The sequence below is a fragment of the Rhinichthys klamathensis genome, unplaced genomic scaffold (assembly GCF_029890125.1).
Source record: "Rhinichthys klamathensis goyatoka isolate OS25496 unplaced genomic scaffold, OSU_Roscu_1.1 h1tg000055l_1, whole genome shotgun sequence".
In the NCBI taxonomy this organism is placed as follows: domain Eukaryota; kingdom Metazoa; phylum Chordata; class Actinopteri; order Cypriniformes; family Leuciscidae; genus Rhinichthys; species Rhinichthys klamathensis.
In genome coordinates, this window is record NW_026606600.1 from 755,713 (window position 1) to 1,304,562 (window position 548,850).

Sequence of the window (548,850 nt, forward strand, 5' to 3'; positions counted from 1 at the left end):
TGTGAACAGGCAAACTGCAAGAACACACAATAATTGACCTGGACGAGCCATCCTTCAGCTGACATTAAAACAGCAGCAGAGGGTTCATGATCAAAACCCAGAGCCAATGAGAACTCAGGACTATACTGCAATGATGAAACCAGTCTATAATGCCAGATGGCAGTACAGTGTTTTTCAACATTTATTCCCTTAGTTCATCCTTCATGTCTTTACTTTTTTTTGTTTAGGTGACACATAATTAGCATGGAAAGCTTTCAGAGAGCCCAGTCATGATCCATGATTTAGTGCAAAGACTATGAGTCATAAAGCAATTTTAAAAAGTGTTCTTTTCACAGCTAAGGAGACACATATGGGGAAAATGTGTACCGGTATTTGTAAAAAATGTGTCCTTCATCTTTTAAAAAACTTCATCTAGTAAAAGTCTGTACACTGTCTTATAAGTAATTTAGACCTTTGGTAAAACATCAAGCAACACTAATCAGAAACAAATGCCCACAGGGTGTTATTTAAAACCGCACTATTGAAACGGATAAAAAATAAATCACGATTTAAAAGAAATTCTCAAAGAAGATGGTAATGTAATGTGCACAGAAAAGGTTTTGGTGAAGCATAATAAAATGTCAGAATATTCACTTTTATCTAGTTGACTACTGATAATCCAGTTGTTAAGTCTGACGTTACTGCTTCCGGGTCCAAACGCTCCTTTAGATCCCAAAACTAAACAACAGACGGTGCTAATATACACTCACGGTGAGCCGTAGTTCTACTGAAAAATCATGATCCTAACCTTCTATCTCCACACTGAAATCCCAGTTGACCAGACAGTAGGGATGTAACGATTCACTCATCTCACGATGCGATACGATTCACGATACTGGATTCACGATACGATTTTCTCACGAATTTTTTAACAAATGAGATTTAAGACAAAGTGTCCCTTTTATTATTTCTCAGACAAAATGCTGCACATTTCTTTTTAATTTAAAATATACACTCACCGGCCACTTTATTAGGTACACCTGTCCAACTGCTCGTTAACACTTAATTTCTAAGCAGCCAATCACATGGCGGCAACTCAGTGCATTTAGGCATGTAGACATGGTCAAGACAATCTCCTGCAGTTCAAACCGAGCATCAGTATGGGGAAGAAAGGTGATTTGAGTGACTTTGAACGTGGCATGATTGTTGGTGCCAGAAGGGCTGGTCTGAGTATTTCAGAAACTGCTAATCTACTGGGATTTTCACGCACAACCATCTCTAGGGTTTACAGAGAATGGTCCGAAAAAGAAAAAACATCCAGTGAGCGGCAGTTCTGTGGGCGGAAATGCCTTGTTGATGCCAGAGGTCAGAGGAGAATGGCCAGACTGGTTCGAGCTGATAGAAGGGCAACAGTGACTGAAATAACCACTCGTTACAACCGAGGTATGCAGCAAAGCATTTGTGAAGCCACAACACGCACAACCTTGAGGCGGATGGGCTACAACAGCAGAAGACTCCACCGGGTACCACTCATCTCCACTACAAATAGGAAAAAGAGGCTACAATTTGCAAGAGCTCACCAAAATTGAACAGTTGAAGACTGGAAAAATGTTGCCTGGTCTGATGAGTCTCGATTTCTGTTGAGACATTCAGATGTTAGAGTCAGAATTTGGCGTAAACAGAATGAGAACATGGAACCATCATGCCTTGTTACCACTGTGCAGGCTGGTGGTGGTGGTGTAATGGTGTGGGGGATGTTTTCCTGGCACACTTTAGGCCCCTTAGTGCCAATTGGGCATCGTTTAAATGCCACGGCCTACCTGAGCATTGTTTCTGACCATGTCCATCCCTTTATGGCCACCATGTACCCATCCTCTGATGGCTACTTCCACCATGTCACAAAGCTCTAATCATTTCAAATTGGTTTCTTGAACATGACAATGAGTTCACTGTACTAAAATGGCCTCCACAGTCACCAGATCTCAACCCAATAGAGCATCTTTGGGATGTGGTGGAACGGGAGATTCGCATCATGGATGTGCAGCCGACAAATCTGCGGCAACTGTGTGATGCCATCATGTCAATATGCACCAAACTCCCTGAGGAATGCTTCCAGCACCTTGTTGAATCTATGCCACGAAGAATTGAGGCAGTTCTGAAGGCAAAAGGGGGTCCAACCCGTTACTAGCATGGGGTACCTAATAAAGTGGCCGGTGAGTGTATATGTCAAATAATAAAACTACATTAAAAAAATTCCCTTCAAGGTTGTTTCAACTCAGTCTTTCTGTCTGTTTGGTCTAGAGCCTGGACACTGGTACCTTCACACACTATGTAAAAGACTGTAAAATTACCAGATTGACAGGGGTTTTACATTGTAATAAAGGCAAGATTCTAATTTTGTTATAATTTGTATAATTACACTAGTAAGAGTTAAAAAAACACACATTTAGAGAAAGAGATAGTAAAATAAATACAACACCTGGTTGCCACGGAAACACTGATGCACCTTGTGATCTCCGTGACTCTCGCAATTGTCGTATTAATGACTTTTACATGAAAACGGAGGTAACTGGTGCTTCTCACGGTGGTGATTTATTATTAGTCTACGGAAAGTCAAAATGCCGCCACACCTCCGATTTGAATGAGTCAACGTCAACATCTACGCTTGCCGTCGCCACTACTGTTTGACGGCGCGTGCACACCACGGCGCGAGCGGAGCAAACCGAGCGTTTTCAGTTCATTCCTATGGAAGTTGAGCTTGGCTCACACAAGATCAAGTTCCATGAATGAAGTGAAAGGATGAACACTCGCTAGCTTCACGCCAGTGTGTGCTCGCTGCTATTGTGCCTGTAAAGCGAGGTTCACAACTTCACAGTAGGCTATACAGTAAACACGCCCTGCTGTTTAAAACGTGTTTCGCGATCATAGACGTGTATCACGATTCGTTTAACATTTCAACCGACTTGAATCGTCACACATTTTTTATCGATTTTCAACCGGTTGCGAGTGAATCGTTACATCCCTACCAGACAGTGATTCATCTGTATCGTTAAAATATTGGCGTCCGTGACACTGTGAGCTTAGAAACTGTATAGTGTACACCAGGGGCGGATCTACAGGGGGGCAAGGGGGGGCAGGTGCCCCCCCACTCTAGAGCCTTGCCCCCCCAGCTGCCCCCCTAACTTTGATGATCCAAAAACTGTATTTGTAAAAACAACCTGCCACTATGTCCACAAGCTTCGCAAAACAATGAACTAAAAAAATACATTTACCAAAAGTGAACAATTTAATTTTAAATATATTATTAGCCCCTCCCCCCTGCGTCCCTGATTCAAACGTGCAGAGCGGGCGGCGTTGGCGGCTCACACACACACAGCGAGTCTGCTGCGGTAAGGTGGCCCTACAACCCGACTGGAGAGAGTGAGCTTCCCCAGAGCCTCTGAAGGTGAAGTGAGTTTCCCCAGGTGTAGTGTAAACACACACGTTTAACTTAAAGTTACATTTGTAATGAATGTATTGTATACTAAAGACGATTCAGCATCAGCAAAAACAGCGCGTCTATTACATTAGCCAAAATCAGCGGTCAATTCGCTCCCTCGTGATTTGTAAGAGCACTCTTCCCTTTGATTAGCCTAATTTTGATTTTAGTAAAGACAAGAACAGCTTAAGGCGAGACACAAAAACATCGGGTTTTTTTTCACTGGTTAATTTTAAGATTTTGGGCTATTTGTCTTCAATAACATGTCTTCTTTCAGACTTGTGGTGAAAAAAATTCCAAAAAAACACATTTAGGACTTTATTTTACTACACTTTGTCTATTTGCGTCAGTAGATTTCTCCTAAATTCAACAAAAGTTGTCGTTCTAAATCAACATGCTGCTCCGCGATCGCTGCATGTCAATGTCATCACATACATCTCCGTTGGAAAGCTCTCTCTCTCCTGTACATTGTTGCCGTATCCAAATATGGTAATTTCCTTTTAATCAGCAACCAATCGTGAAAGTACAATGGGCATTTAACTCTAAAACCAAAATCTCATTGGCTGATGTCAATTTCTGACAACGTGATTCGTTCAGATGCATCACGTGACGTGCTCTGACATTTAGATATGCGTTTTTGACTGTTTTTCTGTTCAGTTGAAGCCCATAAATGCTGTGATTTAGGTGGTTTGTATTGTTGCTAATGATTTGATAAGATATTGTGTCTGTAAATAGTTGTTTCCACTAAAAAAAGTATGATTTTTTACATTACAAATCTTTAAATGCTGTTTTCTCAAAATTAGTTTTTTGTCATTCTCCAGTACAAACATCTCAGCTTGTGTAGCACATATGTACACCAAACTTTCCAGTTATACACTTAGCAGTATTCTGAAGATATTTTCAGAGGGATTTGTTAATAAATCATTCCTAAAAACCTTTGTAGTGTGTAAGGGCATGATTAAACAATAACATTAATCATTTAATAATGATTAAAAGTGTTTTTGTGTTTGTTTTGTTAAAGCAATTCACATATAGGGATTCCCATGTACCGTCTACCCCTGCCACCCTGCCAAGACCTCTTGCCACCCCTTTGCCCCCCCATGTAAAATTTTCTAGATCCGCCACTGGTGTACACTGTAGGTTTTTAAAAAGCTTAGCTTAAATGTGAATAAATAGTGCTCAAAAATGAGTATTCAGTATTCTTCAAGAGTACAGGCTTTAACCCAGAAGCAGTATTCAATACGTCACAATTTAACAAGTAGATTATATTTCTAAATAACTTTTGTCATTATGCTAGGATGGCCTATTTTCTCCATATATGTGACAGCTTCTCAAAAACCGTGACCTATCAAATTCCTTCAAAGTGAACTAATGACTATGTCAGTACTACTGACCTACAAAGGCAAAACGCAGTAACTTCACATAATTCAGAGAAAGTACCAATACCAAATCAATCAAAAACTTTAAAGCCATTTTCTCATTCTCACTCAAGTGTAGGTGTAGTTACTGTGTTTTGTCTTTATATGGCAGAATAGCTTTTAAATACTTGATTAAAACAACCTCATTCGATCTTTCAATGCTTATATACACTATTTACTTAAAAAACGCAGCTAAATGTCACTAATGTGGCAGGGACAGACAGCAGAGTGTGACATACCCTGTAAGCCACCGGTTCAGTTAATACTGAAGGATGCTTCTTTTAAAGCTGCCTGCCTCAAAGTACTTCATAAATACACTTCTGAATAAAAGTGTAAATAATGGAGATAATTATTGTAGCTCCACTGATTCCCAACACTGATACACATACAAAATGACCTTTTTGATCAATACTCAAGAAAAAATTTGATTCAAGTGGACTAAATTAGAGATGCAATCAATACCTCACCAAAAACACGTTTATCACATGGAAATTGTGTGTGAAAACCAGGAATTGATGATTGAGGAAGGAAGGCTGAATCAAAACTGCATCAACATTTGGATCCACAGTCAATGGGATTGAGCCGGCTCTGAAGTCATCACGTTCAAAATACTGGTGGACGTGAGTGGTATTAAACAACAGAAATCCAAAGAATGCATTGTAAGATGACTTCCTCCCGGAATGGAAGACACAACACTGTGATTGGCTGAAATGCACAAACTGTACAATGGAGCTGCAGTGGCTGTTGGAGTAACAGGGTGTGATAGGTCCAGTACAGTAGATTGTAGGTCAGAGTGAAAACAACGATGACTGGACACGCACACAAACCCTCATTCACTGTGGACAATAATGCAGGGACCTCCACATGGAGGCAGTGTTGTCACAAAGGAGCCGTGTTGTCTGAACGTGGTGGGTGTGGGTTCTAGGTGTTCCTCAGGGCCAAGGCCTGCTCCAGCTCCTGCCTCCTCTGCTGAATCTTTAGAAGGGGAAAGTAGATTAGGAAGACATAGAGCCAGTCAGTTTTTGCAGGCAGTGCAGATGCCTGACAAACCTCACAAAAGATACTGACATCCAGCCCTTTACATCCTGTTTTCTAGTAGACGAGCAGAAGGTTCACACAAGTAATCATATATTTTTACGCGCTTACCTTGCAGTAGAAGTAACGGCTGACAGCCTCCTGAGACCAAGGCTGATGATAAAACTCTGCTCTCCTCTCTTCCTCTGGGTTCCCAACAACATCTGTCATCAGCTACAAACAATCAAAAGGTGATAACAGTAAGAAAAGCAGGACAATGACAGGACAAACATGATGCAGGACATTGTTTACAGAGACGCATACACTACACTAAAAGTTTGGAGTCGGTTAGTTTCATTAATGTTTTTGAAAGAAGTCTATTATGCTCTTTATCAAAAATACAGTAAAAACAACATTATGAAATATAGCTGCAAGCAGCAATTATCGGGGCCAAGCGCAAGACGACGACGCAAGAGATGCCAACATGGCTGGGAGTGTCAGACCAACTGCAGTAAGGAGCAATTACAGACATTTTAAGAGGATTTTGGGCAAATGGCTGAAAAATCATATACAATAACATATAAGATGATTTAATGGTTTATCACTTTCGACCAATAGGTGGCGCAGTTACGAAATCGATGTGATGTGGTCAGAGTGAAGTGACAATGACACATACAAAGTTTGGTGTTATTATGTCAAGGCATTGCAGAAATAAAGCCTGAAGTGTCAATTTGGCATCATGCCTCAACTTTGCTCCTGCGGCATATGAAAATGGTTTCGTCTATCGACACGAAATCCATAACTTTTACTCGGCACGGTCTGGAGATGATACGGTTCGATTTTGGTGAAAATCGGACAAACGAAGAAAATAAAGATGGCGGACAGGAAGTTTGGCTGACTATGGCAAAATTAGTATCTGTTTTCGGCATAACCCAAGGAATCTATTAAGACCAGTGTCATTATAATAGGCATATTTATTCAAAAGTTATTAGCATTTTTGGAAATTTAATTATAACTTTTGACCAAAAGGTGGCGCTGTCTCAATTTTTTGAGAACCTTCAGGGCATGGTGCTGATGGCACATAGTGAGTTTCGTAATGTTACAGCAATGAATTCGTTAAGTATAGCATTTTACATCACAATACTATATTGAAGTCAATGGCAATTTCATGTTTTGTTCTATTATAACGCCAACAAGTGGCACAATCCCACTAATTTTTTTATGTGTCCTTAGAGTGAGCCCATGTGTGTCAAATTTGGTGAAAATATCTCATTTTGTTTTGGAGTTATAGACATTTATATGCATAAACACATAAAAAATGACCCACACCTGACTTTGTTTGAATTTTCTTGCCACCTACTATTAATATTTTGACATTTGGGCATTAACATATACCCAACGACCTATGTTTCCAAACTTCTGACGGTGGTTTCGTCTCGATCGGTCAAACGGTTTCGAAGATATCGGCAAATGTTTTTTTAAGCGCTAAATCACAACGCTACACAAACCGTAAGGCAAAACCTAGCATGTTTGGTATTGTTGGACTCGGAAAGGATTCAGGAACTTAAGTGAACTACACCCAGTATTATAAGCATTTGAAAATTTAATTTTACCACTAGGTGGAGCTGGTTTGAAACTTCTCAGGCTCCTTCAAGGCATCGTACTGATGACCCATACCAAGTTTTCCGTCATGAAAATTCGTCCGCCATTTTGAATTTTTCTAACTCCTCCTAGGCCGTTGCTCCGATTTTCACGAAAATTTAATCAGATCATCTTCAGACCATGCCGACAAAAAGCTATGGAATTCATGTCGATTCGTCAAACCATTCTCGAATACCACGCAAACGATTTTACATAGCGCTTTCAAAAACAGACGTAAGGCTGTATCTCCGCGACGCTTTATCGTATTAAGACCAAACTTGGTACATGTCATCACAAGCATGACCTGAGGCTACATGCTGCATTTCGGCACAGCGCCACCTACTGGTCCGGAGATATGAAAAGTGACTATATTTGCTTATAACTTCACAACGATTTATCCAAAAATCATAAAAGTGGTCTCGTTAGATTTAGGGCATCATGCCGAGTCGACTGATATCCAATTTATCCATATCGACCATTTTAGGCGTCGGCCATTTTGAATTTTGTACCAAAATGCTGTATTTTATGAACGCAGGATCGTATCATTACAAAATTAGAATTTTGTTTATAGCCCTTAGGCCATATGTCCACCAAAGTGTTTTTTCATGCGTCTGGGTTATTTTTTCAATTGTTTTCAATGGGAGCGCCGCGTTTTTAGAACGCCATGAGCGTAACGAGGCGCTGAGCGTTTTTTTCACGCTGAAGCGCTGAGCACTCTGTTTTTTACAGGTCGTCGAGAGTTGAAGAATGTTCAACTTTGGGTAAAACGCCGCGCTCATCACTGTCACTTTTTACCCAATCGTCCAATCACAGTGGAGGAGGGGTGGGACTAGTACCACACCGACCAACCGCCACATTCTACTTGTACAACGTCAACAGATGACAACAAGCAGCATAATAACGGAACAAAATAATTTAAAACAAAAGAACCAGAGAAAATACATTACATTGTATCGACATTTTAATATAGAATCAACACAGAAACAAAATATGTGTGAAATTAGATACTAGTAAGTTGTAGTAACACTTTCGCGGATATTCCGTATCATAACAAGCAAAGTGTCTCAACTGAAAAAAAATGCTGCGCTTCCAAAACGCTCTCAAGTGCCCATAGCTAGGCGTTTTCAGAAAGGCGTCCAGCGTTGTCAGCTGACTAAAAACGCTTTGGTGGACACGCGGCCTTATGGTTCAAAAGTTATTAGCATAAACATGAGTACAACTTTGGACAGTTGGTGGCGCTAGAGGGATTGAGTTAGAGACTCCAAATTTGCTATGTTGACAGTTCAGACTGTCCTCTATCAGTGTGCCAAATTTCATAACTTTACCGCAAGCGGTTCTATGCCACAGACTTCCAGAGCGGAAGAAGAAGGAAGAATAATAATAAGAATGCCAACAGATAAAATAGGTGCCTCCGCACCTTCGGTGCTTGGCCCCTAAATATTACTATTACAATTTAAAATACCCTTTCTATTCTAATATATTTTAAAATGCAATTTATTCCTGTGATGACAGCTGAATTTTCAGCATCATTACTCCAATCTTCAGTGTCACATGATCCTTCAGAAATCATTCATATATGCCGATTTGGTGCTCAAGAAATATTTTTGATTATCATCAATGTAAAAAACAGTTGTGCTGATTAATAGTTTTGTGGAAACAGTGATACTTTTTTCAGGATTCTTTTTTAAAAAAGTAAAAAAACAGAATACACCGTAGTGTATGAGAGCTAATAAAGCTTTGGTTTTTTACTGGTTGACACTACTGACTATGAAGCAAATATATTCTAGAAGCTTCTGTAAATCTGTCTCAAAGTGTGTAATTTCTGTATCATTAACAGCAGCAAACACAACTGCAAAATGTATTTCCAGAGAGGTTTACCAAACACTCCTACAGCCCCTTCTGACCTGTTCCAAACAGGTTATCCCGCCCCAAACTCATGCCATTGGTTGAGCCAGAAGTTGGCATATCAGACCACTCAAACAAACTGAGCAATGTTTTGAAATCGGCACAGAGCCACTATGTCTACACTTTTTGAGACCTCAGCCTACAAATGGCTTTCATGCATCTGTCTCAGCACATTAAACTGACATAGGAGAACATACTGTAAAACTGAGAACACACTTCATCTTCAAAAATATACATTATATAAATATCAAGAGTCATGTATAGAAGAAAGAAAGCTGATGCAGACCTTCAGATCTCTGCTCTGGGATTTGAGCCAGTCCTGAATGTAGCCTTTGGGATCTCTGGAGAAGCTGAGCATGAAATCTCTCTGAATCTTCAGCTGATTAATGGACTCAATAGTCTCATGGATCTGCAGATCATTTAGAACCAGATTGAAAAATCAAGGGTGTATTCACAGACATGGCAGCACTGCAAAACTGGTTAAGTCCTGATTATTATCCTTCTGTCAGTCGAAATCAGAGACCCTATAATTCAGAATAAAATGTCCAGAAGTTCAATTATCTGCTCTATTTTTGCACTAACCTTGTTGTCCAAAGAGGCGATCTCTTGCTGATTGGCTGTGGAGAGCAGGAAGCTGCTCATTTGTGCTTTAAGGGGATCTTCCACCTCTACATCAATGTCATAGCAGGCTGTCTTTTTTTGATCATTAGGGTCGACACTGTACAAAAATAACCTCAATGACACTCCTGCATGTTTTGTGTTCTTCAGAAAATTAATAAGAGCAGATAGAAAATACAAACAAGGCATAAAGACCAAACCAAAATAATATACTTTAAAATGTAATTTATTCCTGTGATGTCAAAAATGAATTTTCAGCATCATTACTCCAGTCTTCAGTGTCACATGATCCTTCAGAAATCATTCTAATATGCTGATTTGCTGCTCAAGATTTGCTTGCTGTATAAAAGATTAATTTCTTTAAAAAAATCTTATTGACTACTGTATTTTGGTAGATATCTGCAATAAATGTGACACATTCGTACGAACAAAATCACATAAATACCTAATGATGTGGTTGATGACAATAGGGTCTGGGGGCAGTAGAAGGTTGGTGAGCCGCTGTGGAATTTCAGAGAACTTCAGGCGTGGACAGTCAAAGATCTGTGAGAGGAGATGAGGTCAGAAACAAAAAGTTCTCGATTAAAATATTGCATACGGTCTTTACATAATAATTCCAACATGTTTCTGTGAATTTTGGCAGTCTCATTTTAATTATCAAATACATTTTAAGGGTTTAAGTGAAGCTGATTCATTCAATAATTACAGATTGTGACAAATGTTAATCAATGCTTCTTATCAAGCGTACCTGTTGGAAGTACTTGTCACAGTTGATGTACTCCTTGTCATGCGAGTCCTGCAGTTTGTTGGTTTTGACATACTGCCAGAGGGCCTGTATGATACTGGAGCGAGTCTGTGTGTGTATCCCAAGTAGACGAGCCAGACGCGGATCAAGCTTAAACTGAGGCGGCTGCACACAGGACACAAGAGTATTATGCTTACATTTAATACACTTTTCAGTCATTTAATACATTATTAAGTTCAATTAACTTAAGTTTTAATTTTAAAAAGAAGGCCAAATAGAAGAATATTAAATAATCTATTTTGGAATAAACTCGCGATTTTTTTGAAAACTGTGACTGGGTAACGTACTCGGTTACCTAACGTAACCTCGGTTCTCTCTAGAGAGGGAACGAGTATTGCGGAACCGGCCGTGCTCGCGCCACGAGCGATTTTCGCTTCAGATGATGAAAACCAGGGAAGCAGCCTCCGAGCCCTGCTTTTATACGCTAAGCCACACCCACTTGAGCGGGCTGTGATGCGTAGTGGGCGCGAAATGTCACCATTGGGCGTGACGTCACGCCAGGCTCACTGGTAGGCTGCTGCAGTTGCCGTAGAGCAGCCAATGAACACGCTAGACAGCCTGCTCTAGGTCTGCAGCTGCTGCACTGCGTTGACAAAGTTTACAAAATTAAGGATAATTTTGGCTTCAGTATCTCGAGAAAAAATTAACTTTACCCGTAGCGTAAGCTAAACTTACGCAATACGAGAGAACCTCTCATAAGAGAAATGCACTTTTTTATTTCACAAAATAAAGCATTACAAAATGATTAATAAGTAAACCTGCTGCTCACAGAGTTCCTGTTATGTTGTAATATATATGTGATATTCACCCTTCACTATTATGTTCACTATGTCATCAACTTATTATTTCAATGAAACTTCCTGGTAAACTCAAAGCTTTGAGGTCTGAAAGAAATTTACAATCAAAAAGCAAATCACACAAGTTCTTGTTCTATAATTTGAAATGACAAATGATACAGTTTAATCTTGCAGGTCATGATCAATAGCCTTCAGCTGATATACATTAGGGATGTGCATCTCCATAGCTGAGGCCGATGCGATACGCATCTCGATGCATAGCCAATGATACGATACATTAAAGATACATATAAGCAGCTACCGATGCGATGCAATACGATTCACTACTCTTACGATGCGGTGCGATCCGATTCAACGCGATGTGATTCAATGTAATACGATGCAATGGAGAAAAATATGATGCTATGCAATTCAATATGGTATAGATACTTATTCCATGGTATAGATATGGTATAGATAGAAAACTTTTATTTCTTTTATTCAGACATACAGCAAAAGTAGCTTAAGTGCCATCTGACTTTTAACGCATATTCTTACATATTTCTTCACAAAACCAAAAGATTAAATAAAAGCAGGTGCTGTTTTAACAAAGAATAAACATAAATAAATAAAAAACTTTCACAAACATGTCTTTCATAACTGTATTCAGATGTAAAAATATACATCTATGGGAAAAACTATTATTTGCAGTCACAGGCTTCTGTCCAGATTAACTTAATGTTCTACTTTAAGGTTTAAAGGTGACTCTCAGGACACGCCTCGCACTCCGTAGTGTTGTGATCCGTCATATTCCCGTAGCAGCGCAGCAGTGGTGATGAGAGAACGCGCTTGAGCAACAGTTCAGAAAGGAGAAATCGATCTAGTCGAACTGGACGCGCGAATGAGGCGAAATCGTGTCCATCGCACCGCGCTAAACGCGTCTCGCGCCGCAGGACCTCCAGACCCGCGTCAACGCGTCTTTACAATGACTTAACATGGAAATCTCTCGCTACAGACGCTCTATCCGCGTTCGGTGTGAACGCAGCAGTTACATAATAAAATATTGGTCACAAATGATTGGTCACTTTCTAAATAGTAAAAGTATAGCGCATCTACTAATAATTATATATGAATAAATCGTTTTTTACCGATGCAGATGTTAGAAACGATGCATCGCGATACAAATGCCAACTTGTATCCGATGCACACTTATTTAATTCGATGCATCGCATCGTTAGCTTTTATGCCGATGCACCGATGCGAATCGGTGAATCTTACCATCCCTAATATACATGTAAATGCCACTGGATGCATTTTGTTGTCTTTACCTGGTAATCCAGCATTAACAGCAGGGTGCAGCGCACGTTAACATCTCCAGGCCTCTTCACCTGGAAACCGTCTGTCTCCTGAGTGGTTCCGGTACGATGCCACTGTGCAAGACAAGAGAAATCAACATCATTTCACAGAGTCATTAAGGAAAACAAAAACACAGATTTGCAGAAACTGAAAAGAAAAATAACTTAAATGACAGTATCACCACACATCTTTAATAAACAAAGTGCTATATGGCATGTTTGTATGTCCTATAATGAAACATACTGTAGGACATAAATAATAATATAATACATAAATAAATATAATATATTTATAATGGTTTTAGCTCTTGGTTATAGGAATCGCCAATATTAATACATTTTCATTTAGGGTGATAAGCAGAAAATCAAACACCAACCTCAACCAAATGGTTATCAGGGCCGTAAAGGTCTTTGTCAAGCTCAATCACCAGACTCTTGAAGAATGAGGAGAACTTCCTCTTCATCTTAGCAGGCTGTGAATGAAAGCATGAATAGTTTTTCAGAGTGTGCCACTGAGCAAACTATCCAGTTTCAAGTATAAAGACATTTTTGTAAAACAAGAACCCTACACAACATCATAAACTTTCCGGGTAGACTTTCTATGGAAGAGTACAGCCTAAATGTTCAAATGAAATGTGGCATACTGGTGGATGATGTGCTGTGCGGGACAACATTCCATTCAGCCAAGAGACGGCATGAGTCCTTCAAGCTATCGTCAATAAGTACTAGTTTCATTTCTTTCTGCATGGAAAAGCATGCCTCAAGAGTATTAGCTAAACGGGTCTTGGTTAGAGACCGAACCAAGAGGCTGAATTTATGCTGCATTGCGTAAACCTTTAAGAATTTAGTCCTTGTGCTTCAGGGGCCGTATTCACAAAGATTTTTATCTTACCACTAGGAGTACTCCTAAATCGCACTAAAATATTTTAGCTAGGAGTTTTCTCTTAAAAGTTATTCACAACGCCTTTCAGACCTACTCTTAGTAAGGAAAAATGACGACTCCTAAACTAAGAGTGAGTCTTCGTTGCTATGGATGACGTCAATTCTCATGCACGAGCTTCCTCGCAATGATCACGGTGATTGGTTGTTAGATGACAGGGCCATCATGCGGAACATAACACAGACGCAACAAATCATGGAATTACGACATCTAAATATGTCTGTGTCCTACACAAAATAATAATAGTAATGTCATCGAAATGCATATGTTTGTGCATACCCCAGTGAAGTGTAATTCTAAAAAGGCAGAGAGAGAGAAAAAAAGTCGTGAATTAAATTAAATTAAATCAAGGTAGCCTACCCTAATAAAAAAACAGCCACTTGCCTAATAATGAAAAACGACACTTGCATTAACACTTTAATTGACATCCTATTAGCCTAAATAGACTAAGGAAATGTTGCTCCTATTGAAGTAGCCTAATGTAATAGTTGGATGACGGTGGATTATGAACTCGCCAAAACGGAAAAGAAAGCCCAACTGGACGCAGGATCAGTGTGTTCACACCGAACGCGAATAGAGCGTCAAATACGCGTCTATCGCGTCTAGTTAGACGCTTGAACATTCGCTCGAGTTCAAATTTTTCAACTTGCGCGGAAGACATTCGCGGCAAACGCATCGCCCAATTCGCGTCAATCGCAACGCCCGGCGCGAATGATACGTCTATTCGCGTCTTTGCATTGACTTTGTATGTAATCTACTCGCGCAAATAATTAAATTCGCGTTCGGTGTAAACACACCATTACTGCTGCTGGCTCAGTTGTGTTTAAAAAAAAAAAAGATAAATGGAAAATTCGCCACTGGGATATCAAGCAAAACACACAGGAAATTTGTTTGCAGATCAATGCAGCATTCCCGCTTGTGTCGCGGACCCCGGACGACTGCGAGAGGCGGTGGTATGCGCTACAATCCTTGGTCTTAGTGAGTTAGGAGTCCTCTCGACTTCTTTTAAGCTGTCCCAGACTTAGGTGCTACTTTTAGGGCTAAAATGCTTCGTGAATTACTCTTAGTGAAACAAATTAGGAGTCCTAAAGTTAGGTGACACGCCCCTTATTTTTAGGAGTTGCTCCTAAATTCGCCAGTTAGGAGCTACTTTTAGCCTTAAAATTCTTTGTGAATACGGCCCCAGTTCATTATCTTCAAAACTCTTACAGTATATATATAACTGTAAACCAGATGTACTGATGGGCTGCAATCACATGAATCAAACCAGTACATTAGCACGTTTGTCAGATCATAAACCAAAATATGCTTTCAACAAAGAAAACAGCAACATTCAATATTATCATATAAACCTATATTTGCACTGAATGCTGAATATTATTTATTCTGCTATCTTTACAAAGGTAATTGGTATCGTTACATAGATATGAAGGTCATGAATGTAAAAGTTTTTTTCTTTCACTTGCACAGATCAGAAACGTTTTGCAGCCATGGCTCCAGTGCTTTTGTGGCCGTAGGTGAAGGGGACAGGCATGAGCAAAAACAAATGTGCGATGAGCCTCAGCTTTGTCAATAAAAACATAAAATATACTTATGTAATGCTGAATTACAGATAGAAGGTAAGTTACCCAAATCTACTTTTAAAGAGGCAAAACTATTTCTGGTAACTTCTAGTTATTCGTTACAAATGTAATGGGTGGAGTTTGCTCCATATAAACAGCACTTCATGAATAGTTATGTCATGTCACTTCCTGGTATCTCACAGTGATACGATGCAAAAGCAACAGGGTTTTATTTTTTAACTGATCATGACATGATTTTAAAGATTCAAACCAGTCTAATGCTAACATGTATAATATTCATGTTTTATGTCTATACATTTCAGTAATGCTGCACATGCCGGCTAGACTGCCAATGTAACTGTATTACAGGAATGATGCTTTTTAGGTTGAAATTTCTTTCTGACAATAAAAGCATGCCACAAATCCTGTTGATAGAGCTTCAGATGTCATTAACCGAGAATTTTCCTTTAAGATAAGCATTGTTGGCTAAAAGTTAAAAACAGTCCAAGTCAATGGACCCACAGAACTTTCTGGCATGTATGTTTGGATGGAGGCTGGGAAGTGATCTCACTGGTAAGTGAGGCACATGTCTGTGGTCAAGACTCTGAGCCTGGAAGAGTAAATTTAACCTCACTAATTCAAAAGGCACATAGCTGCCATTCACAAGTCATGATGTCAGAGACAAACATTGATCAAACATTGCAGACAGTTTATATGTGATATTTCTTACCAATAAAAGCACCAAACAACAGCACCTCAGTGTTTTATAGTAAAAGATTTAAAATAGCTGTATTGTGCAATTATTGATTAAAGTGCAATTAACTCACATCATCCAGCAGTTTGCCCTCCACACGAAGCTCCCAAGATGCAATGCTGCCTTCAGAGTCCTCTGCATCAGGCTTGGCAGGGTTAAACGTGTTGGAGATGTAGAGACGCAGTTTTCGCTTTTGCTTGAAATAGAAAAAAAGAGTTTATCTAAATATTTATCTTCATCCAATCCTCAAGATGATATTAGTATGCTCACAAAAATACAGAAGCATTATGCAGGGAAAAATGCTTTTAAGCTGATAATTGGTAAAATATTAGAAGTTAGACACTCTGAATAATGACACCAGCCTCATTTTATGCTCATTTAAGTTGTTTTGTGTCTTATCCTGTTGATTTATGCAAGCAATATTTAAAATGGTTCAGTAAGAAATGAAAATTCTTGTCCCAAGGTTCCTTCTGCTGTGTTTTAAAAGGTCTGATATATAGGTTAACAAAAGTGCTAAGGCATATATATTTTTAATTGGCTAGATAAAACAGATCTTTTCTAAAACATGAAATTAAAAAGAATATGGACTATCATGGGGATGAGAAATACCTTCATGGGTCTCTTAAGTGCCTCTTGGATGTCCACCCGTTTGCGCATTATGGTCTGGTCTAATTTGCGCTCGAATGCCAACAGATCCATATACGCCTGTGACTCCGGAACAAGCTCACGAATCTGAAAAAAGAATTCAATAAAACCTCATTTTGTAAATGGCAGCACTGGTAAAGAAATCCAAACAATCCTAGTTATTTTCCCCTCTTGTTCTGTGGACGATAGACTGAGGGTTTTGTCAATGACTAATGCGTCTGGCATCTCCACTGGAGCTGTATCTATCTATATTGCCTGATAACACACACGCATAGTGCCGATTATCTTATCTAACACAACCAAATCACAGTGACTATAAAAAACTAAGAACAGAATCATCCTTAACAATAACATTAAAACCCCATTTAAATTTTTTAAATATAAATAATAGATTTCAACCAACAGCCATCACCATGAACCCACAGCAGTAATGCTGTCATATATGTTAAGATTATTTATTATATATTGCAATATTGTCTAGAATACATATTTAAAGAAAAACTCATATCTGGATATTCTTTGTGATATATATATATATTTTAAAGGCCTGCTGTCAGTATGTATTGTCTGGTTATGGCGACAATTACTGAATGCAAAAGCCCTCCAAAACATTCTGTCCATCGTATCGCTTGGTTGGTAGAGGATTCCGCCCCTCTAAAAGGCCGAGATAGAGAACAGACATGCACGCCAGAGCATTTTCATCATTACACATTTGCACACACACACACAAAAAAACCCAGTCAAACCAATGAAAGCAATGAAAAGGCTCAGATCTCTTACTCACCCTTTGTGGAAGGATCTTATCAGCCATCTTCCTCCTCTTGGCACTGCAGAAAGAGGGAGAAAGGGGAAACAGAGAGGAAAGGCAGAAAAAAACCCAAAGATGTTACTATGGAGACTGACAGTGGAGCACCCGGGACATCTGCTAAAATTCTGGGGCTGGTCCAGGATGCGGGAAAACCGGTGTGGGAGTGTGTGTGTGTGCCTCGCCAGCCCAGATGGTGCTGGCAACCATTGGCACAGAGGACGTTACTAGAATCGTTACTGCTTAAACTTGCACAAGTTGAAGCTTGGAAAGCAGCAGAGGTCCACAGGACCAGCTCATGTTGTGCAGACAGGTGTGTTGTATGCTCATAAGTATATTTGTGCTCATATACTGTATGATTTATTTGAACACAAACGATAATGTTGTTTTGTACACTCAGAAGCAGGATCCGTACAGGTAACAATCACCAAAACAAAACCCAAAAGTGCAAACACTGTGAGCAGATCAGGGAAACGATCACCATGTACAATTTTTGTTATTCCACAATGAATCTCTGGGTAGAACTCACTAGCTTATGAGTTTTTTTAGTAAAAATAAAATAAAAAATATATAATAAAGATGAAATAAAATCAAATATTAGCACACTTTTGCTTTTTTCCACCAGCGATATATTTATCCCATCAACTAAAAGATGCACAACTCAGTCGGCCTGACTCATTAATAATACATATTTAGTTTTTTGTTAAAACATTTAGAGATGACACTTTGCATTGAAGTGTAAAACAAGCTCTCACATATTACATCTGCCATCATGCCATGCAACAGGACATGCAAGCACATCCATGCCAAATTCAGCAAAAATTTTAATAACGTTAAATCTTCAATATTTTTCAGTGACTTAAATGCCAGGTTAGATCAAATAGACTGACATCAACTGATCTACAACTGAATTAAAACATTGCTGTATGAATAATCTTCGATAATAACCATCAAACATCAAGGTTGTGGTAAATCAGAAGTGAGGGGGGAAATCCTTGTTAGGGATATGTCTCTAGAGACAAGATGTGCCAGGGGGTAAAGGGGTCAAGGCTCGGGGCAAGGGTGGGATCAAAACGTGTGAATCCATCATGCAGCAGAATAAACTCCTACTTTGATCCGAGTGTGGGATCTGATTGGGCCTCTCTCATGTCCATCTGCCTCCCTGGCATCTCATTTGGTCCAGGAAATCCCACAGGCTTCCTGATGGCATTTGAAGGGTCCTTCATTAGAGGGTACTGAGTGTGTTTGTGTGCAAGTTAAGAATTGCTGAATATTTTGACGGCACATCACAAAAAGCTGAATAGACAAAACAGACAACATGGGAGTTGCACAAAAACCAGCAGAACTAGAGGACAAATGATCTGATAAGCCATGTGTGGTTATTACACACACACACACATACAACTATTGCATTGATTAGTCTGATGTAAGACAGGAGGGTTGTAGTAGCAATGCAAGATAATGTTACACTAATGTGTCAGACAAGGTCGACAGACAGAATGAGCAAGTATGCGAATCAATGGAGCTGAGTCAGAGAAGACACAACAGAGAGAGAGAGAGAGAGAGAGATCCAGAAAAAAACAAAGAAACAAGTATTATATAAAATATTTCTCAGTGAGTGGCCCCTTTCTGTCACAACAGCGCAGACAGTGGTTGGCCAGCAGACTGAAGACTCTACAGATCAGATTAACTGCAACTAAACACTGCCCAAACTAAGACATATGTCACAAAGATTTGTGATACAAGACCATAGAGTGGCCCCATTTAAAACATTTGGGAATTTCCAGAGATTTACAAGAAAGGAGTTTGGGCCATGTCGGATCAATCCTCTGATAAAAAAAACAGCAAACAAATGGCACCCAAGAACAAACAGTGCAACTGAAATTAGAAGAAATAAACATCCTAATAAGAAAGATGCAAAATAAGAGTGATGAGAATAACACAATGTCCTAAACAGTTTCCAGCAACAAGTGATTTATTTCATCACAGTCAAGTGAAACTGTTCAGCAACATGATGCAATTAAAGAGAAACAGAAGATATGTTGATGTCTAATGTACAGCTACTCTGTATGGAGCAAAATTTTTGACCAATGAGATTTCACTGTGGACGGGTGAATATTAATATTCCTTCCTATAATACTGTTTTTGGGTTGAGGCCTCTACTCAGTTTCAACTGAGAATACCATTTCAAAAGCCGTTTATGAGCACTGTTCTTTTATGGCACACATTTAAAGGTCCCGTTCTTTGCGATTCCATTTTTCAAACTTTAGTTAGTGTGTAATGTTGCTGTTAGAGCATAAATAATACCTGTAAAATTATAACGCTCAAAGTTCAATGCCTAGCGAGATATTTTATTTACAGAAGTCCCCTTTCAAAGCCTACAGCGAACGGCCGGTTTGGACTACATCCCTCTACTTCCTTTTTTAATGACGTAACTAGAACAGTTTTTTGACTACTTAGTTCTCCGCCCACAGGAATACACAAAAAAAGGGGGCGTGGTCTTGTTGCGCTCCCACGGAGAAGAGGAAGAGTTTTGTTTGTAGAGTGTGTTTGTCGCCATGTCGTCGAGACGCTGTTATTTGAACAGGTTCTAATCGATTCTCTTCATCTATGTTCTCCGGGTCTGACTCCGGCTCAAATTGATAAGGTAATATGTTTGACATTTTAACAATAACAATCAGCACATGCATCGCCAATTTATGGTAAGAGGCGTGACCTTTCCGGGCAACGTGCGATAAGCTGCTGTCGAATCACAACACAGGAACCGCTGGCCCAATCAGAACTCGTTACGTATTTCTGAAGGAGGGACTTCATAGAACAAGGAAGTCATCGGGCCGTGTTTTGGACAGTGAAAACAGCGGTATACAGATAAGTAAATTGTGTGAAAAATACTGTGTTTTTTTACACACGAAACATGAACACATGTTATATTGCACACTGTAAACACAATCAAAGCTTCAAAAAAACATGAATAACGGGACCTTTAAGCAAAGCTTTTAAAAACCTTCACTGTGTGCACTACAGTTTCTGGGCTCACAGTGTCCTGGACGCCAGTATTTTAACGATTCAAAAAAGTTGAATCACTGTCTGGCCAACTGGGATTTCGATGTGGAGATTAAGGCTAGGATTAGGGCTGTTGAAACGAATTCCGAAATGCGAATATAATTCGAATATTAAAAAAATCAATACTATTCGAATGCTGAAGTTACTATTCGAATATTGTTTTTTTATGTATATTTTAATTTTTTTATATAAACAGGAAAGAGGCCGCACTATGCATAAATTGTTTTATTTGCACAAACGCGTTTCAAGAAAGCACGCGCCGAAACGCGTTTGTGCAAATAAAACAATTTATGCATAGTGCGGCCTCTTTCCTGTTTAACGTTATATATTCTAATCATCAGGCCAGCATTCTTAAAGTTTAAGTTTAATCATTGAGTGAAGCCTGCTCCTATTCCCATTCATTAATTTTTTTTATATGGAATCTTAGGCTACTCGCCACCTTGACTTACACACATGTGAAAATGAAATGCTTTTGTTTCGTCTGATGAACAATAAAGTTTATGAATTGTAACACAATTGTGCACGTTATCCACGCTGTATCATCATAACAATACTGTCAAAAATGGTAAATGTTTAACAACGTAAAAAAGCGCCCGTGAAGCGCAAATATCTTGGTGAAAACTCAACGGATTCGGCGAGCACCAAACTCGTTGGAACCGTCTAGTCGAACTGAAAAGAACGATATAAGTTTCAGACTTTTTGGTGGTGTTTTAGCGGAGATATTAGCCAAAAACCATCGGTAGCGCTTCAACCATATTCAGCACGAATAAAATGTTTATTGTAATGTTAGATATCCCTCTAGTGGACAGAACGTGTAACAACAACCACATGCTATAGTGGCATTGGCGATCCATAAGCCTAAATAATGTCGTAAATATTAATAATAGGATGAATTTGAGCATTTAATATTCGAATATTATTCGAATATTAAATAAAATAAAGAATGGAATTCGAATAGTATTATAGAGGAAGATTGACAGCCCTAGCTAGGATTATGATTTTTCAGTAGTACTACAGTGTATATTAGCACTGTTTACAGCGTTTGGGTCTAGAAGCCGGATAGACCGAATAGAAATCAAGTAAGAGACAACATGCCTGTTGCTCGTTGTGGTCAGTTAGGACAAAAACTTTACATGAAAAATAAACTTTTTTTAAATCACTTTGCACCTGGTTAGTAGGATATAGTGTAAGGCTAAGAAAAACATCATGAAATCTACACTACATCAATACAGTCATAACCATTTCATTGTGAAGAGCTGTTTGCTATATTTTTGTAAATGTAAATTCTTTTGTTTCCCGTTAAGCTGCATGTACAGAATCAAACCTCATGCCAGCAAAGATCAAGCCATTCTGTTGAAACAGATTATTTGACAAGAATGGTTCTTGTCAAAGGAAAAAACACATCTTCCCATCCAACCATCAATGCAAAAGAGGCAATTGACATAATCAACTCAGCTGAAGTCATTCAGCTCTGACTGTATTGAACACTTCAGTTCCACTGTGTCCGTACTATAGATTGTAGGAATACAGTGACAGTGTAAGTCCTCAGGGGTTTATACAAAAGTGTTGTCTAGTATTAAAGACCTTCCAATCTCAAGGCAATGACACACTTTCACTGTCTTTTTTCCATGCTAATCTTGACCCTATGGTTACAGTGATTTTTAACAAAATAAATGAACAATCATCATTATTTACTCACCCTCATGTTCACCCAATCCTGTATGACTTTCTTCTGAGAAGATATTTAGTCAATTGTCAAAGAATTTGTCAATGGTCACCAAAATGTTTGATTCCCAACAGTCCCAACAAAATGTTCTTTTATGGTCTACAGAAGAAAGAAAGTCTTACAGGTTTGGAACGGCATGAGGGAGAATAAACCATAACAGAATATTTGGGTGAACTATCCCTTAAAGTAGCATTTCACATTTGTATTGTTGAAAAGGGGTGAGTGCTTCTTTTAACCGTGGATTACTGCTGCAAAATGGGGTTACTATTGCTTTTGCCAGGATAACCCAGAATGATGTTAACCCAGGATTAAAAATTAATGGAATAATGATTTTTATCTTTATTGATATGATAGTGGAGGGGGAGTTTGCACTCAAACCTGTCAGTTCTTATATGTTATGAACACACCACATCGCTGCTTCAACAGGGTTCACAATTTCAAAAGCCTACATAAGTCTACAACCTACATTAGGTTCCTGTTCTGATATCATCCTGTCATTTTTTTGTGGGTTCCTGATCATTAGTATATGTCATATAATACTCACTTCCTGTTTCGACTCTGTACGGCCTGCTGCTGCATCTGCTGCTGTGAAGGAGCGGGCCGTTTGCGACTGGCCTCCATGTTCTGATTGGTAAGTCCAGGCCGGACAGCGGTGTTTCCTACATATGGTGGCCCTGGAGGCCCCATTGGGGCCCCCTGATGAGGCATTCGTGCTCCTGATGGCATGCCAGGCCGCTGAAAAAAGGGTGACAACCAAAAGATGGACATAAGAAACTAAGTGAGGTGGAGAAAATGTATACGATTAACACACTCTGAAACAATAGTTTACAGATACAGTATAGAGTGAATCAGTATAATGATGATTTTTAAACATACATATAAATAACTGACAATCAATTGAGAAAAATAAATACTTTTTTTTTTAGATGAAAATGAAAAGTTTGAACAATGGATATAATATGTGCACCTGTGTTTATTTAAAGTTTAAGGTGAGGTGAATATTTAAATATCTATCACTATAGTCTGTTAAACCTACTAAATTGACTAGTTCAGAAGCAGCTGTTGTCTGCCATAACAGCAGGAGCAACTGCACACACAATTCATTCACAACCTACTCAACACTTGTGACACCAGAGACAACAGGTCATACGTACAAGAGCTCAGGACAATGAACAAATGTCTCCGAAAGAGTAAACCCATAGTCTTCTTGTCACACATAAATCTTTCCCCTGAGAACAGATGGTGTGTTTAAACTTTTTCTAATACAAACTCATGGTATTTTATCTTTTAGCTGCAATGTATTGCATTAGTTAAGTTGTTACTCTAATTACATTAGAATGAGGCATGGAAATGGTTTTAATTATGGTAAAATAACATTGAAACAACTTAAAGTAACAACAGGTAACTTTTCAGCCTTCATAATATATTTCCAAGTCTCTTGTGATGGTACATCGACTTACAATAGGTTGAATGACACGTCTGCCATAGCCTGACGGGGTCTGTAGCGTTTTTAATCGTACTTTTAAACTTCGGGTTTCGGGTAGTAACCGGCGAACAAAGAGAACTACAAAATTCGACTGCTTTACGGCATCTGTCACTTCCACCACCACCCCCACTTCCTTAAAATCGGACTTGCGAGCCAAATGTTATAGTCATGGGCGAAGCAGCACAGAAAAACAAGAAAGCAAAGGTTTTATCGGAGCAAAGCAAAAAGAGAAAAAGAGAAAGTGATCGCGTTAAAGGCAGAACGAGGATCAACATTGCAGAGCTGCCAACTCACGCATTGGCCGTGAGACACCCGCATTTGATTGGTTTCACACGCTCACACGTACGGCACACCCCCGGTTTCTCACGCTAAATTGTCAACCCGGTCGGTCAAATCCCTGAAAGATGAGTTTATCTATAGATCTACCTGTTGAGCCACTCGTGATCGACAAGTTATACCGCAAATTAGTTCAAATCTCCCGGAATCTAGAGCGAGCGCGCACGCGAGACAGAGACTGTGCTCCAACGCGCGCGGACGGCAGAGAGAGAAAGCGAGCGAGAGACCTTGCGTGTGCAGGGAGCATCAAACCCCCCATCGAAAAAAGAATGCCTCTCTCTAACCTCTCTAATTCGCTAGAGTAGTAGCGAATTATCAATCTGGTAGCTAGTAAACGATATTCTAGTTTTTGATGGTTAGCTATCGCTAGTATTCTCGTTCTGATTTGAACTTTGCAATCGATGAAATGCAAATAGCAAATGTTTGACCTAAAAAGTGTAGTCTACTCAACATTTACAAAGAAAGGAGGAAGATTATTAATAAAATCATATTTTAGGATACCTAACATGTCTGTGATATTTGTTTATTTGTCTTGCCTCAAGCTATAATGCAAATCGATTTGTAAAATTTGCAGATTCATTTATGGTAGCTTGATATTATAATATTGACGATATATGGTTATTATCAACCACTCAAACATTGCATTGAAGTATCATATAGATCCAGTAAAACGGTAACCAATAGACTAGGCTACTATAATGACGCTGGCTTGTAAACGTGAGCATCGCGATCATTTGTCGTTAAAAAAAATAAAACCCATGTAATTATATTCATATGACATGCTGAAATATATGCCACTGTACCTGGGATGAAGACATTTCACACGCGACGCAAGCAGAACACCTGCATGTGACCTCCTCCTACAGTGTTCAGGGCTATCATGGTTGTCAACAATTGCACGTGCATGTAGGATGACAGAGTTTACGACAGTAGTAGAGGACAATACTGTTTCCCAACTGTAGGGGGAGCCCGAGAGCAAAAAACTCCCAGTTGTTACTTTAAAGTAACACTATGTAGTTTTTCAACCTTCAATATTTCCAAGACCCTTGTGATGGTACATCGACTTAAAATAAGTTAAATGACACGTCTGCCATAGCCTGACGTGGTCTGTATCGCTTTTACTGGCACTATGTAACTTCGGGTTTCGGGTAGGAACCCGTGCACAAAAAGAACTACAAAATTCGACTGCTTTACGGCATACGTCACTTCCCCCACCACTTCCTCAAATTGTCTGTGGCCATTGCAGACATCCGAAGTCTCCCGGGAGTCTCCTGCGTCTCCCTGATGCCCGCAAATTAGTTCAGATCTGCCGGAATCTAGAGCGCGCATGCGAGACAGAACATACTGCGCGCATAACATACATAGCGCGAGCACGGCTGAGAGAGAGAGAGCGAGAGACCTTGCGAGTGTGCCTCACGAAAGCTAGTCAACCCGCCGCTAGTCAACCCGCCGCTAGTCAACCCGCCACCAGCCCCCCCCCCCCCCCCGTCAACAATCCAGTCACCAAGATATACCTCCCTGAAATGACTTCTTGCAGGTTGGGATGTCTGCCATTGTTGATTCCAAATCCGGTGCTGGATAAACAGCGAGCGTGCGCGTGCGACAGTCGGCTGCGGAAGGCTAAATTATTTACGACAGCAGTAATGGACAATTCTGCTTCCAAACTGTAGGGCGACCGCTGAGGAAAAATCACATGGTGTTGCTTTAAAAAGTACTGTAATTGACATAACAGGAAATGAGAGATCTAGATTAGTGGGATCACTATTGAATTGAGCAGGTCAATACATATTAACATTATGAGCCAGATCTACTAACAGCTTGCTCCAGTGCAAACCCTCTTTTGGCATTAACTACTGTCAGAATTTACTAAAGACACACAGTGAAAGATTAGCGCTGAAAAGGCATTATTTTTGCGGCTGACCTCAATGCATATGCATTTGTAGGAGCTTCCATTTCAGACAAAAAAATTATGGAAGGAGAGTATTTAAATTAATAATGCAAGGTGTTTTACTAAGGTTTGCGCTAGTTAATTTAATGTTTTTTAATAATTTGTAAGAATCCAGTTCCAGTGAGATTTTTGTATACACAAGGAGTCTGACAACAGCAGGTATTATCCACACGGAGATCTGATCTCACCATCATCAAGTCCATCTGGGATTAGCTACATGAAGAAACAGAAAAAACAGACTAGTTTTAGAGACAGACTAAATCCAGAGGAACTGCGGCAAAAGGTCTCTAAAACGTTTGAAGAAACCGACCTGCAAAGCTACCTGAAAAACTATGTGCAAGTGTCCAGTGGACAAAAGCTGTTTTAAACGCAAAGGGTGGTCACACCAAATATTCATTTGATTTAGTTTAACTGATAAATAAAATCTATTTAAGACATTAGTTTTGAAAGCATCCTCAGTTTACAGCATTTTTACACAAGTGTCTAAAACTTTTCTCAGCACTGTAGATTTGCTGGTAGGTTTCTTCAAGCGTCTTGGAGAATTTACCGCAGTTCCTCTGGATTTAATCCGTCTCAGTTTTTTCTGTTTCTTCATGTAATCCCAGATGGACTTGATGATGGTGAGATCAGATCTCCATGTGGAGCACACCGGCTGTTGTCAGATTCCTCTCACTGGATTATTACAATTAAAACTGATATTTCCATTACTGACAAACTACAGCAAAAAAAAAAAAAAAAAAAAAAAATATATATATATATATACACTCACCGGCCACTTTATTAGGTACACCTGTCCAACTGCTCGTTAACACTTAATTTCTAAGCAGCCAATCACATGGCGGCAACTCAGTGCATTTAGGCATGTAGACATGGTCAAGACAATCTCCTGCAGTTCAAACCGAGCATCAGTATGGGGAAGAAAGGTGATTTGAGTGACTTTGAACGTGGCATGATTGTTGGTGCCAGAAGGGCTGGTCTGAGTATTTCAGAAACTGCTAATCTACTGGGATTTTCACGCACAACCATCTCTAGGGTTTACAGAGAATGGTCCGAAAAAGAAAAAACATCCAGTGAGCGGCAGTTCTGTGGGCGGAAATGCCTTGTTGATGCCAGAGGTCAGAGGAGAATGGCCAGACTGGTTCGAGCTGATAGAAGGGCAACAGTGACTGAAATAACCACTCGTTACAACCGAGGTATGCAGCAAAGCATTTGTGAAGGCACAACACGCACAACCTTGAGGCGGATGGGCTACAACAGCAGAAGACTCCACCGGGTACCACTCATCTCCACTACAAATAGGAAAAAGAGGCTACAATTTGCAAGAGCTCACCAAAATTGAACAGTTGAAGACTGGAAAAATGTTGCCTGGTCTGATGAGTTTAGATTTCTGTTGAGACATTCAGATGTTAGAGTCAGAATTTGGCGTAAACAGAATGAGAACATGGAACCATCATGCCTTGTTACCACTGTGCAGGCTGGTGGTGGTGGTGTAATGGTGTGGGGGATGTTTTCCTGGCACACTTTAGGCCCCTTAGTGCCAATTGGGCATCGTTTAAATGCCACGGCCTACCTGAGCATTGTTTCTGACCATGTCCATCCCTTTATGGCCACCATGTACCCATCCTCTGATGGCTACTTCCACCATGTCACAAAGCTCTAATCATTTCAAATTGGTTTCTTGAACATGACAATGAGTTCACTGTACTAAAATGGCCTCCACAGACACCAGATCTCAACCCAATAGAGCATCTTTGGGATGTGGTGGAACGGGAGATTCGCATCATGGATGTGCAGCCGACAAATCTGCGGCAACTGTGTGATGCCATCATGTCAATATGGACCAAACTCCCTGAGGAATGCTTCCAGCACCTTGTTGAATCTATGCCACGAAGAATTGAGGCAGTTCTGAAGGCAAAAGGGGGTCCAACCCGTTACTAGCATGGGGTACCTAATAAAGTGGCCGGTGAGTGTACATTAAAGTTCCCCATGATAATACACAACCATATTCCCAACATAAAGAAGAACCAGCCAAGACAGACATGGTAGTGATAGGTTAATGACGGCAAGACTGGATTTTCTTTACTAAGAAAAAAGACAGTACAGGCTTAGGATTGTGGTGCTGGCAGTAAAATTGGACAGGCAATTTGAGAGCATGTCAAAGGTACGGTTTGGAGTGACAGAGAAAACACAAAAGAGAGTGGTCAAAGGAACAAGAGAAACTCCAATCAGACAAAAATAGACAAAAGTGTCCACTTTTTGTCTAAGTCATAATGAGAGGGAAATTAGTTCAATGAGAATAACTGAAGCCACAACAAAGAAATGTTCAGGGAACAGATGAAAGAGATGAAACTCAGAAAGCAAAACTGCATCACAGGGGAAAATCAGGTGCAAAAATGCACGGATGTGTCACAAAGCTTCACAAAAGTTTAATATTTAATATTTTATGTATTAGGCTACACATTCATTTCTCATCCAAAACATTATTCCTGACCTATTTTCAGTTTCATCTATTTCTGCAAGAGATGGCAGGATAAATCTGAAAAAGCTTATGAATCGTACCAGAATAATCCAACCAAATCAAATTCCCTTTACACTAATGTTATCACTTGTAATCATTATCAAAAGAGGTTTTTCTCTTTTCAAGCCTTTTCTTCAAATTCTGATTCGCAATCTCGAAAGTTGTGACTTATGTTATTACGTAATTTAACAATTTCTTTAAAGAAAAATGGCAAACTAAACATTTTGCCAATTGATGAGCACAATAAAAAAATGTACAATACTTAAAAAAAAAAAAAAGTTTTCTCGTGGAATGTTCAAAGGGAACTTCTAAGTTATTGTAGCTGAAAAATAATTCCACATCTGATTTAAGAAGCGCTCAACATTATTAAAGAGCATTATATAAAGCCGCCAAAGTCATAGAACCACTGAAATGGAGAAGATCCATCAAGCTCCATTCCTAATGGTGTGAATGAATCCTATGGCATAGTTATGTTAAACATTATTACTTTCACCTTGTGGCTACGTTGTGAGAAATATCTTTGCACTTCAGTTAAACAGGAAGGGTTGGCATTGAACTGCTGCAGATGTGGAATGTGGAACAAATGTGTGAAAGTAATGACTACCTGCTGATTTTAGACGCTTTTGTGTTTAATTTACACAAAGGAAGTGATTGTGATGTACCTAATAATGATGTACCTCGCATGGGCTTGAGCACTGTTATGTCTGCAGGTTAGGAGACTGATGAAGTGAACTCTAGACTATTGTGAAATAAGAGCAGACTGTGCAGGGAGCATTGAGTTGCAGGGTAATGAAAGACAATGACTTACAATGAGATATTTAGAATTTGATAAGGCCACACGCTTGCAGGTGTAACATTTCTGTTATTCCCTGAATGCTGCAGTTAAACATTTTCTTTGTCTCTCTGTCTGATTTGCTGCCAGATGCTTTAGCGGTCTGTGTTTGCTGTTGAGCGGTCTAACGCTTATATTAACACAGGAAAAACTGACCACTGACCAGCAGGAGAAATAATCATATTTAATAGCTAGAGAGGGATAAAATAGTCTTTCATCAGATTCTTCTTGTTATTAGAGTAGCGAGTTCACACATAAACATAGATAAAAAAAATAAAAAAAAACTTGAACATTTCAACAGTCCTGAAATGTACCACTTAAAATAGTTTAAACAATTACTGTCCTTTGCTGTCTCTGTTTGTGAGGCTGCTTTGTTCACAAACCACTTTGAATATAAATTTGGATGCAGGAAGGAAAACATTTTATTTGGAATATGTTTTCCAGCAGTCACACCATGTAGATTTGCACTTCAGAGAGATTGGCGGTGCTTGAGCTGTCAATCAGCACTGACTGATGAGCACTTCTGCCCGAATCCTGCTGATAAACAACTTCTTTTTGCTCAAGAACACGCACGTCCCTCTGGAGTTTCTTTGCTTCCTGTTAATATGACAACTACTGCACAGACATCTGATTGGATAGACTTACATAACTGCATTATTTCATTCCTGAAATAATCCATGAGTTTCTGCAGATGTTTAGGCCCACATTGCTATATTTATATGTAACCAAATAATCAGTTTATAATAGGACTGAAAACCACCTCAATCCGATTTTTTTAAATTTAATTTTGACCTGCCTGAAAGGGGTGGTGTAGATCTTAAATATTCAATTGAACAGAATTTTTTTTAGATATGTAAGCCCTTGAATGTGACTACTTTACATAGGTTTTCTTAATGTATTATTATGTCCTACAAACTGATCAGTGGAGGAGAGGGACTGGAGATTATTTTGTAACAGACTTTCAGCTGTTTGCAATGAACAAATTAAACAAAAGTAATTGAAATAGCTTAACACAACAAATGTTTCAAGTGGTTTCAACTGAAAACGCAACTTTTAATGACTTCTGCAGTCTCAAAATTATGCCCTTCAGGCCATCCTTAAAAATATTTTGGTTTGCACTTTGCAGTAACAGCAAAAAAAAAAAAAAAAAAGGGTCGGTAGGTAGGTCTATAATTTTTTTTCAAGATTCAATGTAAAAAAAAAAAAGGATAATTTTGGTCATGGTGATTACGTCGGTATGAATTTAAACAAATTTGCATATGGTGACGTCACTGACTGGGTCTTCAACCCATGCCTTAGGGCGCACCATTGCGAACCTCATTCTGATACAGGTTAGACCACCACAAACAATTTGAAATCTTTGTCAAAAAAACATATTTATTGCATTAATTCCTGCTGAATTCATTTGGAAAAAAATTAGGCAGAAAAAAAAAAAAAAAAAAAAAGGAGCCACTAGATTTCAATGAAAGTGGATTTTCAGAGGGAAACAAATACATTAAAATGACTAATCTCACCAGCGCCGCGCCGACCAATAATACAGCGCGTTTGGCATCATTCGTTTACATTTGACCCATACTGTTACAAGCCCCCTTTCTGGTCTAGGGGCAAGAAAGGAGGGTAACAAAAAGTTGCAGGGAGAGAGTGAGAGATTTGACCCATAAACATCTGCTTTTATTAACGGAAATCAGTGAGGTGGTCAAATGGCTATAGGCGCATTGTAGAAACTATAGGCTTATTAAGTAGTCCTGTCATATTATGGAATGGACGATTTTCTTTTGTGCAATTTAGTACATTTCGGTATGGGATGTGCTGTTTTATTGGTCAGCGCGGCGCTGGTGAGATTAGTTCGCGCCGCTCTGACCATTGGCTGGCGCAAGCAAACACTTCTCCCTGCGCTGTCGAGTCTGTCGCGACTCGGTCCATTGAGCCACGCAGATTACAAGTCAGCGTAACGCGAACTCTGTAACACACCGCGCCGTTTCGTCCCCCTTTCGGTGTGTTTGGCTTCCCATACTTATGTGTGTGTGTTTGTCAGAGCCTGCAGTTGCTGTGTGACGCGCGTTCGCGGTGGGCATGTCATGACGAGCTGGACGCGCTCCGAGAAAAGGCCGTTAACATCGATTCCCTATTCTCCTATTCCCTATTTGACCATTAAGAATTTCGAATAATGAGCGACTAAATGTAGGCTCATACAGACGTATTTCACAAGCAGCCGCCGCGCCGCAGCCATCACCGAGCGCGAACCATTGACAGTGAATGAAACGAAGCGAATGGCACAGGCCATAGTGTGACATGCGTAAACCAATGGTGTTGTTGACATAATCATAATAGATGACGCCACAGGTTTTTATTTAAAAGAAAGAACGTAGCCTACGCAATTTATATTCACAATACTTACTATAATAAATTTATATTATTTTATTGCATTTGTATTAGTTGTTTGAAGAGTAAAAAAAAAAACGGTCGGTCTTAATGCAAGTTTACAACCGGCAAGTCGGTCGGACTAAAAGGGAAAATAAATAAATAATTGGGTCGGTCCTAATTTGACAGGGTCGGTCGGGTTACGGCAAACTAGAATATTTTTAAGGATGGCCTCATGGCAACCATCTTTGGTTCATAGTAGAAAACCTTTTTGTTATGACCTGCTGCAAACAAGATGTTTAACCAGACACCAGCTTCTGGCAGTGTTTCTGAAGAATCTTAGCCCATTCCTCATGAACAATGGCCTCCAGTTCAGTAATATTCTTGCTTGCTGCAACCACCTTCTTCAAATCCCACCAGAGAATTTCCATAGGGTTCAAGTCAGGTGACTGTGATGGCCATTGTAGAATCTTCCAGGACTTCTTCTGCAACCAGGCCTTGGTGGAGTTTGAGGTGTGCTTGGGATCATTGCCCTGTTGGAAAGTCCAATGACGCCCAAGCTTCAGCATCCTCACTGATGGCATGAGGTCTTTACTAGGATTTCCTGATACCTCAATGAATCCATCTTGCCTTCCACACGCTGCAGGTTTCCAGTGCCAGAGGATGCAAAGCCGCCCCAGAGCATCACCGACCCCCACCATGCTTAACTGTAGGCAGAGTTACCTTTGAACTGTAGAACTATGCTTCCAACGGTTTCTATAGGAACATTAAAAGCTATCTTTTTGTATCATGTTCCTTGTTTGTGAAGGGCGATGATATTTTTTATAAACTTTTTGGACCATTCTTTTGACTTTTTTTCTAACCATATTTCTAAGATGCAGTCAAACATGACACTCAACAAACCTAGCTAGTCTAGATATTTCATGTGTTCTAGCTCAAGCACACCTGGTGCAACTAATGAAGCTCTTGATGAGTTGCATCAGGTGTGACTGAGACAACGCATGTTTTGCTGATTTGTGCTGTTGTGGATTCTATTCACGGGGTTGAATAATTTTGAAACTGCAGAAGTCATTAAAAGTTGCATTTTCAGTTGAATTTGGGAAAACCACTTGAAACATTTGTTGTGTTGAGCTATTTCAATTACTTTTGTTTGATTTGGTCAGTGCAAACAGCTGAAAGTCTGTCAAATTGTGCCAATAAACCTGATTTGCAATGGGGGTTGAAAACTTCTGATCACAACTGTATTTTATAGTAATATATTCCACCTGAAATATACTTTTTTAAACATGTCATTATTTCTCCATTTCTGAACGAGGCAACTAGGTACTGCGCATGGGCTGAAATTTTTTCCTCTCCAGAATACATGTAAAAGGATATGTGATCCTGATCGCAAAATTTAGGGTTCATTTAAACAGAACTTTCAGAATCTGAAAATGGATTGGACTCATATGGACGGATGATAAGTGCATGCAAACATATTGATACATAAAGACAAATGAAAAGTACAATTTCAATTTTTACATTTCGTTATTTTGATAGTTTCAAATTAATTCTGCAATGATTCACAATATGACTGTTTTTGAAGCAATAAACAAAATGGGGTAAAAGTCATAGTTGTTGTTTTGCTAATTAATTTCAAACAGTTAAACCAAAACTTAAAGCTACAGTCCGCAGTTTTTCCTCTATGTCGCCATCTCTGTTCGAAATCTGCAATTGCAGCTATTTGCGGAATTATCAACTTTAACGTGAGTTGTACTTCGACACTCTCGACACGGCACAGAGCGGATGAACAATGTTTGAGGAGAGTGTGCAGCTGTCAATCACCGCGCCGGTGTGAATACTGTCATTCAGAATCACAGATTATTCTATTTTGAAAGTATGACCAACATAATAATTTTCACCGGAAAATGTCTGAACAAGTAACATCCACTTTTGTTCTGGTTCTGACATTGCAGTAAATCGCGCTGATTAAATCTAAAAATCGCTTATATCATGCAAAACTGTGCAAAATGATACTTTGTTCTCTAATTGTTAATGTTAACAACGTCAGCATTGCGTCACTACATGTAATGTTCTTTCCGGGCGATATGTATTCTTGTTTTCGCATGGGCCGGTTGCAGTCTCTTTTTTTCTGTAGCCACTCCGAAGTCCGAACAAAGTCTTTTGCATTTTACAGCGGGTGAATCTCTAGTTGTCACTGGTGAGTGTTGTTTGAACCTTTCTGGATCCGCCATCAAATTGATAAGTTTAATTATATCAAGTGCTGTGAGAAAAGGCTATAAATCTCCACCTCCAGCATCCTCACACGCAACATAGCCTACTAGCCGAGACTCCTTCTTTATGTGTGGAGATGTGACGTAATGACGCAAAGACATGCTCGAATCTCCCGCGGAAATCCACCAGTACCACTGGAATTAAAAACATTATTACAAGCTTACCGTTTTGAATCGAGCTAAGGCAAGCAGATAGTTTTGAACACTGGCTGGTTATGTATTTTCTCAAATATGTATTTTGGATAATTTTTAACCCCAAAAAAGCTACGGACTGCAGCTTTAACCCTACCCAATTAACATAACCACTACAACATCAACTTAACTCCTAGTGAACATATACCCTAATCTAGTGTGACCAAAAATACCAAAATGATATACAGGTCCTTCTAAAAAAATTAGCATATTGTGATAAAGTTAATTATTTTCCATAATGTAATGATAAAAATTTAACTTTCATATATTTTAGATTCATTGCACACCAACTGAAATATTTCAGGTCTTTTATTGTTTTAATACTGATGATTTTGGCATACAGCTCATGATAACCCAAAATTCCTGTCTCAAAAAATTTGCATATCATGAAAAGGGTCTCTAAACAAGCTATTAACCTAATCACCTGAATCCACTAATTAACTCTAAACACTTGCAAAAGATTCCTGAGGCTTTTAAAAACTCCCAGCCTGTTTCATTACTCAAAACCGCAATCATGGGTAAGACTGCCGACCTGACTGCTGTCCAGAAGGCCATCATTGACACCCTCAAGCAAGAGGGTAAGACAGAAAGAAATTTCTGAACAAATAGGCTGTTCTCAGAGTGCTGTATCAAGGCACCTCAGTGGGAAGTCTGAGGGAAGGAAAAAGTGTGGCAAAAAACTCTGCACAACGAGAAGAGGTGACCGGACCCTGAGGAAGATTGTGGAGAAGGACCGATTCCAGACCTTGGGGGACCTGCGGAAGCAGTGGACTGAGTCTGGAGTAGAAACATCCAGAGCCACCGTGCACAGGTGTGTGCAGGAAATGGGCTACAGGTGCCGCATTCCCCAGGTCAAGCCACTTTAGAACCAGAAACAGCGGCAGAAGCGCCTGACCTGGGCTACAGAGAAGCAGCACTGGACTGTTGCTCAGTTTTGCATGTCATTCGGAAATCAAGGTGCCAGAGTCTGGAGGAAGACTGGGGAGAAGGAAATGCCAAAATGCCTGAAGTCCAGTGTCAAGTACCCACAGTCAGTGATGGTCTGGGGTGCCATGTCAGCTGCTGGTGTTGGTGCACTGTGTTTTATCAAGGGCAGGGTCAATGCAGCTAGCTATCAGGAGATTTTGGAGCACTTCATGCTTCCATCTGCTGAAAAGCTTTATGGAGATGAAGATTTCATTTTTCAGCACGACCTGGCACCTGCTCACAGTGCCAAAACCACTGGTAAATGGTTTACTGACCATGGTATTACTGTGCTCAATTGGCCTGCCAACTCTCCTGACCTGAACCCCATAGAGAATCTGTGGGATATTGTGAAGAGAAAGTTGAGAGACGCAAGACCCAACACTCTGGATGAGCTTAAGGCCGCCATCGAAGCATCCTGGGCCTCCATAACACCTCAGCAGTGCCACAGGCTGATTGCCTCCATGCCACGCCGCATTGAAGCAGTCATTTCTGAAAAAGGATTCCCGACCAAGTATTGACTATTGAGTGCATAACTGAACATAATTATTTGAAGGTTGACTTTTTTTTTTGTATTAAAAACACTTATTTTATTGGTCGGATGAAATATGCTAATTTTTTGAGACAGGGATTTGGGGTTTTCATGAGCTGTATGCCAAAATCATCAGTATTAAAACAATAAAAGACCTGAAATATTTCAGTTGGTGTGCAATGAATCTAAAATATATGAAAGTTTAATTTTTATCATTACATTATGGAAAATAATGAACTTTATCACAATATGCTAATTTTTTGAGAAGGACCTGTATATATCCCCACCCCCCACGTCTTGTTATCTGCAGCTTTAACATGTAAAAACATTGTTCTCATCTCACTGTATTTTACCATGGTAGTAAGTTTGCTTTGTTTAAAGTGAACTGGAATGAAGGTTTCCGCTCCTAGAGTGAAATGACCTGTAGGTCATCTTTATTTATCCACACAGTTACACAGTAAGACTGAGTCTGTCATTAACCAAGACTGTGCATTTTATTTTGTCTGAGAGAAAAAGAGCTAATATAACAGATTACAAGTAATGTTGTGAAACACTGATAATGTGACACTTATCTAAACTCGACATCGAGCCAAAACTTAGCGGCTGGAGGGGGAGATCAAAAAGAAAATAAGAACTGAGACAGAATATGCACAAAACTAAAAACAAGTCATCGCCCAAGCACAAGTGATTTATCACAGAGAGACAAAATACATCGAGAACATTTCAAATACACTGATTTAGAACATTTAAACAAGAGACGGCAACAGATACTGTACATAATTGGCCATAGATTTCCTCCCACACAAAACAAACTTTGAGAATACATTTCTCTCATTCTAGAAGCTGTTCAAACTGTAACTTAATTGCAAACCTTGATGAGCACATACTGTTCCTTGCCTTGGGAACAAGGCTGCTGAACCACCACATTCTTGCAGCTCAAGCTGTGGTCAAACATACTGCCATGTAACAACGAATATACTGTATAACTTGCACACGCCAGGCTTTAGACAGGAGTGCAGCACAGAAGCAGCAAGGTGAACAATAGCAAAGGTCAGGCTGAGGTAATCCAGGTAACTCATGAGTCCAGAAAGAAACATAGCAGAAACAGAGGAGAACAACAAAGGCATATGAGAGGACATAAAAGGAGAGGAAGACAAAATAAGGAGCGGGAAACATTTTGCCCAGGAACAATCAGTGCTTCGCCAAGGTTAATTAGTCTGCAGAGGCAACACCACCATTTTCCTCATTCATCACCCAAACTCAGCATTTATGTGTTAAAAGTTAAAGCAACTCTATGCACTAAGGCAAATAGTGAACAAACGGTTATGATGCAAACTAAGATGACTGCTGCAACTCTGCAAGTGAAAAGTGTTCAAAATAAATTATAAAACACATCACATGCCAGAATGAAATATTAAGCCATAAAGAACTCAAGTCATTATATACACAGCAGTTCAAAAGTAAAACAGTACAAAATTCCTTACAGTATAGTACAGTTAAAAAATTCCATAAAGGCTGGAATACATACATTAGGAATCATACATTTCCCGATTTTATAAATAGTTAAAGAAAACTGGGCATCATACACTAAATGACTGAGGATCAGACACTTTCAAATCGTTCCGAATCCGAACACAACAAATTCACGCATGAAACACGTGCCATGTTGCTAGGAGATGAATTTGTGTGACAAATAAAAACAATATGTTCTAAAATCAGCTCAATCGTCCAAATGGATGGAATCAATAGTATGGAGCTAAAAAAAAATCAGAGTCTGTGCCCATCATACACTGCGCAATTTATGAAATCTTTCAATTCAAATCTGCAGACATTGGTTCTGACTTTCGGCAACTATAAACTTGTTCGGTAAATCTGGGCAAAAGTCGTGTAGTGTATTCCAGCCTTAAAACTGTATTTATTTTATTACAAATACAGTAAAACAGTAATAATTTGAATTATTGTTACTTATGAAATAAATCCTTATTTGTTATTTAGTTATTTGAATATATTTTAAAATGTAATTTATTCCTGTGATCAAAGCTGAATTTTCAGCATCATTACTCCAGTCTTCAGTGTCACATGATCCTTCAGAAATCAGTTTAATATGTTGATTTGGTGAGCAAGAAACATTTTTTACTATTATCAATGTTGAAAACATTGTCCTGCTTAATATATGTTTTTGCAGGATTCTTTGATGATTAGAACATTTAACAGAGCATTTTTTAAACAGCATTTATTTAAAATTGAAATCTTTTGCAACATTTTAAAATATATTTACTGTCATGTTCGATCAATTTAATACATCCTTTCTGAGAAACGGGATTGTTAAAAATTACTGAGCCTAAATCTTTGAACAGTAGGCTATATCACAGTTGAATAATTCATATTAATTCAATAATTCTGCATTTAATTAATATAACAAAAAACCCTGAATAATCAAGTCAAATAGTAAAAAAGACAACAAAGACACCAATCAATGTATCAATAAAAGTATGTAATAATGCAAATGTAATAATAATAATTTTAGGAATAATAATAATTATTATTATTATTATGAGTTTTAATAAGAGTCTTTCAAAACCCAAGGTCGCCTTAAAGAAACAGCAAGAAATTATAACAAGAACAAAAACACAAGAAACATAATATGAACGCAGGTTTACGCATTACACTCGCTATACTACAAACTGCTTTTCACTTCAGATTGATCTGCTCTGGATAGACAAAGCCCTGCTAATCATAAATAAAAGATTACACAGCTACTGTATGTACACAAAGGTGCAGACATTAAGTGGATCATTATTGCCTTATGCATCAAACCTTGAATAGTGTCATACGGGAAACATCAGTCCGTGTTACAGTATTATCAGTAGTAATCATTACTAATGCTTCAAATACATAATTTAGCTCTAGAAATAGCTTGAATTTTTAATGAACAACATGACAACAGACAAGCTTATCTACATAGTAGATGTTATCTGTGAAGCACTTGATGTGTTCTTGGAGTTGTAATAATAGTGTGTTGAGTCTGAAAGCGGCTGTGTTTTGAATGAAAGCGCTCGTCACCTTAGGCATGCTGCCAAACGCATGCAGCCTCCAGTGACCAAGTGGCTACCTTTGGCCTTTCTTTTGCGTTTGTCGATCCTTCTCCCTTTTTTTCTTAAACACTCGCCTCCCTCGTTCGCCTCCTCTTCCCCACCCCGTCTCCGCTTTAAAAAGAAGAGCGGAGCGGAGCGGAGCCGGGATCCGGAGGACTGGAAATAACCTTCACATGGACACTGTTCAGCGCTATCACTCAAACGCACGGGCTGTGTCTCTCTCTCTCTCTCTCTCTCTCTCACACACACACACACACACACACACACACACACATGTGCCGAGAGGGTACGTACCACTCCGTGGACGAGGAACTCAAATAGTTTGCTCTTGGTGGCTTTGCGAGCTCCTCCAGCGGTCTCCTCCGAAGCCATTTCCCTCTGGTCTCCCTCCACTCTGGTTCTCCCTCTCTTTTGTCTTTCCCTCTCCCTCGCCTCTCTTCCTTTTCACCCTTCGCTCACCTCCTCAACCCCCCTCCGAGGCTCCCTGCTCCACTTCCCTTACTTTCTGCTCTCTCTCTCTCTCTCCCTCTGTCTCGGAGTGTGTTGCCCTGTCGAGCCTCTCGCTCTCTCTGTGTCTCTCACGCTTACGTTTGGTTGAGCTGCCTTTCAGGAGCCCAGCTGCTACAGAACGTGGGGGGTTGAGAGTTGGGGGTCTTTCAAGGGGGTTCCTGCTGGCCCACCATGACCGTCCCCCCTCCCCCTTTTACAAACACGCTGACTGAAAGCACACACGCTCACAGGCTGCTGCAGCTGTTGCATTCCATTGGTAGATAAGGGAATGCTCGCTGACTGGTCGCTCGCAGCCCTGCTGCGGTGTAGTTAGTCTCGCCGCTAACCAAACCCCTCCTTCTCTGCCTTCACTACTGCTCTCGCTCGCTCTCCTGTCCTTTGCTGCATGCAGACAAACCCAGCAAGGCTTGGACTGCTCATTCTCAAAAAAAAAAATGGAGGGAGGATCCTTAAAGCAGCAGCAGTGAGGAAAAGCTGCCCGTATTTAGACACAGGTCGGAAATAAAACTGGTTCAGGCAGCATTGAAGGCTGATTTTTTTTTTTTTTTTTTTTTACCTCGTTACTGGCTGTCTGTCTCAAATAAATATGAATACTTGAAATGATTACCTGATCTCTCATTTTTGTGAGAGACATGTCAGTCAGAGATGGATTTTGTTATATTGATGGATTGTACTTTGGACATTGTGGGTTTTGAAGCCATTCCTTACCAACAATGATAATGAACAGTAATAAATAAATAAAAATAAACATACGGTAACACTTTAGATTAGGTACACACATTCACTATTAACTAGTTGCTTATTAGCATGCATATTACTAGCATATTGGCCATTTATTAGTACCTATAAAGCACATATTAATGCATTAAAGGGGTGGTTCAGGATTTTGGACATCGGGCCTCATTTCCAAGTTAGCCTGGGTGTTATTTATCAGTGGAGACAGTTTTCAAAAATGTTCATCCAGTCGTTCCAGTTGCATAGTTCGCCGGTGCTAGGCTAGCGCGAGTCAACGGTAACTGCTAGCCTGCCATTAAAAACAGTTTTACCCACTCCACAGTACACCAAAAGAAGATAAATGATAACGCCAGACTATCGATGTAAATGTCTGTTGAGAGAATAATGTTAGAAATCAAACTATTCTTGCTGAATAACAGATTTTTGATTTTCAGAAATGTCTCCCTGTATTTTTACAAATTCAAAAATGACTTTTTGTTAAAAGGATTTGAGGAACATAAAAAAAATATATTTTGAAGAATGCCTCATGGTTCATACACTGAAGTCGGCAGGGGTGTAAAGTCCAGGTTCAGAAAGTAAAAGTCATCCTCAGTATTTTGTTCCTGGATATGTTAATTAGCACAGTTTTTCAGCCAGGAGATAGAACTAATTAGTGAAATCAGCTGGCTGAGTTCATGGGTGAAATGAACATATGGCAGGACTTTTACTTTCTGACCCCTGGACTTTACACCTCTGATCGGTGGGGTCCAATATTTTTCCAAATATCTTAGTGTTCCTCAGAAGAAAGAAAGTCAAATGGTTTTGTTTCCGTCACTGTCAAACAGCAAGATTGGTGGTCTTATTAATGGTATTTGTACAGTGGCAAAAAATGCGAAACTGCTATTCAGTAAAACAGCATGTTATATTGCTTGATCATTATATTGTTTATTTACACGAAGGAGCTAAAATAATATTTACACTTTAAACTTTGGCACATTAGCAATAAACAACGGTATTTTGAAAGTCTGTAATCATATTTAGGATTGAGGGTAATAATTTAAGAACTGTACACTGAAAAAAAAAACATTTATTGACCAAATATTGGCGTGATTCTAGAAAGTGTGTGTGTGTGTGTATATATATATATATATATATACACATACATATAATACAGTGGGGCAAAAAAGTATTTAGTCAGCCACCAATTGTGCAAGTTCTCCCACTTAAAAAGATGAGAGAGCCCTGTAATTTTCATCATAGATACACTTCAACTATGAGAGATAAAATGAGAATTTTTTTTTTTTTAGAAAATCACATTGTGGGATTTTTAATGAATTTATTCGCAAATTATGGTGGAAAATAAGTATTTGGTGAATAACAAGGTCAAAGGTCATCAGGTCAAACGTTTCCTGTAAGTCTTCACAAGGTTTTCACACACTGTTGCTGGTATTTTGGCCCATTCCTCCATGCAGATCTCCTCTACAGCAGTGATGTTTCAGGGCTCTCGCTGGGCAACACAGACTTTCAACTCCCTCCAAAGATTTTCTAAGGGGTTGAGATCTGGAGACTGGCTAGGCCACTCCAGGACCTTGAAATGCTTCTTACGAAGCCACTCCTTCGTTGCCCGGGCAGTGTGTTTGGGATCATTGTCATGCTGAAAGACCCAGCCATGTTTCATCTTCAATGCCCTTGCTGATGGAAGGAGGTTTTCACTCAAAATCTCACGATACATGGCCCCATTCATTCTTTCCTTTACACGGATCAGTCGTCCTGGTCCCTTTGCAGTAAAACAGCCCCAAAGCATGATGTTTCCACCCCCATGCTTCACAGTAGGTATGGTGTTCTTTGGATGCAACTCAGCATTCTTTCTCCTCCAAACACGACGAGTTGAGTTTTTACCAAAAAGTTCCATTTTGGTTTCATCTGACCATATGACATTCTCCCAATCCTCTTCTGGATCATCCAAATGCTCTCTAGCAAACTTCAGACAGGCCTGGACATGTACTGGCTTAAAGGAACACTCCGACTTTTTGGGACTTTAGCCTATTCACCTTATCCCCCAGAGTTAGATAAGTCCATACATACCTTTTTCATCTCCGTGCGTGCTATAAGTCTGTTTGACGCACCCACCGCTAGCCTAGCTTAGCACAAAGACTGGATGTATATGGTTGCAGCTAGCATACTAATCCAAATAAGTGACAAAATAACGCAAACATTTTTCTATTTACATGTTGTGATTTGTATAGTCACAGAGTGTACAAAAAACAAAGTCACATGAGACACAGACATATTTTAACCGTATAAATACTGGGAACTATATTCTCTGAAGGCGAAGCACTGCTACTTGGGCGGAGTGATAACCGCAGCACCTGAGACGAGCCGTGGTGAGGAGCAGAGAGCGAGTCTCAGGTGCTGCGGTTATCACTCCGCCCAAGTAGCAGTGCTTCGCCTTCAGAGAATATAGTCGCCTTCAGAGAATATAGTTCCCAGTATTTATACGGTTAAAATATGTCTGTGACTCATGTGACTTTGTTTTTTGTACACTCTGTGACTATACAAATCACAACATGTAAATAGAAAATTTTTTGCGTTATTTTGTCACTTATTTGGATTAGTATGCTAGCTGCAACCATTTACATCCAGTCTTTGTGCTAAGCTAGGCTAGCGGTGGGTGCGTCAAACAGACTTATAGCACGCACGGAGATGAAAAAGGTATGTATGGACTTATCTAACTCTGGGGGATAAGGTGAATAGGCTAAAGTCCCAAAAAGTCGGAGTGTTCCTTTAAGCAGGGGGACACGTCTGGCACTGCAGGATTTGAGTCCCTGGCAGCGTAGTGTGTTACTGATGTAGCCTTTGTTACTTTGGTCCCAGCTCTCTGCAGGTCATTCACTAGGTCCCCCCGTGTGGTTCTGGGATTTTCGCTCTCCGTTCTTGTGATCATTTTGACCCCACGGGGTGAGATCTTGCGTGGAGCCCCAGATCGAGGGAGATTATCAGTGGTCTTGTATGTCTTCCTTTTCCTAATAATTGCTCCCACAGTTGATTTCTTCACACCAAGCTGCTTACCTATTGCAGATTCAGTCTTCCAAGCCTGGTGCAGGTCTACAATTTTGTTTCTGGTGTCCTTTGTGTGAGTTTGGAGTGTGACTGTTTAAGGTTGTGAACAGGTGTCTTTTATACTGATGATAACAAGTTCAAACAGGTGCCATTAATACAGGTAACGAGTGGAGGACAGAGGAGCCTCTAAAAGAAGTTACAGGTCTGTGAGAGCCAGGAATCTTGCTTGTTTGTAGGTGACCAAATACTTATTTTCCACCATAATTAGCAAATAAATTCATTAAAAATCCTACAATGTGATTTTCTGGATTTTTTTTTCTCATTTTGTCTCTCATAGTTGCAGTGTACCTATGATGAAAATTACAGGGCTCTCACATCTTTTTAAGTGGGAGAACTTGCACAATTGGTGGCTGACTAAATACTTTTTGCCCCTGTATATAAAACTTCCACAAAACTATTTTCAGTTAATTTAATTTATATATTAATTTATATTAATTTACATTAATTTAGCTTACCGGTATATATATATATATATATATATATATATATATATATATATATACACACACTCACCTAAAGGATTATTAGGAACACCATACTAATACTGTGTTTGACCCCCTTTCGCCTTCAGAATTGCCTTAATTCTACGTGGCATTGATTCAACAAGTTGCTGAAAGCATTCTTTAGAAATGTTGGCCCATATTGATAGGATAGCATCTTGCAGTTGATGGAGATTTGTGGGATGCACATCCAGGGCACGAAGCTCCCGTTCCACTACATCCCAAAGATGCTCTATTGGGTTGAGATCTGGTGACTGTGGGGGCCATTTTAGTACAGTGAACTCATTGTCATGTTCAAGAAACCAATTTGAAATGATTCGAGCTTTGTGACATGGTGCATTATCCTGCTGGAAGTAGCCATCAGAGGATGGGTACATGGTGGCCATAAAGGGATGGACATGGTCAGAAACAATGCTCAGGTAGGCCGTGGCATTTAAACGATGCCCAATTGGCACTAAGGGGCCTAAAGTGTGCCAAGAAAACATCCCCCACACCATTACACCACCACCACCAGCCTGCACAGTGGTAACAAGGCATGATGGATCCATGTTCTCATTCTGTTTACGCCAAATTCTGACTCTACCATCTGAATGTCTCAACAGAAATCGAGACTCATCAGACCAGGCAACATTTTTCCAGTCTTCAACTGTCCAATTTTGGTGAGCTCTTGCAAATTGTAGCCTCTTTTTCCTATTTGTAGTGGAGATGAGTGGTACCCGGTGGGGTCTTCTGCTGTTGTAGCCCATCCGCCTCAAGGTTGTGCGTGTTGTGGCTTCACAAATGCTTTGCTGCATACCTCGGTTGTAACGAGTGGTTATTTCAGTCAAAGTTGCTCTTCTATCTGCTTGAATCAGTCGGCCCATTCTCCTCTGACCTCTAGCATCAACAAGGCATTTTCACCCACAGGACTGCTGCATACTGGATGTTTTTCCCTTTTCACACCATTCTTTGTAAACCCTAGAAATTAGGGGTGTAACGGTACATGTATTCGTATTGAACCGTTTCGGTTCGAGGCTTCCGGTTCGGTACGCATACAAACCGAACGATTCCTTGGACCATTTTTCCTGCCGACAAAATTCGCGCTGGCGCGATCACCACAACGTTGCGCAACATCAAATGGCAAGCGTAATGAAACCGGAACGAAACTGCGCTATTGTGCTTCACGGATCGTTTATCAGTTCGGAGCAGAGCAGCAACATCTGTGCAGCGGGAGCCGATCTCGATCAAGCGACACTGTTACAACCGTTACAACACAGCGCTAAGAGATCCAGTAAAGAAAACATTTGAGTTTGCCACTGAAGTAATAACATCGCTGCGAGATCTAGTGAGAAGCATTCAAATTTCTCCGTTATTAACCGTAGATCTCTATTAGATCAAACAGCGCTGACGTGGACACCAGGAGAAACATTGTGCCGTGAATGAACTAGTAATACTTTACGTCCACAGACCAGCAACATTCACCATGGATTTAATATAGTAACACTAACTGTAACCAGTTTGGCTGGAATAGTGAAATGCTTTCAAGTACTTCACACATCTTTTTCCAGCACTTCAAAACTCAAATATTATATAAATAAATAGCCTATATGAAAAGTTCAGATGCAAAAGCCTCTATAAGTGCCATTTGAAATTTTCTTCTAGAAATTAGAATGATAATTTTTATGAAGCTTGTACATTTAAGTTCAGTCATTTCACTCAAATGACAATTAATAGGCAATCTTCATTGCCATTTAAGTGAAATTACTGAACTTAAATATACAAGCTTCATAAAAATTATCATTCTAAGAAAATTTCAAATGGCTTTTGCATCTAAACTCTTCATATATTTAAATGTTATTTTTAATGTGATGACCAAAACATTATTTGTTCATCCTTCAAAGATGACCCCCATTTATAAACCTGAAAGTTTCAAGATGTAGGAAAACTCACTTATTTAAAAAATATTTTTTCTTTTAACAAATAGGAAATTTCTCTGGTATTTCTTACTTTTTGCTGTATCGAAAACGTACCGAACCGTGACTTTAAAACCGAGGTACGTACCAAACCGTGATTTTTGTGTACCGTTACACCCCTACTAGTAATGGTTGTGCGTGAAAATCCCAGTAACTGAGCAGATTGTGAAATACTCAGACCGGCCCGTCTGGCACCAACAACCATGCCACGCTCAAAATTGCTTAAATCACCTTTCTTTCCCATTCTGACATTCAGTTTGGAGTTCAGGAGATTGTCTTGACCAGGACCACACCCCTAAATGCATTGAAGCAACTGCCATGTGATTGGTTGATTAGATAATTGCATTAATGAGAAATTGAACAGGTGTTCCTAATAATCCTTTAGGTGAGTGTATATGTGTGTGTGTGTGTGTGTGTGTGTATATATACATATACACACACACACACACACACACATATATATATATATATATATATATATATATAAGCTAAATTAATGTAAATTAATATATAAGCTAAATTAAATTAACTGAAAACAGTTTTTTGGAAGAGGCTTAACTGCCACAACACTTCCTCCCAGCCAGAAGTCTTCTCCCAACCCCCTTGAATTACTATTTGCTTAACTTGAAAACAGCATTGAATTATCCATGAGCTGTTTTGAATGACAAACTCATTGTGCAGTAAGTGCTAAACACCTGAAGCCTTTAAATTAGGAACATGTGAAAAGTTGTGAAAACATGGATGCAGGTGATGGTAGGGGAGAGGTAAAAAAATACGGGTTTGGTGACAGCCTGAGAAAGAAAAAAGCAAGGCAAAGGCAAAGCAAATTATTACATTTAATTAAATATTACAAGACAAACTTTATAAAAAATAATAATGAAAAAAACTCACAAATGAATCATGAACAACAAAACTGAAAAATGGATTTCACCATATTTTTGTTTCTTAACGCTGAAATGCAATTGTTAACATTGTGTTTTTAAATTTGAAAACACAAAAAAGCTGAAATATGCTGTTTACATAAGCATTCGGTGTTGCAGAAGCTTTAAGTTTACACAGATGAAGAAGAATTGCCCTAACAAGGACATAAACTGACAAACTATGGCCTCAACCTGTGAATCACCCAAATTACTACCACATTGTCTGGCTGAAAACTCCAAAGTTAAGGGCTATGATTCTAAAGGAGAGCTATGAATATGAAGATTAAATAACTAAAATTCCTAAATTAGGATAAAATATCCCAAGTGTTTGAATACAAGTCATTGTTTGTTGAATAATCAGAAAGTGTCTAAAAAAGTAATTCATCAAAACCCTCTGCATTAACAAGAAGGAAGATTTTGAGAGATGCCATGGTGAAGCTGAGAACATCCACAAGTCAAACATATCAAGAGCTGTGCATAACATGGTCCTTTATGGGAGAGTGGCACAAAGGAAACAATTACTCAAACTGAAAGCATGTCTGAACTCTAGAGTCTGCCAAAAATCATAATAATTACCAAGTGTGGTGGTGTGGGAAGTGATTTTGTGGTCAGATGAGAGAAGTAGTGATATGACGCAAACCTAAAGTTGACTTTTAAAAAAAAACCTACCAGCAGTTACGTCTGATTACAATGCACACAATACATAAATAAATAAATACTGTGGGAGGGCCTGGTTTAGACTTGGAAAAAAAGTTTAGGAGAAAAAAAACAGGCTTCTTTTGCTGTGACATTGTGACCCCTTGTGATCACTTTTGATCAGCCCATTTCAGGAAGTAGTTCTACAAAAGCATCTCATCAGAGAGCTGAAAAGATGTGTAGGTCTCAGTACCCCTTTGAGTCTCCCCAAGTCTCCCTTTTAGCATTGCAGCTCTGCCAACTGCTCAGGTCCCATTGACTGGGAGGTAAAGGGGGTGGGGGACTCGCGTGGGGTAAGGGGAGGAATTGTCTGTCTATTGTTGGGCAGTTTGACCTCAAGCTGAAGCTGCAGTTTTAGGTTTCTCCTGCAGAGGTCTGTATATGACTCCCAATGAAACTATTGACTATAATCAATGTGCCACAGCACTGAGGCATTACGGGTGTGTTCACACTTGTAGCTCAGTTCTCTTGTTTCTTTTGGTCCAGACCAAAAAAGAAAATAATAAATGTAGTCCTGGTTCACACTGTAATTTTTAAGACGAAACCTAAATATACAAAAAAAGGGACTTTAATATCACATATATTGCCAAGGAACTTACCGAACATCCAAAACAATGCTGTGTGCTAGGCTAAATGACCTCATTGTATGTGCGTACATATGATGGTATTTTTACTTGCTGTGAACTTGTGAAGAGCTTAAAGGGATACTTCACCTCTGGAAAGATGAATGTGTATTTAAAATGGATCATTTATGTAGAAGAAATGTGAAATTATTTTTGAATTTGGAGCTTTCTAGACCGAGAAAAGACAGAAAATGTATTTTTGGCTTATGTGGATGAAAGAAAACAACTCCCAGAATGCACTTCCTTCGCTGCCCTAGGAGGCCACGCCTACCGGTAACAGAGCGCAGTAGTTAAAGTCCCTGTAAAGGCAATTTCAAAAAAAAAATCTAAACACATTATAAATGTTAGAAATGTATTGCTAAAACATATTACAAAGACTGTGAAACTGAAGTACTGAATTGTGGAGTTAGACCGTTAAACAGTTTTTCACCATTGCTATTTTCCGGATTTTCTGGGCGGGGCTAAAACGGGGCTCGATGACGCACTGGAGCCCTTGAGCTCCTGGACACGCCCCTACTTGATGACGCACTGGAGCCGCTGAGGCTGGCCGCTCCTAACAATATAGAGCACATTCACATCAGTTTGCCGCTCAATCGCGAGTTACTGTCAGTAGTATTATTAGTAACACAGCATACAGATTGCTAGCTAGCTATGCCTTCGTCACGGAAATGCGTACTACCTGGATGCGATCACCGGATCACGTACAAAACAGATCGGTGTCCTTATTTAAATTTCCGAAAAACGATCACATCAAGAAGAAGTGGATTCATTTTGTGAAGAGCCACCTTGATGGAGAGCTGAGGATCACCGCCAATACCCGCCTCTGTAAGTGATCATTTTACACGGGATAGTTTTATAAACTTTCGTCGGAGACAACTGGGATTCACTGATAATCCGCTGTTACTGGTGAATGGGGCCGAACCGACTCCCGCCTCGGCCTTCATCCTCCTGTCGCGCCGACAACTGGTGCCATCATCGGCAGTGCGTGCCCACCGTGCGAGCATCCATTCCGGCTGTAGAGTTGAGTGTGTGGCGACGGCAGCTTTACCGCGAGTGGGCGTGGTTTCAGCACAGCCAGCGGACACGCCCCCAGCGTTTGAGAGCAGAGAATACTGCTCATTTTTTCAAGATTTTGATAGCTTATTTTATGTACTTGCTGGCTTTTTTTATCATTCAAATTTGGCTGGGTGACTAATAACACATTTTTCTGTGGTGTGACAAACTCAAAACACATACTTAATTTTGACTTTACAGGGACTTTAAACAACAAGGCTGCGTTCCAGTCCAAAATTGTCATGCCCTTCACTTGCTAACTTCCCTCCGTCTTGTTCACTCGGATGTACGTCATTGCTTACGTTGCACGAGTGCCACTACTGCCGGAAACTGCAATTGGCTGAATTGGAACGTCCTAAGATCTTGATCACTTGGAATCAGCCATGGAGTTGATTTATTATTTATTTATTTTTTCCTTTAAGAATGTGTTTAATGCAGCATCCAAATGTATATAGGTGTGTTTGGGTTGTTTTAAATTAAAAATCTATGTAATTAATATATCAGAGTTGTTTGTGGTGGTGGTGATTAAACGAGATCTGCGGTGACGTCACAATTGTGTTGCATTGTGGTATATGGAGCTGCCTGAAGTGTACATATGAAGTAGACTCGCTCCCTCGGTCAAAATCGAGGGAACAAGTGTCTGTCCATATAAACTTCCCTTGTCCACTTCACGAAGTGGAACGCACTTCAAAATGGCGGCAGGGATTCCCCCGAGGGGCAGTGCTTAGGGAAGTTCGCAAGTGCGTGTCTAAAAGTGGACTGGAACGCAGCCCTGCGCGAGGCCGGTGGAGTGATTACCGATGAGCGGCCGACACTTGTGAGACGCACCAGTCTCGTATCTCTCACGGAGGAGCGGGAATTTTCTTAGCAATGTTAAAACGCACATCAACCGATCACTTGTTTAGCGTTCATGTAAACACTACATTCAGATTCACCAATCGGAATGAATTCAGTTAGATTGAAACAAAAGGTGTGCATGTAAATAATGAATGGCGACTGCAGAAAGCAAAAGCTGAATCCCGGACATCGACGGCCGGACATGTCCGGGAAAAAGAGGATGGTAACCCCTACTACTCAGCTTTCTCCACAGAACAAGAGCCTGCTAGCTTAGCTTCCAAAAAAAGATGGCTGACACTATGTGCACATTCTGTGAGTGAGATCCCAGCCTCTATGGGCGGGTTGAGAACATGCGGGACAGCCCCTACTACATGTAGTCTTTAGCCTCTGGCCAAAAAATCCTCCGATGACACAAAATGACGATTTTTGCGTCAACAGAGGATTTTTTTCCAGACAAAAAATACATAAATCTCTCGTCTCAGGGGGATATGAGGGTGGAAACTGGAAAGCATGGTAATTCGAAAATACTACAGGTTTTCTACTAATACAAAGCTTAATGCTAAATCCTGAAGTATCCCTTTAAAAATTGTGCAAAGAAACAGCACCAGGAATTCCTTCATTACATGCACAAACGATGATCTGCAGAAAGACGACGCAGTTCCAATGCCTGGAATGAACTGTAATAGTCAACATTGTGACTATAACGAGAAAAAATGTGTGCAAGGTAAGCAATCGCACCAGAGTTCGTTTTAATCAAACCAAACCTGCCAAGTTTGAACCCTTATTGTGCAGAACTGGCCGTAAACAAAGGCAGTTTGAGATACAAAGAGTTAGACAGCAATTAATTTTAAACATTTATTTAAAAATTATTTTTTTAATGTACACATTAGATGACAGCAAAGGTAAGCCAAACGTTAAAAATAGGGGGAATGAGCACGAGCAATCACACATCCAATATTCAATAATACTCAAAAAAAACATTTTTTTTAGAAAAACTGGTGGTATAAGGGGTGGTATAATGCCCATTTTTACAATAGTAAAATAAGTCTGTTTCCCCAGAGTGTGTATGTGAAGTATTAGCTCAAAATACCCTACAGATAATTTTTTACAGTTGTCCCTTTTAGAGGGTCAGTAAAAACGTGTAGTTTCGTGTGTGTCCCTTTAAATGCAAATGAGCTGCTGTTCCAGCACAGAGGGCGGAGCTTCAAGAGTTTGTGTGCATGTGTGTGTTAGCAGCTCCGATTACCTCAGACAAGCACTAAAATGTCAAAAACTGTTCTTTCTTTTGTTTAAACTTCGAGTCGGACAATGATTAAGAGACACAAGAAGAAGTGACAACATGTAGAATGCAACAGGACGTTTCTGAATGATTATTTGATGAATTTATGTTGCTGATGTGGAGTTAACTATCTTCAATTAGCATATCCTGCATATTAGCATATTCTGTCATGATAATCTATAAAATCGCTAGTGTGGGAACTGTTGTAAGATGCCTACAGAGTGACATGCTGTTACATCCTCTTCTCAACATGGGGTGGCTTTTATGTAAATTTTAGGGTTGGTGATGTCACTAACCCGGGAGGAATGTCGTGTAGTCCCTACCAGCCATTTGTTGTAGTCCTTAAAAAACGATTTCTTTAAAAGCAAATATCTTCCTTTGCTTTGAACTTTGAGCGTTGCAACTTTGCAGATGTTGTTCATGCTCAAACAGCAACATTACACACTAACTAAAGTTAGAAAAGTGAAATCATAATCAACCACCCCTTTAAACTGCAAGATAACCTACATGTTATACAGCAGTGGTCGGCAACAGGCGGCCCACGGGCCAAAACCAACGATGCCAAGGAATAATTCTGAGTGTAAAAGTAGGCTACGTCAAATAATTATTACAATAAGTTAGGCTCCATTGTGTAACAAGCAAATTAAAATGATACACATTTATTATTCACAATATGGAAAGAGGAAATAAATCAGTTCGTTAAGAGCATGACTCAAACATGCCATTAATGGGCTTATTCAAGTCCTCTTTTATTTTTTGAGTTATTTTTATCCATTCCGCATCTCCCACATATGTGTGTTTTAGCAAGGCAGTCTGTGTTGCAAGTTGGTGAATACTGCTTTATTAATTTATCCAGTGTAAAACCTGGACACCGCCACACAAATGTGTCTTTTTGTTAAAGGATTAGTTCATATCAAAATGAAAATTTCCTGATAATCTACTCACCCCAATGCCATCCAAGATGTTCATGTCTTTCTTTCTTCAGAGGAAAAGAGGAAAGTGGAAGTTTTTTGAGGAAAACATTTCAGGATTTTTCTCCACACAATGGACTTCAACGGTAACCAAATTGTTAAAGTCCAAATCAATGCAGTTTCAAAGGGCTTTGAAGAGCTTCAAAGGGCTCTGCACGATCCCAGCTGAGGAATAGGGTCTTATCTAGCGAAACGATCGGTCAATTTCTAAAAAAAATATAAATGTATATACTTTTTAACCACAATTGTTCGTCTTGTGGTGGTCGGCGACGCGCCAGGCATTACGTAATCACGTTGGAAAGGTCACGCTGGACGTAGACTGAAGTATTTAGTTGTTTACAAGCATGGAGGAGGAGGATTGTTCAAATTTGATTGTATGTTAAATGACATATTTATGTCTTCGTGTCAGTTTATTGTTTAAAATGGTCCTTTCGTGTGCGTATCCTGGATGTTTAAAACAATGGGGCGGTACTTCCGTCTACGTCCAGTGGACTTCTTTTTTTTTTCAATTATTAAGACATGAAGGACTATACATTCAAAACAAGCTGATAACTATTCCTGAACAACAAAATGCTGCTACATATATCACTAAATCAAGACTAAGCTGCACAATAACACAATATTTTTCATTATTATTGCAATTCCATTTGGTGACACTAGTGGCACAGACAAAAATGTTTAACATTTAATGGGAAAGATATGGCTGTTATCATTTCATTGAACTTTCCCTTAATGAAGATATGAACATTTTCTTGATTCAGACTCTTTATATACAACTTTCCTGAATGTTCAGTGTACAAAGCCTATATGGGAGGTCCGTTTTCAGACTAAATACACTCTCAGCATAGTCAGAAGTCAAAGCCAAACAGACAATTAAAAGCAAGCTACCTTATTCATTTAAAGGCCAAAGATGATGCAATTCTGGATTACAGTGCGTGTAATAACAGCCAAGCTCAGTTATATGCAACATTTGCTGCAGCATACTAGGAAATAATTGTTTAGAATGGCAATAATAGTTCCAAACTATGCAGTTTAAGCACTTGGAAAATATAATATTTAAATACCAGAAGGATTAAAAAACACAAGTAAATTTAAAACAAAAAACTAGAGATTTGCTACAGAGATTTTGTTAATTTGTTTTTTTTTTCATGGAGAAAAGCAGAAAATATTTAAGGCAACATGATTTTGAGTTGGACTGATTAAACATCTCTATCCTCTGTTTTCTAAGACCAGTTTCTCTGTCTCAAAATTGTGAAGAAGAACTGTCCCATCTCACAATCCTCACAAAAACTAAAACATCTCATTGGCACCCACAATAGTTTTCAGTACAAACTGTTCCTCTTATTTTGTAATTAATATCATTAAATTATAACTATTGTAACCGCTTCTGAATATAAATGTGATAAACAAAAGCTTAAGCAACTGAAAAGTAGTTGACATTAAGAAAATAAGTGTATTGTATAATACATTTTAGAATAATTATATAGACCGTTAACATGTTTTTTCAACTAGCAAACTTCTGCCCAATAATACTGCTTCAATTTAATGTAACTTACTTTCTGATATACACTAACCTACCCTACCCTATTGTTGAAAAGTTTGGGTCAGTGTGTGTGGGTTTTAAAAGAAGTTAATACTTTTATTCTGCTAAGATGCATTAAACTGATCCTTAATAGAAAAAAGTATGTGAACTCTATATTTAGTCGAACTTGCAGCAGGGTTCTAGTTCCCAAAATGCTTTGCATCAGACTGTTTAAAGAAAATAAATGTTCAAATTAAGTGCCATTTTGTGTGTTTTTGCACAAGATTAATAAAAGGAGAGATGTGTTAGTGTTTAAAGGGTTAGTTCACCCAAAAATGAAAATGCTATCATTAATGACTCACCCTCATGTCGTTCCAAGCCCGTAAGACCGCCGTTCATCTTCGGAACACAGTACACGGTATACTGGCCTTGTCCAGAAAGGAAATAAAGACATCATCAAAGTAGTCCATGTGACATCAGTAGGGTTGGGTATCGTTTGGGTTTTATCCGATTCCAGTACCTACTCGGTATTTTTTAAACGGTTCCGGTGCTTAAACGGTTCTTAAATCGGTACTTAAGAAAATGAAACCGCACACACTTTATCAAAAAATAATACCCTTTAATTTACAGGGCCAAACTGGACACAATATTAACTTAAATCTTTAAACAATATAAATACAAGTAACATATGGTAATAATAAAACCAATATAAAATAAAAATTCATATTTACATAATATCAAATGAAACAATATTGTATCAAACAATGTAATAATACTGGAGATTAATAGAGATTACTAGCAGGCAGAGCTGCCAACTCTCACGCATTGACCGTGAGACTCACGCAAATGACCCTTTTCACACAGAAAAATCGCGGACAAAGAGGACACTGACAGACAAGACAGAGAAGGTTACTTTTGATATGGAACAAATCCACAGCTGTCAGATTCTGTCAATATTTTTACGAGATTCACACAATAAATAACGTTTTGGCTCTTTGAAATGTGACAGATCGCTGTAGCGCGTCAGTTCAAACGGCACGTGATACAGCAGCCTACAAATACAAATCCACTGCTTCTTAGCTACGCAGCGTTGAGTGAACCTATGAAAGAGAACATCTCTGGTTGGTGTAACATATCTCTCAATAGGGAACGGGACGCAGCCAAGCTCCTCGCGCTGCCGACCAGCTTCCTTTTTCGGAAGAGAAATCTGAGCAGCAGATGGCGCGCGCGCGACAGCATAGTATGACGACGTAAGTGCGTCGATGCGGCGCCATCAGCCAATGAATTGGCTTGATTCTATATGGGATTCAGACTATCGGCACACCCAGAGGGCGTTCTGACACGTAATTTTACACGTGAAATGCAGCCAAACCTTGCGAGAAAGAGCGCGCATGCGAGACAGAAGAAACTGTGCTCCAAACTGTGTAGCACACGCACGGCGGAGAGAGAGAGAGCGAGAGACCTTGTGTGTGTGTGTGTGCGCGTGTGTGCCTAATGAAGTTAGGCACCGAAATCAGGCACCGAAATTTTCTTTCTTATTCGGTCTGGTTACTACCGTTTACGTCGGAACCGGTTCCCTATTGGCACCGAGTTTCGGTACCCAACCCTAGACATCAGTGGGTTAGTTAGAATTTTTTGAAGAATCGAAAATACATTTTGGTCCAAAAATAACAAAAACTACGACTTTATTCAGCATTGTATTCTCCTCCGGTTCTGTTGTCAATCCGCGTTCAGTGACGCTGATGACGTAAGACGCTGCTGACGTGTTATCTGGTGCGTCCGAGCTTCGTTTACAGAGGGAGACGCATGCTGTAAACAAAACAATCTTCGCAAACATGTCTAAGGTTTTCGACACAGAGGAAGACTTGCATTTTTTTGCCCAGCCATATTTATTTGAACCCGAATACACGGACGCACCAGAACACGACAGCAGCGTCTTACGTCAGCAGCGTCACTGCGGACTCGTGAACGCGGATTGACAACAGAACCGGAAGACAATACAATGCTGAATAAAGTCGTAGTTTTTGTTATTTTTGGACCAAAATGCATTTTCAATGCTTCAAAACATTCTAACTAACCCACTGATTTGATACTTTGATGATGTCTTTATTTCCTTTCTGGGCAAGGACAGTATAACGTGTATACATTTTCAATGGAGGGACAGAAAGCTCTCGGACTAAATCTAAAATATCTTAAACTGTGTTCCCAAGATGAACGGAGGTCTTACGGGCTTGGAAGAACGAGGGTGAGTCATTAATGACATAATTTTCATTTTTGGGTGAACTAACCCTTTAATGTTCTGTTATGTAGGGACTTGAAGGGGTTTATGCTATGTTGCAGGTTTGCATTGTGTTGAAGAGTAGAGTAGTTAGACAGTAGTTAGACTGAGGATAAGCTGTAACACTTTAAGACTTGGGTACGTTCACACTGTCAGTTATTGGGAATGAAAACCGCATTTACACACAAGTGTGAGTCTCGAAATGTCCTGTTCAAACAGTAACTTACAGTATAGCATCTTAAATACAGTCTATATGAACCTGCAATGGGAGTCAAGCTTGTATTCTCTTTTCAGTAATCATTGTGACAGTGACCAAAGTAATATCCAACATGGCGATGTCCATAAAACTGAAAAGTCGTATTACTTTTGACACAACAAGAGTCCAATCAAGCCATGAGTTATCCATCAAATCTTCAATAACCGATAGCAGCTTTTAAATCTGGGTGGAGAGCGGAGCATTTGAGTTGCACGTAGAAAGCAAAACTGTAGAGAGTATCTCCAGTGGAGAAACAGTGACTGGATCAGTTACATAGGTAACTGTGGTTCTGTGAATTCCGGATGACAGCCAGAGGTCGGTGCTTAAGCAGCACTAGTGAATTATCGCAGAACCAGCTAGATAAGGTAGAGATAATATACCAAAAAAAAATCACGTAGTGACGAAAACTGACCCTAGAAGGTAGGGGTGGAACGGTACACAGAAGTCACGGTTCGGTTCATACCTCGGTTCAGACATCACGGTTCGGTACGATTTCGGTACAATGGAGGGAAAAGCAAAACAAAAATGCAGAAGGCATTGCATTTTTTAAATAAGTTTTTTTAATAAAGGCATAGAACCAGTTTATTTGTAGTGCACTGACAATAGTTTTATATAATTAGTTTATTAATTAAATTAATAAAAAGAAAAAAAGACCTTGCGATATGTTTGGTAATTGGACCTGAATTAATTTACAATTATTTTGCTATATATCAGATCAATATATTTGTTTTCCTTAACTTTAATTAACATTATTAATTGACAATGTAACATTATTCTCTTCTGAATTATAAATAATTGATTTCTGTATAAAATAATACTACCATTAAAAACACATTAGATTTTCTTTTTTTAATCAATGTAGAATGTGTAAGATTAGTGCTCCGAGGACAAGAAATGGAAACCAATGCAATATGATGAATGTCCAAAAGATGGGACCCACAGACTGTTTTGAAATGGAGTTGGATAAATATGTTTTGCTTTTAAAACAGTGTGTGTGTGTGTGTGTGATTTTGGTTGGGTGACAGTTGTAGGTTACAGTTTGACAAGAGTTTACAGTGTGACAAAAGCACAATGTTGTGTTTTATTGCGAGTGTACACAAATATAAGTAAACACTTTTCTCTCTCTCTCTCTCTCTCTCTCTCTCTCTCTCTCTCTCTCTCTCTCTCTCTCTCTCTCTCTCTCTCTCTCTCTCTCTCTCTCTCTCTCTCTCTCTCTCTCTCTCTCTCTCTCTCTCTCTCTCTCTCTCTCTCTCTCTCTCTCTCTCTCTCTCTCACACTCACACTCACACTCACACACTCACACACACACACCAGCATTGCAATCTTGACATCGCTGCCTGTTCATTATGCGGTCACGGTCACACCAAACGCGAATAGAGCGTCATATTCACGTCTAGTTCGACGCTAGTCCAAAGCGAATAGGACGCGCGCATAAAGCCAACGTTTGAAGTGAACGCGCGTTCGGAGCTAAGCCGATGGTACAGATTATGTGTCCCTAAAGAACCCGCGTATCTAACAGTAGTTCCGCATTACATTAATTAATTTGCACGCGAGTTTTAGTTATTTTTATACCGTGTATTCTCCGTGTAAATTCGTGCACCGAACCGTGACGCCCGTACCGTTTCGGTTAGATACGAATACATGTACCGTTCCACCCCTACTAGAAGGTAATAGCCATATTAGATCAGCATCCAGTCTCGGTATGCCATTCTTGTGCATTCCGAGTGACAAATAACTCTGGCGGTCATGTTTCATTCCACCTGACCGCCAGAGGTGGTGTTTAAGCACTAGTGGATGACTCCTACCAACATAGTCATGAGGAATGCCACTCACCTAAAAAAAAAAGTCAAGATTTCTCCTGAAGAAATGCTGAACTGACAGCATGAGAGGTAGCAATGTTGAGCTGCTAGAAGCAGGCCAAAGTACAGGGAGAACCCTAAGTATCAGCTGCGCACAGATATACGCAATATAGAATCCTCTAAAAGCAGCACAAAGTGTATACACAGCCCAAGTGGAATGACAAGATAAACCTCCTGGAAGAGGCTTTTGGGCTTTCTTGTATGCCATAGCGATCACCTCCGCTATCCAATTTGACAATCTCTGAACGATTTACAGACAAAGCATGTAACTAGCTAACACGTTCAATAGAAGCAATAGCCAAAGAAAAAAAAAAAAAAAATTGTCAGTTTTCAAAGATATCCATTCAAGGTCAGCTGTCTGCAAAGGCTCAAATGGTGGCAAACTTCGACTCGGCGCATATACATCTATGGACTCGGCGCAGTAATATCATCACTCCGGAGAGGGAGAGGGAGGAGAGGATTTTTCACGAGTGATGATATTACTGCGCCGAGTCGAAGTGCTCCCAAGCACTTGCTATGGTATGCCGCCATACATTATAGTTATCCACTTTACACGCTTAGAAAAGCGCAACATTTTATTTTGTGTCACCATTCTTGGTCGAGTTACAATACTCGTGTAACTGTATTTAAATAGGGAAAACGTGGAGGTGTTTGGTCGCTTCTCTGCTTGGATCCTAATGAATGAACTGGGCTAAGCTAAGTGCTATCAAAGTTTCGCCGCAAGACAGAGCGATTTAGTGCACGCACTGAGACGAGAGAGGTATGTATCAACTTGTCTTAGTTAAGGGAATAACATAGTTTAATATGAAAAAACGGTGGAGTATCCCTTTAAAAGAGAGTTGGACCCAGAGACCAAACCCCAAACTGCAGACGGGCCGGATCCGGGCGCCGAACAGTGCCGTCCATCTGTGAATTTTTTTTGCCAAGGCCTGCCTCAGAAGCATGGGAAACCAAGGCCTCACTGGCCATCGGGGTTCAACAAGTAACACTCTGTGGTTGCACAGAGATATCCTGTGTAATGTTTCCCACCACAGCGGAAAAGGAGGGAATGCATAAAGTAGACAGTTTGGCCAGTCATAAGACAGAGCATCCTACCCCAATGGGCTAGACGTCTGTGTTCTCGCAAACCACAAGTGACAGTGAGTGGTCGCCTCCGTTGCGAAAAGATCCACTTCTGCTTTGCCCTGCTGTACAAACTGCTGCCATATCCTCTGCACCACATCTGGGTGAAGCCTTCATTCTCCCGGATGCAGAAGATCCCTTGAAAGAGCATCTGCTACCTGATTGCTTGACCCCAGAAGGTTAACTGCCCTCAGCGATGCTAGTTGAGGAAAAGACCAACCGAGAATCTTTTGAGTGAGATGCAGGGACTTAAGCGACTTTGTGCCACCTTGATGGTTCAGGTGAAACACTGTTGATGTGTTGTCACAACGAATGAGCACATGACGGCCTACCAGAACCGGCAAGAAATACTGCAGGGCTTGAAAAACCACACGCAATTCCAGATGGTTGATGTGGTCCCTGGACCGAACTGGAGACCAACGGCCACAAACACCCCTGTGATTCCAACTTGGGGGGCCAGAGACAGGTTTTATGAAACATTCTTAAGAATAATGCAAACTCAAGAAAAAAAGGAAATAATATTTTGTATTCCTAAAAAATTTCATTAAAAATCTTCTTATCTTTTTTCTTAAGATTGTTCTTAAAATCATCATAAGTAACTTCTTAAAGTTAAAATAACCACCAACTTGTCTTAAATCCCCAAAGGTAAGATGTTTTATGAATTTATTGGGTTGTTTCAAAGATTAAGCATTACAAGATAACACTAGCTCAATAGCAGCTACATATAATACATATTACAAGTACAAGTGGCACAGAGTGCAAAAAGACGGGGCACAAATGAATGGGAATGATATTATTAAATAAAAATAATAATCTTCTTGAGACAGGCTCTTTTTAAAATAACTATTTTAACTTGACACTCCGCATTAAAAGAGGTGCTGATTGATTAACTCCCATCGAGCCAGTCGTGATGAAAATAGTCTGCACGGTTATTATGATAACTACGGCAATCTGCAGGCAGCTCAAAAAGACAAGCTTCGATGTGTTTTTCATTCAGCGAGTATTTTTGTCAGGGATCACTGGATATAATAGGACCCAAGCACAGAGATGAGCGGTGAATTAACAATAATGAGCGGTGTTTTATTAACAATAAAGTGTGTACATTTACATTTATTCATTGCTTTTATCCAAAGCGACTTGCAATTGCTATATATGTCAGAGGTCACACGCCTCTGGAGCAACAAGGGGTTAAGTGTCTTGCTCAGGGACACATTGGTGTCTCACAGTGGATTCGAACCCGGGTCTCTCACACCAAAGGCATGTGTCTTATCCACTGCGCCATCACCACCCCTACTATGCAATTGCAATTGTGTAACAATTGCACAGTCCAGAGACAGTCCCACAACGGAGATCTAGACAGGAGACTAGGGCACAGGATGGAGCAGTCCGGGAACCATCAGTCAGTGGAGTCTCAGGCTGGGCAGGACTCAAACATACATAGATGCACAACACAACAGGGGAGAAACAAGACACAAAAAACACTAAAACATTAAATAAGTACAAGGCAGGGCAAACACTAGAGTTATGGGACTGAAAAACTAATACATTTACAAAACCTATACATTTTAGGGGAAAAAACTAAAAACACTGAAGTAAACAACTAAAGCAAAACAAGTCCACGACAGGAGAAAGCTAGGTATTAGATCAGTGAAAACCCAGGCTAAATAAATCAAAAAGAAAACCAAAGTAACAGTAACTAAATCTATAAATCTGAGAGACAGAACCAAACCAAAATTAGAATAGCTCAAGTAAAACAAGACAACTAAAGAAGGCTAAATAATTCTCTGGACAATCACACCTTGGTATGAACACAATAAAGGTTTAAGACATGAACGCAACACAGCAATCCAGCAAAGATATGAGGCAAGGAAGCACAAGGCACAAGAGCACACGAGGACCAGGTGAGCACAATTAGTGAAATGAGGACTAGACAACGACTAAACGAGGGGGCGTGGTATGGGGAAACTAGAAGGCAAGGCAAGAGGAGCACATGGCCAACATAAATAAAGACAAAGCCATGTGCTCAAGCACAAAATATGAATGCCCGGTCGTGCTGAAGGTGGGGCTACTGGTATTGGAGTGGTGCGGTATCTACCAGTACCAGCCAGAGGGATAGATGAGGGAACAAACTTGGGTGGCGGCAGCTCTGGCTTGAGAAACATAACCAACATGAGTAACTCTTGGGCTTTGGGCTAGCTCAGGAACTAACTCTTGACTGGAGAGGGACTTAGGGATAAATTCAGGATCCATGACCGCAGTGGCAGGAAAGGTGAATGTCTCAGGAACGGACTCTGGAATGCCCTCGGGGGCTACAAAGGCAGGCTTGGGAGTACCCTCCTGGGCTACTGGAGTAGACTCTGGAAGGCCCATTGGGAGCTGCATAATTAAATTCAGGAGTGTCCTCCGGGGCTGATGGAACAAACTCAGGGACTGACTCTGGAACATCTTTGTGGACTATATAATTAAATTTAGGAATGCTCTCTGGGGCCACAGGAACAGACTCAGAAATGCCCTTGGGGGCTGCTGAGACTCTGGAGATGACTTAGGGACAAACTTTGTTGCCTTGACTCCACTGGCAGGGAAAATGGGTGGTTCAGATGATTCCAAGACTAAAGTTGCATTGGGAACAGACCAACTAGCATGAAGGATTCTGGTTGCTCTGGGCTGAAGCGGACTCTGGCTGCTTTGAGGCTGGAGAGGACTCCATGGCAGTGACAGCAGGCTGCTCGGGAAAGACCTCCATGGACATTACAGGGAGATAGGGCTCTTCTGGGACGACCTCTATGTGCGTGACATGACTGGCAAGAGTGACCTTTGTTGGTACAACAGGAAGGGCAGGTGACTCAGAAACAGCCACTGTGGTCATGGCAGGGAGAAAAGACAGATCTGAGGTAACCTCTATGGCCCTGACAAGTAGTGCAGACGACTCTGGGATGGCCTCTGTGCCTGGGAGAGGCAGAATTAATGGCTCTGGAATGATCATGTGGCTTCTGTGGACAGAAGCCACAGTGGTTTTTCTGTGGATAGGAAGAGTGGCTGGCTCAGGGATATCCTTCGTGGACATGACAGACAGGTCTGGCATTCTTGTCCATGACAGAAGAAATTGGATGCTCTGGGACAGCCAGTGTTCATGACTGGACTTAAAGGGAAGATATTCTGCTCTGGGAGAACAGTTAACCCTCTGGGGTCCGCAATCACGCCGGCGTGATCTGCTCGCTTTTTTTCTTATCAGTGCAAAAGAGACTCAAAATACTCAGTTGATTTTGATCTTACATTTAAGTGTTATACATCATTAGATCCTGTTAAGTTTCTATTTTTTTTGTGGATACTCACAATAAAAACAAAGTGTTGTGCTTTTCACCAAATAAAGAAAAACAAACATGATGCGAGTTCTGCGTTCTCTCTGTCAGTGAAGTCCATTCTGAAACGCGTCCTAAGATTAACTCTAACTCCGCGAATACTTGTCACACAGGCACGAGAGATTTTTCTTTATGAAGCTTGAATTCTCTTCTTTTAAATGAAGTAATTTATATAAAAAACAAATATTCTCAGTTTATGCAATCTGTATGAAAAGAGAGTGCTGTCAGTATTTTTTCCCCCAGCTCATTACACTTCATTACGCGTTAATCTGACACGCCCACGGAGGACGCGCGCTATTCAAACGCAAATGTGAGGCAAGCCATGACAATGCCCACATCAGCCGTTCCACCGCGGCGGTAAAATGTGTGGTGTATTTGCTGCCTTTTACCGCTAAGAGGCGCTACAATCATAAAAGTGTTCGTTTATTCCGGTTTATTCTCCCTAATGCGTAATCTGCTGCCGCACCGCGCTGATTCAGAGCGATTGAAAGCTGGTAGCAGATGTATTCAACAAGTGAAACGTAGCTAAAATAATTCATAATCACAATACTGAAATTAGGCTACTGAAATGTAATTGAATAAATAATGAAAACATTTCAACATAAAACATTGCAATAAAAACATTTAGGCTACATCAATGAGGCTTTACAATTTTAACAGCGTACAGACGATAGCTCAGTGATCAACGCATCAACACGAGCTTCGAGGAGCTTCAATCGACCCGAGATCGAATCTCAATGTAACATACATGTTGTTAACCGATGTTGTCCTACAGCGTTTATATTTTACCACCTTGATGCTTAAATAGTAACTGTTTATAACTGTTTACTTATTTAAAGTCAAGAGTTTTGTTTAATTATCATTACAACATAAATTTGCTACATTCCTGTAGAACCGCAGCCGCTGCACAAAGGACAAAAACTGATGAAGGAAGATTGTCAGCCGATTGCATCAGAAAATTAAAATGAAGAAGCTCGTCTTTAGTCTGCTAAATTATTGTGTAATGTAAAAGAACACTAAAATTACTTAAGTTTGAAACCAAGTTCGAACATTTCAAGGTTTAAATAAAGTGTCGGGACAGTTTTTTTTTAATTTAAAACAGGGTTGCATCGGGTTTAGAGTTTATTTCTTTTGCGATGCAAAATAAGAAACACTAGGCTAATCTTATTCTTGCGACATTTTAAATTTGTATTGCCAAAGAAATTACAGCTAAATTAAACAATTAAAACAGTACAAAACGAAAATTGTCCGAAACATAATTAAATTAAAAACATGCGTTTCTCTTTGCCTCTCTCGCACTGGATCTCTTTTTAACAAGTTTATTTAGTCTCCCTCGCTGCGCGCGCTGGGTATCTCTCGAAATTAAACATCAGGGTAAAAACACATCATACAGCTGATAATACTGTATATGTCGCTGCGTGTCAGCCATACAAATCACGAAAAAATTATTTAGCCTTTAATTGTTGCTTCAAAGACACACCATGCCTTGTTGAATTCACCTTACAATAACTTCAATTGAAATTTTGTGTGAAAAAAACTTTAAATAGGCTACAATAAATAAACTACAATATTTATAATTTAATAAGATATGGGGCCTACTACATTTGGACAGATTTATCCTTACAATAATTTTGCCTGCTCATCAGGCTGGCTATCCGACACTCTCCATATGAAAGAGGAACATTAACACCTTTGTCCAGCAACTGTCCCTCCAACCCCCCACAGGCTATCGGAGTCTGAGGCTGACTTAACACAAAGAGAAGTCGCAATTCACACTTAAATCGCTATTCTAGACAGTGTTGATAATGAAGGAATTAAATGATTTAAGTTACATGTAGCCTAGTGATATTTCTGTCATAAAAGTTTATTACTAAATATTTCATTATTTCAATAATTGATTAAATAAAACTGGTTTGGGACAGCTTTTTCCAAGCAAAACTAAATATAATCTGAAAAAACGCTTGTTAATTTGTTGTCATGAACAAAATGTTCAACTCAATATTAAATTCTACATGGATCTTTGGATCCTTACAACCAGGCATGCAATTTGTGAATTAAGTTTTTATTTTATTTTGTATTATTCAAATAAACATCGAAACACGGTGCTTCGTGGTAATGCTGCTAAATTAAATAACATTTATATAATAATTATGAACTTAAATGAAACAATATCGCAACATTTCGACAAATACATTATTTGATCTGTTTTTACATTTTAATTCAGGGCGATTTAGCCTACATTTAATAAGAGCGAGATTTTCACCCTTGTCTTGTCATTTTCTCGTTAGGAAGCGCTTACATTAGGCCTACATGTTTGAGTAGCCTATCCTCTGTACCTCTCGTTTTCATATGGATTAGCCTACATAATCAGATAACATTTATTAGCCTAAATATTTAGACATTTAAAGGCTTTAGACATAGCCGATTTCTTATCGTGACTGAGCTGAAGTGGCTTTCGGTTCATTTTTGTGACGCGCAGTTCCCGGAGACAGAGACGACAGATGTACTGTTTTTGTCGTTAGCCTATGAATACAAGTTTACAGTTTTGAACGATGTAAGCTACTCTACTCTTATCTGTATGACCAAAAAATTACGGAGTCGCCTATTAAGTTATTTTAGCTGTTAATGAGAAAAATAAATTAATCTAAATGAACGCTCCGCCGCGTTTGTCGAACACTAACTCACCATGCCAGAATAAAACCCGACTTTAGAAAAATGCATAGGGCCACTCGGCGTGGTGTGCCAAAACACTTAATTATAAACTTCAATATTTCATTCAAAATAATCTCAACACGCTTTGTGAAATTTTGAAAAGCTGTGCATGCATTAGGGCCACTGGAACTAATGAACAACTGAAACGCTGGTTTTGATTTTATTGTTTGTCGTTTAAACGTGCCTGTTGCATATCTCTATTTTATATATTTGATATTGGTGAAGCAGCCTATAGCATTGATTAACTGTGGAGGTAGGGGTGTGGGGATTAAAATAATTCAGCAGAAGCAGGGATGTTTAGACCAGAAGGAAATCCCTGTCCCCCCTGGCAAATCACACTTTACTTAAAACCATGTTTTTAAAAACTCTAGGTTGTAGGGAACAGACCTCTCTGCCATGCGCGCGCACGGTTTGGAGCACAATATCTGTCTCGCATGCACGCTCGCTCTAGATAGATTACGGGATATTTGAACTAATTTGCGGTATAACTAGTCGATCACGAGTGGCTCAACAGGTAGATCTATAGATAAACTATATCTTTCAGGAATTTGACCGACCGGGTTGACACTTCAGCGTGAGAAATCGGGGGTGTGGCGTGAGAGCCTGGAATCAAATAAAAAAAAATATATAGCCTATATACACTCACCGGCCACTTTATTAGGTACACCTGTCCAACTGCTCGTTAACACTTAATTTCTAAGCAGCCAATCACATGGCGGCAACTCAGTGCATTTAGGCATGTAGACATGGTCAAGACAATCTCCTGCAGTTCAAACCGAGCATCAGTATGGGGAAGAAAGTTGATTTGAGTGACTTTGAACGTGGCATGATTGTTGGTGCCAGAAGGGCTGGTCTGAGTATTTCAGAAACTGCTAATCTACTGGGATTTTCACGCACAACCATCTCTAGGGTTTACAGAGAATGGTCCGAAAAAGAAAAAACATCCAGTGAGCGGCAGTTCTGTGGGCGGAAATGCCTTGTTGATGCCAGAGGTCAGAGGAGAATGGCCAGACTGGTTCGAGCTGATAGAAGAGCAACAGTGACTGAAATAACCACTCGTTACAACCGAGGTATGCAGCAAAGCATTTGTGAAGCCACAACACGCACAACCTTGAGGCGGATGGGCTACAACAGCAGAAGACTCCACCGGGTACCACTCATCTCCACTACAAATAGGAAAAAGAGGCTACAATTTGCAAGAGCTCACCAAAATTGAACAGTTGAAGACTGGAAAAATGTTGCCTGGTCTGATGAGTCTCGATTTCTGTTGAGACATTCAGATGTTAGAGTCAGAATTTGGCGTAAACAGAATGAGAACATGGAACCATCATGCCTTGTTATCACTGTGCAGGCTGGTGGTGGTGGTGTAATGGTGTGGGGGATGTTTTCCTGGCACACTTTAGGCCCCTTAGTGCCAATTGGGCATCGTTTAAATGCCACGGCCTACCTGAGCATTGTTTCTGACCATGTCCATCCCTTTATGGCCACCATGTACCCATCCTCTGATGGCTACTTCCACCATGTCACAAAGCTCTTATCATTTCAAATTGGTTTCTTGAACATGACAATGAGTTCACTGTACTAAAATGGCCTCCACAGTCACCAGATCTCAACCCAATAGAGCATCTTTGGGATGTGGTGGAACGGGAGATTCGCATCATGGATGTGCAGCCGACAAATCTGCGGCAACTGTGTGATGCCATCAAGTCAATATGGACCAAACTCCCTGAGGAATGCTTCCAGCACCTTGTTGAATCTATGCCACGAAGAATTGAGGTAGTTCTGAAGGCAAAAGGGGGTCCAACCCGTTACTAGCATGGGGTACCTAATAAAGTGGCCGGTGAGTGTATATAGGCTATATATATATTTTTTTTTTACAGAACTGCTTTTTAAATTACGATTGGTAGCCTATTATTATACAGATGCAAAGTCGTTCTGTTGGATACTATTTTGTTCTTTAGTCTAAAATGGAAATGCATGATAATTGTATTTTATAAATATAAGCAAAAAAACTGTATGGTGTAACAGAGTTTTAGAGCTAGACAAATCTAAATAAATATAAAATTTACAGAAGACCATGTTTGTGCGGGATTTGAACCCGTGTCATCTTGGTGATGAACCGTAAGTTCTACCGCTCGGCTATGAATTTTCTCACTGAGAAATACCTAAACGTCTGTTTCTCACATGAGCGAGAAAACGTTTTGTCTTGACTTTAGCCTGTGAGTGTTTAGCCTTTTACAGTTTTAAAAGATTATATCTTATATAGATTATACCAACAATTTGTTGTAGGCTTATTTGGAAATTACCATAACTTGTAGTATTTCATCCTTATAGGCTACTGTTAATAGACATTAGCCCCACTTACGTTTTGCTAAATGTCCCTTTGCGCCACCTGGCGGTCATTTCGCGTACGACTTTGAAATGCGACTGGTTTATTTTTACCGCGGTGGATGGCTAAAAGGTGTGACTAAAAATGTGCTTTTGGCTTTCATTTATATTTTGATTGTTTGTATATATATATATATATATGTGTGTGTGTGTGTGTGTGTGTATATAAATATTTATTTATTTATATATATATTGTCCTTGCATTCTTTCTTGTGTGACACCCCTGAATGAAAGGCTCATTAGTATGCAGTCTGCTCAGGTGAGAACTGCCTAATTATTCATGAGGGGGTTGGGCCGTTCCGCCCATCCGCATATTGCCTTTGCAAACAAAAAAATGTTTTTCACAATTTAAAACAATCTATTGTTTTATGTGAATGATTAGGCAGAATGATTTTCAGATCAATTTGAAGCAAAAACTCAAGGCGACAACATCCACTAGTCAAAAGTCTTGTGGACAGATATTTAGTATGTTATTTGTGGCCTTATATTAGAAACTTTAGTTTTTAGTTTTTTCAATAACCACGCATAAACAATATTCTCTCAAAAATACAAACATGTACATACATGTTGATAACATATTATGGTAGCCCTGTGTGTGCTATATAAAGTGTAATTTCACCTGTGCCATTAATATGTTTATAAGCAACTGAAAAAAGCACAAATGTCAAAGCATGCCAAAACATCTCAAGGACCCCGAAAACACCTTAGACCCCAGAGGGTTAACTGCCAGACAGCACAAACCTTCCTCTTCCTCTGTTTTGCGAGGTAGAGACAACAATGAAAACTTAGTCTCTGGGGTTATTGTAACAGATTCAGGCATCTCTGGGGTTGCTGTAGTATACTCAGGAACAAGCTCTGTGGCCCTCACAGAAAAAAATAGTTGGCTCAGAGGCTTGAGCGGGCTCCTGGCTGAGCTCTGGGGATGACACTGGAGTGTGCTCAGGAGCTGGAGCCGACACTGGACTGTGCTTAGGGGCTGGAGCCGACACTGGACTTTGCTTAGGGGCTGGAGCTGACACTGGACTGTGCTCAGGGGCTGGAACCGACAATGGACTTTCTTCTTCTGGGATGGACTCTGGAAGAACAGTGGACTGTAAAACAGCGAAAACCTTCCTCTTCCTCGGCTTGTGAGGTAGAGAAAATGTAGAATCATTAGTCTCTGAGGGTGTTGCAGCAGACTCGGGCTCCTCAGGGGGTGCTGCAGTGTACTCTGCGGCCTTTGCAGAACAAATGGTGGGCTCTGAGATGGCCTCGATGACCATGACTGGACTGACAGACTTGACTGAGCAGGAAGGAGACACTTCAACAGCCATGAGAGGAAGAGATGGCTAAGGAACATCCACTGTGTCTGTGACAGGAAAAACTGGTATCTCTGGACCGGCCGTCTCTGGGGAAGCTGCAGCACGTTCGACTGCTCTCTTTCTCCTTAACCTGAGCTTCTCAATGGGACACAAAGCCCGGCTCTTGACTCAAAGAGGGAGGGGTGGAGGGAAAGTCTCTGCGGAAGAGTTTTGGTTGACCTGGTGTTGCCCATTGGCTACGATGATGGAGATATCTGATGAAGCCCCAAAAATTCCTTTATTTTGACTTTCTTTCAAAATAAATCTTCACACTGGTGTATACATGTGGTGAATACATTGTAAAATATGTTAAATGTTGTATGCATTGTACTGGACACTACTGAAAGCTCAGTGCAACTTATACCTGACTAAGAAAAAGTACCTAGATCCAGAACATATTGTGTTTCTATTACTTCCCTGATCCCTGTCCCCTTGTCATATTGTATGTATGTCTGTATGGACCGGTTGATGGCTAATTTCGCTGGTACTTGTGACTAAGTGACAATAAAGGCTACTACTACTACTCCTACTGATATCTGTTCCTCTCATCAACCCATTTACAATAACAAATACTTCTTAACCTACATACTTCACTCTCATGCTGTCTATGTGGACAGATATGGACAGAATAAGGCCAGAGACAGTGAGGGTCTAATCGAGCCTGGTATAAAGAATGCTTTTCAAATATACATATTACAGCACAAATTAAGGTAAACATTTAGGTCCTTTCATTGTATAACATACACACAGAACATCCGAAAAGCATCCAATCAGCTTTAAAGCCATCAGCTCCATGTATCAAAAGTACCAATTCAATATGGATTTACAATAACAAGCCATTCAGCTAACCCAGACTCTCTCTTCTCCTTGCTTACTTGGGGGGAGCACTAAATGGGATATTGAGCCTTTTCCCTGTAAAAATTGGGTCAGCTCTCTGTAAGCCAGACAGTCTGTCTCATAGACGACCAAAAAGCACCATAGTTGGGTGGAGCGCTGTAAGCAAACTATCAGACCACCCTGCCTCACAATTGTGCCCTTTTTGAGTCCAGGACCTTAAAGAGATGTGTGTAAAATACTGTGGCATGCTCCAAAGCCCACCGCACAGCAGTCGCAGACTTAAACTTAGGGAAATCACCAGTAATTGAACATACTGTAAGACCAGAACACTGCCATTGGTTGTGAAGCATCAGGATCACTGTAATCAGGGTATCACTAATCAATACAGGGGTGGTCTGAACTGAATGCCCTATACAGGACAGCGATACAACCAATCAGTCCTAGAACAGTGATTTATCACTGTAACATTCCACTAAACTAAACTTATATTTAACAAATTATCTTTAAAACCCTTTTCCCAACAAACAAACTGTGTAAGAGTTGTATGGGACGACCCCGAATGGCATATGGGACGTATGGGGCGACCATAGGAAAGACATTTATAATTAATTATAATAAGTTATGATTAATCATATTTTTCCTTTTGAGTTAAACGTACAGTATGTAATTTTTGGCCACCAGGGGTCGCTAATCTCTTACAATAACAAAGGCGTATATCGATGACGCAAAGCATCAAGCGGAATTATGGATCTTGTCGTCAAGCTGATGGATCTTTTATGGATGAGTGAATACAGTGATGTTTTTAACATGACTGTGGTGTGAAGCAGCGCGCGATTGCTAATGAGAGACGTATACCAGCGCCACACGCAACGCGAGTCCCGCGGAATAAGGACATTTCATTCTACCGAACTACACGCAAGTGCTGAATTACTACTTACACAGGTCAGTTTATTAGACTAATTAAACTTGAGGTAAAGCAGCGCTGTTTCACTTGCTTTAACAGTTACACTATCACACTAAACGGCATTTGAGTGTGTTAAATATTGTTAGTTAGGTTGTTTGTTGGCTGTATGAGACTAGCAGTGAGCTAGATCAACATTAGAATAACATACAGATAATATTCTAACATTTCATCATATTGAACTAAATAACATTGATTAGTTTTATGTACACTTGCTCACCTGTCTAATAAAGTACATGCAACACTCGCGTCTCTGTCAAGTCGAAGTTAGTCGCGGACGTGGAGCTCTCGGCATCTCAAAAGAGTTTGATCTTCGTTCTAGTCCTCTTTTTGTCTCAAAGTCTGCTTGCCATGGTCCAAAATGTTTGAACAAAACAACAACAGCGTGAGCGTCCTGTTAAGCATAACCCAGTTGTCCACGTCTGTCGCCATGGTTACTATGGCAGTACGAGCGGAAACCGAGGGTAACGCGGATATGACATCATTGACTGGCGACTCCTCACCCCTGCTGACACGTCCCGTTTCCTTGGTTAAAATAGCAATTTTCTCACGATTTACAAATAGTTGGAAACATTGGGGATATTGTAAGTAATCAACTAAACAAAATATATAACATTGGCCAAGTGGTTTTTGGATATTTTACTGCAAAAATCCTACATATTGTACCTTTAATTTGATACAATCCACAAAAAAAAAGTTGAAAACTGGAATTGCTGACAACTTGTTTTAGGCAGTTCAGATTGGTTCTTTTTTTGGGAGACAATAACTCCATTTGTTGTGCATTTTGATCTTTGAAACTTTGCAGCACTTTTACATTCAAACAGCTATATTACACACTACAAATCCAAAAAACACACAATAGGGGCACTATAATAGAATTAAGCACACTTTAGGGAGTTATAATTATGAAATAAATTCTAGGTTTGTTAACTGATCAGAAATGTCTGAATTGCTGACCAACCAAAGCAGTACAGTCATTCAAAGGGTCATGAACAACATAAGGCACTTTACTGAGCTACAAACAGATTTCTTTATAAATATCAACAATTTCAGATTTTTTTAAATATATACAAATTATTTGTGAAAAGTTAACTTTGCAAGCTGATTACTTGATTATTGATTACTGATTACTCTATGTTTTCTTGCATAAGCAAATCAAACTCCCTCGTAAGGCTTGCAGGAAGATTCTGCAAAGCTGGGTTTACCTTAATGCTGCCAAAACATTCCAGTCCAGCCAAATAAGGAAGTCCTTAATTGTCCATATTTCTCTGCAATGAACCTTGGACATAAAGGCCATAGATTTCTAAAGAGTGATGTAGTGTTTTGGGAGGACGGGAAACACATTTTCTGCTGATCGAATAAAAAATTAGGAACCTATACAAAACCTTTAAGGAAAAAAATAACAGTGGCCCCAAGTACACTGCAGGCAAATGTGGCCCAAATCCAAATCCAATTTTTGTTCACATGTGACTCAGGTCTGTTTTTCTCATGCCAGTATGAACAGCAAAAACCACATGGAATCTGATATTTTCAATTCAGATTTGTGCCACTTCCTTATGTGGTACTAAATCCGAAACAGGTCATTTGTTTTGCAATGCAACCGCAGTCTGAACCGCCATATTGGGATTCATGCGCCTTTTATGTGACATCACTCTAGATTAGGGATGGGCAACTTCGGTCCTGGAGGGCTGCTGTCCTGCAGAGTTCAGCTCCAATCCTGATAAAAACTAGTCCTGCGTCCCAATTCGCCTACTTATACTACGTCCTAAAAGTATCTACTCTTTTTATGAAGAAAAAGTACATACTTTTGAGTGTGTAGCAAAAGAGTAGGCAAGCTTTCGGACATACTACTTCGTCATCTTTAACGGACAGATCTGTCGCGTGCATCCTGTCACCGTAAACTGCCCTGTCAATCATCTCGTCACAGTTAAAATCCTCCATTCAATTTAAGTTAATTTCTTACGGTTTCGGAGAGAAATGTTGTAGCAACATCGTGTGTTTGGAATTTGAATATAATAATGCATTTAAAAGTTAATGGCTAAACGTATCTTTGCAAAAGTTCACAATGCTGCTGCAGATGCAATATAATGTGGACAACATTGCAGATGCAATATAATGTGGACAACATTGAATAAATACATTTTCGTCAGGTTAGATACTGATAATTAATCACTCAAACCCCTTTATCTAAACCTCTCTACATAACCTTCGGACTCACGCGTCCTCCATGTCTGTAGTTTTTGAACACTTTTCACTCGTGTTTGTAGTTCTAACCGAATGCTCGTCCAACGCGCGATGGGTTGTGGGCAATATTAGCCGTTAGAGTGTGCTGTGCAACGATCTGCACTTCGGATTCTGACCGGATATAGTAGACCATCCGGGTCTCTTTGGGACACTCATTTCAACATACTACGATTTGGGACGTACCAATTCTATTTTCGAATACTATTTAGGACGGATAGTATGCGAATTGGGACGCAGCATATGTTTCCAGCAGTCCTGAAGCCCTTGATTAGCTTGTTCAGGTAGGGTTGGAGCTAAACTCTGCAGGTCAGTGCCCCTCCAGGACCAAAGTTGCCCATCCCTGCTCTAGAGCAACATCAGTCACAATTCTGCGCTCATGAGAGTCACATCAAAGATTTTACATACCTGTCATTATCAAGACAGTTGCGAAAGGTAGTCAGTGAAAGACAGAGATGTATCAGAGCTCACAAGTATTACAGTGACAGCTCTATATACAAGCAAAACATGAGGGCTTGTATAATCAATGTTTAAAAACTCTGCTCTGTTTTTTTTGCATCTCTGTCTTTTCTTTTTTTTATATTGCCCACTCATTACTTCTGTATGACAGTGTGCTACATGACGTCTTTCTATCGTTCTTTTGCGCATCCGGGTCAGTTAAGGAACATGATCTGTTCACACTGGAATCTGATATTGGCCACATTTAAAACAATTTAAACAACATTTAAGCCGGTGGTGTGATTACTGATGAGCGCCACCTGCGCAACGAACCGGTCTTGTATCTCTCAAGGAGGAGCGACGACAGTGAAAGACAAGAGAGGACCAGGCCTGGACTATTCATTTATGCTTTGTGTTTATATGTGGCGGCAGTCGTCCGTGAGGGGCTGTCGTCTTTACTTTCGCTTTGTATTTGTTTATTTTATGATTATTAAACGTTGTTTAAATGTTCGCCGGTTCCCGCCTCCTTCTTCCCATAACAACTAACTTTACAACACTATACAAAAAAATATCGTATCGGAGTAATAAATCGTGCGAATGGAGCCTTGGACACTTAAGCCCTATTCGCACGGGATAAGTATTACCTGGTGACCTCTAGTCATTTGTAATAATTGCGGAGGTTGTCTGTGATCTTAATCCCGTGCGAATCGGCCACGTCTAAAAATTCCCCCACAAATGACCTACCATATTTCGCCGAACACCGAGGTCCTGTGATAATATTAGTCCCGTGCGAATCGGCATCTCTGTGATTTGGCGGGGTCGTTTATAATTTTTTCAAGGTTTTTGTTTCCTGTGCGCTTTTTTCATCCATCTTTCACGAAGAATAGAGGCTGTGTTGGAGTGTTTTGATAGTATTTTGGGTGCTGGGTCATATCGCTATACACCATACAACTATACAATTTCCAGAAAGAGAAAGCTGAAAACCATCAGAAGAGCAAAAACAAAAAGAATGATTAGATGGAGATGAATGACATGTATAGCAGCATACGGTAAGGACAATTCTTCTGTTTATGATATATCATACAGCTAGACATATAATAACGACAAGAGAGAGACATTTCCAAGCAATAGCCTAATGACATCATATCCGGGAGATAAGTCAGTAAATTCGAGTAAAATCACAGGCTTCGCTTATCCCGTGCGAATGCGCCACACGAAATTCAGATGTGGGTGGGTAATTTCAAATTCACACGAGGTCCCTAGATAATACTAATCCCGTGCGAATAGGGCTTTAGACTGCAAAATATCAAGCCAAGTGGCATCTGCAGACAAATATAGTGAAGCTCAAGCTTCTTGTAGAACAAGCTATTTTTGACATTTTTACTTGGAACTAACTGATTCCAAGGTAAAATAATAACAGTGGTGGACAGTAACAAAGTATTTTTACTTCAATACAGTACTTTAGTACATTTTTCAAGTATCTGTACTTTACAGGAGTATTTTTATTTTAAGAAATTTTACTTCACTACATTCTAAAGGATAATATCAAACATTTTACTCCACAGCATCCCCTAAAAAACATCTCGTTCCTCGTCACTTTGAACTGAAGAAATCGTCACATGCTCCATGATGCAGCAGTGGTGTCCAATTCGTGAACGAACTGATTCTTTTCAATGAGCCTGTAAATCGGTTCGCAAATAGCACCAAACAATTCATTCGTGAATTGGACTGATCCGATTGTAGCTGTTATCGAGTCAACAACTCACTGAATGATACGTTCAGAGCGAGTCTGTCGGTTAACTGAAGTCACAAGTCTGACTAAAAATTAGCCAAGAATCGGGAGATCCTAGAAACTTGAGTGCAAAGTGCAACCAATGGCGCGAAAAGTAAGTTACAAATGCCAAATTTTAGGACTGATTATTTTAAAAGAAAATGTTTGTGAACAAAATCTGCTGTAAAAGGGCGATCTGTTTAAAGGAGACCTATTATGCCCCTTTTTACAAGATGTAATATATGTAATAAGGTGTCCCCAGAATGTGTCTGAAGTTTCAGCTCAAAATACCCCACAGATAATTTATTATACTATGTTGTTGTGGTGAGCAGGACGAGGTCGAGGGACGTGAGAGAATGGCGCGAGGCCGGTGGCGTGATTAATGATGAACGACACCTGTGAGACGCATCGGTCTCGTATCTCTCACGGAGGAGCGGCGGCATAAAGGAGGAGCGACGACTGTGAAGATCGAGAGAGGAACAGGCCTGAACCTATGTTGAGTTTTGTTTTATTATATGTGACAGCAGTCGTCCGTGAGGGGCTGCTGTCTTTTACTTTCGTTTTGTATTTGTTTTATTTTATGTTATTAAACTTGTTGATTGTTCGCCGGTTCCAACCTCCGTCTTCCCACAACAACGAACCTTGTTACAGTTGTAAATCCCATTTTTGAGTGGAAGGAAAAACATGTTGTTTACGTGACTGTATCTTAAAGCCTGGAACACACCAAGCCGACGGTCGGCCGTCGGGCAGTTTTTGTGCGTCGGCCGACTGAGTTTCCTCGGTGTGTTCCGCACGGTTCCGTGCCGTCGGCTGAAATTGGTCCTCGTCGGCTTTGTTTCGGCCGATTCGACATGTTGAATCGGCGTCGGGCCGTCGGTGAAAGAGGGAACTCTGATTGGCTGTTCAGCTTAGTGAAAGAGTCATGCACGAGAATAATAGCAAAACAGCGAGCAAAGAAGTCAAAACTCTACAGATAGAAGGCTGTTCTTATGTTACGTCATCTTACCTGGGTGTTACTTGGCGAATATTTCAATATTAACACGAGCGGAGTGGAATAAATTAAGTGTTTAGCAGGATTGATATTTAAAACGGTAAGCACGCACTGCTTTGTTTATGGTTTGTGTATCTGCAGCCGACAGCGTCGGTTTCCCCTTTTTGAATGACGAATATAGAGAATATATCTGCAGAAATAGACAGTTGTCTCATTTACACGCAGGCGCAGAACGCGCATTCTAGCTGCCAGTCGGCTGTAGTTCTCTCGGTGTGTTCAAGTGCAGCTTTTTACCCCGACGAGAGGCAACGAGAGGCGACAACACAGTCGGCTTTCATCGGCGCTAGTTCGTCGGCTTGGTGTGTTCCAGGCTTTAGATGCAAATGAGCTGCTGCGTGCTAACCACCCTGCTTTCCAGAAGAGGGCATAGCCTTTACAGCTCCTGCCTCAGATACTCTGCCAAAAACTAAAACATCTGTTAGGTTTTGATTATCTCTATCTCTATCATCATCAGGTCTGTGTATTAAAGTGAAAGCAGTGTAATATACAGTACATACTGCTATGCTGTTAATATGAACCAAACAACAAAAGAAAAACAGAAAATCACTCACTGCTCTTGATTGAATAACTTTAGTAGCTTTAATAAGAATACTTGAATGCTGCTGTTAAATGCTCTGGTGAGGGGATAAACACGGCAGACTATTGTGGAAAAGTGGCAGTGGAAAAGCGCCACAAGTGAGCCGTACCGAGCCGAGCCGTACCGTACCATGCAGTGGAAAAGCGCCAAAGCGTGCCGTACCGAACCGCACCATGCTGTGGAAAAGCGCCAAAGCGTGCCGTACCGAACCGTACCATGCAGTGGAAAAGCGCCATAAGTACAGCTCACTTCAGGGCAGGGTCTAGTCTGTCAGGAGTCGTGGGCGGGGACTAAGCATTTGTGACGTCACAATTGCATAGAAACTGCAAACGGCTTATTCTGAGACACTGCTTATGATTTATGGGGCTTAAAACAAAGGAGTGGGTGGATTTTTACCATTATAGGGTGGTTGTGTACACACACTGCCGACACACATTTATGTTCAAACACCATGTAAAAGTGAATTTTGCATAATAGGTCCCACTGCAATGCTTGAATGCAGACTTGTCCACATCACCATCTCAACAGGGTAGGTTTTATGTAAGAAACAACATAACGCAATTTAAAATAAAAATAAAATAAATATTAAATTAACGCAAATTAATGCGCATGCACCTTCCCCGCTGCCGTAGTAGTTAAAATTGTATAAAACTAGTATGTATGCATAGTGTTCTTCTTAAAATTGTATGCATTTAGGCTTTAGCCCAATGTGACATCTGTTTTTATATTCTTTGTCAACACCCATTTTGTTTTTTCCTTATTTTTGAATACTATGCTATATCCCCCCCCCATTTGTTTGCACACATGAAGTAGCCTATCAGTAACCTAAATTGATATTTTAAAGCTGCAGTCCGTAACTTTATTTTGTTAAAAATTTACTAAATTTATGTAATAAGCAAATACATAATGACTCCATTTTCCAAACCATGTTTTTGTCTTATCCTGAATCACTATGGTACACCTATAATAAGTGCTTATATTCAGACTATTTTAGACTGGTACAGGTCGTTCCACTGCGGAGTAGCCCAGTACCTGTGTGACTCGTCATTAGGGTTGGGTACCGAAACTCGGTGCCAATAGGGAACCGGTTCCGACGTAAACGGTAGTAACCAGACCGAATAAGAACGAAAATTTCGGTGCCTGATTTCGGTGCCTAACTTCATTAGGCACACACGCGCACACACACACACACACACAAGGTCTCTCGCTCTCTCTCTCTCCGCCGTGCGTGTGCTACACAGTTTGGAGCACAGTTTCTTCTGTCTCGGATGCGCGCTGTTTCTCGCAAGGTTTGGCTGCATTTCACGTGTAAAATTACCTGTCAGAACGCCCTCTGGGTGTGCCGATAGTCTGAATCCCATATAGAATCAAGCCAATTCATTGGCTGATGGCGCGGGCGCCGCATCGACGCACTTACGTCGTCATACTATGTTGGCGCGCGGGCGCCATCTGCTCCTCAGATTTCTCTGCCGAAAAAGGAAGCTGGTCGGCAGCGCGAGGAGCTTGGCAGCGTCCCGTTCCCTATTGGGAGATATGTTACACCAACCAGAGATGTTCTCTTTCATAGGTTCACTCAACGCTGCGTAGCTTAGAAGCAGTGGATTTGTAGGCTGCTGTATCATGTGCCGTTTGAACTGACGCGCTACAGCGATCTGTCACATTTCAAAGAGCCAAAACGTTATTTGTTGTGTGAATCTCGTAAAAATATTGACAGAATCTGACAGCTGTGGATTTGTTCCATATCAAAAGTAACCTTCTCTGTCTTGTCTGTCAGTGTCCTCTTTGTCCGCGATTTTTCTGTGTGAAAAGGGTCATTTGCGTGAGTCTCACGGTCAATGCGTGAGAGTTGGCAGCTCTGCCTGCTAGTAATCTCTATTAATCTCCAGTATTATTACATTGTTTGATACAATATTGTTTCATTTGATATTATGTAAATATGAATTTTTATTTTATATTGGTTTTATTATTACCATATGTTACTTGTATTTATATTGTTTAAAGATTTAAGTTAATATTGTGTCCAGTTTGGCCCTGTAAATTAAAGGGTATTATTTTTTGATAAAGTGTGTGCGGTTTCATTTTCTTAAGTACCGATTTAAGAACCGTTTAAGCACCGGAACCGTTTAAAAAATACCGAGTAGGTACTGGAATCGGATAAAACCCAAACGATACCCAACCCTACTCGTCATAGTCATAAACAGAGAGAAGTAGCTCCGGCTACAATGTTCTTCCGCAAGACGCGTGCAATTCTGTTTATTAAAGCTGCAGTCAGCAAGATTTTTTTTATCATATTCACTGTCTGAAACCGACACTATGCTCCGACAGAACAACATAAATCAGGCGGTTTAAAAAAAAAAAGAAACGCGCTTCTACCTCCATCTAGAGCCTGTTATTTGTTTTGCAAAAATCCACCACTCCCGGTTCTTCTGGTCCAATCAGCACAGGGCTGTGTGAGATCTGACTGTCAATCACAGTTCGTGCACATGCCACAGATCCCCCCTCGTGCACGTTCCAATATCACATGTACACGCCTGAAGTTCGCAGGTGTGTTGGATTGTATGAATCGTGATGGTGGAGAGAAAATCTACTAACAAGCTTCCAATTCCTCGGTTAACAACCAGAACTAGGAGGTCCAAAACAACCAAGGAAAGTACCAAGTAACCAAGTACTCCATTGTGTTGATCGATGCTGATGAGACATGCCCGTTCACAAAAAATCTGGTGCACGCGCACTGACGAGCCCCACGAACCAGATGGGAGAGTGCTCAGTGGTAGTGGCATGAGAGTTGTAAACATTCACAATTTTGGCTAAGTCCCCTCAATCTGCCAGTCTTGTCGACTGCAGCTTTAACCGCTAGAGTGTTAAAAGTTACAGAGTGCAGCTTTAATATACTTAAAGTTTTGATAGAGTATGAGAAGTTTTTGTAATAAAATAAAACGTTAATTTTCTAACTTGCAGATCAATACATATCTGCATCCACTAATCTTCCATACTGACTACTTGACAATTCATAATGATGTCAGACCCAGCTATTTTTTAATAATTGTCATTTGGTTTGATATTTTGTTATGCTATGTATAATGATATTCAAATACTTTTTGGTTCCACTGTGTGTGTCAAATGAATTAAAAATGTAAATAAATGAACAGGCTTGGATTAAGTACAAATAATACATATTTAAATCAGAGATGCAAATTATACCGCAAGTGTCTAATAAATGAGAAAATGTATTGTTGGGCTGAACAAAGGGCATGAGGCGTTTCTAGAGTCCAGCCATCCTACATTCTAATGCTTTACTTTTAGACCAGCAGAAAGGCAGCAAAGGAGAAGAAAAGAAAAAGAATAAAAGAAAGAGAGCACTTAATAACCACCCCTTCATCTCTCTGCCTGCACTCTCACTTGTGAATGAGCCAATTCTCCCTAAAGCTCTTGAGGTGTGACAGCTAGAAAAAGCGGGTTCTTGAATACTAATGGGATTTCTCTCACTCTCAGAAGATTACTGGGCACTGAAGCGAACTTCTGTGATCCATTCTAAGTGTTGCTGGCCCCTCTGGAATTGTTTTCAGGGAGAATACAAGGCTTCGAGCTCAAAGACACACCTGCGGCTTGGTACTTTAGACCACAACCTGGTACTACAATAATGTCCTCCTTTGAATCAACTGACTTAAAACAGTACTTTGAAGCTTATCCAGCCACATGGCGTACAATCCTCAAAGGTTAAAACATTTAACATATCTGAAAAAAAATTTGTTGAGAAGACAGCAGACAGTAAGAAAACTACTCATAATGTATACAATTATTTTACAAAACTTTACAGCAACAAAAGCAATTAATTGTAAATATAAAAAACTAACACTAACTAAGACTAACACAACTATACCACAAATTACAGTTTACTATTTTAGTCTGTTTCTCGCACAAAGCTATTACATGGCTTTTGAAAACAAGTAATGTGGACTACTTTTCTGCTATCCTCCTTGTTCACTCTTTCATCCCCTATAAAGAAGAATCTGTACTTTCAGAGATTCAAAATCTTTAGGGTTTGACCATGACAACTTTCTCTGTTTTTATAAATGCCTGAAATAACAGTTCCAAACATTTGAGAAACCGCAAGAATTCTATTTTATAATTACCAATTGTATTGTTTATTTTAAATATTTTGTATGAGATGCTTTTCATGAAAGAGTGTGATTTTCTTTTAAAAGAAAGGCTTTGATTTCTGAATAGGATATTAGGACTTGTGTTTTTAACTGTTTAGGGTACACTACAGGGGCAGGTTGCACCAGCTGTGTGTTAGTTACAACTTAGCCTGGTTTGACGTAAATGGACACTATGTAACAACTTACACACTACTAAATATTTTTGCGTTGCACCATTAAACTAAGTTGAAATGTATCTCTACGTATAAACTAAATATTTATGGGAGCCTCCAATCAGGAGTAACGGTTGGAATAAGACAGCAGACTGACTGAACTGCATCAATAAGCTCTTGTTTTACCCAACAGACTACAATTCTTTAGACATATGATAATGCTGACATTTACACTCACTTACATTTTAAGAGAGAGAATCTATGAATACATTACTATTTTGTTAGTGGCTCATCAACACGAACCTAAACAGCGACATGTTGTGCATGTCAAATAAATCAATCAGTCATAATAAATAAATGTCATTTCTTATGTTTTTTTGTATCAGTATTTATTTATTGATCCTTATTCATTTCAAATAGAGTTTCTGATTGTTATTTATGCTACATATAAAAATACCCATTATGATCACGATTAAGTAGTAAAATCATATTTTTAAACTTAACTTATTTTAACAGTTAGTTAGGCTACATAAGGCAAAAGTTAGAATGAAGGGATCAAATATAATGACCACACTGTTACCCACTCAAACTTACATTTAACTTGTAATACTGCACACAGGCACAAAAGACAATCAACATAAAAGCGCAGCCCCAGCTCCATACAAATCAGCTTGGACAGCAGACATGAGTGGCCCTGCATGTTCAGTCTATCTACAGTACGGTCAGTGGCGCCGGCGGTGTGCGTTCCAGCAGTGCAACCAAGCAGAAGTGATGCAGCAGTTACAGAGAATTCCAGCTGCTTGTGTCTCAACACAGATAAAAAGCTTGTGTATAGCACAACTACTAAATACTCTTAATTGTTTTTTCTGGTGATTTACTCAGGAACCCAATGGATATAGGAGGGGGACGAATTTGGGAGGGAAAGGAACTCAATGCTAAGATCACAAATGCTTTGTCACAATATACAAGAAGACAACAGGACATAAGATATGCTACAGGAAAACAGACCTTTTATAAATCTATGCCATATTATAATATGTGGTCATATAAAATAACACATTATGCATTATGATGACCCACAAGAGAAACTGCCCGTAAACTTGCAGCTCTTTTTTTTGGTATGACATTGACGTCAGGGTCACTCCACTCATATAAGATACCACTAAATTATGTTGGAGTATTATAATATCAGTCCTGTTGGGGAAGAGGAAAGTAGCACATCTTAATAGGTTACCAAAGACTGGAAAGCAGAATGCATTCAATGCAATGAAGGACAACATTTTATTTTTAAATAATAAACGGAGCAATTCCAAGAGGGTCCTTGCACCATCGGTGCTCGGGCCCTAATAAAATTTGTTTGTATATTTCAGATCACTTAGGGAGAAAAACTCACAACCAGAAAGCATTAGGTTGCAAGTCCATATGGGAGTTATCACACTTACTGCACAATCGTAATATGTGCTGCATATTGTAATGTGTATTCTGTTGTGTTTTAATTTTATGGACTTTTAGTTAGTTTTACCCTGTTTCCCTGTGTTTTGGTTTCATTGGCTCCTGTGTTCCCTCTCTTCATTGGTTTTGATTAGTGCTCAAGTGTCTCAGCTGTCTAATCATCTTGTCCAGACTCTAGACAAATCCGAAATCATCCCTAAACCCTCATTCAGTATTCCCTGCGTTAGTCCACTAATACAGTTCACTTGAAGGAGTGAATGAAAACGAGTGAGTGAATTCAGACAGCCGTTGAGCATGTAACTTCACCAGGTAAAATTACAAATCTTAGGATTCATTATATATATATATATATATATATATATATATATATATATATATATATATATATATATATATATATATAAAATGAATCCTAATATTTGTAATACATACATACGCACACATACATACATACATACAATACATAATAAAACAATGTAATATAGCCTAGTGCTGTAGCCAGTATAGCCACATCATTTTTCCAATTGTTTGTGACAAATTGACTGCATTCACACAAGTAGAAAATTGTGTTATATTCAATAAAGATATTTCAATGCCTTTCAAATCTATGACTTCAGTTTTAAAGTTCCTGACATTTCCAGTTTTCCCATCACTGCAGGCACCTTCACAGAGAAAAAGACTGGAGCTTAAAAAATAACTTGGCGAAGAACAAAATAGTGATAACAGCCTCTAACTGTGTATGCATCGCAAAACCGCTTTAGTTATTTCTAAGATCAATCCACCTACATAAACATACCTATGATAAATCACATACCTTCACTTATAGACAAACAAACAAACTGACTTCACATTGACTATTAGAGTGAATCTTGAGGCAAGGCATCTTTATGTTGCTTGCTAGTAACACTTTCAATCCCAACAACTGAAGTCCCAACGATTATTCGGCTCTTTACATCGTACAAAGGGGCCTCTGAGGTCTCAACATCTCCGTGCTGCTATGAACCTCTCACTAAAGTCAGCATTAAGAACATGAAGGACCCTCCATCCGTACTGAAGACCAGTGATGGAGAAAACAGAATTAACACGTGTTTGAGTGTGCGCGCGGGTCTGGCTTCAAATAGTATCTGCTTTTTCACATTGCCAAATAAACTAGATCCAGTCGGAAAACTCCCATGCGCACTAATCTGAGTGCCTGTGATGAGATGGGCGGATTATACACCATCAGGACGGCAACAGACCGCAGACATTAAACACTGTTGTTTAATAAGTGCTTTATGGAGCCGATGGCATTCTTATGATGTTGCTGTAAATGTCCTACCTTCCTCTCCATGGCAGATGGTTACTGTGGCCGGTTGGTCGCTAAAAGGCAGCGAACGGCAGATGAAGAAGCGGTGTGTGTCCGGAGCGATGGAGATGAAGTTCTTTATAGCTTAAAGCAGAAGCATAAACACACTCCCTGTTGCTCGGTGCTGGAGTGACTGGACAGTCAGTGTGGAGAGGAGAGAGAGAGAGAGAGAGAGAGAGAGAGAGAGAGAGAGAGAGAGAGAGAGAGAGAGAGAGAGAGAGAGAGGGAGAGAGAGAGAGAGAGGAGAGAGAGAGGGAGGAGAGAGAGAGGGAGGAGAGAGAGAGAGAGAGAGAGAGAGAGAGAGAGAGAGAGAGAGAGAGAGAGAGAGAGAGAGAGAGAGAGAGAGAGAGAGAGAGAGAGAGAGAGAGAGAGAGAGAGAGAGAGAGAGAGAGAGAGAGAGAGAGAGAGAGAGAGAAGTGAGGAGGGGATGCAGCCAGAGACGGTGAGCGCTGAGGCGCATGCGCGTCCTGTCCACCGCGGCTTCGAATAAAACTCGGGGGTTTGAAGGGAGCGTCATCAAATTGCACCCCTCTCCCTGCGCGACGTTAGTCAGTCACTCTCACGTGCTGACGGAATACAGTCGGAACTTTGTCGAACAGGCCTAATATAATAAGCAACTTGCGTATGAAAAGTCCGCCAAATCTCTGCACAAGAGATGGCAGCAGTAAAGATTAAACAAATGTGCAAAGACCATTTGTCACATACAACAACCAAGGAGCTGGTTCCTGGTTTTCACAATAACAGACATTGATAATCGTGTGACGCCGCCTACAAGAGTTCTTAAAGGGAATAATTATACGTGTAATTATTACTATAAGATTATAAGTAAAATTCTGTCATCATACTCACCATCATGTTGTTCCGAAACTGTGAGACTGACTTTCTTCTGTGGAACGTAAAATATGTTTTTGTCCATTCAGATTAGGCCTATTCAGTGGTGAACAAAACTGGTCACAGGTAACAGGTTTTTATTTTCACTGATTTTAAAATGTTTAAGATTCTAATAGTAGTTTCCTCAAATTTTTTCCATGTCAAATCAATCAGGCATCTTGCAATAAGGGTCCAGCAGCAGAGGCCCTTCATTTTCTAATTTTGTCTCAATGAACGAGGGTCCTACCAACAATCTTCCAGCACCCTACTAATGTCAATATCATCCTCGGGAGAAACTTTCCATAAACCTTAATATGTTTCTTGAAATAAGTAGATGTTGACGTCAGGGTCACTAAATTATGATGGAACATCATGTCATTCATGTTGGGATAAAGCAAAACTAGGCTACATAATCCCAAAGCCTGGAAAGCAGAATATGGACAGGTTTGAGCTATACTATTGTGCACAATTTCACACTTAACTAAGTCACATGAACTACAGAAATTTGTGCTTTCAGAAGTACTTATTGAGGATGAGAGGCGGTTATTTTCACCTTCTTTAACAAGGTAACATAAAATGTGATTCCTACCTGCAATCTTCCTGATGCTGATGTCCAACTTTACTTCACTAAGGTAAACAACTCACTGTACATCCTGATCCCTTAGCCATTAATGTGAACACCCAAGCAAGGAACCTCGGTGTAATTTTTGATTCAGAGCTAAAATTTGATAAACAAGTTAATGCTGTGGTCAAAAGTAGTTTTTATCAATTACGGAGCAGACAAATTAAAGAGCATTTTGTCATTTAAGGACATGGAAACTGTCATTCATGCTTTTATTTCATCCAGATTGGATTACTGCAACTCATTATATTTAGGACTATATAGGAAATTGTTGTCGAGGCTGCAGCTGGTGCAAAATGCAGCAGCCAGACTATTGACTGGCACACGGAAATGGTCTAGGATTTCTCCGGTATTGGCCTCGTTGCACTGGCTTCCAGTTGAATTTAGAGTCCAATATAAAGTTCTGTCCATGGTTTTTAAAGGGGTCATATAATGGTACCTGCACTTTTACAAGTTGATTGTACTGAAATGTGTGTTGGCAGTGTCTGTACACAACCATCATAAAATGATAAAAATCCATCCAGTGTTTTTGTTTTAATCTCCTTATATGTTTTCCCCTGCCTCAAATTGAGCCGTTCGACCGTGTGACGTCACACGCTCGGAAGCCCCTCCCACGATTGTTGATTGACAGGAGCGAGTCAACACAGACCCGCCCTCGCTTGTGAACCAGCTGTCAATCATAGTCTGCGCGGACAGGCGCGGTCATTGTTGATATGCTGGACTCTGGAGCACTGTCTATGAGCAGAATGGCGTCTAAGCGATTGTGGTGTTCTGTTCTTGGGTGTAATCGAACACAGCAGTCATTTTAATGTTCCTAAATCCGAACCGCTGAAGAGGCAGTGGCTGTGTTTGTTTTCGAAGGGAATATTCCCCACGAGCAACGTCAATGCTCTCATGTTTGCGCGAATCATTTCACACACCAGACTGCTTTATAAACGAGGATCAGTATAAAGCTGGATTTGCTAAGAAGCTGCTCATGAAAAAGCATCGGTTCCAGATATTCGTGTTCCTGCTGAACCTCCAGAAGAACGGAAGTGAGTGTAACGTCTTATTAAACTTTATATTAATATATTAATCTTTGCAAATCGCTAGCTGCACGCTTCACAATGAATGCGTCTAAGGTTTACACTCAGGGTACATTACGGCATGTTTTCTATGTATGATGTTCTCAATATAATTCATAATCCCACGTTTATACTGAACAACGCGTTATGGTTATTTAGTTATTGAGTTACAAACGGTGTATGCACAGAACAGAGAGGCGGGGTGAGCAAAGCTCATTATCATTTAAAGTCATATGCACTGAAACGGCGTGCTGAAAACAGAGCTGTTTTTGACCAGGTAAAATAAGTGTTTTCTTACAATACTAATGAGAATTTTTAATTAAAGTATATTACAAACTTTTAATTTAGACCCTAAAGAATCATATTAGCTTGTACAAAAATGGCATTATATGACCCCTTTAAAGGTCTGCATGGTCTGGCTCCGGAATAAGTAGTACGCCTGATACAGAGACAGCATCACTTTTCTTCTCGACCCCTGAGATCATCCCAGAATTTGCTCCTACATGTTCCCAAATCAAGGTTAAAAACCAAAGGAGACCGTGCATTTTCTGTGGCAGCTCCACGTCTTTGGAACAGTCTTCCTTTGCATATCAGAGCCAATGACTCGTTAGAATGCTTTAAATCTATGCTGAAAACACACCTATACGCTATGGCCTACAATTGCCCCTAGGTTTCAGGATACTGGTCAGGGTAGGATATTAACCCAGTGTTTTGTGTGAGTACTGTTTGAGTGTTTGAGTAATTTTTAGATCTGTACAGCACTTTGGCCAACTCGTGTTGTTTTTAAATGTGCTTAACAAATAAAAGTTGATTGATTATTGATTAACATTCACTCTTAGTCACTCCTGACATATGTCAAAGTCTAGTCTCAAAATGCAGATGCAGTGTTGGGCACAGTTGTTTTTTTAAAAGTAATGAATTACAATATTGTGTTCCCTAAAAAAGTAACTAATTGCTTCACTTAGTTACTTATGAAAAGTAATGCATATTACCTTTACGCTACAGTACTTTTTCTCATCTGGGCTAGGTTAGCTTGTTTGTTTTATAATAACAAATGACAAATGTAAAGGCCCTTTCGCATCAAAAGTGAAATGAATAAGCCTCGGGCTGAAGGAAATGTAAATTCACATCTGTGTAGTAAAGAGAGCAGTTCAAACAAACATTTCAGCTGTGCTGCCATTCTGGACCGCAGAAGAATAGGACACAGAAGAAGAAAGTTCAACACTCGTACTATATATATATATATATATATATATATATATTAACATTTACAACAAAATATCTGAGTTACTTTTTCAAATACGTAACGCAAGTTTCCTGTCCCCATGTTGAGAGAAATCGTGAGTAAGTGCAGAGGCGTTGTGTGCGCTGATATATATATATATATAAACTTTTTTTTTTCCCAGGGGGTCCCCATCATGCACATTTTAGAGTGGCCTTTAATTGTGGCCAGCCTAAGGCACACCTGTGCAATAATCATGCTGTCTAATCAGCATCTTGATATGCCACACCTGTGAGGTGAATGGATTATCTCGGCAAAGGAGAAGTGCTCACTAACACAGAGCTGAACTCAAATATCTAAGACTTTTTCTATGTACACAAAAGGCCTATTTCTTTCAAATATTGTTCACAAATCTGTCTAAATCTGTGTTAGTGAGGCACAACAATGGGCCTCAGGATCTCGTCACGGTATCTCTGTGCATTCAAAATGCCATCAATAAAATGCACCTGTGTTCGTGGTCCATAACATACGCTTGCCCATACCATAACCCCACCGCTACCATGGGCCACTCGATCCACAACGTTGACATCAGCAAACCACTCACGCCATCCACGCTGTCTACCATCTGCCCTGTACAGTGAAAACCGGGATTCATCCGTGAAGAGAACACCTCTCCAAAGTGCCAGACGCCATCGAAATGTGAGCATTTGCCCACTCAAGTCGGTTACGACTAGGGATCGACCGATATGGATTTTTTAGTGCCGATACCGATTTTTTCCCCATCAGCCTTAGCCGATGACCGATACGGGCTGCCGATTTTCTTGAGCCGATATTTGGAGCCGATACATTTTGCTCCCTCAATTTACATCATAAAAATGACATGATGTTAACAAATGTTACAGGTCTCAATTTAATAAAAGTAACATTTATTTAAAGGGATACTCCACCAGTTTTTCTTATTAAACTATGTTATTCCCTTAACTAAGACGAGTTGATACATACCTCTCTCGTCTCAGTGCGTGCACTATATCGCTCTGTATTGCCGCAAAACTATGTTAGCACTTAGCTTAGCCCATGCATTAAATATGGGCCAAGCAGAGAAGCGACCAAACACTTCCACGTTTTCCCTATGTAAACACAGTTACTCGAGTAGTGTAACTTGACCTGGGCTGGTGACACAAAATAAACCGTTGCGCTTTTCTAAGCGTTTAAAATTGATGACTATATTGTATGGCGAAATACCATAACAATTGCTTTTGAGCACTTCGACTTGGCGCAATAATATCTTCACTCGTGAAAAGTCCTCTTACCGGCTCCCGCTTCCTCTCCCCCTCCCTCTGACATTTCCGTCAATACAACGTGACATGCGCCGGTAGTAGTAGTTTGAGCGGAGTTGACGAAGTAACAGGTTGTTGGAAGCTAGTTTGTGTACAATAATGGTTAAAGCGTGCATCGTAAAGGGTTGTGAAAATAAGGAGAATGTACATAGTGCTGTCATTTTTCACCGAATTCCAACACACCACATACAGCGGAGAGCTTGGTTAGCTGCTTTGAACAAGAATCCCAAAACACCATTGATGACTCTGAAGAAGTGGCGTGTTTGCTCCGAACATTTCACAAAGAAGGACTATACCTGCACAGGAACACGCCTAAAGGATGAGGCTACACCAACAATATTCAGATCACTTACAGAAAGCCCGTGGTCTTTCGCCAGCTCCGGTCTGTTCTGGATCATATCTTTCTTGCCTCTCACGGTCCACAAGAGCTAATTCCTCCTCCGTGTACTCGGGTTCAAACAGATATGGCTCTGGGTCTACTAAAAGAAGTCATAATCATCTACAAAGTCGGCCATTGCAAATGATCTGCAGTTTGCTAATAGCACAGGTAGTAAAAGTCACGTTGGTAGTATTGACGGAAATGTCAGCAGCTGGATGCTATTGGAGGGAGGGGGAGAGGAAGCGGGAGCCGGTAATCTTTTCACGAGTGAAGATATTATTGCGCCAAGTCGAAGTGCTCAAAAGCACTTGTTATGGTATTCCGCCATACAATATAGTCATCAATTTTAAACGCTTAGAAAAGCGCAACGGTTTATTTTGTGTCACCAGCCCAGGTCAAGTTACACTACTCGAGTAACTGTGTTTACATAGGGAAAACGTGGAAGTGTTTGGTCGCTTCTCTGCTTGGCCCATATTTAATGCATGGGCTAAGCTAAGTGCTAACATAGTTTTGCGGCAATACAGAGGGATATAGTGCACGCACTGAGACGAGAGAGGTATGTATCAACTCGTCTTAGTTAAGGGAATAACATAGTTTAATAAGAAAAACTGGTGGAGTATCCCTTTAACGTAAAAAAATCAATATTTAACAAATAGTAAAAACATGTGAGGTAGAACAAGAACAAGTAGATAAACAATATTTAATAAATATTAAAAACATGAGGTAGAACAAAAAAAAAGTTCACTGCTGAAAATAAATATTTAAGCATAAATAAAATAATTACACTATTGCACACAGTAGCAACCAGCATAATAAAGTGCACAGTGCACACTGTACTTCATTTTAAAAGTAACTAACTATTTACTGCCATGGTTTAAATTTTTCTACATAAAATAAAATAAAATGAGCATGTCTGGTCTCTAATATCACTGCGATGGCGAGGGAGACACACACCACACGCGTCCAAACCTCAGCCAGGTGCAAACCTCAGCCAGGTGCAAACCTCAGCCAGGTGGTCGCTGAATAAATCTCCCACAAAAAGCACGGAACAACGTTGGTATTACTTATCCTATGACCAGTGTTCGTAACAGCTACCGTACGCATACTAGGGCTGTCAAAATTGCTCAAATGGCGTTTGTATATTCCCTCTAAAAAAACATATTTGAGCATATCGTCGTGCATTTGGTCAATGACGCGCATTACGTCAATAACAGGACAAATTAATACAAAGAGACATAACTACTAGTATTAAGTAGCTTATTTGAGTTTAAACATATTTGACAACGTATTACTACAAAAAAAAAAACGAGTAAATCAACTAATGGCCAAGACCGCAGAGCTCACTCTGGCTCGCCCGGACTCGCAGGCGCACTCTCTCTCTCTCTCCCGCACTCACCCTCAAGCCTTGTTTATACTCGACGCGTCCGCAAGAGCGCGAAGGTGCGCGCGGCAAAAATGACGTAATTGCGGTGTGGGCGGTCGTGCGCGTTGGGTGCGCAAGACCCCATTTCGCCTGGCGGTGTGCACGGCACTTTTTGTAACATCGCGCGCGGCGCCGCATCCGAAGATGAACGACTTCGAGCCGAATCTGGCCGAACTGGTACGTCTGTACCAGGATGTTTATGATCCTTCTATACACAGAGACATTTGCATTGATGGGCGACCATAAAAGCCTCTCATTTTGTGAATAGGAACACATTTGCATCAAACACACAGTTTGCACTCTAAAGTAACTGCTTATATTTACAAAATAAGCCTACAATAGCAGAAGTAATTAGCCCTGCTGATGAAATTAAGGTTTAAACACTCTTCAATAAGGCTTCAGTTGTTTAACTAGTTTACATGCAGTGAAAGTACAATAAACCTACTGCATTTATTACTCTTTTTATATGAATCAGCAATTAATAAACTACTAATAAACGGCAAACTACTTCTTCACTGCTGATTCCTGGTGGTTTAGAGTAGAATTACTCCGAGTCGCCCCCTGTCGTTTCACAGAATAGCACAACGGCGAGCGCGTCGAGTATAAACGCCTCGTCCGTTTGGAGAGGTGCGCGCGCAGTCAGCGGAGACTCGCGCTCGTGCGGACGCGTCGAGTATAAACAAGGCTTCACGCTCTCCGCGCATACCGGTTTAAATGAACAGCAACAAACAAATGTTGAGTGCTGATCAAGAGTTTTGTGCAAGCAATTTAAGGTATATAGCAGGCTTCATTCAGTGATTGAAACAAATACATTAATTGAAGTTTCACAGTACATAGAACCGACACTGAGCGAGCTGTGCTGTGGTAACGTTAGTCTGCTACCGCGGGCGTGTTTTTCCACATTCGAATATTAATTTTCACCTTTAAAATTCAGTTTTTTTTTAAACTATTCGAATATATATTCGTATTTAGAATATTCATTGACAGCCCTAATGCATACTGAACGGATAGCCTACAGCTATTTGCAGCTCCCTAAATACAATGGCAAGCAAGCAGTTTTATAGACGAGTCATTCGCGTTTTCCATTTGGACCCACAAACTTGCTTAGCTATATAGTTGCAACCACATAACAGTTATAGAGCAACGTGTTTCCATTTTCAAAGTGTTTGACAATATTTCAGCAGTCAAACAGTTAAAAGATGCTTTGAAAGTTTAAAAGTTACCGTTATCTTGAAGCGCAGGTTGCACTCTGCTAGTGGGGGAGGGACAGTGCAGGGTCTGCACGTGAACTGCAGCGTCTCCAGCAGCAGCTGCCTGTGGACGCCTGCCTATAAATAATGCCGGGAAAAAACTATCGGCGAACGCAGCAGCCGCGTATCGGCCGATTCCGATACACGTAAAAACCGCAAATATCGGACGACGACAGACTGCAATCAGATCGAGACCCCGATGAGGACGACGAGCTTGCAGATGAGCTTCCCTGATACGGTTTCTGACAGTTTGTGCAGAAATTGTTTGGTTATGCAAATCGATTGTTGCAGCAGTCCGGGTGGCTGGTCTCAGACGATCTTGGAGGTGAAGATGCTGGATGTGGAGGTCCTGGGGTGGTGTGGTTACACATGGTCTGTGGTTGTGAGGCCGGTTGGATGTACTGCCAAATTCTCTGAAACGCCTTTGGAGACGGCTTATGGTAGAGAAATGAACATTCAATTCACTGGCAACATGAATGAATGAAATGAAATGAACAGTTCTGGTGGACATTCCTGCAGTCAACATGAATGAATGTGTTTGGGATGCTCTGGATCGGCGTATACAACAGCGTGTTCCAGGTCCTGCCAATATCCAGCAACTTCGCACAGCCATTGAAGAGGAGTGGACCAACATTCCACAGGCCACAATCAACAACCTTCCCATTACTTTATTAGTTACTTGAAAAAAGTAATCTGATTACATATCTCGCATCACTTGTAATGCGTCACCCCCAAACCTTCAAATACATCTAGTATTTTTTTATTTGTTTTTAACTTGTGTACAGAAACCACATTAATTTTAACTCCTACATGTTTGCTCTTTGGAAAACCTAACAAACATGTCCATAAATCACAGCTGTAGAATCTCACTTTCTTTGTGTTCAGAACTGACACTATACAAGTCTATGGACTTTGGAAAGTTTTATTTTGTGATTGTTATTACAGTGACTATTCAAAATTCCATATCAATCCTGCACATCAAAATAATCAATTGTGGGCTCCTCTTTAGATGGTTTCATCCAAGCGTTACTATTGTCAGCCCTGAAACAAATGTGAATAAATAACTTTATTAGTTATGATACACTTTACACTCAACAAAACCATTCATATTACATTGATAAACTAAATGAATGGGAAAAAACATCTCTCCAGGCCATACCAATAAGTATTATTTACTATGAATGACAACAGAGTGTGGATTTACCAGAGGACTTTATACAGTCCACCTCATAACAGTATCAACAACTCATATAAATAATTATAATAATTTACGATAGGGCCTTATACACTCACCTAAAGGATTATTAGGAACACCTGTTCAATTTCTCATTAATGCAATTATCTAATCAACCAATCACATGGCAGTTGCTTCAATGCATTTAGGGGTGTGGTCCTGGTCAAGACAATCTCCTGAACTCCAAACTGAATGTCAGAATGGGAAAGAAAGGTGATTTAAGCAATTTTGAGCGTGGCATGGTTGTTGGTGCCAGACGGGCCGGTCTGAGTATTTCACAATCTGCTCAGTTACTGGGATTTTCACGCACAACCATTTCTAGGGTTTACAAAGAATGGTGTGAAAAGGGAAAAACATCCAGTATGCGGCAGTCCTGTGGGCGAAAATGCCTTGTTGATGCTAGAGGTCAGAGGAGAATGGGCCGAATGATTCAACCTGATAGAAGAGCAACTTTGACTGAAATAACCACTCGTTACAACCGAGGTATGCAGCAAAGCATTTGTGAAGCCACAACACGCACAACCTTGAGGCGGATGGGCTACAACAGCAGAAGACCCCACCGGGTACCACTCATCTCCACTACAAATAGGAAAAAGAGGCTACAATTTGCAAGAGCTCACCAAAATTGGACAGTTGAAGACTGGAAAAATGTTGCCTGGTCTGATGAGTCTCAATTTCTGTTGAGACATTCAGATGGTAGAGTCAGAATTTGGCGTAAACAGAATGAGAATATGGATCCATCATGCCTTGTTACCACTGTGCAGGCTGGTGGTGGTGGTGTAATGGTGTGGGGGATGTTTTCTTGGCACACATTAGGCCCCTTAGTGCCAATTGGGCATCGTTTAAATGCCACGGCCTACCTGAGCATTGTTTCTGACCATGTCCATCCCTTTATGGCCACCATGTACCCATCCTCTGATGGCTACTTCCAGCAGGATAATGCACCATGTCACAAAGCTCGAATCATTTCAAATTGGTTTCTTGAACATGACAATGAGTTCAGTGTACTAAAATGGCCCCCACAGTCACCAGATCTCTACCCAATAGAGCATCTTTGGGATGTGGTGGAACGGGACCTTCGTGCCCTGGATGTGCATCCCACAAATCTCCATCAACTGCAAGATGCTATCCTATCAATATGGGCCAACATTTCAACATTTTCAAACATTTCAGAATGCTTTCAGCACCTTGTTGAATCAATGCAACGTAGAATTAAGGCAGTTCTGAAGGCAAAAGGGGGTCAAACACAGTATTAGTATGGTGTTCCTAACTTTAGGTGAGTGTGTAGAGTAATCATATACACTAACGTTCAAATGTTTGGGGTAAATAAGATTTGTGTGATACTTTTAATCAACATCGATGCATAATAGGGCAACACGATATTGGAAAAAACTGACATTGTGATAGTTTGTTTTTCAGCGATATATATTCCGATATGAAAACAATTTCACCAGATGATTTGAATAGCTCTATTTGTAAAGAATTAATCATTCTAGAATGACTGGGGTAATTTTGTAGGAGAGCGCATCTGCATAAATAATAAACAAATTTCAAGCAAAGATACAATAGAACAAGTATACAATAAGTATAGTGCTTTATGTTTTTCAGGTAAATCTAACTATTCAGGTACAGACATTGAATAATCAAATGCAAATTAACACTGCATAGTTTTCACTGTATAAATTAAATATAATTAATATAATTAATTAATACAATTTATCTTTGTTAAAGCTACAAAAGTGGTTTTCTCTTTTGTTGTTTGATTAACATTGGTGGTGACAAACAGCTGCGGGTATATTAGGCTGCTGTCACTTTAAGATGAATGCATGGATCCAATATAATGATAAGCATATTGTTTACAACACATAACCTACAGTGTTTACGTAGATACTTGCGGAAACATATTTAGACTTAATTTTGCGTGCACATGTCTGGTCAAGCTAAAAAAAAAATCAGAGAAAGAGACTGTGTCTGCGCACATCGCGATATCGATGCTAAAATGATATATCGTGCAGCCCATGGATCAGTAAAGACATTTATAATGTTACAAACAATTTCTATTTTAAATAAATGATCTTGTTTGGAACCTTCTATTCATCATAGATTCTGAAAAAAAAAGATACAATTTCCACAAAAATATTAGGCAGCATAACTGTTTTCAACATTGATAATAATAAGACATGTTTCTTGAGCAGCAAATCAGCATATTAGAATGATTTCTTAAGGATCATGTGACACTGAAAATTCTGCTTTGCATCACAGGTATAAGTTATACTTAAAAATATATTCAAATAGAAAACTTATTTTAAATTAATATATTTTATTACTATTACTGTATTTTTGATCAAATAAATGCAGCCTTGGTAAACACAAGAGACCTCTTTAAAAAACAATTAAAAAAAAGTCGTAAAAAATTAAAACAGAGGTGTGTGTGAACCTACTTGCTGTTGTGTTGTTTGATGTGGGCAATGGGAGGAGGGGCTCTGGCAACAGTTTCCCTTTCAATCAAAGCAGCCAGAGTAGAGTTAGGACATGCTGATTTCCCCCTGAAAACACAACATATAGAACAATCATTTTCAAGAGTACCCAGTGCAACTGACAGGGCATATGTCATCCTCAAAGTTTACTTGTGTTTGCTTACCAAAAGAATAGTTTTTAATATTACAGTTCCTAATCTAAAATTTGTAGTTTTTGCTGACCTGATAGCAGTGACCACTACATTACGCTTGGGTTCGCTGTCATAGCTGACGCTTTCCACACCATATGCCTCAGCTAGCTCATGGATAATTCTCCGGTGTTCACGCTTCATAGGTGGGAAACAGTGACTCCTTTTAGATGGTTTACCCTGAGGAAAAACAATTACAGAGCTCTGAAAAATGATGTTTGGATAGTCAATTTTAAAAGAACTATTTATGGTGTGATCATTAGTCTACATCTTACCTTATTAGCCAATTCAACTAAATTTTTAATCTCTTCCTCAACTTCACTGACGAACTTGAAATCTCTCCTGTATTAAAAAAAATCCTAAGTGTGAGTGATCAGGCCTTCCCTTGGCTCTGTAGTAGACTAAACATTTAACATTTTGGGTGTATATTCTACACTTCGAAGCAAAGCAAAATGTGTGCAAGAACCCAAACTCAACTGCCAATGCTTTAGTGCACAGTTACTACTGCTGTTGAGCCACGAGACAGACATTAATTAAAGAATAAGAATTTGTTAATTTTAAAAGGATATGATCCCAATTTCTATGTTCGGAGTATGGATCCTTTTGAAGCATTTGGCAAGTAATAGAACTTATTAAGTGTAGTGAATCAAACTGCGAGACTGAATGCAACAGAAGTATTTCAGTAAAATGGATGGTGTCTTCATCATGATGTCTCATACTGCCATGCCATAGATTTATTCTGTTGATGCATTCTTGCACTATTTTAAAATTTGAACCACCTTGCATCCTCTTTGAGAGAGTCAGTAAATTTGGAAGATGTTGACTTGTTGAAGGGATCCACTGTGTGATCAATCTGCAGGGCCTCAGCTAGCCGTCTAGAGGCAAAACAGAAAACATCAAAACCAGCGCACCCACATAGACACATCTAATATATACAGGCACAGATAGAGGGAAATGATGTGCAAGGGTGTGTTCACACTTGTAGTTCGGTTCGCTTGGATTAATTGTTCATGGTACAAGCAGGTTCAATCCAAGTCTTGTAACAAAACACGATCAGCCACTTTAAATGATAAACAAATTGTAATTTAGGTATTTATTTATAAGCATTGTTCAAATTAAGTGTGCGCGTTGTTTAAGGGATCATATGTAACACCCTGAAGTCATTCCCTTAGTTAAGGGGAAATAACACCTTAAGTGTCATACTTAAGGAAAACACTTGAGGTGCTTTATGACACCGGGCACTGATGCCTGTACAGAACTTTGATGGGCAACAATGATGAGAAAAAACAGGTATTCTTGAGCATTCTAATCTTGTGACATCTTGTGACATCATGTCCCGTTTTTGGTTCCTTTACATGTCTTTGGTCCATGTTGTGTTCATATATTCACACTAACAGAGCAATTACACCAGGGTTTGTTTGAATCAAACCAAACATGCCAAGTGTAAACACCCTAAATAAGCCTTTTTCATCTTTAAGTTCACCTGTTCCTCTCCAGTGTAGCGCACTCTTGATCACACTCCAATCTGAATAAGAGAACGTCCAAATAAAAAGGTTACTCCACAACTGTAGCATATTACAAAGCATACTTCAAACTTCTGCAGTAAAAGTTATTAAAATTAGTTCCTTATGAAGTTACCAGCCACTGGAAATGTATTTAATCACCAAAAACAATTTTTACTTGCATTTTGTGCTTGGTGAGTGTCAAGTTCAACTTGTTCTCTCCTTCAACTTTGAACTTGTCAGAAACAGCAAAGATCACTAATGCTGCCATGCACATAAGGTAAACACTGACCCACAGACTACTCTTCTGGACGACTAATAAAAACAAGCAGTCTAGCAAGCTATAGTTTGCGAGTATACCTGGCCTTTTTCTGCTCCTTCTTTGTGAGCTGTCCAATATCAACAGACTCTCCCAGCTGCATATCTGACAGCTTACTGGCCACAGCAATAGCTGCATATCTGCAGAATATAGAGATGAAAATTGTGTTTGACCTCTGATCAACAAGAATGTTTGACATTGCTAGCAGCAGTCTTATTTGCAAATGTATATCATTCATTTCATATGTATCGACTTGCTGTGACTGCACACAATTAGTGTTTAGCGGGGGGGGGGGGGGGGGATAAGAAAGAAAAGAAACTGCTGGTGATTCAGCCAAATTACCAACACAAGGCTTAAAGGTGGGGTATGTGATTTTCTTTTTTGACCATTTTTTCAAAATCACTTGAAATCCTATTCCTAACCCACTTACAGTTAGAAGCACTGAAATGAAAATTAAGCAATTTAATCATCTGTGGAACGGACAGGACTCGAAAAACTCCAGCCAATAATTTCCAAGACCACCTAAAATCATTGGACTGTATGTGCGTCAATCAAACGGTTGTACCATACCGTTTGATGTAAGAATTTTGTAATAAAATATCCAAAAATCACTTGCACAGTGTGATATATTTCCTGCAGTTGTGTACTTACAATATCCCAAAAGTTCCCAAAGATTTTTAATTTTAGAGAAATTCCAATTTTAAATAATTGTCCGTCCCGGAATTTTCACTTGTCGCCTGTCACTGACGTAATATCCGCGTTATCCCTGGTTTCCGCTCGTGCAGTACGAGCATAGTAACCATGGCGAACACAATTAAACAAACACAGCTTTTGTGTCTTATACATCTTCTCCGCATAGGCTATATACTGACCCAGATAATCATCACAAAAACTTAATGCATGCTCAATTGCTGTAAATGAGTTTGAATGAATGGCTTGCTCTTAGACTGATGTCGCCATACTCAGATTCTAGTCAGAATGTGAGTCTGATACTGCTCCATTGGGCTGTGTTTATTGGGCGTTTCAACCCAGCGGCAACCTCCCTGTCTCTCTCTTGAAACCAACACGGAAGTGAATTAAACTGCAATTCATCTACTGACCGCTTGAGGCTGGCAGCAAAAGTGAGTCAAATCTGTATCTCCCCCATTTTAAAATGCCCAACTTTACAGCAGAAAAAAATATGTTTACAGCCTGGTGGCAAATAGTGGTTTTGGTCTTTATAGCTTATTTTGCCCTTCATGACAACTGTGAGGGGGGTGATTTTTTTTACAACTCATCCGTTGAAATTATATTAAGCCTTAAAGTTCTGCATAATTAAGGGCGTGGCCACTTGAGTGACAGGTGGATTGCGGCTGCTGTCACTGCTAGCCGTTTGTCTGCTGTCTGTTAACGTCACCCTCAGCTAATTCCAGCAGCTGCTGTACTTGCCATCTCTGCCGTGTTTGTGCTTTTTTCTAGATTATTTCATACAATTTAATACACGCATTATACCTTCGCCCACGCCGTTGGATTCCGTCGTTGTCGAGTATTGAGAGAACAACCAGCGCTGTATTTCTAGTTGTTTTTCCTCGCATGCAGTAACGATAATGGATGTCTGACAATTTTGTTGCTTTTTGGAGTTTAGATTTAAAAACGTCTATAGATATAGAGACCACACTCGTTATGCGGCACTGTTGCTCTCACGGAACAGATATGCTTATTTAACTTTTTAGTGAAAGTACCGTCAGATGAAATCCTGCAGGTGTCAGTGCTTTCTCTCCGTCCATGCAGTAGATGCACACCCTTGAATGAGCGCGGGTTTCTAGTGCATTTACTTGAACTTCTGAGATAATATCTTTGGTTTAACCCATTTGAGAAATTGAGAGGCGGCCAAAATCAGATTTTAAAATGGACTGAATAAAGCTCTTTACGAACTTGACGTGCGATGCCATGCTGACTGACATGTATGCGCATGAATCACTGTCACACGCACAAGCTCAGAGCAATATTGTAAGTTACTGTATGATAATACATTTTTAACTAGCAGAATAATAATGCATCACGATACACAGTCTCACTTTTAGTTACGTCTTTTAACTATTATAGTATTTCGAAGGGCAAAAACATGAACTTTAACTATTGGCTTTACTTCTTCAATCAGCTGTCACTTTAGCGCGAGGCCAGTAGCATATAGCATTAGCACCTCAGCTCCACCCACATCCCGCCTCTTTGCCCATTTTATTTTATCCGGGAGTGACGAGAGGTGACGCGCTGCCAAGATGGCAACGGCCGGCCCCGCCCACTTTAGATGGCTATGGTTTCAACAGAACCAGGAAAAAAATGCCTCTGCACTCATTTGGATACCGAATCCCGTAGGAAGGACGGCAAAAACATCTTTCCGGTCGACAAATGCCTTCTCGCAGTTCTCGGTTCCTCTTTTAAAATGAATGCGCTGTCGATATCTTCTATAACAGACGCGATGGCTGAATCTACACATCTAAATTCTCCAGCGGCAGCCATACTTTGTTGTAAACGAATTCAACCCAAGCGCTCTTTGGTGACGTGGATGATTACGTTACTGTTGATCATCTGTCCATCATCGCATAAAGCCCGCCCTGACAATTTTATTGGTCCGAACAGCTTTGGTTCGGGCATACTTGCTTCTCAACGGATCAAGTCCAGACTGAACTTCCCATCCTCAAATGTTGTGGGCGGGGCTAAGTTCGGCTGGAATCCAGGCTAGCTTGCTCTAACTGTTGCTCTGGTCTTCGTCAACAACACGCGCTTTTGCACCTCCTGCTGGTGAGGTCGACTAACAGCAGATGGAAAGTATGCTCTGTAATCTACTGCTATTCCTGCAGTTCCTGGATGTCAACGTTGAATTTACTGTTGAATTTGAACCACTGAATTTGTGGAAGCGAATTTGCAAAGTGAAATAAAATGGACCAAAAATTGCCTGTTGAATATTATAGGTTGTATTTTTAAACAGTTTGAATATTTTGGAAGTGAAATATGAAAGGTGATGGATTATTGAATTTTGAATAATGAAAATGTGTTTGAAATGTTTTGAATTGAAATATTCACAGCTTAAATATTCAACCATGTTGAATTTCAGCCCATAAAAATGCAAGCCCTAAAAATACAATGCATTAAAATGCAAGCATGGTTAATGCAATGCCTATTTATTTTCAAGTAGTGCAATTCAACAGGCTTTTTTTGTTTCAAATTTGGCATTATTTTACTTCCATACTAAACTAACTTAAGTCGGTATCACTACTATACTAAATTACACACTGAATGTCTATGAAGGCTTTGATAGCTTGACATGTTTTAACCTTTGGTAGGAACTGGCTGCATCAGCACAAGGGACGGTCTCTTTCTTGCGGCCACAGTCACACTGCAGTGCCACCTAGAGATTGAAAATAGGAAATAAGTGTGAGTATAACGCAAGGCTCACCATTTTGATTATTTTTTGGTAAAGAATAATTGAGTACAGAAAATGAAAGCGTTTACGAAAAAATAAATATATATAGCTGAGGAGTAATACTTGTGCTCAAAACATCCAATTCTTCTAATCTGTTTTCCACACTTGAAAACAACAAATAATCTGAAGATTAATTGTGACAAGCTATAACAAACAACCATAATAGATGTATGTGAAAACCATAATTTACTGCTTCATCCCAATACTTCATATAATCTATAACGTTTGTCTGGTGAGCATGTGCCAGACAACAAGAACCCTGCAGCTGAGGAATCAGATTAGGCTACGGCCGAGGAAACAAAGGACTGCTTTGAGCAATAACTGCATGTTCCATCAATAACCAACTGAGTAGATTTAGGAAGAGGGAAAGGCTGTACCTTGGCACTGCAGATATTGGGTGGACAGGGGATTCCTGGATGGCAGGGAGCAGCACAGGGGTGCCCACAGCCAGGTTTAGGATGAGTGCATGGCTGCTTACACTCTCCATCTGCCTGACATTCCCCGCGGTGACATATCCTCTTACACCGATGAGAAGTACAAGGTAAGAGCTTCTCACACACTAAACCACATGAGATGTCCTGTAGGTGGCATGGGATATTACTCCTTTGCTAGGGAGAAATGTGAAAATGATGATGATTTGGAACTTTCCTTGAATAGAGTGCTAAATAGGATTTGATAGAAAATGTATTGCATTTAAAACCACCCACTTTTCAAATGCTACGCTTAAAATGTGAAAAAAACAAAAACTTGGCTTGTTGTTTTAAAACGTCTTTTTACCTCATGATTACCCATGCACCACTTCTTAGTGAGGTAGGTACAGGGAGGACATATCTCATCACTATGGCATGAATGGAACACTATGGGAAAATCATAGAAACAAAACCATTAGCTGCACAACCTTTACAATTCATATTACTTTTCAAAGGTTTAGGGTCATTAAGAAAATAATACTTTCATTATGCAAGGGAGCGTTAAGTTGATCAAAAGTGAAAGTAAAGACTTTTACATTGCTACAAAATATCTCTAATTCAAATAAATACTGCTCTTCAACTTTCTATTCATCAAAGAATCCTGACAAAATATATCATGGTTTCCACAAAATTATTAAGCAGCACAACTGTTTTCAACATTGATAATAATAAGAAATGTTTCTTGAGAAGAAAATCAGCATATTGATTTCTGAAGGATCATGTGACACTGAAGACTGGAGCAATGATGCTGCAAATTCAGCTTTACCATCACAGGAATAAATTGCATTTTAAAGTATATAAAAATAGAAAAAGGTTATTTTAATTTAAAAAAAATATTAGAAAATATATCAGGAAGTATTTTTAAACAAATAAATGCAGCCTTATGCAACGGTAGTGTAATTCAAGTTTATGATTCAGTTCATCATTTACTTTTAGTATACATTAGTACATTACTTTAGTATGTTTCAATGTTTGCAATTGTATCTGAACTGAAAAATGTCAAGGGTAGGAACGTACAGACTGACAACTTTCATAATCAACCATATACAGTATATGTGTATACATCTATCTTCACATATATCTGTTATTAAGTATATCTGTGATTTTCTGAGCAGGCAGGAGTACCTGGGTGATCACAATCATGACTCCGGGTACACAAGTTTTTACATTCAGGAGGTCTGGTTCCACAAGGGATGGGCGGGAAGAGCACAGTCTCCCCACAGAAGCATGCCAACTCGTCAAAGCCTTAGAATAAACACACACAATGCTGATATGAAGAAAAGGGATGGACATACATCAAGATGTTCAATACACGGGTGTCACCCTGGTGGTAAAGCTTACTGGTTTGCCAACAAGGCTGGCAGTTGCCACGGTGACAAAGGTCCTGACATCGGTGTAGACCACAATTGAGCTTGTAGCCACAAATCATTGAGCACTTATGCTCCATATCCTGATAAAGACAGAGAATGTTTACTTAAACCTGTCTTGTTATTATTGCACCCAGATAAAACATTCATGAAAACATAAAAGACTCACCACACAACACAACTCTCCACACTTGTGCCTGCCGCAAGAGCGCTTCTTGATGCAGCGTTTCTCACAGGTAAACACCATGTCCTCTGTAGAGGACAGTACTTTAGCATTACATTTGCTACTCTGGAATAGTACATATAGGGCCAGATTTACTAACAGCTTGCACCAGTGCAAACCCTCTTTTGGCGTTAAAAAAACCACAGTCAGGATTTACTAACGACCCGCCGTGAAAAATTAGAGTTGAAAAGCCGTGGACAGTTATTTTTGTGGCTGACCTTATCGCATATGCATTTGTAGGAGTTTCCCTTTCAAATGCAAAATTTATTCATTTATTTAAATCTGGCCCACAATGTGTTAAATAAAGTGTTAGTTACAATAACTGCCCTGTTATCACAATCACAATCACCAAAAGCCTTACCTTCAGTCTGAATCGCTGCACAAGGAACTTCCTATAAAAAAAAAAAACAGAGTATGAATTACATTTGCTGTTTTCAGAACTTCTCTGACTTTAGTGCAACTGTAAAATAGCAGTCCAACCTTGCTATTACTGCCACATCTGCATTTAATAGATGATGTCAAAGAGCATGGCCCACAGCTGTCCTCATGGCAGAGCTTTTCACACAAGTGGACAGAATCTACAGCAGATCAGACACAAGTGCAAAAGAAATATAACACTTTTAACAACTAACTTATATTTCAGTTCAATTTATGTACAAAAAAACTGGCCCATACCATCATCTCCACATGGCAGAGGCTTGTTGCAGGTCTTGCCACAGGAGGGGATGGGGTCAGTACAGGTCTTTCTCTCTGGGTAGCCAAGCTCTAGAAGCTTAGAGAGTGGAGTCTGTCCACACGAACAACTGCGTACCAGCTTGGGGCTGAGTGCACACGGCTGGCACTGCCCAGGGTGGCATGGCTGCTGACAGCGATGAGACTGGCAGTCTAGCACCCTAGAGCAACAGATTGACAGATGAGAGCTCACAAACATTAACTGAAAATGCATGCAAAATTAATGAATACAAATGTCTTTAGAAAATAACCAAAAGGTCAAAGGTCAAAAATAATTAATGAAACACATAATAAAATAAAAAAAAGGTCTAGAACACAAGGTAAGTTTGATATCAAGGCTCTGCATAGAGTAATGTTGTTAAATTATTTAATGTCATCCTAGGGGTGGGCGATATATAGATGGTAGACACGATTAACCAGTAGAAATTTGACAACCGGTAGAGATTTTGGACTATCGTCTCTATCGTGGTTACGCTCATGTGACGATGCTGTGCTGTGCTTTGTTTAATTTACTTTTTATAAGTATTTGATTACTTTATACATTTTATGTAGTATTTCTAGTGCTTGAAGTTTTTCAGGTAGTCTTTGTTCTATTGTAGTTTGATTTCTCAGTTTACTTGTCTTCAGGAAGCTTGAGAGTTTTTTTAGGCTAGTATTAGTTTTTTTTACGATATTAAAAATGGTGATAAGAATTATGAAATTTCAATGGTATCAGTTTTTTTTATATCATTACCTTATTTAAAGCAAAAATAACTATATCGTGATATATATCGTTAAAGTGAAATAAAATTATATCATACACCACCCCTATGTCATACATTGATAAGTGAGGAGATTTTAAGTTAGTACAACATACTTTCCACATGGCTTGCAACAGGAGAAATATCCTGATCCATCAAAATTCTCATGATCAGTTCCACATGCCACCTCCCTGAACACCACACCACAGAAGCAGGCTAAAAGGGTACAAATACATTGCTGGAGAATTACCACGTATAAAATTAGATTACTGTATAGACTCTGAAACCAATCAAATGACACAAGGATTACTGTGCACTACTGACCTTGCTGGACACGAAGTCGGCAGGGTTGGCATGGCCCTGAGTGGCACACCTGGGCACAGGAGTGCTCTGAGCAGTTCAGAAGAGCCCCACAGACTTCTTCACAAAGCAAAGGTCCTGCCTGACTGCAACGCACCTGCTTACTGCGCACACACAAGAAAACGCTGTTGTTTTGCCTCCATATTTCTGGGTAAAGCATTTCATATAGAGTTAATTAGAAATAGTTAATAGTACCTCATTCTCCCACAAATGCAGGATTTGGTGATAAAAGCAGGGCATTGTGGGCAGGGCCCAGGATGGCACAAGCTACAAAGCACAAGAGAAAGTCTTAAGCAAGAATGTCAACACTGGATTGACCCATGTCATTAGACTTATCATAAATATAGACAAAATCACAGCTGTGCAAACAATTTAAAAAGAAATCGAGTTGCCTGAATGACTAGTTGAGTAATCACTCTTAAGAAAGCATCTATATTAATTAAGCTGGTATCAAATTCATTAGACATGTTTCTTATGGTGTGGTCAATTTTGGCAAATGTACACAGGCAAAAAAGGTCCACTGTTGATCATTAATATATGGTTTTGTGCTTACATGTTACAGGGGTGATTGCATTCCGCTCCACTCCTCTTTTTCCCACACATATCTCCACAGCTATGAGGGATCTCAGTGCGCTGAAACTCAGGATTGGTCACCTTCCCTGTTCATTAAAATGAAAGGTGAATAAACAGAAATCTAGAGAACCTTCAGTTTTACAGCACTATCCATTAAATAAATAAACCCAAATTATCATTTCACAAAATTCGAAAGATTACGACAAAACATCATGTGAGGTGCAGAACACAATAATCTTACCACAGAAGCAGGTATACACATTTGGGGCTTTCAGTGCCACATTCTGGCATGCAGGACAACGCCAACCTTCAGTGCCAATGCCATCTGTAAATATTGAACCATTTAAATTTGTTATTAAACTATGGTTACTGTTGTACAACAGACACTGCTGAGGGTTAGCCCACTGTATTTGACACTTGTTTTTGTTTTTTTGAAATCCTGTATACAGTAGCCTGCCAGTATAGTAAGTTAAAGTCCATACTTGCAATGCCTCCAGGAAGCTATTTCAGGTATGCAGAAACAACTGCTATCTACTTAAATCTAAAAATTTCTCAACAAAATCACATATTTGAAATAAACAATAAAATCTGACATAAACCGTTTCATAAATGTTGCTTCTTAAACTCAAATAGCCTTAAAAAGTGGATATTTCAGGGTGATCCTGGCAATGCACATATGCAGTCCAAAGCGGGACTCTTCTAATGACAGCTATATATACAGTCTATGGTAATGTCCTCTATCCAAGGTGAGAGGCAGTTAACATACCATCAGCTTGAGATGCAGGTGATCGAGCCCATTTCTTGATGCAGTTAAGGTGGAATACGTGGAAACAGCTCTGACAACTCCAAACCGGAGCCATAACCCGGATAACTTCACAACAGACCATACACTCATACTTTTCCTCTGTAAGCTGCTCAATTAGACAACCTATATAAATACACACACACACACAATGTTGAAGATGTTAAAAAGCATGTCATTAAGAGAGACAGAAAAACTGTCAGACTCATTTGTCCATCATTAAAGGGATAATTCACAGCTGGCCAGATGGGCTTTTAATAAAGCATTTTTTTGTTTGTTTTTATTGTGCTCAATGACTAGAAAAAATGGCTGTTGAATTCCCTTTTGCCAGAAAGGTAGGAAAACTTCCAACACCCATAATGCACTGGGCACCACCCCTCCGTCCATCTGACTGTCAGAATGCATAAATGCAATCTTTAGTATTAACAAAAGCCTGGGACCTGTCAAAAGTCCGACGGATGATCCAAAATTACATGTTTTGTGTCAAATAAATGGGTAGATCTGACAACAGCTAACATTAAGGAGTGCACATTGTTAATTTACATATTTACAAATATAATTTACATAATACTGACTTTGCAACAAAACAAAGCTGGTTGAAAATCAGCAAACTTGTCCTTTTATAGGTGCTCTAAGTGATGTTGGGTCATGTCACTTCTTGTTGACGTTCGAAGTATTGTCAAACAAAACGGAGGTTAGCTAGACCCTCCCTCCCTCCTCATCCGCGCATTAACCCCCCAAACCCCACCCCCAAATCCTTCTTGCCGGTTTTTGGCTGGAACGCTGTTTGTTATGTTTCGTGGTGCGGGTTGGCCCAGTTTGTTTTTGTTGCTGTTTGTGGAGCCTGGAGTGTCTACAGAGACCGGGTTTTTTTTACAGTGTGTTCAGGGGACAGGCAGCTAGCGGATAGTGAGGAGATGTTTGCTGTATGTGATAAAAAATGTTTTGGCCTAAAAACGTGTGACATCGCTTAGAGCACCTTTAAATATCATACATTATCAATTATCATAATTATCAAAGTATTTACAATCAGGGTGTACAGTAACTGTAGGTTCTAGAGAAGTGACAATCATTTGTAAAAGGTGCAACAACAAAACAAGAAATTGTATATGTGTGAACTTCCTGACCTAAAGCACATCACCTGTCTGTGTTTCTTTGCTTTTGGGAGGCTCCATGCATTTCACCGGTCCTGTTCTTCGCTCAGGCCCTCCACCTCTCCTCGGCACTGGATTCTGCAGTAGTGCCCGTTTCCCTCTCGCACCTTCTCTGTTCCTGTTGGACTCCTCATGTCTTTCACTGTCATCTTCTGCACCTCTCCTCTCCTCTCCTCTGATCTGAACAGGTTCTCTTTCTCTCCAGTTACCCTCAATCCCATGGTTAGGCATCGGCCCTTTCCTCTGGGAACTGGACTGTATGCGGCGGTCTCCACCTCTCCATCCCTTATGGTTCCTCTGCTCAGACTCTGGATGTTCATGAACTGCTGTAGGCTTTGCGTCTCCTCCAACACCCTGGTTTTCTTGGTTCTCCTCCCTATTCCTGGGCAAAGGCTCATTTATCGATCTCTCAGCTCTTACTTTATTGGGCTTCTTCCGTCGGCTGTCTTGATAAGACTTACTTACATCTGCTTCCACAGTTGTTCTTTCCTTCTCCTCATCTGTCGATCTGTTAGAAGTGGGCGTGTTGGGTCGCTTAGGACCACCAGCTCCACGGCCCCTACCTGACCAGTCACTATCACTTCCACGTTTTGTCCATCTCTCACTCTGAGGGTGACGATCATTATTGCGCCCACCATATACTCGTCCTCCTATTTGTCTTCCTCTGCCTCTACCTCTTAAGCCTCCTCTGATGGCAAGGTCAGGAGTGAATAATGTATTGCTGGCAGGGTTTTCAAAATCATTTTGACTGTGATCAGTCGCACTGAACTGTCTAAAGTGAGGATGAGGCCTAACATGTTGAGCCCCCCAGTCCTGACTGTGGTCCAGCTGACTGTAACTTCTCCTAGAGTGGGGCTGCTTGGTTTTAGCTTGCGGTACAAACTCAGCAGACTCTGGGTTCAACTTTGATGTGTCTAAAAGTGAAGACAAATGGTTGACAGGATTATTTTCTGCCCTTTGACTTTATTACTATAGCATTATCTATATAGCTATGACTGGATGCTTTGTAAGCACTGGACATTGTGTACACTCTGATACTGACACAGCTTTTTTTGCAACATGCTGTAACGTCACATGACAAAGAATAGACGTCACTCGCTTTTCTCTATAGTGTTAGAATGTCTGTCGAGTGTCGACCAGATATGATTCATGAATTTACTGACACTCTTACACATCGACCTTATGGACGTGACGTGACGATGACTGAATATTATTCTCTGAACAGTTGTTACAAGACATCTCTTTATTTTATTTCTCAAATACTGAGATAATATTGCGGAGATAAAAGGCTGAGTTCACCGTCACATTCGTAAACACACACACACACACACACACACTTCACTACAGCTAGTTAGCCGTTATGAGTAGCCATTACCGCTTACGTTACCTGTAACGAAGGCTTCAGCCATTCAGCAGGAATTCAAGACAGTTTAGACGAGATTTTCTCAGGACTGCTGAGTATGTGATAATTACACCGAGAAGCCCATAAAAAAAGAGGCACAGATTATGAATACCGGTATATTAGGAACTACACTCACTGGACTGAGTTGGTGCTATAGTTGTACTGAAACTGTTTGTCCAATCAGAAGACAGAGGTCGCTGACAGAGAAACATGTGACTGCAGCGTCACAGCTTCTTCTTCTTTTTGTTTTATGGCAGATTGCAACCATGACTTTTGAAGGTGCATCCCGCCACCTACTGTATCGGAGTATGTAGCATGAACTATGTTCGTTGGGACTACTTTATATAAAAATATATATATTATATATCCCTATATTTTTCAGATATTGTACAACTGCTTTCTGTGTATCCTTTACCCCATTTCCTGTTGTGCCTAATGAAACTCCATTCGCCTGAGATATCTCTTGATTTAGCCTCATCTCATCCCTATATTCCCTACATGTAATAGTAGCCTACATGTTCTACATCTTTCTTGGACCTACATTCCAAACATTAATCTGATTGACTTTTGCCCATTAAAAACAATGTTTTATTTAACCCTGCATGATCAAACCGAACCTGGTTAAAACGCTCTCCTCTCTTCTGTTACTTCTATTCACACCCTGAGCATTAATAGATTTTTGCAAGCTGTGATATTTCCTTCCACTTTTATCCACATCCCACCTGTCCTGCCATTTCTTCATCATTTCTTTTTTGATTATCGCCTTAGCTTCTCCTTTTCCAGGGGGTATATTTATGACATTGTTCATCCTGGTTGATTTTTTTTGCTTCTTTGTCTGCTCCCTCATTCCCTTTTATACCTACGTGGGCAGGTACCCAGCAGAATCTCACATCTATCCGTAGTCTCTGTAATCTAAATAAACTTTGTTGAATATCTAGCATTACATCTTCTCTATTAGATTTCATATTTAGAATACTATAAAGGGCTGCTACACAATCAACACAACGCACTGATTCATTCCACTTGAATCAGAATAAATTCTCGAATTATGTTGTATTTTAAAATCTTAAATTAATTATATCTGCAATACATTCATGTTGGTTCTGGTCTGTTTACCCAGAAGGAGGGTTGTTGCTGCCTGGATGCGCAGGGAGTTCTCGCCCAGAACGGAGCCATACTGCAAATCCAAACTGTATGCTAATTGTCAATCGTATTTGACGATAGTGGCCCTGACATGGTTATATGCAGATGTTGGTTATATGGTTATATGTTAATCAAGTCATGTCCAACCACACACACACACACACACACTAAACGTGTTTGACAGAAAGAACGTCCCTCCAGTGTGTTTAGTTCTCATTTCCAATTTTGTTAAACAGTTTCCCAGTTTTGAACTTGTGATAACAAAAGAACAATTTGAACTTCCAGACCTTAGCACAGTGAAAATGACTATTGGATATTCCATCCATCAAGGTTGCAGGGAAATATTAGTTGTTCCATACTTGCAGTTCCTCCAACTTTTCGAGGTTTAGGAAGCTTCTTCAGCACATCATTCAGGACAGATCCCACATAATTTTCTTTGAATGCAAATGTGGCTTTGTCTTTGCCAGTGCTCCCTCGGATTCTTCTGAGGAATCTTGCATTAACTTCATTGCCCTCAGGCTCTCAACCAAGCCACTATAATGGTAACTGTTGCATTTGGTCTCAAAATTCACAATAATAAAGTCACCAACTGACAGATCTGAGATGTCTGGTTCACTACTTTCATCCTGGGAGCTGTCACACTCAGAAGTGTCATCAAGTTTGTGGGTTCATCAAGTGGCTCAATCTTAAGTTTATCAAGCGACGAGAATACTTTTTGTGCGCAAAAAACAACAAAAATAACGACTTTAGTCAACTATTCATTTCCTTCTCTGTGGGCCTCGAGATAGTTCACGTAGTTGTAGGAGGGAAAAGGTCTGAGTTCGGTTGCACTCACTCGGCACGTGCTGCGGTCCGAGTCTGAGCGGGAATGTTCCCTTACCTACATTCAAGTGTTGATAAAAAATAAAATAAAAAAAGATTGCATGAAGCTAGAAAAAAAAACGTTTTTTTTGTTGTTGTTGTTGTTGTTGTTGTTGTTGTTGTTGTTGTTGTTTAACAGAAGAGTCCCTGTTCTTTCTTTTGATATAGGTTATTGCATGTTTTAGATATTCATACAACAAAATATTATGGGGGCCATGAAAAGTTTGTGAAAATAATAAAAAAAGCTGGCAAACTTAAAAACAAACGCTGGCGGGGAAAGAGTTAAAACAGAATCATTCATTTATTATTTAATCAAATTTTATTATGTAATCAAATTGACAGTAGTAACACAAGATTACACAGATTACAGCATTGTGCATTTCACTGTCTCTCAATGGTGTAGCACAAATGACGATTATGATTATCAAAAATGCAGGTCGCTAATATGTTTGTTTCCTCGAATTCTGATAGCAGACATCACTGCTGAACAGAAAATTTATCTCATTCAACAAACGTTTTCTTTGAGATTATTTCACAAAATAAAACATCCACTTCAAACCCCATATTAGTGTGCACTCATATACATTCAGATTTAGTGTTCACACACACACACACACACACACACACACACACACACACACACACACACACACACACACACACACACACACACGATACATTTGTTGAAAATAATCAGGTCTTCCAGTGAAGAAAGTTGATAAAAATAGAATTTAGACCTTGATTTTTGGTGAGCCACCCTGTTATGAGGATAATAAAAGAGGAGGAAAAATATCCCTTGCATGCATTATTAAAAACGCCTAAAAGACATTGAAAATAAACTCTCAGGAACTGCCCCAATGCATAGGTTTGCTGAAATAATGAAACAGAAGACAAAAATATCTACTACTGTCCATCTCAACAAGTTGTACAGTCTTAAGGAAATGTTTTTCAATTGTTTTCATTCTATATATTCTGTTTGTGTGTAATGATGACAGTTCTTTGGTCACAATACTCAAAATGTCTTTAAGATACATTTTTAAAGAAGGTGGTAATACAATGTGCCATAACTAAATCAGTTTTATAAGGATAAATATTGTAAACCTTCAAAAGTAAAATCCCCATTACTATTGAACACAATGGGAATTATTTAGAACATAGCCTACTGAATGTTCATCATATACAAGGTTGTAATGTGTTGTGTTTCTCATTCTGTAGAGTAATAATTCACATTCTTGAAGTCAAAATGAATTCATTATTGCAGTTCTCAATTCCACGGCTTCTAATCTTTGAAACTGAGATGACCTTGACAGCAGAGGGAGAGCTCTATATCAAATATTATATAACAACTCAATGTAAGGACTGTCAGTGTAAGGGATCGTGTACCGTAATATAACGACAAAAACAACAACAGAAAACTCTAAACAAAGATGCACACACGCAATCTCACAAGCGCCTGTCTTGTAAATATGCATTAGTAACATAAGTTGAGGGAAAATTAAACTTGAAAAAAGCGATATATGTGCATTAAGTGGATATGTGCAAAATGTCCTAAATGGTTGGAATATGGATGAAAAATGTTAATCAATACTGTTGGCACATTTGTTCACAGAACATTTTCCAATTGTATCCAAACAAGAGGAAGAGACACAGTATCTATAACTGTGGAAAGGTCATCCAACATACTCCAAAACATCAGTTCAAATCAAAGAGATAAAATCATAAGAGAATATGCCAAAAATAATCTGGAAAACAAACATAAAAACCCTACAAAACCCATTTTTAAGATATATAAAGGTCTATATAATGAATGTGCAGTTCAGAAACTGTCAAGACAAGAAACATCTCTGAGAGGCACATCAAATCAGAGAATCAAACGTAACTGCCTTCAGTTCAATGGGGATTTTGAGGGTGAAAGGTCAAAGCCTCATCCAGTACAATCAAGGTTTCCAGAGCTGCTCCCCACGTCATGACAGGAACCGAGCAGAAGCTGCTGAACGTTTCCTCTGAATGTAGATGTTTTGTTCGGAGTGTTAAAAGCTGGATCCAAGCATTTGTTTTGTGGATGCCTCTTTCATTCAAACACCACACCCTCACTGTTTTCAGTTTCGTCAGTGTTCACGGGGGTTGGTGGAACTTATGATTTGAGATGTGTGGATTTGTAGCAAGACACCAAAAAGGTTGCTGGGCTGTGTGTGACTTAAGAAGTCAAAGGTCAAATCTCAGCACTGCTCTGATTCAATAAAGCCTTCTTTTTCTTGACCCATAGGCTCTACCTCTGCGTATGCTGGATGACCAGAACCTCGGCGAAATTTCATCGCTGACCATCGGCTGGGACGTCTCTGTAAATGTATGAATTTGATAATGATACGTTTTTTTTTTTTCTCATATTTTTTTAAATATGCACTTACCATCAATGTCAATACATACATATTCTACTAGTTCTACATGTATTAAGATACATAAAAACAAATTCAAGCCAACAAACATTCCTGAATTAAGAATAGTTCAAAATTAAAATTGTGTCAGCATCAATTGTGTCATAGTATGAATGTTAATGGGGTCCATCAACTGTTTGGTTACCGACATTTTTCAGAATATCTTCCTTTATGTTCAGTAGAAGAAAGAAATTCATACAGGTTTGAAACAGCTTGAGGGTGAGTAAATGATGACAAAATTTTCATTTTTAAGTGAACTATTCCTTTAACAATTTGCAGTTATAGAATTTCTGCATCCCTTTTTTGCTTTTAATAAGTAATAGTTCACACAAAATGGCAATATTGTCATTTACTCACCATCATGTCATTCCAGACCTTTCCAGACTTTCTTGCCTTTGCAGAGCAAACAATCAACTTTAACAACAATAAATGAGGACTGAAGCTTTCAAGAATGCAAAAGCACCATAAAATGTTCTTCCCTGCTAAAAAATAAAGCATTGCTGGTCACCAGCATAAGGTATGTTTTGCAAGCTGGTTTCTGGTTTGCTGGTCACCAGAATGGGAAGCAGGAGTGCTAATGGACCAGCTACACCTCAGTTTGGCTTGACAACAGCATTACTATATTGGCCCACAACTAAGACCAGCACTATACCAGCTCTAACCTGATCTACATTATACTTCAAGATCATTTTATCAAGTATGCTTAAGTAAAGTTCAAGTATATAATAAAGTGTTACCGATTTATACTGCAAGTATAGCCTACTTGTAAGTTTTTTATTTAAGTACACATAACATCATACTTATAGTTTACTATTATAGGCTATATTATGTTTGCACTTTAAAGGCAGGGTAGGCAGGTTTTTTCTAAAACACTTTTTCCCAAATTTGTTTAAACTGTCTTTATATACCAATACATATTTAAAATGTAAGTACTCTGAAAAGGAGAGTATAACAAATGTAGTGCTCTCAGGGCTGCAATAAACACAGCTACTTAATCCATTCGGAACAAATGAAATGATTGGCTGGGCGACTGTCACTCTCCCTCGCTACCATGGCTACCACCCCTGCTGCTACAGGAGCTGCCCACATGCGCGCATTTAAACTTCTTAACACTGATGCAGTCACTCATACTGTCAGAATGAATCAGTCTGTCTTTGTACACACATAACTGCACTGCTTGTAATATTTTCAATGAGGATGAATCAAGAGTGGAGGCTCTTTTTTCCACTCAATCTCATCCTTTTAACTATTACCTACACACTCTCACCTCAATGAAGAAGAGTCCCGCAGCAGAGCTTGGGTGGTGGTAGACGTAGATGGTCACCAGGACGATGGCTACCATCACTAGCAGAAGCAGGATCATCCCAAGGATCAGCCCCATGTGCAGGGGGTGAGTGCTGTTCTCTGCTGTGCTTTTTGCTGCAGCAGCTGAAACACACATTATACCGTATTTAAACTTCTTAACACTGATGCAGTCACTCATACTGTCAGAATGAATCAGTCTGTCTTTGTACACACATAACTGCACTGCTTGTAATATTTTCAATGAGGATGAATCAAGAATGGAGGCTCTTTTTTCCACTCAATCTCATCCTTGCCTTAAAAACCGAAAAGGGTATAGCTGAGGCTGGAGATCTCCAAATCAGGGTGGAGCTCCAAAATAGGGTGTGGCTTCCTCCTATTGACAGACAGACACATGACATGCATGTGTGATTTTTTCAAACCAGTTGGCTTTATGCCACAGCTTCACTACTTCCTGAACTTCAGCCAGCCCTTTGTTTCCTGTCTGTCATCATTGTACAAACTGATTAATCCAGGTGCGCCTGGCCTCAGTAACAATAATCAGGCACACCTGGATTAATCAGTTTGTCCAATAATGACAGACAGGAAACAAAGGGCTGGCTGAAGTTCAGGAAGTAGTAAAGCTGTGCATTAAGCCTGTTCAGTGCAATCTCTGCCGCACAGCCGATTTTAAAGATTTTATTGGTCATGCAATCACAGTGCTGATTTCCTAATGCTATAACAAATCCTTACCACTAAACCTACCCTTAACCTTAACCAATGAAATTGACAGCAGGGTGGGATTTGCGCTGAATAGCGTGCTAAAGAAAATGGCAGTCCAGGAGATATAAGTAGTTAATAAGATCATATGAAATGAGATCACCGAGCCGGGCCGTCTGTTAATCCCCAACTTGACCTCACCAGACAATGGGACCTTTTTAGTTGCACCCAGCGTCACTGCCCCCTTATACCATGCGAATCTCGAGCACCGGGACGCCCCGTCGCTTAGAACAAAGAAATAGAGCACAACTTAACCCACATGTAAAATTAACTTTTTATATTTGATAACTAGAAACGATCTGTAATTTACGAATTTTTATTTTTAAATGTAAGTCAATGACAATTGGCTGAAGCCAGAACCAATAGCACAAGTATCCCCTTTAGGAGGTTCTGCCCACTTTTGGAGTTCACGCCCCATTTTGGAGATCTCCTTTCTGCAGCTGTACCTACTTGAAGAAACCAGTTGAAGGTTGAATCTTGTAGTTCGTCTTTTGAACAGAAGAGAGCACTGTCTCCACAACAAATTTATACTGTTTGCGTCTTTGGGTTTCTGTGGCTTGTGTATCTGTCTAACAGGCAGATAAAAGATTAAAGATGGAAGAGAGACAAAGCCATAAACCTTAATTTTGTATTTCGGACATTTCCAACCGGCCCCAGAAAGATTTACTGTGGTCTACAGTTCTTGTGTGTTTGCACTACAGCCAGGCTCCTATAAAAACCTGCTGAGCAGACTCTGTGGCAGCTTTGAGACTACCAAATGAGTAGGAAAACCTCATTCTTTTTCTTACAGTGTCGGTTATAAATGTACAGATGCCATTTGGATCTGCTTTATCTAAATGTAAATCATACAAACTGTATGTCTAAAAATGCATTACCATTATGTAGTGACATCTAAATGACCTTATTTTATTCAAGACAGATATATTCAATATAAGTAAATTAACCTGACTACATTAGGTTACATGAAACCTACAAAGGAAGATATTTTGAATAATGTTTCAACTGTTTTTTGTCCATTTCGGATCCTAATGACATTCTTTTTATGGACAACATTTTTATTTTTCAAAATATCTTCTGTAACTCCACTTCATCTTTCATTTTATATATCTGTGGCTCCATGATCAGTGAAAACATCTCTGCACATACTGTAGCTTGACAGGGTGTCATTGTTCTTCTTTTCTGTCAATAACTTTATTCTACATTGTTATATTTAATTTTAATATTGCATTGCATTGCTATATCCTTACAGTATACCCACATACTGCTCCTTACTGAACAATTTTGCAGTTTATATGTAATGCTTTGACTCATGTGTAATTTGTTGGCTCTATATCTCTTTTGTCAATACGTGAACTAACTTTCTTAGGTCCAGAAATGTCTGATAAATGACCGACTTTAAAAGTAAAAAAAAAAAAGTCCTATCAAGTATAAAGTGTATTATACAGTTCTTTAAGTCAAAGGGTGCCAAAATGATTGACAGACATTACAGGGAAGAAGCGAAGAACTAATAATGAAGCAGGGTTTCTGTTGTTATTCATTACAGCCAAAAGTGCCCATGCCCACTTAAGCATATGGAACTCATTTATTTTCAATAAGAAAACTGAAGAACTGAAGCTTGGCAGTCAAAGACAGCCTGGCTTGATGACTGTCGTACTGAAACAACATACAGAAAACTGTGACCAGTCAGTGTGCTGTGACACTTGTGGATCAGTCATTACTCTTTACCTGATGCCTTCAAATACCATTTTAGACTTCAGTGAAACTGATGTAGACATTTTCCTTAAGTGCCGGCAGTACTAATGGAGACATTTTGTTGAAATCAGTTTTAAAATCAAATGTGATTTTTCCGATTCCTTGGCTTCACTAGTTTAATTGGCACAGACCCCAAGCTCCAAATCTCCTCCTAAGAAAATATTCCAGATTCACCTTCATTACAGTGTAAAGAGATGGTAAAATTAGCACCCCTCCAGTCACAAAAGGACAATTTCAAGAGGTCTCCTCTTAAGGTTAATTACCAAGAGACAGAGCTGTTCTTGAGTGACAAGCCTAACCATGGGATTTTAAGCATGAAGATTTTATTATATAATTATATTATATATTTTTAGCATGAAGGTGCATGTTATTTTAATTCTATACATTTACAACTGACTGTGGTACCAGAAGATATTGTAAACAGTGCAGCGACTGGCTATTGTAGATTATAAAAAATCTGGTAGGCTGGAGAAGTCATGATGTCATGAAGGATTGACTTTGTACACTGCACTGGCTGTTGTCAGACTCCTTGTGCATATACAAAACTCACTGGATTATTACAATTGATGGCAAAAGGAATGTTTGTAAATGTAAACTGATATTTACTACAGACACACAACAGCAAAGGATATAAATGACTGGCTTAAAACCATTTTTTTTGTGTGAAAATACTAACATGCCTAAGACTTTTGCACAGTATTATATATATATATAGTCTATTGCTAATGCACTTGCAGTTTTTGAACTAGTTTAAATCAGGAATTACAACAATCATATTATTCTGCATTAGGTTAGATAATGCTTTCTTCTGGCTACATGTTTTCATTGGCAGAATGTGCTGTTTTCAGCTTTACTGATGAAATGTTGAAGCCCTGACTGCCGTTTCCGACTGGTAAAGAAATATTGAGCTTGCTCCAAATTAAAAACACATGACCTGGATCATACTGGATCATATGAATAACAGAATTCTGGGAACACAGAAGGGGAGAGACGAAAAGGAAGGAAAGAGAGTGTGTGTGTGTGTGTGTGTGTGTGTGTGTGTGTGTGTGTGTGTGTGTGTGTGTGTGTGAGAGAGAGAGAGAGAGAGAGAGAGAGAGAGAGAGAGAGAGAGAGAGAGAGAGAGAGAGAGAGAGAGAGAGAGAGAGAGAGAGAGAGAGAGAGAGAGAGAGAGAGAGAGAGAGAGAGAGAGAGAGAGAGTGAAAGAGAGAGAGCATATATACAATATATGTTGGGTTTTCATGTTTTATAGGCACATTCCATAGACATAATGATTTTTATAGTGTACAAACTGTATATTCCATCCCCATCCCATAACCCTTCCCATCACAGAAAACTTCCTGCATTTTTATATTTTCATCACTTAGAATCATTTATAAGATGTTTTCCTCATGGACAAGGATTTTAGATATTGACCTCTTTGTGTTGCCAACATTTTGTTCCCACAATACAGGTATACCTGAACCACACATGTACACGCGCGCACACACACACACACACACACACACACACACACACACACACACACACACACACACACACACGTGCACACACACACACACACACACACACACACACACACGTGCACACATGACACACACACACACACACACACACACAGTATGGCCTTATTCGTAAGCAGGAAAAATGGATGTTATTTATCAGAAAAGTGAGATCAGAGTGATGCAGCGCATTCCTGTGTAGTTCACAGATGCACTTTGATACCACATACACTGCAGCAACAATAAGATCTTACCTCCATTGTCTTTGAGATGTAGCGCAATCTTGGTGTCATCTATAAAAATAGATGAGAAAAGAGACAGAAGGGGGAGAGAAAACATTTGTAGAAAAAAAGCTCATTTTACATCTAGACAGTTTCTCTCAATTGTAACATCATAGACCCTAAAACAAACTCACGTCTAAACAACTGTAAATGGGTCGCACGTGTGTGTGAGGATAATTTCAAAGAGACTGAAGAATATGCTTGTGAACAATTTATAATGAATTTTTAATGAGCAATCCACTCCGACATTTTTAAATATGCTTTCTGGTGATCTGAAAAGATTCTGTCTGAGACAGACAGGTCAACATCTGCTGTAGGCAATTCTGATGAGAACTGAAACCGAAATGAATGAAGTAGCACAAATACTGCTGATGCTGAGGGACCTACTACTGCTGTAGTATCTGATGTAGCCAGTGGCATTAGAGCAAGATATCAAGCTTCTCATTTACATCATGTAACATCAAAGCTTTTCATTCACATACATGCATCACCTGATTAACTGCAATACTTTACAGAGTCAGAGATGGCAAGAAGAAAGTTAAAGGGACACTCCACTTTTTTTGGAAATAGGCTCATTTTACAACTCCTCTAGAGTTAAACTGTTGAGTTTTACCGTTTTTGAATCCATTCAGCCGATCTCCGGTTCTGGCGGTACCACTTTTAGCATAGCTTAGCATACATCATTGAAGTGGACAAGACCATCGAAACTCTTTGGTCATTTTTTTTTTTTTAGAAATACTAATGGTCTTGTCCACTTCAATGATGTATGCTAAGCTATGCTAAAAGTGGTACCGCCAGAACCGGAGATCGGCTGAATGGATTAAAAAACGGTAAAACTCAACAGTTTAACTCTGGGGGAGTTGTAAAATGAGCCTATTTCCAAAAAAGGTGGAGTATCCCTTTAACTCTAGATGATTGTAACAGACAAATTATATCCGGTAAAAATTAAAATGTGATTCATGCTGTTAACATAATAGACATTCAGGTCAAAAATATTACAACTAACAAATAACACAACTGAATCAACTTTACATTAAGTTAAGTAATGCCAACAAATCTACATTTAAGGTTCCTTGAAGGGATAGTTCACCCCAAAAATGAAAATTTGGTCATCATTTACTCACCCAAACCTATGACTTGTGGAACACAAATTAGTATTTTTAAAAATTAAAATTTAGTATTTTTTATTTTATTTTTTGGTCCATACAATAGAAGTTAGTGGTAACCAAAATGGTTTGGTTACCAACATTCTTCAAAACAACTACTTTTGTGTTAAAAAAAAGAAGGAAAAAAAAGATTATCATACAGGTTTGGAATGACATGAGGGTGAGTAACATGAGGGTGACAGACTTTTTATTTTTGGGTGACCTATTCTTTAAGGTAACAAATGCAGGTTACCACTTTTTACAGTGTACAGCAGTGTCACAGTTTTATAGTAAATGTACTTTAGATGCAGCATTTGAATTTATTGACTATTCGATATGGATCTCTCAGCTTTTTAATTTTGTTGTCATAATAACGTAAGCGAGCAGTTAATGACAAAAAAACATTCAGTAATGAATGAGGGATGAAGAAAAGAGTGTGTAAACAAGAGTTTTATGCCTTTTCAATGACCTCATAACTCACTGTCTTATTGAGCATTCTGAGAAACTGTTAATGATGAACAGATTGTTTCATGTCCTATACTTAATCACTTTAAGTGGACTACTGGCAACTCCTGGGACTAATATAATCTTTGTAGCCAGAGCCTGCCTGTAAAAACAAAGAAAGGTAGTGCCACTGACTTGTACGAAGAGAGCAAGACTGCCTTTCATTTTAAGACATGACAGAAACAAATACAAACATCAAATACCAACATCATCTTTTATATACAGCGTCCTATATAGTTCTACCCACAGTGAAATCTCACTGGCCTATAAAGTCCCGCTCCTCATAAATGTGCATTAAACCTCAAATATGTTCTCATTGGCAGGGACTTTGTGGCATCACACAGTATTTTTGCTTTCAGTACAAACAGACAAAAAACTTGTCCCTGGACATATTTGGTTACGCGCTACATTGACAGCTGAACTGCTAAGTGCCCGAGTAATAATTAGAAGCGAAAAAAATCACTTATTCACGTTGACTTAGTTGTGAACTAGACAAACAAGTAGGAAAAGTGATAAAAAAAGTTTAATTTCTTGTGCTAAAGTTTGGGTAATGAAAGCGTAAGCGTAAGTTCTACCAGAAAGACTCCATTGCACGTCACTAATTTATAATTCCACGCTACCAATCACAGCTCGACATTGAATATAAAAGACTGATCCTACCGTTCCATGTTGTTGCCCGCAGGTGTCGTAGCAAAGTTTTCCCCCATCCTCCCCACCACCACCAGAATGGCTCCCGTCCACTCGTCGGGGGGTAGGCTCCCCCCCTGCCTCTAACATCAGGCAGGACCTACAAGCTAACCTTCAGACCCTGACAGAGGACGAGGCCTACGCCAAAGAACTCAGAGACGGAGCTTGTCGAGCATCTACCTTTATTTTTGTCTGTAAACTCCTTTCACAAAATAAATTCTATTTATTTGAGAATTCTTCTGAGTCTTTATGGTAGAACTGCTATTGCTCCTCTACATTTTAAATATTTATAAGTGTATTCATAATTCAGAGATGAGATTGATAATTTATGGTGTGTTGTTTACTGTCTGATAATGTGTTTGTGCCTATCACAAAGAAAAACAGAACAAAGCACACGGCATGACATGAGGTCAAGGTTGTATAACAGTTAAGAGGTATATGGATGAGGGTCTACTTTCGGTTTATATTCATTGTAAGTGACAGTGTTTATTTAAAGGGAGATTCTTGTGTCCCGCTGGAGGAGAATGAACAGCATGATTAACTATTGAACGCCATTTATGAGTAAACCCCTTCAGCTACAATCTAAATGTTCTTCAACACAGAACATTTCTTCTCCAGGAATTGATTTTCCCTAGACTCATAAAGCACAAATAAGCCTTTCTTTTTCCGTGTCCATTGATTTATGTAGAACCCATTGGTGGCCTGTTAACATTATCCTGCTGCATTCTTACCATGAGCAGTCACTAGTAATTAATGGTTTAGATCATTGACCCGTTGGTTTCCTGTTGTCAGAGGATTGTAACGTCAGTTTCATGATCCATATTTCAATCTTAAGTGGTATGTGTGTTGGTTTAGGTACGACAGTACCTTCTGTTGGTATGCTGGTTGGCATGTGCGATGGGGCTTGAGTAGAGTGACCCTCAGTAGTCCCTCTGTTCCTTGTGGTAATGTTATCAGTGGACACAGTGGTCAGTAGATTGAGATTGGTAGTGTTGATGATGTCACAGGTGTTATCCTTTGTCTGCGGACGAAAGACAGGTTAAATGATCAATCTGACAAATCTAAAGTACGGTTAAGTTATGACGCAGACATGCATTTGGTTTAACGATCTAAGCGCATGGTCTAAAGTGCACGGCGCAAGTGCACTTAGGGCGTCCCCGAATCCACTTTTGTTAGTTTAACAACGGGTAAAAGGGTCAGTGCGCCCGGCGCATGATCTAAAAGGGTTGTCACTATTCTCTTAATGAGTAATGGGTGTCCATTACTAGTTTGGGGCAAAACGTGCAATAAACCAATCAGAGTCTCATCTCCCATTCCCTTATTTATTTACATGGCGGAATTTGCAAGCGGAAAGACTAAACGCTTCTCTAGCGAGGAAACGGATCTGCTTGTGCGCGTGGTTAAAGTGCGTCCCATCTGCGGGACAAGCCGGATTCCACCATATCTTTATGTACACAATAATAATCTTTTACATTGTAATCCTTTTATTTTTAATATTTGCCATGTTTGTGTGCTGCTGCGGGTCCCTGTGTGTGAAATAAGCAGAGTGTAAGTGCGTTGTGCACCTGCCTATAGGTGCACATTACTAATGCGCCCTTTAAAAAACACAACAAAAAATACTGCGCCATTGACTTTAGACCAGGTTTTTGCTGGTCAATGGTGCAGTCTATTTCAGTTGCCTCAAAATAGCAACGCGCCAACAATGCGCCTGAACACACCTCGTTTTCAGACCCGCACGGCCATGGGCGCACAAATAGGCGCAAATGCATTTGCTATTTAAAAAATGTGGCGCAGGACGTGAAAATTATAACTGCGTTGGGCTGAAACTAGCAAAAAACACTTGCGTCGCGCCTGGCACCACATTGCGGACAATATTTCATTATCTAAAAACTAGGGCTATCGATTTAACATGTTAATTTAGTGCAATTAAAAAATAAAAACAGTGTTATAAAAAAATTATGTTTACTCTTTATTTCAATGGTCACTTTGAAACTACATGTCAACTAACTCTTATTAGAGTATTAGTAGATCGTAGTAGACTGTTAGGTTAGGGTTAGGTGTTAATAAGGTTCAGGTTAGTAAATAAGTTGGCATGTAGCCTAGTTGCAAAGTTCCTTATAGTCAGTAGAATTTCTTTTGGGGGAGCATCAAAATAAAGTGTTAGCAGATATTAAGCAGACAGTCTACTATTACTCTAATGAGAGTTAGATGACATGTTATGGACAGGGTTCCTGCACACTTTTGAAAGTCAAATTTAAGGCTTTTTAAGACCTTTTTAAGACCTGAAGAAATCAAAATTAATACCATACATTAGGGCTGTGCAGTATTGACAAAAAAATATCTTGATATTTTCAACGTTTTGTTGATAATAATTAGATGATATTTTACTGATTGTGTTTTTGTGCTGGTGCCATGGCTGGTTTAGGTCTGTTGTTGACAGCTGACTCACGAAGATATTCATATTTTTCATATTCTATGCAGTGGTCAGTTCACAGCAGTGACAGAAATTAATATTTTAATTAAGGGGCAATATTTGCCACCTTAAATTGATTTTTTCAGGGGCATTTTCACCTATATATGGACATTTTTTCTAAACTTATTTAGAGTTATGCATCACCTTTAATGTCAAATACTATCATTCAAATTAAATTATACAGTAATTATACAATAATACTTAATTATATAATAATCATACAGCACCACTGTTACCAGTCAAATTAGATCATTCAATCAAAATCCATCTTTGCAGTGCAGAGGTGACAGAAGCGGCATTAATATATTTACACTCCATTTACAACTGCATAAATAAAGCTATGAGATATATATTTTTAAATCAATATTCAATATTTAAATATGAAATGATTTCTAATTTTAACATTTTATTTAAAGGGTACTTTAAATATGAAACCGCAGCGGCAAATCACTGTCTTAATAACTGTGCGTTCACACCGCCGGCGGCGAGAGCGTCAAAGTGGCCGGAAGTCATTCATTTTCAATGAGAGCCGGCGGCGAGCTCCGGCGAGGGCGGCGCGGCGCGTCTTGGACGGTGAGAGCGGCGAGGAGCGGCGAGGAGAAGTTGAAGTCAGCTCAACTTTAGGGAAATGAGCTATGACGCGGTTCGGCGGCAGCCGGCGGCAACCAATCGGAATGTAGATGTGCTCCGTTTGAGAGGATTCCAGAGAACGCAGTCAAGTAACAAAGGTTCCGACCACATTAGTTCCCAAGCAAAATAGAGGCGAGGTTGATCATTTGAATTTCATAAGAAGGCGCGCAACACTATTTATAGGCAAGATATTCGTGCTAGAACGCTTGTTTTTCAGCGGGAATGCAAATTAGAATAGCATTTAACCATGAACACAAAAGCCACACCAAACAAATGGCTTTTAATTTGTTTATTTCGTTAGCAAACATGTCACTATAATTGTTAAGTTCTTTCCATCGATCAATTTTCTGCAAACATAACGATCGACATGCTTGTTTGCTTCGCGGCCCCTTTAAATAAAGTTTTAAAAAAGACCAAGCATTCGATTTACGTCAGAGCATCAGAGCGTCCACGAATCTTTCCACGGCGTCGCTGACAGGGCGGCGAGAGCGAATTTTGCCGCTCTCGCCGGCGGCGGTGTGAACGTACGGTAAGTGAGTTGAGGGAGTCATTCATTCAACCGATTCGTTCAAACGGCTGATTCATTCGGGAAAGAAGCAAGTGATTCGTTCAAAACGCGGATTTCAGTCAAGAAATCATCGCTGTGTTGCATTGAGACTCTGCTACGGTTTCATTTTGAAATTATAGTCGGCGAAATAAAGGGAAAACAAACAATATTGACAATATTGTGTCTAAAAAGTAACTCAATGTTAACTTATTGTTAATTTAACTGTTGTACAACATAAATATCACGCTTGGAATTGTGCATGGGAAAACGGCACTCTTGCTGATGTGATATTCTAATATAAGAACATAATATGATATAAATATAAGACAAAAACTAATTTGGGGACATAACAGTTACACTGCACACATCACGCAGTGAAAGCACGAGACAAATGCGATGTCAGCTCGCAGTGCCTCGTACATCGTTAAAACAATGATTACAATATCATAATAGACAATAGACATCGCACACCATACGCACATAAAGAATGAACTTACAACTGAACTGACATTTAAGACCTTTCTTCTCTTTCTCTCCTCTCGCGTGCAGGAGACAGTTATGCTGCGGCGACTCGCGAGTGACGCGAAATGTCACGTGAACTAGCAAATCCACAAAGATAGAATAATAAATAAATAAAAATACGTACGCTAATTAGATAGTTTTAATTTGGAAATCTTTTAGATATGTCTAAGTCAAAGTGTCATCTAAAATTTAAGACCTTTCATAAGTAAAAATAAGACTTTATAAGACTTTTTATGGCCTTAAATTTTAAAAATCTAATTTAAGACTTTTTAAGACTTTTTAAGGATCCGCGGGAACCCTGTATGGAAGCTTGTTTCCGCCACAGAATGAAAAATAAAAAAGTAATTGCGTAAAAAAAGTAAGGTAATTGCGACTTTTTATCTCACAATTCTGACTTTTTTTCTCGCAATTGCGAGTTTATATCTCGCAATTCTGACTTTATTTCTCAGAATTGCGTGATATACACTCACCGGCCACTTTATTAGGTACCCCATGCTAGTAACGGGTTGGACCCCCTTTTGCCTTCAGAACTGCCTCAATTCTTCGTGGCATAGATTCAACAAGGTGCTGGAAGCATTCCTCAGGGAGTTTGGTCCATATTGACATGATGGCATCACACAGTTGCCGCAGATTTGTCAGCTGCACATCCATGATGCGAATCTCCCGTTCCACCACATCCCAAAGATGCTCTATTGGGTTGAGATCTGGTGACTGTGGAGGCCATTTTAGTACAGTGAACTCATTGTCATGTTCAAGAGACCAATTTGAAATGATTAGAGCTTTGTGACATGGTGGAAGTAGCCATCAGAGGATGGGTACATGGTGGCCATAAAGGGATGGACATGGTCAGAAACAATGCTCAGGTAGGCCGTGGCATTTAAACGATGCCCAATTGGCACTAAGGGGCCTAAAGTGTGCCAGGGAAACATCCCCCACACCATTACACCACCACCACCAGCCTGCACAGTGGTAACAAGGCATGATGGTTCCATGTTCTCATTCTGTTTACGCCAAATTCTGACTCTAACATCTGAATGTCTCAACAGAAATCGAGACTCATCAGACCAGGCAACATTTTTCCAGTCTTCAACTGTTCAATTTTGGTGAGCTCTTGCAAATTGTAGCCTCTTTTTCCTATTTGTAGTGGAGATGAGTGGTACCCGGTGGAGTCTTCTGCTGTTGTAGCCCATCCGCCTCAAGGTTGTGCGTGTTGTGGCTTCACAAATGCTTTGCTGCATACCTCGGTTGTAACGAGTGGTTATTTCAGTCACTGTTGCCCTTCTATCAGCTCGAACCAGTCTGGCCATTCTCCTCTGACCTCTGGCATCAACAAGGCATTTCCGCCCACAGAACTGCCGCTCACTGGATGTTTTTTCTTTTTCGGACCATTCTCTGTAAACCCTAGAGATGGTTGTGCGTGAAAATCCCAGTAGATTAGCAGTTTCTGAAATACTCAGACCAGCCCTTCTGGCACCAACAATCATGCCACGTTCAAAGTCACTCAAATCACCTTTCTTCCCCATACTGATGCTCGGTTTGAACTGCAGGAGATTGTCTTGACCATGTCTACATGCCTAAATGCACTGAGTTGCCACCATGTGATTGGCTGCTTAGAAATTAAGTGTTAACGAGCAGTTGGACAGGTGTACCTAATAAAGTGGCCGGTGAGTGTAAGTCGCAATTGCGTGTTATAAAGTCAGAATTGCGAGATATAAAGTCAGAATTGATTGATATAAAGTCGCAATTGCGTGTTATAAAGTCAGAATTGCGAGATATAAAGTCAGAATTGCGAGATATAAAGTCGCAATTGCGTGTTATAAAGTCAGAAATGCATGATATAAAGTCGAAATTGCGTGTTGTAAAGTCAGAATTGTGAGATATAAACTGTTCTGAGAGGAAAAAAGTTAGTCTTTTATTTTTCCTTAGAATTGGCCTGATAACTCGCAATTGCGAGTTTATATCTCACAATTCTGAGATTTCCATTACACGAGAGTAGATGTTAAAACTTCATGCTGATTTGTAGTCGGCTTTCGCCAAGCTAAGCAAAACTAAGACGTAGCTTTACAGTAACCTATGCTTCTCCATCCATTTACGCTTCTTTCCATAAGGTGGTGTGACTCCCCTTCTGTCCGGCGTTAACGGCAGCAGTGTACTTGGCGCGTCAACGCACGCGACGGCTGCAACTACAGGACCAGCACGACAACCGTCTGGATTGAACCGAGTAGGGGACATCTCTAGGGTCTTCAAGTGGGCACCTTCCGTCCTCAGTGTTTCGTCGACTAGCCCACGACACCTCAAGAGGGCTCGACAGTGACTCTGGCGTCCCAGAGTCACCCCCCTCCGTCCCCCACTCAACTCAGCCCAGCTTACTGACCTCTACATCCCTCCTGCTGCTGAGACCTAACCACAATCTCACAATCTATCCGCAACCCGACCATACGCGCCAACCCGTTTGACTAAGGCTGTCGAGCCCCACTGGTGCGTTAATATGCAGTTTCAGTGGACAACGGTTCCGTATGGCATACCACCTACCGCAAAACACAATATCTGCCCAACCACCCGTCATTCACGCAATATCCACAGGAACGCGTACAAACAAACCAACAGACTCTTCAAGTTTCCAACAATTCTACGAAACCGTAGCGTGGCGGCCTGTACACAGCCAGCTAGAATCTTTCCGTCTCAACCACAGCCAGTTGCTGCTCCTTTCTGCTGCTTCAGATAAGTTCTTTACTGTGCGACGCAACTCTTGGCCGCTGAATCCGATGTCTCTGAGGAACCGGGTTGTAGAGTGTGCCACAAAACCTCGACAACCCACTTCCACTGGATAAACCTGGACTCTCCATCCTCGCTGTTCTGCTTCAGTGGCCAGATGAGCATACCGCAGTTTCTTCCTCTCATATGCCTCATCTACCGCATCCTCCCATGGCACTGTTAACTCTATCAGTTGAACAATGCGTGCTGATCCAGACCACAAAACAATATCTGGTCGTAGGTTAGTGGTGGCAATCTCAGGTGGAAAAATAAGCCGTTGGTCAAGATCAGCCAGCATCTTCCAGTCCCTAGCAGCTTCCAGTTGTCCTGGGCGAGAATTGGTGTTAACACCTTTTCTTGGTGGTTGCTCGCCTGGGCGGAGGAATATTGTCTTCTGCGTGTAATGTTTTGCTAGAACAGGTGGCAACTTATTGGTCATGTTACGCTTGCCTTCTAATGCTAAAGCCAAACATCGCAGTACTTGGTCATGGCGCCAAGTAAACCGACCTTGGCTAAGAGCCACCTTACATCCTGTCAAAATGTGCCTTAATGTGGCAGGTGATGAACACAAAGGACAAGAGGGATCCTCTCCTACCCAGAGGTTTAGGTTCTGCGGTGATGGGAGAACATCATATGTTGACCTAATAAGGAAACTGATCCTACTCTCTTCCATTGACCAAAGGTCTTGCCAGCCCATCTTACGTTGTTCCACACTCTCCCATCTCATCCACTCTCCCTGCTTGGCCTGGGAAATGGCCTTTATACACCTCATCCTCTCCTCCTGCTGTCGCACCTTGTTGACTACCAGCTTTCTCCTTTGAGCTGGGCCTGCCTTGTGCCATTTAGGAGGAGCTAAACTGAGCCCAAAACCCCCTCTTCCATGCTGTACCTGTCCCACGATATCACCAATTTGAAGGCCAGCCTTTGCCTCTACTACAGATTTCTTTGCTGACCACTTTCTACCAGTTTTTAACACAGGGGCTGCCTCCCTTACACATTTGTCACGTGACTCTACTAAGGTAATTTCCAGTCTGACCTTGGCACACTTGAACTCCTCGGTTAAAGCAGAGACTGGCAGCTGCAATATTCCTTTACTATAAAGTCCTACTCTGCTGAGGCAGCGTGGAACTCCCAACCATTTCCTGATGTATGAACTTATCAACGCTTCCAGCTTATCCACTGTTGTCAAAGAAACGTTGTACACGGTCAGTGGCCACAGCAACCTTGGCAGTAGACCAAACTGAAAGCACCAGAGCTTTAGTTTACCAGGTAGAGCACAGCTGTTTATGCTCTTCAACCCTTCCACTGCTTGTCGTCTAACTTCTCCCACCCGAACTGTGTCCTTTAGATCCCCATCATACCATCTCCCAAGACTCTTCACTGGCTTCTCAGAAACTGTTGGTATTGCCTCACCATTAATGAAGAATGTTTTATCTACTACCTTTCCTTTAACTATCGAGATGCTCCTTGATTTAGAGGGCTTAAATTTCATTCGTGCCCATTCAATATTATCTGTTAACTTCCCCAATAACCGATTAGTGCAGGCTACTGTTGTAGTCATGGTTGTCATGTCATCCATGTATGCTCTGATTGGTGATAGTCGCATCCCAGAAGCCAAGCGCTCTCCTCCTACTACCCATCTTGATGCCCTCATGATTACTTCCATCGCCATGGTAAAAGCCAGTGGAGAAATGGTGCATCCTGCCATTATTCCAACCTCTAGGCATTGCCATGCAGTGCTGAATTTTGGAGTTGAGAAACTGAATTGCAAATCTCCAAAATAGGCTTTCACTAAATTTGTTATTGACATTGGTACTCTGAAAAAATCAAATGCTGCCCAAAGAAGCTCATGTGGCACTGAACCATATGCATTAGCCAAATCCAGGAATGTCACATGGAGCTCCTTCCTCTCCTTTTTAGCTGACTGAATTCGTTGCCAGATAACATTGATGTGTTCTAAGCATCCTGAGAACCCTGGAATGCCCGCTTTTTGAACTGAGGTGTCAATGAAGCCATTCTTTAACAGGTAGGTGGACAATCTCTGGGCAATAATGCTGAAGAAAATCTTACCCTCAACGTTTAATAGTGAAATAGGACGAAACTGACTGATGCTTGTAGCATCTTTTCTACGAAAAGATGTCAGAATTTCGAGATATAAACTCGCAATTATGTGTTATAAAGTCAGAATTGCGAGATGTAAACTCGCAATTGTGAGAAAAAAAGTCAGAATTGTGAGATAAAAAGTAAAAATTCTGTCTTTATTTCTCGCAATTGCGACTTTATTTCTCAGAATTGCGACTTTATATCTCGCAATTGCGACTTTATTTCTCAGAATTGCGACTTTATATCTCGCAATTGCGACTTTATTTCTCACAATTCTGACTTCATATCTCGCAATTGTGAGATAAAAAGTCGCAATTATTATTATTATTTTTTTATTTCAGTGGCGGAAACAAGCTTCCATAACATGTAGATGAAAAGTTACTTATAGTTAGTAGAATGTCTAAAGTGGACCACTGAAATAAAGTGTTACCAAATAAACACACAATCGATACCCTTTTACCCAAATTCCAACAGCCAAAGACGCTAGTCTGTACAAACTAATAAAGATAAATAAATAAATAAATAAATCAAATGTTTACAGGTCACAAAGCTAAAACACATTTTTATACACGTTACTAATTACTTAGTGGGCTTCACTGTACAAGCAGTATTTTAGAAAGGCAGAAGGACAAAGAGAAAGAAAGAGAGAGAGAGAGAGAGAGAGAGAGAGAGAGAGAGAGAGAGAGAGAGAGAGAGAGAGAGAGAGAGAGAGAGAGAGAGAGAGAGAGAGAGAGAGAGAGAGAGAGAGAGAGAGAGAGAGAGAGAGAGAGAGAGAGAGAGAGAGAGAGAGAGAGAGAGAGAGAGAGAGAGAGAGAGAGAGAGAGAGAGAGAGAGAGAATATGGTATCCTTATCATGTAGGCACAGAGATTTAGGTTAGAAACCAACACACATCCACATACAAACCTCATCTGGGCAACTGTTATCCACCCAGTCCTGCCGATGGCGATCAAAGCCGCTGGAACACCTGACATGAAAAATTATAACAGGTCATTAGTATTTTAAAGACCGCCAATAAACACGCAAACATGATCTCCATCTTTTATAGATCCCATCAGTGGCCAATGCAGGGAAATCCTATGAAGTATTCACTCTTCTAAGAAAAACTATAAGTGCGTGTTCCAGGAAAAAATACTTCTTACGGGATTAAAAAAGCAAAGGGTGAGTAAATCATAAACATGAATTTTCATTTACGAGTCCTCCATGAAACTTCCGTTAAAAACACACTTCACAATGGCCCAGAACAGGAAATTCAAAACGGTGTAATATACTGAGGACTGTCCACAGCAGTATATCACTGATAGATGCTGGCTTAGAGAGTCAGGAATAGGCAGTACAGCTAGTATTTCTTTTCCTCCTCTCCTGCCTTCACATTTCTTGAACACAGAATGGTGCACAATGGGCTTTGGCTGCTTGGCATTCCAGATGAGATACAGTCACCCTTACTCCAAATCTTTCACCAATTCCCCATTCTCCATCTATCTTTTTGTGACATATTATCTCTTTTCAGTTCAGTTCATATCAGCTCTCTCCTTCTTTCTTACTGATATATTAGGGTTAGAAAACACATATTTGCTTCCCAGTCACAGATGGTAAACCATGTTCATTTTATGTGTGCGTGTTTGTATGAGATTTTTATTTTGCTTGTCATGGGTTGTCACTGTAAACAAAAATCAAAGAACAAAGAATCCTTCTTTTGTTGTGCTTGCAGAACTAATGATTTTATACAAGAGTTGATATAAATGGACAAAACTATTAAGTAAACATGGAAGAAATAGTTTCATCTATCCAACAAGGTAATATAAACCGACAGTATATGGAAACTGTGTGTCTCAACAGCATTTTTAACTCAGCTCTTGTAAAGGAGTGGGTGAGAGTCAGAGAGTCATCAAACACAAGACACTGCTTTAAACACATGACGTGCTCTTTGGAAAGAAGAGCCATGACCAGTGGTTAGGCACTATAGTGTGCGTCTCACTGAAAGCTTTGGATTAGAGATTTCATGACCCACGAACAGGAAGCAGAGCTCTGCGTGCGCGCACACACACACACACACACACACACACACACACACACACACACACACACACACACACACACACACACACACACACACACACACACACACACACACACACACACACACACACACACACACACACACACACCTCTCTATGGCCTCTATCAGCCTCTACGGGCCAATGATGAATACAACGAGGCATTTTTGTTGCTCTCTTGTGGTGGCAAATTTTTTTTCTTTATTTCCTTCACATTCGTTCATTCATCTACACTTTTACCCAAAACAACTTGTTGATGAGTAATACAAAAAGTTAATAATCCAAGGTAGTATGAGTGCACAGTAATCTTGCACTCATACTCACACTCAAAAAAGCTATGAATATTAATTTTCATACTGTCCATCTTGATGTTGTGATGCTTAAATTTATTAGTAGTATTTGTAGTAATTATCAGTTTATCAGGCCAGATTTATATAGGTGCATCCCTAGGGAGAAAGTAACATGACAAATGACATAATACAAAGCTTTTGAATGGACAAAAGTGCAAAATGTACAAACTAGATTTTAAATGATTTAATTATTTAGTAAACAAATTTGATTTTGTGTAATTTACTTTTATAGCTTTGCCATGGTCATTATGTCTGCTTTAATTTGATCTCCCAAGCAGTTACCCCGAGCCCTGATCAATCAAGAAAGGAAGACAAGTAAAAGAGAAATATATCTGTCTGGATTTGAGGTTGCCCATGGCGGCCATCCTTCGTCAGCACTTCTCCAACCTTTCATAATCTCATTTACATGTTAATGGCTGTAAATGCAGTCAGCTCAAATTTATTCTGATCCAGTAATAATCTGACCTTGAGGGTGAAAGGATGCTTTTCCAAGTATGCAAATCTAGGTTTTTGATGCACATAATCATTATTAATACACTCATCTGTTAAAGTAATTTCATTACTTCAGAATATTGAAATATGAAAGATATTATGTGAAACACCCTGCTATAGCATGACACTATTCTGTTCTGTTACAGCTTGTTTTGTGTGTGTGTGTGTGTGTGTGTGTGTACAGGTTTATATTACATTGTGAGGACCCAGCGGTCCCCACGAGGGAAGTGGGTTAATGAACATACTAAATGATGTATTTTTGTAAATGTAAAAATGCAGAAAGTGTTCTGTGATGGGTAGGTTTAGGGGTAGGGTTAGTGTAAGGGGATGAAAAAATACAGTTTGTACAGTATAAGAACCATTACGCCTATAGAGAGTCCCAACAAAGATAGCGAAGTATGTGTGTGTGTGTGTGTGTGTGTGTGTGTGTGTGTGTGTGTGTGTGTGTGTGTGTGTGTGTGTGTGTGTGTGTGTGTGTGTGTGTGTGTGTGTGTGTTTGTGTGTCAGTCAACTGCATCTGACTTCAACTGCTCTCTCCAAAGACAAGGGGTAAATTGTTGATAAATTGCGTTGGGAGGATCAGACTGTCAGTTATTAGCTTAAATCAACTGAGCTATCTGCATTTAGTGTATCATTAGCAAGCTCTCTCTCTCTCTCTCTCTCTCACACACACACTCTCACACACAGCCTTCATCAAGCCAAAAAAACTTTAATTACCGCAGCAATTTCTAACTCTGCATTGTTTCCATAACCTTCAGCCAAACAAAAATGGTTATGCATATTGATGAAGTCTGAATTGAACTCCCTTGTACCAGGAGAAGATTCAACACTCAGTGTTCTCATTTAATTATACAATCCAGCAGTTTAGAAGCAGGTTTTCTAGAGTGGATGGAAAAACCAAGCTCCCACTGACATTGAAAGACGTGTTTGTGCTTTGCATTATTATGTATGTAATGATTCATAGAATAACAAATAGCACAAGAAATGCTACAGCTCAAAAAATGTGTGCAGCACATATGCACTTGATAAAGGGAAAAAGTTAAACTCCTCTTACACAAGCGAACTGGCCTTTTTCCTCTTTCTGCCAATCAAAGACCAAATCTCACAATAAACGCCAACTGGGATATTATATCCCTGAATCCCTCAGAGTATGTGTATGCATGTGTGTGGGTGTGTATGTGCTTGAGAATGAGAGTGAGGGATTGAAAGAGTAGACCGATGGAAGGATTGCCAGGAAAATAAAGCAGAAGGAGGTCAGCTGTCTAGGTTTCGTCTGTTCTTTGGTATGTGATCTACAGAAAAAAGCTGTCTGGGTTCGGGAGGTGAGAGCCCGGGCATGAATCAGCAGGAATGTGACTTTATTTTCCCTCTTTCTCACATAAGGGAAAAACGTCTTGGTATGAAAGATTCCCTGCCACATTGGAAGCAATATTACTTAGGAAAATGCGATGCAAGATGCAAGAGAGATTTTGTTAATGGTTTACACATGATGTTTACAATTCGTTTCAATTTTTAGGCCATTTTTATATACAAAGGCAATCTTGTAACATTGTGACTGCTGAATTAGAAGTAGTGAATTATCTGCACACATCTTGTGAATGTCTGTGTTGAGAGTGCTTCTGTTTCAGCAACTGCTGACAGAAATTACTCCCCTCGTTCATTGCACCACCTCAAGGCAAGCGGTCTGAGAACTTTAATTCCAGTAAAATGAAGTTGGGATAATGGAAAGAGAGACGGATGAAGAGCGGTTTGTTTTCTTACCTATTGAGCCGGTGACACCAGCTGCAGTTGAAGTTAATCTGTGATGCTAAGCAAGAAGTGCAGCTTGTGAATTGAAGACATGCTGCAAAAGAAAAAAAGAGACAGAAAATACTTCAGCGCAGAATCAATTAAGAATAGAGCGAGAGGCTAACAGGACAATGAACTGGATTTTCATATGACTTGAGAGAAATGTTGAGTACAACTGTCTAATATAAAATCTGATTTTGTAGATAAGAGGTACAACTGTATAAGCTTCTATTAGCTATGAGGTAATTCATATTTATGTTTTTATGGTAGTTTAAGATTATATATGTGTATATATAGCCTGTGTGTGTGTGTGTGTGTGTGTGTGTGTGTGTGTGTGTGTGTGTGTGTGTGTGTGTGTGTGTGTGTGTGTGTGTGTGTGTGTGTGTTCAATGGCTTACTGGGTAGCGGCATCATTTCTACAGCTGTACTGTTGGTAATTTTGGTCTTTAACAGCTCCACTCTGTGATACTCATAGATAGTCTTCCTCCGCACATCTAAAGCCACACAAATACACATTACAATTATGTAATCATGTGAATCATCTGAATTGCTGAAACTACTGTAACACAAGCAAATCGAGAAAGAGTAATGTCATTTTTCAGTCACTGCCTCTTAATTGCTATCTTGAACACATTTACAGTACCGGTACTTTCACTTGTTTTCACTCATTTTTACTGTAAAGGTGATGATACACAGGGCAACTTTTTGAGCAATGTTGCTGGGCAATCTTGCCGAGCAATTGTTGCTTGGGCACTTTCCCATTGAAAATGGGCAATACATTTCCAACTGGATAAATTAGATGGGTCGTGGGCCCTGTTTCTCATCTGGTTGCCCGTTGACGGCAACATTGCCCAGCAACATTGCTCAAAAAGTTGCCCTGTGTATCATCACCTTAAGAGGGGGCACGGCCATTATTAATGGAAAGGTGTCAGCTGTTTACAGTTATTTTAGTTGCACAAAAACAGTCCGATACACGGCTTGATGTGACCAATGCAGGTGTGTTTCCTCTGAGGAGGCAATGGAAGCTGTGCCTTGTCAAAAAATTGGATGAGAAAATCATCCACAGTACAAAAATAAATTAAAGCAAATCTTACTAAAAGATGTGTTGGACAGTGTCACTTTAGAAAAAGGAGTGATTTATACAGTGACAGCAGAGGTTAAAGTAACAAGGGAAGGAAGCATCTCTCGTGCCTCCCCTAAATCAATTGAGTTTTAACAGATGCCCTAAAGTGTGTCGTGGGTTTGGTGGGTAAAATTAAGAAAGAATGGGGAAAAGTTACATGAGAGTTAAATGACTTGATCAGTGAGGTTTTTTTTAGTGAGCTATCAGCTTGATGATAATAGCCTAGATACATCCTGTGTCTGTGACCGTTGTGACACCTGCAGTGTTTACTGAGCTTTGATGACTGAAGATCTGAAAATAAGTTGACTATTAAAAAGAACTAATAAGGCATTAGTTTACAAATAAAATATACACAAAATGTGTTACTGCATTATTATGGTTAATATTTTGGAATAAATGTAAAGATGTTTAAAAACTTGAGATTTAAAAACATGAGATTTATACTTAATAAAAAGAACATAATTTCATTGGTAATGTAAAAAAAAATATATACAATTGGATTGGTTGTTGGTTTTTATGATAGTGTAAGTAATGTTTATTTATTTAACCTGGAAAATTTGTCAACATTAAGCATAACTGGAACATGAATTTACACATGTAACCAAAAAGATGTCAGAAAAATCTTACAAGAATGGCCCATATTTATTTAGAGTTAATTAGTCACTACAGGTGAAGACAGGTGTGTAGGCTACTATATCACATGAGCTTGATGATTATAATTCAGAGTACAGCCATATACCCGATTATTGATGGGAGTGCACAGTTATGCAGTGAAGTTATTTTCAGTTATTTTTTTCTGAAATCTATCACATTTCATAGGCATTGTAGGGTGTCATTTTTACATGAAAAGTGCTAAAGTTCTGATATGATTTAAATTTCGTTAAAATAACCATCTGTTTTAATAGGTGTGTGTAGAATATTTACATCCATTGAGCTTCTGCATTGAAAATGAGGTGGATACCTAGAGCCACATGCTCTTTCAAACAATACGTTATCCACAATTGTCCTAGTCTGTATTCTTTGAAGAAGACAAGAATTCACTCAATTCATTTCATTCTACAAATAGATGGAGACGTTTGATTTCATATCAAATGATGAGAATCAATGGCAAAAAATATTAAAAGAAGTAAAATTGTTTGTGGTCATTAGAGACGGACAAAACCACATTTGAGTGGACAACTGCATGAAGCAGCAGAGTGCACTGAATGCATGTAAAGGTATCAAACGCTCTTTTAATGGGAGCGTTAAAAGAGCGTTTGATACACCTGAAGGTATTTCAGTATATAGGCCTATTGTAATAGTCTTTGAGTTTAAGTTAAGCCACCCATTATTGACACACGCTTGATCAAATGCATGTACGGATATAACTGCACATACTGGTGCAGTCAGTGAAACATCATCTACATGACAGGTAGCTGAATTACCTAAGCAGTGAAATGGAAAACTGAATTAGAATGAGAAGAGGCTGGGTAATATAGCAAGTTTTCTACATGTGTATGTGTGTACAGATTTGATTATACTTCAAAATTCAAAAACCTTTTTAGTGGTACTATAGCTTTTTGAAAGACTCATAAATCATGCAAACCGTTTTAGGTTTTAACTTTACTGATACCTACAGGTTTGTGTTAAGCGTTTGGGTCACCTCTGTATAAAAACAATGTCCTCTCTAATAGAATAAAACCAAAATGTGTGTTTGTAGGTGTGTATATGGCTTTACATGTGTTAGCCTCTGGCTGAATGTGTCCGGTAAGGTAAAATTTCTCTGATAACATGAATGTGTGTCTGTCTGCAGCTGAGGAAGTAACTGTCTGACCTTGCTGAAAGCTGCATTGTTGGTGTATTAATACATAAAAGAGTGGTTAAACTTTAAGACAGGAAATTGCAGCTTGTTCTTTGAAGGCTGTTTTTCTCTTCCTGTGGGTAATTACATTTCTTGCCCATGGGGTGTCACAAAACTCCTTAGCATGCTGATATTGCCCGGAGATATGCATGTGTGTGCGCGTGCATCTTAAACAGTGTGACCTGATGAGTCTCCAGACGCTAATTAGTGAAAGAGAGGCAAGAACAACGCAGGCTATTACCATTCTCAATCACTTCATCTCATTCTAGACTCTCTCCTTCCCCTCAGAGCTGACTCTCTCTCTCTCTCGCTCATATTGTAACAGACTGATAGACAGACAGAATGATGCAAATCCTGCCCTTTCCCAGCAGACAGTCACAAACAAACACACATACGCTTGAAAAGAATAAGCTGTCGTGGAAAATCATGAGCTTCCATTCATGATGTCCTGACAGCAAACACCTTCTCTCCTCCCGATCTCTTCCACACTCGCTCACTGCCCACCTCCAGAGTCCAGACATATTTATTTGCTAAATTTGTCTCTCCAGCGCAGTCGGTTTTGGTCCTGCTGGGCTCACTGTTACTACAACATCAAAGACTTTTAACTACTTGGCACACCAGACAACAAACAGACAGCTTAAAAAGGGAGGAGATTGGAGCTTTGAGATCATCCCAGAGGTAACTGACTGTCAGAACAAACATACTCCCAGTTTTCTGAATAGCACCTGTCATACAGACTGCAGATGGTTTACTGGTGTTATGATGAATGCACCACGTTCACTCACTGGGGATCTGCTGAATCTTATGGACCACCACAAAGGCATCAGAAAGCCCAATTTTCACTGGATGATTGACAGAGCTGATCTTTGCTATCTGCACTGGGACCTGAAATAAAAGCACATATTATTTATCTCATCAATCATCGACAAATTTTGACAGCTAGAAAGAAAGAAAGAAAGAAAGAAGAAAGAAAGAAAGAAATGGATTGAGTAGAGGAGAAATGGAGAGAGGGAGAGGCTTAATTTAGTTAGGAGGTTTGCGGGCTGAATGAGCTTTGCAATAATCAAATAAATCCCAGCAGCATTTCCAATGCCTTCTGACTAGAGGCTTACAATATTTCTTTATATATTTCAGTCATACATATTTTAATCTTTATTCATAAAATGATTACACATACAATTATTATTATTCTACATACAATTTTAAATATTATTTGATTAATGACTAAAGGTGATTCATGTATCTCAAGTACTATGTCACATTTGACTGCAAATGATCTGTACTAAAACGGGAAAGTCTTAACCATATCGGTTACATTTCACTTTGACATTACACGGTACCTGACCATGTTTGTAAGTGGCAAATTGAAAAGTGACACAATCACACAAACTCTGATGGAACAGGAAGTAATCACAGAAGAGCCAAGTCACACAGTGAGAGAGACAAATAGAAAACAGGATGAAATAAAAATATATATATCAGACCTCTTTGTAAGCAAATACAATTCGCCCATCGCTGTATAATGTGGCCTGGAAGGTGAAACTTCCTTGATTATAAGAATCCTGGAGATGGACGTGATCCCACTGGACAACCAAAGCAGTTCCTATAAAGCGCACACAAACACATTCAACTAATATTTAATTGTATACTTAATATTAATATTCTTGTAGCGTTTATACGCCCGTATAAATATAACAAATTATTATTCATAACGGATTATGATCAATAATTAATAATTTAATTATTTTCAGAATTTACTGTAGCAGAATCAATAGTATGATCATTTTATCAGTTCATCAAATGAACGGAAAGCATAAACAATTATTAATTCTAGGAAATATAATATCTTCCTGGCCACGAAAGACTAATTCCCAGCTAACAGCTAAATTAAGAAATAATTCAAGGGTAAAAGCATATAGCTTAGATCGCAGTTCAAGACAATAAATTCGTAAGCACATAACACAAGTAATGCTTCTCTTTTCAAATACAAACAATACTTTATTGATTATAAGCCTATGACTAACACATAAAACTAATATCTAACACACACACACACACACACACACACACATTCATACGAGTTGCAGAAAGAATGAGAGGGAGGAAGAATTAGTTTTAGGAGTTAGATGGTGAGATCCCAAGTTTCTATATGCACTTAAAAGACATGACCTGAACGAACCATCAATCATCGATTTAACCCTTCTATCGTTTCTTAGGCAGGTTATTCAATTTTATATTAATGCACCAGTTCAGTTAAGAGTCTGAAGGCTACTTGCTTGTCTTCGGTTTGCTTTGGGGATTCCCTTTTGTCGGTGTAAAGGGTTTTCCCGGGTCCGTTGCTTGGCTGGCGGTCTCCTCGTGCCTGCTAGATCTTGGGCAGCCAATCACGTGGTGTGTTGGCGGATGGATGAAAGTCTTTGAAGTTGGAAGCGCGTTGCAGTCGAAACGTTTAAACGAAACTTTGCAGCAAAACTTAACTTGGAACCGAGACTTTTAACGGAAAAGAAAAGAAAGGAAAGTGAGACGAGTTAGATGGTTTGAATGAAGCTGTTTTAAACCCTGATCTTGATTTGGGTCATTTGTCTCTATGCGTCTACATGGTTACTATAACCATCGTCTGCTCCACCCGGCTTGTTCTGCCGAGACTTTTCGAGAGAGAGAGCGCGAGAGAGGGCAAAAGAGAGAAGGGCGCTTCTGTGTTCGGGTCTAAGATTTTAAACTCAAAGTTTGTCCAACCTCCAGGATGGGTTCTGACCAATTAGACACTGGCTTAATTTAGGAGGTGGCTCTATTTTCTTCTTATCGTAAATCATGCGTTATCTGTGATCTCCTTGCTCTCCAGCACTAGCAGAGAGAACAAGAGGCCACAGTTTAGCCATTATTACTATTATAAGAATACAAAACATTTTACCCAGATTTCAATCAAGCCAAGAAGAACATACGATCCTACTGACAGGAAGCACGACACACTTTCATTCACACACCTAATATTTATAACAATTATGAATTGTGAGGCATAAGCATATTAGACACACACATATATTGTAGAAACAACATAGAATTATGTAGTTGCATAATGTTTGATTATAAGTCCATCGAGAATTGTTCTGGGATGAGTTTTATGGATTTTGATATGTAAAGTGTGTTAGTGTGTAAAGTTTATGGGGTTCAAGCCATTCCAGTCTGAGGTCAGGGATAGTTCCTGCTGAAGTCTGTTTTGTTCATCTCTCATGGGACCTTGGTCCTTAAGAAAGACATAGTCTGTTAGTCGCAGGGGTCAGGTGACCTCTTGTTAGGGCCTCTTCTTTCACCATTTCTGAACAGATCTGTCTTGCCAAATTATAAAACATTGACAACGTTCTTCCTTTAGTTAAACGATAAAAAGTCTTTTTTGATTGCAGAGCCTGGGGGTGATTATGGCTCTGGGTTTGGTGATTTGAATCTGGAATGTGAAGCCTCTTTTGTGTGATTATGTATGAACAATCACCTAAAAGCTTCAATTGTGTTTGGTTCATTCTCGTAGTCGCTACATTCTCTACTTATAATAAAGGCTCGGTTTCTGTGACTGTAGAGCTCTGTAATCAATAGCATCTTGAAAAGATAGCCTGATCTATAATGTGACACATTTGATTTATGGCAAGTCAAGTTACAATGTTTTTGATTGGTGTGTGTATTTGAAGATTGGTATGCCTTGACAGATTTATATTGGATATTTCTATACCATTATATATTTCTGTCGGACAGGGCACTCTCTGTCTCTCAGTATCTCACAAACACACACACACACACAAACACTCGCACAGTCCAGTGTCTCTTACCATTGTCAAAATAGATGACAGTTGAGTTTCTGGAGAGGCTGGGGTCAAAGTTTGCCATAAGTGGAGCGATATATTGTGTGGCTGTCAACATTCGGTGAACCACATCTCCTGTATAGATGAACCCTGAAAAGACACACAAACACACACAATCCAAACCATTAGAATTAATATCCATGCATTAACAAAAACATTTAAAATGTGATCTTCAAGATAAGATAAAGGCACTCAATTTGTTTATGACTAAAATGTTATTGGCACCAATGTATGAACATGTGGGTCTCTTTCCTCTAAATCTCTGTGCTCTCCTCCTTTCCCATCTATCCATCCTGGCAAACAGCCCTGGCCTGTCTCCAAAGTGATTAATACTCTAATTAGTCATATAAAGGCCTCCTTCCATCCCACTCACAAACAGGAGAGAGGACCTTCCAAACACACATACATAATCTAAAATGTGTCTTCAGCATTTGTCTGCTTAAATCAATGCAAATCTTTCCACAGGAATTCAGCCAACCTGGACTATGCTGACCACCTCCACTTTCTGTAAACACAGAGCACTTAAAAACTCATTAAATTCAATTAAAAAATACTGAAACTTCACAATTGTGACAACAGTTTGCCATTGCCATCAAGTACCATGATATTGTCATCTAATTCCATGACTGTACCATTGTACTGTCACAGTACTAAACAACTGTAACAACGACCACTTGACCACTTGATTACTGCCCCAAAGACAACTAAACAACCATTAGGCTTAAACTTTTATTAATATAAGTATAAATAGCAAAAACAAATAGTGGCAGATACTATTTGCACCTCAGTGTATTGTAGTACACTATAAAACATCATGCAGTAAAACATAATTCCAGCTGAAGTGAGATGGGAATAGGGAGAAGAATGCGGATTTGAATGGGTTGGTTACATCAAAAGCTAAATTCACTGTCCTTGCTCTCTGCACCACTGTCCCAGGTACCAAAGGTGTTTCTTTTGTTGTAATTATGTCTGGCTCAACCAGACAATGGTGGGTGGAGTTAGTGCAAATAGCCTTTGCCAAAAAGATGGGCAATTTGCATAGCTATTTAAATAGACAATCCGAATTTAATAATTTAGCAAACATTTTCCAGTGCTGTTTATTATTATGTTATTTAGGCAGGAAAAGTACCTCTGATGCAAGAGCACATGATTTTTCGATCCTGGGAACATGGCTTCACTGAGAAATTTAGATCACTTCTGTGTTTCATCGTTTATAACCACAGAAAGATGACTGATGTAGGGGGAAATTATATGGTGGTTTTCTCACTCTATCTTTCCCTCACTCTCACCGCTTCATCTCAGACACATTCCAGGAGCCAGTGAGTCACATGAACCACGATCATAATAAAAATCCCCACACATGCCCTCATATCTACAGTACAGCGTGCTCAGTCAGCCGTTATTAAGAACCTCTCACAGCTGATAAACACAGCCTGATCCTCTAGAACAGTGTGACTCACAGTCAAGCTCTTATGCCTACAAGCAAATCAATTATATATTCCTCTGGAAGCTCATATAAATCATATGTTCTGCTACAGCCATATAAAACTCATATCGCATGGAGACAGGCAGACGCTTTCTTATAACCTAATTGAAAATCATTGGTTGTGCTGCACACATCACGTGGAGGAAGACACTTCACTTACCGCCGGTTGCAACAGTGATCTCTCGCAACAAATGTCCATAAAATGGAAAATCAAAGGAGAGATTGACCCGCTGAGGATGAAAAAAGGACTAAATTTAGCTTGCAATTATAAAAATATCTAAACAATAAGCAGAATAAATACAAAATTACGACAGAAGGCCATGATTACAATAAAACATACAGCAAGTGTACATCCAGATGGACCCCATGGACTCATTCTGTGGTCGGCTAAAGCAAACGTAACTCTGCTAATAAATTTTACTTTACTGTCCTAAATCTATGGTACGCTTGTCCGCTGTGGTTTCTTTTGTTTGGAAAGTGCACAGTCTGTTCCAGTAATAGGATGGCGACACACCAAAACCTTATTCTACAGTATATAGAAATGTGGTATTTGAGGATCGACACTTGGTCTGTTTCTTTCATAATCTACACAAGCAGACAAACTCGTCCAGAAACAACAGAAACAGGTGTAAACCTCACTATACAAAGTGTTGTTCTAGTAAGGAACATGTACTGTAGGATAAACGGCTGATAGAATATAGTTATTGCTGAACTTGAATCTTGGTCAGTGGAGCTACATATGAGTTGCATTTCAAATGATTTGAGTGTAATGCATGAATGAATGAATGAATGCTGTCTTACCGCTGCTTGTCTGTGTGTATTAGACAGGATGCCGTGAATCTTCACCTTCTCCTTGTTCATCTGATCGATATTTACCCATAATTCTTTGCTCATAGGATCACTGGGGCCATACGTTTTTGAGGTGTAGTAGTTATGATCTGTGTCTTCCTACAAGGAAATATCAGACAGCCAGTCAGGATAAAGGACACAATACTTACTGAGAAGAAAATCATACAGGTCTGGAACAGCATGATGATGTGCAACAGTGCAATTAAAGAAATTTTCACTTTTCAGTGAACTATCCCTTTAATAAACTAAACACCCCAACACTATCCGTATTTGTTTATGGCAGGCTTTTTACAACCAGGGGCCATGAACCCATTCTGATTATTACATCACAAACAAACACTATTTCAGGTCTGTCAGTATTAAAAACAAAACCAAACACTCTCCCGAAAGAAAATATGAGCACACAGAGGCATGTTTACAATAAACTGAGCCAATCTCCGTTTGTATGTATTTTCAATGCTCACCACATATTTAGGAGGGACACTGAGAGGTTTAATGAACTGAGTGTTGATCAGCCGTGCCTATAGAGGTGTTCCAGCCTCTGCCTGGATAATATGACGACATCAAAACAGCAAAAGGGTCACCTGAGTTCTTTTAGCCCAGTTTTCCCTCTCCGTTCACCACAACAGAGCTGGGTTCAAAGACTCAAGAAAAAAGGAAGACGAGAGATCGAGACACAGGGCTTATACGTGTTTATAGAAGTGTGGATGTATGTGGATCTGTGTGCGAACGTACATATACATGCGATCAGATGTACCTGGTATATCAATATACAAGCAAAAAAGTGACACTCCAAAAACTTTGACATTTTAAATAAATAAACAGGTCTGCAGGTTACATCTGCCAAGCAAATGGATGGAAAATCTGAGTGCCAGCAGAAACAACCAATCACTGCTGATTGTTAACAGCACAACACTTTGGACTGGGATAGAAGAAAACGATCAACTCACGAAAAGAAAATCAAATCATGGAAATCGTATCCCTTAATTTACTGACCATTACAAATCATTTTCTACAAGAACTGTCATCAGTGATCCAATTATTAAAAACTTGTGGGTTTTAGAAATGAACCAAAATTAATATTTTATCTACCAATTAGCATAATGCGTGACAAAAACCCCTGATCACATGACCAAAGCCATAATTGTGACATGATCATTCATGACAGCACTGCGGATGACTCGAGTTTGAGTCCCAACCGTGGTCCTGCTCCCCTATGCTCTCCTGTCATGATAAAGGCAAAAAGGCTAAAAAATATATCTTTATACTGTGAGGACACATGTGCTTTGTGAGTACAAGACATGATGTTTGATGAACTAATAATCAAAAAGACGAAGACCCACATGACCCTCTGAGTGTTAATGAAATCCTCGGATTGATCTATTGTTGTTTACTGAGCAAGGCAAGGCTGTCTGTAAAACCCTAGGAAGAAAACCCTTGATAAAACCCATAGATGTTTGCAGCGTCTTATCAAACATCCTGGAAATCAGGAATTCAGCATTGAACAATATGAATAATACAATATCAGAAAGAAAGAAATGTGTCAGAGTTAAGGAGAGGTAAATATAAGATATGTAATCTCTGACAGTTTAATCTCGTAAAGTGCAAAACCAGCAGAGTGACACATGCTGAAACTAAAACTAAAACCTAAAAGCCTAAACTAAAGCCTGAGGCTATGGCATAAAACAGCAATAGAAATTCAGGCCTTTGAACACAAGCAACATTTTAAAAAATGACAGAAGTGTGTGTGAAATAAATGATGCACCTGGTGTATGGGTGTATGTGTGTGTTGCATGTTTATACAGGAATGCGTTTGCATACAGGAGCTGGTAGGAGTTCAAACACAAAAACTCCATCACACAGACTTTGTAAAACAACAACAAAGGAAACAGCCAGTGGACATAAAAATTAGCATCTACATACTGTATACACTCCCACTGCTTTGAAGTAATAATCATGTGGGAAACTAATTCAATACTGAAAACATGTGCGCATACATCGTCTTGTGATGTTTTTCATATGGATATAATGACCACATTGAGGCCATCCTTAAAAATATTTTGGTTTGCAGTAACAGCAAAAAATTCAATTTGACCCATAAACCTCTGCTATTATTAACGGAAATCAGTGAGGTGGTCAAATGGCTAGGCACATTGTAGAAACTATAGGCTTATTAAGTAGTCCTGACGTATTATGGAATGGTCGATTTTCTTTAGTGCAATTTAGTACATTTCGGTATGGGATGTGCTGTTTTATTGGTCAGCGCGGCGATGGTGAGATTAGTTCGCGCCGCGCTGACCATTGGCTGGCGCAAGCAAATACTTCTCCCTGCGCTGTCGAGTCTATCGCGACTCGCGCGGCTCGGCCCATTGAGCCACGCAGCATGTCGGCGCAGCGCGAACTCTGTAAAGCCTTGTTTAAGGCCAATTTATACTTCTGCGTCGAGTGTACGCCGTAGTGTACGGCGTAGGCTACGCACGTAGGCGACGCCGTCATGAGCATTTATACTTCTGCGTTTAGGTCTGCGTTGCTCTGCAGTACAGCGCCGAAACGCTAGTTGGCGGCGGAGGGTTTTAATGTTCCACTGTGTTTAGATTCCTCGCGGCAAGAAGAAGAAGATTCCTCGCGGCTGTTTTGAGTTTAGGTTACTACAAGCAATGGCGACTGAAAGAGAGCAGATCATGTTGGAGTTGGAGCTTATCGAGGTGGAAAAGGTAAATTTTTAGTTTTTTTTAACAGTTTCGCTGTACTTAGAATTTAAAAATGGCGGGCGGTGCAGAAGAACACGCCGGAAATGCATAGGAGGAAACGCGATGCTACCAAGCCGACCAATCACAGATCTTGCGGTGCGCGTCGTCGCGACGTGTAGTTACATTTTTGAGGAGGTGCGCGTCAGGTTACGGCGAAGGGTACGGCGTATGGTACGCGTCTGTGCGTATGCTACGCCGTACCTACTGCGCGCACCCGACGCAGAAGTATAAATTGGCCTTTATACTCGACGCGTCCGCACGAGCGCGAGTCTCCGCTGACTGCGCGCGGACCTCTCCATATGGACGAGGCGTTTATACTTGACGCGCTCGCCGTTGTGCTATTCTGTGAAACGACAGGGGGCGACTCGGAGTAATTCTCCTCTAAACCACCAGGAATCAGCAGTGAAGAAGTAGTTTGCCATTTATTAGTAGTTTATTAATTTCTGATTCATATAAAAAGAGTAATAAATGCAGTAGGTTTATTGTACTTTCACTGCATGTAAACTAGTAAACAACTGAAGCCTTATTGAAGAGTGTTTAAACCTTAATTTCATCAGCAGGGCTTACTTCTGCTATTGTAGGCTTATTTTGTAAATATAAGCAGTTACTTTAGAGTGCAAACTGGGTGCTTAATGTAAATGTGTTCCTATTCAAAAAATGAGAGGCTTTTATGGTCGCCCATCAATGCAAATGTCTCTGTGTATAGAAGGATCATAAACATACTGATACAGACGCACCAGTTCGGCCAGATTCGGCTCGAAGTCGTTCATCTTCGGATGCGGCGCCGCGCGCGATGTTACAAAAAGTGCCGTGCACACCGCCAGGCGAAATGGGGTCTTGCGCACCCAACGCGCACGACCGCCCACACCGCAATGACGTCATTTTTGCCGCGCGCACTTCGCGCTCTTGCGGACGCGTCGAGTATAAACAAGGCTTAACACCGCGCCGTTTCGTCCCACTTTCGGTGTGTTTGGCTTCCCATACTTATGTGTGTTTGTTTGTCAGAGCCTGCAGTTGCTGTGACGCGCGTTCGCGGCGGGCATGTCGTGACCGTGACGAGCTGGACGCGCTCCGAGAAAAGGCCGTTAACATCTATTCTACTATTCCCTATTTGACCATTAAGAATTTCGCATAATGAGCGACTAAATGTAGGCTCATACAGACGCATTTCACAAGCAGCCGCGCCGCAGCCATCACCGAGCGCGAACCATTGAAAGTGAATGAAAAGAAGCGAAACGCACAGGCCATAGTGTGACATGCGTAAACCAATGGTGTAAACATAATCATCATAGATGACGCCACGGGTTTTTATTTAAAAGAAAGAACGTAGCCTGCGCAATTTATATTCACAATACTTACTATAATATAATTTATATAATTTTATTGCATTTGTATTAGTTGTTTGAAGATTAAAAAAAAATCGGTCGGTCTTAATGCAAGTTTACAACCGGCAAGTCGGTCGGAATAAAAGGAAAATAATAATAATAATAATTGGGTCGGTCCTAAATTGACAGGGTCGGTCGGGTTACGGCAAACAAGAATATTTTTAAGGATGGCCTGATCGATGTACAACATTTTTTTTAAATCAGCAACTAAGAACAACTCAGACCAGCAAGAATTCCTATGCTGGTTAGTGCAGGTCAAGCTTGTGGACCAGCATGCTGTGCATGTAAAACTTGGGATGACTTTCTGATAAAGCTGGTTGACATGAAGTCTTGCTGGTTAAAGACAGTTCCCTTGGGGTCATATAATGCCATTTTCATACAAGTTAATTTGATTATTTAGGGTCTAAATGAAAAGTTTGTAATATACTTTAATTAAAAATTCTCATTAGTATTTTAAGAAAACACTAATTTTACCTGGTCAAAAACAGCTCTGTTTTCAGCACGCAGTTTCAGTGCATATGACTTTAAATGATAATGAGCTTCGCTCACTCAGCCCCTCTGTTCTGCAGGCGTTTTGACTGGTTTTGACACAACGCACGTGGAGTGTTGCCTTGACAACAGTTGAGGGTATATTTTGGAGAAAGAATGGCAGCGGGAGTCTCTGAGGACTATCAATTTGAACCGGAGTCGCACCTGGAACAAGATGACGGTCGGCCGCAAAGAAGTTCGACAATTAAGGCTCGAACAGGACGTTTCTGAATGGTTGGTTAACATTAGGGGTGTAACGATATTTGAACCGAACCGAAAAACCGCGATACACCACCCACGATACGTATCGCGATACTCTCATGGCGAACCGAACACGCCCCGCCCCCTGCTGCCCCGCCCAGCCCCGGCTCATTGCACCTCATGTGTTATGTGTACACAACGAATACAGGGCTGTTGCCTAACCACCATTAACCACATATAATCGCGATAAGGTCAGTGTTTTGTTACTTTTGATAATAAGCAAGGTGTAATCTTTCAGATTATGTCTATTTGATCACGAAATGCAAACAATAAATGCCGTTTTGGCGCTTTTAGATGTGGCGTGACAGATATCACTGTATGCATGCGGCAGCGCGGAGCGCAATCATCTCTTCCTTACAGAATAAACATGAATGGACACCCGAAGGTATGTTGAAAGATACAGTAGCCTATACTTACTGAAAGGCATCATAACTCGTGTAAACACTCAATCAGTGTTTCAACAGCGGAAATGCGTCAATAAAACGCTTAGTTTTTCACATAGCTTTATATTTACCTCAGGCAAGTCATTCAGTGTCCACAGCTTGCTGGTTTGCTAACTCTTTCACTAAATAAATGCTATATATTAGCCTATATATTATATTTTACTTAACCTGTTTATGATATCTTGATTATTTAATGTATGTTTAAAATAGTTGTCATGAAAATAACAGCAACTGTGTAAATTATTATATAACAATAACAAATAGTAAAAACATGTTAATGCAAAAAATTGCCTTACGTCCAGTTTTCATACAATTTGTTATTTGAGTGTTGATTATTATTATATCATTTAGGCTAAAAGTCTAGGCTCTATTGTTAAGCTTTAATGTTATAGTAATGTGCAAGTAAGGGCTGTAGTTTACAGCATTAGCAGATAATTTTGTACTTGTACTTGTTTTTACTTGTAATTGAATTAATTTAAAGACAAGGACACAATTTGTTCATTAAAGCACTGTTTAATAAAAAATAAAAGCAATTTTAGCTTTCTAAACCGCCGGAGTTATGTTTGGGATTATTTTACACCTTCATCATGACTATAAGTTTGCGTGTGCATTCGCTGCCTTTTGTTTTGTGCAAATGTAAGTTGTAATAGTTTATTTTGTGTGTGCCTATCTATATCTGATTTATCTCATATTGGATGCATTTGGTTAAGAATTGACGCAGCGTGATCTTTAGCGCGCGCAGCTCAAATGGCAATGCACGACTAATAACGACTATTGGGACTGTCATATTATATAACATTATAAAGAGAACAATATTGTAATAAAACATTGTGAATTATTTGGGTTTAGTTGCCGTGTCGCGTTGTTCCAGGAAGAGCGCGTCCACAACATGAGTCATTCTGAATGGCACGTAACTTAGTTCAAGTTCACTTGTGCATTCACGTCATTTTGTGCAGATATTATTTGTAATATTATGTTTATTTTGTATATATCTGATTAATCTCATAGGATGCGTTTCTTTGAGTTAAATAACGTGCTAGCAAAGTGCTCAACGGTTAAGTTATTCATTCAGCGCGCGCCGCTCAAGCAGAATGCACGACTAATAACGAGGATTAATTTGGGACTGTCATATTACATAACATGAGAACACTATTTTATTAAATCGGTGTGAATTCATTGGGTTTAGTTGCCGTTTTAAGTGCGTTGTTCCAGGAAGAGCACGCGTCCACAAGTCACACATTCTGACAAGCGCATCTGAGGCGGCGTTGGTGACACGTTGTATTAGTCGTTATATTTGATTATTAAATATTTAATTTAATTCAGGGCCTGAATTTCGTTTTGGAAAATGGGGGGGGGGGGGGGATTAGTAGATTAGTAGGGGGGGGATTTATTAGTAGATCCTACTCACCCCCTTAGATAATTTTCATGGGGGGGATTTTTTTTTTGAGGGGGAGAAGGGCGGGGGTATTTTTTCCAAACAAAAATTACATTTATCTTGCCTAAATGTTTGCGCTCATTGCATTTTTACAATGGGGTAATATTGTTGTTAAGAGTTTAAACAACACAAGGAAGCTTGATTTAAACTGTTTAATTAAATTGAAAAAAGTAGCACAAATAAATACAATAGAATAAAGATACAAATAAAGACAAATAAAGAGAAAAGTTTTTCAATGGGTCTAACTTCATATAGGCCTACAGAAACTGAATAAAGTAATCAAATGGAAAATAACACTGGGTAGTATTTTAGTCCTGAATAAATTAAATATATATATAGGCTATTAATCCTGATTCCTTTAACTTAAAGCTATATTTTGTTGTTTTGACAACTAAATTAATGAGCTAGTGCACGGATCCTGTGTTCATTATACTGGCATGCGTTTTATGCTTATTTAAAGACAAAACCGACTATGTTTAGAGTATACTCACGAAGACCGAAATTGACACAATTTTGCGTGTTAAAGCAATATAATCCGCGAAAAATAACTTTTGTTACTGGCCAGCTGTTTTTGAGGCGGATTTTCTATGAATGTGCGCATAGAAAATCATCTCAGAGAGCGTGCGAGCACTGATTAGTTTAAAATCGCTTGAATGTTTAAACTGGTAAGACTTAAAAAGACGTGCAAATGGTAAACTTCAGTCACGATGCACTGCTGGCCCGATTGTGCAAGTGAATATTCCGTCATGTCCCGACTCCTAAACGCGAGTGTGTATTATCGCCGCAGCGCTTGATGCTTGCCTTGCACAACACATTTTGAGAGAAGCGATAGAAGACGCGGCACGCTGAACACTCACGCTGTTTGTGAAATTGCGCCTGGCAGATAGTTGTTAAAAGAATGATTTGATTTTATAATCTGTGTGGATTACGATTGCGGGAATTTCCTGCATTATAAATGGGAGACCTGTGGGAATTATTAGAATTATGCGCAATACCCGCAATCCCCGCAATCCCGCGCCGAAATTCGAGCCCTGAAATTTAATTATCAATCACATCGAAACATTTTACAATCCTACTAGCCCTTTATTTAGATTAAAACCATTCTCATTAATTTGGTGAGGAACATAGCGGTTTGAGCAGCATTTGCAGACGCTGTCATGCTGTTGGCCATATGCACTGCAGCAGACGCATATTGCAGTATTAAGGCTAACGATTAATCGATTAATTGATCGTTAATTTAAACGACGATCGATCATGGGAATTTGTGAAAATTTACATCCCTACTGTAAACCTATTTTGATATATTTTTGGTAACTCACTTTAAAGGTTAACTCAGGTATTTTTGTAATATGGAGTTATAACTGACAAGCTGATATTTTTCCTAACTGTGTAGTTTCTTGGAGGGACATTATTATGTTGTGCAAAGGGAAAATAACGTGTTTAAGTGTAATACTGTGTAAACATGTTATAATACTGTTTATGGTGAATACATTACAACATTGGACTTGACTGAAGCTACATCGTGTCCGTGTTTTACTTTCTATTTCCCTTTTTACAGAGGCGTAACATTTGGAGGCACCGCTGGGATAGTGTGTAGCGTGGTTCAGTGTCTACAACAGATGTCCCCAGCCGTCACACATCCCTTTTAAACAACCCAGAACAGCAGAAGCAGGTGGCGAATCAGCGATAGTGGGATTCCGATTGTCTTGGGCAGCTTGCATGTGATCTGAGGTATTTCTGCATACCAGGAGAGCTTCTACTACTACCCAGAGATTGAAAGGTACCACTTCACTGCTAGCACACACTCAGCTGGAAAGATGGAGTCGACAGAGGTAGAGGAGTTACAGCTTGAAGTAATAAGGGCGTTGTGTCTGTTGACCCGAGAAAGTTTGGTGGAGCTGTGTGACTATCTAATCATTGCCGGAGCAGAGTTTGAACATGTTACCAACAAGGGCCGAACTGCTCTCATCACACTAATTTCAAACTACATACAGAAAGAAGAGCTAGAAAAGCTTGAGGATAAAGGTTTTGCTGACTTACTCCATCTACATGACAAAATTTCTGAGCTCCAGATAGCTGGTAAAGCTGGCACATCAAAACAAGTAGGCGAGCAACAGGACAGGGAGGAGAAAAGGATATTGGAGGGAATTGAGGCCTTGCAGCTTCAGTTAGCAAGCGCACAGAAACAGAATGAGAACAATAAGCCAGACACAAAAGGAATTAAAAACATCACCCCCACCAGGCAGTCACCACAGAGTGTAGTCCACAGTCATGCACCTCACCCATGGCACAAGGACTTCAAGATAGCTGGCCAAATCGGTGAGCCCGGTCAGAAAGACAAGCTGACTTTTTCAAGCTTAGCACGTCAAATTGAACATGGCTTAAGCAAGGGGTTTCCCGAACTTGAGATAGTGGATGCAGTGATAAGAGCGATATCCCCAGGCATGCAACTCTGCAGCTATTTAGAGGGAAAAACCAACCTGACCTTACCCACACTGAGGCGAATACTCCGATGTCATTATCAAGAGAAAAGTGCAACCGAGCTTTATAAGCAGTTGACCTCAGAGGTCATCAAAGAAACCCCACAGAACTTCCTTATTCGCACTTTCGACCTGAGACAAAAGATTTTGTTTGCTTCGCAGGAATCTGAGTCAGGTCTCCAATATGACCCTGGGTTAGTGCAGAAGATGTTTCTTCACACTGTGTTAACTGGCCTGCAGAATGACAACATCAGGCGGGATCTTCAGCCTTATTTGGAGCAAGCTGACATATCTGATGAACTGTTGCTTGAGCGAGTGAATACAGCATGTGCTTATGAGACCGAGAGGCAGAACAAGAAAAAATTATCAGGACAACAAAGACCTGTTACCATCCATTCAGTCCAGTCCAGTGATGCTCCTGCTGAAAAAAATGAAAACCCACCAACTCAACAAAAGTCTAAGGTTTCCCCAGTTGTTCTTTCCCAGCTTGAGGAAATTAAATCTGAGATGGCTCTGTTGAAAGATCTTAAAGCTGAAGTGTCTCACATTAGGGAGTCCATGCAACAGCCCCAGCACATGCCTAGACAGCCACCACCAGCAGGGGGGGCCGATGGCGCATCAGGATTGCAATTCTCAGGTCAGCAGCTGCAGGATCCGGCGCAGGGATACTGGTTTACTGCGGGCCCTGGACATAGAGGAGGAACTGCTCAGTATCAGCAAAGGTTTGCCCCACAGCACAGCTTCCCCCCATCAAATCGTGGCCAAAGAAGAAAATGTTTTGGTTGTCAACAGAGTGGAGCTGAAGATTATTGCACACACTGTTATAGGTGTGGCAGTAGCGAGCACTTTCTGGCTGGATGTCGAGCGAGAGGACAGAGACAGTTTGGAGGTGAGTCTTTAAACGGGGGAAGGTCACTCGCACGGGACAGGGAGTGACTAGTAACGCAGCCATGTCCCAGAAATGTGTGCATTCTGGACAGAGGGGTAAAGGACCAATCCTGAAGCAATGTGCATCCTGTAAGAAAGTGCTTTACTGTTCTAGACCATGTCAAGTTGATAATTGTGCAGCACGCAAGAGAGAATGTGAAGCACTCTCGTGTATGACTACAAACACCACTCCAAAGAGGGACAAAAGGGCTCCATTGGTAGGGGAAAAGCACATGGTTGATTGCTTCATCCAAGGCCAAAGTGTTCGGGCTTTGTGGGACTCAGGCTCCCAAGTGACCATAATTGATGAGCTATGGAAAGAAGCACACCTGCCAGACGCAAGACTAAGAGACATAATAGAAATTCTGGACATAACACAGACTTTTGACATACAGGCAGCAAATGGGGAGAGCATGCCATACACAGGTTGGGTTGAGGTAACTTTTAGATTAGCTTCAGGGGCTGCATCCAACACAGAAGTAATTGTCCCCACACTTGTGATGAAGGGTGGTAAGCTTGTTTAACCTATCATTGGGTCTAATGTGATTGGGATTATAATAGACCGTGAACTGAAACAGTCAAACACTACTGACAGGGAAGGGTTAAGTAGAACAGTAAGGGCAGCATTTCCAGGCCAAGCAGCGGCTTTTGTAGAGCAGGTAACGGCTGTTGTAGAGCAAGTTGGCACCACACCAGTGGATGAGTATATAGTCAAGGCAAAAAAAGAGAGGGTTAACATACCAAAACGTACATCAGTCACAGTTGAGTGTCATGTAAATATGGATTCCCCACATGAAGACAACACACTTCTCTTCGAGCCGGATGTGAACCCCCGCTGGACAGAAGGACTCGAACTATGTGACATGCTTGTAAAAGCAAATAAGGGCAGAAAAAAACCCTCTATTACTGTAAGCGTGCAGAATATTACAGATCATGACATAGTGTTAGCAGGGAAAACGGTAATGGGGACTGTCCAGCAGGTCCAAGCAGTCTACCCAGCCTCCATGCAAGAGAGGTCCCGCCCTCCACCTTCAGCTGCAACAAATCACATCAGAGGTGGAAAGGATCAGACTACAAGCAATGTTTGGGATCCACCTGTGGAACTGGGCCACCTCAATGAGCAAGAACGAGAGGTAGTTCATAAGATGTTACGAGAGGAGTGTGCCTCCTTTTCAAGAACAGAGGATGATATTGGTTGTATAGAAAAACTTCAACTCAGCATCTCCCTGAAAGACACCGAGCCTCTAGCAAAAGCATACCTCTCTGTGCCTAAACCACTTTACCGGGAAATGAAGGACTACTTGAGTGACCTCATCGCTCAGGGTTGGGTGGAGAAGTCTAACTCACCGTACGCATCACCAGTCGTGTGCGTTCGAAAAAAGGATGGGAGTCTCCGACTATGTATAGATTTTCGTGAAGTGAACAGAAAGACCCTCCCTGACCGCCAGCCTATCCCCCGAGTGCAAGATATAATGGATGGCCTAGGAGGAAACTTGTGGTTCTCACTTTTGGATCAAGGGAAAGCGTACCATCAGGGCTTTATGGCGAAGGAGAGTAGACCCATAACCGCTTTCGTCACACCATGGGGTCTCTATGAGTGGATCAGAATTCCCTTTGGCCTGATGAACGCTCCAGCCGCCTTTCAGCGCTGTATGGAAGAATGCTTGGAGGGGCTGAGGGATGAGATCTGTATCCCATATTTAGACGACACCCTGGTCTTTAGTAGAACCTTCGAGGATCACGTTGAGAATGTGAGGACAGTGCTACAGCGGCTACGGCAGCATGGGATAAAGTTGAAACCAAGTAAGTGTGAAGTGTTCAAGCGTGAGGTCCGCTACTTGGGGCGCATCGTGTCTGCTGAGGGCAGTAAGATGGATCCAGCTGATACTGCGGCTGTTAGGGCTTTAAAGGAGAAGAGGCCACGGACTGTGGGAGAATTGAGAGCAGTCATGGGGCTACTGAGCTATTACCGACAGTATATTAGGGACTTCTCCCGCATAGCCAACCCTCTTTATGCCCTAATGGAATTAGACCCTGGCCCAGATAAGCAGAAGGAGCGGAACGCCAGGACAAAAAGAGTGAAAGGAAAGTATAAAGGGACACCGTCACACAAGCCAATCACATGGACTGAAAAACATCAACATATATTGGAGGAATTGATTGACTGTTTGGTTGAGCCGCCAATACTTGGATTTCCAGAATTCAACAAATCATTCATCCTACACACAGACGCTTCACAGCAAGGCCTTGGTGCAGTGCTCTATCAAGAGCAGGAGGGGAAGCTTTGTGTAATAGCCTATGCATCTCGCACACTGACCAAAGCAGAAAAAAACTACCATCTACATTCAGGGAAACTTGAATTTCTGGCTTTGAAGTGGGCCGTTACCGAGCGCTTTCGAGACTACCTAATCAGCTCATCCTGCACTGTATATACGGACAATAATCCCCTGACCTACGTGTTGTCGACGGCCAAGCTGAACGCAACAGGACATAGGTGGGTTGCTGAATTAGCAGACTTCGACCTAACAATAAAATATCGTCCAGGCAGAGAGAACTGTGATGCTGACGGCCTTTCAAGAATGCCCTGTGACATAGAGACGATGATTAAAGCATGTTCAGAGGAAATGTCCTCCCCTTCTGTGCAAACTACAGTACAAGCTGTGGAAATGAATGTTTCACACACTGTATGGTCCATTATGGCTACAGGGTGTGCAGAAACGGGTTATGACATGCCTACACCCCTTTCAAGAGTAGCTCTCTGTCAAGCTCAAAAAGATGATAAAGATATTGGCCCCATCATCGCCTGTAAACAGTCAAATGAAAGACCTGTAGGACAGCAGTTAACATCATTCGGTGCACGGAGCAGGTGTCTCCTCCGCGACTGGGAGAAACTCAGCTTTGATGGAGATGGGATACTTCATAGAAAGACTGCAACCAGGACACAACTTGTTCTCCCTGAAATATACAAGTCAACAGTTATGAGACAGCTCCACAATGACATGGGACACCAAGGTGTGGAACGCACAACATCACTTGTTCGGGATCGCTTCTTCTGGCCACACATGCAGAGAGAGATTGAACACTATGTCACTCAAAAATGTACCTGCCTGAAACAGAAGAAACCCTGTCGAGAAACAAAAGCCCCACTCACACCGATTGTCACCACTCAGTCATTCGAGCTTGTATCCATAGACTTTCTGCATCTAGACAAGTGTAAAGGTGGATATGAATACATATTGGTAATTGTGGATCATTACACACGCTTTGCACAAGCCTACCCCACCACGTCGAAATCTGCTAAAACTGTAGCTGATAAGATATTTAATGATTATGCGCTGAAGTTTGGGTTCCCCCTGAGGATTCATCATGATCAGGGAGGGGAATTCTAAAATCAGTTGTTTGCACAGCTGAAGAAGAACTGTGGCGTGATGGGCTCAAGAACAACACCGTACCACCCACAAGGTAACGGGCAGGTGGAGCGCCTGAACAGAACTTTACTGCAAATGCTGAGAACGCTCACAGAGAGGCAGAAGTCAGATTGGAGAGAGTCGTTGCCCAAGCTTATCTACGCATACAACAGCACTCGATGTGAAGTCACAGGTTTCTCCCCCTTCTACCTCCTGTTTGGAAGATCACCGAGATTACCTGTGGATTTATTATTTGGCTTGACACCAGAGGCTGGGACTGCTGATCATCAGGAGTATATGAGAAGGTGGAAAGAACAGATGCAAGAGGCATATGAGATCACAGCGGCAAACGCAAAAAAAAGTGCTGAAAAGAGTAAAAGAAATCATGACCGCAAAGTGAGGAGTTCTGTATTGCACGAGGGTGACCGGGTTCTCGTCAGGAATTTGACACCCAGGGGCAGAACAGGGAAGCTCCGAAATCACTGGGAAGATTGCATTCACAAAGTTATCCGTCAGGTGGGAAAAGACATGCCCATATATGAAGTAATATCAGAACAAGGCAAAGCGAGAGGACGTAGGATACTGCATCGTAACCTGCTGTTGCCGTGTGACCATTTGCCACTCGAAATACAATTGAAACCAGCTAAAGCAAAAAGACAAATCACAGCATGGACCCGCAAAGGAAGGGAGCAACAACAACAAGAAGCAGACGTTGAGGATAGTGATGAAGATGACTATGGATACTATCCGCTTAGGGATCAGCCTCTCCCTGTGATACAGCCCGAAGTAGACTCAGACCGTCAGGATGCTGACAAGGAAGTTAAACAACTTGTACAGGATGCTGAGCCTCAGCAACAGGACATTTGCCAGCTGGAGAAGGATAGTGGAGATACATTGACAGAGAGGGACACATCAGGACAACAGGAGATCATTGCTCAAGAGGACACTGCTCTGGAGGAGAGAACGTCCGTAGTGCAGTCACCTGTTCAGAGTGGAACCCACTGTGGACATGAACAGCGATACCAGCGACCAGTAAGGGAGAGACGACCTCCAAGAGTATTCACATATGACCAGTTGGGCAATCCTGGCTGTTACAGCACTGGACTCACAAGTAACACCATGCAGTGGTACCCACCAGCACCTTATAGTGCCATGCAAGTGGCAAGTGCATGGATGACACCAGTACAGCGCTTTGACTACCAGCCTGTTGTTGTACCAGGGTACTGAATGTGGAACACACACACACCACACGCACTCACTCATTATACACTCATTGGTGGACTTTTGGACAATCTGAGTGTTAACGCACTCATCCACACACATTCACTATACACTCATTGGTGGACTGATGGACAAGCCGAGTGCTAACATATACACTACACACACTCCTGGACTTTTGAATAAGCTGAGCGCGTGTATACGAACTGTTGCAAAGGTGATCTTGTGACATAATATGTACTGTTTGACTGCATTCATCATTACCCATCTGTTGGTTGGGATGTCGAGGACGACATCTGTGTTGAAGGGGAGTATGTAAGGATGATAAAAATGATGTAATACTGATACATTGAATGGGTTGATATAAGTTAAAATATACTTAATATGGTCCATAAAAAGGGGAAAGTTAAAAATCCTAAGTTAAAATACTTTAAGTCATTGCACTGTTTGGTTAAGAAATTGTTAATTCATTTCTTTATAAAACGAGAAAGTTAAAATACACTTATGGTCGGTAGATCAGTAATCCATTGCTTTTTGTGTAAAGGAGGCTAAAGAGATTAATAGGATAAAAAGACGATCTGTGTTTAAAACTTCTATATCATTTGAAGTGTTTGCTTGTTTACATAAGTTTCACTTTCTTTTTTTGCCGTAAGTTTAAGTACCAGTTTGTGATGAATCTGTTAACGATTGCTAATGCCTCGTTCAGCCTGTGTACGGAGCGTGTGGCTTACGTTCGTCCATTACAACATTGGACTTGACTGAAGCTACATCGTGTCCGTGTTTTACTTTCTATTTCCCTTTTTACAGGTAAGAACGAGGGTTGTAGTATGTTTGAACGATTTATATATGTTTAATACCGTAAGGAACATGCGGGGAGTAAATGTCAATGATTGTAGTAGTTGATATATGCGCATTTTAGCAGGCGAACCGTGAAGTGTTGCTCCAGTGTAGCCTGTATGCTAGCTGTGTCATGTGGGCCGATGTTAAAGCGTGGTGGTAATGTAATACCGCCGCCGCCGCCGTTTTCTCTGTATATTCGTTTTATATCATAGGGATAAGGTAAAAGTGCTATTGTTTAAGTTTAAGAAAAATGAGTGTTTAATGTGAAGAGGCAAAATAGTTTATATGTTTAAGTGCAACACTACTACTGAGGGTAAAATGTTTAGTGTATTCTGAATTAATAATAACTATAAAACAGCAGTAGTTAACATCTATCTGTTTCATTAAATGTACTGTTTCAAAGTTATTTGCCAATGCTGTAAACCTATTTTGATATATTGTTGGTAACTCACTTTAAAGGTTAACTCAGGTATTTTAGTAATATGGAGTTATAACTGACAAGCTGATATTTTTCCTAACTGTGTAGTTTCTTGGAGGGACATTATTATGTTGTGCAAAGGGAAAATAACGTGTTTAAGTGTAATACTGTGTAAACATGTTATAATACTGTTTATGGTGAATACATTACAACATTGGACTTGACTGAAGCTACATCGTGTCCGTGTTTTACTTTCTATTTCCCTTTTTACAGAGGCGTAACACTGGCAGGGTAGAGTAACTAAGTGAGATGTCCGAAGGCTATGTGTTTACTGATGTATACGTACTCAGTTTGTAATAACACAATAACCATAACGCGTTGTTCATTATAAACGTGGGATTATGAATTATATTGAGAATGTTGTACATAGAAAATATGCCGTAATGTAACTTACCCTGAGTGTAAACCTTAGTAATAATGAGTAATGTAAACCGCATTCATCGTGAAGCGTGCAAGCGATTTGCAAAGATTAATATAAAGGTTAATACAATTTTACACTCACTTCTTCTGGAGGTACAGTAGGGACACGAATAGTTGGTACCGATTCTTTTTTCAGGAGCAGCTTCTTAGCAAAACCAGCTTTATACTGAGTCTGAGCCTCGTTTATAAAGCAGTCTGCTGAGAAATGATTCGCGAATCGCGCAAACATGAACGCATTGACGTTGCTCGTGGGGAACATTCCCTTCGAAAACAAAACTCAGCCACTGCGTCTTCAACGGTTCGGATTTAGGAACATCAAAATGACTGTTGTGTTCGTTATTACACCCAAGAACAAAACACCACAATCGCTTAGACGCCATTCTGCTCCAGCGTATCAACAATGGCGGACTATGATGACAGCTCGCTCAGGGCGGGTCTGTGTGGAAACGCTGCTGTCAATCAACAATCGTGGGAGGGGCGTCCGATTCAGTGACGTCACACGGTCGAACGGTTTGATTTTAAGGAGATTAAAACAAAAACACTGTATAGATTTTTATCATTATATGATGGTTGTGTACAGGCACTGCCAACACACATTTCAGTACAATCAACTTGAAAAAAGTGCATGTACCATGACCCCTTTAAAATTTTTAATTCTCATAATTTTCTCAAGTCATCATTTACTCTCCCTCATGTAACTCCAAACCTGTATGACTTTCTTTCTTCTGTGGAACATAAAGGAAAAGATATCATGAAATACTGTATGTTGGTAACCGTTTTGGATGCCGTTGAGTTTCATGGTAAAAAGTAATATTTGAAAATATCTTCTATTATGTTTCACAGCAGAAAAAGTCAGGTTATACAGGTTTGGAATAACACGAGGGTGAGTAAATGATGACAGAACCCATCACACCAGCATCTAATTCTAGAAAATAACGATTGCTGGTGGTCCTTTGAGCAGGGATGGGACATAGAAATGTGTTCAAATAAAAAAAAGAAATAAAGTTACACCAAATCTCAATGAACCAAGAACACTGTCGTAAGAGGAAGTCAAACCCCAGAGCTGAATGACTGACAGCCCGTAACTCTGTGCAGGAAACTTGACAGCCTTTCTATCTGTTTTTATGGTCTCCCACGTTCACCTAGCTCAGTGGTTCTCAACCTCTCCTGCAGGGACCCCCTGACACACCATGTTTCTGTTTTAACCCTGAAATGGCACACCTGATTCAATTAATTGAAGGCTTAATGAGTAGTTGACTAATTGATCAATTAACTAATTCCTACTTCCTACTCTAATAATGACTCATTAAGCCTTTAATTAATTGAATCAGGTGTGCCATTTCAGGGTTAAAACAGAAACATGGTGTGTCAGGGGGTCCCTGCAGGAGAGGTTGAGAACCACTGACCTAGCTGAACTTCCATGCTGGTCTAAATCATGGCTGGAGAAGGTGCTTGACCAAAGGAAGCCTTGTAAGATATCTTGGTCTTTTCAGTGGGATGAACCTGACCTGAAATTGCTCACTCTCTTTCTAATTCCTCTCACAGCAAATAAACTACACCTTTTTTCACTCAATTGAGTTCTCTCTCAGAGATTGTGTGTGTGTGTGTGTGTGTGTGTGTGTGTAGCTGTGTGTGAGAGAGAGAGAGAGAGAGAGAGAGAGAGAGAGAGAGAGAGAGAGAGAGAGAGAGAGAGAGAGAGAGAGAGAGAGAGAGAGAGAGAGAGAGAGAGAGAGAGATTTTTTGATTTTTAAAAAAACAATTTTATTCCATACAATCAATTCCAAAAACAATCATACACTATACACCTCAATTAAAAAATAAAGAAAAAGATAGATCCCCTTCCATCACAGCACAGAAAATATTTTTATAACACCACTGCGTTTCAAATGCTGTCATTTCATTCATTAATTTATAATACTTAAAGTCAACAACAATTCTAGACTTAACATAGGCTTTAAATAGACACATAATCTCTTGGCCAAGTCTATTCTCTATTCTATTTTTCCTGCTTATATAGATTGCAAGCTTTGCTTGACCAATCACATAGTTGATTAGCTGCCATTTTACTTTTTGCTTTTGACTATACCCTGCCCCCAAAATAAAAGCATTATGCGTGAACTTCTCTCCAAATTTTGAAAACACTTGACTCAATAAAACAAAAAGCGATTTAAGTCTTACACATTCTAAAAAACAATGAAACACTGTTTCCCTAAGACCACAAAACACACACTTATCATTAACACTTGGATTAATAACAGAAATAAATGCATTAACTGCCACAGAACCGTGTAAAATTCTCCATTGTAAATCTCCAGATTTCTTAATCAATGGTGGTTTATAAAACACTCTCCAAAATGGTTTAATTTTTTCACCCATCCCAAGCTTTTCCTTCCAGACTGTATCAACTCTCCCATTTAAAGCAACTCTATTAAAAACTTTTACACAACACTGATAAAGAACTTTGCCCTCTACTATATCCAAATCCAAGTCTTTCAGCCCGTGAAGGTCTAGTAAAGGACCTGACATATCCTTCAAGTCCGGAGTAATTCTAATTTTTGGAACAGGATCTTCTTCATCAGGAACCTCCAAACCCTTCCCAAAATCCTTAAGTAGCGTATTTTCCCCATCCGTGAGCTTCTTCCTCCACTTTTCTACTATTGTTCCTGTGTGGCGAATTGACCTTTGCCCCAGCATCAGAGCTACTGCTACAACATTGCTTAAGTCAGGGCCAGCCACACTGACGATTTGCCTCAGCTTCACAGTTCCAGAGGCACACAACTTCTGAGAGAGGCCTGGTACCTCATCCGTTACATCTAGACGAGCCCCTTTGACTAAGGGCTCCTCCAACAGCCAAAATAAAGAGTCTGAATTGTCCATTCTCTTGAGAGTGAAGAGTCCCCACATTTTAAAAAGTCCACAATAAAAAGGAGATAAGTTATTCAGGTTCAACTTCCTGTAATCCATAAAAAGGAGGCCAACATCAAGTCCAAGTCCCTCCACCTTTTGTAGGATGACCTTGGTCAAGCTCCTCCACACCAAATCATCGGGGCCTGTTAAAAACCTCTGAATGAATTGTAAACGAAATGTTGCCATTCTGCTTGGCAAATGGACCAAACCTTGTCCACCTTCATCTTTAGGAAGAAACAATACACTTTGTGGAATCCAGTGCAATCGATCCCAAAAGAAATCCACAAAAATTCTTTGCAGCTGAGATAATAACCCTATGGGTGGATCCACACAAAACAGTTTATGCCAGAGTATCGAAGCTACCAAATTGTTCACTATTAACACTCTTCCCCTAAAAGATAATTGTGAATGAATCCACTTCCATTTAGCCAATCTACCTACCATCTTCTCTACTACCCCATCCCAATTCTTTTGTTGTGTAATTGCATCTCCAAGATAAACTCCCAAATACTTGAGACCTCCCTTTTTCCAGGTTATTCTATCAGGTAAAACTGGTAGGCCCTGCTCCCATTTTCCTATAGCCAATGCCCCGCTCTTTTCCCAGTTAACTTTAGCAGCTGAGATAATTCCAAAGTCTCTTATAATACCCTCCATTTGGTTAATATCTCGCTGCCCATTAACCATGATTATAACATCATCAGCATAAGCTGAAACTTGAAATATATTACCATTGTACAAAGAAAAACCTTCAATTTTTGAGCGTAATTTATTCAACAAAGGCTCAATAGCCAAAGAATATAACATTCCCGATAATGCACAACCCTGTCTAATGCCCCTAAAAACCTTAAAAGGGGCACTCAAACCACCATTGATTTTCAAAACACTTTCAATGTCCTGGTACATAACTTTAATCATATTAATAAACTCCAATCCAAAATTAAAAGCATTTAAAGTTTTCCAAAGATATCTGTGCTCGACTCTGTCAAACGCCTTTTCTTGATCGATAGAAACAAGACCCAAATCAGCACCAGAAAAATTGCAAATATTTAAAATGTCCCGTATGAGGCAAACATTATCAAAAATAGATCGTCCGGGAATACAATAAGTCTGGTCAATATGGATGACTTCCCCCATCACCTTTTTCAGCCTATTAGCCAGAGCTTTAGAGAATATTTTCAGGTCAGAGCATAGCAAACTCACTGGTCTCCAGTTCTTTATATCTTGTAGATTACCTTTTTTAGGTAACAAGGTAATCACCGCTCTTCTGCAGCTTAAAGGCAACAACCCCTCAGTTAAGCTCTCATTGAGAACAGCCAACAGGTCATTACCCAAAACTGCCCAGAACTCTCTGTAAAACTCCACAGGGAGCCCATCCATGCCAGGGGCTTTACCCCCCTCCATCGCTTTCAGAGCAGTGAACACCTCCTGCTCACACAGTGGCCGCTTCAGCTCCACTTTTGAGCTCTCTGAAACACTGGGTAGACCTTCGTAGAAGTGAGCAGACAACTCATCATCCTCAACATACTCGCTGCTGTACAGCCCAGTATAGAACCGTACGGCCCTCTTTCTTATCTCCGAGGGTTCTGTTAGCTCACGCCCATCTTCAGAGCACAAACAGTGAATGCAACGACTCTGACCATTCTTTCTCTCAAGACTGAAAAAGAACTTAGATGGGGCATCCATTTGTGAAAGGTTTAAAAAGCGTGATCGAACCAATGCTCCTTGCGCCCTAACTCCCAATAGATTTAAAAGAAAAGATTTTTTGGATTTAAGAGTCTCCAAATATCTTTGTTCTTTGGTAGCATCAGCCAAATCCTGCAATTCAACTATTTCAGTTTCTAACTTTTTCATAGATAGTGTTATATCCCTGGTAACATTGAAAGTGTATTGCTTACAAAGCATCATTATTTTAACCTTCCCAATATCCCACCACTGACGCAGATCTTCAAACTCATCTTTTCTCATCCTAAAATTGTCCCAAAAAAAGCAAAAAACATCTCTAAAATTCTTATCATTCAGCAAAGATGTGTTGAAATGCCAATATGCACTTCTGGTCTTAATATTTGCTATAAATACTTGACATGTAACTAAACAGTGATCCGAAAAACCTACTGGAGCAATTACACATTTTTTAACAATATTAAGATGATGCTTATAACAATAAAACCTATCAATTCTAGCCAGAGATATAACATTTCCCCTTGCATGTGCCCATGTATACTGTCTGACATCATTATTAACCCCCCGCCATATGTCACATAAACCGTGAGTCTCAACTAACTCGCATATCACACGAGCTGAAGCAGCATGTGGTTCTACATGGTTTCTGTCCAATACATAATTTTCTGTGCAGTTAAAATCTCCCCCAAAAAACAAGTAATCATCAGAAATATAATCCTGCAAAATACTGTTGACATTGTTAAAAAAATACACTCTTTCAGCCCCAATAGTTGGAGCGTATATATTCAAAAAAACAAAATTGAATCTTTCAAATTTTGCTTTTAACAGCATGAGTCTACCTGGTATTACATGTTTCAATTCATAAGAAATAGGCAGGAATTTTTTGGCAAAAAGTACAGCCACCCCTCCTCTGACTGAACTCATATGAGAAAGCACTACTTCCCCATCCCACTCCTTTTTCCAATCGATTTCATTTAAATTATCACTGTGCGTTTCTTGAACCATCATAACATCCAAGCTCTTTTGTCTGATTAACTCAAAAAGTACTGCTCTTTTCTTTATATCTCTTGCACCATTCAAATTCAGAGTACCTATCCTTATCGTACTCATTAAATAGTGTGTTATCAAGAGATACAAAGCAAACAATAACTTAAAATAACAAAATGAATTATGTCGTTTCAAAACCATCCTCAATTTTTTGTTTTAGTTTCAATTTAGACACAAATTTCTTCAACCTGAACATTTCTTGAACAGTGAAATGCTCCTCACTGTCACCCCTCATTGTCATTGCAACTGAATCTATAAATAGTTTACGATCAGGGAAATACTCCTCAACCTGGACGTTTTTCATATTCTTTGTTCTCTGAAGGAATAATCTTATTTTTCCAAATGTGTACACACCTTGATCATCGTACTGTCCATTTCTGCTAGCTGTTGCCTCAACCTCAGAGTCCTCAACTGAGCTGCATTCAGTACTATTAGCTGAGTCTACAGTCACCTGACCAGTGCTCTTATGCTTCAGACTTTTCTTTACTCTTTTCCTTTTAGTAGTGGGAGTTTTAAAAAGTTCTTCATCCCTCAGCATCTCAGTGCCCAGACTCTCTTGAGCCTCAATACTTTCTGCAACAGCAGATACATTCTCCTGTGACTCATCAGTTTCATTCTCCACATTGTCTGCACCTATCTCCACAGCTTCCTCATCCTCAACAGTCTCACTTCTCGTACTTTCCACATGCATGTCTTCCTCAGCAGAAGCAGCACTGGTCCCAGCAGAAGCAGCACTGGTCCCAGCAGAAGCAACACTGGTCCCAGCAGAAGCAGCACTGGTCCCAGCAGAAGCAGCACTGGTCCCAGCAGAAGCAATCTCACCCATCCTCTCATTATCAACCGTTTCAGCAACATTAACTTTCTCAGTACATGCACCTCTAATGTGTCCCTCTTTTCCACATCGGAAACACTTCATAATATCAGAGGTAACAAAGACCACATAATCAAACCCATCAACCTTAAATTTAAAAGCCACATTCAATTCATCTGCATCTTTCTTCAAAACCATATAAACCTGACGTCTAAAACAAACAACATGCTTAAGTAGCGGTGATTTACAGCCAAACGGGATCTTTTTCATTTGGGACACTACTTTACCATGCCTTGAAAGCTCTGCTATCAAGAGTTCATCTTTAATGAACGGGGGAACATTAGACAGAATAACTCTTTTCGCCGGTTGAAGCAGCGGCATTACGGGAGTGAAGGTATCCTGTATAACAACGCCATTCTGAACAACACTATTAACTTTTTCAACAGTGTCTAGAAAGACAACAACAGCGCTGTTCATGCGAGAAGCAGATAATATGCTATCGCAACCAACAACGTCTCCTACAGCCAAAACACATTGTTCCACCGAAACATTACTCACAGGCGCGAGCTTGATACCGTGTCTCCGCGACAACCGGTCCAAACTCACGCGTTCTGAGGACGCCATAGCCACCCAGCAAACGCCGGATAGCGGCGAAATTCGTGCCACCTAAAACCTACCAACCTATATTAACAATCGCAAACTCACACTTAAAAAGATTTTTAACCAGAAACAGTAAGAAAGTTAAGAGAAAGAGAGGAAAAAAAAAACAACCTCACTCACACCAGCAGTACTCTCACAGCAAACTCCGCCCACTCACTCACAGCATCCGCTCAGAGAGAGAGAGAGAGAGAGAGAGAGAGAGAGAGAGAGAGAGAGAGAGAGAGAGAAAGAAAGTGTTAAAGAAACAGTGTGTGCAAATTGCAAAACAAGTTCAAATGTAAATAATTATTAAGAAATATTGTAAAATATTATCACAATTTAAAATAAAAAATTAACCATTTCCTTTTTTTTCTATTTTAAGTTTTTTTAAAGGGTTAGTTCACCCCAAAATTTAAATTCTGTCAACATTTACTCACATTCATGTCGTTCCAAACCCATAAGACTTTCATTCATCTTCGGAACACAAATGAAAATACATATAAACATTGATCAGCGAACATAAACAGAAGCTCAACCGTACTTGCTTGATGCGCGAGAACAAACCTCATTGGTTCTTGAGGGAGCTCAAACGTGCTGCGTAACACATGAGAATGATCCTCATTGGTTCTCGCACGTCAAGCAAACATGTTTGAGCTTCCATTTATCAGAACTGATGTGTGAGTTGATGAATGTTTATATATGTGAATAAAAGCCTAAATTCAATCTGTTCATCAAATAAAGCGACCGTGTCTCTTCATAAAATTTGGACTAAACTGCTCAATTCATATGGATTAGTTTTACGATCTCTTTATGAACTTTTTGAAGCGTCAAAGTGGTAGTTCCGTGGAGTCGTGGACTGTCTATGGAGGGACAGAAATCTCTCATATTTCATTAAAAATATCTTCATTTGTGTTCCGAAGATGAACGAAAGTCTTACGGGTTTGGAACAACATGAGGGTGAGTAATTAATGACAGAAGTTTAATTTTATGGTGAACTAACCCTTTAAGACCACTGTTATTATTGAATGTATCACCTTATTATTTTAATGGCGCCACATCAGGCTATTTAAGTGACACAATGCGGCCACAATAGTGCAGTATGATTGATCTATCAATTTTATTTAATTTTTCTTTTTTATTTAAAATATTCACAAACTTTTTAACTATATCATGAAACATCTGCTATTCTGATTCTCAAATATGTATAAGTAAATGTATTTTGTTGTTGAAATGCCTTTTTAATGGTAATATATGTTAGTTGAACAGGTAGAAGAATAGAGTAAACTTTAAAGTTACCTACACAATGTGTGTTATAAAACACAGTCAAATGATGTTTGAAAGGATTATTATTGCTGCTTCCATCAACATCAGTCTGTATTTTACAAAATACAAATATTTTTTTCTAGTACTTAAATGTATTTGAATGTCTGAAACCTCAAATAAACATTATGTGTTGGAAAACACTGAACAGTTGTGATATACTGTATGACAACCACTGGCTGGGCATGTACGTCTGTTGAGGGAAAATATATATTATGTTACAGTTTAAAGGTTACCATTATTTGGGAGGTGTTATCTGTGTCGTCATCAGCCAGTATTCCAGGCAAATCCTGAGACTCAGGCTTCAAGCTGTCTTGACTGGCTTTGTTACTTTCCATTGGAAGCGGCTCAAGGAGAAGCCAGCGTCTCCTTCTCAGAAGCTCCACTGTGACAACATCGTCCTGTGACCATCCCTGAAGAATTGAATAAGCAGCTCCTGGAACAACACAAAACAACAACCAAAAGTATAAACATGAGCACATTTTGACATTACATAACACAAAGCTTTGTTTATGAAAAAAAGCTGTATTTATTCCTCGTCAAAGCTTATTATTACCAAAGGTTTACAAAGGTCATGAGAATCAGTTTCAATGCTCAATTACATCAAATCAAATCCAATCCAAACTTCATTTATCTCACTACTGGCTCTCATAATTGAAACATCACCCATAAACATTTATGCATTTTTATATGGTTTATTCAGATACACAAAGCATCACTTTTTCTTTATTCTCCCTCTCTCACTCTGCCATGAGAATGGCTCAATTTTGTTTCAGATGAGCCTGTTTAACTGTAGTTGTAATAAAGCAGACGGTCCAGTGTACTCTTGACACTTGGTTTATTGTTAAACTGAGGGATGGTGTTACAATGTTACACCAAATGACTTTTGTGAGAGTCAAAGTTGAAAGGCGAAAAAACGGTTTCAACTGCGAGCCAAGAGACTCAGCCCATCCCGGTCTGCTTTTCTTCTTCTGTGGTCTCTATATCACTCTTTATGTGCCTAATCTCTTTCTTTTATTCGCCCACAACCACATACACATGGCCAAATTCTTATGCAAATCAGGACTCATGTGATCAGAGTTTAATTAAACCTTCTATTTACTTTGCTCTCTAGTCCTCTCACTGGAAATAAAGATGTGAGAAATTATGGGAGTATGTATGCTGGAACTGAGGACGACTGAATAGCCAAAATGGGAATCACTACAAACACTTCATAATGTGATTAAGCAGACTAAACAAAAAGAAGGAGAAAAGAAGAAACAAAAAAGAGAGAACAATGAATCACCCTGGAATGTCGGTTTGTGTCCTGCGAACACCAGCCTAATCTAAACAAAGTTCAATGCGGTTGTCTGTTCAAGTTCAGTCAAAATATTTTTAGTAGCTGACCCTAGTGGAAAAAAAGTATACTTTATTGTATTTGAAATATATTCCCTTTTTTAATTCAACAAAAAATGTATTAAAAGTAGGCTATATTAGCATAATGCTTTTACCTATTTTCACAATACAACTTTTAACCCACTTTAAAATAATTGTACTTTAGTATATTTTCTAAAAAATATATTTTAGAAAAATATACTTGAAGTGAAAAAAATTCAGTTTATTTTTTAAAAGTGTATTTATTTGCACTTTATTAAAAATATATTTTAGGTATATTTTAACTGTGTGCTGGAAATGATCATTGTAACAATGCATTGAAAGTATACTTTCAAAATACATTATAGTATACAGTAGTATTTTGTACAAATTATAGCTTTATTGCACATTTGTTATTGAAGACAAAGTATGCAATTTGTAGTATTTGGAATAAGCCAAAGGTATTAATGAGCCTATACTTTTTACTCAAATATATCACACCATAGCCTCGTAGGCAAGTGTGCTGACATGTGCTTCAAGGAGACCCGAGTTCAAGTCCTGGCTCGTGGACCTTTCCAGATCCTGTCCCTCCTCTCTCTCTTCCACCTTCCTTATCTAGCTACTGTCCTATCCTATTACGTAAAAGGTGAAAATGGCAAATATAATTTTTTTTAAATAAAAAAAATATATAAATACACTTATGGTATATTACTTGTATGTTTCGAAGACACTCGTAATGAATTTTTAATGTACTTGTAACACAAATAAAGTACACTTTAATATCACTAATCAAGCATGTAATTAGTCCCTCCCTACACAGGCATGTACTTATGATTTCCATTACACGAGAGTAGATGTTAAAACTTCATGCTGATTTGTACTCGGCTTTCGCCAAGATAAGCAACACTAAGACGTAGCTTTACAGTAAACTATGCTTCTCCATCCATTTACGCTTCTTTCCACGTGGTGGTGTGACTCCCCTTCTGTCCGGCGCTAACGGCTGCAGTGTACTTGGCGCGTCAGCACACACGACGGCTGCAACTACAGTGTGGTCTCGCCAGTGGACCAGCACGACAACCGTCTGGATTGAGCCGAGTAGGGGACATCTCTAGGGTCTTCAAGTGGGCACCTTCCGTCCTCAGTGTTTCGTCGACTAGCCCACGACACCTCAAGAGGGCTCGACAGTGACTCTGGCGTCCCAGAGTCACCCCCCTCCGTCCCCCACTCAACTCAGCCCAGCTTACTGACCTCTACATCCCTCCTGCTGCTGAGACCTAACCACAATCTCCTAATCTCTCCGCAACCCAACCATACGCGCCAACCCGTTTTACTAAGGCTGTCGAGCTGGTGCGTTAATATGCAGTTTCAGTGGACAACGGTTCCGTATGGCATACCACCTACCGCAAAAACACAATATCTGCCCAACCACCCGTCATTCACGCAATACACAGGAACGTAATGACTGTAAATACTATACAACCTATCCAAATAAACCAACAGACTCTTCAAGTTTCCAACAATTCTACGAAACCGTAGCGTGGCGGCCTGTACACAGCCAGCTAGAATCTTTCCGTCTCAACCACAGCCAGTTGCTGCTCCTTTCTGCTGCTTCAGATAAGTTCTTTACTGTGCGACGCAACTCTTGGCCACTGAATCCGATGTCTCTGAGGAACCGGGTTGTAGAGTGTGCCACAAAACCTCGACAACCCACTTCCACTGGATAAACCTGGACTCTCCATCCTCGCTGTTCTGCTTCAGTGGCCAGATGAGCATACCGCAGTTTCTTCCTCTCATATGCCTCATCTACCCCATCCCCCCATGGCACTGTTAACTCTATCAGTTGAACAATGCGTGCTGATCCGGACCACAAAACAATATCTGGTCGTAGGTTGCAATCTCAGGTGGAAAAATAAGCCGTTGATCAAGATCAGCCAGCATCTTCCAGTCCCTAGCAGCTTCCAGTTGTCCTGGGCGAGAATTGGTGTTAACACCTTTTCTTGGTGGTTGCTCGCCTGGGCGGAGGAATATTGTCTTCTGTGTGTAATGTTTTGCTAGAACAGGCGGCAACTTATTGGTCATACTACGCTTGCCTTCCAGTGCTAAAGCCAAACATCGCAGTACTTGGTCATGGCGCCAAGTAAACCGACCCTGGCTAAGAGCCACCTTACATCCTGTCAAAATGTGCCTTAATGTGGCAGGTGATGAACACAAAGGACAAGTTTCAAGTATACTTGAAGTTGGTCCAATTTAGTACACAAAAGTACACTAAATACACTTAAAGTTATGCTTTACTACAATTTAATTACAACTAAAATATACTTAGTACAAAATTAGTTGTTTCAAAATAGCACACTTCAAGTTAATTAATCATTAACACACTTGAAGCATACTGATAATTAGTCTGGCTGCAAGTATACTTAGCATTTTTTTTTCACCAGGGGAGGTCGAGAGAGGAGAGTGGGAGAATAAGTTTAGGCCTTATAGTTGGGTCATCTATAGCAGCCCCTCACAAAAATGTGGGGAAATTTTGTGAGAGCCCGATATCCAAAATGGCTGCCGTCGGCCAAGCTGGAAATGAACTTTTTAATGGTTTTGCCCACAGTTCTGCATAATACATGGTTTCTGAGATTATTTGGGTCAAGAAATTCATAAATGATGTAGATTTATTGATTTGACCTATTTTTGACCTTCAAAATCAAGATGGCTGCCAATTTTTGGCTCTTTAAATGTCAATTTTTCAAAATCGTCATAGAGCCTTAATATTAGGCTCAAATGAAAGCTCTGCTCATACTGAGTTCAGTTATGGACAGTAAAATTACAACATACACATAGGTCATCAGATGTCTGGGGTGGAACCAATGAAAGCAAGGAGAGGAGATTCTTTAGCTTGGAGTTGTTTTTAGACATGGGGGACTTTTGGGTCTCGTTCCTGGAGATGACCGACCCACTTGTACAATGTCTTGATGCATGTCATGCAAGAAATGGTACAGAGTACCTACTGTCAACATACAACATGCTGCCTGGACTGATGGCATACGATAACCATGATTATGGAAGGTGGTTTGCAGATTATTTGGCAATGCTCTCTTCGCTGTCAGTTGAGAAAATGGTATTCTTCAACATTCACTTCACCCAGTCAATGACTGGGCTACCTTACTCCTGTCAGCCACTCGACCTTTGGATAGAAACAACTATGAATCTGAACTCGAAGCTAAAGCTGTCACGGTTCATGAATTCGCTGACTCTTTCTTGCATTGTATTGTTGTGTGTGCAGGTGGGCGTTGTCGCCAGCTGCATCTGATCAGCGACACCTACACTCACCGGCCACTTTATTAGGTACCCCATGCTAGTAACGGGTTGGACCCCCTTTTGCCTTCAGAACTGCCTCAATTCTTCGTGGCATAGATTCAACAAGGTGCTGGAAGCATTCCTCAGGGAGTTTGGTCCATATTGACATGATGGCATCACACAGTTGCCGCAGATTTGTCGGCTGCACATCCATGATGCGAATCTCCCGTTCCACCACATCCCAAAGATGCTCTATTGGGTTGAGATCTGGTGACTGTGGAGGCCATTTTAGTACAGTGAACTCATTGTCATGTTCAAGAAACCAATTTGAAATGATTAGAGCTTTGTGACATGGTGGAAGTAGCCATCAGAGGATGGGTACATGGTGGGCATAAAGGGATGGACATGGTCAGAAACAATGCTCAGGTAGGCCGTGGCATTTAAACGATGCCCAATTGGCACTAAGGGGCCTAAAGTGTGCCAGGAAAACATCCCCCACACCATTACACCACCACCACCAGCCTGCACAGTGGTAACAAGGCATGATGGTTCCATGTTCTCATTCTGTTTACGACAAATTCTGACTCTAACATCTGAATGTCTCAACAGAAATCGAGACTCATCAGACCAGGCAACATTTTTCCAGTCTTCAACTGTTCAATTTTGGTGAGCTCTTGCAAATTGTAGCCTCTTTTTCCTATTTGTAGTGGAGATGAGTGGTACCCGGTGGAGTCTTCTGCTGTTGTAGCCCATCCGCCTCAAGGTTGTGCGTGTTGTGGCTTCACAAATGCTTTGCTGCATACCTCGGTTGTAACGAGTGGTTATTTCAGTCACTGTTGCCCTTCTATCAGCTCGAACCAGTCTGGCCATTCTCCTCTGACCTCTAGCATCAACAAGGCATTTCCGCCCACAGAACTGCCGCTCACTGGATGTTTTTTCTTTTTCGGACCATTCTCTGTAAACCCTAGAGATGGTTGTGCGTGAAAATCCCAGTAGATTAGCAGTTTCTGAAATACTCAGACCAGCCCTTCTGGCACCAACAATCATGCCACGTTCAAAGTCACTCAAATCAACTTTCTTCCCCATACTGATGCTCGGTTTGAACTGCAGGAGATTGTCTTGACCATGTCTACATGCCTAAATGCACTGAGTTGCCGCCATGTGATTGGCTGCTTAGAAATTAAGTGTTAACGAGCAGTTGGACAGGTGTACCTAATAAAGTGGCCGGTGAGTGTATTTATACTCACAGTTTTCGTCTTGTGTTTGTCAGATCGTTGTGGATGTTTCCCGGTGTGTTTCTTCTCTCCTGCCTCTCTTCAAGTTCCCTGTGTTGCACTTTGGATTCTGTGTTCCAGTTCCCATCACTATGCCTTTTTCCACGGAGGAAGTATCTTCTAGTTCCTGAGTCTGTTCGGATATCGTGTTGGACATCCTTCATCCCTTTACCACCACGGGAGACCGGGTTGTTCATTGGCGTGCCTGCGCTGCCAAGAGCGATTGTTCCTGGACACTTGCACAACCTGACCACTCATTACATTTCAACTGACTTGTCATTAATAAACATCCTGTTACTTGCTATTGAATCCACTGTTTTACTTTACGTAACAAAAGCAAGGATGGATTCAGCTTCTACAGAATGAGAAGCAACTGCTCAACAACAAGAAACGCAAACAACGCTGCAAGGGTGAAGTCTACTGTGAAGCAGAGCCTCAAGTGCCAGCGCCGCCATAAGCAGCAGCAAGGATGAAGAAGGATGAGCAGGTAGTTCAGGACCTGCTGGCATGCATGAATAATTTTGAAGCTGAGCCCTTTGACATTTCTTCACCTACACTGAGGTTGCTACAGTCTGGCCTGGTTGCCTCACCAGAGTTAGTGCATGACCTAAAGACTGCACTTCCAGATGGCCAAGCTCAGGTTGAAACCTTCCTGCAAGAGCGAGTGTTCACAAAGATCAAGCCTCTCACTGCAACCATCCACAGGAATAAGAGGCAAAATTTCACTGGAGAAATGCTGTACACCATCTGGTGCTCATATGAAGGTTGCCCATATGGAGAGATCGGGAATGGCAGCACTAGTGGACCTTGCAGAGGGATCAGGAATGATCCAACTTGAGTCAGCCCTTGACAGGAGAGTGACTCAGGAGTGCCTTTCACTCTACAATGTAGATGGGTCAATGCTCAAGACTGTGAAGAGCAAGTTGTTAGAGCTCTTCAAGCTAGACTCAGTAAGTGAGAAACCAAGAGACCACGTTAGCCTTGTGGACATGGGGCGGATCTGGCGGGTTGCCACCCCCACACCTGAAGACCGTGAGTCTCGGAAGCGGGACGGTTCAGAGTACCACTGGGGTGACTACTTGGATAAAATCTGTGCTATGATCTTCTCACGCCACGCCAACGCATACCTCATCATCCTTGTCAATGACATACAGTGGGGAGAACAAGTATTTGATACACTGCCGATTTTGCAGGTTTCCCACTTACAAAGCATGTAGAAGTCTGTCATTTTTATCATAGGTACTCTTCAACTGTGAGTGACGGAATCTAAAACAAAAATCCAGAAAATCACATATGATTTTTAAGTAATTTCCATTTCATTGCATGACATAAGTATTTGATACATCAGAAAAGCAGACCTTAATATTTGGTACAAAATATTTGGCAAAACATCAAAAGGCCCAAATGTTTGCCCCAAGCCCGAAGACAGGTTTCCAGGTGTCACTGAGTTCAACCAACTCATTGTTATTTCCGGAAGCAAGGTCAGACTACAGAAACTTGTAAAGGAACAGCTGCAAGAGCATCCTTCTCCTATTGGTCACGGCAGGGAACTAGTGAACGAAAGTGTCGATCAGTGCATCACGTCCTCCCCCCCTTGCCCCAGCAGCTCACACCTCATGACTGCTCAGATGAGAGTAGCAGTGATGATGAGGAGTCAGTGTGGAGATTCAACAGATTCAGATTGAGTCTTTTTAGTTAATTCAATAATTGTTAAATTGTTTTAAATTGTTAAATTGTTTTAAATTGTTCTAGAATTGTTGGGAGAATTGTTTTAAAAAACTTTAAACTGTTTACCATGTTGTAATTCGCTTTGGTTCAAAATGCGTCAGCCAAATGTAATGTAATGTCATTAAATTTTTTTAAATAAAAACAACTCCAAGCTAAAGATTCTTCTATGTCTCCCTGCTTTCATTGGTTCCACCCCAGACATCTGATGACCTTTGTATATGTTGTAATTGTACTGCCCATAACTGAACTCAGTATGAGCAGAGCTTTCATTTGAGCCTAATATTAAGGCATGACGATTTTAAAAAATTGACATTTAAAGAGCCAGAAATTGGTGGCCATCTTGAATTCGAAGGTCAAAAATAGGTCAAATAAATAAATCTACATCATTTATGAATTTCTTGACCCAAATAGTTTCAGAAACCATGTATTATGCAGCACTGTGGGCAAAACCATTAAAAAGTTCATTTCCAGCTTGGCCGACGGCAGCCATTTTGGATATCGGGCTCTCACAAAATTTCCCCACATTTTTGTGAGGGGCACCTCGGCCAATTTTTTTCTTTAACCTTTATAGATGACAAATCCAGTGAGAAACGAACCTTCGCTCTCCACGGTCACGGAACTGCTATAGATGACCCAACTTATTATAACTTGTATTGATTTCATCAAATTGCATACAGTGATGGCTAATCTTTATCTAATGCTTAAGATATAATGAACGCTAGATACACAAATACTTTCTGGGAAATATGCATATACTGTACTTATGTGCACTGCTGCAGTAAGAGGGACAGCAGAAACTAAAACTAGCCAGAATAATTGTCAATTCTCTGTCTACAACTCATTATTGGTCGCAGGGTTTGTCCTGTATATAAACACTTCGGATTAGCATGCAGCAGCTTCTGTCGCCTGATCTCACGCTCTTCCTCATTTACGTGCTTTGTGCTCTTGTTCCAGAGACACACAATTTAATTAGTTCCTTATCTTATAAGACACACATTCAAGGTAATAAAATATTTAACTTTGAGACAAAGATTGAACCTGTTGTACTAAAAACTCATCTGACAATGCAAATATGCTTGAAAACAGTTGTGCTGCTTAATATTTTTGTAAAAACCATTATACACGATTCTCTGATGAACAGAAAGTTTAAAAGAGCAGCATTTATTTGAAATAGAAATCTATGTAATATTATAAAAGTCTTCACTGTCAATTCTGAACAATTTAGTGGATTTGCTGAACAAAAATATTACCTTCTTCCAAAAAAACAAAACAAAAAGGTCTGCACTCTAAAAATACTTTAGCCTTCGTCAGTCAGTCTGAAAACCATTGTCCCTAGTCTATTGAGGTCACAATATCATAATTTTAATAAAGACCCATCTCATGTTTCATATTTCAGTGTTATTTTATTCTCCTTTATCACCAGGGTATGTCTCATGTTATTGTATTGTTCCTGTGTCCATATACATTACAAAGAGTGTCTGAGATTACTAAACTGGCACATATATGATGACATATGTTGTTTTCCTGCTTTAAAACTTTATTGCATATATCTTCTATAAGAGGAAACATTCTCGGGCAGATTTACATTGTCTAGTGCCAAACAGAATACTCAAGAATGCAATACTTAATTACTGATCTTATTTAAAATGAAAAAAGACCTTCTGAACACAATTTCACCATATTCCCAGTACTCAATCTTGTTTTCCTGCAGTGCATATGTGTTGCTCTGATAATCTCAGCACACATCTCTTCATTCATGTGAGAGTCTAATCTATTCTCTGTACTGCCAAACAACCCAAGTGAGAATGAAAGGGGGAAAACTGCACAACTTGCTGAACAGTTTTGTTTCCATGTCATCATGGTCTACTGTTCCTCATTTAAACCCTCAATGTGAGAGAAGATCCTCAGAGCCAAGTCCTTCTGTAAAGCCAATAATACATAACAGGTCAATGAGGATTTAGAGAGGCGGCTGTCACTGACTTTTATTGTCGCTGAGTGGATATCACTGTCTGCTCGTGACACGCTTTGAAAAGCCGCCGCAGCAGGGACAGGATCTCTTTCTTGTGCTTTTTTTGCTGAAAGACTAAATCCAGTCCCACATTTCCCACTCTTTCTTTCGTTCTTTATCTTCTGAGAGGAAGGTATGCCTTTCATTTAAACTCTTAACATGTCCATGAATGAATGAATGAATATCAAGCTATACAATCAGATGCTGCAACAAAAACTTTTTTACTGCAAATATTTATTTTTTTAAACTGATAACACTATGAAAATTAAAACCACTTGGAAACAAATATGAATATGTATATGTATATTAATAGTTAAATGTTATCAATATAAATTCAAATAGTCATATTCTAAGGAGAGTCAAGAAGGAGGAACTGGTGTGTGTGTGTGTGTGTGTGTGTGTGTGTGTGTGTTTTATCCATTTGAAGAAAGAATGTGTGTCTTTGTGTGTAAAAGACAGCGAGAGGAAAGAGAGAAAGGGGGAGAGAAAACCACTAATGTGAATTTCCCACCGGTCATGTCTAAAATGATCAAAATGACTGATATATTACTCTTAATTAATCTGAGGAGGGCTGTCGGAAGGAGAGAGAAAAAAGAAAAAGGCAAAAAACAAAAGTTAATAGACCACATGCATTTATCTTGAGTCACTGCTCTGGAACAAAAGAACACAATAGTATTAATGTTTTACAAATGTATTAAAGAGAGAAAGAGGTTTGGGGTTATGGGGTTCAAAACCATTCACAGGGCATGTTAAAGTTCCAAACCATTACAGAACACTCCAACCTATACAGTGCAGACGACTAGCTACTAGCAACAGACGTCTAGCGGAGTTTGATTGATTGGCTCACTCTCTCCAGCCACTATATGAAGCAGACATATAAGAGTGTGTAATTACAGAGGAGGTAAAGCATGCTGGAACAGGTCATCTGAACTCAGGATACACACAAACACGTCTATAGCCTATGTGAGAGAGACTAACAAGTGTTCACTGCCTAATCAATGACCATGCATGCACCATTCATCTTTATTATACCTAATAGTATACAGTATAGTCTACATACCATTCAAATGTTTGGGGTCAGTTTTTTTTTTTTTGGAAAGAAATTAATACTTTTTTTCAGCAAGGATACATTCAATTTAATAAAAGTGACAGTAAAGACATTTATAATGTTATAAAAAAATCTATTTCAAATTAATGCGGACTTTTGAACTTTCTATTAATCAAAGAAACACATGTGCTGCAAATAGGGCTGGGTAAAAAATACTGATTTCTCGATTTTAATCGATTCTAATTTTTACGAACCGAACCGATATCGATTCTTAAATCCCAACAATCGATTAGTCTCTACTGTTTTCAGTTGTTGAATGAGCGGGCCATTGTAGGTCGCCTCCCATCCAATAAATCACAATACGCTTTGTGCTTTGTTATTTTTGATATGAAACAAAGTCTCAGATTTCAAATTATGTCAATTTTATAACGAAATTCAAAAAATAAACACCGTCTGGCCGCTGTTTAATGTGGCCTGAGAGATCTCTGTAGTGCCTCAATTGAGGCGCAGCGCAGAGCGCACGTGAACTGATCATCTCCTTCGCTTTAGTACCAGTTACAGCAACAAATAAACATGAATGAGCATCTGAAGGTATGTTAAAAGATACAGAACATCTTACCGAAATCCGTATGTAATCGCTAAATCAGTGTTTCAACCGCGGAAAGGCATCAATAAAACAGCTTGTAAACAATATGTCACATCACGTCATTCACACTCAGTCTGAGACATCGACATGTCTCTCAGTTTTCCTCCGGCCTGAAAACAGCCGGCCAATCAACGAACAGAGGGCGGGCTGAGAGCCGTGACGTAGACGCTAAGCACCGAGTTTAAGATTGTGACCGCGGATATGGAGACACGGGATGCAATTCGTTCTGTTGTGGAGAATATTCCCGGCATTTGCAAACTGAAACCCGAACAAGAAGAGTGTTTGTTAAACATTTTGAATGGAGGTGATTTTGTGGCCCTACTCCCGACAGGTTTTGGGAAAAGTTTAATTTATCAACTATTACCGATCGTCAGCGAGAAACTGGGGAGGCCAAAGGCCGGCAAGGCGATAGTTGTGATTGTGTCCCCCTTGGTTGCACTCATGGAGGATCAGGTTAAGGAGGCAGCAAAACTCGGTCAGCCATGTTCACTCCGGTATTTCGCTCGATGGTTTCGTTTTCGCATCATACACGTGGAAGTTCGATGCGGCTGAGCTGGCGAATAACACACGAATAACCAATAATTTTATTCATAGATGCCACCTACGTCACTCCAAATAGAACGCCGCCATATTTACAACCGATCTCGCCCGGTATGGCCGCCAAAACTGCCCATTTGAATGAGAGAGAGAGACAGAGATACCTGGAGAAAATGTCAATTTTAGGCTCCGATCCTTATGTTACCCCCAGTTTTCTTTTATCCATTATTATCTGCCCCAGACTTGCCCCAATTTGCCTTCCATGATATATATATATCTCTTGTGCATAACCCCTCCCCATACAGTGGGGATCGCTCGAAGGCTTTCAAGAGTACCGATGCATATCAATATGCTGTGGCTAGATGGGTAAAAGACGTAAAAGTGCGGCACTTGGCCACCAAGGATTTATATTTAATCATGGGAAATGTAATAGGTATTATTAATAAAAAAATTCAAATGTATGATTTTGGTGGTTGTTTGCTCTGACTAGGTAGCATTGTTAGCTAGTTAAGTGGCTAACAGCTGGTAGCTTGCCCGCTGTTAGTTACGGCTCACAGGCACGGCTAGCTGTCATTAATCTGGATTAGGCCTGTCGCGATAGTCAGTAAATCTTTTAATCGCACGATAAAAAAAAAATGAGCTTGATAATTTTTCTGCCCGCGATAATTTCCATTTGCATGCTTGTTTGTTTTCCTCGTCTCTCTCTCTCTCTCTCTCTACCAAAGAGACTGGATGACAACTCTGTTAAAGACATAACCGACTTATTTTACGTGAATACTCTCCAAAACAGACATTTAAACAAAGTTGTGTGTTTTTGTCCATTCAGACACGAAACAGAGCTCAATTCATTACTCGCGCGCTGTATGGGGTCTATGGCTGCACGCTTCGGGTCGGGTGTGTGTGCACAGAAAGATGAGACATGATACAATATGATCTCTTCAAATGACAGCTAACCACTTCTTTCTTCTATCCTTTTCTTTTGGTATATAATAAAATACCAGTTCGGGGTTCCTCTTTCGGCTGTTTGTGCAGCCAACTGCACAACATATTGCAGGCATTACTGAGACCGTCGGTCGTAAAGATGACGGCGCAAAGCTCCAGTGACGTCATGTGACCCGAACGAATACTTCAGACAATACTCCCCCGCCCCCTTAAATATTATAGCAATGTAGTACCAACTGACTGCCATGTAGTTTACTGCATTAGTTAAGAGATTTTGAGAAAATGTACTGTATCTGTAGCCTGGGTTTCCCCATACTGCCTTACCGCAGCGCGATTCAATTCACGCTGAAAGGCAGTCTGGATACCATGGCCAGATTTTTCGCCTCATTTAGGGAACCAATCACAGAACGGGGAGAGAGCAGCAAGACGATGACGCGTCTATGCGACACACCGAAGCAGTTTGTTTATACCTATGGATCAAACATGGCAGTAGACGCGAAGTTACCTTTCGATGCAGCCTAACCCCTCATTTACACTGCACACGTCTGCGGCGCATTACGGCTGCGACACGGTTTTATTCCGTCCTTCACACAGTGCCAACTCACACCAGGAGCATTTCAGACACGAAGCGACTGGATGCGCGAGACCACGTGATTTGCCTGTCCGGCGTGGTTTTTCTTGATTTTTGTGTGTCTACCTACAGTCTATGGATTTTACCAAGGATATATTGGTGTGCAATACAATTGGGATTCTGCACAGGGTGTTTATTATGAAATTGACAGTGTTTTTTTTACTTTTATTTTGTATTTACGGTGCGGCTTGAACGCGGCGTTCGTCAAAAATAGACTAGGCGCCTATATTTAGCGAAGCGGCGCGGAGAGCCGCTTCTGGGAAGCTTCTGAAACGCGCCGCTTCGCGGCCGGTGTAAACACACGCATTGACTAGAATGGCCGCGATCAGCTCCGGTAGCCGTGTCGCAGCCGTAATGCGCCGCAGACGTGTGCAGTGTAAATGAGGGGTTACGGCCGTTTCACATATAGGTTTCACACCGCAAGCGTGAGCGGCATTTGAGCAGCGCGTCAGCGTAACTACATCGTCACTGCAGCTGCAGACGCGCCAGAGTATTCACACTGGAAGCGTTTGTACAGTGTCACAGCAGCGGCTCCAAAGCTAAATATCGTTAGCCTCATAGCATAATTGCTTAAGTCATTTTGTGTTTTTTCTTGTTTTCCAAAGACATTGAAATATGACTTCGGCATTATATATAAGCGAGCAATTCTTTACAAAAACAACTATACATTTGTTTTTAGAAGTTGGTCATTTTATAACATTGATAGTCTTGAAAGTTTGTAATGGGGAGGTGTACAACATTCGCATATAAGTTAAATGTAATACAACAAAACAACCCAGAAAATGGCTCCAATCTATTAGTTTCAGTCATACTTTCGATGTTTACAAGACCGCAACTCCGCGGATAAAAAACAAAACACACAAATAAACCACACACTCGGTTTTGATTTGGGTTGTGCTAGCCTGTAGCTGTCTGTGTGTTAACGTTACATGAACTAAAAGAACGTTTATATATAATATTTTCTGGCTAGTTTACTTTAGTTTTTTTTATTTATATAATACACAACTTTCACCCAAACTGAATAATTAAAAACAAGTTTTTACCGGGTAAATCTTCTATAAATATTTTAGAGTCTTTATTTTCTTTTATTTGCCTACTCAAGTTCTTGTTAAAACTCACTAGACATGCTAATTCTGTGCATTTTGGGCAATTTTTGTGTGAAATCACATTTATTTTTGTCCATCAAAAGTGTGCTTTCACTTTAATTTAGCGTGAGCAATGCAGCAAAAAACAGATTCGAAACCCCCGCTTCACTGCTGCTCACACGCCGCTCCTGCTCGATGCTCACGCGCTGCTCCCGGTGTGAATGCACTCATTGCTTAACATGCACGCCGAAAAAATATGCGCCGCTCACGCATGCGGTGTGAAACGGCCGTTAGATACACGCCATCGTGTAGGCTACACATAAATCTCTGACCCATCGGCCATCGTCGTCTCCCTCGTCTAATTTCTGTCGCTCTACATACGTCATCTGGTATAATCGAAACGATTGGCTATGAGCTACGTACAGGCGCATTTGATAGACATTCTTAGCACCCAATGAACGGCTCTGGGCATTCGTAAACCACGCCTCAAATACGAGAAAATGAACATGTGGTTCCCAGACCCAATTCTCAACGAGATTGGGTCTGGCGTTAGCCAGGCTACTGTATCTGATATATATAAAAAATAATCGATATCGAACCGAATCAAATTGAATCGTAATCCAATAGCAAGCTTGTGAATCGAAATCAAATCGAATCGTACATTTTTTGTCATTACCCAGCCCTAGCTGCAAGTACACAACCAAATAGCACAGACCACACCAAAACTATTTCAAGGGGGGCCCAACAAGTGACGAACTTGGCTGGGACATGCTTATTGTTCAATGTCTCGTCAGTGTTGTTAAACTGATAAAGATGTTTTTTTTTTATTTACCTGTGTTTTTTCTATTTGCATGCATTTTCTTCAGTTGCAGCGTGTTGAGCTCTCTCAACCACCATAACTTATAGTGGCAGAAAAACATACCCACATCTGTCTCAATGACTTAATCAAAAACACACACAAATGGACATTGAGTCACACATACCAGGAGAAATAAATTTCAAGGAAAAATGCCTTTTCTATTGAATCAGTATGACTGATTGTTTCATGTAATTGAGTGATGTATATGTAGTTGAGTGCAAGACCAAAATGACTTTGTAATCATTTCTAGTTTGTGTCTAGTTGGTAGTTTGTGCACATTATATGGTCTGTGGCTGACAGTAATGACAGATTACAGATGGCTGGGTTTGCCCAAGAGTGATATAAGGTTTCGTTCACTAACCCATTCACACAGAAAGGTATACTTAACCCAGCTAAACACTGGTCTCCAAACCCATGCTCAAACCACACACACACAGCTTCAGACCATTACTTTTAGTACAATGGTGTGATGGACAAAATGAAGACATGAAGACAAGTTTAACATCACTTCTGTTCATGTAGCTCAACTGTTAAAGGATGACACTAGCAATTGCAAGGCTGTGGGTTTGACTGCCAGGGAACACATACGGAGCATACACATGTGATGTGAACACCCCCCTCACAGTGCACTGATTATTCGGCAAGTTCTGCCTTTTTGACTTTGCACTGACACCAAATTTATTTGGCCCCGTTTTAAAAACCACAGTGGTTTAATCTTTAAAAAGAGCTGTGAATCTCCTATTAAACAGTAAATACTGTATATCAATCACGGTCCATATGAAGCAGTCACATTCATTTGTAAATCAGTGCGTTTGTGTGCGTGGCGCATGTATAATTAAGAGTAATCATCATGTGCTCAACAGCTTTTAATTAATGTCCTCCTCACCATTTAACCTCATCCATCTCCTGCTCTCTCACCGATGTCATTCTCTTGCATTGTTTACTCACACCAGTAATGGGGGTTATGCGCAACAAACTTCCGTATTCTGTAAAACAGGTTCTATCGCTTCCGGTTTATGTCTTTTGTATGTGCTTCGTGAAATATAGAGCCGTTTTACTCAAGATACCTTCAACCCTAAACCAAACCCTAACCCTAAAACTAAATCTATAGTAAGTACATGTAGTTAATTAATATTATACAGTTATTACTTATTTTATTAAGTACAATGTAACTACATCATCTTAAAATAAAGTGTATCTGTCCATAGATATTGGCGTCAGTTTGTACTGCTGTAACACCAGCGGATGCGGTGAGACGAGTTTTCCTGTTTGCTCATGTGACGTTTGGCATACAGCCTTTTTATTTAAAGCCTTCATTTCCATTGGCCTGCTGGACATAATTATTTAAAGCTAATTTAATTTAAGGCTAATTTAAAGCGCTAATGAGTGGAAGGTGACATTAGGATCCAAACACATTAATTATGTGTGTGTGCAGGGGGATGAATGTCATATACCAGCACACAAACAGACTCATTATTTTTTTACTCACACACCAACAGTCTGCACACACTGGAGCATAAACAGAAAGAATTAAATGTCAAATACATATTGTCAGAGAAGAACAGTCAATGTGCCATTAAAGTTCAGAATCATACAGTTTATGCTGAAGTTGTTCTTTAGGCCACTCTGGTGGATTAATTTGCCACAAGCATTTAATTCTCAGGGACAAGCACTTGGATATTTAGAAATGTCAAAGATATGACCTCAATACTGAGCCAACAAACCTTATCAGTGAAGTAATTTCTGTAATCCCATCTTCACATAAAAGCTTCAGCTGACATTTTTTATTTCATCTTAATACTGTAAATTATAGTTGTTACGATAACTATAATGATTATGATATAGTTAAAGATATAGTTCTAAAAATCGTTCTAAAAATCGTTCTAAATATAAAAGAATGGCAGAGTCCACACCACAACTATAACGGCACAGAGAAGTGATATAGTTGCAATCACTTTCAGAACAATTGTTTCTTGCTGATGAACAAAACATTGACAGCCAATCAGAATGCATCCTGCTTTAAAGAGCTTGGGCGGCAGACGAGCTACGAGAATATTTTTTGTGCGTAAAAACAAAACAAAAATAACGACTTTATTCAACAATTTATTTTCTTCCCTGTCATTCTCCTACGCTGTTTATGTTGTAGACAGAGTGCAGCGCTTCCGGGTTCAACGTCAGAACGCAGCCTCGCTATTGGCCAGCTCCTGCGTCAGCATGCTTCAAGCTGCTCACGTGTACAGCATCGGCCAAAGCGCTGCACTCTGTCTATAACGTAAACAGCGTTGGGTAGTGCTTAATAAATCTGTCATCAAATGCTCCATGCTCATCAACTCAGGGCAGAGGGGAATTTTGTTGATGCTGACTGGGCTAGTCTGAAACTAAAACTAAAGCTCGTCTCCCTGTTTATAATCTCTCCTGTTCCCTAATTGCCCATTCCCTCAACAGCCATTAGCGGTGCAACGGATCACAAAACTCATAGTTCGGATCATATTACGGTTTTCGAGTGACGAATCGGATCAGCAAAAAAAGAATAAAATAAATAAATTAAAATGGGGGGTTTTGAGAATTTTTTTTAACTTTGCTTCCCCTTTATTACACAATGAACACTTTACTTTGATACCACAGCAAAAACTCCTAACTACTGGTAATGAAGTTAAAACATTATTAAAGACAAATGAACAGACACAAATAAAGAAACTTAAAGACATAACCGACTGTATACAAGAATACTTGTCGAAACGGATATTTTGAGATCATTTTGTGAGTGTATGTGTCCGTTCAAGCTCAAGAAGTCGCGAAACAGAGCTCGATTATGTGTTTCCGCGCCATCTTAGAGGCACCTCACTGAGCGTCCGTGGTTTGAGTGTGTACGCAAAAAAAAAAACAGCGTGCGATTGCGAATCGATATCTCTTTTCCCTCTTCTTGCATTTGAATTGTGTAAAAACGAGTGTTTTAAATTGGCAAACACGTGCAAATAATAAACTTTGATTACATAATGGTTAAATGCAAATAATCCGCGAATCACGTGTTGGCCTGGTTCGTTTACGGATCCGTTGCACCCCTAACAAACATCAGCTTATGGCTGTTAATCAGATCACCGGCCCAGTGAGTTGGGTTAATTCTTGGAATTACCAGGAAGAATTAGTTGATTTTTTTAAAAATCCCACTCAATTCCTATCGTTTTGGGCCATACTTGGCTTTCCACTCATAACCCTCATATTAACTGGGCAGATAACACTATCTTATATTGGAGTCCTTATTGTCATGCTACCTGTCTTGTGTCTGCTCCGCCTCCTGTTTCTTCTTGTGTGTTGCCGGAGAAGGATGTGGATTTGACAGTGGAAGTTCCTGCCATGTACCACAATCTGTGGGCAGTCTTCAGTTGATCTCGAGCTGCCTCTCTTCCTGCCCATTGGCTGTACGACTGTGCTATAGACCTCATTTCCCAGCACTTCTCCTCACTGATGCCTTTTTTCCTTGTCTGCTCCTGAACGGGCGGCCATGGAGATATATTTATCTGACTCTCTGGCGGCCGGCTTGATCTGTCCCTCCTCTTCTCCAGCGGGAGCGAGGTTCTTTTTCGTGAAGAAAAAGGATGGTACTTTGCGTCTCTGCATTGATTTTCGCGGGCTGAATGACATACTGTTTCTTATCTCTACAGGCTTCGAGGTCCTGCAGGGCACAAAGTTCTTCACGAAACTGGACTTACTCAATGGTTACCCCCTTCTTCAGATAAGGGAGGGGGACAAGTGGAAGATGGCTTTTAAAGGTGCTGTATATAACTTTTTTACTCTACTACAGCATAAAAATACCATAATATGTTTGCAGATATTTAGGAAACATTAAGTTCACATACTCGTTTCTCTGAAAAACACTAATACATTTTGCACGTTCCATGTTGTCAGTCGGTTCTTGTTTTGGTCTGTGTGATCTCGCCCACTGCCAGTTCACCCAATAGTAATTTGACACCCAGGGATGCCAGTTGACAGGAAACATTGCATATTGCAGCCTAAGAAACGAGCAAACAAACTGGGTCAGAGATTGCAGATTCCACACAACCTTAAAAGCCTCTATATCCATCTAAATATCTCTATGAACGAGAACATATTAAAACGCAGATAAATCAACTCATTAACTTATGTAAGTCTCCTCGGCTTTCGTTGTCAATTGCGCTCGTTCCTGTTGTGTGTCCTCAAACTGGCAACCCGCGTGAGTGTTGAGTCTGAGGAGGAGGGGTCGGGGGAAACAACGATCTCTGATATTTTAAATTTTGACTGCAGTACCGATTTCGCCCATTAGCTGTCATTCTTACAGACAGCACCTTTATTACTCCTATGCGGCATTTTTAATATTTTGTTCTACCTGAGAGACATGATCGATAAATTCATCTTTGTGTACCTAGATGACATCTTAATTTTTTTCTTGCTCATTTCAAGTGCATGTCAGCACGTCAGCACTACAGCAGCTGTTACAGAATCAGCCGTTTGTGAAGGAGGAAAAGTGTACCTTTCATGCTCAGTTGGTTCCATGCTTGGGGTCCATCATCTCAGTGGAGGGGATTTGTATGGTGAAGGTAAGAGCTGTCTCTGACTGGCCAGTGCCTGGCTCCCGTAAAGTGCTTCAGCACTTAGGTTTTGAATGAATTAAAGTCTAGGTTTACTACTAACGCCAGATTCCAGTAGGCAGTTAGTGGTGGAGGTGGTCGTGTCAGAGGTGGGTGTTGGAGCAGTTGTTTCTGAAAAATCTCCTCATGAATATAAGTTGCATCCATGTGCTTATTATTCACACCTTCTCTCTCCCGCAGAATGGAATCATGGGGGAGTGGCGTCACTGGCTGGAGAGGATCCATGCCTGGTGTGGACCGATCACAGGAACCTGGAATATATCCGATTGGCCAAACTATTTTTTTCCATACAGGCTTGCTGTGCTCTGTAGTTCTGGTGCTTCAATTATGTACTGACTTATAGGCCGGGCTCTAAAAACAGAAAGCCCGACTCAACAAGGTAAGTTGTTGAGGAAAGAAGGAGGCGGGAACCGACGAACATTTAACAAACTTTAATCCAAAATAAACAAACACAAAATGAAAGTAAAGGTGGCAGCCCCTCACGGACGACTGCCGCACACACAAACAAAATTCAACGTATAAGTCTAGGCCTGGTCCTCTCTCGTCCTTCACTGTCGTCGCTCCTCCTTTTATGCTTCTGAAGCTCCTCTGTGACAGATATGAGACCGGTGCAGTGAGCAGGTGGCACTCATCATCAATCACGCCTTCCTTGCCACACAGACGCTCTTTCTCTGTGGTTCGGCACCGCCTGACAACGTGCCTACTCCCGAAACTATTCTGGCTTTGCGGCGGGTGGTTGGAGGTGTCGCCTGTTGCGTCAAGGACTGGGTCAGGCGAGCCTTAGCCGGAGTGGATTTGCCTGGGGGTGTCCGGCGGCTCTGTTATTTGTGTCTGAGACGGTCCGCACTGCCATCTTGAAGTGGGGTCACTCCTCCAAAGCAACATGCCACCCTGTTGTGAGGAGGTCACTATCAGCCATCCGTCAGCGTTTTTGGTGGCCGGCCATGACTGAGGACTTGTTGGTTTATGGGTGCCTGCGAGGTCTGATCTCAAAACAAGTCTTCCAATAAACTTTCCCGCCCATGGTCACATATTGCCCAGGATTTTGTTACCGGTCTCCCTCCATCCAGTGGCAATACTCTGATCCTTATCGTGGTGGATTGCTTTTTCAATGCGGCCCATTTTATTTCCCTTCCCAAACTCCCCTCGGCTAGGGAGACAGCCACAGCTACTTTTGGAGGGAATTTTTTGTCAGCAGCTGGGTGCCTCCGCCAGTCTGTCCTCACAGTTTCATCCACAGGGCGAGCGTGCAGACCAGGTTCTCACTCTTCCCAGGGTGGCAAAGATGCGCCCCCCTCAGTCCAGGCGTTTATCCAGCGCTACCGTCATTCCTGGAGGAGGGCCAGGGAGGCCTTGGTCTGGTCCGAGGGGTGTACTAAAAGAGCTGCCGACCGCCGCTGGACTGTGGCACCAAGATATGTCTGTGGGATATTTAACCCTTCAGGTTAAATATCTAACCGGAAGCGCAATATTTAACCGGAAGGGTAAAATTGATGGTTATTGTCTTTAGTCACGGCTCATTTAATCTAGCTTTCTGCCCGCTTTGAATCAGACGCAAAGATAAAGTAGTGCGGTAAGATTACATTTATTTGAATGAATGAATTATAGCATTTATTTGAATAAATCTAGAGAGAGAGATGCATTGCATACCTGTGTCTGTTCAACGAGCTATGAGTTTAATTACTTCAAAAAAGCGATGTAACCCCCTCGTTGCTGATAAATATACTGTAGCGATTCAGTAGTGAAGCTATTTTTTTACTAAACGTTGCGGGCAGCGTTTATAAGTTTTATGTGCCCCTGAATGTTTCTGTGTGTGCGCTGCGTGATCTCCGATCTCTGTGTGCGAGTGAGGTATGTGTGGTGCGATTCAATAAAAAAACAACAACAGTGCATTAATATAGAACAGTGATTAAACCGACTTGGAACTACCTGTGCATTAAACGGTTCTATTGCACAACTTCCAGCCAATCAGAATCGAGTATTCAGACAGACCATGGTATAATATAATATTACATAAAATAATGGCAGTGCAAATTCAAATGAAAAAATATTTTGTATTTACACCAGTCTGACCTCTAACACAGTTTTTTCTTTCAAATTGAGTTTCAATTTTCTGTAAAATTGTTTTCTTTGCAACTCACTGGAGCTCTGGAATTGATTATGCACTGTTCTAAGCAGCTCTGATTGTGGAGATGCTTTCAAGGGGTATGTGTGTAAGATTTAGTACCAGGGACTTGAGGTCTTTGAGCTATAAGGCACTAGTGACCTTGCCTTGCAGCATTAATCAAAGACACACCTACATAACATTTCAATTATGAACTATTATGAATTATTATTTTAAAAGTCACATCCTCTGATTGTTCATAGTAAAGGTTATTTCACATGAACAGCTTGAGAGTTCATTACTGCATGGACTGCTGTGCTGCTATAGCTTTCTAAACTCAGAGCATGCCCACCCACACTTTCCTGCTCTAATATCTCCCTCATTACAAGGGGCTTCACAGGGGGAATAAATGTTCCTACATTTTTAAAAAGGAACTTCCAACAGTCCTTTGGATGACAAATGTTTCTAAGTGCCATTAACATTCAAAGGACCCCCTGTGAGCTAAAAGGGTTCTTTGCAGCTCCACACGACTTTTGGCATATCAACTCATTTTACCTTGTCAGCTTCTTAAGGATCCAAAGTACATCAAGATCAAATATGACAAAGTGCAGGATTGTTACAGTTATAGTCAGTTATGTTCCATTTTGTCTGTTTTGGTTCTGTCTTCCTTGTTTGGCTGTTTGAGCTAGTGACCTAGTTTGTCTGATTATTCATCCATTCACCTGTTGGTTCATCAATTATCTAATTAGTTATTTTGTTTGCTCTGTGTACTTAAAGGAATAGTTCACTTAAAAATGAAAATTCTGTCATCATTTACTCACCCTCAAGTTGTTTCAAACCTGTATGAATTTATTTCTTCTGCTGAACACAAAAGAAGATATTTTGAAGAATGTTGGTAACCAAACAGTTGATGGACCCCATTGACTTCCATAGTGCAGTAGTCAACATTTGAAGTGGATGAAAACCTTTCATCAAAGTTATACATGCATTTTGAACAATAACCGTTCTTGTCTTAGCATTACAAACACCTGGTATGTACAGTATGTTGACTATATATGTTTATAGGTGAATTAATAAATTGTGATTTTATAACATTAAAATATTTTATTCTTATAAATTATTATATTACAACATTATAAAACACTGAACATTCAGACCCATTAGAGATAGTTAATTGTATTCATCCTCTAGTAATATCACACACAATTAAAACAAAAGCAACAGTGTTTTGGAAAAGCATGAATACCAAAAAATATATTTTTTTTTAAATAAAAACATCTTAAATGTCTTAAAAGCCAATTTTGTACAATAAAAAATGAAAAGAGGAAAGACGGTGTCACTTCTGAAATGTATACTAGTTATGCAATAACAAACCAAAATCACACATCTATTGTTTATATTTTAATGTTTTGTTAGTACTGTACCTCAGACGAGACACATCTGATTTGCAAGGATCTCCCCCCAACTAGCAACTTCTGCTCAAAGCACTTCAGAGTGGTTTTTCTATGTCTTGGTTGCCATGCTCATTTCCTCTGAGAAACCGATAGACCTCACAACACATGGCCCAGATTTGCACTCACACAGCCTGGTCCCATTAAAGCATGTTTCCACATCTCAGTTTATGACGCGTGTGACACAACTTGAGAGCCTTTCAGTGCTGCTTTAAACTTTTAAAACTCCTTCAGAGTAATGTCAATATTAATTATAATGAAAATGTAAAAAATCCCACCAACATCAACAAATCATCTTAATTGTTATAAACGAAACCTTCACTGAATTAAATGAGTCCATCCAAGTGGTAACTGAATCACCACCTGATTCACTTAGGAAATCAAAGTCTACTTGAAATTAAGAACTGTTTTGTGCACCCAAGCTTTGTGAGACCATGACTAGGTATTTATATGACAACATGTAGTTCAGGATGCACATTTACTGTTTTTATATTAAATTACCCTTTATTTTGAACCTATGCATTAAATGTTAACATTAACATTAAAATTTGTTTGTTTGAACAGTTTGAACTGATGCAAAACCAGTATTTTGTAGGAAACACTGACTCATGAAATGCACACCAAAAATGTGTTTTTGGCTTGGCACCCTTGACATCTGCAAAAAAACACATTAATAAGAAACGCCCTCTACACCAGCTGCTGTTGAACATAGACAAGAGACCAACTCTTGATATACTCACATATATCACTGAAAGCGACCAAAGATATCTGGACACATATCATAACGCTTAAATAAAAAATTTTGACCTGGTTAGCATGTCTAGTAAGTTCTCAATTTTTTCGCTCTTGTTGAGAGCTGCTGTATTGGTCAGGTTTCGCCTCTTTTCTTTTTTTGAGCTTTGTGTTTGTTTCACTCCTGGGGATATAGATAAATGTTTTCATGAAATACATTTGTCAAGGGTCACCATAGGACTTTCCACTAAATATTTCAAATCTGGACTAGACAAATGTTGTTCAGGCCAATACGAAATAAAATCTGACAGTTTTACCAGATAATGACTTATTTCAACTCCAGCTATATTTATGAGTGTGAATGTGTGAAAGAGGGATGTTGGCTCTCTCTAATAAACAAAACCACATGACATCCGGAGCATTTACAGTATGTACCTCAAACACAAAGCACCTGAAAGGATTTCTGCTCCAAGAAAGCAAATGCACAAACAAAAACACACAGACATAATCTAATGAATATGGCAATTCATTCACTCAAATGTATACACAGATGTTTGGATAGCAGTTCGAATGTTTAAGGAAACTTGTGCATAGTGATTTTTCAAAAAGTCAAAAGTCATACAGGTTTGTAATGAAAAGAGGGCAAGTAAAAAAATGACAGATTTTTCATTTTTGGTGGACTATCGCTTGAAGGGGGTCCTATTATGCTTTTTCACTTTTTCAACTTTAGTTTGTGTGTAATGTTGCTGTTTGAGCATAAAAAAAAGATCTGCAAGGTTCAAAGTCCACTCCAAAGGGAGATATTTATATTTTATCCACTTTTCATGAACTATAACGAACGACTCGTTTAGACTACAAGACAATTTTTCTGGATCTTATGAAGTCACAATGTTCCTCATTTAAATAATCCGTGCCCACGGAAATACGCAAAAAAAGGGGACGAGGCCTGGCTGAGCTGCATTAGAGAAGAAAGTTTTGTCGCTATGTCAAAGAGACATTTCAAAATTTCCAAAACCCCATTTCCAAAACTCAATTGTTTGACCTTCCTAAGGCTGACGAACTTAGAGTGGTTAAAATTTATTTTAAACCCTGTTTCTGAACATTATAGTCCCAACATTTATCTGTGTGCTGCACATTTTACGGAGAACAGCTTCCAGAACCTAAGAGATGTCTATGCAGGCTACGCACAAAAGCCTTTTCTGAAATGGAGCAGATATTGAAATGCAGCCAGGAATTGTGTCCTGACATTTATATGTGCCTGATTTCAACGCCGGGGAAATACGATAAAGCAAATTTGCCTGTGAACGCTTTATATACTAGGGGCGTGTAACAATACATCGATATGGATCGATGCGTTAATCAAACGTCTAACAATACGATGCCACAAGTAAAATCTGATATGAGGTACCTTTATTTTAACACTCTCCACATCCTCGCGTAACGTCCGTCCGTCTATACGCATTTCCGCCAAAGCGCACATTTTCGTTTCCTCACAAGGGGGTAATCCATCGACCGGAAGTTGAAGCCGGCCGGGTGCCGCCATGTTGTAGCAGAACTTCACTTGCGTTAGCATTTCCATTGACTCCCATTCATTTTGGCGTCACTTTGACAGCGAATAACTTTACATCTGAGGCGTTTAAAGACTCCATTTGTCCATTATTTATTTCTGTAAAAATAGGCTAACGATTGCGTCATAACCACTCGACTCTCTGTCGCGCAGTACAGAAATTACCGTACAGACAGGAGGAGAAGCTCGAAGGCAATCGGGGGACGTCCCGTCAAGGGAGAAGCCCATAGATAATGAGTCCATAAAAGCAACGGAATACTTACTCCTGCTCACTCACGCCAAAGAACTCTTTGCTCAAGTTCCCCGTCTCTGCAAGATTAACGTTGGCAATTTTCACGCACAGCTACTAGAAGATTAACGTCTGTCAGACAGGTTGCTCACGTCATCAAGCTTAGTTTGAGTCGGTTTGAGTCTGCGCGTCAGGAACGGAAGTGCTCAAAAATCGCTAAAAATGGGCTTCAACTGTCTCAACTGAGTTCCAATGAGATGGCTTTGTCCATTTCTTATACTGTCTATGTTTCCTCACCATACTGTCTGCCGGTGTGTCTTTGTAACGTTAATCTCTTAATCTGACATAGACGCTTGACAAGATTGACTGAACCCTAAACACATTGTCACAAAAGCTAGTGATTTGAACAGGGGCGTCGGAGCTCGTGTCGAGCATAAATGGGCGTGTCAGATGAAGCCCCGATTCGAGGCTTGTGTTGTTATGGTGCGTTCTATTATTTATCTTTGTCGGAGTTCCGAATAGGAAGACAGACGTTGCCTATCAACACGCACCAACCCTTTCCTCGGATTTCCCGGCTCGGAAGTCGGACAACCGTGAGGACACCCAGCAAGAATTCCGATACGGAATGCAAGATGGCTGCGCCCTGTGTGACTTGTAAGTATGAATTGTTTACATAATTTTAACCACTCGTATTACTGCAATACCTTACTGCGTCCGTATCTGCCTGTGGGTATGGGAATCAGTCTTGTTGTGAGTGCAATATTGAATGAAGCCTTGTTTCAAATGGGTGTTACTAACGTGGCTAGCGTTGCTAACAGAAGATACACTAAAACATGAAATAAAGTGAAAATTTTAGAAGTTCAAATGGCTGCGTTTTCAAAGAGCCTGGTACTCGGCTAGTGCTACCATAGCAACAGCTTTCCGGGTGGCGTCCATGTTTTTTTCTCCGACTCGGACACTCGGACGCGCAAAACGTATCAAAACGCTTGATTAGCATAGAAATCACGTGACCAATGACAAACGAAGCATCGCTTTCTGTCCAATACACGGGTTTCTTGTATACAAACAATACCGGATGAGCGCGCATCCAGGAGGCAAAAAACCGCTATCTGTTATGCCGAGTTCTGTAAAAGAACATTGTAATTAACGTAGATTTCGCATTGTTTGTAATTTCTTGTTGACTCAATAATAAACTGTTGAAATAAAATTTCAGAGTTGGATCTGTTTGTTTGTGTTTCATATTAATAACATTATGTAAAACGTCCAACTGTTTACGAATCAAAATCCGGACATACTGTGATGCATGTATCATGTTATCATGTTAGACTAAGTTAGTAATGTAATAACCTCTATAGAGCCCGAATTTCCTTTTATATAAGTTAACCTTGTTTACATTACTTTACGACCTGCAACATATCATGACTGCACACATATAACGTTACTTTACTGTAAATCAAAGATTTGACGATGGATTATGTGGGAAGCCTTAGTACCTCCGACCGTGGCGATTATATTAAAAAACTTACTCTCATCAATGGTGAGATCTTGCCGGATACCTATTCCCTATGCAATACCTGACGATCTTTGGATTGTGGATGACAAGAAGTGGCCAGCAATTGTATGGCCTGATATATATATATAATTATCTAATTCAGACACCAAGTGTGTATATAAGAGAAATGATTAGAGCATACAAATCCCTCGATGCATACAACTACGTGCTATGTGGTCATGTGCAGCTCGTCAAATACTTTTCTGCACCGGATTTTTGCGTGTTGAGGTCAGATGTGCTCCCTAGTCAAAGGCAAGGCATTAAAGCCAAGCCTTATGATGCCTGGGTGGGTGTATGTCAATAAGGGCCTTGGTTACATCCTTACGGCATTTTGACTAGCGACAACAACACCACTATGCTACTAGCCTAAACCCTTTACTCCGGTACGAAGACCGGGGGTCTTTTGCCTCCTGGTTGCGTGCGCAAGCAGTGATGACGTCGCCGAGAAATCCATGTATCACGTGATTGGACATAACGCGTACGTTTTCATTCAGACTTATTCAATTACATTTTTAAATACCCATTCGTAAAATTAATATAAAGAATACAAATTATTTCAGGAAAATAAAGTATTTGCCATATGCAATTCATATACAGTCGTGCTCAGAATTAATGGTACCCCTGGTAAATATGATCAAAACTGGCTGTAAAAAATAACTCTGCATCGTTTATCATTTTGATCTTTCATTCAAAAAAGTTGCCAAAAATCGAACCTTAAATTGAAGTAAAAGAATTGAAAGCGGGGGGGGGGGGGGGGGGGGGGGGAATCACATTATGAAATAAATGTTTTTCTCCAAAACACGACAGAGAGCGTCCTATGCAAAATGTATTCCTAATTAACATGTCAGAGTTCATTTCTTTGTGCTTAAAAAATGTCAGCAAGGGCACAGCACAAACAAGCATGTTCATTATGCTCAATTAGGCTTTGCTGATTAAATTATCCTGTGAACATAACGCCTCAACCCTCCACAACACGCACAACGAATAACCTGTAACTATGTGCTAGCTCTAAGTTAAAAAGAATAGACATATAAACGTAGCAATACTCTTAGAAAGACATCAGATATGAATGATGCTTTTGACTACCTTTGGAAAAGCATGATGGGAAAATAATATCCTCAGGGCTGTTCTCAGATCAAGCAATTCAGACACTCACCCACAAACCCAGAGACAGCACAGCTGTAACGCTCTTTTATCTCCCACTCCCATTAACGTGTACAACGAGACATTCAGTTATGAGCAATAACTATCATTATGTAGATGGGAAGTTTGCATTAGAGCTCCGTCTGCCTCAGATCGCAACGAGAGTTGTGATGACACAAAACTTTGAATTAATTCCTAATGACATGCAAATGGGGCTTCAGAAAAAAATTCAGTAAATCTACAACATAATTGCACAAATTAACTTGTTTGTAAATAAAACATACACTACCGTTCAAAAGTTTGGGGGCGGTACGATTTTAAATACTTTTAAAAGAATTCTCTTCTGCTAACCATGGCTGCGCTTATTTGATTAAAAATACAACAAAAATCAGTTATAGTATTAAATATTATTCCAGTGTAAATCAGCTGTTTTCTGTGTGAATATATAGTAAAGTGTAATTTATTCCTGTGATCAAAGCTGAATTTTCAGCATCACCAGTGTCAGTGTCTTCAGTGTCAAATGATCCTTCACAAATCAGTATAATATGAGGATTTGATGCTCAAGAAACATTTATTATTATTATCAATGTTGAAACAGTTGTTGGTCTGTCAGTTGTACAGTTTTTTTTTGTTTTTTTTTAGGATTCTTTGATGAATAGGAAGTTCAAAAGAACAGCATTTGTTTGAAATAGAATCTTTTGTAACATTATAAATGTCTTTACTGTCACTTTCGATCAAATTAAGTATTGATTTCTTTCCTCCAAAAAATAAAAATAAAATTCTCACTGACCCCAAACTTTTGAGAGGTAGTGTAAATTTACATTTAAATTTCTTAATATATATATATATATTTACTTATATTAATCAAAATAAGCATATGTTGCAAATGCTCTAATGATAACTATCTTCAGAACATAAGGTGGTCAATTAATTTGCTGCTTTTATACAGTAGTTTAAATCTAATTAATTGATGTGTAAAACACTAGTTCCAATGTATGGGTCACTCATTATAAAATACTGCATGCAACAAACTGTATTCTGCACAATTCTTTATTACTTTTCAAAAAGCATTAATGCATTGGTGTTTTCACAGGTGATGAGGCTCGGGGAGGTTCCCTTTAGAAACACACACAAGCAGTATAATGTAAAGTTCTGCAGATCTAAGTGTTTTTGTCTGTTGCTGCTGAAGTGAATTTCCCTCATCCAACAAACACCCACCCACCACTCATAAATACACTCCCTAAAACACACACGCACGGTTCCAGTTGCAGAAACACAAAGCTTTATTGTTCAAGTCCGAGTTAGTCAGAACCCACACAGTCCTGTTAAGGCTTGCATGCAGCTGAAAACACCACCATGAACATGAGTCGGGTGTTTATGTGTGCTACTGGGCGACTGAACATAATATTTCAAAAAATAACAACATCTTTAAACATTTCAGGAACAAAAGGCAGAAGGCAGAGAGATTTGAAAATGGGGACTTCATTGTTAATGCAAAATTTACAAAAGTTTTGAGAAAAAAGATTTAATACCCTTAAGGTGATTCTGCCCTACTAGCAATAAATAAAAAATGCAAAAACAACGACACAGGTTTTGCACAATTGGTCGGCCAAACAGATTGGATGAGTCAATGTTGCTGCATTGGACTGGTGGGGTGGGGATGCTCAAACAAACAGAGCAATGTTTTGAAAATGCCATGGGATATTTGGTGTTAGCTATTTGTGATGAAACATTAGCAATGAGAAATATTAATGTTTGGTACAAGGGTGTGGTGTTTTGTTTATACTTGTTAAAGTGCTGCTTTTAAAAACCACAGTCTCTCTGGACTGTAATGTATGTGTTTGAGAGCTGGTGAGGGTATCAAAATGTGAAACTAACACTGCTAAATAAAAAACTCAGAAGAGAACTGACAACCATATTTAGCTGTAAAAAGGGATACAGATAGTAACATGTATAAAAATATATCTTTATAAATCCATAATCTACATTCAGATTAACTCTGGCCATTTCTGTCATTACTCATGTAGAATTATTCCTAAATATTTTCCATCATTCTGGATCAGAGCTAGCTTTTTAAACTTTTTGATGTCAAGTACCCCCAAATATGCTGTTTTGCTGTGTTTTCTTTGATGAATACAAAGTTCAAAAGTACAGCATTTATTTGAAACAAAATTTTCTGCAACCATGTAAAAGTCTTTACTGTGTCTTGATCAATTTAAACAAATTTTTACACAATTTTCTCTAAACTCTTCTGTGGCCCCACTTTCACCCTCTCTGGATCACCCTGATCGCTTTAGAAAGCTTCCAGAAAAAGCAGGATTCTTGTTGTTACAAAAATCAAAAAAGATACTGATCAAACAGAAATTGAGGGCATATGTCCATAACAAGAAATGAAAGATCTTTTATTAGAACTGACTTAACTACTAAAAAGAGATTTAGCGCTGCATGATAAATGTGAGCAGCAAAACTAGACATATTACCAGCAAAAACAACATCCTTCCAAAAGAAAAAAAAAATAGAGAAAGAATAAAAGTCCTTGTGAGAAAACGCATTGTGCTGGTTAATTGTCCTTTGCTGAACACTCAAGTGCTTGTGAGTTTGCTCGAGTGAACTGAAACTTTCATTACCCTTGAGCCAACCTCTGCTAACCCCCCACAGTGACTGCACACACACACACACACCGGGACACATTTACAACTTTTTGCTATTCTCTCTGCCTCATCACCCATTCCATCTCATTCACACTAGAGGCTCTGTTCTAAAGTCACTAGATGCTCTGCATTCACTACTTACATTCGGGTCAGTGCACATGTACAGGTGCAAGAAATCTTTTTAGATGTCCTGAGAGCAGATTGTAGCAGCTAACTAGCCTCTGTTTTTTTCAAGGAGATCAGCATTTGGACTACACTTTTAACATGTCAATGAACAACTGAGGTTAATAGCACACATAATCTGCTGTTAGCAAGCTATGTTTGAGAATAGTGCATTGAATATGTCTGTGAAAGAATAACAAACACTTCAGAGCGGTGTAATTAACTTTTGTTGAAAGGTAATTAGCTAAGCTATGAAGAAAAGGACCTCATACCGAGTACCATTATTGCAGCCCTGGAGAGAAAGACAGAGAAAGGCAGAGAAGGATGGAAAGAGAGCCAGGGAGGAATTGAAAACAAAAGCACCGCTGGAGGCCTGAAAAGCATTGTGAGCATGTGAAACACATAAGACCCTTAGAGCACAATAGACAACTACTGGAAACCTCTGTGACTTTCACCAAGAAACTCTCTCTTTCACAGCTGTATTCATTGAGGTCAAGCGGTGCACTTTTAAATGGGATTTAGTCTGGTTAAAGTTGAGGCATACTTTTAAATTCCTCTTCTTTTGTGGCAAATGTAACAACAACTTCATACCACTTGGAGCGTGATTGTTCATTCATAAAGTGTAATATTAGTTTTTGTTAATGTACACATGGTGGTGCGTCTGGGAACAACCGTCAGGCGCTGCAAGCATACCTACCCAGAAGGACCCCCTCTATCCTTTTCTTCATAGCTCTTTTCACCCTTTCTTGGGAACTCATTCAAGGATGAATAAAGCCTGACTCAAGCTATCCATTCACTTATCCGCCATGCTGAAAGAAGGGAAGGAAAACTGCAGAGCCTAGCATTCAAACAAACTCATTCATTCCAAACGACTGTCTTCCCCAACATGTATTCATTTTTCTGTTTTCTCTCATTAATTTCACATTCTCATAGCCTATATTATTTCACATTATCTGACTATTTAGTGCTGCTTTCAGTTTTTTGGACTCTCTTTCTTTGCTCAAAGAATCTTCCTTCAAACGGCCTTCTCCCCCTACAGCAGTCACTCCTGAGAGACGTGAAGGTCAATGGAAGTTCCACTAGCTGCCTCTGCAGGGCTCGTTTTTGTGTGTATGAGTTTGTGTGTGTGGGAGACTGTTGCTTTTGGCATTATGATGGATGATGAACTTAGAACCAGGCTGTGTATTAGAAACAGGCTGTGCATCAGTGCTATGGTCAGTTAACTTGATGCCAGGAGGCCTAATTCTGTCTTAGTGTGTGTGTGTGTATGTGTGTGAGACAGAGAGGGTTTCATATTCAACTTAGCCAAGTTAAGGAAAATGAAAAATACCCGATGAGCTCACGCTGTCTTCCATCATCTCACTGTCTCATACACGCACGTATCAGTCACACCCACCGGCTCCGTCCAAACAGGCTCAGGTTTGTGAGAATGAAGTCTTGTTAGGCGAAAGATTTACAGAAAAGGAGAGAGGGATGGAAAATATGCAGGAAGGATGTCCAATTCTAATGACATCCAGATGGAGCAACCACAACTATCTGTTACTAAAGGACAACTCTTAAAGTAAACACTTGACATTTTATAAATTCTAAAATTCTTACTTTATTCTTCCAGGCTGGCAAGTATAAATTAATAACATGACCTTTCTAGGAAAAAGTTTAATGTCTGGTTAAAATGAAAATTTTCATAGCCAGTAAACAATCCAATATAGACTCAATGGACACCAAAATAAATGGACTTCTGGAAATAGAGCCTAGTTAAAAATGACATGAACTACTGGCAACACTTTAGCCTATGAAGCGACGCAATGGGATCACAGCAGAGAGTGTGATACTAGCTGAACCTGATATTTACTATAGTCGCTCGAACACCTTTACAAAGATTTGCCATATTCTTTACTTGTGAGAATCAGACATGCTGGCATGTTAACTTTCTATTGAGAAGTGGGCAGAAAAAGAGATCTGAAAACTGCAACAATCACTAAATGTGATTCTCTCAGGCGGTTTGTGACCAAATGTAATAAAACTCTTAAAAACTGTCATTGCTAATTAAACTATTCAAGTTTGTGTGTGAACATGAATTTCCACCTTGTGACCTCTCACTTCGCTCCACCAAATTTAGCAACAAACTATTAATTTAGTTGTATTGGTAGCAAGAGAAACACACCCAGCTCTTCACTCCTATTAATAAAGTCTTTTCTGACACAGCACTGCAGATGGCCAGCGCACTCTATAAATAATGCTTTATCTGGGCCACGAGTCGAGAGACACACTTTATGTGTACAAGAGATGCATATCACTAAAACTCAAGCACATGACGCTACCTGCCGGTGAAGGTACAAGTAAGAGAAAAACCATTACAGGGTACACGCAGACATAAGATGCTCAATGTGATGGGTCTGGGCTGCCAAGATGTAGCTTTATATTGCTGCCATGGTATAAAAGATTGATAATCCAGGTCCAAAGGCATGGCCCAAGCTCTGAGGTGGTCTACAGCCCACGGACAGCTCTGGATTCAATGTTATGATAAGATATCATAACTATATCACTCCCTATGAGACTTCACAGTGAGAATTTGACCTTTGCAACCGGTAAAAAAAAATCTCCAGTAGTGCATTGCAATTCAAGAAGCTAACAGATTTCCTTCAAGAAACAGACACTCAGACTTCAGACTTGAACTTGATTTTTAAATGAGATCTCAGCACAGATTCAAATATTGCAAGGAGACATTTAATATGGTTCAAAATGATCGTTAGCCTAAATAAAGGCTTTTTTCATGACTGTCATGCTCACTAATGAGAAAAAAAAGGCTATGGTAAAAAGTATAACCCCTAAGAAGAAATTGAGGGCAGAGAGAGAGAAAAGGAAAGGAGCCAAAGGGAGGGGGTGACAGAGACAGGCGGAATACAAACCTAAATGCAACCCTTTGGATGAACTACTTAAGACTTGTGGGGGCCCTGCATTCTCACCATCTCTTCTTTTCTCAGAGAGTCCCTCTGTGCAGTATCAGAGCGGTTTATCCTAAACCATCTAAAGCAGATGGGCGATATAATACTTTTAATAAATATGAATAACTATAATTCAAAACCATGCTTGTTTAGTAAAGGACTTTCTTCACTTTTTGCCAAGAGAGCCAGTAACAATCCCTTGACCCCTTAAAACAACTGTATCTTAACCCAAATTTGTGTTCTGGAGGAAGATATGATGCTCAATTTATCTATAATCAGTGGCGGCTGGTCGGTTTTAAAATAGAGGCGGCACACAAAACTTTAGCGGTCTGATTTTTAAATATGGCTCTTTTTTAAAAAAAAAAAAGGAATATTTATACGACAGACATTATGACAATATAAATATAAGTTCACTCACCTAGCCTATCACTTGAAGCAAAATCCATTCTTCTGTCCTTTTAAATGTCCGTGTTAAAAGAGCACGTTTGGCTGTTTAGTGAAGCTGATTGCTGTAGCCTATATCCAAGTTGGCATGGGGTCTTCCTTCATTTTTAATTTTTAGCTGCTGTTTGAATGGTAGTTTAGTAAATTTGTTTGCGATCAAATATTCAATATATCTGCTCTCCATAGTTACAGGGGTAACAGTTCAAACTAATATCACGTAATTTAAGCTTGATGAAACATTAAATCGTACTTCACAATTTTGGGTAGGCTAGCCCTCCCTTCCCTCCCCTGACGAGCCACCACTGTCTATAATAGCTTTCAAGTATTAGGGAAAAAACTGAAAGTCTTTGTGAGGGTTGACTGTTTTTATCAACCAACTTGAACTTGACTGTGTGTTTTGGCATTTATAAGTGTCTGAACACGTTTACCATTCACTCAGCCTCAGGATCTGTATCTGTATCTGTATATGGGGCATGAAGGTAATGGTTATCACAAGCTACACAAGGCTGATTCACATATAAGATTATGTAATGTTGTACCCTTGGCCTACTTTGTTATTTTTCTCCATCAATAGAAATGAAAGATCGCTATTATACAAAACACACACACATACACAACCACAACACTCAAGGTACACATGTGAGAAACATTAGACTGTAATGGTTTTGTTTTTTTGTCCAAAACTCACATGTAGTTCCCATCCTGGGCCTGTAAAGTAGGCTACAAACTAGGTCACAGAGTTCTGTTTCTGAATTTTGAATACTTTATTAAAAACAAGAACATTAAACCACTTCTCCTATGGTGTAACACCATTTACACAGCAGTTAGTTCCAATTTGATTGGCCAAGAGGCATGAGTGCTGATGTACATCATGCTGCCTTCTAGTGCACTTGGAAATCCCACTTCCAATTTGAGCATTCACTGTTTTGTCAGATGCATTCAAGAATATTTTTATTTTTATATTACAAAAAAGTGACATTTATTTTTATATTAATTGCACTTATTTAAGGGTAGTATTTAACAAAAACGTTGTGAAAAAGCAATCCATGCAATGCGAGTGATTAAAGTCGGCATGAAAAAGAAATTGAGACCATCTGTGAGGTATCCAGGAGGAATGGATTCTAAAACAAGAAGAAATTTAGGGCAGGACTGGATTGTTGTCGATTTCTATTTACAGCGATCATGTGTGAATGATAGATTTTTGGAGGAGTGGATTTATGGATTGTCAATCTTGATTTTGTGGTGACTTTAACATTTGTTGTCTAAAAATTCATAGAAAGCACCTTGATATTACAGAAATGCAGCACTGAAAAAAAAAAATGTAAGTAAATTAGCAAAATTATTAATTAGCCTACCATCCACAGCAAAAACAAGGTTCAAGCGTCTGCATTATTACTGTTTCTCTTAGCGGAAATGAAAAACCTGGAGTGGAGCCGGAGCAGAGTGATAACAATCCTTTAAAAGTGAAGAGGAATTTGCTGCAGCTCCACTAATACTCGCAGACACGTCAAATGTTTTGGTTTCGTTCGTAGCAAATTCGCATAGAGAAAAATATACGACCTGTAAAGTAAATTTACCCGCATTACCTTTTTATTAAGTGGAACTGTTTTATAAAAGGGCTATCACACCAGCTGATTTTGCTGTTGTTCTACAAATCGTGCCGATATTCAGTACAGCATCTCTTTTTACCTGTTCAATATTGGTTAGATATAATCTCTATTCGAGAATGCGTATCTGAGACACAGACAAAGGCAGGAGCTCAAGTCGGATAAGTCGGAACATGGAAACACCTAGGAATTTATGACTTGAGGAAGAGTAATTACTGCAATCTACTTTCCTCTTAAATGTGTACAAGAATAATAGTTTCGGCTACTACAGTCTGTCGAATCCTCACGTGTTTCATGTTTTAAATAACCTAGCTTGCGCAGTGTGAAACGACACAGTAGAAGGCGAAAACCCTATAGCTTTTCTAGTGATGAACAGGTTATAGCCTATATGTCAACGAAAACAATCCCGCTCCACTTAACAGAAACTGAAAGATTTTCCCACTCATTTTCTTTCAGCAAGAAGCGAATTCACATACCACTTGAAAACAGCTGCTGATAAACATCGCCTCTAGCATAAAAACAGCACATCACAACAGCACAGAAAAAGCACATGCTAAACCCCAATATTAGCTTATTTATTGTAACGCATCGCGATTATTATAGGCTACATAAAAAGAATCAATAGCACCCGCCAAATATTTAGAAAAACTAAAAGTGCCAATGAGTGTGAAAAGAAAAGAATATGCACAGCTCATTATACGCTTTTAGCCTATATAAAATGCACAAGTAGCCTATAATTTTCATTTTGATGAAAATGCATTCTGTTTTCTCATAATGCCATTGTTTAAAAGTCCTATATAACAAAGTTAGGCTAAAGCCTACATGAGAAAAATAGACATATCCGGTATGCAACTTATCGTTTTAGGTCATGGCGTGAATAGGGGTTACCTGATTCCACATTCCTATCGCCATAAACTCCTGTCATAAATAAAAAATTATTGGCTACTCGAGTCCACGAACACTCACCTTCCGACGTTAATTCTCCTCGGGTGATCTGGAAAACACTTCCCAAAGTGTGTAAAACTAGAGCAATTCCCACAAACACATCGAGCGTGCTTGAACCCGCCATATCAGATATCCACTGAGGCTGGTGTCCTCAGTTTTTTTTTTGCTCTGTCGCCGCCAAAGAAAATGTAAAATAATGACAAACAGCGTGTGGTGGTCAGTCCCTGAGCATTCCGCGCTCCAGCACTGTGTGTGTGTGTGTCGCGCGCGCTGCTGAAGCTATGCCTCGCCGCTCCTGTGATGCGAGGGCCCGCGACGCGCTTCCGATAACGCGTTTCCTTGAGACTCCAGTTCAGACCCAAACGAATCCTAGCAAGCAGAGTTCAAGATAATCTAGAAAAAAATACCAGTCTAGCTCGCCTCTTATCACTGCATTCACCACGAAACCAGGAGGTGTAGATGGCGTCACACATGTGCCACCAAGAGTGTTCCGACTCTGATGGGGGCTTCACAGACATGAAGTGGATTTGGAATTAGACGGTTCACTGATTCTTAAGACATGAGACAACAAAACATGTCACACAAATTGATCTGCCTTTAGTGTTTTTTATTTTATTTTTAATAGCAACAGTTCCACTTTAAAATAAGGAAGAGATGATCACTTCTATTTTAACACAAATACACAATTTCATTAGCTTTAAAATATATATATTTTTATTTAACTTTATTTAATAAAATAAAATATAAATATATATTAAATAAAATATAAACATTATAATATAGGCTACCGTAACAAAAAGTTAATTTAAAAAAATGGTTTCACAGATGACCCTACTTTTTGTCAACATCGTTAGACATGATTCATTTTGAAATTCAGTAATAATCAAACCAGAACAAATTTACAGTGCATGTAAATAAAGACTTAACTTGTCTTTTCTATAAATAACTGAGACTTGAAAAGAGAAAGCCCACAATTATATAAACTAATAGGCCTATTAATGTATGTAAAATAATACATAAAACACTGTAAAATGTATACAAATATCAGTTTTGTAGTATCTTTAACCCAAGTGTCAAGAAGTGATTTACATAATTACTAACTTAAGTTATATGCATGAGAATTATGGAACCTAACCCTACCCATAACTTTTCCCTAAAATCAGAGGGTAATGAAAGGTGAATGACACTGATGTTTAAGTACTTAACCCTGGTTCTAAGCCTAAACTTGACATAAACTGTAAACTTGTCCCTCAAATCTGATTGGTTGATTGGAAAGTTGATCCAGGCTCAACAACGATGTTGATCCAGGAACATGTGGTACTTGGTGAAATCACGTTCACCGACAGTCAATGGAGGGGGTGAACAGGGGAGGCTGGCCAATAGAGGGCGCCATCACAGATTATGCTGCCATGGCAAATCGCGCTAGCTATACTGCCGTTCTCTATGGAGGGATTATTGGGTCAGATTGAAAACTAAAAGTCTAAAACTAAAAGTCTTAAACGAAAACCAAAAGTCTAAGTTTGAAACTAAAAGTCTAAGTCGAAAACTAAAAGTCTAAGTCAAAAATGAATTTGGTATTTAGGATTGGGCATTTGGTATTTAGGATTTGGCATTTGGTATTTAGGATAGGGCATTTCGTATTTAGGATTGGGCATTTGGTCATTTAGCCATTTAGGATTTAGGATTGGGCATTTAGGATTGGGCATTTAATCATTTAGGATTGGGCATTTGAGGATTGAGGATTGAGGAGTGTATGCAAATAAGGAGGCGTGGCCCAAATACTGGAGGCTGGGTTTTATATGGCTTGTGCAGATGCACCTTATGGACAGCAGAGGGAGCTCCAGTGCTAAGGAGCACACTGTAATGAAACCAAACAGAGCGAGTGAGCAGCTCTGGAGCGAGGACTGTACTTTATAATGTGATAACTTCAACTTAATGACAGCGTTGTATAGGGGTACTGGAACGGTACATGTATTCCTATTGAACCGAAACGGTAGCCTACGGGCGTCACGGTTCGGTGCACGAATTTACACGGAGAATACACGGTATAAAAATAAACAAAACTCTAAATAGCGATCCATTTCGCTCTATTCGCGTTTGGTGTGAACGCAGCATAATAAACAGGCTGCGACGTCAAGGTTGCAATGTTGAGTGTGCTGCAAAGTTCAAACTGCAAAGTGTGTATATTTGTGTACACTCGCAATAAAATACAACATTGTGCTTTTGTCACACGCTAAAGTCTTGTCAAACTGTAACCTACAACTGTCACCTAACCAAAATCTCTCTCTCTCTCTCTCTCTCTCTCTCTCTCTCTCTCTCTCTCTCTCTCTCTCTCTCTCTCTCTCTCCAATCTTGATATCGCAGACTGTTTATTATGCTGCGTTCACACCAAACGCGAATAGAGCGAAATGTATCGCTATTTACAGTTTTATTTATTTTTATACCGTGTATTCTCCGTGTAAATTCGTGCACCGAACCGTGACGCCCGTAGGCTACCGTTTCGGTTCAATAGGAATACATGTACCGTTCCAGTACCCCTATACAACGCTGTCATTAAGTTGAAGTTATCACATTATAAAGTACAGTCCTCGCTCCAGACCTGCTCACTCGCTCTGTTTGGTTTCATTACAGTGTGCTCCTTAGCACTGGAGCTCCCTCTGCTGTCCATAAGGTGCATCTGCACCAGCCATTTAAAACCCAGCCTCCAGTATTTGGACCACGCCTCCTTATTTGCATACACTCCTCAATCCTCAATCCTCAAATGCCCAATCCTAAATGGCTAAATGATTAAATGCCCAATCCTAAATCCCTAAATGCCCAATCCTAAATCCTAAATGGCTAAATGACCAAATGCCCAATCCTAAATACGAAATGCCCTATCCTAAATACAAAATGCCCAATCCTAAATACCAAATGCTCAATCCTAAATACGAAATGCTCTATCCTAAATACCAAATGCCCAATCCTAAATACCAAATTCATTTTTGACTTAGACTTTTAGTTTTCGACTTAGACTTTTAGTTTCAAACTTAGACTTTTGGTTTTCGTTTAAGACTTTTAGTTTTAGACTTTTAGTTTTCCATCTGACCCAATAATCCCTCCATAGTTCTCGACAATGTAGCCTACCTTTGTAAAAGTGGGGATTTAGCACTTACTAGCACGAAGAACAAATATAGACACAGACACGTGTCTGTACAGATCTCTGTGCATAGAGATCGATTTAAGATTCAAACTCTTCGATACAAAAACATACCGTGTGAGTTCCTGTGTTTAATGTTGATCACATTAATACGAATATCCACACGATTTCAAATGTGACATTGATTTTATACAACAGTTCAACAAACGATAGGTAGCGTATTAATATTAAGTGATGTTCATTTTAAACACAGTATTGTCAGTATTTTTTGCAACAAAACTATAGCTCCAACGAAAGCCACAGCAGAACTGCAGCACACAGCAGTGTTTGTGAACAAATCGTGAGAGTCAATGATTCATTCATAATAACAGCCACTTGCTTCGTTACTGAATGAATGACTCGATGACTCCCTCATAAAGACCGTGACTTGCCGCCACCTACTGGCGGATTTAATTTAATATTTAAAAGCATCACTTCGTTTTTAAATATTTTTTATTTAAAGCATTATTTATTTTACAAAGGTAAAAAATGCACTGGAAACATCGATTTAAGGGGGCAAATATTGTCCCTTAATGAAAAAGGTGTGACTGCAGAAGGATGTTAAAAGCCTCAGGGGGTACAGCACTTGAAAAAGTTTGAGAACCACTGGGTTAAGGAATAGAACAAAATAAACATCAACATTAATGAAGAGATCATTAATGTTTGGGAATGGCACCATAGACATAATAAATACATAGACGCCCTATTGGCTTTATGCACAGCTTTACTACTTCCTGAACTTCAGCCACCCCTTTGTTTCCTGTCTGTCATTATTGGACAAACTGATTAATACAGGTGTGCCTGGCCTCAGCAGCAATAATCAGGCACACCTGGATTAATCAGTTTGTCCAATAATGACAGACAGGAAACAAAGGGCTGGCTGAAGTTCAGGAAGTAGTAAAGCTGTGCATAAAGCCTATTGGCCGCTGGAGCGTAGGCCTACGTCAACGGCTCCGCCATATTGGGGATGGCAACTTTCCCATACCTCTCATACCGGGAATTGAGAAAAATGCCTGTTTTGTGCGCTGCTTGGGGCTGTACAAATCGCCACACAATTGAAAACAGCTTTCGAGGAATTACCTTTCACAAGCAAGACTGAACGTTTGTTTTTGGTTGTATTTGGTCATGATTTAATTAGTAAAACGTTCAGAGGATAAATTTAAAAATACTACTGTTATTGTGTCACGGAATGTAGTTTTAATAGTTTTTCAGTCGACAATGTAGTTGTTTAAAGCTCAAATATGTGGTTTGTTTATAAAGATAGCGCCTATTTAAAAAATTTCAGAGTTGTAAAATGCGATCACCGGGCGCTCAGCGCTCGTCTACCCCGCCTGGAATTATGGAAGCATATGGGTAGCAATATTCAATTTGAAATGTAATATGCAAAATGACAATGCAATATGTAAAATGGCATTGCATTCTGTATTTAAATTTACATTTTACGTTACCATTCTAGCAACGTTTGGTGCAAAATGAAAATGAAATTACATAATTTACATTTGCCATTTCATACACTAGTTTTAATATGCATATTGAAACGCTTTATAAGTTGCAAAATTAAAATGAAAATGCATTACAGAAATGATTAGATATGTGTAGCATGTTCAAGCAAAAACTGTGGTAAAGTGATCATTCAAATCATAATGTTATTTTTCTTAATTGCATTTACACTCAGTCAAGACACTTGCGATTGCATTTTCATGAATGGTCCCGCAATGAATGTAGCAAAATTCAATGTGCACATTGAAAATGCATTCCGAGCCGATCACGCCCCCTCCTGCCCTGTCAATCACTGCATCAAGGCGGGGCTTAAGTTGTGTTGTTTCTCTCTATGGCACTCCGAGAAGCTGCACAAGCAATAGAGTGACAAAGTGCAAATACTGCCCTTTCAGAAAGACCATCATCCAGCTTAAGCATGACGCCTCCGAATCGAAGTGGTGGGACACGGGGTAAGTTGGCAGAAAGAGAAGAGACAAGGGGTCGGTAGTGTGACCGCAGCCGCAGGTAAAGCCGGGTGTCACCCCGTTTTTTTTTTTTTGGCCAACTTTTCGTACATACGCTCTATGGTCACGTAAGAGTGTGATCGTCAAATACACTCCACAGTCCAGAGACCCCGAGTGAAAGATGGCAACCCTAGGTCTAACCGTTTGTCGACCGTCGACCGACCCCCTTGTCTCTTCTCTTTCTGCCAACTTACCCCGTGTCCCACCACTTCGATCCGGAGGCGTCATGCTTAAGCTGGACGATGGCCTTTCTGAAGGGGCAGCATTTGCACTTTGTCGCTCTATTGCTTGTGCAGCTTCTCGGAGAAGCTGTGGAACTGACTTGTCCATGTTGCCTCACTTGAACCTTCTTGACCCTCTGCGTAATACCCCCGACCAGTTCCATAGAGAGAAACAACACAACTTAAGCCCCGCCTTGATGCAGTGATTGACAGGGCAGGAGGGGGCGTGATCGGCTCGGAATGCATTTTCAATGTGCACATTGAATTTTGCTACATTCATTGCGGGACATTTCATGAAAATGCAATCGCAAGTGTTTTGACTGTGAGTGTAAATGCAATTAAGAAAAATAACATGATTTGAATGATCATTTTGCCACAGTTTATGCTTGAACATGCTACACATATCTAATCGTTTCTGTAATGCATTTTCATTTCGCAACTTATAAAGCGTTTCAATAATGCATATTAAAACTAGTGTATGAAATGGCAAATGTAAATTATGTAATTTCATTTTTATCAAACATTGCTAGAATGGTAATGTAAAATGTAAATTTAAATACAGAATGCAATGCCATTTTACATATTGGATTGTCAATCATTTTGCATATTACATTTCAAATTGAATATTGCTACCCATATGCTTCCATATGGAACAGCCGTACCTCGGCCAGTGCTTCTGAAGTTTGCCGCTGGCTCGGATGTCTCTAGTCTAGTGGTTAAACATGAGATATAATTCGTCTTGTGTATATCTAACGGGCGATCTTTGGTCTCAATCTATAAATGGTTCCCTGGTAAATCGTTTTGGCTGAGGGCAAAGTGAAGTTTCATAACTTTATATTTAGGCTATTTGAACGTTGTATCCTGCTGTATGTTTGACTGAAGCTACTTCTGTTATAATGGCTATTACTGATCAATAAAACTGAAATTTAAAGGTGCTCTATGTAACTTTTAGCGGCCTCTAGTGGTGATGTTTTAGATTGCAACCAAATTTTACAAGAGCGCTCGTGCTCGAACTCATAGACAATACCGTCTATTACGCAAATATCTCGGCGAATACTAGACGGATTCGGCGAGCACCAAGCTCGTTGGGACCATCTAGTCGAGCTGAAAAGAACCATATAAGGTCCATAGTTTTTGGTGGTGTTTTCGTGGAGATATTAGCAGAAAACCATCGGGCGTGCTGCAAAATTGCGGACGCCGGTGACGTCACGATCTCAGAAGAAAATCGCTCGTATCTCTGGAACGCAAAGACCCAGAGAGCTCAAATTCGGGGGAGGAGGTCCCAGGGGAACCCTTGCCCGAACGCTAGAGTGGCGGGCCTCGGGGATGCCCCCTACCGGATCGCCGTTCGCTGGGACCCCCGATTTCGAACGGCTATAACTCGGGGAGCGGGCGAGTTGGACCTCGGGGGTGGGCTCGTTCGAAAGCCCCCGTCCAGCACTACGAACGATTAGAGTCTTGGGAATATTGATCAAAGATTGACTGAGATATAAGCCGAAAAATGCGCGCCTTTAACCGGACGTAACTTCCTGACCGTCTACAATAGACTGTATATAAGGAGAGAGGCTCGGGAGCGCGCATGCACGTCACATCCGTTGGATTTCGCGGTAAATCCGACCCGGAGACTTTACATAGAAATAGGAATACTGGCCTTCAGAGGTAATAGCAACACTCGACAAGTGGATCATTTTAATGTGTGATTACAACCCCTTCACACACAGGCAATAAAAAAAGGATTCATTTTAGTAGAAAAGTTACATAGAGCACCTTTAACAAAAAGAGTTAAATATTAAATATAAGTCACTATTTAACTTATTTTTTATTGTGTATATTCTGTAATTGAGATTTATTATTCTATTGCTATAATTATAGTATTATTAATAAACTATATTATCAATATTTTTATGATTGTATTATTGTACTTATGATATTATATAATTATACTATTCATTACTATTTTATTTGCTGTATACTATTTGTTTATTTTATTGACTAAACTATTTACTATTACTTCCCACTTTATGTTATATTTACTATTTGCATTGCACTGTAGTTGTACCATAGCATAAGTATTATCATAAAGGATCCATCAGTTATCTTTGTTATTGCTAAAATCTGGTCAATCACAGAAAATGCTTTTTCCACAATAAGAAAACTTAAATTATATCTCAGTATGGGGGTCTTCACCATTCTTATCCAAGAATAAAAAAAGCCAGATCCATGAGCCTGAGCTTTGACCATTCTTTATGAAAAAAAATATTTTACAAGTCTAACTATCGAGATTTGAAATAACTAGAGATGGAACTTTTTGTACACCACAAACCACTGAAATCGTTTGATAAATGTAAAAACAGTTTTTGTTTTTATCCAGAAAAAACGCAGCTCACCCGTTTACTTGCATTTGATTACAGTGCAGTCTTGCCCTCCGCAAAATGGCGGACCCGTTGACGTATCGCAGCAACGTTCCAAAGTAGCCAATAGGGCGTCTATGTATTTATTGTCTATGAATGGCACTGGCAGGTTTTTCCACACTGTCTGCCAACCAGAGTCCGTCTAGAGGACAGAGAGGCAGTGAGCTGCGGTTGAGCACTAACCACCTCCCTGTGCTCCTTCAGATCAGGACAAGCAGCCTAGCAAAAACATTTAAGGATGAAGCATGCTAAAGCTGCCACATTAGCATTCCAATTTAAACACCCTTAAAGTGTCGCATCAAGAGCCAAAACACGTAGAAATACTGACTGAAAATCTTGGCCTCGTATCTGAGGACCTTACTGCTCATATTTATGGCAGTATTTCTTAGATGGGGGTTTGCAAGGTAATGTATTTAACTAATCATGTTCTTTGAGCACAAGCAACTGTAAACAAAGTAGGCCTATGTGCAAGTGTAAAAGTGTTAATGTTTATGCATTCTGTATTAATAAGAACAATAGGAAGCCACTGCATGTGTTGATTAAATTGTTTGCGTGAAAATAAAAAACGATGATATCAAAAGAAAGTGAGAGAGAAACAACAGATTGGGAAGTGTGTAAATATTTCTGAGCTTCTGTAGATTTAATAAAAAAATAATACATAATATTTACCGTAACAATTATTTTATTAGTTTGAGTTGTGTGAATTTTTTTGTCAAGGATATAATTATTGTGTTTGAATATTATATGAATACCACATGTAAAGGTTATTGAATCCAACATTAAGCAGTTTTACATTTACAGGCATTCCCTACCTAAATACTTCCCATTTGCCCTATTGCCAGCATGCACTAGATATGAATCAGCAATATAGTAGCATTGTTTGACCATTTTCACATAAATTTCTTACAGATAGCCTACCCTAATAAAATCATTACTCCGGTAAAAGTATTAAGTAGCCTACTCCTTTTCGATTTAACTTGAGTACAAAAGTACTTGATTTTTAATGTAGCCTACTTAAAGCTGCAGTCCGTAGTTTTTCCTCTTTGTCGCCATCTCTGTTCTAAATCTGCAATTGCAGTTATTCGCGGAATCCTCGGCATGGCACAGCGCGGATGAATCCAATGTTTTGAGGAGAGTGTGCGGCTGTCAGTCACCGCGCCGGTGTGGATTCTGTCATTCGGAATCACAGATTATACTTTTTGGACACTAAAAAATACGGCTTCCAGATGTAAACACACATCAAATAGACGTCTCCGTGATGTAGGCTACTAGTTGAATAACAGACCAGCCGGCCTGATTTGTAACTCAGCTGCCGATTTTGCATGTCCACACCTTGCTGATCGCTGTATAATACGAATCACTCAGGGGGGGTGGTTAGGGTTTTCTCACAGGGGTGAACCATAGACTGTAAAAAAAGGGGTGAACAAACCGGTTGATTGAAAAGAATGAGCTCGTTTACAAATCAGACACTGTTATCGTGTGTCAGAGCGAGTGACAATTTCTTCAGTTCAAAATAACAAGGAACGACGTTTTTATTAAATGTAGTGGAGTAAAAAAAAAACCCGACATCATGCTTTGGAATGTATAGTGAGGTAAAAGTTTCCCAAAATAAAAATACTTCGATAAACTACAGATACTTGAAAAATTTAGGCTACTTAGTACAGTAACGAAGTAAAAAGATTTTGTAACTGTCCACCACTGAGAATAATAATTACTCTGTCAGATACTCGACTGAGGCTTTAGCTTGTTTTTAGTTACTTTGACAGAGGCCTTGCCTCTTTTGTCATCACTTCATTCAGAGAAACACTGCCTGAGTTTACTTGGCTAATGTTTGGTGAAAAATTGTCCCCATTAGCTAAATTGGACATAACCTCCCTTTGGGGACATCATTCTAAATTAATATAAAATAATCTGAATTAGCGTGATATTTATTTAAAAAAAAGAAAAAAGAAAAGCCTGTGGTATGTCTACTATTGTGCCAGAAACAAACATGAAGATTTCTTCATTAACCATATTCAGCATTATACAATTAACAATCATGTCTTCAGTTTAGTTAAAGGGCATTACTAACAATTATAAGAATACTACAATCTTTTTTTCTGGTGCTTCTCATTCAATTTCTGAATAAGAAAAAAAGCAACTACTCTGAAACTGTAACGTCACCAGCTGGAGTGCCCTTGAGAGCCACCAGGGGCACTCCACATCAGACTATTGTCATTCCCTCACAAACTACACTGTTTCCTATAACTCACTGCCCGGACTCATCATCCATTATCACATTCACCTGTCTCTCATTATTTTGTTTAGCTCACCCCATATAAGCCTGGTTTTCTCATTCATTATCTGCGAAGTCTTGATAGTGTTACACTGCAATTCCGAGCATTCTCCCTAGTTTCATGTCTCTTGGTTTTTGGATTTCTTGCCTGTTCCGTGGATTACTCTTTTGCCCGTGTTCCCTGCCTTGTTGTGTTTGTTTGTTTGTTTGTATGGACTGCGTTTGACCCTGCCTGTACTTTGGATTACGTCTTTGGATTACCCTGTTCAATAAATACTGCATTTGGATCCACAACCTCTGTGTCTCAGTTCGTGACAGAAACACTGAAAGAGATGGAGAGATAAAGAAAGACATTAAATTGAAAGTGTGGAATTGATGAATGGGCTAGATTATGCTGGCAGCATATTTTTATTCCACTGAGATTCAGATGAGCTGACTGCACATTTAATAACAATAATGAAACACATCTATGCAAATGTGAGTGTGTGCATCCATGCTTGAATATTATACTGTCTCTTTCTATTAGTTTTTACACCTCAGCAACACTGGCAAAACGTTTTCACTGTCTTCAAGAAAAGTTAATTTCCTGCCTCACACACTGTTAATAGAAAAATCCCAGCTGTCTAAATTTACAAAGCAGGACAGGGAAGTTCCAGTTTGGAAAACAAAATATTTCACTACCAAAACGAATAAAAAAACAACAAGATAAATGCAATAAATAGCTGTAGTTTTAGAGGATACAAGGAATTGTTTTATTCACAGTAACCAAATTGGTGGCAGAAAGGAGTGAAAGTCTAAAACAGGTCTTCTAGTGATTCTATATCAACTGCAGTTATGATGACGTCAACATTGTCCTACATGTTGAATAACAACAGAAGTCCAATGGTATATTTTCAGTATCATAATTATAGTCTTTTAGACATTTTCTAAAGTGTAAGCTCCAATCAAAGCATTTGTTTTGAGTACTGGTAAAAAAAAATAAAAGGAAAAAGATTGCAGGATTAAAAACACCACAATATGACAGTTTATAGCACTGAAAAATTCCATATTTCAACAGAGTTCATACATTTACAGCTTTTGTTAGTTTTCTGGTACCCAGAGAATTGTCCTTTTCACTTAAACACTGCAACAGCACAGTTAACTATTTCACTTGTCTTTGTTCATTTTGGTATCATTATAGCTTTCAATTTTATCATCTATCAAAATGTGGTCTGCCTGAATCCAAAAAGGAGATCAAGTGGTGATTGAACGCACATTTGAAGTAATGAAAATACAATATTCTCAAAACCACAGAGATCTGGAAGGAGAGGAGGCTAAAAGCAAAACAATATCTGAAATGACACCCTGAGTCCATATTAGATTTGATAAACCTTCCCGGATTAATGTTATATTGTGGTCATCGTAAATATTTAATTTTAATAAAGATATGATTTTCTTAGCTTTCCCTTTATTTTCTGAAAGACATTGTTTGTCATTTTCAGTGAAACAAAAAACATGATGTTAAAAAAACAAACATAAATTGCCTTTCAAATCACAGAAATACTTTTTTTTTTTTTGTAGCTGAACATGAACATTTGGCTTCGCCATGGTTATGTATCTGTTGCTGTTGAACCTACATAGGCATCTATCAGCAAATGTTAAAGCAGGCACTGACATAAAGTGTTGGCTCTTGTAAAATAAGATGGAAATGTAATTTCAGCGCCTCATAGAGACTTAACAGCATGTGGAATGAGTTATGTCAGATTCTTTTAAGAAACTTTTTATGACTGATATAGTTCAACTGCTCATTCTGCTTAATTGTAACTTGTTTGTGTTTGCACTTTTCCTCCCATGAGTTTGTGTAAAAAAACAAACCTCTGAACCCTAAGCAAGTACAGCCATGTTGTCGGGCAGGCTCAAATGAAGTGGAAAGCACTTTAAATCTATAGGGACATGACGGCCAGTGTTTGCGTGTCTGTTTTCTTCAAGCTTCAGAACTGTTTGGGCACTTGTAGAGTGGGTTGGAGAAAGAGAGCTTGCTTTCCTTTGAGCTGGAGACCTGAATAGCACACACAAGCAAAGACAGGCCCAGATGTACAAATGAAAAGCACTGATTATACTTATAGTACATTTACACAGAGCCAGCAATTGCATCCCATCATTATGATGAGACATTATGATATACATTTCCTCAGCTGCCTTCTCTTCTCTGGTACCTTATTTTTATGTATTACTCAAGCAGAAGATTAAAGGTATTACTCGTATTATTAAAGGTCCTTGTCCTCCGATCCCAATTCATATCACGGCATATCAAAACTATAACTGCTGCCAGTAAAATTGAGTGCAGAGCCATTAAATAGTGCACAAACTGCATTGTACATCATCGGTATGTCTTTTAAAAGTTAAAGTGTTTTTTAATGGTCAGTCACTATGTCAATTATGACAACTGGAGTTTCATACCTTTGGATCATCTTTCCATGGGTAAACGCTGATGTTTAGTTGAGGATGTACAGGCCACCTTGGTCTAATGTCAAGGGAGGGCAGCTGGAACAAGAATTAGCCATTTAACTTAAAGGGGTCATATGATGCGATTTCTTGTTTTTCTTTTTCTTTAGTGTGTTATGTAGCTGTTTGTGCATGTATAAGATCTGCAGAGTTACAAAGCTCAAAGTCTCAAACCTAAAGAGATTTTCTTTGTAAAAGTTAAGGCTCAGCCACGCCTTCCTAAAACGCTTCATTCAAACCCCCATGGTTTTATGTTTACATAGTGTTCTGAGTGAGCAAAATGTGGAGAAATCTCAGTTAGCCATTAAAATATGCCAGGCTTCACTGAAAACTGCCCCTCACTGCTCAGGAGAGTGAAAATGACTGCATGTCGCATGCAGAATACAGCGAGTTTAGCACTGAGTGTTAAATGAACATGCTCACACCAACACACACACACAAACTTAGGCTTACGGGTCAATATTTCCCATCAACAGTGTGACAGAAATCTCTCTCACACCTGCAGAGTGGTTCAAATTACTGAATAACACTGTTCGCTCCAAAGTGGAAAACAGGCAGTAAGTGGAGAAAAAAAAAGAAAATGGAAAAAGAGTGTCTAGGGAATGTAAGGAGATAAATCCAACATATAAAACAAGGCAGTGAAAATGAAGATCTCTATTAATAAACAAACACACAATTGCATAATATAAGCTGTCAGAGAAATCAACTCATTTGATCATGAGATTTAAATATTAAGGTATATGACTGACCTTTTTCAGCAAGTCAAAGGTTGAGCTATCCAACTCTTCATTAGCAATAAGACCGGAGTCTCTTTTCAGTCAAGAAAAAAGCAGTCAATACCAACACATATATACAGACACTTTCTATGTAGAGTTCATCTTAATGTGAATGGACTTACTTGTGTGAATGTCTCTTTTGAAATAACCAGAACAAAATGACTCCAGTTGCAATGACTACCAGGATCACAGTTACACTTAGTCCAACACTGACAGCTGCAGAGTTCAAAATGACACATATTATTCTATATATATATATATATATTGTTGATTATCTGCATGGGAAAAAGCATACTCACCCATCAAATTACCTAGTTTACTATCCGGTATCACAGATGTTGTGGGAGTAAATGATTTTTCTTGGCAACGATTCCCAGTCCACTGTGATGGACAACTAGAGAAAGACAGAAAAACATCATTATTGCACAAACACGCACACACAGACTTTGAATGGCAGAGATGATTCAAAAGGGAATGCTGGCTCATCAACTTTCCAAAAGAAAGATAAATAAATAATTGCATGAACATTTTCTTGGAGACATCCACATGAGCTTAATATCAGCAAGCCTTCCCTTGGTTCCTGAAATGAGAAAAAGGCTCTTGGCTCCTTTCTTTTACTTTCTCCCTGTGTTTTCTTTTCCTTTTCTTGCCTGTGGGGAAGATCTTTCCACATAAGGAATAGTCCTTAAGCTATTCTGAAACAACCTCATGCACACAGATACACTAGTGTCTGTGAACAAGCAACTTAAGTAATTCTCGTAATTTATTAGCGATGACATACACCATTTCAAAGAGAAAGACAAGGAGAGAGAAAACATTTGAGGCTTAGGGGGGTTGATTCAAACGAAGAAAGATTGTGTTTCTTGGCACAAGGAGAACAGTAATTACAGAAAGCATGCTTTGTCAGTCCACTGAAAAGTACATGTTTAAACTCAGGAGCCAGGGTGCTGATACTCTTTGTATAACTCGCTCACATTTCAATGTGATATTCGGCTTGCACAGTAGAACAGCATGAATAATTCAATGAAAGATCTCCAACAGGGTCTTGTCATCTACCTGACCATGACCGACAGGTGAAGGTGGGGATTTTTTTCCCCAGGTAAAACTGAAAGGAGATTTTAGGTCTTTTTAAACCATAATTACAAAGACGTTTAGCAAACACTTTCTGTAGTCCAACAAAAATCACAATATATTTGGCCTCCATAACAAACCTACAGTATACGTTTCATGAATTTGTATTACTAGCAATTACCAATACATTTCAATATAATGTTAATAGGCATGAGTACAAAAGGAGTGATTACTAAGATAAAACAATGTACAATGTACTTATTGTGTTGTATTGCAAAACACGTTAGCTGCTATTGAGGTGGGATGCATGTAAGGTTAGGGACAGGTTTGGTGGCATAGTTGGGTTTAAGGGTGGGTTAAAGTGTAAAGGAAAGCATCAACAGTGTAATTAATTAAATTAAATTAAACATAGTGTACATGCATGTTTATACATTGTACTTCTAAGAGAATTGTATCAAATTATTAATTTAAATGTCAGTACTGTAGTTAAAGACACTTAATATAAAGTGGTACCAAATACACAATTCCTTTTGAAAAATTTAGTATTTCATTATTATTAATCTTTTGGGATCCACTTCTGTTGCATATATTTATTTATGTGTGTGCATTAGGGATGTGCATCTCCATAGCTGAGGCTGATGCGATACGCATCTCCATAGCTGAGGCTGATGCGATACGCATCTCGATGCATAGCCAACGATACGATACATTAAAGATACACATAAGCAGCTACCGATGCGATGCAATACGATTCACTACTATTACGATGCGGTGCGATCCGATTTCGATTCGATTCAACGCGATGCGATTCAATGTAATATGATGCAATGGAGAAAAATATAATGCAATTCAATATGGTATAGATAGTTAACTTTTATTTCTTTTATTCAGACATACAGCAAATCATAAAGTAGCTTAAGTGCCATCTGACTTTTAATGCATGGTTCTTTCATCTTTTTTCACAAAACCAAAAGATTAAATAAAAGCAGGTGCTGTTTTAACAAACAATTACAAAAATAAAAAAAAACTTTCACAAACAGGTCTTTCATAACTGTATTCAAATGTAAAAAAAAATAAAAAATGAAAAACTATTATTGGCAGTCACAGGCTGCTGTAAACCAGATTAACTCAAATGTCCTCCTTTAAGGTTTAAAGACTCTCAGGACACACCTCGCACTCCGTAGTGTTGTGATACGTCATATTCATGTAGCAGCTGCAGCAGTCGTGATGGTCGTGATGAGAGAACGCGCTTGAACAACAGTTCAGAAAGGAGAAATCAATCTAGTCGACCTGGATGCGCGAATGAGGCAAAATCGTGTCCATCGCACCGCGCTAAACGCGTCTCGTGCCGCAGGACCTCCAGACCCGCGTCAACGCGTCTTTAGATTGACTTAACATGGAAATCACTCGCTACAGACACTCAATTTGCGTTCGGTGTGAACGCAGCAGTTACATCCGATGCACACTTATTTAAATCAATGCATCGCATCGTTAGCTTTTATGCCGATGCACCGATGCGAATCGGTGAATCTTACCATCCCTAGTGTGCATTATTGTGCTTGAGGAACGTCTCAGGTCACGACTGTAACCCTGGTACCCTGAAGAGGGAACAAGACGCTGCGTCGAGACCTGTGGGAATGCCTCTGCGTGATTGCATCGTGAAGCATGTGTGAAATCAGTCCAATGGCGTGACAGAACGTCATAGGCGGGTGACGTCATTAACCAGGAAGCTACAAAGCATACCTGGAACAAACAGCGCTAACTTCTGAAAGGGCTGAAGCAAGTCGATCACAGGCATGCAGGGAGTATGGCAGGGCGACGTCTCGTTCCATCTTCAGCATCACAGATGTCTTGAAGGGAAACTCCCAACCATACTCTTAGTGGAGTGGGCCCGAACAGCCATAGGTGAAGGCTGACCAGCCGACTCGTAAGCAAGTGAGATAGCCTAGACTACCTAGTTACTCATCTTCTGCTTAGATGCTGGGCACCCTTTCCTGGGTGACCCAAAACAGACAAATAACTGTTCTGACTTTTGCCACAGGACAGAAGGCTCTGCATCCAATGCCCTTACTGGGCACAGCAGATTAAGTTTCTCTTGGTCTGATGTTTAAAAGGGTGGAGGACAGAAGGCCTGCAGCACAATAGGCCCTGCGATATTAGTGGGGAGCATAGGCATATTACCCAGCCTCGGGTGAAGAAAGGCTTTCACCATTCCCGGTGCAAATTCTAGGCACGAAGGAGCTACCGACAGGGCCTGTATGTCTCCAATTCTTTTAAGAGACGAAATAGCAAGGAGGAAAACAGTCTTAAGGGTGAGGAAATTTTCTGGAACCTCCAGGAACCCTTTGGCCTTCCATTACAATGGTCAAATCCCAGGCCGGCTGGGAGGAAGTGTTTGAGTGCAAGAAACACAGACCTGCCACAGACCTTGAGCCGAGCGACCACTCATGATCGCCCCCCAGCCCATGAGGGATATATCCATTGTTAGCGTTACCCGACGACAAGAAGCCCCCAACACAGGGCCTTGGGAAAGAAACCAAGGTTTTTTCCACATAACCAAGGCACGTAGACATAGCCGCATGACCTTGATCATGCAAAGCGGATTTCCCCTCAGGGAGAACCCCTTTGGTTTTGAGCCACCACTGCAGGGGCCTCATGTACAGCAAGCCAAAAGGTATCACGTTGGACGCAGCTGCCATGAGACCCAACAGTCCTTGAAACTGTTTGAAGCTGAGAGAATCGAAGCGATTGGAGTGGGAGAGAGACGTGCCTGCATCGTTGTCGAATCCCAAACCACGCCTAGAAAAGTGGTTCTCTGAGCTGGAAGAAGCACACTTTTCTTGACGTTGAGCCTTAACCCCACCTTCCAATGTTGAACTTCCATGTGATCTGATTGAGCTAGAATCAACCAATCGTCGATGTAATTCAACACGCGAATGCTCTGGTGTCGCAGAGGAGCCAGAGCTGTATCCACGCATTTCGTGAATGTGCGGGGTGATAAAGCTAGGCCAAAAAGGAAGAACTCGATATTGATACGCGTCGCCCCCGAAAGCGAACCTCAGGAACTTCCTGTGTTGTGGAAGGATGGAGACGTGGAAGTATGGGTCCTTGAGATCTATTGTGACAAACCAGTCCTCGGTCCCGATTTGTGACACGATTTGCTTTAAAGTGAGCATCTTGAATTTGAGCTTCTTTACAGAACGATTTAGATGGCACTGATCTAAGATTGCACGCAGCCTCCCATCCTTTTTTGGAACTATAAAGTACTGGCTGTAAAACCCGGATTCTCTGCTGGGAAGAGGAACATGCTCTATGGTCCCTGTGTCCAGCAGAGCCTTTACTTCTTGCTCCATGACCAGAGCCAGCTCGGCGTCTACCACTGTGGGTAGAACCCTTTTGAACCTGGGCGGGTGAGACCAGAACTGAATTCTGTAACCCTTTTCTACCGTCAGCAGGGCCCATTGAGATATATTCGGCAGTAGTTTCCATGCTGCCAGAAATTCTACTAAAGGAACCAGTCTCTCAAGACTGGCCTCTGGTGTTACTTGAACAGCCCTGAAGCAACGAACCTGCAGGGAACAGCCAAACTAACTTCTCTGCGAACCTCCTCAGAGGATCACTGGAGACCGCTGCACCCCAAAGCACATAAGGTGGCGGGGTTGGCAGACCAGCCCCCTGAGGGCACAGAGGGGAAATGGGCACCATATAATGAGGTGTTGACCACTACACATGGGGGGACTAACCTTAGGAGACTTCTCCGCTGAAGTCTTCTTAGAGATAATAACAGTCCTCAGATCCGCTTTATTCTTTCGAGCGACGCCCGACCCCCGGTGTTTTTGCGGGGGGCAACACTCTGCTTTTGCTGCGCTCGATGAGAGCAGCTTGTAGACGCCCAGCAGCCTCAGAGATGCGAGGGCGGAGAGAAATAAACTTCTGGAACGCCGCCGCCTGTTTCTTTGACTCCTGAAACCTCTTGATGACTGAGGTGACAGCATCGACAAAGAGGCCAGGAGGGGAAAGCGGGGCATTCTGAAGAAAACTTTTATATTTTTCTTTTATTCCAGACAGATTTAATCACGTTTCTTTCCATGGCCACCAGGGCTGCCATAGTGCGGCTGACTAAATTGGCCGTCTCCTTGGTGGCCCAGAGAGATAAATCTGTAGTCCGACGCAGTTCTCTAATGGCGTCAGCGCTTACTTCCTCGCCCTCATCAATTTCTCTTAGCAGGGTGGCCTGGTATGTCTGCAGTATTGACATCGTGTGGCCTAATACGCCTTACCTACCAGCGCTGAAGTAGCTCTTAATGGCTTGGTGAATAGTGTCTGGGATTTAAGGGACGATGTTGACTCAGGGGAGAGATAGCTCGCAAGGTTCAGCCCTGGGCATCGCCCCATAGCCATAGTGTTTCAGCCCCATGATGTTTGAATAATTGGAGGTCTGGGGGCTGAAAACACGATAAGATACAGATTTCTTCCACCTGTCTTCGACACCTCGGTGTGGTGGTCGGAAAAAGAACAATGGGGAACGCATGCTGAAGCGCCCTCCTCAAAGAGTGCCCGGCGGGAGTGGAGCGTTCTCAAAGATTGCCGCTCACAATGCTTACAATCAGACCCTTAAGGGCTGATTGGGCATGCTCCGCTCCCATACAAACAACAGACAGCTCGTGTGTATCCCCACCCATGATAAAACAAGCGCAGGGAGAGGCACACGGCTTGAACTGTTGTTTGATTGCCATTTATATATATATATATATATATATATATATATGTCACGTTTACAAAGGTGAAATAACTCCCGAGTAATAGAGAGAAATGCTGTTTCTGTTCCAAAAAATTCACATAGAGCACTTCCATGTATGCTTTATAGTTTCCTGGTTGATGACGTCACCTGCCTATGATGTTCCGTTACGCCATTGGACTGATTTCACACATGCTTCATGACGCAATCACGCAGAGGCGTTCCCACAGCGTCTCGACGCAGCGTCTCATTCCCTTGAAAGGGAACTCACATGCACACTGGTCCATTCTCCTTTACTGCACATCTCCCTCCATTGAGACAGTACCCAAAGGGACACTCTGAAAAATAAAACACATCCACATTTAATGTTGACTTATAGATAGGATTTTATTGTTCAGTATGATGATTATTTTATCATAAGGACCTCATTTCACACTAGTAATTAATGCAGATCTGGGGTGATTACATTGTGGTTTAAGTTATGGGCTGGCAGCGTAAGGGTGCAGGTTCCAACACAGTTGGGGGCAACCCTTAACAAGAGAGTTACAGAGAGTCTCCATTAATGATGTGTCCTTGACCGAGGCACTTCACCCCCACGGTGCTCCTGGGCCACAGCTCCTTTAATCAGATGATTGCAGGGATAGTCCCCAGAAGAAAGTGCCCACTTAATGAGAAGTAATATATTATGTAACTCCTAAAAAGTCACTTTAATGTAATGGGCTTTATGTTATAAAGCCATAAATTTTACCCTTCATTTAAGGGAATTAAGTCAGAGAAGCACCTACTGATATTTTTCTTTCCATCTTTTTATACATTGTCTGATGAACAATGCTTTGTGACTTAATACCACAATCACCCAGATGATTATGAAAACACTATAATAATGAAATCCCAGAAATATACTTCCTAAAAAACAAAATCACATACATGATTGACCGTTCAAAAAGTTTGGGGTCAGTAAGACTTTTGATTTGGAAAAAAAAAGTATACTTTTTTTCAGCAAGGATACAGTCAATTAATCAAAAGGGACAGTGAAGATGTTACAAGAGATTTCCATTTCAAATAAATGGTGTTCTTTCTACACTTTATGCAAATTTCTATTTCCAACAGATCACCAGAATAACTAATGATAACTTATAATGCCTTAAATTAGAAATCGCAAAACTGTTTTTTGAGTGCAAAAAAATTAATATAATAAGAAACATTAACTGATTTAAAAAAATTACATGAATAATATAACCCCTTTAAATACAAAAGTTAGATGAATGAATGTGTTTGTGTTACCATAGCAGCTGGACTCATCAGAGTGAAAAGGATGGCAGTCAACAATATTGTTGCATCGACTCTGATACGCAACACACTCTGCAGTCGCCTCACACACTAGTTCTCCTTCTTCACATATCTTAACCGCTACAGAGACACAGAGAGATAATTTCATCTGTTTGTATTACAGCTATGATGTACTACAATGTATTTTGAACAGATTTGTGCTTGGGTCTTACGGCATCCATATTCATCTTCTCCATTTGGGCAATCTAAAACAGAATCGCAGTGCAGTAGTGCAGGAATACAGCTGTTGTTCATGCAGCGGTATTCTCCTGTCTCACACCCTGTTTGAGGTGGCGTAGTGCCAGGAGCAACGCTCACACACATCTCCTCATCCGAGTGGTCAAGACAGTCCACCTCACCATCACAGTGCCAACTCAGTGGTATACACTCGAACAGATACAAACACTGGAAGAGCTCCATGTGGCATGTGTTTGGGATAGGGGTCACTGGACCTGAACATACACAGAAACAAAATGGTAAACCCAGTTTTCAATTTGGGAAGAGCTGAGAATAAAAAGCAATCAGCAGTTCTGTACCTCCAACAAGACATTCCCTAGTGAAAGAGAAGTCATCCACAGCAATGTCAGTCCACTGGTCAGCTCCCACTTCTGCCTGAATACTTACTCTGAAGGGTGATGCATTTGATAAGATCACATTAGCATACTGCCAGCTGTCTCCATGGTTTCCACAGGTTGCCCACATTAGTAAGGGTGTTCCACTGTGGCCCACGGTATACACCTGCAATAAAGTACACAGAATTCATAACACAGCCTTCAAAGCTCAGTGTTTTTTCAATATAAATTCATTGAACTCCTGCACAGTGCTCCTAAACCTTTGCAAGTGAAATACTGCCATATAATGCAAAAAGAAGAGGTGAATATACATATATATACACATATACGATTTTATACTCAGCAAGGATACATTAAATTCTTTCTTCTGAACTGTTCTTTTGAACTTTCCATTAATTTAGGAAATTCAGCTTTGCCATTACAGCAATAAATTACATTTTAAATATATTCAAATAGAAAACAGTTTTTTTTTCTATTTTACAATATTACAGTTTTTACTGTATTCTTGATCAAATAAATGCCGCATAAGAGAACTCTTTCAAAAACTTATTTTGTTAAAGCACATTATTCTCTCACCTTCAGCGTACCCATGTGATGTGAGCCGTACATGTGGAACCAAAAGCGCAGATGACATATACCAACACTGGCAGGAAACTCCAGCTGGGTTATTAAGCTGGCAATGTCTCCTTCTGTCTGGGCACTGGAGTTCACAAACAGGTACCCCCCTCCTCCATCTGAAAGAGTAAACCAATGTTGTCTTCACAGCATTAAATATTTACTTTATCAAGGATGCATGCTAGAATAGCTTTAATATGTTTATTAATCGAAGCAAAACACAGCGGCATATGTTACGTTTTTATACTTAAATGTTACATAAATCAATTTATAATAAATGTTCTATATGTGAACAATTACCATGAGGTATTTAACTTATGGAACTCTTTTTTTGGTAGCAACGTAGTTATTTATTAAAAAACTGGAGGTTTATTGAGACACATTTGTTTGTCTTTGCTTGTGCTGTTAGCTTGTTATCACATACAAAAATGATGACATTCCTTTGATTATAGGCACTATTACACTTCTAAATACAGTTCTCATTACTGAGTCTCACATAATAACTCTTCTGCACATTAAAGTCGTAATGAAACGCAAGTAGTGACAGATGATTTGTTCTGGTGGGGATTATTTAGTTCTATCCATTGGTTGTGGATTGGATTTTGAAATTTAGGAGGCAGATCTGGATGTGAGCTTGCAGTCATTTGTAAGAAAAGACCGGGTTTAGCGGATTAATTGATTGGAGAAGTCCAGCACACGTCACCAGAAAGAAATCTATCTTTTTACCAGAAGATCAAGTTCTGAGATAGATTAAAAATGATTGACTTTAAGACTTTTACACCACTACACCTCTACACATATTAGAAACAATTTCTTATCTTGTCAAAAAGGAGATTATATTATTATAGTATTATGATTGAGAGAAAGTAACAGCAAACATTAGATTTCACTGCACGACTCCACCATTTTACTCAGAGAAACACTCTGTACAGCAATTTCCTTGACTCTTTGTCTGGAATGAAAAATCATTAGTAGGTTCAGTAAATCGATCACCTTTTAGAGGGCAGACTCATTTTCACAATTAAAATAATGTACACTTAACACTTTCACTGAGAGACACTGATCTTTCAGCAGAACAGGGCATTAGTATATGAGGGGCAGAAATCCAGAGCTTAATTACACACACTGATAAAGTAGCTGGAAAATGGCTTTTGGTGATGGATTTTTCTGAGCTCCAACCCTTTGGTTTTTAAATCATGCAACCATTCAGATGATTCAGACAGCTGGCTTCAATTTTGTTTCATGGGAAATTCTAGGTTTTTTTTCTGATCATTTAAAGCAAAATAAAGCTTTTATGGTGTTACTCATGGGTGATATGTATTGAATAGTTTATATTACCCAGCTGATTTAAGAGCACTGTAAAGTTTAGGTTATACTAACTGGGGCTGTGGTCAGCTGATGGTCCTGTCCCATTATGCATTCTGCCATAGCCTATATCCCAGTCAAAGTCATTGTGAGGATCCTGAGACAGCTGACAGGTCTCCTGCCAATGGCCACCAGGCATGTCAAAATTACAAGCTCCTGGAGCAATCACTAACAGAACAAATGAAGAGTTGAGATGTTAGCTCCATACAAGAGACAATGTTAATAAATAGACAAGATTTTTAAGGTACTGTACTACTTAATGTACTTACTGCAGTCTAACTCATCGGACTCATCCGAACAGTCAGCTTTACCATCACACTCCAAATGATACTCAATACAGTTTCCATTATTACACACAAAATCTGTGACAGTGGGGCATGACCCAGGATGGACAGCCCCTGAAACGCAAGGAAATTCTTTCAGTCTCACTGATCCAAAACAGTGCAATTTTAAAAAAGAAATAAAAGGTCATCTAATAACAAAAATGAAAACATAAGACTTCTAACAATGAAAATATGTGAAATCCAAATGATGCGCAAGTATGACCGTATTCAACAAGTTCAAAATAGCAATAAAACATCATCCATCAAGAGCTTTTTCAGCAAGAATATCCTCAAATTATTTAAACATAAAATGACAGTAATGGAAGATTATTCAGGATAAAATTTGTCCCGTTTAATTCTCAAAAAACTTAATTCCATGGGGTGAAAAGCCATCTAGGAATTCCTTTCAAAGTACATTCTCACAAAGAAATTACTTATTCAAAATTGATTTTATTGCTCTGCTCCTCTTCACGCTTTGATAGAGCTAATCTATTTACACTGTTATTGTTTTAGCCTGTTACATTACAGACAGCTGTGAGTAAGTGTAGTTTAGTTGAATTAATGTACATAAAAAAAAAGAAGAAATTGGTGGAATTTAGTGAAGGCCCAGAGGAACCACGAATACAAAAGGGTCATGTTTCTTAGAAAAACAGCAAACCTCATGTTTACACATAAGTAGATGATAAAAGTCATGAAAAGTCATTTCTAATAAAAAACATTGTATTTGTTTAAAAAAACAATTAATTATGCTTCAGTCCACTACCGTTCAACTAAATTTAGAAAGAAGCCTGGACACAGATTGATTGGGTTTTATATCTCTGCTTTACACACTTCTTCACTAAAAGATCCACAAGCTCAAGTGTAATTACTGTGATTCAGAAGTGTCACTATGCAGATTAAATCTGACAATTTCGATGTCAAGCCTGAAAACCGAAAAGGGAACTTATTCTGACTTTCATGTTGTTCCCTGATGGCTTGTCAGAATTAGCTAATTTACATTTACATTTATTCATTTAGCAGACGCTTTTATCCAAAGCGACTTACAAATGAGAACAATAGAAGCAGTTAAACTAACAGTAGGACAACAATATGTAAGTGCTATAACCCCTCTCAGTTTAATTTTAGTGCAGTTTTTTTTTTTTTTTTTTTTTTTATAGAATAGAAGAGAAGAGAAAGTGTTAATTCTACTGAATCAAGTGCTGCCGAAAAAGATACGTCTTCAGCAGTTTCTTAAAAGTGGCTACTGACTCAGAAGCTCTGGTTGAGTTAGGCAGATCATTCCACCAACAGGGAACAGCCATGGTAAAGGTCAGAGAAAGAGATTTTGTGCCTCTTTGAGATGGTACCACAAGACGACATTCGCTAGCAGAGCGCAGGTTTCTGGATGGCACATAAGTCTGAAGTAATGAGTTTAGGTAAGAGGGAGCAGTGCCAGTGGTCAAATAAATTCTTATCAAATTAAATGGTGGTACTGCTTTCCATCAGGCAGTGCTAAGGACAACCTTTAGAGCCCTGTGCTGGTCACACGTTTATGCATGAACGTGAAGCAAAAGTGAGTGACTCATGGGAAATAAATGTGAAGATGAGAACTGGGGGGGGGGGGTGGAACTTACATGGTGCACAGTCAATGAATTGCAGGTCGTCCAGAGCCGCTCCACCACTCACATCTTGTGTTCGTACAACTTCAAATATGAGAATAAAGTTCCTCAGGTTCCTCAGAGACACTTCCGCTCTTCTCCATTCCCTGTGCATCTGCCGCTCTGTCCACACCTCCTTCAGCTCATTTTCTGTCTGTCCATCACAATGAAGGCAACATGCTTACAACATTTGCTGATTCAATTACATATACTGTAAAAACCCAGACGTTTTACTAAATGCGTTGAAAAAAAAAATCATATTATGAAAAAAGTAAAAAAGCTATTAAAAAAAGAAAAAAAATGCATTCTTATCTAGACAAGTTTTTTAAAGTTACCATGAAACCAAGATTTACAATACTTATTTTAATTATTTTATTATTAATTTAATATTTTTTATGGAATGTGTCAGTGTTTATCAAAGATTTATCCATGCAAATCGTTTTTTTTTATAAATGATCCCCCGTAATCTTAAATTTTTAAAATCTTTATTCTGACATGGATGAGCTTCTTACAGCAACTGATATCTATTGCACATAATCATAACCCCCTTGAGGTATGTTTCATAGCAAAAATGTGAAGTGCTAAATGGTTTATCTCAGCTAGGAATCACACATAACACAGCACTGAAAAGTCTTGCAAGAACACGTTTCGTAAATTTCAGCTTATGTCAAATAGAGCTACTGTATTAAGACCTCCACACACATTCCCTGATTTAAGTGTTATATTCCAGTTGCACTGTATGTTTGCTCCACCTGGCAAGATCTCAAGTGTGCTGTTTATTAATTTTTGGAGCTGTAAAAAGTCAGTGTGCGGACATTACTCTTCTTACCTCTAAGACAGACAAGTACCTTAATAAAGAGACGGATGATTCCTGTGGCTTTTTCAGAAATATAGTACCAGAAGGCAAGTTTACATGTGGCACTAGACTCCTTCCACACAGAACTTCTCATGTGAGCTTTATCACCCTTCAATCCCACAGGGGTGGCTGCCAGATATACAAAGTGGCCTGTGTTGAGAGAGAGACTGACGTTAATAATGTTGTGCTGCTCTACCTACAATATGTGAAAATTAGCACACTATCCTTGACATAGTATTTTTAATGTAACCTATATAATTTTAGATGCACTAAACCTAATCTGGCATACAACCGAATGGAAGTCTAGGAATTCTGAAAATGACAAACAGATGAACTCAAACAGGGATAAGGCTATGGAGAACTATGGAGTCCCATAGTTCTGTTGATGCTAGAAAACCTTGCTTATGGAAGGACATACAAGGAATGGAAATCTTACAACTACTTGAATAATAAAGATATCTTGCTGAGATGGAGTGAAGCAGGGCGCCAAATCAATAAAGGAGGCTTTATTACAGAGACAGGGGCTCTGAAATCTTAAACCATGTCTAAGATTGGCAAGTCTTTACAGCTTACAAGAGAAATTAGAACATTTATTTTCATTCCACCAGACTGGGTGTATCATTATTTAAAAAAAGTTTTAAATGCAAGTTCGGGAGGAGCCGAATCATTTGGTCCTGTCAGTCATCAACACAAGCGTAGCATTCTTCAAGTCGCCTCAGTGACAATTCTTCCAGCATCCCTCTACCTTCCCACCACTTCCTTTTTCTACTCTTCCTTATTTTATCCAATAACCTACTGTTATCAGGGGTAAGCTTGGAACTTGAGCCAAGCCGATGAAAGCAAGCGAAATTCATTTACCATTATTCATTAAGGCTGTACGGGCAGGGCAGGTGAACTCATGCATCAAAAGAACAAAAGCAAATTCTCTCGCTAAATGACTGGAAGTTCAAGTATCACCCCCATCTCAGAAACCTAACCTTTACAAAGTACTGATGTCTCCCAGGGAGCTTACAACAAATGGGTAGAAGCAAATAAATACATCTTAACCCTTAAAGGAGAAATCCGGCGCAAAATGAACCTTTGGTCTAATAAAACATTGGTACCTAGTCAACTGTTCTCTGAGATTTGTTTTCATGATAATCGAATGTAAAGAGTTTTATCTCTAAAAACTGTTTAGCGTATAACGCTAGTAATGGGGGCATATAATAAGTAAAAAGAAATCGCTAGTTTATACCACTAACAAGGCTCAAAATAGCCCCACACGAACACAGTAACATAATGAGGGTCTCTACATGCAAAACGAAGCATTGAGAACTTTGTAAGTGTACAGACCGTTTAATAAGAAGATATTTTATAAAGGCAGTCCACTTCGTGTATACAGACAGGAGCCATCTTTGGAAAACAGTCTCGACTAATCAAACCACGAACGACGTGCTAAGTGAGCTGAACTGTATGAAGTTCGGTGAACTTCTGAACTGTATGAATGGCGTTCGTGGTTTGATTAGTGGTTTTAAAATATCAAAATAGTGTAATTACACAGGACTGATTTTTTTTTTTGCTTTCTATCTTTAGTCTTATTGAACAGGTAGATGAGCTGTAGACACATTATTTACAGCATGTTTCTAATGTGGGTGTGAAGGTCTTCGGGTGGCAGTTTGGTTAGGCCTCCATGTGAGATCCATGCATTTTGCTTAAACATATGCAGCAGCATTCAGTAAAGTCTTACCACTTTCATTCTTAAATGTATGATCATGAGGAGGTCTGATCATATGAACGGAGCCAACTCCAAGAGCCCAACTAAAGGTGTCCGCCAGGCTATTTTTCCAACCACAACGCCCATGTTCAAATAAGCAGGATGTCCCACAATCCAACTCATCAGATCCATCTCCACAGTCATCAGTAAAGTCACATTTCTGCTCTCGCTTGTAACAATTGGCATTGGTACACTGTAAAGAACCAGGTGGACAAGATCCTGTGAAGACACACACACAGATACATATTCTAATGAATAAAAACAAAAGATGTTTATTTTATTCTGCTCATCACAAAATGTTCATGTTTCCAGTACTGAATGCTTCTCTTACAATATACACTATCGTTCAAAAGTTTGGAGTCAGAATTTTTTTTATGTTTTTGAAAGAAGTCTCTTATGCTCACCAAGGCTGCATTTATTTGATCAAAAATACAATAAAAAGTGTAATGTTGTGAAATAGTACCTGGGAGTAATCGGGGAGTAGTATCTGTCTCAAATCTGCTACCAAGAATACAACCTGATGAGAAGATGATGTCATCCAGGCAGATGTGAACTCGAGTATTGAGTCCCACCTTGCCATCAAACATAATGCGGAAGTTGTCAGAAGATGAGAGAGACACTTCCTGTCTGCTCCAGTAGTTGCCTTGATTGCCAGTGAGGCTGAGTAAGAGTGAGCGACTGGAGTTTGTAGACATGTACACGTTTAGAGTGCCAATGTTGTCACCAGACATGTGGACGTAAAAGACCATCTTGGAAAGAAAGGAAGAATTGTAACATCAGCTAAAATATCACACTAGCAATAGTGCTGTTGTTCCAAATCACAGCGGAGCTGATGTTCTGACCAACAATACGATTGCTAGTGGAATATACTTTATACAACAATCAACAAAGAAGTGGTTAATACTAACTAACTTACATTTTAAATCAGGGGTGCAAAACTCAGGGCCACAGCCCTGCAAAGTTTAGCTTCAACCCTAATTAAATTAATCTGATCCAGCTAATCAAGTCCTTAATGCGTTTTTTGAACCATGCCAGATGAAAGACAGCCAATGGTGGCAATTTCTGTGGTCATGAATTCTAAACGGTGGTCCTATGTCAACGTCGGCCGTTGTCTTGCTACCAAAGATAGCCTATGATAATTTTCTGACAGTGCCAGAAATTTTGCATGATCATCTCACCGTGACCTACGTCTATACTGACGAGACAATAAAAATGCAATGCATGAAATGGCGTATTGATCAACGCAATATGGCGCTAAAACATAAAACTACTTACACAAATAGCCGCTGCATAAAAAAAGAGAGAAGAAAAGCTGCCTTATGAATGGCAATGGCGGGCCTGACCAAGGAGCAGTAGCAGGCCTGCCCGTGCACGGACACCGATAAGACACACCGGCATGGACATCGACACCGGCACGGACACCAACACAGATACATCAGCAAGGACACCGGCACGGACACACCGACAACGGCACAGAAACCGGCACGGACACCGGCATGGTCACGGACACCAACACGGACACACTGGCATGGACACACCGGTACGGACACCGGCACGGTCACGGACACCAACACGGACACACCGGCACGGAAACCGACACGGACACTGGCACGGTCACCAACACGGGCACACTGGCATGGACACACTGGCACGGTCACGGACACACTGGCACGGACACCGGCACGGACACCGGCACCAACACGGACCCACTGGCATGGACACATCGGCACGGACACCAACACGGACACACTGGCATGGACACATCGGCACGGACATGGACACCACCACGGACACCGGAACGGACAATGCCACGGACACCGGCATACGCATCTGTATGTATGCGTAAATGGCTCCTGTCAGTGTCTAACTGACTGGTGAATTAGTGAAAGAGTCTGACCTTTCAAGATCAGACATTTGATTGTGGCATGCATCTACTCACATGCACGTACACACAAATGTTGCTACTTTCACTAAGCATTTAAAACAAAATCTTAAAACAACAACAACAAATTGTCATTTACAATGTCTAAAAACGTCTAACCATGGCTGACAAGTACACACAGAAACTCCTCTTCAGCTGCTTCTTGTGATTGATTGATGGAAGCTGAATGGGAGGACAATGGGAAAATGAGTCTCCATGGGCTTATTATCTCATACGCACATACACACCTCTAAAAAGAATGAACAGTCTGTCAAGTTAGAGGAGATCCAGGAACATGATTGTCTTTCCACATAAACTGAAGCAAGCTTTGAAAGGTGCTCCTCTTTCTCACAGACACTGGGTCTCATTCATGAAACATTCGTAAATATACGAGTAAATATGAGAGTGATTTGCGCGTAAAGAGACCTTCCCGAAAACTCATCTCCTGATTTACAAATAAATGGAATTTTTTTCCATTTACAAATACTTCGTAAACGTCAGATGTGATAGTGAAATGTGTGTGTGTGTGTTAATGCATTCCAATCAGTCGTAAATGGGACGCGCGTGCACGCTCATTCTCAATTACCATAAATCCCGCCCATTAAATCCGACTGACAACTATATATGGGCATCATATTATGACACCAAACGAAGGATTTCAACATGTCTTCTCAAAAACGAATGAAAAAGAAAAATTTCTCAGATGTAGAAATCAAAGTTTTATTATCAGAAGTTCATTCAAAACACCACATTTTATTTTCAAGCGTAGGCTACATAGTGGCGTATCAGGTCCTAAAAAAAAAAGGAAGCTTGGCAGCATATTACAGATGCCGTTAATGGAGTTTCATATGTTAATCGAACAGTCCCAGAAGTAAAAAAAAAAAAAACGTATATAATTACTATATATAATATTTTTTCAAAATGCTGTGTAAATATGTACCCAATTAAGGTGAATTAAAATGCAGCCTTAGTTATTAATGAGCAAAACGTTCGGATGTTAAACTCACTATTTAAGCGTGGCTGGGAGCAGGTGTAGATTTCTTTCGTACCAACTAACATTTGGAAAATACGAACATTTGAATGAATCAGCAAATACATTAAGAGGTTTCATAAGGTACTGGGACATTTTTTAAGTTCCCGGCAGGGATGTTACAGAAATGGTGATGGATCCTTCTACCTTCAATGGTGTGTATGGTTTTGAAGGTGTAATACTACAAAACTTTAAAAGAACCAAAGAGGGGAAAAAGGGCCAGATTTAAAATTTGATTTCTAGAGAACAAATTTGTTAACACAAGATCAAATTTACCTTTGTCTTTTCAGATAAAAGAGTTAATTATACCATAAAAACATAATGTGGCAACTCAACTTTACTGTAAAATAAATGAACAAATAATAATCTATACAAATTTCAATATATTATTTTACTTTTAACATTAAAGGCATTTATATAAACCTTCAAAAATCTTTTTTGAAAATGGGAAACTACCAACTGTTAACTTCTGCAACACGGTTTCCAGAAGTCTATGTCGACATCTGCCCCACAGATCTCAGAAATGCTAATCTTATGCAAGAATGTCAGTTTTCCATCAAAAAAGGAAGCAGGTACATATGAATGAGACAAGGAAAAACAAAAGGAACCACCGGTCACAAGGGGGAGTCTATGGAAGTGTCACAAATCCAGCGTAGCAGGTCACCTCAGTCAAGCTATCATCAGCCGACACACAGCTGAACCACGTCTACCTATAGAAATACAACGCCTATCACATCATACCTATATATATATAAGGTCCATTCAGTATTATTAGCAGCTTTATCGTGTTGCTCAGGAGCTAAATACCCTTCTTTATCCCCAGCTCCTCCTCTCGTCCAGTCAGGACTTGGCCTTCTGATATTCCTCTTCGAATCAGACTATTTTTTCTTGAATGTTGTACATAAATCATTAAACATTAATATTATCTGCAATACATTTATGTTAGTTCTGTTCTGTTTACCCTAAGGGAATTATCACTGCTCTCCCTGCTCTTATCCATGCTAGGCTGCATGGATGGCTTGGAGTTCTTGCCCAGAACAGAACCATATCGCCAATCCAAACTGTATGCTGCTAATTGTCGATCATCTTTGACAATGGGCTCTATGCACGGCGGTATTTCCGGTGAAGGTCTAAGGATGCTGGATTACTTCCGCCGATCGTAGAGTCCAATGCTATACCGAGAATTTATATTGGTTGTTATACTCTATTGCTATACTAAAGAAACGTTAGTCACAAAAACAGACAAAACAGACACCCCTCATTTTGTTTATGCTTCTGTGTTTATTATATTAAATAAACATAACTATATATAAAATTACATCTAAACGTATTAAAGTTTCGTTTCAAAGACGAGAGGACAGTAAATTTTGAAGACTCTGCCATAATCCCGTTTTCCTCGGTTTTCCTCCGCTTTAAATCTCCCCAACCGGAAACGCAAGAGCATCCTTGCATCAAACGCGGAAGTTATGCGTGCATATAGCCCATTGTGGTCCAGACAGAAGTATCATTCGTGTACACTGCTTTTTTGCTTTCTTGATTGTTTCCATTGCAATTCTTAATGTAATGCAAGTACCAACTGATCTTGAACTACAGTGAAATAATTACATAAAAACACCAGTGAGCACTTACTTTGCAATCCTTGCTGCGGTGATGAAAAAGAGGTCCAAGGATTCGGGCAGTATCTCCTGTGTTCTGTGGAAAGGATCCTTCTAGATATAAGTAGTGGCCTGATGGTTTACGGAGGGTGTGATCAGTGGATGGTCCAGTCCCATGAGTGTGCATATTTCCTGGTTTTATCAACCAATCAAAGTCATCATCTTGGCTCTGTCTCCATGAGCAAAGGTCAAATTCAAAATTGCAGCGACCACTGTATCCCTCTGGAAAAGAAAACATTAATACTATTATTAGATTTCACTAGATTGTGAAAAATGTCATCATTCACTCATCCCTCGTGTCATTCCTAACCTGTAGGACTGACTTTCTTCTGCAGAACACAAAATAACTTATTTTGATGAATGCTGGTTTCCAAACAACAACTGTCCTTTTTATAAAAAAAAAAAAAAAAAAAAATCTTTCTTTTGTGTTCCATACTGTAGAACAAAGAAAGCCATACATGTCTGGAAAGACATGAGGGTGAGTAAATGATGACAGCATTTACATTTTTGTGTGAACCATCCCTTTAAAAAAAAAAACACGACTGCACAAGCAAAGCACATTTAATACAGTATGTGTGCCGGATGTAAAGTTATTCCATAAACAAAATTTGTGACTGCCAACTGAGATACAGTTGAACAAACATCTGGGAAAAAGTGACAGGAAAGAGGATGATTTGTTTCTCACTGCATATGTAATGATTCTCATCTGAGCCATCTCCACAGTGATCAATAAAGTCACACAAGTTGTCCTCAGAGATACAATGACCGTTGGCACAGATGAACTCGTTGTTATGGCAAGGAAGATCAGACGTTATTGGAGGGGCACAGTCCACAAATGCCACGTCATCAACAACAACATCACCCATGTAGCTGATGCCCCGCTTGGCTCGAAGAACCACCTATTGATTTTATAAAGCGACATGCTGTTAAACTGCAGTAAACTAATGTACTTTATTTGCTCCACAATACTTTCATACAGCTGCATAGTCAAATGCACAAATCAAAGCACAAATTCATATTTACCCTATGAGACATGTCAGGTAAACAGACTGATGTAAAAGCTGTCATACTGTACACATCATTCAGAATCAATTGATTGTCTTAAAAAAGGCAACAAGAATTTTCTTTAAATATATATATAAATATATACACACACACACACACACACACACACATACAGTATATAATATATACACACACATATATAAAGAGTTGAATTAGAAGTGCTTGAGAGCTGCTGCGTGAGTTAAAGGGCACTAAGGCCCCTGACAGTACACAGCAAAAGGGCACTTAGCACTAACGAGTGAGGGTATCATGAAGTATCTAGCACAATGAAGAACTATATTTGTAAGAGTGTTTATATATAAACAGTGTTGATACATATTAATTATGCAAAGGCCAGATGGAGAAAAGGTCATGATATTTCTTACCAAAGCATCAACAGTTCAAACATCAGCCTGACACTTAACATTTTACTGCACATTTCAGGAATACTAAACACACACATTTCTTCGATCACCTTTATAAAAAGTAAATACATTTCATAAATTCTACAAAATTTGTTTACCTAGTTAACACATACAGTTCAAAAGTTTGGGGTCGGTAAGATTTTCTAAAATGTCTTTGAAAGAAGCCTATTTTGCTCTCCAAGACTGCACTTATTTAATAAAATATACAGTAATGTTGTGAAATATTACTGCTAATTAAAATAACTATTTTAATATATTTTGAAGTGTAATTTATTCCTGTGATGGCAAAGCTGAATTTTCAGCATGATCTCTTCAGTGTCACATGATCCTTCAGAAATCAGTCTAATATGCTGATTTTCTGCTTAAGAAACATTTATCATATCATCAATCATGTTTCTGTCAAAAACAGCAAATAAGTTGAAATAGAATTTTTTCTATTTTTTCTAAAACATTTGATCAGTGTCACGTTTTGGTTTGTTCATGTCATGTTCCAAGTCTGTCATGTGATTCCCTGTTTGTCATGTGATCCTGCCATGTGTCTTGTCATTGGTTAATTGTCTGTTCATTGTTCACAGGTGTCCCTTGTCCTGTCATTAGTCTGTGTATTTAAGCCCTCATTTTTGCCATGTGTCTTTGTCAAGTATTGTTTTCTGTGACCACTGTTGCGTAAGTCCATGCCACGTCATGTTTTGGTTTCATGTTATGTTTTGATCCTGTTATATGTTATTGTTTGAATAAACTGCACTTGGGTTCTCTCGCTACAACTTGCCTCCAGTGGATCCTTACAGAATACTTGACCTGCAACAATGAACCCAGCGGTTGCCCTCCTAAATCTACGCCAAGGGAATCGTCCCCTGGAAACATATGTGGAGGAATTTTGTAAACTATGCTATCCGGTAGATTTCAATGACGTGGCTTTAAAAGACATTTTTAGGTTTGGAATTGAGTCTCTTCACGTCATGGCTCCCGATCTTGAGGATCTTCACGTCATGCCTGACCAGCCTGAGCTTCTTCACGTCAGTCCTGCCGAGCCTGCACTTCACGTCAGTCCTGCCGAGCATACGCGTCGTGCTACGCCCGCCGAGCCAGAGACTGTTCACGTTATGCCCGATGATCCAGAGGCTGTTCACGTCTGCCCAGCCAGAGACCCCGGACAAGATGGCCGCCGCCGAGCCGGTGTCCCCGGACAAGATGGCCGCCACCCAGCCGGTGTTCGCCCTGGCTCCCTGCACTGCAGGATCCGCCCACGGCATGCCACAGCCCGTGTCCTGGCCCACCATCACTCCCCCTAGACCTCCTCTAATCCACCACCCTCCTGAAGTTATGTTTTGTGTTGGTTTTGTCGGGTGTCAGGAGTCGCCCTTAGAGGGGGGGATCTGTCACGTTTTGGTTTGTTCATGTCATGTTCCAAGTCTGTCATGTGATTCCCTGTTTGTCATGTGATCCTGCCATGTGTTTTGTCATTGGTTAATTGTCTGTTCATTGTTCACAGGTGTCTCTTGACATTAGTCTTTGTCAAGTATTATTTTCTGTGACCACTGTTGCGTAAGTCCATGTCCATGGTTTTGTTTCATGTCATGTTTTTGTTCCCTTTCGAGAGGTTCCTCCTATTGCGTAAGTAGCTTACGCTATGGGGAAAACTCCTTTTCTCGAGAAATATTGAAGTCTTTATGTAAAACGCATTGCAGCTGCACAGCATACAGCAATGAGCGAGGCAGCTCGGTCATTGGCTGTGCTGCGGCAACTGCACGAACCTATGACGGGGCGACTCTGAACCCGCTTCCAATGAGCGTGCTTCGCGCCCGCGCGCGTCAGAGCCCGCCAAGATGGGCGTGGCCAAGGGCTATATATTGGGCGCCCCGTCGTCTGAGTTCTTTAGATTTAATCTCCTTCAGCAAAGACCTTCTCTTCGCTGGATCCTCCGGATTTCTTGGAGTCTTTTCGCCGCCGCCGTCGACAAGCCTACAGCAGGACTGCTTTGAGGATGCCGGCGCCTTCAGCCGCCTTCGATCGCCTTCTGCTCAGCCATCCGGCGTGCATCACCTTTATATCCTTTCAAAGCTTTACAGTGTTCGCCCTCGCGACACTTTTCTAAAAGAGCAAATTCAAGGCGTTGTTTCAAATGCCTTCCTGCGCCCCGTGTCGAGGCCCTCTTCAGGACGGGGATCGTCACATCATTTCCACCTGCTGCTTGGGACCGGACCACGCAGAGGCTGCCCTTACTCGAGGCGGATGTCCCGAGTGTGACGCCCTGGGCCTCACCGAGCTGCGCGCTCGCTTCGCCGTTTTCACCGCGAAAGAGCCCACTTCCACCGTCCTACCATCCCCTCTGGTCGAGCCGCGCAAGAAGAAGCGCCGCTCACAGAGGCCGCCAGAGCACGCGGTTTGCAGTGATGTCATGCCGGGCCAATCCCCGCGTGCTTCACCACCACCCGAAGACTCCCCGCCGCCAGTCCAGTTCACACAGGCGGACCAGCACCCCTCCAGCGGAGCGATGGGTCTCGTCTCGTTTGGCGCGTCAGGGGATGACGACGACAAGGATGACAGCCTTTCCTGTGATGCTGCATCCGACGACTGGCCGGGCTCGTCCTTCGACCCCGCACCATCGACATGACACCATCGGGCACGAGCGTGGGCTCCAGCATGGACTCGGAGATCGTCCGCATCCTATCTAAGGCCGTGGAAGACCTCGGGCTCAATTGGTCTTCCCCGGAAAAACCCGCCCGCAGCCGACTGGACGAGTGGTTCCTGCAGGGGCGCCGACAGGGCCCTCGGCAAAGGCCCTCCCCTTTCTTCCCGGAAGTTCACGACGAACTCACGAAGTCGTGGAAAGCCCCGCACTCCGCTCGCCTGAAGCCTTCTTTTTCTTTGTCGCTCTCCTCTGTGGACGGCGCGAAAGAAAGAGGCTATGAGGGGACTCCGCCCCTCGAGGAGGCTGTGGCCAATCACCTGTGTCCACCCTCCAACGCTGGATGGAAAGCCAAAGCTTCTCATCCCTCGAAGCCTTGCCGGTCTACTTCAGCTCTCGCCGGTCGCGCATACGCCGCCGCCGGCCAAGCTGCATCAGCACTTCACTCTATGGCTGTCCTCCAGGTGTTTCAAGCTAAACTTCTCCGCAGTATGGACGAGTCTGGACCTGATCCTGAGGCATTCAAGGACCTGCGCAGCGCCACCGACATAGCACTGCGAGCCACAAAAGCCACCGCCCAATCCATCGGCCGTGCTATGGCTAACCTAACTGTCCTTGAGCGCCATCTGTGGCTGACGCTAACAGAGATGAAGGATGCAGATAAGGCGTCATTCCTCGACACGCCTATCTCCCAAAGCGGCCTGTTCGGACCAGCGGTGAGGGAGTTCGCTGAGCGCTTCACCGAAGCCCATAAGGATTCGCAGGCTATGCGTCACTTCCTGCCCAAGCGATCTAGCTCATCGCAGAGCCGCCAAAGGTTTTCTCGAGAAATATTGAAGTCTGCTCAGCAGCAGCGAGCTAAGACGGCGCCTCCCGTCTCTCAGCCCAGACCTGAAACTGACTTTCGTCGCCGCTCGCGCTCTGCCAACAGGAAGCAACCGCCCGAGCGACGGGGACCTCGGCCCAAGATTGTGCTGAACCCAGAGCCTCGTAAGTCCTCCTAGCTACAGGGAGAAAAAGGGAGAGCGCGTGTCTCGCAAAAGCCGGACCGTTCTCTCCAAAACGTTTAAAACATTACCCAGTCCCCTTACAGGCGGCTGGAAATGTCTGTACAGCAGCCAATGGGCCAGCCACACAGCTCGCTCACCTGCAAACAAACGCCGTTTTTACGGCGACACACAGAAATCACATAAAGAGCCATTTTCTGCCTGTGTCATTAAAGGGTCACGTGTCCACACCAAAGTGCGCATTCCCACATATCAAAACTGTCAAAGCAGTGCCAAATGCTTTCCCAGCTCAGGCTGGACGCCCCATAAATGTAGATTGTGTGCCAACTGTCACGTATGCACCACTACACATAAGCACTGTTCCCACAGTTATAAACACTTCCCCAGTAAAAGCGGGAAATTCTATAAGAGTAGCGCGTGTGCCCGCTGTTATGCACGCACCCCAACTCACAAACACTGTTTATATGGCCAAAAACCTCCCGCCATGAGCGGGAAGTTTTATGAAAGTGGCGCGCGTGCCTACCACAGTCTATGCACCCCCACTCATAAGCACTGTCCATACAGTCTTAAACATTTCCCCATCTCACACTGTGAGTTTTATGGCGAGCGTGCCTGTAATCTCACACGCACCCCTGCACTCGGCATTCAACAAAGCTGCTCAGCGCGCGCCCGCGCCTCTGAGAGCTGTAAGCTCGGTATTAGCACAAGGCGATTTGCCGGCGGAAGCCATACGTCACTGCGACACGCCCCCAGCCAGCATTCAGCCCATATCTGTGCGAGCGAAAGCTTGGGAAAATATCCCCGGCATGCCGAAATGGGTTTTGAACATAATAAAACACGGTTACTCGCTTCAATTCGCTCGCAGACCGCCCCGCTTCACAGCAGTGGTCGAGACGAAAGTGAGAAAAGATGTTTCACATGTTCTACGCACCGAGGTGCTCAAACTGATAGAGAAAGGCGCTATAGAAACAGTCCCTCCCTCTATGAGCGAGGCAGGTTTTTACAGTCAATATTTTCTCGTCCCGAAGAAGGATGGTGGTCTCCGCCCCATTCTAGATCTCAGACATCTGAACAAAGCTTTAATGATTCGCTCGTTCAGAATGTTAACAACCAAGCATATCCTCGCGGAAGTTCGCCCGGGGGATTGGTTTCTATCAGTGGATCTGAAAGACGCTTACTTTCACATTCCGATAGCGCCTCATCACAGGCCTTTTCTGAGATTCGCTTTCGAGGGACAGTCATACCAGTGCACAGTACTACCATTCGGCCTGTCACTGGCACCCCGTACATTCACGAAATGTATGGATGCAGCACTTTCCCCCCTGAGGCAGCGGGGAGTGCGAATACTAAATTATCTCGACGATTGGCTAGTCCTAGCACAATCAGAGAGCCAGTTAGTGACACACAGGTCTTGGATTATCAGTCATCTAAAATGCCTGGGTCTAAGAATCAATTTTGCAAAGAGCATGCTATCCCCCAGCCAGAATATTTCTTTTCTTGGAATAGTGCTAGACTCAGTGCAGATGACGGCGCGCCTCTCATCAGAGCGCGCGCTCACTATCCGGCGCCTTGCAACATCATTCAGAGCGGGCGCGCGCGCCCCCGTCAAGCGATTTCAAAGGATGCTCGGCCTCATGGCCTCGGCATCAGCTGTACTCCAGCTAGGTTTGTTGCACATGCGTCCTCTCCAACGCTGGCTCAAAAGCCGTGTCCCCACTCACGCGTGGCACTCGGGCCACTTTTTAATCAGAGCAAATCACGGCTGCGTAAAAGCCCTGACGCCCTGGAAAGCTGTCGACTGGTATCAGTCCGGTGTGAGTTTGGGCGTGAACACAAAGAGAAAAATGATCACGACAGATGCCTCCAAAATAGGTTGGGGGGCCCTTTACGAGGGCAGGCCTGTCTCCGGCTTGTGGTCAAACCCGGAGAAGCGCCTACATATAAACTGTCTGGAATTGAAAGCGGTCGCTTTGGCTCTCAGAGCCCTGCTTCCGTACCTGAAGGACGAGCACGTCCTAGTCCGAACGGACAACATGACGGTAGTCTCGTATATAAATCGTCAGGGTGGACTCAGATCGAGCTCCCTGCACTCGATGGCCAGGGAGCTCCTCCTATGGTCCCAGCGCAACCTGCGCTCGCTGAGATCAGCGCATGTGCCAGGTTTTCTGAACCAGGGAGCGGACATGCTGTCCAGAGACAAAGTTCTCCCAGGAGAATGGTCTCTCCACCCCCTGACGATTCAGTGGTTATGGCAAACCTTTGGCAGAGCAGAGGTCGACCTCTTTGCCTCCAAGGAAAATGCGCACTGCCCTCTCTTCTTTTCAAAGAGCACAGACGCGCTCACCCAAATCTGGCCGAGCTGCCCGCTGTATGCCTTCCCTCCGGTCGCGATGCTACCTCAGGTCATCAGTCGGATCAGGGAGGAGAAATGTGCAGTGCTCCTGGTAGCCCCACTCTGGAAGAACCAGACGTGGTTTCCAGAACTGATGCAGATGATGCAATCTGCTCCATAGCCGATTCCGCTGAGGCTGGACCTCCTCAGGCAGGCCAACGGGATGATCCTCCATCCCCGCCCCGATCTGTGGGCCCTCCATGCATGGCCCCTCAACGGGTTCCCGGGAACCTCCCCAGTGGAGTGTTGAGAACCATCACTGAGGCGCGAGCTACGAGGCGCTTATATGCCCAGAAATGGAAGGTGTTCAGTGACTGGTGTAAATCCAGGAACCTGAACCCTGAGACATGCGAAGTACCGAGTGTGCTTGTTTTCTTAAAAGAGCTGTTGCAGGGTTCCTGCACACTTTTGAAAGTCAAATTTAAGGCTTTTTAAGACCTTTTTAAGACCTGAAGAAATCAAAATTAATACCATACATTAGGGCTGTGCAGTATTGACAAAAAAATATCTTGATATTTTCAACGTTTTGTTGATAATAATTAGATGATATTTTACTGATTGTGTTTTTGTGCTGGTGCCATGGCTGGTTTAGGTCTGTTGTTGACAGCTGACTCACGAAGATATTCATATTTTTCATATTCTATGCAGTGGTCAGTTCACAGCAGTGACAGAAATTAATATTTTAATTAAGGGGCAATATTTGCCACCTTAAATTGATTTTTTCAGGGGCATTTTCACCTATATATGGACATTTTTTCTAAACTTATTTAGAGTTATGCATCACCTTTAATGTCAAATACTATCATTCAAATTAAATTATACAGTAATTATACAATAATACTTAATTATATAATAATCATACAGCACCACTGTTACCAGTCAAATTAGATCATTCAATCAAAATCCATCTTTGCAGTGCAGAGGTGACAGAAGCGGCATTAATATATTTACACTCCATTTACAACTGCATAAATAAAGCTATGAGATATATATTTTTAAATCAATATTCAATATTTAAATATGAAATGATTTCTAATTTTAACATTTTATTTAAAGGGTACTTTAAATATGAAACCGCAGCGGCAAATCACTGTCTTAATAACTGTGCGTTCACACCGCCGGCGGCGAGAGCGTCAAAGTGGCCGGAAGTCATTCATTTTCAATGAGAGCCGGCGGCGAGCTCCGGCGAGGGCGGCGCGGCGCGTCTTGGACGGTGAGAGCGGCGAGGAGCGGCGAGGAGAAGTTGAAGTCAGCTCAACTTTAGGGAAATGAGCTATGACGCGGTTCGGCGGCAGCCGGCGGCAACCAATCGGAATGTAGATGTGCTCCGTTTGAGAGGATTCCAGAGAACGCAGTCAAGTAACAAAGGTTCCGACCACATTAGTTCCCAAGCAAAATAGAGGCGAGGTTGATCATTTGAATTTCATAAGAAGGCGCGCAACACTATTTATAGGCAAGATATTCGTGCTAGAACGCTTGTTTTTCAGCGGGAATGCAAATTAGAATAGCATTTAACCATGAACACAAAAGCCACACCAAACAAATGGCTTTTAATTTGTTTATTTCGTTAGCAAACATGTCACTATAATTGTTAAGTTCTTTCCATCGATCAATTTTCTGCAAACATAACGATCGACATGCTTGTTTGCTTCGCGGCCCCTTTAAATAAAGTTTTAAAAAAGACCAAGCATTCGATTTACGTCAGAGCATCAGAGCGTCCACGAATCTTTCCACGGCGTCGCTGACAGGGCGGCGAGAGCGAATTTTGCCGCTCTCGCCGGCGGCGGTGTGAACGTACGGTAAGTGAGTTGAGGGAGTCATTCATTCAACCGATTCGTTCAAACGGCTGATTCATTCGGGAAAGAAGCAAGTGATTCGTTCAAAACGCGGATTTCAGTCAAGAAATCATCGCTGTGTTGCATTGAGACTCTGCTACGGTTTCATTTTGAAATTATAGTCGGCGAAATAAAGGGAAAACAAACAATATTGACAATATTGTGTCTAAAAAGTAACTCAATGTTAACTTATTGTTAATTTAACTGTTGTACAACATAAATATCACGCTTGGAATTGTGCATGGGAAAACGGCACTCTTGCTGATGTGATATTCTAATATAAGAACAAAATATGATATAAATATAAGACAAAAACTAATTTGGGGACATAACAGTTACACTGCACACATCACGCAGTGAAAGCACGAGACAAATGCGATGTCAGCTCGCAGTGCCTCGTACATCGTTAAAACAATGATTACAATATCATAATAGACAATAGACATCGCACACCATACGCACATAAAGAATGAACTTACAACTGAACTGACATTTAAGACCTTTCTTCTCTTTCTCTCCTCTCGCGTGCAGGAGACAGTTATGCTGCGGCGACTCGCGAGTGACGCGAAATGTCACGTGAACTAGCAAATCCACAAAGATAGAATAATAAATAAATAAAAATACGTACGCTAATTAGATAGTTTTAATTTGGAAATCTTTTAGATATGTCTAAGTCAAAGTGTCATCTAAAATTTAAGACCTTTCATAAGTAAAAATAAGACTTTATAAGACTTTTTATGGCCTTAAATTTTAAAAATCTAATTTAAGACTTTTTAAGACTTTTTAAGGATCCGCGGGAACCCTGTGTTGGAGGCAGGCCGCACCCCCTCCACGCTCAAAGTATATGTGGCTGCCATAGCGGCATCACACGACCCCGTAGAAGGACGCACACTAGGGAAAAACTACCTAGTTGTTCGTTTCCTGAGGGGCGCCAGGAGGATAAATCCCCCACGCCCCCCTTCAGTGCCGATCTGGGACCTGGCCACGGTCCTGGACGCACTCAAAAGTGCCCCGTTCGAACCCCTCCGAACTGTGCACCTTAAACAGCTCTCGCTCAAAACTGCTCTCTTGCTGGCTCTCGCCTCGGTCAAAAGAGTCGGCGACCTGCACGCGCTGTCATCAAGCGCTGCCTGCCTGGAGTTTGGACCTAACGACAGCAGAGTTGTCCTCAGGCCAAAACACGGGTATATTCGGTGCTCTCTACACCCTTCAGAGCACAGGTGATATCTTTGGCCGCGCTATCGTCTCCTGCGGACGAAAGCGACGCTAATTTACTCTGCCCGGTCAGGGCGCTCAGAGTATATTTGGAACGTTCTGCCCTGTTCAGACAGACAGAGCAATTGTTCGTATGCTTTGGCGGCCGCACCAAAGGTCTCGCTGTTTCAAAGCAGAGAATATCGCGCTGGATAGTTGATGCTATAGCGCTGCCTTATGAAGCCAAGGGCCTTCAGTGCCCCTTGGGCATCAGAGCTCACTCTACGAGAGGCATGGCCTCCTCGTGGGCGTGGTCGAGTGGGATACCCATTCAAGATATTTGTGCGGCAGCAGGCTGGGCCTCACCGTCAACATTTATCAGGTTTTATAACCTACAGGTCCCCTCATTGCACTCCAACATACTGTCGGTCAAGCTATGCATAGGCTGGAGTGTGTACATGCTGAGCATTATCTCCTCCCTTATAGGGTCCGTCTCTGACTGACTTAGAGGATTTTTCATGCATATCAGTACATAAAAATGTGCTTGTGTGTTTCTCTGGACGCCCATTGGGCCGTTCCACATTGTCCCTTATAAAGCCCGCCTTCGGCCGGCTCGTTGGATAATTACTTTGCTTAAAGGCTCAGGCATCTGCCTCCGGCTTAATAGAGCGAAGTCAGCACGCACGGCATTTTACATGGTGTTCCCATAGCGTAAGCTACTTACGCAAAAGGAGGAACCTCTCGAAAGGGAACGACTCGGTTACTAACGTAACCTCGGTTCCCTGAGAGCAGGGAACGAGTATTGCGTAAGCTGCCGTGCTTGTGCTCGGTCAGTTCGCTTCAGTCGATTGAACCTAAAGAACTCAGATGACGGGGCGCCCAATATATAGCCCTTGGCCACGCCCATCTTGGCGGGCTCTGACGCGCGCGGGCGCGAAGCACGCTCATTGGAAGCGGGTTCAGAGTCGCCCCGTCATAGGTTCGTGCAGTTGCCGCAGCACAGCCAATGACCGAGCTGCCTCGCTCATTGCTGTATGCTGTGCAGCTGCAATGCGTTTTACATAAAGACTTCAATATTTCTCGAGAAAAGGAGTTTTCCCCATAGCGTAAGCTACTTACGCAATACTCGTTCCCTCCTCTCAGGGAACCGAGGTTACATTAGTAACCGAGTCGTTTCATGTTATGTTTTGATCCTGTTATATGTTATTGTTTGAATAAACTGCACTTGGGTTCTCTCGCTACAACTTGCCTCCAGTGGATCCTTACAATCAGTTTAATGTATGCTTGCTGAATCAAATTATAAAAAAAATTCAATGCTGTTTTTATTAAGTAAAAGTTCAATTCTTAATAATTGGAGAACCAAAGGGGAAAATACTGTATATTTAAACTAACTTTTGAAAAATTCATCAATTTCAGAAACACTGACCTGTATGTTATGACGGATTCCTATGAAGACCTCACCCCTCCTCCAGTTGTTGCCTTGGTTACCATTTTGGGACCAAACTTCATGTGTGACAGTACCTGATTTGATGAAGACCTGCACATATAAGATTGAGATTGTTTTGACAAACTGATAATTGGTCTCTGGAAAATACTTCATAACAAACATTTTAGACAAAATGAAGCATTTATTCTGTCACAATAATATGTTTGATGTTTTCTAGGCTTGGGTTACCTATGCAGAAAATGAATAAGAATAATATTCATAATTTCTAGATAATTGTACCTGCAGAGTTCCAACAGTGAAACCACTCATGTGGTACCAGAACACCAGAGTGCACTGGGGTCCTGTTATTTTGATGGGAGCAGTCAAGAGATCGGTGGTGTGACCATATCCTCCATTGGAGCTGTCCGCAAATATATACCAACCCTGTGAAGACCCACTGCAAAAAAGTACAGATGAGTAAACACAAAGCAGAAAACACACTGACATACATGCAAACCTGACCATGCGTTTATAAATAAAAGCACAAACACATTCCAGCAAATGGTGGTGTTCTGTCTTTGCTCACAGCGTGTGGTCATTAGCAGGTCTGTGGTTCTGTTCTCCTTGGTGAATACTCTCCCCTTGTCCTGTCTGCCAGCAAAAGGCATGTGGAGGAACAGGAACGGCTGGACCATTTAAATACCATCCACAAAGCGTGCCACCTTCAAAATCACAATACTCCTTCACTGAGAACAGAGAACAGTAATATCAGAAGTTTGGGGTCAGTAAGATTTTTAGGGCGAGTTTTACTAACAGCTTGCGTCAGCGCAAACCCTCTTTTGGCGTTAAAAAACTACTGTCAGGATTTACTAAAGACACACAGTGAAAAATTAGAGCTGAAAAGGCATGGACAGTTATTTTTGCGGCTGACCTTATTGCATATGCATTTGTAGGAGTTTCCCTTTCAGACACAAAATTTATGGGAGGAGTGTATTTAAATGAATCACGCAAGGTGATTTACTAAGGTTTGCGCTCGTCAATGTACTGGTGTTTGCGCCATTATTTACCGCCCAAAAAAAGTCTTAAAGGATTAGTTCACTTTAAAAAAAAACTTTTGCTGATAATTTACTCACCCCCATGTAATCCAAGATGTCCATGTCTTTCTTTCTTCAGTCGAAAAGAAATTAAGGTTTTTGATGAAAACATTCCAGGATTTTTAAACCTTTAAACCAGACGGTACCTGGTAGATTGCGCTGGTCATTGTGGCTTCGATGTAGCCTTTCACACTAATTTGCCCTGTTTAATAAATCTCCCCTTAATGTTTTTTAAAACATTATGCTCACCAAATCTGCATTAATTTGATCCAAAATAAAGTAAAAAAACAGTAATATTGTAAAATGTTACTCAATTTTAAAATAACTGTTTTCTATTTGAATATAACTTTAACATGTAATTTATTCCTGTGATGCAATCAGCATCATTAACTCCAGTCTTCGGTGTCACATGAATCTTCAAAAATCATTCTAATATGCTGATTTGATCCTCAAGAAACATTTCTTAATATTATTGTATAATATTTTTGTGGAAACCGTGATACATTTTTCTAATAATAGAAAGATCAAAAGAACAGCATTTAAAAAAAAAAAAAATCTTATGTAACAATGTAAAACTAATTGTGAGTGTTCATTTGTTTCAGAACCCAAAGACCCAAAACTTTGGGACAAACAGAGAGAAAGACAGACAGACCCCTACCACAATGCTCTTCATCAGAGCTATCGGAGCAGTCGGGTGTGAAATCGCACACTTGATTGAGGCTCACACACTCTCTTGCAGTTGAGCACACAAACTGGTCAGGGGGGCAGCTATGAGGGGGTGCTGCTGACAAGGTGGGCAGAGGGGCAGAGGTACTGGGCTCCTTTGAGGGTAATTCACCTATATAAGGATATACACATAATTACAAACACAGTATTTTACCTTAAAACCATGAAATGTGCAACCGCTGATCCATGATCACACTATCCAGTAAAAGCATGTCATTGTTATTTCACCTTCATATGGCTGACAGCCGAGGAAAGACAGATCATCTATGGCAATATCTCCTCTGAAATCATCACCAACAGTCCCCTCCACTAAAATCTGTATTAGCATGAATGAAGACAGAAGAGGGTATCTTTATTTTGCAGCTTGCACATTGTTTGGATGGCAAAACAAAAAATAAGTAGACAACAGTAGAAATATCAATAATATGATTTCGTTATGCCTGGTCAATTTAATTTCTTTCTACGAAGAGATCACGTAATAGACCTTTTAAATTGACTTTATGTACCATGCGATGGTAAAAGAAAATGAAGTTAAAGAAATTAAGATCAAGCTGATCACTTAATAAGAACAGCTGCATAATATAATGTTATATTTTTATCATTTATAATAAGGGCATTATAATTAACAATTTTCACAATCATGTGCGGTTCTTCCAGATAATCAATAATGGTTCAATTTGATATTGCGTTTATACAACAACAGTCCAATAAACAGGAAGTTATTTTTGAGTAACTTACATTTTACACACAATATTGCCAGTTAATTTAATAAGCCACAACAAATTCAGCTGTTGCGAGTCTAAGATCAACACACAAAGGGCCAGATTTACTAACAGTTTGTGCCTGAGCAAACCCTCTTCTCATGGTAAAAACTACTGTCAGGATTTACTAAAGACGTTGGGCGACGTTCCTATCGTTACTTTTGTTTAATGCAATGTTGTTATATAGTTTATTCCAAGCGCGCTGTATCTTTTTCTGGGGCATGAGCGATGCTCAATTCACAAATTAATCACTCTTTTGAGTCGATTCTCTTCAAAGACTTCATCAAACAAGTTGGCAGAACTGTGTAAATCGGTTTGCGAATCAGTTTCAATGATTTGTTCGGTTTCCTGCACGCACGGAATCGTCTGAAGCGGTTACACACTCGGAGTCGTAACTGGAAGATTTATGAACATCAAGAGTGTTGGATGAAGTGGGCGTGGACCTACAGTCAATAGCCTAAATGCCGCGGACTTCCGTTCTGATGCTTCCGGACTCTTCAGCCAGCTTCAGTACGGTTCACGTTAACGTTTGCTGTAGCTATGTCGTTTTTTACGCGATCACTGCAGGACCTGCCGAGGATAACGGCAAACGATGTACATCGGATCATCCAGGCCACATCAAAGACACCAACGTCGAAAAAGACAAAGGTTTTAAATTGTATGTGTCCAGCTATATATACAACTATGAAGGTAAGTTAACAAGCCTCTGTTTTGAGCTTACCAAACGATGATACATATGCTAGCTCCTTGGCTCTTTACTAGCCAAAGTTAGCACAGTGAGGAAGCAACGTTAATAACATTAGCAGAGTGATAGATTAACGTCATAAATATTTTGTGTTTCTGAAATGCAATACCCTAACTTCTATGTTAATCACAGTTTCAAACAAGGAGTCAGGAGAGGTCACGGTTAGGTCTGAGTAGGTGGAAGTGTTCCACTCAAATAACACAGGAACAGCACCCTTTTTAACAGCCGTCAACCTGTTTCTGATGCTGGTTCAAAGATGTCTTCCGTTTTGAAGTGCCGGCTACACACCCGGGTGTGAGGTGTTACAGTGAATTTGTCCCTCCAGATAGCGATGATCCACTTACGCCTCAGCTCCTCATCGGCAGGAAAAGTAAAAAAAAAGTATTGTACAGTATTGTACTTTCCAGATGCCTGGCACTGTGGCACACAGCAGTGTTCGGCAGTTGTACCAGACACTCTCTGGTATTTAAACTTTGACTTTTTCAAGTCAACTAGCGTAGCAGCTACCTACCAGAACAAGTGGACGCGTGGGCTAACGGAAGTATTCGCGGTGACTGACATTTCAGCGGAAGTACGTCACAACATCACATTATGAAATAAATGTTTTTCTCCAAAACACGTTGGCCACAATTATTGGCACCCTTTTATTAAATACTTTTTGCAATCTCCTTTTGACAAGATAACAGCTCTGAGTTTTGTCCTATAATGCCTGATGAGTTTGGAGAACACCTGACAAAGAGATCAGAGACCATTCCTCCATACAGGATCTATCCAGATTCCCAGATCCATGCTGGCACTTCTCCTCTTCAGGTCACTCCACTCATCAGGTCAGGGAACTGGGAAGGTCATGGCAGAAGCTTCATTTTGTGCTTTGTAACAAATTGTGTTGATTTTGATGTTTGTTTTGGATCTTTGTCCTGATGTAAGATCCAACCACGGCCCATTATAATATTTTCTAGCAGATTTCTTGATTTTTTATCTGTTGATATTTGATAGAATCCACAATGCCATGTATCTGAACAAGAACCTCCAGCAGAAAAATATGCCCCCAACATTAAAGATCCAGCGGTTTATTAAATTGTACACATGGGGTACTTTTTATCCTTGTGTGCACCAAACCCATCTAGTGTGTTTGCTGCCAAAAAACTCTTTTTTTTTTTAGTTTCATCTGACCACAGAACCCTGTGCCGTTTGAAGTTCCAGTCGTGTCTGACAACTGAATATGCTGGAGTTTGTTTTTGGATCAGCAAGGAGGATTTTTCTTGAAACCCTCCCAAACAACATGTGGGGATGTAGGGGTTGTTTGATTTTTTTTAATAGGCTTTCTGACCCCAAGACTCAACTAGTCTCTGCAATTCTCCATCTGTGATCCTCGAAGAGTCTTTGGCCACTCAAAGTGTCCTCCTCACCGTCCATTAAGGCAATATAGACACATGTCCTCTTCCTGGCAGATTCCTAACATCTTTACTGTACGTTCACACCGCCGCCGACTTGAACGTCAAAGGAGCTCTGGCCGCCCTGTCAAGGACGCTTGTCAAAAACTACGGGGAAGCTTGTTGGTGCTTTGAATGCTCTGACGTTGCAGGGAGAATAGAAGTATCACAACATGAAATGTAATAAACAGAAAAAAAACAAGCAATACATTGAAGAAACCTTTTATAATGACAGCATTTTTATAACCGTTTTGGTCACATTTGGTCGGGAAAAAAAGAATAGTTAGCTATTATTATTATTATTTGCGGTCAAATCGGTGTCACCGTGAGCAAATGAATTGCATTCCCGCTTTAAAACGAGCGTTCGTAAATATTTCAAATAAAAGTTGCGCTCATGCGGTCCCTATAAGCAAACAATGTCATGTCATAAATGATAGGAAACCTGTAGGAAACCCAGCAACAGCGATTATTAGCTTCTCTTCCATTTTCTCGGAACTAATGTTTTGGTAGGAACGAAAGTTTACATTGTATGTTTCTCCGGAATCAGCCAGCGTGAAGGATGTCTATATTCCGATTGGTTGCTGGCGTTTTGCCGCTGCTTGCCGCTGAACCGCGTCACAGCTCATTACCATAAAGTTGAGCTTCTTTCAACTTTCTGATTGACGCTCAAAACGCAACGCCGATGGATTTGAAGCTCCTTGCAGCTGAGAAAAGCCAGCTTCCATTGAAAATGAATGACTTCTGGCCGCTTTGGAAGCTCAAGTCGGCGGCGGTGTGAACGTACAGTTATAGTTGATTGGAACTTCTTAATTATTGCCCTGATGGTCAAAATGGGGATTAGCTATTTTCTTACAGCCACTTTCTATTTTGTGATGCTCAACAATCTTTTGATGCACATCAGAACTATATTCTTTGGGTTTACTCATTGTGATGGATGATTAAGGGAATTTGGCCTTTGTGTTTCCTCATATTTATACTCCTGGGAAACAAGAAGTCATGGCTGGACAATTTCATGTTTCTGGTCACCCTGATGTGCTAAAAAAGGTAAACATTAATGGTATTTTACTCGTAAAAAATTCTAGGGGTGCCAATAATTGTGGCCAACGTGTTTTGGAGAAAAACATTTATTTCATAATGTGCCAGTCAATCAAAGGATTCAGCACACAAGGACACCATTGCCCCTGTAGGACCCATCCTCTTCAATACCCATAATTCTGATCAATAACTCACCTGAAAGTGGTGGGCACTGTAGATCGTCAGTATCATCCTGTGCCAGAAGTTGCCTTGGTCACCATAGCGAACCCACAACAAGTTTCCCCGACCACTGTTACTTGTGCGCATGTACACAGCCAAACGGAACACATTTTGGCCAAACATGTGATAGTGAAATCTGAAAATGCATGGTGGTTTGGGTTCAGGACCTCGGCGAGGAGTTGGAAGAAAAGGCCGACTGATAAGAACAGCAGTGTCTTTGAACTTCTGTGGGTCTGAAGATTCGATATAAAGGAAGTGGCCATCGGCATTGGCATGTGTGTGGTCCTTCCAAGGGCCTGTGTTGAAAGTAGGAGTGGGTCCTTGGATACGGGCCCAATCAAACATATCCTCTTCTGGTTCCTGAGTCCAGCTACACAGGCCTTCCTCAAAGTCACACATTAGCTCCGGGGCTGATTGGAGAAAAAAAGATCTTTGTAAACCGATTGACTAAAAAGAGCTAACGTCAAACAATAAACTGCTTCATTGACCATTTAAAGCTCTACCAATACTGACAGCAGTTTTCCTCGTCTGTTCCATCTCCACAGTCATCGATCAGGTCACAGATCAGAGAAAAGCTCACACATGCTTTGCTCAGGAGGCAGTGATGGTGATACGGAGTAGGGCACATCTCCACAGCCTCGGGCAATGAGCAGTTATGGAACATAATATCATCTAGGGCAGAGACTCCCTCATACACGCCCAGGCTCAGTTTTGCAACTGAAATGTAGAAAGACCTGGTCTGCCTGCCAATCTGCACAGTTATAGGGTGCCACTGGTTACCTTGGTTGTACAGTGTTTGCCAAAGTAAAGTGATGCTGTCTAAGCCGTCTATCAGCAGGTGCATTTCAGCAGCACCAACAGAATGGCCAGAATTATAGTGCCTATAAGCAAAACAATGGACATTACTATTAATATCTGAACACTTGATGTAAGAAATTATATTGTAAAGCAGTTAAGAATATTGTTTGATTCCGTTTTTTTTATATGTATAAATAAACATACATTTTATTACATACATAATACATAATATTAACATACATTTTAAAATTCGAATATTATTTTGATTCATTTATAATTCATATATTTCACCAAGCTTAGAAACAGGTAAGGTCACTTGGCAAATTCTTCATCCCTTACCAGAAGGTCATGACACAATCTGAACTTGCTTGCTGGAATGTAGGACTGCGCAGCAAAGCCTGCTGGGAAAACCTGCTGCTCTTCTTGAAAATAAACATGAAGTGGCCTTGAAGGGAGAGAAAAAGTCATTTGAACATCACCCTGAGGCAGTCCACAATTATGTACAGGAGCACACAAAGCAGCACTATTTTACCTTTTGTAAAACACTACAATTGAAATTAACTAAACGAATTCAGACACAGTTTACACTCCCAGATGATGTGTAGATAAAATTATCATTTAAATGGGATGTTACAAAAGATGTTTCAGTGCTATAGCAAACTACGTAAAGTAGGGCCCTATGACTTCCGCCAGTCATAAAAACAGAATTTACTGTATAATGTGAAATTTCACGGAATTTGTCACATTTTTGATGAATAAATAAAAAGCAGGTCAGTACACTTAAAGGCAGGGTAGGTGATTTGTTCCAGAAACATTTTTTTGTTGTGCTGGTTGAAAGTCTCTTCACATCCTGACAGCAATCATTAAGTTATCGAATACATTCTAAATGTATTTATATGTGTATATATATATATATATATATATATATATATTAGGGCTGTCAAATGATTAATCGTGATTAATCACATCCAAAATAAAAGTTTTTTTTACATAATATATGTGGGTGCACTGTGTATAATTATTTTATATATATAAATAAGAAATATTTTCATGTATATACTGTATATATTTTATATATATAAATATTTTTTTTTCTTAAATATACATGCATGTGTGTGTATTTATATATATACAAAATAATTATACACAGTGCACCCACATATATTATGTAAAAAAAATGTGATTAATTGTGATTAATCATTTGACAGCCCTAATATATATATACATTATATCATCTGTGGAAGATGTAGGACCATGAAATGTCAGTCCAATCATTGCATTCGGTCCAAATGCAACAATACGATGTCCTACCTGCCTGTCAATGTATGCATTTACAGATATACCTCCACGCACCTTGCTCACGCAGGCATCACACACATCATAAGCGCGTTTCATGATATGCAGATTTAGACAGACGTCAGTCACCGAGCACCGCAACCGAAACAGTAGCCACCTTTTAAAGTTCCTCCTGAACCAAAACAACAAGCTTATGCTGCGTTCACGCCATAACTACTGTAATTAGGAAGAGATGGAAACCCGTGTCGGATCAGGGCGGTTCATGACTTGAATTTCAATGACAATAAGTTTCAATGGCAATCACGGCAACGTCTAAAATCAATCTTAAGCAGTCAGGTGGTACCGGTTAGTGCTCTTAAGTTGTTCATTGTAATGGCTGAACCGAACAGACACGCACAGTTACCTCTTATATTTAACATAATCCTTAAAACTCCACAACCAACAAGCAAACTGTGTATAAAAGTGTGTGACAAACCACCAAAAACCTCTGGCTAACATACCAGCAAATGGTTTTATGACCCCCTCCCCCAGAAGAATGCAAGGAGAGGTACTCTCACTACATTCCTTTATGTCAAGACACCTAATGTCCATAAGACCGACTTTTCCCCCACATTAATTCATAGATAAACCTTGCTGTGAATGAACATGCTTTGACATAAGAAACTGATGGTTCTTTTCAGATGGTTAAATGACTCTTTTCATAGCTTCATCCCCTTTTTTCTGATCTGGTCATTTACTTTCACTTTTTTCATTTCCCATGAGTGATTGATTTGTGTGTATGTGTTTGTTTAGATTGTAGTTATGTGTTCGTGATTAAGTTAATAAAACTTTAGTTAACTTTTAGTTAATAAAAAAAAGTTCCCTGATTCTGATTCTGCATATTAATGTCACTTAAACGATTCTTGAGTAGTAGACTACTGTACATTAAGAAAGTTATTTCCCTTACCCAGAAATGAACATTTCTTAGAATTAAAGTAATCAATAGTGAGAGTTTGCTGGACGAACTGACTAATTGATGGTAATATTAGTTTAACTACATCAAGTTAATCCGATTAACTGATCCAAGTTATTATTTATTAATAATATTTTCCTTTTAAGCTAATTTGCTACATTATGTTCATTATTATTGAAATGTTATGTCCTTTGAACATGAGGTAGTTTAATGCCGTCTCTCCTGACACTTTTGTTTGCTCCCTGCTGTGTGCATTCATGTTCGCTCTGAAGGGAGGGTGGGATGCTTTCAAAGCTCGCTATGGCTAGTCTGTCCAAAAATTGCCTATCCTACATTTAAATCAAATCACGATACAGTATAAGCTGGGTTTCCATCCAAACGTGAAGTGAATCTTTTCAAAGTTTGCAAAAAAACAAAAAACAAACAAATGCGAATTTGGTGCGTTTCCATCAAGTAGTTTGAGCGGATGGCGGTGGTAACCTAGTAAATAACAGTAAATAAAATTAGTCACGTGGGTATTGTGTTGGGATGTTAATACTACATTACCCATAAGGCTTTGGGGAGTGTATGACGTAATGTGTGCGACGCAAGTGGTGAGGGTGTTGTCAGATGAATACTGCGAGAATTGCACATGGTGTTGAGTGAGCTGTTGCTCTCAATAAATCATAATAGAACATATACCTGGTGTGAGCGTATATGTGACATGGTGTCAGAAGTTCGTCGTACCCGCTAACCAAACTAAAAGGGATGTCGTTGTTCCAAGCTCCAGAATCGTTCGATTTTAGCCAGCCCTCTACATGGCCTCTGTGGATCCAACGCTTCGCGCGATTTCGGATTGCTACAAAGTTGGATAAAGAGGACGGTGGCGTTCAAGTAAACTCACTGCTATACGCTATGGGGATGGAGGCAGAGACAATATTCGCCTCGTTTCGGTTCGCGGAGGCCGCCCATTCCAGCGATTATCAGCAGGTAGTGGACAAGTTTAATGAACACTTCATACCACGCAGAAATATAATACATGAACGTGCATTCTTTCACCAACGGTCGCAAAAGACCGGTGAATCAGTCGAAGCTTTTGTTAGAGGACTGTATGAGCTGGCGGAGCGTTGTGAATTTGGAACACAGAGAGACAAACACATTCGCGACAGACTGGTTATTGGAATAGCCGACCGTGGTGTGTCACAAAGACTTCAGATGGAAAGTGATTTGACACTTGAGAGAGCAGTGCAGATGGCACGACAGGCAGAGCTCGTAAAAACGCAAAATTCGGCAGTGGCGATGTCCGTTGAAGTGGCAGCGTTGCAGCAGCGGCATAGAGGTAAACACCGCGATACTGGTAAGAGAATAAACAAGAAGGGACAGCACGGGGATAAACAAACAGAAGATAAACTGTGTTCACGTTGCAATAGATGTCATGGGCCACGTGACTGCCCCGCATATAATAAGCAATGCCGTAAATGCAGTAAACTCGGGCACTTTGCTGCGGTCTGCCAAAGCAAGGCTGTGAGAGCTGTACAAGTGCGATACAGCGATAATGATGACTGTGAAGCATACTTTCTGGGCAGTATTGAGAAAAGTGATTCAGAGTCTGACTGGCTGGTGAGTATTCCTGTGTGTGGTAAAACAGTAACCTTTAAAATCGACACGGGGGCTGACATCACGATTATGTCCAATGACACTTACCAAAGTCTGCCACAGCGCCCTCCGTTGAACAAAACGGCAATACAGCTTAACAGTCCCGGTGGCAATGTGAAAGCAATAGGAATTTTTTTTGCTGAGACTGAAAGAAATGCAGCTCGTCACCAATTTTGGATTTATGTAGTCTATGGACATTATTCAAATAACCTTCTCAGCAGAAGTGCGGCCTGTGCTATGAGACTGGCAGCCAGAGCAGACCACATTCGGGCAGAAGTATTCGGGGAAATTGGCTGTCTGAACTGCAAGCCGATAAAAATTGAATTGAAGTCAGATGTACAACCCTACAGTTTAGCAACACCATGCAGGGTGCCTTTTCCATTGATCCAGAAGGTTGATGAGGAGCTACAGCGAATGCAGTCCATGCAGATAATACACGAAGTTACACAGCCCACTGACTGGTGCGCTCCAATGGTCCCAGTAGCCAAGAAAAATGGCAAAGTCAGGATATGTGTAGACTTAAAGCGCCTCAACAAAGCAGTGAAAAGAGAAAAATTCATGCTACCTACCCTGGAGGACGTTGCTGTTAAGCTGTCAGGGGCTAAATTGTTCTCAACGCTTGACGCATCATCTGGATTCTGGCAAATCCCGTTGGACTGCAATAGTTCAATGCTTACGACGTTTATCACTCCAAGAGGCAGATTTTGTTTTCAGAGACTTCCCTTTGGGATCACATCAGCTCCTGAGATCTTTCAGAGGGAGATGACCAAGCTGCTGGAGGGACATGAGGGCTGTGTAGTGGTCATGGACGATGTGCTGGTGTATGGCAGAGATCAAGAGACACATGATAAGAATCTGGAGGCGGTTTTGCAGACAATCCTGGAGTCAGGACTGAAGCTCAATAAAGACAAATGCCATTTCGGTGAGACAGAACTCTGTTTCTTTGGGCACATCATTAGCAGTGATGGCGTGAAACCCGATCCGGATAAAGTCAAAGCGATTACAGACCTGCCATGCCCCAAAGACATCACCCAACTCCGACAAGTGCTAGGTATGGTAAATTACCTCGGAAAGTTTCTACCTGACTTGTCCACGGTGTTGCACCCACTCAACGAACTGCTCAAGAAAGATTCTGCATGGCTGTGGGACACGCAACAGCAGCAGGCCTTTAGCAAAATAAAGGCAATGCTGTCCTCTGCTCCAGTATTAGCTTTCTATGACGTCACAAAACCTACCATTGTGTCCGCGGATGCCAGCAGTTTCGGACTGGGTGCCACTCTGTTGCAAATCCATGGCGACAAGACACTTCCTATAGCTTTCTGCTCCAGAACCTTATACTGTGCTGAATTGAAATACTCTCAAATAGAGAAAGAATGTCTGGCTGCGGTTTGGGCATGTGAGCGGCTTTCCTGTTATCTACTGGGCCTGGGTGAGTTTACACTGCAAACGGACCATAAGCCCCTGGTTCCCCTGATTAACACTTATGATCTGGACAAAACACCCTTGCGCTGTCAACGTCTGCTAATGCGCCTGATGCGTTTCAACGTGAAAGCCATCCATGTCCCAGGCAAGTCATTAGTTGTGGCTGATACCCTGTCACGCAACCCCATAACAGAGTCAGAGGTTTCAGACACCGAAGAGGATGTGCGAGCTTATGTGGAGGCCGTGATTCAGACCCGGCCAGTGTCAGAGCCCAAGTTGAATGCAATTCGTGAGTCCACTTCCAACGACCCGATTATGAGGAAGGTAATGCGCTTCATCAAAGAAGGTTGGCCACACCACGTGCCGTCGGAGCTCATAGCTTACCATGCAGAACGAGCATCATTGTCCAGGGCTGAGGGACTACTCTTACATAGCGACAGGATCGTAGTTCCCACCGCACAACGACGAGATATCCTTGACCGATTGCATGAAGGTCACCAAGGGCTAAACAAATGTAGAGAACGAGCAAAAATGTCAGTTTGGTGGCCTGGCATCGGGGCAGATCTTTATGCAAAGATATCTCAATGTGCCTTCTGTCACGAGCACAGACCAACCCAGAGAAAGGAGCCCTTGGTCACCACTCCACTTCCTCCCAGCGCCTGGCACACGATTGGAGCAGATCTACGTGAAAGTGGAGGTAAAAATTATTTGGTGGTGGTGGATTTGTATTCTAGAGACATTGAAATTGCCCATTTACACTCCACTAGCAGCCGCAGTGTGATCACCTCCCTAAAGGGGATGTTCGCAAGATGGGGAATTCCAAATGAACTACGCTCTGATAACGGTACTCAGTTCAGCAGCATAGACTTTGCGGACTTTTGTAAGGGCTGGGGCATCCTGCACACTACTAGCAGTCCCCATTACCCACAGTCCAATGGGGCTGTTGAGCGGGCTGTTAAAACAGCAAAGCATATCCTGCGCCAACCCGACCCTCACTTGGCCCTCTTGAGCTACAGGGCTACTCCAATTGCAGCTACCGGTGCAAGCCCTGCTCAGCTAATGTTGGGACACCAAATTCGCACTACATTGCCTGTTCTTGAGAAAAATTTGCGAGCATGTCTTATCAGTCTTGACAAAGTGGCTGGGAAGGACAAACAAGCTAAAGCTGCTTACAAACGCTTCTTTGACAAAAGACATTCAGTCCGGATGCTTTCCCACCTAAACCCCGGAGATCAAGTTCTCTTGAAGTTGGACGGGGAGAAAGCATGGTCCACATCAGGTGTGGTGGTGAAGCACACAAAGGAGCCACGTTCCTATTTGGTGCAGACACAAAGTGGAACTGTTCTGAGACGTAATAGGCGTCACTTACAGAGAGTGGGGCCCACAAGAACTGATTCTGCAAAGACTGACATGGACAGTTTTTCACAATCCCCACTAATGCAGAAACCGCATGAGCATTCCACACCTGTCATGAATGCGGAGCAAGCTCCACCGGACTCTATTCCTGGTCCGAAAAAACCCTCTAGTGGCAGGGTAATGAAACTGCCAGTTCGGTACAGAGACTAGTAGTGGATCATATCCCCTATTTGTTTAAAGAGTTGTTTATGGTATAATACGGAGTATATTATTGTTCAGGAAACAGTATTTCTCATTAGTAATTAGTAACAGTAAGGTAAACTGACTGGAATGTTATTCTAATTTGATTGTCTTAATAAGTGTTACTTCTCTGTTGTAATGGGTGTTATGTTGTTTAAAAGGGGAGATGTGTTGGGATGTTAATACTACAATACCCAAAAGGCTTTGGGGAGTGTATGACGTAATGTGTGCGTGAATACTGCGAGTGGTGAGGGTGTTGTCAGATGAATACTGCGAGAATTGCACATGGTGTTTAGTGAACTGTTGCTCTCAATAAATAATAATAGAACATATACCTGGTGTGAGCATATATGTGACAGGTATTATGTACGCTACGTCAGAATTTATTCGGCAAATGCGTTTCCATCTCCCATTATTTGCATTAACTCTTTTTCGCACAAGTCAAAAACCACCTCAAGCGAAAGAAACAACTTTTTTGCGAGTTACGGGATTTTTTTTTTTTTTTTGCCATTTCTATCACTCGTTTCTGATGCAATACTTGCCAATTAAAACAGGGTGATGGAAACATAGCTATAGACTAGTGACTGTGAATATTAAACAGCAAAATGACTTTTTAAAAATGAATCCTGCATGTTGAGAATCCTGCATGTCTCTGTGTGAATGAATTGCTCAGACATGCGGTTTCATTTACCACACACACACACACACACACACACACACACACTCTAAAGCGTGTGACGCTTGTGATGTTCTCAGCCTCTGCCGCCTCACAATATGAGGACATTAAAGTCCCCATGAATTCAAAATTGACCATACTTACTTTGTTTGCCTAAATTGATTGTTTTGTGGTGAACAATTCCAAGTCAATCCACACAAAACATTTTTTTGGCTTCGTAATCTTTAATCAAAATCTGAAATTTCCCCTCCCCTCTGCATTGGAGGACCTTCCCTGATGACATAGGTTTGACAGTTTGGGTGTCTGCTTAAAGGGCATATTGCAGGTTAGAGGACCCAACGAGTGAATGTATAGAAAAACAATGTAGTAATTACATTTTCTTTAAAATATACTTATAAATAGCTTACATTGGCTTCTGGAGTCGTTTTTGTGAGAGAATTTTACTTCCGCATCTGAAAATGGGCGTGACGGGCGTGACGTAACGGGCGGGACGTAACGGGCGGGAGAGCGGTCGATTCAAACCATTCAAACAACAGGAAAAGAATGGATCGCAATGACATTTCGGACTTACTCGTATGACAGACCACGGACGACAGCCTTACAATTATGAGCCTGCTATGCTGCCGAGAGAGCAGGGACAGGCCAGGATTAATGTTAGACAGAACAACGGTGAGAGGAGACACACATTATTGCAAAAGTATTATTATAAAAAAACTTGTGTGGAGTGAGTGTGCGCAGCCGCAGTTTATTCAGGAAATTGATAAAAGTGGCATGGGAAAAACAGGTTGTACCTAGAGCATGGCGCAGAGCAGGTGGAGTCTTTATACCTAAAGAAAAAGTCCCAGTCAGTTTCGTCCTATTTCACTATTAAACGTTGAAGGTAAGATTTTCTTCAGCATTATTGCCCAGAGATTGTCCACCTACCTATTAAAGAATGGCTTCGTTGACACTTCAGTTAAAAAAGCGGGCATTCCAGGGTTCTCAGGATGCTTAGAACACATCAATGTTATCTGGCAACGAATTCAGTCAGCTAAAAAGGAGAGGAAGGAGCTCCATGTGACATTCCTGGATTTGGCTAATGCATATGGTTCAGTGCCACATGAGCTTCTTTGGGCAGCATTTGATTTTTTCAGAGTACCAATGTCAATAACAAATTTAGTGAAAGCCTATTTTGGAGATTTGCAATTTAGTTTCTCAACTCCAAAATTCAGCACTGCATGGCAATGCTTAGAGGTTGGAATAATGGCAGGATGCACCATTTCTCCACTGGCTTTTACCATGGCAATGGAAGTAATCATTAGGGCATCAAGATGGGTAGTTGGAGGAGAGCGCTTGGCTTCTGGGATGCGACTACCACCAATCAGAGCACACATGGATGACATGACAACCATGACTACAACAGTAGCCTGCACTAATCGGTTATTGGGGAAGTTAACAGATAATATCGAATGGGCACGAATGCAATTTAAGCCCTCTAAATCAAGGAGCATCTCGATAGTTAAAGGAAAGGTAGTAGATAAAACATTCTTCATTAATGGTGAGGCAATACCAACAGTTTCTGAGAAGCCAGTGAAGAGTCTTGGGAGATGGTACGATGGGTATCTAAAGGACACAGTTCGAGTGGGAGAAGTTAGACGACAAGCAGTGGAAGGGTTGAAGAGCATAAACAGCTGTGCTCTACCTGACAAACTAAAACTCTGGTGCTTTCAGTTTGGTCTACTGCCAAGGTTGCTGTGGCCACTGACTGTGTACGAGGTTTCTTTGACAACAGTGGATAAGCTGGAAGCGTTAATAAGTTCATACATCAGGAAATGGTTGGGAGTTCCACACTGCCTCAGCAGAGTGGGACTTTATAGTAAAGGAATATTGCACCTGCAAGTCTCTGCTTTAACCGAGGAGTTCAAGTGTGCCAAGGTCAGGCTGGAAATTACCTTAGTAGAGTCACGTGACAAATGTGTAAGAGAGGCAGCCCCTGTGTTAAAAACTGGTAGAAAGTGGTCAGCAAAGAAATCTGTAGTAGAGGCAAAGGCTGACCTACAAATTGGGGATATCGTGGGACAGGTACAGCATGGAAGAGGGGGTTTTGGGCTCAGTTTAGCTCCTCCTAAATGGCACAAGGCAGGCCCAGCTCAAAGGAGGAAGCTGGTAGTCAACGAGGTGCGAAAGCAGGAGGAGAGGATGAGATGTATAAAGGCCATTTCCCAGCCCAAGCAGGGAGAGTGGATGAGATGGGAGAGTGTGGAACAACGCAAGATGGGCTGGTAAGACCTTTGGTCAATGGAAGAGAGTAGGATCAGTTTCCTTATTAGGTCAACATATGATGTTCTCCCATCACCGCAGAACCTAAACCTCTGGGTAGGAGAGGATCCCTCTTGTCCTTTGTGTTCATCACCTGCCACATTAAGGCACATTTTGACAGGATGTAAGGTGGCTCTTAGCCAAGGTCGGTTTACTTGGCGCCATGACCAAGTACTGCGATGTTTGGCTTTAGCATTGGAAGGCAAACGTAGTATGACCAATAAGTTGCTGCCTGTTCTAGCAAAACATTACACGCAGAAGACAATATTCCTCCGCCCAGGCGAGCAACCACCAAGAAAAGGTGTTAACACCAATTCTCGCCCAGGACAACTGGAAGCTGCTAGGGACTGGAAGATGCTGGCTGATCTTGATCAACGGCTTATTTTTCCACCTGAGATTGCCACCACCAACCTACGACCAGATATTGTTTTGTGGTCCGGATCAGCACGCATTGTTCAACTGATAGAGTTAACAGTGCCATGGGGGGATGCGGTAGATGAGGCATATGAGAGGAAGAAACTGCGGTATGCTCATCTGGCCACTGAAGCAGAACAGCGAGGATGGAGAGTCCAGGTTTATCCAGTGGAAGTGGGTTGTCGAGGTTTTGTGGCACACTCTACAACCCGGTTCCTCAGAGACGTCGGATTCAGTGGCCAAGAGTTGCGTCGCACAGTAAAGAACTTTTCTGAAGCAGCAGAAAGGAGCAGCAACTGGCTGTGGTTGAGACGGAAAGATTCGGGCTGGCTGTGTACAGGCCGCCATGCTACGGTTTCGTAGAATTGTTAAAACTTGAAGAGTCTGTTGGTTTATTTGGATAAGTTGTATAGTATTTACAGTCATTACGTTCCTGTGTATATTGCGTGAATGACGGGTGGTTGGGCAGATATTGTGTTTTTGCGGTAGGTGGTATGCCATACGGAACCGTTGCCACTGAAACTGCATATTAACGCACCAGTGGGGCTCGACAGCCTTAGTAAAACGGGTTGGCGCGTATGGTTCGGTTGCGGAGAGATTGTGAGATTGTGGTTAGGTCTCAGCAGCAGGAGGGATGTAGAGGTCAGTAAGCTGGGCTGAGTTGAGTGGGGGACGGAGGGGGGTGACTCTGGGACGCCAGAGTCACTGTCGAGCCCTCTTGAGGTGTCGTGGGCTAGTCGACGAAACACTGAGGACGGAAGGTGCCCACTTGAAGACCCTAGAGATGTCCCCTACTCGGCTCAATCCAGACGGTTGTCGTGCTGGTCCACTGGGGAGACCACACTGTAGTTGCAGCCGTCGTGTGTGCTGACGCGCCAAGTACACTGCAGCCGTTAGCGCCGGACAGAAGGGGAGTCACACCACCACGTGGAAAGAAGCGTAAATGGATGGAGAAGCATAGTTTACTGTAAAGCTACGTCTTAGTGTTGCTTATCTTGCCGAAAGCCGAGTACAAATCAGCATGAAGTTTTAACATCTACTCTCGTGTAATGGAAATCTTGCGTCACTTAATCGCGCGTATTTTTGATTAGCTTAGCTGTCAGATACTGAGTAAACATTAAAAGAACAGGCCTATTCAATCTTCCCTGGATGTTTTTTTTTAACGAAGAAATTAAATAATAGCAATCAGGAGAATGGAAGCAGCAAAAAAAAAAATGAGGACTGTAGTGCTGTCGGCAAAACATTATACCACTGCAATAAAAACTGCACTGCAACAAAAAGGCATATGTGTTTTTATATTTAATACTGTTCACTGTAAGTTTTAATTAATAGTGTAATAGAGTTAATAGTACATCGTTCATTCTGTTTGGTAAAATGTGAGGTGTATATCGTTCGGTAATGTCGTTGTTCTACATGAACGGCGTTTCTACATGAAACGCCGCCACGGCAGGTGTCGTGGTGAGAGACCACTGCTAACTTATAGATATAGCCTATACACGTTCGCTAACGATATACATTGTGCTCTCAATGTTGTACAGATTATTACCATCGTATATGAGTTAATAGCAAAGCTATTATTGGTCATCTAGGAGTATTGGAATTTACCAATAACAGAATAAACTATAAGCGTTGATCAGGCGCGTATGTCATGCTCATTAATATCCGTCCAGACTAACGTTACGTGATATAACTTAGCGGTTTCTCATCGAGAGACAGATAGATATTTTTATTCCTGATATACACGTTTTTGTTCCTCCGATCTGGTGTACGCTACACACGATCGCGTTTTTTGAAGCCGATGCGGAAGAGTAATCCTGTCTCTACAGCTGCAAAAACCGCACACAGGCACGATAGACAGCACCAGGGGCGTTGCTAGGGTCTTGATACATTGGGGGCTTAGCCCAGTCCCCACTCAAAAGTTGAGAAGGATATTACCCCTCTAGGGGGGTCCGGGGGCATGCTCCCCCGTAAGAAAATTTTAAATATTCCATATTTTAAAGCATCAATCTGATGCATTTTGAGATGCATTTTTTGCCAACCTGGAGAGCTGGAGAAACTTAACTTCAGCCATGAGTCAAAAATATTATGGCCTCCGTAGCGTTAGCTAATCATTTTCCAGAGCTTTAGCTAGCTGGCTAACGTTGCGTTCTCTCCTGCTGTGTTCAACGACTCAATTCATCAAGCTAAGCCTATGTCAACAGAGCTCCTGGATAACTTAGATATAGCCTACCAGAAAATATTAGGGATGTCCCGATATAATTTTTTCTGAACCGATCTAATCCGATACCAAAAATTCTGAGTATCAACCGATACCGGTCCAATACCAGCGCAGTTTTTTTTTTAAATCAAGTATAATTTCTATAACTCTGTGTGTTGAACTGATAATCACTCTTTTGTGTGTTAAACACAATCTACTTAATACAGACAACTTCATTTTAAATAAAAACAACAAATCAAAAAAAAATATATATGATCATAACCTATGACAAAAATTATATTATAAACTACACTCACCGGCCACTTTATTAGGTACACCTGTCCAACTGCTCGTTAACACTTAATTTCTAAGCAGCCAATCACATGGCGGCAACTCAGTGCATTTAGGCGTGTAGACATGGTCAAGACAATCTCCTGCAGTTCAAACCGAGCATCAGTATGGGGAAGAAAGGTGATTTGAGTGACTTTGAACGTGGCATGATTGTTGGTGCCAGAAGGGCTGGTCTGAGTATTTCAGAAACTGCTAATCTACTGGGATTTTCACGCACATCCATCTCTAGGGTTTACAGAGAATGGTCCGAAAAAGAAAAAACATCCAGTGAGCGGCAGTTCTGTGGGCGGAAATGCCTTGTTGATGCCAGAGGTCAGAGGAGAATGGCCAGACTGGTTCGAGCTGATAGAAGGGCAACAGTGACTGAAATAACCACTCGTTACAACCGAGGTATGCAGCAAAGCATTTGTGAAGCCACAACACGCACAACCTTGAGGCGGATGGGCTACAACAGCAGAAGACTCCACCGGGTACCACTCATCTCCACTACAAATAGGAAAAAGAGGCTACAATTTGCAAGAGCTCACCAAAATTGAACAGTTGAAGACTGGAAAAATGTTGCCTGGTCTGATGAGTCTCGATTTCTGTTGAGACATTCAGATGTTAGAGTCAGAATTTGGGGTAAACAGAATGAGAACATGGAACCATCATGCCTTGTTACCACTGTGCAGGCTGGTGGTGGTGGTGTAATGGTGTGGGGGATGTTTTCCTGGCACACTTTAGGCCCCTTAGTGCCAATTGGGCATCGTTTAAATGCCACGGCCTACCTGAGCATTGTTTCTGACCATGTCCATCCCTTTATGGCCACCATGTACCCATCCTCTGATGGCTACTTCCACCATGTCACAAAGCTCTAATCATTTCAAATTGGTTTCTTGAACATGACAATGAGTTCACTGTACTAAAATGGCCTCCACAGTCACCAGATCTCAACCCAATAGAGCATCTTTGGGATGTGGTGGAACGGGAGATTCGCATCATGGATGTGCAGCCGACAAATCTGCGGCAACTGTGTGATGCCATCATGTCAATATGGACCAAACTCCCTGAGGAATGCTTCCAGCACCTTGTTGAATCTATGCCACGAAGAATTGAGGCAGTTCTGAAGGCAAAAGGGGGTCCAACCCGTTACTAGCATGGGGTACCTAATAAAGTGGCCGGTGAGTGTAGATTAGTGGATAACTCAGTAAAATTTAGTCTAGAAAAACAATAATTGTATAAAATATGAACATTTAGTGAAAAAAAAACATTATTTAGTGGGGAACAAAGAGACAATAAGTGTAGCACTAAATCAGGTAAAATGTTACACATTGCTCTTTGTATAGTTGTAAAATACATTCATGAAAAACAAGATAAAAATCAGAAAGATCAATTATTATATATAGTCTACTATAAAATTAAGACATTTTTAAATGTATAGCAGAGCTGTTTAATGAGGCAGCAACATATGATAGATAGGACAGAACAGAACAAAAAAAGCTATTAATAATCTTTCATTGCGCAAAAGTATTATGATATAATTATGAAAGACTCATGTGCGGCACACAGCGCTTATGTGCATCTCGAGTGCAGAATGATGCGCTTGATGTCACGAACCACACCAGGAAACACAGGAGAAGATCCAATTGCAGAAAGTATGTTTAATTAGGGAAATCCGTTACTCAAAATCCAGTCCAGGCAATAGTCGATATATCATAATCCATCCAAAACAAGAACATAAACAGGAACACAGAAGTGGCGTGATAAATACAAGGACTCCGTGACACATACTAAAACAGACAGGGTATATATACACAGGGAAATGACAATGATAATGGGGAACAGGCTGAGTGCAATGATCAGTGATAAGAGACAGCTTAGTGCAATGAAAAGACAAGGATCATGGGGGATGTAGTTCAAGAGTGTGATGGACACCGTGGGGAAGGAGGACATCTAGTGGTGACCCAAGGAACATAAACCAGACACTGTGACACTTGAAGCAACACAGAGTCACAGCGCGCAGAAAAGTTCAAAGCACAAAGGAAAGGCATATCGATGCATAATGTATTATACAGTAACAGTATCTATCTATGCAATAGTTTATTGAGCCTTTTCTTTTAACAGTTTTAAATTTCAGTTAATGTGCGCGTGAAGAACAATTATAGTGCTCTCCAGTGTTGTGATCTAACACCAAACAGTCCTGCAAGATCAGTCATTTTATGCGAAACCATAGAGCTTTATCTACCTATAAAGTATAATAATAGTAACATTGAATCATCTTGGAGAGAGTTTCATCGTTGACTGTCGTAACCAAACGCAACGCGCTGTTTGATGCTGAATGGAGAATGACTGACAGCCGCAGCGGAGGGAAACGTTTACGTGATCTTGAATTTAACGACTTAAATTTTTATTTCTATCTCACATTATACTATAGTCTTCATATAGTATATAGTATACCTTCCCCCTCTAATGTCCATAATAGCTACCACCAGAAGCCACGCCCACAAACAACAATGACAGTCAAGCCCTAAAGCTGTAAGTTAAAGGAGCTGTATGTAAGAAATGTATTTCAATTAATCATAAAATGGCCCTGATATGTCTCTAGACATTAAGAAATCATGTTCATTTCAAATACTTATATCACTGACAACAGTAGTACGGCCACGATATTGTCATTTAAAAAGTGCAGTTGCAGCCCTCAACTGATGTTGATGTTGTCATCTTGTGTTTTGGCCTGAAGCCCCACCCTCCACCTATCTACCAATCACGAAGTCAGTAGTGTTTCGGCATCCGGGTTGCCAGCTCTGCTCTAGTTGAAAGCTCCTTGTAGCAGCCTACGTTCCTGCTGGATCCTGCAGCCTATCTGGCAACCTCGAGTCAGGGGGGAGGGGGAGGGGATACACCGCTCTACAGTAATTTGAAAGTGATTGCAGTACCAATTTTGGCCACAATCTTACATACAGCTCCTTTAACTGATGGCTCTTTTAGGCTCTCTCTCTCCTCTGGTGCGCACTCTAAATGCAAGCGTGCATTTTAATCGTCTATAATACATGATTCCGAAGGATAGATTAAAAGACCAGGTCATTTTTTTTTTTTTTTTATAAATACAAAATTATTAAAAAATAATAAAAATTATCAATAAATTATTTTTTTTTGAGATCCGGGGCTAAAAAAAAAACATCCGGGGCTGAAGCCCCGAATGCCCATGTCTAACGACGCGCCTGGACAGCACCGTCCCTTTTCTTGTTAGGAAACCTGTGGACTCGATGTCCTGACAGGCCGGAGTTTTTGCAACCTCCACAAACACAATTTACCATGACGATGATGAATTAAAATACAAAAACTACCGAAAACACGGATTCACGACTGCTCTTACTGACTTTTTTTTTAATTCGATGCCACAAGAACAAGAGGTTTTACATATTCACAATATCACATTAACATTAGCTGCCAGGATGCCAGGAAATAAAAAATACAAAAAAAGTTTTACATAAAATCCAGTGCTTTCAAAGCATTACATGTTTTCATTGCTTTTTTGCTTTTAGTTTGTTCCAAAAGATGTACATATAATGTGAAGTCATTTATAAAATGTGAAAAAAAGCCCAATTCTTTTTATGTATATGGTATTTTCCTAATAAAACAAATAACTGTATAATAATATGTTGTTCTTTACATTCCAAATTGTCATTCTGAGTATAAAAAAGCAAATTTACCCGCTCTACTGAATACAAACCTATCTGCGCTGCTGATGCTCCCTCCCTCTGGTGACGTAAAATGACGCGATGTTGAAAAAAAAAACGTTTTTTTACGAGCAGTCCAAGAAACGCTCACTTTATCTACTAAATTTGTGCCCTTATGTCGTTTTAAAACATTTTAAATCCTGCATTACCTTTTTCATATGGTATTTTCATACAAGGTTATATGTTAATTTAGATTTTTTTTTTAACCTGCAATATGCTCTTTAACATCCGTAAACACGCCCCTCCAACTGACAGTAGACAGGCTGAATGAAAACACCTTTTCTAGATCCAATCAGGTGCTAGTTGGAAAAAAGCCACACCCACTATTTTGCCTCATTTAGTAATCCGTTTCTCTCGGAAATACGTCACAACACTGGAGAAAAGTCGTTTGCAACTTCCGGTTCACGGGGACTTTAAACTTCATCTCCAGAGCTGCTCTGAGAGTCACTTCATCAGAATTTTACCATTTTTTACCAAAAAAAAGTTCAGTTTAACTTGAAGAAATTGTGAAAGAAATATATTACTGTTGTACAGTAGAATTGAGCTACGTCTCAATGTAATAATAATACTAACACTAATAATAAATTATTATTAAAAATATTTTTTTAAAGGAATAATCGTAATTGTCCATTAAAATGGAATCCAGAAAACTTAAAGCAGAAAACAGAATTTGGGAAAAAATTCATTTAAACTTATTTCATAGTGCCCTAAACATGTCATTTTTGTTAAACTTTTAATAAATTGTTGTTAAATTGTATAAGTTTCATGATTTCAATTAATTAGACATGCTTTTTGATTACAATATTTTTTATTTAACCATTAAATTTGAGTCCAAAAAAAAAAAAAAAATCTACAATTTAGCATCTTTTGGGGTTGACAGAGTAACTAAAGTGTGAGACAAAGGCATTTCATGTGTTACTCTCACCTGCACTTGTATTAGTCGAGTGGTCCTGGGGTGGTGTTTGGTCTACATAATCTATGGAGACTCCATCAGCTGAGCCTCTTACCCATTCAAATCCATCACCCTGGATGAGCTCATACCAACCGCATGAGTCAGACTCGAAATCACACCGTGCCGCTGAAAGTCAAATTAACATTATGAAGGAATAATAAAATAATAATGTAAAGGATAAAACAACCCTTTCAAAGCAGTGTATTTTTTTAACAAATGATTATGCAAAAAACTTGGTCAATTGCTTATTGTAAAAAAAACAACAACAAAAAAACAGGGTGTTTGATTTTAATCAAAGTAAATGTTTATTAAAGGGGTCATAAGATGGTTCTAAAAAGAACATTATTTTTGTGTATTTGGTTTAATGCAATGCGTTTACGCGGTTTTAGTTTTAAAAAAGTCATTATTTTACACATACCGTACATTATTGTTGCTCCTCTATGCCCCTCCTTTCTGAAAAGCGTCGATTTTTACAAAGTTCATCATTCTGGTTCTGAAAAGCGTGGTTTGCTCTGATTGGCAAGCGATTCAGTGCATTGTGATTGGCCCGAAAACCTTATGCGTGTGTCGGAAATGTCACGCCTCTTACCATATTTGGAACGTCAGATCCCAAAGCAATAATGACAGGTGATAGTCAATATCGAGCTCGAATCTGACCAAGCTGATCGATCAACTTTGCCAGCGCGACTGGACCAGAACGTATCAGATTGGTAAGGGTTTATTTCATTGGGGACATTACTGATTATAATGACTAAATACTGTCTTTTTACGCGTCACGCTACGGGGGGGAGAACACTATGTAAACATAAAACCATGTCTGCATTTTTTTGATCATAGAAACAACATACAAGCGCCACTCTATTATATGCTCAAAACTCGCGTTTGAATAGTCGGTAGCAAATTATTAAAATGTGAAAACATACTTACAGGCTGTGTTTGTGAGTCAGAAGCGCCAGAGTGTTCTAGCAAAGATATATTGCCCCACTTTTTAGAATCAGCCTTTGTGTACAGCCGGCCTTGTACTCTCTCAGGTTCTGGAAACAGTCCTCCGAAAAATGCGCAGCACACAGTCGAATATTTTGGTTGTACTGTTATAAAACTTAACCACTGTTTTCTAATTATGTCCTCTTTTGGAAGGCCAAACAAAGTAGTTTGGCTTTCGCAACGAAAAGCAGTGTCTCCACCCAGCAGCGCCGGCGACAACAATAATACAGCGAGAATAAAAGTTACGCCTTTTTTCTTTGCATATTCTGTACATTTGGGCGGTGTTATGAAACTCTGCCCTTTCATTTTTGACCAAAGAAGCCCAGAGGGTTAAACAGTGACATGGCTCATTTTCCAGTGAAATCATGTCAACTTTAAGCTCTTTTGATCTTTGAGTCTATTTACTTACAACAGTTGGCCTCATCCTCTCCATTGGGGCAGTCTAAAGAAAAGTCACACACTTTCACCCCATCCACATAGACATTTTCCCCACAGTGAAAGTCAGTTGAAAGGGGTGCCTTGATGTCAGTCTCTGAAGAAAACAATAAAGCCAACACATATATATTATAGAAAAAGTAAACAAAAGTGAAGTGAAGTATCTCATAAAGTGGAGAGCTTCTGAGAGCTCCTTCCTGCATCATTCACCTTTGTTAATAAAATATACAGTCAGCTTTGTTCTGTTCTGTCTGTATTTATGGTTTTCTCATAAACAGTTAAGCATTTTTTGTGATAAATGTATAAAATATAGTTAATGACTTACTGAACAGCTATATTTTTGTGTCATAGATTAAATCTTAAAATGTAGATCTAAAAAATCTTCAGAATATAATAAAACCACTCGCACTTGCATATACTCTAAATGTAGCTGTCTCTTGCTCCTATCTTCGGCTGAACTGTAAATTGTAAAGTTGCTGAGGTTCCCTTCTGCCTATCACCATTGTCACTCTGGTGTCCCAGTTCATCCAGCAAAGGGCTATACATGTATTAGACCTTATTTACAGCTTTATATCCCCAAATCTCTTGAGCTCTCTGCACCTCACACCATTCAGAAATCCAGCCATCACATAACTTCATCTTTGTGCCTTTACAAACAGCTACATCATGACCCAAACATGGACATCTGAAGGAGGAGCAATCATACATACTGAATAACATACTGAACTAGAATGTACATTTCCGGAAGAAAATGTGAGTGGTGCTTGCAGTGGCAAAATTCGGCACGGTTGCTAGGGTGTTTCTATTGGGTTGCTAAGGTGTTCTGGGTGGTTAGTAGGTGTTTGCTAAGATATTCGGGGTGGTTGCTAGGTGGTTGCTAAGGTGATTTTGTGTGGTTGCTAAGGTATTCTGGGTGGTTGCTAGGGTGTTGCTAAATGCGGTTGCTATGGTGTTTTGGGTGGTTGCTAAGGTATTCTGGGTGGTTGCTAGGGTGTTCTTGGTGGTTGCTATGGTGTTGCTAGGGTATTTTGGCTGGTTGCTAGGGCGTTTCTAGGCAGTTGCTATGGTGCTCTAAATGGTTGCTAGGGTGTGGCTTGATAGCTTTACAATGATCCTGAGAGACTGATTGGTTGTCTGAGTAAAATGAGCCCGCCCCCTTGTCTCTATGACACTGTGATCCAGTTATGTTCAATACAAAATCCCTATGCAATTTACCATAGTAGGAAAGCATGTGTGTTTCATGGGCCGTCCCTTGACCATAGTATGCAATGGGGCAACTTTGGGCGCCTCCTGCCCCCCAGGGGTACAACTTTTACCCCATTGTGAGGTATGTTCTTACAGAGCCTGCCAGCCTCTTCAAATGTGGTAAATCGCACGTTTCTGCGAAATCCTCGCTCGGAGCTATGACTCGTCAAAATTTGTCGCAATGCAAAGTCTATGGGACATTTTCGGCCACTTTTTCGCCCCTGTTCGTACCCCCGTTCTCTTATAAAAGTCATAGCACACCTTTCCTCAATAATCCGCACGATTTGACGCCTCATTCATGGGTCTGTGACAAAAGCTGCGGGAGGAGTAGCGCCAAACTTTTCCACGGAATAATAATAATAAGTATGAGCAATAACAATAGTGATGGCTTGCCTATGGCAAGCACCACTAATAAAGCATAAGTTTTAAGATTATAAAAATAAACAGTTCACCCAAAAATAATAATTCTCTCATCATTTACTCATTTACCCTAATGTCGTATCAAACCAGAACAGTAAAGATGATTTTTTTTCTACCTTAAACATGAATGTTAATAAATTATTCCATAATTTAAATTTTTAGTTTAACTATCCTGGTAAACTTTTGGATTTAGCCAGCCTAACTGGATTTGCAAAAAAGAAAAGATGTATTAGTGTTCACTCACCTATGGCTGCCACACATTCTCTGCTGAAGGACAGATCATCAATCGCAACAACTTCATTTGGGTCACTGCTGTTGAATATCAATCCTCTAATCACAACCTGTAGATTCACAGCAGTTAAGTTTTACCGATTCAATACACACCATACATACTTTTGTAACACTTTATTTTACAGTGTCCTTGTTACTTGTTATAACAGTAATATCAATTGTGCATAATTACATGCAACTAACCCTAAACCACACCATAACCCTAACCCTAAAGTACATGTAGCTAAATATTAATACTCGGTTCTAAATGTATAATTACACTGTAACACGGACACCTTAAAGGGATAGATCACCCAAAAATGAAAATTAGCCCATAATTTACTCACCCTGAAGCCATCCTAGGTGTATATGACATTCTTCTTTCAGACGAATACATTCGGAGTTATATTAAGAAATGTCCTGGCTCTTCCAAGCTTTATAATGGCAGTGAATGGCTGGATGACTTTGGAAGTCCAGCAAAGCACATCTATTCATGATGAAAGCGCTCCACTTTTCTGATTTAAGGCGAAAGAGTATCAGCTCAACTTGACGCACAACGTAATGACGAATGTGGTTGCCCAGCCCTTTTTGTTTGAACCGCGAGAGGCATCAATTGCCGTCATTATGTTGTGCGTAAAGTTCAATTCAGAAGGCCTTTATTAACCCCAAGAGACATGTGGAGCGCTTTCATCATGAATAGATGCGCTTTGCTGGACTTACAAAGTCATCCAGCCATTCACTGCCATTATAAAGCTTGGAAGAGCCAAGACATTTCTTAATATAACTCCGATTGTATTTGTCTGAAAGAAGAATGTTATATACACCTAGGATGGCTTCAGGGTGAGTAAATCATGGGCTAATTTTAATTTTTGGGTTACCTTTTAAAATAAAGTGTAACCACTACTTTTTGATCATGAGTTCAAATAATAATAGCCCCTCCCCCAAACACACATAAGCCCTCATTCAGTACATCCACACCAACCTTAAACTCCTCTCTGCTGTTTAACACCACCACTGTTCGCATCCAGGGAAGAGTGTGTGGATAAGGATTGGAGGTGGACTGGAACCAAACCTCCTCCATCTCTCCCGAAGTTTTGAATTGGATCAGAACCTGCAAAGCCCCTGTCAGCAACCCAATATGACGATAGAAAGTTAGCTGTTCAAAAGAAAAGGGCAACAAAGAGACAAAATATAAATTACCCCCCCAAAAAAATGTTTTATGTGAACAAAGGATTCAAGCAATGTATTGCTTGCTTCATAACAAGTTAGAACCACTAAAGATATTCAATGGTTGGACAAATGAGACAAAATTAAAGCTGAAAGCATTTCATACTCAAAGCCATTTTGTTATAAAGTGAGGTTGTTGTTATTGATGTTATTGCATCTTCCTGCCAGTGTCAATCTTATTTTTATATAAGCAGAGAAGCACTCAAAGTGAATTACTCCATATCCAATAACAGTGGATCTAAACCCATAGATCACAATGAGTGCATGCACTACCCACTGTGTCACGGCTCTGACAGCCTATGCATAACTCTCTGCTGTCAATAAGAGTGTGTAGCCGTGGCAGTGGATAAGTGCTCTAAACACTTAATCGGGTGCTTGAGCAAAGCATTTAACAAGATGCTGCTTATGGTTTGTGGTAAACCCAAAATGTCTCTTTCGTCAAAAAACTAACATATTGCATTCATTGCAATATATATATATTGCATTCATTTATGGAATTTCTAAAATATTGTATATAATTGGCCATAATAATCATATAATAGGCTTTATAGGCTATTGTAATTGTAAACTGTGTTTTGTATCATGTGCATTAACGGTGATGATTTGTCATCATGATTTTGTCTTGAGAGGGCATTGATGTCCAATTTTTAACTAAGTAACTTGTATTTATGATAATTCTGATAGCACATGAAGGCATAAACCTCTCTACTTAAGCGTCAGTCTTGCACATCCACCATGTTTGTAGTTTTTTAACACTTTTTATTTGTGTTTGGTTCTAACTGAATCCTCGTCCACTGCTCAATGGGTTGTGGGCATTGGTTAGTGCATGGATCTGCACTTCGGACTCTAACTGGGAAAAGTAGACCATCCGGGTATCTTTGGGATGCTCATTTCAACACACTGTAATTTGGGAGACCCTAATTCTAATTTCGAATACTATTTAGGACGGATAACATGCGAGCTGGGATGTAGCATTCAGGAACGAAACCAGAGTGAGTCACTTCATCATTCATCCAACCAATTTGTTCATAAACAGATTAATTCTGCAATAAAAACAGAGTGAGATATATTCAACCGATTTGTTCATAAACACTGATTAATTTAGTAACAAAACACCACAACAGAAACTATTTACATTGGCGGAGCAAAAATAGACAAAGTAATTGGCAATATTTTGTCTAAAATGTGAGTCAATATTCATTTCTTGATTATTGAACAGTTGTATAAAAGAAATATCACACACTAAATGTTACAGAAATTAGCATTTTTATATATAGCTTGCTCAAAGTAGATTTTTACCAAATAAGCAACTATTTTTTTTATATGGCATCAGGATTTACAATGATAGTCAAAGACATACGAGATACGAAATACATTTAGTTAGAAACCGTGATAATGTTTTTCTGTACCCAGCATGTCTGTGAAGGCTGGAAAAGAGGACTGTATATTTCAGCAGTGACTCCTTCTCCATTTTTGGATCGTATATAGAGGCAGTGACCTGACAAAAGAGAAGAAACAGTGTCCTGGAAAGTCAGGAAATACAGTATGCAGTTTTTTTTTTTTTTTTTACAGTTTTTTGAACCTTCAGACAAAATATATAAAAGACAATCTAAAAAAAAGTTTGCATATGCGTTTTATGTTTTGTATCGTATATGGATTTAGTATAATATGGAGCTTACACTCGAGGAGGAAAAACTTTATTCAACCCAAACTGAGAAAAATATGCAATTTGGTGCAGATGTTATTTATATAGCCAAAAAGATAAAATTCTGATAGTTTGTAATGCAAATCAATTATGTTTTCATAACAGTGTAACTACTTACATAAAATGCATACTAGTTGCTACTCTACATATATCCCAATAATATATCTTAGTAATATGATATTTAAATGCTTTGTTTTATCTTCAAAAACATATGTTGTAATGCAATACAATGATGATTGACGGATGTACATATAAATATTCTTTAAAACCCTGTTGTATCATATATGATAAATACACATATTTTAACATGGTTTTTCTAACAAATTTTTTTTTTTAAAGACATATGTACCATGACCCGTTGTGGGACATTTTTAGAATTATCTAGAAGTCAGAGGGCAGAATGCATGCAGTAAATTTTGGGCAACAGGTTTTTGAGCAAAGTTTTGATCAAGTCAATAATTTAGAGGCCTAAGAAATTCATGTATCAAATATGATTCAGTAGGCTGGTTAAGTAGTATCCCTACGAATATAAGATCAACTGTTTTACTTACCAGTAACATTTTCTCCCTCAGTACTGGGCCGGCTCAAGCCTGAGCCTCTTATCCAAACATGATGTTGAAAACCACAGAAACCTTCCTGAAAGTCACATCTCACAAACTGTGAGCCTACAATAGAGGAAACTCACAGCTACATCAGGTCATTACAGTAAAGTAAATTAATTTAATTTGAAATCTGTAATAGAGAAACCACTGAAAATATGAAACTCAACATGGCATCCTTCACAACACATTTAATAGGTCCTTGACTGAAAATATGTTATAAAATAGATTCAAGAGAGCAGATACACAATAAGGACATATGTAATAATAAATAATAAAACTAGAAAAAGTTCGTCGAGACAAACTTTAAGTTGGCTTGTGAAAGTTTGGACCGCAAAGTTTGAAGAAGTTTAAAGTAGTTTGAAGTTTAAATTAGTTTAAAGTTTAAATTAGTTTGAAGTTTAAATTAGTTTAAAGTAGTTTATAGTTTAACTTAGTTTAAAGTAGTTTAAAGTTTAAAGTAGTTTAAAGTAGTTTATGGTTTAAAGTAGTTTAAAGTTTAAAGTAGTTTATAGTTTAAAGTAGTTTAAAGTTTAACTTAGTTTAAAGTAGTTTAAAGTAGTTTAAAGTTTTAAATAGTTTAAAGTTCAAAGTAGTTTAAAGGTTAAAGTATAGTTTCAAGTAATTAAATGTTAATAGGGTGTTTGTAGTGGGTTGCTAAGGTGTTGTGGGTGGTTGCTAGGTGGTTGCTAATGTATTTTGAGTGGTTGCTAGGGTGTTCTGGGTGGTTGCTAGGCGGTTGCTAAGGTATTTTGGGTGGTTGCTAGGGTGTTAAGGTGGTTGCTAGGGTGTTCTAAGGTATTTTGGGTGGTTGCTATGGTGTTGCTAGGGTGTTCTACGGTATTTTGGGTGGTTGCTAAGGTGTTGCTAGGGTGTTCTAAGGTATTTTGGCTGGTTGCTAGGGTGTTATGGGTGGTCGCTAGGCGGTTGCTAAGGTATTTTGAGTGGTTGCTAGGGTGTTCTGGGTGGTTGCTAGGTGGTTGGTAAGGTATTTTGGGTGGTTGCTAGGGTGTTCTAGGGTATTTTGGGTGGTTGCTAGGGTGTTGCTAGGGTGTTCTAGGGTATTTTGGGTGGTTGCTAGGGTGTTCTAAGGTATTTTGGGTGGTTGCTATGGTGTTGCTAGGGTGTTCTAAGGTATTTTGGGTGGTTGCTAGGGTGTTCTAAGGTATTTTTGGTGGTTGCTAGGGTGTTCTAGGGTATTTTGGGTGGTTGCTAGGGTGTTCTAAGGTATTTTAGGTGGTTGCTAGGGTGTTCTAAGGTATTTTAGGTGGTTGCTAGGGTGTTCTGGGTGGTTGCTAGGGTGTTCTAAGGTATTTTAGGTGGTTAATATGGTGTTGCTAGGGTGTTCTAAGGTATTTTGGGTGGTTGCTAGGGTGTTCTAAGGTATTTCTGGTGGTTGCTAGGGTGTTCTAAGGTATTTTTGGTGGTTGCTAGGGTGTTCTAGGGTATTTTGGGTGGTTGCTAGGGTGTTGCTAGGGTGTTCTAGGGTATTTTGGGTGGTTGCTAGGGTGTTCTAAGGTATTTTGGGTGGTTGCTAGGGTGTTCTAAGGTATTTTAGGTGGTTGCTAGGGTGTTGCTAGGGTGTTCTAAGGTATTTTGGGTGGTTGCTAGGGTGTTCTGGGTGGTTGCTAGGGTGTTCTAAGGTATTTTTGGTGGTTACTAGGGTGTTCTGGGTGGTTGCTAGGGTGTTCTAAGGTATTTTGGGTGGTTGCTAGGGTGTTCTGAGGTATTTTGGGTGGTTGCTAGGGTGTTCTAAGGTATTTTTGGTGGTTGCTATGGTGTTGCTAGGGTGTTCTAAGGTATTTTGGGTGGTTGCTAGGGTGTTCTAAGGTATTTTAGGAGGTTGCTATGGTGTTGCTAGGGTGTTCTAAGGTATTTTGAGCGGTTGCTAGGGTGTTCTGGGTGGTTGCTAGGGTGTTCTAAGGTATTTTTGGTGGTTGCTAGGGTGCTCTGGGTGGTTGCTAGGGTGTTCTAAGGTATTTTGGGTGGTTGCTAGGGTGTTGCTAGGGTGTTCTAAGGTATTTTGGGTGGTTGCTATGGTGTTGCTAGGATGTTCTAAGGTATTTCGGTTGGTTTCTAGTGTGTTCTGGGTGGTTGCTATGCAGTTGCTAGGGTGTTCTGGGTGTTTGCTATGGTGAACTATTTATGAGTTTAAAAGTTCATAAGTGTATGAATTCATGAGAGTTCATAAGTGTATGAATGAATGAATTTATAAGTTCATGAGTTTATAAGTGTATGAATTTATGAGTTTAGAGTTTATAAGTGTATGAGTTTATAAGTGTTTGAGTTTATGAGTTTAGAGTTTATAAGTTTAAATGAGTAAGAGTTGAGAGTTTATTAATTTATGAGTTTGAGTTCATAAGTGTATGAGTTTATAAGTGTTTGAGTTTATGAGTTTAGAGTTTATAAGTTTAAATGAGTAAGAGTTTATTAATTTATTATGAGTTGTTTAAATGAGTCTAAGAGTTCAAGTTTAGAGTTTATTAATTTATTATGAGTTTAAGAGTTTAAGATTAGATAGATAAGTGTCATAGATAGATGAGTTTATTAGTTTAAATGAGTCTCAATGGCTCATATAGTGTATAGAATGGCAGTTTGATTCAGTCTAGGGTTTCAAGGGATTTACATTTGAATTTTTGACAGTTGGGGAGTTTGAAAATCTGAAGATTCCGCAATGTTAAGTCAATGGGAGTTTTTTCCGACTTTGATCATCGTTTTTAGGAAAACCGTAAGTCCGATCAGTTAGAAAAGATATAGCAACTCGAGTCAGAACAGTTTGAGTGTCCGAGCCGAGTTTGGAGTATGTGGAGTTAAAGCTCTAGGAGGAGATAGAGTCAGAAATTTTTCCGCTCAGAAGAATAATAATAACTAGAAAAAGTTCGTCGAGACAAACTTTAAGTTGGCTTGTGAAAGTTTGGACCGCAAAGTTTGAAGAAGTTTAAAGTAGTTTGAAGTTTAAATTAGTTTAAAGTTTAAATTAGTTTGAAGTTTAAATTAGTTTAAAGTAGTTTATAGTTTAACTTAGTTTAAAGTTTAAAGTAGTTTAAATTAATTTAAAGTTTAAATTAGTTTGAATTTTAAAGTAGTTTGAAGTTTAAATTAGTTTAAAGTTTAAATAAGTTTGAATTTTAAAGTAGTTTGAAGTTTAAATTAGTTTAAAGTAGTTTAAAATAGTTTAAAGTTTTAAATAGTTTAAAGTTCAAAGTAGTTTAAAGGTTAAAGTATAGTTTCAAGTAATTAAATGTTGCTAGGGTGTTTCTAGTGGGTTGCTAAGGTGTTGTGGGTGGTTGCTAGGTGGTTTCTAAGGTATTTTGAGTGGTTGCTAGGGTGTTCTGGGTGGTTGCTAGGGTGTTCTAGAGAATTTTAGGTGGTTGCTATGGTGTTGCTAGGGTGTTTTAAGGTATTTTGGGTGGTTGCTAGGGTGTTGTTAGGGTGTTCTAAGGTATTTTGGGTGGTTGCTATGGTGTTGCTAGGGTGTTCTAAGGTATTTTGGGTGGTTGCTAGGGTGTTGCTAGGGTGTTCTAAAGTATTTTGGGTGGTTGCTAGGGTGTTCATATGTATTTTGGGTGGTTTCTAGGGTGTTGCTAGGGTTTTCTAAGGCATTTTGGGTGGTTGCTAGGGTGTTCTGGGTGGTTGCTAGGGTGTTCTGAGGTATTTTGGGTGGTTGCTAGGGTGTTGCTACGGTGTTCTAAGGCATTTTTGGTGGTTGCTAGGGTGTTCTGGGTGGTTGCTAGGGTGTTCTAAGGTATTTTGGGTGGTTGCTAGGGTGCTCTAAGGTATTTTGGGTGGTTGCTATGGAGATGCTAGGGTGTTCTAAGGTATTGTGGGTGGTTGCTAGGGTGTTCTATGTGGTTGCTAGGGTGTTCTAGGGTATTTTGGGTGGTTGCTAGGGTGTTGTTAGGGTGTTCTAAGGTATTTTGGGTGCTTGCTATGGTGTTGCTAGGGTGTTCTAAGGTATTTTGTGTGGTTGCTAAGGTGTTGCTAGGGTGTTCTAAGGTATTTTGGGTGGTTGCTAGGGTGTTCTGGGTGGTTGCTAGGGTGTTCTAAGGTATTTTTGGTGGTTGCTAGGGTGTTCTGGGTGGTTGCTATGGTGTTGCTATGGTGTTCTAAGGTATTTTGGGTGGTTGCTAGGGTGTTGCTAGGATGTTCTGAGGTATTTCGGGTGGTTGCTAGGGTGTTGCTAGGGTGTTCTAAGGTATTTTTGGTGGTTGCTAGGGTGTTCTAAGGTATTTTGGGTGGTTGCTATGGTGTTGCTAGGGTGTTCTAAGGTATTTTGGGTGGTTGCTAGGGTGTTCTAAGTTATTTTGGGTGGTTGCTAGGGTGTTCTAAGGTATTTTGGGTGGTTGCTAGGGTGTTGCTAGGGTGTTATAAGGCATTTTGGGTGGTTGCTAGGGTGTTCTAAGGTATTTTGGGTGGTTGCTAGGGTGTTGCTAGGGTGTTATAAGGCATTTTGGGTGGTTGCTAGGGTGTTCTGGGTGGTTGCTAGGGTGTTCTAAGGTATATTTTGTGGTTGCTTGGGTGTTCTAAGGTATTGTGGGTGGTTGCTATGGTGTTGCTAGGGTGTTCTAAGGTATTTCAGTTGGTTTCTAGGGTGTTCTGGGTGGTTGCTATGCAGTTGCTAGGGTGTTCTGGGTGTTTTCTATGGTGAACTATTTATGAGTTTAAAAGTTCATAAGTGTATGAATTCATGAGAGTTCATACGTGTATGAATTAATGCATTTATAAGTTCATTGAGTTTATAAGTGTATGAATTTATGAGTTTAGAGTTTATAAGTTTAAATGAGTAAGAGTTCAGAGTTTATTAATTTATGAGTTTGAGTTCATAAGTGTATGAATTCATGAGTTTATAAGTGTATGAGTTTATAAGTGTACGAGTTTATGAGTTTAAAGTTTAAATTAGTTTGAAGTTTAAAGTTTAAATAAGTTTGAAGTTTAAAGTTTAAATAAGTTTGAAGTTTAAATTAGTTTGAAGTTTAAAGTTTAATTTAGTTTGAAGTTTAATTTAGTTTAAAGTAGATAGATAGATAGATGGATAAGTGTCATAGATAGATGAGTTTATTAGTTTGAATGAGTCTCATTGGCTCATATAGTGTATAGAATGGCAGTTTGATTCAGTCTAGGGTTTCAAGGGATTTACATTTGAATTTTTGACAGTTGGGGAGTTTGAAAATCTGAACATTCCGCAATGTAAAGTCAATGGGAGTTTTTTCCGACTTTGATCGTCATTTTTAGGAAAACCGTAAGTCCGATCAGTTAGAAAAGATATAGCAACGCGAGTCAGAACAGTTTGAGTGTCTGTGCCGAGTTTGGAGTATGTGGAGTAAAAGCTCTAGGAGGAGTAGCAGTTGTAAATTTTGAGTAAGAAGAATAATAATAATAATAATAAGTTTAAATAGGATTTCAGTAAGTTGGCTCTCCAAGCCAACTTAACTAGAAAAAGTTCGTCGAGACAAACTTTAAGTTGGCTTGTGAAAGTTTGGACCGCAAAGTTTGAAGAAGTTTAAAGTAGTTTGAAGTTTAAATTAGTTTAAAGTTTAAATTAGTTTGAAGTTTAAATTAGTTTAAAGTAGTTTATAGTTTAACTTAGTTTAAAGTAGTTTAAAGTTTAAAGTAGTTTAAAGTTTAACTTAGTTTAAAGTAGTTTAAAGTAGTTTAAAGTTTTAAATAGTTTAAAGTTCAAAGTAGTTTAAAGGTTAAAGTATAGTTTCAAGTAATTAAATGTTAATAGGGTGTTTGTAGTGGGTTGCTAAGGTGTTGTGGGTGGTTGCTAGGTGGTTGCTAATGTATTTTGAGTGGTTGCTAGGGTGTTCTGGGTGGTTGCTAGGCGGTTGCTAAGGTATTTTGGGTGGTTGCTAGGGTGTTAAGGTGGTTGCTAGGGTGTTGCTAGGGTGTTCTAAGGTATTTTGGGTGGTTGCTATGGTGTTGCTAGGGTGTTCTACGGTATTTTGGGTGGTTGCTAGGGTGTTCTAAGGTATTCTGGGTGGTTGCTATGGTGTTGCTAGGGTGTTCTAATGTATTTTAGGTGGTTGCTAGGGTGTTCTAAGGTATTTTTGGTGGTTGCTAGGGTGTTTAAGGTATTTTGGGTGGTTGCTAGGGTGTTGCTAGGGTGTTCTAGGGTATTTTGGGTGGTTGCTAGGGTGTTCTAAGGTATTTTAGGTGGTTGCTAGGGTGTTCTAAGGTATTTTTGGTGGTTGCTAGGGTGTTCTGGGTGGTTGCTAGGGTGTTCTAAGGTATTTTGGGTGGTTGCTAGGGTGTTGCTAGGGTGTTCTAAGGTATTTTGGGTGGTTGCTAGGGTGTTCTAAGGTATTTTTGGTGGTTGCTAGGGTGTTGCTAGGGTGTTCTAGGGTATTTTGGGTGGTTGCTAGGGTGTTCTAAGGTATTTTAGGTGGTTGCTAGGGTGTTCTGGGTGGTTGCTAGGGTGTTGTTAGGGTGTTCTAAGGTATTTTTTGGTGGTTGCTATGGTGTTGCTAGGGTGTTCTAAGGTATTTTGGGTGGTTGCTAGGGTGTTCTAAGGTATTTTGGGTGGTTGCTATGGTGTTGCTAGGGTGTTTAAGGTATTTTGGGTGGTTGCTATGGTGTTCTAAGGTATTTTAGGTGGTTGCTATGGTGTTGCTAGGGTGTTCTAAGGTATTTTGAGTGGTTGCTAGGGTGTTCTGGGTGGTTGCTAGGGTGTTCTAAGGTATTTTGGGTGGTTGCTAGGGTGTTCTAAGGTATTTTGGGTGGTTACTAGGGTGTTGCTAGGGGGTTCTAAGGTATTTTGGGTGGTTGCTAGGGTGTTCTAAGGTATTTTAGGAGGTTGCTATGGTGTTGCTAGGGTGTTCTAAGGTATTTTGAGCGGTTGCTAGGGTGTTCTGGGTGGTTGCTAGGGTGTTCTAAGGTATTTTTGGTGGTTGCGAGGGTGTTCTGGGTGGTTGCTAGGGTGTTCTAAGGTATTTTGGGTGGTTGCTAGGGTGTTGCTAGGGTGTTCTAAGGTATTTTGGGTGGTTGCTATGGTGTTGCTAGGATGTTCTAAGGTATTTCGGTTGGTTTCTAAGGTGTTCTGGGTGGTTGCTATGCAGTTGCTAGGGTGTTCTGGGTGTTTGCTATGGTGAACTATTTATGAGTTTAAAAGTTCATAAGTGTATGAATTCATGAGAGTTCATAAGTTTATGAATGAATGAATTTATAAGTTCATGAGTTTATAAGTGTATGAATTTATGAGTTTAGAGTTTATAAGTTTAAATGAGTAAGAGTTGAGAGTTTATTAATTTATGAGTTTGAGTTCATAAGTGTATGAGTTTATAAGTGTTTGAGTTTATGAGTTTAGAGTTTATAAGTTTAAATGAGTAAGAGTTTATTAATTTATTATGAGTTGTTTAAATGAGTCTAAGAGTTCAAGTTTAGAGTTTATTAATTTATTATGAGTTTAAGAGTTTAAGATTAGATAGATAAGTGTCATAGATAGATGAGTTTATTAGTTTAAATGAGTCTCAATGGCTCATATAGTATATAGAATGGCAGTTTGATTCAGTCTAGGGTTTCAAGGGATTTACATTTGAATTTTTGACAGTTGGGGAGTTTGAAAATCTGAAGATTCCGCAATGTTAAGTCAATGGGAGTTTTTTCCGACTTTGATCATCATTTTTAGGAAAACCGTAAGTCCGATCAGTTAGAAAAGATATAGCAACTCGAGTCAGAACAGTTTGAGTGTCCGAGCCGAGTTTGGAGTATGTGGAGTTAAAGCTCTAGGAGGAGATAGAGTCAGAAATTTTTCCGCTCAGAAGAATAATAATAATAAGTTTAAATAGGATTTCAGTAAGTTGGCTCTCACAAGCCAACTTAATAAGTTTAAATAGGATTTCAGTAAGTTGGCTCTCACAAGCCAACTTAATAATAAATTGCTTATGGATCTTTTCTTATCATCATCATTAAAAGGATGAATATGCAAAACAAAAGCAATAGTGGTCAACCCAATTAATCAACCTCAATTCTGTAATGTTCTGCCTTCTAAAACCCCCAGAGATATTTAATCAATATTATAAAAGCACTGTTGTGTCTCATCTGTAGACCTTCAAGTGTGTCACTTTATGAGTGAGCCATAAATCTCACTGTTTACACATGAGGCCTTTGGGAGCATTTAAAATCATACTGTCAACAGAGAGGGAAAAGAAAGGGCCATTACTGTCAGAGTTGTAAGCACAGACAGACAACATACGAATAGAAGAGCAGAAAAAGGAGCTGAAGAGTGGAAATGAAAAAGTGTTTAAGAATAATACATACAGTTAGTCTCATCACTGCCATCTTCACAGTTTTCTCTGAAATCACAAACATGCTCCTCAGATACACAGCCGCCTCTCGCACAAGTAAAGTGCTCAGGCAGACATGGAGCGGATGATACACTCGCCAGGACACACAGCAGAAACGAGGCCTGTACGCACACCCTCATTGAGCTCTCCGATAGACAGTTCACTAGCACATTCAGATCTACATGTGAGGAAAAACACAGGCAGACACACTCAGTATCCAAAAAAGTCCTTAAAATCCAGAGAGAGACAGCGTATAACCTCGACTTTGTTCTACGGACAGTCGCGTCTCACAGAAGAACCATCTGTTTAGTGCTCACACCAACCCTAGCTCAAGTGACTTTATGACTGTTACACAATAGGCCTGCTTTCTTTCATTATGTGCCTGATGTCAAAGTGTGCGTCAGACTTCTTGTAATTGGCTAGAGATAAAGTGACAATAAAATGTAATCTATTATTTTAAGACACAATCTTCCGTGCAATAAGAACACAAGTTTACAAGCAAGTTAAACAAACACATTTACGTAAGAAATATAAAGCAATTTAAACAAGTATTAGAATTGTCACTACCTAAATTTACCTTCATTTTCAGCTCGAAGAAACATGACTGAATGAGCAATAAGGTGGCAAAGTAATCAGTCATGCATTAGTTCCACCCTCTGTCTCGCAGCGGCTTTACAAATGTTCATTCAGCTATAATTTCGTTTTTCATGAATCAATGACTAAAATTCAAAATTATTCACAAGGTGTGCTAGAAGAGAAGCTCGGTTGGCCATAATAATATCCGAATAACCTTCGAGCACAAACGAGCCCAGCGATATGAATGAAGAATAAATACTTGGGTATTTAAAATTGCAGCAAACAAGTCTGCATTGCTTGTAATTTTGATAGGCCTTTACAAAAAGTTCTCTCTATTCTTTTATATTTACAACTCTACCAGGCAAATCTAAGATTTCTGAAGTCATGATTTTTTAAATTCAGCTGCGTAAATGTAAAAGACATCTTTCATTTGCAGCTGTCTAACCTTTGTAGTATTTGCAGTATGATAGTCTGTCTTATGTAATGGTGAATAGAATGATATTCAGGGATGACTGATATCTCATTCTCAGTTACAGAGGCACTACCACTACCAGTCTCTGAACAACCGCATATAACAACAGTCCCTCTCTGTCATTCAGAAGTTTGCAGTCGGTAAGATGAAGTCTGTAAGAAGTATTTTATGCTTACCAAGGCTCCATTTGTTTGTTCAAAAATACAGTAAAAGAGTAATAAAGTGAAATAATATTACAAGTTAAATAACTGTTTTCTATTTTAATGTATTTTAAAACGTAATTTATTCATGTGATGGGAAAGCTGAATTTTCAGCATCATTACTCCAGTCTTTAGTGTCACCTGATCCTTCAGAAATCAATCTAGTAGGATGATTTGTTGCTAAAGAAACACTTATTATTGATGTTGAAAACAGTTGTACAGCATAATATTTTTATTGAAACCATGAAACATTTTTTTCATTGTTGAATTGAAAGTACAAAACATTATTTATTTGATTGTTACTTACAGTGGGTATAGAAAAGAATCACCCCCCTTTAAAATAATCACATTTTGTTGCTTTGCAGCCTGAAATGAAAACGGACAAAAATCATTTTTTTTTTATTCAGCTGTATTTACAACTTATAACATCCAAGTGAAAGATATAATACCAACTTGTCAGAATTTTTTTTTTACAAATTAAAAAACAGAATCACTGAGTTGGAAAAAGAATCACCCCCCTCCTAAAAATGACTTGTAAACCCAACCAGGTGTAGTTAATCACCTTCTCAATAGCACACAAAGCCAATTGACTTTCAAATGTGATCAGCTGTGGTCATTTTGATTAGCTCAGCATGAAACAAGCTTTTCCTGAAGCATTTCAGTCCTTGGTAGTGCAACTGAAGAAAACAATCAACTATGGGTGGCAAGGCATTGACAAAAGATCTCCGGGATAAAGTTGTGGACAGGCACAAGTCAGGAGATGGATACAAAAAAAATTCAAAGGCGTTATCAGTGCCTAGAAGCACAGTGAAGTCTATTATTAAGAAGTGGAAGGTATTTGGTACAACACAGACCCTCCCTGGGTCAGGATGTCGCTCCAAACTGGATGAAAGAGCCAGGAGGAAACTGGTCAGAGAGGCTACCAAGAGGCCTACAGCAACTCTGAAGGAGTTGTGTGCATGTGACAACAATATCACAAATTCTCCACAAATGTGGCTTGTACGGGAGGGTTGCAAGAAAAAAGCCACTCCTCAAGAAAGGCCACATGCAGTCACGACTGAGCTTTGCCAAAACACACCTTGAAGATTCTAAGGCCACGTGGAAAAAGGTGTTATGGTCAGATGAATTTTATGGCTAAAATTTAATTATTTGGCCTCAACGCCAAACGATATGTCTGGCGAAAATCCAATACAGCTCACCATCCAAATAACACCATTCCTACAGTAAAGCATGGAGGTGGTAATATCATGTTATGGGGTTGTTTCTCTGCAGCAGGGACTGGAGCACTAGTCAGGATAGAAGGAAAAATGGATGGGGCAAAATACCGTCAAATTCTTGAGGAAAATCTGCTGCTCTCTGCCAGAAAGTTGTCAATGGGAAGAAGATTTACCTTCCAACATGACAATGACCCAAAGCACACAGCAAAACTGACCACAGTGGTTAAAGGCCATGGTGCAGGTTTTTTTTTTTTTTTTTTTTGCCAGTTTTCTAGTTGGTAATAAACATTTAAACAGTTATCCTTTGTATTTTATGTTGTAGGGGATTACAAAAAAGAAATATAATACGGAAAAGTCGGTGATGTGTTAGCATTTACCACTAGCCTAGCGAGGATTCTAATTTCTCCCACAATGCATTGCATGACGTCACATGAGGTACTCGCTGTTGGACAACAGACGAAAGCCCGCGAGTAGTAACTTAGCTAACGGTAGCTAGTGAAAGAGTGACAGTGTCAGATAAGTAAATATATCGAGATAGATAGATAGATAGATAGATAGATAGATAGATAGATAGATAGATAGATAGATAGATAGATAGATAGATAGATAGATAGATAGATAGATAGATAGATATCATAAGCATAACATAGATAGATAGTGAGAGATAGCATAGCATAACAGCTTAGAGAAGAGTAAGCTAGATAATAAGTAGACAAAATGGTTTATTACTGTGTTTGTGGCGGGTGCAAAAACTTTATCAAAACTGGACATGGGGTCCATTGTTTCCCCAAGGACAAAGGGAGCTTCCGAAGCTGGGTGCAATTTGTCAAGATTAGGCGAGCAGATTTTTCAGCTAAGTTAGCTCTGTCGCCGCCTACTCGAGAATATGCAGCGCGCATTTCAAAGAGGAGGATTAATTTACCACGCAGGGGATGCCAAGATGGTCTCACTTAGTTTAAAGAGTGAGAGGATGGCTAAGTTACTTCCTACCGCCGTGCCGTCTGTGAATGCAAACCTCTCTGCTTGCCCTGTCCCGAGGTCGAGAGACACCGTCTGCCGCAAGCGAGATATTGCCACGGTAAGTTCATTCTAACGTTAATGTTTACAAGCTGCGTGTTAGCTAGCTCTGTGTGTATTTTGTATAGCTACCGTGTTCCCTTTGACACAGCCTCCACTACAAGCACGATCACTCTGACATTAGAAGAGCATTTTTCGTGATTCACGAATTTGAGCCAAAACAAAATTGCCCTGAAGTAAATGTCCATATCGTCATGAAAGCTTCATGGCTAGTGTTTGGATCAGTGGTGATGATCATCAAGCGGCTTTCGCAATCGTGTTTGCTTTTTGTGTTAGACTGCTACGGTTCTCTTTCACATTTGACCGTGACCGTGTCGTCAGGGCTGTAGTGGAGGCCAAACGCAGTTTACCCACCGCTGAAATTATGTCAGAAACAGTTTATCCACTTCTCACTTCAGAGTTTAGCTACCTCTCAGTAAATTCACTACCTCGTAGAGTTTATGTAACTTTACCACATGTATTACCACTAGTATTGGTGTAAACATTTAATTGTAACATTCAAATCATCAAATATGTTCTGAATTTCTTTTATGTATTTTTAAAACATTTAGTAGCGCATATCAGGGTCCACTGTACTGTAATCTCCCTGGCAATCTCGTAACATTCTGTTTACTGTTTATGTTTGCTATAATTCATATGCAGGACAATTTCATGTGTTTCCATTAGTGGCAATGATCTTTATACAGTATTATTATTATGTCTGCAGGTTATGCAACATCATTAATGAAGGCGCTTCGGGAAAGCTACACCAATCCACCTGCAGCTCTTCGAGAGGTTAGCGCCAGTTTGTCCTGATGCACCCGCCCCCATCGCCACATCCTTCAAACTGGTTCCTGAGGAGGCCGTCAGCCTCTACCTAACCCGGCAGTCACGCTACAAGAACCTAATTTCACATTATTTTCTTTCCACAGACAAGTCCAATGATTTAGTTGTAAGTATTCATTTAGTGGTGGTTTCCTGCATTCTGCATGTTTTTTTTTTCTTTGTGTGCTGTTGCTTTGGTTTTACTTTGCACAAAATCATTACTTTTTTTCTTAGGCTATTGATTCCCGTGATCCTGCTTATAAATTCCGATTCAGCCATTAGCCTACCTTCGTGATCACGCAAAGAGGTCTGGAGAGGCGGTCCGTTCAGAATTACAACCAACATAAAATATAAGTGTGCATGTACAAATTTGCAGTAATGTTCGGTAAATATAAACTATATATATATATATACACACACACACACAATTCATTTACTTAAATGGGTTAGGGTTATGTGTGTATATATGCATAGGCGTACAAACATACATACATGCATATGCTATGCATATATATTATAAATAATATAATATATACTTCAGGTTACCAGAAGTTAGCTAACTTTAATGAAGAGTTGGTCATGTGAGCTATAGCTAGCTGCAAGTAACCCATTATCTTCCAATAAGCATTAACTAAAACTGGCTACATAAAATATACTGACTAGATTCACGAGAGGTCGGCTAATGTGTGTAAAAGTAAAAAAAATACAGTAATTTCATTATTTTACCAGCGAGCGTACTTCGGAAGCACTGAAAATGAATGGGGTTCAATGCTGGAACTATCAGTGTTTGGAACTATCGGCCGCTCCACGACACGCGTTACTTGCGCATTTTTAAGTTCCTATGGCGGTCTATGGGAGTGTCGCAACTCTCTCTCTCTATGGCTCTGTCTGGACCACACTATTGCAGGCAAAAGAAACAATGTGCAAACGTTTCAGGTCTAGCCCTACATCAGTGGGCTTTTTTTTATATAGATTTGTTTACTTGCAACCTGTGTCTTTGTTCAGTAATCTTTGTCCTTGTTCAGTAAATGTTTAGTAACTATTACAAGCAATGCCAATAAACTGTTTTTTTTCTTTCTTATAGAAATTCATGTGTTCTGTGTACTTTATAACATTTTGAGGGCAAATTGGGCGATCACAACAGAATAAGCAATTATTATTTTTATACATTTTCATCCAAACGAGGCGATTGAAAGCCCTGATAGGTCTGGTCACGACTTTGGAATTGTTGTCTGATGGTTGAAACCACACGAGAGGCTTCTTATACTCCTGCCTAAAACTCCATAAGCCCAGGCCAGCGTATAGCCTGCCTGTACGCAGTGTACCGGTATTGCCTAGGGATAAGTAGGAAAGATTCTTAAGTTTTAAACTCTGTAAGTAGGTTGGAAACGTCTCTGATGCATGTTTATTGTGTATGCAACACATCTCCTGTCACCTATAGCTGTTGTTCAAAGGACTCCGTGTAAAAAATAAAAAGGTAAAGTAAACATAAACCATGAACATACTCGTGCGTGCTGGCTTGAAGGGGACCATTATCCTGCATGAAGTGTGAGTATGCTATGTGTAGCACAAACGGATTCAGGCATTAAGCCTCATATCCAGGATGCTGCGTTAGGCACGTTACAACTGCTGGCCGCGGGGTGAGGTCCTCGACCAGCGACCAAAACGCGCTCACCTCCCTACAACACAAGCTCTCCACCACAGTTTCCATGGGACGACACCGCCCACAACTCACTCCCTCTCCTGGTAAGCCTGACGGTGTCAATGACAGTCATGAGGAAAACTAGTTAGCACTATCAACAATAATCACACTGACTGAAGACATGACCAGCCTACTCATCGTCAGCTACGTTTGCAAACAACATTTTCACTGGAGATAGAGGTGAAAGCAGGACACTCGGCCCGGCAAACAGATACTCAAATTATACTCGAAATTTACTCGATGCCTTATTAATTTCAGTATATTTAAAGTAGCCTATGCCTCCTCTGTAGAAAATGGTTATATTACAAGACACAAATTCAGATAGCCTTCTCAGAGCCTGTTTTATTAAAGGTTTGAATGAATGAAATGTCTCTTGTATTAGAAAAAGAAATATATAATTATTACAGGTTTGAATGAATGAAATAATGTCTCTTCTATATTAAAAAAATAAATATATAAAGAAGAAATAACTAAAAGAAATACCTCCAAATTTAACAAAAATAGCTCTCACAAGCTTACAAAAACAAACTAACAAAATGTATCTTTAGTCTTCCTCTTTATCCTGTTTTTCTTCCTCATTCTCCTTGTTTGCCCATCTATGTTTTGCTTTAGAGCTGATCTTTCCCAGAAGTTTTGAAAACCAGGACATTTTCATAATAAAAAAAAAAAAAACCCAGCCAGGACAGGACGTGAAAACAGGACTGTTGGTCACCCTAACCTAGTCTAAAGTCTAGGTCTAGCGCGTACATTCAGATGCTATTTTAAGCGCGCATGCTTGGCCATAATACAGAATGAACAACGCGCATACACTGTAGATGATTCTCTCATCTACACAGATGCATTTTACTTTTTGCAAATGATACATTATTATAAGGAAAACTATTTAAACACGAGTGAAATCATTGTTGTGTTCATGACGATAGGAAAAATAGGCATAAAGCGTACACATTTACCCAAATTATTATGTGCATGTTTAACCGAAGCTAATTTGGGTGGGTTTGTCCCATCCCCGGCCCAATGTCACTTCTCTTTATTTTACGGCCCTGACGAGAACATCGATCTCCTCGGCTGTGAACCATCAGAACTGTAACTAAACCAAGCGCGCCGCTGCCTGCGTCTACCTCATGTGACGTCATCGCCGAGTCGCGTAAAAAAATAACCGTTACTAAGCAAAAACGTCAAAAACTGGACTTTAACACAATTTGGGAGACATTTCTAACTTTATATACATATCTTAACTGCTTTATGTACCCATTAATCGACAGTGGTGTTTAACCTGCACCATGGCCTTTAAAGGAGAAAAAGGTGAATGTCCTTGCATGGCCTAGTCAGAGCCCAGACTTAAACCCCATTGAAAATCTGTGGAATGACTTGAAGACAGCAGTCCACAAACGGTCACCATCAAATTTAACTGAACTTGAGCAGTTCTGCAAAGAAGAGTGGTCAAATATTGCAACGTCTAGATGTGCAAAGTTAGTAGAGACATATCCCAACAGACTAAAGGCTGTAATTAAAGCAAAAGGTGGTTCAACAAAATACTGAAACAAGGGGGTGATCCTTTTTCCAACTCAGTTATTATGTTTTTTGATTTTTTGAAATTTTTCTGATATGTTGGTGTTATATCTTTCACTTGGATGTTATAAGTTGCACTGAGTAAATACAGGTGAATGAAACAAAAACTGTGTCTGTCTTAATTTTAGGCTGCAAAGCAACAAAATTGGATTATTTTAAAGGGGGGTGATTCTTTTCTATACCCACTGTAACTATCACTTTCTACTGCTTCCTTGCTGAATAGAAGTATTAATTTGTCACCTTACAGACCCAAAACTTTTGAACGGTAGTATATCTGTGACAGTACTGTGTATATTTAAATATTATATATTCGTAGCAAGTAAATTTACCTGCATGAATTCTATATTACAAAAAACTTGGTTCACATTTAGGATTTTTTTTCTTTTTTTTTATCAGCCCCACACCATTACTGATGCACTTGACATCTCACTACATTATGGAAATTACCTAGATGGAATGGGCTATTGTAAGATATGAAGGTCAAATACTGTAGAAGGTCACAATACTAATAATCCTCCTGTGAGTGATAAGATCCAGAGACCGTGGGTAGTGATAATGGTGTCTTAAGACACACAAATCCTAATAGTCCAATTGAAACAGTACAAATCTTTTGTCACCAGGGATGTCACTTTCTGTCTCTGTGATTAGTTGCTTATTGATTGTCAGCGCTGGGACATTTAAGTCTCTGTTCTCACTTAATAGACACTAATTATTATGTCAGTCTCCAAGACAGACAACACAGAGAGTGTATTAAGCTCATCGATCTGTCTTTAAATAAGCTTTTAAGCATTTCTATACAATATCATATAAGTATGGATATCATATCATATCATATCAGTAAAACTGATAATGTCTGCGGCATGTTATTCTACATGCGTTTTCTTAATATCAAGGAAAATTGTTTATTATCCTCCTTTTAAAAAAAAAATACTAGACAGGTTTTTAAGAATCTCTGCATATTAAGAATGGTTAGGAGAAAGTATTAACTAAAAAAAAAAAAAAAAAAAATTGCAAACATCGCCATTAAAGGGATGGTTCACCCCAAAATGAAATTGAGTTCTGTAACCATTTACTCACCCTCACGTTGTTTCCAAACCTGTATGGAACACAAAAGAAGATATTTTGAGAAATGTCTCAAGAGATTTTTTTTTTGTCCATAAGCCAATGGTCACTAAAACCGTTGAATTTATTCACGTGTTGATAAAATATATATATATTCAATATACACTGTAAACCCGAATAAGTTGGCAAAACTCAAAAAAAGTAAGGTAATCGGTTACATCAAAATGTTAAGTTAAGAAATCAAAGTTTTAGTGAGCAGAACTGGCAGATTTTGTATAGATTTTAATTGCTCTTAAAGGTGGGGTATGTGATTCTCTTTTTTGTACATTTTTTCTAAATAACTTGAAATCCTATTCCTAACCCACTTACAGCCACTGAGTTAGAAGCACTGAAATGAAAATTAAGCAATTTAATCATCTGTGGAACGGGCAGGACTCGAAAAACTCCAGCCAATAATTTCCAAGACCACCAGAATCATTGCACAGTAAGTCCGTCAATCAAACGGTTGTACCACACCCCCCTCCCCCCCAGCACGCGTGACCCCCGTCGTGCGCATACTCAAAGTTTGTGACGCATGCGCATCTCGTCAGCCGGTTCCATGATTAGCAAGGGGTAATCCACCAGCCGGAAACTGAAGTTTCCCCGGGGGCCGCCATTGGCTAACAAGCCTTCACCTGTTGTTAGCATTCCATTGACTCCCATTCATTTTGGCGTCACTTTGACAGCGAATAACTTTACATCTGAGGCGTTTAAAGACTCCATTTGTCCATTGTTTATTTCTAAAGAAACACGACAATGTATAAAAGGCTCCATTACCTTGTATCTTACGTTATGGCCCCGTAGAAGCCGTTTTTGTAAAAATAGGCTAACGATTGCGTCATAACACGCGACTCTCTGTCGCGCAGTAGAGAAATTACCGTATAGACAGAAGTAGAAGCTCGCGCGCAATCGGGGAGACGTGGAGGCATAAAGTCAAGGGAGAAGCCCATAGAGAGTTGTAAAGTTGCTCCTGCTGCTAGCTCATGGACAGCTAATACTCACGAACTCCGGCTCTGCAAGATTCGGAAGGGAATGATTTAGATTCCTCTTGGCATCTACGTCGTCTACATCTACGTCGTCAAGCTCGGTTTGAGTCTGCGCAGTTCGCTTGGCAATCAGGAAGTGAGTGCTTCTAATTGACTTCACTTTTCTCCGTTGAAGTCTATGGGGTCGCTGTGTCCATTTCTTTTACTGTCTATGATGATTAGTAGTAAATCGTCATTACAATCTCTCGCGCATCTGAGTTTTCGCTCGTGCATGATTGCGCGTCCATGTTCTTCGAATGGGTGGAGTCAGAGCCGGAGTTGGAGGAAAGAAGGTAGGACCATTTGAATTGTATATTTTCAAAATCTGCCGGTCGTTTTCCAAATCACATACCCCACCTTTAACTTGAAATAATTTAGCAAGCTAATCCATACATTTAATTTAAAATTATCATGTAATCTCAACAAATATTTTTAGTGGTGGAGTCTTGGTTAAATTTAAATAGGTAATTCAGTAAATGGTAACTTGCTTATTGTCAACACAATGCCTTGATAGCATAGCAATTGCTGAATGATTATGGCAATATAGAACATTTAACATTCTGTTCTCAAACTAAGCTCATGCTCCGCTCGTCACCATAACGGTAACCCTATAAAAAACCCAACATAACAGAAACTCTTCTAAATTATAGCAAAACTTTAAACTACTAAATCTCCCACTTAACATTAATCTTGCACAAAAAAACATTATATATTTTAGCATTTACTCTGTTTCGAGTGTCAGTTTGAGTTAAATTTAAGAAACAAGTTCATAAAACTAAAAAAAAAAAACAATTCAGAAAACTAAAATTTTCTTAAAAAGAAACAAAGTTCTATATGCTCATAAAAGTTTATTTGATTTAACCAATTTGTTTAATTTAAGCTTACCCTATTCAAACCAATTAATAATTTTAGCATAGGGTTTACAGACTCTCTATACTGATTTTGAAGCCCTGACTGCAAAATTTCCTTCAAGATGTTGTGTTCATCTCAGACTCACAAAAGCTGTTGTCGGCTCCTGAGAGCTTCATTCTCTTTTTAAATTGGAAAATGGCATTTTGTGGCATGTGTGTTACCTATCAGAGCTGACCATACGCTGATTTCACGCAGCCGCCATTTTGAAATCGAAAGCGAGGCTCCGGTGGGAAGTACAGATAGACAACAATGCCTTGGAATACCAATCTGAAGCTGCTGCTGCGATTTACACTATTGGATGTTAATATCCAATATAGGACATGTATATAGTTCGTTCCTGCTTCTTTTTTTACGTTCTGAATTATATATAAAAAAATAATTTTATTTATAAATGAATTTCACTGTATATAGTCTAAAGTATGAAAGAAATGTATGTACATTTTTAGAATAACTAATTTCTACATTAAACAACAATACGCCATCGCATTCGCGACTCTCCTATGGTTTAAGGTGACACTTCCGGTTATCTTCCCACCGGAGCCATTTCAAAATGGCGGCTGCGTGAAATCAGCGTATTAGCCATAGACAGTAAAAGAAATGGACACAGCGACCCCATAGACTTCAACGGAGAAAAGTGAAATCAATTAGAAGCACTCACTTCCTGATTGCCGCAGGCTCAAACTGAGCTGGACAACGTAGATGTGACGTGAGCAACCTGTCTTCTAGTACCTGTGCCAAGAGGAATCTGAATCATTCCCTTCCGAATCTTACAGAGCCGGAGATGGTGAGTATTAGCTGTCCATGAGCTAGCAGCAGGAGCAACTTTATGACTCTCTATGGGCTTCTCCCTTGACTTTATGCCTCCACGTCCCCCCGATTGCGCGCGAGCTTCTACTTCTATCTATACGGTAATTTCTCTACTGCGCGACAGAGAGTCGCTTGTTATGACGCAATCGTTAGCCTATTTTTACAAAAACTGCTTCTACGGGGCCATAACGTAAGATACAAGGTAATGGAGGCTTTTATACATTGTCGTGTTTCTTTAGAAATAAACAATGGACAAATGGAGTCTTTAAACGCCTCAGATGTAAAGTTATTCGCTGTCAAAGTGACGCCAAAATGAATGGGAGTCAATGGAATGCTAACAGCAGGTGAAGGCTTGTTAGCCAATGGCGGGCCCCGGGGAGACTTCAGTTTCCGGCTGATGGATTACCCCCTTGGTATTAGCCTGTCCTAGCTGCTCCTCAGGTCAATCACCAATTTCATCATTGTCCCTCCCCACCAGCCTCCACTCTTCAATCCTGCTTTCTACAAAACAATATTTGTCACACTATTTATTTCAGGCACTCAGATCTTTGTTTCTCTGGTGGTGTAACCTCAATATTTGTCTTTTACTGGCAGGTCTATAGTTATTTTGGAGTAATAGTTAAGACTATAACTATTTGTTCTCTGCTCAATGTTCGGAATGAATTGTCTCACGTTTCTTATTTAAATCGTTCAGAGTTGTTCAATCCAGTGCAGATTATGACTTTTAAATGAGCACTACCACTGTGTTCTCAGCTGACAGTTCAGTTTTTAGGTCTAAAGTGTGTTAATGTTAATCCTTCTGAGAAAAGAATAATAGAAGAGTTACCTTAGTGCCTGAGGTAAATTATGAAATTTGTCAAACAACTACTAAAGATGATCAGCTCAGCCAGGTCATTCCTTTTCCAATTTTTTTTTTATGATTAACATTTTATTGTTTTTTCAGAACACTTAAACACACACACATGTCCATCCAAAAAATGAAGCAGTACTCATACAACAAAATAGAATGAAAGGAGGACATAGCACAACCATAGACAAAAACTGAACAATAAATACATTTAGAAAATAATAAAAAAATAAAAATAAAAATAAAAACAAACAAAAAAAAAACCAATGATGCACCTAGCCCTTGAGTTACAGCCTTGCCTAAATGTAGGTACCGTATTCTATCAAAATGTATCCATCGATCATGTTTCCTAGTTAAATGCTATGTTTTTGAGCCGGAACGCCGTTAAACCTTCAAAGTGTACGAATGAAACTTCCCCCATTTCAAGTTGTACTCCTCCACTTTATCAAGCAACCTATAGGACAGTTGTTCAAGGGCAGCCAGCTGACCCAGAGCGGCGTACCACTAATCCAGTGCTGGTGCAGAGGGGGCTTTCCATTCTTTGACCACAAGTTTCCGGCCTAGCATGAGGACAGTCTGGATCCAGCTAGAAAGTGGAGGGGTCAGGTCACTTAAAGCAGAGGGGTCCCCCAAAATAAACAGACTAGGGGTGAACGGGATATTCTGGTCGACAATTTTCTCTACGATTGTATGTAGGGAAGACCAAAATGCCTGAATTCTTGGGCAACTCCAGAGCATGTGTACTAAGGTACCATTTTTGTCCCGACACCTCCAGCATTCCGAGTTATCAACCAAACCAACCTTATGCAGCCTGGATGGTGTCCAATAAATTCTATTCAGTATTTTGAATTGGATAAGTCGCGTTCGCAGTTCCCTTGACATTTTTTTCCCATTGCTTAGAATTCTGCTCCATTCTGCATCTGTGAATGACACCTTTAGATCAGTTTCCCATGTCATTTTAAGGGACAAAATATTAGAGTCCGAGGCCGTAAGGATCATAGTGTAGTAGGCAGAAGCTTCATGGCCGCGCCCATAGATTGTTAGAACCTTCTCCAACATGTCACCGGTCGGTGGGACTACTGAAGGGGAGCCGAAAACCTGCACCAGTAGGTGTCTTAACTGAAAATACTTCCACTGTTGATTACGTGGTAAGTCAAATTCCTGTCTAAATGCCTCAAAAGACTTTAATGTCCCATCCTGGTACAAGTCTCCGAGCACCCTAATCCCTTTTTGCAACCAAAGCTTCCAAAGGAAGGGAGATTTATTTATACAGAGCTTGGGATTTTGCCAGATCCCGGCAGCCTGGTGCAGATACGGATCGAATTTAAAAATCTTAGCTACTCTCTTCCAGACCCACTGAATGTGAGACAAAATGGGATGTGACTGATTCTGTTGGGCTAATTTAGCTGTGATGTATGCAATGGGTGAGAGAGGGGAGGACACTGCGCTTTCGAGGTGAAACCACGGGGGGGCTCTCTCCGGGGGTAAAGACCACTGTGCCATATGCCTAATGGTAAACGCATAATGGTCAAAAAGCAAGTTGGGCACACCTAATCCTCCTTTGTCCACTGGCCTCTGCAGCTTTCGCAGGTTCATCCTGGGGCGTTTATTATTCCATAAAAATTTATTACAAAGTTGATCAAATTGTTTGAAATAGCGCAAAGGAATTCGGACTGGGATAGCCTGTAGCAAGTAGTTGAATTTCGGAGCACCAATTATTTTAATGACGTTTGCCTTTCCCCACATAGAGAGATACAATGGAGACCACCGCTCTAAGTCAGCCCGCAATTTGTCCAGTAGGGGGTCAAAGTTTGTTTTAATCAGATCCGTCAAAATGGGGGGAATGTTAAACCAAGATATTTAATGCCTTTCTTAGGCCAGTCAAAAGTGCCTGACTGGAAGAGGGATTTGGGACAATATGGAGTGAGAGGAAGAGCCTCAGATTTTGTCCAGTTGACTTTATAACCTGAAATGGATGAGAACTTGTCAATAATTTTGAATAGTGATGCAAGAGATTGTTCGGGATCTGTGACAAACAAAAGGATATCGTCTGCATACATCATCAATTTATGACATTTTTCACCAATTTGTATGCCTGGAAATGCAGGTTCTTTACGTATAGCAACCGCAAGCGGTTCAAGTGCAACTGCAAAAAGTAGAGGAGAGAGAGGATCACCCTGCCTCGTGCCTCTTTCCAGTTCAAATGGGAGGGAGATGATACCGTTAGTAAGCACTGACGCTGAGGGGTGAGTATATATGAGCCTAATCCAATCTATGAACTTTTTGCCGAAACCAAAACATTCAAGGGTGGAGAGCAGATATTGCCACTCCACCCTGTCAAACGCCTTTTCGGCGTCCAGCGAGATAGCAGCCATGGGAGAGGCATTATCCTGAGTGGCCCACATAATATCAAGAAGTCTTCTGATGTTGTCAGCCGAGGAGCGCGAACGTATAAAGCCGACCTGGTCAGGATGGATCAAGGAGGTTATTACCTTGTCCAGACGGTTAGCTATAATTTTAGATAGTATTTTACTGTCACAGGAGGTCAAACTAATAGGTCTAAAATTCTTACAGTCTAAAGGGTCTTTTCCTTCCTTCAAGATAAGTGTGATAATGGCCTCGGATAATGAGGGAGGGAGATTACCCTTCTTGAAAGCTTCATTATAGGTGTCTAAGAGTAATGGTGCAAGTTCCTCAGCATAAACTTTATAAAACTCGGCCGTAAAGCCATCCAAACCTGGTGCTTTACTTGAAGGGAGGTGTTTAATAACATCCCTTATCTCCTCAATAGTAACAGGTGATTCAAGACGTTCGAGCTGGTCCCCTGACAACACCGGCAGATCAAGAGTTGACAGAAAGGATGTAATGTCTTCCCTGTCCCTCTTCGCCTCTGAAGTATACAGTTTTACATAAAAGTCTCTAAAAGCTGTATTAATCTCCTTGGGATCAGTCAGGACAAACCCATTGTCCCTCCTAATAGCAGGAATAGTACTCATTGCTTCTTTTTGTTTAATGTACCTGGCAAGTAGTCTACCAGCCTTGTCACCCTCCTCGAAGTATTTCTGCCTTGCCCGAAAGAGAGAGAATTCTGCCCTCTGGGTCATAATTGAATTAAAATCATATTTTAGTCTAGTCAACCTGGTAAGATTTTCAGAGGACATATTTTTTTTAAAGTTAGATTCTGCTGTTATGATCTGTTTTTCAAGCTCCTGGAGTATTGTTCTCCTTCTTCCTGAATGACGAGTATTGAATTATGTGGCCTCTCAAAAAGCCTTTCAAAGCCTCCCATGCTACCCCTGCTGACGGAGCCGTTGGGAGATTGGTCTCTATATAGAGGCTGATTTGTGATCTCAGTGATTCCTTAAAGGTCTCATCTAATAGAAGGCTAGAGTTTAATCTCCATCTAGTTGACCTAGCTGGCTTATTAAAGGACAGAATATGGAGAAATATTGGACTATGGTCTGAAATAATTATATTACCAATGTCACTCGCTCCCATAGCTGATACCAGCGACTGAGACACCAAAAAAAAATCTATTCTGGAAAACGAGCTATGTGGTGGAGAGAAGAATGTATAATCTCTCGAAGATGGGTTTTGTAGCCGCCAAATGTCTACTAGACCAGATGTTTTGGACATATCTTTGAGAACTGCGTGAGCCCTAGTGGTGCGGACAGATGGAGAGCTACGATCTAATATAGGGTCCATTACCTCATTAAAATCACCCCCCATGATAATTGGATAGTCTCCCATATCATTTAGTTTCTTCTCAAGTAGCCCAAAAAATGCCGGATCATCTCTATTTGGGGCATACACATTCGCAAGTATGATACTATTTCCCAGGATCTCGCAAAGCATCAACAGCATTCTCCCTTCCTCATCTGCACTTTCTTTTACGCATTTAAATTGTAGCCGCTTGTTAACTAGAGTAGCCACTCCTCTACTCTTGCTACTGCCACAGGCAGCCGCCACAAAGCCCACCCAATCACCCCGGAGCTTTTGAGATTCTTGAGGTAATAAGTGGGTCTCCTGCATAAATACCACATCACATTTTTTAGATCTAATGAAAGTTAATACCTTCCTCTTCTTCACTATGTTGTGGAGGCCTCTGACGTTCCAGCTCATAAGTTTCAACCCTTTTGTACTACTAGCTGAAATAATGTAAAATGAGTGTTATACAAGTTTTGCTGTACTTTCCAAAACGACTTCTTTATGAGTAACATCACTAAATAATAAGAGACAAAAAACACATTGAATTTAAACATACAAATAACAAAAGCAACGAAAATGCATCTGTGAAGCCAGACGCAAACACTTATCTCAGTTTGGTCCGTGACTCTCTAACTTAAAGCCGCTATGACCGTGCCCCACCCACCCTGCACCTGTTGTCCTGCCCAGAATCAGGCAGAAACGACCACCCAACCTCTTACCTGCCCGACACGAGCGTAACCATTAACCTTATAATAACAAAGAGGAAAAAATTTCAAACTTAGGCAACGAGTTACACATTAAACAGAAGTTTGCATAAAGAAAATAACCGATTGTATGACCCATGACGCCCATATGCATAAACCAGACTAATGGGCGAACATTGCAAGGACAAGGCTTGGGCTGCCTCACCAATAAAGTCTCACTTTGCACCATGAAATTAAGCAGCGGTGTTGCCTTGCACAATAAAGTGATTTTACTAACCTCCAGGTGAGTCCTCTCTTGATTGAAACGAGAGAAAAAAAATTACAACATTAAAATATATATATATATATATATATATATTATTTTTATTTTTTTACTTTTTTTTTTTAATTATGTATATATATATATATATATATATATATATATATATATATATATATATATTTTTTTTTACAATTTTTTTTTTAATTATGTATATATATATATATGTATATATCTACAGAAACAACCTCTGAATACCCCAACAGGAACAAGGATCCAACGACCCACCACTTGTCCATATAATCTGTAAAGGATCGGTGATATTCTTTGTATGACCAGATAAAATTGTCCGTTTGTCAGGAAGAATAGAAAAAAAAAAAAAAAAAATTTTTTATTATAATTATATACATATATATATATATACATACATACATACATATATATGCACACACACATACATACAATAATAAAAAACACATATATAAAAAAAAAAAAAAAATTAAAAAAAAAAGAAAAAAGAAAAAAAAGAGTGCGAGTGCAGCGTCCGAGCTAGTGATAGACCCACTGAAGGGCTCAGCCCTCTCATGAGGGGAAACAAACCAAACCTCCCCATGAATCAAGTCATTTAAGGAGTTTTAAAATTATAATTCAGCGCCAATAATTAAACCTCCTGACATAATGAGAGAAAAAAAAAAAAAAAATTTAAAAAAATTTAAAACATAAAAAATTATAAAAAATAAATAAAAAGTAAACCAAAGATCAGAGGACCCGCCATTAGTCCATATAGCCAGAAACTCTCCAGTAATATTATCCACTTATGCTCAGACCAAAAAGAAGAAGAAGAAATGTCTGTTTGACAATCAAAAATGGAACATTTAGTGCATTCATCTTAACCCTCATACACTCCGGGTCCAAAGGAAGACCAACAGAAAAAGAATCCGCAAAGGGCTCAGCCCCCCACAATTTAAGGCCGTGATACTGTGGCGCGAAATACCATTACACCAAAATGCAGTAACGCCAAGTTAACCAAGGGAATGAATGTAAGCCAGGGCTTTTTTATGGTCATCAAATCGGCGGGGGCCCTGTGCTGATCTCACGGTGAGCACTGCCGGGTAGTCAAGAGAAAATCTCGTGCGTTTTTCATGGAGCATCTTCTTACACTCGTTGAACTTTATGCGCTTCTCATTAACCAACTTGGAATAGTCGGCGAAGACCATTATACGATGCTCCTTCCAGGTAACTTTACCCATCTTGCGTGCAGCCTCCGCGATGCGGTTTCGGTCCTGGAATCTGAGAAATCTGGCGATGATGGGTCTTGTTGGCGAGGGATGTTCCGGACCTGAGCTCTTGCGCAATCCTCCGATCCTGTGCGCTCTGTCAATTTCGAGTCCTCCGGGGAAATCGAGGTTCAGGATCTCCGGTAAAATTTTGATGAGGAATGACAAGGTATCTCCGTCCTCGCTGCTCTCGGGAAACCCGATGAACCGTAAATTATTCCTTCGCTCCCGATTCTCAATGTCGTCCAGTTTTTGGCGGAGGGCATCCACCTCTGTAGCTGTGGCTGGAGGGTTCGCCTGCTGTCTCTCGTTCGCCTCCTCGAGGAAGCCCAAACGGCTCTCGACTTGAGAAATGCGGTTTGTAATTTCAGCTAGTTTGCTATCTGTAGCACTTGTTGTAACCCAGATAGCCTCCAGCTTCTTGTCGTGGGCGTCTGACTTTTCCAGGATTAATGCGGTGAGTTTAGCAAACTCTTTGGCTACATTACCGGGGATGGTGCTAGCGTCCGGTTCATCAGCGCCGGGCTCGTCATGAGGCTGCGGTTTCTTTAGGTTAGCTTGGCTAGCGTTAGCCACTCCGTTAGCCTTCGTTCCACCGGAGCCAGTTCTCGGGGGATTAGTGGTACTTCTGGTATTGTTTGGCATTCTTGTCATATAACTTCAACTTTTCATATGGTAACTCACATAAAGTTGGACTCTTTGTCAAGTTTTAAAGTTAGTATCATGCTGGGATGGGCGCAGCTCAACCTCACGCAGCCATTCTCGTCAACCACGTCACGTGACTCCATTCCTTTTCCAATTTCAAATTGCCCCATGAAGTACTCATTGACTAGTCATTATCAGGTCTGAAATATGGAATCTACTATTATAAGTGAGGTTTTACATATGGCCTGTAAAATGAGGGCACAATAAAAGGAACGGAGGACAGAATGACAGAGGGGAAAATTAAGTGTTGAAAAAATTGGTTAAAATAACATAAGCCAAATATTAATTAATAAATTAAAGGAGGACACAAATTATTCTGTTGTGTTTTAGTCAATAAAACCAAATGTTATATATAAAAAAAAATTTATATATGTGAATTCCTTCTTTCGAATGAAGGACAGGCTACGTTAAAAGTGTGATTAATTTGAATTGAAAGAATTTACTTCTGTAAATACTTATGTAAAATGCATTTGTAGAGATTAATACTACTTGTACAATAGTGTATGAAATCATATTTAACAAATGTATAAATGATTGTCCCTTCTGAGAAAATGTAATTAGAGTACAGAAGTTTAAATTAGAAATACATTTATGAATTATTTAATTAAAGGCAAATAAGAAAAGTTAAACAAATTCATATAAAAAGAAATGAAGTGGTTTGTCTCATGTATGATGAATCTGGAAAGATAAACAAAGAGAAGGTTTACAAACTCCTACACAAACAGTTCCATTAATTAATACAAATTGATATAATTGAACATTTAATTTAATTTAACAATTAATTTAAGAATTACAGAAAATACACTAAGAAAAGGTCAAAATAATAGGACCAAATGTAACGTGTTAAAATTAAGGAATGTTTTACTCATTCCTGTGAAAATATCTACATGCAGCTCATTTTCCTTACTTGCAAACAACACCTGGAGGAAAGCTTTCAAAATGTCTTTGTGCAAAAGTCAGTAGAGTTGACCCTTACAGTGTGTGCGTCACTGTGTACAAGTCATCTAAATACAACTGTGCTTTTATTACAGGTCCTTCTCAAAAAATGAGCATATTGTGATAAAGTTAATTATTTTCCATAATGTAATGATAAAAATTAAACTTTCATATATTTTAGATTCATTGCACACCTGAAATATTTTAGGTCTTTTATTGTTTTAATACTGATGATTTTGGCATACAGCTCATGAAAACCCAAAATTCCTGTCTCAAAAAATTAGCATATTTCATCCGACCAATAAAAGAAGTGTTTTTAATACAAAAAAAAAAGTCAACCTTCAAATAATTATGTTCAGTTATGCACTCAATAGTCATTACTTGGTCGGGAATCCTTTTGCAGAAATGACTGCTTCAATGCGGCGTGGCATGGAGGCAATCAGCCTGTGGCACTGCTGAGGTGTTATGGAGGCCCAGGATGCTTCGATAGCGGCCTTAAGCTCATCCAGAGTGTTGGGTCTTGCGTCTCTCAACTTTCTCTTCACAATATCCCACAGATTCTCTATGGGGTTCAGGTCAGGAGAGTTGGCAGGCCAATAGAGCACAGTAATACCATGGTCAGTAAACCATTTACCAGTGGTTTTGGCACTGTGAGCAGGTGCCAGGTCGTGCTGAAAAATGAAATCTTCATCTCCATAAAGCTTTTCAGCAGATGGAAGCATGAAGTGGTCCAAAATCTCCTGATAGCTAGCTGCATTGACCCTGCCCTTGATAAAACACAGTGCACCAACACCAGCAGCTGACATGGCACCCCAGACCATCACTGACTGTGGGTACTTGACACTGGACTTCAGGCATTTCCTTCTCCCCAGTCTTCCTCCAGACTCTGGCACCTTGATTTCCGAATGACATGCAAAACTGAGCAACAGTCCAGTGCTGCTTCTCTGTAGCCCAGGTCAGGCGCTTCTGCCACTGTTTCTGGTTCAAAAGTGGCTTGACCTGGGGAATGCGGCACCTGTAGCCCATTTCCTGCACACACCTGTGCACGGTGGCTCTGGATGTTTCTCCTCCAGACTCAGTCCACTGCTTCCGCAGGTCCCCCAAGGTCTGGAATCGGTCCTTCTCCACAATCTTCCTCAGGGTCCGGTCACCTCTTCTCGTTGTGCAGCGTTTTTTGCCACACTTTTTCCTTCCCACAGACTTCCCACTGAGGTGCCTTGATACACCACTCTGGGAACAGCCTATTTGTTCAGAAATTTCTTTCTGTCTTACCCTCTTGCTTGAGGGTGTCAATGGTGGCCTTCTGGACAGCAGTCAGGTCGGCAGTCTTACCCATGATTGCGGTTTTGAGTAATGAAACAGGCTGGGAGTTTTTAAAAGCCTCAGGAATCTTTTGCAGGTGTTTAGAGTTAATTAGTTGATTCAGATGATTAGGTTAATAGCTAGTTTAGAGACCCTTTTCATGATATGCTAATTTTTTGAGACAGGAATTTTGGGTTTTCATGAGCTGTATGCCAAAATCATCAGTATTAAAACAATAAAAGACCTGAAATATTTCAGTTGGTGTGCAATGAATCTAAAATATATGAAAGTTTAATTTTTATCATTACATTATGGAAAATAATGAACTTTATCAAAATAAGCTAATTTTTTTAGAAGGACCTGTATATATTATCCAGGTTCTTGTAGCAATGAGAGGTGGAAATTTTATGCATCTCAATAAACCATCTTTACAACCGGTAAATATGAATGATATAGTATCACACGGCTGAACACTAATCAGTTACACTAGTCATTTTCTGACAATAATGACAAATATTTAAAGGAGTCATGAACTGCATTTTATGTTTCCTGAGGTGCACTTATAATGCAAGTATGATTTTGACATCAAAAATTGTCATAATTTAGCAATATTAGGTCTGCTGTAAGACTTCAGAGTAAACGCTCACTGCTGTAATTGGCTAAAATCTATGCATATGAAATAAGTATTTGTGAAACTCTCTCGAGATTGCTGTCGAGATTAACTAATCGTGAAAATGTTGCTTATAACATTATTATTTAGGTCTACCCGTCACATGAAAGTTTGCAGCGATGTCTAATATGTTAGTTAATGTCTGTTGAGCACATAAATGCAGTGATCTCATTACAATTTGATGTCTGCACTCTCACGATTGCTTTCATCATAAGTGCAAGCACAATGCAAATAAGAGTTTTGTTGTGCAGTGTAGACAGCGTCATTATAATGGGAGTTTTGGCGAGAGTCCAGAACTCAGTCACTGCTAAACTCGCTGTCACAGATCTATGAAAGAGAACTCAAGCGCAGAATGAGTGTTAACGGGGTTTATTGAAAGACAGTTGACAAGACGAGAGATGGTGGGTGAGGAGATGGTGGGTGAGGAGGTGATAACAGTCCAAATAATAGGCAGAGAACAAAGCACAATGACAGGCAAGCTGAGAACAGCCCAAGGTAAACAGACTGGTGTTCTGCGGTAGATGTGCAGCACAAAGCCAATGGATGCAGCAAGAGCCAGACAGGATAATACAGCACACGTAGATGGACTCACAGGGCACGATCTGTCACTCCACCGGTCTTGCTGCTTGGTAGAGAGAGAGGAAGCAGCCAGAGAAGCTCAGCTTGCAGGGCTGGAACAAACAGGGAACACAACGGACACAAGACAAGGTATCCAGGCACCATCCACAACTGGAACCATGAGCAATAAGTAGGTAGCACAACACACTCAATGACAACGAACTGGCAAAACATGAAGGAAAGAGAACACAATATAAAGGGAGCAGAAAACAGGAGAAACAGGTGACACACTCAAACAAACAAAGAACAATCAATGATCAAACAAGAGGGTGTGGTGGAAACAAGGCGGCATGAACAGAGGAGCACATGGCTAATAACACAAACAAAGACAGCCATGTGTTCAAACACAACACAAACAAAGACACATTAAACAAAGACAAGACTGACAGAACTGTCAGAGGAGAACCCTAACACTCGCGCTGTGATTGACAGCTCCAGCAATTATAAAGGGAGCATTCTAATTTCTTTCTGTATATAATTTAATCACAATTGAAATAACAGATTATTATTAAAACTTTATAAATGAAAATATCTGACTTCCGGCAACGATCGACGCGCGTTCACGAGTGATGGGAACCGTCGTGACGTAGAACAAACGCGCCTGCGCAGCCAGAGAGCAGAGCAAAACAACGTCTACGTCACGACGGTTCCTACGCTACGTCCTACCTCGTACGCCGACTTCCATCACCCGTGAACGCGCGTCGATCGTTGCCGGAAGTCAGATATTTTCATTTATAAAGTTTTAAATATGTATATATTTACGACAAAACCGCACGGATTACCCTCAGAAGGCCTTCGTTTATCCCCCTGGAGCCGGATGGATTACTTTTGTGAAGGATGTATGCACATTTTGGGACTTGAAGGAGGTGGACCCCATTGCTTCACATTATATCCACTGAAGGGTCTAAGACATTTTCTAAAATAACGGAAAATGTGTTCGTCTGAAACAAGATTGACATATGCATCTCGAACGGCTTGAGGGTGAGTAATGCATGTGTTAAATATCATTTTTGGCCAAACTATCCCTTTAACGCTCCAGTGGGTGGGGCCAAATATGTGATGATGTAGAAGTAGTTGTTGATCTGATCCTGCATAGACGTTCTTTCGCCGCACTATGACGTCATAATGTGACAAAATTCCAAACAAGTCGTTATCTCAGCTTGGATTCATTTAAAGCTCTTTTTGGACTAACAATGAAGTTGAGTTCTGAAACTTACAGAATGTTTTTATAGTACAATGACCGACTTAGATGTCAAAAGATCAAGGAACATTTTATATCTCAATTCATGTCCCCTTTAAAGGTTATGTCATAAATGTAAAGTGGTATGGAAAAGGGAACTTCAACAAAGTTTGACGTCGGAGTTTGAGGGGGGGGAGGGGGGTTGATTTCAAATATCAACACTGTTGATATTTGAAATCAACCCAAACAAATACACCCCTCCCTTCGTTACTCCGTCCCCAAAATTCACGAACACGCAATGCAAGAGTGGATGTCTCTATCACAGCTGAAACGAAACTAAATAATGCTTCGTGAAAAAAATAGTGAAAATGACAAACGCACGACAAGAACAAAAAATGAGCACCCAGTACACAAGAGTATATAATACAAGCAACATAACAGTCTGTGTTAGTTGCCAGCAGCACACCAGCTTCAGACAAACAATGACACTCAAAACTGCACAGTTACTATAACTAACATTACAACATTCAGCATCTTGGTTCTGTGAAACACAGTAAAACCAATGTTACTCACAGATGAAGCAGAAACGACAACCTCATTGTCCATTTTCAGGCCTTCTTGCTTAGGTCTCTGACCATCTCCGGTGCTGGAAAGCTTTTCTAATATTAACGTGGGTCCTAAAGCTCTTTCCTGATCATAACCCTTCATTTTCCAGTGATATTCTTATGCGCTTTTCTCTTTTGTAATGTCTCAGCCATCCCTCTTTCAACAGACTTTCTTCAAATCTCCCTCTTGCTCACTCTCTCCTCCTCCCCATCATGTGTGGACTTCTCCTCCTACTGCTGAATGGCTACAAGCGTGTTGTGGTGCTCGGTCCGATCCACTTTCAACAGCGTTTCTCAGGAATCGCTTACTGCACTTTTAAATGGCAGGATGTTAAAACTGGAAAATGTTATATAGACTTTATAATAAAATACTGAACTTGTCCTTTAACTAAAGACTGTTATTATTCCTTTTAAAAATATTTGGATTAATAATGTCTCTTTAGAATTTCAGGGTGCATTTGTGAACAATGATATTAATAATATAAACATCCTAGTAAACACCCAAACAACATGCCTATAGCATGGAGTATTGCCATGGCAAGCACCTCTAACATTTTCTTCAGAAAATGTACATGTCTAATGTCTTATTTCTATTATTGTTGTTGTTGTTGTTGCCTAGGTCCCCAGAGGTCCAGTTTACACTTACGACTATCCTTAGGGAGGGCAGATCCTCTACACCTGTTTGCTGAAGTTGAGAAATCACTAAGGAGGGTTTGGGTTTTCGGTCATCATCAGTAGTGTGTCAGTGTATCCATGGTAACTCCACTGCAGTCTATTCTGTGGCCTAGTAGGTGCAGTTCTTTATTAAACAGAATATTTCTCCCAACAAAGAAAAAGAGAGCCAGCGACAAAGGAATGGAGGTGAAGGACAAGGGAATCTGACAATGACTAGACCAAATATAAAGTGCACCATTTCATTTGATCCCTGGGTAGGAGAATTGACATATGCCAATAATGACACAAGGTCTAGTGCCAGGAGTCTAATTTTATTGCCTCTGTTAATAGGATGGGAGTATTTTGTCCAAGAGTACCTAGATGAAACTGGTGTGAAAGGCAGTGCTGCATTCAGTTGTTGAATAAACTGACAGAATATTTTCCCCTGATACCTGTCAATACAATTCTGTGACTTTAGGTCCATTTCATTTCTTCATTTGCATAGTTTTGGTGACATCAATAACATTAATGAATCTATTATATCACCAATACAGACATCAGCAAGTTGATTGCATAGTATATCACCATTTGGCATAAATATTCTGAATAATTTTATTTTAATACTGTAATTGTATTTCTTCTGTTGGTCTGTTTCTCTTACTGTGTATCTTGCTTCTTGCATCCCTATTCTCAATATTTAACTCTTTCCCCCCCAGCATTTTTTAAAAATAAAATTGCCAGCCACCACAAGCATTTTTGACTATTTTCACAATTTTCATGGCCCCCAGTATATTTTGTTGTACGAATATCTTAACATGCAATTTATCAAAAGAAAGAACAGGGGCTCTTCTTTAAAAAAAAAAAAAAAACGTTTTATTCTAGCTTCATGCAATCTTTTTTTAAATCAAAACTTGAAAGTAGGCAAGTTTAATTTAAAAAGCAACATTTTGAACAAAAAGCTAAGCAAATCGCTTTTTTTCAAACACTACAACCATATAAGCTTTTATAACTTGTTTCTGCTTCTTTTTTGCATGTGTTTTGATCCGGAGATTGTGTACTCTTTCAGAAATTGAGCAATAGCGCCCCCTACAGTGAAAACATAAAAAGGGAAGCGGTCTCATAAATGACAGAAAATTCCATCGATGGCAGGCAAAGAGTTAAACACATTGCAACTCTTCCATCTCTGTCAGTAACATAAGGTTTCTCAGATTAAAGGGGTCATGAATTGAGAAATAAAATGTTCCTTGATCTTTTGACATGGAAGAGATCACCATTGTACTATAAAATAACCTTCTGTAAGTTTGGAAAACCTCAGAAAGCTACTTGTTTGGAATTTAGTCCTCGTTTACACTGTCAGTGAAATGTGACCCAATTCCAATTTTTTACTCGTATGCGACACAGATCGGATGTGTTCTATGACAGTGTAAACAGGAAAAAAACGCATGCATTCGGATATTTCGAGATCGGTTTCAGGCCTCGTTCATATGTGGAAATAAATCAGATGTAGGCCTAAATCGGATATGTGCCAATGCGACTCATGTAAACAGGCAGATCGGATTTTCCGAGGCATTAGGCTGCGTCTCCGCGGTTTAATGACGAGAGAAACCCCGACGCGCATCTGCGGATGGACGGATGGCCCGATGAAACATTGTGTCGTCGTAGGAGAGGAATGTGGACACACGTTGACAACATATCAAAGGTTGGCTTGCTCATCCTAAAATTTCAGACCCACTGCTCCTCGTTAAAGCCCGCCACGATCTCATGAAAGTGCGTTTATTGTACGATTTTTTCACGTGGCATTTAGCCAAAAATAGTTTTTGCATGCATTATACGCACTGACTTTATGGCGTTTAATACGCACGTTTACAGTGCGTATCATATGCAAGCAAAAACTATTTTTGGCGTATAAATGGCATGAGAAATAAAATTTGTGCTATAGATACTCACTTTTATGAGATCATGTTGTATGTTCCCACCTGTCCTGAGATTTCGCTGCGCGTTCGTCCATCTGAGCAAGAAGACCCCTTTAAACATGCGATGTTTCAGTCAAGTGTAAACACATGACTCGAATATGGGTCACAATTTAAAGAACGTGTAAACGGACGGTAAAAAAAAAATCGGATATAGGCAACAATCAGAATTGGGCATCAAGACCTGTAGTGTAAACAATGTCAATTGTGAATTTTGTCAATTGTGACATTATGACGGGAACGTCTATGCAGGATCAGATCAACTACTACTTCTACATCAGATTCATCACATATTTGGCCCCGCCCACTGGTGCGTTATTGAGATGAGAAGAGATACAGGATCACTGGACTAAAAAATGTTTGGAACATTATACAGTGGATTCTTTGGTAAATCAGTCGCATTTCGGCACCTTTGCGCTCATGCGGACGTGTCGAGTTTAAACAAGGCTTAACGCTTTAACCAGCTCAGTCACAGTAACAGCTCATATTAGCCAGCTAAACTTTTACTACCCTGTTAGAAAAAATATATAGTTGCATAGTTTCATGTGGTTCTTCTCCCTCGCTGTATTATGGGTTTGCTATGTGGGGAGAAATGTGCTGGTTACGTTCGTGAGACAATCAGCTGATTACTATTATTATATTATATATTAAGACCCTTGATCCTCACCTGAAACTTTATCCATGATGTGGTTTATAATGGACTGTGGTACAGAAACTTGATTTACGCTGGCTATTCTCTGCTGTCTCAGACGACGATGTTTATCCCGTTTTAGCCACCGTAGCTTCTTCGAAAGGGAGGGGTGAGCGGTGGGCTGAGCCATTAGTGTAAACTCGCAACCGAACCGCTAGATGTCGCTAAAAGTCACACACTGCACCTTTAAATCAGTTGGCTAAGTGTGCATTATCTTCACAGTCTGGAACTGTAATGATTATCTATACTCTGATGAAAGCCATACACCTTATAATGGAGTATTACTGGCATACGTGATAGAACATTACACAGAGTGACAGGCTGTGATTGCTTTGGTAGATTGATTAATAACATTCAACTCCAGGTAAAGCATTTTGCCATGTGCAAGCAGGAAATACAAAATAAGCAAGGCTGATGAAGTGCAAAATGGATGTTAGAAAATTACATCTCACTTGTGGTTTCTCTATGACTAAATTACAATATTGTCTGACTGTACACAAGATTTGTATTCTCTGAAATCATTTACAAGTTGCACATGCTCCGTGCCTCCGTCTATAGCCTATAAACATGCTTTAGACAGAGGAAAAACCACCCACAAAAGAACACTTGAACTAAACTAAAATACTGCTTAAATAGATCAAATAAGACATTTCTACAAGAAAACTTGCACTGTATAAAAGACTGAAGCAGTATTGGACTATTACAGTCAACCAAATCTCGACATCCACATACAAGCAAATTTTAAAATGACCTGTTCTGAACTGAAACTTATTCTGAACGCAGTTTGTGTAAACCTGTGCTGCTCTGACACAGGACAATGCCACTCCCTAGTGGATAAAATGTGCAATTGCAATTTCTGTAATTTCAGTGACACATTTGAGAATGTTGGCAAGATGTATCTGATAATCATCTGACACAGTCATACATACAGTAATAATATGGCAGTGGACAGAATTCGGCACAACACCAGATTTACCTCATATTGTGACATATGGCACCGGTCAAATGGCACCGATTTTCATCAGGCACTCCAGTCTTCAGTGTCACATACTTCAGAAATCATGCTAATATGCTGATTTAATACGCAGTTATTATCAATGCTGGAAACAGTTGTGCTGCTTAATATGTTTTTGGAGCCTGTGAAACTTCTTTACTGAATTTTTATCAATTTAACGCATCCTTGCTGAATAAAAGTATTTATTTATTTTTTTAAAAGTAAGAAAAAAATTACTGACCACAAACATTTGAACGGTAGTAGATTTAAACTTTTTATTCATCAAAGAATCCTGAAAAAAAGTATCGCAGGTTATAAAAAAAAATTAAGCAGCACAGCTGTTTCCAATATCGATAATAAATCAGCATTAGAATGATTCCTGAAGGATCACGTGACAATGAAGACTGGAGTAATGGGTGATGAAAATTCAGCTTTGCATCACAAAAATAAATTACATTTTAAAGTAGCCTATATTAAAATAGAAAACTATCATCTTAATTTGTAATTTCACAATATTACTATTTTTTCAGTATTTTTGATCAAATAAATGCAGGCTTGATGAGCATGAGAGTTCTTTCAAAAACATAAGAAATAGTAATGTTTCCAAACTTTTGACCTGTACTGTAAGCAAGACATTTTTGGACCCTTCAGTTTTTTCTTTGACCAAAATCTCATGTTATAAAAGATGAACTGAAGTGCTACGCACTAATGCTATCCATTTAAGACAGAACTGGCTATGACTCGACGACAAATGCCAGACTAAGACACCCTTGTTCCCCAAAGACATAAAACAGTAGCCTTTATATATTGTGTTTCTTAAGTAAAAAACGCTGTAACGTTACTTATTCAAACAAACAGTTATTTGTTTACCTTTGCATTGCGAACAAGCAGATATGGTCCAAACTGCATGCAGCACTTCATTCACGATAAAGGCGGGTGGAGTTATGAGGTTTAAGCAAATTGATCGCTGCAATTCATAGAAACTGGACTCCAGACAGCAATTCCCAGAATCTGCATGGTGCGTTTTCACTAGCTGCTAGCCTAGCGAAGAGCAGAGCGAGCGTTTTCAGTTCATAGAAGTTTAGCTTCACGCTCACGCGCGAGCTTTAAGCTCAACTTCCATTGGAATGAATTGATAACAGCTCGCTCTTGTTTTAAAAGAGACAAAAACTTGCGTCCAGGGGGGGCCCCGCGCAAATATTTTTTCTCCTTAAATTGTAAGGAACACTGTATCGAGTCCAAACGTTAGTTTGTTTTACTCCCGTTAATCGCAGTTTCCCCTATTAACTCCAGCCACGCAGCAGCTCTTTTGCCACTCAGTCCGGCTGAGGGGGGCGTGTTCCGGCGGGAAAGTGACGTCAATCCACGACGAAATAGGGAGATACGAGGTTTCTGCCTGATATTTTATATTTTGTTGATTTAGATTTGATAATTTACATTGTTTTACCATTAGAGTAAAATTATTAACACTAATTTAAAAATAAATGTATTATTTCTACTTATGTAAATATTTCACACTTCATCTGTTCAAAGTGTGGCTAATTCCCTGATCTATATAAAAAAGTGAAGTATTCACTTTTCAGAGATCATAATGAACTAATGATCTCTTAATTTCATGTCTTAATAGTATAGGCCTATATATACTGTAGATCAGTGGTTCTTAACATTTTTGATTTCAAGGCCCCCCTTTGTCCGATATTTGAAGGTTCTCTTATTTAAAGCTCCAGTCCGTAACTTTTTTGGGTTAAAAATGATCCAAAATACATTTTTGAGCAAGTACATAACCAGCCAGTGTTCAAAACTATCTGCTTGCCTTAGCTCGATTCAAAGCGGTAATATAATAAGGTTTTTAATTCCAGTGGTACTGGTGGATTTCCGCGGGAGATTCGAGCATGTCTTTGCGTCATTACGTCACATCTGTACACATGAAGAACGAGTCTCGGCTATAGGCTATATAGCGTGTGAGGATGTTGGAGGTGGAGATTTATAGCCTTTTCTCACAGCACTCGATATAATTAAACTTATTAATTTGATGGCGGATCCAGAAAGGTTCAAACGACAATCACCAGTGACAACTAGAGAAAAAAAACTACAACCCAGACACAACCTTATGGTGCATATTCTGGATCAGTCTAATGACTGGTTTAACCACCCTCCCACATCTGGTTTTGGCAGTTAATGACCCACCCTGAGGCCTGAGTTGAAGGCGCTCTGGAACACTGCAGTAAATGGTCAGTGGCTACAGTATCAGTATACATCTGCATCAGCCTGATTAATGCTCCTATCAACATCAGGTTCACATGTCAAAGATCTGCCTTCCGTCTGACCATTGAGGCTCTCATCTGGTTCATTGACAGGCAATCTCAACTCTACATTTTCGCTCACAGACAGACTTGACCCACTCGAGGCAACATTCTCAGAAAGAATAATCTTCTGAAATCTCGTTCTGAAGAGGTAGGAAGTTCACTGGCATGATGAGATTTCTATGAACAACCTTCTCAGTTCCAGTCGCACAATTTCGGATACGGAATGTATGGACTAGGGATGCACGATATAGGATTTTGGCCGATATTCGATATGCCGATATTTTCAAACTAATTTGCCCGATGCCGATACCGATACCGATATATTTGTATTTTTTTTAAGTGCAAAAAAAGCTTATTAAAGCTTCTATTAATGTTCTCAGTCAAGAGCAGTGAGTGATTTCCTCTGTGTTTTGTTGTTTTATTAACATTAACGGGATAGTTCTCCCAAAAATTTAAATTGTCATCATTTACTCTCTCAAGTTTCTTTCTTCTGTTGAAATTATAAAAGTTATTTGGAAGAATGTGGCTAACCAAACAGTTGCTGTACTCCAGTGACTTCCATAGTATATTTAAGCACAAGAAAGAAATGAATCCAGGTTTGAAACAACATTAGATAGACAGAATTTTTATTTCTGGGTGCAGTATCTCTTTAAAGACAAGCGGCAGAATATTATTACTGTCTCTTTAAGAACTGCACGCGAGTAACGCGACGCGTCTAATATACACGCATTTGACAATCAGATTTTCTCTGTTTGCTTTCACTTTAGACATAACCAACTTTGTTTATGTAAACCTTGTGTGTATTTGACAGTATCAGCGCAATAAGACTCGAAAGATTAGTCCAGTATGCAGGCTCTGTGACAGGCTTTTAGTTCCTGTGAGCGTCGGGTGTAACGCGCTCAGAAAAGCGGATGTTAGAACAGCGCATCAGCACGTGAATGACATGTTTACCTAGCAAGAGTTTGACGCACATGCAAACAATGAACTTTTGTGAATTGCGGTGTCCCGTGAGTGTAACTCTACCTCTGCGTTTACATGTGATGTGATGTGAATGTACGTCGCGTTGTACAGTATGTTGAGATGAAGGCGCCAGAATTGAACTGATAGAATGCACGATACTATGATTTTTCTTCAAAAGCAGATAGTGGAGACATTTTAATCGTCCACGATCAAAAACCGTGAGACGCACAGCACACCCCTAGTTGGAAGTTTAAGTTGCTGGCGCTCATGCTTCGTTCACGGTCCTCACGTGCGCATAGGAAACACGCCACCCTATCGGCAAGACTCATCGGCAGAAATATTCATATCGGCCGATGCCGATGATGGTCATTTTAAGCGTTTATCGGCCGATACCGATGTTGTCCCGATATCATCGTGCATCCCTAGTATGGACCTCATTATTCATTCCTGTCACTATGTAAATGTGACTCTCCCATCTATCAGCGGTTTTCCTCTTGCCACGCTCACCCTTATTGGCCAGCAGCACTCTATCACCGATGTTCACTGGAGCACCTTTCTGCTTCTTGTTGTAGAGATTTGCTTGCCTCTGTTGTTGTTTTGAAGCCGAACATTGGGCCACTTTCCTTGCTTGTGCAAGATCATCTCGGAAAGATTGCACATACTGGTTATAGTCGACCACCTGGTCATCAAGCAGCACAGAGTCAAACATCATGTCGACGGGCAACCTGGGAGTTCTACCAAACATCAACTGGAATGGAGGGAAACTGGTAGTCTCATGTATTGTTGCATTATAGCAAAAAGTGAGGCACATTTCAACATTTGGGGCCATCTATGCTTTGCTTTAGGTGGTAAGGCACGAATCATGTTGCCCAATCTTCGGTTGAATCTCTCAACAGTCCCGTTTCCCATTGGGTGGTAGGGAGTCGTATGAGATTTCTGAATACCAGCAAGCTGAAGCATTTCAGAGATCAGGTTGCTTTCAAAACTGGCTCCCTGATCTGAATGTATTTGCTCAGGAAAGCCGTAAACACAGAAAAAGTTGTCCCATAGCTGCTTCGCAACTACCTTTGCGGATTGATTCGGACAAAGGTAAGCATGTGCCAGCTTAGTAAAATGGTCTGTCAAGACTAATACATCCAGAGACTTATTGGACGAGTCTTCAGCTGACCAAAAATCCACACAAACCAGCTCAAGAGGTCTTGATGTTTTGACACTTTCAAGCGGAGCTCTGGCCTCAGGCTCTGGCGACTTGCTGACAACGCATCTTCTGCAGCATCTCACATACTCTTTTACATCCCTTTCCAACCCTTGCCAGTAGAACCGACGTCTGGTTAGGTAGAGAGTTCTGTGTTGCCCCTGGTGTCCAGCTTCATCATGGACTCCCTTGAGGACTACATCACGGAGAGCAGCAGGCACAATAAACTGAAAAGTCTTCTTCCTTGTGATGACATCTTTGGAGACTCGATATAATAAACCTGTTCTTACTGACAGTTTGTTCCAGTTTCTCAAAAACCGAAGAACACTAGTTGATTCCTTGTTCCTCTCTCTCCTAGGCGGCCTAAGTTTTCGCTCCGCAAAGAAAAGCACTCTGTTCAGGTCAGGATCAGCATGTTGTAAATCGGTCAGCTCCTGTTTTGACAGTACCGGATCGTCAGACAACCGAGATGGAATGATTGCCCCAAGTAGCTGTGGAAGCAGGTAAGCATATGGCTGAACATGATTTTCCTGTCGTCTAATGCTGTGCAGAATGGCAGAAATGTCCTCCTGGGAAATACCAGACTGACTTGATAAAGCAGCATTATTCAATTAAATATCTGAACAGGGCTTGTCTTGTGCTTGCGTCTCAAAAGGATGACATGACCAGCGGAACACATCTTGGAGATTCTCTGTATTCACAGCCCGAGACTCTTCCAAGAGAGCACCATAGGGCACTCTGGTAAGTAGGTGGAACACACTGGGTCGCACAAACGGTTCACGGCTGAGGGCGTCTGCAACTACATTCTTAGGCCCAGGAATGTATTTGATGTTGAAAGTATACGGTGCAAGCTTTGCGACCGATCTTTGCTCGCAAGCATCCAACTTGGGTTTTGTAAGAATGTAGGTCAGTGGGTTGTTGTCTGTCCATACGGAGAACTGCTGACCCTTGAGCCAGTGACTAAATTTGTCACAGACTGCCCATTTGAGAGCAAAAAACTCTAGCCTGTGTGCTGGATATTTTGATTGGGCATAATTAAGTGACTTGCTAGCAAAGGCTATGGGGCGAGCAACCTCTCCACCCGCCACCACCTGAGAAAGGACTGCACCAAGCCCATTACTGGACGCATCAACAGACAGCAAGAAAGGTTTACTAAAATCTGGGTGTGCCAAAGTGACTCTTTCGAGTAAAGCCTGTTTCAGCGAACTAAAGGCATCTCGACATTCCTGGGTCCAGTCAAAAGAGGTAAGTTTTCTGCCTGCCATCACACGTTTCTGTCCTTTGGTGTGCCTCAGTTTCCTCATGCCTGATGTTAATGCAAAGAGGTGTCTACCAATGCGAGAACAGCCTTCGATATACTGCTGGTAGAAAACTACCATCCCCAGGAAAGACCTGACTTTTGTTTGTGATGGAATGTCAGTGCCATCTTCCATAAGATCCTGTTCTGTGATGTCAACAATAGCTTTGACCTTTTCAGGATCCGTAGTCACGCCTTCACTACCCACAATGTGGCCAAGAAACTTAACGGAAGTCTTCATGAAATGACACTTCTTCTGAGAGAGCTTCAGATTGTGAGTTTGAAGTCTGTGGAATACCATCTCTAGTCGTTCCAAAGCAAGCTGTTCATCAGGAGCAAAAACAAGGATGTCATCGAGATAGCACAACATGTTCATAAAGTTCTGATCGCCAAATATGTTCATCATCATCCTCATGAATGTCGCAGGACTATTGCATAGGCCCTGTGGAAGCCTATTGTAGTTATAAAGACCAAATGGAGTAGTAAATGCTGTGAATTTTCTGTCACTCTCGTCCACTTCCACGTTATGATAACCTGATGTTAACACTAGAACGGCCACGACGGTCATTTTGACCGTTTTGAATTTTATATCAGCAATAACTTTGTTGAAAAAATAAATAAAATCCTGCTGGTACCTGACTTTTCCTAAAAGTGTCTGTATTTTCATTTAAAATGTTTTTAATATAAATTACACATAAGGCAAAAAAACAAATGAACATATTTACCTATTTCGGCCACAGACGGTCATATTATATTGACCGCACTGAATTTCGCGGTATTCTTTTGTTACATTTCTCGCGGTTGACCTTTGTCTATTAGGAAATAATCAGAATATTCAATTGCAAAACGACATATATGTTTATTGAGAGCTGGTCAGATGCTGGGAGAGTTAAGGTGTGCAAATCCGGTATGAAGCCCTTGGCAGCACAGGGACTGCGGGTAGATCCGAGTGCTGAACACGGATGGATGTCACGGAAAACGGATACAGGCAGGGAACAAACACGCAAGAAAAATCCACAACGATCTGACAAAGACTAGGCGACAACAGTGACACTAAAAGGGTCGAATCGCTGATCAGTTGCAGCTGGCGCGTTGATCAGAGCGGACGTGCTTTCAGCTGCAATGATCAGCGACCACGCACACACACACACAACAAGACGAGAAAGGAGACAGCGAATACATAAACCGTGACATTGTCTCTCTCACTGTCAAAAGAATATCTAAATAAGATACTTTTAGTTGTCATTATCTTGTTCTGAGTTATGTTGAATGGATATGGAAATATAGCCTATATCTGTTGTGAATATGCGATAATTACGGGCTATTGATATTATTATTTATAATTGTATAATTAAACTTGTTTAAATGTAGTTTGGTGTTGTTTTGTTTTTAAAAGATATCCTAATACAATAAATGCATCAATATCTCAAATGGGTATTTATCATTAAAGATATAGAGTTTGCAATCTAACGGTCAAAATGACCGCTTGTGGCAGTTCTAGTGGTTATGGAATTCTGGCACTTCTACTGTTAAGTCCATTGTGGAAAAGAATGCGTTACCACCTAGAGCCGCAAGTGCATCCGCTTGATGCGGAAGAGGATGTGCATCTTTGACAGTGCGCGCATTCAGCCACCGAAAGTCTGTGCACAGTCTCAGATCACCATTCCTTTTCCAGACTAACACCAAAGGCGATGCATAATCACTCATCGACTTTCTGATTATGACACGCTCCTCCATGTCGTCCAAGGCCTCACGCAGCATCTCATAGTGCGACGGTGACAACCTTCTGTAAGGAAGCCTGAAAGGTTTAGTATCACTTAGACAGATTTTGTGAACAAAGCCTTTGGCCCTACCACAATCCAGTCCATGACGCGAAAATATCGACTCATACTTGATCAACAGTTCAGCCAACCTCGCTCTCCAGTAAGGTGACAAAGAATTTGAGCTTATATCGACATCATGGAGTCCCAGGCTAGACAGCGTTGAGCCAGCCAGACCATGTGGCGTGCAGTGTTGATTCTCAGTCTCTCACTGCTTAGTACTGCATTTTGTCTGACTTTCAGTCCCAAATTCATTACACTGCAAATCTTTCATCTGTTGATAAGACATGCCAAGACAGTCAACATCAAAGTCTTCAAGAGCCATGCAGGTGTACACGTCAGCCAGCTTGCAGTTGCGTTTTAGACAGACAGGTTTGTTCGATGGGTTGATAACTTTAACTCGTGTACTGCCATCCCCCATAAGGACACAACTATCCTGCCCACCAACACATTTCTCGGTGCAGTGCGCTCTGTGCTGGGCTCCACAATAATTGTACTACCTGCAGATAGGATTTTATCACTAACCAATGTAATAGCAAATTTTATATTAAACAATCATCAAATCATCGTAAGAGACAGTTTGAGAATTAAAAATGATTTATTTCTTGCAAGAAAGGTTCAGTTGCCCCACAGAGGTAGTCAATGTACAGTCTGCGAAGCAAGTGAGACGAAGCATCAGAGGGGTAGAGTAGTTTTATACAGCTTATCTCAAGGTCTGTTCGTCTACCATAGATGGGCTGAAGTTCAGTTCTCTCTAGTCAGGAAATAGTAATAATAACCAGAACTTTAGGATTTGGTCATGCTCTTTCTCTTACTACAAAACTGGCCTGTACTCTGACCTTTGGGGTCAAAGTCCACCCGTCTCTCCCCGTCCGCTCATCTCACCTGCTCGCCTCAATCAGCCGTAGCAGCACTTATTGGTTTGGAAGAGATGGGAATAATTCTGCCATAACAGTCCCCACTTTTTATCATTCACTGATAATTAATCAATCAAACACTTCAAACAATAATAGTAAATAAATGAACCAAGTTTCAAGTTTACATCACACTTATACCTTCATTTCTGATCTCCGTATAACTGATCACTCTTCTTCAAACTTGTAAGAAAGAAATAGTTAAAAATGAAATAAGCTTAGGCTGTTTTTGTAGGGATAGGCCCTTAATTTTATAGCAAGCAAAGATAACGGTCTATTATGAGACCGGGCTAGACGAATGATCACTGTCATTTTTACCAATTGAACAGACAGCAGGTTCTCACCTGTCTCTGTAATCATATTCACCCATGAATAACAAAATTATCAGAATAACAACACACAATCCTAACTCCTATCATTAAGCCTTTTCTATTAATCCACGCCCATCTCCATATTTTATTTACAAATCTAACCAGAGAAGTCTTATAATTTTATCCATTCCTCTAACCAAATTAGTTTTTTCAAAATTAACTCTAATATCTCTAATACACACATCAATCAATAGATTTTCTACATTTACAATCAAATCAATACCTAGTTTGATCCAATCAAACAAAATCATCACAAAAACAGATTCTTGTGTTAAACTTAAACCATCAGTTGGCAGTTGGTTCCTCCAGGTGTGTTGATCATATCGTTCGCCCCATGGACTAGCACGTCCTTGAAATCCCTCACTTTGTTCTCTATTGGATGGTTGAGGCCTGTTGGTGTTGTCTAAGGTGAGAGGCTTGGACCCAGGTGTCACTCTCCAACCATTTTCTGATCCTTATAAGGTTTTCCCTTAAATTACGACCGCACCCCCACTGGAGTAAACCATTTCTTGCCTGCTTTCACCTGTGAATGGAGACCTTAAGTATTTTGTTAGTGACCGCTTGACAGCCACTCGTCCCCTTTGGTGTGACCTGTGGAATCAACAATCTGAAACATTATCTCTGGATAATTTCTTGCTCACTTAATAGCACTCGTGGTCCTTTTACCCTGAAAAACACTCAACCCACTTTGCTCATGTCCACAACACAATATTTATACATTTGGAACAGAATTGGTTCTGTTTGATCCAATCCATCCTGACATTCTGTAAAAGGAAAATTTAAGTTATGCGCAGCGCAGGTGTGGCCTTGTTTCTTTCTGCCACAATAACAATCCAGGCCAGGATAGTTAGTCAAATTCATCCATAACCATTATTTTATAGGGGACATTCTGCCCTGCATCAAAAGTCTGCATGCTCTGTAAAGAAAAACAAATGTCGAGGTTATTTTCAGATAGTCAAATACACGTAGTTTCTTTTGTCTGCTGTGCTGCCGCGGCCTTCGATGCCCTGGCGTTTCCTGTTGAAACAATCTTTGTTATTGGTGTGTGCGGCACACTCACAGACATCAATTTTGTTAGGCAGAAAAATGGCTTCTTTTAGGGCTTTTATCCAATTACCCCTAGTGTTCTCCCAACATTTATTCAGCAAATGTGAACCAGTGTTAATTTCGTTGACGAAAATAACGACGAAAATTATTCGTCAACGACATTTTTTCACAGACGAAAACGAGACGATAACTAAATAAAACCTAGTTTTGAATGACAAAGACTATGACGAAAATCTATTGACATTTTCGTCAACGAATAAAAACTAGACGAAAATGTTAGATAGTGACGATTTGGGAAGCGATCCGTCAGAACTGATGTCCTGAGCGTGTGTGATAGATGCGCACATTTGTAGGCTACTGTAACGTGATCTACCCCGCGGTCATAAAACGTTAAAAAATGTGAACGTCTGGGAGAATGAGTAGAGCAGACATATAGATCTGAATAAGAGTGACGATGCAAAAAAGAGTTCTATTCGGTGCGGTTTTCTGTGCGCACACACCTAACCCGAAGCGTGCAGTCATGCACAATACACCTACAGCGCGCGAGTAGGCTACTGAATTGAGCTCTCTTTCGTGTCTGAATGGACAAATACACACAACAGTATGTCTAAATGTCCGTTTTAGAGAGTATTCATGTAAACTATGCTGGTTATGTCTTAAACTGTGAGTGTATCGGATGTGCATCAGTGCAATTGTATCCGCATGTCATTGGACATGATCCGACGTCTTAAAGTGACAGTGGCAATAAACATAATGCGGTCCGTGTCCTTAATTTTGATCAAGCAACAAAAGAAAAAGAGAAAAGCATTCACTGTTTGTTAATAGCTTTAATAAGGATTAATTATATTGAATTCATACAAATAAATATGTCTGCTTGAAAGAATAAAGAATGATGTATGCAAGTAGTTATAAGGAATGCATATATCATTCATTGTAAAGAAGACTGTGTTGTACTTTAGGAAAAGTGGTTTTATTTAATTTTAAGATATTTTTTAAGTAACAGCAGTTAAATCTGTATCTGTATTGCATGTTCAAACTTAAAAATCATTCAAATTAATAGGTTAATAGATGTTTTCTCCGGGAGTAAATGGGTTTGGAAATTTTAGAGAAATTCTAAATTAACGCATTACAATTTAACTAAACCCATTATATTTTAGTCGACTAAATCTACTGTAGATTTAGTCGACTAAAATGTTATTGTATTTCGTCGACTAAAACTAGACTAAAACTAAAACAATTCAGATGACTAAAATATGACTAAAACTAAATGCCATTTTAGTCAAAAGACTAAGACTAAAACTAAATCAAAATTTGCTGACAAAATTAACACTGATGTGAACCCCTTAATAAACCATATTTGGCAATTGTTATACCATCTCCCTCTTGATGCACGACACAACTCGAGCATCAATTTAATATAACATTTAACCTAGTGTTTTTTTATAAAGTTTGCCATCAACACTAACCCAAACGTTGTCCTTCAGACAAATTTCCTCCAGACATCTTTCTCTGCCTCTGAAACAAAATATTACATTCGTTACTTAAAGCCACAATCTCATCTTCTTATCGAAGTATTTGAAAGGCAACGGCCCTCAGTCTCACAGCGTATCCTGCTTTTCAGGCCTGTTGTTTGGTCTCTCAAGTCAGTCATCTACAAACATTTCCAAAGTCATCAATTTTCCCTATCAGGTCAGGTCGTGCTGTACAGACTTGGTCAATGTCAGTCAATCATTTCTCCCCCTTTGTTCACAATAATCATAAATGTGAGGGGCTCTCTTGATAATTTCATGTTGACTTAGCCAATATGTCACTTTGTTGTTTCCCTCAAATCTACAACATTTTCATTTATCTCACCCATGCCAGATGGTGATCTACAACTACACAATTCCATTTTACTTAAACTGATCTTCAAATCTACATTATGTTTGACAAAAGTATTACTACCAGACAGAGCTTGATGGCCAATCAACTTAAAGCTTGTCCCATGTTCTGTATTGTCTTTTCATCAGAATTATCAGCTTCTTTAAAATTTGTCATTTGCCTTAACCCATCTGTAATGATAAACTCATTCCAGAGGTTAATGACGCAATATACACACCATTCAGGCGGAATATTAGTGCCCCAAACTAATACATCCAAGACATAAAGTGCTGTCACCATCACACGCACTCATACTAGACACACATATGTTAACTGCTCATTCTCAATGTTCACTTTTCTTTATATTATTGCTAAAAGATTTAAATTTTAAATAAGATTTTAAACTTCCCATTTTCCTGTAGCTTCTACCTAATTTTACATGGTCTCTTAACCAGTTTCAAAGCATGCCTGTTCATTATTCATTAGAATTTAACGAGGTCAGCTGGGTTGTTTTGTTTCATTATCATTATTTTGCTTCAGCTTGCTCTAGCAGGCCGATGACAGAAAGACAGACACAGTTACCATCCCTTCCTCCAACTCAGGCAGTCTCTCTCACTATAAACAAATAATTTTCCACCAGCCTCCTAAGGCTGTAACTTAGACAAAATTTGTATTCATTACAATAACCTTTGACCATTCACCTTTGTCATCCAGACTTTCCTTAAATCAAAAGCTGTCTTCATCTTTAGCCACCAACATGTCTAACGACCTTCAAGAGTTAAAACTATGTCATAGACCTATTAGTTCAAAATCAACACTATGATTTTCCTTGCCCATAAGGCAACCAGTACATAAAAAGTTTTGCTACTGTCTCCACAACAACTAATGGGAATCACTCAATGGCCTCCAAAAGGTCAGATACTAGCGGCGCATTCAATATCGGACGTCCGTCCGACTTCAGGAACTTTCTGTGCTTCCACAAAGCACCAAAATCGTGTGTGACCCCGAACGCATATCTGGAGTCCGTGTAAATAGTTACGCATTTGTTAGCCATAATTTTACACGCTTCTGTTAAAGCAACTAACTCAGCTGCCTGCGCTGAATAGTTTGATGGCAATTTGCCACTTTTGACCACTCTCAATCTAGTAGTACTGAGTGTCCCTTCTTTTGGGAAATCATGATGTTTTATCAAATTATATTTTATGTCTTTCATGCCCTTTTTCCCGTAGCGCTTTCTTATTTGGCAATACACCAGTGTACACAGCTTCTTGCTGTTGGATGTCCCCATGACGGCTGTCTCAAATTATCACCTCGGCCTGTGACTTTACGATATGCGCATATACTGATTTTTCACCCAAAATCAGACGGGTCGTAGTTAATCTTGCTTACAATGTCCGTCCCCTGGGCTCTAACCAGTGACTTCCAAATGTTTTTCTCTGGACTCTAACCAGCGATTAAGTACTTTTACCACGAGTATCTAGGTACTGAGCTGGACAATCTGTCGACCAATTCCTGGTCACAATCTCCCCCAGTTGGGCTGGATAATCTCTTGACCCGCTTCCGTGGTCGCAATTTCCCCCCCCACCCCCCCCCCCCCCCCTTATTCCTCGTACCACAGCTCTGGTTTTAATTTAAAAGTACAGCCATCATAGTACACCCATGAAAAATATTTTCGAATTCCCCAAAGAAAATATTATACTGTCTCTTACCAGAGATGTTCTTTTCGCCTGAGTTCTTTTCTGAGGTTCTCCCCTGAAGTTCTCTGGGCCTGAGGAAGCGGTCGGCTCTCTCTCTTAATTCTTGCGAGGTTAGACTGGCGCCTGTTGCGTCAGGGCGATCATTTCCACCGTCCGCTATCAGGTCCAGAATCCCTTCACGGAGAAGAACTCATTCCACTTACTCTGACACCAACTGTAATAGCAAATTTTCTATTAAACAATCATCAAAGCGTAAGAGACAGTTTGAGAATTAAAAATGATTTATTTCTTGCAAGAAAGGTTCAGTTGCCCCACAGAGGTAGTCAATGTACAGTCTGCGAAGCAAGTGAGACGAAGCATCAGAGGGGTAGAGTAGTTTTATACAGCTTATCTCAAGGTCTGTTCGTCTACCATAGATGGGCTAAAGTTCAGTTCTCTCTAGTCAGGAAATAGTACTAATAACCTGAACTTTAGGGTTTGGTCATGCTCTTTCTCTTACTACAAAACCGGCCTGTACTCTGACCTTTGGGGTCAAAGTCCACCCGTCTCTCCCCGTCCGCTCATCTCACCTGCTCGCCTCAATCAGCCGCAGCAGCACTTATTGGTTTGGAAGAGATGGGAATAATTCTGCCATAACACCAACTTTCCCCACACTATATGTTCTTTCATGGGCTCCAGAGTGACAGCATGTTTCAGCTTTACGGTTCCTACTTTATTAGGTGGCTCTGTCCCTTTCCATGACTCAACATTGCACAAAAGTTGAATCAAAGCTCTTGTATCAGAATCTTTGCCCTGTGAGTCAGATACTCTCTCCCAGAAATCACTTGAAATCTTCATGTCACGAATGAGATGTTTTATGACATTGCTTCCCAAAATTAGGTCAGCACTTTGCCCATCAACAATTAAAGCAGGTACAGAGAAGGAGCAGTCGAACACTTTCATCTGTACGTCACACACTCCAAGTGGGCTTGTTTTCTGACCACCACAGCCAATCTGTGTGAGTAGTGTTGGTGATATGTCATCTGGGGTAAGTACTTTTGCTTCAATGAGTTTGGACAGAGCTTGTGTACTTATAGTACAGGCCATAGACCCACTGTCAAGCATGGCTCGAAGCAAAACAACTTCCTGTACCAAAATGTCAATAAAGAACAGATCATCATTTGCATGACAGTTAAAGCACATGCGGTTTATTCGACAGTGTGAAAAAGTATCATGACTTGCATCGCCACATACTTCGCATGCAACATTTTGTTTGTGTACACCACTCCGTACTTTATGTTGAGGTCTGTTCACTCTTGTTGCCTGCTGGCAAGAACCCTGGTCCAAAACTCGTTCCAAAAGCTTGATCATGCGATTCAAAGACTGATCCTGAGTACAGTGCTCAGTATCCTGAGGTGGCGCTACTGCTGTATTTGTCTCCATACCACGACCATGAGCACACAAAATGTCTGTTGACTGGGCATGAGACGCAATGCCACTCATATGTACATTAGACTTGCGTTGTTGTAGGAGCTTTTTCTCCCTCTGACACTCATCCAGTCTAATCTGCACATCCGCTGCAGTCCATTCATCCAGTGGCTTACACTTAAATATTAGAGCCAGCTCTGTATCAGGGCAGTTCCAAATAAACATTACAGTGACCTCATGCAAAGGGCCATCAAGAGTTTTTCCTTGTCTCTTCAGTCCTTCCCCAGCAATGTCAATAGCATTATGCAGCCTAATCCAGTAATCAAATGGTCTTTCATTTTTCAAAGGCAAAGTGGCGTAAAAATCTGCCAAAGGCTTGCACGAATACACAGTCTCACGGCAGTGTTGTTTGAGCAGGTCAAAAATTGGCTTTGGACCATCACTTAGGTCAATCAGTGGGTTACTTCTCAGTCCAACCTTCACTACATCACACGCTTTGCCCTTTAACTTTGTCAGTACTTCATCGGCTTGGTCTTTCAAGGGCACTTCACGTTTTTCTCAAGAACACTTTTACTGTCTCCACCTACTCGTCAACACAAATTTTCTCTTCCCCATCACCTCTGATTAACGGGGGCTCGTTAACATCTTGCTTAACAACTAAGCTGACTTTTGACAAATCACTCATAGTAATAGTTGAATCACTTTCCTTGTTTTGGCCAAACCCCCCAGATTCAAGACAGGTAATGGTGTTCTGGCCAATGCTGCTGCCTATCTGTTTCACTATGTCATTTATCAGATTCACTGGTACAGAATTTAAATCAGAGAATTGCACAGAATCATCAGAAACAGCACAAGACTGAGACTTGGGCTGTCAATCTTCCTCTATAATCAGGGGCGTGGTAGCGGGGGGAAAAGGGGTACCAAGTACCCAGGGCCCGAGGCAGGGGGGGGGGCCCTTAGAAGTCGCCGAGCTCAAGTCAAAAGTCCGCTCATACCCATAGCCCCCCCCCCCCCCCCCCGGAGAAGTCGCCGCGCTTAAGTCAAAAGTCCGTCTCCGTCTCTACAACAACCCCCCCCCCCGTTGGAGAGTATTATTAAATAGAGTAATATCCGATATTCGAATATTAAATGTTCAAATTCATCCTATTAATAATATTTACGACTTTACTCAGGCTTATGGATAGCCAATGCCACTATAGCATGTGGTTGTTGTTAGGCCTACACGTTCTGTCCACTAGAGGGATATCTAAGGGGCTGTTTACACCTGGCCACTTCATGCGTTTTCTGTGATCGGATAGCTATCCGATCGTGAAAAGACCAGGTGTAAATGCCCTCCGAAACGCATACGAGACGGATTTGAATCCGATCGCTCAAACCACTTCAGGAGGTGGTCTGGGCCGCATTCCAGACGAAACTGGACAAGTGTAAATGCATCTGGTTGTTGAAACCACATATGTAAATTTTACTCCTCCCAAAAATGCTAAAAAATAAACGTGTGAGAGCGTGTTATATAGGCTATGTGTCATGTTATAGTCAGATATGACGACGCTACTGCAACACGCGTTACCGCAGATGACCATTTTTGACAGTATTGTTATGATGATACAGCGTGGATAACGTGCACAATTGTGTTACGATTCAAAAACGTTATTGTTCATCAGACGAAACAAAAGCATTTCATTTTCACATGTGTGTAAGCCAAGGTGGCGAGAAAGGCAAGATTGCATATAAAAAAATTAATGAATGGGAATAGGAGCAGGCTTCACTCAATGATTAAACTTAAACTTTAAGAATGCTGGCCTGATGATTAGAATAACGTTAAACAGGAAAGAGGCCACACTATGCATAAATTGTTGTAAACAATTTATGCATAGTGCGGCCTCTTTCCTGTTTATATATATAAAATTTTTTTAAAATATACATAAAAAAACAATATTCTAATAGTAACTTCAGCATTCGAATAGTATTGATTTTTTAAATATTCGAATTATATTCGAATTTCGGAATTCGTTCCAACAGCCCGTCGGCACATTAGCATGCCTTGTTTGTATAGGGGTTGAGGAAAGTGGACTAATTTGATCAGCCCCGCCTGTCTGATGTGCTTGGATGAACCTCAACCTCAGTACACCCCTCCCTCTTCCCATGTTCATCTGACCATTAAAACTCTCCATATCAGTATCTGACATTCAAATTAAAATACCACTTCTGATTTTTTTTTTTTTTTTTTCAGTAAATATGTAAAAAAAATATATATATATATTATTAACTTTAATTATCAAAATATTTCAGTCCCTTTAACACTTCGGAAGTTTCCTGTAATCGGAGATCTTTCAATTCACATCTCATATGCAAATGGCGAACCTCTCATCTACTCAGTCACGTTGCAGCGGCGCGCTCATTCGCCTATCACCCCGGCAACTCCTTCACTCGCGTGCAACGACCTGGTCCCACGAAGAGTGATGCAACGATCACGGCACCAGTTGTAGCGGTGTGTTATCTGCGTTGTGTCTACTAAGAATCACTCTTGAATGCTGAATCTCGTCCCTTCAATCCTCTTTTATTTCATCTGGAGTAACAAACAGATTATGAGGACTCGTGCATGATCTGAATGATCTGTTTTTATGTTAGCGTGAAAAAAATAGTGACACTTGTTGTCTTCGGGGTCCCTGGAGACCCTGCATAGTAAATATACAAAATTCATCATAAAAATCAGAAACAACGCAGAAGAACACATAGACAGAAATAAAGTGGCACACTTCCAACAATGCAAAAAAACATCCACAATGCGCGCACACACACACACACACACACACACTCTCACAGGAATACATGTAAGGCTATACTATGCACACTGCCTGCAGTGCACTGACGCATAAACACCTGCAGTGCACTGTAAACGAGACTGTATGAGATGAGACCACCAATTATTGTTCCTAGTTGTTTGATTTTTTCCCCCCCATTTCACTGTTTTTTTTAACTATTTTTTTTTTTACTGCTCTATTTGATCATTTGTTATTGCTGTTCAGTTCATTGCATTTTGATGTTCATGTCATGTATTTTTAGTTTACTTACTATGTAATATAACTGTTCATTTCTGTTCTGTTACAGTTAGTAACTGACATGTTGATTAAAATTGTAGAATTATATTAAAAACAGATGATTGAAATAAATGATCAAATCTAAAGACTCCAACAATTCTCTTTGTAACATCTTGTTCAGGTTTGATTCTAATCATAATGTAACATTATTGAAAAACTTTTGTACAAAAAAGGCTAAACTTTGACAAAAAGTTTTTTTTTTTTTTGTTATAATTGTGATATTATAATATTTAGATATGAATCCAACTGGAAAAACTTATGAAAAGATATATTTTGATTAGTCAAATAGCATATAGTGGAGCTCTATAGCCATCTAGTGGTTAAAGTGATTTTTTTTTTTTTTTTTAACTGCATTTTCCAAGAAATGGCCAAAAATCTTACATTAAACCATGTAAAATTATACATGTTATCTCCATGAATGAAAGTTAGAAATCTGGGTCTTTTATAAAGTTAATTTTACATAAAATGCTGTTTTTTTGTAAAAAGCCTATTTAAAGGTATAGCGGAGGATTTTCTTTTTCCGGGTGGGTAGCCTATATACTATTGGTCCACCTAAGTGTCAATCATTCTGGTGATATGTTTATGTAAGGCCGTCGTACGTGCTCGTCCCTACGTAGTGATTTGCTTTCTGCGCATGCGCACTTTCAGGTGTATTATGTGTGATGAGTTACGGTTTCAGCCATTCCTTTGAAAATGGCTGAGGGTCGAAAGAGAAAAAATGTATACGAAGTGTATGATAAGAAGAGAAAGGCCGCAGAATATAGAAACAAGACCAGAATGATTTTGGGTGAATATTTCACACGCTGGCGTGCGCTAAAAGCACAGGTTGGGCTTCCCACTGATGCTGCAGTCGCAAAGATTCTACTAGACAGGTAAAGTCTGTCATGCTATTTGGAGAAATCCATTTAAAATCACTGCTAGTAAAAGTTTAATAGGCGTTCCCTCTCGGGAGCAAATAGAGTGTTGCGCATGTGCATTTTTAAAAAAAATTGGAGAGGGCGGGTCTTCTCTAAAATTCAGAAAGATCCTCCGCTATACCTTTAAATAAATATTTATTTATAGAAATTTAAAAGATATCATAAATCCTCCAAAAACTGCACAAATGTTGAGTAAAAACATTAATAAACAGAGTAAAATTACATTTGTAAAAAAAAAAAAACCTATTATTCCGTTACAAAATTAAATGTAACTAGTGTATAGTGTATAGATAACTAGTGTAGACACAAATGAAGATAATCAGAGGGTTAATGCACACCTGCTACATCAGCAACTGAGGAAAACTGTAATACAACTAAATTTAAATTATTTTAATACTTATTAGGGCCCCGGCCACCATTGTTGAGAACTACTGTTGTAGACACTGAATTGGAGAACAAGTTACTTCTTTTTAAAGAGTAACAATACATAGTGATGTAGGACAATTATAGTGAACATGGCCAATAAAATAACTACATATCTGAAGCCACAAATCAACATTATAATTAAATGCTTTATAATAGAAACGAACAGGTGTACTTGAGCAAATGGGGAACTCTATAGCAGCTTTGAAGCTTCATGGGTACTGAATTAAAAATAAATATCCGACATAAGAGCTGATGGTTTCAAGTACGACCTTGGTCATGTGCCCGGTCTCAGACCTTCCTGTCTCTTACACTTATATAAATGAAAGACTAAGGCCCCCCATTATAAAATTGTAATTAATTGATTTAGCTTATTAAAGTGCCCCCGCCCCTTTATCAAGTTTTTTTTTTTTTTTGCCTCATCATATGGATAATTTACATCAGAATCAGTTCCTTTCACAGTTGAAAGCATTTCCTATCATCAACTGAAGAACATTTTAATAGAGAGATTCAAACTAAATGGAAGCATAGACAATTTCCAAATGGATACACAAGACTAATCCAAGGTTGCTGCAGCTGCTTTTTCTTCTTCTAATAAACTGAGAATACAAAATTTAAAAGAAATGGCTTTGTAAAACTCACAAAATGCACCAAAAAAAAATTTTCACATCTTTTTACATACATATAACCCAATAATGCAACAATAACATAATTCAGATTTCAAAATAAAAGCTTTTATTATAAAACTATAAGAATTAGGAAAGTTGCTACAGATTTCACCTTCTCATTTAGAAATGGCACATCTGAGAACCGAATGGTTTGACCATGAACATCAGCATTGAACTTTTTCAATAGTCTTGTCCAAAGACCTCCGTTTCAACATGGTAGTATACAACATACTTGTATCAGGTTTGTAATGATGCATATTAGCACACACTAATACACATACAGCTTTAGACAGAGAAAAATAAAATGATATTACATATATCTGACCAATTAAGCCTTTTATGCCAAGTCACAACAGCCAAATTCATTTTTTATTCCATCAGAGAAGACTCCCATGTGAAATTTTTATTGTGGTATGAAAGTTAAACAGCACATCCACGACAGTCAGGTAATGCCCTCAAAGAGCCACCATATAAAACCCCTGCAAAACAGAGACAGACAGATCCATGGGACTGATTTGCCTAGCTCAGCAGCCAATAATAATTACGTAAAATTATTTCACTGTTGGCAGGGAAATGTCAGTGAGAGCACCAATTTGTAGTCACTGCATCAAAGTCTTGCAAGAATTTCCCTTAATCGAACGCAGCGCACGGAGAGGATGGAAAAAAATGTGAAAACACACAGCTTCAGCTTGAACCAAATAGCACATTGGCAAACTCAACATGTGAAAAATAAGCACTAGTGCTCATGCGCTCATGTACCATACAAGCTGAAAACAGCGAAGATGACAAAAAAATAATAATATGAAATGTCAGGAGCTGAACAAATATGAATAAAACAGCAATCATTTACACAGCAACAGACAACTTATTATGGCTATGACCTATGAAGATCATCAGCAGGTTCCATTTTTGCACCAACAGAATATGGATGAAAAGAAAATCATAATACTGAGTTACTTTTGAACATTATTTCCTAATGATAACTGAATGACCTTTATGCTATAACCACACTCGAGCGAGGATCATGGCTACTTAAAACAAACACACACAAAAACATGCTAGTTCACCTGCAGTGATGTTGGGTGGACATTCTCACATTCAAAGCGCACGCGCACACACACCTGTATCAAGCATTACAATAAATCCATCTAACGTGCCACATCAACAATATCTCTAACAGCTGAGATCATACCTGGTGACCTTTAAATTGCATCTCAAATGCCATTTCAAGCTGCAATGGTCACGTTTGAAATAGTAACAGCACCCTCTCCTGTAAAGAATGTTTGAGGTAATGTGAAATATGATATGATATGCTCAGGTGTTTTCATGATATGTAGTGGTGATGGTGGGTAGGTACCAATGGCACTTAAAACACTCGATACCCAAAAAGTTTAACCAAAAACAAACAGTTGACCAATGACAACAATTGACCCAAAAAGGTCCCCATCTGAAAAGTAACATTTTGACCATTCAAATAATTTCTTTCCAGTACATTTAAAGAAAAACATACATGATTAGCTTAATTAACCCATCCAAAGAACTTCTTTTCCACTGCCAGACTGCTAAAAATACAAAGTCCCTCCTCACAAACACATACCAGCACTGCAGTGTTTAAGTTGAAATACTTTGAATATCTTCTGCTATACACCCAGTAAAAAACTCCAGTTGCTCCTGATACATTACTGATCGACAAGTCTGTCAAACCAGATTCACATAACCATTAAATCCCAGCTGAGGTAGGTGTCCAAAGAGTTCAGCTGCAAAATGTAAATTCTGAGATTTGAGAGATTTAAAATAAAACATAAGCAGCCAATAGGACGAGTCTGCGATGCCACCGAAGGAGGTGGAAATCATAGTCAATAAGGACATGGAGAATCAGAGGCTATCTGAGCCCAGCCCTGGAGGTCATCCACTCTAAACCCTGACACAGCCTGAAAAACACACACACACACAAAAAAGTGTTAAATAGGGATGCACTAATAAGAAAATCCTGCCCAGTACAATAAACGGATAATTTTCATATTAAGAATAAATAAAAATGTTACACTATTGCCTATAAAATTCAAAACTAAAACAATTAACAAAAATTAATAGTTAAAAATGTTACAAGTAGACATGTGCTGGTATACGGTAGTACAATATATCACGACAATGAACATGCACAATATTGTTATCGTGGGGCCGTGGGCACTTCAAAATACAGTGAATAATTATTTATTACAAATTTCATTCTAATCTAAATGTCAAAATACAGAAAATGAGCATGAACAATTTTCATTGAGACTGCAAATGTGAAAATGTGTATTATTATTCAATAAAATGTAATACTGATACATCTGGAGAGATATGATATTTTTAGAGATTTAGGACATGATTAATTTAATCTGCTAGCAGAAGTGTATGGCAAAGCAAGGAACAAAGAGCGTTAATAAGCGCAAACCCTGCCCTGTAGCCGATCACAGGTGACTGCATGATTGAGTTGACCAATGAAATCAGCTGTGAGGCAGGGTTTGGAAAAAAAATGATTAGGCTGCTGATATGATCTCCATGAAGTGTGCATCCTTTTGAAGATTTTTCTTTATGGGTAAAACATTATTTAAATTTGAACTTGCTGTGTTTTATTGTATTATTACATTTTGAAATCATTAATCCCTTACGGCAAGCAATAACTGCAGGCTAGAATAGTTCATGTTCAGAGGTACTTACCCTTCTCCAGTGAGCGCACAGCAGGACTGGATGTGCCAGGGATGATCCTTGATGGAGCTGAGGGTCAGATATTTGGAAATCTCTGCTGCAGACATACAGCCCTTCATGTCTTGCTTATTAGCAAAGATCAACACTGCAGCTTTGCGGAGATCCTAAGTGAATGAACAGAATCAACATTTTGCGAGAGTGAATCTTTATATTCATCCTCCAGAGTTTTATGTGTGTGGTGTAAATGTTAAAGCATTACCTCGTGTGCTAGCATTCTGTAGAGCTCTTCTTTAGAAATGGCTAGTCTCTCTCTGTCAGTACTGTCCACAACCAGTATGATGAACTACCAAAGAAAACACACACACACACACACACCATTATCATCAGATGTCAGGTAGCATACTGTTGCACTTCAGCATTCAGAGGTGGTTTCTAAGTTTAGCAAGGTCACAGAGTTGTTTGTTGCTCAGAGTACATGCCCTTGGCAGAAATGGTGTATCTATGGTCTGTAAGAGCGAGTGCTCCTGAATAAAGCTTGACAGCAGGGCCCCACCACAAATCTCATTCGCACACTTTCTGAATGAAAGGCAGGGGTCTCGCTATTCAAACCTCTTTGTGTAACCCTGAACTTTGAACTCTGAATCAGACACCAGCTGCTAAGATCTGGCGGAATTACCGCTGCGCACAACTGCTGTTCAAACTATTGTTCACAGCAGACCGGACCCACAGCTGTTCATCTCACCACATTATCTTTAAAGATGCTATTAGTTTGTGCATGTGCTGCTAGATACTGGTACTAAAAATACCCATTTAAAGACGTATCTGTATGAGCACATTCTAGTCAAAAGTTGGTTTTTGAAAGGTGGGAACACTTAAAGGGATAGTTTACCCAAAAATGAAAATTGTGTCATCATTTACTCACCCTCAAGTTGTGTGAATTTCTTTCTTCTCCTGAACACAAAATAATATATTTTGCTGAATGTCAGTAAATATTTGATTGGCCCCATTGACTTCCACTGTATTTTTTTTTTTTCTCCATACAATGGAAGTCAATGGGGTCCATCAACTGTTTGATTAATGATTACCCATATCCTTCGAAATATCATCTTTTGTGTTCAGCAGAAGAAAGAAATTCATACAGGTTTGGAACAAATTGAGGGCGAGTAAATTATGACACAATCTTCATTTTTGGGTGGAGTATCCTTTTAACTGAAAGGTTCTATATGTTAAGACTGCATAAAATAACACTGGACAATACATTTAATGCATCTTTTAAACTTGAATTGTTACATATTACCAATACCTTTCTGACATTTCAGGTTGTATAAATTAACATAAGCAAATGTATTATAAACAAACCAGGGTTTCCGTTGTCCGGTAATTACCGGACATTGGCCGGGAAAAAATTGAAATGTCCGACAAAATTAAATCTCTCCGGTCAAATTGTCCGATTAAAATTGCGTAATAATCCCGCCCCCCTAACACAATATGAATTTGAGAATAATTCTAAAATGTATAAAGCAAAAATACACCGACCTTTGGCTATGTTATAAAGGAACAGGCTCTAGGGTTTGAAAGTTATAAAACAACATCGCATGCTGCATTTCAAATAAAGCGCACGCCTAGAACGGCTGTAATATAGACCTAAACAACGAATCATTGAGTGAGACGTTTCAGATATGGCCAGGCCCATTGATATTATTGATAAAGTTGATAATTTGATAAAGTTGACGATGCAGACTCGCCATCTTCGCAGTAGTGAACGCGCCAATAGAGAGAAGTGTGCACGCGCCGGCGCCTCCGGGTCCTGATTAGCCTATATTGTCCACTATTGCTTCTTATTTATTAATCCAGGCAAATTTGTTGATGAAACATTGATTAAAATTAATATACAATTTATACAAAACGAAATTTCAAGCAAAAATAATATTCGAAGATCACTGGGTTGATTATTATTCGAAAATCGCAGCCCTCCACCACATGCACGCACACATGCATTAGACTACACACCAGAGCATGAGCAAAGCGGAGCGGTGTGACGCTTATTATAAGTTAAAAAACTTAAATATACGTTTCATATTTATAAATAATATAATGTTATTATTTTTTTTTTCATCTATGTTGATTAGGCTATATGAAAAGGGAACCGCATGAGATGAGTAAGATAGGATCATAAGATGACCAATAGGCCTATATATCGGAAAATATTTGGAATTGGTCAGACATGATTTTGACCACTTATTTAGTTTTGTTTTGTAGAAAGCCTTTCTTTAAAGTTTATTTCGTTTTGTATAAATTGTATCTTCATTTTAATCAATGTTTCATCAACAAATTTGCCTGGATTAATAAATAAGAATTTATTCATATGAAGTGAGCATTTCTCTCTCTCTAGGCGCGTTCACTACTGCGAAGATGGCGAGTCTGCATCGTCAACTTTATCAATTTATCAACAATTTAAATGTTTCATGCATAATCATTACTTTCGCCGGTTATTTGTGGCAAGCTTTATTTCAGGTGTTGCGTGATATCTCTGCGCCCAATAGCAGTGCTTCGCCTGTGTAGAGTCTCCGCAACGGCGATAGATTGAAACGCGCGTCCGAGTGAAGATTGCGCAAGAAGCTTGATTTAAAAAACAACTGATTTTAGTGCTAGATCTCTTATTTAATAGCGAACTAAATGAATGATCTGCTAGTTAACTGGATATGTTTTATTTATTTGTATTAGGTACATCTGTGCCTCAATGTTTCAAAAAGTGAATGTGTGTGAAACCATAGTAAAAAACAATTGGTGTTAATTGACGCCAATCTGACGTTCATGTTTTTTCCGTCTATTTGAAAGTTAGGCTAATAATAACATGTTGCATTCTATACGGCCTGATTATGTCATTTTTTAAGTTACATAGCCTGCCTCCAGTTTTCCTCAACTTGACTAATTAAGAGGCGATATTTGACTGGCATTTCATCAAAATGTCCGTTAAACGAAACCTCTGCCGGTCACTTTGACCGGCACCATTTTTTTCTAGCGGAAACTCTGAAACAAACATGAATTAAAGTTATATTTATAAATGAACATTTACCTAGATTAATAAATGTAAAATTAGTTCATTGTTAGTTCATAAAATGTTTCCGAAGTCTTTTCCAATAGACTAAGTTTGTCCACTGAAATAGGGAGTTGCAGGACCTGATATTGTTAAAGCACATACATTCTTACAGATTTTTTTTAATAAAAGAAATTAATAATTTATTCTGCAAGAACGCATTCAATTCAAATGCCTGTACGGTAAATACATTTATAATGTTGCAAAATACTTCCATTTCAAGTCTTTTGAAACTTTCTTTTCATCAAAGAATCCTGAAAAAGAATGATCACCGTTACCACAAAAATATTCAGCAGCACAACACTGTTAATAATAAGCAATGTTTCTTGAGCAGCAAATCAGCATATTAGAATGATTTCTGAAGGATCATTCATGTGACACTGAAGACTGGTGTAATTATGCTTTTCCATCATCACAGGAATAGATTACTTTTAAAAATATATATATATTACAACACTTTAACAATATTGTATTTACACTTCAAATAAATGCAGCCCCCTAAGTATAAGAGACTTCTTTAAGAAGAGATGCGGATTCAATTCACGCGTCATGTTCCCAAGCCATTACATCTTTCTCTGCCAATGATTTCCTGTCTACTCAATGAGGTCTCTGTGAATACAAAAACCGGCCTAAAACAGGACGCAGGAAATTCATCCTCGGTCTGCTTATCATAGACCTACACATTTGTTTTCTCTCTTCCAACTTGTGAAGTCCCATTTACAATTCAACAACACGGAACTGACTTCAGCTGAACAACAGCCAAAATGTATTATTTTCCTGTTTTCACCGTAAAGCTACTTTGAAACAATCTGTATGATATAAAATGCTATATAAATAAAGGTGACTTGACAGCAGCACCAATCAGAAACAGCCAGTAAAATCACTCATGGGACCTATACACTTCAATTTCATCTACCAAGCATTAAAAAAAAATCAATTATGTAATCTAATCCCCTCTTGTGTGAAGTTTTCAATTCTGTTAGTTAGATCATCCCCTATCAAAGGGGTTCAGCCTCCAGCAGTGAAGTGTATAAGTGCATTACCTCAGTGTTGGAGTAGTATGTGTTCCAAGAGGAACGGAGACTCTCCTGACCACCGATATCCCACATCAGGAAGTGGGTTTTCTTCACCACTATTTCTTCCACATTGCTGCCAATCGTAGGAGACGTGTGCACCACCTCATTCATTAAACTGCACAACAAAACAGGTTCAGATAAAACAAACCGCAGAGCAGTTTGTATACTTCACATTAATTACCACATTGGAAACTTTACCTATCTTTCCATACAGTATCTCAATCTATTGTTTTACTGTATACTGCACATTGTATGATGAATAAATTGCCATGTTTAGTGTGTATTGAATGTCCATTCTCACCGTAACAATTTTGGCTGGCCCAGGCGTGTGGCAATAAATACTCTATTCTATTATTCAATGAATTAGAGACTACTAATATAAATAAACAGCAATAAAGATCCTAATCAAGTAAATAAAATATATATTACTCACAATTGATAAAGTATAGTGGTCTTTCCAGCATTGTCCAGCCCCACAATAATCACCTTGTGTTCTGCATAAGAGAAGAAAATATATTACGGATTAAAAGAATGGTCAAATTAATATTACAAGAACGTTATTTCAAATTCAAATTAAACAAATTAATATCAATAAATAATATTAAAGTGGGTTCATTGCGTTAACTGTGCTCTTTCCTTCAGAGCTAGTTTGTTTCTGTTGTTCTCTCAGTTCTAACTCCCAGATAATTGGTCCAGCAATCCCATACAAACACACAACTCAGCCACATGGGAAGCACAATTGCATAACAGAGGAAGACGTGATTAGATAAACCAGTGATCCATCCTTTATCAAAGCTCAATGTGAGGAAATTCTGACAGCCTCTGTGTCTGTGTGTGTATCTGAGAGAGAGGGCACATTTTGATATTTTTCACCTTTACACTCTGATGTGAACTACAGGAAGCAGGACTGGATAACTCATGATATCTTTGGCAGCTCCACAAAGACTATTTCACGCCTATTACTTCCTCCAGAAGCACCGACCCCTATTTTACTTCTGTATGCCTCCAGCAAAAATTTCATAGGGGCAAACTAAAGCCATGAAGAGACTGTTTACAGTTACACTTCCCACAGGTTTTGGTGGAACTTTTCATAACAAACTCAAGGACAAATTTAGCCTGATTCTAATGTAAGACTACTAGTGCTACTACTCTATGATTTAGCCGAAGGATAAAACCTTTGAACATTAAAGTGAGCGGTTAATCATTTACAAGACCAATAGGTCCTAATTTATTTAAAGGGGTCCTATTTTGCCCTTTTATGAAGTCTTGATTTTGTTTTTGGAGTGTACTAGAATATGCTTCCATGCTTGTTCAAAAACACATTTTGCACATATTTTACATATTACAGCTTCTTTCTCCCCAGTCTGTCCCGAACGCGTTGTTTAGTTCTGGTTTCGATTAAGTCCCTCCTTCCGAAATACAAAATGTGCTGTGATTGGTTAGCTGGCCCAGTGTGTTGTGATTGGCAGCACTTAGCACGTGTTCCGGAAATGTCCCACCTCTCCATAACCACGAGTTCTGCTCTAGTTTAAACAAAGGATGGCATCAATTTCAAACCTGATTCAGACCCTGACAATGTTAACAAACAAGAGGAGCATCCAGGATGGATTTCATGCACGGACTTTGCAAGCACAGATTTCACAGGACGTTTATTAACGATGTTATCCACCATTTAATCATGATATTCGTCGGAAAACTATGGTAATCGATCACAAAAACAAGGATAATTTTCCTAAGGGGCGGTGAACAGTTTCACAAAAGCGAGAGCGTACAAAAGATATAGTAAACACTATATCAACACTAATGTTGGCTAGCGGGTGAGCATAGCCAGGGGCGTAGCACCAAATGTTGGGCCCTGGTCACAGAACCAAGGGATGGGCCCCTTACAACACCCAACACAGCTTTATTTTCACTATTATTCAAAACTTTTTTTTTATTTCCACAAGGTTAAATTCAGTGTAGGCCTACTAATTGTAATAACATAGCAAAAATTTAAAAACAGACTAATTTGAAGTATTTTATTTATTATAAAATAAAAAATAAATTAAATAAGTGATTTATTAACATTAATAATATAACCCCTCTTTAGAACTTTCTTGAGAATGTATGTTGAATGTCTTTATTTCTTGACACTTTTTTTTTTGTTGCTATTACCCTTCACCTGATCTTTTAACTACCAGTTGATGGATGATTGTATGTGCTGCCATGAGACACCTGTACTGATATTGTAAAACTATAAAAACAATTCTTTAAAAAAAAACATTAATAACATTAATAATATAAATAATAGCTACATTAAAATGTAGCTTTCAAATATTTTTCAATTTTGCTCGGATGGGAATTCTGATTTGTCACTACACTCATACGCTCAACAGACTTCTCTGTGATTGGCTACAGTTCTCAGCGCTGCAAACAGGAACGCTTGTAAACGTGGACCGTTTGAATACAGCCGTCTATCTGCGTGTATCTAATTAAGTCTCAGTAAAACCGCGCAGAAACACTGGTATCATCACATTTGCACAATTTAATTATTTATTTTGTATAAGGTACAGGTAGGCTACTTTTGACAAGACTACTTCACTGAGGTAAAAGGATAAGTAATAAGTTACACAGTTTTCTCTCGCAAGCCTCACCATTCTTCCTCCCCCCAAAAAATCTAGTCAGAAGTTGTCTACCCTCCTGCAGCTTTCTTTCCACTCTTTTCTTTTTTGATAACCTGATTTAGGCTTAATTTTTTGTAGTGCAAGGCTCCTTTCCATGCCACAAGCTGAATTTAACCGCTGGACTACAAGACCAAACCAGTTCTGCTTTTGACAGGGGGATCGCTAACATTGGAGGGCACAAGCTACTGGGCAAATAAAGAACATTTCTCAGTTTTACGGATGGAAAATTGAGTCTTGTGAATTTTTATTCCTACCGATAGCATTTTATCATAACTATGTGATTTTGTCATTTTAATATTATGGAGTATCAATATATCTTTGTGGCCCCCAATATATCCAATTGGCACTAATGGCTCGTTTCCACTGAGCGGTACGGTACGGTACAGTTCGGTACGCAATTATTTGCGTTTCCACGGTCAAAAGTTGTGAATGGTACCAAAAAGCCGAACCGTACCTAGCACAGTGGTACGGTACTAAAAGGTGGAGCTAGACTCACTCCAGAACATTGATTGGTTGACAGTATCGTCACTTGCGCGTGCTACAAGGGCATTAGAAGCGCCATTTTTTAATATACAGTTGAAATATAATACTACTGTTATCGTGTCACAAAATGTAGTTTTAAGAGTTTTTCAGGCGAGAATGTAGTTTTTTAAAGCTCAAATCTGTGGTTTATTTATAGATTTATGATAATTTGACTGAGATCCATTCCAAGCAATCACCGGGTGCTCGGCGCTCAAGTACCCCGCCTGGAACAGCCTTTCCTCGGCTAGTCGTTCTGATGTTTGCCGCTGACTCTGACGTCTCTGTAGTGGTTAAATATGAGATATAATTCGTCTTGTATAGACCTAACAGGCGATCTTTGGTCTCGTGAATCTATAATTCGTTCCCTGGCCAATAGTTTTGGCAGAAGGCTAAGTGAAGTTTCATATATTTGAGCGCTGAATTTGTATATTTGACTGAATTGTTTGCTTTATTACAAGACCATCTGTAATGTTGTTTATTGCAACATTTGTACCAATGCACATATTGCCTGGAATATGTTTAATATTTTTAAATCAACGAAAAGAGGCAGGGTTGTGTTTTATATTTAGTTTTGCTATAAATATAGGCTACATACATGCAGTGAATAAAATCAATAGCCTATGCCAGGTGTAGGCAAGTTTGGTCCTAGAGAGCCGCTATCCTGCAGAGTTTGGCTCCAACACTGAAAAAAACCTCTCCTGCCTATAGCTTTAGTAATCCTGAAGACATTGATTAGCTTGTTCAGGTGTGTTTGATTAGGGTTGGAACTAAATTCTGCAGGACAGCGGCTCTCTAGGACCGAACTTGCCTACCCCTGGCCTATGCGTTGCCTGAACCACATTTGTGTGCTTATAATGTTTAAAATGTATTTAATGAAATCGAAAAGAAGCAGGGTGGTGTTTTATAACATATTTCGTTTTATTGTTGCCTAAAATGTACATACAGAGATAACCGGAGTAGCAGAGCGAGCTGAGTGGCGCTTTCAAGAACGCGCTGTTCCATTAGCAGAATTACTGGACTCGCGTCCTCGGGAGTCATTCTCTTTGAGTCGGACTTTGCGTAAGCTACTTGGTATTGAGAAACGCCTAATGCCGGCGCTTGTTTCTTGTGACAAACATGCCGAGAAGCAAGAACAAGATCTGCAGTATGTCATCCATTGTTGTATACTATGTCGCTTTCTTATTCGCGCGAAAATGACGTCGATCGCTTCTTTCCGGCAAACACCACGCCTACCAAGTAAGGGTACTGTTGGCGGTGGAAACGCTAGCCGGATCATGGTTTACCGACCCGAACCGTACTGTACTGTACCGTACCATACCGCTCAGTGGAAACGAGCCATAAGGGGCCTAAAACCGTACCATACCGCTCAGTGGAAACGAGCCATAAGGGGCCTAAAACCGTACCATACCGCTCAGTGGAAACGAGCCATAAGGGGCCTAAAGTGTGCCAAGAAAACATCCCCCACACCATTACACCACCACAACCAGCCTGCACAGTGGTAACAAGGCATGATGGATCCATGTTCTCATTCTGTTTACGCCAAATTCTGACTCTACCATCTGAATGTCTCAACAGAAATCGAGACTCATCAGACCAGGCAACATTTTTCCAGTCTTCAACTGTCCAATTTTGGTGAGCTCTTGCAAATTGTAGCCTCTTTTTCCTATTTGTAGTGGAGATGAGTGGTACCCGGTGGGGTCTTCTGCTGTTGTAGCCCATCCGCCTCAAGGTTGAGCGTGTTGTGGCTTCACAAATGCTTTGCTGCATACCTCGGTTGTAACGAGTGGTTATTTCAGTCAAAGTTGCTCTTCTATCAGCTTGAATCAGTCGGCCCATTCTCCTCTGACCTCTAGCATCAACAAGGCATTTTCGCCCACAGGACTGCCGCATACTGGATGTTTTTCCCTTTTCACACCATTCTTTGTAAACCCTAGAAATGGTTGTGCGTGAAAATCCCAGTAACTGAGCAGATTGTGAAATACTCAGACCGGCCCGTCTGGCACCAACAACCATGCCACGCTCAAAATTGCTTAAATCACCTTTCTTTCCCATTCGGACATTCAGTTTGGAATTCAGGAGATTGTCTTGACCAGGACCACACCCCTAAATGCATTGAAGCAACTGCCATGTGATTGGTTGATTAGATAATTGCATTAATGAGAAATTCAACAGGTGTTCCTAATAATCCTTTAGGTGAGTGTATAATAACAAGACATTTCCAAGCAATAGCCTAATGACATCATATCCGGGAGATAAGTCAGTAAATTTGAGTAAAATCACAGGCTTCGTTTATCCCGTGCAAATGCGCTACACGAAATTCAGATGTGGGTGGGTAATTTCAAATTCAAACGAGGTCCCCAGATAATACTAATCCCGTGCGAATAGGGCTTTTGACATAGCTGCTAGGCTAATCCAGGCCTCGTCCTTTTTTTTTTGCGACTGCAGGAATGTTTGTGTATTAGAAAGAGCAACGCTCAATGTAATGAAATGAATGGTCCTCTTCAGGACAGTAATCCAGGGAATTAGGAAAGAGAATGGGATAACAAATCCAACAGACAGAATTCCTTCTATGTCTAGAGAAGTAGGCCAAAGAGCAGTGTTGTGCCTGAACGCGTTCAAAGAACGATAGTTCATGAACTCGTTCATATTTTGGGCGAACGTGAACTGAACGTACTGTATTACAGCCTGATGAACGATACTGTGAACGCGTTCATTCTGGTGTCTGTGAACGCACGCTCTCTCAGTTTAACTTCTTTCAATAGGGTGCCAGATTTCTATTGAGCCTTCCAGGCGAAAACCCGGCTAAAACACGTAACAGGCCTTGATATGTAGCGGAAAAAAACACCCAATCTGGCAACACCAGCCACCAGCGTCGCACCGCCGCGTGCGTCATCAAAACAAAAAGCAGCATGTAGTCGACAAAGCAGCGAGCGAGGAGGCGTCGTATGATCATTTAAACGAGTTTTATGACAAGGTCGGTGAGGATGGGAAAAATCTTACATTTCTGTGCAAACTTTGCCCGTCGATAAAATAATTGCTGTCTGTGGTTGTATATGGGCTGTGGCAATAATAATAATAAAAAAAGGTCGCAGCAACATATGGAAAAAAAGAACTATGAACTAGTTCATTTTTTGAAGTATGAACTATGAACTGAACTAGTTCATTTTAAAATTTGTGAACTGAACTTTAAACTAGGCCTAGTTCATGTAGAAAATGAACTTTCCCAACACTGCCAAAGAGCTATCCTACTTTCTCCTGGGACCTCAAATTGGACCTAGAGCAAGACTCAGCATTTAGCCCACAGGACTACTGGCTAGTTCATTTGTAAGGAACATATCTAGCACACAAAATAAATAATATGTTAACAACAATTAACAGATAGAAACTTCTATGAATGCAAATAAATTGGTGTCAGAAATTATTGAAAGTGCACGCAATATCAACAACGTCCATCCCAGTGTTAAAGGACCATCTGTCCAACATTACAGCAATCTGGATGTGGTTAGGAATGTTTGTCAGGGGACAAAACTGCTAAAAAATTGCCAGGAAATACTATTCGGTTGCAAAAATTCAGTTAGAAGTGTAACTTGGAAACAATCTAGTACACAAGTTAAAATCTCTGCAGTTTCCATGAATTTGTCCATCATTGTGTGTCCTGAGGGCTGGATCTCTCTGGGCAGGCTCAACTGACCGCTGAAACAGGCGAACAATGGGAGAGGAAAACGGTTTCCTCACGCTGCTTTTGTTTGCCAGGTGCTCGTGGCGTCTGTTTCTCAACACAAAAGCATATTCAATTTAAATCAGTTCCTTTTATTGTCATTCCACAAGTTGGAGCTGATGTCTGACCCCTCTGTCTTCTGGACCTACATCATGAGAGACACATCTGTCACAGCAGCAGTTAAGACAAATGTCAGTGAAAAATAAATTGAATATAGCCAATAGCTGGAGCTTAATCACAGGCTAGTTGTAGGCAGCAAAATCCACAAAGGCAAAACAATTTCTTTTTCATGCACTGGTCAATTGAGGTTTTGGGCTACCATGTTTTCCTTCAGACTAGAGGAAAGAAAACTCACAAAATACACATTTAAGTGTTTAATTTATTGCAGTATCTATTTGTGTCTGTAGATTTCAGATATCTTTTAAAGGCCAAGTATTATCCTCATGCACTGCACCATCTCTACTTCAGTAACTTTGTTACTTTCTCTAAGTTTTTATGGAGTGACAAAAAGAGTTCCAAAATCCTATCTGTAGAAACCTTTAACTCCATGTAAACAAAATGAAACAAATTTTAAATCTGGCTTTATAATTCATTATGTGCATATTTACGTTGCACAAAATGTAATACAAACAATTGTCTTAATGTACTGTGATCAATCAACAGGGGTATTTTTTAACCTATTAATTAAGCTAATTAATGGGGTTAAGCTAGACATTATAGCTTACGGTTTACGTGTCTTACAACAACATAGTCTTCAGAAAGCACGTTATCGCTTCAACGAGTGGATACTCAGTTTATGTGCAGATCATTTAGGAGACATTTAGATCTGACCCATCTGTTACCTTCACCACTAACAAGATCATCTGATGTGTTTGAGCTACCGGGAGAAGGTAACGGACCAGGTGGTAGCCGACTACAAACGTGAAAACACGATCCGGTCTGTTTAAAATATAGGATAAACAAGTAAACGTGTCAGTAAGAGACAGTAGTTTCGATAGGTTAACATTGGCACAACGCAGCGGATTTAAAACGAGCTCACTAGCATAACATTAGCTCAGTTCCGCTGGATATCTGCCCGCGGCGGACACCAGTCAAAACAACTCGTTATAAAACAGTCAGAACAACACCTCTTACCTTGATTACAAAAGAAGCTCCATAGTTTGGCGAAAATTAGACCCATTTTTCCTGGTGTGTGAGAGAGCGTGTCCAGTGAGTGGGAGTTTAGCGAGAGGCCTACAGCAGCTGTCCGTGAAGCCGTTATTTCTTCATAAACTCGCTCGCGCCATGCAGATACGATAAGTCAGCAGCACATGCCTACTTCTGTCCGTGTGTGTATGTCCACGGTGTGTTCACACAGGCGAGCAGCTCCCGTGCACTTTCTTCTTTATTTGTGATCAGATCAAGTGTGCGACAGATGCGAGCGCGGCGGATACACCACTGTCCAAACACAAGCCTCTTCACTTCCCAGGTCGCTCTGACCTCATCCACATTTTCCTCATGGACAAAAAAAAACGCACATCAGCTCCTCCCGTTGTCAAGCTATACACCGGTAGGTGCACAGGAAGAACTCAAGGAAGTGAAACCACGCATATGTGCATGTTCTGGGTAAATAACAAGCTCTCACTCTCTTTTGCTGTGATGTATGTACTATGTACACACAAAACACACACCATCCCCCATCAGTGTTACACGTGTGAGGATCATGACGTGCACTCATCCAACCCACAAGTGTTTTCTTCTTCTTCTTCTTCTTCTTCTTCTTCCTCTTCTTCTTCTTTGGTGAACCCACAAGTGTCACATCCATACAATGTGTTTTATATTTAATTATAATCCCCGTTGAACATTGAATCTACTGTATACCAGAACACGGTTGCAAACACAATTTTAATTTTCTTTTTAAATTGACATGGACAAATCCTAAGCAGATAGATGAGCAGGCACGTAGACATGTTGTTAGTATGTAGACAGGCTGTCAGATAGATAGATAGATAGATTCATAGATGGCGGATTGATTGATTGAATGTTTTACTCACCTGAATCAAAACTAGGGTATGACCAAAAACCACAGCACTCAACCACCAACACTGCATTGATTTTGACCACTGAGAGGAAACTGAGCCCTCCTGAAGTTCCCTCCTGTCTGCAGCAGAGCTTATTTACACTATAGTGTGAAATATCTAAGAAAAACTGAAATGGAGCCTGTATGCAAGTATCATGTCTGCTAAGAATCTACTGTGATAAGAAATGATTTGCCATTTTACTGAACACTGTCATATGGTTGTTTCAGATTACCAAATGGTATCTCATAATGGTATCTCACACTTCAAGGAACATGACTTCAGTTCAAATTGAACTTTAATGCTACATTAAGCTAATAACCACATATAAATTAAACAGTGTGACAATTGGTAAAGGTGTTTACAATGTTGCACTAAGAAAACTAGCAGGTGCTCTGGATGGTTTGAAGACAGAAATGTGAGAACTCTTAGATTTTAAATAAAAAAACAAACATATTTTTTTTTCATTTAAAGGCACACTTTGTAATTTTTCGCCACTAGAGGTCGTTTATTCAAAACAAAGGCGAAGCTTGATGACGCCTTGCTTTCGCGGAATCATGAGTTGTTGTCTTCACCTCTACAGCCGGTGGAGAATTCAACAGGACTCGGGCAGAAATCATATGGATGTAATGTAAGATTTTTTAACGTAACGAAAGCCATTGGAGCGGAACGAGGCCGCTGGAGCGATTGCTAATGAGAGACAAGCATGACACACAGCTCGAGCCAGAGCTTTCCCTATCCTATTTTTTTCCCCCTCGTTCTAAAAAAGAAATTCCGTAAACACAGCGTCGTCTCAAGAAATATTTGCGTACACACGAAATCACTGAAACTGACTCAAAACGATGTAGTATACATGCCAGACCAGTATGTGGCACTGTAATTCTGCCACATAGACATACTAAAAACGGAGAAGAAGGGTGCTTATTTGTGCATCCCATAGACAGTGGGTGCTTCTCAATATCCCTCCTCGTCTCCTCGCTCCCATAGACAGTATAAGAAATGGACAGAGCCATCTCATTGGAACTCAGTTGAGACAGTTGAAGCCCATTTTTAGCGATTTCTGAGCACTTCCGTTCCTGACGCGCAGACTCAAACCGACTCAAACTAAGCTTGATGACGTGAGCAACCTGTCTGACAGACGTTAATCTTCTAGTAGCTGTGCGTGAAAATCGCCAACGTTAATCTTGCAGAGACGGGGAACTTGAGCAAAGAGTTCTTTGGCGTGAGTGAGCGGGAGTAAGTATTCCGTTGCTTTTATGGACTCATTATCTATGGGCTTCTCCCTTGACGGGACGTCCCCCCGATTGCCTGCGAGCTTTTCCTCCTGTCTGTACGGTAATTTCTGTACAGCGCGACAGAGAGTCGAGTGGTTATGACGCAATCGTTAGCCTATTTTTACTAAAACTGTTTCTACGGGGCCATAATGTAACATAGAAGGTAATGGAGCCCTTTATACATTGTCGTGTTTCTTTAGAAATAAATAATGGACAAATGGAGTCTTTAAACGCCTCAGATGTAAAGTTATTCGCTGTCAAATTGACGGCAAAATGAATGGGAGTCAATGGAAATGCTAACGCAAGTGAAGTTCTGCTACAACATGGCGGCACCCGGCCGGCTTCAACTTCCGGTCGATGGATTACCCCCTTGCTCGCTCCTCCGTCCTCCATCCTATGACCCGGAAACCGATCGAGCTCAGCCATCTTGAAGGACATCTCAATTCTCTAATTGCACCGCGAGGATCGAGGAGTGAGGAGGCTTCCAGAGGAGCTATGAGCGAGGATACACAGGTGTACCCTTTGCGGAAGTGTTTTATCGACTAAACATGACGCACGTATCAATTCTCCTCCCCCTTCACATCTGTCACAATCATTTGAATTTATACTTTACTTTTGTAGTTTACATAAACCACACAACTCACATATTTCAACAAGGTATCTTGCTTTATTATTATTTATTATTAATTTCTTAAATAAACAAACTTTAACAACATAAGGGCAGATCCTTTGAGCACTGCTGATGACGCAGTGAAGTGACGCTCGAGTGATCAAGTATTCCAATGTATAAAAAAGCTTTCATTCAATTCCTCCGTCCTCATTTTTTTTCCTTGCAGCCTTCCCTCGCTCCTACAGGGGGTAGAGCTGAGACGCGAGGAAAGGAAGCGAGGAAAGGAAACGAGGATGCACAAATAAGAAATGAGAAGCACCCAGTAAGTCAAGTCAAGTCACCTTTATTTATATAGCGCTTTTTACAACACAGATTGTATCAAAGCGCTTCACAGTGATAACATGAAAACAATATAACAAAGTTTGTTTCTAAAAGAAAATTGCGTCAACGTCCACCTTAAGTAAGGCAGATCAATAATATTATTGAATATTAAATGTCCCCAACTAAGCAAGCCAAAAGCCAAGGCAACAGTGGCAAGGAACCAAAACTCCATCAGGTGACAGAATGGAGAAAAAAACCTTGGGAGAAACCAGACTCAGTCGGGGGGCCAGTTCTCCTCTGGCCAACGAAGGAACAGTGCATGATTCGGGCAGCATTACAAGTCAGATTGGAATCGGAACATTTAGAGTATTTATCCATTTCCATCTTTTGGAAGTCCAAGTAATCACGCCGGTATTAAGACGAGTTGTTGAGGATCAGTGCCGTCCACCATAGAGAGTCCATATCGCCGGCGTTGAGTCGTCTCTTCACAGGCTTTGTGATTGGGGCATCTGAAGTCTCCGTGAGAGGCTGGATACAAACTGGAGCGGACGAACGCCATTTTCTCGGGACTCGCGTCCCGAGATAACAGCAGAAAAGCAAAAAGGGAAAATAATTAGCGTAGCTGCTGTTCATAATGATGATTTCCATAACACAGGCGTAAATGATAAAACATGAAGACAGTGACTCTTGCGTCCCAAAATCACCCCCCTCCGTCCCCCACTCAACTCAGCCCAGCTTACTGACCTCTACGTCCCTCCTGCTGCTGAGACCTAACCACAATCTCACAATCTCTCCGCAACCCAACCATACGCGCCAACCCGTTGACTAAGGCTGTCGAGCCCCACTGGTGCGTTAATATGCAGTTTCAGTGGACAACGGTTCCGTATGGCATACCACCTACCGCAAAAACACAATATCTGCCCAACCACCCGTCATTCACGCAATACACAGGAACGTAATGACTGTAAATACTATGCAACCTATACAAATAACCTACAGTCTCTTTAAGTTTTATAGTATTAAATGCATTTGATCTGATTCAGCAGTTGTATAAAAGGTAAGCATTATGTAAATGCTTGGCTAAAGAGATGCGTCTTTAATCTAGTTTTAAACTGGGAGAGCGAGTCAGAGCCTCGAACAATATCAGGAAGGCTATTCCAGAGTTTTGGAGCTAAATGTGAGAACGCCCTCCCTCCTTTAGTGGACTTAGATATCCTAGGAATGACCAGAAGCCTCGAATTTAGTGATCTTAAAGAACGCGATGGATTGTAGGGCGATAGAAGGTCCAGTAAATACACAGGTGCTAGACCATTTAGGGCTTTATAGGCCAGTAGTAATACTTTGTAATTGATAGGAACTTAATAGGTAACCAGTGCAGAGATGATAAAATCGGTGTTATATGATCATATTTTCTTGACCTAGTAAGAACTCTAGCGGCTGCATTTTGCACTAACTGTAGCTTGTTTATTGAGGATGCAGGACAACCAGCTAATAAAGCATTACAGTAATCTAGTCTCGAGGTCATGAATGCATGGACTAACTTTTCTGCATCAGAAACTGATAGCATATTACGTAATTTAGCAATGTTTCTAAGGTGGAAAAAGGCTGTTCTTGTAACATATGAAATATGATTTTCGAAAGACAAGTTGCGGTCTAGTATAACTCCCAGGTCTTTTACCGTAGAGGATAAAGTAACAGGACATCCTTCTATATTAAGGTTGTATTGTAAGTGGTTTTGTGGGTAGTTTTTTGGACCAACAAGTAATACCTCCGTTTTATCTGGATTTAGGAGCAGGAAATTACGCGTCATCCAGCATTTTATATCTTTAAGACACTCTGTCAATTTTGATGAGTTAGTGTTTTCATCTGGCTGTGATGAAATATATAATTGAGTGTCATCAGCATAACAGTGGAAATGAATTCCATGTTTTCTTATAATATTACCAAGTGGCAGCATATATATTGAGAATAGCAGAGGGCCTAACACCGATCCTTGCGGCACTCCATAGTCTACTGACGTTATCTTCGATTTTTCCCCATTTAAACAGACAAAATGGTAACGGTCCGATGAGTACGATCTGAACCAGCTTAATGCCTGTCCCTGAACACTAGGGGTGGAACGGTACATGTATTCGTATTGAACCGAAACGGTACGGGCGTCACGGTTCGGTGCGCGAATTTGCACGCAGAATACACGGTACAAATTAATTTAAAAAAAATAAAACTCTTAAATAGCGATACATTTCGCTCTATTCGCTTTTGGTGTGACTGAACGCAGCAATGAACAGGCTGCGATCAAGATTGCAATGCTGGAGTGTGTGTGTGTGTGTGTGTGTGTGTGTGTATGCGCGCGCGCGCGAGAGAGAGGCGCGATGAACAGTGTGTGTGTGTGTGTGTGTGTGTGTGTGTGCGTGTGCGAGAGAGAGAGACAGAGAGAGGCGTGCGTGCGAATCGCGCGATCGAACAGTGTGAGAGAGAGAGAGAGAGAGAGAGAGAGAGAGAGAGAGAGAGAGAGAGAGAGAGAGAGAGAGAGAGAGAGAGAGAGAGAGAGAGAGAGAGAGAGAGAGAGAGAGAGAGAGAGAGAGAGAGAGAGAGAGGCGCGGGCGCGAATCCCGCGCTCGAACAGTGTGTGTGTGTGTGTGTGTGTGAGAGAGGCGCGGGCGCGAATCGCGCGATCGAACAGTGTGTGTGTGTGTGTAAGAGGCACGGGCGATCGAACAGTGGAAACATAAAAACATACTCCGTCATTTTTTTCATACAGGACATCATTTAAACTGCAAACTGTTTACTTATATTTGTGTACACTCGCAATAAAACACTACATTGTGCTTTTGTCACACTCTAAACTCTTGTCAAACTGTAACCTACAACTGTTAACAAAAGTTTTTAATGGTAGTATTATTTTATACGGAAATCAATTATTTATAATTCAGATGAGAATAAAGTTAGGGTTAATTAAAATTAAGGAAAACAAATATATTGATCTGAAATAGCAAATTAATTTTAAATTCATTCAGGTACAATTACCAAACATATCTCATGGTCTTTTCGTCTTTTTAATAATTTAATTAATAAACTAATTATATAAAACTACTGTCAGTGCACTACAAATAAACTGGTTCTATGCCTTTATTAATAAAACTTATTTAAAAAATACAAGGCTTTAAGACATTTATAAAAAAGCCTTCTGCATTTTTGTTTTGCTATTCACTCCATTGTACCGAAATCGTACCGAACCGTGACGTCTGAACCGAGGTATGAACCGAACCGTGACTTCTGTGTACCGTTCCACCCCTACTGAACACCAGTGTAGTTTTGTAGTCGATCCAAGAGTATTTTATGATCGATAGTGTCAAACGCAGCACTAAGATCGAGTAGAACTAGTATTGAGATGCAGCCTTGGTCAGAAGCTAAAAGTAAATCATTTGTAATTTTAACTAGCACAGTTTCTGTGCTATGATGCGGTCTGAATCCTGACTGAAATTTTTCATATATCTCATTTTCTTGCAAGAAAGAGCACAATTGAGCGGACACAGTTTTTTTAGTATTTTAGACATAAATGGAAGATTTTAAATGGGTCTGTAATTTGCTAAGTTATTTGGATCTAATTGCGGTTTCATAATGAGAGGTTTTATTACTGCCAGCTTGAATATTTTTGGAACATGACCTAAAGATAAAGACGAGTTAATAATATTAAGAAGAGGCTCTTCCACTACAGGTAACACTTCTTTCAGTAGTTTAGTGGGTATTGGATCTAATAAACATGTTGTTGGTTTAGATGCAATGATAAGTTTATTTAGCTCTTCCTGTCCTATAGTTAAAATATGAAGAAAAGCGGTGTAGTTGTTCCAGAGGGGCCATAGTTGAGGCTAAATCATAAGACACCATAGAGGATTGTACATTTACAATTGTGTTTCTGATGCTTTCTATTTTCTCATTGAAGTAGTTCATAAAATCATTACAGCTACACTGTAACGGAATATTTTGCTCTGGTGATGTCTGTTTATTTGTTAGTCTAGCCATGGTGTTAAATAAAAACCGTGGATTATTTTGGTTATTTTCTATTAGTTTGCGGAGATGCTCTGCCCTGGCTGCTTTTAGAGCCTTTTTATAACGTGACATACTGTCTTTCCACGCGATTCTAAAGACCTCTAAATTAGTTTGTTTCCATTTACGCTCTAGGTTACGAGTTTCTCTCTTGATAGCATGCGTAGCACTGTTGTACCATGGTGCTTTAGTTTTCTCTCTAACCTTTTTTGATCTAATTGGTGCAACAATATCTAATGTACTAGAGAAAATGGTGCCCAAACTGCTAGTCATTTCCTCTAGCTCATCTGTTTGTTTGGGTTCACTGAGCAGCTGAGATAGATCAGGTAAGCTATTTGAGAATCTATCTATAGTGGTCGGAAGGATTGTTCTGCCTGGTCTATAACGTGGCGCAACATGACAAATTTCAGCAGTACGTAGTATGCAAGTTACCATGTGATGATCAGTGAGATCGTCACTTTGCGGTATAATATCTATATCGGTTAGATTGGTTCCATATGATATAATTAAGTCTAGTGTATGATTTAGACGATGAGTGGGACCACTGACGTTTTGCTTGACCCCAAAGGAGTTTAATAAATCTGTAAACGCAGTCTGTTCTGTATTGTTACTTGTTGTCTCCCCCTAGTGGTACACTAAAGAAATCACAGTCGCGTTCGTTCTGCGGCTTCCTTTAATGATGTCATCAGGGAGCGCTCAGTAATATCTTCTGACAGCTGCGTCTTGTATTCGTGTATCAATCTCCTTCTGAAAGTCCTTCTGCTCACGTTCAAGCTATAAACGATCATCGTCGGTATGTAATGTTCTTTAACGTCATCTATCTATGCATAGGAATATTATCATGTAAGATGAGATGTATGTTGTTATAATTGTTGTATAGATTTTCGGATGTTCTCTTAGCCCGGCTGCGGTATATCAGAATAGTCTGAGCTAAGTTATGTCTAAAAAAATCCCTTTAAATAGTAATTTCATTGAGTAAAATAACAAGTTATTTGTACTAGGATTGTTTAAAACATGTGAACAGACCCAATGTGAAGATTTAGTACTCATTTATGTATATCTTTGGTTTCAGTTTTACCCTACTTTTGGTCATCATTAAAGAAGTAAACGATTCACCTTCGTCCAGTGTGGTGACTAGAGGAGGAGTTAAACTGTCTGTCAATTACATGAAGGGTTGTAACAAGGACGGAACAGTAAAACGACGTTTCATAAACGAGCTGATCTACAGCAGACAGGACCCTGCATGCTATACCGCTGAAATAAAGGTAGCCAGCACACACAATGTTCCAAGAGGACGCACAATCAATCGACTCATGGAAGACCAGATCTCAAGCTTCCCGCACATCCAGCCGCTCTAGCAGATCAAATGCAGCCGCAGCCATGGCACGCGCAGAAGCGGAAGCAGCCAGAGCAAAGGTAGCATATGCTGAAAAAGAGATGCAAATTAAAATTCAAAAAGCACAATTGGAAGCATCATTGGATAAACTGAATGTAGAGAAGACAGCAGCTGCGGCCTTAGCTAAAGCAGAGGCTTTAGAGGCTGCTTTGGAGTACGAGAATGCTGAGCATGGCCCTAAGCTAAGGGGTGGATCAGAGCAGCGATTTCACAGCGCCATGCAAATGACTGAAGAGTATGTACAAAAACATAGTGTACTGGACAGCAGTCTAAAGCCAGGGGCGCAACTACAGGGTTCCCCCACTACCACCCAACCTCAGCAAACACCCCCTCCGCAGGCGCCTACAGCACTCACCTATCAACCCACACAGATTAAGCCTGAAAGGAATGAAGACCCACAGATTGAAACACACCGTGCTCCAAAATGTTCTTCCACAATAAGCAAGAACCCCACACACACACTAATAGGGGGAGTAAAACACACTGAGCACCTGGGTCACAGAATTTACGACAGCTATCACCTGCCATTGGCCACACCTATGAGTAACCACCAACAAGCATATCAAGAGGCTCACATAGGGGCTTATGACGGCCGGCACTACCCACCTAGTAGGTTTGTCCATAGCGAACAACGAGACGAGGTGCTCAGAGGTTCGTCTAACGAGAATAAAAATGTGACCGACTTTGTAAGCTTCCTTGCCAGACGAGAAATTTTTTCAACAGGACTGTTGAAGTTTGATGATAGGCCTGGAAATTACAGGGCATGGAGGGCGTCTTTCCTGAACACTGTCAAAGGCCTTAATCTGACCGCAAAAGAAGAAATAGACTTGTTAGTAAAATGGCTAGGGCCAGAATCAGCAGAACATGTGAAACGCTTGAGAGCTGTACACGTCAACGACCCAGAAAAAGGGCTGTTAATCGTGTGGGAGAGGTTAGAAGAGTGCTACGGTGCACCCGAAGTCATCGAGGACGCACTATGGAGGAGATTAGATAACTTTCCTAGGATTTCAAATAAAGACAATCAGAAACTCAGGGAGCTGGCAGACTTGTTGACAGAGCTACAAGCTGTAAAATCGGAAGGTGAACTCCCAGGCCTAGCATATCTAGACACAGCACGCGGCATAAGCAACATCGTACAGAAGCTACCGTTTGCTTTGCAAGAAAGATGGATGACACAAGGCTCCAGCTACAAAGACAGCTACAGAGTTGCCTTCCCTCCATTCTCTTTCTTTGTCAACTTTGTCTCCCAGCAAGCAAGGACACGCAACGACCCAAGTTTCATGTTTGTTCCTTGTACTGGAGATCAGATCAAGACAGACAAATATACTCATAAAAACATGAGCTACCGTACTCCTGTGTCAGTCCATAAGACTGACATCTCACCAACCATAGTTACACCAACTGACCCTACACTCCCCAAGATAGAAGACCCAGCGAAGACATGTCCTATTCATAAGAAGCCCCACCCCCTTTACAAATGCCGTGCGTTCAGAGAGAGACCCCTTGAAGAGAGAAAAGCCTTTCTAAAACAAAGTGGCATTTGTTTCCATTGTTGCTCATCAACATCTCATCTCGCGAAGAACTGTGCAAAGAACGTTAGATGCACCGAGTGTGACGACGACAGACACCATTCGGTTCTACACCCGGGGCCCGCTCCATGGTCCATCAAGACCCTGAAACCTACACACGAGCATGGCAGGGAGGATGAGAGTGTCGGTCCAAATGTTGCAGTGACATCAAAGTGTACAGAAGTTTGTGGCAGAGACACAACTGGAAGATCCTGTTCTAAGATTTGTTTGGTCAAAGTTTTCCCTACCGGCCAACGGGATAAAGCAGTCGAGTTGTACGCCATATTGGACGAACAGAGTAATCGATCCCTGGTAAGGTCAGAATTCTTCGAACTCTTCAATATTAAAGGTGACCGTTCTCCATATTCCCTCAGGACATGTGCAGGAATAGTGGAGAAGTCAGGGAGAAGAGCGCACGGCTTCCAGGTACAATCTTTGGATGAAGAAGTCACTCTCAGCCTCCCTACTCTGATAGAGTGCAATCAAATCCCCAATAACCGATCTGAAATTCCCACTCCAGAGGTAGCTGTTCGACACGCGCACCTAAAAGGTATTGCAAAACAAATTCCAACTCTACATTCCCAGGCACCCATAATGTTGCTGCTTGGCAGAGACCTCATAAGAGTCCATAAAGTGCGTAAACAAATTAATGGCCCCCACGACTCTCCATACGCGCAAAGGCTCGACTTGGGCTGGGTTATAGTGGGCAGTGTCTGCCTTGGTAAGGTCCACAAACCAGACACCGTGAACACCTTCTACACAATAACACACTGGAAAACGGACGAGCATCCCTCTTCAAGCCATGTCCCAATCGCTACTTTGTGAAAGAAATACATGACAGCACTGGGTCTCTCGTTTGCAAGAACAGCAAAGACCACATAGGATGCACTGTGTTTCAGAGATCCAAAGACGACGACAAAATCGCACCTTCATTTGAAGACGTGGCGTTTCTGAACATCATGGAACCAGGGTTTTACAAAGATAAAGATAACAGTTGGACGGCTCCCTTACCCTTTAAGACACAGAGACGTCGCCTGCCCAACAACAAGGCTCAAGCTCTTAACCGTTTCAGATCACTCCAGCGCTCCTTCAACAGGAACCCAGAGCGGAAAGAACACTTCTTTGCATTTATGCAAAAGATATTTCAGAATGAACATGCAGAAGAAGCACCCCCGCTCGAACCTGAGGAGGAGTGCTGGTATCTACCTATTTTTGGGGTGTATCACCCTAAGAAACCTGGACAGATCAGAGCAGTCTTCGACTCAAGTGCTAAGCACGATGGCGTCTCTCTTAACGATGTCCTCCTGACTGGTCCAGATCTAAATAATAACCTTCTAGGCGTGCTCCTTCGTTTCCGCCAGGACTCTGTTGCCGTCACAGCGGACATCCAGCAGATGTTCCACTGCTTCCTTGTCAGACCAGACCACCGAAACTTCTTACGTTTTCTGTGGTATCAAGACAATGACTTTAACAGAGACATCAAGGAATACAGAATGCGTGTGCATGTTTTTGGTAACAGTCCTTCACCGGCTGTAGCTATCTTTGGACTGAGAAGGACTGCGCAAGAGGGAGAGGAGACCTTTGGAGGAGATGCTAGAAGATTCGTGGAGAGGAACTTCTACGTAGATGATGCATTAAAATCTCTACCTTTAGCTTCAGCTGCCATCGATCTGCTCAAAAGGACGCAGCAGATGCTGGCACGCTCCAACCTCAGGCTGCATAAGATCGCGTCAAATAATGCAGAGGTTATGGCAGCCTTCCCTTCAGACGATCATGCCAGCGACCTAAAGGATCTAGATCCAGGAGCCGACGATCTCCCCATGCAGCATAGTTTAGGTGTCAGTTGGGACCTGAAGAGCGACACATTCACATTTCAGGTGTCTGACGAACACAAACCCTTTACTCGACGTGGAGTCTTGTCAACCATTAACAGCCTGTATGACCCCTTAGGATTCGTCGCCCCGATCTTTTTGCAGGGGAAAGCCATACTTCGGGAATTAACAGTTGACTGCCACAACTGGGACGCACCGCTACCTGCAGAGAAAGAGCAGCTATGGACAACATGGAGAGAATCACTCCAAGCGCAGGAACCTACAGATACCTAGGTCCTATACGCAGGTCTCTCCTCCCACAGCCCAACGCAGAGAACTTTGCATTTTCTCGGATGCATCAGTTCAGTCAGTAGCAGCTGTGGCCTACTTAAGGCTCTTTGATCAAGATGGAAGCTGCCACACAGGCTTTGTTCTAGGCAAAGCAAAACTAGCCCCTCGGCCAGAGTTGACTATCCCGCGATTGGAACTATGTGCTGCCGTGTTAGCAGTGGACATTGCAGAGTTCATTACTGCTGAACTGGACATTCAGATAGATGACATCAGCTATTTCACGGATAGTAAGGTAGTATTGGGATACATCCACAATGAAAAGCGTAGATTTTATGTCTTCGTGAACAACAGAGTGCAGCGGATAAGAAGGTTCTCCAACCCCACACAGTGGCACTTTGTATCAACTGATAACAATCCTGCTGATCACGCAACGAGATTCATTTCAGCAGCACGCCTCAAAGACACCATGTGGCTCTCAGGTCCAGCTCTCCTGTCACAGCCTGAGCAAACGCATAACCAGCAGGCCACCCTTGACTTAGTGAATCCGGAACAGGACGTAGATGTCCGCCTCCTTGTGTCTACCCTGAGCACAACTGTCAAGGAGAGACTACTTGGGTCCCAAAGGTTTTGCCGCTTCTCAAGCTGGAAGTCACTCAACCGTGCCATTTCATGTCTCACCCATATAGTCCGTCTCTACAGGAAGAATACAGAGGATTCTCATGATGGCTGCTACGGATGGCATCACTGCACCCAAGATCACACAGTAGAAATGTTCACCAAGGCCCAAAACACAATCATACGTACCGTTCAAGAGGAGACTTACGCAAAAGAGCTGCAGTGTATCAGGGATCAAAGACCTCTTCCAAAGGACAGCCCCATCAGAGCCCTGAGCCCTTTCATTGACACAAACGGTCTCATTAGAGTGGGCGGACGCATCACAGAGGCTAATATAAGACGCGAGGAGAAGCAACCTATAATAGTTCCTGGTCGTCATCACATTGCCACTCTTCTTGTGCGCCATTATCATGAACAGACTCAACATCAGGGACGTCTCTTTACAGAGGGCGCTATTCGTTCTGCCGGCTGGTGGATTGTGGGTGGAAAAAGGTGTGTGAACAGTCATATTTTCAGATGTGTCACTTGTCGTAGACTCCGCCGCACCTGCGAAACTCAGAAAATGGCCGACTTACCTGACTGTCGCCTCAACATGGATCCTCCGTTTTCGTACGTTGGACTTGATGTCTTTGGACCATGGTCGGTCTCTTCACGACGCACACGGGGGGGTCATGCAGACAGTAAAAGATGGGCGGTCTTGTTCTGCTGTCAAAGCATTCGTGCAATCCACAATGAAATCATCGAATCTATGGACACTTCTTCCTTCATCAATGCCTTGAGAAGGTTCATCGCCATTCGCGGACCGGTCAAGCAACTACGCTCAGACAGGGGAACTAATTTCGTTGGAGCATGTCATGAGCTACTGATCCCTTCCAACATCAATGGTAAAGTAGAGAGGTTTCTTACGGATCAAGGTTGCGTGTGGGAGTTTAACCCCCCTCACGCCTCCCATATGGGCGGAGCCTGGGAAAGGATGATAGGGCTGACACGCAAGATCTTGGACTCAATGTTCTTACAGCTTGGGTCTTCAAAAATCACCCATGAGGTCCTAGTCACCTTGATGTCCGAAGTAACAGCCATTGTAAATTCCAGACCGCTCGTACCTGTGTCTACAGACCCAGATGACCCGTTTATTCTTACCCCTGCAACTCTGTTAACACAAAAAACGGGTCCCTCTCTTGCTCCTACAGGCGACTTTGATGGCAAAGACTTGTACAAACGTCAGTGGAGACAGGTACAAAGTCTCGCCAACACCTTCTGGGACAGGTGGAGGAAACAATACCTGTCCACTCTGCAGACAAGAAGGAAGTGGCAGTCTGACAAGCCAAATCTCACTAAAGGGAGTCTAGTGCTAATCAAGGTCAATCAAGCCAAAAGAAACACATGGCCTATAGGGCGTATCGCAGAAGTGTTTCCCAGCAAGGATGGTAGAGTCCCCAAAGTGGAAGTGAAAGTAGCACATCCAGACGGGGTCAAAGTGTTCCTGAGGCCAGTTACAGAGTTGGTCCTCCTTTTACCATCCGAAGACTAGATTACTACTGCCTTTTTGGACATGTATTATGTGTTAAGTAATGGTATCCAGGGACACCAGACGGGGAGTGTTCTGTATTGTTACTTGTTGTCTCCCCCTAGTGGTACACTAAAGAAATCAGTCACGTTCGTTCTGCGGCTTCCTTTAATGATGTCATCAGGGAGCGCTCAGTAATATCTTCTGACAGCTGCGTCTTGTATTCGTGTATCAATCTCCTTCTGAAAGTCCTTCTGCTCACGTTCAAGCTATAAACGATCATCGTCGGTATGTAATGTTCTTTAACGTCATCTATCTATGCATAGGAATATTATCATGTAAGATGAGATGTATGTTGTTATAATTGTTGTATAGATTTTCGGATGTTCTCTTAGCCCGGCTGCGGTATATCAGAATAGTCTGAGCTAAGTTATGTCTAAAAAAATCCCTTTAAATAGTAATTTCATTGAGTAAAATAACAAGTTATTTGTACTAGGATTGTTTAAAACATGTGAACAGACCCAATGTGAAGATTTAGTACTCATTTATGTATATCTTTGGTTTCAGTTTTACCCTACTTTTGGTCATCATTAAAGAAGTAAACGATTCACCTTCGTCCAGTGTGGTGACTAGAGGAGGAGTTAAACTGTCTGTCAATTACATGAAGGGTTGTAACAAGGACGGAACACAGTCCCTAACGCATCATTTGTGTTATCTACGTGTATGTTAAAATCTCCAACAATCATTGCTTTATCGGTATTGACCAATAGATCTGAGAGAAAGTCTGCAAACTTTTTAAGGAAATCAGCGTAAGGTCTTGGAGGTCTATATCCAGTAGCCAAGGCTAGAGATAATAGGGATTTCTTTCTTACATCTAAGAGCGTAACGTACTTCAAACGAATTAAACCTGTGACCTGTTTCCTGAGTAACATTAAGAATATCTCTATAGATTGTTGCAACACCGCCGCCACGACCGATCAGACGGGGCTCATGATTATAACAGTATCCTGGCGGAGTGGACTCATTTAGACCGAAATACTCGTTTGGTTTAAGCCAGGTTTCAGTAAGGCAAAGTACATCGAAGCTATTATCTGTGACCATTTCATTTACAATAACTGCCTTAGGTGTGAGCGATCTAATGTTTAGAAGACCTAGTTTTAGAAATTGTTTTTGTTCACTGATATTTTGATTTTCAGGTTTAATTACAATAAGATTTTTCTTAGATCCTACAGTAGATTTATTATTTGGCCTCACTAAACGAGGAATAGACACCGTTTCTATATAATGTTCTACACTACTTATATCAATTAAATTGGCACAGCAAAGACTGTGATTTGGAATTTGATTTTCTAGTCATACGGTGTGTAACGTCTTGGAGATGTTGTCCGACAGAACAGCCGCTCCGATTCTGCTGGGGTGCAGGCCATCAGCACGGTATTGCCTAGGTCGCTCCCAGAACAGATTCCAATTATTAACAAAGAGCAGTTTTTGTTCATTACACAATGACATTAACCATTCATTTAGTGTAAATAATCTACTGAACCTTTCCTGTCCTTGTCGGTACGTGGGAAGCGGTCCAGACATGATGATCGTTGCCTCAGGCGCTGTGCTGCGTCCCGTCTCGATCAGGCTCCTGTAGTCCTTCTTCAGAACCTCCGTCTGCCGCAGCCTGATATCGTTCGTTCCCGCGTGTAGCACCACAGCTCCGACGCGCTTGTCACTGTTCAGGATCTCGGGAACCTGTGTGGCGACATCAAGAACACGAGCACCAGGAAAGCAGTGAGTGCGCACCTTACCCTTACCTGAGGTAGCACGGACCATGACGGACCATGGAAGTGCCGATGATCATGGCGTCGTTGCGTTCCGACTCGCGAAGGGGGGAGAAGCGATTCCGGGTGGAGATCTCGAAGACCGGGAGGGGCGGAGAGGTTCTTGCTCTGGTCCTGGCTCGTGTCTTCCGCTGTGGGATCACCCAGGGTCCATGGTGTTGGGTCGGTGCCGGAGCGAATGATGCCAGAGATGATTGCGTCCTCCTGGGCAGAGAAACGCACGGAGTAGACGAAGTCGCAGTCAAAAAGTTACTAACCACTGACTTATGTGCATCGGCGCGTGACGTTTCAAGCGCTGATCGCCGATCCCGCAGCTCGGCTTGTTTCTCCAGCAGACCACGGATCTGTTTCTCCACCGATTCCAGCTCCAATCGTACCGAAATCAGCTCGAATGTGTCCTCACCTGCACTCAGAGGTAACGTTAGACACACATCTGATATGTTCACCATAACAGATGAACAGTAAATTAGTAGTGATACTACCAATATCACTACTAATTTAGGACTGAAATGCTGGATATAACCTGTATCCTTTCAGTGAAACGGGTGTAAAATGAGACGGTCGTTAGGCGCGAGGCCACGCGTGAAATGCTAGCGGACTAAAGGCTAGTAGCCGAGATTCGCAAAGTTGGATCTAAGTAGCGATATCAAAGCAATCCAATTGTTTTTTATAAGGAATAGTATCGAGGATAAGTTCCCATGATATAAAAATAGAAAGTGCTTGTTTATAACTGAGTCTTGTTTATAAAAGATACTTTAGTATCTTTAGCATCCAGTTCACTCTTTAGGAACCATGAAAGCCAGATGGTGCTGCATAAACCTACACTCTCACTACTATTGTTACAAGAAACCTCAATTTTTAAAAGGTGGTACATCCCTTTACTGTCTATTGCTGCGTTCAATAACAGAGAGCATCTACGTGCATTGAGTTCCTGCTGTACATACATTCGCATTAACCCAGTAAAATCCCGCGAGACTCACTCCTGGTACGGTAACACTTTAGGGTAAAAACAGTCCAACAGTACCACTATCTACATCCCCCTTCTTTAGCTGTGGATCCTGAACATGAGAAACTTAGAATCACATACTTCTGCACTAACAGCAGTTTTAAAATAAATTTGCAAATATGACCTAGTTTACATAAAAAAAGAACTCTGTGAGTGTCCCACAACTAAATCCCACAACAGAATGAAACATTATGCAAATCCTAAAGAACAAAGTATTATTTCTGACATTTTGGATTCAATAGACTTGAGCAGCTAATTCAGTCCATGTATTTTGTATTTGGCCTAGAGACTCTGCCGGATCTAGTGAGATACATGGAAGTGGCGGCTTGAACTGAGTTCTATGCCTGTGGTTCCACGTGTTTCTGGGATACACTGGTGGGAGACTTTTCTGGACTTAGTTGTCTGTGACACTGTTCTGGGGGGGTTTATTCAGTTCTTTCAGTCCCTTGTATTTTGTCCATGTCTGCGTCGAGTGTGTATCCTGTTGTGTTCAATTCGTCAGTGTATGTGGTGCTCTTTGGAGGCTTTGGCTCCATCAGTGGCAGGATGTGGCGTCGGTTACGCCTGTATTCCTTCCCTTCAGACTCCACCACATACTCCACCACATATGAGCGTGGCTCATCACACTTTCACTTCACTTTGTCATGTCCACTTTTTGTTTGGAGTCTTACCACCTGGTTTGGTGCCAGGGGACGTAGTGGTTTGCTTGTCTTGACCAAGCAATTACAGGAACGTGGTTATAGGAAAAGTCCACTTCTAAACAGATCTATTAATTACTAGTACCTAGAAAAGCGCTATATAAATGTAACGAATTATTACTACTCTCCCTCAAAACCTTTTTTTTCCATTTGCATTCACGCAGGCCAAGTGGCCATAGGGACTATAGGAGGAGTAAGGGAGTGATGCAAGCATGGCAACAATCTTTATAGTTAAAGGTACAATATGTAAGAATTTTGTAATAAAATATCCAAAAATCACTTGCACAGTGTGATATATTTTCCTGCAGTTGTGTACTTACAGTATCCCAAAAGTCTCCAAAGATTTTTTATTTCAGAGAAATTCCAATTTTAAATAAGTGGCCGTCCCGGAAAAAAATGTCGCCTGTCAATGACGCAATATCTGCGCTATCCTCGGTTTCCGTTCATACTGCCATAGCCATGACGTAACCATGGCGACAGACGTGGACAACTGCGTAGTGCGTAACGTTTAGCGGCTCGCAGTTCTCGTTTCTTTCAAACATAGACCATGGCAAGCAGACTTTGGGACAAACAAGGAGAACTAAAATGAGGATCAATATCAGCGTGGCGTTTTTGAGATGCCGAGAGCTCCACGTCCGCGACTAACTTGGACTTGACAGAGCTTCACGAGTCACGACTTGACAGCTTTATTAGACAGGTGAGCAAATGTACATAAAACAAATCAATGTTATATAACGTTAGTTCAACATGATGAAATGTTAGAATATGGTCAGTATGTTATTCTAATGTTGATCTAGCTTACTGCTAGTTTCGTATAGCAAACGAACTAACACGTAGTATAACATTATAACTTTCAACACACGTAAACGCCGTTTAGTGTGATAGTGTAACGTTAGACCAAGTGAAGCAGCGCTGCGTTACCTCACAAGTTTAATTCGTCAAATAAACTGACCTGTGTGAGTAATCCAGCACTTGCGGGTAGTTCGGTTGAATTAAATGTCCTTATTCCTTTATATCCGCGGGACTTGCGTGTGATATCTGTCAATTTAGCAATCGCGACCTGCTTCATACCGCTGTAATGTTAAAAACATGAATGTTTGCACTCATCCATAAACATTATTAGATCCATCAGCTTGACAGCAAGTCCCATCATTCAGCTCACCACTGCGTCATCAACCTACGCCTTTGTTATTGTTGGAAACTGCGCCCTCTTGTGGTGAAAAAATCTTACATATTGTGCCTTTAAAATCAGTAAACAAATACACACACACAAAAAAAAAAGTCTAGTAGGCCTATCTAAATATGTTGCCGCGTGCATATAAACTAAAATGTCATTTATAACCAATGTAAATTATATATTATTAGCAATACATGCATAATCAAAATGTCTAAAAACGAGGTCGACACCAGGATCGGTTTTCTAGATGCCAATGTATGTTTATTTTAAAACAACCAGATTAAGTGTTCATAAACCGCATAATGGCCAAAAAAAGGCTTAAGTGCCACAAAGAACAGACTATGCAAAATCTGTCTTATCCGACAGTAATATGTGATTCTAAATTAAATAAAATTCTAAAAAGTTACAGACTATTTGTTTCTTTATAATAGGCATGCTAATCACAATCATATAGGCTACCATCTGGGACTGCACGGCGGCAGGAAAAAGCCGCAGAGATGTAAAACACCTTGTCTCTACCTTACGATGATTTTGGTACACCAAAGGTAGATTTTCGCTTTGGAGTTCGGCTGATAAACTCTGCCATGAGACCCTGAATATCCGTAATCGCGTGATTCGCTTCAAGACACGCGTCAAGACAGGCTTCACTGCAAAGCGGACAGAGGAATATACAGGCACGTAATCCTCTTCTTCACAGGTGACAGACAGAGAGCTTATGGCTAGAGGGCTTCACTGCAAAGCAGACAGGTGAATATACGGACACGTAATCCTCTTCTTCACAGGTGACAGACAGAGAACTTACGGCTGGAGAGCTTCACTGCAAAGCAGACAGGTGAATATACGGGCACATAATCCTCTTCTTCACAGGTGACAGACAGAGAACTTACGGCTGGAGAGTTTCACTGCAAAGCAGACATGTGAGTATTCAGGCACGTAATCCTCTCGAAGGGCCGGCAGACACAGAGCTTGCGGCGGGGGAGTTTCGCTGCGAACAGACAGGTGAATATACAGGCACGTAATCCTCTTCCTTCTATAGACGACAGACAGAGAACTTACGGCTGGAGAACTTCACTGCAAAGCAGACAGGTGAGTATACAGGCACGTAATCCTCTTCTTCACAGGTGACAGACGGAGAACTTACGGCTGGAAAGCTTCACTGCAAAGCAGTCAGGTGAGTGTACAGGCACGTAATCCTCTTCTTCAGCAAGGACAGACAGAGAACTTACGGCTGAAGGAAATTCACTGCAAAGCAGTCGATTGAGCATCCACCTACGTGTCCCTCTTCACAATGGGCTGTCAGATAATACACTCAAATGTCTGTGGAGTACAACAGTGTTAGCCACTACTTCTGTCTTTAGAACGTGATAGAAAACTCAGGTAAGTAATGGACATTTAAGTTCACACTTCACACATCAAAACAGTGCATCACATCACTTCATCTCAGCACTCAGTGGGAAATACACATATAGAGGGCCGTCGCCCATTTTCTGACCTGGCATTCACATCAAGGAGTCCCGTAGACACGAGAGAGGAGGATGGAGATTGATTGGACCACTCACAGTCTCTCACAAACGATCTCACTGTCCAGCGATTCCCTCCTTCCCGTTGAGTCGGCGTGCTCTTTCTCCCAAACTCACAGTGTCGCGCCCGTTTGCCGGCCCCACTTCCTCTTCTCCAACGCTCACGCTTCCTCCGAGATCACAGTCCCCAAAAACAACTCTCCTCTCTGGTCTGTACTCTCTCCTTTTATCCTCCCCTAATGGCAACGTGTCCCAATCGCGGGGCTTCAATTCCCTTGCGCGAGGATTTTTGCGCTAGCCCGGAAGCGAAATTTCAGGGATGAGTTCCCTAATGAATATTCATGAGTCTTCCCCTACCATCCTGTGAAAAAAAATATCGCAGCCCGGAACTAGCCCGGTGTTCCGTTGTTATGGGTCCAGCGGGAGGCAATCTCGGCCAACATTAGTTCCGCCTTGCAAGGAGAGAAAGGTGGAATTTCGTCACCTCGTGACAATGACATACAAAATGTTGTGGAACAGAAACAACAACCAGAGATATACTTATAAGCCATCATTTTATTGTCATCACAGTTTGCCAACAGGGGGTGCTGCAGCACCCCTACTTCCCACGTCCATGTACCATGGAGATATTAGTTGAACTGTCATCACCTCAAACTCTGGCCGTTCTGACCTCTGGGGGCTGACGTTGCATCTTGGTGTCGGGAAAGGGTGTCGGCTAAGTAGAGGTGCTTTCCCTTTTTATAGGTGAGAGTCAGGTCGAATTTTTGCAACTGTAGCATCATGTATTGCAGGCGCGCTGGGATGGTGTGAAATGGTTTGTTTTGAATGGTGACCAAGGGCTGGTGGTCGGTCTCAATCGTGACAGTAGATGTAGTCCTAGCAGGCGAGGCCCCGTGCTAGAAGTTCCTTTTCTATTTGCGCTTATCTCGTCTCCGTTTGGGTCAGTGTGCGAGACGTGTATGCCACCGGATTCCCTCTTGGAGGCAGGCAGCCCCTAAACCATATTGTGAAGCATCGCAGGTGAGTATCACTGGTTGCCTTACATCATAGTAATGGAGTAGAGGTGGGCTGCTGATGCAGGTTTTGAGCCCGTCAAGCTGACGTAGTGGTGTGGTGAGTTCACTTAGGTTTGGAATGAATTTGCCCAAGTAGTTTACCATCCCTAAAAAGCACTGAAGAGCTGGCTTGTCCTCTGGGGCTGGTATTTCATTGATTGCTTTAATTTTTTTAGGGTCTGCTTTTACTCCTTTATCTGTGAATGTGTGCCCAACATAGCTCACCTCATTGAGTCCAAACTTGCATTTGCTTGGATTCAGTCTCAGTTTTACCTGTCTGGCACGATCCAGTACCATTTTCAGGTTTCTTTTATGCTCATCAGGATCTTTGCCACCGATGATGATGTCGTCCACGATTATGGCACATGGATATCCTGCGAAGATTTGTTCCATGGCTCTTTGGAACACTTCTGAGGCTGTGCTAATTGAACGGCATCTTTAGGAACTTAAATCGGCCATACGGAGTTGTGAATGTTGTACAGAGAGATGAGGCATCATCCAGTCTGACTTGCCAGAAGGAGATATTGGCATCAAGGACGGAAAAGATAGTGGCACCTGACATCTGAGCGGCAACTTCCTCCACCGTGCGCATGGGATGGTGGGGGCGCATGAGGGCCTTGTTTAGGTTTCTGGGGTCTATGCAGATGCGCACATCGCTCGTCTCTTTCTTATGTGTGGCCACCAAATTTGAAACCCATTCTGTGGGCTCACCCACAGGTTCAATTACTCCTAGAGTTTGCATTCTTTGGAGCTCTTGTTCCACTTTTTTTTGCATGGCAGCTGGGATACGACGTGGAGGGCTGACGACCTGTGTTATTTCTGGATCTACTTTCATTGAGTATGTTACAGGTTAGTCAACGACTTCATCTTTGAACAGGTCTGCATATTCCTGAAACATTTTCTGTGACAGGGTGTGATCTTTTACACAGTCTATGTGGAATACTTCACTGCTGAAGGTGACCAGCTTCATCTCTAGGCTGTCCTGTAGGCCAAGAATGGAGTGAACATTTTTTTTCACCACCTGAAACTGCAGGTTATACTGCTGTCCATTTAGCCTGCATGATAATGTCACTGTGCCAATTGGTCTGATCATAGATCCGCCAAATGCTACAAGATTGTTTTTTTTAGTTGGCATGTGCAGTTCTTCAGCGTGCCTGAAAAGTTTGTATGTGTGTAAGGACATAACATTACATTTCGCCCCTGTGTTCACTTTCAGATTTAGTTGTTTGTCATTAAAAGTTACAAAACAATGTCCTTCCTTGTCAGTTTCCCCTACATCATCATGCAAAGACAAGCCTTCAATGGTGAATGTGTCTTCACTGTCACTGCCAGAGTCTGTTTCGGCATATAGCTGGTTTACCTGTCTGTTTGGTCTGCTTGACTTGGTGGACCTGCACTGGCCTTTGAAGTGGTTCTGCTTCCCGCAGTTGTGGCACCGTTGGCCAAAAGCTGGACACTGGTCACGTTTTGCTGGATGCGTTCCCCCACAATTCCGGCAGCTGGAAATTTCTTTCATAGTGAGCTTCATTTTGCTGTAGACTTTTTTATGTTTTATTTGTACAGCATCCACATTGGTGGTTGTCGCAGTTTTGGCGTGGAGAGCGTTTTGCTGTGTTTTTCTGTGAGTTCGCTGATTTGGCAAATGCGTACTGCTTTGGACAGTGTCAGGTCAGTCTCTTTTAGCAGTGTGCGTCTGACACTGTCGCTACTTATTCCATAGACCAGTCTGTCTCTTATCAGTTTGTTTTCCAATGCACCAAAATTGCCGTTTTTAGCCTGATTTCTCAATGTACTCACATATGCCTCGATCGTTTCGCTAGGTTTTTGATGTCTGGTGTTGAAGTTGTGCCTCTCCATTATCACGTTTGTTTCAGGGTTGCATATTTCTTTAAACTTCCTTAAGACACTCTGGGTCCTCTCTGGATTCCGCTGGAGTGACGATGTTGTCATCTGCTCCTAGTACCGCGGGCACATAGGTGAATGACCGCTCCCTCTCTATAGCCTCTGGTTAAGAGGTCCTGCGAGGTTAAGGAGTAAATAAGCTCTGGTTCGGGCAGGTTTATCGCTGTGTGCGGCGGCAATGAAGATATTGTATTCTCGTTCAAACTTGCGCCAATGCTCTGCCACATTCTCGTCGAAAATGAGAGGGTCCGGACGTCTGAATCCATCTGCCATTTTGGTGTTGTCGCTTACCACGGTCGAGACTTCAAAGGTTAGCGTAGGTTACTTCCTAGAGACGAAGTTGTCAGAGGAATGTCTCCAGGAACGATATCCCACTTCTGACACCATGTTGTTTAGTCAATAATGTATAAGAATGAAAGTTTGATTCTTCTTTATTAACGTCCACAATAACATAGAAAATAACCTGCGAGACTCACTCCTAGTCAGTGGTGGACAGTAATGAAGTAAATGTAATTCGTTAATGTACTTAAGTAGCTTTTTTGCGTATCTGTTCTTTACTCAAGTATTTAAATTTTGGGAGACTTTTACTTTAACTCCACTACATTTCAAGGTCAAATATCTTACTTTTTACTCTACTACATTTTCAAAATCACTCGTTCCTTTTTATTTATGAGTGGACGTAACTGGTCAAACGAGCCACCAATCACAGTACAGCGCGCGCACTTTGTTTTGAACTTGCCTTGGCGGTATCTACTAAGCACGAACCAGAGCCGTTAAATATGAGAGTTGCGAACATAGATGGTTGTGACAGTGATCTCGCCGCCGCGCGGTCACGTTATTCGTGTAGCTCTCAATAGTTCCAAACAAATCGCGTTGACAATGATTTTAAGCGGGACAGAGAGCAGCAGCTATTATTGCAGCAATTATCGGTAAGTATTGACGCATAATGTAGCCTACATTGCTTACGTTGCCACTAAAATGACTTGCATATAATAACGTTTTTTTTCTGGGGAGTAGCCTAGCAGAAACACTGCATTAATACGTTTTTGTGTTTAATTTTGGAGGGAAATTGGCTGCTCCCATAACATAGAATATATATTATATATATATATATATATACACTCACCGGCCACTTTATTAGGTACACCTGTCCAACTGCTCGTTAACACTTCATTTCTAAGCAGCCAATCACATGGCGGCAACTACGTGCATTTAGGCATGTAGACATGGTCAAGACAATCTCCTGCAGTTCAAACCGAGCATCAGTATGGGGAAGAAAGTTGATTTGAGTGACTTTGAACGTGGCATGATTGTTGGTGCCAGAAGGGCTGGTCTGAGTATTTCAGAAACTGCTAATCTATTGGGATTTTCACGCACAACCATCTCTAGGGTTTACAGAGAATGGTCCGAAAAAGAAAAAACATCCAGTGAGCGGCAGTTCTGTGGGCGGAAATGCCTTGTTGATGCCAGAGGTCAGAGGAGAATGGCCAGACTGGTTCGAGCTGATAGAAGGGCAACAGTGACTGAAATAACCACTCGTTACAACCGAGGTATGCAGCAAAGCATTTGTGAAGCCACAACACGCACAACCTTGAGGCGGATGGGCTACAACAGCAGAAGACCCCACCGGGTACCAGTCATCTCCACTACAAATAGGAAAAAGAGGCTACAATTTGCAAGAGCTCACCAAAATTGAACAGTTGAAGACTGGAAAAATGTTGCCTGGTCTGATGAGTCTCGATTTCTGTTGAGACATTCAGATGTTAGAGTCAGAATTTGGCGTAAACAGAATGAGAACATGGAACCATCATGCCTTGTTACCACTGTGCAGGCTGGTGGTGGTGGTGTAATGGTGTGGGGGATGTTTTCCTGGCACACTTTAGGCCCCTTAGTGCCAATTGGGCATCGTTTAAATGCCACGGCCTACCTGAGCATTGTTTCTGACCATGTCCATCCGTTTATGGCCACCATGTACCCATCCTCTGATGGCTACTTCCACCATGTCACAAAGCTCTAATCATTTCAAATTGGTTTCTTGAACATGACAATGAGTTCACTGTACTAAAATGGCCTCCACAGTCACCAGATCTCAACCCAATAGAGCATCTTTGGGATGTGGTGGAACGGGAGATTCGCATCATGGATGTGCAGCCGACAAATCTGCGGCAACTGTGTGATGCCATCATGTCAATATGGACCAAACTCCCTGAGGAATGCTTCCAGCACCTTGTTGAATCTATGCCACGAAGAATTGAGGCAGTTCTGAAGGCAAAAGGGGGTCCAACCCGTTACTAGCATGGGGTACCTAATAAAGTGGCCGGTGAGTGTATATATATGTGTGTGTGTGTGTGTGTGTGTGTGTGTGTGTGTGTGAATATATGTGTGTGTGTGTGTGTGTGTGTATATATATATTTAATGGCGTTGTGCAGGTTTATGTGAATGTATCATAACATTAAGAAGTTAATAATTATGACCGTAGGCGCTGGAGAAAAATATATACAGTAAATACTGTAAATGTTTTATACCTTAACAGTCCCCTTCCCTCCAAAATTAAACACACAAAAAAATAATTCAATTCAAATATATATCAGACTAATTGATGTCATTTCATTAATAGATTGGTGTGCCAAGAGTGACATTAGTCTTCACTTAGACTGAGTTAAGCAAGAGTCTTGTGACAAATTATAATAGGACATTTGTGGCGAGCAGGACGAGGTCGAGTGACGTGAGAGCGGCGCGAGGCCGGTGGCGTGAGTGGTAATGAGCGACACCTGTGAGACGCAGCGGTCTCGCATCTCTCACGGAGGAGCGGAAGCATAAAGGAGGAGCGACGACGGCGAAGATGGAGAGAGGAACAGGCCTTATTTTATGTTGTGTTTTGTTTCTGTGGCCAGCAGTCGTCCGTGAGGGGCTGCTGGTTTTACTTTCATTTTTGTATTTGTTTATTTATTAAAATCATTGAACGTTCGCCGGTTCCCGCCTCCTTCTTCCCATAACAACGAACCCCGTTACAACATTATAGCCATAAAAAAATCAAAGTACTTGGATACTTAAGTACATTTGAAGGCAAATACTTTTGTACTTTTACTCAAGTGAATGTTTAAAGGCAGCACTTCTACTTTTACTTGATATTTTACCTTGAGTATCTTTACTTTTACTCAAGTACATGGAATGTGTACTTCGTCCACCACTGAAGGCTTTTATAAAGGTCAAAGCAACTGCTGGCTTCTAAGTGTGTATTTTCAGGTAATTTCCAGGGCTCTGTGAGCTGCAGGAATACAGGAGAGTGTCAACGGGCTGCTCTGACAATGATGTATCCATCCACATGATTTATCCAAGACTGGCAAGGCTTCACAAGAAAGCAAAGCATAGTACTTGAATACTTGTTTAATAGTAGTGACATTTAGCTGTTTTCCCAAAAATTCTAAATCCCAAATCAAAATAGGCTATGCTTAGTTTTCTGGACATGATTCATAACCCTCTCCATCTGTATAGTATAGCCTATTTAATTTATGGATGACAGTAGAATTTTGTAGAACACAGAGATTTAGTGTGCATACCTCCTGCTTGTTTTATTTGATTTATTTTACTATGCTGGTCTGATTTTTATGCTATTTCGCTGTCAGGCGATAGGTGGCGCAGAAGGCAGCATTTCAGATCAGCAAGCTCATGCTCTGTGTCTATGGCAAGCCGTTTTAGCTTAAATTGTACCCAGTGATACTCGTTGTAATTGCATTTTTACTAGGAAGAATTCAATTAGAGAGCTCTCTAATTCAATTGTTACTAGTAAGAATTAAATTGTAGAGCTCCGTAATTAAAAATTAATGGAAGTCAACTCGACATACTACTATAAAAATTCATTTGTAGAGCTCTCTAATTGTAATTGTTACTAGTAATAATTGAATTGTAGAGCTCTCTAATTGAATTCTTACTAGTAAAAATGCAATTACAACGAGTATCACTGGGTACAATTTAAGCTAAACGGCTTGCCATAGGTGCCGACTAGAGCTAGGTATAAACAATAGCCTAGTAGTAAGCACAATAATGAAAAAAAAACAATTCTTAATAATTAACTGTGTTCTGATTATAAGCAGTAAAGTAATGGTAAAGTATGACATAATTGTAGCCTTTTATTTATCATTATTTTTTACTTGACTTTAGTTGTCGTTTTGAAAGCAACATGCAATTTATTAATTTAAACACAATCCAGCTGTTTAATTTTGACAATTTTAATAACTTTGGACTTTCACCAATACCTTTTTATAATTCAGGGATTTTTACAGTTGAAAAATAAATATAGTATCAACCCTTTTAGAGTCTCTCTATACAGCCACGAGATGGCAGTGATGAGAAAGACATGAAAGAGAAAGAAATACAAAATTAAAGGAATAGTTCACCCATAAATTAAAATTCTGTCATCATTTACTCACCTTCATGTCAGAGAGTGAACACATAGCTCTATCTGACACCTCACGATCTATCATCATATGCTGAAAATCACCACAAGTGACTGTAGATTGGTGTGTGATAGTCAATGAATAAGGTTTAGCTTATTTTTTTCTGTAAAACAGCTGGTGCACAAACTTATATAATAACTAGCTTTTTTCTCCTTGTCAACTGTAGCCCATTATATGGCACTCTCAAATTAGAGACCAAGAAAGTCTTAGTAACACAGCAGAGTGGATGCTTTCTCCTTTGAAAAGCTAGTCAGAATGATTTTAAAAGCACTGACTGTAAAATAAGCACGAACAGTAAGTGGGGATGAAATGTTGAAACAACTTCAGTAATGCTTTACATTAGGATGTCCATCCATGCTAATTACATCTTATATACACATGGTAATATATTTATCTATACAGTATAAATAAAAAAACAAAAATTATGTGTAATTATATCCAAAATCCCCCCAAAAAGGGATAGTGCCTTTGAAATCTAGCCTTTAGTGAAGTAGCAGTTCCAGTAACGATCTACAATGAGTCACAGTGGCTAGCTAAAATATGTATTTCGATATAGGCTATTTATTTCGTTAAGTTGCTTATAATTACACATCATTATTGTTGATATTGTAGTGACTAACTTAAGAAATGCAATGTGAGTGACTCATTGTAGATCGTTACTGGAACTGCTACTTCACTAAAGGCTAGATTTGACTAAAATACACTATAGCTAGCCTAATTTACAATCACATACTATTCATTCATTGCTGTCCAGCTCTGATATCAAATACGTATATTGCGGTATTAGTCAGTATTTAAGTATGCAGTAAATCAGTAATATAGAATGTGACCTAACATTCTTGCAAAATGTGACTGGGTAATGTTGGGTCAGAATGGCTTGAACTGTCTATTTTTTTCTGACACTTGGCATTCAGTAATGATTGACTCAAGAGTCACTTGTCTTGTCCTCTAATTAGGCCACAAAGGCACCTGTTGCATGTCCTGCAGGATCATTCAAAGCATTTGAAGGGCACTAGAACACAAGCACACTTCCTTTCATGTTGACCTTATGCCTATTCTTAAGCACACAACAGCAAAACTGCAATATGGATGTAAACTTCAATCAAGCCTTTAATGGTCATATGAGGGTAAAGTGTGCACAATGTGAGAATTAAACATAACAGAGAGCAAAACTTTCTTAAGAGTAAAGAACCGGCTGCAAGAGAATAAAGTGAAGTATGAAGTAGAGTAGAGAACCTAGAAATGACTAACATTCAAGGTTTAGCCCGAGCCCAGTGATTCACCACCCCATTTCTCTACAACCACTCGCCACCCCTGCAGGTGCAATTACCCTATCTCCATCTCCCCAGAAGCATGGTTGCCTATAGCTACAGCCCCTAAAAGGAGATCAGTCCTTCGGCCCACATCGCTGCCAATCTCCAACACCAGCAGCGCTGACATCTCCCAAGCCAGACTGAACAAACCGACCTCAAGTTGCTGGATGATGCCGTTATCGGCAGGTTACAAAAAGGCGAGGCAGAGTACAGAGGACTTTAAGATATCATGGAAAGTGAATCATCATGCCATAAACAAATGTACTGGTGGATTTCAAGAAGAGGGTCCAAACTATCCCTGAGTAAATATGCATGGGAATGATGATGTAATTTAGTATCATTTTTTATCCAAAGTAACAAATGAGGAACATCACAATAATTTATTATGCAAATGTAAAATAGAGTAAGTGAAATTTAACTGAATGAAAGAATGGTATAGAATAACTCTAAAGACTATCAATACACACTGAGGCTTTCTGAATTTTTCATTGTATGCATACTACAAATGTATATAAAAGTTATTTAAAAAGAGCCCAATGTACTGTGTTAATATGAAGTAATTTTCCATATTAGTAAAAAAAGAAGAAGAAATGTCCCTAAACTTAATAGAAAAAAAAGTTCTGGCAGAAAATGATTTTTTTCCCATTTTTCCTTCAGATTTTTGCATCCATACCAAAAAAAATTCCATCGAATTGAATAGAATAATCCTTACATATTATGAATTAAGAATTTTAAATGAGTAAAAAAAAAACTAGAGCTTAATAAAACATTTGGTATGAATCTTGAACTTAAATTTAAACATATTTAATCTAAATGTTTTATTAAGCACTAGTTTATTTTACTCATTTAAAATTCTAAATTCATAATATGAAAAATGGATTATTCAATTCAATGGAATTTTGCTATTAATTGAAAAGCGCAAATTTTGAAAAAAGGCTTAAAATATTTTTGCGTGTAGAAAGGCGACAGGTTTTTGATTTTGACAGGTTCTGTGCATTCTGAATGTTATATGCATTCAAAACGTTTTGTATTTTTGTCTGTCTTTTTGTGTAGGTCTCTTCTATTTCACTTCCATCCCAGTTGAGCATCTGACAAATAAACTTTAAGTCGTAAAAATATATTTTTTGCAAATTACTATTGTTCCTCTTCATCTTCCTCTTCTTCTTCTTGTTGTATTTACATAAAAAAACTTAAAGCACAAAACAAAACTGTGAAAAAGAAATTCCGATAGTTTGAGTAGCCTATGGGTTTTTCATTTATGACAAAGCCTTCTTTCCCTCTTTTTGTGGGAAAGACGCTTGCTTCCTATGAGGAAATATGTGAAAGCAAAGAAAAACTGCTGAACAGGAAGACCAAAACCTTCAGCCTATAATTATGTGCTGCTTCCAAAACCGTCATTCATGTGATATGGCCACCACTTCTTGCAATTAACATAAATTAGTGAGTGTTTGTGAATGAGGTGAGCAGAGAGATAGAGAAAGAGAGTCTATGATGATGTTAGAAGAGAGAACACATCTGTTACTGTTTGGCATAACACAAGCACCATGATTATGATTATCTATTTTGGTGAATTCAAGTAGGTTTTGTATACCATCTTATTCCCTTCATATCCAGATGTTTCTCAAGTATTGTCCAAGCTGACTGCAAAAAGTATTAACAATGTACATGTTAAGTTTTGCATCAGATACACTGCTGCCCAAATTGTTCATTTCAGTTTCTTTTGTGTGCCATCTCTCTACACAGAAATGTGCTTTATGCATGAATCTCTCTCACTCTCTCATTACTCCGTCACTTAAAGCCCACAGGGTGTTCTACAGATATGCTTTGCTGTCGAAAATGACTTCGATAATGGAAAAGGAATCTGACGAGTCACAAAAAAATGACCCAACTCAACAAATAAGATGCTCAAAAACAAAAGATTAAATGCTCTCTATTTCAGTCCAGTCCAGTGGTCAGCCATATCATTCATCACAAACCATAATTCCCCTGTGCCCTGTCTCTGCCTGTAATATGACTTCAATGCCAGATAAGACTCAGACTAAATGATTATGCTCTATTCAAACACACACTCTGACAAAAAAAAAAAAAAATGCAGTTGCTCATTAGTCCTGGCGTGGCTTTCATGTATCTATGTTCTCAAGAGATGTGACATTTAAGTCTCCATGAATTCATTTGATCTTCCTGTGTATTCATTTTTTCTTTGCAGTTCATTGCAGGCACAGTGTTTTTAATTATGACAAAACTCAACCAGTAAAACATCATATTTTAGGTTAGTGGTTCAGGGAGACAATAAGAATGAAAGGTCACTCGCTATTTCAGACCAGTTTAGGCAAGGGTATGTCAAGGTAATCTCCCAAAGTAAATAATGATACTGGAAGGGAAAGTTGCTATTTACTCTGCTATTGTATTTGAAATAAGATGGTATGATTTTTTTTTACCTCCCTTTGTGTTTTGAGGATCATGCCACATCCATAACATAAACAGGCTAACACTAAAATGACCTGTTACAATCAGTGATAATAACATCTGGCATGCTGGTCCAATATACAGTATGTGGTTTTAGAGAGTTGTTTTAGTGAGGTAGGCCAGCTAGACCAAGTTAAGAACAGCGTGGTCATGCAAGGAGACAAGTTAAAGCATCTGACCAGCAGGCTGGGAGACCAGCTAAACCAGCTAAGACCCACAATCCAGGTCAGTTTAAGCTATTTCTTTCTTCTTCTTTTTCAGCAGAGAAGGACAAATCTGATTTTACATCAAATTTAGTGAAATTATTTAGTAAAATTATGCATATGGCGGGAGGAGATGATACAGCAAACTGGGCTGATATCACAAAGATGCAGAACGTCGATGGATACAAGAGTTGTTTTTGCATAAAAATAAATATGGATTGACACGAAAATGTAGTAATTTCACCATAGATAAAGGGTCTTCAACTGGGGGTCCGCGACCCCTAGGGGGCCCACAGCAGTAGTGCAGGGGGCCCGAAAAAAAAAAAAAAACATTTGTAAAAAATATCACAAAGTCAAATAAATAGGCTATAACCACATGCACTAAAACAAAAGCAAAAGCCCCCTCAGTTGATACTGTAATAATATATTATTATTATTGACGAAACAGATTTGGCAAACACTCCATTTCGTTTTTAAGTTTGCGCCCTGGATAACGTCAAAGAAATTATGATAACGTGAAATGTTCCTATTTACCCATGTATTTACCCCGTTTATGCTATTTACAGCGTGTTTTTGCAGCGGTGAGAAATCACAGATGTGTTTGTTGTTCTCTTGAAAGCAATGGCCAATCAGAATTGTTTACGTTAGAATTCACTCACCACTCAGTGCTGAGTTATGCTCGCTCTCGCAAGAGACCGTCAGAAGAGATTTATTATGCAGCGTGCGTAGCCGTAGATAACTTTAATGATTTTAATAGATGATTAAACTGAGAGTGACAGCTTTGTATTGATTGTAAAGTGAGTGATTGTTCGCGCTTTCGAGACTATCCCAGGTGAAAAAGACGTAAGTTAGCCTATTAAATGTAGGCCTATTCAAAATTTACTTGAGTAGCCTATGTTTTTAGTACTATACTACGGAGCCCCCCTAGTCCCACTTTGTCAAAAAAAATTATTATAACTATCTCGTGGCCTCAAGATAGTATCTCGTGGCCTCAAGATAGTAACTCGTGGCCTCAAGATAGTAACTCGTGGCCTCAAGATAGTAACTCGTGGCCTCAAGATACTATCTCGTGGCCTCAAGATAGAGACACTATCTTGAGGCCACGAGATAGTATCTTGAGGCCACGAGATACTATCTTGAGGCCACGAGTTACTATCTTGAGGCCACGAGATACTATCTTGAGGCCACGAGTTACTATCTTGAGGCCACGAGATAGTATCTTGAGGCCACGAGATACTATCTTGAGGCCACGAGTTACTATCTTGAGGCCACGAGATACTATCTTGAGGCCACGAGTTACTATCTTGAGGCCACGAGATAGTATCTTGAGGCCACGAGTTACTATCTTGTGGCCTCAAGATAAGTAACTCGTGGCCTCAAGATAGTATCTCGTGGCCTCAAGATAGTAACAAGTTACTATCTCGTGGCCTCAAGATAAGTAACTCGTGGCCTCAAGATAGTATCTCGTGGCCTCAAGATAAGTAACTCGTGGCCTCAAGATAGTATCTCGTGGCCTCAAGATAGTAACTCGTGGCCTCAAGATAGAGATACTATCTTGAGGCCACGAGATAGTATCTTGAGGCCACGAGTTACTTATCTTGAGGCCACAAGATAGTAACTCGTGGCCTCAAGATACTATCTCGTGGCCTCAAGATAGTATCTCGTGGCCTCAAGATAGTAACTCGTGGCCTCAAGATACTATCTCGTGGCCTCAAGATAGTATCTCGTGGCCACAAGATAGTAACTCGTGGCCTCAAGATAGTATCTCGTGGCCTCAAGATAGTAACTCGTGGCCTCAAGATAGAGATACTATCTTGTACTCGTGGCCTCAAGTTACTATCTTGAGGCCACGAGATACTATCTTGAGGCCACGAGATACTATCTTGAGGCCACGAGTTACTATCTTGAGGCCACGAGATACTATCTTGAGGCCACGAGATAGTATCTTGAGGCCACGAGTTACTATCTTGTGGCCTCAAGATAAGTAACTCGTGGCCTCAAGATAGTATCTCGTGGCCTCAAGATAAGTAACTCGTGGCCTCAAGATAGTATCTCGTGGCCTCAAGATACCATCTCGTGGCCTCAAGATACTATCTCGTGGCCTCAAGATAGTATCTCGTGGCCTCAAGATAGTAACTCGTGGCCTCAAGATAGAGATACTATCTTGAGGCCACGAGATAGTATCTTGAGGCCACGATATAGTATCTTGAGGCCACGAGTTACTATCGTGAGGCCACGAGATACTATCTTGAGGCCACGAGATAGTATCTTGAGGCCACGAGTTACTATCTTGAGGCCACGAGATACTATCTTGAGGCCACGAGATAGTTATAATAAAAATTTTTGACAAAGTGGGACTAGGGGGGCTCCGTACAATACATACTATAATGCATTTTAATACATTTAACAGTAGGCAGCAGGCCTACGTCTTTTTCACCTGGGATAGCATTAGCAGCATAAAAAACAATAGGCTTACTTTGATTTAACGAATTATTGCTATGATAGCAATAATTCATTAAATCAAAGTAGGCCTATTGTTTTTTATGCTGCTAAGAGGACCGATGTTCAATTACACGCTGCAAAGTTCTGAAAGTGACATCTAATACTGCTACAAGTAGGATCAACATGGCAGAACAGGTAGATCAGGCACGTCAGGTGCGCTGGTTGCGTTTTTAGTTTATAGTTTTATTTTAACGTTCTTAGACACAGGTCCGCCTCTTCAGATAAATAATATCTGTGACAAGCCCGATTTCTCTACATCTATCGTTCGAAACTACAATCAAGGTATTAGGCTTTACGGGAAAAATGCTGTGATTAATGCATTCATCTACTTAGGTCAACATAAGACTCAAAAACCTTACCAAGCCAAATACCACACAAGCAACCATTTTATCATTACACTCTGTCTGGTCCTCTCTGGAGAACAAATCCATCAAGGAAACAAACATACCGGTAGTAACTGTAAAGACATCCATGGATCTACTCCTGTAAACCCTGTCTTTAAAAAAACATCGCAGTTTTAAACTTTTTAAAACAGTTAATCATTCTAGAGTCATCTGGGATCCCCAAAAGAAACACAGGGGACTATTAGGAGGGCATTTAAATATCCGTAGTGTAATGTCTAAAATTGAACAAGTCAAACATTTGTTATGTGACTCCAATCTAGACTTTCTCTGTCTTTCAGAAACATGTTTAAATAAGAACTCACCATCGGCAGCTTTGAATATACCCGGATAAAATTTATTTAGACGATATAATTTATTTAGACGAGATAGAGTTAAGGGAAGAGGTGTTGGAGTCATGGTTTACCTGAAGAATAATATTCACTGCACCCAGATTCAACTATCTAATGTAAATCTGGAATGTATTGGATTAACTATTACTCTGTCTTCTCAAATGTCTTTTGTTATGTTTTTACTCTATCGTCCACCTTCTTCTACCAATACCTTCTATGATGAATTTAAAAGGTTACTCAAAGAATGTAATTCAAAACAAGAAGTCTTACTCTTAGGTGATTTTAACATGAATTATTGGGATGACAAGAGAAACAGGAATTCTTTAAAAAGAATTACAGATAATATGGATTTTACACAACTAATTAAAGGTCCTACCAGAATAAATCAATTCAATTCAATTCAAATTTATTTGTATAGCGCTTTTCACAATATTGTTTCAAAGCAGCTTTACAGAAAGTGCATTTCAGAAATGTACATATAAAAATACAGTTAGTTAATCATCATGTATTAATTTAGGGCATAACATATCGCCGGCGTTGAGTCGTCTCTTCACAGGCGTCGAGTCGTCTCATCGCAGGTGTTGGGGCATCTGAAGTCTCCGTGAGAGGCTGGATACAAACTGGAGCTGACGAACGCTATTTACCTCGGGACTAGCGTCCCGAGATACGTAACATGCTATCTGTTTCTGATGCAGAAAAGTTAGTTCATGCATTCATGACCTCGAGACTAGATTACTGTAGTGTTATCTCGGGACTAGCGTCCCGAGATAACAGCAGAAAAGCAGATGGGAAATAATTAGCGTAGCTGCTGTTCGTAATATTAATGCATTCGATCTGATTCAACAGTAGTATAAAAGGTAAGCATTATGTGAATGCTTGGCTGAAGAGATGCGTCTTTAATCTAGTTTTGAACTGGGAGAGCGAGTCTGAGCAACGAACAGTATCAGGAAGGCTATTCCAGAGTTTAGGAGCTAAATGTGAGAACGCCTTCCCTCCTTTAGTGGACTTAGATATCCTAGGAATGACCAGAAGCCTCGAATTTAGTGATCTTAAAGAACGCGATGGATTGTAGGGCGATAGAAGGTCCATTAAATACACAGGAGCTAAACCATTTAGGGCTTTAGGTCAATACTTTGTAATTGATACGAACTTAATAGGTAGGCCTAACCAGTGTAGAGATGATAAAATTGGTGTTATATGATCATATTTTCTTGACCTAGTAAGAACTCTAGCGGCTGCATTTTGCACTAACTGTAGCTTGTTTATTGAGGATGCAGGACAACCAGCTAATAAAGCAAGCCTACAGTAGTCTCGAGGTCATGAATGCATGAACTAACTTTTCTGCATCAGAAACAGATAGCATGTTACGTAATTTAGCAATGTTTCTAAGGTGGAAAAAGGCAGTTCTTGTAACATATGAAATATGATTTTCGAAAGACAAGTTGCGGTCTAGCATATATATTGAGAATAGCAGAGGGCCTAACACCGATCCTTGCGGCACTCCATAGTCTACTGACGTTATCTTCGATTTTTCCCCATTTAAACAGACAAAATAATAACGGTCTGATAAGTACGATCTGAACCAGCTTAATGCCTGTCCCTGAACACCAGTGTAGTTTTGTAGTCGATCCAAGAGTATTTTATGATCGATTGTGTCAAACGCAGCACTAAGATCGAGTAGAACTAGTATTGAGATGCAGCCTTGGTCAGAAGCTAAAAGTAAATCATTTGTAATTTTAACTAGCGCAGTTTCTGTGCTATGATGCGGTCTGAATCCTGACTGAAATTTTTCATATATCTCATTTTCTTGCAAGAAAGAGCACAATTGAGCGGACACAGTTTTTTCTAGTATTTTAGACATAAATGGAAGATTTGAAATGGGTCTGTAATTTGCTAAGTTATTTGGATCTAATTGCGGTTTCTTAAGAGGTTTTATTACTGCCAGCTTGATATTATAAGAATAACCGCATCCTCACAGACGCAAATTGATTTACTTTTCACCAACAGGCCAGAAAGAGTTGAGAAAACATATAACCTCATTACTGGATTAACTGACCACAACCTAGTTTTATTCTCAAGAAAGCTTACAAATAATAGATTTAGGACAAATAAATATCATTCTCAGCATTCTAGAATTCCTAAAAGTGAACTTGAGAATTTCCAAATGACTATAAATAAAACAAACTGGAATGAAATTATAGCTGGGAGGAATGTAGAGGAAGATAGTGAGAGATTTATAAACACAATTCAGAGTATAGCACAAAAGTTCACTAAAACATCCCAAGGTACGAAAAAGAGTCAAAAGAACTGTCTACCATGGTTGAGTACAGACTTACTGAAACTGATGAAAGATTTTCTGAAGTTTAAATTGCCAATTGATAGACAAAAGTTTACAATGTTACGTAATAGGGTTACTCGAGAATTAAGAAAGGCTAAAGCAAACTTTTTTATTAGTATTATTCATGAATCTAGAGGTAATACTACATAAATCTGGGAGCATATCAAGAAATTAATTGGTATAAATAACAGTGGATCATCAAAGCAACTACAGTTAAAGCTACATGGCAAAATATCTGAGGATCCCTTTGAAATGGCTGAAGCCTTTAAAAGATACTTCATTGACTCTGTAGATGAGATTACTCAAAGTTTCACTGAAACAAAGGATAACATTTTAGTGGACTGTCAGCTCCAAACGTCTAAACCCCAATTCTGTTTAAGTAACATCTCCGAGCAAGAGGTATAGACCTTATTCGCAAACACCAGGGCCCTCATTTATCAAAAGTGCGTACACCAAATTTCCAGCGTACACCTGGCGTACACCCAAAACCACGGTGACTTTGAGATTTATCAATATGAACGTTGGCGTACGGCACGCTCAAATCCTACGCCAGCTCAGGAGGTGGTGTACGCACGTTTTGAGTTAGTGCGGAAATGCGCAGAAAAACAATTCCTAACACCACAAAACGCACTGACAAACTAACTGATCAACTGCTCAAACTGACATAACTAAAAGATATGATATATTGATATATGACCAACAACAACAACAACAGTAATTATAAACTTCAGTGTTTATTTTTGTGCAACACGGACTTCAATGTTTAATTTGTGTGACTTTACCAAAGCATTTGATTTATAAGCATATGTATTCCTTCAGTTGCGAGCCTGTGCGCTTTACCCTGACGTTTCATGGTTAGGCCCGGCAGGTGCGCACGGACTGGGTTCGGTAACGAAAGGCTTTCAATGACCAAAAAATAATTCAGACTGACAAAATAATAAAAAAAACATTCTTCTTCTTTTAAATAATAATAATAATACAAATAATAATAATGACATTCTTCTTCTAAATAACAATAAGCGTCATTAATAATACAAAGCATACTAATAATACTAAGAATAATATTACAAATTGTCATGCAATTATTAATGTGAATGAATGGTACTCCACATCACATCATCATCATCATCATCATCATTATTGTACACCCCATACATGTAACGTGATTCGAAATTGAATGCTAATTCAAAAGACGTGCTGTAAAATATTGCATTGTGATAGGTCATTTCGGGCTCCACGTCAGAGAAGTTTCTCTTCTTTGCCGTCTTCCGTGTGTCCATGGCGTAAAATGAGGGCGTGGGGGAAGCGGAGACTTGAATATATAGGGGCGTGTTATTCTAATGACGATCGTTTTCAGCCGCGGGATTTATCAAGGGCAGGTATTGCGTACACCTGGATTTCAAAGGTACGCACAGCTTCATAAATCAGGCGGTGAGAGGAGTGTAAGCATAATCTTACGCCAACATATACGCCCGTTTCTACGCAAGAATGATAAATGAGGGCCATTATGTTTTAGCCTGTTGTGTGCTGATGTTGCTTGTTACTTATTGTTGTGTGTTGTATCTGTCTTATCACTACTTTTCTATGTTGTTATTATTTGTGGACTGTAAAAAGTCATTTTATGTTTTTTTTATATCTTGATTTTAGGTTGCCTTCATAATAACTGGCCAGGGACAACAGATGAAAATTAGCCTGTTGAGCTAACTCTGGCTCATTTACAGTTATTTTACTGTTAATTAATGAGCACTGTCCCTGTAAAATAAACAAATAAATGAAATAATACAATGCAGATTCACTCTCGAAATTGCAATTGACAAAGTGATACTAGGCTACTTTGGTAGGCCCTAATAAAAATATGGCATGTCAAAATAGATAGGCCTGTATACACACTATAGGCTAAATAAATGCAGACTAATCGATTACTGGAAAAAATATTCGTATCAATAGGCCTATAGCCTTAAATTCCATTCCAATTATTTGTAAAATTGCTATCATTGTTATAAGCCACATCTGCACAGAGAACATTCGCTTTCACATACTCAGTGATTTGATTCTTAACCCCTTCAGACCTGAATTATGTTTCAAGTTTCTGAAAAATATAAAAGTACATTTTCTATACATTTACAAAGTAACTGTAGTGTAATTCACTTTACAGTGCACAAGATCAGTACTGTAAACTACAAAATAGTACTTTACTGTATTTTTACTTTATTTCGTAATTTGGTCTGGTTATGCTGTAATTAATTATACGGTATTGTACTGTAATATCTATATTGATACATTACTGCTAAATATTATTCTAATTTTAAAAATAATTAATAATAATGATAATATTATATTATAATAATATAATATGTAGTTATTAGGAAAATATATAGTAGGAAAAAAATACTATGGAAGTCACTGATACTGTCAACTGTCTTGTTACCGACATGTTCAGCAGAATAAAGAAACTCATACAGGTTTGGAACAACATGAGGGTGAGTAAGTGATGACAAATATAATTTTGGCAAATAAATGATGACAAATAAGATATAATAATCACCCAAAAATTTAAATTAGCCCATGATTTACTCACCCTCAAGCCATCCTAGGTGTATATGACATTCTTCTTTCAGACGAATACAATCAGAGTTATTTAAAAAAATGTCCTGCCTCTTCCAAGCTTTATAATGGCAGTGAATGGTTGTTTCTGTTTTGAAAGTCCATAAAAGTGCATCTATCCATCGTAAAAGTGCATCTATCCATGATAACAGTGCTCCACACTACTCTGGGGGGTTAATTAAGGCCTTCTGAAGCGAAGCGATGCGTTGGTGTAAAAAAAAGTATAATATTCAAGTTGCGCTTTAGATTTAAGTCAAATCCGTGTGTTCGTTTGGCCGGAAGCTAGTTATTTTACTTTATAAAGTTTTAAATACAGATATTTTTCTTACATTTCTCATCACTCCACATAAAGTCAACATCTGAGATATTTCCATCAGCTATATGTTCAAGCACTTCAAGAACTGTATATTCTGCATATGATAAAGTTTTAAAAATGTATCGGTACTGTGATACAGATTTTTTTATATATAAGAAATTTCAATCAGCATTACTGGACATGGGATTTCAGTAACAGGCTTTCGAACCCACTGTCCATTCTATTGGACAGACACATTTGAAAAAATCCTGATTTAAAACTTGCAATTCTACAATCGATTTTTTAACTTTAATTAATAAGTTCAATCTTTCTATTTTACATATAGAAACTATGAAATACTGGCAAAAATATATATATAAAAAATGTAAATAAAACCATAGAAAATGGGTCCGAATATGGTCCATCTCACAGTCAAATTAAAATGTAAATGTTTAATAAACTTGTAGCTAAAGTTCAGGTAGGCTAAATATTTAATTGTACATCTGATTAATAAAATAAAGACTGCAAATCCGTTTAAATAATTTACAACAACTGCAAACAACTAACTGTGATTTTTATCGCAACATGTTTATTATGTTGCATAAATCTAAATTTTAACAATGAAAAGTAATATAGGCCTAGCCTACAGTGATGCATGTGCAACAACAATAATGCATAGTTCTGATCTACTGTCTTAACATAATATAACTTATTTTTAATCATAATATGGCTAGTTTCTATTAATATCGAAGGTTATAGGCTACAGCTCTTTTTGACACATTTTGTATCGGGGGTTCCTGCTCCATATCTCTATCGCCTGGCCCTTTCCTTGCCCTGAAAACGCTGAAGACCCTGCCATAGATGCATAATTAAACTCAACTGTGTTTCACAGTCAACATATGGCTTTTTGCCCAGGGTAAGGGTGTTACACCTTACATCAACAAGGCGACATAATGGGTGGCACTCCGTGGAGGTGAAAAGTTCTTGACCGCAGGATTTTTATTTTTTTTTGTAATTGAATGCAAAAGAAAAGGCATGAGATACGGCTGTTTTTGTCAATTGTAAGTTTTAATTTAAAATGTTTGTGATTTTAACATAAGAAAAGTAGCTATGCGTAAAATGTTATGACACTTGCTTGAGCAACTGAATAGGCTATCTAGTAAGGCCAATACGTTGTTATTTATTGTGTTTAAACGCGAATAGGTCTATGAAAGATTGTAACGGTGTAAAAACAGTTTCAGTAACAACTTTTGGATTGGAAATAAAAAGAATGAAGACATGTTGTGTTGACAGCCGCGGTTCTGTTGCGCATTCCGAACGCGGAAAAGCCTATGTGAAACCACAATAAGCGCGTGCTCCTGCATCGCATACGTAATTCAAGACGCACCGCATACGCACTGCAAACGGAGGCTATGTGTGAACCTGGCGTTAAGTAATGCTGGATGAGGCATCGACATCAGACCGAGCAACGTTAAATAAGCAGCCAATGAACGCACGGTGCCCTGTCGGTATAAAAACCCGACCGCCCGTGCCGCTCACCGAACTGAATGAGCAGCTCAGTCACGTCGGGCGCGTGGATGGCGCGGCAGTTTTTACTTGCCGACTGTCATGCATAATCGCTTGACAGAGGAAAACGGCGGCAACACCATGCAGTCTTTATTGTCTGTGGCTCACTCTCCCGGGATACCTACAGCCGTTTCATTCATGTGGAAATCAGGAAATCCACAGTCGTCCAACTGGTCGGGGCTGGAGAGGGAAAACGCGACTAGTCTCGGCGATTTGGACACATTTGATAACCGGCGCGCACAGTATGGCCAGTTTACTCCATCCACCTCAATATTCCTGACAGTTCTCATGACACTGCTGGTGTTCGCCACGGTTCTCGGGAACGCGCTTGTCATTTTAGCTTTTGTGGTTGAGAAAAGTTTACGCACACAAGGCAACTTTTTCTTTTTAAATTTGGCCATAGCGGACTTTCTTGTCGGTGAGTGATATTGATGAAGGTTTGCATGTCAGTTTTCGTTTTCTCTGCAGTGTGTTGAAATGTAGCTGTGTTTTAATGGATTTTCAGGTGGGTTTTGCATCCCCGTGTATATTCCCTATGTCCTGACGGGTGAGTGGAGGCTGGGCAGAGGTCTGTGTAAACTGTGGCTGGTAGTGGATTATATGTTGTGCACCGCCTCAGTCTTCAACATCGTGCTCATCAGTTTCGACAGGTTTCAGTCCGTCACTAAAGCGGTGAGTGTATCCCAAACACACACACTTTAAAACAAGTGGACATAGTTCCAGATATGTTGGAATGTCTTTTTGCAGAAAAGGTCATTTATGGTGGAAAAAGGTTCTTTAGATTATTAAAATGTCTCTCTCTCATACACAAAATTATTTGAAGAACTGTTCAGTAAAAGGTTCTTTGAAGAACTAAAACATTTTCTTTTATGGCATCTCTGCAAAACCCTATTTGGTTATTTATACTTTCTTTTTAAGAGTGCACGGACTGTGTAGCTACAATTAGACTATGACATTTGAGCGCTCCTAATTAGTTGAAATCTGTTTTGGAGAATGGTAATTCAAACTAACGAGTCTGAGCCACCACTGACAAGAAACGGCAACAAAATAAATGTTGGTTTTCAGAGATGAATAATAACACATAATAACAGCATAATAATAACAACACAGGGATGATTCACAAGGATATCTGTGGAAGCTTGTTTCCATCACAGAATAAAACATTTTAAAAGATAATTGCGTCTTTTTATTCCCCTCAGAATTGCGAGGAAAAAAGTCAGAATTGCGAGATAAAAAATTACCTTTTTTATTTTTTATTCTGTGGCGAAAACAAGCTTCCATAGAAAAATTAAAATTCTATCCTAATCTCCTCTCCCGCATGTCGTTCCAAACGTGTATGACATATTCCTGTGGAATAGTTAAATGCACTTTTAATGTGGAAAAACACTTTGTCTTTGAACATAGATAAATCGGCTTAACAAGTAAATTATAAATAGCTACACAGACCACAATATTACAAAATAATTGCCTAATGATACATGCCTTGACAATAAAAAAAAACATGGTAATGCTGAAAATGAAGAATTTCAGATTATATGTGGTTTCCACACAAAAGTATCACTGTGAACATTTCTATATAGACAGTTCCATTCAGGAGTTAGCTGTTCACATAAAGATGAATCAATCCAACACAAATATGTTTTTACATCACATAAATACATAACTATTTGGACAGACACAGTGAGTGCTGATCTACAAATGCCATGCACACTTTTACACTTGTCAATCATGTGTCAAGATTTATTTATATCCCAGCATGCAGCAGCGCACAAAAGCATGAACCCAATTGCATCTGCTTTAGAGATGAATGCACTGAGACATCCGTTTAATTATAATATTTAATCTGGCAACCTATCATCTATCTATCTGTCTGTCTGTCTGCTCATCCACCGTTCTTTCGTTCGTTCTGTCTGTCTAGCCCTATCTGTAATTCATATTAATTCAGCTATAAATCTGTATTTCAGGTGAGTTACCATTGCCAGAAGGGGATCACCAGAGAGGCTGTTTTGAAGATGCTCTGCGTGTGGCTGGCAGCGTTCCTTCTTTATGGTCCAGCTATTATCAGTTGGGAACACATCGCAGGAGGAAGCGTAGTGCCAGATGGAGAGTGCTATGCCGAATTTTACTTCAACTGGTATTTTCTGATGACTGCCTCAACTGTCGAGTTCTTTACCCCTTTCATAAGTGTCACTTATTTCAACCTCAGCATTTACATCAACATCCGCAACAGGTGCGCAGTGAGAGAAGAACAGCCGACTCACATTCGGCTTAGGAGCCTCAAAATGAGGCCGCTCAGAGCCGGTGATGTACAGCGCGTGTTTTTTGTGAGGCCTGTAGAGGAAAGTGGGGCCGCAAATTTGTCCTCGAGGTCACAGTGCTGTCGGTTAGCTTCTAATGCAAAGGTGTCCGCCGCCGAGTTCGCCAATGGCAGACAGACTAAACGAAGAGACAGCACTATTGCAGACTTGCCTCCTCTGCAGGTCGGAGACCGGCTCCTGCCATCCAGTGAGGCACAGTTTCATTATGTGGATCATTCGGCTGGATCACACAGACATCGCCCTGATATGGTTGCCAGTCTATCCAGCCGCTTTCGCCTATCTAGAGATAAGAAGGTGGCAAAGTCTTTAGCTGTAATAGTTTGTGTTTTTGGACTCTGTTGGGCACCCTACACACTGTTGATGATCATTCGGGCAGCATGTCACGGTCAGTGCGTCCAGCACTACCTTTATGAGATCTCGTTCTGGCTGCTGTGGATAAACTCATCCATCAATCCAATCCTGTATCCTCTGTGCCACAGCAGCTTTAAAAGAGCCTTCAGCAAATTACTATGTCCGAGCAAAATAAAAATACAACCTCAGAACATCGACCAGAAGTATTAAATTTATGAGGATGACCTTGTTTACAAATGGGGCTAGTCCCCCCCTACCCTGTTTAATGTGCTTGTATCTAGCAGTAATGAACAGTAGCACAACATTTTCATGTACATAAAAAAGGTCTTTGTCTTTTTATTTACAATTTAAAATCACATTTTTTTCTATGAAATTCAATAATGAATTATTGATTTATGTATAAATGTCTGAAAGTGTCCAGCGCGGTGCCATGTTTGCCTTTGTATGTAATTAAGAAAAAATAAAAAAACTTTCAAAATAAACTACTGGTGATGTTACAAACATAATGGAGTGATATACCTCTTGAAACCACGGTCTGATATGGTCGGATATTGACCAGCCTATCATTACTGATGTAAAGGGATTGCTAGCGAAGCCTGTAGTTCCCCTAGCAACTGCGGGACCTTTAATTCGTATAATCATATCAAAGTAACCCATTTATTATGGATTATAGCAAAGTCTGAACACTTGAATCAATGCTAGTAAGATGTACAATGCATTGAGATTGAGAAACTGAGTGAGAAACCAACAGACAATACTATTAATACTTGCATGTATTAAATCATAACCAATACCTGTACCAACATTCACTGCAAAATCTGGCTCCATGGTACGCTTATTAACAATAAAAGGAACAGCTGAAGAAAGCATGAAATTAAAATGTATATATATTTTCTAAATGCATGTTATAGATCTTATTGTGAATATTTTAATCTTTAATTGGATTATTTCATTTTAAAATGTTTTTTTTGACCTTGTAATGTTTAAGCAAAATGTCAACTGGATCTTCCAATTAAATTGATAGACTCTTCTCTCTGGTGACGCATCCCGGACTGATCTAATCATAATCTAGTCTGCTTAAACCCAGCCTTTCCACAAACGACTGCAAGCATTCATTTTTGAGTGCAACATCCACACCTCAAAACCCAACAACAGTTCGGTAAAATCAAGTCTCCACCCTACATTCTTAAAAAAAAAAAAAAAAAAAAAATAAATTGTTATACTCTGGTACATGTCAAAATACGAAAGAGAAAACACCTGCATCTACTTCCGCTGTCACAGTGACTATATGAAATAGAACTTCTACAGGCCAGTGGGGTTAATATTTTTTATTTGTGCAAATGCCATGAAATCAATGATATTTTGTTGTAACTCATTTACAATTAGATTATACATACAATATATGAAGGGAGGGGGAATCATAATTCAAAAAAGTAGACAAGATGCAAGAGAAGGCTTCTGACATTGTTTCGATTCACAGCCACAGCTACTCGCCTATACACACGTTCACCCATTCCACGTATTAGTCAACACACTGTCCCACTCCACCAAAGAGTCTGCCGTAAAGTAAAAGGGTGAGAAACGAGACTATTCATTAGTTACACAAATGTCTTTAATTCAGCATGGCGTTTAAAATATTAATGCTGAAAAAACGAAGTAGAATCAAGTGTAGGTCCTCTAAACAAAGACCGTAACAATGCATGGCTCAAAGCTCTGCCTTTTTTCTCCAGTTTGGGCCGGCGGGGCAAGGAAGTGGTGTAGCAACACTAAAAGTTTTTTTTTTTTTTCACTCTCTCTTAAATATATAGTTTTCATTCTTGCTCATTTGTCTGGCAACAATAGTATCATCAAGAGGGAATGGTAGTCTGAAGGAAGCGCAGAGTAGGAGTGTTCTCAGTGTTCTCATACACTGTTCTCTAAGGAATTCACAAGAAAACGCCTCACGAAATGAGAAAGAGGAAGGAGGGAGAGAGAATAAGATAGACAGCCAGAAGACAAAAACAACATACAGAAACTATGAGCAGTAAGAGGAATGGGTAGAGAGGCAGGTGGGTTTGGCTTTGTTTTTCCCCTGGCTGGAATACCCTGGTGTGCACATGTGGGCAAATACATATATCTCTCTATGCATGTGTACACAAATATAAATGTAGATGTGTGAGGCTCCTACAGCACCAGCCCTTCGTAAGCGGGGCCTTCGGACTCGGGCGACTCTCTCTGCAGACGCAGGTGCTCCAGTGTATTGTGGAAGTGTTTGTTAATCTGCTCCGTCTCCTCGCTGGCCTCCAGGTTTGGGAGATCCTCACGGATCTTCTGGATCAGCTGATTCAGAACTTGGACCGTCACCTGTAAGACAAACAGGCACACAAACAAACAGAAAATGTAAATCCAGGATGATCTGGATTTATGCAGACAAAATTCACAGAGACAGAAAGTAATGAACAAAGACAGTGTGGAGAGTTATTCTTAGTAACAACGTGTAAGATCTTAATATTCCTGTGATTAGACTAGTTCCAGGTTACTGATTATCATCACATATCTTAGTTAGCACATATATTTCTATTTGCGTGGAATTAATGAGGCAAGATATATTAGTACCACATGGGTTGATGTGTACCATGAAACAATGACAAGAATTGTATTTCTGTTGAGTTGTCCTCATGGGCTGCAAGAAAAACCAATATACAATGCCACCAGTGTAGTCCAATTCAACAAATGAACAAATTAGCCTTTTGAGTTGGTTCTATTATATTGATTTAAAACATGCAGTGAGACCAGTGCAGTCTGACGTCAAACGAATGACTCTTAGGAATCAGTTCTTTCATACTGAAGTGAATTCATCAAAGTGGTCACTGAATCAACATCTGACCACTAAACTGCAAGTAATAATTATTTTCAGCGATGTCATTATCGAAATGTAGACAACAATGGGTTGTGAAAGATATTTGGGGTCAGTAAGATTTTAATCTTTTTTGAAAGATTTCTATTTCAAATAAATGCGGTTCTTTTCAAAATGACTATTCATCACAGTTTCCACAAAAATAATACGCAGCACAACTGTTTTCAACATTGATAAATACAATAAATGTTTCTTGAGCAGCAAATCAGCATAATAGAATGATTTCTGAAGGATCATGTGACACTGAAGCCTGGAGTAATGATGCTGAAAATTCAGCTTTGATTACAGGAATAAATTACACTTTTAAATATATAAAAATAGAAGTCGTCTCTTATGTTCACCAAGGCTGCATCTATATAAAAAAAAGTCAAGATCTATAGAAAACTGGAGGATATAAACAAAAATATTTAGGAAACAGGAGAAGTTGAAGTATAGACAGTTCTGTTGATTAATGGCCATGCATTTCTTGTTTCTACAAATGTGATCTTGCTCTCAGTGCAGACATGGTGCAAAAACTGCCAAGCACTAAAGCACTTGCTGTAAGCACTGCGAGCAATTTACCCAGACGAGAATCTCAGGTAAATTCACAGCCAGAGACACATAAACACAAAAATAACTTTGGTGTCAAGGTCTACGGATTTATAGGCAGCATTTGATTTCTGATGCTGTTTTTTTTACATTATCACAAATTCGTTTACAGCAATTCGCTTACTGTGGACGCTGGCCGACTTGGTGAGTCTCGAATTGATTCAATACCAGTAGCTACATCACAAACAGCTGTCTCTTCAAGCGATGTTCCATCTACTATTGCAAATCGTATGCAAAGGATTAATCCTACATCATTAAATAAATCCAGCAATTGTAAAGCATCATGGTTTCAAACCTTTTAGAACAGTAAACCATGCTCACATTCTTTGGGACTCTCGATCAAAACCAAGTGGGATATTAGGTGGACATTTGAACAACACTCTAAGTGTTATTCCTAAAAATGATCAAATACAATGCTTTTATATGAATCAAAGTTGGATTTTTTTTCCTATCAGAAACATGGTTGCATGAAAACTCCCCTGCTGACATGTTAAATGTGTATGGTTATAAAATGTATAGACGAGACAGAACTGACGGTAGGGGTGGAGGTGTGCTATTTTATGTTAAGGATAGTATAAGATGTAAGCAAAAGTAAGGTCTTGTGTAAACGACTTAGACAATATTACTTTAAGACCAATACATTCTGATCAAATGTCATTTACTGTAATTGGAATATATAGACCACCATCTTCAAAGACTGTATTTTATGGAAAATTAACACTTCTTAAAGAGTGCAATACTAATAATAAGATTATTTTATTAGGAGATTTTAATATAAACTGGAACGACAAAGCACAAAAGAAGAAGCTAAAAAGTATAGCAAGTAATTTTGATTTTCAGCAGATTATTGAAGGGCCAGCTAGGGTAACTAATTCCTCTGAAACGTGTATTGATTTGGCTTCCACTAATAGACCAGAAAGAATAAAGAAATATTACAATCTGGAAACAGGATTGTCTGATCACAATATGATTATGATTGTAAGAAAGCTTCCTAAAAGGAGATTTAATTTAACAATTGACAAGAAGATATAAAATTATAAAATACCTAAAAGTCAGTTAGATAATTTTGTTAGATAAAATCAAACAATTATAGACAGTTATACAAGGAAAGTGAAATGTAAACCAGGACAAAGAGAATATCTACCATGGTTAAATGAATAAATCCATTCACTCATGAAACAAAGGGATCTTGGTCTGAAGTTAGCTCTCAGATCTAAGATGGAACATGACAGGCGTTTATTTAACACATTAAGAAATAAGGTTGTAAAGGAGGCTACTAGCCATCACATGGCTACTAGCAATTATAGACCAATTAGTATCCTACCAGCAGTATCTAAAATTGCAGATGGATGAAATAGATTTCTGAACAGATAATATTACATTTGAATAGTACTCCATTCTCTTTACATCTGATGCAATTTGGGTTTCCGAAAGTTTTTCTGCATCCATAAAACAGTGGTTATTGGATAATCGATCATGTTTTCATAATTTGGAGTAGTGGCTTGTTTTTGTCTCCTAATATTTAAAGTCATTCTGTATTTGTAATAATATGCTTTGATTATGGTTATGTTTGTTGGAATGTGTTTTTTTAAAAAAAAATGTTTTATGGACCTGTGGATTGTACCATCAACCTGCCAGGGTCTACAGATGCAAAATAGACTGTATGGCTAAATCTGGCACATTTACATGATGGACTTAATGTGCATTGTCCCTTTTGAAATAAATAAATTCAAATTCAAATTCCCAACGCTGTTCTCCATTATACACATTAATGACAGAACAAACATTGACAGGTAAATGTGTCAATGAAATTCAGCGTGGGAATTTGTTTTTGTTTCGACTCTCATTTAAAGAGGCCCTTGTCCTTGGATGAAGCTCAGATGTCAAGAGCGACCTCTGTAATAAGTCTGCTGTCTGATAGGCACACCTTGACTTTAACTGCGTGTGTGTTTGTTTGTGCTTCCTCTTAACCCTGGCCGCCCTGTGTCCCCGATGTGCTCCGGCAAGTCCTGACTCAATCTCCCCAAATTGAACACGGATACAGATGCTTCCTCTCAGATGATTGAGAGTTAGGTATAATCTAGCACTGCTTGTTCCAGACAAAAATGTGGAGCATGGAGAGGGAAATTGCAAATGAGTGCGAGACGGAGAGACAGAGCAAAGGCAACAGGTTTAAAGAGAGGTTCAACATATCTGGTCATACCGCATCATTCTCTCGCTCATAGAAGCAGATGTATCTGTTGAGGATCTCGATGAAGAGCTGAACTTGCAAGGACGGGTCCATGCACTGGTTAGCGATTTTCAGAGCCTTCTTTAAGCATTCCATCACCCTCCGCCCATCACGGATCTGACAACAGAAGGAAAAAAAAAACGATTTCAGTTCAGCCTCAAATGATTCCATTTTATCTTGGCAAAGGCACCACGCTTCAGCGAATGGGGTTATATATTGGATTGGGAAGCTCTGTTGTTAGGGGCAACACATACCTCCCAACAACATGCTGTGGAGCCGAGAGAAGAAAAACAGCACGATCCTATCTCTCCACATGCATTTATGAGTCACAACAACATTCTCTATTGATCTATACTAGAAGAAAATAAGCACAACTGCTACATCAGGTTCCCTGCATTAAGTGTCATTTCAAAGGGGCTGATGAATTATTATTGATCGCTGCAAAAATGTCCGTTATATAATGCACTATACATTTAACTCTGAAAATATACACTTAACAACCTGCTTATGTCATACAGTCATAATATACACCAGAGTGAGTCAAGTGGAGGTGAAAGGTCATACAAATGATACTTTCATTTTTAACACTGGATGTGCATAAGTGCAAAGAACATCACAAAAAAACACTAAAAGTCAGATTCAGTCTTAACTTTGTTACCTCTCTGCAAAGTAAAATATACTTTATGCTGCATTTCCTTGCACTCATTAGTTAAAGAAAGAACCGATTCTGAACTGCCTAAAACAAGTTCTCAGTAATTCCAGTCTTACTTCCTGCACAAACCTACGCAAGTTTGAAACAGATCTGCATAATACCAGCCTATGATCTTCATTGGCTGTCCACGAACAACGTCTACTTTGACCAGCTCTCAAACACTGTAGTTGTAGCTGAGACTTGAACCAATCACAACAAACAGGGCCATCTGACCAATCAGAGCAGAGTAGGCTCTCTGAAAGGAGGGGTTTCTGACACTGAGAAAAGAGGTGATGCTGCAATGTATATTATGAGAAAATGAAGAGACCTCCAGAACAAAATTAGGGACCTTTAAATAGCATAATAGGGGCACTTTAAATGGAGAATAAATACTGCAAAGTATGAAGTTGAACGATCACATCGCAGCCACCACCCTGCACAGCAAAATGGCACACTGGTGCAATGCAGGTGCTAGTCACTCACGTATAAGCATGAATCATTATTTTAGCCTGTGTGACCCTGTACACTGCCAATTAACGTAATAGTTTAACACCCAGGGTTGCCCTAGGCGGGCAAACTGGATCAGAGATGGCAGATTCTACTCGACCTAACAATACTCATTCAATATCTGACCTCGTTGGCTCGTCGTTGTTTGCCCTTGTCAATTGCAATTCTTGTTGCATGTCCTCAAACTGGCAAGCCATGTTAGATAAGAGTCTGGGGAGGAGGGGGGTGAAGGAAACAACTCTCAAAGAATTTTACATTTGGACTGCAGTGCCGATTTTAAATGCTTGTTGTCAATAATGTCATATTGCTCTATTAAGTGAGCATGATCAGACATGAATACACCTTGAATGAATAAACGGAATGAGATTGTCACTGTAAATGAAAACAGTAAAAATACCCATAGCCACAGCGCACTGTAATATCTTCATAGTAGGAGCCTATTAAGACAATTTTCTTTTCAAGATGTTTCCAACTCTAACTTTGAACCAATTCTGTAGAATGGCCCATATAACCTATTTGAACAGGATTTGTTTCCAGGTATGACTACCTGGAAACGATGCCCAACCCTACTCGTACACTGACATTCAAACAACAAACTGGCTTGGCTGCCATCTTGGATTCATGATGTAAAGGACTTCATTTATATACATTTTCTGAACATTTTCTTATGAAACCAGGTTGGATAAATACGGTGAACATTCAAACACACACAGTTTGGGTATTAACAAGAATGACAATCTTCTATAACTGAACAGACAAACAGGCAGATAGGACGTCACATTCTGAACCAACTGTGTACAGCCTACACAAAATGCTGCTTCTAAAATGAATCACTGAGTTTCACTGAAATCCCTGGCAGAGTTATACAGTTGTGAGCAATTTACCCTTGATCATCATCTCAATACAAATGACTCAGAAGAACATCTTCCACCTACAGAGTCTTGAAAATGAAAAAACCTTCTAGAAAAGCTTTAAGCTTCAGAAATGACAGCAAATACCCAAAAATCCAATCCTACTCGCACTCTCATTTTCATACCTAAAATAACACTGTTCATTGTCAAAATGCCCATAATAACTTACTGAGATCACACAGAAAGACACTTAAAACTGAAAATGACACCCATTGAGAAGCATCAAGACATGATCATTCTGACAGACTCAAATCTAACAGGTTATGTAAGAAGAACCTCTTTCATCATGATCAGACATTGACTACTGCCACGATTATGGCACAACTGGAAAATAAACTAAAACAAGCACATGAACATTATGTGCCTATTTGTTCAAGACTATTCAATGAGACTTACATAACCTGCAATCCAATTACCAACTTAAGGTCAGTTTAATTCACAGTCACAAAAGAATTACTAATAATAGAAATGAAATTTTCTGAACACCAGATTTCATTGGCCCTATAAACTGTGGAAGACATGGACCAACCTCTTCTCCACCTTTGTCAGTGTTGCGTCCTGACCAGAAAAGGTGGGCACAAATACTGACTGCACGGCACTGGTCGGGTTTCTTCAGCAGTTTGGAGGCAGCCAGAGCGCACTGGGTACGCAGGGGCTCGTGGTTCTCTTCACTGAAGCACCGCGAGCGCTCAAACGTGCCAATGATCAGGGTGATGGCGGCCAGCTGAGCCTTTGAGTCACTGATCTCGTCTTCATACAGAGAGAACGCCTTGGGACACACACATGCAAAAATTAAGTCACTTTTCTAGAATTAATGTTTTGAGGTGTGAGAATCAGTCAGAGCAAAGCAATTTTTTTTTTTTTTTTTATCTAGTCTTGCTCTCAGGGTATTACCGTATCATTGTGAATAGTAATGAACATGAGAGGGAAGGATAAAGAATCTATGCACGTTAACCATCTTGATAATGACCAATTAGGCATTTAATCAAAATGCTTCTCTACCTGAGACATGAACTCATAGGCAACGGTTTCGTGGTTCTCGAAGCCAATCTCTCCAGCCGCCAGAGCCCCCTGGAGGAAGAGCCTCAGGGGTAACTCTGCCAGCTCTGCTTTGATCAGAGCGCTGATGGTCTGATGGGCGAATGAGAAAATCTTCTGACATTTCTTTTCCCATTTATCATCCTGTGGAAGAGAAAGGTTGACATGTATATAAAAAAAATCTCTTCTATTATGAACTGTGATTCAAATGCGAGTGCATTTCATTAAGTGTGAAAATATGACAGATGAGGCTTGTGTAACCATACTTCCATGAGAAAGGAAAGGTGCACTTTCATTTTCACACTATGGATGCCAAATGCAGTGCTTTAAAGGATTTCATTTTAAGGCAATTAAACTGTATTGTCTTAAGTTTTTTGGATAGAAAAAGAAAACATTTTTCACGTTTCTTAAATGACTTTTTTATGATTTCTCTCCTTGTCAGTCTCCATAAATTAGTCAATTAAATTATAGTTAAAGCTGCAGTCTGTAGTTTTTCCTCTTTGTCGCCATCTCTGTTCGAAATCTGCAATTGCAGTTATTCGCAGAATTATCAACTTTATGTGGGTTGTGCCTCACGCGGATGAATCCAATGTTTTTGAGGAGAATGTGCAGCTGTCAGTCACCACGCCGGTGATACTGTCATTCGGAATCACAGATTATACTTTTTGGAAGTATGACCAACATAAGAATTTTCACCAGAAAATGTCATCTGGCCCTGTGTCCTATGGTGTCCCCCAGGGGTCCATTTTGGGCCCAGTACTTTTCTGCCTTTACATGCTCCCCCTGGGTAACATCATCAGAAAATTTAATATTTCATTCCATTTTTATGCAGATGACTCCCAACTGTACATCCCACTTAAATCCAGCAACTCAATGCAGCCTCTTTTAGACTGTTTGAAAGAAATTAAAATCTGGATGGCTAACAATTTCCTTCAGTTAAATGATAACAAAACTGATTATATTGTATTTGGCCCTTCAAATTAAAAAAATTCCATCCCTGCCAACCTTGGCCCCCTTGCCCCCTATGTTAAATCCCATGCACGTAATCTGGGTGTTATTTTAGACTCCCATCTTAACCTAGACAAACAAATCGCATCTGTTGTAAAGACTAGTTTTTATCAATTAAGAATAATTTCCAAACTCAAGTCTGTTTTGTCATACAATGATCTGGAAAAAGTCATCCATGCCTTCATAACCTCCCACCTAGACTATTGTAACTCTCTCTACTTTGGTCTTCCTCTGACACTGGTGGCACGGCTTCAGATGGTCCAAAATGCAGCGACTAGGCTGCTCACGAACACAAAAAAGCATGAACACATTACACCTGTTCTAGCCTCCTTGCACTGGCTTCCAGTCCAGTATAGGATACAATTTAAAATACTACTGATGGTTTTTAAAGCTCTTCACGCCCTGGCCCCCAGCTATATAGCTGGTATCATTCATCCACATGTAGCCCCCAGGTCCCTCAGATCCTCCAGCTAAGGTCTCCTCCATGTCCCACGGTCTCGGCTTAAGCAAAAAGGTGACAGAGCCTTTTCTATTGCTTGCCCTCAGCTGTGGAACCAACTGCCACCTGACATCAGAAATGCCCCTTCAATTACAATATTCAAAACCAGGCTCAAAACCCCCTTTTTTACATTGGCCTTCCCTGTGTTTTAAATTGTCTTACCCTGTTGTGTCTGTAATTAACTGTTTGTCTCTTGATGTTGTCTTAGCTTAAATCACTGATCTGTAAATGTATTTATTTTATTTTTATTATTCTGTGCTTATTGCGCTATGTATAGCACTTTGGGAGCTGTGTTTAAATGTGCTATAAAAATAAATTTTACTTACTATCTGAACAAGTAAGTAACATCCACTTTTGTTCTGACCAACTAAGGGAAAAAAAGCATTGCAGTAAATCGCGCCGATTAAATCTAACGATCGCTTATCATATCACATCAGATCGTGCAAATTATGCTTTGTTCTCAAATTGTTAATGTTAACAACATCAGCATTGCGTGACTACATTTAAACCCCTTCCGATATTATCCTTGTTTTCGCATGGGCCGGTTGCAGTGTCTTTTTTCTGTAGCCTCTCCGAAGTCTGAAGTCTTTTGCATTTTACAGCGGGTGAATCTCTAGTTGTCACTGGTGATTGTCGTTTGAACCTTTCTGGATCTGCCATCAAATTAATAAGTTTAATTATATCAAGTGCTGTGAGAAAAGGCTATAAATCTCCACCTCCAGCATCCTCACATGCAATATAGCTTATACTAGCCGAGACTCCTCCTTTATGTGTACAGATGTGACGTAATGACTCAATATAGCTTTTACTAGCCGAGACTCCTTCTTTATGTGTACAGATGTGACGTAATGACTCAATATAGCTTATACTAGCCGAGACTCCTTCTTTATGTGTACAGATGTGACGTAATGACTCAATATAGCTTATACTAGCCGAGACTCCTTCTTTATGTGTACAGATGTGACGTAATGACTCAATATAGCTTATACTAGCCGAGACTCCTTCTTTATGTGTACAGATGTGACGTAATGACTCAATATAGCTTATACTAGCCGAGACTCCTCCTTTATGTGTACAGATGTGACGTAATGACTCAATATAGCTTATACTAGCCGAGACTCCTTCTTTATGTGTACAGATGTGACGTAATGACTCAATATAGCTTATACTAGCCGAGACTCCTTCTTTATGTGTACAGATGTGACGTAATGACTCAATATAGCTTATACTAGCCGAGACTCCTTCTTTATGTGTACAGATGTGACGTAATGACTCAATATAGCTTATACTAGCCGAGACTCCTTCTTTATGTGTACAGATGTGACGTAATGACTCAATATAGCTTATACTAGCCGAGACTCCTCCTTTATGTGTACAGATGTGACGTAATGACTCAATATAGCTTATACTAGCCGAGACTCCTTCTTTATGTGTACAGATGTGACGTAATGACTCAATATAGCTTATACTAGCCGAGACTCCTTCTTTATGTGTACAGATGTGACGTAATGACTCAATATAGCTTATACTAGCCGAGACTCCTCCTTTATGTGTACAGATGTGACGTAATGACTCAATATAGCTTATACTAGCCGAGACTCCTTCTTTATGTGTACAGATGTGACGTAATGACTCAATATAGCTTATACTAGCCGAGACTCCTTCTTTATGTGTACAGATGTGACGTAATGACTCAATATAGCTTATACTAGCCGAGACTCCTCCTTTATGTGTACAGATGTGACGTAATGACTCAATATAGCTTATACTAGCCGAGACTCCTTCTTTATGTGTACAGATGTGACGTAATGACTCAATATAGCTTATACTAGCCGAGACTCCTTCTTTATGTGTACAGATGTGACGTAATGACTCAATATAGCTTATACTAGCCGAGACTCCTTCTTTATGTGTACAGATGTGACGTAATGACTCAATATAGCTTATACTAGCCGAGACTCCTCCTTTATGTGTACAGATGTGACGTAATGACTCAATATAGCTTATACTAGCCGAGACTCCTTCTTTATGTGTACAGATGTGACGTAATGACTCAATATAGCTTATACTAGCCGAGACTCCTTCTTTATGTGTACAGATGTGACGTAATGACTCAATATAGCTTATACTAGCCGAGACTCCTCCTTTATGTGTACAGATGTGACGTAATGACTCAATATAGCTTATACTAGCCGAGACTCCTTCTTTATGTGTACAGATGTGACGTAATGACTCAATATAGCTTATACTAGCCGAGACTCCTTCTTTATGTGTACAGATGTGACGTAATGACTCAATATAGCTTATACTAGCCGAGACTCCTCCTTTATGTGTACAGATGTGACGTAATGACTCAATATAGCTTATACTAGCCGAGACTCCTTCTTTATGTGTACAGATGTGACGTAATGACTCAATATAGCTTATACTAGCCGAGACTCCTCCTTTATGTGTGCAGATGTGACGTAATGACGCAAAGACATGCTCGAATCTCCCGCGGAAATCCACCAGTACCACTGGAATTAAAAACCTTATTACAAGCTTACCGCTTTGAATCGAGCTAAGGCAAGCAGATAGTTTTGAACACTGGCTGGTTATGTACTTGCTAAAAAAAAATATTTTGGATAATTTTTAACCCAAAAAAATTAATTTAATGATAATTATTATTTCATTAGTCCCTGCACACAACAGATGGGCTGAAAACATTTTGGCTAACATACAGCGTTGTCAGACCTGCCATGTGGTTTAAAGCATTTAATTTAAAGAAGATTAAGCTGAAGGAAAAAAATCTCTCAAATTATCTTCTATATTTTATACAGGTGTGTAATTACACAGTGGCTTTGTTACCAAATCTAGTGAGCTGCCGACCTAAATATAAAAATAAACTAAAAACTGAGAAACTAAATGTTTAATTCTGAATCATATTGATAAAATATTCCTATCATTTTTTTCTCTAAGAGTAAAGGCCCCTATATATTTCAAGCGAAATCGAAGAACGAACTGGTGTGACAATTTCGAGCAAAATCGGGCCAAAACGAAGTTAGTTTTGTGTTCGTTTCGGGAGTTCGAAACACCTTGCCAAAGCGAACTTTCCGGAAAAGTTCTCTCTGGCTGGTAAACACCTACGAATTGGTCCGTGGCGATTGCGTAATAGGTAGGTGTGCTCTGAGGCTCCGCTTCCTTTGACATGAAATCTTCTCTGGCTAATTTCTTCTGTTCAGTCCCTCAAGGTCGGACGTCCGCAAGTAAAAACATGAACATACTAGAGAGCCGCTTCATAGTAGAAAATGAAGTTGTAAACCTTAATTTTTTTTTAAAAAGTGAAAGAGAGATTGACACTGTTTTTTTATGTTTAACACGGTAGAGCTGCTTGCTTTAAAACAACCTATTGTATAAAGCGGTATATAAAAAAATATAGCAGAGCTTGTGCTGCAAACATATTCTTGTTGCTATGATCAAATGCTTTCTTCACTATTTTCTCATTGCTGTCATTTTTGTTGCATTTATCTTAATAAATGAAAAGTGAGCAGCACATAATATTTACATATTCATCTAAACACCGCTCTCAGCAATGTGGGTGGCGTTGGGATGTTCGGTAACAGTAAAACGCTGCTCACATATTTAGAACATTTTACCCCAAAACAAAGAACAAAAAAGAACTTCGCCGTGAGTATATCAGGCTTCAATGCACTACAAGCTAACACTAAAATATTTTTAAACTAGAGTATGCTTGGGGGACAAAAGATTTTTTTTTACAAAATGTATTTCTTAGAGCTGTTCACTTTAGATATTAGTTTAATGCAATTATTTTCAACATTCAATACAACCGAATTTATAAAAGTTACCAATTTATTTTTTACCAAGTTTTGTTCTGGTCAGAAATCATGACATTAATCATAGCCATTTCGATAGAATCACAGTACATTCACTTTATTCTATTACATAAAAACTAAACCTGAAAAAGTTGGTTTTGTATTGTTATAATATAATACAATACAATAAACTTCTTATCACGGTTAATATTGTTATACACAGTATAAATGTGTCTTGATTCAAGAGAATATATAGCTGCCATTATATTTTATTAAGGAGATCATCATGGGGGTCCTCCTGAGCATCAAAAAGTTTGAAATCCCCTGCTCTACTGGAGCACTATTGCATGTGTATGTGACCGCCAACAGAATTGCTACCCAATAGGAGTTTCTTAAATCATTATTTTATGAAGTTCCTATCCAGTTAGCAACCTTTAGAGGCAGTGTCCTATGTAGACAGAAGCAAGCACTTTGTTTTAGGTAATGTCATGACAGAGTGGGATGTTCCGTGGTTCCATGGCACTGATCCTCAACAAACTCGTCTCCATACCGGCGTGACTCCGATCTTCAACCAGATGGAACAGGATAATATTCTGATTGTTCCAATCCAATCTGACTTCTGACCTGTAATGCTGCTTGAATCATAATCATACACTGTTCGTTCATTGGCCAGAGGAGAACTGGCCCCCGACTGAGCCTGGTTTCTCCCAAGGTTTTTTTCTCCATTCCGTTTCCTGATGGGAGTTTTGGTTCCTTGCCGCTGTCGTCTTTTTTCACCTTTGTTGCCATTGGCTTTTGGCTTGCTTAGTTGGGGATGTTAAACTTAACATTTAATTTAATTTTCAACAATAATATTGATCTGACTGCATTGGCACCATTATATGAGAACTGAACTGAGCTGGACAATGACATCACAGTTGTCTCCAGAGCGGCAGCATAGATAAATGAACTAAATTAATAAAAAAATTTACAACAAAAATCAACCATCACTGAACTTACTTAAGCTGGACAATGACACTATTTTCTTCTGGAAACAAACTTTGTTGCATTATTTTCCTGTTATCTTTGTAAAGCTGCTTTGAAACAATCTGTATTGTAAAAAGCGCTATATAAATAAATGTGACTTGACTTGAATGTGGAACATACCGAGGAGGAGTTTTCTTTGTAACGGAAGGCCAGATGATAAGCAGCGAACACCAGTGGGGGAAGAGTGTGTCGAATTCTCTGGTTCCCCCCAGCGCCAAAGTGTTTCCTGGCAGTGTTTAAAATCTGTGTGAGGCACGAAAGAAAGAGTAGATGCATCGATTTGAATAATTCATTAAGCAGCATGATGACCTCATCAACTGATTGAATGCAGAATTTTAACAACTTTCACTGGGAGCTAATTAGACCAGTACTACTGGTTGATGTCAAACAATCATGACATTGTCATTAATTTGCTTATGATGTTCCATCAAGGGGATTATATCACGTTAGGATGCAGCACTGGTGAAATGATCAAAGAAACATGCAGTACTTTTTCCACAAACAAGGAGTACTTGACAACAGTGCATTTTCATAGACTTCTTTGAATAGAGTCTAACAATGCCCTTCTCTGTCATATGATGAAAGGAGTGAGTAAAAGAGGAAAGACCGCGTACCAGATACTGCTGGTCAGGGTCGTCTGAATGCAGCAGATGAATGAAGCGGCCCACTAAACTCTGTTCCTCTGCAAAGTCCTCTGGGTCAGGATCCTCAGCAGGCTGATCTGGCTGGTCCTGGATCAGCGTAGACACCAGGCTCAGGATTGCATCAACCTGCAAAGAAAGAACCATGAGATTATGCCTGAAATGCAGGGTGAAAATTGTTTAACCACACAAAGGGTGGCCCTAAAATACACCAAAAGTGACTTGGGAATTTGGAGAGTGAATTGAGGTTATACAATTTAAGTAAGTCTTTGGAGAGTTTGTTTTTCGATTTTTAAAATGCTTTCTCCTCTCCATCTTAATGTGCAAAGATAAGTAAGCTACTGACCCTGTAAATTGCAAACACTTAGTGCACTTTAAGGTTGGTTTGAGTCAGACTAAAGGAATAATTTGTCTTTTTTTTTTTTAAATGTCATGTAAATGCTATAGTCTGACTGAAGTCATACCACTCTCAATTCTGAACAGATCTGGATAATTCAAATCATAGCTTGGCTTCATCCAGTCATTTTTTTTTTGTGGCAAGTTTGAGTTCTAAATCTGTTTCTAAAAACTGACTACATAACCATTTGAATCCGTGCTCTCTTTTCAACTGCTCACCAAACGAGTGGGTGAAAATATGGTGCTTTTTTATAACACAGACCTCAGAAAAGGCAAGAGCAGCTCCAACATTCTCCAACACAGGAAAATCAATATAATCCTCCCTCGGTAATATGGTCAGACCTGTCTGAGTCATAGCTGACCTTTCCCTCAGGAGTCACAGATTTTAGTGAAATAAACAAAGCACCTTTAAAAAGGTAGAGAAAGGCAGGCGGAGAAAACCTGGGCTAGACTGAAACGGCATTTAAAGCCAAAGGCAATCAAAAACCTCTCCAGTGTTCTAAACCCACGGTGCACAGCAAAATAACAAATGAGGAAACACCACCTGAACCTGTCAGTCACTTACTATTAGGGGAGCAAATTACTCAAATATTGATTACATATTCATATTCTCAAAAAGAACATACAAATGGCATTAGCAAGTTTGCAAACCATTAAGAATTTCCTGTATATCTGCATAAATTTGACCAACATCAAAACTTTCTATCAGAAGATCCTTTACCACTTATTTATTGACCAAAAAGACCCAAGAGTAAATATCTTTGTTGGAGAAGTATATAATAAAGTAGCATCTGTTAATTTAAAGGTGCAGTATGTAAGATTGACAGCTAGCAGATTGAAATGGGTACTGCAGTCCAAATTCATAATATTGGAGAGGGTAGTTTCCCCTGCACCCTACTGCTCAGACTCGACGCTCACACGGGTTTCCAGATTGAGGACACGCAACAGGAGTGAGCGCAATTGACCGTTCGCAAAAGCCACGCCCCCTAGTTATTGTTGCTACGCCCGTCAAACAAATGGTCAAACACGACCAGCGCGTCAGATTGCCATGACGGAAAGAGGTATACCCGTGCGGGTCAGTGACCTTTTTTGGAGCAATACCTCAGCGATATCCTCCAGATCGAGGCAAAAGGGGTTACAGTATGCAGTGGAGGGATATATTCAAAACATAAAAATACGCAATGAAGGAGACACGACTACTATCGAGGCTAATGCTTATACCGGTCTCAAGCGAAATCTGAGAAACCCCATGACCTGTACCTCAAATTCAACCAGCACAGCCTTGAAGAAGATTTTATAAACTGGTTCAGTGGCTAATTGTTTGGAGTTAGAAATATATAACTCACGCTGCATACTTAGTAATTTTGCCTCAGATACAGGATTATTCGCTTTAACAAGCAGGTTGTTCATTACCACGGCAACCGCTTGCGTATCATGCTGAATGCCATTTTCGTGTTTAAAAAGTAACTAAACATAAGAGACGGAAAGATGCAGATAACCATAACGTTATCTTATTTAAGGTTATTTCTATTCGTTACGATATTGATATATGAACTGATGTTGTCAAGTAAGCTTCATGCTTTCCCCGTTGCGAACGTGCACTGTAACGTTAGTCTACGGGTGCTTCACTGGTGCTCATTTTCCCCTGAGAATATCATGTTTACAACAACCCTTTAGAAAACGTAATTCCTTTGTGGATCCTCTTGATCTGATTTCTCCATGTTTCTTTGACTAATCTCAGTGTCTCAGTCTCATGTTCGACACATTTAACTGGGAGTGGGGCCGTCCACACTGTTTTATCCATTGTAGGCACCGCTCACGTTGTGTTTTCGACTTTGGAAACGGAAAGAACACAGCTCCTCCAGACAATCTCTCGGGGTACCTAATGTCCGATTTACAAACGCCGTAGGCGCACCGCTTCACCATCTTGCTTGGAGTCAATGTTTGACGGACCTGCTCACATAGTAACGGTTGCTATGATGTGTGATTGGACAATGGCCGTTTTGTGGGAGGGGCCTGCGAACGGTCAATTGACAACTGAAGTCGAGTAGACGTAAGTTGATGAGTTGATTTATCCGTGTTTTATAGGGATGTAACGATTCACTCGCAACCGGTTGAAAATCGATAAAAAATGTGTGACGATTCAAGTCGGTTGAAATGTTAAACGAATCGTGATACACGTCTATGATCGCGAAACACGTTTTAAACAGCAGGGCGTGTTTACTGTATAGCCTACTGTGAAGTTGTGAACCTCGCTTTACAGGCACAATAGCAGCGAGCACACACTGGCGTGAAGCTAGCGAGTGTTCATCCTTTCACTTCATTCATGGAACTTGATCTTGTGTGAGCCAAGCTCAACTTCCATAGGAATGAACTGAAAACGCTCGGTTTGCTCCGCTCGCGCCGTGGTGTGCACGCGCCGTCAAACAGTAGTGGCGACGGCAAGCGTAGATGTTGACGTTGACTCATTCAAATCGGAGGTGTGGCGGCATTTTGACTTTCCGTAGACTAATAATAAATCACCACCGTGAGAAGCACCAGTCACCTCCGTTTTCATGTAAAAGTCATTAATACGACAATTGCGAGAGTCACGGAGATCACAAGGTGCATCAGTGTTTCCGTGGCAACCAGGTGTTGTATTTATTTTACTATCTCTTTCTCTAAATGTGTGTTTTTTTAACTCTTACTAGTGTAATTATACAAATTATAACAAAATTAGAATCTTGCCTTTATTACAATGTAAAACCCCTGTCAATCTGGTAATTTTACAGTCTTTTACATAGTGTGTGAAGGTACCAGTGTCCAGGCTCTAGACCAAACAGACAGAAAGACTGAGTTGAAACAACCTTGAAGGGAATTTTTTAATGTAGTTTTATTATTTGACATATACACTCACCGGCCACTTTATTAGGTACCCCATGCTAGTAACGGGTTGGACCCCCTTTTGCCTTCAGAACTGCCTCAATTCTTCGTGGCATAGATTCAACAAGGTGCTGGAAGCATTCCTCAGGGAGTTTGGTCCATATTGACATGATGGCATCACACAGTTGCCGCAGATTTGTCGGCTGCACATCCATGATGCGAATCTCCCGTTCCACCACATCCCAAAGATGCTCTATTGGGTTGAGATCTGGTGACTGTGGAGGCCATTTTAGTACAGTGAACTCATTGTCATGTTCAAGAAACCAATTTGAAATGATTAGAGCTTTGTGACATGGTGGAAGTAGCCATCAGAGGATGGGTACATGGTGGCCATAAAGGGATGGACATGGTCAGAAACAATGCTCAGGTAGGCCGTGGCATTTAAACGATGCCCAATTGGCACTAAGGGGCCTAAAGTGTGCCAGGAAAACATCCCCCACACCATTACACCACCACCACCAGCCTGCACAGTGGTAACAAGGCATGATGGTTCCATGTTCTCATTCTGTTTACGCCAAATTCTGACTCTAACATCTGAATGTCTCAACAGAAATCGAGACTCATCAGACCAGGCAACATTTTTCCAGTCTTCAACTGTTCAATTTTGGTGAGCTCTTGCAAATTGTAGCCTCTTTTTCCTATTTGTAGTGGAGATGAGTGGTACCCGGTGGAGTCTTCTGCTCTTGTAGCCCATCCGCCTCAAGGTTGTGCGTGTTGTGGCTTCACAAATGCTTTGCTGCATACCTCGGTTGTAACGAGTGGTTATTTCAGTCACTGTTGCCCTTCTATCAGCTCGAACCAGTCTGGCCATTCTCCTCTGACCTCTGGCATCAACAAGGCATTTCCGCCCACAGAACTGCCGCTCACTGGATGTTTTTTCTTTTTCGGACCATTCTCTGTAAACCCTAGAGATGGTTGTGCGTGAAAATCCCAGTAGATTAGCAGTTTCTGAAATACTCAGACCAGCCCTTCTGGCACCAACAATCATGCCACGTTCAAAGTCACTCAAATCACCTTTCTTCCCCATACTGATGCTCGGTTTGAACTGCAGGAGATTGTCTTGACCATGTCTACATGCCTAAATGCACTGAGTTGCCGCCATGTGATTGGCTGCTTAGAAATTAAGTGTTAACGAGCAGTTGGACAGGTGTACCTAATAAAGTGGCCGATGAGTGTATATTTTAAATTAAAAAGAAATGTGCAGCATTTTGTCTGAGAAATAATAAAAGGGACACTTTGTCTTAAATCTCATTTGTTAAAAAATTCGTGAGAAAATCGTATCGTGAATCCAGTATCGTGAATCGTATCGCATCGTGAGATGAGTGAATCGTTACATCCCTAATGTTTTAATATGATCCGGTTCAGAGATTTTTAGAAGGGTGCCGAGGCTTTTTAGGTCGGGTAGAATCTGCGATCTCTGACCTAGTTTGTTTGCTGGCTTCCATGGCTGCAATACGCTGTGTTTTCTGGCAACTGGCGAACCAGGGTGTCGAAATACTATTGGGTAAATTGTCAGTGGGCGGGATCACACAGACCAAAACAAAAACAGACATTCCGACACAGAACGCACAATTCAAAGTAAAATAACTGGCTGTAGCATTGTTTTTCAGAGCAGACTGATCTCATGAAATGGCGTTTGTATGACACGCCAATTCGTATTTCCATTTTTGCCGTGCTATCAACATGCATAATCGCTTTTCAGCGTGTTTATCAACGCCGTTGACTTACATTACTGTATATATAAATATATGAACTACCCCAACCCCGTTCCTAAACCTACCCGTCACTGGGGTTAATAGCATTTATGAGTCTTCCTCTACCATCCTAGGAAAAAAAATATCGCTCCCCAGATGTAGATCTACATTTTGCTTCGTTTCGCTCGGACATTTATTGGCGTGTACATACACGCGGAATCACTCAGACATTTAACGGCGTAGACATACACGCGGAATCACTCGACATTTAACGGCGTAGACACACGCGGAATCACTCGGACATTTAACGGCGTGTACATACACGTGGAATCACTCGGACATTTAACGGCGTAGACACACGCGGAATCACTCAGACATTTAACGGCGTAGACATACACGCGGAATCACTCGACATTTAACGGCGTGTACATACACGCGGAATCACTCGACATTTAACGGCGTAGACACACGCGGAATCACTCGACATTTAACGGCGTAGACACACGCGGAATCACTCGGGCATTTAACGGCGTGTACATACACGTGGAATCACTCGGACATTTAACGGCGTAGACATACACGCGGAATCACTCGGACATTTAACGGCGTAGACATACACGCGGAATCACTCGACATTTAACGGCGTAGACACGCGGAATCACTCGGACATTTAACGGCGTAGACATACACGCGGAATCACTTGGACATTTAACGGCGTGTACATACACGCGGAATCACTCGGACATTTAACGGCGTGTACATACACGCGGAATCACTCAGACATTTAACGGTTTAGACATACACGCGGAATCACTCGACATTTAACGGCATAGACATACACGCGGAATCACTCAGACATTTAACGGCGTAGACATACACGCGGAATCACTCGACATTTAACTGCGTAGACATACACGCGGAATCACTCAGACATTTAACGGCGTAGACATACACGCGGAATCACTCGACATTTAACGGCGTAGACACACGCGGAATCACTCGGACATTTAACGGCGTAGACATACACGCGGAATCACTCGACATTTAACGGCGTAGACATACACGCGGAATCACTCGACATTTAACGGCGTAGACATACACCGCGTTCCAAATTATTATGCAAATTGGAATTAAGTGTTATAAAAAAAAAAAAATTGTTTTTCAATCAAACTCATGGATGGTATTGTGTCTCCTGGCTCTTTGGATCACTGAAATCAATCTCAGACACCTGTGATAATTAGTTTGCCAGGTGAGCCCAATTAAAGGAAAACTACTTAAGAAGGATGTTCCACATTATTAAGCAGGCCACAGGTTTCAAGCAATTTGGGAAAGAAAAAGGATCTCTCTGTTGCGGAAAAGCGTCAAATAGTGCAATGCCTTGGACAAGGTATGAAAACATTAGATATTTCACGAAAACTTAAGCCTGATCATCGTACTGTGAAGAGATTTCAGAGCACAGACGGGTCCGTGCAGATAAAGGCATAATGAGGAAGGTTACTGCCAGACAAATTCATCGGATTAAGAGAGAAGCTGCTAAAATGCTATTACAAAGCAGCAAACAGGTATTTGAAGCTGCTAGTACCTCTGGAGTCCCGCGAACCTCAAGGTCTAGGATCCTCCAAAGGCTTGCACTTGTACATAAACCTACTATTCGGCCACCCCTAACCAATACTCACAAGCAGAAACGGTTGCAGTGGGCCCAGAAATACATGAAGACAAATTTTCAAACAGTCTTGTTTACTGATGAGTGCCGTGCAACCCTGGATGGTGCAGATGGATGGAGTAGTGGATGGTTGGTGGATGGCCACCATGTCCCAATAAGGCTGCGACGTCAGCAAGGAGGTGGCGGAGTCATGTTTTGGGCCGGAATCATGGGGAGAGAGCTGGTAGGCCCCTTTAGGGTCCCTGAAGGTGTGAAAATGACCTCGGCAAAGTACATAGTTTCTGACTTTCTTCTTCTCACTTTCTTCCATGGTACAAAAAGAAGAACCATGCCTTGCGTAGCAAAATCATCTTCATTCATGACAATGCACCATCTCAAGCTGCAAAGAATACTTCTGTGTCATTGGCTGCTAAGGGCAAAAAAAGAGAGAAATTCATGGTGTGGCCCCCATCCTCAACCCTATTGAGAACCTTTGGAGCATCCTCAAGCAAAAGATCTATGAGGGTGGGAGGCAGTTCGCATCAAAACAGCAACTCTGGGAGGCTATTCTGACATCCTGCAAAGAAATTCAAGCAGAAACTCACAACTTCAATGGATGCAAGAATTGTGAAGGTGATATCAAAGAAGGGGTCCTATGTTAACATGTAACTTGCCCTGTTAAGATGAGTTTGATTGAAATAGCTTTTGATTTCAGTAAATATGACCTCCTAATGCTGCAAATTCAACAAATGACCATTTTTAGTTCTTTACAACCTATAAAATGTTTTCAAACTCTGTTGTGCATAATAATTTGGAACAGTGCATTTTGAGTTTTTTATTTTTGAAAAAAATACTGTTTTCGTTGGGTGGTTTGTTCAATGAAATTTGACTTAAACCCTAACGGTTGGTGACTGGAAAATTATACTGACTGTCATTTGCATCGACTATTTAGGAAAATCAGTGTAAAATATCATTTGCATAATAATTTGGAACGCGGTGTACACGCGGAATCACTCGACATTTAACGGCGTAGACACACGCGGAATCACTCGACATTTAACGGCGTAGACACACGCGGACTCACTCGGACATTTAACGGCGTGTACATACACGCGGAATCACTCGACATTTAACGGCGTAGACATACACGCGGAATCACTCAGACATTTAACGGCGTGTACATACACGCGGAATCACTCAGACATTTAACGGCGTAGACATACACGTGGAATCACTCGGACATTTAACGGCGTAGACATACACGTGGAATCACTCGGACATTTAACGGCGTAGACACACGCGGAATCACTCGGACATTTAACGGCGTAGACATACACGCGGAATCACTCGACATTTAACGGCGTAGACATACACGCGGAATCACTCCACATACATGCCACTTGACTTGAAAGTGGCGTGTATGTTTACGCAAAGTAATGATGCCATGTTGTTCAGAGAAACAAGTATGTGAACTCGCCATGTTTCCTAAATCTGATAAAAATCAGATGTGAGCTTAGCAGCCCTGCCCTATTGAAAGAACATAAACCTTGATCTTCTCTATCAAACTCTGGTCTGCACCATACAGTTGTGAGGTCTGCCATGCCTTGGTCATTTGTATTTCTGATCTTACTAATGCTTACCAAGCTGGAAAAGTTTTATAGTTGCAGAGAAACAGAAGTAGCAACGGATCGTTTCTTCCGTATTGTAACATGCATCCGAGTGTAACAGAGTATCGAAAATAAACAAATTTAGGGAGGGGACCTGGTTCTATGCATCAGTTGTTTGGATTTTGAAATGTGGCCGTTGCACTCAAAAGTATAGATGCAGTGCTGGAGTTTAACCGGACTAAATGATTGGAGGAGTCCTGCATATGTAAACATTACACGGTCGAAATATTTTTCAAAATGAAACATTCACAGATTATAGTTCACAATAAGGTCTAAAACATGCATTTAGAAAATAGTTCTCATTTCATACCTAAGTTTGAGTGCACTATAAGTGTAAATGGATGAAATTTCGAGTAACTGTAACCACTGTTTCTCTAACAAAAATCAAAATCAAGACACATAATACTCAAGGAGGTCAATATTATCTATTCATCTGGGTATCATCTGAGGATCTACAGGCCACTCTCGCTTGGTAAGGTTAGTGTTCATGAGTCCAACATCAGACAAACACTAAACAAGGGTGCAGTGCATGGAAGGAAGCCACTGCTATCCAAGAGGAACCCTGCTGCCTGCCTAATGTTTGGTAAAGACAATGTGGATGAGCCAAAAGTAGTCTTGGGAAATTTGTTTTATGGACAAATTAGTCCAAAATACTCATTTTTGGTTTAAATGAGAAGAGTTAAATTTGGCAAAAACTAAACGCAACATTAACCCAATAGAAATGTACACTACTATTCAAACATTTGGGGTCAGTAAGTTTTTTCCCCCAAGAAATTATTATTTGTATTCATCAAGGATGCATTAAATTGAACAAAAGTGACAGTAAAGACATTTACAATGTTACAAACTAGGCTATGTCTATTTCAAATACGCTGCTGTTTAAAAAAAAAATCTATTCATCAAAGTATCCTGAAAACCATGTATCATGGTTTCCACTAAAATAATGAGCAGCACAACTACTGCAGTTTTCAACATTGATAATAATGTTTCTTGAGCTGCAAATCAGCATAATGATTTCTGAACGATCATTGCCCTGAAGACTGGAGTAATGGCTGCTGAAAATTCAGCTTTGTATCACAGGAATGAATTAAATAAAATATAAAAATAAAATTGTAATAATTGTACTATTACTGTTTTTACTGTGTTTGATCAAGTAAATGCAGTCTTGAGTCATGAGACTTCTTTTAAATAAAAAAACAAAACAAAAAACGTACAGAACCCAAACATCTATACGGCAGAGCAAGTCGATGTCATTTACTGTGGGTAAAGATACAAAACATTCTTAGCAGGGCTCACAAACTTTCTATTACCACTGTACAGGGATTTTGTTTGAAACATGCAAAAACATCAGCTTGACAGCCAACAACCAATAAAAACTGCTAAAAGTATTGAGTGTGATATAAACCTGATCTTGGGCCACTATGGTGGTGTTGTAGTCCAGAATGTTGCTCAGCACGTAGCAGCTCATGCTTTTGCGTGATTCATAATCGAAGTACTCGAAGAGTGGTGGGAAGTGCTTGAGCTGGAGTACAGTGAGGATGTTGTTGTACGTGTCCACGGGGATCTTTAGAAGCCTGGTCAGCTCTTTAGACACCGCGCTGCTGGTGGCAATGCTGCACAGAAAGACATTAAAGACATCAAACAGTAACACACAGAAGCAGGTACAATGATGTAGTAACGATTGACCTTACTACTGTGGTCATCTGTATTTTGAAAGACAGGTGGTTTGTTAAAAAAAAAAAAAAAAAAAAAACTTCCCTAAGCCTTTGTATAACCATGGCAACATAGCATAGCTACCGGTATGTGCCAAAATGACACCAAGATGTTGAAGAGGCCGAAACAATTCATCCTTAAAAATAAATCCAGCATTTACAAAACTTAATTAGTAAGATTTGAGGTATGACATTACAAACGTGGAACATTATTACCACAACATATCAAAGATATCTGCTGAAGTGGCAGCTAGTCACAAATACCAGCCTTTAGCATGATTGACCTGTGCTGGGATTGCAAACAGTGAGTCATCATGTCTATGTGGCTTCCCATCCGCCCTCAAAATTGCTGGGTATCTGATAAGATTTTGGACGTCAGCAAAAAAAAAAAAAAAAAAAAAAAAAAAAGGCATTTGCCCAAGATATTTTTAACATATTAGAAAAAAGAAAGAAAATGCACACAAATACAGCAACAAGGTGCTTTAAACTGCCGTCCATGATCTTTTAGGAAAAAACCCTGAAGTGCTCACAATAAAAGTGTGTTATTGTATTCTATTAATATTCTTCAAAAACCCTAATATTAAACTTTTGCAATTATTTCTGCCTGAAAAACAGTGCACAAACCCTATTCAATATTTGTAATGTGTTGTGATGCAAATTACAGTCAATATGACAAATACAATTTAAGAAATATACAAATGAAATAAACTGCTTTCAATTTTTCAGGTAGGTAGGTCTATAGAGTGGTGCAGGGGTGATATAAATTTGTAGGCCAAAACGCAGAAACAAGTTAGCATTTTAGCACTTCCGGTTCCATCGTCTCGAAGTCATGGGTTTTTGGTTAAATGGCTGAAATAAGGTCTGTGGTGACCACAAGCTTAAGATACTTTCACGTTTTATTCTATGACATAAAATACATCAGTATCACCCCACTTATAATTTTTTTAACTCTTTCCCCACCATTGGCGGAAATTTCCGGCTTTCCGTGTTTTCACTGTTATATGATAGGGGGCACTATTACACATATCCTGAACGAGTGCTGAATCTCCTGATTAAAACATCCGAAGGAGACGGAAAAAAAAGCGATCTCATATGTAATCACATGCATATGTAAAATAACGCGATCATCAACAACAAACAGCATATAAATCAAAACTGCCTTATGTTACTGAATGAAATCTCGACCCAGGACGAGCTATAGGACTGTGAAGCATTAGGGGTGTTGATTAACTCGATCTACTCATCTTTGTTTCGATCATTCGAAGATTCTTTCTGAATCTGATCTGGATGTAGTCTTTTTGTGACAAAAAACGTGATTTTTTCAGGTTTTTGCTCAAATTGTTGCTTTATTTATGAAACTTACATTCAAGTGTTGATAAAAAAAAAGAATGCATGAATCTAGACTAAAAGATTTTTTTGTTTAAAAGCAGAGAGTCTGTTCTTTCTTTTGATAAGTATGTTCAGATATAATATTTATACAAAAAAATATTCTGGGGGCCATGAAAATTGTGAAAATGGTCAAAAACGCTGGCGGAGGCAGGCAACTTTAAAAAAAAAACTCTGGCGGGGAAAGAGTTAATCTGTTATGAGTCTAAAAAAGGCGGTTGCTAAACATTGGCTAAATGGGACTACTAAGGCTGTTGGCGACACTAAACGCCATCACGCCGAACAGGTTAACTCAGTCCTCTTTTACAGTTATGTTTTTGTTTTGTTTTAACTTTATTGTCTGTTCAGATTTACTGGACAGAAATTCATCTTTGATACTGGCTTCAACAACATTCTACAACCACATTAAACACATAAAACACATAATACACACATAATAATTGATAAATACATGATTCGATAAAAATACAGTATACATAATTCACAATAACAACCCTAATTGAGAATTTGGTTTAAAACAGTCACTGCCAATGGGACAAATGATCTTTTAAAAATATTCTTTCTAGCATACGGTGTACGTAGCCTGCGACCCGAAGGGAGGACTTCAAAGCAGGTGTGAAGAGGATGAGTCTGATCTGAGAACACAACTAGCGCCTTTTTCTCCATAAAATTTAAGGATAGTTCTTGCAATGTACTCTGTTTATGGCCGATAATCTTGTTTGCTTCGTTAATTACTCGTGTTAATTTATTCTTTAATTTCATTGTTAAATTTCCATACCATGAGACAATGTTATAGGTTAAAATGCTTTCAATCATTATGCTTTTAATCATGCTCTTATAAACTATTCTAACTCAAACTTTCTGGGAAAATGTCTTTTAGATAAAAACTGAGAGAGGTGTCGGAAGCTTAGTGTAGGTGACGCTGAAGTTGTGGGACCGTGGTGTAGTTCGTATAAAGCCTACCTTTAGCTTTTTACTTCTGGCGACTGCATTTAGGCTTCAAAATTCACAAAAGTTGTGTTCAACTGTGATAATAATCTTGATGGACAAAATGTGTAAGTATCAAACTCTTGTTGATCACAGAGCTTGTTTTTTCGATAATCCAAAAACCAATGGGGAAATCCTATTGGGTTTTTGTCGAGGGAACAAGTCTGATGCTAACTGCTGGTTGGCCTGCGAAGTGACGTCATACCTGCACCACTTATCAGTAGCATTAAGAAATTAAATAAATGTTTTTAAAAAAAAAAGCACTGCATTGTCTTCACTCTATAAAATAATTTACACAGATTCTTAATAAATAGATTAAAAGTTATTCAGTAAAGCATTGGGTGACAATCTTTTCTTTTGTTGCTTGAGTTTCATTAATCACACAGACAGCAGCAGGTTTATTAGGCTGCTGTCACTTTAAGAGCTGACGCACGGATCAAATACATTGCAACACACCTGATTTCTTTCTTAACTTTTTACTTAACTTTTTTTAAGACATACCCGACTGGTTTTTGCGCTGATACTCGCCAGGACGTGCATTTAAAAAAAAAAACTCCAGTCAAGCACAATAATCCGTGAAAGAGAACTGAATTTGCGATATCATACTGTCTGAAAGACAGCTCTCTGTGCACACGCTTCAGGTCTGAGCCTGGCAGTGCGAGTAGCGCTCTGAGCTCTTTTTCGAGGCTTATTGATAACTCAAACACATGCCACGCTTTATTTTCTCATGCGCTCCGCATGCATATTTTACTCCCTGCAGGGAGTGGAAGCAGAGCTCTGTATACACATGTGCCATTGTCACACATTGACACAAATTATGAATTACGGTTCTTATTAAGAATGCTGTCAAGTACCGGTACCGATAAAATGAAACCGTACAATTTTTAATAACAGGGTATCGCAATACCATTCTAGTACCGGTATATCGTGCAACAACACAGACTGTTTCTGTGACTTCTGTGACTGTTTCAGACTGTTACTCTTTCAGTAACGCAAGAGAAAATGGGCGAATAATTATTTATGCTATGGAAATCCACTGGAATACAATGGATTTATTTTATGATTGTTATTATTATTATATTGATGTTAGCATTGATAGAAATATAATTTAAATATTAGACCAGAATCAAGAGATGGCTTTGATTTAATGGTCAATATGTAATCTAGATAAAAACAATAACCAAAAATGACATTGCAATATTTTCAATTGGTCCTATCTTCCTTGCATATATTTATTCATTTATTACCACCAACACTGTGACTATGTGCAGGGATGCAACAACTGAAATATAAATAAAGGATCAGCATAATTAGGTCTTATAGGCATGTTCCCAAGTAACTGTTCCTTAGTTGCAAAATGGGGCTAAATACAGAAATCGAGCACTACAATCATCCAGCAACACACTAGCTGTGGTAAAGAGAGTGGGTGTTACTTGGACCATGTGCTGATCTGCCAAATGGTGTGAGAAAAACAGTGCAACTAACACTCACTGTTCCAGGTTGAGTTTGTTGAAAATCTCCACAGTACTTTCCAACACTTTATCCACATAGTCCACACGCTCAGGGTAGCACTTCATGGCCAGATTGATGAGAGACACTTGGAGTGAAACAACATCTTCAGATGGCATGTCCTGACGAGACTGATGGGGGGAAAAAAAGATGGCAACATTAGACATTTATATTTGAGCTAGTGATTTTAATAAATGACTCAATATTTCAATAAAGCCACAGCATACCTGTATGACAGTTGCCACTTGCTGTGAGAAGATATCAAACAGCTTTATTTCAGCAGGGATTCCAGGTCCATCTTCTCTGTGAGCAAACAAGGCCAACCTGTGGGATGAGGCAACAATAAAATAAGACACTATAACTGGAGGGCTCAAATTGTGTTTGTAAAGTCTAGCCATGCTAAAATGTATGAATTTCTTTGCATTGTATAACAAACCAAGTGGCATTTACTTGAGAGAACAGATAATGTATGTCAATAACAGGCATCTTTCAGAGCTTAACAGTGAATGAGTGGAACAACAAGCCACCTGTCAATAAGAGCAATTATGATGTTCTTGACGTTCACGTTTTGGTGCAGCTCGGCACAGGAGCGAAGGAAAGGGTTCAACGTCTGCAGGTGGAACTCATCTGGAAAGACCTGCAGAAAAATAAAGTGCATCATAAAGTGCAAAACTTGTGAGTGCGTTAAATTTGACATGCCTGCACCTACTACTTGAAAACGAGGAGAGCATGTTCAAAGACAGACTCCCTCAGTCAAGTATGATGATGAGTGATGGTGTGGCATTTCTGTACCTGTATGATGCACTCCATGAGGTATTCCTGTGCTAGGGGGTCTCTACAGTTCACCACCTGCTCCAAGATCCCAGACAGCACGATCTGTGTGGAGACGACACATATTTACTGTATGACAAGTTAGTGCTGCCAAATTCTTTTGCAAACAAGATAACTGCAAATCACAGCACAAGACTACAAATTTCTGCCAACAGTATACAGCATTATGTTGCTTTAAAGCCACTAAATGTTGAAAAGTTATTGTTGGTTCTGGATTCTACATCTGCAGTGTACCACACACCAGTGGCGTACAGTGCAGTATGTATATATATATATATAAAATGTAAATTCATGTCGAGTTACACAATGTTGTCACATCTTCCTGTTTAAATAAACATTACATAAAAAAGACAAACCAAATACAATTCTATTTTGTATTTTTACATTATGTAATAATTAATGTTCTCTTCATTAAAGGTCCCATGACATGGGGTTATTTTATTATTTTATAATGTTTCGTGGGTTGCCCTTATAATGTTAGTATGTTTTTTAGATAAAAAATAGTCATAATTTAGAAATAAAAGGCATTTTTCCTAGCCTGATTTTAGCCTCTGATTTGAACGCTGTTTGAAGGGGCGTGTCTGCTGTGGGATTCAGTGTAACGGCCACTGATGTGATTGGCTAACATGCTTGTATATGAAATAGCTACGTATTACATGTGAAACTCTCTCGAATACTTTTACTACAGCTATTATACGTTTTTACTATTACAGCTATCGAGATTAACGAATCGTGAGATGTTTTTAAAGTATTTAGATCTATTCCCATCACATAAAATGTTGTCGTGATGAGCAGTGAGCAAGCAGATGACAGTCTGTTGATCGAGAATGAAGATCTTATTGCAACGCAGTTTCTGCTCTCTCTAATGCTTTCACCAATGCAAACACGATGATGTACATACAGTAAGAGCTTCGTTGTGCAGTGTAACGTGCGTCATTGATTTCATAACGAGTTGTCCAGATAAACTCGCGCTGTGTGGAAAGATTGTTCTTTGATCGCTTTCTGTATATAATTTGTTCACAATTTAAATAAGATTATTTTCATCCTACTAAAAGAAACGATGTGAAGTTGATATTTTAGTCGCTGGCTTGACTTACTGATGCATAAACAGTATTGAACGATTTTGAGAGAAAGATGACCTGTCTGAACTTGAACAATTAGGCTACACATCAGAAATTGTTGCTTGGTAGCTCGATGGATTTATTTTCAGACGTTCATCGAGGCCAGCTCTGTATGGAAACAGTCGTCGGTGAAATGTTTGGACCATACAAAACTTTGGGAAGTTGTGTCGGCTCATTTCCAGAGAAAATAAAATTAACCCATTGTTTCTTCAGAGGCTCGGATGAAGGAACTAAAAAATACTTTTGTGTTCATTTGTACATCCCAACACTGATCAACTGCCATGCTTCTCTCGTTTGCAAGCCATGGTATCTCCCGAGGGCCATGATATCTCATTTTCTCATGGGCGAGCCAAATTCTCTGGGCGGGCAAAGCAGAGAAAGGGGAGGTTACCTTTCCTCCGTATGACGTCATACAGAGGAGATTCAAGATCAGCCCGTCTGAGCATTCATTTTCTCAAAGGTAGAGAAAGATAGCCAAAGCTCGTTTACACCGACTGAAATTTCTAGCCACTGAGGGACCATATACAGGCTAGGGGAACTCATATTAATGTTAAAAAACCTCAGAAAGTGAAAATTTCATGTCAGGGGACCTTTAAAACCAAGTATATATCTCATCAAGTTAGTTTTTTGAAGCATTTTAACATTTATTCCAAAATAATAACTAAAGGCACAATTTAACAATTTAAACTATTTTTTATTTGTGAACTGATGTTCAGCTGTTCTTTTTAATAATCAACTTATTTTTATCAGTTTTCATGGTTGGTAAACACTGATCACAGACAAAGATGTCCCTTTAATTTCACCAAGCTGATTGCTCACTAAAAATCCCTACAGTCATCATGTCTTCAGTCCATTTCAAGATTGATTTAGATGTGACAAAGTGGTGATATCTAAATGGCTGAGTTGTTTACGTTTTAATTAGTCTTCCCATTAAACGCCATCATTTTGTTCATTCAAGAGGCGGGATTTATCGCACAAACTAATCATATCCAATTATAGAGCGATGGAGGCATTGCCTCTTCTCACATGACTTTCCCTCACTCATCCTCAATTACCCCCCACGTGCTTCTCAAAGGGCTCAAGGGAGGCAAGAGATACGCGGACTCCCGCTTTAACTTTAAATGCTGGTGTCGCTATTGGACAGTATTACTTTAGAAAAATTATTCACTTTGTAATGTCACATTTGGTAATATTTACATTTATTTTTCTAAAATGGATTATTTTCTCATCCAATTTTTTGAGGAGGCCCCTGCCATACACTACTATTCAAAGTTTGGGTTTGCTATTGATTGGTCTTGTGCAAAGCACTGCATACACAAATTGGTCGATAAACCACTAGGGCTGGTCCGAATACCATTTTTTGAGCTTCGAAGCTTCGGTAGTAATGAACATCGAATATTCGAAGCTTCGGAATCTCTATATGTCTGTCTGTCCGTTTGCATTTCGATTATTTCGAGAACCGTTCATCCAAACGACTTCACAGGGAGTGCAGTGTCGTATTTGGTGCAATATAGATAGACAGGCGAGACGCGACACGTTCAATAACGCTCACTTTTAATAAACTACAGAACAGCGCGAGCGGGAAGCGGCGGGCCTCACGCGAGCAGGGCTTATATGCTCCGAGAACGGACACTGCACTAGTGATATAAAACACACACAGGTCTGTTAACTTAAGTAATATTTTGAATAAGGTAGTCTAATATTTTTCTCACTAACAAATTACTGACAAAGTAGGGTAGATTTAAATAAAGAAGCGGCGCCTCACGCGAGCAGGGCTTATATGCTCTGAGAATGGACACTGTACTAGTGATATAAAACACACACACACGTCTTTTAACTTAAGCAATATTTTCTAATAATATTTTTCTACTGACAAAGTAGGGTAGATTTAAATAAAGAAAAACTAAATTTAAATGAACCAACTGTAATAGCCTAAATAAAGAACACGTTAGCAATAACAATAACAATTTCAATAACATCACCACAAATTTCAATTCATATTTTGCAGCAGAATGAGCAGATTCATTTAGATTGATAATAACGGGTAAAAAGGATAATACATTTTGATTCTATTATTCTATTTTCCACAATGTCAAAGCAACGCAGCTTAACCCAAAACACAAGCTCAAGCATGCACTTCTGTCCATACAAACTCCGCTGTTCTGCGCTCTAGCCAGAGAATACTCCCGTTGCAGGAACACTTTTAGTAATCCAAGAAGCAGCAAATATATTTATTAAGTAGCTATAACGAAGTTATATGTTTGTTAAGTATTATATTTCACCAGATTTTATAGTGTAAAACATATTCAAGCGCGAATGAGAACCGTTTCGAGGGGGATGCCAGGTGTGCAAAAATAAATAAATAAATAAATAAATATTCGAATGTCACATTTTCAAATTGAATACCAACCCACCGAACGAATATTCGGGTCCAGCCCTAAAAACCACAAATTGGTCGAGCCACATGATTTTTGTCAAAGAGCCACATGTGGCTCGCGAGCCATAGATTCCCAACCATCCATTTAAGAGAAATATGAACCAGCTACACGAGTCTGTGAGCCATTAGCTATAAGTATGAGGGTGAAATACAGAATTTTAATTTAGCCATATCAAGCTAAAAATGTTAATTTACCTCTGATTAAACAGCTTAAAGTACATCTAACAAGCTGCTTTGCACACACAGTGTGATGCATATGTATGGGTGCTTGAATTTAAAAATCAAATGAGACCATATTGAGTCCATCACGTTGTTAATTCATGAACGTGAACAGAGTGCTTTAACAAACAGCTTTCAAAAGGCCATCAAAAGATGCTGTAACCTCTCACGCAGTTGTCATGCCATCAATGGCTCTTTTCTCCAGTGATTATGCTAAGTGCTGGCTTGAGGTTCCCAGTGTTTGCCACAAATAAACAGGTAATCAATATTAAATCTAATTTCGATGCACCCTTTTAACACTAGAACGGCCATGACGGTCATTTTGACCGTTTTTAATTTTATATATCTGCAATAACTTTGTTGAAAAAATAAATAAAATCCTGCTGGTACCTGACTTTTCCTAAAAATGTCTGTCTTTCATTTAAAATGTTTTTCATATAAATTACACATAAGGCAAAAAAGCTAATGAGCTATACATTTACCTATTTCAGCCATAGACGGTCATATTGAACGCACTGAATTTCGTGGTATTCTTTTGTTACATTTTCCGCGGTTGACCTTTGTCTCTCTCACTGTCAACATAGTATCTAAATAAGATACTTTTAGTTGTTATTATCTTGTTCTGAGTTATGTTGAATAGATATGGAAATATAGCCTATCTGTTGTGAATATGTGATAATCACGGTAGGCTACTAATGATATTATTATTTATAAATGTATAAATAAACTTGTTTAAATGTAAAGTTTGTTGTTTTTTTGTTTTTAAAAGATATCCTAATACAATAAAATGCATTAATCTCTCAATTGGGTATTTTTCATTATCAAATCAAATCAGGTTTATTTATATAGCACAATTCATCCATCAAAGCAATTCAATGCGCTTTACAATGAAAAATAATTAAACATCATAATAAAAATACAAGATACAAGCAGACACAAGAAAGATTTCAAACAATAAGATAGAAAGACGTAAGAAACTGTAAGGCTGAACAGTACAGCTAGGTTTAAGACCTCAGTCATAAGCACGTGAAAAAAATAAATGTTTTCAACTTGGATTTAAAAATCAATACGTTCGGGGCACATCTAAGATCTTCTGGTAATTTGTTCCAGTCGTGTACAGCAGAGATGCTAAACGCAGCTTCTCCATGCTTTGTTCTAACTCTGTGCTCCACTGACCTGAGTTCATTGATCTAAGAGTCCTGCTTGGTTTATATTTTTGAAACATTTCAGAAATGTACTCAGGACCTAAACAATTCAGTGCTTTATAAACTAAGAGCATCACTTTAAAATCTATTCTATAACTCATTGGGAGCCAATGCAGAGTTTTAAGAACCGGAGTGATGTGCTCTATTCTCTTAGTCCTGGTTAATAATCTAGCAGCAGCATTCTGAACAAGCTGCAGCTGCTTTACAGTCTTCTTCGGAAGTCCGGTTAATAGGCCATTACAGTAGTCAACCCTACTAGAGATAAAAGAATGGATGAGCTTCTCTTGGTCTTTTTGAGGCTCCAAGCCTTTGATTCTAGATATATTTTTCAAATGATAGAATGCTGTTTTAGTGACCGCTCTGATATGACTGTTAAATGTGAGATCTGAATCTATCATAACACCAAGATTACGCACTTGATCCCTGGTTTTAAAGGCACGAGAATCTAATTCTTTAATAATACTTGTTCTTTTATTTTTGTTGCCAAACACAATAACCTCAGTTTTTGTCTTGGTTTAGTTGTAAAAAAAAATTAGATTCATCCAGGTTTTTATTTGCTCTATACAGTGGCACAAAGAGTCTATTGAACTGCTGTCATCTGAATCAAGAGCCATATATATTTGAGTATCATCGGCGTAACTATGGTAATTAATGTTATTGTTCTGTAGAATCTGGCCTAAAGGTAACAGAAGCGGTCCAAGAACTGATCCCTGTGGAACTCCGCATGTCATGCCCACCCTATCAGATTCAGAATTTCCAATGGTAACAAAGTAACTCCGATCATTCAGGTAAGATCTGAACCAATCAAGGACTGTCCCGGAGACTCCTACCCAGTTTTCCAGCCAATCTACAAGAGTTCTATGATCAACGGTGTCAAATGCTGCACTGAGATCTAATAGAACCAAAACTGTTATTTTACCAGAATCAGTATTCAGCCGTATATCATATAAAACTTTAATTAGGGCAGTTTCAGTACTATGCTGTGGTCGAAAACCTGACTGAAATTTATCTAAAAGACCACTTGAAGTCACAAACTTTAATTAATTTAATTGAATAAATACAGCCTTCTCAATAATCTTGGCTATAAAAGAGAGATTTGAAATAGGTCTATAGTTGTTCATTATAGAAGCATCCATTGTTCTCTTTTTTAATGTAGGCTTAATGGCAGCGGTTTTCAAGGACGTTGGAAAAATGCCTGATTGCAAAGAACTATTGACTATTTGCTGCAGGTCTGTTACTATAGAGCTAAGAATTGTTTTTAAAAAGTCTGAGGGCAGTATGTCTAGACAGCACATGGAAGATTTAAGATGTCTAACTATTTCTTCTAGGAATTTTTGACCGATTACATTAAAATGTGACATAGTAACCAAGTTATGTCTTGGTGGATGTAATAACGGTAGAGAGTCAGTGTTAGACTGTGTAGTACTGATAGTCTGTCTAATATTTATAATTTTTTCACTAAAAAAACACACAAATTCATTACGTTTCATAATAGATGCGAATTCTGATGTTTGCTGTATTGGATTTGTAAGCTTGTCAACCATGATAAATAAAGTGCGGGTATTATTAATACTATTATTGATCATTTCCGATATATGTTGCTGTTTGGCCCTGCATAACTCAATTTTAAAATTGCCAAGGCTTTGTTTAAAGATGTCGTAATGAATTTGTAATTTAGTTTTCCGCCACTTGCGTTCTGCTTTCCTACATTCCATTTTAAGGGCGTTTACCGCCATGGTGGTTCTCCATGGTGATTTTTGTTTCCTCATATTTCTCTTTACTTTTACCGGTGCAATACAATCGATGACATTCAATATTTTAGCATTAAAATTATCTAGAAGTGCATCAACTGACTCAGCACTTATTGTTGGGGATCTGGCTATAGCTTCTATAAACTGGGCATGAGTATTTCATTAATGTACCTTTTCTTAATAAAAACAGAGTTTACTGGCAAATTAAAGGTAGTAGACAATTAAAAAAAGACACAAAAATGATCAGACAGTGCTAAATCCTTAAACATGACAGATAAAATATCAAGACCTTTCGAAATAACCAGATCTAAAATGTGACCATGAGGATGTGTACGCTCTTTCACATGTTGAGTGAGGTCAAAAGTGTCTAGAAGTGCAAAAAATTCTTTGACATTATTGTCTGTACTATTATCTATATGAATATTAAAATCCCCTGTAATAATAAACAACTTAAAATCAACCGATATAATAATTCAGCAAAATCTTCAATAAAATTAGCAGAATTTCGCAGTGGTCTATAAATCGTTAAAAACAGAATTTTGGGAGTACCCTTCAATATAAAACAAAGATATTCAAACAAAGTAAAATGACCTAATTTATTTTCTTTACACTGATATGTATCTTTAAATAAGGCAGCCACCCCTCCTCCTTTCCTACCATTTCGACATGTAGTCAAAAACGCACATTTTTCAGGAGCTGTCTCATTAAGGATAGCAGCACTACAGTCCTCTGTAAGCCATGTTTCAGTAAGAAACATAAAATCTAAGTTATAGGATGATATAATATAATTTACCAAGAAGGATTTGTTGGCAAGGAATCTAATGTTAAGTAAGGCCAATTTAATAGATATAGTGGATGATCCTAAACTGGTAGGTTGGCGTGGTACAGTTAACAGATTAGACAGATTTATTTTATTAGTTACACGCTCATCACGATTCCTTCTATTTCCAATCATCACAGGAATAGAAATACCAGGTCCTAGCTTATACTCAACACAGTCAGCAAAGTTATTTTCACATTAAAGATATAGAGTTTGGAATCTAGCGGTCAAAATGACCACTTGTGGCACTTCTAGTGTTAAACCTTTAAAAGAGCCCTATGGGTTTTTTGTAGAAAGATCATTTATCTGCACTACAGCACTGAAACTGAAACACACCTGTTTGTACTTTTCCACATTGACGCCTTCCAGCTGGCTCAGTCGGACCAGATTAGTCCCTACAAGGATACGCAGCTCTTGCCTCTCCTTCTCTCTCTTTTCTCGGTCCCTACTGTGTCCCTGATGCTGCATCCGCACCCACAGTTTATTCATCTCGGCAAAATTCAGCAGGACAAAGTCAATGGAGTCATTAATGTCTCCGGTCATCTCTTCCCTAAATCAAACAGGAAACCACATTGGTTAGTCATTCAATCCTTAGCAGATAATGAGATTTTCTACTGATTCATTTTGTCAAAAGCTGTCCAAGTGCTCCGTAAGCACTGAATGCGTGAAAATAAGCCTTTTCTAGCAATGGATTACATTGTAATATAGCACGTAGGATTATACTACGGTATCATTTAAATTGCTCAGTGGGAGTCACAACATCAGTGTCGTACTCAGCCTGCTCTCCATCATCAGGCAGGATGTTGCGCGTGCACTGCAACAGGTAGTTCCTGAGGAACAAGCCCCGGAGTGGATGCTGCACCCCACGACACATTTCCACCAGGTCCTTCAGTATGTCTTTGCGGGATTGTGGGAAAGAGCGAACGTAAACCACTCCGACAGTTATCAACAGGTACCTGGGAAGTCAGACAGAGGGATTGGACAATAAGTTAATGGGCAATATGAATCACTGACTACAAAAAGTAGAGGGAAAAAAAACAGATAACAAAGGAACAGTATGCAGCATTTATCAGAACAGTCTTTTGCAACACTAGCGATGTAAAATGAAATAAGACATCTGCCAAGCTCCACAGTAACAAGCACACAAACACCTGTTTTTGAGGGTCTGACTGAATTCAGATGATTTAAGCAGTTTATTCAGCTATACTTTCATCTTTGAATTCTGTCTGTGTAGATTAATTACCATTTGGATGTAGTACGTTTGTAACAGTACCAGCATGTTTAGAGGAAATGAAATCGAAGACATTTTTATTAAAGTTAATGCCACATCATTACATTCAGATTAACTGAATGAATGGGGATTAGGTCAGGGAAAGGTTTTCTTTTTAAATCCGAAATATCGAATAATAATATGGAAAAAGTAGGTTTTAAAAGAAAATAAAGATGGCGAACAGGAAGTTTGGCTGACTATGGCAAAATTGGTATTAGGCATGTGCCGGTATCAAATTTTCATGCTGCGATTAATTGATTGAGCTTTTATCACGGTATACGGTATTATCACGATATTTTAATTGCACAAGAGAAACAGACGGATTGGGGGTATCTAAAAAAAACTTGCATCACAATCTGTAATTGTGATTGTCAAAACATAAATTTTATTTTTTAGTGACAACATGTTATAATGTTTACATGGTTACTGAGGCTACTGTTTGTATTATTGCTTAACACAATTTTTATGATTTCAATTAAATTCTTGGATTTAATTTCAATCTTGATTCAATATTGACTCATTTGGATAAATATTAGGTAGGCTACAGTAGATAGCCTGCATTTAAATGTTTCTCAAGAAAAAATATATCTCACATAATGCTGTAAACATACAGAGAGAAATTAAATATAATGCATACAATATAAATATAATTATAATATAAATATAAAAATGTAATATGCCGTAATTTTCATTATAATAACAATTATATAATGACAAGTACATATATTAAAATATGTAATATAGTGCACATATTTAGCAAAATACTCCTCTCTATAGGTATTTTCTTATAGTCAACTAACATTAAATGGCTTTCCTGAGGTAAATGTAACGTTCTGTGACATAATTGTTCTCCTGCAGTGTTATTGACCTCTTTCCGTGGTTGAAAAACACTGATTAAGCGAAAGTACGTACCTTTCGGTGGGTTGTACTGTATCTTTAATAAAAAGTAACAGATGATCGGTTTACTTGAACTGAGGCGCGCGATCTGTCACGTCACATTTACAAGCACCAAAACAGTATTTATTGTCTGAATTTCGTTATAAAACCTGAGAGCTGATATTTTTTTCAGATCAAAAGTAACCTGCTCTGTCTAGTCTGTCGGTGTCAGTGTCCTCTTTGCTCCGCGATTTTTCTCTGGGTGAGAAAATGGATATGTGGCGCGAGACCGTGTGAAAGTGTCAATTGCGTGAGTCTCAAGCTGAATGCGTGAGAGTTGGCAGCCATGCGGGGGATAAATAGTCGGCAGCGTTCCTCCTTCCGCCGTGCTTCTTCTCCATGTGAGGATTGTTTACATTAGACTAGAGTGCGCACTGCATGCACACAGTGCTTATACATGTGATGTGGGGATTGTTTACATCAAGTGCACATGTGTTTTGCGCAGCATACGCATTGTCTTTTAAGCGGTTGATGGAAAATAAGCTGATGCGCGTTCTAAAAATCTAAATTCGGATCTATTATTTTTCACGGTATTTCGAAGTCCCCGCGATAACAATATCGTGCATATTCATTACCGCGATTTATCGCATTACCGAATACCGGCACATGTCTAATTGGTATCTATGTTTTCAGCATAACCCAAGGAATCTATTAAGACCAGTATCATTATAATAGGCAAATTTATTCAAAAGTTATTAGCATTTTTGGAAATTTTGCTATAACTTTTTTACCACAAGGTGGCTCTGCCCCAAAACCTTTTGAGCACCTTCAAGGTATGGTGCCGATGACTCATACCGAGCTTTGTAACGATATGCTAATGCGTTCATAAAGTATAGCATTCACAATACTGTATTGAAGTCAATGGCAATTTCATGTTTTGTTCTATTATAGCACCAACTAAGAGGCACAATACCACTATTTTTTTATGTGTCCTCAGAGTGAGCCACATGCTACATGTGTGTCAAGTTTGGTGAAAATATCTCATTTCGTTTTGGAGTTATAGACATTTATAAGTATAAACACATAAACAATGACCCACACCAGACTTTGTTTGCATTTTCTTGGCACTTATTATTATTTTGTCATTTGGGCATTAACGTATTAGCCTGGCTCCGCCCTCCTATGTTCTTCCGCTCAATTTTCATTTTCCTTCAGTACTACGTCTGGGCTTGCGGTATATTCTTGGGTTTTCTCCGATCAATCTTTTACCGGTCCAATCAGCGAACAGAGAGGGTGGTTGAGAATGATGATGTTGAGGTTGTGTGCTAATTTGAGTTGACATACGTCACGAGACTCACGACCAAACGTTAGCGATTGGTTATGGCAGATCCAACAGTTTAAAATTTCAACAGAGTGCCCTCCTTCAAGGAAGTTAACGCTTGTCAATGGAGAGGGGCCAGACTCTCAGTACAAATGAAATGTACGAGAATCTGATAGGACCAGGCTATTAACGCATGGCCAACGACCTATGTTTCCAAACTTCCTACGGTGGTTTCGTCTCGATTGGTCAAACGGTTTCGAAGATATTGGCAAATGTTTTTTAAGTGCTAAATCACAACGCTACACAAACCGTAAGGCAAAACCTAGCATGTTTGGTATCGTTCGGCAAGAACTCAGAAATCTAAGGAGATGACTCCTGTGAAAATAAGTGAACCACACCCAGAGTTAAAAGCATTTTCCACTAGGTGGAGCTGGTTCAAAACTTCTCAGGCTCCTTCAGGGCATCGTACTGATGACCCATAACGAGTTTCGTAACGATGTTCATGCGTTCATAAAATACAGCATTTTGGTACAAAATTCAAAATGGCCGATGCCTAAAATGGTAGATATGGAAAAATTGGATATCAGTCGACTCGGCATGACGCCCTAAATCTAACGAGACCACTTTTATGATTTTTGGACAAACTGTTCATAAATAGCCATTTTTCGTATCTGGTGCTGTGGAGATACAGCTTTTAGAGTTCTCAACGGGCCTGAAAATTACAACCCGACCCGACCCGTGGCTTTTAAAGCCCGGACCCGATGTAACCCGACACATCAACATGAATTATCTGCCCGATCCCTGCCCACGGCCCGACGCCACCCTTTTGATCGGTGAGTGATGTAGAATAGAATGACTGCTGCGCTTGACTGGGCGCGTGAACGAGCAGAGAGAGAGAGAGAGCGCCCCGGCCGCACGCGCACACTATCATGTCTTCAAACAACACGAGCGCTGTTTTGCTCTCTCTCCCTCGCGCATATTAATCAAAATCAATTGACACGATAGTAAAAGGTCGGAAGACCGCAGTTTCACGTGGAGCATTTGGAGATTTTTTCTCCTGAATTACCGCGGTGTGTGAATTGTGCTAAAACGAAAACACGTTGACTTATCTTCTCTAAAAAGCTTTCCACCCATTCAGCTGACATAAACCACATTTCAATAAACGAAAAAACCTATCCAGTGATTAAATGTTTTCTGTATTGACGCAAATCTTGTGCGATGTCCTAAACTGCCGAGATAATCACACAAGCGTGCCGTGCACGTCCGATACGCAAACGAATGACTCATTTTAGCCATTCACTTTAACTCAACACTGAACTCACGAGACCTCTGAATCGGTGTATAAAAAATCGGTAACACTTAATTAGATTAGTTAACATTTACTATTAATAAACTGCACTTCTACAGCATTGTTAATGTTAATTTTAATATTTAGATAGGCCTATAGTCTGTATAGGCCCACTATATGTGTTGTACTTGTAGCCATTAAATAAGCGCATTTAGTTTCATTTTTGTTAAAATATTATAATGTTGTTGTTGTTGTTTTTTTACATCTATGCTGATTATGAAAATTGAACAGCATGAGTAAGATGCGCAATATATCGGAAGATATGATGGGTCAGACATGGTTTTGACCACTAAATTAAGTTTTGTTTTGTAGAAAGCCTTTCTTTAAAGTGAATTTCGTTTTGTATAAATTGTATCTTAATTTTAATCAATCTTTCATCAACCAATTGCCTGGATATCTAGGGGCCTAAATAAAAAGCAAATATTGCAGACAATATGATCATGATAGGAGGCGCGGGCGCGATTGCATTGCATGTGAACTGGAGCACATCTCATCATAAATTTTGCTCATTTAAATAATAGTGTGTGTGTCTATATATATATATATATATATATATATAGCCTATATATATATATATATAATTGCGCAGCTCCCCCTGTCAATGATCTAGCACCCCCTCAGCATCTGCATTAAAAATTACTGGCGCCGCCCCTGAGCGACGGTGATTTCACCTGCGGCAAGTTTACATTTCAACAACTCCATCTTCTTCTCCGGGCTAAAGGCGTGCACGCGGCGTCAGGTCTGCCCTCGCGTCGCGATGCACGTTGCACGCAGCAGCCAGACTTTCTTTAAAGTGAACAGCAGCGATGAATAATATATATATTTTTTTTTTCACTGTACAATTCAAAAGATTAAGCCCGAGGTCCGACCCGAGTCATTTGCTTATATTTTCGACCAGAACCCGGCCCGAACCCGCGGGTCCCGTCGGGCCGACCCGACCCGTTGAGAACTCGAACAGCCTTACGTCTGTTTTTGCAAGCGCTACATAAAATTAGTTTGCGCGGTATTCGAGAACGGTTTGACAAATCGACATGAATTCCATAACTTTTTGTCGGCATGGTCTGGAGATGATCTGTTTAAATTTTCGTGAAAACGGAGCAACGGCCTAGGAGGAGTTCGAAAAAGTATGATTTTTGGAGAATTCTAAATGCCGGGAAAATGATTATGACGTAAAATGAGCCAAGGAATCAGAGGAACAATTTTTGTGTCTAGCGGCTAGCCATTACGGTTCAAAAGTTATTAGCATTAACATGAGTGAAACTTTGGACAGTTGGTGGCGCTAGAGGCATTGAGTTAGAGACTCCAAATTTGCTATGGTGACAGTTCAGACTGTCCTCTATATGTGTGCCAAGTTTCATAACTTTCCCGCAAGCAGTCCTATGGGCTGCTGTAGACTCCTAGACTGGAATAATAATAATAATAATAGAAACGCCAACAGATAGAATAGGTGCCTCCGCAACTTCGCTGCTTGGCCCCTAATTATATATAATTAACATGTAACAATACATATTAATAAAAAAAGCAATATTTAATGAATCGCTTTTTTAATCTGTTCATGTATATGAGCAAACCTATTAAATAAAATGTAATCAGGCTTTCCAATGCTACATTTCAGAGCAGTAAAACTGTGCATGCAAACATTAAAAACACCCACTGAATCATTTGGGTGGGCTACACTGTAAGTTGGACACCCAATCCTGGTCTATAGCAACAGCAAAACAGAATCTGAATCAGAGCATTTACAGTGAAATGGCACACGCTCAAGAGTTGATTATTGATTCTCATGCCCACTTGACAAAAACAAGCTCTGAATGACAATGACAAAGTGGCACTGATGGCATGATCTAATTTACATACATTTAGCTCTGCCCATTTACCTCAGGGCCTAATTAACTTGGCAGAGGGCATCTGTCTTCAAAGAAGAGTCTTTCATCAATGAATTCAAGACCCTATAAACATTTCAGACCATTTCTGTTATCTACGTTTTACAGCTTGACTTTTTTGAAAAGATCCAACAGGTTAAGAGACTTTAATTTAAGAGAGAGAGACCACTTCAATAGTGCAGTCCATATAGAAAGATAGCAAAGTGAAATGAGAGGAGGCAGAGAAGCACTGGGTGCTGCTGCTCAATAATAAGTTACCAACTAGATCCCAATTCCTTTAATGAGAGGCGTGGGCAGAACGGATAGCGGGCACAATGCCATGAAAAGGCCGCAGTTGAGTCAGAACTGGAGTGCACATTTCACTGTACGTGAGTGTGAGCGACCTATGCTGCCTGAAATTATGCAGCCTATAGCAATGATGGCCAACTCCTGATGACAGTTATTAAAAGACACACTCAGTGGAGCAACCCAGCAATCACTTTTCTGTATTTAAAAAGAAATCTAGTTAACTGTATACACTCAGAGTTGTTATTTGGTAGAAACTGTTGGTGGCTGTACTTATGCTCTTGCTTTCAGTGTTAAGTTTGGTGACGTATAATTTGTCAGTTTTCGTCAATGACATTTTTTCACAAAACGAGACGATAACTAAATAAAAAACTAGTTTTTGATGAAAAAACTATAACAAAATCTATTGACTTTTTCATCAACAAATGAGAATGAGACGAAAATGTTAGGGAGGGAAGATGGGAAGAGATTCAATCAGAATGAATCTTTCTGTGTATTAGAGAGCAGGGGCCGTATTCACAAAGAATTTTAAGGCTAAAAGTAGCTCCTAACTGGCGAATTTAGGAGCAACTCCTAAAAATAATGGGCGTGTCACTCCTAAATTTAGGACTCCTAATTTTTTTCACTAAGAGTAATTCACAAAGCATTTTAGCCCTAAAAGTAGCACCTAAGTCTGGGACAGCTTAAAAGAAGTCGAGAGGACTCCTAACTCACTAAGACCTATTCACAAAGGATTGTAGCGCATACCACCGCCTCTCGCAGTCGTCCGGGGTCCGCGACACAAGCGGGAATGCTGCATTGATCTGCAAACAAATCATCTCCCATTCTCACGCTTAGTTTTGCTTGATATCCCAGTGCCGAATTTCACTTTTATTATGTTTTTTTTTTTTTTTAGCACCAACTCGGCCAGCAGCAGTAACTGATCCTGCGTCCAGTTGGGCTTTCTTTTCCGTTTTGGCGACTTCATAATCCACTGTCATTCAACTATTACATTACTTCAATAAGAGCAACATTTCCTTGCTTTAAGTAGTCTATTTAGGCTAATAGGATGTCAATTAACCCAGCAAGTGTTAATGCAAGTGTTGTTTTTCATTATTAGGCAAGTGACGGTTTTCATTGGGGTATTAGGCTACCTTGATTTAATTTATTTTAATTCACGACTTTTCTCTCTCTCTGCCTTTTTAGAATTACACTTCACTGGGGCCTGCACAAACATGTCATTATATATGCATTTCGATGACATTGCTATTATTATTTTGTGTAGGACACAGACATATTTAGATGTCGTAATTCCATGATTTGTTGCGTCTGTGTTATGATCCGCATGATGGCCCTGTCATCTAACAACCAATCACCGTGATCATTGCGAGGAAGCTCGTGCCTGAGAAGTGACGTCATCCATAGCAACGAAGACTCACTCTTAGTTTAGGAGTTGTCATTTTTCCTTACTAAGAGTAGGTCTGAAAGGCGCTGTGAATAACTTTTAAGAGAAAACTCCTAGCTAAAATATTTTAGTGCGATTTAGGAGTACTCCTAGTGGTAAGATAAAATTCTTTGTGAATACGGCCCCAGGGCTCTAACGTGCAACTGAAAATGACTGCATGCGACTGAAAAAATTAGAGGTCAATTAGAGGTGTTTATATTAGTCAGAAGAATCCACTCATCGAGTTTTTGTCCAGTGCTGAGTTCTGCACGATAGCGAATCCTCTCAATAAAACAAAAAGTGTAGACATGATGTAAATCCATTGTGTAGTGTAGACAACTTCATTGATTACTAGTGCTGTCAAATCGATTAAATCGCATCTAACATAAGTCTTTGTTTACATAATATGTGTGTGTGTAATGTATATACTGCCGCTCAAAAGTTTGGGATCAGTAAGATTGATAATGTTTTCAAAATAAGTCTCTTCTGCTCACCAAGGATGCATTTATTTAATTAAAAATAGAAAAAAACCCATCAATATTGTGAAATATTATTACAATTTAAAATAACTTTTCTGTTTGAATATATTTTAAAATATGATTTATTCACATGATATAATCAAATAATAATAATAATAATAAAATTATTTTAAATTAAGGCTCCTAAATGTTTGGCCCTGTAGGGAGGTTTATGGAAGTAAAATAATCCCAAATGTTTTTGAAACAAAAAGCCTGTTGAATTGTACTACTTGAAAAAAATATGCATTGCATTAACCCTGCTTGTATTTTAATGCATTGTATTTTTAGGGCTTGCATTTTTATAGGCTGAAATTTAGCATGGTTGAATATTTAAGCTGTGAATATTTCAAATCAAATCATTTCAAACACATTTTCATTAGTAAAATTTCAATAATCCATATTCACCTTTCATATTTCATATCCCAAATATTCAAACTGATTAAAAATACAACCTATAATATTCAACAGGCGGTTTTCGGTCCATTTTATTTCGCTTTGCAAATTCGCTTCCACAAATTCAGTGGTTCAAATTCGACAGTAAATTCAACATTGACATCCAGGTGCTGCAGGAAAAGTAGTAGATTACCGAGCATAATCTCCATCTGCTGTTAGTCGACCTCACCAGCAGGGGGTGCAAGCGCGTGTTGTTGACGAAGACCAGAGCAACAGTTAGCGCAAGCCATTCATTCATAAAAACTTATTTACAAAAATTTAAGTGTATTTGTGATTATTATGACGTCTGTTTTATGTGAAATTCAGTGTGTTCACGATTACTTTTCCTGTGTAGCCTACAAGCATCTTTCTCTACCATGAACGATAATGTTATTCCCCCGATGCGGATGTACAGATCCAGTGTTACATTTGACATATTTCTCTTGGTTGTTTAGTTGCCTTAACCTTATATTGCAGCGATGTGCTGCATTCAGTACTAGGGTTTGGTTTCCCTCAATATGTCAGGATTCCCCTGCTGGACATATAAAACGCTTAACGTAACTTAATGGACATAAAAGACCAAACTCGCAGGCTAGCAGATGGACTCAGAATATGAATTTAACGCGCAAAGTTTAATGCTGAGCGTTTCCCAGTGATATACTGGCATAAATTTGGTTTGACATTGGACATTCGCACATTTAGGGACCGTCTCTAAAGTTACATACGAAATTGGTATACACGTTTCTAACTTAAATACCATTTGAAAAGAACGACTTACAGTCATAAAACCAACTGTAAAGTGTTCATGTAGGTGTCAGGCTCAGGCATAATGCGCAATTTATTCAAATAGATTGAAGTTTGCTATTGAAGTTAGAAACGTTTAGGCCTATAGGACTTGTTACTTTAGAGACGGTCCCTAAATGTGCGAATGTCAACCCAATTTTACATTTAGTCTTTTAGCTGGCACTTTTATCCAAAGCGACTAGTTAAACTAACAATATAGAACAACAATATGAAAGTGCTACTTCCCAGTTTAATCTAATGCAGTACATGTACAATACATACTTTCCAAATAAGGTGCGAGTTTGGTCTTTTATATCACTGTACTGTAGTCCATTAAGCTACGTTAAGCGCTTTGTCCTGACGGAAGGGGAATCCCTGAGTATGATGATGTATTGAGGGAAACAGATTATAATCCCGTTTACTGTAGAAAAGGCTGATAACATAAGGCTACACAGGGAAAGTAACAATGAATGAAACATAAAAACAGCTTTTGTGCCTTTATCATCTTTTCCGCATATATACTGACCCAGATAATCGTCACAAAAAACATAATGCATGCTGAGTTTTTATGAATGAATGGCTTGCGCTAACTGTTGCTCTGGTCTTCGTCAACAACACGCGCTTGCACCCCCTGCTGGTGAGGTCGACTAACAGCAGATGGAGATTATGCTCGGTAATCTACTGCTTTTCCTGCAGCTCCTGGATGTCAACGTTGAATTTACTGTCGAATTTGAACCACTGAATTTGTGGAAGCGAATTTGCAAAGCGAAAAAAAATGGACCGTAAACCGCCTGTTGAATATTATAGGTTGTATTTTTAATCAGTTTGAATATTTGGGAAATGAAATATGAAAGGTGAATATGGATTATTGAAATTTTACTAATGAAAATGTGTTTGAAATGTTTTGATTTGAAATATTCACAGCTTAAATATTCAACCATGCTAAATTTCAGCCTATAAAAATACAAGCCCTAAAAATACAATGCATTAAAATACAAGCAGGGTTAATGCAATGCATATTTTTTTCAAGTAGTACAATTCAACAGGCTTTTTGTTTCAAAAACATTTGGGATTATTTTACTTCCATAGAGGTTAGGTGCGCATATATGAATGCAACATACTGATCTACCCGGTGGGTTAATAGCATACACTTGCTGCATGTCTTATAAAACATTTTTTTAAAAATTCACATTTGATTTAAGCTTAACCTTAATTTAAGCTTAAAGCAGGTATTTCTGTTATATTGTGTTTATTTGTTTTGTTTCCTATTTACTGACTGATAGATTTTAGTTGACTAAATCTAATCTAGATTTAATCTAATAAAATCGTAAGATATGTAGTCGACTAAAACTAGACTAAAACAATTCAGATGCCAAAACTAAATCAAAATTTACTGTCAAAATGAACACTGGTTGCTTTTGCTTAAGCATTGTTTGTCTATGTGGTTTAAAATAGGCCTTTCTCTAAAGGTTTCTGTTTTTTCTTCAAACAGATGCACTCCACCAATCTGTTTCAGCACATACTTCCTCATTAAAGATAAACAGTCAATGAAGGAGCTCTGCAAAAATCAAGCATCTTTCCAACTGTGCTCTCAGTCGCATCTCTCTCCCATCCACATACATTCAACCAATACTAATTCACAAGGCTAAATTTACTGCTCCAGTGCAGTTGTATTAGTAGTCCAATTAGACAATAGTAATCCATTTTTGTCTTAGAAATAATAATTATAATAACATATTAGTAATTTATTATTAATATTATATAATCCACCTCAGAGCCTAAGGAATCTCAGACAACAGAGATTCAATTGATTAAAAATATATATTTATAAGAAAAGACTGATCAAAAGTAAATTAAGTTATCTTTCTAAAATAGTATCAAATATCTATATTTTTCAAGGTATTGTATCAAAGTTAGAAATTTCAGTCTCTTCATCAACACTAAATCCTATTTTTTAAAACTAGATTAAATCTAAGACTGAGCTGAGTGCATCATTAATGGGTTTACCCAATTACATGATGTCTTACAACACAAGAGGCAGGTGCAATGTAAGCAATCCCACTTGGGAGTCTTTAAACTACAGGACCACTCAGTCTATATGCACACGGCAAGATCATGCAATACAATATTTACACACTCATGAACATTTATTACATAATTAACTGCACTCGTCATTACCAAAAATATCAAAGGTTTAGAACACACCATTCACTCATTCATTTACAGTCTGTCCTCAGTTTAAACTTTTCAGTAAATTTGAGTAGCTTTTGGAAATGTGTTATAATGGAGACTAAAATATTATAATACTATAATATTATGAGTAATTGTCCCTTCCTTTACATTGAATTAATCAGCATCCCATGCAAATCTAATCTTTAAGCTTTCTGTGCTATTAAGAAAGAACACAAATGTTGCCCAGGGCATGTTCACTGTTAATGAAAATTGACGCTGCATAATAGGACGAATGAAGGGAGTTAAGATGTTAGATTAAGTATTGACTTGCTACTAACTCAACAAGTGAAGGCACTGATAAACAGCTGGTGGTAAAATTGGGCAAGCTAAAAAGGAGCGGGTGTGGGAAAGATAGAACAAGGGAGAATCTGCGGGAGAAAATAGAATGAGCGGCACATATTGAACAGCCGGTCCCTCATGACAAAGTGTACTCATTCAATTCTTAATAATTTCTTGATCTCAATAAGATCACCAAATGGATTCAGATTGCTCTATTGGCAATTTTATTTTATAGTTACATTGTTACAATGTGACAAAAATGGCAAAATCTTGAAAATGTTTTACAGTTACACTAACTAGGGAGATTTACTAATATACTCACAGTCTAGGGATGATGTTCCCTGCATATTGAACAAGCTCATAGAGGTCAGCCACCTTGCGGCCTTTGGCGAACTCATCTGTCAAATAGACCTCCAGGTAATGCAGCTCATCTGAGATGGCCATGTCTACAAGCACAGAAATCAAATGAAACATTGATAGATAACAACATATAGTCTTTGGCAGCTGTTAAAAAGAAATTACAATACAGAACACCGTTCTTTAACACTCAAGAAAATTCTTACTGTTAAACTCAAGGGTGCAAATGTGTTCTGTTCGAATTAAGAACATAATGCAATGAAAAAACATACAGAGTTCGTAGTAGCTCTTGGGAGAAAGCATAGAAGTCCTCAACTCCCCCAACATATTTGAGGCATGTTTCAGTGCATCCATCAGCTTGTTCTTGTCCTGGATGAAGGAATATAAATGCTCATAAACAGAGATTAAGGGCGAAGCTTTCACACTGCCATGAGAAACACCTTAATGTTTTATTTTCCAATTTGTTCAAATCAAGAGACATCACACTGCTATGGCCTTGGGATGCAGGTTAGCCGCATGTTGTAAACTTGCATGTACTTTACTCACCAGACAGCGCTTCATTTGAAATGACTGAACCTTGACTGCCTGCACAGCTTCATCCAACAGCTTCTCCTGCTCATCCTGGGGCGACTGCTGTGTGGTCGGCTGGAATAAACAGGTGCAGTCAAACAATCAAACTAGGATGTGATGTCTCCAACCTTTAAATTATTTTTAAAAAGGTTTTGGCGAGTTTTTTTCCAATGTCAAAATTTTAGCAACATTTGTATGTCTCTACAAACACCTTGGATATCTGATTAATAACTTTAATAGGTGCACAGCACATTTTTACAGCAAAAATGTAGTTTTTATTTTATTTTTTATTTAAGCACGATTTTGAAACATGTACACAATGAGATCATTGTATCAAGTGTTACATAGCAGTTCAAGACACTTCATATAAAGTGTGACCAACATTTCTTATTATTATCAATGTTGAAAACAGCTGTGCTGCTTAATATTTTTGTGGAATCCGTGATCATTTTTTTTTCAAGATTCTTTGAAGGATAGAAAGTTCAAAACAGCATTTAATTGAAATAGAATTCTTTTGTAACATTATGCATGTCGTTCTTCAATGTCACTTTTGATCAATTTAATGTGTCTTTGTTGAATGCTGAAACAAATCTTACTGTCCCACAACTTTTGAACAGTAGTGCAAGTATACATGTATAAAGAACACTTTCACTCACACATATACATATTGTTCTAAAGTTTAATTTTAAGTGCTGTAGCAGGTGATTTTAGGTGATTCTAGCCTTGTATATTTCAATTAATTTGTCCTGCGGCATGACAAATGTATTTTTAACGGTACAAATATTCTAGAAATTGTAAAAAAAAAACTGTCACAAAAAAGTGCATAATTGTAAATGAAATATGTGAATTGTAACAATATAATTATATAGCAGAACATTGCTGTTACTGTTTTAATGGCATGCCTAATACAGCTCAATTGTCATATGGCACATTTTTGCTAATAAAAGTTCAGAAAGTAACTGTATAACTTCAAGAATTGAAACAGTGACGCTATATTAATCTGTTGATGTGTCTAATAAATGTCTGTAAATGAGATTATCAGTGCATAAATAACTACATAATTGGAGTGTCAGTGGCCTGCGGGCTGGGATGACAATCTACGGCCACCTCTCCATTTCATTTAAGCCCAAACGACCTATCGTTAGTGACAGTAACAGACACGTACACTTGACATGAATAGCAATTTTAAAAGAGTTATGATTAACAGTAAGCATAAGATATTATGATCTGGTTTGAACTGAATGAATGAACCCGTGACCAAACAGCATAAACTGAAGCTCATGTTGTGCACACTAAAACCATTGCTATTATTCAAATATATGTAATGCGCATGCAAGAAAAAAAAAAGCTGCATATAAACGTATCTTAGAAATCCGATTACAATAAATAAATAAAAAAGCCTATATAAAATAACTAATGAAGTAACAATGCTAATGCTAGTGGATTAGCAGTTCAAATTAGCCTATTTTGTAGAAAACCTGTGGATTGTAATGACAGCCAAACATGATGGCTGCAAGTTCACTACAACTGCAGGGCGAATGTTAAATCGCTGGCAGAATAAAACAAGACAGAAGAAATAAACGAGAATAATTATTAGGTGTATGTAGGCCTCCGCATCTCAAACGCTAATGCTAACGGCTATCTTCACAGACGCAAAACAGCCAATCAAGAGATCTCAGTGCCTCTCTGACACTATGACAGCTATAAACAACATAATAGAGCATACAAAGAATCCAGCAGACAGTCTATGCATACGATGATCCTAATATCTTACCATGATTATCAGATATGTTAGAGGAAACACTGGATGACCCCCCTGTGAATGTGTCGTGTCATGTGACTGCTGTTCCTGCTGTTCCGCCTCATGATGACGAGCACTGCCCGCACACAACACAACAAGCCCTGAGAGAGCTGTATTATTCATCTCTAAATCTCCGCGGAAATAACATTAAGAATTAAAATACATGTATTTACTATAAAATCAATAGCTGGGTTGTCTCATTACACACCTGAAGGAAACGTGTTAAGATAACGTTTCTCAGAACAACATTAAAGTTGCATTTAATATAAAAAATATCTTGTATACTTCTTTTAGACATATATGGTATCATTTGTCGAATAATTAAAACTAGTTAAAGTTTATCAGCGTTTTACCCGACCGACGCTTTCCACGCCCATTTTCTTGATCCACCAATGGCCGGTGAGAACGTTTATTTCTAGTGTGACACGTGTTTGTTTTCCCGCGAAATCAGCCTGTCTCTTTGCGAAGTCTGGTGAAGGATTCTGCTGTGTTGCGCTGAGAGGATCGAACAACTTTACAAATGGATAAAGAGTTGTTTAGTAAGCTTGCTTCGAAGATCGGTATAACATCTGTTAAAGTATTGAGGTAAGTGTTGCAATATATTAGCCACTCGCTTGTTTTGGGAAGACATTGGTTCAGTCAGAAGTGAACATGTCAATATAACAACAGAACTAATTCGGATTCATTTTCAGCCAAGCAGAAGAGTACATGCGATTATCCCAAGTGAAATGTGTTGGACTGGGTTCTGTGACAGCCACCAGTAAGGCCATTATTTGCCTTGAGTTGGCAGCGACTTCAATGAAATTTCCTGTAGACAAGGCAAGATCCCTTTCCCTTTATGTGTTGTGATGTGTAACATAAGCATACACATATGATGCAACGTTATGCATGTACTGACATGCATACATTCACACTTAAGTATATTGTTATCTAATATGCATATGCATAATTAGGTCCAATATACTTTTTTTTCGCATTCTCACACATTTGTCTATTCACTTTAATATCTACTAACACTGTCCAATAGTGGCCATGTATGCATCATAGGAAAATTGTCTCTCTTTTTTATCTCTTTCCCCCTGAAAGTCATGAAAATTACAACCAGTGTCATTTGTGTCATTCCGTCTCAAATCATGTGTAATAAAGTAGCTTTCTGCATGAAAATTATAATTATTGTTAACTGGCCTATTCCTTTGTCTTGACAAGACTATTTTTGCTACAATTGTTCAATCTTAAATGCACACAAATAATATTTAAACACTTTTTGTATCATTTAGAAATATTTTGTTTTCTTCATGCGTCACGGCTCATGTAATATTAAGAATTGCTCATCCACTGTATAACTTTTGAAAAAAAAATATTAGGGACGTGGAAACTGAGACAGCTGTAATTTTTAAAAAATCGATAGTAATTTTGCACAATAAACATTGAATGATTTACACAATATGCTGTACATATCTAACATGTGTTATATACGTAAACATTTTTTTCTTGCAATAAATGTACAACAATAATGTTCTTTCAATATTCTGCTGGATAGGAGTATGCCATCAAACTATCTGGCCTGAGTCCTAAGGTTTACTCCAGCAATTTGAAGTCTATGGAGTGCATGCTGGGCCTGCAGTCAAGCCTGGGTCTCCGAGATCTTGCAGTGCAGTATGGGTGTTTGGAAGCAGTTAAAGTGGCCTCTCAGATCCTTGAACGGTGAGACTTCACATTGCATCAGTGCAATCAGCTTGAATTGATTCTGAATGACTTGATTTAAACTACATGTATTTGTTTAAGGTATGAGACCAGTTTACCCGCAGCTAAGCAACAAGACCTTGACCTGTCTAAGTCTCTCTTTACCACAGCAGCTCTATATGCAGCATGCAAGTGAGTATTTTGAAGCCCTGAAATATGCTGTAATTACACATCATCTCTAAGTCAAGTAATGGATAGTTCAAAAATACTAGCTGTTTGATACTCACATTAGATATAAATATTGATGGGAGCTCAACTGTCTCTTGAAAAGCTGATTAAGCTCTTCACAGTGTGGTCAAAGTACAGTGAGGCCATAGTATTTTAAAATGAGGGTATGAGAAATGAATTGCATACGGATTAATTTGGAGCTGAATTTACATTTGGAAAGGTCAAATCTTGGATTGGCCATCACATGTTTGTTCCTTGTCCTTGGAGCTAGGTTATCTGCATATTAGATTCTATGAAAGTGAGTGCTCACATAAGGAATCCAGCTGTACTGTGACTGTGTGACTGTTGGGTTATTGCTATCCAACCAAAATCTGTTACTGTACAATAATAAAATCAAGCTCCCAGATGGGTCAAAAGGATTTTATGCATGTCAACAAGTCACAGAAGTCTCTAAATCTAAACTTAACCTGATTTTCATTTAATTATTGAAAATGGAAAAATAAATTGGTTCTGTCCTTCCTGTTTGAAGGTGCATGAAAATCAAAACTGACAGGAAATTAGCCTCTTCATCTGGAGCAAAGAAGGGCATCTTTGATCGGCTGTGCACACAGTTCCAGAAATTTGGACAGGAGATCTGCAGTAAGTGTGACGCCTTCAAACAAAAGCTTTTTAGAAAATGACACATTGCCTAATTAAAGCGAATAAATGCTCAAAGACATTTTTGTGGGAGGTTTCGGTCTGACATTCATGTTTAACGAAGATGTGATTGAAGGTGCACAACTTTTAATCTTGTTTTTTATTATAAAAGAAAAATATTACTTTAAAGAGATTTGTCATGAAGAAACAGACATTTTCAAATTACCATGGCTACAGGCATATCACAATTAGACAATGTATCTTTTTTGTGTAGTTGAACATCAAAGATCAGCATGTTTTTTTATTCTCAAGTTCATATTGAAGTTGTGATATTAAGCATACTGGCTCACTCTAAAATATCTCTTTACCCTTAGAAGAGGCTTCATCTGTGGAGAAACCAGTCAAAACTGCTCAAAAGAGGCAGAATTCTCTCGCTGAAATGCTAGAAACAGCAGAAGATGGTAAGAAATCCACCTACTTGTCACAATAACTAATAATGGCTAATTATTTCTACCCATCAGCTGCCATTATGTGCAGTGGATGATTATTAATGTAACCTTTTCTGTTCTTAAAGGGATACTCCACCGCTTTTTCATATTAAACTGTTATTCCCTTAACTAAGACGAGTTGATACATACCTCTCTCGTCTCAGTGCGTGCACTCAATCGCTCTGGCGCGCGGTGACACTTTGATAGCACTTAGCTTAGCCCAGTTCATTCAATACGTGCCAAGCAGAGAAGCGAGCAAACACCTCCACGTTTTCCCTATTTAAATACAGTTACACGAGTAGTGTAACTCGACCAAGAATGGTGATACAAAATAAAACATTGCGCTTTTCTAAGCATGTAAAGTGGATAACTATAATGTATGGCGGAATACCATAGCAAGTGCTTGGGAGCACTTCGACTCGGCGCATAAATATATATCTATGGACTCAGCACAGTAATTTCATCACTCCGGAGAGGGAGAGGATTTTTCACGAGTGATGATATTACTGCGCCGAGTCGAAGTGCTCCCAAGCACTTGCACCGCCATACATTATAGTTATCCACTTTACACGCTTAGAAAAGTGCAACGTTTTATTTTGTGGCACCATTCTTGGCCGAGTTACACTACTCGTGTAACTGTATTTAAATAGGGAAAACGTGGAGGTGTTTGCTCGCTTCTCTGCTTGGCACGTATTGAATGAACTGTGCTATCAAAGTGTCACCGCGCGTCAGAGCGATTGAGTGCACGCACTGAGACGAGAGAGGTATGTATCAACTCGTCTTAGTTAAGGGAATAACATAGTTTAATATGAAAAAACGGTGGAGTATCCCTTTAAGCATGTCTTCAACCTGGACAGAAAATAATTTTCTTATAATAATTTTCTTATAATAAGATGTAATATCTAATAATAGACAGAACATATCTGTCATGTTTGATGATAAATGTAATTGTCTTTCTGTTTTTTTTTTTTTTTTCCAGATGGGAAGATTGCAACATCTCCTAAGCAAGAGCGAGTTGAAAAGACAGAGGAGGAAGAAACACAAATTTATGAGGAGTGGAAAAGAAAAATCCTTGAAAATGCATTAAAAGCAAAGGCTGTAGATTCTTGAAGGTTTTAAGTTTCCCATTTATTTTAATTATGGCTCTGCATAATGTCAACAGGAACTTTTGAGTTGGATTTAACACTCTACCAAGAGAAGTTGCCTGCCCCCCTCTGGCTTCTTGTGTGGAATTGTTTCATCCACAAACAGACATTTCCAGAGGAATTGAAGCACTTTTTATCACTGTTTTATTTTATTTACCAGGTCAAAGATAGTTACTATTTTAGATATTGTGCAAAGACTTGCCAATTGTTAAGTTCCTCATTTAGATAATATATTGCAAATGGCAGGATTTGTCATTCATGCATTTAGTTTGAGTAAAATTGTATTGTTTAGTCTGACATGGTTTGGATGATTATGCTGACAATATGACTTCATTTCTCAGTGTTCTGTGGTATTGGTTTGAACTTAAAATCTCATTGGAGGTGTATAATGCATTCAAGATCTTCTAGATGTGATTTATCAATTTGTTTCAATAATACATGGCACATCTTTGTTTGATTTTGATGTGAATAAAATGTGTATTCAAGACAGTTTAATTTTCTTGGTTTCTCATGTTTTTTAATGTCTTGATTAAACGCTCATTTTCTACAGAGGCTATTTGTCACAATATTGTTAAGAAATACCCAATACAATGATTTCTATACAAGAACACTTTATGACCTATGATAGAGAAAACAGAACTGCCCTATAATTCCTTGCTAACTTCAGTGCACTTGTTAGTCAGTTGCTATGTCAAGAGCAGAACCACCTTTGTGCATGTATTTGTGGTTATGCTACTATAATATAAATGTGTACAAATGCAATAAATTCATAGAAAGCAGTTTCAAGTCACAATATTAACATTCAAATGTTCTTGAACAACCAGTGAAAAGGTTTTAAATGAGAATTCTGAAAAATAAAAAACAGGCCATGCCAGTTGAGTCTCTTATTTAGATTTAGTTTTCAGATCTAATCAATGTGCTAAACAAAACATTTAGGATGACCACAGTGTTCCTACATCAAATCTTCATGCTAAGTTTTTTTTTCTTTCTAATATAAGATACTGAAACCATGAGTTGAGAACCAAAAACACTTTCTTTCAAATACTAGGATAAGGCAGTAGTGCCCAAGAAAAACACCTTCACAGAAGGGACAGCAGCTTTTTCATGTGGTTCAAAAGCACACCAATCCATGCCATACACTCCTGGTGTGAAAGCATGATGAAGTGGAAATTAAATGCAACAGTGTTTCAAACAAGATACATAAAAAAGACACTTTTTAACAAGATACTATTACACTGGCTAGGCAAGAGCATATTAAACATTTTCTACAAAGCCATTTCAAATCATTCAACAAATTGAGACATGTTCCTTTTCCAGTGTGTGACATTGTGATGTCCTCTCAAGCTACTGACACTGTCCTCCAGGTTAATAACTAATTTGGCACACTAACTGATCTGCTCTGCTGAAACCTCTTCAACCTGTTTGCTGCAGTGACCGCATAGAAATGTTTCTATAAAAACAAAAAGAGTTAACACAAGAGCAGGATCATGTGTTATGCTGGTATGCGAACACCATATAAATCCATTTAAAAATCGAAAATGCGCTGACTCATGATTCCATACCTTCCACTGACGGTGAGCAGCAAGGTAACGCTGAAGCCTCATTTGTGACTTGAGCCGAACTTTGTACATCTTGGCTTTGTCCTCCAGGTTATTTAGCCAGCTATGCTTCATGCATCCTGATGCACTCATACGGCTGCTGCCATAGAAACCAGCAAACACAGAAACATTAAGGTCTTAAAAACGTATCGGTTACTAACGTAACCTCGGTTCTCTCTAGAAGAGGGAACGAGTATTGCGTAAGTTAGCTTACGCTACGGGAAAGATTCATCTTTTCGAGATATTGAAGCCAAAAAAGTATCCTTAAAGGGTAACTAAACCCTAAACCAACTTTTTTTAGTTAATGATCTGTAAGAATGGGGCTTTATTAGTGCTGATCATTGATTCGAGTAACTTTTTTGAAATATGGGTATAAAGTGTTTTAATTCTACAATATATGGTGTAAAAATGTCTGAGTGCTGCCCTCTTCAGGTTGAATTGTGGCTACTGCAGTTGAATTTTCCTATTGGAGGTTTGCGGTGCTTCGTGAAGTAAGCGGTGAGAGCTGACGTAAGCAGGTTCCAGCCACTGATCTATATAATGACTGGATAGCTCATGACGTCATAAACAGTGAAGCCACCGCGCCGCCATATTGTGATTCCCTAGTGAGCTCACGCGTTCACGCGAGAGGTATTTCAGATCCACAGAATCTAATGGTTTAAAGGGATATGTTTTCTGGGCCTCTAAGACCAATGAAAGATCCCAGATAGGGACCGACGGGGGCCGCGGAGGGTTCATCCTTCTAGCTCCTCTAGGAAACGGATGACCAGCTTGTTTCTTCCACGCGTCGACTCTGTGAACGCTGCGATGGCCGCCACGTACACTTTGAGCGTGGAGGGGGACCTGCCCTTGTCCAACAGCTCTTGAAGGAAGACGAGCACCTGTGAAACCCCACATGTCTGTGGGTTCTGTCGTCTGTCGGTGCACCATTTGGAGAACACAGACCATTTAGACCCGTAGAGCTTTCTAGAAGAGGGAGCTCTGGATTGCGTAATCGTGTTCATCACTCCGTCTGGCAGGACAACGGGTATCCGTTGATCAACCATGCGTGCAGAGACCAGCGCTCTGGATGGGGATGCCAGATCATGGCGCGAGCTTGAGAGAGGAGATCTGTTCTCACCGGAATAGGCCACGGGGCTGTAAGTGACAGATGCGTCAGCTCCGGGAACCAAATTTGATTCTTTCAACGCAGGGCTATAAGGAGCACAGAGTGGCGCGTTTCCCTGATTCTCTTGATTACCTGTGGCAACAGTGAAATCGGAGGGAAAGCATACAACGGGCGGCTGGGCCAGGTTTGGGCCAGCGCTACCTCGTTCTTTGAAAAGAACATTGGGCAGCGAGCGTTGTCTTCTGACGCAAAGAGGTCGACCTCCGCTCTGCCGAAAAGGCGCCATAGTGTTTGGACTGTTTGGGGGTGCAGGGACCATTCCCCTGGGGGAACATTGTTCCTGGACAGTCTGTCTGGGCCATCGTTCAGGTGGCCTGGCACATGCGCAGCTCTCAGCGAGCGCAGATGATGTTGAGACCAAACAAGGAGGCGTTCCGTCAGATCGCAGAGGTTTCTGGATCTGACCCCGCTCTGACGGTTCACGTAGAGACACTACAGACATGTTGTCTGAGCGGACTAGAACATGGTGGTCCTGTAAAAACGCCAGCGTTGCAGTGGGCGCATGCGCAGTAAGCCCAGCTCTAGCACTGCCGCGGCTGAGGCCATATAGCCCAGCAGCATCCTCTGAAATGTCTTCAGGGAAACGATGCTGCCTTTCTGGAAAGAAGCGGCTAGGTGACGAACACGGCACGCGCGCTGTGTCGATAAACGAGCCATCATGGCCACAGAGTCCAGTTCTATTCCCAGAAAAGAAACTGACTGACTGGGCGTTAATGAGCTCTTGGTCCAGTTGACCGAGAGACCCAAGCTTTCCAGGTGACTGAGAAGCACTGTTCTGTGAGACAACAGTTCCGTCTCTGACTGTGCCAGAATCAGCCAATCGTCCAAATAGTTCATAATTCGCATGCCCTGATTTCTCAAGGGCGCGAGGGCCACTTTGCACTTGAATGTGCGAGGTGCCAATGACAGGCCGAACGGGAGGACGGTGTATTGATATACCTGACCGTCGAAGGCGAATCTCAAGAATGGCCTGTGACGGGGTATTATCTGAATCTGAAAATAGGCATCTTTCAGATCGAGAGAAATAAACCAGTCCTTCGGGCGACCATGCACGAGGATTTTCCTGGTTGTAAGCATTTTAAACAAGCACTTTGTTCAAATGTCTCAGATCTAAAATAGGTCTGAGGGCTCCATCCTTCTTGGGTACGAGAAAATAACGGCTGTAGAAGCCTGACTCGCTCAGAGAAGGCGGTACCAGTTCTATGGCCCCTTTGCACAAGAGCTTCGCTATTTCTGCGTAGAGTAGATGTGCTACTTCGACATTCACTGTCGTCGCGGCGCGCGCTTGAAAGTGCGGGGGACGGCGATCGAACTGTAGCAAATAGCCCTGTCTTATTGTGCTCAGCACCCATTCTGATACCCCTGGGATAGCTTCCCATGCTTTTATATGTATAGATAGGGGTTGAATGGCCTCTGGGTTCTGATCGCCACACTGGGTGGGACCGAGAAACTGAACCGGAGGTACGAGCACGGCGCGTGCGCCCTCGGTGCTTGGATACGGCAGCTCACTGACAGCGGTGGCATGCTGTTTCATGTGTGACGTCCCGATTGCTGGGAATGGGGAGCGTTCTTTGATCAATTTGTGATGCGCGAGCGGCGCCCTGGGCGAAGCGTTCATTAGTAAGCGAGCACGCTTGGGAGTGGGCACAAGACTTACATTCGTATGCAACGCCCCGATCGCCTTTGATGGGGAACATTTTGTGAAAGCTCTGTGACGTGGGGCTGGCGCTTTGGCCAGAGTGTTTATTAGTAAGCGTGAGCGCTCGTGAGCGGACACAGGACTTACATTTATATGTGACGCCCCGATCGCTTTTGATGGGGAGCGTTTTGTGATCGCACTGTGATGCGCAGGCAGTGCCCTTGGCGAGGCGGTTATTAGTGAGCGTGAGCGCTTGTGAGCGGTGAAGGGTTGGTCAAAATCCCTTGCCTCTTCAAATACATATATAATCATATGTCATTTTGAATGGTTATATACTTCCTTTATAAAAATCAATAATCAAATATATTCATTATCACATAATAATTTTTATATTCTTGTGCTTGTGAAATTATATTTTCTTAAATGCATGGATGCAAGTAACCAGTTTCTTTTAGGTGCATCCCAATCTTACTTTGAGATTGCACGTAGTACACGCAGGACACGAAGGCCACGTAACCCACAAGGCCGTTTGTCTCTTTCTCTGGGATCAGTAGAAAGGTTAGAGCAGGGGTCTCAAACTCAACTTAACTGGGGGCCGCTGTAGGTAGAGTCGGGGTCAGGCTGGGCCGCATCAAGTATTCCACAAAAAAATAGTATTCAAGTATTCCAAAAAAGGAACACAACTGATCCAATCTTCTCAATATTTATTATTAACATTTCTTCTGAACTGTTCCTCTGAATTTGAACATTCCTTTCTGTACATGATTGGTTCTTCATGAGCTGTCCTTCTGACAGTTGAAGTTCATTTTACAAACTTTCTTTGTCTATAACACATATTTGTGATATTTATATTTGCTTATGTCCTTTTTATTTTCTTTATACAACACATTAATGATATTGAATGTTTTTTTTGGAAGGCACATTTCCTTTTATTATACTTAGAAAAACAATTATTGCTTTTGAAATACAAATTTTTGCAGTCATGTCTGCCCGTCTTATTGAATTCTTTTTACACATGTATAGTGTCTCAAATTACTGACTGCACAAATCAAAGCAAACCTTCTTATCAACCTGTTGGACACATATTACAAGCTCAAAATGATTATTCTCACATTGTTTTAGAGCAGGGGTCTCCAACACGTCGCTCGCGAGCTGCCAGTAGCTCGTGGCCTGATTGGTGTTAGCTCGACAAGGGGCCGTTCACATATCGCGCTCACATATTTTGCGCGCTCAAGTTCGCTATTTCAAATGTAGGCGCGCGGCAAGCGCGCTCATAATTGAAGCGACGCGCTCATTTTTTCCAGGCGCAGTATGTTTGTACTTCGCGGTTATCTATGACAACTATTGACAACAAACCCACCGTAAGCTGTCACGAGACTATCTATGGTAGCCCGTAAGGGATAAAAAAAAAAATAATTAAAACGCGGCACACGCAAACGACGGGCCGCACTAACATTCAACTTTAATGTCAAGTAGGGGGCCACAAAATATCACCCCGCGGGCCGCAAATGGCCCGCGGGCCGCGAGTTTGAGACCACTGGGTTAGAGGGTCCTAAAGGCAGCGTGGGCACATATGATTCTTCGCTGGACATATGGTCAAGCTAAATTGAGCGTTACTATCAAACTTGAATTGTTGTATTAAAATGTATTCTTTCCAGTATATTTCCTTCCTTGGGAGTAAATACCAGTGATCTGTTTTTCTCCCAAACGAGTGAATGTTTTAGCAGTATGTTTTGGTATACTTAACTGATAATAAGGAGCTCAGACTCTCTTCAGCCTTGATGGGAGCTGTTATTTGCTAGTGTCTGTTATTTGTGTGTGTGTGTGTATGACATTCTATGTAGGTTCTGGACGGTCGGACCAGACACCCCGGCGCCCTTCTCTAACCTGCGAGGCCACCACAGACCTAAATCCAATGAGTGGACGACAACTATCTTTACTAATGGCGATAGGCACCCCTATCTCCTCACATGTGTTAAATTGTTTAGGCTTTCATGTTTCTTAGCCAATGAGAATCATTCAACCTGTAAGCAATGACGTAGCTTAGACCTTGGAAATGGTATAACTGCTGTGATCTTTGTAACTGTAAGCGAGGCGGCCTACGAACTCCTGTGAGTCTTGAAGCTGGCTTCTGCTGATGAAAATGCAAACTATCTTCAGTAAAACTTTTCTTTAATTTTTATAATTCTGACTCCGGGTCTTCATTCTTCATATCTGGTTCTGGGTCTTTGACTGTATACCCCTTACAGCGGGCACAAGACTTCATATTTGACGCTCCGATCGCTTTTGATGGGAGGCGTTTTGTGATAACCCTGCGACGCGTGACCGGCGCTTTGGTCAGAGTGTTTATAAGTAAGCGTGGGCGCTCGTGAACGGGCATGGGACTTACATTTAATTGTGACGCCCCGATCGCTTGGGATGGGGGGCGTTTTGTGACAACTCTGAGAGGTGCGCGCGGCGCTTGAAGGGATGTGTGTGTTAGTAAGCGTGAGCGTTGTTGAGCGGGCACGAGACTTACATTCATAACTTGACTGATATAAGTTTGTAATGGCCGTGTGACAGAGAGTAGGCGTGGGCACGGACTCGTGGACACATTCCCTACATTTAACACTCGAGCGGCTTTTGCCCGCTTTATGAGAGTGATTTTTGTGAGTGACACGGGAAGTGTTGTGCTTGTGTGTAGGGGTGAACACTGAGATGTGGGCACATTTTCTACACTTAAAACACCATCGGCGTGAGCCGGATAACCAGACATTACACTCTTTACGAGATTTCTCTGGGTCGCCGTTTGTGTGCAGGCGAGAGGGCAGTGTTACCGGCTCGTTGACTGCTGAATGTACCTCTGCAGTAGCCTGTTTGTAGGGGACTGACAGGGAGGGGAGTTTTGACGGAGGTCCAGCTGCGGCGGGACTCAACCGTCTTTTCCCCGCTGACGCTAGGATGGCTTCGCATGCTCAGGCTCAGTCAGCGGCGGCTGTCCGAGCGCAATCGAGGGCGGGCACCCTGGCGTCACTGCGAAGGCTGGCTAGGCTGAGCTGGGCGCTGTGAAGTAGCTCGCGCAGGAGGCTGGTCACGTGAGCGGCCTGCAGCAGAACTAGAGCGTCGCGGCAGGAACAAGGAACAGGTCTTCTGTACTTCGGAGAAGCGGTCGACGATCCCGTTCACCGCTGGGCCGAAGAGACCAGTGGGGGAGAGCGGCGCGTTGAGAAACGGCTGGATCCCGTCCTCTCTCGTCCCACTCACGAAGAAGATCTGCTTGAAGGATCTGAAGCACAGCCATCGAGTGCAGGGCGGACGCGGCCTGTCCTGCTACGGCGTAAGAGCGGCCAACAAAAGCAGACGTGGTCCTGCAGGCCTTGGACGGGAGCGCAGACTTTGAGCGCCATCTCGCGGAGGGCAGACAAAGGTGCGCTGCAACCGCTTCCTCCACAGGAGGAATAGAAGAATATCCCTTCTCGGCGGCGCCGTCCACTTGGGAGAGCGACGCAGAGACTTGAGAGTGGAGCCTCGCGGAGAATGGTGCATTCCACGATTTAGCAAGCTCCGTATGGAGTTCAGGTAGAAAGGGCGCAGACCTGGAGACGGGCGCTTGGCGGCGGCGATTCTGGAGAGGGTGAGTGCTGCGTGTTCCTGTCCCAGGCAGAGAGCGCAGATCACGTGGCGGTCTCCGACACTGAGCGGAGCTCTGCACGAGCCGCAGGAAGTGCGAGGCATCAATAAAAAGACGTCTCGCTGCTCTTTTAGATAGAGGTGGTGTCGCAGCGGCGAACACAACAGAGCTTAAAAAGATACGTTGCCGGATAGCGTAGCTCGCACGGATGGCTGAAGGCGGTGGTGACCGTCTTCTTCAGCGCTGTCCTAGGCTGGCTTTTCGCTTCCTCAGACGGCGACGCGGCTTCTCTCGGATCCAGCGATGCGAAGAGATTCGCTGAAGAGATGAAAATCAGAGAAACAGCCTCCGAGCCCTGCTTATATATGCTAAGCCACGCCCATACTGGCGGGCTATGACGCTGTGAAGGCGTGAGCGCCCTTCATTGGACGTGACGTCACTCAGTGTTAGGCTGCTGCAGTTCCCGCAGGGCAGCCTATGAGCACGCTAGACAGCCTGCTCTAGGTCTGCTAGCTGCTGCACTGCGTTGACAATAAATACAAAAATTAAGGATAATTTTTTGGCTTCAATATCTCGAAAAGATTAATCTTTCCCGTAGCGTAAGCTAACTTACGCAATACGAGAGAACCTCTCGTAAGAGAACATCTGGCACACAAAGAACAAACAGTTCCATAAGAGATGCAGAATACAATTCTTCTGTGTAATGACTATGAATCATATATTGTTTTCAAGCCTTAGACAGAGATTTGTTTTGATCTTGAGCACTTACAATATGAGAGATGTCAACAAACATTAGTAGGCGTAAGGTCACTTTATTACACATTTATATATAATATATATATTTAAAGTTTATATTAAACAATATATAAACTTAAAAATAGATTAAGTTTGACTAACTGTACTAACAACTCCTGGCCTTTCCCATTCTAATACTCACACTTGCAATATTTGTACTTGACCACTTATTTATCTGCATTATTTCTTGGGCCAAATATGGGTATTTGGCCCAAGTTTTCAAGTCGGCGTAAAGACTGCAAGTGTGTGTAGAACTTGTGATTACTTGATGGGACACACTTGTAAAAAAGCATGTTTTTTTTTTTTTGCTTTGTTTTTACAGAGCATTATTTACAAATTTTTATTTTCAGTACTTTGCACTTTAAAATAAACAGTCTTAATGATAGGGCACTGAACTTTGGCATTTTTTCAGACCTGGGCAGTCTTGCGTACTCACTGTCAAGTGTTCAAAACCGCAAGTGGGGGTATATAAACTGTGCTAAGGTTTGGATAACTGTGCAAATGTTTGGCTAACCATGCTAACATCTGGCAAACTGTGCTAACGTTTGGCTAACGGAGACAAAAGGCAGATCATTTTGAGTGAGAGGAATAGATGGTACCCTGAAAATTACTGAAAGGAATGTTCTTAATTAAATAAGTTGACCTCCCTGAGAGACAGCATAAAATTTGAGAATTGTGCGCAAGTGCATTTTTACCAGTAAGAAAGACGTAATCCAGCTGATTATACTACATTATCATCATGCAATTAATCCACTAGTATTCATCGTCTGAAAGCATGAATGTTCAAAGGTGATATGAATCACATGGCATGTGTGTGGGGGGCTGTGATGAGGTTATTAGACAACATTGTCACCACAGATAAAGAGAAGGGAGGAAGGCCAAGGTGGGTGTCATGCTGCGTCTAAATTCACCTTGTCAAGGTGCACTGAATCATCTCTTTTACTGCGTAGACTGTGGTAAGATGGTGGGCAAAAGACAATGCGCCCTCTCATGGCAACCTGCTGTGCCAGCCTGCTATTATCTCATGCCAGCTGAGCATTACAGCCCTTGTGTGGGAGAGGTTAGCTAAGACAGAGCAATGTGAGGGTGAGCTTCAAATGCTCTAAACTGATCCAGGCCATGTTACATCACTGGCCAATTATATGTTATTTGTGCCCATTTTTTGGTGTACAGCACTGCATTTTCAGAGGTTTCAGTTTTGATGTCAGAGTGCATTAAGGGAACCTGCAGGTCAAAGTACCGGACAATGACTGAGAGATGGAAGAGAAAAGTGAGGCTCTTAAATCCACAAGAAAAGAGACCAGAAAGGAGGAGAAATAATAGAAGAGAGGCTATATCGAATTATGTGGGATAGAAAACTTGACTTGCGGTATATTCTAAGGTTTTCCATTAGCGGAATAATGATAGATGAATACCATTTAGCGGGCACAAGGAGGCTGGAAATGAAGTCTTTAGCTTCTTCTGACACATTCTCAAATGCCTCTGCGTCAAATTCCCATTTGGAGTGCAGAATGTTGTTCATTGTTTCTGTGTCATTGTCACCCATGAATGGAGAAAGGCCACTCAAACTGAAAAAAATAAAATCACAGGGAGTGTGAATAACCCAGAAAATCTGTTAACCCTTAGTTTTGAACTAAATAATTAGGTAGCTAAAAAGGTGCATTTATATCTCTGTACCATTCTGGTCTACTTTTAAAATGTTCAAATTGGAGCACTGCAAATGTTGTTGTCTTCTCACGATTAATCAATTGTATTTGTATTTTTGCTCATATGCTTTGGTTAAAATCTTCCATTAAATGAATAAATGGTGAATGGTGAAGTATGTCATTTCTATATATTCTAATACATTTTCTACATTTCAAGGTGTATAAATTAGTTAATTTATTATGAATTAACAAATTAACAGTTAACAATTGATACTTAATGGATGAATTAAAGTTCATACTAAACATACTAAACCTTGTTGTAAAGTGTTAGTGAACAAACATGAAAATAATATATTTTTTTTAATTAAATTATGCAACCTTAATGCCAAAACGGTATCTAAACACTTTAAAATGAGAACAAAAACAGTAATGACAGCTGTTAAATAAAAAGCCATAATTCAGTTTAAGGAATAGTTCACTTAAAAATGAAAATTCTGTCATCATTTACTCACCCTCAAGTTGTTTCAAACCTGTATGAATTTCTTTCTTCTGCTAAACACATAGGAAAATATTTTGAAGAATGTCGGTAACCAGACAGTTGATGTACCCCATTGACTTCCATAGTAGGAAAAGAAATACTATCGAAGTCAATGGGGTACATCAACTGTTTGGTTACCGACATTCTTCAAAATATCTTCTTTTGTGTTCAGCAGAAGAAAGAATTACAGGTTTGAAACAACTTGAGGGTGAGTAAATGATGACAGAATTATCATTTTGAAATGAACTATTCCTTTAATGCAATGATTGCTGGAGACTTCTGGGTGTTCAGTTCTTAGAGAAGTGTGAAGTAGGTTAAAGACATATTCTCTGGATGGGCAAGCCCTAAATCTCCACCAACAGCTGTCAAGTAATTGATTCATTCATTGAGGCTTGACCACTATTGGCCAGAGCAGTGGGTCATCTATGGCCAGTACAGCAGCACTGCTCATGGAGAGCAGAGTGATGAGTGCACATGATCAGACATGGGACATTTTGTTTGTTTGTTTTTTGACAGCATCAGAGCAGCAGGATTAGTAACATGCTTTCTGAGCTGTACGGCACTGGTGCCCTTTTATCAGGGCTCTATTGAATGATGAGGGCTCTTAGAAGAGCCCTCTAAAGCTTTCATATGTGTTCCATTTGCATTTGGCTTTTGATCTCTCTGATATTTCACTCAGGAGTCTACGCCACTGTGCAATTCAGAGTATGAAGAAAGTGAAACTTCTATAATGCATAAATCATCATATAATAATTCATACTTTATGAATGTCGATTCTGACTCTTTAATGGCAATTTTACAGATTCTATTAAAATTTGTAGATCTGCCTTACTGCCTAGTTGCGTACTCACAGCATGTATGTGATGACACCAACACTCCACATGTCTGTAGGAAATGACACAAAGTCATAGTTGACAACTTCTGGTGCCAGGAACTCTGGGGTTCCAAAGTTGACCTTCAGCTTTTCTCTGGGTCTATACCTGTTGGGAGGGACAAACACATTTTTGTTTTTGGACCCTGTATCATACCCATATGAAAAACCAAACCCAAACTCACTAACTCGCAACCAAAACTGATTTAACAAAACCTTGCCAATGAAAACACCAGGTCAGCTAAGAACCTAAAAGTACTTTTTGACTTAAATTAGCTGAGCATCAAAGACCACAAAACAAAGACCGTTCAGTTTTGCATTTTTTTAGCGTGGATTTAAGCTTTAAAGCTCAAAGTAAACAAAGCTCTCAAAAATGATCACACATGAAGGAATGTGACTGTAGTCATGGTGACAGCACAGTGGTGTGAATCAGAAGACATGATGCCAGCTATAAACACATACTTTGTTTTATGTGTGAAATTAGGGACATAATTACCCAAGACTGAGAAAAGTGCTTCTTTTGTAGACTTAAAAAATATGAGATGTCAATAAGCCTACTATTTAATAACAAGATAATTTAATGAGGTCTGCTTACTTACTTTCTGGCGAGTCCAAAGTCAATGATCTTGATCTGATTCCCTGTGCTGTTCACACATAAGATATTTTCTGGCTATATTGCAGAAAATAAAAAAAATATTAGAAAGAAAGAAGATTTAAAATACATTTAAACTGGTTATTAATTCTAAAACAGTAACAACATAAAAAAAAAATAGTATTTCAAACTAAAGTCAGGATGTATTGTTATGGGGTACAACACCCTATAACATTGTATGCATTCCATATTCCTATACACAACATGTTAACAACAACACAAGGCACAAGCCCACTGGCAGTGTGCTAATTCAAATGTGCGACATTCAGACTGCTGATGTTGACATACGTGGGTGATTCATTGGTGGGTTTTTCCATAGAGATACCCGACACTATATGCACTGCTAATCCCATCAGTATCACATTATAACATTCAGTGCGGTGTGTGGAGTTTACCTTAAGATCTAAATGGAGAATGTACTGCTGGTGAAGGTACTGAACCCCCTCACAAATCTGCCTGGTAAACACAATGGCATCCATCTCCGTCAGCTGGTAATTCTCATCAATGATTCGGTCAAACAATTCACCACCTTCCACACTGAAATAACAAACCATCACAAATGAACTCCACTCTTTTAGTTCAGTCTATTTGGATATTGAAATTAAGTGGCTTAAGCCATGTGGGTACCAGTAGTTTTAAATGCTAAAACAAAACTGAATTTTGATACTCGTTCCTTGTTGTGTACCTTCATATAACAATATCCATCTTTCAAAAATCTTCATCATTTATAGTTATGTCTTGTATTACAAATATGAATATTCGCCGCTATATCATACAATTAAAAGCTTTTTTGTAAATTCAGTACCATCCAAAAAAAGTTAATTTAATTTGTGGACAAGACATGAAGATGACACACACACCAAAGTGGCATCTGTGGGAGCTCTATGTTCTTGTGACAGAATGTGAGGACCAGGCCAGGAGAGAAAATTTGCTTTGCAAATGAGGCCTGATGAATACTGTCCAAAGCCACTAATCAGCCTGAATTAACAGTTAGAATTATAATTTAGAACAATAGTTATGAAATATGTTTTTTTTTGCAGAACTTTATTTTTAGAATTAGAGCTATTTAATCGAACCTTTCTAGTACTTGGAAACAATCATTCTGATTTGAACTAAGATCTCTCTGTGGTTTACTTACTATTCCATAATGAGTGTGAGGTTAGTCCGAGACTCGAAAGCATCATACAGCTGAATCAGATTCACATGGTTTAACTGGTTCATAACTCCAATCTCATTTTTCACTTCATCCTGGAATGAAAGCACAAATAAATAAATAATTCCAAAGCAAATGCATTTTAATCTGCAACAGCTTTCTAAAGCCTATATTTTACGTTTTTGAAATGGTGTTGTTATTACTCTCCAAAGGATAATCGCAGCAGTGTTAAAAATTAGGTCATTAGTAAAAGAGAAGCTTTTTCAGAAATTAAATTGCACAGTTAAATAGCTTGAAGTGAATTTGCAATGATTGCATTGGGTATAGCAAAAACAAGCGTTTTGGAATGGGGGCTTGACAGCCTTTGCCAACCCTGTAATTGTCTGCCCTAGTTACTCTAGCTCTTCCTGTCCTCCATTATATGACCCAGGAAAAGCATTCAATTATCCCATATGAAGCTTCTCTGTCTCTCTCTGGCATACATTGGAGCAGACGGCATTTGCAGCAGGAATGGCACATCATGTTGCCACTAAGAAGGAGCATTTCCAAATGCAAATGAAGCTTAGAGAGAATAAGTGTATGTACACTGTATGTGATTGTGTGTTGAATTCTTTTACTCCTTTGACATTTGTGTCGTGTGGCAGGAATTAAAACATGAGAGAGTGAAAATTATCTGCATTTGTCCATTCCTGTCTGATTACTCTCTAATGGTGGCAACAGACAGATCATAGGGCAAAGAATGACATTGCATTGAGGGCAAGTGCTGCTTATGACAGAAGTGCCATCTTGTAATTATCAGCACTTGTTGAAGCATGGAGGATGAAGGGAACAGATAAAAGGACATGTTATTCTGTGCAAAGAAAAGATTTATATTTCACATTACACTGTATATATATACATTATACACAGTGTAATGTGAAATATAAATCTTTCATTGCCAAGTAAGACATGTTCCTGGATCAACATATTTTACTGATCCTTGTCCCAAAAGTTAGTCCTAATCCTATCCCTACCCCTAATCCTAAACCTACCCATAAGTTATCCTTAAAATCAGAGGGGAATGATAGGTGAATAACACTAATGTAGAATACCTGGCCCTGGTTGTAAGCCTAAACTTAACATAAACTGTAAACTTGTCCCTCAAATCATTGATTGATTGGAATTTTGTTTCAGGATCAACACAGATGCTGAAGGAACATGTTGTACTTGGTGAAATGATGTTCACCGTATAAATATTGTGTTCTTTTCTACTTGAAAGTATTTGCTTTTAATGCAGATACTAGAAACAACATGCACTTCCATATCCTTGAGGGACTATGGGTGTTATTATGTTATTTGCGAGAGTGCAAGTGTGTGTGTGTGTGTGTGTGTGTGTGTGTGTGTGTGTGTGTGTGTGTGTGTGTGTGTGTGTGTGTGTGTGTGTGTGTGTGTGTGTGTGTGTGTGTGTGTGTGTGTGAATGTGTGTGTGTGTGTGTGTGTGTGTGAATGTGTGCGTATTTGTTCATATGCTCATGTGCAGAACTGTCAGCAGTTGTCAATGAAATGTTCTCATAAAGCATCCTAACAGGAACAGGGTGATGGACAGATTGGAGTGGGAGGGGAGAGAAAGAGAGAGAAAGCAAGCGGGGTAAACATGTTTGAAATGCTAATGGTTTATGCATGTTTTGTACTCACCCTCTCTTTCATTCCCCGGACCTTTATAATTTTAGCAGCAAGCATAAGACCAGACGACAACTCTGCACACTTGTGTACCTGTCCAAAACGGCCTCTGCAATAACACACGTAAACACAGATTTCATTTAATGGATTATGGACATCACTTCAACCTTTGTGAAAGTTATGTCACTATCTGCTGCTGTTCTTCTCACTCTGCACTTACTGGGCTGCCTATTTACTTGGAACTGTGTTTCCATGGGGTGAGATTGTGTGTTTATGTCAAGATGGCTGCTGTGGCTGAAAATAATACCAATGCAAACAGACCAGCTCAACACCTGCCCAAAATAAACTCTGCCGATGATGAGTCAAAAACAAGCCAGTGCTTACTTATTTGTTACGTATGTGGAACAAGAGTGGAGAGGGGGTGCAAATGAGCCCTTGTCTACGTGTACCAGTCATTCAACTCAATGCTATATGTTCCATCTGCCGGTCCTGGAGAAAGAGTCCCCAGCCCCCCTGCCACTCCCCACAATCTAATGTGCTGCACTAATGTCAGCATGCCAGATATAACTGGCCTGGGAAGAAACAATATACAGATAGTGCCAAGAATAAATGTTAGCCAGTATCAGATATATAAGTATTATCAAAATACTTTTTATGTATATACAGTATATATTATATATATATACATAATATATTATATTATATAATATATTAAAGCTGATTTTCAGGGAACATTTTGTTTGTGTGTATAAACACAAGAAAATTTTAATTAAATTGTGAGGTCATGTCATCCCAGTATACGGTTCTTTCTGACTCATTGACTGGAAATATCATTAGAAAACATGGTGTTAGTTTTCACTGTCATGATGATACTCAGCTCTATATTTCTTTGCGGTTTGACAAAATATACCAATTCACAAAACAAACTGAATGCATACAAATATTGGATGACTAGTAATTTCCTACAACTAAATTCTGAAGAAAAAAACCCCCAGAGATTTTAATTATTGGACTAAAAATGTCTGCAAAAATATAACCTAGAATACTCTTTAACACTTGATGGCTGCTTTATTTAGTATTCGTCATCAGTTGGGAACCTGGGTGTGCTCTTTGATAGCAGTATTTAATTTCAAAGCCACATTTCTACTTTCTAGCATTTACAAAACCTTATTTTCCATCTTAAAAATATCTCTAAATTATGGCATATGCTCTTAATGACAAATGCTGAAAAGTTAGTTAATGCAGTCATGACCTCAAGGCTAGATTATTGTAATGCTCTACTGGGTGGTTGCCCTGCACGCTTAATAAAAAAAAAAAACTCCAGCTGGTCCAAAAGGCAGCAGCTGGTTCTTACAGGAAGTATGACCATATTGGCCCGTTTCTGTCAACACTGCATTAGCAACCTATTAAACATCTCATACATTTTAAAATCTTGTTGATTACTTATAAAGCCCTATTTCCTAGCATTGTTCAAGAAGCAGACACTCTGTAAGTTTAAATCTAGACCAAAAACACATCTCTTTAACCTGGTATACACATAGAACATTATACATTTCTATGATTCAAATCCCTTAAAGGATTGGTAGGCTGCATTAATTAGGTCAACTGGAACCGGGAACACTTCCCACAACATCCGATGTACTTATTACATTGTAAGAGGAATGGTATCTATGCTAACATTAGTCTGTCTGTGTCATTCTTATCCCAAGGTTACCGTAGTCAGCCGTATCTGTTCCGTATTCGAATCTAATATTAAATGAACTGAGCTGGATGATGATAAAATTAAATTTACACAGTTTATTAAACCAAACTGAATCAACAGTGTTTTCAAATGAAGAGTGGCAGTTTACTATTGTCTTTTTAGAACTTCTTTACTGCAGAATTTAATTCAGTTTGCATCGGATCATTATTTTCTTGTTGATCACTGTAAAGCTGCTTTGAAACTATCTGTATTGTATAAAGCGCTATAAAAATAAAGGTGACGATTACACAGAGGTTAAATTAAGCAAGTAGTATTAAATGGTTTTGATAATTCAACAAAATATGAACATTCTGTCTAACATTCTTCAAAATATCTTCTTTTATGTTCCACAGAAGAAAGCAAGAATGAGTAGCCTAAATGATGACAGAATTTACATTTTTGGGTAAACTAATGTGTTTATCCTTTAGCACATGGACTCACCCGCCCAGCAAGTCATTGGGGTTGACTGCGTAATATGAGTTCATTGGAACCTGCTTGGCACTGACGATGCGATGCTCGAATGGAGCTGGAAGAGATGGACTGTCATCTAGAAAACAAATATCAGCATGCTGCATGGTTTTATTGAACACTACAAGTTGTATAGTTATAATTACAAATTATGGATTTGATTTTGAGTTGTAAGTTGGTTTAAGTTTAAGTTTAAAGCCTAACTGATCATTTTGTCACATGATGTTTCCGGTGTCATTGTTCATTACATGCTGTCCACTGTTTGCTCATCTTCTAAACAAATTTGCTCAGATAACATGCATGACTGCTCATGACATGCATAGCCTACATTGCTGTCAATTCCTTTTCCTAAAGGCTTTGATTTGTGCTCGTTTCATTCATAAAGTTTATTCTCTGTCATTCACACACTCATTATTGCATTGAGATTTTAGATGTTTATGTAGTCTACAATATCGTGCTACTGCTATCTCTGGCTCACCAGTGATCCAGTAAACACGAGGAGTGACTGTGTCAGATTCAGACGAATATTATTCGGCAGAATTATTCGTTATTTGTTTTGAAGCCATTATCCGTGCCTTTCCGAATAAGGTATTCGACTTCGGGCACTCCCCTAATACAAAGGCACATTTCACTTACTTTCAAAGGAATAAGTACGTTTACATGCGCAGTTATAAATAATCAGCGGGTTTTTGTGTAGTCGAGCTACATGAGTGACAGGTAGTGACAACCTCACGGCAGTGAACACGTCATCATAGAAGAGAAGAGATGTTGCTGATTAAAGATTACGAGGGCACGTGAATTAAAAAAAATGAATGATGTGAAATTATTTAGGCTATAATTTTTTTTTTTTGCGAAATTCCATAAAAAAAAAACAAGAATCAATTTTGATTTCATGGTGACTTTAAGGATCTGGAATCATAAATATTTATTTCAAGATTTCCATCCTTAGCTATAAGTGAGTGCATATCAACACAGTTTCACTTCAAGGAATGAATCACTCACCGATGATCAGTAGCTGTGTCTCTGCTTTTCTCAGAGGTGCTAATTTAGCTTTTTCTTCCTCAACAAGGGTTGTGTTGTGTGGACTAGGAGCTGCACAGTTCTTTATTGGGTCAGACTCCAAAATGATTGGGTCAGACTCAAGTTTATTTTCATTTTTCTTGATAGCTGGTTCAGATCCTGTCTTTCTCTCATCATGTTTTGGCACAGGTGCTACCATCTCTATTGTGTCTTTATTTTGTGACTTAACCTCTGCATCCTTGTTGATAGGCTCTTTGGTGCAGAGTTGAGTTTTGCGAGGAACATCCACCTTCTTCTCCAGCTGTTGTTTAAAAAGGGCCTTGTCGCCAACCTGTGAAACCTCTGTCTGTTTGTGAGGAACCTCAACCTTCGGCTCCACTTGTTGTCCATTAAATATTGACTCGAGTGAAGCCTCATCGCCATCCTGTGAAACATCTGCCTGTTCATGAGCCCTGTGAATAATCAAAAGAACAACCATTTGTTCATTTTTCAAAGGTATAACAATGTATGTGAGACCTTGATATATGTAATCAGTTAAAAATATGTAATGGGAATTAGCAAATGTAGCATAGTAGGCATGTAGGTGTCCTTATAATAAGTGTGTTGTGTATGAAATATTATGTGGCTGCATGTGAGAGGCTACTACGAACAACAGCCCAACAAACCCAATAACATAACAAGGTCCTTAACTGGAATGTTTTGTATAAAAATAAATGGCCTAAAACTCATAATGCCTGGCAGGCTGGCAGCATGCATTCAGTCACCACTGCATAGTGTAATCTCAAGACCTTGGCCATTAGTCTAATGAATTATACTTTCCAGCATGCACAACAGCCGATAATTTCAGGCAGAGGGTCTTTTGTGCCTCAGTACAAAAGATACAGCTAACACATTAATAATACAGAGAACTTGTATGCAAGTGCATTATCAGCACTCTGCCTTGTAAAACTCTTACGACAGAGGAGAAAGGCACGGCTGTATGATTGTGCCTTACAGGATTTAGGAAGGAGCTATTCTAGATGTGATATTTATTTTCTGGTCTGTTCAGAGATGTTATTTAGAGAAATATTCACTGAAAATGTTCAAATGTTATATTTTTCACAAGTATTATTTTATATTGCAACCTCTTTGATGATGGTTCTGGCCACTTTAGCAGGGTTAATTACAATACTCTGTAAATGTGAGGCGTCTAATCTCTAATCTTCTATATAGTTCTTATCTGGTGGAGAAAAGTGTAAAAGAGTCCATTAGAGTATTAGTGGCATCCTCACTGGCATCAGCTGCTATGTAATTATCTCCAAAGGTGGCCGATGACAATGTTCGGTCTTCCGTTATGACCCATTTCCCTTTCAGCCCATAGTCCTTTTTGACACTTTTCTGCTACAGTCTTAGAAAAACCAACATATCATTGACAACATCCCCACTTAAAATTCAATGCAGACGGAAAATGCGCAAATTTTTACAGCATTTTGCGTTGAACGATTCCATTCAGCTTAAATAGCAGTGGCAATGTAATTTGTCACCTGTCTTGCTGAAGAGACAAATCTTTTTCCACTTTAGTTGTTGTCACAGTGACACATTCACCATTAGCTTGTGTGGCGGTTGAGCTATCTGTCTCTTGCTTGGGTACACAATATATGTCAATATCCTCAGCCTCCAGCTGGACTTCAGGACCAAATGTCTGGACCTGCGCAGGCGCTCTGCTCTTCACTGTGACTTCCTTGGCCTTTCGTAAGTCTTTGGAGCTTTCTCCTGTACTAACAGGTATCTGAGGTTCACTTGCTCCTCTAAGGGCTTCAGGAGAAGGTAGGCTGCTGGGATCAGTGGGAGCAGTGACCTCTGGCTTCTGCAGCTCAGTCTCAGCTGTGGATAATCACAGAGTCAGGCTAAAACATGTTTTGAAGAACCGTACATTGAAATGCATGCAGGAAAAGGCTCTGACATATCAATTCTCACAAGCTGTCTCTTAATAATAAACATTTCTAGTCCATAATCTGCTGAAAATATATTTTATTCATACCTGTAATCACTTCTTTAACCTCCTCCGAAGTCTGTGTGCTCTGGTGGCAGTAACTGTCATTTGGTTTAATGCTGTTGCCATCTGGTTTGTTTTTCTATGAAAAAAAGATATATTATACTTTTGTTGGTTTGTATGCAGTATTGATTGATGTAAACTTTTATTTCACTTTGTCAGCTTTCTTCTAAGTCCTGAAACAGAAGTGCACGTTTTGTATTAACATATTAACAGAACAGAACTTAGAGAGACTATTAAATATTCCCTCAAACATTGCATTGGATGTTTTTATGGATTCAATTTGGAAAAGTTAGATACTTCAATAAGTAATTACATCATTTGATCTTTAAACATTATGTGGGTGTGTGAATTATAAGAAAACATGATGATGATGATGATGATGATGATTATGGTGGAGCAGTATTATAATAGTCAACCTGTTTACAGAATGGCACTTATGCAGCTTCATGTTCACCGCACGACTCAGAGGGCATTTGTCACAAAACATTCCATTTAGTGGTTTTTGGCATTTGCTGCATGAAATGCTTGGTATAATTACACTGTTTGACAACAGATCTGCTTATTATACACCGTGTGGAAGGTTCCATTTTCTAGCCTACTATTGTAAATTTACTTGGATACAAAAGCACTTTCACTTATTTTTAAAAGAGATGCAGTCCTTAATTAACAATATAGGCATATGTCCATGTACAACCAGTTAAAACGAAATGGAATATGTCATCTGACAAGCTGTTCTGAGAGAAATTCACATTTACACTGTACTTGAAGTAGCCTACGTATGATAAAGGTTTGGTTTTAAACTGTGGTTTTGCTATTGCAAAACTGGGTTATACTCAGTCACCATCAGCTCAGGCACACATCCAGTCTAGGAATTTGAAACACGAGGCCCGTTCAGCCTCATCATAGATAAAATAGCAACCTTGGTAAAAGGTTAGATTGGCTGTAAACTTAACATGCTTGCTAGCAAGAATAGATCAGCCAACAGAGTAAATGGTGGATAAAATTGCAGGGACATTTGCCCTTTTTCTTTCTATCTATGAAAGAAAAGGGGATTTTAGCTAGTTTGACCATTGTAAATGCATTACCTGTGGGGTATTTCTATCTTTGTCATGCTACTCTAAATTATATTTAGTCATCTTTTGAGCTGTAAAGACCACCTGACACACTGTAACAATTACTTGTTATAAGTTATTAAAAACTTTTTTTGTAAGTTATACAATATTCAACTAATTTTGAAATGTTTTTCAGTTTAATGTAATTTAAGTTAAAACAACTTAAACATGTTATTAAAAATAAGGCAGCAACTTTTTTTCACAGTGCAGCTACACACTGAAACACTGTGTAATGCAACTAAATGAAATGATAACATGCATAATGTACAGAATAATTAAGGATCTAATAAAGTAAAGAAAAATTAAAGTTCTTAGAACAAATTGAGGTCTATACAGCATGTTCAGTCTTTACTATGCTCTTTTCATCAATCCAAACAATCAATATCTTGCACATTAGATATTATTTCACAGGCTGTTTTGAATTTGTCCTCGTTTTCAGCGACAGCTCCATCTGTAGTAAACAGTTTGGAAAATAAACAGCACAGATTTAACCTCATTCTGCGGGATCTCCTGTGGATATCAGATAACCTCTGTATTTTTCTGTTTATATTTTTGCTGCAGAGATCTTGGATGACCAGGATCTTACTGACCTCTTCCTCTACAGTGTCCAGAGGGCCTTGTCTTCTCCATGGCACCACTCCATTGAGGATGAACTCCACTATTTTTGAGTTACGGAAAGCATCTCCCACATACCCTATTACTTTCTCCAGAGTGGACAAAGAACTTTCCATACATTCGATCTTCTTTCTCTGCTGCTGACTCTCCTGCTTGAGATTATGAAGCAGATCCACAGTTTCCCCACAAAGTGATCTGACCTCAGTCAGCAAAGGGAGCTTGTTGCTCTCTCGCTGGCCATTTTTGATCCCGTTTGATTCTTGAGCACCCTGCTTGTGCTGCACAAGGCTCCTTTCTAGTGCTTCCATCCCTTGACACAATAAGCTCAGCTTGTGAAGCACCTCTGTCTGGGTACGTTCAATCTGTTCCACCTTCCCCTCCAGGTTGTTTAACTTGACCTCCACATTGCTCAGACTACCTATAAGAGTTGGACTCGGCTTCTTGACTGTCCCAGATGGAGTTCCAGAGTTCTCCAGCCTGCTGCCTTCATACATCTTGGCAATACAAGTGGCCAGAGTCTGTTTACTCATGGCTGCCCCAGTCACACTCAATGCAATGAGAAAATGCAGAAAAAGAGGAAGCCCCACTGATCAGTTCCCCCGTTGGTCTCTACTCTTGTCTAAGGTATTGTGTGCCTCTTACAAAACAGACAGCTCAGGCAACCCTGTTGTTGGTACGTGCCAGAGACATGACACCACTTAAATAAACACCTCCATCGGGTATCTTATCTCTCCACTTCTATTTTGCGTCCCCTTCTCTCTCTCTCTCTCTCTCTCTCTCTCTCTCTCTCTCTCTCTCTCTCTCTCTCTCTCTCTCTCTCTCTCTCTCTCTCTCTCTCTCTCTCTCTCTCTCTCTCTCTCTCTCTCTTCTCTCTCTCTCTCTCTCTCTCTCTCTCTCTCTCTCTCTCTCTCTCTCTCTCTCTCTCTCTCTCTCTCTCTTTCTCTCTCTCTCTCTCTCTCTCTCTCTCTCTCTCTCTCTCTCTCTCTCTCTCTCTCTCTACAGACCTTTTATATGACCTATAGTGGGCCTTGGTGATTGCCAAAGTTCCAGCGCTCTCTTGACGTCACCAAAACATTTAAATTCTCCTCAGCAGATGCTGCTGACAGGTGGGCATGCAAGGAATGACCTCTGTAAATGGCCAGTCATTAGGTAGAGAAAAGAAAGATGAAATCTCCCTCTTTCATTTTCTTATCACGTTTTCTTTTTTAATTCATTGCTACACAGTAGCATCCATTTTCCTTTGAGATTCAACCATTGGATCCACCCTATCACAACTAAATCACCTATAACACCCTCATCATTGGAACGTGACGTGACATTGGTTGACATTTTAAGTAAAAATAAACTTCTTTGGACATGGGTATGAGGATTAATGATATGCTACAACTGCCTCTCTCTCACCTCATCTGGAATGAAACCATGGTTAATACTGAATCATTAGCTGAATCATTAAGCTACAACAAACGATAAACATAACAAAACAAACATAATCATGAACACAAATACAATCATTTAAAGACAAAGTTCATCAATCAGTGCATGCATGCAATTCTTTTTATATAATTTATTTTCAAAAATGCTTTACAATTAGTAAACAGTCATAAACTAACAATCAAGATTTTATTTATATTTTTTGTTAATCTGTTAATATTAATTTATATGTATACATTACACTAAAAGTTGTAAATTAACACTAGCTAATGAATTATGAATTAACATGATTAGCAATAAGCTAGATAAGTTATATTAATTTATTTATTAATTAGCCTAGTAAAAACTGAATGCTGCTGTAAAGTTTCACCCTTTCTATTACTTAAAATCTATTAAGAGGTTTTAAAGAACTTATTAATTGAAAGGAACATACAAATAAATAAAAAAAATTGTTCAGAAAGCCTGTTTATATACATAACTTGCCAAAAGCTCAGCATTCCTGTAGCTCAAATAGTAGCATGCTATCAACGGCAAGGTCATAGATTTTATTCCCAATGTCTGAACTGATTAAATTAATAACTTGAATGTGAGTCGCTTATCTACCAAATGCATAAGATAAAAGGGGCTGCTGGAAGGGAACCTTGAACACTCTGGATGTGTTGTTTCTAATGCCAATTCTAAATGTGTAAGCCAGGGACTTTTTGTCTGAATCCTTCTATAAGAACATGCATGGCTTTCTGCTGTGTTCAACTGCCAAAACACAATACTCACAATATAGTATAACCTTATTATGTAATAGAGCTGGAGGCCAGGGTCAGGACAGCCATAGGAATGTGGCTCCATGCTGACTATTTGGTGGTGGTGGTGGTGGGATGAAGGGGGTATCTGTTATTACAAGCTGGCACAACATAAGCAACTCAATTTCCAGTCCACAACATAACGCGGGCCAGTAAGATAGCGAACATCACCAGGAAAGAATATCTGTTTGACAGAGATAAACATAACTTTAACACTGCTTAATATATTAAAACCTCTTGATCTCTGATATTCATTTAAAATGTCACACAAACAAGTCGAGTACACAGTGTGCATTAAGAGGAGAAATGCAAGTCTGCTGCTAAACTGCTGTACTTGTGGTACATCATGAGCCTGATAGAAATGATGTGGCTTTGTTAATGGATGCTGTTGTTCACAGTGGTGTATATCCTTGCCCTCTCTGAAGGGAATGTTTGGACTGTAGTCTCGTTTTACAGTCCCTTCTGTGCCCTCACATAAATGTTTGACATGGCAGGGACCCTTAGCGTTAAAGGTTGAAAGAGCAGATGGGCCAGTGTCCCACTTCTGTCTTTGACAAGAGCCCTCAAGGGTACGGTGTGTAAATTTGATGTAAATCCCATTACGGTTCAAACCTTTCAAAAAAAAAATTCACTTTGAGTGCTATGAAGTGTCGGGATGAATTAAAATTCAATCAGTTGTTATCGCCAAACTAAATATGCTTTCTCGAAATAAATTGTTTCTCTTCTTCACTCTCTCACGTAAGCTAATTGCCTTTTCTTGTTTCGTCTTTGCTCTGAGAAAAGAGATGAGATTGTGCTGATGTACAACATCTTTAAAATGTTACAGACAATGATCAATTTGTCAGAAGTCCAAAGGGCACTGTTGTCAAAAACATGTTCAGCAATTTGCAACAATGCTGAGATGATTTGCCACAAAAAAGAAAAGTAAAAAAAATGTCAGAGCACACAACTATAACAACAGCTCAAGAAAGAAGCTTTTAAACGATCAAAGTAAGCACATAAAGTAATCACACATTTGAGTGGTAATAGCAACCCTGAACTTGTTTAACAGTTCTATCTCCTCCTCAGTTTTTGTCATGAGAGAGTCTTAAATTAACAGTCACTTAGATAAGGGCAGCTTTAAAAGACTGATTTAGCTCCTAAAAAGAGCAGTTTATTAGTAAATGACAAAGTCCTAATAACCTAAAAGTGCAAAGTCTCTCAAAAGCAACTGCATATTAAAAATAGGTTTACATATATATATATATATATATATATATATATATTCAATTACATTTTCAACTAAAACATTTTTAAATATAAGTTTTATTCTATACAAACTGATTTTTCTCCTTCCCTTTGCTTGGAATCAGGGTCTTACCGTGAATTTGCGTATATAGTTCGACACACTGAAGCCGCCTGTGCTGAGAAGCATTGATCTGTACAGCGAGGTCCCCATCATGCATTGCCCCCTTGTCCTGGGTTAGTAGGACTCAGTGTAGTACTATTTTGGCAAAGTGGGTCGCCATAAGCAACGAATATTCCGCAGAACTGGACTCTCTGGGTTCTGTAACATTCTGGAAAATAGACAGATCACCCCTCAAACACTAACTATCTTATCACTTTCAGCCCGTTTACTGGGTACGCGCCCCTGTCAGCACGGCAGTGGGCCCAGAAAGCACTTCCTGCTTAGAGATAACAGCTGCCTGAGATTAGTGTGAGTATGCTGGAAATGTGAGTGTTCTGTTTTATTAATAGGTCTTAGATTTGCCTTTTTTTGGGGGGGATGGTCCCCACGGGAAGTCTTCCTCCCTACACAGCCGGGATAGATGGGTGGTTGGAAGGATGGTGATATGACGAGGATGCTGGGAGTCAGACCAAATTTCAGGTTCCTGTTATGCTGTTGTAAGAGAACATGAAGATAGATTGTGTGTGCTTAGACTTGTCAGGGATCTGATCTCTTGGACTGACCCAATTTGGGACAAATGCGTCAGTCGCGCCAGACGTGTAGGAATTGAGTAGCTAGGCTAAGTCCTTCCGGATAAGGAATCTTGAAGAGTCAGAGAAAGAGGAGAGACCTCATACATCTGGGTTTGAAACAGCCCAGAGCTATACACTACAATTGGGCAAACAATAAGACCACCATTCAAGCTGTTTTGTCGGCTCTGGTTTTAGAAGCAGATATGTAAAGCCCCAGGAGGCTGATGGAAGAAAATCCATCTCTGATTGGTAGGCTTGTGCTTGGTCGGAAAACGTTTCTCTTAATGGCTGGCTATTGCCTCTAATACCAAGAAGACTGAGCATGTCGGTGCATGTCAGTGATGTTTATATGTAACACAATTACAGTGGTTGATATGATGCTAATAAACTTTTAAAAGTCTTTTAAGGTTCTAAAAAATAAAAAGCTATCCTGCCAAGAAGTGCAGAGGTTTAATTCACTACTTCACTGTTGCAGTGACGGGTGTTTTGAAAATCTCCAAATGTAACTTGTTATTAGAAGCAACATCTTCATCCTATGATTTGTTAAATTATGTGGGTGGTGGTCCAGATGGCACTGACAACTCTTTAATGTTAAAACAATAATGTGATTCTGTGACGGGGCTGTTGTTCCTGTTAGTAATGGGACAGGTGGCATCAAGTATGGCGTCTAACATGACTCACACGCACTTTTGTCATCTCTGTGCTCTATTATATGACATGGATTTTAATGACTCAATTATGCACCACACCAAGCACGGCTTGTTCTGACCTTCATTGATTTAGTTTCTGAAATCACTACATGTCCGTGAAGTATGATTACAGCCTGCTAAATTATGTTTTATTAACGTAGTTCGGGAGGAACATGTCAAAATGAGCTACTCTAGTGCCACCTGCTGTCTACAATCAGTTATCACAAATACTCTAGTATCATCAGCTGTCTACAATCAGTAATCAACATATCTACCCAATCAGCACGAAGGCAAACCATATATAAGCACAGTCAAACTCACCTAAGGATGTTCTACAGTCTTCAGAACAGGTTCGCCTAAAGAGCCGCCATGTCGGCAACTCTTTCCGTCCGATGACGAAACTCTCTTCTCTCAGGACTCTGCCTCAATTCCAGCCACTCCAAAGAGCGCCATTTCACCACGAGGTGCCGTCGCCGAGTCTCCAGCTTCAGTGCGTGGTCGCCAGCCAATCCGTGCTGCTATCCATACTCCAGAACGACAAAGACAGCGCTCACCTCCACCAATGAGACGCACACCTTCTTCCTCGTCCTCATCCTCATCATCCTCCTACTCACTGGCCCAGCCAACCATTCCTGCAATCGGGAAATGGACGGTGTTAGGTCTAAGGCAAGCTTTGACCAACGCGGACGTCCATTACACCAGACGGATGAATAAAGCCGAATTATACCACCTATACTCTAACCTACAGTCAACGTGCGCACCCTCTAAACCCTCATCTCCCTCTAAGGTCTCCAATAAAGCGACAAACAAAACCAACAAAGGTAAAACACCACGTACATCCCAAATCCAGAATTCCTCCACAGCGAGACAGGACCACCGTCGATCATCAGGTAGGGGCAGCGCGCCTTCAGCGAGCCTGGGACGGGCCCCAGATTCCGCCGCCGTTAGATCGCTACCCTCTCCGCCTTCTGCTCAGCATCACTCATTACCGGTCACTAACAGCGACCGTCTTCCCTCTAGCGTGAGGTTGCCTCCGCTAGCGGGGCAGGCGCAACCTGTCGTTACCATTCCAAATTCTCTCCACCATTCGTGGCCCGCGGCTCCTGACTAGAGGTCTTCACGGGTCCACTTGGATCCGAAAACCCGAGGTCCGACCCGAGACCCGAGCGGGTTCGTGTCCAAAACTCCGACGAGTGTCTCGGACACGGGTCGGGTTCGGTATTAGTGGCCTCGGGTCTCGGGTAATTTAAAATAAATATGCCTTTTCCAAATGGACCCGAGAAGACCCGAATTCTTTTAAACTATGTTGGGCATTTAACAAAATTGCAGTTTTTAAAACAACTGACACCGTTCTCTCACTTTCTCTAAGTGAGAGAGCGAATCCACGCTTCTACGTGCAAATGGGCTATAAGCATAAGCACGCGGTTGCCTCCGCATTTATTTACTCAGTTGCTCGCTCCACATAAACCAACCCCTCCCTTTGCCAAGAAGAACTAGTGCGCCATCATGTGGATGGATGTTTGACTAAATGCAAGTATTTGAATTGTTGTTAAGCAAGGCCTGTCAATCAATTTTAAAAATACGCGACACTGTCAGAGGGGATAACTGACATTGCGAAAAAGGTGAGGGAAAATAAATGGTGATTCTAATCATCGATCGTATGGTCCGGTAAATAACATTATGCCAAATGTTATAGGACGTAATGGGTTATGATGTGTGATTGACATTTTAGCACTTCAGCGCACTTACACTCGCGTGTCTATGGTAAGTGCATTTTTGAGAAACGGAGAGCTGCAGGCTGTGCACAATGTAAATGCCGTTTACGTTCGGGTCCAGTCGGGTTCTAAAGGAAATGGCGTCAGGTCGGGTCGGACTCGGGTCTAATTTTATCGGGTCTGTCTCGGGTCGGGTTTTTCTTTAAAAAAAATATTTATGCACGTCGGGTTCGGGTAAGTAGTGATTCGGGTCGATTCGGGTCGGGTACAGTTTTTAGGACCCGAGAAGACCTCTACTCCTGACGTGAGGTTGCCTCCGCTAGAATCGCGGGCACAGACAACTCTCCCTTGTCCTCCGGCTACCACTAACCCTTTTTCCCAGCCGTGGCCTTTAGCAGACCCTAGCGTGAGGATGCCTCCGCTAGCGGCGCAGGCCCAGTCAGCATATTTTCCACCTCAGCTTTCTCTTTCCTACCCGGTCGCTTTCCAAGCTCCAGGGGCTGTCGCAAACGCAAGACCACCTCCATTTTCCATGTCGGCCCCGGATTGTCTCCCCCAAAACACGCTTACTCAGGCAAAATCACCATTCTCTCTGTTTACAGCAACTCAGATGCCCACACCTCCAAACGCCATCGCTTTGGATCCACCCCCTGTCGCCAGCAATATCCGAGCGCAGATTCTATCAGGTGCGGATGTTGATCTATCATCTCTCCTTTCTCTGCTTCTCCCATCCGATTCAAATCGCCAGATTGATTGCGGCGACTTCTCAGTCACCCTGAAAAATCCAAACAACACATCATCCCGAATCCTGTCATTTTCCGAATTTTGCATCGCATTCGCCAGATATACAGAGGTCGTCTGCGCCGTCTTTCCCCATAGGAGGCGTGAGCTCAATGACTATCTCGCGATAGTGGCAGAGCTCACGCTATCCTATGGGGGATCACATTTTTACACGTACCACAAGCTGTTTGCAGCTAAATGCGCCGTCCGAATCACCCAATGGAACCAGTGCATATATTGGGGGGCGCTGGACACAGATCTCCACAATAAAATCTTCTTGGGCGTTCGAAATATTTCCTGCGCAGTCTGTAGGTCACTCGCCCATTCCACCATGTCTTGCCCTCAAGTAAATCCATCAATTCCTCCAATTCCAGTTCCTAACCAAGAAAGATCAACTAGTTATGTTCCACGGCCAGCTACTACAAACTTCGACTCCTCCGGAAGAGCCTCCGCCTTTTCCACAAGACGTCAGGTCTGCAACCATTTCAATACAGGCGGCTGCTCAAGACAACGCTGTCGGTTTCTGCACATCTGCAATTATTGTGGCGGCGCTCATGCCCGCACCGTATGCCCCGTAAAGAAACACACCAATCAAAATTTTAAAATAAATAAATAAATGCTCACAATTACATTGTTTATCTCCTACCTCAACACAGCAAAAAAAAAAAAAAAAAAAAAACATCTCAAATTAGTCCTAGCACAACCTGGCATCCCGGCCGAATACCTTTCAGGCCACTCTTTTCACATAGACACCGCAACCACAGCCGCCCAAAATAGGACTCTCACAGCAACAGATTCAAGCTCTTGGTCGTTGGTCATCCGAAGCTTTCAAAAGCTCCATTAGATCTAACTGCTTCCACATCAAAAAAGCGCACCAAACCCTTATCAGCTAAACCAACTCTAATTCGTTTGATTGCCGGCGGGGCTTACCCATTCGATCGCAGTGAGTATTGAACTCCCGTCGGACGCCGCAAAAGCACTCGCAATATAAATTGTCCACCTCATCGCCAGCGGAGGCTTACCCGTCCGATCACAGTGAGTATTGAACTCCCGTCGGACGCCGCAAAAGCCCTCCGAATATAAATCGTCCACCTCATCGCCAGCGGAGGCTTACCCGTCTGATCGCAGTGAGTATTGAACTCCCATTGGTCGCCGCAAAAAATCCTCCCAATATAAATCGTCCACCTCATCGCCAGCGGAGGCTTACCCGTCCGATCACAGTGAGTATTGAACTCCCGTCGGACGCCACAAAAGCCCTCCGAATATAAATCGTCCACCTCATCGCCAGCGGAGGCTTACCCGTCCGATCGCAGTGAGTATTGAACTCCCGTCGGACGCCGCAAAAGCACTCGCAATATAAATTGTCCACCTCATCGCCAGCGGAGGCTTACCCGTCCGATCGCAGTGAGTATTGAACTCCCGGCGTACGCCGCAAAAGCCCTCCCAATATAAATCGTCCACCTCATCACCAGCGGAGGCTTACCCGTCCGATCACAGTGAGTATTGAACTCCCGTCGGACGTCGCAAAAGCCCTCCCAATATAAATCGTCCACCTCATCGCCAGCGGAGGCTTACCCATTCGATCGCAGTGAGTATTGAACTCCCGTCGGACGTCGCAAAAGCCCTTCCAATATAAATCGTCCACCTCATCACCAGCGGAGGCTTACCCGTCCGATCACAGTGAGTATTGAACTCCCGTCGGACGCCGCAAAAGCCCTCCGAATATAAATCGTCCACCTCATCGCCAGCGGAGGCTTACCCGTCTGATCGCAGTGAGTATTGAACTCCCATTGGTCGCCGCAAAAAATCCTCCCAATATAAATCGTCCACCTCATCGCCAGCGGAGGCTTACCCGTCCGATCCCAGTGAGTATTGAACTCCCATCGGACGCCACAAAAGCCCTCCGAATATAAATCGTCCACCTCATCGCCAGCGGAGGCTTACCCGTCCGATCGCAGTGAGTATTGAACTCCCGTCGGACGCCGCAAAAGCACTCGCAATATAAATTGTCCACCTCATCGCCAGCGGAGGCTTACCCGTCCGATCACAGTGAGTATTGAACTCCCGTCGGACGCCGCAAAAGCCCTCCCAATATAAATCGTCCACCTCATCGCCAGCGGAGGCTTACCCATTCGATCGCAGTGAGTATTGAACTCCCGTCGGACACCGCAAAAGCACTCGCAATATAAATTGTCCACCTCATCGCCAGCGGAGGCTTACCCGTCCGATCACAGTGAGTATTGAACTCCCGTCGGACTCCGCAAAAGCCCTCCGAATATAAATCGTCCACCTCATCGCCAGCGGAGGCTTACCCGTCTGATCGCAGTGAGTATTGAACTCCCATTGGTCGCCGCAAAAAATCCTCCCAATATAAATCGTCCACCTCATCGCCAGCGGAGGCTTACCCGTCCGATCACAGTGAGTATTGAACTCCCGTCGGACGCCACAAAAGCCCTCCGAATATAAATCGTCCACCTCATCGCCAGCGGAGGCTTACCCGTCCGATCGCAGTGAGTATTGAACTCCCGTCGGACGCCGCAAAAGCACTCGCAATATAAATTGTCCACCTCATCGCCAGCGGAGGCTTACCCGTCCGATCGCAGTGAGTATTGAACTCCCGTCGGACGCCGCAAAAGCCCTCCCAATATAAATCGTCCACCTCATCACCAGCGGAGGCTTACCCGTCCGATCACAGTGAGTATTGAACTCCCGTCGGACGTCGCAAAAGCCCTCCCAATATAAATCGTCCACCTCATCACCAGCGGAGGCTTACCCGTCCGATCACAGTGAGTATTGAACTCCCGTCGGACGTCGCAAAAGCCCTCCCAATATAAATCGTCCACCTCATCACCAGCGGAGGCTTACCCGTCCGATCACAGTGAGTATTGAACTCCCGTCGGACGCCGCAAAAGCCCTCCGAATATAAATCGTCCACCTCATCGCCAGCGGAGGCTTACCCGTCCGATCGCAGTGAGTATTGAACTCCCGTCGGACGCCGCAAAAGCACTCGCAATATAAATTGTCCACCTCATCGCCAGCGGAGGCTTACCCGTCCGATCGCAGTGAGTATTGAACTCCCGTCGGACGCCGCAAAAGCCCTCCCAATATAAATCGTCCACCTCATCACCAGCGGAGGCTTACCCGTCCGATCACAGTGAGTATTGAACTCCCGTCGGACGTCGCAAAAGCCCTCCCAATATAAATCGTCCACCTCATCACCAGCGGAGGCTTACCCGTCCGATCACAGTGAGTATTGAACTCCCGTCGGACGTCGCAAAAGCCCTCCCAATATAAATCGTCCACCTCATCGCCAGCGGAGGCTTACCCATTCGATCGCAGTGAGTATTGAACTCCCGTCGGACGTCGCAAAAGCCCTCCCAACATAACTCGTCCACCTCATCACCAGCGGAGGCTTACCCGTCCGATCACAGTGAGTATTGAACTCCCGTCGGACGTCGCAAAAGCCCTCCCAATATAAATCGTCCACCTCATCGCCAGCGGAGGCTTACCCATTCGATCGCAGTGAGTATTGAACTCCCGTCGGACGTCGCAAAAGCCCTCCCAATATAAATCGTCCACCTCATCACCAGCGGAGGCTTACCCGTCCGATCACAGTGAGTATTGAACTCCCGTCGGACGCCGCAAAAGCCCTCCGAATATAAATCGTCCACCTCATCGCCAGCGGAGGCTTACCCGTCTGATCGCAGTGAGTATTGAAGTCCCATTGGTCGCCGCAAAAAATCCTCCCAATATAAATCGTCCACCTCATCGCCAGCGGAGGCTTACCCGTCCGATCACAATGAGTATTGAACTCCCGTCGGACGCCACAAAAGCTCTCCGAATATAAATCGTCCACCTCATCGCCAGCGGAGGCTTACCCGTCCGATCGCAGTGAGTATTGAACTCCCGTCGGACGCCGCAAAAGCACTCGCAATATAAATTGTCCACCTCATCGCCAGCGGAGGCTTACCCGTCCGATCGCAGTGAGTATTGAACTCCCGTCGGACGCCGCAAAAGCCCTCGCAATATAAATTGTCCACCTCATCGCCAGCGGAGGCTTACCCGTCCGATCACAGTGAGTATTGAACTCCCGTCGGACGCCGCAAAAGCACTCGCAATATAAATTGTCCACCTCATCGCCAGCGGAGGCTTACCCGTCCGATCGCAGTGAGTATTGAACTCCCGCCGGACGCCGCAAAAGCCCTCGCAATATAAATTGTCCACCTCATCGCCAGCGGAGGCTTACCCGTCCGATCACAGTGAGTATTGAACTCCCGTCGGACGCCACAAAAGCCCTCCGAATATAAATCGTCCACCTCATCGCCAGCGGAGGCTTACCCGTCCGATCGCAGTGAGTATTGAACTCCCGTCGGACGCCGCAAAAGCACTCGCAATATAAATCGTCCACCTCATCGCCAGCGGAGGCTTACCCGTCCGATCGCAGTGAGTATTGAACTCCCGTCTGACGCCGCAAAAGCCCTCGCAATATAAATTGTCCACCTCATCGCCAGCGGAGGCTTACCCATTCGATCACAGTGAGTATTGAACTCCCGTCGGACGCCGCAAAAGCCCTCTGAATATAAATCGTCCACCTCATCGCCAGCGGAGGCTTACCCGTCTGATCACAGTGAGTATTGAACTCCCGTCGGACGCCGCAAAAGCCCTCTGAATATAAATCGTCCACCTCATCGCCAGCGGAGGCTTACCCGTCCGATCGCAAGGAATTGAACTCCCGTCGGACGCAGCAAAAAGCCCTCCCAATCTAATATAATAAAATAAATGTTCACCTAATTGTCAGTGGAGGCTTACCCGTTCTTTTGCAGTGAGTATTGAACTCCTGTCGGACACCGCAAACATCAGCCCTGTTATTTCTATCTTTTGGGGGGTACAGTTCATGGCTGCTGTCCGAATAAACTCATTTTGCACTTTTGGGGGAATACTCTGCGTTCGGGCCAATTAACAAGATCAGAGCCCTCTCCCCGGACAGCACGCCAAATACGTTTACCAATTTAATCTATCCGACTGATTTGTAAGTGTGAACTCGTGAAATTATACAAAATGTTATTCAGTCATAGCTAAAAAATGTGATTAGAGGCAAAGTATTTATTCAAAAATGCACTTTGAAAAGGGCACAATGGTGAAAAGCATATATAACCATTAAAACCTACTAAATAATGGTAATTTGGTACTAGCTACCAATGTCAAATTATGAAAGCCTCTTAAGGTTACGTTCACACATGGTTATTTACAGGAGTGACAACCGCAGTGTCAGGTGTGTGCCTCTAGGTGTCAGTGCCGAAAGTTTGGTTGACGTCAGAACCCAACGTCAGACTGACGTCTACATCTGTTGCGGACAGACGTTGGATTTTGGTTGGAAATTAAAGTTGGGCTTCAGCTTTTAACTCATTTTAGAAAACTGTTAATGCTAAAAATGTAAATTTTATCTGAAATGCTGTTTTTCTTAAGAATTGTTCTCACGTCTGTTAATATAACATTACAGATTTTTGGCCATTGTTATTTTTTACATTTTTATTTTTACATTCTTATGTATATTTCGATTATTTTTCTCTTTTTAATATTTTATTTTTTACCACACAACAGATCTTGTATCAGTTTAGTAACTTTAGATTTGAGGTAAACAGGGCAGGTCTTGAAAAAGATCTACTTATATCACTATAATATTTACAACATTAGCTTTCTACTCATTTTAGAGAATTCTGTTACAAACTCATCCATGTCTAGTTCATGTGTTATTGCTTTTTCATGAGCTTTTTCAACTCATTTCATGAGTTTTTTTTCCTCTCATGAAGCATTGTTCGGCAGAATGGTGTCAATTTTTGCCAGAGTAGCGAAGGAGCTCTCACATGAAGCAGTAGAGACACCCATGACCATAGCAGATACATACAATTTATGAAGACCTGCAAATGCATCTTTGTATTCCTGCAAGAGTTCGCAAACAGCAGAACTTTCAGCATCAGATGGAAGTTTTTTGGACAGCATTGGTCTGGCAACAAGAATTTCATTCTGGAGTTAATTTTTTGCAACCCCTGCAAGACTACAGAAAGGCTCAAGCAACTGGATGTCAAGAAATGTGTTGGATTTTGGCATTAAACCTGAGAGGGCTTGCATCAGCTGTAAATTCTTTGTGGAAAACCTGTTTTCTATCTCTGATACAGCTGTATCTAGTATATTCAACATCTGTCGTCTTAGAGCTTCAGTGGCACATTCAGAACCTGACTGCCCTTCTTGCCCTAAAGGTGAAAAAAAAATGACAGTCTCCATAGGAGGGATTCACAGTCCTTAGACATTTTGGTGAGGGCTCAATCGTAGACATGTCAGTGCAGTACTGCTGAAATTCATTTTCTCTGAGATTTTTCAGTGTACCAAGACATCCTTGCACAACTTCAGCTGCACTGCACAAATCAACATGCTGAGACTGTAAATGGAATCTGCTGGTTTTAAAATGGTGAGAAGATGTATCAGAAATTTGCCAATTTGCCAAAAAAATGGCGTCGCTTCAGCTGAGAGAAGCCCGGAGGCTTTTTTTGCAAGGTCAACTGATGCATTGTCATCATTGGAAACCTTAAAAAGAATGTTAAGAATTACTTCCTCATTATCCGCAACACATTTTGTGACTTCATAATGACTTGTCCAGCGGATTTCCAACAGCCTCTTGAGATACGGGCAAATGTATCTCTGAGAGACAAAATGATGACTGAAAAAAGAGTGCAGGGAGCCTGACAAGTCAAAGAATCTTTTGGCACAAGGTTCACTTTGAATTGCATGTATGACAATGAGGTGAAGCTGGTGGTTATAGCAGTGAATGTAGGGGATATGCCTGCCCAACCTTTGTTGTAATAAAGCCTGAACACCACCTCGCACCCCACTCATCATTGATGCTCCATCATAACACTGGCTCATTATATTATCAGTACTGTATCCTGTATCAGACAAGTGTTGTAATATTTCAGTAGTGATGTAATCTGCTGGAGTTCTAACAAGCCAATGAGATGTTCCTCTGGCACACCATTGCACACAAAACGAATCATAACAGACACATTTTCAGTGTTGCACCGATCCCTTGTGCCATCACTTTTTAAACAGAATGCAGCTGAATCAGCAGTGTCATATTTCTGTTTTATTTTTTTCAGAACCATGGATGCCAAAATTTCAATCAATTCATTCTGGATGGTTTTGGAAGTATACTTTGCATTTTGTGGGATACCTGATGTAATGTCAGCCAGGTATTTCTTTTTTTCCAACGTGTATTTAAACAACTTGGCAAAAAGCCCCGCAGCTATGCAATCTTCCTCACTGTCACATGTTTCACAATCCCTGCATAGTGGAAGCTCATTGACTGCTAAAAACTTCACAACACCTGCCATGCTTTTTACCGATTCTTTTCTATCTGCTGGGGGATACAGATAGAAAAGGGGGACCGTAGCGGGGATACAGATAGAAAAGGGGGACCGTAGCATCAAACATGCTACGGTCTCCCCCGACACCTGTCAGCGACAAAACTCTGTCCATGATATTGTCGAGGCTTGTAAATGAGCTTGGCTGCACGCATGTTTTTGAAGACCACGGTCAAGTTCTAATGCTGCTTTCCAGTTTCGAAAACCTGTCGAAACGAACATGTCATTTTCAGAGAAAGCAACACCGAACACTCGACATGGAAAACAAAAGCATGCATTGCGCTCGACAGAATATTCAAGCCACGGCCGTGACTGATACCAAGCAGCCGAAAAGCATCTCTCTCTCCCTCCAAAAAGAGTTTGGGGGTATGATTTCAGAACTGGATGGTAAGGATTTGCCCTGTTTAAATCATTTGGGACAGAATTGCTGCATCTTTTTGAGTGGGTGTAATTGTGCTTTTGACACCATCGGAAGCTGCTGATGAACTTGACTCTGTGTATCTGTGCATGTTGTTTTATTAGGCTACTAGAGTGGCAAGGCAAGGCAAGGCAAGTTTATTTATATAGCACATTTCATACACAATGGCAATTCAAAGTGCTTTACATAGAAGAAATTAAAATAATCAAAACAAATAAGAATAATTAAAACAGTTTAGAATAAAAAATCAAATAAAGTAGTACTGGTCCACCCCTATCTGAGATGGAAGAGATTGAGCCGGTTTACGGTGCCACTGGACCTCTATCCCAGGGACGTGATAGAGGTCATCAAGTGTGGTAATCAAGAGTGCGGTAATCAAGTTCACTAATAGTTCTAATAAAGTTCATTGGCTGTTACTGTTATATACTGTTTTATTGCTTCATAATTCAGCACGTCCGTTTACCTCAAAGGTAGCAAAGTGAATGAGCTAAATCTGTCTCGGAGGGGAAAAAAAAGAGGGGGTTGGGAAGAAAACAGAAAATAACTATCTAGAGCTGAATTGAATATCTCACCAATTTTGTGATTGGCTGTTATGTGGTGTGGGGCCAGGGTGGGCCAAGCTTCTGGTTGGGTGGGCCAGGTGTATGTGTGTTCAGACATTAGATATTTATCTAATAGGCCTATTTTAGCTAAATGTTTTATACACATTTTAGCATTTTAGATATGTTTGAAGGATTTTTACACGGTGCCTCGGTTGGGAAACACTGCTCTATTGTTTAGAATGTGCGGCAAACAATAGGTTACTGTCGTAACCCCAGTTCTCTGAAACATAGAGTGGAGAGATCCACCTATGGGAAGGGCATCCGTACCTGACCTCTGCAGAAGCATCCAATTGCACCAAGTCTGGCAAGACAGACAGAAAAGCGCAGCCAATGCCAGGTAAGGCCCCACCCATTACCTGAGGGCATATAACACCAGCAAGCGCTGCTGTTCTCCAGTAAGTATATTTGCTTCTCGTGCGGCAAGCGGGGCAAAGCTGGTGGATCTCTCCACTCGATGTTTCAGAGATGTGATGTGAACGCAGGGAAGCATTTCGGCATGAAGGCTGGATTAGGCTTAAGGAAAACACGAGTGCACGAGGAATGGAACGAGAGTGCATGTAACTCACTGACACGTTTAGCTGATGCCAAGGCCAAGAGCAAAGCTGTCTTGAAAAACAGCAGCTTTAGGGAAATATTTCCCAGGGGCTCAAAAGGGAATTGAGACAGAGCCTCCAGCACCATGGAGAGGTCCCATTCAGGGACCGTTCTTCTGATGACAGGCAAAGAGCGACAAGCACCCTTCATAAATCTGCGGATTAGAGGATGTTGCCCAACCGTTGAGCCCTCAAAACCCACATGACAAGCAGAAATCGCTGCCAGGTAGACCTTAATCATGGAAAAGGACCTGCCCTTATCCATAAGGTCTTGAAGGAAACACAAAATATCAGGAACTGCGCACTGATATGATGTGAGACCACGCCCATCACACCACCCTTTGAACACTTGCCACTTACAACCATATAAGGACCGCGTAGTAACGGCCCTGGCATTCTATACAGTAGCAACCACACGCGGGGGAAGCCCTAGTGCGCTTAGGTTCGTCCTCTCACAGGCACTCTCCCAGAGAGCCACCCTGTCCGGGTGTTGGTGATAAATCTCCCTGTTTGCTTGGGAGTTGGGACAATAGGTCCGTATGCAGGGGGAGGCGCCACAGCTGGGCATATAACAGAGGGATTATCTCCACCAGCCAATGTGCTTTGGGCCACCTGGGTGCTATCAGAATGAGAGACACGCCCTGCTCTCTCACCCTGGCCAGTGTGGGAATCATCAGGCACAGGGAGAGGAAATGCATACAGCAGCACTTTGGGCCATGGGTGGGCCAGAGCATCTAACCCGAAGGGCACGTCCACGTCCTTTAGCGAGAAGAACATTGGACAATGGTAATATTCGCGCGAGGTGAATAGATTTACGGTTGCCTGTCCGAATCTCATCCATAGCATACCCACTATCTGAGGGTGGAGGCGCCAATCTCCATAAATTGGGTTCCCCCTCGATAGAAGGTCCGCGCCTCTGTTCAGAATGCCTGGAACATTAGTCGTGTGTAACGACAGGAAAAAACGTCTGCTCCACACCAAAAGCTTGTGAGCTAGAGCGTGAGGTTTCGACAAGCGCACGCCGCCAGGGTGGTTGATGTAAGCCACTGCCGTGGTATTGTCGCAGTGTACGGGCACATGATGTCCCTGTAGGCGAGACAGAAAATGATTCAGAGCTTTCCATATGGTCATAAGCTCTAAATAATTTATGTGCGCTGAATGTAGTCTGCTCGGCCACAAAACACTTACAGTTCTGCCCTCCTGGGTGGCTCCCCAGCCTGTTAAGGACGCATCTGTCGTCACAACTTTCCACATCATAACCGTCCCCAGAGGGGTTCCCTGTGCGTAAAAGTTAGCTCTTTTCCAGTGGCGCAAAGCTGCCGAGCAGGCGCGCAACACTGTTACAGAGCAGCAAAGATCATGTATCGGGCTGAAATGTAGTGACAAAACCCATTTCATGAACGCTCTCATTCTCAGGAGTCCCAGCGGCCAAACCTGGATAGATGAAGCCATAAGACCCTGCAGCCTGAGGCATGTACGATATTGTACTTTAGCCCCGGCTCTGAACTGCGACAGACAGTTCATTAGAGAGAGAATGCGCTCTTGAGAGAGACGCACTCGCATGGAGTGTTCAACTCCAAGCCCAGGAAAATCACAGTCTGACTGGGTGTAAAATTGCTCTTGTTCACATTCACCCGGCAGGTGTCCTGCACCACTTTCTCTCCTTCGATTCGGCTATAAAGAGACACTCGTCTATGTATGTCCTCAGACCTGACATTCTCATGGGTGCTAAGTCCGCCTTCGCACACAGACAGAAACTCTGAGGGCTTAATGAGATCCCGAACGGAAGAACTGTGAATTCCTAACATGTGCCTTGGTAGGCGACACGAAGAAACTTCCTGTGTGGCGGATAAATGCTTATGTGTAAGAAAGCATCTTTCAGATCAACCGATGTGAACCAGTCGTTCCGTTTTATGGCGCGGGCGAGTGAGCCATGAGTTAACATTCTGAAATTGTATTTCCTCAAATGTTTGTTCAACACACGGAGGTCCAAGATTGGGCGGAGAGAGCCATCCTTCTTTGGGACCAGGAAATAACAAGAATAAAATCCCTGATTTATCAGATTGGGGGGCACCACCTGAATCGCTCCCTTGTTTAGAAGGGAAGATATTTCCTCTTTCAGAATTTGTGCGGCGCTCTTCTCCGTGTGTGAAGAGAGAACGCTGTTGAAATGCAGGGGTTTCATTACAAACTGCAGTCTGTAGCCCTGCATTATTGTACGAGTCACCCACTCGGGAGCCGAAACAGTTTGCCAAGCCAATTCGTGACTCGCGAGTGTTCCCACCCGAGCCGAAGCGGCGCTGTGTATGCCCAGCTGGCTCATTTGTGATGCAATGGCGCCCTCTAGTAGACGAACTAGAGGCGACATGCAGGGGTTCACAGAGATTTTCTCTCTCTGCAGGGAGATGATTTATCTCTGCGGAGAGAGGTCCTCTCTCTGTAACGAATTAATTTGATTAGTTTGTTTTAATGTATTTTTTGTGTTTTGTATTGGGGAACACTGGGGCCGAAGCCTTTATTAACTGGGTGAGGGGAACACAGTATGTGCGGTGTGGTGACGCTTTTCCTCACAACAGACCCCCTGAACGTGGGGGGAGAACACACAACGTCCACTGAACACATGGGCTGGAGAGCCTCGAGAGGGGGGTGGCCGACCCCTCCATAAGAAACCCTCTGTCTCTTGAACAGGGGCTCTAGGACAGGAAGAGAGTCCGAAGAGCTTGCGGCTTTTGAGCGCGGACTCGATGGCCCCATCGGCTGAACATCAGGCAGGCCGCTTGCATTTCGAGTCGGTGGGGGTAGGGTTCGAGGGTTTTCCCGCTACGGCAGTAGTTGGTTTACCCCAGGGCTTAGCAGAGGGTGGGTTGCTCTGTCGTGGCGGGGTTTGTTACGGGGCCTTTCCTTACCCTGATGGAAGTTACGTCCCGAGACAGGGAGGTTAGGCAAACGCGCAGGGGGCGCCTGGCGTGGGGCAACCTTCCTGGGAAGGCATAAATTGAAGGCCTCGTCTTCCTTTTTCTTGTTGTCGCATCGTTGCTGCATCAATGCGACGGCGGGGCCAAAAAGAGCCCGACCGGGCTCTAACGGGGCGCTCGCGATGCGCCTCTTCTCACTGTCAGGAAGGCCCGACAGGTTCAGCCAGAGTGCGTGCTCTCCCACCACAGAAAGCGCCATGGACCGCCCGCAGGTTTGAATGGCCTGACGGGCGTTACGGATGACGAGGTCATTAACAGTAATGATCTCCTTCCACAGCGCGGGTGAGGGGGATCCTTTGTCCAGCTGTTGGCCTAAATCATCCAAAATCTCCACCTGGTAAGCAGAGAGGAGGGAGGAGACATTCAGGGCCCTGACAGCAAAGGCCGAGGATCTATAAGCGGCCTGGTACACAGAGGCCGAAAAAAGGTCCATCTTGTTAGGCAAGACCGGCTTCGGGGGAGCGAGCAGCCTGCCCTGGTCTGGGTTGAGGTGCCTGGCTATCGATGGCTCGAAAGCGGGGGGATCACCCATGCCGAGAGCCGCCATATCCTTCACCTCTAGACCCGCAAGACCATGTTTAAGATCGAGCGGGTCACTCCAGTTGTGTCTCATGTGCTTCGCACATGCTGGGAGGACGGGAAAGAGTTGTTTCCTCAGACTGGGAGGGGGTCCCAGCACTTTCCGGTCATAAATGTCTCTTTCCTGGTCGGTGGCGCTCTGTGGAGCCGGCCACTCAATGTTGAGGCGAGCGGCCGCTCTCTCACACACTTCCAGGAGGATGGACTGAGGCAAGGCCGCGGGGGCGTTGGCCTGGGGAACACCAGAGGGCAGGATGGCCTCCTCATCCTCGGAGACCCCGAGAAGGCCCGCGTCGTCGTCATCACCTAAACTGGCCGGTTCGTCGACGAGCGGGAGCTTGCCCGCAAAGATGTCCTCTTCGGGGAACGCAGGATTGGGCTGGTCAGCCCAGATAAGAGAAGTCGCGCCCCGGGAGGCCCCCGGTAGCGTGACGTCATCACCGTGTCCCCCATCCGAGTTAGAAAAGGTGAGCTCGACACACTGGGTCGCGGCAACTTTAAGGCGGCGTCGCAAGAGTTTTTTCGGCAGCATCAGTCAATGACTGCAGTTCTCCGGGTTCTCCAAAGCCTCTTCCGCATGCTTAAGGCCCAAGCAGACCACGCAGAACGGGTGAAGGTCCTTCGTGGCAATCAGCGCACCACACACGGCCGGGCAGGCCCGTGATAGGCTGTTCCCGGGAGAAGCGGCAGATTTAGAGAGCGACATACCGGCAAAAAACAGGTGAGAAGATGCGAGAGCGTGGGCGGCTCAGAAGCAAATACAATTAAACTTGGTAGAAAAACAACTGTTACGCCTGGCAGAGGCTGATCTGGCGATTTGTCCTCCTGCAGACACGTAAGGTGAGCAACGTAAATCCAACTGAGCTGTATCAGTGCAGAGATCTCGAGAAGCGAATGTCAACTGGAGAACAGCAGCGCTTGCAGGCGTTATATGCCCTCAGATAAGGGGGTGGGGCCTTACCTGGCATTGGCTGCGCGCTTCTGTCTGTCTTGCCAGACTTGGTGCAATTGGATGCTTCTGCAGAGGTCAGGTACGGATGCCCTTCCCATAGGTGGATCTCGAACACGAGATGATGAAAGAGAACGTCTCCCAAGATGCTGGGGTCACAGTCAGCAGCTGTTCGCGGATTGGTTGGCAGTCCGAATGTCGGCAGATTTTTTTTTAACGAAAATAATTTAAAATCTAAATTACATTTTAAATTAACAAATGTTGTAAATAAACAACAATAGCCCACGTTTAGATTTTTTTTATTAAGACAAAAAAATTTCCTGCATCTAATTTTAGATGTGCCAGATGTACGCCATTACGTATCCGTAGTAGAGGAGCTTATTTTCGCGTGATTGCATTTTAGCGGCTTTGTTTCCATGGCGAAGGAGTCTCTCGAGAACATGCTCTGTAAACCTGCGGGTTTTTTAAAAAACATGTCGAGCTCACGTCCGCCCTTTGAACGCAAGAGGCTAAGGTAATGGGTCCAGTAACTAATAATGAACCTAGGCTAGGTTATACAGTATTTAACAGCTCTGGGCTGGGCATGGCTATAGGCGAACTGCACTTTGCAGAGAAGCATTTCAGTTTCTCAGACTGTCTGACTTAAAGCAGCATGCGGTAACAGACACATCCGTGCTTCTAAAAGGTATAGCCTATTTTTTTGGATAATGTACTATAGGCTAATATTCCATACATTATCAGAGCTTGGCAGACAGATAATTATTATATATATTTTTAGACATTAGACATTTTAATTAATAGATTATAGCCTAATTAATGTTTTTATTAATTTGTCATTTATATTAATCATATACAGTAGGCCATACATAATAAATAATCCTGTCATATACAGTTTATGCCATGTAAATAAAATATTTAGATAAAAATGGGATAAATAATAACATAACAATGTAGTCCTATTTAAAGGGTTAGTTCACCCAAAAATGAAAATTCTGTCAGTAGCCTACTCACCCTCATGTTGTTCCAACCTCGTAAGACTTCTTCGTAACACAAATTAAGATATTTTTGATGAAATATGAGCTCACTCCTTCATAGGCTGCAAGGTAATTTCATCTGCCAGCCCAGAAAAGTTAGTAAATACATCGTTAAAATAGTCCAAGTGACTACAGTGGCTCAACCTTAAGTTTATCAAGCGATGAGTTGTCATTTAAAGGAACAGACACAAAACGGTGCATTTTTGCTCACCCTCAAAAAGTACCAACTTTAACATGCTATATATTAAAAATATCTGTGGGGTATTTTGAGCTAAAACTTCACATACACACTCTGGGGACATCAAAGACATCTTGTGAAAAGGGCATTATACCACCCCTTTAAAAGTTCATCCCATCCAGGTAACTGTCAAAAAAGAGATTACTGGTTCAGAAGTAGCCTAGGCCTACTGCTTAAAGCACCAACGTATAGGCTAGAGTTCTTTAGAAATAAATAAAACAATCAAATGTAAAATATTATAAAATGTGTTCTGTTGCAAGTTCACATAGCCTAGGCTACTTGATCTCTTGTTTTCTCATGGTTTATTGTAGAGCTTGTTGTCAAGTTGTCATTTGTTGAAATAATCAGATCCTGACATTCTTTATTTTCCTTGAAGCAATTACCATTTTGTTTTTGTTTTGGGGTGGGGGGCCGTGAATTGTTTTTTCTCTCACAGACTTATCTTCTAACTTCAGTTGACATTGATCCATCAACTGTGGTCTTATGGATTAGGCCTACTGTCCTATTCACCGCGTGTGGGTTTTAAAGCGTTAACTTGGGTTTTCGTACACTTGCATTAGCCTATGAACTCACAGAGATGGATTATTTTTCTAGAAAGTTTGTGTTCGTCTAAGAAAGAAATTCAAATACATCTGGGACGGCAAAAGGGGGAGCATATGCCATGTGATCAGAGAATTTTCATTTTGGGGTTGAGGATACATTTAAGTCATGATGGTTTTAGAGCAGTAAAACTATAGGCTACTGGATTTTGGCGGGTTTTCTTCCTAAATCTGATTGAGATCTGAAGCAACGGGTTCTGTAAATGTTCTGTAAATGTTGAATGAAAACTAATTGCTAGTGGAGGATTATGGTTTGGATGCCATCTAGTGGTTCATAAAGAGAGCGCTAACTGAAAAAAGACAAAACAATCTAAATCCCAGAAAAACAGACATTGAGCTATGATATTCATGATATTAAGCCAGGGGTCTGTTTTATTCCACACCCTCGGGCAAGAAACCAGACAGAGCCTGTTTCCATCAACAACCCAAAGGGTTTTTCAAGGCTCATCTGAACAAAGTGATTCCAGAAAGAGGTTATTATGCAAATAACATCTTAAAAAATAAATGTACTAACAAACAGCAGAAGACTTCAATTCATTCATTGATGTCTTTTGTAGGCTTTTGTGTTTTGGGCCTGCATTACACTATGTTAATCAAAAAGCCTTGCTTTCCCACATTGAACGAACATTATAACCCTTTCAACAGGCTTGAAAAGGTTTTATGTGTGAAGCAAATTCTTAGGCTTTAGCCTTGACAGTCTCATGTACAAATATAGCAGCTTTTTGTCACCGTCTGGTTCTCCTTTCATCAAGCTTTTGGTGTTATGATCTAAGGCTTGGGCTATGCTTGATTAAACAGTTGTTTAAAGTCACCATGAAAATCAAAATTGACAATTCTTATTTTTTATGGAATTTTGGAGTAGGCTATATATTATACGTGATTTATCTGTGCACATCATTATTATTACTTAAAAAAACAACTATATGCAAACTACTCAAGACAAACAAATCAAAAGCAAAGACTAAATCTAAAGAAATTAGGAAATATTACATCAGTAACTTTCCAAGCTTTCCATGGGATGCATTCACTTCTCCATTTCCTGTAACCTAAGAAATAAAAGCAGGAATCTGTTTTATTCCTAACCTCCAGGAAAAGTGCCAGATACTGTGATTCACACCGAGCCTGTCCAGTGGGAGCTTCAGCAAGTGCCAAACAATATCAGAGTTATTGAGTTATATATGCCATCTGCCTTTGACCTTAAAACCATTCAGACCAAAAACACAACCTGTCACATCATGATGTCACTGAAACCCACAAAACTAAAGCACAGTTATGATAACAGTTTTACGCAGGAAAACATTGCCACAAGGAAAAATCCCCACTAGAGTTCTACACAAACTTGTTAAATGAAGCGAATGAATTATCTTGGTTTTTGTATAGGCGATGGCTCAAGAACAAAGGCTTTAACAGCTGTCACACTAATCTTGACTGAAGGTGGCAGCCAAATGCAAATGAAGCCTCTCATAAAGTGGGAAACCCCTGGTGCAACTCTTGTGTCATGTATATTAAGATAAAGGCAACGTTTATCTCTTGACACTTCTTACTTAGAGTTTCTGCTCATTATTTGCATTTTTATTGTTACACCTCACTATATAATCAGTGATAAGCTAATTTTATTGTACAAATAATTTAACATGGCATATAGGATCCATTTTCAGGATTTTTTAAACTCTTATATGATCTGCTTTGGCCACATTATCATGGTTTCTCAAACAACTTTGAGACCTTCTTTTTTATGGAGAGAGCTACTACGGCACATCAGTAACAAATCTGCAACCCTGTTTTTCTTGTTAAACAGGTGAAGCTAAACCCCCCATTATTCACAGTTTGAGAACCAACATTAATTAATGTAAACATGAAAATACAAAAACGCCTTGTAACTCATTTTGAAATTAATTCTGGAACATTTGGATATGTTTTCCATTTACTAAGAACGGCTCACACCGTGCAACTTTTTAACGCAAGGGAAAAGTAATATGTTGACTAAAAAATACTGCTTGTAAAGAGTTGAAGCAGCATAAAATATTTTACCTTTACTGCACACAAACAGCTGAAGGAAGGTAGAATATATTGATTATAGATATACTGTACTGTTAAGTAGGCATGTTTTACATTGCAAATTATTCATTAATATGGCTTTTGAGAATCACAAAGGTTACTGTGGGCAAGTCAGTGATGGATGTAAAAGGGAATATAGAGCTGCTGATCCATCATTTCTGTGGAAACCACAGCGCACTGGATTCTCCAAGGTGAGCTTGTTGCTTGGTGATGAAGCCTTGGAAAAAAATGTCTGTGGCAGCTGCTCTCCTAAGGAAGCTAACACAATCCGAACTGACTGTGGAACTAGATAAATACAATATGTTCTTCATGTAAATCATAATGTTAGATAAATACCAATTATAACATTATCATTTGAAACATGGGCATCCATGGACAATCCTCATGCATTGTATTCAACACATTTGAGTCTGGTTCTTTGTTCATGGTTAAATATTGCCTGTAAAGAACTCAAACAAAATGGTTCAGTTTTGAGAGCTTTAGCTGAACAGCTGAAATATGAGCTCTCTTTGAGAGTTGCCATAGGCATTTTTCTTGCTCCAAATCCATCTTAAAGAGGGGAACATGACGTATGAGAAGGAATGGTTGCAATTAACTTCCCCTGAAAATAAAACTAAAATTTGTGTAAATGGAAATAATTTTAATATATTCATATACAGGGTGAATATTACACATTTATTTTGTTACCATTTATCAAACAATAACAAAAGGGAAAATAAAATACACACTTAAATTAAGGTGGTTGAGGCATAATAAATAACCATTAATCCGCCATTTCCTTGGGGTCAGCTCCCACTAGGTTACTTGTAAAATAATATGGCTCACTGGCACCTAAATAAACAAATAATGGAATTGATCAGCTTACAAGTCGGAATAAAGGTGCCAGACATAATTTGCACGCACATTGTTCTTTTGGTCAACCCCGTCCCCCAATAAACAGCTTAAAAATGTAAGAAACGACTGGTAGGAACATTGAATACATTCCATAAAATTGTCATTAAAATAGATAGAATCCTACACCGCTAATGAGTACTACAGTTCTCACTCATGTCGAGGATAACAGTCATTTTCCCCCTCATATGCAGAGAGCAGGTGTCTGAAATCCACCAATACACGGCAGCACCACTGAGCTTTGGCCACACAGGCAGGGGTTTAAGCTTCTTCGGGTCAGAGTTTCCCCAACCGCTTTTACATAGACATATGGGACATCTGCACACCCACGTAGTAAGAGTCCTGAGTTTCAGCTGCAATTGTTTCCAACGCTTGTTACAGGATGAGTCTCTGGCCCAGAATTTTGCGGTTAATCTCAGCCAAGGCCACCGAGAACACAAAAGCCTTCTCATCTGAGAGGTTGGCATAAATGTCAACCTCCTTTTCCTGTTTTTCTGTGAAAGGAAAGAAAAGAAAAAAATCAGAAAAATAAAAATAAAAATCAACCATGACTGTATTGTTATCAACAGGGAATTGTGCCAATTTAGTATAGGATACAAAGCAAGGATAGAACTTCATACAAATGTAATTTATTTCATAACCAAATGAAAAACAGCAGATTTGCAGAGAAGTGAAAATCATAAGATTCTCCATGGAAGAGCTGACAATGCATAGACGCTTCCAACTTGGTAATGATTTATTCAGCACAGAGTAAAGAAAGAACCATGTGTGTAAATCATTAATCCACAATATGAAAGCCGTACACTAGGAAACAACATGCCACCCTGATGGCTCCTCAATATTTCTTTTGACCTAGTGTCCATGGAGATATGGTCATCTGTTGTCATTTTAATAAACAAACTTTATATAAAACATACTTGGGTTGCTCAACAGAGGGTTTTATTTAATAGGAGACACTATTTGGTTTACAGCTATAGTGTGGCAGGGAGTGAAGACAGATCAGTGACACCAATGAGAGGCTTTTATTCTAAATGCAAATGAAAATAAACAGAAATCTCTAGGGGGAGCGTGAAATCAGAGAGGGACATGATGGGACTGAAGGTCAGTTTGGGGAGAGGGGTGGTAGGTAGGTCTGTATCTGGTCCTTGAGGACACAAATAGCATAATCGCACACTACCAGTATTGTTGTATACCTCCTATTGGCCAGTCACTCCAGATGTGAGAATATAAGTCAAAATCTTTTATTTCTTAGGATATCTAATTTTTCCGGTTTTGCTCATTTACTGTTTGACCCAACAGGCCAAGGTTATTAGTATTCATTGCAGGTTTTTGCATTGCACTGCTTTTCAGTTTTTCTATGTAAACAAAAACCTGTTCCCCTGTTACACCCACGTCTCATGCATAAATTGGCACTCTAAAAACGTAGCGCTCAAGTTATAGGAAGTTTAACTTTTGTCTCATAACCTTGCATTATTACCCATTCCATTGGCCACGTCTTGTTTTTAAACGCTAAAGCATTCTGTCTGAATAGCCGCTTAGGCATAAAAAAAAAAGTTTGGTTCCGGTTGGTTGTCAGTTAAGGTCATGGGTCGGTAGGGAATTTTTTTTTTTTTTTTTTGTGGCAGCAAGGGATAGGGTAGGGTAGGAAACTATTAGTATTTTTTAAATTTTACTTTACAGTAGCGATGGATACTCTATTTTTTCATAACATAGCCTACCTGTACTACATGTACTCTACCACCTTGTGTGCCCTAGCATGTTGCACACACACACACACTGATTTTAAATGTGTGTACTTTTTTCTACTCCTAAAAACCAGACCTCTCAAGCAATGTTTCATCTAATACCTTTAATAGTAATAACCTCAATACAAACCTTCTCAGAAAAACCTTCAAAATAAACAGAATATGACAGAATCTTCCTCTGCATCTGTGACCGCATCTATGATCATGATTGGCTCTCCCTTTAATGACAGCCGACTGTAGCGTCATGCCAGTGTGCCCAGCACTGGCGCAACTGAAGTGCATCTCAAAACAGCATCTCGAATGCGGACGGAGTTGGGGTACTTTGAGCCGTGGAGGCCAGAGATTCTGGCTCTGGGGCGCACTTCAGTGCTAAATACCTGAACTGAAAAAAAGACATGACACCACTGACAACCGAACCAAGCTGGTGAGGGGGTCGACACCACATCGCTGGCTATGTCTGTCCATTTGTCAGCTCTGTCAACTTTGCCGGCAGCTGATACGAATGTAAAGAGCACTGTTTGACTTCTTGAAGCACGTTTTCAAATGATTTTAAACCCAATCTCACAATTTTGGTTGACATGCTAGTGTTGCATGGGCAAATAATCGACACATTACACATGTCCATTGTAAAAGAAAGAATAATATTGTTATGTTAAGGACTGGGCTAAAGATAGGCTACTGTATAATTCACACGGGTGATTCCAACTCTTACTCTCCTACACATTATACATTATTTACTGTGCATATTTGTTCTCGCCACCTACTGGCAACTATTCAGAACACACCAAAAGTTACCAGTGTCTTTGTAAGTGACGACAACGATGTGTGAACGACCGTGTAGCTGCCTCCTTTGTTAGCATTGCTGGAGGACAACAGGCATCTTGCATCGCAAGAGTGCTATACAAATACGGTGCTGTACAAAAGCGTAAATTATAGATCGCCTCAAAGTTTTTTATTTGTATATTTATTTAATTTGTATTATTTCTTCCCCAAGCTCATAAAACATTTTTTTATGCCCTGGGACTTAATCGCCCAGCCCTACTGCCTCAGCTCACGTGCATGAAGCACCATCTACAGGTATTTCCCTAAACAGTCATACGTCAGATTTTCCACCACAGGATGAGAGTTTATCAATTACAAACACGATTATTTCATTTATTTAATCATTTCTATTTTATTTCAGTTTACGAAAATGTTTTTTGACCAATAGTTTTAGTCTTCGTTTATGAAAATAATCTCGCAACAGGCAAGAAGCATTTAAATTACGAGATGGAGAAAAAAAAGAGAGAGCAGAACCCATTTTTTGGATTATGAAATAATCCAATTATTGGACATGAGAAAATGCAGACTCAAAACGGATAAAATTATGGCAACAGTGACAGGAATTGAAAATAAATGTCACATCGATAGTGAAAAATGTGTTCACAAAAGCAGGAAAGAAACCTGTAATCAAACATTTTTCACAAAAACCCTTCACAGCACTGTGAATGCTTTCATTTGGATAACTCAAAAACTTTGACAAAAGTATTTTTCAAAGCATGTTTTTTAGTCAACGAAGCACTTCACATAAGAGCATATGCATATATTCCAAGAATATATTTCAACAAATATTCAAAGAAAAGGCTATGAGAAAGATTTATTTGACATCACTGTAAAAGACTAAATGGGAAAATAACACTCATAAAATATCAAATAAATCACCCTGGATGTCTACATTTCTTGAAGTCCATGTTTATAGTTACTATAAATCTACAATTCTTACTTTTCCCTAGACACGTGGGAGCACATTACCTTTTTCTTCCTCCTGCTTCTTCAGCCCAACAGTTTTCGGTCTGCCTCGTCCTCTGCGGATTGGATCTGACTGACTGTTGGAGCGGGATCGCCTCCTATTTTCCATATCACTGGTAGATGATAAATTTATCTTCTCTTTTCTGATTCTTTCTGTTCGTCTTCTTTTGGCATCCAATTGGTCTGGAACACAATCAAAAGGATACATTATAAAACAGTGGGGGTTGATACATTCACAAACTAGCCAAACCATCTTATAAACTGTTTTTACACAAACAGCAGCTCTCTTTTTCTCACATGATCTTTAAACCCATCCCCCAACCATTATTGACAGACTTAAAACCAAAAAGGGGGTCTGTCACTTCACATGCAAATCAGCAAATGTAGAAAACCACAACCATATGCAGAGCTATAATCAGAGAATTAAGAGCTTGTTACTAAAGAAAGTAGGCCTGTGTCTCTCTGAGGTAGTTTATTTATAGGGCTCTTTAGTCTTCGAGTAAACATCATTAGTAACAGACTCTAGTAGCAACCCTGTGTGAAGAGAGCTGACAATTTTCAAAATGACTACATCAGAATAATAATAATAAATTAAGAGCAGTGACACAGATATACAGAATTTGCCCAGTTATATACAATCTTAATATTTACATTTTTTAAAGATCTCAAAGAAAATTTTCTAGAGAAAAAGAAAATAGCTATGTTTCTATAACCCAGTTTTTATGCGTATTTTGAAGTATCGCATCAGAAACGAGGGATGGAAATGCAAGATTTTTTGGGGGAAAATCCCTCAATTCGAAAAAAAAAAAATGTCCGCTCGCTTGAGGTGGTTTTTGACTTGCGAAAAATAGTTAATACAAATAATGGGAGAAGGAAACGCATTCTGATGCAGCGAACATTAAACCCATGTGACTAATCGGCCTGTTTCCGCCAATGGGGTTTTATTTACTGTTGGTTACTAGGTTACCAATACCACTGCCATCCGCTCAAACTACTTGATGGAAACACACCTAATTGTTTTTTGCAAACTTTGAAAAGATCCGCTTCACGTTTGGATGGAAACCCAGCTACCGATTGCTGTTTTTTATTATTTTTTAAACCAACATTATTTTGGTCTAGATGTATATGACTAATGTGCAATCAAATTGTATGTTAGGTGCTGTGACTTTTCTGTCAGCATTTCCTTGGTATTATTTTCACTATTTTCATCACCTTTTTTATGTTCACTTGTTTATTTTGGTGTGACAAATTAATTTGACTACATATACTCCATGTAGCTTCTCAATAAATATGAGCTAATAAAAACTGCATGCATAATATAATAAGAGAATTATTAGCAAAATGCAGTTTAAATATTGTTAGACAAAGTCACACCAAAGAACATTTCAGCTTTCCAAAAATATTTTGTCACACGCATTTACAATAATCAACTAAATTCTGTGCATCTCTTATGACAACACAATCTGTCACCAACAGACATTTTAAATATTTATATAATCAAGTATTTCCATGGCAGCCATTTGATGCTAAACGCAGCGATAAGATCCGTTCCTGCTCCCTCCCTTTCCAGGCCTGCTGTATGACTGCACATTGACTCAGGAATCCAGGCACTGTCAATAACCTGCGCTAACAAGAGCTCTGTCTGTTCTACCGCTAATTAACACGGCGTAATTCTCCAGAAGAAGTCGGGGTTGCATGATCGCATGGGAATATTATTGTAAAATATCTGGAAAGATTGGCTGTAAATGTGATCAAAAATATATTCTTATTTTATACTCTCGTCTAGTCTATAGTATTGTCTCATAGATAGAAGTCTTTCATTTAATATTTCATCTGAATTACAATTCCCCTTACAAAAGGAGCAAACAAAGCAAGGACAGGCAGAGCAATCTAAATAAAGTCTGTCCTATTTCAAATTGAGCACATTATTCTTAGCAGAGGGATGGGTAAGCCCTGAATAAATACTGCTGCTAAAATGGAAACCTAATGTTACAAGAGAAAAGACATTTCTCTTAGAAGAAACTATGACTTCTACACCCTTCATTTAACATAATATAAGTAGTATCTCACTCTTTCACATATTAACAAATTAATTCCTTATGCGACTCTCACTTTTGTACAGAAAAAACACATCACACACCACTGTAAAACATTCAAACAAAGAACATTTGTGCAGAATGCAGATCATTCCAGTCATAACTCAAAGTAACAATCACAGACTGAGTTTGCAACTCCAAAAAACGCAATGCACAAGCCAGCTGGGCTTTGAACAATAAAAATCATAAAACTTCAGCACACTTAAGACTATCTGCCGATTTGACGTGCACAATGAGAGGTAGGTTTCTAGCTTATACAATAAAAATACTCATGACTGGCCTAAAACCTGATTTTATTGTTTGAATACTAGATCCAAAAAAAGAGATTTTTAAACCACAAGATTAAGTTACCAAAAGAAAGCATTAAAATACCACACATGTGTGGTCACATGCACAAGCTTATCTCTTATCCCTTATATTGCTAACTTTTTTCTACACGTGCCATCTTTGTGATATCACAGTAAAAATCCCTCCAATTAAAATACCAACAAACCTCCAGTTTAACTTCAAGAAAGCCATTTTGTATAATAATATTCAGGAGAATTTTCTTTTTAAATGACCGTTGGAGTATCATAAAAATTAGTCAACTGAAATATTGTGACTAGTTTCTAGATAACACAGTGGCAGGAGGGGGTGGAGAGGGAGGGAGAGAGAGAGAGAGAGAGAGAGAGAGAGAGAGAGAGAGAGAGAGAGAGAGAGAGAGAGAGAGAGAGAGAGAGAGAGAGAGAGAGAGAGAGAGAGAGAGAGAGAGAGAGAGAGAGAGAGAGAGAGAGAGACAGCAGGAACAAGCTTTTCAGACAGGAATTAGTTTGCCCTTCCCCCATCCCTCTTAGCACTACTCACTCAAGCAAACAGCCACCACTGCACCAATCATTTCAGTATTCTCAACGCATCCTGCTGACTGGAAACTTGCCTGTTATTTATTTCCATTCACTAGCCTAGAGTTCAACACATACCAATAGTAAACATAAATTTTTTTTTTAATTAGCCTGACTCATGAGTATAGCCAGAAAACATGGGCCAACTATGGAAGACTCATATGCGCAGAGATTAAAGAGATGATATAAATAAGTGTATATTTTCAGTGAGAGAGAAAAGTTTGCTGATCAATATCTGGAATTACATTCCATTGTCCCTCCCATAGCAGTCACTTTCAGATCAATATTTACATCACATCTGGTTAAAGGCCACTTAATATAGTAGTGGATATATAGGGTTTTCATATGTATAAAACCCATTAAAGATGCACAATTTACCCATCACTGGAGATCTCTCATTTAATTTGGCATTGAGCAGCTTTCGGCTGATGAAGACGTAGCCACAAGGACAGGATTTACAAGCCACAGGAATCTGAGAGAAAGAGAAAGAGCTCAGTGTAGCAAGAACACACTAAATTAATATACAATGGCTGTCTAAATATTTCACAACACTGGAGAAAGAGCACTTCAATATTAAGCATTCACAAAGGGATAAATATGGTGTGCCTTAATAAAGACAACATTGATGTGTCCTTTGACTGAGGAAAACTGACACTGACTATAGTAAACAGGAAACAACCTTATAGTTTTCTGACACAATGTTTCGCACAGTCTCCAAAACACAATGGCACAACATAGTCTACTGAATTTATCTGCAACGACACGAGTTCTGTTTGTTCAAGGGTAAAATAAATATTGGTAATTTTTATCGTTTATAATGTCAATATATGCTCTCATCATAATTACAAATGGTTGAAGTCTTCAGATAATATCATTCACATTTCTAAACAGTTTAATCGCAGAGATTAGCGTTCTTCGTGATATTTGACGAGGCGAACACAGAATGCATGAAACCTATGAAATTTCATTGTTTCAATCCAGTAAGCAGAAAATTATTGTACAGCTTTACACGTTTTCATCGCCAAAGTAAAATGAAAACAAAAATCAGAGGCTAATTATGTGATAATATACATAATATCACTTCAATCGTCAAAAATGAGAAAAACATATTTTACATCACGTAGCAACGTTGTTTGTAACTCATACACATCTAATGAATAACTTTGCCTCATTAAAGCACACACCATACTAAACATAACAATTCGGCGAATGAGAACTTAAACAAAAACACAAAAATGTATTATTCTTTCTCAGACAACACCTCACCTGTTGGTCACACTCCGGGCATGATTTGGTGGCCATCTTCACTTTCTTCACTTTGTTTGTAGACATATTTATGACGAAGAGCTTCAATAATATCCCTTGACCGAACAGCAAAACTTCCAGCTGCACTAACGCACACAGAGATGTGCAGCTGATCGCGGGATCCCGGGAGCTCAGACACTCACTAGCCGTCCGATGAACCATCAACCGCACTATACACACTGCGCATGCGCGTTGTAGACTAGAGATTCGAAAATCGGTCCATGGCTGGCGGCTCACGTGACCCACAGCTACAAATAAACAGATTAGGCCCTTTTTTTGACAACACACTCAAAAATTTAGTATTGTTCGTCACAAAAGCAACTTTTGGAGAGCAAATGGCAATATTAAATATTCAAGGTATTTCCAGATATGTCCAGCTATTGCCTGGGGTACTCTCGGAGCATGCGCACTACAGCACGACAGTCACGTGGATGAACAATACGTGCTGATGTAGGTGAAATCATAGGGTGAAATATGCTGGTTGAGGCACGGCCATCACTTTTTAATATTATGACTTGATGAAAACAACTGTTCGATTACGATGTATATGCGACTATAACTATCAATATGAATATATAATACACTCACATAAAACATTTTAATGAATGGCACCATGTGACGAATGTAGCCTTTAACATGTATTATGTTTGCAACTGTCAATTTTTGTGTGGAAGTGTGTGAGAGCATTAGATCTGTATTACTTTTCGCTATTTCAAAAACACCATCCTAAAATTGTTTAACCTATTGTTCCCTCATATTGATTTGCAAGTTTGTTTGAGACACCAATGATTTTCTGTATGCTGTACTATAATCAGTGTCTCCTTTTTGTAGGTTACTCGCTTGCTCATTGTCATAACCTACACTGGAATATGTATAACAAACTTTTCTTTCTATAGGCTATGTAAGTTGTAAGACTAGTTCTGCAATATGAGCATAATTGTGAAAGGATCTGATTACTCTTTAACAACAACAATTTCTGTGAACAATATTCCCAACAACCTGGCAAACTGATCCCAGCTATAAAAAAATCTAATATTTGGCAGGAGTATATATCAGGACTTATATCAGGAGTATCTTGGAAATATCTTAAATCCTGTCAATTTTTATACATATAAAATATTACATTTCATTGATATGAGCGCTCATTTCATGACTCAGATGTGAAGATAATGTACTTTGTAGCATTTAATCGATCTGATTTATCAACATTCTTATCAGATGTTTTAATAGCAATCACACTTCTTACATGTCTTCTGCTTCCTTTTGTAATGTTTTTGCCAACTCCTCTTAACCCCACCCATTTGACAACATGGGACACATTCCTATAATTTTCAAAATACAATTAAAATGCAAAATACATTCATCCCATCATCACAAAATACAATCACTACTGAAAAAGTGTGCATGAAATAGAAATGCATGAACGGGAATATGTTTTTGTTTATAATACAATAACTTGGATAAATATGTGAGAGATAATCATAGAGCTGATTTTTATTTTAAAAGCTAATTACTTAATTATACTAATCTTGAGTAACGTGAAAAAGTCAAAAAACACATTTCCTCATCCTTTGCAATTATGTCACCATTATAGAGCATCTGCAGCTTTTACAGTACTAGCCTGTTTTGTGGTTTGTGGAAAGCATCACTCGTTTAATCAAGTAGGCCTATTATTTCCCCAAACACTGCACATCATTGCTTGAAACACAACCCTGGTGTTTTGAAATTACAACATAAAAATGTAGAATTTCGTCCATGTCATTTGAAAATGCTGAATGCTGTCAAGTGCTTATTGAAACAGAAAGGACAATCTTAAAAAGATATTATGTGTGGCTCTGCAGACTTGTTGGTTGCACTGTGGGAACCCCATATCCTCTTCATATGCTAAACAAGCCATTGTTCAACACAACACTGCACAACACTGCCAAGATGACGTAGGCTATACTGGTACATAGAGTGTTAATGACGTTTTCAGTGTGACTGAAAGTGAATCTTGTTTGGGAACTAACTGGATTTTTTTCTTTTTGTTATGTTAAAACATTTCACTGTCATGCCAGCCGTTATAAGTGAAACCACTCTTCAGTTTCACCAAATATTTGCCTCTTATAAAAAATAACTTAATAAATCAATAAAAATAATAAAAAGCAACCTGACAAACAAATGCTGTGGTACCAGTGAGAGGTAGATATTCTAAAAATGCTTAAGTGTTAAGATTAACAAACAAACAATCAAACATTAGGCTGTTATTGAGAAACAGCATTGTTTCCTATAGATGGCAGCATTTCATTTAGAGTCTACAAAAAACTTTTTTTTTTACTTCTTCAGGATTTGACTTTAATTTTTGGTGAAATCCATATGCTTAATTTAGGCACTCACAGTACGTTAAAAATGAATGAAACAGTAGGCCTATGATTTTACGAACAAGCTTTATTTACTCTAGTCCTCTTACGTAGGTGTGATGCTATATTCATTATATATTATTGTGACTGGTCTCTATGTAATTATATGATCTCTATTACTCCTGTCCTGATTATTCAAGGAATTATTAATCGAGTAACATACGGTAGGCCTAACCCCTTTAATTGTCACTACAAGAAACAAGGTAAAGTGTTTTTCTTAAATAAATCTAGTGGGTCAAAATTTCTTTAACACATTCTTGCTCTTTTTCTTTCATTCTAAACAATGATTGACCTCAAGAGACCCCCAATATGTTTCGTGTAATATGACACATTGTGAGAATGCTTAGCTTCTCCTCTCACCATTTCAATGTGATGAAATACAAAGGACGTAAACAAGAAGATAATTTCGTGTTTATTGACACTGGTCGGAATATTAGAAAATCTGAGGTCGGTCTTATTCACCTTTATGCTCCCTTTGCTACCAAACTATGGTCTACCCAAATGTGTGAGAAAATCGTTAAAAGGATAGCTGAAAACAATTTTTTTAATGACCAGACATGTCACATGTCATCTGAAACGGCAGGTTTGAACGTTGGTTGCAGGCTCTCGTGTGTGTGTGTGTGTGTGTGTGTGTGTTGTGTTCTGATGAAATTTTGGCCTGCTGTGACAGTCGGAAAGTCTCCTCCCCTCATACACATCCACCGGCTGCGCTAAACCATACAGCACCGGGTATTGTAGTTTTATTTTGAGCCTTGAATGGTGACGGTGTGGTGAAGCAGCAGCGTGAGAACTACAACCCCCATGGCGAACAGAAACATGATCGCACTGAAAGAGAGCGCATAAAGATTGGCGGGTGGATGATAGTAGGCGAGGATGAGGTGATTCTGAGGGTAATGCAGTCAAGCACTTGAGAATGCTGATCGGCCTTGTACATAAGAAGCATTTTTTGAAGTGATTTCGTTTTTTATTTGTCAATTTTGCCCTGTAATTGTCCTAACTGGCGGTTAAAACGACGGTTACAGTATCTTTTAAAGTTGCGTCCCTTCACGCGCATCCTTGTTTCGAGCTTTTGAAAGGTTCACCGGACAGACTCGACTTCCTCAACCTGCCGACATGTATCGCTTGCAGTTACTGGCAGCTCGGTCACTGATCGCCGGAGCTCTCGATCAGTTTACCCCATTGACACTAACATCATCTCTTACCGGGGTAAGACACAAATCTCAAGGTCCGTCCGTGGAGAAGTACGGTCAGATGCGCTTCAGCACCGCCGAGGCTAAAGTGTCTGCTGGGAGCCTGGACGGAAAGATGCGGGAGAAGAGCCTGACTATGGACACACTGAACCCGCAGGTGAAGGCTGTGGAGTACGCCGTGAGAGGACCCATCGTCATCAAAGCTGGAGAGATTGAAAGATGCTTGGAGGAGGTGAGAAAATGTTCAAATACCCATTTTACACTTAATGCTCCCAAGTAAAGCATCCAAGAGCTAGCAGCTACATGTTTGTAATTATTCCCAGTCTGTGGGTTTTGGATACCCCAATTACATTTTTTTAAGTTAAAAAAAAGTTTCTTTGCACAATTGTAACCAATTGCAAAATACAGTCAAATTGTTCTGTTAGACCCAAAAGAAAGTTGCTAACAATCCTTAAACATTTTTCGTTTTCAATAGGCTAAACTGTTTTTTTCACTTCTACTTTTTTTTAATGCGAGTAGCCTATATATTTGTGTTTCTAATTGGTCACTAATCTGACTACTGATTTAAAGTGATTGTTTTTTTTTTAAAGATTACTCAGACTCATATCACACTCTTAATAGCCTTTAAATATTATATGTATAAATTGTGGTTGTTGTTTGAATATTGTTTATAACATGCTTCCATTTCTGGAGATTTGACACGTACATCTTTTTTCAAAGGAATAAACCAGAAACCACTCTGGATTTCAAGATAGCTGGTGTAAATGACCTAGGCTGCATTTCCCAAAAGCATAGAAAGCCCAAGTAGATTGTAGAAGCATTTTCCACCAATGGTCTCTACGATCATCTTAGGCTATAGCTCACAATGCTTTTGAGAAATTCAGCCTAGGCCATTTACACCAGCTATCTTGAAATATTCATTATTCACCTGTAAATAAAACAGACAGAACTTTCATTTGTAGTTTATAACACTATGTAAAATATAGCAACAATTTCAAGTCAATTTTGGTCACAAATGTTACTGGTGGGATTAAATGTCCATTTTAGGGGGGAAAAGAATAACTAAAAAAATTAATATTCAAATTTGCTGTGAGATCACTTCTAATTAACACTAGTCTCTCAATCGATCTGAAGACACCCCTTAGGGGATACTGCTTTTCATACCAAATGTACTCTGTGGTTGGAAGTAACATACAAAATGATCCGCCCTACATGCCTTGTAGTTTTTGCCCCTTTCCTTTCTTCTTGTGTCCATGGCGGTTGCTTTGAACGGAACAGGGCATTCAGTCCACTTTCTGACCTTCTTGCAGTGCCATTATCAAAGCAATGCAACAAAGGTCTCTGATTGGTGTGGAGCTGACCATTCAGCAGTAATATTAGTATATATCAGCAGATGTTAGTTTGAGCTTGCATGCTCAGCAATGACATGATCATTTAGGAAGAGCTATATTTGTATCCCATGAACAGGTGTCTTCTGGACCTTTGACAAGCCATAACATGTCCTTCATTGACGGTTGAACTTGCCATGCCCTTAGCATGTGACTAGATGGTACAGAATGAGGACTAAAGTGACTTAAAATCCAAGACATTGAAAGTGACAGGGAAATTATAATTTATATCTTTAGTAGAAGCCTGATTTCACAATCACAACATTACAGATTTCTGTGAATGTAGCACAGCCTTTACACCTATTTTCCAACAAGAAACTTTATTATGCGTGTCCAGACAAACATCTGCTTTCACTAGAGTTTGGTAGACATGATCATTTCTCTAAGGCTGTTTGGTGCATGTGAGGGCAGGTCTGTTTAGTGTGTGCTTTGGAACATGGATTCTAGGCAAGACTTATGGCCTTTTAGAAGCATTGTTCATACAATGGGCTCCTCCTTTACTCTCTTACTCTCTTATAGGGTGGTACGAAACCCTTCTCTGAGGTCATCAAAGCCAACATCGGTGATGCACATGCCATGGGACAGCAACCAATCACCTTCCTTAGACAGGTAACCACAAATGCACACATTTTCATCTCTAATGAAGTTGTTTTGGCATTAAATTAAGCAAACTATTAAAACCTGCATATTTCATTCCCCTGAACTGTTGACTGTACCAACATGTAGCAAAACATTAAAGCATTAACATCAATGCTTCTAAAAGTACATCTGCCCCTACAACTACACGACTCATCAGTATTGGTATCTTAAGCCTGGAACACACCAAGCCGATGCCGACGAACTAGCGCCGATGAAAGCCGACTGTGTTGTTGCCTCTCGTCGGGGTAAAAAGCTGCACTTGAACACACCGAGAGAACTACTGCCGACTGTCAGCTAGAACGCGCGTTCTGCGCCTGCGTGTAAATGAGACAACTGTCTATTTCTGCAGATATATTCTCTATATTCGTCATTCAAAAAGGGAAAACCGACGCTGTCGGCTGCAGATACACAAACCATAAACAAAGCTTCTTTGACTTCTTTGCTCGCTGTTTTGCTATTATTCTTGTGCATTGACTCTTTCACTAAGCTGAACAGCCAATCAGAGTTCCCTCTTTGACCGACGGCCCGACGCCGATTCAACATGTCGAATCGGCCGAAACAAAGCCGACGAGGACCAATTTCAGCCGACGGCATGGAACCGTGCGGAACACACCGAGGAAACTCAGTCGGCCGACGCACAAAAACTGCCCGACGGCCGACCGTCGGCTTGGTGTGTTCCAGACTTTAGGGCCCTATCTTGCACCCAGCGCAATTGACATCTCCCTACAACTACACGACTCTTCAGTATTGGTATCTTAGGGTGCTTTCACACTTTGTTTGATTGCCTGGTCCGAATGCGAGTTCGATTGCTCCCCTCTCCCCCTGCCCCCACTTGACTGTATTCACATTATATTATTTGGGTCTGAACCGTGGTGCGTTTGCATCAATGCAGCAGCCGTTACCCCTGTTGCTTGGTAAGGACTACACAGGAGAAGCCGGCAAAATACATAGCATTGCTCGCCTCACTTTTATGTTTTGTTTTCAAAGCGTCAACACATAACAGCACTTGCGTCTTTCTGCATCGAGTGTACTGCAAACTTTCTAAAGAATGCGGGAGTCCATTTCTGCTGAAGGCGAGTAGAAATTAGATCTACATTCTCTCTGCTTGCAGTGAGTCAGTCACACTTGTCAGGAAAGTGAGTGAGAACATGCACACAAACACAGTTTTATCGAAAACCTACATCATCAATAGCGGTTCACTTCTGCAATTTAGTACGATTGCGTTCAAATCAGCAGCGAACCGTACTGGAGTTCACATGAACCATACCCCAGACCAAGCTTTTTAGGCGGACTCTGGTACGGTTCGCGATTCAGAAGAAAAACTTTCACGTAATTCTGAACTGAACTCTGACGTCAATCGAACCCGGGTGTGCAACTCCAGAAGTGCTATTGCGAAAGCAGTAGAAACCAGATTAATCTTAGACCTTTGTAGCATGAACATGCTTATTCAGGTTAATAAGGAGTCTGATTCCAGTGGCTTGATAGAAAAGCAGCTTTTGTTGACCACTCACAGTTTTGGAAGTACATTCCAGTGAAAGATAGTCTCTTATTATTGGCCTAGTTTAGTCAGAGTTATTCTAGCCTTTCATTATGAGCTGAACAAAAGCTTCTGTGATGGCCTGGAACTGCAGCTTGAACCAACAGGACACAGCTTTTCATGCTAGCATGATAGTCATATATGTTGCGTCCCAATTCACCCCCTTATACTATGCTCTAAAAGTATGTACTGTTTTTGTGAAGAATAAGTACATACTTTTTAAATGTGTGAAGCAGAATTGTAGGCAAGCTTTGAAACATATTAGTTCTGTGTATCCTGTCACCATTTAAACTGCCCTGTCAATCATATTGTGTCAGTTAAAATCCTCCAAATTCAATTGGATTTAATTTCCTATCATATCAGAGAGAAGTGTGGCATGTTGATCTGCCAGTTGTGTCTTTCATGCAGAGAATTCTCCTCCTGTCTTTGCATAATGATTAATGACCAAATGTATTTATTTTGATAAAAGTTCACAATGCTGTTGCAGATGAAATATAATGTGGATAACATTGAATAAATATATTTTCGCCAGGTTAGATACTGATTATTATTCACTTAAACCACTTAACCGTCGGACTCGCACATCTGCCATGTTTTTAGTTTTTTTAACACTTTTTATTTGTGTTTGTAGTTCTAATTGAATCCTCGTCTAACGCACAATGGGTTGTGGGCAATATTAGCCGTTAGTGTGTGCATGGATCTGATTCTAACCGGGAAAAGTAGACCATCCGGGTATCTTTGGAATACTCACTTCAACATACTAAGATTTGGTTCTGAGAGTATTGCCGTGTCCCAATTCGCATACTATTCGTCCTAAATAGTATTCAAAATTAGAATTAGTACGTCCCAAATCTTAGTATGTTGAAGTGAGTATTCCAAAGATACCCGGATGGTCTACTTTTCTCGTGGTCATATGATTTTCAAGCTAATGTCAACATTGAAGAAAAGGGAGCCAAAGGGAAGCTGCCTCTGACCTGCATGGGTTATTTTGGCTTGGAAACTTGGGAGGGACTGGACTCCACCAGCCATCTGGCCTGGACTCTGTTATGCTTGGGAACAAAGTTCCTGATCCCCATTCAGTGTGCATACAAAGTCACACAAACACATTTTCCTATATACCAATTGAATGTGAATAAATAATGAATAATCATTGAAACAAAATGCTCTCCTTGCAACACAATACGTATTGAGATATTGCCAGAATCAGAACTGAAATCACATGCAATCAACTGCAATCAATTGTTTTCAATATTTCATTATCATTGATTGCAAGCATCTCTTCTCCATTTAGCGTCAGTGGCCACCACAACTTTGAGTGCAACGCAGTGTATGGAAATTCTGAGAATTAATTCTTGAGGGAGTGTCCCACAACAGGACAAAGCAATATTGATACGATCCACCTTTACGTTAAAGATGTTTAAAGCTTTTGGAACTCATTAATTCATTATGTTTTAATAATATACTAAAATGTTATGCCTACTGTAGTTAATAATATATATTATATACCATTTTGTTAAACTATAATTTCTTGTGATCGACAGTTAGAAATATTGCAGAAAAATCTGAATCTCTCGTAGCATTGAGAGTTTAGTGGAAATACGTTGGCTGTACTTCGTCTGTATTTGCTCTTACACCTGAACACAATACATTTTAAAGTGGCAATATAACATCATGCAACTTACTGACCACAGACAAATAACAGAATGTTTTATCTGCATTTGTTCATTTGTGCAGGTGGTGGCTCTCTGCACGTTCCCTGAGCTGATGGACAGCCCCAGTTTCCCCGAGGATGCGAAATGTAGAGCACGGCGTATCCTGCAGGGCTGCGGGGGATACAGTCTCGGTGTGTGCATTTGTTCCTTTGAGGACGTGTTGTTGAAACTGGTTAAGACCTTGCCATTGAATCAAATAGTTAAGATCAAGTTGAAACATAGAACTGTTTACAACATTGCTCTGTAGTGATTGGAAGGCATCCATGATGCTTTGTTATTGCAGATCATGCAGTTCTCACAAAGCTGGCGAACAATAGACCTGTTTATTGCAACACTGTTCTATTGAGTGTTGTTTTGCAGTAGTAAGTGCTACTGTGCTAACGCATGCGTTTCTGTCGCAGGGTCATATAGTGCAAGCCAGGGTATAGAGTACATCCGCAAAGACATTGCCACATTCATAGAGCAAAGAGATGGAGTTCCTTCAAACTGGGAAAACATTTACCTCACCACTGGAGCTAGTGATGGCATTATGGTAATTAATTGTATATTTACAATCAATCAGAGACTTGACCTAGAGTGCTTACTTGGCATGCGTTACCAACAAACCCAAACTTTGTTTTTAAGACTATTCTGCGGCTGCTGGTGTCTGGGAAAGACTCTTCTCGGACAGGTGTGATGATTCCCATTCCTCAGTACCCACTTTACTCCGCTGCAATCTCAGAGATGGATGCAGTACAGGTCAACTACTACTTGGATGAGGACAACTGCTGGGCCCTGGACATAAATGAACTTTACAGAGCCTATCAGGCTGCCAAACAGCACTGCCAACCCCGAGTCATTTGCATCATAAACCCTGGCAATCCTACTGGTAGGTAAATTGTAAAGCTATTCTTGTGTGCTAGGAAACAATGCCCTTGTGGCTGTTTGGATCCAATTGCATGTGCACTGGAAAGAAGAGCATGTGTTTTTTTTCCAGTCATGATCCCTTGTGATTGGGGATGATGCTGATGAGATCTGATATTACATACATATGATGCAATATTTTAAGTCTTCTGAAGCTGATCACTTTGTGTAAGGAACAGAAACTGAAACTCGCATGTGGAATATAGAATATGTTCTCTAGAATATATAATATTCTGTGTGGAATTCAAATGGGTTGGATACGTGATTGTGATTTGCTCCAGCTTGGGCTATTCTTGTCTCTGTCTGGAGTGATGTGTACTGTGGTATTTCAAGTCATGCTGATGCAACACCAGGTGTTTCGCTTTTATGGAAAGCATATTTACACAACCTATTCCCTATACCCTACCTGTGCCATTCACTGTATAGGAAATAGTAAATGAGTGACCAATTTACTGATTTCACACACAGCTTTAGCACCTCTTTAGACACTTCAGGTTCAGAGCATGTGATTAGACAAAATCTGATGAGACTGTAATAAAATGTGCCACTTCAAGATGCATCATGCTAGGTTTGATGTTGATGCAAATGATATTTTAGGGGAACTATCTCTTTAAATTCTGTCATGATCCCCCTTGCTTTATCTTGCTTTACCCTTTACAGGTCAGGTCCAGAGTAAAAAATGCATTGAAGAAGTCTTGCACTTTGCTTATGAGGAGAATCTTTTTGTTATGTCAGACGAGGTAAGCTGTGCTCTTTTGCTTTCACCATTTGAATTGGAAAGTCTTTTAGTTGAGCTAGAAGTACAAGTTTAAACGTTTAAAAGTTTGGGATCAGTAAGATTTTTTTTTTTTTTTAAAGAAATTAACTTTAATTCAGCAAGAAAAATTACAGTTAAAATATTTTATAATGTTACCAAAAATATATATTTTAAATAAATGCCAGTGTTTTACCAAAATAATTTTGAAGTGACATCCGATATTGTGCGCACTATTCTGTGTTATACTTAAAGCTGCAGTAGGGAGTTTTGAGAAAACGTTGACTTAGCCTGAAAATTTGAACAAGCACAACTTACGGGTCCCACCCCCTTGCTCTCTGCTGCGCTACAGCCCTCCCTCCACAGCTCGTCCTCCACAGCGGAGCCTGTCGTGAACGCGCAGGCTAGTAAACAGGGCCACCCATAACAGCGGATAAAAAGTTATATGGCACATTCACTAATAGGGACTAAACGTCAACAATATGCTTTACATTGACTATGGCCTGCCCATACTTTGACTACAAACTTGGTCCTCAAATCATTATGTATTTTGCAATACATGTAACTTTATAACGTTGCACTCTTTCTATAAGTTATAAATAGCTAGTAAGATAACGTTAATATAACGATATATAATGCTAGATAAGGTGTGCTAGTACATTATTTCAGCAACATGACAAGCCAGTGAATTAGCAGGTTTCAATTGTTGCTTAGCAGAGTGCGTGACATTTTATCTACATGTTATGCGGCTAGAGTTTTGACACCGAGTCAATGGGCTCTGTGTAATTCTTTCTTTTTCGCTTGTTTATCGTCATCGGTCTTTTTCCCTTTACCTCTTTGTTTCATGAGCAGGTGTCACTCGAGAATTGGCAGTTTAGGTTGTTTCTCTGTCATAAGCACAGCTGCAGCTCGCCGGCAATCTTGAGTTTGAACGACGGCTCGCGCTCCGGCGCTCGCGCTGTGCAAGAGAGGGGTGTGATCAGCGCGTACACGAGCGTGATTGACACTGCTAAGACATTCCTCCTGGCTCTGATTGGTTGTTTCTGACCGGGAGCGTGTATTTCTGCAAATGGCAATAGGACCACTAGGAGGAGCCAGAGGAGCTTGATTTTTTTCACAGATTATCTGTCTCATATTCTACTGTCAGGACATAATGACAGTTTTAACAAATATGTAAAAAATATATTTTACAAAAGCTACCTACAGCAGCTTTAAGCCCCACTAAATGCATAAAACATTGTAAAGCACCATAAGGTTTTTGTGCACAATATAACAAGGTTTCTGAAGCCATTCAATAGCTTAATGTGAGGTACTAATTGAATATTTAAGTCGTTAAGTTAAATTTAATGGAAATGTATCTCTCCTCAGTCATTCTCCATTCAGCATTCAAACAGCGCGTTGCGTTCGGGTACGACAGTCAACACGATGAAACTCACTCCAAGATCAATGTTCCTGTTTTTATACTTTATTTGTCGAAAAAGGTCTATGATTTTTCATAAAAGTACTTTATCTTGCAGGGCCCGTATTCATAAAGATTCTAAGAATCCTCTCAGAAAACTCTTAATTTAGCTTAAAAACTTTTACGTAGGAGTCTTAGCTTAAGAGCTATTCGGGACCGATCTGAGAGCAACTCTGAGTAAGGAAAAGACAAAAACTTTCATCTTAGTGAGGAGGCGGGGCTGACCCCGTTGCTATGTATGACACAATCTTTTGAAGACTGTGATTGGTTGGTTGTCCAAGAAGGAAAAAAATAGTGATTTTAAGTATAGGGTCTATTCTAAGCCTTCACTTTGAAATTACATGCGTAGTTTTTTCTATTTGACCGTTCTCTCTCACACACACACACACACACACACACATTATATATGTGTATATAAATCCTTTTTTTTATTTACCATGCTGTTAATTTCCTATAAGGTATTTGAATGATAAAAATTGTTCCACTCTTTCCAATTACACTGATTGCTGGCATGTCTATTTAAGTGTTTGTTTTAATGTAACAAACATGGAATCAAAACCAAGAAGGACGAGAAAGCCCGACTGGACAGAGGAACAGTGTTTACTGTTAGCCTAGTTAGTGGATGAACACAAGGCCATCCTTAAAGGAACATTCGGGCCGAGTGTCGATCTATAACGTCTTATTAACTCACTGTCATCCATTGTCTGCAACACATTTCTTCTCCCTCTTCGTCTTTCTGCCATTTCTCCTCTGCTAAAGAAACTCTTAAGCCTCTTAAAAGTCCTCGTCCGTACTCCTAACACTTTTGACCTTAAGACCTCTTTTAAGAGTTAAGATGCTTTCTGAATTACTTTTTTCTTTACTAGGATTTTTTCTTTAATTTTAAGAGTAAACGCCCACATTTCTAAGAATTTTCTTAGAATTTTGTCACTAGGAGCGACTCTTTGCATTAAGATTCTTTATGAATACGGGCCCTGGAATTTATTTCTATTTCTAAATCCTCAGTCTTTCTCCCGGGTGTCTGTTAGATCACACTGGAGTAGAGAGCACTATGAATTGTTCTTCACGCGCACAGTAAATGAAATTTACAACTGTTAAAAGAAAAGGCTCAATAAACTGTTGCATAGATATGATACACTAAGCATCAATATATCTTCCCCTTGTTTTCTGCATTTTTCAATGTGAAGCGCCGCACGCAATGACTCCATGTTGCTTCAAGTGCATCATTCTGCGCATGGGATGCGCATATTAGGCCTATAATACTTTTGGGTAGGTTCAATGGGAATCACCCATGGGCGATGCCCCCTCCCTGTGGAAATAGGCCTGCCACCACAGCTGGAAAAAATCCTAGAGGAAACACTGAATGCTTTTCTTTTTAACCTTCTATTCATCAAAGAATCTTGAAAAATCTATCATGGTTTACACAAAAATGTAAAAATAATAAGAAAAGTTTCTTGAGCAGCAAATCAGCATATTAAGGCCTGTACACACTGGGACGAATATCGGCTCGCGTTGTTCGTCAGCGTTTTTCAACGCGTTTTTTGTGTTCACACCCAAGCGATTTTCACTGACGATGAGCCGAGTGAACACGCAAATTCATTCCCTGACATTAGATGGCGCTTAATGTAAAACAGAAATACCCCGGTCCACAAAGTGGCGCTGCGCAACTACGCTTCTGACACTCGCTTGTCACTCAGAAGAAGAGAGCAAGTTTGTCGCGTTTGTCATATAGTTCTTTATTGTCGTTGGTGTCTCTTTATAAAGACACCAACAAGACCAGCAGCTCTACATTCATCTAGCCTTGCATCTTCCTCGTCTTATTTCTTCCCGGCAGAGTGTAGACGCTGTATATCTTCTTCGCCATTACATATGTGTGCTCGGCAAGACCGTTTTGTGTTTGAGCGCCCCCAAGTTGTGTTTTACTGTAACTTCAGAAGCTCCAGACACGTGAGCAAAAGCGCCAATCTCATTGGTCGGATAGTTTTTGGCGCGGCGCGTCAAACCAAAAAAACGAACCTGAGGCGTTTTTTAAAAAAATGACGCTTTTACGTGTGGCGTTTTTCGCGTCGGTGTGCACACTCCCATAGGCGCCCTTTGTTTAGTCACGAGGCGATAAACGTCGCCGAATAACGCGCGCGAAATTCGTCCCGGTGTGAACAGGCCTTTAGAATGATTTCTGAAGGATCATGTGATGCTGAAGACTGGGAAAATGTTGCTGAAAATTCAGCTTCACCATCACTGGAATAAAAACAATTTTTAAATGTATTAAAATAAAAAGTAGTCATTTATATTTCACAATATTACTGTTTTTACTGTGTTTTCGCTCAAATAAATACTATCTTGATGAGTATAAGAGACTTCTTTCAGAAAAAAAATAAAATCTTACAGACTGCAAAAGTTTGAACATTAGTTGATATTTAAGTGTGAAACAATTTGAAAGTATGTGTGCCTCAGTTATCTAAATCCTGTTTTAACATGTTTGACTTGCCCTTGACAATTGTGTTCTCAGTGTTGGTTTGTGCTGTTGCTGCAGGTGTATCAGGACAATGTGTACGCTCCTGACTGTCAGTTCCACTCCTTCAAGAAGGTGTTATATGAGATGGGTCCTGAGTACTTCAACAACGTGGAGCTTGCCTCCTTCCATTCCACTTCCAAAGGCTACACGGGAGAGTGAGTGTCCCTATCCTTGTACATTCACAGGGGTCAGCATGTGCCTTAATTTGAGATGGCCTCCTTAATATCGGCTTTCACTGACCCTTCACACACTTTCACATGACATAACCGCAGTATCCTGAAAAATATTTAGACATCATCTGGCTTTGTAATTTGCCATTTTAAATAGATGCGATGTGGAAAGGTCTACCACCCTCAGTGACAAGTTATTGGTATTTGTAAGGACAGCTTGGACTGGTAGAGTTTTAAAGGCAGTCTAGTGGCTTGGCCTGAGGCATTGTTGCATTAAATGTAATCTTTGTTAAAACTCGTTCCTCTAACTGAGACTAGTTGTTCAAAACCAAGTTAAAAGTTCTTCATGCCGAATGTTGGCTGACTAGAATTAAAGATGCTGTATGTAAGTTTTTGACTACTAAAGCATAAAAATACCATATTATTTTTGGAAATATTTTGGAAACATGCTGAGTTCACATACTCGTTTCTTTGAAAAACAATGTTACAGCCAGTTGAACTGTGCGTTCTGTGTCGGAATGTCTGTTTTTGTTTTGGTCTGTGTGATCCCGCCCACTGACAATTTACCCAATAGTATTTCGACACCCTGGTTCGCCAGTTGCCAGAAAACACAGCGTATTGCAGCCATGGAAGCCAGCAAACAAACTAGGTCAGAGATCGCAGATTCTACCTGACCTAAAAAGCCTCGGCACCCTTCTAAAAATCTCTATAAACCGGAGCATATTAAAACGTGATACAAACTCATCATAAATCAATAAATCAACTCATCAACTTAAAGTGTGTTACTCTCCTCTCCTTCCATTGTCAATTGCGCTCGTTCCTGTTGCGTGTCCTCAATCTGGCAACCCGTGTGAGCGTCGAGTCTGAGCAGGAGGGTGCAGGGGAAATAACTCTAATGTTTTGAATTTGGACTGCAGTACCCATTTCAATCCGCTAGCTGTCAATCTTACATACTGCACCTTTAAATGACTTTTCCTTTGTTGACATGACTACAAATATTATGTTTTGGCTATTAAATGTGGCAGCCTTGTCCGTCAATTCAGAGAACTCATGTGACCATGTCCATGTCCTTCCACAGGTGTGGCTTCAGGGGTGGATATATGGAGGTGATCAACATGGATCCTGAGGTCAAGGTCCAGCTGGTAAAGCTATTATCAGTTCGACTGTGCCCCCCCCTGGCTGGCCAGGCTGCAATGGATGTCATTGTCAACCCTCCACAACCAGACGAGCCCTCGTTCAAACAGTTCCACCAGGTCAGTCGTGTAGTCTAGTGTCTGGTGAAGTAAAGCACATTGTGTGCTGACACTGACAGTAACTTCATTGTTATGTTGTTTTAAGTATGCAAACATGTAAATGTTATGCATCAGTAACCTGTTATGACATGAACAGTCCTAAAGAAATTCTAGGTTTGGTTTTGACTGGGTGTGATGGTGTGTGTCTGATCTCTTATCAGGAGAAATCATCAGTGCTGGGTGCTTTAGCAGAAAAAGCTAAGCTAACTGAACAGATCCTGAATGCTGTTCCAGGAATCAAGTGTAATCCCGTCCAGGGGGCCATGTACGCCTTTCCTCGCATCTTTATCCCTCCTAAGGCAGTGGAGGAAGCCAAGGCAAGTGCTCTTACTTTAGCAGAACTTGAGCTCTCTGGTGGAGTATTATTGTTGCTTTTAGAACCGTGATTCTAGGTGTCTGCTAGTTTCCATGGCACTCCACATTGTTCAAACTCTTAAAACTTCTTTCATCACCTCTGGAATGGTGATCCGTGTGTTATCTGATTAGGAAGGGTGCAATATAGTATAGTATTACTAGTTCAGCATAGTCTGCCCAGTAATCTTCCTCGAATGGTTAACTAAATCCAACTGTATAAATATTATTCTGTGTAAGAGCTATGTTTCATGCAGAGCGGTAGTTTGCTGCAGAAGAAAACCTTTTGTTTCTGAATCATGCTTGATTTTTTTTTTTACTTGAGAAGCTACTCTTCTACTCGGATGAAACCTGTGTTCTGCAACTCGAAAACCTGAAGAAATGAAAGGTCTGAGCTGTCACTGAGGGAGTGTATGTGTAAAATCTGACTTGTTTGGTTCGGCAGGCTCTAGGAATGCAGCCTGACATGCTGTATTGCCTGAGGTTGCTGGAGGAGAAGGGGATCTGTGTTGTTCCTGGTAGTGGCTTTGGACAGAAAGATGGAACATATCATTTCAGGTAAACTTGCTCTTGTTATTCAAACAGATTCAAACATTTTATCTGATATTAGGTGATTTCTTGACATGACCCCCTGGAAGCACACCATTTGTAATGTGTTATTTTTGTCATGGGCACTCAGTGCATCTGTTTGTTTGTTTTGTTTATTTTCACCTGTCATGTGAGTATTCAGTCTTGCTCCTGGCACCACAGGCACACGCACAGTCCCAAACCCTACACAAGCAACTATTCCAGTTCTTTCTTGCAAAAAAATAACAAACATTTTTTTTTAATTTGCAGCTATGCCAGTCCATGTATCGGGTATCACTACGATTTGAATGTAAATCAGTCACCATTCAGATTTTACACTAACACATGTCATGTTTTGTTGTTACTTCAACTTTGGTTTTTAAACCTTAGGATAAAAACATCGCTATCGCATCGCTAACTATTTCCCCCTAATACTCAAAATAACGTGTCATGTGATATTGTTTTCTGTGTATAGTTACTGGCACCTGTGTTATTAATAATTTATAAGCCAGCAACTCTTTTACTTGTTTGTACTTTATGTTTGCCTTTTGTTTCAGGATGACAATCTTGCCATCCACAGAGAAGCTAAAGGTACTTCTTGGCAAAGTGCAAGATTTCCACATCAGTTTCCTGAAAGAGTATTCTGCTCTGGAGTAGCTACAGAGAGGAGATGGGACCTGATTTGGAAAACATAAGCTGGTGTGCTCCAGCACTACTTAACACACTAACTACACATTTAAACTGTAAAGGTAGTGTTAAGTATCTTGTAAATTTTGTTTTTATTTTCAATTGAAACATGATTTTTTGAAGTTTCAAGAAATACAGCCTTGTTTACTAAGACTAATAATTTTGTCAGACATGTAACACTATGTTTGAATGTTTAATTTTCACAGCCCATTAGAGAAAATAGGATTCAGCAAGATTATCAATAATTTTCCCTTTTAAATTCGCTTTAAATTGAACAATTCTGCAGCAGGGTGTTGGGTTAATAGACACCCTCTATCATACATGAGATTCAGTTACAAACATTATTTATTAACAACTTTCCAAACCTGGAACTGAAGTATGAGTTTTGACAAGATTGAGATGCACTCAGTGGAAATTCTTTTGTAGCACCTTATATGAAATACTCAAAACTATTTCCCCTGATGCAAATTTAGCCATTTCAGTTTGGTAAGGGGGTGGGTTGTGATGTGAATAACACTGAAGGTACTAGGTACATTTATTCATGTCATTTTTCTGGAAAGTTTACAAGGAGGGACTCTTTTGATGTTTCTGTTGTCCTCGTCTTTAGTTGCACTCATTGCCATGCAATGTACATAAACATTTTATTTGATCAAATTACAAGCTTGGTCACAAGTTAAGCTTCTGTGGAAGATTGTGACTAGGGTGAAAACATGGAGCATATCTGGCTTGTAATCGTTTACTGATGTATTTTATTCCCTCTGCTTTTGCGTTGCAAGTTATTTTAAACTATTAAACAAAATCCTGTACCATGATGCTGATCATCAACTTGCTCTGTCAACTCAGGCTCAGATCATGAGTTCATGAATAACTACATAGCATGTGCAAATTGTGAGATCAGTAGCGTACAGCCAATCACATGCTTTGAAACAGTGAGACTAAGATTCATTTCTCATGAGAGTCAGTGTTCACTTCTATCTTCTGCTGAAGATTAAGAGATTACGAAACACGAGGAATTCGACCATTTACATGCTGCATTAAACCTAGAGTTGACACAAACTGATCTAAAACTTCACGAGTGAACGGCCACAGTTCATTTTAGATCGTCTGTTGTATTACCTAAATGTCAGCCATTAGGAGATATTAGTGCCAAAGTTGACTTATCAGTTGAAATTCTCCCTTTCTGACATCTCATCTTTGATATCAAAACCATTAATGGTGAATGAATATTGTTAATGCACTCTTGCATTTCTTTGAACTTATCATTTCATATGAGGTGCCTTTACTCATGCCTGTGAACTTTTAATGAAATGAGTTTTCCTACATGCATTAATAGCTTGTAATATTGAATTTTTTAAAAAGCTTGTTTGTTTCTTATGTATTTTTTGTTTACAGATTTTTGGAAATTGGCCCAACCTTAACATTGTATATAGTATTTTCAATTGAATATTAAAGTTATGGAGACTGTTAAGCACTTAAGTCTCTTTGTCTCATTTAGCAGTGCTTTCAGTTGTCGGGCCTGTCAGAATGCAAGAACACACGAATAAAATAAAAAAGTGCACCAGGTCGGAGAAATGGGTGTGTCGAAAGGTTTCTCATTGGTGAAAGGAGCTTCTCCTTGACAAATGAATAAATGTTTTATTGGATAAAATTGTTTGCTAAATTGCTTAATGTTAACCTTTTGCTTATGATGAACCATATCTATTTGTCCTTATCAGGCAAAACACTGATGTTTCGGTCACACTTTATATTAGGGTCCAATTCTCACTATTAACTATTTTCCTCAATAAACTTCTAATTACTGCTTATTAATAGTTAGTAAGGTAGTTGTTAAGTTTAGGTATTGGGTAGGATTAGGGATGTAGAATCAGGTCATGCAGAATAAAGCATTAATATGTGCTTTATAAGTAGAGCCAACAGCCAATATCCTAGTAATATGTTAATATACAACTAGTTAATAGTGAGAATTGGACTCTAAACTAAAGCTTTACCGATGTTTTTAGTTTACATGCACCTTTAGTGAAAATAGCCTACAGAAAAACATACAATTGTAAATCACAGTTGTATTACAAGTAACACAGTAGAAATGACTGCTTCTATAACATTTTTGCTATTGTGTGCAATCATAGGAAGACACAAAACATTTTTAAGAGACTTTTGTATCCTTCATATACTAATTTTAATATTTTTGAGTATTTGATTATGTATATTATTGCGTGAATCATTATCGCATTACAGTTAAAGAAGGGATTTGAGCTGATAGGATTATGACAAAAAGACAAACAGCTATTGTCTAAATTGGATTTATCACTTCCTTTTAATCTGTAGGCCAATAGCTTTTAAGTTTATGGCCCGCCTTTGTGTGGAACAGACAGCTTTTTCGACAAACTGTAAAGGCCTTTCTGCACACCCATTACTGCAGAGACAACACAGACGATGCCATCGCAGTCAACGGTGTAACATTAGGATGCACTGCCCTCTGGTGTTCTTTGCAGCCAATTACGTCATTTTAAATCAGCATGATGTTTGAGACCACAGCAGAGAACCACAGGCAGCACGCGACATTCCTGGGCAATCGAGATCATTTCTGCATGTAGTTCTGGGTCACAGGTGTTTCCTAAACTGCTCTGGTTTCACTGTCAGTTCAGATGTAACCCATGTATGGTTTGTGACAATTGACCTTTCTGGAGTGGTTCTACTTTATTACTTGGCACGTGGACCTGTCAGTAGAGAGCACACGTAGGACAACACATTCCAGATAATAGAGTCAAAAGTGAAGTGCTAATAATATTGGGTTGGTAAACATCATTGTACATTTTTAATCTGTAAAATACATTAAATTGTATTTTATATAGCTTTTAGATTTACATAAATGCTGAATAAACGTGGTTTTAAAGGGGTCATGCAACGTATTTCTTTTTATAATGTTCTCTGAAAGAATGTTACATCAAAAAACCTAATTCAGAAGTAATAAGCTACTTTCTATCCTGTTTTTGACACTGTCGAACACCCCGTTTTCTCCAAGTGGTGCTCACTGCAGTCAAATGACGACCAGCTCCTCCTCTCTGGAGCTCTAAGGGGGTGGAAGGATAGAGTTGTGGGTAGGGTTAGATATTTTAGCTCCACTCATTAGGCCCAAACTACATTCACTCCTCCTCGCTGGAGCTCTAGAGAGGAGGAGCTACAAGTAAGCTCCCTTTGCTCTCGTTTGAAAACTTCTGATGTTGAAAAATATCTCGTTACATAATTGAAACATTTGCCAACAATGTGAAACATTTAATCTTATTAAATATGCTTTATGCGCCTTGGCGATGACTTAAGGCGTTTCGTGTAAACGGAATGAAGAGTAAATCATAATATGAATTGTCACATGTCGTTCTTTCATAGTTCAAAAATGAGCGAAAAACGTAAAACTGCAATGTCTTACTGATGACAAAACAGAATAGCTGGCTTATTGAAGCTTTTATTCAGATAAGGTATTATATAACCACATAGATGCCCAAGCAAAGGAAAGAACAGCAGCTTTCGTATAACAAGGACGGCAATGCAAAGATGTTATTCCACAACTTGGCACTGGAATAATCCTGTTTGCCTCCATTTACTTCAGCATGACATGCAAGAATAAGTGAGCGGGGCTAAAGAGGAAATGAGAAGTAGGCGTTGATCTTCTGCATGAGCTTTCTTTCGTCACACTAGGACGCAATAATGTGACAATCCAAAACCAGTCCTTGGTTTCAGTAAAATCTGTTTTTGGAATAACGAGGAAGTTGAGTTCTTAAACTTAAAGGATATTTTTTTAGTACAATGACCTCTTATATGTCAAAAGATTTGATTTCTCAATTTATGACCCCTTTAATGCTATGCTAACTTTAAAGTCTGTCTCAAAAGTAACAACTGCAAACAATCCCAAGTAATGATTAAAGCACCAAATAAAGCAAAGACTGATTATTTTGAGGAGATATTGAAAGACATTTTATTCAACAACTCAAACTTTTTCACAGAAGATATAAGCCTAAAGGTGCTTTTTCCTCCACTCATTTCATTGTGTACGATGTCTCTCTCTTGACAGACGTTTCAATCAGTGAAGGGACCAAAATGTTCAACATGCACCTGGATAGCTGACAATAGGCAACTGATTTTATTTCAGCCATTTCAAAACATAAAACACACTCAATTGTGACAGCAGCTGATACAAAGCTTAAATGACAATCACTTATTTTATACATTTTATAGTCTCTTGTTCCAATTCTTAAAATATCAAAGAAAGGAAAAAAAAAAAAAAAAATCTACAAATAAAATAAAGTGGTAAAAATAGCGCACAGATACAAACAAACCTAAAAAAAAAAATTGATTGGTGATTAAGTCCCATGGAGGCATTTCTTTTTCTTTCTTTTAGGATCTCTCCTAAAATAACTCCTCTTCCGTTAGGTCACTGCTCTCCAACAAGTCTCAAGTCCAGGGCCAAAACTGCATTTTATGGTTAGATTTAAACTTGTGAATACTATGACAACAACAAAAAATGCAAAGTACACACAGAGTACGTTTCAATTACCCTTTTCTCTCTGAAGTGGGGTTGCCTCTAGAGGGCCGCAGGGAGAGGAGGAGGGGGCAAGAAAGGGTTACTAGATGCGGGATCATCTGTGCGTTTACTACAAGGGAATCAGGTGGTCAGGAATGGCTGTATGAAATTCTCATTTAAGGCAGCCCCGAATCGGATTATAAACACACCTGTTTATTGTGCAACTAGAACATTTTTTTAATCCCCACTGTTGGAGCCGGACAAGATATTTGCTGTGGTCGGGTTTACTGATGGGCACACTGCACGCCAGGCCCATGATGTCCTCCTTCTTCATCCGAGCTGTCGTTGTATGCTTCACGGCGGTGACCACCAGAGGAGCTCTGGCTCATGTCAAACTCCTGCAGGTCCACCTCCTCTGCGTCTCCAGAGATGACTGGCGCTTCGGCCCGTGTAGGCAGCAAGTCCTCTAACTCCTGCAAAAACAGGAGAGAAATATTAGGGGTAAGAAACCACACTAAGAACAGTAGTCAACATTTGAAGTGGATCAAAACCTTTCATCAAAATTATACCCGTTCTTGTCTTAGGACAACTTTGATGACCTTTTTTGATCCACTTCAAATGTTGACTACTGTATAAACATTCACTATTTTCAAATGTTAGGGTTCAGTAAGATTTAAATGTTTTTGAAAGACATCTATTTTTCTTATGCTCACTAAGGCCCCGATCCCACCAAACGCGTTTTTCAGGTTCAAAAACGCGAGGTGCAAAGCACTGCCCCGATCACACAGAACGCTTCTGCTTCACACGAACTGTTAACATTTACATGCGTAGAGAGCGTCTCAAAGTCTATCTCTGCATATGTTGTGAGTTTGGGTTGCTTATAACATTCATCTGGGAACGCAATGTGCGCCAGTATATCAGATTTTTAAGGTAAATAATTTATAAACCTACGCTAACACAGGAGAATACATCAATGTTTCTAAATAAAGAAACGTTTCTCCCAATGGCAGTGATAATCTTAAATCGTACAGTTTTCTAAAGTGATACAATAGAACGGCTGGGATTATAGCGTGTTTTCTTTGAAACAGTGTTTAATTGTATAATATTGCACATTAACATCACAAATACAAAATGTACAAAGTGTTTTTAAGCAGTAATGTGAATGTATCTGTCACCAGTGTCAAAGATAAATTTCCAATAAAGTTCAACTCAACTCAATCTGTATTATAATATTATTATGTGAACTGTTGTTCATCGAGCGAGGGTTTAAAACTTATTTTGAAATTGCGGAGTTTGCATGTTTTCATATCCACATTCTTTTTCAAGTTACAGTGGCTGTAGCATTGTTATTGTAAAGTGGCCAAATTAAAAAAATTAAGTGAACATTTGAATAAAAATGCCTTCAGGGCTTGAAGGTTTAATATTGGCAAAATTACATTTAAGAATTGTTTTTTCTGGGTAACACACAAAAGTAACGACTCGTAACTCCAAAACTATAGCAAGGAGAATCAAAAGGTAGGTATCGCTTGATAGAAAACTTTACATGTTTAGAAGAATTCATTACATTTGGACATTCTCATGCTGAGAAATATATGTGCTAAAGGGAAATTTCTACATATCTTTATCATTTGACATGCAATAACTCAGGAAGTGTGTATGGTAGGAGAAAAAAATATTGAGCTGCATCGGGATCAAATTGTGATAGTATAAAGTAATCAAAAGTTACAGCAACTCCATGAGGAATATCTTTAGATCCAAGTGAAAGATTATGGTAAGCTTGGGCTCTTTTTAATCGGGAGAATCTGCTGCAAATAATGCTTTTTCCTTGATCTGAGCATGTTTTTATGAAGTTACAAGCAAAAACGCGACAAATGTTGCATCTGTATATTATTTACATGGGTAAAAAAAAAAAAAAAAATCTAATTTAGTCAAAGCCCAAAACAACCATGTTGTACTTGTATTCTACTCCGCGAGACCTTTCAAATTACATATACATGACTATCTGAGTGAGCTGTAAGATGTTTGACATAACAGTACATAAAAATGTTCCTAATTTAATGAATTTTTTTTTTTACTAACTAAAAAAGCTAAAGCTTACAGACTAAGCTTCGAAATAACACCTATTTTCCATTGATCAAGGCAGTAGTTTTGAAAAATAGGATAAGTTTTTCCATGTCAGTACACTCCTTTTTAGAGGGACTACTCAGCACTCCTTAAGAGTTGATCAAATTGGTTAGATGCATTAAAAAGCTCCGTTTCTGAATTTCTTTGTGTTATTCCATTCAGTGGTTGCTTAATTTGATTATGAATGTTTTTCACGGGGTTGGCTTAAGGGGTTAAACAACAATTTAATCTGCTGTTGTTATAATACATAATGCACACAAGTTGATTGTTTATATTATGTATTTTAACAATATTTGGTTCAAATAAAGTATCAAAAGCAAGGAATCATACATGGTTTTATAGAACAATACAATTTCTTCATTGTTATGCATGTATTAAGACATTTTAAAGGCTATTGTTAAATTGGGTCCATTTTTATTACAACAAAAAACATCTGGTTACTCGATTAATCGTCAAAATAAACGTCAGTTTCAGCCTCATTTTATTTGAATAAAAATAGTTTAAAAAGTGAAAAATGACAATTTAAAATAATATTTTTTAACGTTTTAAAATATAATTTATTTCTGTCATGTGCAAAGCTGAATTTTCAGCATCATTCCTCCAGTCTCGATGCTTCAGAAATCAATTCAATATGATGATTTGCTGCTCAAAAAACATTTCTTATCAATGTTGAAAGCATTTGTGCAGCTTAATTTTTTCAATTTATTTCATCCTTGCTTAATTTCTTTCCAAAAATAAATAAATACCCACTTTTGAACAGTAAAAATGTCTTGTAAAATGGTCTTACCGTCAGCTTCTCTGGGCTTAACCAATTGTTGTCTGGGAACTGAACGTCAAACTTGATGAACAGGTCACCCTTCTCGAAGGGGTTACGGTACTGTGGCATACCCTCTCCTCTAACAACTCTGACTGAACCTGCAAAAGGACAATAACGTTTTCAGACAACATAACAAATCACTTAAAGAGCTACAAAACTCATTTCAAGAGGACTCACCTGGCTCAATGACTTTGCCAGCTGGGTATTTCACCACAATCTGCCTAGCATCTAAGTGTTTCAATGTGAAATGGAACCCACAAAGTGCTTCAACAAGGCCGATCTTATGGGTCATGTGCAAGTCGTTGCCCTCTCTTCTGTACGTCTGTTGAAAGAGGTTTAAAAGATTTAGCTATCTGATGCTAATTGATGCTTTAGTGATATCCCATATTAGTCAAAATCAGACATATCTCTTCACACCAACAGACCCTGTAAACACTCGAGGCATGTGAGGGAGGATAAAAAGCTGTAAAGCAGCATGTTCATGACACACTGTCACTGCAATCTGCTTGACAATCTGTCATATACACTTGGAGATGCAAAAGAGGGAAAAACTCCAACGTAGTAATAAGTAATTGAGTCACCAGCCACCACTTTTTTGTCGTTTTTGACAGGGGAAAAAGGTCAAGTAGTGCACCTCTTTCTGCCAATCTACCCACCGGTGACTGATTGCTCGCACCAACCGTTACCCTCTACACTGCACAAAACCTTTCTGCACTTCCTGTCTTTGACGAGACAAAAAAAAAAACAGCTCATACCGCAGGAACAGAATAATGGAAAATTTGGAGTTTGAAACCGATTTTTTTAAACTGCGGTATACCTTGAAACCAGTAACCAGCCCAAGCCTAAATCTGGGTGTTATTTGATAGCAGTGATTCATTTGAAAGCCACATTTCTAGTATTTGTAAAACGGCATTTCTCCATCTTGCAAAAAAGTTAGCAAATGCAGAAAAGTTAGTTCATGCGTTCATGATGACCTCAAGGCTAGATTATTGTAATGCTCTGTGTGGTTGCCCTGCACGCTTAATAAACAAACTCCAGCTATTCCAAAAGGCAGCAGCTGGTTCTTACAGGAAGTATGACTATATTAGCCCGTTTCTGTCAACACTGCATTGGCTCCCTATTAAATATTTCATACATTTTAAAATCTTGCCGATTACTTATAAAGCCCTAAATAGTTTAGCTCCTCTGTCTTAGAGCTCGCTCAAGTACTAAGTCCTTCACGTCTTTTGCGATCTCAAAATTCTGGCCAGTTAAGAATACCTAGAATATCAAAATCAACTGCAGATGGAAGATCCTTTTCCTATTTAGCACCCAAAAAAATCTTAGTGCGCGTCTGTCTCCCGAACAACGCTTTTAAGTTTAAATCTAGATTAAAAACATCTCTTTAACCCTTGCATACACAACACATTATTACATTTCTTAACTCAAATCTATTAAAGGATGCTTAGGCAGCATTACACAGGTCAACCGGAACACTTCCCACAACATCCGATGTCCTGGTTACATCGTAAGAAGAAAAGCATCTATGCTAATATTAGTCTGTCCGTCTCATCCTTATCCCCTGGTTACCATAGTCAGCTGGGTCCAGGCCGTATCCAGATCAGATAGTGGACCTGCACCTAGACGCGACCACAAGACGGCCCTGAATGTCAGCAGAGACCATGGTAACTAGACCAAGACAATATCCTGTGAAGAAAGACCTTGTTGACATGACAGACATCGGTACAGATCCTCAGCAAAGACCACAAGAACCAGAGAAGTCTTCTGCACAGACCCTGAAAGCCAACTTCGTCCCCATACTGATGAATCTGATCTTCAAGCAGAAGGAACTGGATGAAATATTTTGAATGATACCAATCACAATCTGTTTTTTGACTTGTGATATAGCCTGTAATTAAACCACACAATGTTCATTCGTTGGCCAGAGGAGATCCTGCCCACAAATTGATCCTGGTTTCTACCAAGGTTTTTATTTCTCCATTTTGTCACCTGATTGAGTTTGGGCTCCTTGCAACTGTCACCTCTGGTTTGCTTAAAACACCTGAAGCGCACACACACAGGCACGCGTTTCAGACAGCGCACAAACACTTAATTGATTCCTCTTTCGCATCTCCTTGTGCTTGAACGGACACATACACACAAAATGATGTAAAAAAAACTCTTCAAGTATTTTTGTAAATACATTTTAGGGCAGCACGATGTATAGAAAAGTTATCATCATCGCGATAATAATATATGCGATATCCATATCGCAGAGAGGTGCTATAAATTACTTTATTTAATTTCAGACATCCCAAGTCTCCCAGAAGTTCCGGGAGTCTCCTGCATATTGATAGCGGCTCCCTGATGCCCGCAAATTAGTTAAAATCTCCCGGAATCTAGAGCGAGCGAACAAGAGCGCGCATGCGAGACAGAACACGTATACTGTGCTCCAACCGTGTCGTGTAGCGCGTGTGCCTCATAAGACAGAACATCCTGGGGTGCGTTTCCCAAAGCCAACTATGGTCACAAGTTCCGTCGTTACCAATAGAGTTCAATGGAAATTGCGATCATAGTTGGCCAACTAAGCTTTTGGGAAACGCACCCTGATTGGCCTGTACGACTGAAATATGGCAATATTTTGGCTTCAATAGAAAAGTGACACAAATGCAGGTAGGCTACTGTGTAAGGGGCCGTTCACATATCGCGTCTAAAAACGCCTGGAAAGTGGAGCCGCACCGCTATCTCCTTTCCACAAGCACTTGCGTCTGTCGTTGCTATGCAACCATGAACTGCGCTGAGGGCTTTCCATGATGACGAATAAGTATCAGCAAATGATTCATTGATTTCTAGCCCTTGTTTTAGCTTTACTTCTAGATATATTTATGGAGATGAGAAATAAAAACCCGCCCTGTACAGCTATGATATTTCGATGTTGTTACGGAAAGGCCAAAGCTGATTGTTGGTTTTGGTCTCATGACCTGCGGTGAGCTTGCGGCATTCTGAAAAGTTGAGATGTTCTCATCTCATTGCGGCATAGGCGGGCATGGAAAAATGTGCTTCCATTTTGAGCATGCTTGCCGCGTTACTTGAAATAACGAATTTGCATGCGCAAAAAATGTGATATGTGAACAGAAGTGACGGTGTCAATAAGTCGTGCGGAAAAATTGTGGCCACGTCGAGAGGAAACTAATCTCCACAGTCATCTCATCTGAAACGCAGCCTCAGGGCTATGAAGACTTCAAAAAGTATAAGCCCACATCTACCAAAGCTGCTAACGAAATGCCATGTAACAATAACAGTCTCAAAGACAACCATTAATCAAAGTTTTGCAAGTGTAACTCCTTCTGCAAAAAAACTGAGATATTCTTCTGAAGATTAGAAGAATATATTTTAGCCTACCTGTTTATTTTAGTCTGATCATTAAATGATTTTTTTTTTAAAAAGCTTAATAAAAATAGCATTTCTCTAGGGAAATTTCATATCGCAAGAAATATCATTATCGCGATACTCAACATCGCATATTTTCCCAGTATCGTGCAGCCCTAATACATTTGGTTATGTCTTAAGTGAACACTAACAGTAGAGAAAGAAATCAGATGTGTATCATTATATTGGATCCGTGCATTAGGCATAAAGTGACAGCAGCCTATAAATACCTGCTGCTGTCCATGTCATTAATGTTAATCAAAACAACTTTAATAAAGATTAATCTACATTTAATTTACACAGTGAATGCTCGTGTCATTTTACATTTAGGCCTAATTACTACATTTCTGAACCTGAATATTACGGTTCATTAATGAGCACTGTCCCTATCAAATAAAAACAATAGTTTATGAACTTTAAGAAAGAGATCATTGAAATACCTCGTGCTCCTTTTCCTGCAGGACCAGGACAATGTCTCCAGGTTCTAATCCAGGTGCCTGGTCAGCCTCACCGCCGAAGGTGATCTTCTGTCCGTGCTTCATACCTTTATCCACATGCACCTCCAGAATCTTCACTTCTTTAATCACCTTCTTCCCCTCACACTTTTTGCAGCGGTCTTTCTCACTGATCACCTCACCTGGATCATAAAGAAACCATGAGCAAACCTTCCATCCACATGAACATGCTGGCTGAGAATCACAACTCAGTAATACTACTGGTCAGAGTGGATTCAGACTCCAGTCCCTTACCTTCACCATTACAGTCAGTGCACACTGACTGCATCTGTTGCACCATGCCAGGAGCCAGCTGTCTGATCATTATGCGCATACCACGCCCCCTGCAGGCTGTGCACTTCTGGACCGCACCAGACTTCCCACCTTGACTGAGGAGACAAAAACCGCCTCAGTTTCACGAACACATGAATTAAATAAAGGGCACGATTCAAACTCTTTAAAAGCCTGTGTGGTCTGCACAGCTCAGGCTGATTTCAAAATAACTCATAAAACGCAGGTATTTATTGAACTGACTGGGTGTGGTGGGACAAAGAGAAACTGAGACACTCATCATTACAAATCTTTTTCTCCCTAATTGTCGTGAAATAAGTTAAAATCTTACTCACCCATTACAAGCGCTACAAAGAACATTCTTGCTCAGCTGTAATTTGGTTGTTTTTCCATTGTACAAATCTTCAAGTGACACCCTATGGGGGGGAAAAAGGGTGAGAAAGCTCTTCCAGAATCCAGAATATTACAAGAGCAGCCTAAAAACTGAGATTGGAAACCACCCAAAAAAACCTTATTGACATGTTTAACCTCTTAAGCCCAGAAGGCATTTTTAGGGTTGTTTTTTTCTGAGTGACACACACAAAAGTAAAGACTCAAATCCAAAACTATAGCAAAGAGAGTCAAAGGGTAGGTATCGTTTTATCGTTTGATAAAACACTTTTTAAATGATTAGAAAATATAGATATATATTACATTTTGACATGCTCATGCTGAGAAACTGCTGATAAGACTAAAAAAAATATATGTATTATACAAATAGGTAACACTTTACAATATGGTTCATTAGTTAAAAACCTTAGTTAACATACTAAGAATGAACAATACTTCTACAGCATTTATTAATCTTAGTTCATATTAATTTCAACATTTACTAATACATTATTAAAATCAAAAGGTTGTATTGGTTAACATTAATGTACTGTGAACTAACATGAACAAAAAAATGAAACTACAATATAGTTCATTAGTTAAAGGTTCATTAATTAAAATTAGTTAATGCATTAACCAACATGAACTAACAATGAACAATACATTTGTAACTATTTTTTAATCTTTGTTAATGTTAAAGTGTTACCTAAATGTAAAACAAGCATTAATTTGTTCATATAAAGTATCAAAGTAATCATATGGGTTTTATTGAACAACGCTGTTAAAATACACCATGTAAAATAAATGATATAAACTAACAATGTAACTTATGTACATTACGTAAAAACAAATGTCAAACTCAGTGCAAGTGTTAACCTTTTATTTTGAAATCACGATGAACAATTTGCATATATTTCAGAAAGATATTTATGTATTCTCCTATGTTAGCATAGATTTACAAATTAGTTGCGTTACGATTTCGTGAAACGGCGCACACTGCGTGCAGATGAACGATATAAGCCACACAAACTCACAGCACGCAGAGATGGAGTTTGAGAAACCCGAGATGCTGACACGCATATAAATGACAGTGCAACTATGAAACACGCTTCCATTATTGGAAACCTAAACAAACAGCACATTCAGAGAGTGAGTATGTGTGGAGGAGCATTTACTGTGAACAGAGCTGAGGTACTTAACACAATCTGCATGCATGTAAATAATTAAATCGTTGTGCTTCTGTGGAAAACAAAAAAGTGATTTTTTTTTTTAACTGAATCACAGCCTTTGTGATTTCATGATAGCACTTTGCTATATGATGATTGTAAATGGTTTTAAATAGATCGCGTAGCCTTATAAAACGGTGTAATAATGTGGTTCATTGATTCTCATCTGTGGAATGCGCCACTTTCGGTATTTTGCCGGTCACACGACACAGGCAAATTGCAATCGAGGATTTTTTTTAAATCGGGTACTCGACTTTAATCGAGGAATCGTTACAGCCCTACTCAAGTTTAGTCAAAGCCCAAAACAATTATGCTTGATGTATTCTTCTCCGTAAAACCTTTCAAATGACATGACTATCTGAGCTGTATGTTTTCGACATATTGCAGTACATGGAGTAAAAACAAGTTTTCATCATTTATGTAATACTTTTTTGTACTATTTATCAGCATAACCCAGCACTACTTAGGAGTTTATCAAATTGGCTAAATTCATTGTACAGTTCAGACTCTCGTTCAGACTCTCTCTAAGCTTTCAAATGACACCTATTCTGTGTTGATCAAGGAAGTGGTTTTGAAACATAGGATTATACATTTTTTCGTAGCTAGGTGGCGCCCTCTGGCGGTACACTCCTTTTAGAGGGACTACTCAGCACTCGTTAAGAAAAAATTAAAAAGTTGAGTTTCTAAGCTTTAAAATTATACCTCGTGTCATTCCATTCAGTGGTTGCTTAGTAATTTGATAATTTTCTCGCAGGGGGTGTTCGGATTTAAGGGGTTAAAGCTTCTTAACTATACATGTGCTTGGCCACAGTGAGAGGGGGAAATAGAAAGGAGGTCAATGTGACCGCTCAAGGACCGAGGAGAGAAACATTTTTACACAGATCTCTAAAAAGTGGAAGCCTTGTGATTTCACTTACTTCAGGGGGTGGACCATATCTTCTCCTCTCCGCCGCCCTCCGTTCCTGCTCCGACCCTGTCCACCCATGAAGCCAAACAGACCACCGCCAAAAATATGGGAAAATATGTCATCCATCCCACTTCCTCCACAGCCACCTTCTCGCAGACCCTGTTCCCCATAACGGTCGTACAATTCCTTCTTCTCTGGTGTAGTTAGTACTTCATATGCAAAGCTAATCTCTTTGAACTGAAAAGAAAAAAAAGATTACATCTTTGAATAAAGGCATTATTACTACTTTAAATGTGTAGTTCACCCAAAAGTTTACTCACACATCCAAACCAAAAAGACATTCATCTTCAAAACAAGATATTTTAAATGAAACCTGAGATATGTGGCCCTCCATTGAAAAAAAATATCCGTATCCAAGCGGATATTCTCATTTTTCAATCAAGCCCGTTTGAGCGGCTGTTTAGTTTTTCATGTGTTTTTTGAATGTGCACTGACGTATCGATGTAAACAAAAGGCTAATACATCAGTTAATCATATAAAGCTATAATGTCTCTTCAAAAGACACTCAGGTTTCATTAGATCATAGAACTTCATTTGTTTTTCAAAAATAAACATTCAAATAATAAATTAACCAAAACCAAGATTTTATGAATATTTCAACATTTCCCAATTAACCTCAAATGTACAAAATGATCATAATCCCTCCACAACACACTCATTTAACAGTGTTTTAGATTTCTGCATGTCGTCTTATATGAATGTGCACTATATTTGGAAAGAAGTCATTAATAATATTATCATGCAAGTATTCTTACCTTGTCCCCAGCATTTGGATTTTTGTCAGGGTGATATTCCTTTGCTAATTTCCGATAAGCCTGAAATATATTTATGGTTTCAGAAGGTTAGTTTCACTTCAGAAAGCATCAACGAAACATCCCGCATTTAAACAATTCTCTTAACAAAAGGAACAGGTGTAAAAGTAGAACGAGTTACTCTTGCCTGAATATCCTAGACCTAGCATATAAGTTAGCTCACAAGATTTTAGCATATGATTAAGAGAACGACTCCTACGGAGTTTCAGTTTGTGCGTCACATTTACATGAAGCCGCTTGAACAGCGCAAATTAATATCATAATCCAAAAACAACAAACTAGTGAGTTGAAACTACTGACGCTCCTCATTGAACAGATAATTACAGTCTGTTTATCGACTCAGTATGGGTTGCGCCAGAGCTGAAATCCCTCTTCGCCCAAAACATAACATGACTAGCAGCTAATTGTAATTGACAACGAATATAAAATAACCACAGGACCATCATACGCAATTAGTTGTACATGTGACCTATTTGGCATTATGACACACATGGAAAGGGAAAAGCCCAGAGTCAAGGCCTACACACCGGCCACACTGTGATCTGATGCTAACTGTGTTTTCAGCCGCTACATGACGATATAACGTTACATAATGACTGAGTTTAATGTTCAAGTCACGGCTAAGTTCAAACATACACAGGTAAACGGACATAAAAAGACAGCAGATTGGCTTGATTAAAACCCACAACACCGCTCCATCTCGTCGGTTTTGTCCAACGATCTGGTAACTATAGACACTAGGCCAAACTCAAGACGAGCTTTAGCTCAGTGCTAATCTCTCTCTCTTCCTGATTCACACACAAAACTTCACACTCTGAAACAGCGCGAACGAGCACCGAAATTAAAGACAAGACACATAAATCCATACCTTTTTCAGTTCGTTCTCGGAGGCCGAGGGGGAGACCCCGAGAATATCGTATAGTTTGGTATCGGCGACGTTGGACATGGCTTTGCTGAGTGAAGGACTGTCTGCGGGAAGCGGAGAGATGAAGAGAGACACCGGCCGGAAGCGTCAACTTTAACCTCTCCACACGCGCCTCCTCTCACAGTCACAGCACTAGCACATGTCATCATGATATAACGATAACTATTACACACATCCTTCATTTTAACATTAAGAAACTTTATTTTGACGAATATTGTTTAAGAAATGCAATAAAATCATTTTACATATATCCAATCCAACAAAAACCATTGCGTGACTGGTCCATGTTGTCCAAATAGCTGCTGCTTGTGTGAGACTATTCTGAAATGTAAATCGATTCGGGACATCTATCATGGTTTTGTTTATTAATGTTTGTGGCTTCCATATACTATTTTTTTTATTTAATAATTGATTATTATTATGTTTATGTTTATAAATAAAACTTAATATAAAACTTAATACAATGCAATAAAAAAAATCCCACAAAGAAAAATAGCAAATAGCTATTGCGAAGTACAAAACAAATTATGACTTAACAAAAACACATTTCAAAAATAAAATAAAAACTAGAACATGATAAATAAACTGTATTTAACACATATCTTCTAATATAATATAATTTTCTTATTGTATATTATTTTCGATGTGTGTGCTTTCTAGAATGGATCTTTACTATCCCTAATTTTGCATTTTAGGCTCATTTGAGAATAAATTACCTGCATTTGCTTTCAGCCCCCTCTGTTGGTACAAAATAATCCCTACACGATTGCTCTTGTAACCAGCAGGCTATGCAGCGAATTTGTGTTGTGTTTTGATCTTGCCATAAAATTTCAAGGGGCGGCTGGCGACAGCGCACACACGCACACACACACACTCTGGTCCCCCTCTCCTTGTATAAATAAAATGCAGCATCAAAGCAACCATATCACATATGACATGACAGAATCAGTATTTAATTTAGCCTATCATTTTGTAGTTTTATAGTCTAATTTATTATATAATTTTTCATATTTAAAACATGAATTTCATAGCATTAGTTAGATGCATCATCGGCTTCCCCTATAAGCTTGCATGTCGGAGGAAAAATGTTTGCACACAGCAGTGCTGTTCCAATAAACCACGCTGAAATTATAGCCTACTTGGATTGTTTTTTTGTTTTGTTTTTATTTCATATAGGACTATATTATGACCAGAACTTATGGAATTTTTCAAAGTATAGGCTACTTTATCCGCAAATTTCCTCACTGAGCGAAGACAGAGCGCTGTCTCTGATATCAGTGAGCGAGGAGTGGAGCGCGGTGAACCCGCAGTGGAGTGATTATTGAACACTTTAGAACAATTAGAGAGCTCTGTAATAATCGTACTTGTTACTAGTAAGAATTGAATTAGAGAGCTCTCTAATTGTAATTGCTACTAAAGAATTGAATTGTAGAGCTCTCTAATTGAATTCTTACTAAAAATGCAATTACAACGAGTATAGGCCTAACGCTGGGAACAATTTAAGCTAAAATGGCTTGCCATGTAGGCTACTCCGCACCAAACACTTGACTAGACAGGTAAGATACTATGTAATGTCTTAACCAATAAACATATATGCAAAATAAAAATAAATAGCCTAAATAAAAATAAATATCTTGTAGGCAGTGTTGGGCAGTAACGCGTTACTGTAACGCAGTTACTTTTGACAGTAACTCATACTGTAACGCATTACTTTTTAAATAAATTAACTCCGTTACCGTTACCATGGTGCGTATTTCGTTACAGTTTTTAATTAATTTTGACTGAAGTGTAGCCTACAGCCTAACCTGTTAACAGCAGCGACGCATAGCAGGATTGGTGGTATTGCCACCTGTTCCTTAAAATACGGAATTGTCCCGTATTTACAAGTAAAATGATGCGTCACGTATTAAATCAATAAGGGACGCGATTTGTCCCGTATTTTACATAAGGCCCACACATAGCCTATATAGTTGGATAAAAACATAAGGATTTACTATAGCAAATAGCCTATAAAGAAATCAATTTCACAATAATGTCACATTATGATTAGAATCAAATGAATGTTGTCCATTTTCTAAGCTTAGAAAATGCACATTTATACGGGCTGAATTTTATGGGCTTAAAATATTGTTTAGTAATTCTGTGAATTACATTGCGCAAACCAAAGTAGTACTACCCACCGGATGAAGAAGGGTTGGCTCTCAGTCTCCACAGAACAAAATATACATTTTATTTTATTTTTAGTATTCGCATTTAAGAGGAAAAAACAATGTTATGGACGTGTTCTCCGTTACGGACTTGACCGCTCTGAAAGCGGCACTAAAAGATGCTTTAAAACTTTCACAGAGACATCAAACAGAAAGCACAAAACCTTTCTTTAAAATGAATTTCGTTTTGTATTAATTGTATCTTAATTTTGATCAATGTTTCCTCAACCAATTGCCAGGATTTAATAAATAAGAAGTAAATAGCAGACGATAGATAATCACGAAACGGAGGCGCCGGCGCGTGAACTGGAGCTCGTCTCATAAATGAACCGAAACTCGGCGTATAAGGTAGCCTACTTGCCTCACAGACATGTCTACTTTTAAACAGAACAATTCAAAACGAAAGAAAACAGACTACAGACTGCTCTCTGCTTATGTAACAGTGGCGGAGCTAGACTTTTAAAACAGGGGTGGCAAGGTATTATTTTGGGGGGTCAATATACAAAGTGTTCAATTACACTAAAAATTCATTATTTTCCACAAAATGTATATAGATTGTTTGGGTTGGTTGGTTGGGGAAAATTGACAGACACAAACACTTAAAGGAGTCATGGTGTGCATTTGTTTCTTTTAATGAATATATTAACTGCATTTTATACATTTTTTTAAATTATAATAAAAAAATTAATTAAAAAATTTAAATTATTAAAGCATTAACACACAAATCACCGTTTGTGTTATAACATAAAAGCAAGCAGATACTGTGTGCATGCTTTGGCATGACTGCGCGCAAAGTGCGCTC

General features: G+C 40.0%; 12 protein-coding genes and 1 long non-coding RNA gene across 18 annotated transcripts; 4 read left to right on the forward strand and 9 right to left on the reverse strand.

Moving 5' to 3' along the window:
• Positions 1 to 5,330: 5,330 nt before the first annotated feature.
• Positions 5,331 to 84,130, reverse strand: smarcd3b (SWI/SNF related, matrix associated, actin dependent regulator of chromatin, subfamily d, member 3b). 3 transcript variants are annotated; one of them, XM_056248429.1, is made up of 14 exons: positions 83,990 to 84,130; positions 23,029 to 23,219; positions 18,806 to 18,895; positions 17,675 to 17,717; positions 16,855 to 16,977; positions 16,319 to 16,441; positions 13,367 to 13,462; positions 12,963 to 13,064; positions 10,802 to 10,963; positions 10,499 to 10,596; positions 10,018 to 10,153; positions 9,722 to 9,844; positions 6,022 to 6,123; positions 5,331 to 5,850 (listed from the first exon to the last, which is right to left on the reverse strand). In XM_056248429.1, the coding sequence occupies exons 1-14, from the start codon at positions 83,999 to 84,001 to the stop codon at positions 5,797 to 5,799; spliced, it is 1,455 nt and encodes a 484-aa protein (XP_056104404.1). In that variant the 5' UTR covers positions 84,002 to 84,130; the 3' UTR covers positions 5,331 to 5,796. The 3 variants fall into 3 exon arrangements, with proteins under 3 accessions (XP_056104404.1, XP_056104403.1, XP_056104405.1); XM_056248428.1 differs by lacking the exon at positions 83,990 to 84,130 and adding an exon at positions 39,315 to 39,907; XM_056248430.1 differs by lacking the exons at positions 18,806 to 18,895; positions 83,990 to 84,130 and adding an exon at positions 39,315 to 39,904.
• Positions 84,131 to 93,091: 8,961 nt separating this feature from the next.
• On the reverse strand, positions 93,092 to 109,308 carry nfx1 (nuclear transcription factor, X-box binding 1). The gene is made up of 24 exons (XM_056248431.1): positions 109,175 to 109,308; positions 107,775 to 108,701; positions 106,598 to 106,759; positions 106,073 to 106,156; positions 105,812 to 105,917; positions 105,454 to 105,525; positions 105,223 to 105,362; positions 105,015 to 105,114; positions 104,102 to 104,319; positions 103,907 to 104,004; positions 103,788 to 103,818; positions 103,373 to 103,455; positions 103,178 to 103,286; positions 102,962 to 103,081; positions 102,144 to 102,223; positions 101,744 to 101,974; positions 101,218 to 101,291; positions 97,945 to 98,043; positions 97,566 to 97,607; positions 96,862 to 96,957; positions 96,358 to 96,424; positions 96,117 to 96,262; positions 95,859 to 95,963; positions 93,092 to 93,224 (listed from the first exon to the last, which is right to left on the reverse strand). Exons 1-24 carry the CDS (start codon positions 109,194 to 109,196, stop codon positions 93,149 to 93,151), a joined length of 3,288 nt encoding a protein of 1,095 aa, XP_056104406.1. The 5' UTR covers positions 109,197 to 109,308; the 3' UTR covers positions 93,092 to 93,148.
• On the forward strand, positions 98,769 to 100,837 carry LOC130083403 (uncharacterized). Its single transcript, XR_008806829.1, has 2 exons — positions 98,769 to 98,824; positions 100,621 to 100,837. It is a non-coding gene; the product is annotated as an uncharacterized LOC130083403 (long non-coding RNA).
• A 3,659-nt stretch (positions 109,309 to 112,967) lies between the features above and the next one.
• Positions 112,968 to 207,345, reverse strand: plxdc2b (plexin domain containing 2b). Of its 2 annotated transcripts, XM_056248432.1 has the most exons (14): positions 206,974 to 207,339; positions 169,633 to 169,832; positions 144,373 to 144,519; positions 143,732 to 143,801; positions 142,053 to 142,175; positions 139,719 to 139,837; positions 139,020 to 139,119; positions 135,670 to 135,765; positions 135,245 to 135,326; positions 131,491 to 131,551; positions 122,425 to 122,578; positions 119,195 to 119,233; positions 114,896 to 115,056; positions 112,968 to 113,532 (listed from the first exon to the last, which is right to left on the reverse strand). In XM_056248432.1, exons 1-14 carry the CDS (start codon positions 207,074 to 207,076, stop codon positions 113,413 to 113,415), a joined length of 1,575 nt encoding a protein of 524 aa, XP_056104407.1. In that variant the 5' UTR covers positions 207,077 to 207,339; the 3' UTR covers positions 112,968 to 113,412. The 2 variants fall into 2 exon arrangements, with proteins under 2 accessions (XP_056104407.1, XP_056104408.1); XM_056248433.1 differs by lacking the exon at positions 119,195 to 119,233 and having other exon boundaries at positions 206,974 to 207,345.
• Positions 207,346 to 218,300: 10,955 nt separating this feature from the next.
• On the reverse strand, positions 218,301 to 290,905 carry malrd1 (MAM and LDL receptor class A domain containing 1). Of its 2 annotated transcripts, none has more exons than XM_056248435.1 (33): positions 290,581 to 290,905; positions 282,274 to 282,387; positions 281,427 to 281,515; positions 279,773 to 279,946; positions 278,765 to 278,861; positions 276,830 to 276,952; positions 275,410 to 275,562; positions 258,268 to 258,373; positions 257,644 to 258,011; positions 257,107 to 257,540; positions 253,166 to 253,253; positions 252,870 to 253,049; positions 251,704 to 251,863; positions 251,418 to 251,574; positions 251,118 to 251,228; positions 239,851 to 240,064; positions 239,140 to 239,387; positions 235,023 to 235,308; positions 234,533 to 234,778; positions 232,799 to 232,956; positions 231,927 to 232,104; positions 230,260 to 230,388; positions 230,006 to 230,158; positions 228,587 to 228,744; positions 227,975 to 228,176; positions 227,612 to 227,890; positions 227,394 to 227,519; positions 226,381 to 226,447; positions 220,612 to 220,694; positions 220,423 to 220,516; positions 220,274 to 220,334; positions 219,480 to 219,563; positions 218,301 to 219,078 (listed from the first exon to the last, which is right to left on the reverse strand). In XM_056248435.1, exons 1-33 carry the CDS (start codon positions 290,744 to 290,746, stop codon positions 219,004 to 219,006), a joined length of 5,361 nt encoding a protein of 1,786 aa, XP_056104410.1. In that variant the 5' UTR covers positions 290,747 to 290,905; the 3' UTR covers positions 218,301 to 219,003. The 2 variants fall into 2 exon arrangements, with proteins under 2 accessions (XP_056104410.1, XP_056104409.1); XM_056248434.1 differs by having other exon boundaries at positions 220,600 to 220,694; positions 290,581 to 290,904.
• A 49,441-nt stretch (positions 290,906 to 340,346) lies between these two features.
• Positions 340,347 to 354,485, reverse strand: arl8 (ADP-ribosylation factor-like 8). Its single transcript, XM_056248436.1, has 6 exons — positions 354,076 to 354,485; positions 346,472 to 346,532; positions 346,006 to 346,153; positions 342,125 to 342,208; positions 341,878 to 342,029; positions 340,347 to 341,102 (listed from the first exon to the last, which is right to left on the reverse strand). The coding sequence occupies exons 1-6, from the start codon at positions 354,119 to 354,121 to the stop codon at positions 341,054 to 341,056; spliced, it is 540 nt and encodes a 179-aa protein (XP_056104411.1). The 5' UTR covers positions 354,122 to 354,485; the 3' UTR covers positions 340,347 to 341,053.
• Positions 354,486 to 396,072: 41,587 nt separating this feature from the next.
• hrh3 (histamine receptor H3) lies at positions 396,073 to 399,039 on the forward strand. Its single transcript, XM_056248441.1, has 3 exons — positions 396,073 to 396,520; positions 396,608 to 396,774; positions 398,067 to 399,039. Exons 1-3 carry the CDS (start codon positions 396,145 to 396,147, stop codon positions 398,979 to 398,981), a joined length of 1,458 nt encoding a protein of 485 aa, XP_056104416.1. The 5' UTR covers positions 396,073 to 396,144; the 3' UTR covers positions 398,982 to 399,039.
• A 1,640-nt stretch (positions 399,040 to 400,679) lies between these two features.
• Positions 400,680 to 452,433, reverse strand: vps35 (VPS35 retromer complex component). The gene is made up of 17 exons (XM_056248437.1): positions 452,269 to 452,433; positions 450,471 to 450,569; positions 450,197 to 450,293; positions 449,890 to 450,013; positions 437,691 to 437,873; positions 437,254 to 437,467; positions 429,326 to 429,409; positions 429,061 to 429,170; positions 428,761 to 428,857; positions 428,516 to 428,664; positions 424,345 to 424,552; positions 414,592 to 414,747; positions 414,098 to 414,220; positions 407,597 to 407,776; positions 407,124 to 407,363; positions 404,459 to 404,602; positions 400,680 to 401,114 (listed from the first exon to the last, which is right to left on the reverse strand). The coding sequence occupies exons 1-17, from the start codon at positions 452,416 to 452,418 to the stop codon at positions 400,935 to 400,937; spliced, it is 2,538 nt and encodes an 845-aa protein (XP_056104412.1). The 5' UTR covers positions 452,419 to 452,433; the 3' UTR covers positions 400,680 to 400,934.
• Positions 452,434 to 452,716: 283 nt separating this feature from the next.
• Positions 452,717 to 456,964, forward strand: orc6 (origin recognition complex, subunit 6). Its single transcript, XM_056248442.1, has 7 exons — positions 452,717 to 452,880; positions 452,988 to 453,114; positions 453,836 to 453,999; positions 454,081 to 454,170; positions 454,736 to 454,845; positions 455,217 to 455,303; positions 456,310 to 456,964. Exons 1-7 carry the CDS (start codon positions 452,816 to 452,818, stop codon positions 456,438 to 456,440), a joined length of 774 nt encoding a protein of 257 aa, XP_056104417.1. The 5' UTR covers positions 452,717 to 452,815; the 3' UTR covers positions 456,441 to 456,964.
• Positions 456,444 to 482,722, reverse strand: mylk3 (myosin light chain kinase 3). 2 transcript variants are annotated; one of them, XM_056248438.1, is made up of 13 exons: positions 478,771 to 479,568; positions 477,054 to 477,147; positions 476,557 to 476,896; positions 475,016 to 475,485; positions 473,987 to 474,092; positions 471,820 to 471,913; positions 470,131 to 470,240; positions 469,388 to 469,529; positions 468,940 to 469,010; positions 468,321 to 468,449; positions 466,701 to 466,853; positions 458,038 to 458,173; positions 456,444 to 457,925 (listed from the first exon to the last, which is right to left on the reverse strand). In XM_056248438.1, exons 1-13 carry the CDS (start codon positions 479,323 to 479,325, stop codon positions 457,848 to 457,850), a joined length of 2,478 nt encoding a protein of 825 aa, XP_056104413.1. In that variant the 5' UTR covers positions 479,326 to 479,568; the 3' UTR covers positions 456,444 to 457,847. The 2 variants fall into 2 exon arrangements, with proteins under 2 accessions (XP_056104413.1, XP_056104414.1); XM_056248439.1 differs by lacking the exon at positions 478,771 to 479,568 and adding an exon at positions 482,384 to 482,722 and having other exon boundaries at positions 456,755 to 457,925.
• A 21,523-nt stretch (positions 482,723 to 504,245) lies between these two features.
• cunh16orf87 (chromosome unknown C16orf87 homolog) lies at positions 504,246 to 512,509 on the reverse strand. Its single transcript, XM_056248443.1, has 4 exons — positions 512,291 to 512,509; positions 511,403 to 511,496; positions 508,054 to 508,233; positions 504,246 to 505,011 (listed from the first exon to the last, which is right to left on the reverse strand). Exons 1-4 carry the CDS (start codon positions 512,489 to 512,491, stop codon positions 504,893 to 504,895), a joined length of 594 nt encoding a protein of 197 aa, XP_056104418.1. The 5' UTR covers positions 512,492 to 512,509; the 3' UTR covers positions 504,246 to 504,892.
• A 3,094-nt stretch (positions 512,510 to 515,603) lies between these two features.
• On the forward strand, positions 515,604 to 530,036 carry gpt2 (glutamic pyruvate transaminase (alanine aminotransferase) 2). The gene is made up of 11 exons (XM_056248444.1): positions 515,604 to 516,150; positions 517,826 to 517,915; positions 521,217 to 521,325; positions 521,596 to 521,726; positions 521,819 to 522,062; positions 522,758 to 522,837; positions 526,844 to 526,980; positions 528,074 to 528,248; positions 528,449 to 528,604; positions 529,084 to 529,196; positions 529,763 to 530,036. Exons 1-11 carry the CDS (start codon positions 515,842 to 515,844, stop codon positions 529,860 to 529,862), a joined length of 1,644 nt encoding a protein of 547 aa, XP_056104419.1. The 5' UTR covers positions 515,604 to 515,841; the 3' UTR covers positions 529,863 to 530,036.
• Positions 530,037 to 534,600: 4,564 nt separating this feature from the next.
• Positions 534,601 to 545,943, reverse strand: dnaja2a (DnaJ heat shock protein family (Hsp40) member A2a). The gene is made up of 9 exons (XM_056248445.1): positions 545,785 to 545,943; positions 544,860 to 544,919; positions 544,055 to 544,281; positions 541,878 to 541,958; positions 541,507 to 541,640; positions 541,198 to 541,394; positions 537,527 to 537,671; positions 537,320 to 537,447; positions 534,601 to 534,881 (listed from the first exon to the last, which is right to left on the reverse strand). Exons 1-9 carry the CDS (start codon positions 545,860 to 545,862, stop codon positions 534,693 to 534,695), a joined length of 1,239 nt encoding a protein of 412 aa, XP_056104420.1. The 5' UTR covers positions 545,863 to 545,943; the 3' UTR covers positions 534,601 to 534,692.
• Positions 545,944 to 548,850: the final 2,907 nt, after the last annotated feature.

Excerpts from the sequence above, each read along its gene's own strand:
- mylk3 (XM_056248438.1), bottom strand. The coding sequence starts at position 479,325 with ATGAGTAAACAGACTCTGGCCACTTGTATTGCCAAGATGTATGAAGGC. Across the intron at positions 471,914-473,986 it reads CCCAATGACTTGCTGGGCGG|AGGCCGTTTTGGACAGGTAC; the intron begins GTGAGTCCATGT and ends GTGTTATTGCAG. Across the intron at positions 469,530-470,130 it reads CTCACACTCATTATGGAATA|TGTGGAAGGTGGTGAATTGT; the intron begins GTAAGTAAACCA and ends TTGTTATTTCAG.
- nfx1 (XM_056248431.1), bottom strand. The coding sequence starts at position 109,196 with ATGGCTGAAGCCTTCGTTACAG. Across the intron at positions 108,702-109,174 it reads GGCTGAAGCCTTCGTTACAG|ACACATCAAAGTTGAACCCA; the intron begins GTAACGTAAGCG and ends CTTCACTTTTAG. Across the intron at positions 101,292-101,743 it reads CCAATATCTGCAGTGCCAAG|GTGGCACTGCAGTGTGACTG; the intron begins GTACAGCCTTTC and ends TTCAATCTCTAG.
- arl8 (XM_056248436.1), bottom strand. The coding sequence starts at position 354,121 with ATGGGTCTAATTTTCGCCAAACTATGGAGCTTCTTTTGTAATCAAG. Across the intron at positions 346,154-346,471 it reads ACCACTATACTTTATCAATT|TTTAATGAATGAGGTGGTGC; the intron begins GTGAGTAATATA and ends TTTGTTGTGCAG. Across the intron at positions 342,030-342,124 it reads ACAGAATGCTAGCACACGAG|GATCTCCGCAAAGCTGCAGT; the intron begins GTAATGCTTTAA and ends TCATTCACTTAG.
- gpt2 (XM_056248444.1), top strand. The coding sequence starts at position 515,842 with ATGTATCGCTTGCAGTTACTGGCAGCTCGGTCACTGATCGCCGGAGCT. Across the intron at positions 528,249-528,448 it reads CGTTCAAACAGTTCCACCAG|GAGAAATCATCAGTGCTGGG; the intron begins GTCAGTCGTGTA and ends ATCTCTTATCAG. Across the intron at positions 529,197-529,762 it reads GATGGAACATATCATTTCAG|GATGACAATCTTGCCATCCA; the intron begins GTAAACTTGCTC and ends CTTTTGTTTCAG.
- malrd1 (XM_056248434.1), bottom strand. The coding sequence starts at position 290,746 with ATGAGGGTGTGCGTACAGGCCTCGTTTCTGCTGTGTGTCCTGGCGAGT. Across the intron at positions 278,862-279,772 it reads ACAGCAGAGAGGAGTTTAAG|GTTGTGATTAGAGGATTGAT; the intron begins GTTGGTGTGGAT and ends GTGAATCTACAG. Across the intron at positions 227,520-227,611 it reads AGAAGATGAATATGGATGCC|CGGTTAAGATATGTGAAGAA; the intron begins GTAAGACCCAAG and ends GTGTCTCTGTAG.
- hrh3 (XM_056248441.1), top strand. The coding sequence starts at position 396,145 with ATGCATAATCGCTTGACAGAGGAAAACGGCGGCAACACCATGCAGTCT. Across the intron at positions 396,521-396,607 it reads CATAGCGGACTTTCTTGTCG|GTGGGTTTTGCATCCCCGTG; the intron begins GTGAGTGATATT and ends ATGGATTTTCAG. Across the intron at positions 396,775-398,066 it reads TTCAGTCCGTCACTAAAGCG|GTGAGTTACCATTGCCAGAA; the intron begins GTGAGTGTATCC and ends TCTGTATTTCAG.
- orc6 (XM_056248442.1), top strand. The coding sequence starts at position 452,816 with ATGGATAAAGAGTTGTTTAGTAAGCTTGCTTCGAAGATCGGTATAACA. Across the intron at positions 452,881-452,987 it reads ACATCTGTTAAAGTATTGAG|CCAAGCAGAAGAGTACATGC; the intron begins GTAAGTGTTGCA and ends ATTCATTTTCAG. Across the intron at positions 454,846-455,216 it reads ATTTGGACAGGAGATCTGCA|AAGAGGCTTCATCTGTGGAG; the intron begins GTAAGTGTGACG and ends CTTTACCCTTAG.
- cunh16orf87 (XM_056248443.1), bottom strand. The coding sequence starts at position 512,491 with ATGGTTCATCGGACGGCTAGTGAGTGTCTGAGCTCCCGGGATCCCGCG. Across the intron at positions 511,497-512,290 it reads GCCCGGAGTGTGACCAACAG|ATTCCTGTGGCTTGTAAATC; the intron begins GTGAGGTGTTGT and ends TCTTTCTCTCAG. Across the intron at positions 508,234-511,402 it reads TGAGAGATCTCCAGTGATGG|ACCAATTGGATGCCAAAAGA; the intron begins GTAAATTGTGCA and ends ATTGTGTTCCAG.
- plxdc2b (XM_056248432.1), bottom strand. The coding sequence starts at position 207,076 with ATGGCGGGTTCAAGCACGCTCGATGTGTTTGTGGGAATTGCTCTAGTT. Across the intron at positions 169,833-206,973 it reads AGGAGAATTAACGTCGGAAG|GAGCTGCTTATTCAATTCTT; the intron begins GTGAGTGTTCGT and ends GTGTTGTTCCAG. Across the intron at positions 135,327-135,669 it reads AGAAATGATGCCGCTACCCA|CATGTCTTCAATTCACAAGC; the intron begins GTAAGCCATTGA and ends TTTCTTTTGCAG.
- dnaja2a (XM_056248445.1), bottom strand. The coding sequence starts at position 545,862 with ATGTCCAACGTCGCCGATACCAAACTATACGATATTCTCGGGGTCTCC. Across the intron at positions 541,641-541,877 it reads CTTTGTAGCGCTTGTAATGG|TCAAGGTGGGAAGTCTGGTG; the intron begins GTGAGTAAGATT and ends TTGTCTCCTCAG. Across the intron at positions 537,672-541,197 it reads TGCAGGAAAAGGAGCACGAG|ACGTACAGAAGAGAGGGCAA; the intron begins GTATTTCAATGA and ends CTCTTTCAACAG.
- smarcd3b (XM_056248428.1), bottom strand. The coding sequence starts at position 39,392 with ATGGCTTCGGAGGAGACCGCTGGAGGAGCTCGCAAAGCCACCAAGAGC. Across the intron at positions 10,964-12,962 it reads TGTTAATGCTGGATTACCAG|CCGCCTCAGTTTAAGCTTGA; the intron begins GTAAAGACAACA and ends TCCTGTGTGCAG. Across the intron at positions 5,851-6,021 it reads GCCGTTACTTCTACTGCAAG|ATTCAGCAGAGGAGGCAGGA; the intron begins GTAAGCGCGTAA and ends CCCCTTCTAAAG.
- vps35 (XM_056248437.1), bottom strand. The coding sequence starts at position 452,418 with ATGAATAATACAGCTCTCTCAGGGCTTGTTGTGTTGTGTGCGGGCAGT. Across the intron at positions 429,171-429,325 it reads TCATGGAGTGCATCATACAG|GTCTTTCCAGATGAGTTCCA; the intron begins GTACAGAAATGC and ends ATTTTTCTGCAG. Across the intron at positions 407,777-414,097 it reads ACAAAGAAAACTCCTCCTCG|GATGATAAATGGGAAAAGAA; the intron begins GTATGTTCCACA and ends TCTCTTCCACAG.